Here is a 523,890-nt window from a genome sequence, read left to right as displayed (position 1 = left end):
AAACAAAGTAGGGAAATTCAACCTAGATGGAGCTACTATAAGCTAGGTGCATAACTGGTTAGAAAACTGTTCCCAGAGAGTAGTTATCAGTGGTTCACAGTCAACCTGAAAGGGCATATCAAGTGAATTAAGGGTCCAGAAAACATGGCCTATGGGGGAAGAATGAAAAATATTGGGTTTGTTTAGTCTGGAGAAGAGAAGACTGAGAGGAGACATGATAACAGTTTTCAAGTATATAAAAGGTTATTACAAGGAGGATAGAGAAAAATTGTTCTCCTTAACCTCTGAGGATAGGACAAGAAGGAATGGGTTTAAATTGCAGCAAGGGAGGTTTAGATAGGAGTTACGTGAATTCCTTTCAGTAACTCCTAGGAACCATTTGCTTGATTAAGATGGATGGAAACAAGCAAATATTTTTGCTTAAAGTGTTTTTATGAATGAAGCAGAAAGATTGGGTCAACTTCAGCCCCAGCATAACTCTACAGGTGCCAGTGGAGTTATATTAGGGATTAATGTGGCCCAGTATCTTTAATTCATGGTGTAATATTTATACCTCTATCCATCACCACACTAGAGCTTGTTGTTTCTTTTCAGTGTGAACAGTGCCACCTGGTGGACTCTGTGGATCTGATTCTCCTTTCACACCAGCTTCATCAGGCATAACTCCATTGAATTGAATAGAGTTGCTCCTGATTTGTGTAAGTGAGGAGGGAATCAGGTCCTGAGTGTTTACTAGAAACTCCAGAGGAGAAAATCAAGAGTAAAATATCTCTTGTTCAAGAGCAGTATGAAAGCAGCCGTATTAAACAATGGAGTCATCATTTCACTTTGCACAAACAACTATTTTCATGTTAATTACATTATTTCTGTTAATGATCAAGTATTTAATGGGAACTAGTTTATCACCCATGGCTAACTAATTGAAGATGTTGTCTTTTCCCAAGGGTAAAGCATTCTTTGATGTCATATATTCTAACTTAATTATCTTCACCCAGAAGTTCCCAAACTTTGCATGGTGAAGACTACATCTTAATAGTAAGATTGACTGGATACTCCCCTCCCCTTTGTAATGAGGGACTAAAGCTGTTGCAGAAGCATTTTTGCACCAAAACATGAATTTACTTTACATACAATCTTCCTGCCTCCTAAATGAGTATTCATCCCCTTTAGCTATGCAAAACTTTTGTCGAATAGAACTTTTCACATTGCTTCATGAAATTGGGCACACAATTCATGGAAATCTCTAAGGGTACGTCTACACTTTGAGCTGGGGGTATGATACTTGCATGAGCTGTCATCAGGTTAGCACACTAAAATTAGAATGTAGCCATGGCTGCATGAGCTGCAGGATGAGCTAGCCACCTCAAGTACATGATTAGGGTGTCAGATGGGCAGATACTCAGGGCCTATCCCATAGCTTCCAAGGGCTGTAGCTCACGAAAGCTCATGCTCAAATAAATTGGTTAGTCTCTAAGGTGCCACAAGTACTCCTTTTCTTTTTGCAAATACAGACTAACACGGCTGTTCCTCTGAAACCTGTCATTGTACTTTGAGCATGCTTGCTTGTTGAGAGCTAGTGCAAGTGCTTCCTTGAGTTGGGAATCCCACCCCCAGCTTTAAGTGTTGATATACTGTGACGGGTTTCCTGGGGTGCAACCTGGAACTGATGTACCGCTGAACCCTCTGTCTTACCAACCTGGGCTTCCTCTCACACTGTGACAAGCTGCAAACCTGTGCAGGTACTGCTCTTAACACAGACATCCACAGGCAGGGACACACCCAGCTGTGTTACATGAATGCTTTTGCCAGCCACTCATGAATCAACAATAGAGAGGCTCCAGCCAATTCCCCTCAGCACCTTAGCCTAGGATCCCAGAGCTATACTGTCCTGACCTGGTCAGAAGCCTGACCAGTGTAAGTTTATTTCCCAGTCTGCCACTTCTACAAAGAAAAGTGAATGTGTACCAGCTTTTGTACACTTCAAGCAAAACACATTGTTTTACATAAAATATAAAACAGATTTATTAACTACAGAAAGATGGATATTTCGTGAGTATAAGTAGTAAGCATACAGACCAAAGTTGTTACCTAAAAAATAAAAAGTAAAATTGCAATCTGAGTTCTATTAACTCGACAGGATTTGAATCAAGCAGTGTCTTGCCCTGATGGTATAGTTCCTTACTACCCAAGCTGGGATTCTCCTTTCCAGCCTGACACCACTGCCCCCATTCAAATTATTTGTTCTCCAGGCATGTTTCCAGATGATGAGTTGTGTGGGGGAGTGAGGACAAATGATGATGTCACTTCCCCTCCTTTATAGGTTCTTCCAGCTTGCTGGAAAGATCTTTTGCTATGACGTGAGTCAAGCAGTCTCCATTGTTTATGTGCTCTCTCTGAGCGGTCTCCATTATATTCAGTTCCTGGGGTAGTCCTTGTGAGTGCGTATTCCCCCTAGTGGGCCATCATCAGTGTCTGGCTGCCTCATTGTTGTACCTGAAAGGCTGGTTGTGGGTGTTTCCAGATTCACAACATATTTCAGTAACATACACATAGCAAAACTTCATAACTTCACATACAACAATAACACATACAATTTAACAGCATATTAATTGTACAAAACATATCATAATCATATCACTATGGTAAATATGGGGGTGACAGGGTGTTGCTTTTGGGTACAGAGTGTCACACATACCCTAAGAGAAGTCTGGTTGGCATCTAGTCAGTTCATATGGAGTATCTTTCCATACAACCCCATTTCTGACTAGTTGGACCTGTTTCTCCCTTAGCTGTTGCCATCATCTGAAATCTTTCCTCTGAGTTCATGTGCCAGACGACCTCTTTCCCCTCCACTGCCAGGATCTTCTTGGGGTTTCTGGTTGGCATGCTCCTCTCACCATTCTTCCCCTGCCCCCAGATGCCTTCAGCAGCCCAGCAAAAAAGTTCTGCTACTCCCATATGTAGGTTTGGAAGGATTCCATGTTTATTGGTAAATGTCAATAAACAATTATTTCACCAATCACATACATATTTCTATCAATAATGATCAAAATTTAAAGATAGGCAAAGTAAGAAAAATGCTGTTTGAGAACTTTAGAGTCCCACTGTAATGTGTATGAAATGTGTTGTAATGCTGGCATGAGAGGAACTGGAGCAGGGGCGCCACTCAGGTAGCTTTAACTTTTTGAATCTCAACATCTACCATCATTAGACAGGGTTCAAAAAAGAACGAGATAAGTTCATGGAGGCTAGGTCCATCAATGGCTATTGGACAGGATGGGCAGGGATGGTGACCCTAGCCTCTGTTTGCCAGAAGCTGGGAATGAGCAACAGGGAATGAATCACTTGATGATTAGCTGTTCTGTTCATTCCCTTTGCGGCACCTGGCATTGGCTACTGTTGGAATACAGAATACTGGGCTAGATGGACCTTTGGTCTGACCCAATATGGCCGTTCTTACATTCTAAATAATTATTGCATGACCCCCTTCCCCCAGGATTTCCCACAACTGTAATAATTTAAATTTAAGTTCTTTTTAAAATGCTTTAAAATAAACATTGATATTATCTGTTAAAATTTATTAAAAAATCAAATTCTGCCAAGCCTACTCATATCTAAACACTGTATTCTCTAGTGGGAGAAAGAAGCAGGCAAAATGCACCATCATCAAGATCTGGACATGCTCCTGTGGCTCTTTGCTATTCATGACCTCATTCTGGGTGGAAGTCCGCACCCTAGTGCAGAGGACAAATCAAAGCTCTATACACTACTTCAATCTCCCTATTGGGACTTAGTTTCACTTAAGTAAAAAGTGGGGCCTCATATTAATAGAAAAAAAGTAGCAGGCCTAGTGAGTCAAAGATGTTAATGACACCCCTATTGTTACCATGTTAAATAGTTAAATATGGGGAGGTTGTAAACACAGAGGGCTTACTTACTAAGCAAATATTGTACATTTTTTAAAAGTGAATTAAGAATAAAGAGGCAAAAGAAACCAAAAGCCCTTAAAATATCTTTTAACAAAGTCTAAAAATGGAAAGTGTATTCATTTAAAACAGTCTTATTTGAATTTTAGCAAAATTCTTTATACAGGGAATATTGATTAGAATCCCTTGCTTCTTTTTTTTTAAACACTCCTTCTTAGTAAAAAGAAGGGGAAGGTTAATTTTGCTGATGATTTTGTCTTTAGCTCCAAGTCACTTGTTATCTCTTCTTTTTAGACACACAGGCTTATATGAGTAGGATGGAGAACAGGAAAGAGATGGGATTTAAAAGAAGATTTTTCCAGATCTCTCTCTCTCTGTGCATATGGGATGGCATGATATAAAGTATGAAGGTGCTTGAGGGAAATCTAGAACTGGTGAGTGATGACTGCTGGTGTTGGTAGCAGAGAAGGGGCAGAGGTCAACAGCTTGGTAACATGGACAAAACATCAGACTTAGACACATTATTAAGATAATCAAGTATATTTTTTCCACTTAACTTCATTGGGCTAAGGCTTGACTTCACTGATTGAGTCCATCTCTGTATGTGGGATCCAAGCACTGTCAAACCTTGGATCAATCTTGAATTGGATCCAAACATCTTACCTGGAGCTCATTTCTAATTAAAAGTGTCTCTTTAGTACAGCTGGGGAGGAACCAGCTGATCAGCTTTATGGGAAATTTCACAATTTCTAATTTTGTTCCATTCCGGAATGAAAACAAAAATTTGAAATTTTCCATGAAATGCATTTCTGAAAAAAAGTTCATTTCACTTTGAGCAAAAAGTTTCATTCAGTAAAATCAAAACATTTTGTCTGATTTTGACCTTTTAAAATTATTTTTATATAAAACCAATAGTTTTATTTCAAAAAGTCATTTGTAACAGAAAATGTCAAAACAGCACCATCTGATATTATCAAAACACTTCATTTTGATTTTTTCAAAACATTTTGTCAAAACCAGCATTTTTTGTTGAAAAACAATTTTAATAAAAAACTTCTGAAATTAGTCAACCATGGAATGTTTGCAGCTCATTTCTATTAGTTCTGTTCACTAATGCAATGTATATACCTAACTCCTCAGGCACTCCTCAGATGTATATGTAAACCCAAACATCTTACCATGGCACATGTTACTTGTAAAAAGAACATCATCATCATCAGTAAGGGAATCTTGACCTTCAGATACACAGGGACAAATTTTAGAGTATGCAGTTTTAGGGGCCTAATGATACTGACAGTGTGCTTTTAATCTTCATTTATATAGATCTACATTTCAAACATCTCTCCAGGGCCACATTCTGAGGACTTCATTCTCAATTGTTATTTAAAAGCCATTCTTCCTTACACTTGAAAGGCCGCCTTTTGTTTTTTGCTGAATGCTTTCTTTCTTATATTCTTACTTTTCACCTTTAAAAATTTTGATATTTGCCTACCCCCTCTACTATCTCTAGGCTCAGCGTCTGAAACTCGTTTTCTAACTGAACACCTGTGTTGAAAGAGGAATTAATATGAAAAATGTCCCAGAATAATTATCCATTCTAAATGCTCAGCTCACAATGTGCCCATGCAGCACATTCTAGCCTGTTATTGTAATGACTTTGGACCAGAAAGTGAGCCCCTTATTCCCATTAATGAGCAGCTCCCATGAGTAATCCCACTGAAGACAATCGGACTACTCCTGTGAGTAACTACTCAACAGTGTGAGTAAGGGGTTCATATTACAGCCTTTTAGGGTTTTAATGTAGGACTTTGATGTAGAAGACCATTCACTTTACCCATTTTTGGCTCCATAAATCCTGAGATGAGACAATGTTAGCACTCATGATTTGATCTCTTGCACCATGTGGTGTTCTTCTTAAAGCCCCAGCCCCTAAACTCATATGAATATATGTGGTGAGGCCTCATCTGGAGTACTGTGTCCAGTTTTGGACCCCACACTTCAAGAAGGATGTGGATAAATTGGAGAGAGTCCAGCGAAGGGCAACAAAAATGATTAGGGGTCTGGAACACATGAGTTATGAGGAGAGGCTGAGGGAGCTGGGATTGTTTAGCCTGCAGAAGAGAAGAATGAGGGGGGATTTGATAGCTGCTTTCAACTACCTGAAAGGGGGTTCCAAAGAGGATGGCTCTAGACTGTTCTCAATGGTAGCAGATGACAGAACGAGGAGTAATGGTCTCAAGCTGCAGTGGGGGAGGTTTAGATTGGATATTAGGAAAAACTTTTTCACTAAGAGGGTGGTGAAACACTGGAATGCGTTACCTAGGGAGGTGGTAGAATCTCCTTCCTTAGAGGTTTTTAAGGTCAGGCTTGACAAAGCCCTGGCTGGGATGATTTAACTGGGAATTGGTCCTGCTTCGAGCAGGGGGTTGGACTAGATGACCTTCTGGGGTCCCTTCCAACCCTTATATTCTATGATTCTATGATTCTATGAATAGCAACTTTCATTAAAAGAAAAAGTTTCTAGTCCTTGTGGTTGCAAAGAAAACATGAAAATGTGATCCAAATGTATCCAAAAGGCTCAAAAACCAGAATGCAAATAAAAGGAATCCAAATTTATTCTCTCTTTTTAAATCTCATAATTTTAACCCAATCTCATGATTTTGGGGGCCTGACTCCTGATTCTTGAATGGTTTGGACTGGCAATACTGTGAAAGTGTTAGCTATATAGATAATTTTTCCATCTGCTTACACAGCCAGAGTTTGGATTGCTTTCCCATTCAGAGATTATGGGGATACAAATACCCAATTTGTAAGTAGACAAAACAAAGGAGATGATATGGTTGTTGTGTAATATACTTGTCTGACTCTGTCTGGAATACTGTGTTTGCAATATTGGACAGGATTTCACAAGAACCCTATTAATTCTGTAGCCAGTAGTCATTTTGGGGGACAGCAAGTGTAGCAGGGAGATTGAAAGGAAGGTGGAGAAAGCCAGGAAAATTTTGCCTTTAAACTTCATGGCTTGAAACATTAAAAAAATTTCTATCCAGGGAATGCATTTTTGCTTTTTCTCTCTTTTTTGGTGGCTTACATTAACTTGATATATATGACCCAATAGCTGCTTGTTCCACAACTCCAAGATCTTTGTGTGGCTTCTGTCATACTATCTTGAGGCATTTAACAAAAGAAAGCAGGGCATAAAGCAACCAGTATGTTACTGTATTTCCTAAGATGTGCTGAGCACTTGCAACTCCAATTGACTTTAAGTGGACATGAGGGTGTGCAACACCTCTCCAGATCAAGCCATAAATTATTAAAACAGATTAATGAAGTAATAAAAAAGATTTTTCACACCGGTAACGGATGGTCTACAATACATGGTTCGGTCAACATAAGCTGCCTTGCATTGACCTAGCTGTGGAAGTGTCTTCACTTAAATTTGGCTCCTGCCAATGTAAGTGCTTCTCTACACTAATTTAGTTATACCACCTCCCCGAGCAGCACAGACTCAAGATCAACATAGTGTCAGCATAGACACTGCATTCCTTACGACGTTAACTGTTATTGGCTTTCAGGAGCTGTCCCATAATGTCCCACACTGACAATACAATTGATACAAGCTCTCCTGGTGAGGTTGCGCACCACTGACACAAGGAGCCAACCATGTGCATACACAAGTGATTTAATAACTGCGATGGCTGTATGCCAACATAAGTTAGGTTGACCCAATTGTGTAGTGTAGATATGGCCTTTGAGTGGGAATCAGTGGGATGGGGGGAAAAGGTGGAGTGGGAAGGAAGATAGAACTCATGAGGAGCCAGGGGAGAACTGGGACTGGGTGGGCAAAGAGACTGGGACAGAGTATTGAGGGGCAGGTAGAATGTTAGTGAGGAGTCCCGGGAGGGAGATTAGGACTGGGAGCCAGTGGGGATGGGAAACATTGATGGGGAGGTGGCAGGGAAAAGAGAGATGTATGGAACATGGAGCTAGGAGGAGCAAAACTGGGACTAGATGAGCAAGGAGATTGATACAGGGAGCAGGGTGGGAAGATTAGGACTGTAAGGAACAGAGCGGAAGAGATAAAGTAGATGGGTCAAGCTTGCAGGACATGGGCAAAGAAGACTGTGCCTGCTAGAACACACTCTCCTCCAGAGCCTGGAATGGAACCCCAGATTCATGAGTCGCACCATTCCTCAGCTGGCTCACTGGCAGTGTCTCATTCCTTACTCGTCCTGCTCCACACAGAGAAGGACAATCTACTACTGCTATAAGTTATTCCATTAGCTCAAGTGGCAGAGGTTTGTGTGGTGGATCAACCCTGCCAATGAACTATGTGGATGTCAATAATTATTAAGGTTACAAAGTCAAAAGTTAAGAAATGCCTGGGCAACCTTAATATGGCCTGCTTGTGTGTGTGTGTGGATTATGATACATGCTTTAATGACATGATCAGATAATATTTTTTTGCACAGGACCACTGTTCCCTCTGAGCTGTGCGCGTGTGCGCGCGCACAGATCCTAAACCCCACGCACATGGTGAAACACCACTCGCACAAAAATTTGCAGAGAAGCACAACAATTTGCGCAGAAGAAATTTTCTGGGCACACGGCCTGTCAAAAATTAGAGGGAACATTGCAACAGGACCCCTGCCTCCTTCAGTGCACAGGATAGACCTGTTGTGGGGATGAATCAGGGATGTGCAGGACTGTTGTCTATAGGACTCGCTTCATTTATTGCAGAAGCTGGAAGGTGTGACATGAATGAGGTGGGATCACAGGAAGAGAGAGGATAGTCTCATGGTTAAGGCAGTTGAATGCTGCCCTGGGGAATTGAATTCTATCCCCGCTTTTGTCACAGAATTCCTGTGTGATACTGGGCAAATCACTTCAACCAAATTTTTCACAGGCTATCACTAATTGTGTGTTCCTCATTTTCTGAGTGCCTGATCTGAGACCCTGAGGTCTGATTTGCAAAAGTGGCGAGCACTCAAGCAGTAACTGAAGTCAATGGGAGCAGTGCTTTGAACGTATAAAGTGCTGTACATTGCTAAGTACTGTGAAAAATAAGGGCCGAGCTATGTCAAACTGGGCACCCTGGGTTAATACCACTGCATCATTTAACATAGGTGGTGTGAAAATAGATTAATGAATATTCATGAGCATCATAGAAAAGCCCAGGAGAAAATAAATAATTCTGTCTTCATAACAGAGTTTGAATAGTCAGTAAATAAAGCCTAAGAGCCACACATTGAACAATGAGGTGAAAACAAAATATGAATAGATGCGGATTAAATGAGCACTGCCCATCCTGTGCACTTAATGAGGTAGTGGTCCTGTGGAAAAAATAAATGATCATGTGATTAAAGAAAAGGAGTACTTGTGGCACCTTAGAGACTAACCAATTTATTTGAGCATGAGCTTTCGTGAGCCACAGCTCACTTCATCAGATGTTTACCGTGGAAACTGCAGCAGACTTTATATACACACAGAAATCATGAAACAATACCTCCTCCCACCCCACTGTCCTGCTGGTAATAGCTTATCTAAAGTGATCAACAGGTGGGCCATTTCCAGCACAAATCCAGGTTTTCTCACCCTCCACCCCCCCACACAAATTCACTCTCCTGCTGGTGCTAGCCCATCCAAAGTGACAACTCTTTACATAATCAAGTCGGGCTATTTCCTGCATAGATCAAGGTTTTCTCACATCCCCCCCACCCCCATACACACACAAACTCACTCTCCTGCTGGTAATAGCTCATCTAAACTGACCACTCTCCAGGTTTAAATCCAAGTTAAACCAGAACATCTGGGGGGGGGTAGGAAAAAACAAGAGGAAACAGGCTACCTTGCATAATGACTTAGCCACTCCCAGTCTCTATTTAAGCCTAAATTAATAGTATCCAATTTGCAAATGAATTCCAATTCAGCAGTTTCTCGCTGGAGTCTGGATTTGAAGTTTTTTTGTTTTAAGATAGCGACCTTCATGTCTGTGATTGCGTGACCAGAGAGATTGAAGTGTTCTCCGACTGGTTTATGAATGTTATAATTCTTGACATCTGATTTGTGTCCATTTATTCTTTTACGTAGAGACTGTCCAGTTTGACCAATGTACATGGCAGAGGGGCATTGCTGGCACATGATGGCATATATCACATTGGTGGATGTGCAGGTGAACGAGCCTCTGATAGTGTGGCTGATGTGATTAGGCCCTGTGATGGTGTCCCCTGAATAGATATGTGGGCACAATTGGCAACGGGCTTTGTTGCAAGGATAAGTTCCTGGGTTAGTGGTTCTGTTGTGTGGTATGTGGTTGTTGGTGAGTATTTGCTTCAGGTTGCGGGGCTGTCTGTAGGCAAGGACTGGCCTGTCTCCCAAGACTTGTGAGAGTGTTGGGTCATCCTTTAGGATAGGTTGTAGATCCTTAATAATGCGTTGGAGGGGTTTTAGTTGGGGGCTGAAGGTGACCGCTAGTGGCGTTCTGTTATTTTCTTTGTTAGGCCTGTCCTGTAGTAGGTAACTTCTGGGAACTCTTCTGGCTCTATCAATCTGTTTCTTTACTTCTGCAGGTGGGTATTGTAGTTGTAAGAAAGCTTGACAGAGATCTTGTAGGTGTTTGTCTCTGTCTGAGGGGTTGGAGCAAATGCGGTTGTATCGCAGAGCTTGGCTGTAGACGATGGATCGTGTGGTGTGGTCAGGGTGAAAGCTGGAGGCATGCAGGTAGGAATAGCGGTCAGTAGGTTTCTGGTATAGGGTGGTGTTTATGTGGCCATTGTTTATTAGCACTGTAGTGTCCAGGAAGTGGATCTCTTGTGTGGACTGGACCAGGCTGAGGTTGGTGGTGGGATGGAAATTGTTGAAATCATGGTGGAATTCCTCAAGGGCTTCTTTTCCATGGGTCCAGATGATGAAGATGTCATCAATATAGCGCAAGTAGAGTAGGGGCTTTAGGGTACGAGAGCTGAGGAAGCGTTGTTCTAAATCAGCCATAAAAATGTTGGCATACTGTGGGGCCATGCGGGTACCCATAGCAGTGCCGCTGATCTGAAGGTATACATTGTCCCCAAATGTGAAATAGTTATGGGTAAGGACAAAGTCACAAAGTTCAGCCACCAGGTTAGCCGTGACATTATCGGGGATAGTGTTCTTGACGGCCTGTAGTCCATCTTTGTGTGGAATGTTGGTGTAGAGGGCTTCTACATCCATAGTAGCCAGGATGGTGTTATCAGGAAGATCACCGATGGATTGAAGTTTCCTCAGGAAGTCAGTGGTGTCTCGAAGGTAGCTGGGAGTGCTGGTAGCGTAGGGCCTGAGGAGGGAGTCTACATAGCCAGACAATCCTGCTGTCACGGTGCCAATGCCTGAGATGATGGGGCGCCCAGGATTTCCAGGTTTATGGATCTTGGGTAGTAGATAGAATATCCCAGGTCGGGGTTCCAGGGGTGTGTCTGTGCGGATTTGATCTTGTGCTTTTTCAGGAAGTTTCTTGAGCAAATGCTGTAGTTGCTTTTGGTAACTCTCAGTGGGATCATAGGGTAATGGCTTGTAGAAACTCGTGTTGGAGAGCTGCCGAGCAGCCTCTTGTTCATATTCCGACCTATTCATGATGACAACAGCACCTCCTTTGTCAGCCTTTTTGATTATGATGTCAGAGTTGTTTCTGAGGCTGTGGATGGCATTGCGTTCCGCATGGCTGAGGTTATGGGGCAAGTGATGCTGCTTTTCCACAATTTCAGCCCGTGCACGTCGGCGGAAGCACTCTATGTAGAAGTCCAGTCTGCTGTTTCGACCTTCAGGAGGAGTCCATCTAGAATCCCTCTTTCTGTAGTGTTGGCAGGGAGACCTCTGTGGATTAGTATGTTGTTCAGAGGTATTTTAGAAATATTCCTTGAGACGGAGACGTCGAAAATAGGATTCTAGGTCACCACAGAACTGTATCATGTTCGTGGGGGTGGAGGGGCAGAAGGAGAGGCCCCGAGATAGAACAGCTGCTTCTGCTGGGCTGAGAGTATAGTTGGATAGGTTAACAATATTGCTAGGTGGGGTGAGGGAACCATTGCTGTGGCCCCTTGTAGCATGTAGTAGTTTAGAAAGTTTAGTGTCTTTTTTCTTTTGTAGAGAAGCAAAGTGTGCGTTGTAAATGGCTTGTCTAGTTTTAGTAAAATCCAGCCACGAGGAAGTTTGTACAAATCAGATGTCAAGAATTATAACATTCATAAACCAGTCGGAGAACACTTCAATCTCTCTGGTCACGCAATCACAGACATGAAGGTCGCTATCTTAAAACAAAAAAACTTCAAATCCAGACTCCAGCGAGAAACTGCTGAATTGGAATTCATTTGCAAATTGGATACTATTAATTTAGGCTTAAATAGAGACTGGGAGTGGCTAAGTCATTATGCAAGGTAGCCTGTTTCCTCTTGTTTTTTCCTACCCCCCCCCAGATGTTCTGGTTTAACTTGGATTTAAACCTGGAGAGTGGTCAGTTTAGATGAGCTATTACCAGCAGGAGAGTGAGTTTGTGTGTGTATGGGGGTGGGGGGGATGTGAGAAAACCTTGATCTATGCAGGAAATAGCCCGACTTGATTATGTAAAGAGTTGTCACTTTGGATGGGCTAGCACCAGCAGGAGAGTGAATTTGTGTGGGGGGGTGGAGGGTGAGAAAACCTGGATTTGTGCTGGAAATGGCCCACCTGTTGATCACTTTAGATAAGCTATTACCAGCAGGACAGTGGGGTGGGAGGAGGTATTGTTTCATGATTTCTGTGTGTATATAAAGTCTGCTGCAGTTTCCACGGTAAACATCTGATGAAGTGAGCTGTGGCTCACGAAAGCTCATGCTCAAATAAATTGGTTAGTCTCTAAGGTGCCACAAGTACTCCTTTTCTTTTTGCGAATACAGACTAACACGGCTGTTCCTCTGAAACATGTGATTAAAGAGTGTGTCATAATGCATACGCTGAAGGGGATGGAATTAAGTTACTGACACAATCTTAACTGAGGAATTTCCTAACTTTTGAGCACTTGACTTTGCAACCTTAATAATATTCTTTTAACTTTTTTTTTAAATGTGTAATAATGGTTAATTTATCAAACTGGCTAGGAATCACCTCTGCAGGAATACTTCATTACTGCTGCTATGTTTGTTGGTGATCTATGTGTCACAGACGTATAAATGTGCATATGGTGGAACAATTTGTCTAGCAAATTTAAAAAGTGATGTTGACAGAGTCCCAAGAGAGAGCTGCACAGCCTGGTCTCATTGCTGGTTCTATCATACCACAGCAGGAGCCAGGCAGCAAGAAAGGCATGTGGGAAATAAATAAGGGGAGGGTTAAGATAAAGAGCTGGTAATAGCCCAGGCCTGTATGCCTGGAGTCTCACATCAATATCACCACTAAAGATGCCTACTTAGCATAATAAACATCAATCTCTAGTCTTATGTTTTGCCCACTTGAGAATACTGTTACTTTCTGCTCAATTACTAGTCAATATGTGGTACTTTAAAGGGTGACAGACTTTTTTTTTTTTTTTTTTACAGTGATATACTGCCCTGAGCACCATAAAATTGAATTGCAATCTATCCGGAAAAAAGCAGTGGCTGGAAAAAAACAGTGGTAAACTGGACAGGTTTATGGACAGGAAATGGTTTGATCTATAACATTATAAAGTCACAGTTCAGGTGGCCAAGAATAAAGAAGTGTTGCTTTCAGCAAAATATAATTATACTGTCTGAGTAAGGTGGATAATGGAATATCTCTGGGAATTATTATGCAATAAACTTCTGCAAGATGCTGAGTGAGCCCAACTCCCATTGAAAAAAATGTATGCTGAGCTGTGCTCATTACCTTGCAGGAGTCTCTCTGTATCTTGCAAGATCAAGCCCATTAGTTTAATTGTAAACTCTCTGGAGCACAGGTGATCTTTTACTCTGTGTTTGCACAACACCCAGACAATGGGACCTCAAATTTGAGTGGGACCTTGATGTGATTCTAGAATACAAATAAATAAATGATAATATATTATTAGAGAGCAAGGTGTGAGAGGTAATATCTTTTATTGGACCAACTTCTGTTGGTGAAAGAAACAAGCTTTTGAGCTTAAACAGAGCTGATGAAGAAAACCTGAAGAAGAGCTTTGTATAAGCTCAAAAGTTTGTCTCTTTCACCAAAAGAAGTTGGTCCAATAAAAGATATTACCTCACCCACCTTGTCTCGCTAATATCCTAGGGCCAACATGGGCACAACAGCACCACAAATAATAAGATATAGCGGATCCATACACAATTGGAACTAAAAGCAAATGAAACATTTAGTAAAATAGGAAATTAATAATTTACAAGATATTTTCAAATTTAATAGCCAATCTTGCAAAATATATTTTGTCTCTAATAAGCAGTTATAGGTAGCAGTGAGGTGTTTCAAACCTTGAGCTTTCTAGAGTGCAAATGATGAATGAACTTCAGTAGACTTTTTAAGATTTGTAATAGGCAGCTACTTTTGGACTGGCATATAATCCAGTTACTTGTCTGTTAGGATTCTGGATTTATGATGTACCAATATAATCTGTAAAAAGAAAAAGAGTACTTCTGGCACCTTAGAGACTAACAAATTTATTTGAGCATAAACCTTCGTGAGCTACAGCTCACTTCATCGGATGCATGAGTGTAAACAAACTGTCCTCTGTAAATACTTCACAACAGGCTTTATACAGTATCTGGAAATGGCAGATTCTGTAATTTTGGGTGTATGGAGCCAGTAAGTAACAAGAAGTCAATATTGTGTTTAAATCTATTTTTTTAAAAAGCCAAATAATAGAATTCATATTTATTTACTTAATTTTTACATAACGTTTGTGGAATCAAAAGATTTGGTTAACAAGACCACAATAACATAATTATAAATCCAGAAATTCAAATACATTTCTTTAAGTGCCTAGCAATGGAATATCAATTTTTTACTGAGTGGGTATTGTATAGGGATCATAATCAGGTGATCAGAGAAAAGTTATATGTGTTTGTGAACAGGCGCACATACACTGGGGGAGAGGTTGTCAGGAGGTGTTGAAACTTTTATCTCAGGAAAACTACTTACTTGTATGAAAAGTTCTCTGAAGACAGGATTTTTATAGCCCTTTCTACATCACATCATAGCTTCCTGTTTATGGCACTGAGGAGCATATGACGGGACTCAAAGCAGTTAAGCATATTATCCTATGTCATCCACATATGTGGCTTCACTATCACATTCATTTGTGTAGTGATCAGATCCTTTTAATAAAGAATAGTTTAGAAAAGTTCCAAATGGATGTAATCACAACTAATGGGCTCTGTGAAATTGATTATGGTAATCTCCTGACCTTCATAGAAGAAATAAGTTTATCTCAGCTGGTAGGAACTAGCATCATGGAACCCTCCTCACTTCTGACTACCCATTTTGAATGCACCCGTCTCTGTGGTTTCTGTGTGTAAAGGAATGCAAACAACGCAAACATTCAGCCTGTAAGATTGTTGTCTCTTCCGTTCCTCTGTGCCTCGCTACTGGTAGGATCTTACTGAATAAATGTAAAATGAACTGTGCCTGCTATGAAGGAAAAATGCATCCACTACCATTGTGCCTTTTTTCTACAGAAAATGGGCACTTCTCTGTTTAGGAACAGATCCACATCTAGTTCCTATCTCCTGAAGAAAACCAAGGATGGCAAACTCTTTGAAGTATCAGAGGGGTAGCCCTGTTAGTCTGGATCTGTAAAAGCAGCAAAGAGTCCTGTGGCACCTTATAGACTAACAGACGTATTGGAGCATAAGCTTTCGTGGGTGAATACCCACTTCGTTGGATGCATGTCGTGGAAATTCCCAGAGGCAGCTATAAATATGCAAGCAAGAATCAGGCTAGGGATAACGAGATTAGTTCAATCAGGGAGGATGAGGCCCTATTATAGCAGTTGAGGTGTGAATATCAACTCTTTGAAGTGTTTCCTTCAGCCTACAAGCTCTGTAACTTCTACCTTTCCAGGGTTAAACTTTAGCCAGCTCTTCTTCATCCAGGTGCTGATCTCGGCCAGGCACCCGGAGGGCCATATAACAGTGGCATTAATGTAAATTGTGAATGCCATACAGAGTTGTGTGTTAAGAGAGACAAGGTGGGTGAGGTAATAATATCTTTTACTGGATCAACTTCTGTTGGTGAGAGAGACAAGCTTTTGAGCTTACGCAGAGAAAAGCCTGGAAGCTTGTCTCTCTCATTAACAGAAGTAGGTCCAATAAAAGGATATTACCTCACCCAGCTTCTCCGTCTAATATCCTACGACTGATACAGCTACAACACTGCATATTTAGTTGTTTGTCATCTGCATATTGTTGATATTTAAATCCATAAAGTGCAATCATTTCTCTTATCAGTTGCATATAAATAAAAAATAGGACTGTAGAGAGAATTGAGCCAAGTGGTACTCCACGAATTGGGGGGTGGGGGGTTCTGATGGGCACATGACCTTAATCAGTAAAACTGGGGATAATAGCATTCCCTTACCTCACAGGAGTTTTAAGAGGGTAAATACATTAAAGATTGTGAGGTGCTCAGATACTATGATAATGCGGACCATATAAGTACCGTAGATAGACCGATATCCATGAACTGTAAGAGATCATCCATCAGTACCACCACTTGCTTTTCTGTTCCATATTCTAGTCTGAAAACAGTTTGTGAAGAGTTTGTCTAGGATATTGGCTGTGGTCCTGTGGACTGTTGCATTTTGAAGTTGACTTTTTCCTAGCTCCTCAATAAGTTTGCTTAGGAATGGGAAATGTTATGCCCTGTAGTAGTTAGCTAGCTCTGTTGCACCTAGGAAAGTTTGCTGGGTGGAAGGATTTCTTCCATACGTTAAATGTTAGAAAACTCAGTCAGAAGAGGACAAAACTGATCATAGCTCTTCTTCACCAACAAGCAAATATGTGTCTAATTCACAGGTGGTGGGCCATGCCTTTTTCAATGTGCCCAGCACTTCTTACACAATGAACACGCTAAGCTGGGGGGAGAGAGGCGATCTGGTGTTTGGAATGTGTATGAAATCCAGTTCCATGCACCCTGAAAAACCTTCCCAGGCGCAGGTTATTTTCCCAACACAGAAAGATGCTTGTTCCTTATAACACATGGTGTTGGGTTCTGCTGTGGACCACAGGCAATCAGGTTTGATTAAGTGGTTCACCCTCTACCCTCCGCCCCACGCAATAATAACTCTTTGAGGCATGTTTGTGTGGCTTCTGTGGAGTCAGGGAAAACTGATCTCTTGGCCATATTAATTTCAATATGATTTGATCCTTTCTGGATACATCTATTTACAGAGAGTTTTCTTGAAAATAACTGTTGCAGTAGCAGCGGAGCTAGCAATGGTAGGATATGCAGCAGAAAAAGGACCTCTGGCATTTTTATTACTGTATCAGCTAGAGAAGTGGTTTTCAAACGGCGGGTCGCAACCCAGTACTGGGTCGCAGAATGTAAGGGACTGGGTCCCAGCGGCTCTGGTCAGCACAGCTGACGGGGCCATTAAAGTCCCGTCGGCGGTGCTGCCTGGCTAAGGCAGGCTAGTCTCTACCTGTTCTGACACCACGCTGTGTCACGGAAGTGGCCAGCAGCAGGTCTGGCTCCTAGGCAGGGGGACCAGGGGGGCTCCACGCACTGACCCCGCCCCAAACACCAGCTCTGCACTCCCATTGGCCGGTTCCGGGGTGGGGGACAGTGCTTGCGGGCAAGAGCTGCTTGGAGCCACTTGTGTGCCTCCACCTAGGAGCCGGACCTGCTGTTGGCTACTTCCAGGGCGCAGCGCAGTCCATGGTGCCAGGAGAGGCAGGAAGCCTGCCTTAGCACCCCAGCTGCGCCACTGACTGGGAGCCACCCGAGGTAAGCCCATGCCCCAACCCCGCACCAGCCCTGAGCCCCTTCCTGCAACCCTAACCCCTCATCCCCGGTCTCACCCCAGAGTCTGCACCTGCAGCCCAGAGCCCTGACCCCCTCCCGCACCCCAACCCCCTGCCCCAGCCCAGAGCCCCTCCCACACCCAGAACCCCTCATTCTCAGCCCCACCCTGCAGCCCTCACCCTCACCCTCACCCCCCAAACCTCTGCCCCAGCCCTGAGCCGCTCCCACACCCCAAACCCCTCATCCCCAGCTCCGTTGGGTCGTGGGCATCAACAATTTTCTTCAACTGGGTCACCAGAAAAAAAGTTTGAAAAGCACTGATCTAGACCTGTTCTGACCTGTGTCTCCTCCGAAGCATAGCTAGCATACTTTTGGCTGCTATAAAAGTTGGTCCAATAAAAGATATGACCTCACCCACCTTGTCTAATACAATAATGCTAGACAAGTAGAAGAAGTAGGGGGAGGATTAGAGCGGCCAGATTCTGATCTAGAATACACCAGCATAAATAAAATTGCAATCTGACTGTGAACAGAATTTTGCTTGTAATCTGTGAACAAGCTCACAGGGCGTTTAAACAAAACAGGAGCTAAATTCATTCTTGTTGTAAGCAGCTACCACTCCCACGGTAGTCTCAGGACACCAGTACTATGAACCATGGTGTAAATTACACGTGCGTGTTCAAATGGGCCAGAAAACGGCGAGAAGAGGGGCAATGCTGTGACTTGCCCCAACTGGGCACGCAAAGCGAGCACAATTTCCACACGGCGGCGGCGGGAGGGGCGGTGCCGGGGAAAGCAACGAACAGAAGATTGCAAAATAACAGATGCCAATCGGCATGCCCTCAGGCGCGCTGGTCAGGCTCAAGGGGGCTCACGTGCTCGGACCTGTTGTGTTTATGGGCCGCGCCACTTGGCCCGGAGCTGGCACCTGGCACACGCCAGGAGCAGGGAGGGGAACGCCCACGGCGGCGGGACCCGCGCGCACTGGTGGCCCCGGTGCTGACTGGGCTCTCGGTGCGGGCACATCCCCACCGAGGGCGGGCGTGGCCCGCGGGAGACCTGTGGGGTGCTGCCCCCCCCCACATCCCGCCCCGCCTCCTCGCTCCACGTCGCCGCCCCGCGGCTCCCCAGCATCCGCGGCGCTGCCTTGCTCGGTTCCTCCTCACGGCCCGCGGCTCCGCCAGCGCCTCCGCCCGCCTGCAGGGGGAGCCACCTGGGCGCTAGCCTTCCCCTCCCTCCACGGCCAACCACGTGAGCCAGGCGCCGCAGAGCCGCCGCCGCCGCCGCGCAGGCTCCCTGGCGCTCCCCTCCCCAAGTCTAGGGCTTGGGATCAAAATGGCGGCGGCGGCTCCGGCACTAGCGGGACCGGGGAAGGGAGACAGGAGAAGCCGCTGAGCGGGCCGGGCTGGGCCGCGTCGCGAATGGAGGCCGCGGGCAGCAGCTGCTGTTGGAGGTGAGGAGCCACCGGGGGCAGTGTGGTGAGTATCTGGGCTCACGGGCCACCTCCGGGCCACGGCCCCTTCCACCGGGAGCTGGGCTGTTGCTCCTATCGCAGTGGCCTCTCTCCCACAGGGCTCCCGGTACTTGTCCAAGAGCTGAACTCCAGCCCTCCTGCCCCAGACCGCCGTCTCTACAGCGCTGGGGCGGGGCTGGACTATAGCCCTCCAGCACCACCACTGCTCACCTGCCCCAGTGTTGGCCTGCGGCCCCCTTCACTCTCTCCCTCCAGGTTCCCCTGCGCTCCCACCCTAGTGCTGGGCTGCAGGGCTCCCCTTACACCCACCTCAGGCAGCTTCCCCTTCTGCCTCGTACTGAGTTGTAGGGTTCCCTTTCAGCCCACGGGGCTTGGCTTAGTTTTCCTTCTCCATGGCTGTCTTCAGGGTCTCGCTTTAAGCCAGTGAGTGGTTGGCCCCCTCTCCACTCCACAGGACTTTGCACCGTCCCTGTGGTGGGTTGTAGGACCCCCACTCCAACTGTTTTTCTCATGAATATCTCATTGCTCGCTCGTCTTAAACGAACTTGGAGCGCTTTGCGGATAATGTGCGTGCTTGTCCCTCTGGAACATTCCCAGTGCTGGTGGGATGGGGTTTTCATGCTGTTGGCTTATGCCTCTCACTTTTCCTCTGTCACAGAAGGATGTGATGACTCCCACCTCACCGGTGGAAGCGGTGTGAGACTTCATGTGTTTTTCAGGCAATCTGAGATTCTTGAGCAAAAGATGCCCAGAAATGCAAATATCCTCCTAACCGATAAATAGGAAGGTAATAAGACATCAACTTTGTAGGATTTGCACCCATTTAAACCGCAGCTGGATTTGGCCCAGAGAATTCAACACAGCATCTTTTAGCTTTGTTTCTTTTTCTTCCTAGTAGCCAAACCAATACAGCATAATGTGATACATCTGAAATGCTTGGCAAACTGCATATACAGCACCACTGAAATGCAACCTCTTCTGGTGTGTAAATAATAACACTTTGTATTTCTGTTTCCTCTTACATCCATTTTGGACATGGGTTTGTTAGTGGTAATAACTTTATCTACCTTACACAGAGATGTTAAGCTTTGATTTATTTGACTAAAGGTGGTATAGAAGAGTACATCTCATAGCACTTTACAAACATTAACACCACTCTCTGTGGACAAGTATTATACTTGTATTACATAAGGAGAGGGGAATTCCTTTTACTTACATTCACTGACTTATGTTTCCTGCTTTGAAGCTCTTGTTTATGAAACCAGAATACAAATGTTTATTTCCCAATTAGAAATTCAATGCAAGCGTAACTGTCTGGCTTAGTAGATGGAACTTTTATTCTTAGTGGGGGGTGGGGTTACGTTCTCTCGTTTTTCCAGATATAAATAAACTCCGTGGATTGTATTGTCTGAACTTTTAAAAGATAGAAATGGTTACTCTTGGCAGAATATCTGAAAGTGTAATATACTCAAAGGAATGCTCTTGTGGTGTGTGTACCTTCAGAGAATAATTTTCCTATAACTAGAATTATAATCGATACATTGAACCTACTATAGGAGAACCTCAGAGTTGCAAACACCAGAGTTATGAAATGACCAGTCAACCACACACCGCATTTAGAACCAGAACTATGCAATCGGGCAGCAGCAGAGATGAAAAAACAAAACAAAAACCCCCAAAACAAATACAGTACAGTACTGTGTTAAATATAAACTACTAAAAATAAAGGGAAAGTTTAAAAAAAAGTTGACAAGAAAAGGAAACTGTTTCTATGTTTGTTTTTATTTAAATTGAGATGGTTGAAAAGCAGAATTTTTCTTCTACACAGTAAAGTTTCAAGCTGTATCAAGTCGATGTTCAGTTGTAAACTTTGAAAGAACAAGAATAATGCTTTGTTCAGAGTTATGAACGTTTCAGAGTTACGAACAGCCTCCATTCCCAAAGTGTTTGTAACTCTGCTGTTCTGCTGTACTTCGACACCACACTCTGTATACATACAGCACTTAGTGACTGTTTCCTGCACATACACATACTAATCACTGGCCTAGTGAATCAGGTTTTTATTATCTATGACTTGAAAAGTTGGTGTGTTAGGCAGTAATTGGTAATTTAGTTCAAATGTTGACTTGCCTGGGGTCTTCATGTGGGAAAGGAGGACATTTAGAAAGTCCTGTTCAAGTTTGCAGTCAATGTTTGTTTCTATTCCTGATGCTTTCCAAAGAACTGACATTAAATTCTTTATTGTTTGATGTATGCAGTGGTGTTGTAGTCATGTTGGTCCCAGGATATTAGAGAGACAAGGTAAGTGAGGTAATATCTTTTTTTTGGCCAATTTCTGTTGGGGTGAGAGACTGAAGAAGAGCTCTGTGTGGCTCGAAAGCTTGTCTCTCTCACCAGTAGAAGTTGGGCCAATAAAAATATTACCTCACCCACCTTGTCTCTTTATACTTTGACACAGTCTCACTAAGTTATGTTAATCTGCTTCAGGATGCTGAGCAGCATTTAGAGTGGGTTGACATTTTCCTCCCAATTTTATATATTCGGTCAGACTAGAAACACAGTTTTAAAGTTTGGAAATCTCAAACTACTTTTTCTTAGTTACTCTGGCTTAATTTTTTATGGTTGTACTTATTAATGTAAATGAGTCTCCTTGTATGTCCAGATTCCCCTGCTGAGTCATAGATGGTTGTGTTGTAATCATGTATACCTGGCATTGGTTGATTTACAGAGATGCATATATGAAAGACTTGAATTATTTTTATAAGCCATCTTAGAATACATGCATAGACATGCTGCTGGGCTGTTTCCTCAGGTTTTGAGCCTGTTTAGGAGACAGCTTGAAATTTTGTGTGTAGACATATTACATATTCTGATGCAATTGCAGAATAAGCAGTCTTAGTTCATTTCTTTGAATTAATTTCAGTGGGACTGTCAGAGCCTTGAGGCCAAAGTTAGCCTTCATTTGAGATAAGAAGAAACTGCTGCATATGTGATACAGTACCAGGTTTGTACCAGGTTCATACCAGTGGAGAAAACAAGAAAACCTTTAAAAATACATCATACTTGCTATTGGCATTAGTTAAGGATTTATTGTGGCAAACTCTTGTTTAAAACTTACAAAAATATAACTAGAACTGAGGCTTTCATACTTCTAAACATGTTTGTGTAGATGTATTTGTGAAGGTTGCCAAATGGCTTTTGAGACTGGTATACACTCTCTTCAGAACAGATGCAGAAAAGTAATCAGCAAGCTTAGTCTTGTGGTTAGATCACACAACCTGAATATAGGAAATCTGTATTCAGATCTGGCTCTAACCCCAACTCTGTGATACTGGGTGAGTCACCTAATCGCTCTTCTTCTTTTTACTGCCCAGGTACTCTCAGGAATGTGTGAGGCTTAATTCTCAATGTGCTGCTAAATGCTTTGATGGAAATTGCTACACAATTGCACAATATTTCCCATGTTAATCTACCAATATACATATGCTGTGACCTGACAGGACTGTCTATGGGGATGAGAGAATAATTGAATTTTCATGCCCATTCAGTCTTTGTCCTGTATACGACTATGGGCAGGTGCACACTTAAAAAGCTCTAGCGTTTCAGTGAAGACACTGCTCTGCTGACAGGAGAGCTGCTTCTGTTGGCATCGCTAATCTACCTTTGCAAGAGGCGGTAACTATGTCAATGGGGGAAGCCCTCCCATCAACACAGCACTGTCTATACTGGGGTTAGGTTGGTATAACTGCATAGCTCAGTGGTGTGGATTTTTCTCACCCCTGAGTGCCATAGAGACATAGTAATACCAATATAAATTTGTAGTGTAGACCTGGCCTACACTATGTGGGAGGGATAGCTCAGTGGTTTGGGCATTGGCCTGCTAAACCCAGGGTTGTGAGTTCAATCCTTGAGGGGGCCATTTGGGATCTGCGGCAAAAAAAATTGGGGATTGGTCCTGCTTTGAGCAGGGGGTTGGACTAGATGACCTCCTGAGGTCCCTTCCAACCCTATGATTTCTATGATCTTTCTTTCTAAGAATCCCATGCACTGCTACAGGCTGGGGACTGACTGGCTAAGCGGCAGTTCTACAGAAAAGAACCTAGGGATTACAGTGGACAAGAAGCTGGATATGAGTCAACGGTGTGCCCTTTTGGAAGAGGGATAGCTCAATGATTTGAGCATTGGCCTGCTAAACCTAGGGTTGTGAGTTCAATCCTTGTGGGGGCCATTTAGGGATCTGGGGCAAAAATTGGGGATTGGTCCTGCTTTGAGCAGGGGGTTGGACTAGATGACCTCCTGAGGTCACTTCCAACCCTGATATTCTATGATAATCTACCAAAAAGTATACAGATTGTAATGGTGGTTTTGAGTGCTAATGACTGCTGGGAACTGGACTGAGATCACCACAACACGCTTCACAGACAAACCAGTACACAATCTCTTTACTTTTTATTTTAATCTTTTGAAAAAAGAAAGGAAAGCAAAATAGCAAAGCAGGCTTAAGGAAAACTTATTTTGTAACTTGTATCTGAAATATTACCTGCAGCTTCTAATTTTTAGTGCAGTGGTGCTTTTTACCCATTTTTTCTCCTAGCTAGACTTACACCGGAAGTCAAATAATGTCAGCAGCTCATCTGGGACCAGGATTCAGGATCCTCTGTGCTTGCAGTTCTTTGTTCTCATGACTAGAGCACAAAGCTCTCTTGCAGCATTAAAACATTGAGTTAAATTGGAAACTGTTTAAGTTGTTCATTGAATAGTACAGAAGTCCACACCAAACACTGAAGGACTCTTTATATGTGTATATTTTAAAAGCGTGTAATTCAATAACTAAGTAAAACTGAATGGTTTACAGATTTTTTGGGGGAAGGAGGGTTTAGCCTCTGTCCTTTTCTTACATTTAAATCATTCCTGTAATAGCCATACTGGATCAGAACAGTGGCCTATGTAGTTAGTATCCTTTCTCCAGCAGTGGCCAGTACCAGCTGCTACAGAGAGAGAGAGACCTGCAGTAGGTAATTGTGGGATAACCTGCCTTCAGGGAAATTTTATTTCAAATCCCTCAAAGTTAGAGATTAGTTTATGCTCTGAAGCTTGAGGGTTCAAATAACTTCCAGAGCTTTTTAAAAATATATATTTACTATTATAACTGAATAATCTTCTCTATATAAATGTCTGATCCTCTTTTGAATCCTTTTAGCTCTTTGGCCTCTATCTTGGGGCACTGAGTGCAACAGTCTAATTGTGTATTGTATGAAAAATTTTACTGTTAGAATTTGCCACCTCTCAATTTCAATGAATGTCCCCTTTTTCTTGTACTGAGATGAACAGAAGCTCCTGATGTACTTTTACCATTTGTAGTTTTTGTAAACTCACATCATGTTTCCTGTTGTTTGTGTCTTTAAAGTCAACAGAGTACATCTTTTCAGTCTCTCCTCATGTGAGAATTTTTCCATGCCCCTGATCATTCCCGTTGTTCACCTTTGATCTCCCTCTTTCTACTATATCCTATTTGAGATAGCATTATTTCAGTATGCTAATTTGCAGCTGTTACTCTTAAGTATGGTAAAAGGAGTACATTTGTCTCCCAACTTCTTAACACCAAAGACTCAAGACGATCATCCCAAGGGAAATATATTTGTCATCGTTAAACTTTTAACTAGTTAATGAGTATAGAAAATCTTTCCCTAGCTTTTCAGCTTTGGTTTTTTCAAGAGCTAATAATTCTGCTACTTTCAGAACTAATTGACAGATCTGTGTTAAACTTCTACTGTTAGTATGGATGCCTCAGTTTCAACATGTAGAGGCTTGCTATTAAATGTCACTTTGTCAGAGTTACGTACTTTGAGAAGTGTCCCTCAATTAGTGGATCTGAAAATTTAGTGCCAACCAATGTCCTCTTATGATCTGGAGTCAGATATTGAGATTAGATGCAACTATGGCTCGCTTGTATGTAACTGATAGTCCAGTGGTAAGATTTTAATCAGGATTTTGCTTAAATACTTTGTACAAACCTGTCTAACATTAATCCTGTGGAGTGTCTTTTGTGTACTGACATAAATAATATTTGTCAGTTACCTTAGGAGTGTGCCTAAGAAGCAGGATCTCTTTATACAATGTGATACGAGAGGGGAGTTACCTGTCTTTGCTTTGATAACTCTGCAAAGAAGCAAAATTAAAAAGCTTAAAAGTAAAGTTATTGCCATGAGTTAGTCATTCTGATAAATTGAGGAAAAATACTTCTAAAAAGCTAGGAAAAATAAGGAGGTGCGTTTTAGGAAACAGTATAAAATCTTAAATCAAACTCTCCTCATTGCCTTCATGGCTCAACACAACTTCATCCTGGCCTACATCTTGGATCTCATTGTGTCTTCCTTCACTCCACTAATGGTGCCACCTTCAGTGCTTTTGTTGTTTCCTTCTCCCTCTCCCACCTCAGTCCCTTATACTTTGGAAACACTTGCCAGGCCAACACCCGTCTCACTCATATTCCTTGGAAAGACTTCCACAACGTATACGTGTGAACATGCAGTCAAATGCCATCTCTGTCTCAGTGTTACTTAATAGAAAAGACTGGTGGTGGAGGAAATTTGAGATAGTGTTAACTTTAGCTTATTTTTCTTCCAAGTGGGTTTTATCCTCTGTGTATCATGGTCCAGTCCTGCAAACGCTTATTCATGTGAAGCCTTGTCTACACACAAACTTGCACCCCTTTAAATAAGGTTATCTTTAAATGTTTTTAAATTTATGCAGACCCCTGTATGGAGACACTCTTGGTTTAAAAGTAGCTTTTATCAATTTAGTTAAGCTAGTTGGTTTAGCCAGCTAGTTAGTTCTTTGGGGGCAAGGACTGTTCTTATCTGTGTCTGGTAATATGTAGTAGTCTCTTCTTTCTGAAAAGAATACCTATATTAACCTAAGCAGCTTGTGATGTTTGCATTCCTTCCAAGGTATCTTAAATTTTTTAAGGAATATGCTCACGTATTATATACTGATCTCTTGTGAAGTATTTTTCTGAATGACTGGATTGCTTATCTCGGGGGTTCCCAAACTGGGGGTCGGGACCCCTCAGGGTGTCACAACGTTCTTAAATGGGGGGCGGGGGGGCGCGAGCTGTCAGCCTGTATTCCAAACCCTGCTTTGCCTCCAGCATTTAAAATGGTATTAAATATATTTTAAAGTGTTTTTAATTTATAAGGGGGGTTGCACTCAGAGGCTTGCTATGTGAAGCAGGTCACCAATACAAAAATTTGAGAACCACTGGCTTATCTTGTGTTAAGATGTGAAATGAGAATGTTGCTTCCCACAGCAACTGCAACACTAATTTTTTTTTTTTTACAGACTATAACAAGATACTATAATGCCTTTGCGTGATAGGGAGGTGGTTCAAGTTTATCTTTTAAAGTAATCTTAATGAAAGGAAAGGTGGTTTGGTTTTTTTACTCTTTTCCTCCTGCTCCCAACATATAACTCACCTTTTTCTTTTTATTCCCCACCTTCCTCCCCTAAAGTGGACCATTCAAAACAACACAATGCTATAAGATAACAGCAGGGGTAATCAATTTATTTTTGACAAGGTCCAAATTTCTTTGTCAAAATGTAGTCAAGGTCCAGACTCCAGAGAAAATAATACAAAAATAACTAAGTATATTATGCAGTCTGTTCATAAGTGTCTGGCGGTCCAGATTTGTCCTGCAGTTCAGCTATCGATTACTCGGTTTGTCGGGGCCTGTGAAACCCTGTTCTTTCTCCATTTGACTTCTCTGGTCATCCCCTCTCCTTTAGCTCACTCTTCATGAAGGCTCTTGTCTTAAACCAAACATGGAAATTCATTTAAGGTTGACATTTTGTCTTGCCCCATTATAGGCATCTGTGCTGCAGATGTCTGATATGTGGGTGATGAACTGATACAGATATAAAGTCCTATTATACATGGAAATAGCTGAGGTAATTAGCTTTATTTCTCAATTTCTTTTGGCTGTGTGCTTTCTTCAGAAGCATTATTATAATTTATTGGTAAAGAAAAAAACAGTTAAATTAATCAGACCTGCTACTTGCCGTGCAGATTCCTCCATTACAGTCTGAGGTACCTCTAGGAAGTTTTGAGGTGCATTATACTATTATGTTCTTTAAACGTTGCTGCATAGATGGAAACATTAATACTAAATATTGACAAAATGCATATTTTGGAGCCATGAAGACATAGATCATTTGGTATAGTAATAGAAGTGACATTTTTAACTATAAAGCAAAGCAGTGCACTTTGCAATATTTTTGTTTCCAAACTGTAAATGTAGTGTAATTGACACCGAATATGATGTACTAGGTGAAAGCTCAGTATTTTCTAACAGGTATCACATACAGTGTGTAGAAGAACATGAGAAATATTGTGTTATGACCTGACTTTCAGACATACCAAGCACCCGTGTTCTCACTGAATTCTGTTATAGTTGGTGCTATGGGGGTTTGATTTTTCCAGAAATGTGCATATGCTGGTAATTCAGCCATCTATTATGTCTGAATTGAATGCTTACCATGTTCTTTTTGTTGTTGTTTCTGAACTATCAGATTTGGATCATAAAGTAGCTCCCATCTCTGACTCAACCATTAAAATCACTTTAGTTTTTATTCATTTATTAAACACCTCCAGAAAAAAGATTTATAATGGAAATACTGAAAGACTTTTTATTATAGCAGGGTTATCATTGACTGCTACAATATTAATTTCTAATTACAAATATGTAGACAACAGTCTTGGGAAAGTGTTTTTGGAGGCATTTCTGTGCTTAATCTAGGCTTTTATTTGACTGAGTAAATGACTCTGTAACCTAGGCAGTACTGGTGATAAAATTCTTCTCTAACCATTGAGTCCAGAAAATATCAGTAGTCAGTTACCAGTCAGAGATTTACAAAAGATCAGTATTTGCTTTTGTTGGATTAACTATCATTTTAAGGAGAGTACACCCAGAGATTGAGGTATATTTTTTGTCAAAATATTTTTATCCTCATTACTGAGAACATCTCAAGTAATTCTGACACATTGAACGATTTTGCAGTTTATTGTTATACTTGCTGGGGTACTCAGGGTTGTGTAACCCCTTACCACACCTGCCCTTAGGGTGAAGCAGCCTTGTCTGTGCCTGCTGTGGAACAGCTCCCAGAACCCACCAGCCTCTGGTGACACAAGCACTGCCTTCCAGGTCCTTGCAGGCTTTGCTCTCTGTGTGTAGATATACCCCCATATCTCAATGTGTGTACTTTGACCCATTAAACTTTTACCCCGAATCGGGGAGATTGCAGGTTATGTATTCCTTACGCCACCCATTCCTAAACTGAATTTCGCACCCTTTGATAATCTGTACTTTATTCCCTAATAACCAGAAACTTCTATGCTTAAACTCTGTACCGTTTTCTTTTTACTTCAACATTATCTTAATAAAATTATTAAATATGATAGGCACATACCAACCCCCAAGTCCTCAGAGTGTTCTCTGCAATGTCTAGCCAGGTGAGCCAGAGTTACCAGGTCTGCTGTTCCCACAGGAACAGTACGTAACAGCTTGTGAGATTCAACTGAGGAGCAGCACTTTGCTTAACACCACAGCACTGAGATGTTCTGTTTTCACTATAAATATGTTACAGTAGATTCCACTTATTAGTAACCCCTTGGTTGCCATCAAAAAATTTCTATTATTCAGCAGTTTCTAATAAGCAGAAGGCAGGTTTGTGAGACTGCAGCTGGGGAAGCAAGCACTGGGAGGTGCCTTCCCTGGCTGCAGCCCTGCAACCTACCTGTGGGAAGGGCAGAAGTTAGGGAGGATGGTGGGGCTGCAGCCCAGATTCTGGTGCTTTCTGGGAGGTGTGGGGCCCACGGAGTTGCATGCCTGTTCCTCTCTATGTGCTCTCCAGGCATCAGGGCTCAGAACTTCCTTCTCTGCATACAGTCCCCCAGCGGGGCACAACCTGGAGGGCACAGGGAGAGGTACTATGCAGCTCCAGCATCTGGGCTGCAGCAGCTCTCCCTGTTACTGCTCTGCCCACAGCCCCTTACTACTTGTGTGGTCCCTGTGTGCAGGCAGGTTTGCCAGATTGCAACCCCAGAAGGAAGGGCTGAGGTAGGCTGAGACTGCAGGCAAGTTTGCGGGGCTGCAGCCAGAGAAGACATACCCCAGCACTTTCTTCCCTGGCTGCAGCCTTGTAAACCTGCCTCCAGGTGGTGTCTTCCTTCCAAAAATGTTTCTAATTAGTGGTGTGCCATTGCTAGTATCTGAATGCCATTAAGACTGATGTTAATGGGATTCCCAGCAATATGTTGCCAGTAACCGGAAGCTGCTAATATCAGGATTGATATTAAGCCGAATCTACTGTACAATCAAATACTAGAGATTCAGGAGATGGCGAGTAAGGATATTGGGAACAAATGGTTATGTATAAAGCAAAATCATAAAATGCTTTCTAGAGACTAAACTTAATAGGCTAACCTCCTGTCTAAAGAAGTTTGTCACCCAAAGTCCTCTACAGCGTTTTCAACCAAGATTGGCTGAGACCCTGCTTTCATGAATGCAAATACATAGTCCATTTATTTCCTAGGTGCAGGATGCTCAGGTGTTGTCTTTGCTTTCTGGAAATACCCCTGTCCCCCGAGTTCATTGTCTTTACTCCTAGACAGGCTAACCACTTTCCCCTCCCTCAGCTTATTTTTTTTCCTGTGTTCATTTCTTGTTGACTTCATAAACATTTGACTTTGTTTGTAAATGGGAAACTATTGTAAGCTTAAAATGGTTAATTTACATCCTGACAGATCCAATTCTTAATCCCTGCCTGGAAAAAAATGAGGAGTCCTTGTGGCATCTTAGAGACTAACAAATTTATTTGCGCATAAGCTTTCGTGGGCTAAAACCCACTTAATTAGATGCATGGAATGAAAAATACAGTAAGCAGTAATATATATAACAGCACATAAAAAGATGGGAGTTCCTTACCAAGTGGGGTCAGTGCTAATAAGGCCAATTCAATCAAGGTGGACGTGCCCATTCCCAACAGTTGACAAGAAGATGTGAGTATCAATAGAGGGAAATTACTTTTTGTCGTGACCCAGCCACTCCCAGTCTTTATTCAGGCCTAATTTGGTGGTGTCCAGTTTGCAAATTAATTCCCGTTCTGCAGTTTCTCATTGAAGTCTGTTTTTGAAGTTTTTTGTTGAAGAATTGCCACTTTTAAGTCTTTTATTGAGTGTTCAGGGAGACTGAACTGCTCTCCTACTGGTTTTTGAATGTTACAATTCTTGATGTCTGATTTGTGTCCATTTATTCTTTTGCATAGAGACTGTCCGGTTTGGTCAATGTACATGGCAGAGGGGCATTGCTGGCACATGATGGCATATATAACATCGGTAGATGTGCAGGTGAATGAGCCCCTGATGGTGTGGCTCATGTGGTAACGTCCTGTGATGGTGACCCTTGAATAGATATCCGAACAGAGTTGGCAATGGGGTTTGTTGCAGGGGTTGGTTCTTGGGTTAGTATTTTTTGTAGTGTGGTGTGTAGTTGCTGGTGAGTATTTGCTTCACATTGGGGGGCTGTCTGTAAGTGCGGACTGGCGTATCTCCCAAGGTCTGTGAGCGTGAGGGATTGTCTTTCGCGATAGGTTGTAGATCCTTGATGATGCGCTGGAGAGGTTTTAGTTGGCGGCTGTACATGATGGCTAGTGATGTTCCTTGTTGAGCCTGTCCTGTAGTAGGTGACTTCTGAGTATCCTTCTGGCTCTGTCAGTCTGTTTCTTCACTTTTCCAGGTGGGTATTGTAGTTTTAAGAATGCTTGATAGAGATCCTATAGGTGTGTCTCTGTCTGAGGGATTGGAGCAAATGTGGTTGTATCTTAGAGTTTGGCTGTAGACAGTAGATCGTGTGATGTGGTCTGGATGAAAGCTGGAGACATGTAGGTTTTTGGTATAGGGTGGTGTTTATGTGACCATTGCTTATTTGCAATGTAGTGTCCAGGAAGTGGATCTCTTGTGTGGACTGGTCCGGGCTGAGGTTGATGATGGGATGGAAATTGTTGAAATCCTGGTGGAATTCCTCAAGGGCCTCCTTCTCATGGGTCCAGATGATGAAGATGTCATCAATATACCACAAGAAGAGCGGGATACTAGGGGATGAGAGCTGAGGAAGCGTTGTTCTAAGTCAGCCATAAATATGTTGGCATTCTGTGGGTATGTGGGTACCCATATTAGTCCCGCTGACTTGAAAGTATAAATTGTCCCCAAGTCTGAAATAGTTGTGACTTTGTCCTCACCCACAAAGTTCAGCCACCAGATTTGCCGTGACGTTATCGGGGATACTGTTCTGGTGGCTTGTAGTCCATCTTTGTGTGGATTGTTGGTGTAGAGAACTTTTACATCCATAGTGGCAAGGATGGTGTTTTCTGGAAGATCATCAATGGATTGTAGTTTCCTCAGGAAGTCGGTGGTGTCTCAAAGATAGCTGGGAGTGCTAGTAGCGTAGGGCCTGAGGAGAGAGTCCACATAGCCAGGCAGTCCTGCTGTCAGGGTGCCAATGCCTGAGATGATGAGGCGTCCAGGACTCCCAGGTTTATGGATCTTGGGTAGCAGATAGAATACCCCTGGTCGAGGTTCTAGGGGTGTGTCTGTGTAGATTTGTTCCTGTGCGGCTTCAGGGAGTTTCTTGAGCAGATGGTACAGTTTCTTTTGGTAACCCTCAGTGGGATCATATGGTAATGGCCTGTAGAATGTGTGTCAGAGAGTTGTCTCTGATCTCGACCTCACTTTCCTCAGCCAAAAGGTCAAAGTGACTGGGTCCTGGCTTGCATATTTCATGTCCCTAGCTAGAGTTGGTAGACTGCGTCAATCTCTGTGTGTCTAAAGTTTACATTTTTTTTTACAGTTTCCTCTTACTAGTATTTCTTAATATTGTGTTTATTAACATCCACTCCTTTATAACAGAAATCTTGTAAAACTTGTTTTACAACTTAGAGAAATTTAGTATACACACAAAAAGAAAAGGAGTACTTGTGGCACCTTAGAGACTAACCAATTTATTTGAGCATGAGCTTTCGTGAGCTACAGCTCACTTCATCAGCTGTAGCTCACGAAAGCTCATGCTCAAATAAATTGGTTAGTCTCTAAGATGCCACAAGTACTCCTTTTCTTTTTGCAAATACAGACTAACACGGCTGTTCCTCTGAAACCTGTCAGTATACACACACACATACAATTTATAAATTGGCCTAAGGAAGTCTCTAAAGCTGCTTTTAGTCACTTTCTTCAACTTTATATTGATCAAACACTGTGAATGATGCTTTTCTACTCTTCCTCTTCCATCTTGTCGGTTGGTCTTTCATTATCTCATGTTTAGGTCCAGGCCTCTGCATCTCTTACATTTAGATGCATAACCTGTTCATTAGTTGTCCTATCAAAACTCTAAGCAATATTAAGCTTTTCCCTCCTATTTCCCTTATTTTAATATCAAGTTTAACTTTGACTATTTTTATAGGGGCTTCTCCTTCTGTAGTAAACAGAGTTCTCAAACTATCAGGTTTTGTGGCAGGCATTTACCTCTTCCAGCAAACTCCAAAAAGTTCATTAGATTTCTAAGTAGTCATCTTCCTTTTTTTTTCTTCCTGCTAATAAAACTCACTTGATGGATTAATTTTTCTAGTACCAGAATTTCCCACACCTTAATATTCTACTTTATATTAAATCTAAAATATGGGTAGAGTAACAAATTTTCTATAATTCATTTTAGGATGTGGATGCAGAAGGCAATTTTATGCAAGTTCTGCTTTCTAAATTAATCATACTAGTTACCTTGGTTCTGCATAGTAGTATTTGTAGAGCAAGTCATGAAGCAGGAGATCTGAATTCAGATCCTTGGCCCAGTCTCATTACCCAAAGACAACAGCGCAGTACCATGTCCAGCTTGATAAATGAAATGAAATACAATCTCTTTAAAAAAAAAAAAAAAAAAAAAAAGGACTTAAGGGTTGATTTTGCATTTTTAATCTCCAGTGGCAACAAATGTCCCAGGAAGTATGTTTAAGGGGAGCAATTGCGGGGGGTTGGGGGGAGAGGAATGTGTGGGGAGCCAAATTTATGTCAGGGTATGTCTTCACTGTAGGCTTAACCTAGGCTCTTATATGGGATTTAGACCAACCACCCATCATCCACACACACAACCCCTAAGCCCAGGTTTATATGTGCTTTGAACCCAGGTTTGCTTGCCCAGTGAGGGGTATAGGTTAGAACCACAGGTTTTGTTGTAAGTTGGGTTCAAATGTACTTACACTGCAGAGGGGAAGCAGCTGAAGCCTGGGTTATGAAGCTTGGGTTTTGATAGTCCTTCAGTGCCAGTCCACAATGCCATAGCCCAATCCTCTAAGTCTGTATTTTCTGTCCCTTCTACCTACTAACTTTCCATTCATCTCCGATCTACTAGAAGCAACCTGCTGGCTTATATATACCCGGTCAGTGTTTAAGTCCTCATGGCTTGCTCCATTTCTGCACTGATCAGCTCAGGTGAATAATGTGAGACGATGCCATCCCAGTGTGCTGCTAGCTGGCTAGAGGATCACGTCAGGGTTCTGGTTGCCCTCTGGTGTAGGTACAGCAAATAATATAGTTTTGAGATGCACACGAAACTGTCCTTTTCAAGAGGCTGCCAGAGGAGGCGGATCAAGTAGCCAACTATCCAGTGTCGGGAGTGAATTAAAAATGTCAAGCTTGCCTATCCCATGGCAAAGGACACCAATAACAAGTCAGGCAACTCAGTGTCTCCTTGCCCCTAACATAAGGAGTTCGAATCAAGTGATCGCCATAGCCCCAAGTACTGAGTCCACCATCATGCATGATAGGCTTTTGACCCAGAATGGCTTGGTTTTTTTTTTTTTTTTTTTTGTGTGTGGGACAGGGATCAGGGACAGCAGGGGGTGCAGAAGAGCTGGAACAGACCAGGTGGTCTGATGGTCTTGGGGACATCCTGGATCTATATTCTGACAATTATTTGGGGATGAGCCTGGGGAATGGACTGCACAGGAAGCAGCAGCAGAGATGGAGCTACAGCTGAATAACTGGCTGCTTCCATTTTCATTATTTGGGGGGAAATTGCAACTTAAGTGGGAATATTTCCCAGGTTATGACTAAGGCTATGATTCTGTCATGGAGATCACAGATTCCATGGGGGTTTTTTTGGGACCTCCATGACTACTTCTGGGGCAGGGCTGGAGCAGCTGGTAGCCCTGGGGCTGCTGGAGCAGAGGCCACTGGAACAGCTGACTGGTGGCCAGCCCTGGGATCACCAGAACAGCGGCTGGAGTTGGGTCAGCTACCTTGGGGCGGGAGCAGCAGCAGTCAGTCCCAGCTGCAGGAGCAGCGGCGGGGCTAGAGCTATGGGGTGGCCTTAGCTTCAGTTCACCCTTTCTCCATCCCCCTTTCCGTCCCTACATGTGTGATTTAAGATGGATTCCAAGCTCTGTGTGGGGGGAATGGATATTAAACATGCAACTAATGATTCAGTTGAGCTATGTTTGAACTAATTACTGGAGGATGGGGGGAGAATCAAAGATGAGATTATAGGCTTAGCAAGCATAAATGCATATTTCCACATAGACTCCTTGCCTTATAACTTTCTACACACTGGTGTACTATTACACAGTTATACCAATAATAGTATTAACTCCAGACAGTCTGTATTTTAAGTCCCAGTGGTTGTACTAAGTGGAAAAAGTCCTTGGTGATTGTGGTACTTGGTCTCCTGATGCTGTCCAGGCCTGTGGGAGGGGAAGGAGGATGTGGTGTTCTCAAGTTTCTGTCTCTTGGGTAAACATTCTCTTACTGCTTTCCTGAATTTTTTTCTCCACTCCTGCCGGGCTGGTGATTTATATATAATATAATTTTTTTATGTCAGTGACCCGAGATGGTTGGTGAGATTCCTGGGCAGGGCACTCTTCCAGTGGCTGCCCTGTAGTTTACCATCTCTGTCTGTTGATTTACAGTCAGTACATGAGGAGATATCTACTTTGCACAAACACAATAGCAAATAAACATATATCTACACATAAGCGTTCATGTACACACACTGCAGTAGTATGCTTCTTGAGGCATGTTACCATGTGATGCAAGGATGTGGGCAATGCGGGCACATAAGAATCCCTAATTTATTTTGCTTACCTGAACCCAGCCTCAGTGATGACTGGTGCAATCTCTGACTGCCTATATTGGACTTGTAAACCGGCAGTGTCTTGAGTCCATTCCTGATGGAAGCCCTCACCCTTATTCTCACAGATGTTGGTGTTCTTGTGCCAGATATCAAGAGGCATAGGCCGAATGGATACTGCTAGCAGTATCCATTGCAGACTCAGGCCTTGAGAGGCACATGTGCTCCTGAAGTGGAGCACCCATAGGGACATGCAGTTCCTGCTCAAAGTGAATGACTTCTTATGGTTGACCAAGACCTTCATGACGATTTGAGTAATGTCCATGCTGGTTGACATATGCTGCTTGTGCCGGTCAAACAATGGGTAGAGGTATGTCATCAGTGGCTCCAGTGCAGTTTGGAAACCTCATTCTCTCAAAGCCAGTTGTTTCAGGCACACTAACTGTGTCCGCTACCCATGGATAAAACACAGCAGTACCTGCCCCACAAAGCTCCATCACTGCAGCACTGAGTGAGCTTGCCAGCACCAAAGTGGTTAGGCATGGACCTGTGCAGTGTAGGGTAGCAAACTTCCAGATGGCAGTATCAACCCACTTCTGGATTGGTATGGCTTCTCTTATTAGCATGATCTGGCACTGAAAGGTCAGGGCAAGATCCTTACATAACTCCATGAAGATGTGCTTTCTCATGGGGAAGTTCTGGAGGCATTGCTGATCTTCCCAGATCTGCATGTTGATGTAATCACACTACAGGTTGCTGTACACTAGAAGTTCCAGTCCACATACGATAGATGGTATGCGTCAGCTGTCTCTGCTCTGCCATATCAACATCTAGCTTGCATGATCTTTTAATGAATAACTGTGGTTGCCTTAGGAGGTCACAAACAGCTGTTGAAATGCCCTCCACCATATCCCATACCTGTAACTGCATCCTGCTGAAACAACAGTGCTGCCAAAAGTAGGAAACAGTTCATGCACCTGATGTGGGAACCATGCCTTGGCCTGGATGGAAAGGAAAGAAGTAAGGAGTGTGCTGAGCCAGAAGTGTTTTATGCTACTATGGTGGCAGGCTGTGAACACTTCCACACAGAGGCTTGGGAAGGACAGACAAGTTCTCCCACAATATATCGCAAAATAAATCAAAGTGGCTCAAGTTAGTCAGGCACTAAGAATCATGGGATATGCCTACAAAATTCTAGCAGTTAACTTGGACTACTGCAGGACCAATGTGGCTGCAGCTATGTGGGTATGAGTCAAGTGTAGCTCTGAAGACTTGCAGATGGGTTTGGCTAACAAGAACGTCTGAGGATCAGCGGGGGGGGGGGGGGAGGTGAGGAATAAACAAGGGGAAATAGTTTTACTTAATATAATGACTCTACCACTCCCAGTCTCTATTCAAGCCTAAGTTAATTGTATCCAATTTGCAAATTAATTCCAATTCAGCAGTCTCTCGTTGGAGTCTGTTTTCAAAGTTTTTTTGTTGAAGGATAGTCACTTTGAGATCAGAAATCGAGTGACCAGAGAGATTGAAGTGTTCTCTGACTGGTTTATGAATGTTATAATTCTTGACATCTGATTTGTGTCCATTTATTGTTTTACGTAGAGAATGTACATGGCAGAGGGGCATTGCTGGCACATGATGGCATATATCACATTGGTGGATGTGCAGGTGAACGAGCCTCTGATAGTGTGGCTGATGTGATTAAGCCCTATGATGGTGTCCCCTGAATAGATATGTGGACACAGTTGGCAACGGGCTTTGTTGCAAGGATAGGTTCCTAGGTTAGTGGTTCTGTTGTGTGGTGTGTGGTTGCTGGTGAGTATTTGCTTCAGTTTGGGGGGCTGTCTGTAAGCAAGGACTGGCCTGTCTCCCAAGATCTGTGAGAGTGATGGGTCGTCCTTCAGGATAGGTTGTAGATCCTTGATGATGCATTGGAGAGGTTTTAGTTGGGGGCTAAAGGTGACGGCTAGTGGCGTTCTGTTATTTTCTTTGTTGGGCCTGTCCCCCGTGTCGTCCCTCCCCCACCCCCTCCGTTCCTCAGACATTCTTGTTAACGCCTGGAAATGGCCCACCTTGATTATCACTTCAAAAGGTTTTCTCTCCCCCCACCCCACTCTCCTGCTGGTGATAGCTCATCTTAAGTGATCACTCTCCTTACAATGTGTATTTTTTCATGGTCTGTGTGTATATAAAATCTCCTCACTGTACTTTCCACTTTATGCATCCGATGAAGTGAGCTGTAGCTCACAAAAGCTTATGATCAAATAAATTGGTTAGTCTCTAAGGTGCCACAAGTACTCCTTTTCTTTTATCAGAGAGAAAATCCTAAATATATGGAGGCTGAAAGAAAGGAAAGCAGCCGCCTTTTTGTACTGTGGCAGCAAGTTGTGGTACTCTGGATGCTCGGACAAGCATGTTAATATAGATCATCTAGTTTGTTATAAGAGCTATGACAATAGCTTTTATTGGGCAAACCTGCTCCAATCCATAAAACTCTATGTTGAGGCAGGAAAGATGGTCTTACGTTTCACATTTGGGAATCAGTAGGTCTGAGTTCTATTCCTGGCTCTGCTGATTACTTCCTCTACTTTTCAAACTTTTGTACTGGTGACCCCTTTCACACAGCAAGCCTCTGAGTGTGACCCCCTCTTATAAATTAAAAACACTTTTTATATTTAACACTATTATAAATGCTGGAGGCGAAGCGGGGTTTGTGGTGGAGGCTGATAGCTTGTGCCCCCCATGTAATAACCTCCTGACCCTCTGCGGGCTCCCGACCCCCAGTTTTAGAACCCCTGCTATATTACTTTAGGAAAATTAGAGAGACAGAATGGGTGAGGTATAAAATACACCTTGTTTCTCTTAATATCCTGAGACCAACAGGGCCACAACACTACTGCATACTCACTTTAGGAAGTTATAGCTAACTCCCTCTGTGATCAATCTGTAAAATGGGAATAATACTTTCCTATTTTATGAGGTATTGTGAGACATTTAGATATTAGTGTTAAGCCCCATAAAAATGGCTATAAATAAAAGCAAATCTATTTTGGTGGCCCAGAACATAAGAATTCTGAATAGCCTTTGTTTTTGTGCTTTTTTGCATGCCAATTCCAAGACAACTGTTACAGTTCACTTCTGTTTTATGTGATATTGTTAGTTTAAGCTCTGAGAACAAACCAAAAGTGGACATCTACGCTTAAGGGTTCTTTCAAATTCGAATTGTGAAAGGCTTTAAGAAGTATTTATCTTCACATATTTTTAAGAATGGATTTCCTCAGTGCATAAGAGAGTTGCTGCTTTTTGGAAGTGAAGATGCCATATATTTATATTTTTTAAAATTATTTAGGCTTGGCTAATCAACTTACTGATGCTTACTAAATGGTTAGCACTGTAAACATGCTGTACAAGAACCCCAACCTTTTCTCTAATAGGTTTTTTACCACTAAACGATTAGTTTTTGAGTCTTAAGGTATTTTTTTCTTGACACTTTGACTATATATGCTGTGCTGATAGTAGCAGCTTTTGCCTTGTGCAGTGTTTCTAGTTGAACTGCATATTTGAAAACTAATTATAGCAGTTGTCAAACAAAATGGCTGAAGCTAATTATGTGCTGTGGAAAATATAAACCGAATTCTCAGATATTTGACTCAACTAGAATGAAGACTTATCGTATAGCCGCTTGGTTTTTTTTCAAGGGGGCGGGAGGGGAACGCTGTCCAAGCAATTTCCTAGTTTGGTTTAAGCTTTAACTGATTCTTCCTGGAAAAGTCATACAGCAAAAAAGATTTATGGTTATATAGCACGCAGAGATATGCATTAAAACCAGCAGTATATTTTATAAATATACAGGAAATTTAAAAGCACATAAAATGTTTTCAACTTTGTTTTTAACATCCTGAAATATTCCATGACAATTATATTGTCCATCTTTACTTTGCTAATGACCCTGCGGCATATTAATTATATCAAAAAGAGGATTTATTTATTTTATTTTGTGTACTTAAAAAAACAGAAAAAGAATACTTCCTTTTGATTTGCCCAGAATGTTGTTTTTTTTTTTTTAAATTTTAGATTTCTCAAAAATATGCCACGGTAGCATATTATGTCAGAAGACATTGCAAATGCCGGAGATCAGTTTAAATTAGGGGGATTTTCCTCATTTTTTGTATTCTTTGTAAAGGTGTGCAGTTAGACTTGGTACTGTTCAGTGATATTTGCATGGGTGGTTTTTGGGGGTGGGGGGCTGGGTATATTTAATGCTGTTGCATAGCACAGATGTAAAGACATTTTGTCTTTGAGTCAGATAAAATTAAGCAACTTTCCGAAAATGGAAAGTCATTGCAGAAGACATGCAGTCATGTGTGTAATTTGAACAGAAGTCCTAGAAGGTAAAAATGGTGGCTTGTTGTTGAATTTGCTAGACCAAAAAATGCTTCATGTTCATCAGCTTCTTGAATGAGATATGAATTATTAAAGGCTTGCATGTAAATCTGATCAATGCAAGTAGGTTGATTTTAAGTTTAGAGCACACGTGTAATGCGTTGGAAGGACGTATGTGGTGATAAGTTTGAGATTCAATTTGTCAGTATATTAAAACATGGTTGCTTGAGAGTAGCTTGGTACAGTATATAGGGACTTAGTACTGCTATTGTATTAGTCTGCTGTATAGCACAACATTTTTTTGTTGGTTTTGTTCTTCTGTCTGGCCATTTATATAAATGTTGCTCTTTTGGGGTGTGGGGAGTGGAATCCTTGGATTTAGCATTTCCTGTTGATGAAATTTTTTTGATTGCTGCTATGACAGGATGTGTGCACAGAGTATCACTTTGAGCTGCACTGATCTGGTCTTGGCCTTGGGTGTCAAATTCCAACTTTGCCTATTGTGAATGGCCTTGAAAAGTTGACTGCTTTTGTAAATATACCCTCTTCTATTTTCTTTCTCTCGTGTAATGCACCCCCAAGGCTACACATGTGTCATTGTGGAAGAAGAAAGCTTGGTTGTGGTTCTCATTATGGCACCAGAGAGCTTTGCTGATGTTTCCTTCTTGCTTAAGCCTTGTTGTGAAGGCCTTAGAATGAAGGACCAGGGTTACTGTGGTTTTTTTTTTGTTTTTGTTTTTGTTTTTTTTGTTTTTTTCTCCAATTTGTAAAAAACCCACTTTTTTACAGGGAAAAGGGTTTTTTTATCCTAACTTCATAAAGGAGCACATTGTCCGAAGCTTGTAATTCTTCAAGAAAGCCACAAGAATAGTCTTTCCTAGTACAACTGACGAATTAGGCCTACTCTTTGTACTTGCTCCTTACTAACCTCTGATACGCTTTTATGCCTAGTATGAAGTTTTGACCAAGCTAATTTGAATGTGCCGGTTTCTTAAAAATGGTCAGAAATGTAAATTTAACTGTCCTTTCTACTGTGATTTTTGCTCACTGTTTTGATGCAAAGAACTGTGAAACAGCCTCCTTTGCAAGCACAGATTTGGAGCTATAGATTTAGACTATCAGGTTTTTAATGCTAAATGAGAAGGATAAAGTCAAGATTACTTTCCATCAGCTATGTTTCTTCCTCTTTTGCCCTAAACTTAGGACCTTCATATTTGTGGTCAGGCTAGGTAATTGAAAGGTTCCGTAGTTTCTCTAGGTTTTTTTACTATTGTGTTCAAATGCTTTAACTACATCAAGCCAGATTTCTTTGAGATTAACAGTAGTGTCAGCCTGTAGTTGACTGGGCCTTTCCAAAATCTCCTTCAGTTGGTTTTGTTGCACAGTCTGTAAAGTTCTTTTTTTGTAAATATTTGACATACTTATGGTTGGACCTTGCCTTTCAGATGTTACCTCATTCACATTGTCACTAATATCCTCGGACCAACACGTCTACAACTACACTGTGTACAGTTGTTTTTATGGTATAATCACAGCGCTGTGATATTTCTTGGTTGTCTAAGATTCCATTTTCATGTTTTAACTAAGTTTGTTACTTGATATTAAGTCCAAGGAATGGTTGGGTGACCAAACACTATAGTGTCCCTAGTCTGGATAAAAGCAATAAGAAACAAATGTGTAATTTATGCAGTTGGTATTCCTAACTCTGAACATGAGTTCTTACTGTGGCCAAAAGGCTAATGTGATCCTTGGAGCTATAAACAGCGCTATTGCGTAGGAATAGGGGGAGGCTATATTACCTCTGTATTTGGCACTGATGCAATCACTACTGGAATAGAATGTCTAGTTTTAGTGACCACAATTCAAGAAGGATATTCTTCAATTAGAGAGGGTTCAGTGAAGAGCCACAAAAATTATTAAAGTTTGGAAAACCTGCCTTATCATGATAGACTCAAGGAGCTCAATCTGTTTATTTTAACAGAAGCTCAGACGATATGATCACAATGGTCTCATCTGGCCTTATAATCTGTGAACTCTTTTTTGCTCTCTCTGTAAAATGTGTTCATTTAAATCAGTGGTTCCCAAACTTTAACAACCTGTGGACCTCTTTCACTAAAATGTCAAGTTTTGTGAACCCCCTCCTAAAAATGAATATTTCCAGGGATTTTCTCCTTTACCTGAGTATAAATGACAAGAGCAGTGATCTTGGAAATATAAAACTTGTTTTTATGACATGCTTATTACACACTATTATTAATTGTTTATCATTACAGTATTTTTATTACATTATGAAAACAGCAACATTCTTCCAAGACCTCACTTTCATAGCTTGTATCACTTTGAATAAGCCAGTTATAAGACAAGGCTCCTATGGTTCATCAAGGAGTGTCAGATGTGAAACAGCAGGAAGGGATTTAAGAAGCCAACTCAAAGAGTTCCTCCTACACAAGCATTCAGGTCTTGAGCCGTCCAGGCAAACCACGCACTTTGCAACAAAGTTTAAATGTGTTCTTCGTAATAATTTTAAAAACAATACTAGCTGCCTATTTAATTTTAAAAACAGCAAAAAATATCCACCTCCCTTTCCATTTCTTATAAGGAGTCTTGAAGTTTAAATCTCCTCAGTGTGATAGATATGCTTGCTTTGATCTGCTTAGCTCTTGGAAGTCCAGGGGCTCCACGCTGCTGGCCCCGGACTGCCTGGGGTCCCTCGGGATAGCTGTCCACCATTAGGGAGTTTTTTCCAAAGAACCCCCTGTAACATTTTGCAAACCCCCAGGGGTTCATGAACCCCAGTTTGGGAACCACTGATTTAAATTGTAGACATAAAAAGCACATCATGTTTCTGTAAGTAATTTACTAGCCTGTTCAGTTTTAAGAGTAGGACGTTTCATAATTCTCTGCCAATAACTCCAATTCCAGAAGAAATATATAGAAGAAAAACAAGCTTTCAAAATATGAGGGGGAGGAAAATATCAATCAATTAAAATTTACAGAAGTATTCCATTACACTTACAATTCATATATGTAGTTAATGACCCGTACTGACATGAACATTCGATAACTTTAACTTTGATCTATAAGATATAATTAAATATATGTATATAATTTAAATATATTCTAATTACACTTTCCTTCATACATCTATATCTTGGCTAAAGAATTCTTTCAATATAAACATTACAAATATGCATCCCTTTCCACATACATCTCTGTGCTATTTGCATGGTGGCTGGTGAAACTCCTATGGTTTCCATAGAAATGGCCATGCAACACCAGAAAGCAACTTCAAGAAGAACAAAGAGACTGCTAAAAAGGAGATAAAACAGCAGACTTTCAAGCATGAGGTTTTGGTAAGGTTGTGCAAAGCATATTTTACTGAATGTTTCACTAAATTCCTCCCCTGCTGAAATCCCACGTATATAAATGGAATTTTATTTATTGTGGAGTGACCGTTTTGACACAGCCTACATCGTCTTGGGGGACTTTTTCACATTAGATATTCTAGATTTGTTGAAAGGATTCACTTTGATTATTAATAGTAGTTAGAATATATAGCATCTAATATTTTTGTAATCCGTCTCTGGCTGAAATTCGCTTATTCATCTAATGTAATTTGGGAAGTTTTAGCAACTAATTTTTACTGAATGTATGCAACACTTGAGCAGCTTTAAATATTTGTGAATTCTATTATATCGTGTAGACTTATGGGCCACTTGCACATCTTGCTCATCCAGATATTTCGTTGACTTCAGTGGGGACTTTGGGTGCCCAAGAAACTTATACCAAGAGATTTCAGTCAATTGCAGTTTAAGGACTGGTTACTGTGAGGTGCTTAGTGCCTTCTGCAAGTGTCCTGAGCATCCTCAGCTTCCATTGACTCACTGTGTCTTGAGTGTACTCGGCACTTTTGAGGATCAATCCCCAAGTACAACTAACACACAGGGAAAATAGGGCTGAGGGAATAGAAATTAAATTACTTTATAATTGTCAGTAGCTGTGACAGCTTTACAGTCACTTCATGATATTTAAGAACAGAAACAAGAGTACCTTGTAACCTTTGCTCTTTAGTTATGTATCCTGCAAGACACTAAAGTTGTTGAATAGAGAGCTCAAGAAAACAAGAGTATCTTCTTTATAGAAACTAAATCTATTTATAATTAAACCAAATTTTTGAGTTGGCAGAAAAAAAATTCATTCTGTCATCTTCTGTTTGACAGGTTTTTCTGAGCCCCTGTGCTGTTTGAGACAGTTTTTTTCCTGTTGCTTAAGTACAGAGATTGAAAAACTTACTTACTATCCCAAGTCCAAAGCCTTCTAACTAGAAAGAATATCCTCCACCTCCCCTTCCCTACCACAAAAGTCACTACCCTCAAAGTCATGTCTTCTATGATTTAAAGGAATAAAATGTGTACTGTTTGCCAGTGTTAAAATTAAATACAGTTATCTGACTTTTTACATTTAAATGCAACTTGTTAACGTTGGTTGAACAACAGAACAAAAGTTAATTATGGGGGGGGGAGGGTTTGTACTACTTGAACCGTTATACTGGTATAGTTAAAATGGTACAAGTTTTGTATGAAGATTAAACCCTCAGACTGTAAGCTCTCTAGGGCAGGGGACTGTCTTTTTTTCTTTCTATACAGTGTCTAGCACAATGGGTCCCTAAACCTTATTGGGGTTCATGGGCTATTATAATAAGGAATTTTGTAGACATATTTCAACTTAGACATTATAAGTACATAATCCCCTCCATCCCATGCATCTGTGTTTTCATTGCGGCGGAGGATGTGCACCTTAAGCTGCTGATATTCAGTTGACAATTAGGCTGTTCCCTATGGTGATAAAATGTTAACACTGCAAATTGAAAACAAATCTAAACAGATCTTCTTGAGAAGAGGAGAATGTAAATAAGCTTGTGCCTGTACATAGACGCATAGACAAAGCAGTAAAGAAACAATGCAAAAAGATAAGCGAAATTGGATAGAAAGTAAGGCTAGTGAAGCTGAAGAAGCAGGGGAAAGAAACAGTACAAGAACAGTCTACACAATCCTGAAACAGTTAACAGGATATGGATCAAAATTCAGAAATGTCCCAATGAAAGGGAAACAAGGAGAAATTTTGAAAACACAGGAGGAACAAGAAAATAGATTGGTGGAACACTTCAAAGAAGTGCTAAACCAACCAGAACCAATTACAAGACTAGAATGTAACCATGATAAACCATTGGACCTAGATATAGATGTATCTGAGGTAAAAATCAAAGAAGTGTTGAAAAAAGCACTGCAGAAGCTGAAAAACAACAAGGCACCTGGTTTGGATGGCATTCATCCTGAAATGCTTAAATATGGAGGCAAAGACGTGGAATCAATCATCTATTCGCTATGCAGCAAAATATGGATGGAGGAATAAGTGCTGGAAAAATGGACCCTTGGTATCATCATCAAGTTATCAAGGAAAGGTGATCTAAACAATTGTTCAAATTGGAGGGGAGTAAGGAAAAGTCACAGGAAAAGTATTACCAGCAGTCCTCCTGAACAGAATGAAAGGAAAGATGGATACCACTCTACGTGAACAAAAATCTGGTTTTAGACAAGGGAGATTGTGCACAGGCACTGTTTTCACCCTGAGATGGATTATTGAGAACACAATTTAATTCCAAGGCAGTCTTGCCATCAATTTTGTGGACTTTCAAAAGGCATTCAATAGTGTAAACAGAGGAAAAATATGTGGAAAATTGTGGAACAATATGGAATTCCAGCAAAATTAGTTAACATTTTGAAGGCATTCTACGCCAACTCAAAATGCTGCATTAAAATGGAAAATGGTTTGAGTAAGCCATTCAGTATCAAGACAGGTATAAGGCAGGGCTGTGTCCTGTCTCCATTTTTGTTTATGCTAGTCATTGACTATGGAATAAAACAATGGAACAGTGATACATACATCCTAAAATGAAACAGTTAAAGGCTATTTGATCTAGATTTTGCTGACGACATTGCTCTTATCAGTGAAGTTGCCAACAGACTACAAAAATGTACAAACAAAGTAAAAGTAATGGAGAAGATACAATGCAAAGAAATGTACAGTCATGTTAAAGGGAATTATAGGGACAGAAATCAAAATTGAAGAAGAGAAACGGGAGAAGATGAACAATTTTACATACCCTGGAAATACCATCAGCCAAGATGATAAAAGTTCTAAGGAAATAAGAAGAATTGGGAAGGCAGATGCTGCATTTGGAAGAACATAAGAATGGCCATACTGGTCAGACCAAAGGTCCATCAAGCCCAGTATCCTGTTCTCTGACAGTGGCCAATGGCAGGTGCCCCAAAGGGAATGAACAGATAGGGCATGGATCACTTGATGATAACCTGTCACCCAATCCCAGATTCTGGCAAACAGAGGTTAGGGACACGGTTCCTGCCCATCCTGGCTAATAGGTCCATCAATGGCTATCTTCCATGAATCTATCTAGCTCCCTTTTGAACCCCATTATAGTATTGGCCTTCACAACACCCTCTGGAAAGAAGTTCCAGAGGTTGACAGTGTGTTGCATGAAAAAATACTTTCTTGTGTTTGTTTTAAACCTGCTACCTATTAATTTCATGTGGTGGCCCCTTGTTCTTTGTATTGTGAGAAGGAGTAAATAACACTTCCTTATTTACTTTCTCTATACCACTCAAACATCTGGCAACTCAAAAATATCTCCCACAAGACAAAACTGAATGTGTACAAAGCAGTTATCGCCATCACATCATATAGCAGTGAGACATGGCAACTTACCAAGAAAGATATGCAAAAGCTGGATGCATTTCATCACAAATGTCTGAGAAGAATATTGGGAATAACATCTAGAGGAAGAGGAATGAAGAAGTCAGAAGAATTACTGGACAAGGCACTCTCTCACAAGTAATCTACAAAAGAAGACATCAGTGGCTGGGACGTGCTGAGAATGGAAAAAGAATGCTTACCAAATGCCACCCCTTGAATGGAAGCCAGAAAAGGCAAGAAAAAAAAGAGGAAGATCGCGAATAACATGGAAACTAACAGTTCTGAATTACATCAAGCACCTCAACATGAAATGGGAAGATTTGAAGAGAAGGGCAGTTGACAGGCAAAGATGGCAAATGTGGGTAGCCCAATATGCAGCAAAGCACGGGATGGACTAAGGTCCCCAACCTTTCTGTGGGAATAGCACATTCCTATTCCCAGAAGACTGAGGTGGGCGCCAGACATCCGCTGCCGAGAAGTGGCAGGAGAAAGAAGCGTCGTCGCCAAGAAATGGCAACGCTTCTCGGCGGCATTTCGGCGGGTGGTTCTCCAGTGGCCTCGCTCCACAACGGCATTTCGGCGTCCTGTGGGCACACTCAACTGTCCCAATGGGTGCCATTGCGCCCGTGGGCACCGCATTGGGGACTCCTGGTCTAAGGTCCATACATACAACATGAATCGTTGTGCTGTATGTCTTTGGTGCTGAGTTCCCTGGTTTACCATGTGCCTCACAATATTTACTTGTACATGATTAACTACCTTTTGACATTAAAGTACACCTTATACTTTCTATAAGGAATTTATTTTATGTGAAGACTTGGTTTGCTTTTAACAAATTTATCTAAATTTTAGGGGTGGTCTACACTAGAAAATTATTACTGTAAGCTAGGAGTTTACACTTATAATGGTTTTAAGTTCTGGTGTAGATGCAGTTATAATGGTGTAAAGTTGCATTCTACTAGGATAGTTTATTCTGCTTTCCCAACCAGAAGAAGCTGTACCTGGTTTAATCAATTTCATACAGTGACAGCTGTACCTACATTTAAAGGGAATTCTTGTCATTTTAACTTTAAAGCTTTGCTGCTTTAATTATCAGTATAGTATAGGCAAGCCCATAATTGTAAACTTGCGAGCTAAAAGTTCATGATACAACTATCCTGTTACTTGGCGATTTTAACATGCAACTGCATTATTAATATGAATAATTTGGAAGAAAAATATTCTTTGATCTTCATCCATGGGATGATCACTTTTTTAAAGTTCTTTTTGTCTTGAAAATTGTACTTGAGGATGTCCGATTAGGAACATAAATCAACTTTTTTAATTTAATATATTTTAGAGTAACTACTGAGAACAATGAACAAAACTAAATAATTTATTGTTGTGTTTTTGTTTTTTCTTTAGAAATGGAAGAACATAGTCTGCTGGATCGGGGATTGAAGGTTTATAATGGATTGTGGAATTATACATTGAAGAGCCAGCAGGCGGCATGCCTGAGTGACTAAAGAAAATGGGTGCTAATGCATCTAACTACCCTCATTCGTGTTCCCCAAGGGTAGGGGGAAATTCGCAGGCACAACAGACATTCATAGGTAACTTTCAATTCTCCTGCCATTTTTATAACGTTTACTGTATTGTATGTGCTTGTATTGGATTGCTTGCAGTATTGGTAGTGGGATGCAGAGCCTTTTATCATCTTCACCTGTTTGAATCCACTCAAGCTCAGTAGTGTGTGAAATTTGGTACTTTTTAATAACTAATTGGCCTATGTGCAAAATGAGTTGATGATGTTTCCAGTTCCTAATGGACAGATATCTATGTGATTAAAAACCACCATCACAGTTGGCTCTCTGGACGATCTCAACCATTCATGACAACTGTCCTTGCTTATAAGGGACAGATGGTACCTGTTAAACAGTACATGTACCATTTTTCTACTTTGTTTGCTCCAGAAAGCTCTGTGCATCATATTTTAATAGAATTAAAATGTTTCTATTTTTATTCCTACCTCCCCTCTCTCTCTTTCTCCTCTTCCTCCCTCTCCCCCCATGTCCTCTTTCCTGTGTTGTTGACACTGTCTACCCAGAGATTGAATCACTTTCTCCCCCATAGAGATGATCACTCCAGTATATGGTTCGGGCACAACCTGGGAAACTTCATCCTCCTGTCCCTACTACATTTTTCTTTTGATAAACAGAGGCCTTTATTTTCCAGCAGCACTAAAATCACTTAAACAGAAATTTGTGTGTTTTAGGAGCTCTGAAACCAAAGATCTTTGTGTGTTTCACAATGGGAACCCCTAAACACAACCATAGTACAAAAAATTAAAACGCTGAGTGGTTTCACTGATGGCATCTTTTAAAAAAAAAAAAAACTTATTCAGAAATCTGGCAGCCTAAAGATTGTTCTTGTAATGGTATATAGCATAAATGTTCTTATGCTACCACTTATTTTCTTGGATTACCCCTTGTTGAGATTTAAAATCCTAAATTGTAATGTAAGCACATAGTTATGTAAGATGTAAAACTCCTTTTTTTGAGTGCTTTGACTTGTGATGTGGAATCAATAGTTAACCAATGATCATGATGCAATGTTATTCCTATATTTAATCAGGTTTCAGAGTAGCAGCTGTTAGTCTGTATCCGCAAAAAGAACAGGAGTACCTGTGGCACCTTAGAGACTAACAGATTTATTAGAGCATAAGCTTTCGTGGGCATATATAATCTTCTTACTCTATGATCCATTCTCTGCATCCGATTAAGTGGGCTGTAGCCCACGAAAGCTTATGCTCTAATAAATTTGTTAGTCTCTAAGGTGCCACAGGTACTCCTGTTCTATATTTAATCATCACTGAAAGTGCAGATATGTCCTAAGCAGAGAAGCATCTGCTATCTGCGAATACTTTTTGAGTATGTATCTTTTAATCCACCAGAAGATACTGAAAATCTGAGTAGATGCAATCTTCATTACATATTGCTTATCTCCAAAGTAGACTCTCCATTTTGTGTGTGTACTCACCTTAGGATGCCAAGAAAACTGTTGTAGTAAGTATCACCTGAGTGCCTACAGAGTATGGGACATTACTTCCTGCAAGGCTTTAAAAATTTAAGTGTTCCACTTATATCCCTTTAATTTCTGATTAACTAGCAGTGGTAAACAAATTGAGCTATCTTCCTTTACAATCCCAAGCTAAAGTCTTTCCACCATTGCAAGAATGACACTCACAAGATTGATATCTCTATCTACCTAAATGCTGCAACCCTCCCCACAAACAGCTGACCCTGAAATCAGTCAACAAGCCAACCAGATCATACCCCAAGCAGTTTTACCCTGAAAAGGAGACATGCCAGAGACTCCATGGAGTTAACTAGGAACTTCGCTATTGCTATTAATTATATGTGGAAGATGCAGTGATGGGCTGCAATATAAAACCCTAAGATAGATACCAACGTTTGTTGTCACCTCTAAATTTCAGCGACGCACAAGTTATCCAGTGAGAATTGAGGTTGAGATTTTCAAAGAAGCCTAGGGAAATAGGGCATCAAATCTCAGTAAAAATCAATGGAAGTTAAGCACCCAGTCCTCTTATGGCTGCTTTGAAAATCCCAGCCTAAAACCCTACAATACCATGATTATATATGCTATATAAGAAGGATAAATAAGGATTATCAGGGCCTTTCCCCTAATATCTTTCCCTACCTTTTTTTTCCCCCCATCTTGTCTCCTTGCCTTTTTGTCGTCTTGATTCTTATTTCTTCGTTCTTTTGGTTCCATGACAGAGGAAAACGGATATTTTGCTCAAACAGACTAAGACTGTTACTGAGCGTTTCAGCAGTTGATCGAATAACTAGTATTTATTCTTAGAAATCATCACTTTTCTAGACGGTGATTGTGTATGGAACTTGTTTTCTATTCATGAGATTTATTTACTTTCTAAAAATAGAACTGGATATATGAGAACAAGGTCATAAAGTGGTTTTGTATACACTAGCTTTTTACTTCTGGGGATCTAGGTTCAAATCATGTTATCTTAGACTCTATTTATTCCCCATTAAAACTTGATACCACCGTCCTAGTATAGATATAGTCAGATAGCTACAAATTGAGAAAACTGATTGGCAAAGCAGTTGGAGTATTTTCATGGTGCCTGCCTTGTGTTGCTAGTCACTTTCTTCCAAGAACACTAAAGTCACTTGCAGCTCATAAAGAGAGAGTACATAAAATAGAAGGTACACCCTTTTTTTTGCTGCTGTGAGAATACGTTTGTTCCACTAAAGATTTAAACATAACATATTCATCTTTGTAACTGCTTTGCTTACAAAACTCAGAATAAGGCTTTCATACCATTTACCGTGGTGAGATGCCTGTTTAAGGTTTTATTTTTAAATATAGTTCTACAGTTCCATTCTGAAAAAGTATAGGCATGCGGAGGACTGGATAAATCCTATTATTATTCAGTGTCAGTTGGCCAATCAGTTTCTTAGGGCAGTTATCTGTTTTTTGAAATGTTTTTCTGCTCAAAGACCAGTATAAAGTGAGGAGCATGAAGCTATTGTCATCTTAAAATTCACAGCACTTAACAACTCAGTGTCTCACAGGGGAAAAATAAATTCTTTAATTTTCTTTTCCCACTGTTGCACTAAGAAGAAAATCAAATCAGCATACGGAGACATTAATTGAAAATAGTGTTTTGCAGAGAGATGCTGAGCTGCTAAATGCTGCTAGATTACAACAATGACCCATCTATATCTTCAGGCTTTCTCATTTTTTCCCACTGGCTCAAACCTGGGTGACATACAGTTATTAAAATAATAGTGTACTATTAGTCTCTCAGAATAGATAGGCGAATACATTATTGTGGGTAATACTGTAATGTTAATTACAGTTAGGGTCTATACCTTGTACATGGTATCTAGTACATGCTAACTTGAACCATGTTTTGATTTCCAGTGGTGATTCAGGTGCAAGTGAAAGAGAAGAGGGGATGAGAGTTCTGCAGTCCTGGTCTGCATTTTTTTTTTTACTTTATTTTAGGTGCTTTTTGTAATCTTATATTATTTTGGAGCCTGGGGATCACAGAACTATCAAATGCAACTTAAGTACTTTTAATTTTTCTGCAAGTCTTTTGACATTTTGCATGTCCCTTTTTTGGAAAATGCACTTTAACATAGTGTATTTTATGGAATTATAATTTACATAGTGCCGCAAGTGTGGGTGGCACTTCATTGATAGAAAATAAGAGCAGAATCCTGCTCCAAGCTTTCTATCTAATATAAAGATCGCACAAATAAAGATATTGCAATGGGGAGATCAGTGAACAATAAAACATAGGGAGAAAGGATGTTTGTTTTTGGAATTTTGAAGTAGGATATTTTGGCTTGCAATCATTTGAGTTGTCCTTAGCCTTTCATTTAAATAATCTTTAGATAATTTTACTGGTTACTCATACTGTAAACTGGATGCATTCCCTGGTCTGGTAGAATTTAAATGAACCTGGGTACAGTGGGAGAGACACTTCCTTCATCCACAAAGTGTTACAGAACCAGTAAAGCAAATCCCATAAAATGGAGGGCGAGTTTTTAACTGCTTTTGCATAACAGGTAAACCGGTAGAATTACATAGCCATTTGCATTGGTGACAGTGAGTCAACAATTTACAGAAAAATTATTTGTTCCCACAGTCCACCAGGTTCTAAAAAGTGGTTTCAGCTGAGTTTGTGCTTTTCACAGTTCACGTGGCTTAATGTGAAATGCTACAATATTAGTTATATAAGTACACTGTGTTTTCACAGGCTAATTTCATGGTAATGTTGTAACATGAGTATCACTCAATCCTACTTAAAATAATAAAGATCTCTTAGAGAAATGTACAATAAAGTATGTATGTTATAAAGTCTATAATAAAACTTTTAGTTTATATAGGGCACAGAGGCTTAGAGTTAGTTGAGAATAGAGGTGGTGTAGTGAATCTGCAGACTGAAAAAGATAGACCCACACTGTGTAATATCAATAGACATGTAAAATACTTTATTAAAAATACTATTCTAAATGAGCATAGTTACCGTAACCATTTTGGAATTTATTTTGTAATTGCTAGATTATATCTGCTGCCTTTCTAAAGTAGACAAATGTATTTCCCCATGTAAGGTTTGTTTGGTTTAGGTGAAATCTTCTTCCCACCTGTCATATGGCAACTGGAAAAAATAAGACTTTCGTTGGTGTGTTTTTTGCCATGTTTGCAATAGTGTATTCAGAGATTGGAGTTTATAAGTAAAATGAGGCCAACACATGGGTCGCAACAAAATTTTAAAAATTTGTTAAATGAAATAAAAATCTGCAAAAAGCATAGTTTGGTCATGCCTTTTTCAGTAGATACAGTTTGGAAATGCAGTCAAAACATCTGTTTTAAATTAAAATGGATTCTCACAATGTAGTGCGTTAGGGTGGGGTCAGGAAACCATATTGTATTTGTGAACTTTAGAATTAGATAATCCAAATTTATTATCTACTCTGGAAAAGTGGATCATTTTATTACTCTTTTGCCTCTGGTTAGCAAAACTGTGCTACAGGCTATTGCTCTGAGATGAATAAATGAACCTACAGTGATTCATTTGCAAATCTGACTAGTGCCTATTTAAAGAACTTGATGTAAAGAGAAGGGAAGATTATGTAAATTGTGATGACATTTTGCTAATCTTTATCTAACCAAAGATACCAGTGGTTCAGCATTAAATTTTTTCTTCAAATGTTTTTAATCCCATTAAATTTTCCTTTCATCTTCAGGAACATCATCCTACTCTCATCAAGGTTATGGCTGTGAATCAAAACTGTATAGCCTTGACCATGGCCATGAGAAACCTCAAGACAAGAAAAAGAAAAGCTCTGGCCTTGCCACCCTCAAAAAGAAATTTATTAAGCGTCGGAAATCTAGCCGGTCTGCTGATCATGCCAAGCAGATGCGAGAGCTCCTCTCAGGCTGGGATGTTAGAGATGTCAATGCATTAGTAGAAGAGTATGAGGGAACTTCAGCCTTAAAGGAACTTTCTCTACAAGCGAGTTTGGCAAGACCAGATGCCAGGACACTACAGAAAGACATGGCTGATTTGTATGAGTACAAATACTGTACTGATGTAGACTTAATATTTCAAGAAACTTGCTTCCCTGTGCATCGTGCGATATTAGCAGCAAGGTGTCCATTTTTTAAGACACTGCTTTCTTCCTCACCAGAATATGGAGCAGAGATAATAATGGATATCAACACAGCTGGCATAGACATGCCTATGTTTTCTGCTTTGTTACACTACCTTTATACAGGAGAGTTTGGAATGGAGGATTCGAGATTCCAAAATGTTGATATCCTTGTCCAGCTTAGTGAAGAATTTGGAACACCAAATTCCTTAGATGTTGATATGCGTGGGCTGTTTGATTATATGTGTTACTATGATGTGGTTCTTAGTTTTTCATCCAACTCTGAACTGGTAGAATCATTTGGTGGAAGTCCAAACTGTTTAGATGAAGAGCTCAGAGCTCACAAAGCTATTATTTCATCACGGTCACCATTTTTTCGACACCTACTGCAAAGGAGGATACGAACTGGTGAAGAAATCACAGACCGAACCCTGCGGACTCCAACTAGAATTATACTGGATGAATCTATCATACCAAAAAAATATGCCAAGGTCATTTTAAACTGTATGTATACAGATGTGGTGGACCTCTCAGTTTTGCACTGCAGCCCCTCAGTGGGGAGTCTAAGTGAAGTTCAGGCTCTTGTAGCAGGAAAACTAAACATGACTAGGGCTGAAGAAGCTATGGAGCTTTATCACATAGCACTGTTTTTGGAGTTTAACATGCTTGCACAAGGTATGTAATATTGTGTTCATTTTAGCTCCTCAGATTGAATACAAGGTTAAACTGCTTCTTCCTTTTAGTTTTTGAAAACGTTTTCCCAGTCACACTTGAGTTTTATTATGCCATTAGATACTAACTCTTATTTATCACATTTCATCAGTAGATTTCAAAACTGTTTACACAGTATGTGTCATTGTTCTCATTTTACATATGGAGAAACCAAGGCACCAAGGAAAACTTGAATGGCTTGCCCAAATGTCACCCAGTAGTGGCAGAGCTGAGAATAGAACCCATGTCTCCCAAGTCCCATCCAGTGCTCTAGCCACTAGGCCACACTGTCTCCATAACATAGCCACTTATTTTGGAAAGACCAAAAGCCAGGACACTACAGAAAGACATGGCTCATTTGTTCTGATCTACTTTTGAGTCAGGGTGTGCTAATATGGGTACATCTTTGAGAAATGGCACCTGAAAAACAGGGCCCTTTACTGTGTCTCAACTAGAACACCCCAAAAGTGGGGCACCTAAAATCACTAGTCACTTTTGTAAGTCTTGAATTAAACCTTGTTTAATATTTTCACTTCAAGGGAGGGAGCAAGGTCCAGTGGATGGAAAATATGAGCTGTGTTGGTACTGAGTTGCTGTGTGATCTTGCGCAGATCACTTCATCTTTCTGTGTCTCTTAACTTACTCATCTGTAAATTGGGGATAATTTCATGTATTCCTTTATAAAATATTTAAACTCTGTGGGTGAAAAGCATGATATAAGAGCCTAGATATTAAGTTTCACTGTTAGCATAGGCTTACTTGTTTAAATGAAATACATTTTCACTTGTTTGAAAAAGAATGAAGGCAGATATCCATTTGTGGGTGTAAATGACATGAGACGGGAAAATTAGTGAGCTTTGTTAAGCCTCATCTTGAGACAGAAGAAATATTCCGAGTTTCATAATAGGATGTAAATTGTTAAGATGTATAACTTTGAATGATTGGCTATATAGATTATGCAAAATAGATTACATGATTTCTGCGTGTTACTGGGGAAGTTCAGAGCAATGGAAGGCTTTAAATTCGTAAAGATACATTGATAATTGAAAGGATATTTAAACAATTTTTCAATTTTCCAAAAAGTTTTCAAATAAAAATTCAGAGGAGAGAAGTTGATGGCTAGTGCCTCTCAAGGTTAGATTAATGAGAAATATCACTGAATACAAAGAAGAAGAATGAAATAAAGCAAAATGTATGAAACATAAATGTTGGGCATTGTGGATAACAGGAATAAAAAGTGGTTTTAGCTGCAAACATTTTTCTGGGTTTTGAAAAAATCATTTAATCATTGACAAGTAGGACACTTCCAAGCAAATGGGGTGGTGGTTAGGGAGTAATCAATTAATGCATAATTTGGGCTTTCATTTTATGTTGTTGGTCCTTATGTCTGTGAAGATAATGCAGACAGCTCCAGTATACCTGCAGACTTCTGGTGAGGTCAGGTGTTGGCCCTTACTATCTGTTGTTGTTTGAATTTAAGGTGCTGCCATGTCATGCGTTCTGGGAGTTGTACCTTTGAAGTATCTGGTATTGGCCGCTGTCAGAGGCAGGATTCTAGACTAATATTGCAATTTGTATGCTCTTATCTGGGACACCTTATAATGTTGCAATGAATTTGAACAGAAGATGCCGTATATGGCAGGTCAAGTATATAGGTAGCTTGGATCTGCTGGAGAATCACAGCATGGAGCAGCAACCGCAGTGCTTCTAATCTCCCTGTCTGAGGGAGAAAAGATCATCTCTGTCCTTTCAGGCCACCATTGCTCAGACCTCCTCCTGAGTACCTTTTTTTTTTTTTCCCCTCTCCTTTTCATGGAGGCCCTTTCCTACCCAGCTTGACATTGGACAGGCATTGTGTAGGTATAACTGAGGGTATAATTTGTCCTGTGGCATCTTTATTATTGACAATGATGCATAAAGTAGAGAACATAGCATGACATTCAGAACTCAGTTTGTCTTCAGTGTTGACAGTTGTAGAGAAAAAAAACATAATTTTACTTGTAAACTGGCAGATTTGTAATGGAATATATTGAGACTATCTAGAGACATACAGTACTGTTATGCCATTTTTTAAACAGTCACTTTTCAAAGTAGATCTGCACTTCAGATATTTCCTAACTGTAACAAGAAACTTGGATAGCTTAGGAAACTTACAGAATATAGATTATTTAACAGACACTGCCAGAATCTTTCTAGTCTGCAATGTGGGTATTAAAGAATAGATGAAATTACTGGAGGAAGATCATCTCTTATATGGGCTACTGTAAGAGTGATATTGAACTGTGGAAGACAGAAATGTGGGATGTTGACTTGTTTAAGTAGTTTGTGCCCTTTCCTAGAGGACTATATCAGGAAAACATTTTGTAGGTAATAGTATTGAAGGCTGTGAAACAGTTCTTGATGCTGACATAAGAACTACTGAAACATGAAGGATGCATGTTTCTTGAAGAATGCTACTGCAGAGTTTTCTTTCCTGTAATATTACTAGAAATGTGTCTGAACCATGAAATGTAGAATGAACTGAACTGTAATGAAACACTTTTCTGTAACCTCTACAGTCGAGGAATGTGAAATGTGTGTTTGGCAATAAGAAATATCATTGCTTCTACTCTGAAGGTGTCAGAGTACATGGAAAACCACCTGTATAATCTCCTGGCTTGTCAGTTTAGCAACTACATCAGAAAGTTGATTAGTCCATTGCTCTTGTATAAGAATTTTGTCAGTGTCCAAATGAGAATCTCTATGATGATAAGAAGGAAGGTACCAGAGCAATATATGTCCATCTTGCAAGCAAAGCAAAATAATGATGATGATGAAATTGGGAACTAAAGAGGTATGTTCCAAGTCATGATGAGAGAGCTTTAGTGCCACCATCCCTTGAGGTCTCCTTGGGTTTCAAAATTTTGATAGTGGAATTTTCAGATCAATAATTGTTTGTGTATTGCTGTTTTATATTGCAGTTATGAATTAACTTGACAAATAACATAAAACATATTTTAAGGAAATGAAACTGCAGGTTTTAGGTCATAAGTAAAATGTGACAAAATATACAACTGTAGCTAATCAAAGTAGTAGGTATTAGTTTATTTGTACGCAGTAACATTTGTTACAATCTAAAAACTGGAGTATTTGGCATATGAATTGAAAGCAAATAGTGAAAACATGTTCTTCGAGTGCTTGCTCATGTCAGTTCCATTCTAGGGTGTGCGCGCCCATGTGTACAGTTGTTTCTGTAGAGCCAGCTGTGGTGCTCTCTGGAGTGGCACTCTCATGCGGCGATATATCAGGCACCACCAGCCCTATGCCCTCTCAGTTCCTTCTGACCGGCCTTGACAGTTGGTTGGAGTGCCTGGTCTTGCTTAGCAAGAGCATTAGCAATTCTTCACTGTTCAGATTGTTCTCCTTTGTTATTTAGTCAGTGATTAGTTAGCTGTTAAGTGTTTTAGTAGTAGTTTAGTAATTAGAGTCCCAGCTGGGACTTTGTCCTGGAGCGGGGCATGTCCCGCTCCCCTGGCTTTAAGCCATGTTCCAAGTGCAGCCGGCCAATGCCCATCAGTGACCCTCACAACAGTTGTCTGAAGTGCCTGGGAAAGTCTCATCGAAATGACAGGTGCTGGATTTGCAAAACTTTTCATCCCTGAACTGAAAAAGAGCAGGACATTTTGATTTACGGCCCCCCTCATGGAGGCTGCTCTGTGCCCAGCATCAGAACCCTCTCACTCGGATTCCACGCTTACTACCTCAGTGTTGGCGTGCAGTGCACCGCCGGCACCAGGTTCCACCCAGCACTGTTAGCCCTCGCCAGTATTGAAGAAGTGGTCTAAGTCATCTGGTCTGCAGGCACCGCGAAAGGGAAGTTCAGGCAAAGGACCTGAGCTAGGCCTCATGCCTGCAACGGAGGCTTTCATGGGTACCAGTTGGTGCGTACCAGCCAGGGACCCACTTCCGACTCCAGGGAGTGGTAGGGGATCCCAGCAGAGCCATCTGTGCTTGAGGTGGGCCCAGCGGCCAGAAGAACAGTTAGACCGACTGGCACAACAGACACCTGGCCGCATGGCGGATTCCACCAAGACACCAGCTCAGATGACCAAGCCTATGATGGGACTGCCCCTAAAGGCAGTGGAATGCCCCCGGACTGTAGGTGGTGTTCCCCTTCACCATGGCCAAGGACCCCAGTACTGCAACCCCGGTCTCTGGCCAGGAGGCCCAGATCTCTGAAGCCACGGTCTCTGCTAGCAAGACACGGGACTCCGGAATTGCGATGTCGATCCCCCTATTCTCTGTATCAATGGTCCTCCCGCCAGAAATTGCCAAAGCGCTGGTCGCCATCGCCTCGCATGTCACCTAGGCGTTGGTCTCCTCAGATGCAAGACCATTCCTGGTCATGGCACCAGTCGCCGGTACCGTTCTTCAGGCAGGAACTGGCCCTCACTTTCCCTGTACTGATTGTCGACAAGAGTCAATCAACAGTCTCAGGCTTCCACAGCCCTGCCCTGGTCTCCAGAAGGACGGTGGTCTGGGTTGGATGAACTGTTTAGCCCTTCCCCTGTACGGGACGAATCATCTCCCAGCTGGGAGCCTGCCAAGGTGCCTGTGGTACCAGTATGGGGCATTAGCCCGCCCAGTGGCAATACTGGAACCGTACTCCCACAGTTCCTCCCCAGGTGTCATCGGACAAGTTACCTCTGGCACAGCCAGCATCGGAGCAAGAGGCCCAATCTGAAGCAGTAATCCCGAGGTGGTGCAGTCATCCTCCTCATCCATGGATGAGGTGGTGGTGGGGCCTTCACAAACTGGTAGCCCACCAAGCACCAAGCCCTCCTTAAAAAGGTGGCAGCCAACCTGAACTTGGAGGTCAAGGAGCCCAAGGACCTCTTCAGTTTCATTCCTGCCTTTGCTCCAGCCTGGGTCACGTTGCCCGTTCTCCCAGGGGTCCTGAAGATCACCAAGTTGGTGTGGCAGACCCTCTCTTCCATTTTGCCCATATCCAAGAAGGCGGAAAAGAAGTACTGTGTTCCCACCAAGGGGTTTGAATACCTATACACCACTCTTGTGGGGTCCCTGGTTGTGTCTTCCGCCAATGAAAGGGCCAGGCAAGTGGCACCCCCAAAAATAAAGATTCCAAGAGACTAGACGTATTTGGAAGAAAGTTGTGTTTTGGGGTTTTTTTTGGTTTGTTTTGGGTTTTTTTGCTCTGTCTCTCACAGCAAGGCTCCAATTTAGGGTCTCTAACCATCAGGCCCTATTTGGCAGGTACAATTTCAACCTGTGGGACTCCATCGGCAAGTTCAAAGAGAGCCTCCCACAGGATCTGGTGCAGGAGTTCACCACTCTCATAGATGAGGGCAAGGCGGTAGCCAAGGGTGTCCTCCAGATGCCCTGGGATGCCACAGACTCTGCATCCAGGGTGTTCACCTATGTAATAGCCATGAGGCATAGCTCCTGGTTACAGACCTATGGGCTGTCCCAGGAGATGCAATCCAACCTCCAGGACCTCCCATTCAAGGGAACGGGGCTCTTCTCTGAGCTAACTGATGCTAGGCTCCATGACCTTAAAGACTCCCAGGCCACCCTCCACTCCTTAGGCCTTAATATTCCTCAGCGGGCCAGAAAGCCATTCCGCCCCCTCCACCATTGTTGAGGTCTTGGCGTACCCCTGGATCTGGCTCCTACAAAAAGGACAAAGACTGTTTTTAAGTGATACCACCTGCCGTCATCTCATCCACCTGTTCAGCCTGGTTCTTCCAGGGACCAAGGCACCCAGAAGCAGTCGTTTTGAGGGTGTGCCCGAGGATGATGCCCCAGTCACTGCATCGGATCCGCTCTCCGTCTTCCTCAACCGCCCCAGTCCTTTCTGGTCAACCTGGTCCCATATCACCTTGGACCGCTGGGTGCTTGACACAGTTTTGTCGGGTTATACTCTGCAGTTTGTAGCTGACCAATCCTTCCATTCCCCTTCCCCATCCCTCTCCAGGGATCCTTCTTACAAGCAACAACTTGTTCAGGAGGTTGAAAACCTCATGAGCCTAGGGGCAGTGCAAGAAGTTCCACAAGAAATGGAAGGAAGAGGGTTTTACTCCTGTTACTTCCTCATTCCGAAGGCAAAAGGGGGCCTAAGATCTATCCTATACCTGTGCCACCTCAACAAGTCTCTCAAGTTGAAGTTTCGTATGGTCTCCCTGGCCTCCGTCATTCCCTCCTGAGATCCAGGAGACTGATAATCCGCCCTAGACCTAAAGGACGCATACTTCCATATTTCCATATTCCCGGGGTACAAGCGTTTCCTCAGTTTCATGTTGGGCCAGCGCCATTTCCAGTTCACAGTGATGTCTTTGGTGTCTCGTCGGCCTGGAGAGTGTTCACAAAGTGTTCAGCGCCAGCGGCCGCTTACCTGCAACATCGGGGAGTCAAGGTCTACCTGTACCTTGAGGACTGGTTGATAGGGGGCCAGTCCTCGGATCAGGCGGAGGCATCTCAGTCTGATATGTTCCACCTGCTGCTACCTGGGCCTAATAATAAACTACCCTGACTCCAGTGCAACCTATAGAATTCATTGGGGCAGTACTCGAGTCTTGAGGAGGAAGGCTCTGGCTCAGTTCCAAGCCATAGTGGACCTCATCTTGTCTCTGTGCCCAACCACTCACCACCTCCCACATGTGTGTGAGACTGTTGGGTCACATGGCAGCATGCACTTACGTGGTCAGGCATGCGTGCCTCCGCCTCAGGCCCCTACAAGCATGGCTGGTGTCGGTCTATGTGCCCAACCAGCACAGTACGGACCGGGTGATCGGGGTGCCGGACAGCGTACTGTCGTCCCTTACCTGATGGCAAGACTCTGTGTCAGTGCTGGAGGGCAGTCCCTTTCGCAGCCCCAATCTCATTGGTGACTCTTGTCTCTGACGCTTCGGACCTGGGTTGGGGAGCCCACCTGTGTGATCTCAGTACTCAAGGCCATTTGTCCAGTCACGATCAGTCCCTGAACGTCAATGTCAGGGAGGTCAGGGCCTCTCATGCAAGGCAGTTCGGGTCCTCACAGAAAACACAGCCACCGTCTTCTGTATCAGCAAGCAGAGGGGAGTCAGGTCGTCTACCCTATATCAGGAAGTGCTCTGGCTCTGGGATTTCTGGCTGCAGCATGACACCCATCTTGTGGCCACTCACCTCCCAGGGGCTAGGAACACTTGGGTGGACCACCTCAGCAGAACATTGTCATCTCACCACGAATGGTGCCTTCACCCAGATGTGGTCAGTTCTATCTTCCACAGGTGGAGAACTCCCCAGGTGGACCTATCCATATCCAGGCAGAACAGGAATGCCACGTCTTCTGCTCATTCCAGGGCAGGGAAAGGGGATCTCTGTCAGACACCTTCCTGCTCTCGTGGTTGGGGGCTCTGATCTACACCTTCCCTCCAGTGCTGCTGCTGCCTAGGGTCCTCATGAAAATCAAGCAGGACAGGGTGAAGGTCATCCTCATAGTGCCGGCGTGGCCGTGCCAACACTGCTGGACCTCTTGGTGACGACCCAGTTCCGGACGCCACTCGGGACGGACCTGTGGTTCCAGAACCTTGGCAGTGTCCTGCACCGGAACTTGGCAGCACTTCATCTGACGGCTTGGCTGCTGCGTGGCTAAACACGCAAGAATGACAGTGCTCATCCAACGTCCAGCAAGTCCTGTTGGGGAGTAGAAAGCCTTCTACCAGGCCCACCTACTTGGCCAAATGGAAGCGTTTCCCCTGCTGATGGTGGATAAGGGAGTTTGTCCTGAGCGAGCCGCATTGCAGGTCATTCTAGACTACCTCCTACACCTCAAGCTTCAGGGCTTGTCGCTCTCATCTCTAGTGCCTATCCAGGACATCTGTAGGGCGGCCACCTGGTCATTGGTCCATAGCTTCACGTCCCACTATGCGCTTACCCAGCAGGCCTGGGACAATGCTGGCTTTGGTAGAGCAGTACAGCAAGCTGCCAAGCGGTGAATTCCGAGCCCACCTCCACAGATATTTCTTGTGAATCACCTAGAATGGAATGGACATGAGAAACACATCTCAAAGAACAAGTTATGAAAGATAGGTAATCATTTTTTTATCATTTTTCATGTCTACTTCTAAGTGTAGAACCTTTAAAAACTGAGTTTTGAGGTGTGTACACACACTACATACTGGCAAAAGGATTAGCTCTCAAGAATATTAATGAGGGAACTAGAAGCTGAAAATAAAGCACTTAAACACTGAACGATTGTGCTATTTTCTTTTATAAATAAATCAGAAGTCTGATTCCCAACAAATGAAAGTGAGGAATTTAAAGATGCTCAGTAAACATCACGAATGTATAAATTATACTCCTGGGGGAATTCTGCGCCACTGTGTATGAATAGAATTTGTGTCCACAGCAGATTTCTTTGTTTCCCCACAGAAAACTGACTTTCTGATGGGGAAAGCAAAGGGATGCCGCAAAAGTGGTCATGCACTGCTCCCCAGCAGCTCGGGTGCATTGTTTTGGGCGTCCAGAGCAGCCAGCAGAGAGAGAAATCACTGGGGGGAGGCAGCTAGTGGCTCCTACCCTATACGAGGCTCAGCTGCTAGTTCTGGCTGGGCTGGGGAGGATGGGACTTCCTCTTCCCCTGTAAGGAGTGGCCAGGGCTGGGTCAGAGTCACCCCCAGAAACCTCTCCAGTTGCAGGAAGCTCTGCCCCCCCCACGCACTTCCTGCCCCATCACTCCTCAGCTGGCGGGAGGAGGGGTCACTGTACAGGGAGCTGCTCCCCCGTCTGCCCAGCCCCTGTGCATCTGGACCCACCTCATACCCAAATAGTGCTGCCAAGCCCCACACCCCAACAAGCCTCACCCTCTGCATCTGGAGGTCCCCACCTCCCTGCATCAGGACCGCACCCTTGCAAACAGACCGCCCATCCCCCCTGCATTCGAACTCCCACCTGAACAAGCCCTACCCCACCTGGACCACCCTGACTAGCCCCCTTCATCCAGGCCCCCACCCCACTGAGCCCCACCAAGTCGACATCCCTTTGCTGAGCCCTCCACACCTAGACTCCCATTGCTGAGCCCCAACCTCCTTCACCTGGACGCCCCTGTTTATCCAGTTTCCCTCACCCCCGCTTCCCTCACCAAGCTGCCCGCACGTGGATAGCCCCACACAGAACCCTATCATCTCGCACCCAGATCTCCCCACACTAAGCCCCTCCACACCTGGATGCTGCTGGGCTGAGCCTGCCTGCCTACATCTAGTGTGCTTGGCAGGAAGGGACAGAGCCCCGAGGTGTTTCTGCGGCAGGTCTGGCCTTTGCATTGTGTCAGGATCAGGTGCAGTCTCACCACTGAATGAGTGTCCTGAGGGACGGGGGAAGGGCTGCACGGTGATCTCCCACCTCTGTGCAGTTAGTGGCCTGTGCTCTCCACTGCCATGCTGGAGCCTCCACATTTATTTATTGACAGACAAAATTTGCTGAATTTTTAATTTTTTTGGCACAGAACTCCCTCAGGAGTAAAATCAGCTTTTAAATTGATAAACTGTCATATTTGGACATGAAACTGAGTACAAAAGGACATTGAGAGAGAATTATTGATAGTGAGCATAGAGAAATGATTCTATTAGGTGTTTCTGTGACACAACTGAAGAACAACTAAAATTTGACTCACTACCTACATTTTGTTTTACTTCTGCTAACTTTTTTTTTAACTGAAACATTTTTGGCCCAGCGTGTTTTAAACTGTTTCAACTAAAGATGATAGAATTTCAACTTTAATTATATTTTTATTCCATTTTCATGAAGATGGTGGCATTGTTGATATAGATAATTTTAAATTATTGGGTTTAATTTAAGTATTCCTTATTGGGGCACAGTCATCTTGAAAACTTTTCTGTTTCATAATAATTTAAAAGTAAATTATGTGCTTTACCCTATTCCTAAAGACCTATGCCAATTTCTGAAGACTTACAAAAATATTTTTCTGTTTTCAAATTTTTTCTTGCAATGGAAAAAACAGTATAGAGGGGAGATGGACTATAAACAGGGGAAAAGTGAATGCAAAGTGCTATCCAATGTAAATTTTTAGGCTGGAAAGTGGAAACATGTTTTCTCAACTTCAGTTACAGTAATCCTAGGTATTAACTTGTCCCAATGCTAAGTTTAAAAGTCCAGTGCTATTTTAAGACGTTTCCCAGTAACTGGATATCTTTGAACTTCGTAGAAATTTTGTGTTTGCCACTTGTAGCTTCAGGTTAGTGGATTGTACCAAAATTTAGTGGGGGTTTTTTTTTGGTGCCCCAAATTGTGATATCCCCATCACTGGAGGTTAGATAAACACCTGTGAGGGATGGCTTGGGTATACTTGATCCTTTCTCAGTGTAGGGGACCAGACTGGATGATCTCTTTCCTTCCCTGCATTTCTGTGGTACTCAGAAATTCATATTTCCCATTTATCAATGTTTTGATACCAAGATTTGTGTGAAAAGGTATAATCTCGGTTAAATGGAAAAGTAATGCATTTTATTAATCAAGAAAAAAAGATGGGTGTGTTTAGATTATCAAATCCTTTAGCACAGTGCAGATTTTTTTTTTTTAAGGGTAACCACAATAGTAAGTGGTTCTTCCAATGATCACTGTATAAGATGAAGAAGGGAGACGGGTAATATTTTAGCCTCACATAATTAGTTCTCATAAATCTCCAGTAGTGTACTATTCTCTGCTTCCATATCTAGTATATTTGAAGCTGTGACCAAGAATACTAAGTTTAAAAGATTTAAAGTATGAGAGGTGCACCTAAGATGCATGGAATAGAGTTCCAGAGATGTTCAGTGATTTCTCACCAAGCAGTCTGATTATGGAATAAATAGTATCTTTGGAATCATTTGAAAGTCAGTGGAAATTTGAAGTCCTGGAGAGTGAAGCTTTTTCAGGGTTGTTGTTTTTTTTAAGAAAAACAACCCCCCTAAAACACTCTTGGAAATCTATTTATATATTACAAGAAGCTGTTAATAAACTAGACTAGTGAAATGGTCAAGAAATGCCAGCATTAAAGTTGTGTGCACACAACCCTAATTCTTCCTCTTCGAGGATATGTATTTCAGTACAGTTTTTAATTACATGATCAGATAGTTTTGTAAATACAATATAATATCTTACACACTTTCCCCATCATCTAAGATAACTTGAAACATCTTGTACTATATGCTACTCTCTATGCCAAAGGGTCAATAATTCACTTTATGAAAAGAACACAGTAAAAGCTATTTCAGATTGAGTCAAATTCTGCATTCATTTCATCCACTGACCTTCAGTGAGTTGTAGGATCCTAAGTAATTTTTGAAAATGAGACTTAGGCTCCTAGGACACCTTTCTTCCTAGTGAGGACATGTTCTTTACTCAACTGGATCTCAGTTTAGTTAACTAAATTTAGCTAAGTTCTGATGAAGACAACAAAGTTTGTACTTTTCACACAATTAAAATCCTAGGGTCCAGGTCCAGGTAAACGCTTGGTGGCTCCTTAGTGTTTATCTCAACTTGTTAACTAGTGTGAAAATTACAAACTGCCTTATCTCACTAGGATTTTACTCATGCTAGTTAACTCAAGTTAACTAACTTGAGTAAAGAACATATCTTTTTTTCCTCATGAAGAGAGCCTTTGGCATTTTTGTAAACTTTAGCCTAAGTCAGCAATACTGAACAATATTAATATAGTGTAGGCACATAAAGAATGAAAAAAATGTAATAACTTGCTACAGAAATAGTATATGGTAATGTAATAAATTAAGACTGTTGGGGGAAAAAAAGGTAATACTGTATATTGCGATTTTAACACCGGTATTTCCTGGCCTCTTTGTGCTTAATGGTGCATTCTTAATGTTCCATTAATTATTTCATTTTCCTATGGAATAAATATGTACGGTAAGTGTAAAATAATTATAAGATGCCTGATTCCGATTTACAGACTCAAACTTCAAACATAGTAGAAGAACCATAGTTTACTCAGTAACATCTTAAATTTACAACGGAGGCTACCCGGAACTTGCAAAATAGCCTTCCAGACTGCTGTTCCTTTTTTTCATTTTGACTGACTTTCTGTGGGTATCTGTAAGATTCAGAACAATAGTTATTCTAGTTAGCACACTAAATGTGTGACTGTATACCTATCAAGGAAAAGTATAACTAATTATATGTATGCAATGACACAAGTAACAGGATTCATTTTAATCAAAGCAAAACTCCACCTATTGTACTGTATGTGATGGTATAACTCTTATTCCACACCAGTGTTCTTTTTGATACCACACGACCCCTCTGGAAAGCAGCAGCAGATGTTCAGGGCCTTTCAGATTGGCTTTCCAGTTGACAAGGAATACGTGACATGGAGATAGAGTATATTCTAAGTGTAATTTATTTTCTTTATACACACCTGTCCTGGAGTAGAGGTGGTCGAACAACATTCAGGCTGTCCCTTCTCTCAAGAATCTCAGCCTGAGACTGGTGTTCTTCTCTCTTTGGAACTTATAACAATTGAGATACATGTTTTGACATTTGAGTAAGCTGACCCAATCTTAAGTGTTGCAGTGGTACAGCATATTTCTCTGAATCAGGAGCACAACTCCCACAAAGGCTTTTAACCGTTCTATTGCTCCTCATTTAATGTACATCACTGTGCTGGAACAATTGGTAGCTGCCCCTCCTCTTCCCCTTCCTTTGAGCTTTCTTCTGCCAGCATTTACTAGAATCACTGGCTTACTTTTTGCCACTGAGGTTCCCATTTTTTACTTTTTTGTTTGTTTGTCCAAAACATTCAGCAAGTGAACAGGAATCTGTCTGCTTTTAGAGCCTATGTCTCAAAGCGACAACTTATCTAACTAATAAGAATGTAATTAATTGAACTAGAATCCTTTTTATCCTGCATATTAGGTACAGATTTCTGCGTGTAGGACTTATGGGCAATCACCTTCCACCTTTTTCACTAATACTGACTTCTCTGCTGGGCTGCTCTATGGAAGGATTCTAGCTATGTAGCAAATTCCACTCACTCCTGAAGTGCCTTTGGTCTCCTTTTGCTGACTTTGATTTGCAAGTTTATATCCATCTTTGCGTCAAGACTATTGCCAGTGTATCCTGGATGTCTTCACAGGTATCTGGATATGCTAGATAAAACAGTTTCCTCAGATCCTCTGCTAGTTTAGTTGTGGTCTTTACTTTTGCTCTTCTCCTGTACCTTAGCTGAACCCTTTCTAGCTCTGATTGCTGGCTCCAAACTGTATATCAGGAGCTTTTACAGTCTGGATAGCTGTCTTTTCTGAGGATAAGTTATGCAACCCTATCAGAACTGGTTCACTTAAGTTGGCTGCTAGAAAACCCTATCTGTCCACCTTTCAACCATTCATTTGTGGTATGATGTTAAATTGGATGAAATAAGCCTCCCAGAAAGTTTTTTCCTCAAACTGGGACAGTTAGGAGTGGGTAAAAAGTGCTGTAAATCCTGTCTCACCCAAGTTCTCTGGCCCAATTCAAGCAGCTGAATCCTGTGACATTACCTCTACAGGTGATTTTTTTCAGCTCCTTAAATCCTTGCTGCAGCTCCTCCCTGTTAGCAAGTTCCAAATTGACCAAAGCTTTGATTCTCCCTGGTTTCCTGGAAAACATCTTGGTTCATGATAGTCAGGTTGCTGATCCTCTTTTCCAATCTGTTTTTGCCCTAGCCCGGACTGGGTATTTGGAAGGTGGGCTTCAAAATTAGTGCAAACACTTTTTATAGCTTTTAATCCAACTTTTTTTTTTCTATTTCTTCTGATACCATTGTCCTACTATCTGTGGCCCTGCAGGCTGGCTTCCCAGTGGAGAAGTAGTCAGTAACACAGAGTCTGGGTATATTCTAAGTGTAACTTATTTTATTTACACAACCGGTCCTGCAATAGAGGTGGTCAAACAGCATGCAGGCAATCCCTTCTTTAGTAATCTGAGCCCACTTCCTAAGGGCTACTCTGCCTTGAGAATTGACTCTCATTAGAGACCAAGGCAGAGAGCAAACTTTCTTCTGTTGCTCATACAACACACTCTCCAAGAACCTCTGCACATTATCTTGCATAATCAAAAATAACAATACGGTATGTCTTCCCAAGGCAGACCATTTGCTTTCATGCTAATAGGAAAAAAAAATTAGAAGACTGTGTGCAACAAGGCCACCTGGTGATACCTGCAATATTTTTCACACAACTCCCAAATACCATGCAGAGTAGCCAGCTATTAAGTTGTGTATAAAGATCAAGACAAGGCCCCACGTCAGTTTTGTTAATTTTCTTTAATGGAGATGTTAACATTTGAAATTCCATTACTAGCCTTTATGAGTAGCTTTTTACTAAATCTTCAAACCAAATTGCTAAACTTTAGATAGCTGCCAGACATCTGCTATGAATCAAATAGTACCTTTCAGATTAACTGAGTATTCAATTAAGAATGAAGCCATTGATTTTATTTCATAACTAAAAAATAAATTTGCTCTTGAAGGACTCTCTACTGTTCAAATGAAAATGTTTTGCTTTACTTGGAGCCTGATGTAACTTCCATTAAAGTTAATTGGAGTGTTGCAACTTACTCTAGAATCATAGATTTTAATGGAAATCAGATCGGGCCTTTTGGAGTATGAACTAAACTGGTCAGAGAACATGTCTGCTCTATAGACCGATTATGTCAATAACACTGGACCTAATGCTCATAGGACTACTCGGGTAGGAAAAAAAGTTATACTTGGGCAGTAAGTGTTTATAGAGTTGTAGATCCTAAGATACTATAGCATACTATGTAAATATCAATTGTATTAAGATTTTGCCTGTCTGTAGTTTTTCCTTATCTAGAGATTGAAGTTGGTGTGGAAAACAAGTTTAAATTGTCTGAAAAATTAACTTTAATTCCAGGCCTCTTGCTATATGTTGTATCATTATTTTTGAGATGCTGATTTAGTTTCTCAACAGCAGTAAAAAAATAAGACACTTCATTTCTTTCAAAGCCTTATTCAGTCTTTGATCTGGAGGCACACACCATCTAACATCAAAGTACTCTTGATCTCAGCAGGACTGACATATCCAAGTGCCAGGAAACCCACACTAGCAACATTAAATGTACATAAATGTATTGTGGGAAAGTTGGAGCAAATATTATGTCAGTTATAGATCAGTGCAGCATGAATAATCAAGTATTCAAAACTTGTTTACTCATTTCAACAAAGTAAAGTAAATATAAGTGAGTATATCTAAATAGACAATCTAAATACACAATCTAAAGTAGTGGTTTTCACACTTTTGTATTAATAACCCCTTTCACACACAGCAAGCCTCTGAGTGTGACCCAATTTCCCCCCCCCCAATTAAAAACACATTTTTTTAATATATACATTTAACACTATTCTAAATGGTGGAGACGAAGGAGGGTTTGGGGGTGGAGGCTGACAGCTCGCGACCCCCACGTAAAAACTTCACAACCTCATGAGGGGGGTCACAGCCCCCAGTTTGAGAACTGTTCCTAGAATGGAGGATTTGGTCTGTTATGAATAATTATGGCATTTAAAAAGAAATTCAAATCTAGCAGGGAAACTGATTGAAAGCACTGTCCTGTTTTTTCTTTCAGTGGCCTCTTTATGTTCCAGGGTGCATGGCTTTACACAAATACTAAACAGTGTTGGCTAACTGCACTCCCTCCCCCACTCTTCCCACTCACTACAGCTTCCCCCACATTGTTCCCATGTTAAAGTTCTTCCTTCTGTTTTAGTTTGGTTGATTTGGCAGCTCTTTCACTTCTGTTCCATGATTATTTCCTGTTCAGCAGTTTAGCTCATGCAGTTTGAATGTGCTTCTTAAGGAATGTTGAAGCCAAGTTGAGGGCCATTATCAACTGATAATTACAAACAGAGCTGAAGAGGTAAATGCAGACTTCAGGCTTGCTAAATCCATACAACTTTGTGTATCTGTTTGCTGTGTGACAAACTAAATGAACTATTTCAGGTTTCAGAGTAAATGAACTAAGAAGCTGTGCATGTGAGTGCTTTTCCTGGTTATTGAATCATTTGTATGAAGAAATTACATGCTGTCTTTAACGTTATTGTCACAAATCTTACTCAAACATGCTGCAGTTCTTTTTGATTTTGAAATGGGAAAAATTCATATTCTTCTCAGCATACCGAGGAAAAAGGACATCTTTTGTTTTTTGCCTGGAAATATTTTAATATGCTAAATGTGTGACTGTTAGATATCTGTGACCTTTTGGTGGATTCAGTGTTTCAGAAATCCAGTTGTTGAAGCTTTTGTGAAGAGTAGGTAAATTACACAACTATTTTGTCACAATTTAAATATTTGACTTGAAAAATCTTAACTTGATATGAATTATCCATAATAGTTATTTAATGTGTTCGTTAATAGCCTTTTGCCCCATCTAAGAAAATGTGTTTCCATGGACAACAATAAGCTACAATTAATATTAAACAAAATGGTGCATGGACTAAATTTAAGACTGTTATGAAAGAAAAAATCAAATAGGATATCAAGTGCATAAAATAAAGCCAGATGTATATTGAAAATGGGCAAAGAATCATACTTTGTATTGTAGCAATTAAGAAAACATTTTATATTCAGCCTTCCAAGAATGGTAACATGAATATTTGAAATTTTTAATGGTTATAAAGTATGTTTAGAAGAAACTAAAGATTGAAAACCTGAGAAAGTTGAATTGCAAACATCCTCTGAACAGCAGAAAAGAAACCTACATTTGTTGAAGTAGGTCAGAGGTGCAGAAAACAAACTCGAAATTACCCTTTGAACCAGATAAGAATATGAAGTGGCACTCTGGCCTTAAATCCATCAGCTGTTCTCCTCTGAAATCTGGAGTTCAAATGTGGCTTTCTTAAATGAAATGTCTTTGCTTCCCTCACTCTGCTCCATGGTGAATTTCTGTCCTCAAAACAAAAACACGTGTGTATGCACTTAGGGCTTTAAATCTGATAAGAGATTGCAGGCATTCCACATTTGGTCTCCCACCTATTAGAAACCCCAGGATGACTGGCTATATATGTACACTGGGACAGTGGTATTTTTCCAACAAGAGCACTGGAAAAACCCCACTGGACTACTAAGTGTTTTGCCACTCTCTTGGTCTTCTGCCAGGAAGTCTTAGAGCAGTGAGTGAGGACAAACTATTACACTAGTTGGGGATTGTTTTGAAGATAAGAGCAACTTGCTTGCTTGGAGTGCTTAATAAGGGCTGCTGTCTTGAAGAAACAGAGAATCTCCTGGTGAGATAAGACTCTCAAAAAATGTCACTGAACTCTAGAATGGACTGAGAGCAGATGAGTACCGATGCCATTTGTCTCACCCATATTTTAAAAAAATCAGTATGTCTAAGGGCTTATCCTTTTTGTTTAAAAAAAAAAAAAAGCTTTCTGTTTTTGTTTTACCCCTAAGGGTAACTACTTTGTGTGAAAACAACAAGGAGTCCGGTGGCATTTTAAAGACTAACAGACTCCTTGTTGTTTTTGTGGATAGATTAACACAGCTACCTCTCTGATACAGTGCGTGAGCTCTCTTGAGGTAAAAGCACAGTGGAAGCAAGGCACTTCGCAAGGCACTTCAGTGTTACCACAAAGTGAGCTCAGAGAGGTCAATCCGAGGTTTGAACTTGGTGAGCTGATCTCTTTGTAAAACCAGGATAGCCCACATATGCATGTTAGTTTACCTGAAGTAAAAAAACACATTTTTTGGCAGTAAAAACAAACTCTTAAGATCAGCTGAGGATACCAAAACCTTTTTTCTAAATGTTATGGTATACTACCGGAGTGCCATATCTCTTAAGTTAAAGAAAAGTGTTAATCACCTGGGAGGAGAAGGCACTATGCTGAAGTTAGCCTGCCCTGTACCTGCCACTGGACTATTCAGATTACGATGAAAGATTCCCTCTGAGAAAGGCCCCCTGTGTCCTATGCAATTATGGGGCCATGCAAATTGGTGCGTAGTATACCTTTTTTTTTTCCTAAAAAGGTTGCAGTTTCCTGTTTGTGCGGCATAACTCCACCATTTTGCTGTTGCTGCTTCTGTGACATTTTACCTACCTGTGCAAAGCTCCTAAATTCAGATTGGAGATGAGGTGCTGTGCATCTGGGTGGGCAGGCATTGTTCTAAAATATTTTCAAGAAACAGAGGAAGACATGGGTACCTCCTGAGGTCTACAGGAGATTGGGGTCAGGGGGTGGGGAAGGGCTCTTGGTAATCTGCATGGTGAGAATTGGAGGAGGGGGAAGCAGTGGACCTAGGGGGCTAAGGAAGGCAAAGAGGGATGCTTGGAAAATAAGTTACAAAGACCACATTAAAAGCTCATTAGTTGCAGCTTAAAAATTTGTGTTGTGCATACAACCAAGTTTTAATAGTATGGCTGATGGTTATCAAGCCTATCTAAATTTTAATGCTTCCCCAAGTCCCTCTTACCCTTACTGGGTGTGACTACACAGCAAAGAAAAACCCACGGTTGGCCTGTGCCGGCCGCATTAGATTTTGGGGCTGTTTCATTGCTGGGTAGACTTCCGGGCTTGGTCTGGAAACCCCAGGCTCTGGGACTCTCCGAGGTGGGAGGGTCTCAGAGGTGAGCTCCAGCCAAAGCCCGGAAGTCTGTAAAGAAATGAAACAGCACCACAGCCCAAGCCCTGCGAGCCTAAGTCAGTTGCTGTGTAGACATACCCACTGACACCTGGATCCCCAGTTAAAATTTCTCCTTGCCTTCCATGTACATCCCTGTGCACATAAACCCCTTTCTATGGGCTTCTGTTGGATGGATACCTTCTCCAGCAAGCAGAACTGGTACATCACCTCTCTTTCACGGGTCTCTTTCTCCCTTTGGTCCACTGCTGCTTTAAAATAATAAATCCAAGGTTCCTACCAAGAAATTTAGATCTGATGTGCTAGATGAGACGTGGGGTTTTGATTCAAGGTCTTGTCCAGAATAGGGAAGAAGTCCTCTCTTTATTTTCCTCCAATTAAGTTGTTACAGTAGAAGCTCAGAATTATGAACACCTGGGGTATGGAAGTTGTTTATAACTCTGAAATGTTTAACTGTAAACAAAATGTTATAGTTCTTTAAAAAGCTTACAACTGAACATTGGCTTCGTGCAACTTTAAAACTTTACTATGAAGAAGAAAAATGCTGCTTTTAGCCATCTTAATTTAAATGAAACAAGCACAGAAACAGTTTCCTTGTCAAATTTTTTTAAACTTTCCCTTTATTTTTTAGTAGTTTAGGTTTAACACAATACTGTACTGTATTTGTGGTGTTGTTTTGTTTGGTTGTTTTTTGTTGTTGTTTTTGTCTCTGCTGCTGCCTGATTGCACACTTCCAGTTCCAAATGAGGTGTGTGGTTGACTGGTCAGTTTGTAACTCTGAGGTTCTACTGTAGTTTCATTCAGCTTGATTTATAGCAAGGTGAATTATTGCTTTGGCAAGACCCCAGGCTATAATTCAATCTGTTCAAATTGAGTTAAAGGGCTGTCTACACTGAAAATCCCACTGAATAACAATTGAGCAAAGTTAGCTCAATCAGGAGAACTTGATTGAAAAAGCACCTGTTTTCCTTGTCTAGCCAAGGCCTAAGAGAGCAAATTGACATCCTACAAAAGAAGCCTGTGTTTGTCTCCTGTGAAATAGTCTGATAATTTTGTAGAGGTATGAGACAATAAGAGATGTGAAGGGCAAAATTTGGCTCCATAGGAATCTCCTAAAGATCATGGTAATGGCTGCCAAAGCTTGGAGTTAGAATATTCTCCGGCAAGTCTGGCAAACAGGTCTTTGGAAAGGTTGCCCCCATCTGAATCTTGGGGACTGAAATACATAAGAGCCATATTGGCTCAACCTGATGGCCCATCTAGCCCAGGATCCTGACAGTGGCCAGTGCCGGATGCTTCAGAGGGAATGAACAGAACAGGGCAATTTCAAGTGATCATCCCCTGTCATCCAATCCCAGTTTCTGGCAGTTGGAATCTTAAGGATGGATGGAGTCATGTCTTGGCTAATAGCCACTGATGGACCTATCCACTGTGAATTTACGTAGTTCTTTCTTTAACCCAGTTATTGTTTTGGCCTTCACAATATCCCTTGTCAGTGAGTTCTCTAGGTTGACTGTGTTGTGTGAAGAATTACTTCCTTATGTTTGTTTTAAACCTGCTGTCTGTTAGTTTCATCTGATGACCCCTTATTCTTGTATTATGTGAAAGGGTAAATAACACTTCCCTATTTACCTTCTCCATACCATTCATGGTTTTTAAAATCATAGACCTCTGTCATTCCTACCCTTTAGTCTCTCTTCTAAGCTGAACAGCCCTTTTTTTCCCCTCTTCGCACATGGAAACTGTTCCATAACGCTAATAATTTTTGTTACCCTTCTCTGCTTTTTTTCCAGTTCTAAAGTATCTTTTTTTTGAGGTGAGACAACCTGAACTGCACACAGTATTCGAGGTGTGGTTGCAATGGGCTTGTATAGTGGTGTTATGATATTTTCTGTATAATCTATCCCTTTCCTAATGGCTCCTAGCATTGTTAGCTTTTTTTTTACTGCCACTGCACAGTGAATAGATATTTCCATGATGACTCCGAAATGTTTCTTTAGTGGTAACAGCTAATTTAGATCCCATCATTTTGTATGTATAGTTTATTTTTTCCAGTGTGCATTACTTTGCACTTACCAACACTGAATTTCACTGCCATTTTGTCACTGGGTCAAGCTTTGCAACTCTTTGCAGTCGGCTTTCTTGAGTAATTTTGTGTCCTCTGCAAATTTTGCCACCTCATTATTCACCTCTTTTTTCCAGATCACTTATGAATATGTTGAACAGCACTGGTCCCAGTACAGATTCTTTGGGGGACCCTGTTATTTACCTCTTTCCATTGTGAAAACTGAACATTTATTTCTAGTGGGTTTTTTCTTTTTAACTATCATTTCAACCCATTTTCCTGGTAATGAAGTTAGGTTATCTGGCCTATAATTGCCAGGATCACCTTTTTTTTTTTTTTTTAATTTTTTTAGATTAGGGTTATATGAGCTATTCTCCAGTCATCTGGTACAGAGGCTGATCTAAGCTATAAGTTATGTACCACAGTTCTGCAGTTTCATATCTGAGTTCCTTCAGAACTCTTCGATGAATACCATCTGATGCTGGTGACTTATGGCTGTTAACCAGTTTGTTCCAAAACCACCTCTACTGACACCTCAGTCTCGGACAGTTTCTCTGATTTGTCACCTAAAATGAATGGCTCAGGTGTGGGGATCTTCCTCTGCATTGAAGGCTGATGCAAAGAATTCTTTTAGCTTCTCTGCAATAGCCTTGTCTTCCTTGAATGCTCTTTTAGTACATTGATTGTCCAGTAGCCCCATGCGCTCCCTGGCAGGCTTCCTGCTTCTGATATATTTTTTTTAAAAAGTTGCTGTTAATTTTTGTGCTCTTGGCTCTTCAAATTATTTTGGCTTGCCTTATTGTACTTTTACATGGGAGCAGAAAGCTCCATTCCACTGGGAGGAACAACACTGTGGCTCGTAATATCCTTTAGGTAAATCTTTTTCCTTGCCAGGTGGCTGTCACTCATAGCCATATGACTGCCTGGAAAGAGACTAAATTAGACTCTTTCCATAGCCTAATGTTCAAGATGTACCAATTTTTTTAGATAATCAAAAGAGAGTTCCATTATTGCCTAACACTTCCTTGCTTACCAAGGAATTATTTAATGTGCCTGTATTCTGTCACATTCTGTTTTGGAGAAAGGACCATTTCCTTTATTCTGTACTTCAAATGAGCCTTGCATCCAATCAGTGACACATATGGTCACTATACACCTGTCAATCTCAATAGAAAATTTAAGACAGTTGATCAATTCTTTTGCTTTTCTGCATTTTTTAGTAATGTTGTTCAGCTTCTCAGGACTAGACAAGTATGTGATAAGAATCTCACTGAAATGCAGATTTTCAGTCTTGCACAGTACAGCTGTAGTCCTCTTTTTCCAAAAACAAATGTGAGGTGTAAAATATATGAACAGCATTTACTTTGAAATAAATCTCTTTAGGATTCTGAGAAGAGACTTTCCTTTTGAGTGATGTGTCAGAGTGTTTAGCTCTGCTTATTTCCTTTGAACCAAAAATCTTTTCATGTAGTTTTCGGACTTCAGGACATTTTTGGAATAATCGGATAGTCTTTTTGCCTGCAAATCTGACTCTTTATAACCAGATTGCACAAAAACCTGCAGTGCAATTTGGCAGGGGCAGAATGAATGCAACAAGAAATCTAACAAAAAAACAAGCCCACCTCATAAAAAACTCCTTCAAGAAGTCAGACTGTTTTGTTTAGAAAAGTTAATCCTTCTGAACATACCATCATAAATCATCTCCCGGAGCTGATAGGTTTTCATTGCCAAGTTCTGCTAGAACTTCTTATTTAAAATCAAAATGGAAAAGGTTTTAAAATAGCAGTTCACTAAAATGTAAATTATTAAATCTCATGGTAGTTAAAATGGCTTCTAAACCATACAAATTAAGCTCCAAGATCCGGTTTATGACATTTTGCAACACACTATGAAGTATTTTAACAGCTAAACTTCCCAAATGATTTCAGCTTACCCCCTCCTTTTTAAATAGCCTTTCTTTTAAATGTTAATCTTCAAAGATCTAACATGGGATTTTTGAAGGCTCTAAAGGGAATTAAGCACCCAACTTCATTAGGTTCCTTTGAAAATCCCAGGTCTGCACATGTAGGAAAGACAACTGTAACTCTTACACAAATATAAGTAGCATTCAAGAGCTTGTGTGTAGGTCTCTGTTTTAATTGGTCATTACTTTTATTTAACAGCTTTCATTTTCAGAGAATATTTTTTTTCTGTGCCTTGGATATCACCACTATAAATGAAGGGTGTGTCCGTAAAATAGAGGGCAGCCAATTTGAATAGAGGATATTTGAATCTGGCACTCCCTCTTCCACAGGCTCTCACTACAGGGTCCAGTCTGTTTTTGCCTTGCTCCTAGAAGCAGCCGATGCCCCAAGTAGGCCTTCCATATATACTAAACTGAAGCTTGGCCCATGCAGTTGTAGAGGGTGAGGGGAGCCAAATCTTCAAATACTATGAGAGCAGGAGCACTGAATTTGCAGAAATCTACTTCTAGCCTTCCTGACAGCAATTCTATTCACTGTAATCAGGAGACAGCTCTGAGATTCACCACACTAAGTCACCATTGGGAACAGTGTGCTTATCTCACTGAAGGCACCACCCTTTCCTGAAACTCTACAGGGAGCCCGACACCAGTGACTAAGATGGCAACATTTAACTTGTTGAGGCATAGGAGTCCTCAGATATACCTCTTGTGAAAGTCTGTTCTTCTCTTAGCATTCAGCCATGTTGTGGCCTACAGGTGTATGTGGCCGCCTTGCACTGAAATGCCTACAACAAATTCCATAAGAGAAGCTAAGACTTCCTCTGTAAAGAACATCACCATCTTCCAAAGTGTTCCTGGGAAAAGTTCCATCTAAAAGTTGGTTTAAAATAGGCTGTGCCATTTCAGATGCTGACATCAACCTACCAAGAACCTCTGGAAAACCATAATCTGGAACCAAGTATCCATGAGCACTGGCTATTCAGTCCTAAAGTAAATGCAGTTGTCATTTCCCACTCTAATTCTACTGACCTGCTTCAATGAGTGTATCCCTTTATGATCCTAGGGGGCAGTCAACATTAAGGAGCTGAGTGGCTCTTGGAGCTCTACAATGGCATATGGCTGCTATCTGGTGGATAATGAAGATCTATCTTTTGGGTTCACCAAGACAATCTGCAGAAGCCTATCCAAGTACATCTTGGCTATTAGCAGTTTCACTTATTTCATAGAATATCAGGGTTGGAAGGGACCTCAGGAGGTCATCTAGTCCAACCCCCTGCTTAAAGCAGGACCAATCCACAAGTTTTTGCCCCAGATCCCTAAATGGCCCCCTCAAGGATTGAACTCACAACCCTGGGTTTAGCAGGCCAATGCTCAAACCACTGAGCTGTCCCTCCCCTCTTTTAATATCGTTACAGCACCGGGGGACTGTTTAGGGTTTAATGCATTCAAATTGGGTGAGTGTGGAGGAATAACTTCTATCCCAGAACACTGAAAGAGCTGGCACATGAGATTGATTGTCTGGTATATACCAGTGCTAGAAGTCTAAATAATAAGATGGGTGAATTAGAGTGCCTTGTGTTAAATGAGGATATTAATATAATAGGCATAACAGAAACTCGGTGGAATGAGGATGACTAATGGGACACAGTAATACCAGAGTACAAAATATATCAGAAGGACAGAACAGGTCATGCTGGTGGGGGAGTGGTACTGTATGTGAAAGAGTAGAATCAAATGAAGTAAAAATCTTAAATGAACCAAACTGTACCATAGAATCTCTATGGATAGTAATTTCATGCTCTAATAGTAAGCATAGAACAGTAGGGATATATTACCGACCACCTGACCAAGATGCTGATAGTGACTGTGAAATGCTCAGGGAGATTAGAGAGGCCATTAAAATAAAAACTCAATAATAACAATGAGGGATTTCAACTTGACTGGATACATGTATCTGTCATTCAGTCATTGATACATATTGACTGGATACATGTCACCTCAGGACAGGATGCAGAGAGAAAGTTTCTTGACACCTTCTTGGAGCTTTTTGGAGCAGCTAGTCCTGGAATCCACAAGAGGAGAGGCAATTCTTGATTTAGTCCTAAGTGGAGCACAGGATGTGGTCTAAGAGTTGAATATAGCTGGAACTCTTGGTAATAGAAACCATAATATAAATATCCCATAATATAAATATCCACAGCAGCCTAACACTGTAGCATTTAATTTCAGAAAGGGGAGCTACACAAAAATGAGGCGGTTAATGAAACAGAAATTAAAAGGTACAGCGCAAAAAGTGAAATCCCTGCCAGCTGCATGGAAACTTTTAAAGGACACCATAATAGAGCCTTAAATTAAATGTATACCCCAAATTAAAAAACACAGAGAACCAAGAACGCGGCACTGTGGCTAAACAACGAAGTAAAAGAAGCAGGGAGAGGCAAAAAGGCATCCTTTAAAAAGTGGAAGTTAAATCCTAGTGAGGACAATAGAAAGGAGCATAAACTGTGGCAAATGAAATGTAAAAATATAATTAGGAAGGTCAAAAAAGAGTTTGAAGAACAGCTAGCCAAAGACTCAAAAAGTAATAGCAAAATGTTTAAGTACATCAGAAGCAGGAAGCCGGCTAAATAACTAGTGGGGCCACTGGATGATCAAGTGCTAAAGGGTCAGCAACATGTCAGTGGTAAAAATTTTGAGGTCTGTAGTAATTTCTCAAAAAATTGAATGACATAACCTCCCCAAATGTCTGTCACTAAGTATGGTAATTTTGTCAAGTGTCCATCGTGCAACATGGTGGTGCTGACGATAAAGCCATTGTGGAGAAACTAAATTAATTTTTACCATTGGTCTTCATGGCTGAGGTTGTGAGGGAGATTCCCAAACCTGAGCCATTCTTTTTAGGTGACAAATCTGAGGAACTGTCCCAGATTGAGGTGTCATTAGATGACAAATTGATAAACTTAAACAGTAATAAGTCACCATGACCAGATGGTATTCACCCAAGAGTTCTGAAGGAATTCAAATATGAAATTGCAGAACTACTAACTGTAGTCTGTAACATTTAAATCAGCTTCTGTACCAAATGACTGGAGAATAGCTAATGCAACATCAATTTTTAAAAAGAGCTCCAGAGGTGATCCTGGCAATTAGAGGCCAGTAAGCCTGACTTTGGTACCGGGAAAACTGGTTGAAACTATAGTCAAGAACAAAATTGTCAGACACATAGATGAACATAATTTGTTGGGGAAGAATCAACATGTTTTTTGTAAAGGGAAATCATGCCTCACCAATCTGCTAGTATTCTTTGAGGAGGTCAACAAGCATGTGAACAAGGGGGAATATAATGTCAAAGGCTTTCTGAAAATCTTAAGTACAAGGTCCCTCACCAAAGGCTCTCAAGCAAAGTAAGTGGTAGTGGGATAAGAGGGAAGGTCCTCTCATGGATTGGTAACTGGTTAAAAGATAGGAAACAAAGGGTAGGAATAAGTGGTCAGTTTTCAGAATGGAAAGAGGTAAATAGTTGTGTCCCTCAGGGATCTGTACTGGGACCAGTTCTCTTCAATATATTCATAAATGACCTGGAAAAAGGAGTAAACAGTGAGGTGGCAAATTTGCAGATGATACAAAACTACTCAAGATAGTTAAGTCCCAGGCAGACTGCGAAGAGCTACAGTGTTGATAAATGCAAAGTAATGAACATTAGAAAACATAATCCCAATTGTATATACAAAATGATGGGGTCTAAATTAGCTGTTACCACTCAAGAAAGAGATCTTGGAGTCATTGTGGATAGTTCTCTGAAAACATCCACTCAAGGTGCAGCGGCAGTCCAAAAAGCAAACAGAATGTTGGGAATCATTAAGAAAGGGAGAGATAAGGCAGAAAATATCATATTGCATCTATATAAATCCATCCATCTATAACAGGATTCAAAAAAGAACTAGATAAATTCATAGGATAGGCCCATCAATGGCTATTAGCCAGGATCGGCAGGGATGGTGTCCCTAGCCTCTGTTTGCCAGAAGCTGGGAATGAGCGACAGGGAATGGATCACTTGATGATTACCTGTTCATTCCATCTGGGGCACAGGGCATTGGCCACTGTTGGAAGACAGTGATACTGGGCTAGATGAACCTTTGGTCTGACCCAGTATGGCCATTCTTATGTTCTTATGTATATTTATTAAAAATACTTATCTATTTGGGAGTGATACCGTATAACTAGTGAATAGTTACTGTCATACATATATTTAAGAAAAGGGGAAAAGAGCAATCCAGGCAATTAGATCTGTTAGTCTGTACCTCAGTAGTATACAAGGCTTTAGAACAAATTATGTGAAAGAATAATTAAATTAATGAAGGCAAACGGAAAAGAGGGTATAATGCAACGGTGGGTTTGCCAAAGATTGATCATGCCAGACTAACCTGATTTCCTTCTTTAAGGAGATAACTGTTTTTTTCAGATAAGGGAAATTCAGTTGATCTAATATACTTGGACTTCGGTAAAGCATTTTACATGGAGCCGCATGGGAAATTTAGTTACATTTTAGATGATGGGGATTAGCACACAATTTGTGAGGTGTGTAAGGACCTGGCTAAAGGGAGATGGCAATGGGTTATGCTGATAGGTGAACGGCCAGACAGTGGTTGCCAGTGGAATTCCTCAAGGACTGATCTTGGGACCAATCTTATTTAATATTTTTATAAATTAGCGTGGCACAAAAAGTAGGAATGTGCTAATGAAATTTGCTGACGATACCAAGTTGGGAGGGATCATCAAGGTCATCCAAGTTTTCCTGAATAATATTCCACTCACACTCAGTGTTGAAGACTGGAATAACAAAAATGGGATGAAATTCAAAGTGCAAGGTCATGCACTTAGGGTCTGATAAGAATTTCTAATGTAAGCTGGGAGCTCATCATTTGAAAGCAACTGAGGAGGAGAAAGACCTGGGTATGTTGGTCGATCACAGGATGACTATGAATCACCAGGGTGATGTGGCTGCAAAAAAGGCAAATGTGATGATGCATTTCCAGTAGAGAGAGAAGTATTAATGCCATTGTATAAGGCACTGGTAAGACTTCATTTGGAATATTGTGTACAATTCTGGTCACTCATGTTCAAGAAAGATTAATTGAAACTGGAACAAGTGCAGAGAAGAGCTACTAGGATGACCAGGGAAATGGAGTGGAAACTGGAAGAGATTTGCTTGTTCAGCCTGGCAAAACAAAAGTTGAGAAGAGGATATGATTGCTCTTTATAAATACATTGGGTGTGGGGGATGGGGAGGTGGGAAGGTAAACACTTGAGAGGTGAATAGCTGTTTAAGCTAAAGAATACTTCTGGCACAAGAACAAATAGGTATAAACTAACTATGAACAAATTCCAGCTGGAAATTAGACGAAAGTTTCTAACTCTCAGAGGAGTGAGGTTCTGGAACAGCCTCCCAAAAGAAGTTGTGCAGACAAATTAGTTTTGAGAGAGTTGGACATATTTGAGTGCTATGATAGGGCTGCTTGTAATGATGGGGTGCAGGGTTCTGCAGCCCTTGGAGTCCCTTGTGGTTTATATCTTATGTTCCTAAAATCTCATGCTTCAGCTGATAACCTATAGAGGTCAGGAAGGGATTTCTCTCCCACTCCCCCAAATGTATTGTTTTAATCTCCTTCCCCTGAACAATCTGGGATGGCCCCAGTTGGGGATAAGCACCAGCCCACCCCACTCAGTGTCCTGAGGTGGTACCGACCATTCTCACTCTGAGGCTGACTGGTCCTTGCCTGTATACTCAGTGTCTGACTGATTGCCATATGTGCGGTCAGAAAGTAACTTTCCCCCAGGTCAGATTGGCAGTGACAATGGGATTTTTTCACCTTCCTCTGTAATGTAGGGTGCAGGTCACTTGTTGGGATCATCAGGCTATATTTCATTTAATCAATTTCCTGCCATTGCAGGGCCTTGGGCACTAGTGCACCTTGGTCCCTCCTGTTCTCTGCCTGTGGCACATGATAATCTCCTCTCCTGTGGGCTGGAATATTTTGGTCGGTGGGTTTAATGTTTGTGTGTAGGTGACCTGTGATATGCAGGTCAGACTGGATGATCTGGTGATCCCTTCTGGGCATAAACTCTGACTCCTGGATCAGGACCTCTTTGTGATAGATGCTGTATAAATAGAACAAAAAATGCGCCTTACCACATAGAGCTTACATTCAAAAATATAAAACAAGACGACAGTTCGTACAGATGGAAAACAACCAGGAGACAATGAGACATTATTAGTCAGCAGTGGTCATAGGACACTAGCGGCCTTAACACTCTGAATTTTTTTTCGGTATCACTGAGAAGGAGAGTTTTAAGGAGGGATTAGATGATAATACTTTGTAGTTGCTTATGGGGAGCTCCTCCCAAGCGCAAGGGGCGACCAAGAAAGAATGAAGGTGTTTGTTTGAAAATTTAACAAGTTAAGTGTTTAAAATTTAAAATGTACAGAAATCTGCTCATCAGAGATACCACTAGATATGTTTGTTGCCATTTTTGGGAGGTGAGGAGAGCAGGGGAGGATAATAAAACTGAGGTTGAGATTTTCAAAGACGCTGAATTCCTTTAGTTGCCGAACTTTCATGGGCTTTCAGTAGTAAAGAGCCTGACTCCTTTTTTAGATGCTTTTGAAATCTCAACCCTAAATCAACAAGACACTTATAACCACCACAGCCCTCTAAAACACAAACTGTGTTAATCCAGTGGTTATTACTTCAGGGAAGGCCTGAGAAGAACAGATGGACCTTGAACTATGCCTCAAAAATCAATGGACTTGGGCTTTGTAGCACCAGTGTGGTGAAATGAATTAAAAAATAAGAGGCCATCCACTGAGCACACTGCTGTTGGCACTCAATACTCAGTCACTTTTCAAATATTGCTGGTCTCTCTCCGGAGACATGGGCAACCTCAAAAAATGGTTGCACTGTGGTTGACGGCTCCAGGTGAAGTTCTTGGGAGCTGGAGGTCCTTGCCTATAGCTGACTCCCTCCTGCCAGAAAACAGAAGATAAGTTTGCTTTGTTATCTGTGGGTCACAATGTGAAGCCCATGTGCCTGCATGTTTCTTCCCACATAACATCAACTACATAATCTGAGAACTCTCCCCAGAATGCTCAATGAAGTGACTGTCTTTTCAGATGAAAGCATCTCACACGGTGTCTTAATAACAAATTATAAATGAAAATAATGAAACCAGCATGTGTACAACCAAGTAAACTCTTTGTAGTAGGGACTTCCTTTAATTTGTCTGTAAAGCACTATGTTTATTTGGGGAGTTATATAAATCTTACTACTCTTGTATATTTGATACCTATCTACTACCATTTTGGATACAACAGAAGTGGAGAAAATGTTTATGTATCATTATACTGACTTTTCACCTTTGTTCATAGTGGTTTGTATCTTTTTGATTTCATTAATATACCCTGATCAGCTTTGTCAACCTTATCTTTGTCAACATATGAGCTCTTTGTGCTTGTACAATTCCTAGCGTAAAGGGGCCATGATCTGGATTAGGCACTCTGGATGCTACCATATTATACATCTTTAATATATAATAGAACAGAATGAAGTCCACCAGTGAGATTCAGTAATAGAAAATAATTTTAAAACAATTTCTTAATATTTTTTTTTGTTTTAATATGCATCCTTAAAGGGGATGATATTACAGAAGATTGTCAGGAATATCTATAAGATAAATAGCAAAGCATTCAACTGCGTAATATTGCCTACAGTTACTCTACTGTATTAATTTGATTTCCTAGAAGCTTTTCATACACTTTGACCATCTCTTTTAACTTTGAGGACAATGCCATTTCAAGGTATTTTTAAAAGCATCATAGATGTTCTTAAGATAACAGTGGTTACAGCTTATTCAACTTGGACATAAAATTTACTATAATGAGTAATCCTGGGGCTACTCATGATATTAAGTACTGTGCCTGGTGGTAAGTATTTGCAGGTTTGCACCTGAAGTTGGTTGTTAATGGAAAAAGATTAAGATTGGTTTTATGTGCAGAACTAAATGGAAAGTACTTAATAAAAACAGGTTACAGTTTGAGAAGAGTGGCATCATCAGTGTAAACACTAGTGATCCAAAACGCAAACATTTTGTAAGGAATTTTATTGTTTTTGATAAAACTTCAGATAATGTTTTGTTTTTAAACCAAAGGGAGCCATAGTGTAGTATCTCAATTCAGTAACTACAGTTTCTTCGTCAAACGATCGTCCCTGTTGTATTCCACTGACGGTTATGCACGTATGCCCACCCGGAGCTTTTTAAGAGTAGTAGTGTCCCTTGGTCCATGCATGCACCCTTGTTTCACTTCATGGTACTGACTGAGGTAATAAAGGGCAGAGTGGACCGACAGCATGCTCAGTTCCTTTTCACCACCGCATGGTCGGTGCTTCTGCTGTTCTCCCATCCCTTGTGACGCACTTCCCAAACTTAGCAAAAACCACTGTTTTATTCTTGCACTTAGCCTTTTATTGTTTTTGTAATAGTTTTTAATTATAACAGCCCCCTTCCTTTTCTTCCCTCCCTTCCCCCAGCACCAAGCCTGAGTACATGATTATGCTGAAGATGAGGTTCAAGATCTGTGCTTCTTGCCTTTGCTCGTTGGATCAGTGATTAGCACCAGTGCTGCCTATACTGTTTGGGGGAAGCCCATGTCATGTCCAGGTGCCTTATCTGCCTCCTCTTCCCTGCCTGTACCTGGGAAGGCCAAGTTCTCTGCCTCAAGAAGCACCTCATAGAGCACCACAGTTGGACTCAGGCCGGAGATCCTCTCTCCCCTTCCCCCTGGTACATCAGTCTGAGCACTCAAGGAGTTCACCTCCTACCATGGAGTTCCAATTTGGTTCCACTAGTACCAGCACTACAGAGCCTGTGCCGGGGCTTAACTGTGAGGCAAGGAAGCATGCGCATAAGCATGGCAATAAATCTTCCTCAAGGCCTAAGAAAGATGCCGCATCGTCCACAAGTTCCAGTCACAGAGAAGTAGCATGATCCAAGGTCCGCAAACACAAGAAGTTGCATCAGAAACCAGACCCATCGGTCCCAGTTTCGGAGCAGCGTACCTCCTCTGCATTGGTGCCATTGAAGTCCCGGGAGTCGTCGCTTCCGAGGAAGCCCTCCACTCCCGTTCCAGCTCCGGTTCTGTCTGTGGAACGTGTGCTGTTGATACCAGAGAGGTTTGAATCCACTCCCAGCCCTCATGAACTGATTGCCCTGGGTGCAGTGAGGTCTCCGCATTTTCTGGTGCACTCACAACCTAAGCAGGCCCACTCCCTTATGTTAGGCATGCCGCCTTCAAGTCATGTTCCTGCATGCTCCCCTGTGGCTCACGCCACTCCACCAGCTCCAGTGGCATCACCCTTTGAACAAGGATCTGACTCTTCATCAGAGTGGGAAGACTTTGACAGTACACATGGTCCACCGTTCCTGTACTATTGACAGAATTACATGACAGTTCCACCAGCCCAGTGGCACTATCCTGCCCTAGCACAGGAATCACTGATACCCAGCTCCATTGGGACAACCACAACAGCTGTAGGATCTGCCTGGCTGGCTGTACTGGGGTTCTTGGTGGCTATATCTGCCTTCAGAACTATCTTGGTCTACCTGGGAGGAATCCCATATTTTGCCACTCCACCCTTCGTCAAGTTGACATTTGGAACCAGGACTGGAGGATGCACCAATTAGCCAGGGTCTGACAGTACCACTGGATACAGAGCGGTTCCCCTCATTGTCTCCTGATGCGGCTGAGTCATCGACATAGTCTTCTCCTCCGACGACTACTGCCAATTCCAGGAACACTTGGGGAGGGTGGCACCTGCTCTACACATTCTGTTGGAGTTGATGCAGGACAGTCAACATCAGTTGATGGACATTCTGCATGCATCGATACCAACCAGAGTGGCACTACTGATCAACGATGCCATTCTCCAACCAGCCCACACTTTCTGGCATACCCCAACCACATGAACTCCCACCCCAAAGGGATCTGAGTTTTTCTTAACCAAAAAATGTTGTGGAGGGTATCTAAGCTGCTTCAGAGCAAGACAGGCAGCAGCACATGCATTCCACCCCAGCTGACAAGGTAAGAGGTTAGACCTTCTAGATTGCAAGGTCTTTTCCTCATCCAGCCTTCAGTTCCGCATCTCTTACTACTTGGCACTGCTGGCTAAATATGACTTCTTGAAATATGGCCAGTTAGAGGACTTTGTGGACAAACTGCCCAACAGGGTCATGCCCGCTTCCACTCTGTCCTGGAGGAAGGCAAACTGGTAACCAAAATGATGCTACAGACTGTGGTAGATTCCACAGACACATCTTTGCTCACTGTAGCTACTGGGGTTGTTGTGAGGAGGGAATCCTGATTACATTCCTCTGGTTTCCCTAGAGTGGTTCAGAACATAATAAAAGACCTCCCCTTCGATGAAGCCCACCTTTTCAAGCAGAAGCTGATGATTTCCTGCATTCACTTAAATGCTCTAAAGCCACTCTGCGGTCGCTGGGTATTTATAAAGTTTTATCGTCCATCTTCTGCACAGTGATCTAGAGCTTCCCAGGTTTTCCACCAGCGAGCCTATTAGCCTCCCTAAAAGCATCCTGAAACCCAGAGGTCCGTTTGGCACTGTCCTCCGCACAAAACACCCTATCTTCATGTAAGTTATTTCTGAGTGCATGTAAAGAGCCACCTTGCGCCCCACCACTTTTACCAGTCACCCCCCTGGCGGGGGTGCAGTGTTGGACTTTCTACCAGCATGGATCCCTGAGATTTATGCTGGGCCCTTGACCCTTCCAATACAGAGCTCTCCCATTTGGACTCACCACTGCTCCCTGGACCTTCACCAAGGTTTTCTCTGTAGTGGCGGTCCACCTCCGGCATTGAGTCCTCATCTTACCTTACATGAACAGTTGGTTGCTAATGGCACGGTCCAGATGAAAACCTCAAGCATCAACATCCCAGCTGATCATGCTCACCCTGAGGAGAGGAGGAGAAGAAATACCAAAAAAATTGACTTTGGCTCTCATACAGTCCCTGGAGTTCATTGGAGCACAGGTCATTGGTTGACATGACCTCTGCATGTGCTTACCTGCCAGAGGACCGGTTCTGAACCCGGCTGGAACTGATCATTTTGTTAACTTCCAACCACTAAGTTCTGGTCAGTGCTTGCCATTCCCTTCTTGGCCATGTGGCACTGTGCCCATACCATTGTTGTTTCTGCTGTCTACAACTGTGGTTATAGAGCCCATTCTCCACTCCATTCCTTGGACGCCATTCTGACTGTCCTCCCTTCAGTGTTGGACAAACACAAATTAGGTTTGCTCCAGGATGTCCTTCCTTCCATCCTCCCCAAGCATGCTGATCATTACAGATGCATTGCTGGATGGATGGGGTGCCCACATGACTCAAGGAACTTGAACTGCTTGGAAGTACAGGCTGCATATCAACATCCTACAGCATCGGGCAGTACAACGAACATGTCACGCCTTTCTCCCATCCATCCACTCCCGTCATGTTCTCAAGTTGGACAATACCACTACAGTTTACTACATAAGCAAGCAAAGGGGTATGAGGTCTCCAGTACTTTGTGCAGAAGTGGTACGCCTCTGGAAATAGTGCATCGTGCACTGTATCCTGTTGTCAGCAGCCTATCTCCTGGGGACTCAGAATGTAGTTCCATATTCTCTCATCAGGAACTTTGTGACTGACCATGAATGGGAGCTACATGACTCAGTAGTTGCAGACGTTTTTGATCGCTGGGTGGCTTTTGGCCAGGGATCTCATTGCCTCCAATGCCAAATACTCCCAGTACTGTTCCAGGGGCATGCTCAGAGCCTGCTCCCAGGGCAATTTCTGGTCCTTGACTGATAGGACCAGATCAATTATGCCTTCCCTCCCTCCGCTTCTGCCCCATGTCCTTCACAAGATTTGAAAGGAGAGTGAGAGGGTCCTTCTGATCACCCTGTTCTGGCCTCTCCAGTTCTGGTTTCCCCTTCTTCTCCGCATCATCCACTCATGGTTCCAACATTTCCAGAACTCCTCACTCAACACAGAGGCAGGATCAGACACTCAGACCTGCAGATGCTTCACCTAAGAACCTATTTTGTTGATGGGCATCTTCGCTAGTGTGGCAGGAAAGAGTCCATGAGGCAATCCTACCAGGCCAAATGGAAACGTTTCGTCTTCTGAGCCCAACAGTCTGGTACCTGGCATTCTGCTCCTCCTGGACTATCTCCTATCCCTAAAAGCATCAGGACTCGCTCTCAGCTCCATCAAGGTGCATGTCACAGCCATTAGTGTTTTCCACACCCTCTATGGAAGGACACAGCTTTTACTCACCCATTGACCGTCAGGTTCTGGTAGGGCCTTGTGTGAACATATCCCCTTGTCCAACCCATCACTCTGCAGTAGGACCGTAACCTTGTCCTAATGGCACTCATGAAGCCACCCTTCAAACATCTGGCCTCCTGTTCTTTCTCTTCTCTCTATAAAGGTTGCCTTCCTGATAGCTACCACCTCTGCGAAAAGAGTTGGCGAAATGGGGGCCTGATGGCAGACCCCGCTTTCACCACATTACATAAGGGCAAGGTTTTCCCATGCTTACATCCTAAGTTTTTTTTCTAAAGGTGGTTTCCTGTTTTCACCTCAACCAACCCATACACTTTATTGCCGCCTTTCCAAAGCAGCACTCTTCAGCAGAGGAATGACAAGAAGAAAGTCAAGGAAAGCGTGGGCCCTTACTGAATGAGGGAGGCAACCTAGTGACAGAGGATGTGGAAAAAGCTAATGTACTCAATGCTTTTTTTGCCTAGTCTTCACGAACAAGGTCAGCTCCCAGACTACTGCACTGGGTAGCACAGCATGGGGAGGAGGTGACCAGCCCTCTGTGGAGAAAGAAGTGGTTCGGGACTGTTTAGAAAAGCTGGACATGCACAAGTCCATGGGGCCAGATGCGTTGCATCCGAGAGTGCTAAAGGAGTTGGCGGATGTGATTGCAGAGCCATTGGCCATTATCTTTGAAAACTCATGGCGATCGGGGGAAATCCTGACGACTGGAAAAAGGCTAATGTAGTGCCCATCTTTAAAAAAGGGAAGGAGGAGGATCCTGGGAACTACAGGCCAGTCAGCCTCGCCTCTGTCCCTGGAAAAATCATGGAGCATGTCCTCAAGGAATCAATTCTGAAGCACTTAGAGGAGAGGAAAGTGATCAGGAACAGTCAGCATGGATTCACCAAGGGCAAGTCATGCCTGACTAATCTAATTGCCTTCTGTGATGAGATAATTGGTCCTGTGGATGAAGGGAAAGCAGTGGATGTGCTGTTCCTTGACTTTAGCAAAGCTTTTGACACGGTCTCCCACAGTATTCTTGCCAGCAAGTTAAAGTAGTATGGGCTGGATGAATGGACTCTAAGGTGGATAGAAAGTTGGCTAGATTGTCGGGCTCAACGGGTAGTGATCAATGGCTCCATGTCTAGTCGGCAGCCGGTATCAAGCGGAGTGCCCTAAGGGTCGGTCCTGGGGCCGGTTTTGTTCAATATCTTCATTAATGATCTGGAGGATGGTGTGGATTGCACCCTCAGCAAGTTTGCAGATTACATTAAACTGGGAGGAGAGGTAGATACGCTGGAGGGTAGGGATAGCATACAGAGGGACCTAGACAAATTGGAGGATTGGGCCAAAAGAAATCTGATGAGGTTCAACAAGGACAAGTGGAGAGTCCTGCACTTAGGACGGAAGAATCCAATGTACCGCTACAGACTAGGGACTGAATGGCTAGGCAGCAGTTCTGCAGAAATGGACCTAGGGGTGACAGTGGACGAGAAGCTGGATATGAGTCAACAGTGTGCCCTTGTTGCCAAGAAGGCCAATGGCATTTTGGGATGTATAAGTAGGGGCATTGCCAGCAGATCAAGGGACGTGATCATTCCCCTCTATTCGACATTGGTGAGGCCTCATCTGGAGTACTGTGTCCAGTTTTGGGCCCCACACTACAAGAAGGATGTGGAAAAATTGGAAAGAGTCCAGCGGAGGGCAACAAAAATGATTAGGGGACTGGAACACATGACTTATGAGGAGAGGCTGAGGGAACTGGGATTGTTTAGTCTGCAGAAGAGAAGAATGAGGGGGGGATTTGATAGCTGCTTTCAACTACCTGAAAGGGGGTTCTAAAGAGGATGGCTCTAGACTGTTCTCAGTGGTAGCTGATGACAGAACAAGGAGTAATGGTTTCAAATTGCAGTGGGGGAGGTTTCGGTTGGATATTAGGAAAAACTTTTTCACTAAGAGGGTGGTGAAACACTGGAATGTGTTACCTAGGGAGGTGGTGGAATCTCCTTCCTTAGAAATTTTTAAAGTCAGGCTTGACAAAGCCCTGGCTGGGATGATTTAATTGGGGATTGGTCCTGCTTTGGGCAGGGGGTTGGACTAGATGACCTCCTGAGGTCCCTTCCAACCCTGATATTCTATGATTCTAGGGCACGGTTGATCCGCCCCACCCTTTATCACCTCTGTCGATATGAGGTGAAACAAGGGTGCATGCGGAGACCAACAGACATTACTACTTTTTAAAAGCTCTGGCTTCGGGCACATGGTGCATGCGCATAAGCCTTGGTGGAATACAGATAGGGACCACACATATCAAAGCACCTCCAGTTACAGGTAACCTCCTCTTTCTATTAGAGCACACAAGCAGATGAACAAAATTATAGTTCTGTTTGGCTTTAAGAAGATTCAGTTTGAATGATTGCATACATCAGAATGCTGAAACACGGTTATAAATGTTTTTAAATGTACTCAGAACTCCATCATTTGACCCTTTCTAATCTTTGTCTACAGGGCTCTTCTAGTTTTATTTAGATTTATGCAGTGATGGGAGCCGTATAAGACCTTAGGTACAGATTTAGGTGCGTGTTCTCCTTAAGTATTAAACTGCCTCTAGTAGTCTTGCTGCTCTGTTTTGTTTTTGTAGGCTGTGAGGATATTATTGCTGAGAGCATCTCACTAGACACTTTAATTGCCATTCTCAAGTGGAGTTCTCAGCCGTATGGCTCCAAGTGGGTATACCGCCAAGCATTGCATTTCCTCTGTGAGGAGTTTACCCAGGTCATGACTTCAGATGTCTTTTATGAACTGAGCAAGGACCACCTGCTGACTGCTATCCAGTCTGACTATTTACAGGTAAATGTTTAATCTCCTCCTTCCAAAAGTAGTTAATTATGTTTTGAAGCTGTATTTTACATTTAGCAGAAGCATTCAGAGTGAATAAAATCTTCCTAAATGGGAAGAATAGATATTAATATTCTTGTGCATTTGTGTGCGCAGAATAAAGCTTTCTCTTTAACTCACGTATACACAAAAACCACAGTAGAGGAACTGATTAAGGAAAGTACTTTGTTTTCTTGACTTTTAACCTAACTTAAACTGGCTGTATAAACTATTGCTTGAAAGTCTAAGAGTAGTCCACAGCTGTGAATTATTTTAAGTGAAACAGTTCTAGGTTAAACTTTTGCCTTGCCTGTTTAAGTTTTTATGGAAATTGCAGTCTCAGTTTTGCTACTTTGATGTATAAACTGTGTGCAAGCATTATTTTGGTTTGTGTTTAAACATACTGCTTATTTTTTACCTTAGAAATATTGATGATTACACTGATCTTCTGTGAGGATGTATACTGTTTGCTCTTACACTTTTCTTGAAGGGGCAGAAGTTTTGAAACCATAATATATGGCCTTTTTCTAAAATGTTCATTAGTAATTTAAATTAAATGTTAACAAAAACTAACAAAATTGATTTGAAGAGTCTTAATAAAAGTCTCTTCTTTCATTCTTCAACTCCTGTGATGTGGCCATTTCACTAGTTTTCCACTTATCAGGTTCTGTGTAGCCTGGAAAACTATGAACTTCTAATGACTTTGAACTTCATTCAACAAGTGGAAAAAATTATCATGGGTGGCATCAGCCCACGTCTTTCCTTTCCAAATCACCTTTTTAAACAACTACAGCCTGCTCTACGCTGGGGGGGTTGGGGGGATCAATCTGGGTTACGCAACTTCACCTACGTGAATAAAGTAGCTGAAGTCGACGTGCTTAGACCTACTCACTATGGTGTCTTCACTGTGGTGAATTGACTGCTGCCACTCCCCCGTCGACTCCGCCTGCGCCTCTCACGGTGGTGGAGTACAGAAGTCAAAGGGGGAGTGATCGGGGGGTTGATTATTATGTCTAGACTAGACACGATAAATCGACCCCCGCTGGATCGATGGCTGCCTACCAATGCGGCGGGTAACATAGACATACCTAAAGAGTAGTCACTCAGATGAACCTTTATTTTTGTACTTTCCCACCTGTCTGTTTTCTCTTTCCTCTCAAAGTAATTATGTTTGCAGTGTGGCTGAATGTGTGAGTTAAATCTAGACTCCGAATGACATAAGTGCCATTCTGTGGCAGTGATGTTCAGCCAGCAATGCATTTAGCCTCTGTGTCCTTTCTTCCCTTCTCATTTAGAGTCTGCTGATTCAAGCCAAAGCTCCTCATAATTTCATAGTGATGTGCTGTAGATCCTGGAATAACTTCTGTAACTTCTATGGCTTGATGAAAGTTCATTCTTAATCATGATTTATTGGCATTTTCTCATGGTCCCAGACTGCTAGTTCTTGTAGTTTGGCCCTTGGCATCCTAGAAATAGACAATAGGCAAAGAGTAATGGCCATACTGCGCCACACAAGTGATCCATGAGTAACAGAGCTGGTTGGATGTCTTTTGACAATGTTTTTCATCAGAAAATGCCAATTTGTTAAAACTAAGACTTTTTTGCAGAAACATATTGGTTTCAATTTGAAGATTTCTCGTGTGTAGGATGGAATTTCTGGTCAAAACTAGAGAGAGACTCACTGTATAGTTGACTGATTAGGGCATTTTCCTGGGATGTTTTAAAACCAGGTTCAGATCTCTCTCTGAATTAGGCAGAGCAGGGACTTAAATCTGAGTCTCCCACATCAGAGATAAGTGCCCTATACGTGTGTATGTGTGAGTAAGTAAGAAATGTCTTTTGATGTGGAACAAAAACAAATGTCAAAACCTCTCCTCACCCCCTTAAATGAATTCTTGTTTTCTGACCAGCCCTAGTTAGTAAGCTTCTGCGACTTGGGAGATATGTTGAAGCAGTTATGCTAATGGCCTGCCTCTCTAACACCTTTGTCTTAGAAGAAAGGTTGTAACTATGGGGCAAAATTTAAAGAACTTAAGAGTGAAACTATCCAGGCCATGTCCTAGAAGCTTCAGTTCTGCAGCACAAATCTGTCATGTCAGACAGTCTTTACATTGGGTGTTCCCAGTCCCCAGGGCAACTGGGGGCAGACCAGATCTTTTTCTCTGAGCCTGGGCTTAGAACCGCACCTCAGGAAGAACTCTCCAGAATTCTCTGCCTCCAAGTAACAGACACAATAGTCTCCAGGTCTCCATCCTTAGCAGAGCTTTCAAAAGACGTTTAACTAATGTCTTGGTTTCTTCAGTGGCTTCAAGGTATTCCTCAAAACTACAAAAGAAAAGCAGAAAAATGTGTTTGGCTTTCTGAGAAGGATTTGAAGGACAGCATCTCTTCTCCCTTTCCCACCCTCAGAAATGGCAGATGGAGAAAACAGGCCGAAGGAACCCAGCTCCCAGCTGGAGTATGGGCAAGATCCACACCAATGGACTCAAACAGGCCACAGTGAAACCAGCTCCCAGTAGGAATGGGTCAAGGTCTCTGAGCGGTGCTTCAGGATTGGCCCTTTCCTGGGAGTGGACCACTTCAGAAAAGGAGGCTTGAGAAAATCTGAGAACTGTATGCAGTAGAACTCACTCATTGCTCCAGAGGCAAGTTGATTCTTTCCCCAAAGTAAATTAAAATATACCAACATGATTAAGATCTTTGTTAGCATCAAATGATGCAGGTTGCAATAGTCCATCTCGTGCTCATTGGAACAGTAGCACCAGTTCCATGGAGAGAGACACATTTTGGTACAGTCACACAATTGTCTGTGGTACAAAATAAAACAATGCAGCCCATTTAAGATCTCAGGTCTTAGCTCTACAAGGAGATATACATTCCAAATGGAAATACTGAAATCTATCATTACAGAATTATCTTCCCAGAGTTTCAGAATATGAAAACAAACTGCTGGAATCTAGTGAATATATGATTAGGGAGAGTCACTCAAAGATAGTTTGGCTTCTGTTACAACAAGCATTTTCAATATAGTATAGTCTCCTTTTGGACTTGCAACTTCTGCATGATTATTCACAAATTGCCATATCATCCCTTCCTTCAAGCAAAAGGGATTTATGTCTACCATTGTCCAACTGGCTTCTCATCATGTTATGCAGGGCCCAGAAGCCACCACCAAGTCTCTAGAAACATGACTTTGAATGAACAAGTGGAAGGGCCAGTTACAGCCTTCACAAAATGTGGACATCTTCTATTTTCCAAGACCAACTTTATTTCAGAAAAGAGATAGAAGATTGTGTCTTATTTGCCAAAAGTTAGCACATGCCTCCTAAAATAAACTGAGTCAGTTCCTGGGGTAGTGGGTCTTGTGTTAACACCCAGCACAATTCTTGCTTTGTTTCCAACCATGAATTGCAACAAATCAGTATATATAGATCTTTATCCAGATCTATAATCTCATAGTGAACTGGTTCTTAATATTATTTAAGTTACCAGATGTAAAGTCCAGAGAATCTGGTCATAAGTGCAGGTCCCAGATTGCATGTAGAAATATATCTAGACTCATATGACTTCAGAGAGGCTGGGTGGCCCAAGGAGAAGACATGGAGTATACCCTGTCTCATGCGATGGACCATCACGCTCACTCCTTCATTTTTGCAGATGATTCTTCAGACACATGGGGTATGTTTCTAAAAAGGCAAAAAACCTTCAGCACTCTTTGGAGAAGCAGCTTTGCTCATGTCCTGTCCATGTTCACTCTGTTCCTCGGGGTTCTACACCAAGAAGGAAAGTTAAGGTTTGCCAGCTCAGCAAGACACACTTAGAACTGAGGGAATGCTGTTGACCATCTAGCCTTTAAGTGCATCCAGTGCTGCCTAACCCATCAGCTGGGAAGCTGAGAGAGAGGAACTATGGTCACTTGTTCTAAAATGGTGATAAATATTGTACTAGCATCTTAGAGGAAATTTACAAATTTTGTCTCTGTATATATCACTTGAGGTTTAGATATTGGCATTACAAGAAAGAGACAGGGGCCAAGTCGGCTGAAGCAAAGGGTATTGTAGTGTTTTTACAAGATTCCCCAACCATGGGGATCAAGGCCAAAACTGCTTGGAAAGACAAGTCAGTCACTGCAGGCATATTTCACTGTAAGAAACCCATTCCTAATCATTGTCACATAACAGATTCCTGAGTATCACCAATCTTAACAAATCTCTCACAATGTGAAGATTCCTGTCATGATCTTGATCTGTGCAATACAAATCCTAATAAAACCAACCTTCAGCTTCAGTTTGTATGTCCCTTCCTCTTCTCACTAAAACTATCTTGCCTATTCACCACCTTCTTTCCCAGGGGCTTTTAGAGCTTGCCATGCTTCACTGAAAACCTGTTATATGTTCTATCAAACATGGTGGTTCCATTACTAGCCAGGCCTCCGTCCCCACTTCCACCTGTAATAAGTGGTGATATTGTCCTTCTAGATGAATCCAAACATCCTAGGTAAGTAAAATTCATGTTAGATGTGAACAGAGCTTACAGGGGGTAAAACTCCTCTCACTACCATGCATTCTGTGAAAACAGCAGCCATTTAATGGGCAAAGAGGTCACGTGTGTTATGATGAGACCTCCCACCCACACTTTCTCAAACACTATGTTGACATCTTCAGTCCTCCTGATGCAACGTTTGGTAGCAAAGATGTTCCAGACCAGGAGGCCCCAGTAACCCACAAGTTCATCTTCAATCCTGTGTGGGTAAATTGAATCCTTGCTCCCTTCCTAGGGATGGCTTTCTGCATCCCACTGTGAAGACTGACAGAAAGGGGACTGAGAGAGGTAAAATTCTGTTACTTGTGAATTTTCATTCTAGGACTGTCCTTTGGAAGGTTGGAATATGTCCAGGGTATTTTCTTGCTATTGCTCTCTTAATCACTTTGAAAGGGAAGAATGTGTTTCTCCAGGAAATCCCTAAATTTCATGTCACAACAATACTTCAAATGGTTTGAGTTGAATAGTGCTTTTGAACTTCTATATAATTAGCATTCTTCAGCTTTGGAAGCTATAATTCTGGAGAGTTCCTTCTGTGGGGTGATCCTAAATTCAGGCTCTGAGCAAAGATCTGGTCTGTTCCTAGTTCCCCTGGAGACAGGGAATGCCCACTGTGAAGTCTGTCTGACATGGAGGGTTCTAGAATAAAAATTCACTGATAAGACACAATTTTCCCTTTTAAGCTTACAAAACTTGTTTTTGAAGATCATGTTCATGTCTGTAACTGGGGACAAACTAAGAAAATTATATTTTTACAAAGTAATATATAGGATTGTTATAGGGTTACCACCTTTGAAATGCAAAATAAATGCATCCCCACCTCACAAGGCAAGCCTGCTGCAACTCCAACCACAAGGTAACTTCACAAACCCCCCTTCAGCAGCCACTTATAGTATCTAGAGAGGGAACACACATAAGGTTGATAACATAATTTTCTTTTTTTAAACTGCGGAAGTGGGAACACTGCAGCATCTTTAGCTGGACACTAGAGCTGTCAAACAATTTTGAAAAATTAATCGCAATTAATTGTGAGTAGGGCTATTGATCGCAGTTAACTCACGCGATTAACTCAAAAAAATTAACTGATTAAAAAATTAATTTTGATTAATCACACTGTTAAACACTAGAATACCAATTGAAATTGATTAAATATTTTTGGTTTTCTTCATTTTCAAATATATTGATTTCTATTACAACACAGAATACAAAGTGTACAGGGCTCACTTTATTATTTTTTGTTACTAATATTTGCACTGTAAAAATGATAAAAGAAAGTATTTTTCAGTTCACCTCATACAAGTACTGTACTGCAATCTCTATCATGAAAGTGTAACTTACAAATGTAGAATTGTGTTTATTAGATTTGTTTTGGTTTTGAGTGCAGTTATGTAAAACTTTACAAGTCCACCTCAGACCTCCTTCAGCCAATTGCTAAGACAAACAAATTTGTTTACATTTACGGGAGATACTGCTGCCTGCTTCTTATTTACAACGTCATCTGAAAGTGAGAACAGGTGTTCGCATGTCACTTTTGTAGATGGTGTAGCAAAGTATTTACGTGCCAGATATGCTAAACATTCATATGCCCCTTCATGCTTCAGCCACCATTCCAGAGGACATGCTTCCATGCTGATGATGATAGTTAAAAAAATAGTGCATTAATTAAATTTGTGACTGAACTCCTTGGGGAAGAATTGTATGTCCCCTGCTCTGTTTTACTCGCATTCTGACATAAATTTCATGTTATAACAGTCTCGGATGATGACCCAACACATGTTGTTTGATTTACGAACACTGTCACTGCAGATTTTGACAAAATGCAAAGAAGGTATCACTGTGAGATTTCTAAAAATAGCTACAGCGCTTGACCTAAGATTTAAGAATCTGAAGTGCCAAACAAAATCTGAGAGGGACAAGGTGTGGAGCATGCTTTCAGAAGTCTTAAAAGAACAAAACACTGATGCAGAAACTACAGAACCCGAACCACCACCACCACCAAAAATAAATAAATAAATAAAAAATCAACCTTCTGCTGGTGGCATCTGACTCCAGCCATGAAAATGAACATGCATTGGTCTGCTCTGCTTTGGATTGTTAACGAGCAGAACCTGTCATCAGCATGGATGCATATCTTCTGGAATCGTGGTTGAAGCATAAAGGGACATCTGAATCTTTAGCGTATCTGAATCTTTAGCGTATCTGGCACATAAATATCTTTCGACACAACAGTGCCATGCAAATGCCTGTTCTCACTTTTTGGAGACATAAACAAGAAGCGGGCAGCATTATCTCCTACAAATGTAACCAAACTTGTTTGAGCAATTGGCTGAAATAGGACTGAGTGGACTTTTAGGCTCTAAAGTTTTACACTGTTTTTTATTTTTGAGTGCAGTTATGTAACCAAAACAAATCTACGTTTGTAAGTTGCACTTTCACAATAAAGACTGCACTACAGTAATTGTATGAGGTGAATTGAAAAATATTATTCATTTTGCTTATCTTTATTACAGTGCAAATATTTGTAATAAAATATAAAGTGAGCACTATAGACTGTTTTGTGTTGTAATTGAAATCAATATATTTGAAAATGTAGAAAAACATCCAAAAATATTCATAATATACTTAAATTGGTATTCTATTATTGTTTAATAGTGCGATTAAAACTGTGATTAATCACAATTAATATTTGTAATCGAGTTAATTTGTTTTGAGTTAATCACTTGAGTTAACTGCGATTGATGGCCCTACTGGGCACAAAGTTTTAGCATTAGATATCTTTCCCCACTTCTCCCCCCAGTGTATTGTGATGATGATGGAAAGCTTTAGATCCTGCTTTTTAAAAAAAAAAAAAAGGGGGGGTGGGGGCAGATTAAATTATTTCCCTGGCAACTGGTAAAAATACCGACCCGGTGGTAACTCTAGATTGCTGAGAAGAAAAGGGTGGAGCATGTGGCACAGGTGAGTTCCAGAACTTTTTATGAATAGAAAGAATTTATTAAAAATGGAGATTTTTTTTTAACTCTAGAAACAATATTTTTTTAAAAAAACTTTACAAACTCCTAAAAGAGAGAAGGCAGTGGGGGAAGACACTTGTAAAATCATAATGAAAAAAACCAAACAACGTTAGCAGGTTTGAGGAGGATTTATTTTTGTTTTTTTAAATAGTCACTTTGTAGATTAGATGAATTACACCAGGTTCTTTGCAAACTGTATTGCTTTGGGAAACGTATATTGTATAGCAGAACCTAAAGCTAGATATTCCTACTCTATCTTTTCCTAAGTTTAGCTATCAGTTTTACTACAAAGTACTTGAAGCAATAGTGGTACAGTAGAATGAAGGCTAATGTGAATATGCTTTTGTTGTGAGGTGACTCAGTTAAGTTTTTTGAGAAATATTTGTATGTTCAGTGGTTCCCATGCAACGCATTGTTAATAAACTAAGTATGCATTGTGTTCCCTTTCTTTATTGTAGGCAAGTGAACAAGATATTCTTAAGTATCTTGTTAAATGGGGAGAACATCAGTTGATGAAAAGAATAGCAGACAGAGGTAAGAACCTTGTTTTTAAAAAATGAATGGAATGGAGGACATTTCAAACTGATAGTTTGTAGTTCAAGAAAACATGTAATCTGACTATACTGTGAGCAAAGGAAAGCTAAACAAAAGCACTACACTGGGAATTTGTCTTCACTGAGGGCATGTCTTCACTAGCAATGCCATAGCAGCGCTTTAACATGGCTGTGTAGTCACAGCATAGTGCTGGGAGAGAGCTCTCCCAGCACTATAAAATAATCACCTCTATGAGGGGAGTAGCTACCTGCCCTGGGATCACTGTCTACACTGGCACTTCACAACGCTGAAACGTTCAGTGCTCAAGGGGGTGTTTTTTCATACCCCGGAGCAAGAAAGTTGCAGCACTGTAAAGTGCCAGTGTAGACAAGCCCTGAAACATCAGTAGTAGAAAATAGCCAAAAGCACAAGCACTCTTGATATTAGAGAGACCGGATAGATGAGGTAATAACTTTTATTTTATCTTCCTCGGATAGTGAAAGAGACAAGCTTTTGACCTACACAGAGCTCTTCTTCAGGTCTGGGAAAGGTACTCAGAGTGTTACAGCTAGATACAAAGGGGGATCAGTTAAAATAAGACCATTTAAGACAAAATGGCCAGTTAACACCTCTACAGTCATAGGTAAGGCCCTACCAAATTCACGATCTGAAATCAGCCTTTCCCTGTGAAATCTGATCTCCCCTGCTGCTGGGAGCCTGTGGCTCCTAGCTGCTAGTCCAGCCATACTGGGGAGGGACAGGACTTGTCTTTCCCCTGCATGGCTGCTCTTGGTGGGGAGATCAGATCCACCTCCAGAGGCAGCACAGAAATGAGGGTGGTACGCCCTCTCTTCTGTGCTGGAGCAGGTTCTCTCACTACGCTGGCTGGACTTGGGACTTCCTTAATCTGTCACTGGCCTGGACTAGGAGCCCCCGGCTGGGATGCTCCTAGCGGCATAGGGGAGATTCTACCCACCTTCACCTCCCAGAACCTCCTCTAACTGCAAAAATCTCGGAGGCTGCTACCTAGGCAGCACAGAAGTGAGGGTGGCAATCTTGGATCCCCCAACAACTTTGCAACCCCCCCACGATCCCATTTTGGGTTGGGACCCCTATGGTTACAACACTGTGAAATTTCAGCTTTGAACATCTGAAATTGTGACATTGACCAATTTTAAAACCCTCTGGCTGTGAAATTGACCATAATGGACCCTGAATTTGGTAGGGCCATAGTCATAAGACAAAGGGGGTTAGTTGGTTACAGATTGGATTTATGGCTTCTTATAACAGTGTCTTTAAGTCCATGACTTTTGGTGTCTAGCAGAATTTTGGATTTAAGTTCCCAGGCTCATCTTCTGAAGGTGTTGTACAGCTATGGAGTGATGTTTTTTTGAGAAGCGTTCGTCCAGAGGTGATATGGTGTTTTTGTCTTTTTTATTTTTCTGAGTTCTTTCAAGAGCATAGTGATTGTCTCATTTCCCCCACTGAATTAAAGGGACATTTAATGCACTGGATATGGTACACCACATGTTGTAATAGTAATGTGTAGAACCCGTGGATATTGAAGGGTATGTTGTGGTGGGTGTTGAACATCATACCAGTGGAGATATGTCTGTAGGTTTTTTGCATCTGTTATGGCAGGGTCTGGTACCATTTTGAGTTTGTGTGCCCTGGTCTGTGGGGAACTTGCCTCTGGAGAGGGGATTTGGGAAGGATTTCTTTCAGGATATGGTCCTCATCAAGTATGGGTTGTTGTTGCTTGTTTGATACCCCATATGCTTTCCTATGTGGGATGATAGGTGACAACTAGGAGTGTGTGGTCAGCAGTTTTTTTTCTGATATTGAAGCAGGTTCTCTTGGGGTATTTGGGTGGTCCATTCCATGATGCAGTCTACTTCTCTGGTGGAATATCCTTGTTTGGGTAAGGCAGTGGTTTTCAAACTGTGGGTCACGACCCAGTACTGGGTCACGGAATGTAAGGCACTGGGTCGCGGCGGCTCTGGTCAGCACAGCCATTAAAAGTCCTGTCAGCGGTGCTGCCCAGATATCCCCTATCTGTTCTGACACTGTGCTACACCCTGGAAACGGCCAGCAGCAGGTCTGGCTCCTAGGCAGGGGGGCCACGGGGCTCTGTGCGCTGCCCCTGCCCTAATCACCGGTGCTACACTCCCATTGGCCGGGAATCCATTGCGGGGGGGCGGCGGTGCCTGTGGGCAAGAGCTGCTCCGAGTTACTTGCGCGCCTCCGCCTAGGAGCCAGACCTGCTGCTGGCCATTTCCGGGGCGTAGTGCAGTCCGCAGTGCCAGGACAGGTGTGAAACCTGCCTTAGCCCCCCCACTGCACCACTGACTGGGAGCCGCCCGAGGTAATCCTGCACCCCAGCCCTGAGCCCACCCCAAATCCCTCATCCCTAGCCCCATCTAAGAGCCTGCACCCCCGGCCCAGAGCTCTGACCCCCTCCCACACCCCAACTCCCTGCCCCAGCCCTGAGCCCCCCCAAACCCAAAGCCCCCCTCCTGCGCCCCAAACCCCTCATCTCCAACCCCACCCCAGAGCCTGCAGCGCCAGCCCAGAGCACCCTCCCACACCCCTCATTTCCACCCCGCAGCCCTTACCCCTGCAACCCAACCCTCTGCCCCAGCCCTGAGCCCCTCCCACATCCCAAACCCCTCTTCCCTCAGCACTCAAACTGATTTAAATCACTCGTCAGGAAGACTCAATTTAATCATGGATTTCTACATAAAAGTGCATTTTTGTTGGTTGTTATAACCTTAATACATATTCTTCACAACTCAGAGATAGATATAGTTTCATTTTTAGAACGTACCCGCTATACATTTTTAAAGCGATTTATTTTGAAAACTTTTTAGATTAGTTTTACAGCTATATCAGAAAATGAATGATTGTTTGGTTATTTCATTTACCAAAGGTAATTGAAGCAGATATTTATGAAGTCATTGAGAGGTGAACTATCTCCAATTCAACTGGTTAATCGTTAATATTTGGAGGATTTTCTTGTTATGTTGTATTAGGAGGAGAACATCACCAGACAGATATTTAAATTGTTTTATTTAACTAAAACAACAACGTTATGTATTCTGGATTTTTTTCTTCAACAGCAGACATATAATATATTAACAAAACAAGCATATGAATTTTTGAATTTAGTTAAACATTCAAGTTTTTTAAAATCAGGTTTGTTTTTGTTAAAATTGTTTTTAACTAAAATAGTTAAATAAAATTAAAAAAAAAATTAAATCAACAATGACAGCCAGCTCAACATGAGAAATTTAAAATATTGGCTTCTGTAAGTAACTCAGTTGTCTTCACCTTCACTTTCCTGTTTGTTCATAATCTGGAAAGAAGAACAAGCTTTCCTGCTTTTTCAGTTCCCAAACGATTTCTCAGTTTGGAATGAATTTGTCCAAAGGAAGAAACTATTCTTTCTACACCGACAGAAGAAGCTACTGCTACTAAAAGTGAGATCATCACTTCAACAGTCTCTGAATCCAAGTGCTTAAGTGACTTCCACCAGTTCACTGGTGTGACTTTCTTTAAAATATCATCAGCAAACATATATTTCTTGAAGGGTTCACCCTTAGATCTGAAGTTTATTATAGTTGGCATTATGGAATGATGATTGCTGGATGTCCATGTCATAGCCAACTTCTCTTCTTCAGCAGTTAAGGTTTGACCCTGGTACCGAGCATTGAGAATATTTGCAAGAAAATGAGCTGGAGACAGTGCTTGTCCCATTAGTGTTTTTTAATGCTTGTAATTTAATTCTGTGATTGCATATTTCTCTTTTTAAGATCTCACTCAGTTCCTTCCAAATTTCAACAGCATCAGCAATAAAACAGCTGTTTCCCTGCAGGCTACAGAAATAGGCTTCAGGGTACTCAGCATGTGTTCAGCATTTCTCTTAAGCCCAATGTTGTGAACTTTGGCTGTGACAGTGCCATCTATTTTTTCATGATTTTGTTCACAAACTGTCATCAGATTAGGCCAGTTCTTGATATAGTGCCCAAAGCAGTCCACTACTAAGTTCCATCGCACGTCTTGTGGGAGAGTTAGCTTGGTTCCTCCCACTTTTTTCAGAGCAGCTGCTGCAAAGTGGTTGTTACGGAAGTTTTTTACAGTTTCAACAACATTAGCCTTTATTTCTGGAACACTGAAGTCTTTGGTTAGGAGGTGCATCAAATGAGCACTTGAACCGTATCACAAACTTATCTATGGTTGTTTCTGGATGATGGAGATTTTTTTTTCTTTTTGCTACAGATGATATATTGTGGCTATGTGGCATACATTATGTGACTGAAACACTATCATTGGCAGATAACTCTAAAACTATAGAAAATGATGGTGATCTTGAAGGTGGATAGTTTTCAGAATCCTGTATGTTGAGGATGGATTCTCCTAAACAAAATAAGTCAATGCAGTTGTTTAATTATTATTACCATACTGCTCATTTAATATTACTCACTGCATTCACTAACACTCAGTACTTCTTTAAAGGTGAGATTGTAAAAGGAAGATCTGCCTATTTCAGCTATTTATTTTTTTATCACAACTGCATCTAAAATGATAGTACCATAGAGTAACAACTATATTTTTTGCTCAAACATGAGAATTCAAGAATAGTCCAGAAGGAAGTCAGGCAGTCTTTAAGAAAGAAGTATGAAATAAAAAAGGTTACCAACCTGAAGATCCTGCATGTTCAGACATGTTCCTTTCATCATCTTCAGTGCAGCTTCCTCTTGAAAAGGAACACTTCTCATGATGATGTTTCATTCGCGCAACCAGGCCTTGCATTTCTTTGTTGCACTGTTTGCATTTTGCACGCATGCCTGTCTTACGCACAGATGGAGGAACTTCATTAAAATTTTCCCAAACTGGGTCTCTTTTATGGCCTGCTGCCATTATAGGTTTTCCCTTCCAGTGAGAGAGTGACATGGTAGATCTCAAATAAATGAAGGCTACGCTCAGACCTCAAGGCTTCTGGAATATGCTGCTCAAACAGTTTCACCTTTGTTTCTACTCCCTGTCCCCTCCCTTCTCACATTTATCCCCAGACTACTTCTCCTTGTCTATTCTGCCCCCAAGATCTTCTAGTCATTGAACTTTTTGAAACTTTTCATTTTTAGAGAGAGGTAAGGGATTGACTCTGTGTACCCAAATTTGAGGTCCGTTATTTCTCATCTCCCTATATTTTATTTATGTATTTATTTAAAAACATTTTTGCTGTTAACAAGCATGTTATGTCTGGAGATGCAAATCCACACTTTGAGAATTGCAAAGCTAAGCATCTCTGATGGTATCTTCTAGGCTGAGCACTGAGTCCCATTGTGTAGATAGAAAGATTAACCTAAATAATCTATACAGAAGCCCCTGAAACTCCATAAAATTGGGTCCCTAATCCATGAACTGTTGGAACTTATTTATAAAACTTTTCTTAAACATTACATGAATATATTCTCATACTGTAGAATTAGAATTTATAATCCCTATTCCATGAAGAGATATCTTTGAGCTATAATGTCTTTAGATCAGATTTTTTTTATAAAATGCTTTTTGAGGGGAAAAAACCTATTTCTTAAAATTTATTTATTTACTTTAAAATCTTTTTTATCCACCCTGGTTTTGTGACGCATTTGTTCAGAAGTTCTTCCTCAAGGTGGCCCATGAATAGCCATTCTAGTACTCCTGGCTATTCCAATGATTTGGATAAAGTTTGTTATTGAATGTAAAATTGTTAAAGCTGAAGATGAAAAGGGTGAGTTTGACAATGTCTGTGGAGTGGATATCTCAGTGTTGTCCATTGTCTTCTAGATATTTGAGACAGGCAGCAGTTCTATTGTTTTGAGATATTGATGTATTTAGGAAGTACAAGAATGGTGTTCTGGGGGAGGTTGGTGTTGTGGAGTTTCTGGAGAAAGTCAGTTGTGTCGCGGAGGAAACTGTCCCTTTGTGGTGAGTGGTTTGAGGATGGTTTAAGAGTCCTCATATTCCTACAGTAAGAGTGCTGTGGCCAGATAAAATGGGTCTGCCTGGGTTCCCTTATTTGTGTATCTTGGGAAGATGGGGGATGAGGTCGTATAATTTCTCAGAGTTGTTTGGGAAAGGATTTGATGATATCCCTAAATTGTTGGTTGAATAGTGGTGTGGGATCTTCTTTGATTCCTTTATAATAGGTGGTATCAGAGAATTGTCAGTCGGCCTCATTGACGTAATCATCATGGTTGAGGACTACAGTGGCATCCCCTTTGTCTGCTGGTTTGATCCCTATCTAGCGGTTGGATTTCAGGGACTGTATAGCTGTCCTCTCCGCAGTGGAAAGATTGTGGTGGATGTGATGCTTGTTAAGAATTTCACTGATTATTTTCCTCAAGCAACTAATGTAATGATCAAGTGTGTAGTTTCGTCTGCTGTGGGATGTCCAGTCAGATGATTTTTTTCTTATGACTGTCTGTGGGTGTATGACGGTAGTTGTGGGTGGTGCTGTCTTTTGTTGTGAAAGAATTGTTTGAAGCAGAGTCAGCAAAAGAATTCTTCTAGTTCTCTTGTAGTATGGTGTCAAGTTCTGTGGTGGGGAGAAGTTCAGTCCTGTGGAGAGTACGTATAATTCAACTGCTGTTAAAGGAGCATTGATAAGTGGATGATTGGGTGTAGTGTCCAAGTGGTGGGTCCTGGTTTATGGTTTCTGCTGAATGTGGTGTTCCGTGGTTGTCAAATAGTTGTAGTTGGTTCCACTTTCTGTTTTTGTGGTGGGTAGATGTCATCAGGTTTTTTATAGTTGTTTGGGGGTTCTTGCATGATCTCTGGGTGGGTTTCCTGATATTTTTTCTTCCAGTGTGTAGAAGCATGTGATTTCTTGTTTTAGGTAATCCCTTCTGGAATATGTGAGGTGCAAGAGATGGTTCCTCAGTTTTTTCTGAAGTCGTTCTGCAGAGCTGTTCAGCATATTTGCAGTTGTATATAGTAAAATGTGTGTTGTATCTCAAGCAGAAATAATGGGCTGGATGCAGAAATTATTAGATGGGTTATATGGCCAGTGCTGTATAGCTGACTCAGTTATGATAATGGTCCCTTTTGCCCTTAAAAATCTGTGAAAATAGTCTGGTCTTTCTTGGAAACCACTGGGGAAAGGGAAAGAATCCACAGAAGAGTATTGAGGAACTACCAACAGTTGGGGATGAAAAGAGTTTTTTGTTGCTGCAGGAGCATGGTTTTGCAATGGCCTGAGAAATATCTATACAAACCATCTTTCTGTCAGTTTAAGCAGTAACAAGCCAGATAAAAAAATAAATATTGGGGAAATGGCTTTGGGGCAGGTGACTCTCATCCATAGGAACCAGACTGGATTGTGCTGGTGGCATGCAGGTTCATTTTGTGGGAAAACAATACCAGACGCTGTCACTGACTAAGCAGATGTCCTTTTTCTTCCTGCAACAGAAAGGTAGAACTTCTGTTTTCCTCTTAAAAAAATGTTTGTTCAGATGGAGACTATATATTTATTATTCCTTTCCACAGAGCCCAATTTACTGAGTGGTACTGCCCACAGTGTAAACAAACGAGGGGTAAAGAGGCGAGATCTTGACATTGAGGAGCTGAGAGAGATCCTGTCTTCTCTTTTACCTGTTGTCCGCACTGAGCACATTTTACCTATGAACAGTGAAACACTGAGTGATGCTGTAAGTTTTTCTTCTCCCTCACTCCACAATCTACCTTTCAGACACACAGATCTAGCCTATGGGATTTTATACTTCAAGCAGTGCAAAAGTCCTGGGTTATTTTACCTTTTTGAGATAGAAGCACCAAAATGTTATCAGTCAGAATATTTATGAACTTTTGTTATGGATAATTATCCTAAAATGATGTTTTTAATGCAAGTTTTGTGCAAAATTTAAAATTTGGAATGGCTAGTGAATTTTGGATCCAAGTGAGTACTACTTGATTAAAAAAAAAAATGATTTCACTTAAATTCCTCAGGGAGTATGGCTGTACCTATTCAGAGTGTTTGGTTACTAAAATATTAGTAATATAAATTGTAATATGTTCAGTTTAAAAATTCTGTCTCTTACAGATGAAGAGAGGCCTCATTAGCACCCCTCCTTCAGATATGCTACCAACATCAGAAGGTGGAAAGTCAAATGCCTGGCTACGGCAAAAAAGTGCTGGGATATATGTTAGGCCACGACTGTTCTCACCATATGTAGAGGAGGCAAAGGTAACCATTGATAATATGTCGACATTACTAAACTGGTGTCAACAAGGAATTCTGCAGACAGAAAGTTTCTGTATATCTTGTATTATGTGCATGTGCTGGTCTAAAATACTAACACTTACAGTTTAACAAAGCTTATAGGCCTGATCATCAGACCCAAGTCTACAGCTTGTCGGAGGAATTTTGACAACTTTTCTAGTCAGAATTTCCTGATTCACTGAAATCAAAATGTTTTGATGAGTCTTTGATTTTGATGAAATTCTGAGGGAAGACTTGCTTGGTGGGCTGATGGAGAGCTGAGAGCCTGGGGGTTCTGGCTTCTGCTAGGTGGAGAATGGCAATTCCACCTTTCAGAGAATTTTGAAATTTTTGGTTTTCATTCCAAATGTAAACTAAGCCACATTTTAAAATCTCTAAATCCTCTGCAAAACAGAATGACTGTCTTTGTCCAGCTTTTCTGAAGCCCTCCGTTGTGCACCTCCAACAACCATCTTCCCATAACTCACCTTAAGGTAGCAGCTGAGGTGTAGGTGATGTTCTAGGATAGGCTTAGGAAAGGGCCAGGGCACGTGTGTGATGGGGCCAGGAGTAGGATGCAATCTGGCAATCCTGGATCACACAGTGGCCCCTTGTAGACCACTGCTACATGTTAAAGCAGGCATGACTTACACCAGGAGCTGGTTTGGCCTCAGCAGTGTGTAGGCTTGGGTGGCAGAAGGGCAGTGTAAAGCCAGCTATGCTCATGTCCCAGCGCTGCCCCTCCACCTCCCTCCCCCCATGGTGCTCTTGTGCATCTGAAGATCGAACTTCTGTAATCATAAGAAGAGTCCATAAGCATGTGAGATTTTGATTTTTTTTTTTTTTGAGGGGAGATTCCTAATTTGTTCTTCATGGGGTCAAACTAAAGAAATTCCAACATTAAATTCCTTTTTGCTACCATTAAAGGGCTCTTTTGCTAATGTTAATCGGAATTCATTCCTCCATGTTTTAGATCTTACCTAAAACAAAATTGGATCTGGCCAGAGTTACTCAAAAGAACTAAGACATTTCCACTAAAATATCCACTTACCCTCTAGTTTGTGTGTTAGAAATTTTAAACAATATTCTCTAAGTCTAACATTGATGTAGAAAGAAAAGGAGTACTCGTGGCACCTTAGAGACTAACCAATTTATTTGAGCATAAGCTTTCGTGAGCTACAGCTCACTTCATCGGATGCATACTGTGGAAAGTACAGAAGATCTTTTTATACACACAAACCATGAAAAAGTGGGTGTTTACCACTACAAAAGGTTTTCTCTCCCCCTACCGCACTCTCCTGCTGGTAATACACACTGTAAGGAGAGTGATCACTTTAGATAAGCTATTACCAGCAGGAGAGTGGGGTGGAGGGAGAGAAAACCTTTTGTAGTGGTAAACACCCATTTTTTCATGGTTTGTGTGTATAAAAAGATCTTCTGTACTTTCCACAGTATGCATCCGATGAAGTGAGCTGTAGCTCACGAAAGCTTATGCTCAAATAAATTGGTTAGTCTCTAAGGTGCCACAAGTACTCCTTTTCTTTTTGCAAATACAGACTAACACGGCTGTTACTCTGAAACCTAACATTGATGTGTATAGCGGCAAGAAAAGGTATTGGCTTAAAAAAGTTAACAATAATAAATCTTTGATTGTAACTTCTATTAGTGTAATGCTTTTAAGATAACAGATTTAATATTTGTGGTTTTTAGCAATCTGCATGAGGGTGCATTACCACTAGTCTTAAGGAAAAACAAGATGATACATTCTGTAAATGTATTTATTGCCTGGAATCGAGGTGTCTGAGTGTGTGTGTTTGCTTGGTTCCACTGTTTCTAAATCAATCCTTAAGTATTTAGCTTTGTATGTGAAAAATTGATTCTCATGAACATTTTATTTTTGACCTTTGATGCATACATACTCATTTTGCATCTAGTGATTATATATGTTAATTCATATACCAAATTAGTATTGTTATGCACAGAAGTCACATATTTCCGGTTTCATCAAATTCTCTTATACCTTCATTAATATTTAGATACCTAAATTACCCTCCTGCTCATGTAAAGAAATCGGTTTAGAACTAAATGAGAACTTTAATCAGGGTGTCCATGAAAATCCCCTTCTGTCATCAGTTGAGAAGTTTTAAGGAAGCATGTTTCACCTCTAGGAAAGGTGCATAGTGTGTTGGCTTAAAGGAAGGATTATCTTTAAGAGTTATAGCATTAGGAGTCAGGAAATATGAGTAATATTCCCTCCTCTGTCTCGAACTACTTGTGTGACCCAAGGGGGGTGGGGGAGAGCAGACTTGACTCTCCTTCTTCCATCTATAAAATGAAGATATTATATTTCCAGCATGATCTGTGAGGGGTGCCTAAACTTACTTTGTTGACTGTAAAGTGCTGTGAGATTTTTTGAGTGGAAAATACTCTAGAATACCCAAGTAATGTTATAAATTGGGAGCAGAAGAAATGGGTTTGTGTACTGTTGGGCCTTCATACAGCACTGTACTGTGCTTCCTACGTACTTATGGTATCTTTTAAAAGAATTGATCTGCATATTTCAGGGGGCAGTAGTTGGTTGTGTTATGGTTACTCCATGTGGAAAATGACTTTGGAAAAGTAGTAATTTTTTTTAGCAGTTCTTATTATCTAACTACTATTATTTTAGTCAGTGCTAGATGAGATGATGGTGGAACAAACAGACCTAGTTCGTTTGCGGATGGTTAGAATGTCCAACGTCCCCGATACCCTCTACATGGTAAACAACGCAGTGCCACAGTGCTGTCATATGGTTAGCCACCAGCAAATCAGCAGTAATCAGTCCAGTCCTCCTTCAGTTGTCGCCAATGAAATCCCAGGTAAGAATGCTAGCTGATCTGCAGCAAACTATTTACTGTCCTCTGGGGGTTTTGTTCGTGGGGATTATTAAATTCTTGTTGTTTCCCAGAGTGTTCACATCTGGGGTTGGTAGATGGACTGCTTGTTTTAAGAGATTTCCTCCAAGGACTCTGAGTTTGGGATGAGTAGGAATTTTTTTTGAGTAGAATTCTAATTGTGAGGGAGAGGCGCCCTGGTAGAAAGGGTGCTAGTATTCAGTTAGTTTAGAAGCAGTTTTATAAATGAGACTAGAATCAAATATCTACTTTACAGAGCTGTCCATAACTGATAGCATTCAGCTATGCCACCAACAGCAGAAGAAAGAAATACTGACATCCTATAGACTAGACTCAAAAACAAAAATCAACCAAATGTCAAATTAGATAACACGTTGCACTGTGCCAAATTCAAACACTAGTGAACTGCCAATGGGAAAAAGTTCCCCAAAATAAGTTGGCCTTGACTGAAAATGTTCTGTTGCCACTCCTGAAAAATTCCACTCCAAGGACATGGAATGAGAACATCTTGACCAATCTTAAATGCCATTGTAGCTGGGTTCTGGGCAATTCAAGGTTTAAAGATTGTCGTCAACACTTTGACTCACACTTGAAAACAAAGAGTGAGACAATGCAGCGTTTTGAGCACAAGGATTTTGTTCTGGTAGTGGCCCACCTTATTTAATGCTCCACTAACAACATGAAAGAGGGATTGTTTAGCCAGGTTCATGAGCAGGGAAATCACTAGAGCTGTGGACTGAGCCAAATAAGTTTGTGTTACAGGCATATGTTACAACAGGCTGTGCACTCATGCCAGGAGCCGTCCCTGGAGCACAGAAGCAGAAAAGAGCTGGCCGCCTGAAGAACCAAACAGCGTTCTCCTGTCTGTGCTCCAGGGGCTAGCTATGATTCTCAGCTGATCATTCCCCCATAAGGACAAGATTGAACATTTTGGGTTGGTAGCGTGACATGTTCCTGAGGCTTTGTGAACCTCTGCTGAACTGTGCCTGCAGTATTCAGGTTAGGGTGAGCAAACTCTTGTCAGGGTTGCTTTGGACCTGTTTGAGTTTGTCTGAATCAGAAATCATGCAAGAGCTGAACTTGGCCCATGAACTCCTGAGTGAAACTATATTGTTCTGTATCCTGCTTCTACAATGGATGTCATCCAGACAACACTAAAATGTGTGTGATTTTAGAAGATCGAGTGTGTTGACTTATGAAAAATAGCTCCAAACTCAAGTCAGATTATTGTTAACAAACCTTTTGAAGGGAAGGCTGAGTCATGCTGCCTTGAAATCTTCCTTTCATATAGTGTTACCTTGATACATACAGTGTTTAACTGTCTGAGTGTTTTGCCATGGTGAAACAGAGTACAGTGGAGTTGCATCATCCGCACATTTAACTTACGCTAATTCAACTATGTGCTCTCAGCAAAAAAAAAAAAAAGAAAAAGAAAAACAACAATAACTCGCGGCAGTGGAGTACTGTAGAGGAGTCAACGGGAGAGCGCTCAGGGGTCGATTTATTGCGTTTAGACTAGATGCGATAAATTGACCCCCGCTGGATTGATCGCTGCCTGCCAATCCGGTGAGCATCTCACTGCGCTGAGTGTGATTCTAGTGTTTAAAGATACGTATTTTTCGTACAATATGGCCCCTAAACACAAGCCAACTACTTCATCTGGTGCTGAACCTAAGAAACAGCGATCTGTTCCAACGCTGGAGGAAAAACTGGCTGTGTTGGACTTACTGAGAGATGGTATGTCGGTCTCCAATGTGGCGCGTAAATATGGCCGCAACGAATCTAGCATCCGTGTCATCAAGATTTGAGAGAGAGAAATTCGTCAAGCCATGGCATCAAGTGCTCCAGTAACTGCTAAGGTGAAGAGCCAGGTGCGTGATAAGACTTTAGTGAAGACTGAAAAGGCATTAAACTTATGGCTGGAAGACATGAACCGTAAACGTGTGCCTATCGATGGCAACACGTTGCGAGAAAAGGCTCTTAGCCTCTACGTGCTGTTCAAACCTCCCACCTAAGAGGGACAGCCTTCTGATGAGAAGGAATTCAAAGCCAGCCATAACAGTTTTAGAAACCGCTTCAACCTCAAAAACGTGCAGACTACTGGTGAAGCTTCATCTGCCAATGAAGAGGCAGCAAAAGCCTACCCCGAACAATTAAAGAAAATCATAGAAGAAAAGGGCTATCTTCCGGAACAACTTTTTAATGCTGACGAGACTCGGCTCTTCTGGAAAAAAATGCCCAACCGCACTTACACTTTGAAATCAGAAAGACAAGCCACTGGCTTCAAAGCAGCTAAAGACAGTGTGACTGTGTTGTTTTGTGGCAATGCGGCTGGGAATTTAATAAAGTCGGGCTTGCTCTACAGGGCTGTAAATCCCTGTGCCCTAAAAGGCAAGAACAAAAATCTCCTGCCTGTGTTCTGACAATCAAATAAAAAGGTTTGGGTGATGGCAGCATTACTTCTGGATTGGTTCCACAAGTGTTTCATTCCGGAGGGCAAGCGGTACCTCGAAGAGAAAGGACTTGACTTTAAAGTGTTGCTGATTGTAGACAGATGGCTCCTGGCCGTCCTGAGGCACTCCGGTTTGCGCATAATGACATTGAAGTCGTCTTTCTCCCTTTTTTATTCTTTCATTCTTCCGTCGCTCTCTCTCTTTGACTATATGCGATTTTCATCTTATGCGCTGACTTTAGAACCTAACCCCCGTGTAAGATGCAACTCCACTGTATAGAGGTTTGTTTGAGACTCTTAGAGATATTGCAGATGCACACGTTTTTACTATGTTGGTTCATATGCCAGAAATAAAAAAAAACATTTTGGAAAAATTAGCAAGTCTGATATTGCACAAGGGTGGATAAAAATCAATTATTTTTAAAAAAAAAAAAAAGATAGCTCATCATGGAGTAGGGATTATAAATACTAATTCTATAGTATGAGACAATATATTCATGTAATGTTTAAGAAAAGTTTTATAAATGAGTTCCAGCAGTTCATGAATTAGGGACCCAATTTTATGGGGTTTCAAGGGCTTCTGTATAGATTATTTAGGTTAATCTTTCCATCTACCCAATGGAACTCAGTGCTCAGTCTAGAAGATGCCATCAGAAATGCTTAGTTTTGCAGTTCTCAAACTGTGGATTTGTGTCTCCAGAGACAACATGCTTGTTAACAGCAAAAATGTTTCTAAATAAATAACATATAGAGGTGAGAAATAACAGACCTCAACCCTATTGTCTCTCTGCAAATTTGTGTACACAGAGTCAATCCCTTACCTCTCTCTAAAAATGAAAAGTTTCAAAAATGTCAATGACTAGAAGATTGTTGGGGGTGGAATAGATCTGGACAAGGAGAAGTCTGGAGATAAATGTGAGAAGGGAGGGACAGGCAGTAGAAACAAAAGAGAAACTGTTTGAACAGCATATTCCAGAAGTCTTAAGGTGTTTCTGAGTGTAGCCTTCATTGATTTGAGATCTACCATCCCATTCTCTCATTAGAAGGGAAAACTTATAATGGCAGCAGACCGTAAAAGAGACCAAGTTTGGGGATAAGAACCATTCAAGAAATATGTTTGCTGATGATGTTTTAAAGAAAGTCACACCAGTGAACTGGTAGAAGTCACTTAAGCACTTGGATTCAGAGACTGTTGAAGTGATGATCTCACTTTTAGCAGCAGTAGCTTCTTCTGTCGGTGTAGAAAAAATAGTTTCTTCCTTTGGACGAATTCATTCCAAATGATAAATCGTTTGGGATCTGAAAAAGCAGGAAAGCTTGTTTTTCTTTTCCAGATTATGACCAACAGGAAAATGAAGGTGAAAGACAACTGAGTTAGCTGCAGAAGCCAATATTTTAAATTTCTCATGTTGAGCTGGTTGTCATTGTTGATTTAATTTTTTAGTTAAAAACAGTTTTAACAAACAAACTGATTTTAAAAAACTTGAATGTTTAACTAAATTCAAAAATTCATATGCTTGTTTTGTTAATATATTATATGTTTGCTGTTGAAGAAAAAAACCAGAATACATAACGTTGTTGTTTTAGTTAAATAAAACAATTTAAATATCTGTCTAGTGATGTTTTCCTCCTGATACAGCATGGCAAGAAAATCCTCCAAATACTAATGATTAACCTGTTGAATTGGAGATAGTTCACCTCTCAATGACTTCATAAATATCTGCTTCAAATACCTTTGGTAAATGAAATAACCAGACAATCATTCATTTTCTGATATAGCTGTAAAACGAATCTGAAAAGTTTTCAGAATAACCTATGTTAAAAATATATAGTGTGTACCTTCTAAAAATGAAACCCACATCTATCTCTGAGTTGTGAAGAATATGTATTAAGGTTATAACAACCAACAAGAATGCACTTTTATGTAGAAATCCATTATTAAATCGAGTCTTCCTGACTAGTGATTTAAATCATTATTTAAATCAAATCCACCATGTACTGCACACACTGTGGTGATCTTTATGAAACTAGAAGCAATTGATGTTTGATTGCAGTTACGTGACGTGGTGTTTATTTCACCTCTGAAATGGAAATACCCCATGCATTGCTTTTGCTGTCTAATCCATTTAATCTTTGTGGACATCACAGATGGTAATATTTTGTCATTGGATAGCTGGTGAGGTTCACGATTCAGACGCTGCATTTAGGGAGGCTTGAATTTAACTTTTCTCAAGATATGCACGTTACTAGGGACAGAAAATTCGCAAAGAAATATCACCCATCACCAGACAGCAGCAAAATATTACATGATAGTTGTGCAATAGGATAACCAAATAACCAAAATTACATATGATTTCCTTTTGGAAAGGCTTCTAATTATTTCAAGGCAGCTGCATAAAAAAGTGTAATTTTCACAGGTTTATGTTGGCTTAAAACTCATATAATTTCTTTAAAATGCATTTTCTGTAGTTATTACTGGTACTATGGTCTTGTGATCCCAGTATTCCACCAAAAACATAAATTGTGCCAAGAATATCAGCATATTGTTGGCCTATAGTATTCTAGAGGGAATGTGCAGTTGATATTTAAAATATCATGGTGCCCAATTCATAAAATTCCTGCATCCTGTAAGACGTTTACAAAGAAGAGTATATTTGTGGTTCGCTTTCGTAAAAGCCAGAAAAATGGCACACATCCTTAGCACTAGTTTATTCTACACTTTATCCCATAAAGATGCTCTAAGGCATTAAGCACAAATATGTAAGTCATACTATTCTTGGCTCGGTGCCAGTCGTCTTCAGCAACGTAGTCAGCCTAACATTAATTCTGAATGAAAAACTAAAGTTAGTCACAGCGTTGAATTGCTTAGTTCCATTAATGTCTTAAGAAATAAATTCTCGTGTAACTTTTTACTGTCATTTTTTTCCCCCACAGTTCCCCATCTCCTTGTTGTTAAAGAGATGGTCAAACGGCTCCAGGAACTCCGTCATACTGAGCAGGTTCAAAGAGCATATGGTCTTAATTGTGGAGAAGGAGCCACTGTCAGTTATGAGATTCAGATTCGTGTATTGCGAGAGTTTGGACTTTCTGATGCTGCTGCTGAGCTTTTGCAGGTATGGAAAATTGTCTGGATAAGTTTAATTCCTTCTCCAGAGTGATTTGGTGCAAATCTTTTGAAAACTGAATGTTTGACTAGGACTGCAACAAAAACAAACGTATAGGTGTTCACTACTTTTTTTAATCTGCCCTTGTATTTACACTCAGTGATCAGGTACTAGTAATGAACTGCTTGTTGGAGGTGTAGAAAATTGGATGCTAGAAAGAGGGTGGTATTCATACATCGTAAAATGGGCTTGGAAGTGAAGAATTTTTACCAGTGAGAAAACGCATATTTTTATTATATCAAATAAATTAAGCTTATTTCCAGCATCAACCAGCAGTGGCATTTGTTGAAAGAAGTGGAGGAGACAAAGAAGGAATGTTAATGCTTCTTTTTGGAAAAAATGCTATAATATGGAGTGAAAATGTCCAGTGCCTGATTCCAGTGATGTTGGTTACATGTAGTCTCAGAATCTGAGAAGCTGTTGTCATTGTCACTGTGCAAAGCACTTGATGTTCAGACACTTCTCTCTTACCTTTAAAAAATTCTCATTGGGGAAAGGGCTGATAATCGCACAGACTCAAAGTAGATAGGAAGGTGAGAAGGTCTTTGCAATAATGTAATACAGTGGTGGTAAAATACACTGTTTTTGAACCCCCCGGGGGAACACCAGTAGATTTTTTTTAACTGATTACACATAAGAATTCTTACATTTGTCATTTAAAACAAACAAAAAAAAAAACCCCAAGCACCCACTAAAGAAGAGTTTTGTCTTTTCCTCCACTTGAACTGGTTGGTTAAATGTTGCAAAAACGGTGTTCCAGTGCTTGACACTGGTTTGAATTCTGATTTGTTTATTGGTTCAGTAACATTTGCAGTGTTTGCTATGCATGAACATTAGAGAATAGGTATACTTGTCCCCCAAAATAATATAGGTATTGCACAAGCATTCAAGCATGAGTAGGAGCAGACTGTGCTCACTATTTATTATTTGCTTTTTGTAATTTGTTGGTTATTTTCCTGTTTCAAAAAGCTTCCCTCTAGGCACTGAGCAAAAATTATACCATGTGACTTAAGTGACCACTCACTGTAAATAGTGAAAATGAGCAATTTGTGAACAACTTGTAGGCTGCAAATTGTTCATCCAAATGACTCTGAATACTTAAGAATAACAAATTGGTTCAAGAACAAGTCATGAAGAGTGAAAAGGACTAAATATTTAGATAGTAAGTCAGTCCTTGCCCCCTAAAGAATTTACAATGTGCCTGTACAGCACCTACTGTGATTGGTGGGAAGGGAAAGGGGCAATTTTGATTGAGGCCTCCAAATGCTGCTGGAATGCAAATAATACATTTGGATATCTTGATCACGGTGAGTAATTTGACCAGTGAAGCTGATGCAAGGCTCTCGCCTCTGACTCGTTCGTGATCAGCTCTTAGTCACCTTCTTTGAGTTTTTCAGTGTATTATTTAAAATGCTGGGACTAACTAGTCATTGTATTAATCTTAGATTACAAGTCCCAATCTTTGGTCAATTTTATAGGAAATCTGCCCCAAAAACCACAACTTTTTTTAATGTCTTCTATTTTGTTGCGTTCCCTTGCAGAATCCTCACAAGTTCTTTCCTGACGAGCGATTTGGGGATGAAAGTCCACTCCTAACTATGAGACAGTCTGGACGATGTCGAGTTAACAGCACTCCCACTGCAGAAACCATGTTTACAGAACTTGACTCTTATGTGGCCTTCCATCCACCACTGCCCCCTCCTCCACCTCCTTACCATCCACCAGCTACTCCTATTCACAGCCAGTTCAAAATGGGCTGGAAGCAAAGGGTGCCGAGTCAACATCCCTCACGTTCCTTTTCTTATCCATGTAACCATTCACTGTTCCACTCCAGGACAGCTCCTAAAGTTCCCCCACCCATCTACTTACATGGTGTCAAAGCAGCAGCACCCCCTGATTGCACTAACACTACAGGACTGGGGAGACAAACAGTAGCTGCAGCAGCAGCAGTAATGGCAGCTGAAAAGCAAGCAGTAAGTGCATCTTTTTTCCCCCCATTGAAGTAATTTGTTGAAAAGGAAAGTTAAGGTGAAATGTAATGACCTAACATGGCTTGGAGGGAGGTGCAAAGGCTGGGTTTATAACTCAGTGGGGAGCATAAATAAACCTTCTCCCCTCCACCCCTTCTGTAAAATACCTGAACCATCATGGTAGAGGGAGCCAAAACAGAAGGAGCAGAACTAGTGGAATAGACAGGGGCATAGGTGGATGTAGGTGTTACTCTTGCAATACATATTCACTTGAGAAGTAATGTAGACAGACAGGCATGTGGAGGAAATTCATGGAGAGTTCTGAATGCCTGGGGGGTAATTTTGAATTGGATTCTAAAATGAATAAGCCGGTGGCAGGTGATGGAGAGTGGGATATATGTATATGTAGAAAGCGTTCATGGATTAATATTTAAAGGTAAAGAAAAAATTGTGTAGGAAGACTGGCTTCCTTGAATGAAGCTGACTTCATTCATATGATTGGTTGTATGTCTGGATAGAAATGTAATTGCTAAAAGCACATTTTAAAAAGAAAAGTTTTAATGTTGACATTACTTGATATCAGTTCTAGGACTCCTAAACCTGTTTTGAGACTGTGCATGTCTCCCAACACACTATACTTCAGTTTCTGAAAACCTGCTTATAGTCACTCAGATCTTTCCAAATAATTTATATTTACTTAAATCTGACCTTCTGTATGCTTCTGCACTCAAAGGTGACTTGTTTTTCAGTTGGTAAAACTCAGTTCAGCTCTTTCTAAATCAGTAGTTCTCAAACTTTTGTACTAGTGACCCCTTTCACATAGCAAGCCTCTGAGTGCGACCCCCCCTTACAAATTAAAAACACTTTTTTTATATACATTTAACACCATTAGAAACGCTGGTTGCAAAGTGGGGTTTGGGGTGGAGGCGGACAGCCCATGACCCTCCTGAGAGGTCCCGACCCCCAGTTTGAGAACCCTTGTTCTAAATTATTTGAACTTGGTAGAAATTGTTTTCATATTTTAAGAAAAATATTCAAGAGCTTTCTTATGCTCCCATTACAAAATAGCCCTTTTTTAAGTGATTTCAAACTTGCCATGTACTTATTCCTCATATTAAGAAATGCCTTTGACATATGTTAGTGTCTGAAAGTCATGCACAAAGCTTGCATGCTTATTAGCCGCTAGATTATTAACAAGCAAATATATGGTGGGAACTCCACAGATTGGAGTGAGTGAAACTGCTTTTAAAGAAGGAACTTGATTTAAAACACTTGTATGTATGCTGCTTTGTATTCTCTTTAACATTAACTTAAAGAAACCCCCCGCTCTCTTGAATGCAAAGTAATAACTAAGTATTTAGCATAGGAATTGCCCTACTGGTCTCTGAACAGTGACCAATACTAGATATTTCAGAGAAAGGTGCAGGAAATCCTGTAGTAGACAGCCTGCCCACAGGAGAAGTTTCTTCCTAGCACACTCTGTTAGTAATTGCCTCATGCTAAAGCATAAGGAACCATTTTAAATATCCTTTTATCGTTTCTAACATAACTTTAGACATTGTCATCATCCATATAAATCCTTTTTTAAAAAAAATCTTACACCCTTGGCCTCTTTATCCTGTGGCAATGGTGCTCCAAAGTTGGTTTATATTTTGGGGTAAGAAGTATTTCCTTATTGTATTGCCTTTCAATTTCCTTGGTTGTCTCCTTATTTTTATATTATCTAAAAAGTCTAATAGGAATCCCAACTATCTTTTCTATACTTCATTATTTTGGATACCTTTAACTTGTCCCTTATTCATTTTCTTACCAGTTACAATCTTTTCAGTCTCTCTTCCTGTTGAAATCTTTCCATGTCAGTTCAATTTTCACTTTATCTCTGCGCCCTTCTTTTTCTGTTACCCTTTGAGATTGAGTGACTAGACTTAAACACAGTATCTCAGGTGAGGGCATACCATTAATACATAAAATGACATAATACATCCAGTCTTTCCTATCCCTGTTTTGTTAGACATACCAATGTTTGCTCAGCATGCAAAAGTGGGTGGGGGAGGGGGGAAGTGTTAATTGAGGTAGGGAAAAGTACACCTGGCTATTTTTCCTGAGTGATTACAATTAATTTAGGAGCCAGAAACATGTATGATTGTTTCAAATTATTCCTTCTCACTTGCATTTAACATTGACTTTTTACCTGCCACTTATGCTGCCTATTCACCTATCTTTGCTAGGTCCATCTGAAGTTCTTCTGTCTTCTCTAGTCTTAACTAAATAATTTTGTCATCTTACAAATGTTGTCATCTCACTACTCACTCCCTTTTCTAGATAATAAATATATTAAACAATTCCAGTCTTAGCAAAGAATCCTTGATAGAGTATCCTGCTGTATCCTTTTGCCATGCTGAAAATTGACTATTTATCCCGACTTGTCTTCGTTTCTAATCAATAAAAATGTTTACTTCTCAATCCATGAATATGTAGCTTCCTCAGTAGCCTTATATGAGGGTTCAAATTTGTCAGCTTCTTCTCCTTTATCCAGTCTTTAGCCAGTGTGGTCAAATAATTCTAGTAAAGTAGAAACGCACAATTTTCCTTCACAGCCCTTGTACTAGGTTATCGCTGTCAAGTCGTGTTCATCTAATGGTTTACTGGAGATGATAAAAGTAGAAATTATCATTTTCCTGGGAGGTTTATTGGTCTGTAATTGGCAAGATCACCTCCAAACATGTAACAAGGAGAGAAGAATCAATTTCGTAACTACCACAGCAATTTTAACTCAGCCATATTGTGTGCATATAAATATATAAAGCATAAATGTAATTATTCTGTATTTACAAAATACAGAATATGTGCAGAGAGGTTGCAACCAGATATATACATTTCCTGACTTTTATGCATTTAAATTCTCAGCCATAACGTTTCACTAATGTTGTGTTTTGCACTGAATGTATATTTTTTGAAAAACTAATATTGTAGGTGGCTGAAAGCAGTCATATTTAAAGTTTGTTGACTGGCAGTCTGAACTTGCACATGTAATACATTTTATTTTGTATTGTTTATTGAACAAAGGACTAAAATTATCTTCTTTGTCAATTGAAAGTAGCTACCATTTCATAAGGGAGAGGGGAAGAGAGATTGGACATGGTTTGCTCTTTGCAAGGGAGGGACATTCTCTTGGGATTTGATTAGTTGCATATTCCAATGTAGAAATGATATGCATGATCTTTTGCCTTTTACTTATTATTTCCAAGGGCAATGTGCAGAGTTGGATGTTTTCAATAGTTGCTTCTCAGTGCTAATTCTGGGTAATAACCTGCTTTTAAAGCTGGTTAGTGTGGATCAAATGTATGGAATACAGTAGATGAGTCCCTCCTCTAGGAAACTGAAAAGTAAACTACTGATTGGTATGGTGTGTGTGTGTGTGTATATCTATATATAAAAATATTAACTGATTTGCAGTAGCACATGCTCTTAAACAAGTTTTGAAACGATGTTGAATTTACTGGCCAGCGTTGCTCTAGAAGACTGAAGCGGGTTAGAAAGGAAAAGTATCACCAACTACTAGAGAAAATGATGATATAGATAAATGTTATTCAAATATAGAAGTAAAGGAAAATCCAACTAAAGTTAACTCTTTTTTTCTTTTCTAGTGTACTCAGCCCATGTTAAATGAGTTGATGCCAGATATTGCTATGGGTGTGTCAACGATGTCTCTAAAGGACAGAAGATTGCCAGAGCTCACTGTTGACACAGAATTAAGCCAGCCAGTAGCAGAGGTCGGACCTGGACCACCCCAGCATATTTCATGTATTCAGACTAGGCACATACACAGTTCTCGAAAGAAACAATCAATAGATCAAAAAATCGATACTCGAGAAAATCAACAGGAGTATCCAGATTTCTATGATTTCTCTAATGCTGCATGCAGACCTTCAACTCCAGCACCTAGCAGACATACTCCTTCACCTTCCCAAGGCATGTATTTTGGTCCAGATTTGTATAGCCACAATAAGGCATCACCGAGTGGCTTAAAGTCAGCCTATCTACCTAACCAGTTATCTCCTAAAAAGCAAGAGGATTCTAGGAGAGAATATGTGCTTTCCCAAGATGGGCATCAGCACAGACAAAAGAATGAGCCAATACACCTCGATGTCTTAGAACAACCTCCCCAGCGGTTGGACTTGGCATTGGCTGCCCAGGAAAATGCTGGTAATGGCCCAGTTCACATTAGGGGAAGAACAAAAATGGAAACTGACTTAACGTATGGGCTAACCTCTAACAGACCTTCACTCTCTACGTACAGCTCTGAGATACAAGAAGAGCGATCCAGCAGGAGACTGACAGAGGAAGAGCCTCTGGAACACGAAGCACAGAGAAATACAGATTTGGAAAGGGAAGATGCAGTAAGCAGAGGAAGGAGGTCTCCAAGCAAACCAGACTTTCTATACAAAAAATCTGCCCTCTGAAAGCAACCTCCACTATTTCTCTGTGCCTGAGAGTTGTGAAACACCCCATTCTTCACAGCTTTTGGCCTGACATTTGTCAGACAAATTCATTAATGCCAGCAGAAAACTCAATTTTGCTCACTTTTTTTGTATATACATTGCTTTATTAGAGACAGCATGCTATCAGTTTATTTTGAATGCTGCTTCTGGGTTTATTTTTGTGGTTTGAAGATATTAAGTCTTTACAAAAAATAGCTGGCACTTTTTTTTTTACAAATTGGTAGCCTTTTGCACCTGTACATTTATTTTACCAGTATTAGTTTTGTACTAATATGTTAAACTTTCTTGTTACATTTAAAGGACTGTATTTTCATACTTCTGCATTTTACCTTTCACCTCCCAGTTCTCTACGTGCATTGGGTTGCACACTATGAAATGTATTTTCTTATGAGATAGTAACAATGTGTTTATTTTTGAATTATGTAGGAATTCCAAAGAACAGCACATCAGAATACTTTTTTAGTAACATTGTTTGTTGAGGTCTGAAATCTTCCTGGTCTATCACTACTGCAAATCCAGTCTAATACCATTCTGTTTCACGAGTCATGGCAGCTGGTCTCCATTCATTCTGATTCAGCAAGTCTAGTCTAAAACATATGGCTGAGGCTTTCAAATGAACCTAACGATTTCGATTTCCAGGTCCCAGTGAAATTCATTCGAAGTTGGGTGTTGCTGCATTCGGCTCCTTTGAAAATCTCAGCCTACGTTATCTGGTCCATTTGTGATTTTGGAGAACTTCATGGGCACTGAGAAGTACTTATTATCAGACTCATATGATTGATTTGTGAAGAAAACTTAGAAATACTGCAGATTGATCGTAACATTACTGTGCTAGACAGGATACCCTTGAATTGGGCTGTGTGAAGGTCAGAGTTCAGAGGATTCATGCCAAAACCTAAAGCTCTAGGAAGATCAGGCTTAGTATCTGATGATGTCTAAATTATAACACTGTCAAATGAGAGGGCTGCCTCTCTAGTGGAGGTGCTGAAGTGACTGCTCATTGCCTTCTTTTGTTCTGCCTATGAGAAAAACAAAGGGCTTTAGTCTACCTGATGTCATTCAGTGTTCCTTAACATTTTAAAGTCTTGAATTTATCATTTCAGCTGTTCTCTTGTGAACAAATTCATGGACTGAAGAGTAACTGTGTTAGCTTCATTGGTTGCATATGGCTTAGTACTTTTTAAAATTACACCTCTAGCCCCTTGATTAAAACAGTAATTTTTTTTTTTTTGGGGGGGGGGGGGAGGCCTGACTCTTCCACTAACATGAATATAAGGTAGAGAGGAGACACTGGTGGTTTGGGTACGTCCCTTGCCATTGTGCTGCGGTTACACGGTATAAGGGGTTTAGTGATAGTCATTGAAAAGTCAACACTTGCCAATAGTTACCCCACACTTATTTCCCATTCTGAATGTTGTGAAGACTCTGGTATATGATACCACAGTGTAGTAACTTCTGGTAAATGCCTTTTTTTGGGTTGGTCACTATAACAAAAGATCTTGTAGCAGTTGAAGACCTCAATCAGTGTGAGCTAAAGACTATTTTAACCTTAAAAATGCTTAATGCTATTTAAATGTAAATCTTTTTCAATTTCCTTTAGTATAAGTCAATTTTCATGTAAAAGATAGGTGTCTCTTGTTGCCCATCCCTTCCCTGCAAAACTCAAAAACAACCTCCCCGCCTCTCATTAATGTATACAAGGCTTAGGAGCCATAAGACCTTATTGTGCAACTATATACTGAATTCTAAATCTAGAAAGTGGGGGTTGGGTAAACTATCATGGGTTTGTGATCTAATAAATCATAAACTCTCCTGCAGCGTTTTCATACCATGTTAAGATTCCTTTAAGGTACAGTCATGTTAGTCTAATGATACTGGGTGGTGAAGGTTGACTAAATCACAGTTGATAATTTGTTTTTTTCATCTTAGGAGGCTTGGTTTGAAATTTGGGTTGGGTCTCAAGTACAAAATGCATGTGGTGATTCTAACCTCATGTCTAATCTATGTTGTGTTCATAGAATTGTAACACAGTGTGACAGTTGTCCTGACCTCCAGCAATGTTAGGATGGGTTAACACTGGTGTCGCACTGGCTAGGGACTGAGGTGCATTGGTCTTGCTCTGTGAAGTCTGTCACAACATTTTCTAACACTAATTCTTAGCCATACGTACTCCTCCTCCCCCTCGACCCCCCCGCCATGCTCATGAGCACTAAAATCAATGTAACCCTCTCCCAAAAAGTAAATTACTACTTGCATTGAAGCCTGTGTTCAAATGTTAGTAACTTGGTCACTTTAAATCCTAGCTTCCAACAGAAGACTTACTTTTCTGTATAACTTATTTTACCTACACCTTGATAGGTCTGCTTACCGGAAACCTGTTTTAGCTATTGATGATATTTGATGTGGTACTGTATGGTAAACTGTGCCTCAAATCTCTTAGAAATAGTATGAGTAGTTATTTGGTGGAACTTGTGGAGGGGTGGCTTGTGAAGAAGGCTGACAAGTTTTTTGAGTATATTTTGAACGCACCCATGAAATGTGTTTGTGGTGGAATATGTTGGTGAAAAGCTTTTTATTGGAAAGTTTGTCTGCCCTTAGAAACCAGTTGCCACTTTCAAGATCTCAGAAGCTGGCATTTCACACCGTCAAGCAGTACTTAAGGAAAAAATCCATGAAAAAGCTTGACGTCCTTGACAGGCCATAAGACAATCAGGCCACTAAGACAATCTGCACTTTCACTTACTCATATTGATCTGGGAAGAAGATAGAGAATTGCTGCTGATCTCAAAATATTTTCAGCGGAGGGTAACCGTTTGTCATCTTTCGTTGGGGTTTTTCTTATTTTAAATTGTAGGATTTAATCTACATTCTGAATTGTCGGTAAAGTGTAATTACTGAAGCCAAAAGTTGCATGAGACAGCATTGTAGTAATTGTCCTCTAATCCCAGGGGTGTTTTATATTTTTGTGTATAGTAAACATACATCACTTCCCCTCCCTCCCCCCCCAAGTCCTAACCAGTTTAGAAATATCCTCAGTTAAGTGAGATGATTTTCTGTTTTTGTTTGTTTGTTTTTTGGTGGAACCTCCAGGTAACAGTGGCGTGTCTCTTGCAGATGTATCAAAGGAGTGTTGTCTAGTTTGTATTTCCTGTGTCATCACGGGAATCTCCTTGAGAAGAGACTTAGCTTGTAATGCTGACAGTTGTTTCTTCTAGTTTTTAAGTAGTATAGGCAAAGTAGTCCAAATTATGCCCTTGGTTTAAGTTGATACAACCCATTTTTAGTGAATGGAGTTGCCTCTATTCATCCCAAGGTTAAATTTGGCCCCAGGCTTGTATAACTGGACATGTGAAACCTAATAAAAAGAATACATGCATCCTACTCTTTAGAAGCATTATGCTGAAACTAATCTTCACTCCCCTCACCCCAAAAAGCAGCTGACATACTGGGGTAGTGAGTTGTCTCAGCTACTTAATACAGGGAAAGATACTAGTTACTAATTAATTAAAGATTTAATTAAGACATGTTACCATTCCCTATGCTATACTTCATCTCTTTTCAGTTTATTGGCTGCAGCAGAAGCCCCTTGTTTACATGACAGACTTTCAAATTAAAGTGGGAATTCTAAGATCTCTCTGTTCTTCCATATAGTTCTGAATTAGAGAGAAGAACACTGCTTACCCATTTAACATTGTTTGATGCAAGATCCATCAATAGATGTTTACTTCACAAATCATAGGATGATTTCCTGTTCTTGGTTTATTTAATGTTCATTTACTTGAAAACATCAGTACACAATCTTTTATTCAAAAACAAAACACAGATTTCTCCTTCCCCCCGCCCTCCCCCCGCCCCATTTGCCAACACTGTGTATGGATGAATACCTTAATTCCTGAAAAGGATGCTTCCTTTAAATTGTTTTGCTGGGTTTTTTTCGTATCTCTCTACTTCTGGAAGGTGGTCTGGCCTTCTGCAATGTTACATTTTGTTTATTGTCCTTGTGCTGTTACTGGTAGTCAAGTGCCTTCAATGCTAAAGGCTCAGAAAATTTTCTTAAACTGACTTCATGTCCTATGCAAGTGTTTTTTCTATAACCTGCATAACCAGTACTTTGTAAAACTTGTTTACGCTTCAATTGTACATAGTGTTTTTTTTAAAAATAGTATTTTATTTAGGTACCTCCAAACTTGAATTCTAGTCTCGTGTGATGCATTGTAAAACAATACATTTCTCTTTTGAGTACCATTACAGTTGTAAAAAGGTTTTCACTGGTTCTATTTTTCTACTGTTGCTGAGAAGCATGTACCATGACTTTATCCTACATATAGTTGGCATTTCAAATAAATGGCTTGTATAGAAAGTGCTTGTGTAAAGCTTTTTCCGTTCAGCCACCTAAGACAATTGTTTCATATCCATCAGCATGCTCTTAATTGATAGAAATATCCCTGTTGACTTATTGGAGGAATAGAGCACATCTTAATTACTATAATCATAGTTACCTGTCTGAGTTTAGAGTCAATGCTGTCAAAAAAAGGAAAATATAGAGAAAAAATATTTCCCTGTAACAAAGAGTCTTAGAGGAAGAGAGTAGATTATAGGTGCTTGCTCTTAGAACAGGACGTTCTTCTCAGACATTGCCTTGAATTTTAAGGCTGTGATTCACACTAATGGGAGAATGGGAATTCAAAGGTAGTGATTTTGCTCATTAAATAGTTATGTATTTTTAAAAGGTTTTATTTGGGTAAGTGAACTTTCCTATCTAGGGCCAAGTTGATCTTGCTTTATTTAGGTGACTAGTCCCAGGGAAGGCAAACAAATTGTTAGTAAGGCAGCAGGACTTGGCCCTTGACCTAGAAGCCATTTATATCCTAAAGAGAACAGAACAGTTGAAGACCTTCACTAAACACAGAGCATTCATTTCATGGACAATTTGCAGTTACCCAAATCAGTTAAGACGTATGAAATCAATTTCTCAAATTTACAGTATTTGATTATTTCAAAGCTGTAAGTTAGGTTTACATATGTAAGCCAGGCTACGTTGAATAGTTTGATTTTGAACTGCAGCTGACTTCTAGGTTACCTTATATTTAGTTTTCTTTTCTGCCTGATGCCTCAGGTGCATTACAAAACAATGTTTCCCCCTTTGAGAATAGGGGCATTACTTCCTACATCGTAAAATAAGTTAGTGCCAATTTTAAAATGGCTTTTTTCACAAGTCATGTTCTTCCAGACTGATTCTGGGGCAGGGGGGCAGTGTTCCAGCTTTAGGTTCTTTAGGAAAAAAGCAACTCTAAAGTATATTAGATGCAAATTCAGACTACAGAGGTAAAATAGCTGGTGCAATGTATAAGCGGCCACTGATCTCTTCAGTTAAACTGCTTTACTTGATGTGTTTAAAAATGCAGTGTAAAAACAGTTGTTTTCAAAGTATGCCTCTTCCCATGAAATTCATATGCAAACTGCTAACTTCTAATGGCAATATTTGGATAAAAATCTAGTCCTTCACAAGGAAACTATCTACTTAGTGTCTGAAATGGTGATCTAATTCTTTAAGAGCACTGCCACCTTTATAAAATTGCTTGCTAGCACTAAAAACTGTTTGATGTGGGCAGAGACGTGTTATAGATCCTGAAACCTGTCAGATTAGATAGTAACCTAGACTGTATGCTTTCCCTGGGTGCTCCCACTGATTATAGTAGTTGCCTCTACCCTTCCTGAACTGTTTACTTTGCCTTGCTCCCCATCTTAGGCTGCCATGGCTGGAGGAATGACAGCAATTGAGTTAAATGCCAAAGGATCCAACTCAACTGATGTAATTTCCCACAGCCTCCTGGAGCCAACTTTCCTTCCTTCAAAACACACTTCTATTGCTTTCAAACAGCACCATCCTTCCTGCTACTCAGACCTGTAGCTTCTTCCAAACTTCACCCCTTTACTTTCAAGGTGGGTTGCCATTTGAATAGAAGGCAGCCTTCCACCACAGATCTTAAAAGTTGCCTGCCAGCAGAGTTCAGCTACCTGGAAATCAGGAAACAGACCAAAGGTTTAGCTTGTGAGAACTAACAATTGTTTCTAAAACAGATTTCAGGCTCAGCAGTTATATGCTGGTCTTTGGTGATTACAGTAAGCAGTAGTGGATGACCTTAAATCACTTCAGAATAGCTTTATTACTGATTAAGGAGGACCTTAATTGGTGTCCTGTCTCCATGGTTCACCCCTGTGCCCAGTATTATCTATTAAGATGGCTGATTTCCCATTACTTCTGCTAGGATTACTCAAATTAATGCCTTTGCCCCACCATAATTCAGTTGTTTCTTCAAGTGCTTGCTCATGTTGATTCCATTCTAGGTGTGTACGCGCTCACGTGCACAATTGTCAGACTTTTGCCTTAGCAGTATCCGTAGGGTCGGCTGTGGCACCCTCTTGAGTGCCATACTCATGCGTTGGTAATTAGGCACCACCAACCCTACACCATTTCAGTTCCTTCTTACTGCCCGTGATGGATGGTTGGAGCGCCTTGTCTTGCAGATCACAAGAGCATTATTGGTTCTTTACAGCCTGTTATCTTCTTTGTACATAGTTTGTAGGTACTTAGCCATTAAGTGTTAGTTGGTAGCTGAGTCCCAGCTGGGACTTCACCCCAGAGCAGGGCATGCCCTGCTCTCCTGGCTTCAAACCATGCTACTCATGCAGCAGGCCGATGCCTATCAGTGACCCCCACAACAGCTGCTTGATGTGTTTGGGGGAATCCCATAGAAAGGACAAATGTCGAATCTGTAAGAACTTTTGCCCTAGAACCAAAAAAAGGAGCGGGATATCCGCTTGAGGGCCCTCCTCATGGAGGCTGCACTTCGTCCTGCACTGGAGCCCTCCCACTCGGCCCCCACGCCGAGCACTTCAGCATCAGTGAGGAGCACACCACTGGCACCGGACTCTACCCAGCACCATTCCCCCTCGCCGGTGCCAAAGAAGCAGCAAAAGAAGAGGCGGCCCCCGGCACCAGAAGGAAAATGGGCTTTGGACACAGGACAAATGTCTGGCCATGTGCCCGCCCCAGGGCTTTAGGAGGGTACTGTGGAGGTCAGATCCCCCAGCCTGACCAGGGATCCACCTTTGACTCCAGGGAGCAGCAGGAGACCTCGGTCTCTGCCAGGGCCCTCATTGCCAGAAGTGGCCCTGGTGGCTGAAGAACAAGTAGGCTGACTGGCACCACACCAGGCAGACACTCGCTAAGACCCCAAGATCTAAGGGCAAGGTGATTATGGGAGTACTTCACAGGGCAATGGAGCGCTCTTGGTCACTGGACCGCAGGCACAGATCTCCATCTCTGTGGCCTCAGACCTGGGCACTGTATCCTAAGTCTCCGACTAGAAGGCTCAGGTCCTTGGCACGCTCTCCACCTACAAGACATGGGACAGTGGAGTCAAGGTGCCGGTCCCCATACCATTGGTACTGGCGAGCTTCCTGTAGCCCAGACGTTCTCCCAGATGTCAGTCCTGGCCAGGGCAGAGCCACACCTTGTCATGGCACGGGTCGCCTTTCCCCTCTCCCCCTCCTGCTTTTTGGCAAGCAGGCATCGTTCCTTGCCCTTGCTTTGCCAGTCACCAACCAGAATAGGCCTCAACAACTCCACCCTAGTTGCTGGAAGGGCAGTGGTCCGAGTCAGACCCGGAGTTCAGCCCCTTGCCAAGAAGGGGTGATTCACAGCTGACTCGTGAGGCCGGTGCAGCACCCACAGCGATATGACAGCCGGGACAGGGGCCCGCTCAATGGCCATATTGGAACTCGTGGGGCATGCCTGTAATGTCGGTCCTGTGTTCCCACCAGCCTTCCCTGGCCACCTCAGACAAACTGGACCCGGCCCAGAGTTGGAATGCAGTGCCGAATCTGATGTGGGGGCAGCGCAGCAAGCCCCTGCACTGAAGGAGCCGTTGCTGGAGAGGGAGGAGGACCCTGTCCCTCCACAGGTGGTGCAGTTGCCAGCGTTGTCCCCAGACGAAGCTGTGACAGGTCCCTCCCAAATGGGCAGTCTCCCTGACATGGCTGCTAATTTGAAACTACAGTTTGAGATTGCTGAGGAGTCTGACTTTGTTATATCATAGAATCATAGAATATCAGGGTTGGAAGGGACCTCAGGAGGCCATCTAGTCCAATCCCCAACTAAATCACCCCAGCCAGGGCTTTGTCAAGCCTGACCCTAAAAATCTCTAAGGAAGGAGATTCCACCATCTCCCTAGGTAACACATTCCAGTGCTTCACCACCCTCTTAGTGGAAAAAGTTTTTCCTAATATCCAACCTAAACCCCTAAATCCCACTGCAACTTGAGACCATTACTCCTCGTTCTGTCATCTGACCCCTGAGAACAGTCTAGATCCATCTTCTTTGGAATCCCCTTTCAGGTAGTTGAAAGCTGCTATCAGATCCCCCCTCAATCTTTTCTTCTGTAGGCTAAATAATCCCAGTTCCCTCAGCCTCACCTCATAAATCATGTGCTCCAGCCCCCTATCATTTTTGTTGCACTCTGCTGGACTCTTTCCAATTTTCCCACACCCTTGTAGCATGGGGCCCAAAACTGGACACAGTACTCCAGATGAGGCCTCACCAATGTCGAATAGAGGGGAATGATCATGTCCCTCAATCTGCTGGCAATGCCCCTACTTATACAGCCCAAAATGCCATTAGCCTTCTTGGCAACAAGGGCACGCTGTTGACTTATATCCAGCTTCTCATCTACTGTAACCCCTAGGTCCTTTTCTGCAGAACTGTTGCCTAGCCATTCGGTCCCTAGTCTGTAGCAGTGCATGGGATTCTTCCGTCCTAAGTGCAGGACTCTGCATTTGTCCTTGTTGAACCTCATCAGATTTCTTTTGGCCCAGTCCTCTGATTTGTCTGTCACTCTGTATCCTATCCCTACCCTCCAAAGTATTACCTTCGCCACCGGGGCCTGGGTCACACTGTCCAATTGGGGGGTCCTCAGAATTGCCAAATCGCTGTGGCAAACCCCCTCTTCCATTCCACCGACTTCTAAGAAGGCGGAAAAGATGTCCCTGTGAAAGGGTTCAAATACCTCTGCACACACCCTCCTGCAGTGTCCCTGGTTGTGTCAGCTGTGAATGAAAGGGACAGGCAGGGCCACCTTAGTGGCACACAAAAGAACAAAGATGCCAAGAGACTTTATTTATTTGGCAGAAAGATTTGATGGCCAGCCTACAATTCAGGGTGTCCAACCACCAGGCCCTGTGAGGCAGGTACAATTTTTAATCTGTTGGACTCCAAAAGAGGCCCTCCAATGATACCGAGCCCAGTTCACTCCTTTGGTGGACGAAGGCACAGTGATGGTGAGGGGAGCCCTCCAAGAGGCCTGGGACACACTGATTCAGCAGCCAGGGTGATTGCCTCCATGCCATGAGGCGCAGCTCCTGGCTGAAGTCCTCCACCTTTTCCCAAGAGAGGCAGGCCACTATTCAGGACCTCCTGTTTAAGGGGCGGGGCTCTTTGAGCTGACTGACTCAAGGCTCTACAGCCTTAGACTCCCGGGCCACCCTCCGCTCTTTGGGCCTTCACACTCCTCAACAGATCAAGAAGCCATTCCATCCTACATCTCTGCGGTCTAGGTCCTGGGGAACTCCCTGATTGGGCTCCTACAGGAGAAAGGAGAGCCAAAGGGTCTAAGCAGTGACACCTGTCGTCTTCCCACCCGTCTGACCCTCCCAGAAACCAGGGAGGCCAGAAGCAATCATTTTGAGGGTGCACTCAAGGATGACACCCAGGTCACTTCACTGGATCCACCTTTCCTCGACTGCCTCCACCCCTTCCTATCAGCCTGGTCTTGGCTAACCTCGGATTGTTAGGTGCTTGACCCAATTTCCTCAGGCTATACCCTGCAATTTGTGGCCCACCTCCCTTCCCCACCCTCTTCAGGGACCGTTCTCATGAGCAACTGCTTGTCCAGGTCAAAAACCTATTGCACCTGGGGACAGTGGAGGAGGTTCCTTGGGACATGAAGGGAAATGGGTTCTACTGCAGCTACTTCCTAATCCCAAAAGCAAAAGGGGGCCCCAGACTTCTCCTTGACCTGCATTGTCTCAACAAGTCTCTCAAGAAGTTTTGCATGGTCTCTCTGGCCTCTATCATCCCCTCCCTAGATCCAGGAGACTCGTACGCTACCCTTGACTTGAAGGACGTGTATTTCCGTATTTCCATTTTCCTGGGGCACAGGCGCTTCCTTCGTTTCTTGCTGGGCCAGGTCCACTTACAATTCACAGCAATGCCCTTTGGTCTCTCGTCAGGCCTGAGTGTGTTCACGAAGTGCATAACGCCAGTGGCCGCTTACCTATGGCATTCAAATTTACCCATACCTCAACAACTGGTTACTAAAGGGCGGGTCCCAGGATGAGGTGTAGTGGCATCTCGATCTGGTGCTATTAATAAATGAGAAAAAGTCAACCTTAACCCCAGTACAGCGCACAGAATTCATTAGAGTGGTCCTCGACTCTACTTGGGCCAGAGCCTTCCTCCCTGAGACTTGGATGCAAGCCATGGTGGACCTCATCTCATCCATGCAAGCCCACCCTCTCACCACTGCTCACACATGCCTGTGATTGTTGGGACACATGGCAGCCTGCACTTATGTGGTCCAGCATATGTGGCTCCGCCTCAGGTCCCTGCAGGCGTGGCTGGCGTCGGTCTACATCTCCAACAGGCACAGCATGGACCGGGTGATTGGGGTTCCGGAACATGTACTGTCATCACTCACCTGCTGGCAGAATCCTACATCAGTGTTGGAAGGAGTCCCCTTTGTGGCTCCATCCCCGTTTGTGACCTTCATCTCTGATGCATCAGACCTGGGGTGGGGAGCCCACCTGGGCCATCACAGCATGCAAGGTCATTGGTCAAGTCATGATCGCTCCCTGCAAATCAACGTCAGGGAGTTCAGGGGCAGTTGGCCTGGCCTGCCAATCCTTCCTACCTCACATAGAAAGCACGGTGGTCCAGGTCCTAACAGAACACAGCAACTATGTTCAATATCAACAAGCAAGGTGGAGACTGACTGTCTGCCCTTTGCCAGGAAGCCCTAGGGCTTTGAGACTTCTGTCTGCAGCACGACATCTATCTTGTAGCCACTCACCTTCCCAGGGCCAAGAATGCTTTGGCAGATCGCCTCAGCAGGATCTTCTGGTCTTGCCACGAGTGGTCCCCTCCCTCTGTTAGTGGTCAGCTTCATCTTCCACAAGTGGGGAACTCCCCAGGTGGACCTGTTTGCATCCAGACAGAACAGGAAATGCCAAGTTTTCTGCTTGATTTGCGGCTCCCTGTTGGATGCTTTTCTGCTCCCATGGTCGGGGGCTCTGTTTTACGCCTTCTCCCCAGGACTTTAATTCACAGAGTCCTCATGAAGATCAAGCAGGACAGGGCAAAGGTGATCCTCATAGCAGCAGCGTGGCCTCACCAGCACTGGTTCAGCACACTTCTGGACCTCTCGGTGGCTGCTTTGTTACCGTTACCACTCTGGCCAGACCTACTGTCCCAAAACCACGGCAGTCTTCTGCATCCGAATCTGGCGGCACTACACCTGACTGCTTCGCTGCTGCATCGTTGAATGAGCAGGAGCAGCAGTGCTCAGCCGATGTCCAATAGGCCCTATTGGGCAGTAGAAAGCCCTCCACCAGAGCGACCTACCTGGCCAAATGGAAGTGGTTCACCTGCTGGACCTCAGATAAAGGTGTTCAGTCTGAACAAGCGTCGCTGCAGTTAATCTGGGACTCCCTTCTGCATCTCAAGCTCCAAGGCCTGTCCCTTTCATCTATCAAAGTCCACTTGGTGACTATCTCGGCTTTCTGTCCGCCGCTCGGGGGTAGGTTGGTTTTCGCCCAGGACATGACTGTCAGGTTCCTCAAGGGCCTTGAGCACCTCTACCCGCATGTCAAGGACCCCATTCCTCCCTGGGACCTGAATCTGGTGCTGTAGTGGCCCACAGGACCCCCCCACTTCGAACCTCTGGCTTCCTGCTCTTTTTCCTGTCCTGGAAGGTCGCATTCCTGGTCACAGTAACATCTGCCTGCCAGCTCTCTGAGATTAGGGTGCTCACCTTGGAACCACCCTATATGGTCTTTTACAAAGACAAGGTCCAGTTGAGTCCACACCCGGCTTTCCTGCCCAAGGTGGTCTCTGTTTCATATGAGCCAGGACAGGAAAAAGAGCAGGAAGCCAGAGGCTCGAAGTGGGGGGTCCTGTGGGCCACTACAGCACCAGATTCCCTAGATATTAGGAAGGCGTTGGCCTTCTACATTGTAAGGCCCAAGCAAGTTGATGCAATTGTTCAGCACAGTGGCTGACAGGATGAAAGGTCACCAGTGACCACTCAAAGAATTTCTTCTTTGATCACAGCCTGCATTTGCCACTGCTATGATCAGTCGAAGGTAGAATCATAGAATATCAGGACTGGAAGGGACCTCAGGAGGTCACCTAGTCCAACCCCCTGCTCAAAGCAGGACACCACCCCGGTGCTTGTAACCACCCACCTGCCCAGGGTGCAGGCCTCTTCAGCAGTTTTTTTAGCCCAAGTGCCTATCCAGGACATCTGTAGGGCGGCCACCTACGTCCCACTACACACTTACCCAGCAGGCCCGCAACAATGCTGGCTTCAGTAGGGCAGTACTACAAACTGCTAAACTTTGAACTCTGAGCCCACCTCCAAAGATTCTGTCTGAGAGTCATTTAGAATGGAATCAATATGAGCAAGCACTCGAAGAAAAAAAAGGCTCCCTACCTTTTGTAACTGTTCTTTGAGATGTGTTGCTCATGTCCGTTCCATTACCTGCCGTCCTCCCGCTCTGTCGGGAGTTGCCGACAAGAAGGAACTGACAGGGCATAGCGTCAGTGGTATCTAATATACCGACCCATGAGTGTGGCAGTCAAGAGGATGCCATTGCTGACCCTACAGATCCTGCTAAGGCAAAAGTCTCTGACAAATGTGCATGTTGATCAGCCAATTGTTCTAACAAATATTAGTGCAAGATCTCACAAGAAGTCCATTCTCTGGAAAGTTTTACTTAAAGTGAGTCAGGCATCTTAGAAGCCAGTATCTCATCTGTAAGGAAAAAGGCTAAGATCTGTTCTGTATGTATTGCAGATTTGTTTTGCTACTTAACCATTTAAAGAGACTTCCATTACAGAAAGCTCTTGGTTAAAGGCACTGTTGTTCTGGGAGATCTGAGTCTTCCCTAGTTTTTATTTCAGTAAGATGCACTTGCTTGCTTTGGCTGATATCACCTTTGGGCAAAGTTTGAAGTTGCTATTTAAAAACCAAGTTCACTTACTTGATGTGGTTACCTTGTGGGCTTAGTGACTCCTTGAGTAGGATTGGATGAGGTACCTAGTTACTTTCCAATCAGCTGTTTATCATCCTTCCTGTTGTCCTTGCCTCTAGTTTCTTTTTACAGTGGAAGTCTCATGACCGTATACAGGAAGTTGGCTAAATCTATACACACCAACAGCCTTATTCCTGGGTTGAAAGATTTACTGTTTAGACTGGATGCATAAAGCCTAAACTGCACAACAGTAATTTTAAAAGCAACCATGACATGCAGATTGTCTGAACAGTAATTTTATTTAAATTTTACAGAATTATTTTTGGAGTTGAACTGCATATTTAACTCCAGTAACAATTTCTACAAAAAGAGCATATACAGTATGCTCTTAGAAATGTAGTTTTAAAAGCAACTTGTCATATCTGCATAAAACAAACCAATTAACTGAGTATCTATTTCTGCCAAAACTAGGTTTTGCACAGTGAGGCAGTCAAACAAAATTAATGGGGAGAGTAGTAAAGGACAAGTTTAAAACCAAAGCAATATGGCTGATGTAAAAGCAGACTCTGGGGAAAATACAAGCCCTTCAAGTACTATACATATCAACTGGGAGTTTAAGATTAACCAATGTAAAAATCTTCTCAAGAAACTCACTTTAAACTAACATGTAAATTCTGATATTTAAGTTTTGTTTTAAAGGACTTCAGTTGTAGATTGAGTCTTATGTCAAATAACCAGCAGAGTGGTTCCAAAAAGGTCACAAGTTTATACGGCAGCAAAGAAGAATAAGTCAACTTAACATTTTAAAATCTTTCACTAACATTTAAAAGCTAGAAAAGCTTAAGGTAGGTCAGTTTTTAAAAACCCCAAAAGCTTAGTTTGTAACCTATTAGTATCATCCCACATTTAGCATTCCATTTACATTCTAGTGAGAGGATAAAAGTGACAGCATTCTATTAATGTAAGATGTTACTGTACAATGAAACATGAACCAAGTTTTTCTAAAAAGTAAAAAATAATGCCATAGGCTGTTGCTTGAAGACCAGTCCATGATTCCTTAATCTCCTCTGACCCAGAAAATACACTTCCATAGCAACAAAGGAGTTAGTCTCTGCAACTACAATGCAATTTAAGTTCACATAATGACCCTACTTTTAAGCTGTGATTCTCCTCTAAGGATTTAAACATACTGTAATGTTTAGAGAATTATGCCCATCAGTCTGGTTAAACACTCCAGGTGAATGAGAACCTTCTGCCTTTGTATTGTAAACTTATGATAGTACCACTACACCAGAAGAGTTAGTATGGCAGTATTCAGACCAACAAAGCAACACTATACCACACTACAATGTAGATTTATCACCGATACAGAAGGCTGTCTGCCCCCATCTTTAGTATGGTATATAGTTACAGGTACTAAAGTGAAACAGGTCAAAGCCTAAAAGGGACACAAAGTGGCACCAAAGTTGTTTTAACGAGGACCAATTCACTCCCTCTGAAACAAAACCAACTTTTGACAACTTAAGTATACTGATGCTGTCTGAAATCTGCATGATATGTTGCTTTGCTATGACATATGTATAAGCTACAAAAGTAAGAAGTATTTTATGGAACAGAGCGAATGAGCAGAGTTGGAGGAGACCTCCTGGAAAGCAGGATTTAGAGAAAGAGGTCAAATATTAGCAAAGGTGCCACTTCTATTTACTGAAGGATGTTTTTTCCATTTGTCCTTATGAAAGTCAAAGCCTTTTCAGTCTAACTGCAGTAGTACTGCATCCTATTTGTCCGTCTTCTCTTGCGTGACTGAAATTCTTCAAAGAATTGCTGAATGTCTTCTCTTTTAACAACCTGAGAATAAAATGAAACCCAAGTTGTGACAAACTAGTACAATAAAATAAAAGGAGTACTTGTGGCACCTTAGAGACTAACCAATTTATTTGAGCATAAGCTTATGCTCAAATAAATTGGTTAGTCTCTAAGGTGCCACAAGTACTCCTTTTCTTTTTGCGAATACAGACTAACACAGCTGCTACTCTGAAACAGACAATAAAATACATATCTGGAAAAGACAATCTAAGAGAGAAGTTTCTCAGGATAGATTTGCAATGCACACAAAACATACACTGTATCACCAGCAGTATCAAGAAATCCAATTTGTTAAAAACAATGGTCCTGACCTGCCCAGTACAAAAGCATAAGTTCAATAATAAAGCATGTGAACTACCATCCTGCATGGCAAAAAAAGCAGCTCCAAGGGAAAAGAAGTAAAATGTTAGAAAAGTATAAAATGCTTGTCCAGCTCTTATGAACTATCAGGAACTCTAATTACAAAGTGAAATAAGGTGAGTGAGGTAATCGCTTTTACTGGAACAACTTCTGTTAAACAATCTTTCATGTTTACACACAGTAAGCTCGAAAGTTTCTCTTTCGTTAACAGAAGTAGGTCCAATAAAAGATTACCTCACTCACCTTTACTCTCAAATATCCTGGGATCAACACTGTTACAGCAACACTACAAACAAAAATGAAATGACAGTAGGACAGTAGTGGGTTGAAGACTGCGTAATTGCATACACAGTGCCCGTATTTCAGCCAAGCTAGGAACAGAACCAAAAACAGTACCAAAATGTCTCAGCTGAGGTATTCTGGGGAAAAAAACCCATGGCTTTGAAGGTAAAAAGAAAGGTTAAGGTGTAAATTCTAGCGCGGACTGACAATGGGATGTGAAGGCCTTGGATAAAGTATGACTGAATAGAGCAAGTGTGGTAGCAACACCTGTTCTTGCTCTTTTAAGAGATGTTAAAGTGAGGCTGACAAAGGACACACAAGAGACTTAAGATGTTTATGTGGAAAAATGTCAGATTAAAAATTCAACTCATTTATTTTGTTTATAAACTGCACTCATCAGTACTTTAATATGCTGATAATGGGTTGTTACAGAATAGAAGAGCCTAAAGATAAACAGACATTATGTGCACAATTACAAAGAGCCCAAGCAGTCTCTCAACCTTTCCTTTACTACAGCACATGCATTTTCTCAACCCTTAGTCAAAAATGGAGGTGACGTTTCTATTTCATTCTATTTTCACCCGTGCCCCCCCCAAAAAAACTATGGAAATTTTAACCTGTCATAAAATACGTATTTTTTAGAAAACACTGTTTAGTTATAGCTTACTGTTCCTTCATCTGCAAATCTCCTGAGGTAGTCAGTCAGTTCTGTCTTTAGGTCGTTGTATTCTGGAAGAAAAAATGGAAAAACCCTCAACTGTCTGCTTCAATGATTGTTTGCTATCTCCTCTTGATAACTAGTAACTGACTAGACTTGCCTCAGTAAATGGATTTCAAGTTTGGATTATAAATTAATGAAGAGCTGCAGGAAGGGTTTATCCTAAGGTGGTTCTTATTTCTGTGTATCCTCCTACTCAATAACTTCACTTTGAGCACAAGTTGCTAACTGTTAGAGCTGTGAGCAATGGTGGCTTGTGACTTTGACAGGAGAAGTACAAATCACAAAAGTTATATCCACCCCCACTAACTGAATAGTAATAGCTATAAGATTATTAAATACACAGAAAAGATCATTCTCAATTAATCGGTTTGCAGAGAAAGAAAAAAGTAATTCCAAATAAACAAGAGACAGGACATTTTCATATTAATTTAAATGCTGGCTTATATTAAAGTCCTAAGCATAACTTGACATTGTTCAGCTAATCTTATATCTCTGCTATGAGCATTTTCATGCATTCAGATACCCTGCAGTCACTATGTAACTATAATATAATCACATCAACTAAAAAAAAAAAGGCAACATTAGCACTTTAAATAACAACTTAGAAAACTGCTTTAAAAAAAGGTTTTATAATCACTTGGCAAATCAGAACCTGACAATCACATATTATTTAGTGGACTATTTGCTATAAAAATACAATATCAAAAACTCATTCAAAAAATTTCACGTCATAGCAAGAAACTGACAGTTATACATCCATTAAATGACGTACACTTACCTTATTCATATAGTGAAAATCAATCAGGCTTTCTTTTGAAGCAAAGCGTGAAATAACATCATCGTACCAGGTCGGTTGCTTCTCCAGGAAAGACGACAGTTCTTTTTCAATGGATATTGTGGCTAGTGCACTAAGACAACCCTGATCCATTGTGCTCAAGTATGTCTTGATGCGTTTAAGGCAAGAAAAGATGCTTTTCACACACACTGTTGTTGCTGGTATAGTGGCAACTAAGCAAAAAAAGCGGTACACTTCCTTAAGCACCTCACAGAGCCCAGTTTCATTGATTAAGCGCAGCACGTCGCTAACAGAACGATTTTGAAACTGCTCATCTTTGAAGACAACACCATACTCATTCTTGAGATGATCTAAATCAACGTAGCTGCCATAAGAATTGGAGAGTGAGGTAAAAGCATCTGTGGGGAACTGTTTCCTGAAAGCTGGAAATCTTGCTGACTCTGATAGCTTAATGAAATGGAGGGCCTTTATGTCTACAAACCTGAGAGACAGCTGCAGAATGATATCAATGATATCACTGTATAGTTGTAAATACATTTTCTGACCATCTTCAGAGGATCCATCTTCCAAATCCAGCCTATGCTTTTTTGAAGGTGAAGGTAAGGCAGTGAGGGTAGTGGCTGCAGAATTAAACACCTCTTTGAACTCCTCTTCTTTATGCAGATCACCAATCCTTGTGATTGTTAACTGAACTTGCAAATGGCAGTAATCTACATCAACAGTCTTTTTCTGAAGAACATCATCAAGAATGTCAGTGATGCTGAAGACGTTACGGTAGGAGTATGCCAAGAAAAGGAACGGGAAGTCATTTAGTTTTGTAAGGTATCCTATGGCTTGTCGCCGAGATTCTCCATCCCAACCACTGGTATTGACAATCTCCTGAAATACTTTGCACAGTTTCTCTCTTTTTGAGACAATGGCATGTAGGACTCTGCTGTTGGATGTCCATCGAACTGCACAGAGGGAAGGTATCCTTTAGCCCACAATTTGATCTAGCAGGTCACTGTGTTTGCTCAAGCGTGTAAAAAAATGTGGTGAAGCCTTCCAAAGTTGCAAAAAAGCCACGGGTTTCTTTAATACGCTGCGCCCCTTGCTGGAGAACTACATCTAATTTGTGGGCAAAACAATGCACAAACAGAGCTTATGGAGCTCTGTTTTAATTAGGGCTTGCAGACCTCCCAGCTCACCAGTAATCACTACAGCGCCATCATATGAATGAGACACAAGTTTTCTTTTGTAATTGTATTTTAACAATACTGAATCCACAACCTGCTTCAAAGCAAATACGGTTCGATCTGCACTGTCATTTTTAAAACCCATGAACCGCTCCTGTGTTTGCCCATTCTTGTCCACGTAGCGTAACACAAGTGAAAGCTGGCTTATGTGAGAAATGTCAGTTGTTTCATCTACCTCGCGAGCAAAAAAGCTGCACTCTATCTCACTGTCAATGTGGGATATTATTTCTTTAGCCACACATTCGATCAATTCGTTTTGAATGGTCTTTAATAAGTCAGAAAAATGGATGCATTTTTCTGCCAATAAACATTCAATCTCTTGTCATGACAAAAAAAAAAATAACCAAAAAGTTCTCTGTAATTACCCTGATTGAGAGATTGTTCCATCTCACAATTGCAATGGAATGCAAGTTCCTGAAGAGATAAAACTGAAATATCAATTAGTCGCTTCAAAATCTCTCTGTTCTTCCTGACTTTCTTGTTGTGCTCTAAGATAGCAAGGTGCCTTTGCTCACTAAGCAACACATCTATAGGAGTGCTTGCCTGCTCTAAGCGTTTCAAGGAAACTTCATTTTTTATGTGCTCTTGTGATGAGCTGTGTATAGATGTGCTTCGGGACAGATTTTTCCAGTCACAGTAACCTTCGTTAGCGCACATGGTTTTTTTAGTTGAAAGAAGCAAACGGCCAACAATATAGTCTGTTACTCATAGCCCGTTAGCCATTTATGGACTTTGTACCAAGATGTCTGAAATTGCCACGTTCTTTTCCTGCCTTTCTTCAAGACCTCCAGGGCTGGTGTTATTCTGCCTTCCTTAATGACTGAACATCTCTCTTCTTGATATCTTAATGAAAATCCTCTTTTTCTCAGGTCACACACAGTCATTTTCTACAGAAGCCATTACTGAAAATTTTAAAATCTCAAATTCAAAACACACGTCACCAAGTTCAGAACTGGCCTTATCTGCTACAATCCTGCCATGGCCTCGAACGGTGGTTACCATAGCAACACCTTTATTAAACTGACGACTTGGTGTGGTAACTTGCCATGGTATCAAGGTAGCTCCTTGGGGCAATATTAGCTTTACCAAGATTTGAGCCTCATGCAGCACTACATTCTTCTAACTTTTTGGCATTGCATTTCACTACTGGACAGTGAGTTGTGTCAGATTTAAATCAAATCACAAACACTTCTTGTGGATTTGTGAACTTATTTAATATCTATGTTTAAGTGTAAATCTATATTAATTCAACAACAAAGACTATGGAAAATCTATCTTGCAGCTTTTAGGAATTCTTGGTTAGGCTGTACCTCATTTGCCTGGGCAGACGAGCTGGCTGTGAGGAAAGCAAAGTACTATCAACACTAAATGAGATGGATTAGAGAACATAGGATACAGATTCCATTTCTAGGACTTGGCAAATCTTCAGCTCAGCCCACTGTTTCCTTACCAGATTCACAATACACCTCCCCACAGCAAGTTACATATAGCAATCTGTACCTTTCTGAATGAGAATTAACTGAGCAAGAATCAAGCAATTTGTTCTGTTCTTGTAAATTTTAAACCTAAACCACTGATTTTTAGGAGCAACCAAGCATGAACACATACTCTGACACCACCCCTATGCCTAACATCGCTGACACATACTTTCTATATAAGGGAATTCCCCTGTGCTTAGAGCAACCAGCTTAAATGGGCATTTTAAGGACAAAACAAACCTAAGAATCAAGCACTATGAATAAATTAATACATCAGTACTAGCTGTTCTTTATATGTGAAGCGAGCTTCATTTGTTCAAAGCCTCGAGGGTTTATTAGCTTAAGTTCACTGGAGCAGAACAGATTCTACTCTGAGGTACAATACAGTCACACTGGCACATTGTGTTCTTCAGAAAAGTGGTAAGAGCATGAGTTGATACAATTGACAGTGTCTTCCACGTAGGAGCCCTAATTTATGACTCAGGACTCTGGCTTTTTGGCCCAGAAATGCTCAAACACGTCAGATATAGTGCAGCCTCTTGTTGAGGGACTGTTGCACCATTTTTTCAAGTACCTCCATCTTCATGTCTACAGACACTGGACCAGAGTTTGGGTATACTCCACAGAACACTGTCAGGAAATTCCATCTGCCCTGAAGCTGACGATTCCCCCACCCCGCAAATAATGCATATAAGAAGCTAACTAAACAGTAAAATTAAGCGAGTGCTTGACTTCCTCATTCAGTCCTATGCTTTTCATGGTTACCCTTCCCTGCCTATTATCTACTTCTAATGACAGCTGTGCAGGGCAGGGAAATTGTATTTGCACTGTTGATACTATATACATAATGTATGAACACAGAAAACAAAGCTAGCTAATACTAACATGTCAACTTTCGAGAAGAAATTACCACTGCCAGAACACTGACGACCTGCTGAATTAGAAAACAAGCAGAAGTTTCTAGAAAATCTACTTCTTTAATGTAAATAGTAAACAACAGGCTGGAGACAAAAACATTCAAGGTTTCCTATAGAAATTTGTCTGGAGGCTAGTTAAACAGTCTCTTATAAGTTGCTTTTTAAAGACACGGTTGCTATTTAAGTAGAAAGTCTATTAAATAGCTCCTTTAGGTAAGATATGTATTTAAAATGCTATGCTGAATTCCCAAAATGAAGTTATATTTACCACAGATGAGTTCTACTTGCTGGACTCTGTTCATGCTATTAAGCGTGTCCATTAAAGGATCTCTTCTGTCTGTTTCCTGGTCACTTGTACCTTTATTCTCATAGGCCAAGACAGTGTCACATTCATCAATCAGGAATTGGACATCCAGTTCTGAATACATTTTCTGAAGAGTAAAGTAAAAGTTATTTTCCAGCTTAAACTTTACGGACCATCTGCCAAACTTTCAAGCCCTCTCGCAAAGAAATAACATTTACCACATTGTTTTATATCTGCAAGTATTTCAGCCATTTCTTGTGAATGCTTCCAGAACTGTGCTTACTTTAGACAGTAGGTAAATAAATACAAAATGTTCACAGGCTATTATATACAATTAATTCTGAAGATGAGAAAGTCATCAGATAAGATCCACATTTGTTTCCTTAGGTTAGTGGAATGTTTTCCAGTAGATATTTACATTCAGAACAAGGAAGTTTTACAAACTATTATTTGACTTCTCTCAGTAGAGTCTTCAAGGAACTAATATAAATGTTAGCCTAGAAAACAAAATGCATACATACTAAACAGTCTTTGCATGTGCACAATTTACTCCGCCAGTTAGACGGCCAAAAGGTGGCAGCATCCTTCTTCAGAGACTGTTTGGTCTGGAGTTCTTGCAGCTTACAGACCGGTTCATCGTTCTTTGTAACTGTCTGAATTAAAATGAAACAAGTCAGTATTTTTCACTTATATTTTATTTCAAAGGGGTTTAATTCAGGTTTTTTCCAGTTTGTCCTTTTCTTAGCTACAATACTGTCCTGCCTTGATCTCCCCCCCCCCCCTTTTTTTTTAAAGCTCCCTAATGTGGTGTTCAGAGTAAAGTTCGAATTAGGACATTGCTGTATACCCAGGAGAATCAACTAAAACTGCTAAAGACATTCATACTCTAAATTAATTGATTATCCTTCTTACAAATAAACATCAGATTCAATGCAAAAGCTATAAAGGGCTCAGAAATCAGATCTGGGCTAGCCTGATGGCACAGTTACAGTGGGTGGTACTTCCACATTAGCAAACAAATTTAGAAGTGATCTCAGGCTGATCAAGTAACAAAAGGGGTGACATCAGAAGAGGAATGGAAGATCTTTGCTGAACATACTGTATTCCTGTATGCCCTGGTCTACTGGCTGATCAACTGACGCATTAACCTTTCACAGCAGTATTTACTGGCACGTCCACTGCAGTGGAGACTGTGCTAGGACAATTACATAAACTTTGAGTAATATTTAAGTAGATGAAGTATAGAAAGGGAGCATGGAATATATGTTTCCCATTCACACAACCAAAAGAGGAGCTTTGCCCACACAAAGCAGAGCGGGAACATAAGACCATAAGAAAAATGTGCAGTTTACCTCTGGACATTTCGACCCAGAACTAGTAGATGGCTCATTATACTGTTCAACTTGCTCTTCCTCCTTGATCTTCCCTTGGAGATCTCCTCCACTTTCCTTTTTGACTTCTCTGTTCTGTTCTTCAGTTTCCTTGACATTCAGCACAATCCTTTCATCTTCAAGTGAGGTCACTTTGGTCACAGTAGGAACTAGAAAATGTATATCCATAACTAACATAAGCTTGCTGGACAAAGAAATCAGTTTCAGAATTTCTTTTGATACTTTTGATTTCTTTTGTCATACAAGTGCTCAAACTGCAATGTACACTTCAATAAAAACAAGGATATATTCTAGAGCTATCTGGGGACATCATGTTCTCATTAAACAATAATAAAACTGCTTAATCTTTTATCACAGCTTCCTCATACCCCTCGCGCCTCTTACTGCAAAAACAGTGTTAAAGAACAAGTCGCAGTAAGTTTATTTTTATTAACTGAAAGACCGATTTAAACTGCTTAACTCCTTTGTGCCTTCCCACTTCCAAAGCAGAAAAGAAAACTTTCATTGTTCTTTCATCCTGAAAGCCTAGAGTTTACTGGAAAATAATGGAGAAAACGGGGGAGGGGAAATACCATGATCTCTCACAGTGCTGAACGCTCCTAGGATGCTAGTCTTCCTCTGAGTTCTTGAAATTCATTGGTATTTGAAAAAGATTGGATGGTAGCCAGGTACTTTCTCTGATTTTATTTTAGTATTATTTTATTCCTGATATACCCTTGAAACTTTATTTTTTTCAGACAAACAGAAGGAAGAAACCAAAAAAAGTTTAATTTATTATAAAAGACACTTTTAGAATGTTTATAGAGGTCTTAAAGACAAACAAAAAGAACAATATTCTGTGAGGATGATGAAACAGTCTCCCAATTTTACAGAGGCTTCTCAAAAAACAAACTGGTTTAAATAATTTCTCCATATATATCTATAAAGCGTAATTATGAATCAATTACAAATAAAATTAAGCAAACATACATAAGCACATCACTCTCAAGACCTGGAACACACTGTTGCAGATGCTCTTAAATTCTGAAGCATGAAAGACATGACTGCTGCTCCTTAAGAGCACTGCTTCTCCCTCAGTCAGTGAAATTGCCAACATAATTTTCTAGAGTGAGTGAATATTAATCAAAGCGATCAAACATTTCACTGAGACCATGTGCTACAGAGTTTGCTCTTTACCTCTTAGTTATTTTACCAGGGAAAAGCCTCTCATCTCTTTTCAAAGCAATCCTGGGGGATATAAAAATGGATAGACCTCCACTAGCTTCCTTCATGATTTAGTGAAGCACTCTCAGCACCAAGAGCACTACAGTGCTAGAGCATATTATATAACTATGCTATTTGGTTCTCCGTATATAATGGGTTTACTTCTTTGACATGTAATCAAGTGTATGCTCCATGCCATACCTATTCTAAGAAAAAGCACTGTCATGTATTTATACTACAAGAGGATTCCATGTATGAAATCCTTGGACATCAACCCCTTAGACACATCCTGAGGTAGCCAACCTTTTATGACCTGACAGGTCATAATCAGCAATTGATATAATCAACCATTTGGAAGTGAGCACCTTCAGCCAGCCACCTGCTGTGGAGCAAAGCAATTTAACTTAAGAACAGCCAAACTGGGTCAGACCAAAGGTCCATCTAGCCCAGTATCCTGTCTTCCGACAGTGGCCAATGCTGGATGCCCCAGAGGAAATGAACAGAACAGGTAATCATCAAGTGATCCATTCCCTGTCGTGCCCAAAGGGAAGATGATTCCCTTTCTTTCTAGCTCCTACATTACTTCTACTCCTGAAGTTCTCCTAGCAAAGAACACTAGGACTCCTGTATTTATTTTGATTAGACAACTGGAGAATTGTTTTCCCTAGGAGAGACCACATCCCAAACAGAACAAAGGGGAACTCTCCAAATCCATTCAATGCAGAATCACCCTTCAGGGTCCATTCAAAGTTACTCCAACATCATCTCTCCCCCAACCTCTGTTTCCCTATACCTACGCCCAGTGTTGTAATGTCTTTTCAGTAATTTTGATTTAGCCTAGAACATAAACACCGGGGGGCAAGAATCAAGTCTTTTTGCAATATTTGCCATAAACACCTACGCTGAGAAAATACACTTATAAACTACTTTCAAAACTAAAAAAAAATAAGATTTTATAAAACTTAAGAATTAGGCCTTCCTTTTTTTATAAAGCAAAAAACCTAAAGTTGCCACATAAGCTACTTTATTGCCTGAGGTTTTTGTCTAAGTAATAACACAATCTCTTCAGCCTTATCAGCAAATATCTGTCTTCCACTTGATAGGCTTATGTGAGTTAAGTCAGCTATGTTTGGGAGGTTTATAGAATGGAAATATTAATATAGCTCTCCTAATTTTACCTGCTAACTGTGAAGTATACGCCCAAAGAAAAGCACAGCAATTCATGCAGGCCTGGCACACCATCTCATGGAAGTCCCCGCTCTCAGGGGGAACTGCACCAAGGTGCTGTCAAGAAGAAATAGGAACATATGACAGAGACATATTAGTTGCAAATTAATGGATTCTGCAGAGTATTTTTTGCTCTAGGTTTAGTGGCAGAAAAACAAGCATCATGCCCACCTCTTCCCTCATGTTTTCAGTATTCCCATTATCAGTACATTAACCCCAGTTTGTCCTCCATACCTAGCATCCGTACTGCTAGAAGAGGAGAGAGGACCAATCAAATTTAAGGAATGTATCCAGATTATTAGCCTCTCTTCACATGTCAATCCCCCGAGAAGTCTGGACTCCATCAGCCAAGACAGCGGGAATACTTATGGATACTTTCAAATCTTGACTATCCTAAAAGGACAGCTACCACACACTGCAGTTTTAAGTAGCCCTCTTATTTAGTAATCTGAGATTCTCTAAATGCTGAACGAGGTTTATAAAACATTATATCCAGCTTCAGTATGGAAGCAATGTGAAAAGAGTTAGATACAAAATCTAAACTGTCTTCAAACAAACTGGTGAGAAACATCAAGATGAATAAAATTACCTCCATTTTCTTTTGACAAATTTTTATAGTTACAGCTAGAATATTCATCAAAAATACTTAATATCTAATACAAAACATTTAGGAAAAAAATGCTATGATTTATCTGAATCAGAGCGTCTATAATTAATGCAAGATATACTATACCAACAATATTCCTATTTCATGTCTTTGTTCCAGGACTTCAACCATTCTACTTGCTTCAGTCTGGTTTTGAATTTCACCATCTACCCTTCCCAACATGATAAGCTGAACCCCTAACCCTGCATAAAGCAGGTGATTTTCAAAGGCAACAATGTGACCCAGGCACCCAACTCCCATTTACTTTCAATGGTAATTGGGTGCCTTGGCCGTTTGCCTTGAAAAAAATCTTCCCTAAAGTTCCTAATCAGGCACTGAGTGTGCAGCTTGTTCCCTCCTATCCAAAATAGATATGGCTCTAAGTTAATGTCCCATTAAATGAGCTGCCATTCACCACAGATCATGATCACAGTTGATAATGGTGTGCTCAATAACCTTCTCCAATTCCAATGAAACGCTATCATTCAGAACAGTCTTCCATAAAACAAAGTTTTAGATGTCTATTGTCACTTATTAGGACTAGTTTATATAATAAGAGCAACCTTGAATAAAGTAGAGGTCCTCTCCATTTTGCGTACTAGTTCATCATGAGGACTGCCAGCATGCAAGAATAAAGATTTAGGTTTTTTCGTACAGCCTGAAAAGAGCTAATCTGAAAACTCTTGCCCTGGTTCTCAAAAGATCCCTGTCTACCTTTCCAAGTAAGATTTGCCATAAGGAAAACACTAATTTTAGCCTGTTTCCAAACAAGATGACAATTTTGTTAAATACATATCCTTACCCTTCCATGGAACCAGTCTTCACAAACTATGCACTGGATCATTTCATCTGGGATCTAGAAGAATGGTTATATTATTAGCAATAATATCAACCTTCAAAGTTTCTCACAGGACTTTAAGTGCCATGTATTCTGAAGAATATACAAGTGAATCACTTTCCACAGTGAGACACTTAAATCGCATAGCCATGATAAATACTTACAGCCTCACCAGCCAAAGTTTTATTAAATCATAGAAGTCTTTATTAAATCATAGAATATCAGGGTTGGAAGGGACCACAGGAGGTCATCTAGTCCAACCCCCTGCTCAAAGCAGGACCAATCCCTAATCTTTGCCTCAAATCCCTAAATGGCCCCCTCAAGGATTGAACTCCCAACCCTGGGTTTAGCAGGCCAGTGGTCAAACCACTGAGCTATCCCTTTGAAGCACTTGTAATTTGTTATATTCCGGCAACTAGATTCCCAATTGTCTAACAAGATTATTTTTGCATTGTTGCCAGATATGCTCTCTGTGACATTCTGCACTCCAAATTTACCATTGTGATGCAATTATGCTATGTTTTGTACAAAGTATGCCTTGTGAAGTATCATTCTAAAAGTCTTGATCTGCTAAACATTAATATCTCATTGGATTGTATGTGAAGTTATGAAGTTTTGCTATGTATGTGTAACAAAGATATGAAGTTGGAAACATCCACAACTAGCCTTTCAGGTAAAACAATGAAGAAGCTACACAGTGCTAATAGTCCATCAACAAAGACAATGGAAGAGCTTAACCTCACCTCTGGACTCTTCAGTCAGCTATGGGCAATGGCTGCCATGACTCAGTGGGAACATGCAAGGGCTTGTGACCAAATCACATGATACTGAACTCCATTTTGGTACCAGTACTTTTCTACAAACTGGGCTGGAAACCTGATTTGGAACAAAGAGTTTCCTGCCATATGGAAAAACTATATAAGAGGGAAGTGACCTCATGAGTAGGAATCACTCCCCTACAAGACAACACCTGGAAACACTGGATGAACAAAGACTGAACTGAGGAACAGGGTCCCAGGTGGGAAAGAAAAAAAGCTTCCTGCATGTGTAAGGAAGCTAAAATCTGCTTGTATCATCAGTCAGGGTGAGATATTGCTGATTCAAATCCTATCTAGTTTGTGTGAGACAGATTGCGATTTTAATTTCCTAGGTAATCTGCTTTGATCTGTTTGCTATCACTTATAATCACTTAAAATCTATCTTTCTGTAGTTACTAAACTTGTTTTATCTTAACCAGTGTGTTTTTAAGTGAAGTGTCAGAAGCTTGGCTCTGTAAGCATGGGCTGTTGCATATCTTCTCCACATCGAGGGGGAAGCAGACTAATTTAATGAGCTTGCACTATACAGAACCCTGTACAGTGCAAGATGGTATAATTCTGGGTTTATACTCTAGTAGGGGTGCAAGGCTGGGGAGCTGGGAAATTGGCTGGTGCCTTCATTGTCAGTCCATGAGCGGCTTAGGTAAAGCACTCAGGTGACAGGCGTGCTACCTACTGTCCTGTTGGGTGATAACAGGGCCTGGAGGGGCTGCTTGGGCATCACCAGCAGAGCAGTGTGGGAGGCCAACCCAGCTGAATGGTATGAGAGCACAGTAGTTCCAATGGCTTCCAGGCTTCACCCCGGGGATGACAACTGGTCACACACTCACAACAAAAAAAGACAGACAAAAATCATCTCTTCACTGCAGTGCACTTACGACCCCTTTCTCATAAGTGGAAGTGTATAAATAATGGACACATCAGAAGCAGGAAGAGGTATTTATGTTAGGAGTCTCATCAGGTTTGCAGTAGGAGAGCTAGACCTGCTAATTCAACTTCAGAATTCTGTCAAGCATAATACAAGACACTTTGGTTTATTATTAAAGCATTGTTGTTTTTAAATAGTCTTTCATAATAAAGTGCTAAATGCCCCAAAACTTGGCAGAGAGATGTTGTACTGTACTTCAAAATTATAGTGTTTGTCATATTAATTTATACATTCATATGGGTTTAACAAGAAACCAGATGTTTGTTTTTCTGCATTTGCTATTTTGGTATTGCCTATTCCCAAGATGCCCTCTGTGACAAGAATTCACTATTTCTTATACAAGTATATTTTAGTAATATTTTATACTATTCAAAAATACAAAATATTTAGCAAAATACTATAAACACGTTCTAACTTTCCTTGTCCATTGAAGAGGTGAGAGACAGACTAGCTATAATTCAATATTTTGAAGAGAAAAAAAAAACCTGAAATATTATGTGCCAGTCAAGTAAAGTGGTGAATTTTAATTCAGATATGATGGCTTCATAATGTACAATACTAGTGCTGGGAACTTTGATATGGAATATGTTTTTTATCATTAATTTCTTAGAGAATGTGCTTTGTTATTTAATAATCTGAGGGGGGTTTTATTATTATTTTGAATTTTCAGGTGAACAAATACAGAGTTGAGACATTATGATAAAAAAATAATTGGAAATCCAAGATTAACACACAAGCTGACTCACTTTATTGTGGGAACTGCCCAGCATTAATTTATCAGGATGTAGGGGTAAAATGAAGCATGATTTTATCTGCTGATGCGGGGCTGGGCCTTCATTTAAGTTTTTGAATGGAGAAACAGCATTAATTTATTGCCCGTCTTCCTTGTCTATCTTAAGGCAAAACATAATTGTACTCTTAAACATTATGCAAATGCAGACTACTATGTAAAATGATTAACAAAAGTAACACCGCAGGTAAGATCTCTCTGTTAAGATGGAGTCCATTCTGTGGAAGAATTTGATGATCATCATTCTACATGAGAGGTTTCAGAGGAACAGCCGTGTTAGTCTGTATTCGCAAAAAGAAAAGGAGTACTTGTGGCACCTTAGAGACTAACCAATTTATTTGAGCATGAGCTTTCGTGAGCTACAGCTCACTTCATCAGATGGTTTTTTTTTTACATGAGAACACCCATACTGGGTCAGACCAAAGATCCATCTAGCCCAGTATCCTGTCTTCTGACAGTGGCCAAGGCCAGGTGCCCCAGAGGGAATGAACAAAACAGGTTATCATCAAGTGATCCATTCCCTACTGCTCATTCCTAGCTCCTGGCAAACAGAGGCTAGTGACACCATCCCTGCCCATTCTGGATAACAGCCATTGATGGACCTATCCTCCATGAACTTATCTAGTTCATTTTTGAACCCTGTTATAGTCTTGACCTTCAACATCCTTTGGTAAAAAGTTCCACAGGTTGACTATATGTTGTGTGAAGAAATATTTCCTTTTGTTTGTTTTAAACCTTCTGCCTGTTAATTTCGTTTGGTAACCCCTAGTTCTTGTGTTATGAGTAAATAAAACTTCCTTATTTACCTTCTTCACACCAGTCATGATTTTATAGACCCCAATCATATCCCCCCCCCCCCCTTAGTCATCCCTTTTCCAAGCTGAAAAGTCCCAGTCTTATTAGTCACCTCTCACACGGAAGCTGTTTCATACCACTCATAATTTTTGTTGCCCCTTTCTGAACCTTTTCCAATTCCAATATATCTTTTTTGAAATGGGGCAACCACATCTGCACGCAGTATTCAAGACCTGGGCGTACCATGGGTTTATACAGGGGCAATATGATATTTTCTGTCTTATCTATCCCTTTCTCAATTATTTCCCACACCCTGTTTGCTTTTTTGAGTGGATGTTATCAGAGAACTATCCACAATGACTCTAAGATCTCCTTCTTGAGTGGTAACAGCTAATTTAGACCCTATCATTTTATATGTATAGTTGGGATTATGTTTTCCAATGTGTATTACTTTGCATTTATCAAAATTCTATGCAGAAAAAAAGTCTGTGCACTTTATCCATAGTATTATTACTAATTGTGCATTTCTTACCTCATCTTCAGGATCAGGATAAGGTCTTTTACAAACACAGTATAATCCGTAGAAGTTGTGATTATATTTATTGCCTGAATTCACTTTTCCCTTTTCCTAGAAGGGAAATGGGGTATATGTTTTAATGTACAACCTGGTGAAAAAACATGAACTTTCTTGAGAGATTGTACAACCTGAAGACAATTCTTGTCCTATTCTAATCTCCTAAGAGATGACCCACATAAACTTACTGGAAATAGCTTGCACTGCAAATTTTTGAATTTGCTGTTTCCACAGTCACAGCGGAAGTTTCTGGAAAGAAAGACATAATAGTTCAGATTGTTTATGCTGTCTTAAAATAATGTCTTATTCTTATAAGTGCTCCTTATTTAGAGCCGTGACACGCTCTCACAAGCTATTTAAACAAAAACATATGTGAGAATTGGCTAGACTGTCCTGAAGCCTTTCCATCTCATGCTGTGATTGTCAGATCTCAGCTCAGCAGTGCTGAGTTACATCAGTATTTGGTTGGGAAACCTCAATGGAAGATCTAATTGTTGCTGCTGTAACTACTCACATGCATAAAGGCAAACACATGTTTTACTGTTTGCAAGACTGGGGCCTAAATTAGTTGGATGTCATGGGAGCCTGTATTACTGGACATACTGTCTTTTGGATGAGATATACAACTGAACTCCTTCCCACTTACGATCATTCAAGATCACACTGAAATGTTTGTAGTAAGAGGGGTATTAGTTGGGGTGCTCTAGGTGGGAAAACTCTCCTTTGGGCATTACATCTGCCCACCAAAGATTCAGTTTCAATACATTCTGATGATAATCTTCACCTAATATATTCAAATATTTTTCTTCATTGAATCTACACTATTGGGTAGTAGTGCTGTGTTTTGTTGAACAGCCATTACATTCTACCCAAGAGGTGGCTGCATGCCAATGATTAGCACTGTGAACACTACGTATTTTACTTGATTCAGATGCACGTGGCAGGCCTTAATATTTAGAAAGTTCTTTACAATGAATAAAAGTGCTTATAAAGCATGTGAACAAGAATACTTTATAATTTAACAGAGAAACATAATCTGTACTTTGAAAATAGGTTTTTTTAAGATCAATGTTGTTTTTTCCTGAAATCAACTCCCCCCAAACCCATGTAGTATTTGCTTTAATGAAAGGACCCAACTATACTGTGAACCTCTTCCGTGCCATTTCTGCCTCTGCAACCAGCAAATGTTTTCCACACATATCAACACCTCTTTAAGAAGATGGGCACTTAACATAAAGGCACAGACGACTTTTTGGTGTGATGCTTTACTTCTTCACAATATGACAAATAAAAAAAAGTGTCTCAGAAATTACTCCAATATCTCCCTCTTCCGAAAAAGCTTTACCTTTTTGTATACAGTTCAAATAACTTGTGCGTGCCATGACATTCATAACTGCAGGCTAAACAGATTCCTGCTGGTTCTTCTCCTGGGGGGGTGCAAGTACTGCAGGCATACAAGGCTTGTCTTTTCACAGCACCCTACAATGACAAGATAAATGACTATAGAAATGCAGAAATAATTGAAGGAAGATAACTCACTGTTGAAGTAGTAAATGCAGTTTGTGTCAGAAGAACTCGATTTAGGAGCAAGTTAGTGTTTGGTGGGCAAGCTGACAGTGGGTGCAACAAACATACAGTACAAGTCATTTAGTTAGTACATTCCCAAAGTTGCCAAGTGCCTTCTTGTAGTCCAAAATGCTGACCTATGAATAGCTCTTTAAAAGGGGACAGACTAAAATAAATGCCATGAAGATATGAATATATGTTTCCAGGCCCTGGAAATGAAAATTTTTTTTCAAGACTAGGCTCTTGCAATATGTGACATGCGCCCTCAGCCCTGTACTTGAAGAAATACGGAGTGGGATAATTTGTTGGAGAGGAAACTATGGGTTAAGTGAGTTCAAAGCTAGGCAGAGTGCTCTGGACACCAAGTTCTCTATTTACCCACAGAGCAGGCAAAGACCCCAACTTTGTCTCCCACCAATGACCATCACATAACATTTGCCGGCCAATGACTGCATTTTGTCTGATGGGGTAAACTCTTGAACTGTGCTGTTGTGTAGCCCCACTATCAGCCTGCAAACCATGTGTGGGAGAGAGAAAGAGCACAGAAAGACACCCTACCAAAGACAGGGTATCCCAAAATACAAGGATGTTGGACCTCACCTTCTGCCCCAGAGGCACCATCTCCGCAGTCCAGCCTTGCCACTGAGCTTGCCACAAAGGGGGCACCGAGCGCAAGGCACAAGGGGAGGCCAAGCACCAGCCCCCGGCCCCCAGTGGCACTTGGGCTCTGGCTCAATAAGGACCCCACCTAGGGACTCCTGAAGAAAATCAAAGACTAACCCCGCCCCGCAACAGCCTCACCACACACCCCCCGCTTGTTCCCTCGCCGCCCCCCCCCCATCGCCCCACACCTGCCCCGCCCCGGGGAGCCGCTCCCCGTACAGCTGCCTCAGCCCCGAGCCCGTCCCCCGCTGTTTCTTCTCCGCCTGCAGGAGGCTCCCACCCCTCCGCTGCCTCCCGGCCCGAGCCTCTGGCTCGCTCGCCCGCCCGGCCCCGCCCCCTCACCTGGGAGTAGCTGCAGCGCTCGTGATCGCTCCCACCCAGCACCGCCCGCGCCTCCTTCTCCAGCTCCTCGTTCTCCGCCAGCACGTCAGCCAACGAGACCACGGGCTCCTCCGGGGCCCCCGCGCAGCCGCCAGCGGGCTCAGCGCCCCCGGCCGCAGCCTCCATCGCGGGATCCGACCGAGGCAGATACGGCACAAGGCGGGAAACGAGACCCAACGCTGGGGGGCGCCGCCACAACGGAAGCGGAACTGCCAACACACCACGTGACACGGAAGACCGCAAAACAAGGGTTCAGCGCGTGACACGGGCCGACGGGGCACATAGCAACAAGTCACACAGGGTGGGGCGGGGCTGGTCAGTACCACGTGACGGAGGAGGCGGTGTCACATGACGGGGCAGGTGGCGGTCGGACAATTCCCGCGTAATGGCCCCGCGAGAGTTGCTGCGCGCGCCGTTCGGCTCCTGGGGCGAGTTTGGAGGGGCCGTTGCCTCGTGGGCGCCGAGGGCTTCCGGGTTAGGGCGCGTAGGACGGATTCCGATTGGGCAGTTCCGCTGCCGGTCTCTGCCCCTCAGGCCGGGCTGCGGGGATGGAGCTGCGGGCGCAGCTGACCGGGCGCGAGGGACAGGAGTGGCCGCTTCGCGTGCGCTGCCAGCCTGAGGCCGGCGCCGGCGGGGAGCTCCGGGGGCTGCTGCGCGGCCTGTCCCAGCTGCAGGAGAAGGTCTCGGCGCTGCTCGCGCCCCTAGTGGAGCAAGAGCGCGGGGGGCTCGCGGGGGCGGGGACCGCAGCGGGGTCACTGGGTGAGTGAGGCGCGGGGCCTGCGGCGGAGCTGCTGGAGTCGAAGCGGGGCTGGGTGGCTCTGGGCCAGGGGCAGGCAAACTTTTTGGGCTGAGGCCACCTCTGGGTATGGAAATTGTGTGGCGGGCCATGAATGCGCAGGAAACTAAAAATTCATGTTCCGACAGGAAAGGAGTACTTGTGGCACCTTAGAGACTAACAAATTTATTTGAGCATGAGCTTTCATGAGCTACAGCTCACTTCAGCGGATGCATGCAGTGGAAAATACAGTGGGGAGATTTATATACACAGAGAACATGAAACAATGGGTGTTAACCATCACTCTCATTACAGTGCGTATGGTAACACCCATTGTTTCATGTTCTCTGTGTATATAAATCTCCCCACTGTATTTTCCACTGTATGCATCCAATGAAGTGAGCTGTAGCTCAGCTTACGCACAAATAAATTTGTTAGTCTCTAAGGTGCCACAAGTACTCCAGTTCTTTTTGTGGATACAGACTAACACGGCTGCTACTCTGAAACTTGTTCAAACAGGGACACTCTTACAATAATTACTGGGCTGTTTGTGGATTTCACCACACAATTTTGCTCCTGTCTGAACACAAATTGAATGTTGGCCTGGATTTGTCAGGCATCAGCTTCACGTCATTGGAACTCATTGAGATTTACTAGCCCCCTGCTCTCAGAAATCTCCTCTCATGTAGTTTCCAACAGCCCACAAGTAGCAGGCACCTGAGCTTGCACGTTTCAGGCTGTGATGGCTCATGAGGTGCGTTTGGGTTGTGCAGCTGGAGTAACATGCATGTCCTCTCGCCCGTAAAGCAGAAAGGCCTGGCAGTGGAGCGGGGCAAACCCCTAACCCCATTCCTGGGTGGGTGGAGCGGGGCAAGCCCCCGACCCCATTCCCCGGCTGGAGCGCTGGGGTGGGTGAAGTAGGGCAATGGAGCTTGAGGGCCAAATTAAAAGGTCTGACAGGCCGGAAGTGGCCCACAGTCCATAGTTTCCCTCCCCCCTGCTCTGGACAGTAGCTGGGCATGGCGCTGACGGGGAGGGAAGGGGTTGGGTGACAAAGCATAAGCCCCAGTGCGGTGAGAACTGGGTGCCAGGCGCTCGTGTGTCACCCGATTCAGTTGGCCGTGAGACTGCTGGGGTTGCCCAGATGAGCCCTGCTCCACCATCGCCCAGAGTGTGTGCGGGCGCACGGCAGCCCTCATTTGTCTCCCTGGGGGTAGAGACGTGGATTGGAGGCAGGTGTGTGTAACTGCACGGCATCCTCTTTTGACTCAGCCCACATGTTCAGGGGTTGCCAGTCCATCAGCCTTCCCTCCCAGTGCTACATAGGAAGGCGCCTGGTGTGGTGATGAGGGTGCTGATCTAGAAAGGGTGGAGAATCACTCACATTGATCATTCAGTTCCAATAGAAAACCCAGTAAGTCTGTTGAATGTTTTGTACAGGAGTAATTTCTAGAGGGTCAGAGCTATCACAATCCCTCCACCTTAGGGGATAGAAACATAACATTCAGACTTGTGGTGACCTTTTCCAATAAGAAAAGCAGGTCTTGTGGGGTTTTGTCTGTATCCTACACATAGTGTCAGTGCAGAATCACACAACAAAATGGTATGGACTTACAGATAAAGAATGTGAAGAATCCATAAATAAACAACTTTGAATGACATGGTTTCAGGGGGCACGGGGAGCATGTTTCAGCCACAACTTTTGCTCCAGGAAGGCACCTGGAAAAAAAGAGTTTCTCTGTCCTCTAACCCATCCACAGTTTTTCCTCAGGAAATGGATTTGTGAGTATTTTTTGTATTTCTAGTATTAATTTGTATTATAATTTTAAAAGGTGATGTTGGGGAGGAAGAGGCGGAGGAGGAAGATGAAGAAAACAACACTGATGTCAAAACGTGTGTGGATGGACCACCTTTAAAACGGACAAAAAGTCAGCACTCCTAACTATTGCCTTAAAAGCTATTTAATTTAAAAAAAAAAAAGACTTTTCTGCTGTTGCAAATGTTAGTGTTTATATTGCACTGTTGTACCTCTGGAAGAAACTATTTTTGGAAACTAGACAACTACATTTGTGTTCCTTTTGGTTAAGTTTTAGAAGGAAAATGTCTTTTTCTTTTTCTGGTATTTAATGTTACTAATAAAATACCTGACAAAAAGAGAGTGAAGTGTAATGTTGTAGATTCTCTTACATGGAAAGAAATTAATTCTTAAGTATTTGGGAGGAAGAAATTATGGATTGCCAGTGTCAAGAGGAACCTTTGTTTGCAGGTGTCTCTTTACTAATCTAGCCACTGAAGTATGTGGTTTTGAATCTTTTAAAAGTCAATATTAATTTGTACTGCTTCTGAGCTCCCTGTATTTTTCCTGCCACTCTTAAAATAGAGTAAGTTACAGTTAAAAAAAAGAAAAAGCAAGTTACTCTGCTGAAATATATTAAACTACAAGAAACAAACTAACAATTTTATATAAGAGTGCTATTGATAGGGGACTGTATAAAATAACTGGAGTATTCCAGATCTGCTTAAATACATTAGCAAGGAAGTAGTTATTTTAAAAAAAAAAAAAAAGTTGATCAGCTTTACAAGAAGCCTAAAAGATCCGTTTATGATGTTGGGTCTCAGGTACATTTGTGTTTAACACTTAACTTTACAAAGACGTACGCATAGATATTTGGAATCAGAATCATGTAGCTTTGGGTACCACCATAATTCAAATAATAAATAACTACAAAATGTGCCATAATTTGAAATGAATACTAAAATACAGTGTTAAACCAATAAATGCAAGAAATTGTCAGGAGAATTGTGTCAGTTATGTAACACCAACAGTGTCTTATCTATCTAAAAAAACCATAAACTACCTCACAACAATGTTGTAAGGATGAATTGGATTATAAAATACCCTGGAAGTGCTAAGTATTGTGTAAAAATTTGTCTTTATTTGGATATGGGCATTAAGTACAGTAAGCATTGTCAGTTTTGCGGTTCACTTGGTTGACAGTGTGTCTGATCTGTTAATTAGTTTTGTGTGGTTTAGCCATTACATCAGATATGAATAAAACAAAGAAATAAACTGCTTTTATAGGTCCCTCATTGTGAACCATTCATTACTTCACTATAGTCAGCACTGAAAGTTTGTGGATTCATTATCTGTCTAAGGGATTTGCCTTGCCACCCATCATTACAGTGTTTTAAGTGCCTTCCAGAAAAAACAATTTGGGAGTACCAAAATCCCTGGTGGACTTCATGTATCTGTCTCACTTCCCTTTTTGGGTTATAGAGACACTGTATGAGTAGGGTTTTCTTCGTTTATTATTTTTGCTTTTTAGGTTGTTGCTGGTGTATTGTTCTGGTTATGTTGGAAAAGCTTTAATCTGTTAGTAGCTATACATACTGCCATGCAATAATAGCTAGTGATTACTGTGACTACTGCTCTTGATTGGCTTATTACATATATGAAGAGTGCAGGCAGTCAGTGTGTGCTAAAACAACCTGTCATTGTTACCCCATCTTGATCTCCCACTCTCCTCCACTGGTTTGTTTTTCACTCACCTGCTAAATCTTGTGCAGTGAGCTCTGCCCATGAAGTTCCTTACTCAATTAAAAAGGGGGGCTTTGCAGGCACAGAGCAACTTGCAGGACCTAGGCCTTTAGATTATAAATCCTTTTGGAACAGGGACTGTCTCTTGTACATGTTTGTGCTGGGCCTAACAATGGGATCCTGACCTGGTTGATTGTATCACCATATAATATACATAAAATACACAACTGCAATAGTCAGGTTGTAACATTAATCTTACAGGAGTTAAGTTTACCATTGCATCTGCAACTCTGCCTTCATATGGTGGTGTTAGCCATCTGCTGTAGCCTGTTGCTCAGTTTGAATTGCACTGAGCAAGTAATGAAAGACACTTGCATTGCATGCACAAAAGAACAGAATGTATTTACTCTGTAAACCTGAAATTTTACTACCACACAATTGAAAAACAATTCATTATCTTTTTGCATATAAATTTGTTTGGCAGTCTGTTTCTGATTTAAAAAGGGAGGGGTTGTTAAGTGCTGCTAGAGTGACAGAACATAAAGATGTTCACATTCTACACAAGAGTTACATTGGATATCCTCCATGTAAATCCAAGTGTCTACTGCATGGTATCTGACAAGGAGGATATGGTTGCAAGGTAGTGACTTTATTCAGTGAAGGCCTGGAACAAGAGATAACAAATGGAACAATGAACTCCGGTCTCATGTTATGCTGCAGATGATTAGCACTAGGCAAGACATCAAAATATATGTATATTTAAACTGATTCTAAATAAAGTTTTAGAAGAGCAAGGCATTCAAGACTGACTATTCAAACAGCGGGAGCTATGTCGACTGTAATAGCTTACATCTTGCTTTGGGTGTTCTAATGGAAGGTGGATGATGCTGGTCTGATGAGGGCTGAATGTGATGTCTGGCAAGTTAGTTGACTTCGCTTCGCTCTTATTCTGCAATGTAATGTATGACCAGTGCCCTGTATGTTCTGTAGCTGTAGAATCGGGTACCAGTATCTCAGCTTTCATTTACAAAAAATTGTTTCTAGCCCTCATGATTGCAAGGATTACTTTGAAAAGGTGAACAGAGTACAAATGGATACTTACCTGAGTTGTAAGGTGCCTGAACTAATAGCCCTAAAAGGTGTGAACTGCCCTGTTAATCTCACCTAGTTTGCAATAAATGCCACAGTTCTATGAACATAAAATTTGGCATTTTTCCAAGAGGCTGTGGAATTGGCCAGTTTACTGTGGCCAGGTACCTGGAGGTTTTTTTCCTCCATGCCCAGCTACTATGTGCCTGCAGCTGCATCCTGGCTTTCCCCACTAATGATGGGTGACTGGATTAGGGTATGTTTCCTGTAGTATCTCATGTACCAGCCCATAGGGAATTGGCCACCAGAGTAAGAGTCTAGCTGCCAATCAGTGTGTGGAGGCAGTGAGAGAGAGAGGCTGGTTAATTGTGCTGTCTGGAAAACAGCACAGCAACCAATGATGAAAATGAACTGATAAAGCTGGCTACAAACTTCCCATCCCTCTGGTGCATAAAAACAAAGTTATGAATGAGGCTGTCTGGGTAATATAAGAACTCAGGTCTGTGAAGATAGCCTATGTGGTGAACGTGAGGCAGGGAAAGGCTCCAGCAGCAAGATACTACACTGCTAAAAATAGCTGTGTAGATAGGGCTGGCACTGCTTGAGTGTAGAGCTGTGGATGGTACATGGCCACAGGATAGTGTGTCTTTACTTGCCTAAGAAGTTCTTTACTGTCTAAACTGCTACGTTTACCTGTGCTAGGGGTGGGTATAGTGTATGTACTCTATGTGCTGCTGTAAGGAGTGTGCAGTGTAGATGAACTCACTGTGTACAGGACATTCTGTTGGATTACCTGGTTTCTGGGGATGTTGGTTTTTAAAAAAAATGCTTTAAAATATATTTTACGCTTTAAAACTAAGTCCTCTATCTCTAGGTAACAGCCACTGCTTGAGTTCAGCTCAGCCAAGGGAGCAGAAGACTGCCGCATAAGCACAAGCAAAACTGTCCTTGCCCCAGACTCTCTGCTTCTGATGTCTTTATGGGCTTGTTCTCTCAGCAAAGTGTCTGTGCTGCTAGTGCCCTGCCTTTCTGCCAATTACCTCTCCTACATCACCACTGCTCTGGGCCTCTTTTCTGGAACCACAGGGCAATTCTGATGTCTTTTCTGTCACTTGTGCAGGCTTCCTGTTTCTCTTTACCCAGCTGGGTCACTTTTCCTCAACCCCTATGTAAACTGCATGGCTGAACAGCTGTCTTACTGCTCTTTCTCCTAACTCCCTGCCCCGCATCTGTCCACTGTGTCTGCTCTCCCTAATGTTTACTCCCTTAGGACTGCTTCTGCTCTGGCCTGCTGCCCTAGTAGGCCTTGCTTCTTATCCGGAATGAATAATGGAGAAGGGAAGTGTTGGTCCATAATGAGTGGATTCATGACATTACAGTGGAATATTTTTCAAGAGGAGGTGCTGAGTAGCCTACATTTGAGGAATAGAGCAGTCTTGAGACCAAAATTAAAAAGTGAGCATCAGCAAAACAGGTAACATTGAACCATAGAATGGAGAATAGAATAGATCATGAATAGATCATATGGGGGGAAAGAATTCATGCACTAATTTGCTCTGTTGAGAATTTCAAACTTCTCAGTGAGAATTACACTCTAGTTGTTCCCCCAGCCAACAAAAATCCAGACCAGAAAAATTTTAAGGTTTTATTGTTTAAAAAAGTTATTCATTCACAATGCATTTAGTCCCAAAAGACACAAAAGTTCAAGAAATGCATTCTTAAAAAATAGTAGCAATTATAAGATGCTCAAGTTGCTAGTTTACACAATAACTCAGTCACTTGCAAGAGTTGAGCTTGCATTCTAGGGCTTAAGTAGAACCATAGCTGATGCAAACTTTTTAAAATGAAACACATGGTGTTAGTTAAAACAGTTAATCTTTTCATGCATTAGTTTACACCATGCATGTGTGGTGAGGTCAGACTAGAGTTGGTAGTTAATACACATTCTTAAGGCTAAGAGAACACCAAACTCCGCATTTGCAAAGTTGTCAAACCAGAGATGATGATCAACAAGGATGTAACGTTGGACAAGAGACCCAAGAACCAGCTACAACAATAAGTATGCCAGAAATAGCCACAGAAAAAGCCTTGCAGTGAAAGGCCTATCAAACAGCTTTTTTTTTTTTTTAAGATTTTTTTTTGAAACTTCAGGTATTACAGTAAAACCTCACTGTTTTGAACATATCTTGAATGGAGGTTGTTTGTAACTCTGAAAGGTTTGTAACTGAACAAAACATTATGGTTGTTCTTTCAAAGGTTTACAACTGAAAAGAGACTTAATATAGCTTTGAAACTTTACTCTGCAGAAGAAAAATGTTTTCCCTTTATTTTTTAGTAGTTTGTTTAACACAGTACTTTATTTGCTTTTTTTCCCTCCATCTTTTCAGCTGCCTGATTGTGTACTCCTGGGTCCAAGTGAGACGTGTGGTTGACTGGTCAGTTAGTAACTCTGAGGTTTTACTGTACCCATTACCAAAGGTAAGATATTGGACTTCACAGCTCTCTCATGTGATCTTCTACAGCAGTTCTTATTTTCTAGTGCAAGTTGAAGAACTGTAGTCTTATTCCCATGATCTTATTGTAGTCTTCATAGGAGCTGTTCTCTGATGAACAGTGTGACCAAAAAGAAGTTTTTGTACCATAATTATGAACTTAAAAACTTACAGTAATTCATTTCTTTTCCACCTCTTAGAAAATGTTTAGTATTTAAAGCCAACTGATAAAATTCCCTAATACAAGCTAAGATCATTTTAAAAGTCTAAAGTTATGCAATTTCTAAAGAAGCTGTGATTCTACATGAGAGAATCTCATTAGCGAGTATCTAGAAGCCTTTAAGATAAACTACTTTTTAAAGATGACTCTATAATTAAACTAGCTGTTTAGAAAGTTTGATATTCATTTTGATTTCTTACCAACTCTGAATTTTAAGGAAATCTCCCAGTGACACAGCTCCCTTGGTGCTAGAAATGGTGGTGACTAACTCCCTGCATTTCTACCACCCTCTTCTCTAATTCTGAGCAAAGCAGGTCTAGACAGTAAAGTGGTAAAATATTGGTGAGCAGTCTCTGCACTAGCCCTCTTAATATCAAATCTTTCATAAATATCCCCAATTATGTTATAGTTTGTGCATTTCTCTGCATAGCTATTTCCATAGCAGATGCTCTCTGGATCCACTAGTATAAATAGAAAGTGATTCTGCCTTCTTCCATGAACATCAACTACTGAAATCATTCCTGTATGCTGTCCCCATCCAGAAAGGCTCAGCCTGTTACATAGAAGAGCTGACTAATCTGTGAAAGGCCACTCGATTGCTTGACACTGAATCAGACTACCTTTTTTGTTACTTTTTGAAATTTCCTCCCTTATAGGCCATTCTTCTGCAAAAGATCCTACCCACAGAGGCACAGATCTACTTTCTTCTTTGTACCTGGCAACTTTGAAATTCATGTTCTAAATAAGTTTATATAGGTTTAAACAGATTTTAAAAAATTAAGAAAATTGTATCACAGTATTAAAGCTCTGCCTTTAGAAAGTTGATTCTTCCATTCCTACTTAACACTTTTTCAAGGACTCCTTCTTTAGCTATTACACTTCACAATTATTACTTTATTACACTTGCTTTCTTGTAAAGGGTAGATTGTATGTTCAGTTCTTAGCACCCATGCTGGTATTTAAAACCACAGAAACAGAATTGCTCCAAATGCAAACGAAAGATTAAGAATGTTTTAGCTGCTGTGTTTAAATACAGTAACACTGAAAACACAGCTAGAGGAGAAGTGACTGTAATCTCCCCAAGATCCAGGCAGTCCTAGAACAGGTGGATGTTTCTGCTCCAGCAGTACAGTAGAATTAACATTTATTATAATTATAGTGGAATTCACATAACTGACACAAAAAGGGGTATAAATTATCTTGTCTTGGGCTTATTGCTTCTGCCTCTTGGAAGACTCAGCCCTGCACTGGTTTAACATTCACAAGGTTATCTCCCCAAGGGCTAGAAACTTTATTTAGCCTTTGTGGATTTGCCGAGCCAAGCAATGTTCTCAGTGGCCAAGTGGAACTCTCAGAGCCTGCTGCTGAATTTGGTTAATGGGCACTCCTTGACAATGTGTAGCAACGATAGAAACTTTGATTTCCACTAAAACCAAAGGGGCCACAAAGTAAGCGCCTATATGGCATACTAAAATAGGATGGTTCAATTTGATGGGGAATCATCATCAAGCGGGTGTATTTCCAGTGGGGTCCTGTAGGCATCGGTTCTTGCCCTATGGTATTTATCATCACTGACCTGGAAGAAAACATAAAAGCATCACTGATAAAGTTTGCAGATGACACAAATTGGGGGAGTGGTAAATAATTAAGAGGACAGGTTACTGATTCAGAGCAGATGATGATTGCTTGACAAACTGGGCACAAGCAATAAGAAGTGTTTTAACATGGCTAAATGTATATATCTTAGAAAAAGAATGTAAGCCCTATTTAGATGATAGAGAACTCTATCCTAGGAACCAATGACTTGAGCACAATCTATTTATCTTACTAAAAAGAAGATTAAGAAGTGACTTGATTATAGTTTCTAAGTACCTGCATGGGGGAAAAAAATGTAATGGGCTCTTCAATCTAGCAGAGAATGCTATAATATGAGCTAGTGGGTGGAAGATGAAGCTAGACAAATTCAAAGTGGAAATAAGGTGTCCATTTTTAATAGTAAGTAATTAACCATTGGAACAATTTAGCAAGGATCATGATGGATTCTCCATTACTGTTTTTAAATCAAGATTGGATGTTTTTCTAAAATCGTCAGAGAATTATTTTTGGGAAGTTCTGTAGCCTGTTGTATACAGGAGGTCAGATTAGATGATCACAGTAATCCCTTCTAGCCTTAGAATCCATGATTCTAAATTAATAGCATGGTAACCCTATTGTCAGAATTACTTGCTATGCCAAAAAGGTCACTGAAAATGGAGAGTGAAATTAAGATATAGGACAACCACCAGTAATACTTCTACATGTTTTTGGAAAATAACTCAGGTACTCATTGTATTAGTGGGATTATTTAGCTCACTTGTTAATTGGGAGAAAGATTGGATATCCTTGTAGCCTTGTATTTGTTTGCATCTCACTGGTTTTCCAGCAAAGAGTTGATGGACACATCTTCTCCCATTTTTATAATAATTCCCCAATGCACAGTTGATTTACCAAAAGCTGTTCTAGTTCCACTCACACAATGAAGCACAACAGTAGTGAACTCAGTTACCATTAAGCGAAAAGTATGGAGAAGAAAATAAAGAAAAATGAGTTTTGTAGAATCTCCAGTCCACTGCCAGTTACCAGCCTCTCTTTAACATCTTTTGGAAAAGATGTTAAAGGCATCACACCTCTGGGCCTAGACCACTCCTCAACTTCTGCCTAATAAAATATGGTATTGTGCAGCCTGTAACTCACTGACTATGAGAGAGAAAAGGACTATCCTCACTAAAAAGCTGTTCAGCCATACTTCATTCTCATCTTTTTAAAAGGATAATTCAGAATTGTAGCATGCAGTAGTATTTAAAAAAGGAGAAAGCAAAGTAATGTGTTAAATGCAGCTTTTATCAGCATGTTCTAATCTTTTACATTTACCACAAAAGTGTCCATTTTCATTGATTCAAAGGGAAAGCTTGCACGTAATCTTTATTTGCACAGTGGAGTATGTATGATTGCAGAAGCATACTTCCCCAGGATACTTCATAGGGAGGGTGGCAGTTTTGCATCATAAGGCATCAAGTCTCTCACAGGGCTCTGCTATTCTGGCTAGTATGATGGGTCCATACTTTAAAAAAGCATTTTTTTTTTTAAATAGAAAGCAGCTACTGTTCAGTATTTAGCTGTTTGAAAGGAAAGGCTCTTTCCAACCTCCATTCAGAACTTCAGTCTTATGATTAGATCAGACATAGGTGTTGTTCCTGAAGCAGCTATTGAAACCGGAGATTGAATTAAGTGTCAATCAACTGTAATCTACTGATCTGATTAGAGGCCTTTACAAATGTTTGGTGCCGATTGCAAACAACAGCCAAGCAGATCGGAATGATGCAATAGCCCACAGTTTTGGGGTCAGCTCTTGTACAGGAATAAAGGAACAAAAACATCTGTAAATATGGTATTAAAAATATAATAGTCCAGAGCCAAAAAGGCAGGGACAGCAGTCGTGCTTTTAAGGAGTGTGTCCATGTGGTTCCTTCTCGTGGCTCCTCAGAGTGCTGAATGTGCTCCAGTGCTAGTTTGTTGTAAGTCTCATTTATTTCAAAGACATAGTAAAAAGCTGCAGCACTTGCTAATAGATACAACCCCACACCAATCCATCCCATCCTCTGGCGGAAGTTCATCATTCTCCATGCTCTGCACCTTTAACAAAAACAAGACAAGCATTCAGTAGAGATATAATCCAGTGTTTGGGTCATGAATTACTTGGTATGACAGTATAACTACTAGAAACTACTACAAGTACATCCTGTTTGGGACTGTTTTTTTCCTTCTTTACATTAATAAGGTGTCATGCATTACTGCAACAGCATGCTAGTGATAGTCAATTACATAACCCCTTTACTGTGATTCTGCTGGTAAAGTGAAATGGATGACCCAGTGTCTACTGGAGCTTGGACAAAGGGCTAGCTGACTGAGGCTCAATCTTGTCAAGACAGAAATAGCATTAATTGTGACTAGGCTAAGAAAACTGGCTAGACTTGTACAAGCAATACTAACTAAATAGCCATTATTTGAAAGTTAGGTTTGTAATTTAAGATCTTATTAGACTTTGGGGTTCTCCTGAATGCCTAGGTAGCAGCCATGTCAGAGGACACGTTTTTCCATCTGCATTTAGTAAGGCAAATGCAGTCCCATTTTGGATGGAGACCCTGCTATACTTATGTCTTCATCACCTCAAGATTAGACGACTGTAGTGTGCCCTACTTGGGGCTACACCTATAAGAAAGTTCAGAATACATCAGCCATCTCTTAATTTGCATTTTTCATAGGAAGCACTATACTAATTTCATTTGAGCTTTAAGCACTGGCCTTGACTTTTACAGTTCTAAAAGGTTGAGAGACTCACACTATCCTCAAACAATATTACTGCAGTCATCGCCATCTGAGGTGCTTGAGCTGGAATGTCCTCACTGTAAAGAAGGTGGAACTGTTTGTAACACAATCTTTGAGGGGTCCTTTACTTCAGAACATACTCTCTATCCACCACCCCTTGGTCTACCCGAACCTGAATTTGTTAATTGTTCCAAACTTTCTGGTTTTCCCTTTTTCTGTGACATTTGGAGAGGGGACTGAAAGAGGTTACATGGTAACACAGTATTAAAAAGATGTGAGGTGGGTCTGAATGAGTAATTGGTAGTGGTTTTAATGTATTTAATATAGTTGATTCTTTATTGAGAATTTGAAATACTGCAGAGGCTCAGTGCCTAGTAGGAGCACTTCTAATATGTATACTTTCAGACTAGAAATAATCTATAATACATAAGATACCGAAAACAGATTTTAACATGAATAGCTAACAAAAGTTATAACAGCTGTCTAGCTCCCGGTGTCCATGTCAAACAGCTACCCCAAGGAGTTGTTTTGGTGACAGATACACAAGTTGTACCTCAACCTTGAACTAGAGGAACATTGGCAGGGCAGGAAAGTTGCCAAGTTGTACTTATTGTGGCTAGATGATTTATATAACCAAACAAAAACAGTTTTTCCCCCCCAGATATTCCTATCCAGTTGGTAACTTGTACTTTTAAACAATGTAAATACAAGTCAAACAACTGAGCAGAGTGCCTCATTCTGATATATTAGATGCGTCTGTCAGATGCTTCTAAACCACCATGTTATCCAAAACAGTTTAAAAGAAGTGTTTAACTATTGGGTAAGTACTGCATTAAAAATGCCAGAGTATATGTTTACCCAACAGCTTAGTGGCAGTCTAATTTTTCCAGTAATTAGACATTTTATAGTTGTCTATTGGTAATTTCCTTTTTAAAAAGGAGCAAAGGAACTTGAATAAATAAATGGACAGATATAATTAAAACTGCAATACAAAAACTAAGAAATTCAGAGTTAACAAAATTTACTTGTATCATTTTAGTTTCTTACCTCTCTCTTTCACACAACAGGAGTTACAGACAAAACATCAGCCTTAGTTCTGAATTAGTTTAGAAAAGTCAATAGAGATCATTGCCTGGAAACCCTAACATTAATTTCTTGGTTTACTGGCTTACTGCCCAATTCTCTATTTATAGCTACTACAGTTTTCCAGAATTAGTATTAAAAAACCCACACATTTATTCCAGTTCCTCCACTCTCGCACCAAATAACATTCAGTCAGAAAGTACAAGTTACTGCTGACTTAAAAACATGTGATCTTAAACACCAGTCACTTCCAAATGACCATGAGACTTCAAACTATACTTTGGTCAGAAAGCACTCTTGCAGAGGTAAAATATGGTACGCTCCTACAGAGATCCAGCAGCTGGAGATGGTCACCTGCAACTTGCATGATGCCCCACTTTTAGCAATCCTGGGCACACAACTTCCCCAATAATTAAGCCATTATTTTCCCTTTACTATATTTATGTAAATGTAAGGGAAGTATAAGCTTGTGATTACTTTCAATATGTTGTTACATGGAACAAGCCCAAGCTTATAAACTTCTAAAGTATTACATTCACACACAAGTTTAAGATGAAATCTAGATTTAAATGAAATTTGTGATTGACTATTTTCATTTTATTGCAAATCCCTTCGTGTGCAAGTTGTACACCTATGGCATTTGTTGCCATCTTTAGGGAAGTTTATCTATGTACAGTTTTACACTGAAGAACTAGTTTTAGATGCTGCTCATGTTTGTGTTGAGTTGGAAGATGCTCTAGGATTTTCAGTGAAAGATGCCAGAAAAACAGTAGTACTTCCATGATATAGGTCTTTAGAAAATTTAGCTAAGGAAACCTTACTGTCAGCACTCCCCTCTTGCTGAGGCACCGACAGATGATGTGGCTTACCAAGGTCACATAACAGGCACGTGGCAGAGCTGGGCTTTCAGGAGTTTTTGACTCAGACCACGAAATCATGCCGCTGCCACAAAACTGAGGAACAAGTTATAAGGGGCTGTATGTATTATAGTAGCCAAAAGCTATGCTTTTAAAAGCTCTATCAGTGTACGGAGCAAATGCGAGAGACTAAAATTTAGCCTGCAGGCTCCTCCGGGCAAGGATCTGCCTTCTAGCTATTTGTGAGTGGTGTAGACCCAGCACGATAAAATTGAAGCGATGAAGAAAATAAGATCCTTCCCTCCCCCACAGCGATACTCCTAAAAGAGAGGCCACCCCCAGGCTACGTGCCCTCCCCGCGCCGGGCTGCTCCCTCTCCAACCCACAGGAACACACCCGGGAACGGTCCCGGTCCCAGGAACCCCGCACGAAACTGGTTCCCCTCCTCGACGTGAGTCCTCGCCTCCCCGTTCCCCTTCGCACCCGCTTCACTCCCCGCTAGACCCCTCCCCGGGTGCGTGCCTGGGGCAGCCCCACGAGCCTTCTTCCTCCCACCGCCGGCGTGTGCCTGCCTCGCCCACCCGGGCGGCCCGGCAGCGACGGTCCCTTCCCCGCTCCGGCGAGAAGCGGCTTCTCCTACCTTCCTCAACTGGAAATGCGGCGGGCGAGCGGCCCGATCCCATCACCCCGCTCCCCCGCGCCGGGAGGGGGCCGGAGCCGCCGCCCAGCTCGATCGCTGCCTCCTGCGCCGGGCAGCAGCAGCAGCCATCTCCCTGCGGCCACTGGCCGCCCGGCCGGAACACCTGCGCTTCCGGGAGTGGAGGCTTTCCACTTCCGGTGTACTCTGCCCTACTTCCGGGACCCAGGCGGCGCTGACTGCGCCTTGTGCCGCCGGCTGAGCACGTGACGGGGCGGGGGCAGAGGAAAGAACTCTTAGCCACCGCCATCTTGGATGGGGCCTAGAGCCCCACCTGGCTTGTCAGAGCACGCCCAAGATGGCTCTTGGGCAGGGCCGTGTGGCTCTAATGCGCTCCATACAGGCGCAGGGCTGTAGCCCACCCTGTGATTGTTAGTGCCTCCCTGGTTGTCACCAGGGCTTCAGCTGGCCCCCTCGGTCGCTCCCAATCGTCACCCTCACCCAGGTTTTCCCGCTATCATCCCTTTTTGGAGGTCGCTGTCCTGGGAGGCTCTGGATAGACGTGTAACCAGTGGAAAAGTGCTGGAGATGGTTGGAACTCAACAAATGCTAGTGAGAGATCTTATGAAAAGAGTCGCTTTGCAGGGTGTGTTTTAAGGGGTTCAGCTGTGATTAAGGGTGCCAGAGACTTTGTAGAACTGGGAGGGACGCTGGCGCCAGAGGGGCCATGTCCCCCACTTATTAACATGGGAGGGAGCAGCATTGTCCCCTCCAAACTGCAAGCTTCAGGCCTGTTGGGGACACTGGGGCGTGGCCACTACGTAACTCGAGGGGATGGAAGACCACGAGTGTTGATGAAGCCCCCTCGCACTAGGCCCAAGTGTCCTTGCCCCCCTTCCACCCCGGCTAGAGGCACTCGCCGCAGTTATGCGTACTAGGCCCAAGTGTCCTTGCCGCCCCTATCCCCCCCCCCCCCCCCCCCCCCGACTGGAGGCACTCGCCGCAGTTATGCTGAGGATCTGCAACAATATGTTGCAGAGTCAGACTGCCTGAAACTAAACAAGGCCAAACAGGGCAGATATGGAAGAACAATGCTGAATAAAGCAGCTTTATGTATGGTTTAACAGATGGTACAGAGAACAAGGGAACTAGCTGTGTGCAGGATTTGAGATTCTATTCTTCCTGTACCGTGTTTGCAGCTGCAAATAAACTTTCCTGCTTCTCCACCCTGTTGTGATTATTGGGTGATGCACACCGGGCAATGAACCTTACTGTTGTTCGCCTCCGGCACTGAGTACCGGCAACAGGCCCAGTGGTCGATTACCCCCCGGGGCCTGTGCCCAGAGACCTCAGCCAATTTGGACCACCTGCTCCTCAGCCTTGCTCTTCCTCTTCCCCTTGAGAACCCGCCCCTGGGTAGACAAGGAGACGGAGCCTGTGTAGAATGAGTATATTCCCCCTGCCCTGCCTTACGGGGAACTGGCCAAGCCACTTGCCCAAGCCCTGCACGGACTTGGCTGAGCCCCCTTTCCCTTCCCCCCCCCCGAACCCCGCATGTAGAGCTGGTCTGTACCCCTTCTCCCTTCCCCACTGGCCCCTCACATGGAGCTGGCCCGAGCCCCCTCTCCCTTCCACCCTTCCTGCCCCTCCACGGAGCCAACCTGATTCACTTGCCTAAGCCCCTTCCTCCCGCACATGGGGCTGGTTTGAATCCACCTCTCGCCCCTGCCCCGCTCCAACCCTGCTGCTCACCTCTCCCCCCATCCCCTTTCTGGCAAAACTGGGCATTTGTGGTGATCAGTTGGCAAGAGCAAACGGGAAAAATGCCTGGTTTTGCCAAAAAAAAATTGGGACATCCAGGGCCAAAACTGGACTTATGGTTATCCTAGATCAGGTGTCCCCAAATGTTTTCGGTTGTGCCTCCCTTACCTGGTCTGCGCCTCCCCACCCAGGAGCAGGGGCCGGGGTTGTGGTTGGGGGCTGGGAGTGGAGCCGGAGGTGCTGTTGGGGCATGGCCAGGAGCAGAGCCATAGCTGGGGGCAAGGCTGGGTTAGGGCCAGAGCAAGGCTGGGCACAGAGCAGGGCTGGGTCGTGCACCCTTTTCAGTCCCCACCACACCCCCCTGAAGGTTCCTCCGTGCCCCCCTATGGGGGGTGTGCCCCACAGTTTAGGGACAACTATCCTTGGCTGGTAAGAGCCACCAAGGGAGCCCAAGCAGCTGTGGAGAGCCAATGGTCATCCACTTGGCCTGGGTGGGGGACTGGGGTGCCCAAGAGCAGCCCCTGGCCTGTGTCCCTGCCCCCCAAGATGTACCATCAAGGGCTCCGCACAGTGACTCTCTGGAGCTGTTACTAGCTGAATGAATTTGCCTAATCATCTCCTGTTGTTCTCCTATATGCCCTTCCCGTGGAAATACATACAGTCCCTCTATAGCACATAGACTGCTGCATTTTTAATACAATGGATTCCAAAGACATTAAACTCAATTCAGTAAGGTTTGTCCATGATGTTACAGGAAATTATCAGTCTGTCACAGAACCTTTCGCTTGCAGGTCGTTGGTTCAATTCTGTTAGTTATTCATTACTACTCATCTGAAATCTATCTGTCTTTGTCTGTCTATCTAATCTCTGTTGCCAACTCTTGTGATTTATGACCCAGCTTATGATACCAGATGTTTTTCTAAAAACCCGAGTTCCTGGAATCATTTGAATACATCAGAATCTTAGCTTTCATTTTAAAAAAACTGTTTGGCCCTTGTGGTTGTGGAGATAGGCTTGAAAATGTGACCCCCCTACCTGGCTTGACAACCTGAAGACAAAAAATCTACCCAAAGCCCTCCAGAGGTATTATTTAAAAAAATATCATGGTTCTTAATTCAGTGTCATGACTTTTGAGGGGTTGATTCATTAATTTTGAACATGTGTGGCTGGTAGTACTCCTGTCTATCTCACACTCATCACTCTGGTTTCAAAGTGCCTTACAAGTTTATTAGTAGTAGCCAGTTCATTTGCAAATATTTGTGACCATCCAGTATTACAAAGGGATTTTGACTGTTCTATATATTTTTTTCTCATGGATCTTCCATGACGACGCAGTGGCGCGGGAAAGTTATCGTTAATGGGGCAAGAAACGAAGCAGCTCTGCCGAAGAACCTGCAGCAGTGGATTGCCCAGTATCTCCACGAGAGTTTCCTGGAGATCTCTGAGGGAGATTCCCGTGAAGTGAGGAAGTGTATCAACAGCCTGTTCTGCTGCTCAAACTAGGCATGAGGTGGGAGACAAGCCTGCTTTCTGCCACCCTCCTGCCCCCAACAACTCGCTTCAGCAATTCCCCAAATCAGATCCACTTACCAGGGGCCTCCTCTCCTGTTTGCGCTTTGCCAAGATCCAACTGCTATGACTGGCTAGCTCCTCCGGGGTAGAAAAGAGCTCCTGACTGCATGCATCTCTGGCCTCTGAGTCATCCTCTGCCTCTGGGTCCCCCTCCCCCTCTTCATCCAAGATTGCCTCCTCCTGACTCGGTCCACTCTCGACTGGCACGCAAGCCAACGAAATATCTACAGGGGCCTTCGCAGTGGAGGTGGGGTCACCACCGAGGATTGCATCCAGCTCTTTGTAGAACCGGCAGCTTGTGGGCACAGCACCGAAGCGGCGGTTTGCCTCCTGCACTTTGTGGTAGGCATTCCGCAGCTCCTTCACTTTGACCCTGCACTGCAATGTGTCCCGGTCATGGCCCTTTTCTTTCATGCATCTAGAAATCTGTCCATAGGTATCATAATTCCAATGGCTGGAGTGCAGCTGTGACTGCACTGCCTCCTCTTCCCAAATGCCAATGAGGTCCAGCAGCTCGGCATTGCTCCAAGCGGGGGATCGCCTGGTGTGTGGAGCAGGCCTGGCCACCTGGAAAGATGCGCTGAGACCGCTGCATGCATCACTGAACAAACAGGAAGGGGACTTTCAAATTTGCAAAGGAATGTATGGGGCTGATGGTTGGTCACCTGAGGGCAGGGCAGTAGAGTTCAATCCAGTGGCCAGAGGGGCGAGAACAGGCATTGTGGGACACCTCCTGGAGGCCAAGCACAGCGCTGTAATCACCAGGGTGCCTAGGCTGGCACCACAGCGCAGTAGGCCCAGCGCAAATAGCTCTGTGCCTCTCGTCGGGGTGGTTTTCTTAGAGCGCTGCATCTGCGCAGTGTCTGCACACCAAGTGGCTTGGCCGTGTGTACACCTCGGGAGTTACAGCACTCAAAGCTGCTTTACTGCGTACAGGGGCCTAAGTTTTGTACCTAGTTCTTATGGTGATTAACATTAAGATGTGGCCATGAAAGAGACAAATGTCATCTTAGGATGTATCAGATGAGGTATTTCCAGTAGAGACAGGGAAGTATCTCTGAGCGCGCCTATGGGATCAGGCCCTGGATATGACCTGGGTGGCCTAACGCCCATGTTTCCCCAGGTTGGTGAATCACTCTGGGGCTTGGGAGTAGGTGCTTGAGTGTCTAGATTGAGGCAGCACTGCATGTGCTCAGAGGCAGAAACAGGCACCTAAGGAACTGTTTACTCCAATTTACGCCAAGCAACTTTAGGTGTCAGCAGGCATAGGTGCCGACTCCATGGGTGCTCACCCACAGGGAAAAAATGGTGGGTGCTGAGCACCCACTGGCAGCCAGCTCCCCCCTACCCACCAGCACCTCCCGCCCCCCAGTCACCCCACTAATCAGCACCTCCACCTTCCTCCCAGCGCCTCCTGCCTGCTGCAGATCAGCTGTTACACCACGTGCAGGAGGTGCTGGGGGGGAGGGGGCGAGGGTAGGGCACACTAGGGGGAATGGAGGCGGGAAGAGGCGGGTGGAGTGGGGGCTTGGGAGAAGGGGGCGGAGCCAGAAGGTTGAGCATCCCCTGTCAGATTAGAAAGTTGGCGCCGCTGCCTACAGGTTAGGTGTTTTGTGGATTGCAGCGGCACCTAGAACTGGGAGTTAGATGCCTAAGTGCTTTTGCAGATCCCACCCTAAGTGCCTGATCCTGAACTATTAGAGTCATTGGGAGCTTTGATGTTGATTTCAGTGGAGCAAGATGGCAGCTTTTGACCACAAAGAATCAAGCCCATCTTTCCCTATAAATTCACGTGGCCATGTTGAAATATTGGAGAATATACGCTTCTTACTGGGGCAGATTTGTGACAGCACAGCACCCAGAACAAACAGCAGAATCCTTTGATATGAAGCAATTTCACTTTGAGTCCTATTCTGCAATCTGTACCTAGGCTACGGTCCCACTTAAGTATTTCTTCTAACTCTGCTTGACAGAGTTCCTCTGAAGCCCACCAGATGGTGCCCTACACCACACAGAGTATGTGTCATATAAAGACACTGAATTAAAATCTGGCTCCATTTAGGTCAATGGGAATTTTGCTACTGAGTCCGATGTGGTTAGGATGTCACCCTCTTTCTTTAAATGTGGGTGAGCCACTGGGCCCTGATCCTCAGCGATATTTAGGTACCTAACTCCCATTGATTTCAATGGAAGTTAGGCATCTAAATACCTTGAGGCTCTGAGCCTCGGTGCCTGATCCTCCTACCACTGAAGTCAATGGCAAAAGTTTCAGTGAGAGCAGGATTAGGCCTTATTTTAGAATGATTTCCCTTCCATGTTTATAAAAATCTGTGAAGTCCATCTATGAAAAACTACAGATTTAAATTTATGGGAATTAGCCTTTTCCATAAATGATGTCATCATACTGTTTATTTTTAAAATGAATGAAGATCCAATAGATTTAATTAGCTATTGAAGGTTAACAAACAGATACAGACTCAGAAAAAGAAAATTTAAATAGAAGATTGACAAGACTTGCTAACAGCAAAGAAACTCACAAGCAAAATAATGGAAGCCCTGTTGCTTGATACATGAAAATTTAGATTGGACAAAGCACTAGAAAACACATTGCAGAGAGCTATACTACACAGGAACTGTACAGATATGTTTCTTCATCCTGTAATTTCTATGACTCAGAGATGTCCCCAAAGATATTTATAAATGAACTAAGGTAAATTCTTGGTCATCTGATTTATAGGGACCAACAAAGGTCTTATTCCATAATCTGGGAAAGGTGTAAATAAATGGTACAAAAGTATGTAACAACTTTACAGAAATGCTGAGAAAGTTCTGGATTGTGGAATGATGTGATCGCTTTAAGGGGATGGAATGATTTGGCTTTGGATATGTGATTACTGGATGAAGCATACAAGGCTCCAGGACCCACCAGTAGTTTCCTCCCATTTTTCTGAAAATAAAGATCTGTAAAAGGCAGGATTGTCAGTCTCTAATAGCTTTCCTATCTTTTATGTGAGCCCAGAACTGATCCCATCCCAATACATTAAAATGGATTTACCATTAATGTTTGACGGTCAGTTAAATTCCCTGTATTCATCAAATTTAAAAGCACCTAAAGCCTTTGGAGTAAAATACCCTGTTATGTTACTGAATAGTTTAGCATCATATTGCTTTCTGGACAGCCGTGGAATACAAAGCTAGACCATGATCCTGCAATGGCAGCTGTGCAGCACTCCACTGACTTCAGTGGGAGTCTGTGTGGCCTTCAGGGTCCACCTGTATGCAGCTCATTGCAGGTTGAGGGCCTGAAAGTATTTGGCAAATAAAAAAAAAGACACCAACATTAAAACAATGTGCAGAGGTTTCTTAACATCCAAAATACAACGGACTCTCGCTAGAACGCGGGATTTGGGATCCATGCACAGTACCGTGTTAAAATGAATTCCAATTAAAGTAATTAAATTTGGGATCCATGGCTACGACCGCGTTATATGCGAATTCGTGCTATATAGACACGCGTTCTAGTGAGGGTCCGGTGTACTTCCTACATTTGATTATTAGAGGGCCTTAGGGATCCTCCAAACCTGACACTTAGACCAATAAGCAACCCTTCTAGTAAGGTTATTTACTGGAACTTCCAGTGTAAGGATGGACCTGTTTTTAGTATTTTGAATTGTGGTGCCATGTAGAGTCCACAGTCATGGATTAGGGCCACCACACTACAATCAGATAACAAAAAGCTGGTCTAGGCATATCATGAGAGACAATAGATGGATACAACAAATAAATGAGGGAACACAAGGTAAGAGTGCGAAGATCATGATAAGCAGCATTCACAGCAGGCCAACTGCCTAACCCTTTTCGAGTTTCTTGTAGCGATCCTGCCAGAGTTGAGTTTTAAGGAGTGATGTGAAGGTGGACAATGTGGTGGCTTTGCAAATATTGGTATGGGGCTCCATATGAGTTTTTAAAATTATTGTACCTGTTTGCATACTATTACTGAGGAACTGTTTCTACAGACTTGGATGTGATGAATGATACCTCCATACACCTCACATCTCTAGCACATAACTAACCCTCAAAACTATCACTTTAGCACACGGTACTCAGATTTGATTTGATTTTTCTTTTGTAAACTCACTCAGTAAGTTTCACATTGTTGATGTTACTGATTAATAAAAGAATGGAACAGGGTTCCAATGAAATGGGGATGAGGAAATGACAGCTTGCATGTCACACAGGTCCTCATGTTATTTGGAGGGCTGTTTGTAAACTGCTTGTACAAACATTTGCTTTAAAATCTTCCAGACTGAACTTGTAAAGCAGTGGAAAGGCACAATCAAGTCCTAAAGGGAAGTGTGGAAGAATGAAGGTGGCATAACTTGAATGCTCAGCCAAGGTCAAGGTCTTAGTTTCCATAAATACTTTAACTCTGCAATTCATTTTCAGGCTCTGAAAAGAAAGATTTCTTCTTTGGAATTAATGTCAGTACTGTGAGTAAAACTACTGGTTTTGAGACAGACAGACAGAGAATGGAAGAGAAAACATAAAAGAAACATGCAAATCACCATTAGCCTAGAAGAAAAATATAGGAGAGAACACTTGATTCTAGGGATGTACAAATAAAAAACTGAAAATGATGGCCAGTTGGGCTTTAGCATATTTCCAGAATAATATACATAGTAGGTTACAGCCCTTTTGTTTTTCCCAGAGACTGACAGTCTCTCCAAGACAGCAATGTGTTTTAATTGATCAGATACACTATCCAGTCTCCTGTTCAAACATTTGGAAGAGATTGTGTGCACTGAATAAGCTGGGCAACATCTATCAAATACTGATATCACATTAACTGGTTTGTTTGTATCTGCTAATTTATACAGTAAGTCACTCACAATACAGAACATCAGTATATAGGTGAAACAGCAGAATAGAGTCAGACAGCAATTTCTTGGTTTTTATATACTTTTGTCTACTTATACCCATTTATCATTTAATAATACAATTAATTGAAAGGTTTGAAATAGAGAAGTGATGATTTTGGTGATTCAGTAGGGGGGCAATTTTCCTTCTGAGCCAGTCATGAATTAGTGACCCAGCATGGCTCTGGAAGTGTTGACTTTCAGATGACATGTGTAGGAGGGGCCAGGACTCCCTCGAGCCTCCCTCCCGAGGTCCCACTGTCCTTCATTTACCCTCTCTACTCTCCCAGTGGCTGAACTTGTGGGAGTTCTCTGGGGCAATCGCTCCCTGGCAGAGGGCTGGTTCCTCTTCCTCCCTTCCTCTTGTGAGAGAGGAGGGTCTGGCTGGCACAGTGGTCAGCCTCTCAGGCAGCCCCTGGATAGGGCTTTACGGGCTCAGTCTCTCAAAGTCTATTGCCCCTTTGTGGGCTTTACTTCCTACTCCTCTTCCTGGGGCGTGTTGCTTGGCTGTCAGCTGCGGTGACTCTGGAAGCGGTGTGTTCCATGGCTGTCTCCTCCTCGACTGGCCTGTTTCTGTTACTAGCAGTTTCTGTGTGGAGCAGCCTTCTTCCTGATAAGCTTCCCCTTTTAAGCCCTTTCTTCTCCAGGACGAACAGGTTGTGCAGGTGTGGCTTATTAGCGCACCACAGGCCCTGAGGAGCTCATTAGCCTCTTCCTGGCCAGTGGGAGGGCATGTCCTTTCACATACCCCACCTCTCAAGATGGAAGGCTCTTCGGGGTGGGGAGGGGCTTTTGCCCAAGAAAAGAAATCAGCATTAGAATGGTCTTTGCCCCGTCGGTGCCATCCTCAGAAACTGTATGGTTGTTATACAAGGTATTATCTCATTATGCAAGGGTTTGTGTCCCTTATGGTCTGGATCCAGCAAAGGGGCACGTGATTGGTGATTAGGGAGAAGGGTAATACCTGCGGGCGTTTACTGCCCATTTGATCACTAATGTCTCCTTTTTGATAATAGAGTATGACTTTTCCCTAGGGAATAGCTTCTTACTTAAGTATAGGACTGGGTGTTCTTCTCCATCGAAGTCCTGTGAGAGAACAGCGCCAAGACCGGCATTTGAAGCATCTGAAAGTAGTATGAATTCCAGAGAGAAGTTGGGGTTAAAGAGCACAGGTGCCTGGCATGGTTGTGTTATCAATTCCCTGAATGCTTCCTCCCACTTCTCATCCCAATGGATCTTGTTAGGGTTGTTGCCTTTCATGAGGTGGGCCATGACTGAGGTGAAACTGGGAATAAACCTCCAGTAATATCCGGCCAGGCCAAGAAAATCTCTCACTTGCCTCTTCGTCTGGGGCATGGGGCATGTAAGGGCCTGCACCTTGTCGACCAGAAGTTTCATACAGCCACCCCGTACATGGTACCCCAAATAGGTCACTTCATCCACAGCCAACTTACATTTTGCCAGGCAGGCTGTAAAACTGCTGCCTCCTGTAAGGTTTTTAGCACTGCCCTTAAATGCTGCAGGTGTTCTTCCCAGGTGGGATTGCAGATGACTATGTGGTCAACGTAGGCTGCTATGTATTGATGGTGGAGGTTGAGGATCTGATTCATTAGCTGTTGGAAGGTAGTAGCAGCCCCGTGGAGGCCAAAAGGCATGGTCTAGAAGTGGAAAAAGGGTTGGAGAAAGTAGTTTTCTCTTGTGAGGAAGGGGACAAGGGGATCTGCCAATAAACTTTTGTCAGATTGATGATGCTCAGGTGCTTCGCCAGTCCCAGCAATTCTAGTAACTCATCCACTCTTGAAAGTAGGGATAAAATTTTGTGATTGCATAAGTCTTCCTGAAATCAATGCAGAGCCAAACTTTACCATCTGGTTTGGGAACGAGAAATGTGGGGCTTCTCCATTCACTTTTGGATTCCCTAATCACCCCCATCTCCAGCATTGCTTATATTTATTATTGGACTGTATCCCACATCCTTCATGACAATGGTCTAGGGTTCTCCTGGACTACCAGCCCAGAGTAATCTCTAGGTGATGCTGGACCAACTGCATTCTCCCCAGGTGGTTGCAGAACACCGCTGCAAAGTCCCCAACTAGTTGGAGAAGTTGCTTCATTTGTGCAGGTGAGAGACCCTCACTAGATCCCCTGATAATGTCACTGGAGCTTTGCCACTGGGCACCTGGGGCCTCAATTCTAGATCATCAGGGGTTCCCACACTCTCCAAGTTTTGAGGAGGTTCACATGCTAGACCTGGGTTTCCTTCCTCCTCCTCTAATAGTTTATGGGCCCTACCTATCTGACCAAGGGGTACCTTGGGGATCCCTCTGTTGCTGGCTAGCTGAAATGCTGGGCAGGAGGAACAGTATTCTCTCACATCTGGGTGTATGCCGGGCCAGTAGAATTAGACTAATATCCAAGCCAATATCTTCTTTCTCCCCAGATGTCCTGAACAGGGGATATCATGCGCCAGCGGCCACACGGCCCATCACTACTGGTGTGGTATCAGCAACTGGGCCCTCACCACTCAAGTTTGCTGATACGTCTCGATTTGGTACAAGCGCTCCTTCCCCAGTGCAAAGTGCAGGTACTGTTCACCTCCCTGATGCTCTGCTATTTCTCCCCCCATGGTGGCCAGTTGCTCATATGCCCAGCTCAATTTAGGGCTGTTTCTCTGCTCTAGCATGAAATTTCCACCCCGTAGGGGGGCTTCTCAGTCTCGATGACCTACCTCTTCATCCCCTGTGGAGATCTGCAGCTGTATTGCTCAGGACATCCCTTCTCCGGGATCATTGGTTTCCACAAGGTTTATGAAGCTCCCAGGAAGTTCGGTCCCCACTTGGTCCCTGTTCTCACTTGTTGCCAGGCCTGGGTATTGACAACTTGCCAAAAAAGAGGCCAGTCCCAACCTATGATCATGGGATAGGCCAACTTTTCTGCCAAGGCTATGGCTATCACTGTAGAATGGGCCCCCACTGTCAGTTGTAACCGCTGGCTGAGGTAGGTTTTAACATCACAGATACATAGAAGGTGGATCGTGTTCTTCGGAGTGGTATTACTTCCCACCATGGAGGCCTGAACCACCATCTGGCTGCAGCTGGAGTCCAAGAGTCCTTGAACCAGCTTCCCTTGGACCACCACTGATACCACCAGCTCAGTGGGAGGGGTTTTTTGCACATGGGTTTCCGCTGTCCAGCCCTGGGCATACTCGTATTCCGTCAGCGGGCACTTCCTTTTTATGTGACCAGTCTGCCCTCAAGAGTAGCATGTTAATGGGCTGAGGTGGGCTGCCTTTTTCCTAGACTGAGGAGAGCCCATCTGTGGGGTGTTAACTGAACCTCTGTCTGTGGGTGCCGCTTCAGCAGTCTGAGATCCTTGGTGTTCCTCTGCATGGCATGGCCTTTGTGCTCGGTGTCCCTGTCCCCTTCGTGCTCCATCATCATGGCCTCAGCTACTTGGGTCTTTTGTGCTCCTCCAGGTGGAGCCACTTCCAACAATGTTCTTTCAGCTGTTATGCTTGTGCTACCATTCGGTGTCTGATCCCCTTGGGGTATCTCAGGTATGGGGCTAGAATAAGAGCCCATTGTTCTGTGGGCCACTGGACTGCCAATGCCACACTCTCAAGCATGACTAAAAAGATTTCAGGGTCATCCTTCAGTCCCACCTTGGTGAGCTTCACTGGTACCATTGAAAGGACCCCTTCAGTGGAACCGTGGCCCCCCGGTGCCTCCTGCAAGCATATGACTGGTACTAGCTGCTGTAGCATTTCCTTTTGGAACTCCTGCTGCTGGGTCATCAGTTCCCTCAGCTGCAACTGTTGGGAGTCCTGGACTTGCCGTTGGGCATGCCACTGCTGCAGCAATTTCTGTTGTAACTGCTGCTTCTGGGTAGCTTGCTGCTGCTGCATCTCCACCACCTATTTATACCACCGCTCCGGTTCCATCTTGCATGGAGCAGCTGGGCCTTATCTTTTCTAAGCCCTTTCCCTCCCCCAGTTTTAAACCCCTTGTATCAGGCATACTGTGCCTGCATTTTCCACCACTTGTAGGATGGGGTGGGACTCCCATCCAGGTCTCACTGTCCTTCATTTACCCTCTACTCCCCCACTGGCTGCATTTGGGGGAGTTCGCTGGGGCAATCGCTCCTTGGCAGAGGGCTGGTTCTTCTTCCTCCCTTCCCCTTGCAAGAGAGGAGAGTCTGGCTGGAACAGTGGTCAGCCTCTCAGGCAGCCCCTGGATAGGGCTTTAAAGGCTCAGTCTTTCAGTCTATTGCCCTTTCATGGGGTTTACCTCCTACCCCCATTGGCTAAGATTCAGGGAGGCTTCTGAAGCTTTGTGTTCTGCAGCTAGCTCCTCCTCCACAGGCCTGCCTCTGGAACTCACAGTCTCTGCATGATGTAGCCTTCTTCCTGGTCAGCACCCCTTCCTTTGGTAAGCTTCCCCTTTTAAGCCCCTCTTCCAGGAGGAACAAACTGTGCAGGTGCACCTTGTTAGCGCAGCACAGGCCCAGAAGTGCTTGTTAGCCTCCTTCCAGCCCCTGGGAAGGCGTGTCCCTTTACAACATATAAAACCTTAATCCTGACCACTTGTGGTCATTGAAAACCTCCTAGCATTCACAAGCATAAAGGTATCAACTCTAGCGTCCTGACCAGACATGAATTTGTGAAGTTTATGTTCTGGCTATGTAAATTCTCTTCACAGTTTCAGCTGCTTACATTATTTGCCTTCAGTTTTACCCTAGACAGTTGTGTAGTACTGATGCGCACTGTTATATAGTTACCATGTTCCATTTCAGAGATGGGCACATTTCATTGGGGGAATGAAGTACTACTTGTCTACAAAGTTTGTAAAGCACTTAGTGATCCTTTGGGACTAAAGATGTTACATCCAAATGAGATGATAATAGGAAGTCCTCAAAGTGATTATCTAAGTCACATTGTAAAAGTGCTGATGCCAAAAGGACTAGCAATTGGGGCAACAAAATGCAATTATAGATTTGAATTCAAAACTTTCCCAAGGTTCAGAGTTTTTAGACTCCAGAATTTTGATTCCGATCCATCTTTAACACCAGCTAAATATAAAATGAAAATCTAATTACACTGCCCTCCATCTGCATGCAGATTAAAGGCCCTATAGGTACATATCAAGTTCACAGTAATAAAGAAAGACAGAGCAGTGAAAGAAAATTGTGCAGTTATGGCTATTTAACTCTTTGGAAATGGTGTCTCTAACTGCAGCAGAACATCGCTAATTTGCACTAATGACTGGGAGAACCGTTGCAAATGACTAAATGTTGCAAATTAGTGAGCATATGAACAAACAAATAAGCAAGGATAATGTATCATAAAATGTATTTTATTTGTTTATTTAACAAGTGGAACTTGGTTTTAATTATGATACTTCATCATAAATGTGTACGTGTTCTGTTTGATATTTTGTAAAAGAAATGGAGTATCAGTGATATGAACCCTCACTAGAGTGCTCTGCTATTAAATATTCACAGAGGAATGGGAGAGACTGCTGTTTTTCATTAGAGATGGCTTCAAACTGAAAACTTTAGACCCATAATTTGAACCCTGTTCTTTCCTATCCTTCAAGTTTAGGGTTATTCAGATCTGGGGGTTTTCTCTGGCCCATTATGAAAATATAAACAATTAGTAAGGTTCAGATCTGAATCCAGCTTTGGATTTAATCTCCCCAGTGTTTAATATTGTTAATTCCTGGTCTTCTAGTTCAGGCTCCTCTGTTAACATTCAGCCTAGCCAACAGGGTCAGGAACTTGGGCTGGCATACAGTATCTGATCACCTGTGGAAGCAGTTTGTCAGTCCACCCACCTCCCTCTCGTGTATGATAGAAAAGAGACAGAGAGATGTGTATGCTTCGAAAACAGTTAAAGATTTATTAAGGAAATTGACAAAAGCAGGGATGGGGAATGATAACTAGAATAAACAACCCAATACAAATGCAAATGTGGCTGCCCCCAATTGGACATGAATCCTGGAGACTCATACAACCCTTAACCTTGGCTATATTTAAACTAAACAAAAGGAAAACACAAACTACCCCAATACTGTACTGAGTCAGAGGAGACAACTTCAAGTAAGACAAAACAGCTGATGGTGGTGTATCTCGTTGTAGCTTGAGAGTATGGGATCCGAATCCTGGACCTCCAACCAAACTTCGCAGCCTGACTTGGGCTATGGGAGGGAGGAGCAGCACAGGACCATCAGCAAAGATCTACTGGAACCAGGATTGAAGATAAAGAGGTCACTGGAATCAGGATATAGGTAGATGTTATAGTTCGTGTGTGATGATAAGTGATGTCTTCTTGGCCGATGGTGTGGGTCCGCAGTCACTGAGGAAATCCTCGACGTCCATGCAGATCAACGTGATATCTGGCTGCCGCTCTGATGGACAGCAAGAAAGTTCAGGTGTGCAACCCTTTTTATAGGCTCAGTGGCATGAACCTCATGGCCTAAGCTGGTTCTAACTGCCCCCTAAGAATCTGTTGCTCTTTTCCTGTCACTAGTTTGAAAAGGTGCAAATGTTCTGACAAGAAGGAGCAACAACATGGAGTCCGAGTTGTCATTATGGCATAACACCATCTTGAATCATGGACTCTATTGATTTCTGTTCCATACTTAACTCATTTTATACTAATCATTACAGTGCAAACATTAATTCAAACATAAACACTAACATTAACATCGTTAAACATACATTTAGGGGAAAACTTCCCAACACCTCCCTAGGTCTTGAGGGAGATATTCAAAAGCACAAATGGGAGGTAGGTATCCAACTCCCATTGGGAATTGAGCCCCTTGGTGCCCTTCCCATTGATGAAAATCTCCCCTTTCATGAACAAATTACAGACTTCACTGTGGAATTTAGCAGTTTTACTGCCTGACAGGAGTGTTTCTAGGTGATTGAAGTCTTTGAAGTGTATTGCTAAATGCAACAGAGAGCAGCATATTACAAAACATTTACTGAATGCAACACAATAGCCACTGGAAGTTTCATATCCTGCTATAGAACATATAAAGCAGAGGTGACCTATAGGTGGTTTGTAAACAATAGACTTCCATGTGGTAGGCCAAGACACCCTCAACTTTAATATGGGCTGAGGTAGGCCTCAATCTTAGCATGTTACGCTTTCTTGAACCACTCAGCTCATGACCGAGCATCCTATGCTGGGACCTAGAGTTTTGGCTCTCACCTTCATGTTAGAGAAGAAAGTAGATACAAATTAAATGGAATTCTTAGAATCTGGAGCTAGAATGCAGCTGGTTAGGTCATCACATCCTCCTCATGTAGTATTTTTTTCAATTGTACATTTAGTAGTGTTCTGTCTAGTCTAGTATCCAATGTGTCAAGCAATGGGGCTTCCACAAGTTCCCTCAGGAGACTGTTACCCTAACAGATAGAACTCACTATCAAGAAATTTCCCATGATATTTCAAGTATGACCCTTAGACTTCTGCCAAGTGCCAATATGGCCTTTAGGCCACTGGCAAGGTGCCAATTTGCCCTGAGCTGGGCAAATTTTGGATGTCCATTATTTAAAGGGAGAATGGAACTTGGCTGTATTTAGAATGTTTTTCAGTAAGCAAGTGCTAGGCCATCTATTTTCACTTCGGCTATATCTACACTACAGACCTTACAGCGGCACAGCTGTACTGGTACAGTTCTGCCCCTGTAAGGTCTCCCGTGTAGCCGCTCTTTGATGGCAAGAGAGAGCTCTCCTGCCGGCATAATTAAATGAGCGGCGTTAGCTATGTTGGCAGGAGAGCCTCTCCTGCTGACATGGTGCTGTCGACACCAGCACTTTTGCCGGTGAAACTTATGTCGGGCAGGAGGTGTTTTTCACACCGCTGACTGACAAAAGTTTTGCTGACAAAAGTGGTAGTGTAGACAAAGCCTTTCACTTTCCTTTGCCAAGTATTTTAGTTTCTCAGTAAACCGGAAGTTTTTTTTTTCCCCAACTGAATTCAACTAAGATTGAAACTGCATCAGCACTAAAAGTGTTAACCTCTGCAATACATGAGTAATATGGCTATTGAAATCCATTTTGGTATGGCTTCTAGCACATTTTATTTCTTTTTTATAACAAGTACATTGACACAAACAAGTAGAATCAGGTATGTTCTGTGTCTCCTTTTATAGTAAGTTAACACTCCATTGAGTCAATTGTAACCATCTTAAAAGTTATCTGAAAACCTATTCGTGTGCTATGGCATAGTCGCTGCAAATGAGTTGTTGTTGCTCATTGGGTAAATCATGACTACTTTGCAGGGACTGTCCATATATTGGTGCCAAGCAGAAAAGAGGGAAGCAGAACGACCATAAAAATAAACATTAGGATTTTGTGGACCAAGAATTTGCTTTTACCGTGTAACTACAACTACTGACCAACAGCAGATTTTTATTGTTGATCATACAAATATCACAGAAGACTCAATGACAAACAAACACAAGGGGTGAGAGCCTTTATAGGAGGCAGAGCTTCTGCTGGTTAGCATAGGGGGCTACAAGTCAGGGGACCCGGGTTTATTTCACTGGAGTGATCTTGGACAAATATCTTAAGCTATAAAATGAAGATAACGCTCACCTTTGTAGAGCACTTTGAGCTCCTCACATGAAAGACTCTTAATTAAATGTGAAGTATTATTATAAAGTTGGATATTTTTTAAATGATGGAAATTTGAAGCAAATTAAGTGCAACCTCAGGTTTCTGGCAAGTTGCCAAGGAGGGCCTTGGTGGGAGGCAAACCCACAGCTAGACCAGGGCTGCTAACTCATCTGCCATGGCCTCAGCCCTCCAACAGAGCCTGCAGTGGCTCAGCCCTCAGACATGCTGCAGCAGTTTATCCCTTGACAGGGCCCAGGTCAGATGAACTCCAGGCACAGGTATTTTACTGACCTTGCTAGACCGCCTGCAATTTAGTCTGTACAACAGCACTGCTTGGCCAGGAACACTCCTGCTGCCTTGCAGTGTTACAGACTCCATCGGCTTCCAGTCTGCTCTTGGTCTGTTCCTCTTCCTGCCCCAGCCTTATCCCAGGCCCTTCAGTCTTGTCCATGCCTTACTTTGACCTCGCTCCAGCATTGTTATAGACCCGCTCCAATCCTGCATCTGTCTCCAGACCCTCAGGCTGACTCCAGTCCAGCTTCAATCTTCAGTCTGCATCTGGACTCCAACTCTGATTTTGATTTGGCTTGTCTGCTCTGGACTGTGACCTCAGTTCTGACCTATGGCCTTTCCTCAGACCCTAGTTTTAGTGCAGCTCTTGGCCTAGTCCCAACTGTATGGCCGGCTCCAGCCACAAGGTCTGACTGCCTAGAACTTAACACTTGGTGTCACAAAATCTGACCATCCCCTCAACTACTCTGTCTTTCGTTCTTACTCCCATTGACTTTAATGAGCATTGGATCAGATCCTCAGATCTCTCCTGCAAATCTTGAGACTACTGTCTTTTTGCCTACATGAAGTGAGGGGAGAAGGAAGGTGGTAAAAATAAGAAAACCCAAACAAAATCAAAATAATCATCGAGATGTGCTCATGGACTATTGAGTAACTATATAATCTTATTTCTGTCTCCCTGCCCCTCTTCTTCTTTGTATCTTTAAGACCCTTCCAACTTGTCATGACACATTTAGATAGTACATCACTGTCCTAGAGAGCCAGGTACGTTTATTTGTTTTGTCAGCATATAGGAACTGCCCAAGCTCCATCTAGACCAGTGTCCTGTCTTGAACAGTGGCCTGCACCAGATGTTTCATGGGAAGGTTCAAGAAACCTGCAGCAGGCACATAATCTACCCTCCATGAAGTTATTCAAAATTGGTTTGCGCTCCAAAGCATGAGGTTTCCTATTCCTTCCAAAAATTTTATTAACACTAACTATTGTAATATTCTTGTTATCCATATAAATGTCCAATCCCTTTTTAAATTCCCGATCTCAGTGACATCCTCTGGCAACGAGTTCCACAGTTCAATCATGTTGTGTGAAAAAGAATTTTCTTTTGTCAGTTTTGATTTTGCCATGTTATGTGATAGGAGCTTTTGATCTAACTTCTCTAGTCCATTCATTATTTTATGTACTTTTATTATGTCCCCTTTCCTTTTTAAGGTAAACAATCCCAATTTTTTTTAGTCTCTCTTTATATGTGATTTTTTTCATGCCCTTAATTATTCTTCTCATTGCCCTTCTCTAACTCCTCTATTCTACACTCTCCATTTTGAGATGGGATGAGCAGTGCCACACACACTATTCCAGAGGAGGCATCACCATTGTTTTATATAATGGCAATTCTCCATGCCATTCTGTATCCATCCTAACGTCTTTGCTTTTTTTGACCACAGTTCTGTGCACTGAGCAAAGATCTTCATTGGGTTGTCTGGGGTACTGGCCAGGTCTCTTTCCTGAGACGAGGAAAGAACATTTTTGGGTGCTTGAAAAATATTCACCCAAAATGATCCTTCAGACTTGCCTGTGTCACTGAAGTTCTGATCTAGTCTTTCTCTCTTGCTAGCAGCCACTTCTCAATGAAGCCCTTGAAAATCACATTATATATGTTTTCTGGACAGCCACCAACACTTTGTTCCTGGTTTGTCTAAATTACTTTATAAAGATTTGTCTTCTTTCGAACAAACTGTAAATAGCCCTTTGAATCTCACATAGATGTTTGCTAAATTAGTCTCTTAGTTTTCATCAGCTGAAGGAAGAATTACACTCTGTTACCACCCTCTGTCAGGGCCTCTTTTTAAAGAACTAACTGAATCTTTTATAAATCCTATCCAGGCTTTTGAACACCATGTTATGATAATGCTTCATATTTCATTGGTTATCACCAAACATGAACTGATGGTTTATTTCATATTAAGTCCAATTAATCTTGGCAGGAGACAGGGAAAATGCTTGCTTCAAAGAAGCATTGACCCTGCATTTTCAGACAATGACCAGGTGGCTTCAAAGGCTGGGAGGAATTGACTAGGCAGATTGAATAAACATCAGTAGAGAGGGCTGGTAACTGAACACTTCCAATTTCAAATAAGATTGAGCATTCAATAGGCAATGTCCGGAGCAGCTGTCTGTTCTATAATTGATTACATATATTTCAGGACAAACTGTAGTTTTGATCAAACAAACAATGGATGTACTAACTAGATAATTAATTCAATAATGCTCGGATGGTGCTGATGAAAGATTCTACATAAGTGCAATTGGGATTTAGAGGAATGTTGTGTCACTCAATATCTTGGTCTTCAAAGAGAAGGGAGCTACCAGAACTGATCAGTCAGAAGCCAGGGAGCTAAATTGGGGCTGGAGAGGAACAGTAAGAGGATATGTTGTTTGTAAGAGCGGATCTGATCTAATTTTACTTTCCTCTAGTGAATTTAGTGTTCATGAGTTGCCAGTCTGATGGCCCCAGAAGACTGAAGTCTTCTATTTATCTACAGAATAAACACAGCAATGAAAGCATCCCACACAGCCCCGTCAATGTGCCTCAGTCCTGTTCTGATCTAGGAGTAAGAATAATTCAGTCTGTGGCTCTGATTCTCCTCTCACTCATACCTGTGTAAATCAGAGTGTAACTACTGAAATCAATGGACTTGCCCAAGTGTAAAACTGGTGTAAGATCAGAATCCACTCTTCCATGCTCCGTCCAAGGTGGGCCAATCTTCCAAGAAGGGGTGCCAGCTATTGTGATAGTTTTTGCGTAATGGACACCTGTCACTGACAGGTGGTTTGAGACCACCAAACTCATTTCTACCAGGCCAGCAAAAAGCCATCAGAGGGTAACAACTAACCTAGCACCAACATAGTTTTGTTACACCATCGGCTGCAAGCAATTGACACAATGGTAAAACTCTCACATACCCACCTGGGAAGCCAGGCCTACGCATCTAGGTCTTACAGTGCAAAAACACAGGCCTCTGCCACTTGAGGTAAAATAGATGTCCTGCAGTTGGTAGCAAACCGGTCTTTTATTGTCTCTACCAGCCAGTCACTAGAGGGCAATATGATTTCTCTCTCCTTCTCCTTCTGTCTTTCACTCTCTCAGCACAGAGTATATTATGATAGAGGATACTAACAACTACCCTAGAGAGGCACTCTGATATGCCCTATCACTAGTTTATCACCAACACCTGAGTCATGATTCTAACATGGTGAGAATCCTTTATCTGTGCTGGCTTATTGTCCATATTTCTTGTCTCGATCAATAACAAACAGAATTAATCCTGAATAAGAAAAGGATAAGGATTTGTTTATTTTTATCTTGTTTTTTCCCTTGTACAATTCTGACCCTCCCATGTCCAGAATTATATCTTATCAATCAATTCTTATTTAGTAAGTTATAAAGTGCATTTTTCTTTGCATTAAAACAATGAGAGCTTGTAGTTAAGTTATATTCTTTTTATGCAAACATGATATAATACAGAAACAAGAGCCTGCTGCAAACTGTAGCCTGCAGCTATTGAATCTGCCCCCGCAGCACAGAGTCTCATCTTCCAAAAGTATGTAACCTAAATCTCCCTTGCTGCAGATTAAGCCCTTTTTTTTTTGCCCTGCCTTCGGTGGACATGGAGAACAATTGATCCCCAGCCTCTTTATAACAACTCTTAACATATTTGAAGACTATTATCAGGTCCCCCATCAAGACTTTCTTTTCTCAAGACTAAACATACCCAGTTTCCTCATAGGTCAGGTTTTCTAAACTTTTTATCATTTTTGTTGCTTTCCTCTGGACTCTCTCCAGTTTGTCCACATCTTTCCTAAAATGTGGTGCCCAGAACAGGACACAGTACTCCAGCTGAGGCCTCACCAGTGCTGAGTAGAGTGGGACAGTTACCTCCCATGTCTTACAAATAACACTCCTGTCAGTAGACCACAGAATGATATTAGCCATTTTCACAACTACATCACATTGCTGACTCTTACTCAGTTTGTGAGCCACTTTAACTTCTAGGTCCTTTTCAGCAGTAGTACCACCCATATGCGCTGACGTACTCATATCCTAGGGGGTGCTCGACCCCTGCTCCGCCCCAGTCCCCGTCCCCACTCCACGCCTTCCTCCAAGCCCCCACCCCAGCTCCGCTTCTTCACACCCCTGCTCCGCTTCAGGCCCCGCTCCCACTCCACCCCTGCCCCGCCTCTTCCCACACCCACTCCGCCCCTGCCCCTATCCCATCTCTTCCTCCGCCCGCTCCTCCCCCTTCCTCCCAGTGCCTCCTGCACACAAATGAACAGCTGATTGCAGGCAGGTGGGAGGCACTGCAGGGGGGCGGGGGGAGGCGCTGATCTATAGGGCTACCAGTGGGTGCTCTAGCGCCAGAGTACCCATGGAGTCGGCACCTATGTTACCATCTTGCCAATTATTCCTCATTTAGTAGTTGTGCATTTGATATTTTCCTTGCTAAGTGAAGTACTTTGCATTTGTCTTTGTTGATTTCAGACCAAACCTCTCATTTGTCAAAGTCATTTTAAGTTATAATGGTGTCCTCCAAGGTGCCAGCAACCCCTTCCAGCTTGGTGTCATCCACAGATTGTGTGAACATACTCCCCACTTCATTATCCACGTCATTAATGAAAATATTGAATAGTGCTGTACCCAGGACTGATCTCTGCAGGACGTCACTAGATACATCTTTCCATTTTGACAGCAAACCACTGATAACTACTCTGAGTATGGTCTTGGATCCAGTTGTGCACCCATTTTATAGTAATTTCATCTGGACCACATCTCCCTTGTTTGCTTATCAGACTGTCATGTGGGATTGTGTCAAAAGCCTTACTAATATCAATATATATCGAGTCTACTGTTTCTTCCCTATCCACGAGGCCAATAATCCTGTCAAAGAAGGAAATTAGGTTCTTCTCTGAGTGCTTGTTCACATAGATTTCAATCAGGTGTGCACGCGCTGCATGTACGGTCGTCGTAAATTTTTCCCTTAGCAGCTCCTGTCGGGTCGTCTGTGGAGCCCCCTGAAGTGGCGCTTTCATGGCACTCAATATATGACTCTGCTGACCCAATCGCCCTTCAGTTCCTTCTTACTGTCCGTGACGTCCGTGACGTCCGTTGGAACAGTGCTCACTTGCTCAGCAAGTGCTCCCTTAGCATTCTTCTGTTAGTCATTCGAGTTAGTGTTATAGTAATTTAGTATAGATAGGTTGGGAGCGGAGTCTCTCCTCAATCCCTAACCGTTCCCCTCCTTGGTCTCCGGGACATGCTGCCAGCCCAAGGCATTAAGCCCTGCAGTGCTTGCAATAAGTCTTTGCCCATCAGTGACTCCCATGACTCCTGCTTAAAGTGTCTGGGGGAAGTGCACCAAACAGAATGGTGCAAAATCTTTTCGGCCGATAACCAAGAAGGAGCGTGATTTCTGCTTGAAACAACTTTTAATGGAATCTGCTCTCCGCCCAAAGCCGGCTGCAGACCATCAGGACCCAGCACTGAGCGCATCAGTATGGAGCGCTCCAGCATTGGTGCGCAACATGGTGCCAAGGAAGGATTCTAGTATAAAAGACCCTTGACACCGGCACCAGAGCCAGGGACAGTGCCCTGGCACTGCTTGACCTCGCTGGTGCCACATAAGTGCCATAAGAAGGCTGATAGGGGGCGCTCACCAGCTAGGAAAGCCACGGGACTGTCAGGGGATGCACTACCTCTCATCCTGTTGAGCTCTGTGAAGACGTCTACACAGCAATGTAAGCCCAGTGTCAGTAGAACTCGGTTTAGCAGACCCTGGGTTAGTTAATTTTGGGCTTGAGCATCTACACTCATATTTAATCTCAGGTTAGGATTGTTGAACCCTGGATCCTGACCAGGGGCTCCAGTGTCTACACTGCATTATGTGGATCCAAGTCCAACCATCCATATCCCAGACTTCCCAGCACCCTCCCATAGCCTTTGGCTATGGTTTTAGGGAACCACAAGGAACCGCTATATGTGGGTTAGAAAGGGTAGATTATGTAAAACTGCTGTTGCACTCTCTTTTACCTACACTTTTAGTGAAGCACAGGCCAGAGTTCTGTCTTTTCAGAAATCATGACACCCAGGGCTCTTGCATTCAAACTCCCTGAATGGAGGTGTTAATAGCAGCTTCCAGTCACCTTCATAGAGAAAATACCACTCAATTTCTTAGGGCTTGTCTACTTGGGGACACTCAGGAAAGTTAATCCGAATAACTGATTAGTTAAACTGCATTAAACTGCTTAAATTCACATCTTTAATTAGTTTAGGTTAACTTTTTCTGAGTTAGACAATGCCATGTAGACAAGCCAGCAGTAAACAAATATTTACATTGAATGCAACAACAAAAATTAAACAGCATTTGAAATACCTCTCAACAACTTTTTATACAAAACCTATTAGTTAGTAAATCTTCCTCTAGAGCTTTCTACAAACTCTTTCTGCTGCCATTACCATACACATTCATGAAAGGAAGATTTGGTGTATAATACCTTCAATACAGTCAAGAGCTGTGTGACGTTGCACTCCATATGTTTATGGAAATATGCTTATGAGTGTAAATATAATGTACCTGGAATATGCTTTATGCAAAAGGTCTCTTGTAAGGTATCATTACAAAGCTTATAATCTACTGAGTGTGTTCATCCTATTTGTATGCATGTATCATTCTTGTATCTGCAGCTAGAAATATGAAGTATTACTCTGAAGTCCTATTGTAACTATGCAAAGTGTGGGCCATTAAATGATGGCTTGGAATCTTGATGACTCCCATTAACTAGGATAATTGGTAGTAAATGGCTCTGTTTACTTGTAAGCCTTCCTGTATATGTAGGTGCCAGACAGTGGGTAATGAAGTCTCACAGGATATGTGAACATGTCACATGATACTGGAATCCATCTTAAACCTAGTGCTTTTCCATTTAGAAGGAAGGGTGGGAACCCAGAGAGAGACAAAGGATTCCTGCTTTGTGCCAAAGATATAAAAGGGGTTGGACCAGAACAAAGGTGGCTGCCAGTCATGAAGAATCCCCTAGTTACCACCTGAGCTGGAACTAACAAGAATTGTACTAGGGGGAAGAATTGGGCTCAGACTAGTAAGAAGTCTAGTCTGTGAAAGAAGCTTATTGGAACATCTCTAAGGGTCAGATTTACCAGTATTCAGTTCCTTAAATGTATTAGGCTTAGACTTGTTTGTTTTGTTTTATTTTGCTTGGTAACTTACTTTGTTCTGTCTGTTATTACTTGAAACCACTTAAATCCTACTTTTTATACTTAATAATATCACTTTTGTTTATTAATAAACCCAGAGTAAGTGATTAATACCTGGGGGAGCAAACAGCTGTGCATATCTCTCTATCAGTGTTATAGAGGGTGGACAGTTTATGAGTTTACCCTGTATAAGCTTTATACAGAGTAAAATGGATTTATTTGGGCTTTGGACCCCATTGGGAGCTGGGTGTCTGGGTGCTGGAGAGAGGTGACCTGCTGAGCAGTTTTTGGTTAAAGTCTGCAGCTTTGGGGGCATAGACCAGCCAGGGTCTATGTTGCAACCGGCTAGCGTGTCTGGCTCAACAAGGCAGGGTTCTGGAATCCCAAGCTGGCAGGGAGCCTCAGAGGTAGTTTCAGCCCATCAGGTGACAGTCCCAAGGGGGTCTCTATGACCAAACCCGTTACAAGCTGGTCAGAAAATTTTTGTGAAAACTGACATTTTTCATGTCATGTCATATTATGCACTATTACCATATGTCACTATAGTCAAAATATTTTCTTTTCTTTTTAAAATCATTAAGGACAGCTGCTACTTAGTAATGATTGAAATATCTGATCTTATTTTCTAGATGAAAGTATCTCCTGCTTGTGTGTCAATGAAATAGTTTGACACTTTGAACAAGAAAATAAGATAAGCACTCAGTGTAGTAATTAGAGGAGCAACTGTCTTCAACAGCCTTGTGTTAGCCTGGAATGACTTGGCGTCAGTAAGTGAACTAATTGGGGCTGTTGTCATGGATGTGTGCACTGCTACTGAGAGGGTACTACTGCCTCCAGTCATAAAGTTTTGGCAACATGCAGGAAATTATTAATAGCTTTGAATGCTTGGAATTCGCACATCATATCAGGGCCTTTGATGGAACCCACATGTCTCTTATTTGTTGTCATCTTTTCTCGCTACCCCGTTGGAACTCATCAACAGGAACGGAGTCATGCAAGGCCTGGTAGATCATCAAGGTAGATTTATTAACATTAATATGGGCTAGTCTGGATAGGTCCATGATGCCAGGATTTTTAGAATCTTGCCCCTGCTTTATGCAATGAAAATGGAACTTTTCTTCCCACTATGGATGTTAACAATGTTGTGGTTCCAGTTGTTATTCAGGGAGACACAGGTTATTTTCTACTTATCTGGCTTACAAAGCCTTTTACTGGACACTCGGACAGGAGAAAGGAGCTGCTTAACTCTGTTATGAATAGTTGCAGAATAACTATGGAGTGTGCATCTGGAATACTGAAAGGAAGGTGAACATGTTTCATAATAACAAGGCTAGAGGTTTCTGAGAAGTGTCTGTCTCGTGTTATAGGTGCTTGTTGTGTTTGCACAACATCTGGGCAAGTAAGAGAGAGAATATCATGGAGGCACAGAGACTTTCAGAATGTTATGAACAGCCAGACAGGGTGTCTGTATCAAATTTCCTCACAGGCTAGGGAAGTGTTATGATCAACATTCTGAGAGCAGGGTGTAGGGGAGGAAAAGGAATGTAGTTTAATGAATTCAGTGGACTCAACTGAATACGATAAAAGAAAAGGATTACTTGTGGCACCTTAGAGACTAACAAATTTATTTGAGCATAAGCTTTCGTGAGCTACAGCTCACTTCATCGGATGCATGCAGTGGAAAATACAGTGGGGAGATTTTATATACACAGAGAACATGAAACAATGGGTGTTACCATACACACTGTAACAAGAGTGATCAGGTAAGGTGAGCTATTACCAGCAGGAGAGCGGGGGTAGGGGGGGACTTTTGTAGTGATAATCAAGGTGGGCTATTTCCAGCAGTTGACAAGAACGTGTGAGGAACAGTAGGGGGGGAAATAAACATGGGGAAATAGTTTTACTTTGTGTAATGACCCATCAACTCCCAGTCTTTATTCAAGCCTAAGTTAATTGTATCCAGTTTGCAAATTAATTCCAATTCAGCAGTCTCTCGTTGGAGTCTGTTTTTGAAGTTTTTCTGTTGAAGAATTGCCACTTTTAGGTTTGTAATCGAGTGACCAAAGAGATTGAAGTGTTCTCCGACTGGTTTTTGAATGTTATAATTCTTGACGTCTGATTTGTGTCCATTTATTCTTTTACGTAGAGACTGTCCAGTTTGGCCAATGTACAGTTGTGACTTTGTCCTCACCCATAACTATTTCACATTTGGGGATAATGTATACCTTCAAATCAGCAGCACAGCTATGGGTACCCGAATGGCCCAACAGTATGCCAACATTTTTATGGCTGACTTAGAACAACGCTTCCTCAGCTCTCGTCCCCTAATGCCCCTACTCTACTTGCGCTACATTGATGACATCTTCATCATCTGGACCCATGGAAAAGAAGCCCTTGAGGAATTCCACCATGATTTCAACAATTTCCATCCCACCATCAACCTCAGCCTGGTCCAGTCCACACAAGAGATCCACTTCCTGGACACTACGGTGCTAATAAACGATGGTCACATAAACACCACCCTATACCGGAAACCTACTGACCGCTATTCCTTTACCTACATGCCTCCAGCTTTCACCCTGACCACATCACACGATCCATCGTCTACAGCCAAGCTCTGCGATACAACCGCATTTGCTCCAACCCCTCAGACAGAGACAAACACCTACAAGATCTCTATCAAGCATTCTTACAACTACAATACCCACCTGCTGAAGTGAAGAAACAGATTGACAGAGCCAGAAGAGTACCCAGAAGTTACCTACTACAGGACAGGCCCAACAAAGAAAATAACAGAACGCCACTAACCCTCACCTTCAGCCCCCAACTAAAACCTCTCCAACGCATCATCAAGGATCTACAACCTATCCTGAAGGATGACCCATCACTCTCACAGATCTTGGGAGACAGGCCAGTCCTTGCTTACAGACAGCCCCCCAGCCTGAAGCAAATACTCACCAGCAACCACATACCACACACCAGAACCACTAACCCAGGAACCTATCCTTGCAACAAAGCCCATTGCCAGCTGTGTCCACATATCTATTCAGGGGACACCATCATAGGGCCTAATCACATCAGCTACACTATCGGAGGCTCGTTCACCTGCGCATCTACCAATGTGATATGTGCCATCATGTGCCAGCAATGCCCCTCTGCCATGTACCTTGGCCAAACTGGACAGTCTCTATGTAAAAGAATAAATGGACACAAATCAGACGTCAAGAATTATAACATTCAAAAACCAGTCGGAGAACATTTCAATCTCTTTGGTCACTCGATTACAGACCTAAAAGTGGCAATTCTTCAACAAAAGATCTTCAGAAACAGACTCCAACGAGAGACTGCTGAATTGGAATTAATTTGCAAACTGGATACAATTAGCTTAGGCTTGAATAAAGACTGGGAGTGGATGTGTCATTACACAAAGTAAAACTATTTCCCCATGTTTATTCCTCCCTCCCCCCACTGTTCCTCACACGTTCTTGTCAACTGCTGGAAATGGCCCCCCTTGATTATCACTGCAAAAGGTCCCCCGCCCCCGCTCTCCTGCTGGTAATAGCTCACCTTACCTGATCACTCTTGTTACAGTGTTTATGGTAACACCCATTGTTTCATGTTCTCTGTGTACATAAAATCTCCCCACTGTATTTTCCACTGCATGCATCCGATGAAGTGAGCTATAGCTCATGAAAGCTTATGCTCAAATAAATTTGTTAGTCTCTAAGGTGCCACAAGTACTCCTTTTCTTTTTGAGGATACAGACTAACACGGCTGCTACTCTGAAAACTGAATATGATGTAAAGGATACGCTTTGTGAATTGATTTTATAAGGCGTTATTAGGGAGAGCTGCATCCTAATGAAATTTTTCAACAGTGTGCTATTGTAAATAATTCAGAAACTTTCCTGATGACACAGTGCAAACTTAAAACAACTAAAATGGTGCCGAAAGAGCCAAAGTGCAGAACAAACCCATCTTTATACATCTGGGGTCACAAAAAGCTGTGAGTGGGATTGTACTTGTTCTTCTTCCCTGCAGGGGAGAGGGGGATGATATGGGAACTGTATGTCCCTTGCACTTGGGGGTATGAAAAGGGGATCACAGTATTCTGTGTTCTCTACAGGCTGTAGGACAGGGTTAGGTTGGGATGTTATACGTGAACACAGTGAACAATGTTGTCCAGAGAATTTGTCTGCTTCTGCATCGTGTCCTTTCCTACATATCCCTTTCTCTGTCTTATTGCTCCATGCACTCCTTTGCCCTTACGTTTCTCGTGGGGCCCTGTGCTAGTTAATATTTTTATGATTGACCTGGACTCAAACATAAAACTGTCACTAAAAAGGTTTGTAAATGACTCAAAAATTGGGGAAGTGTAAATAATGAAGAGGATAGATCACTAATACAGAACAATTGGGATCACTTGGTAAACTAGGGAGGAAGCAAACCGTTTCAATATGGTTAAATATAAACATACACATCTAGGAACAAAGAATGTAGGCCATACTTACAGGATGGAGGACTCTGTCCTGGGAACCAGTGACTCTGCAAAAGATTTGGGGGGTCATGGTGGATAATCAAATGAACATGAGCTCCCAGTGACCAAAATGGCTAATGCATAGACAGGGAAATCTCGAGTAGGAGTAGAGAGGTTATTTTACCTCTATATTTGATGCTGGTCCAACCATTGCTGGAATACTGTGTCTAGTTGTCTTGTCCACAGTTCAAGAAGGATGTTGATAAATTGCAAAGTGTACAGAGAAAAGCTACAAGAATAATTAAATGTTTATAGAACTTGCCTTGTAATGATAGATTCAGGGAGCTTAGTCTACTCAGTTTAACAAAGAGAAAGTTAAGGGGTGACTTGATCACAATCTAGAAGTACCTACGGGGGAACAAATATTTAATAATGGACTTTTCAGTCTAAGAGAAATGTGTAACACGATGCAATGGCTGGAAGTTGAAGCTAGACAAATTCAGACTGGAAATAAGGTGCACATTTTTTCACAGAGAGAGTAATTAACAGAGTCATGATGCATTCTCTGTTACTGACCATTTAAAAATCAAAACTGGATGTTTTTCTAAAAGATATACTCTAGGAATTATTTTGGGGAAGTTTTATGACCTGTGTTATATAAGAGATCAGACTAGATGACCACAATGGTCCCTTCTGGCCTTGGAATCGATGAAAAGAATGCCTAAACTCTCTCTGTAATCTTAGGTAGCCAGTTTACCTCATTTAACTTTACATGTCTGAATAGCTAAAAAAATCTTAGGCAGTGGCCAAACTGTGGTTTGCGTTTTCTACTGTTATGCTTTTAACTTTGTTGCAATACAACTGCCTTGGATGATGTGTGTGTAACATACCAAAGTACAAACCAGACTACTGAGCAGCTGTGTCACCGCTGCCCTGCAACCTGGGGTGCCTTACAATGCCTTGCTGAAGGAGCTCCCACCTGGGCCACTCACAAGCAGTGTTCCAGCATGTAAGCCGCACCCTGAGCGTGTGTGTGTGTAACTGCAGCCTGCCAGCCACATTTGGGTTACACTCTGGCTCTCACCAGCCTTGGTTGTATTGCAGTGTGAGCCCAGCACACCCCCAGTCTTCAATTTTCCCCCAGAAATGTATGTCCTGTACTGCCTAGCCCTCTCCTGGGCAATACAAACTATATTAGGTCCATTATTTCTTTAAAAGGAATAATATATACACAACTTCCCATCCCAAATGGATTTTCCCAGATACTTCAGTTAAACACTGGATTAGATAAAACAATAAAACTAGTTTATTAACTACAGAGAGATTTTAAGTGGGCACAAGTAATGAGGCATAAAATTCAGAAATGGTTTAAAAAAAAAAAGATAAAACTCTACTAGTCCCTAACTTAAACTATGTTAAAATTCAAAGCAAAGTTTTCTCACCACATGCTTTCAGCAGTTTTACTGACAAAACTTCTCAGGTCAAGACCCCTCCCCTAGTCCAACAGCTGCTTCCTTTGTCCCTTCACATAAGGTGAATCAATATGGGGAGCGGTGACTTGGGGTGTTTGTTCCTCCTTTTTATACTTTCAGTGCCCCTATTGAAAAACATTTCCAGCAGGGTATCGGAAGACAAAAAGTCTATGGGAAAGGAGTGCTTTCTCCTCACTTGTTTCAGAATTCTATGTTTCCCTTCCTGCTTAATGACTCTGTTTACTGCTTAAATGCAAATTAAGCAGAGCACACATTCCTTTGTTTGCGACAGACCTGTTCACCAATCTCAATTTTGAACATGTGTTAACAACACTGTACAGTGGAATCTTGTAACTTCATATACAATGTTGCTACACATATTTTATCAGGACAATACTGATCAGCAAATTATGAGTTTTCAACTGACACCTTACATGGCATACTTTATACAAAGATTATTACAACAGTGTGTAGGGTGTGAATGCAGGGGTACATGCTATCACAACGTGTTTGTCTTGTCAAATGTTTGTCTTGACAAATGTTTATCTCTTTCATGTGGCCTCCATACTGCACAGCACTGCATAAAGGTGTGGGAGGAAGAGATGGTTGAGGGACAGGGAACATGAAACAGCATGGGGATGTGGGGGACAGCACATTTGGTCTATGGATGTGAGAATACATATATTTTTAGAGGGGTCACCTGCTTTTAACCATTTAACTTTCCTGCTTGGATGCCATTTTGAGCATACTGTGGGAGCTGGAAAAAAAACAAGTAAATAGAGAATTAGGGGTGTTGCACAAGGATGGATATGTCCGCCCTCCACAGCACAACTTGTACCTGGGAAAAAAGCTTCTAAATCCCCCAAAACAGGCACTAATGGGACAGTATTTAATACGTAATGAATGAGGTTCCTGCTACAGCACTGTCACTCTGGGTCTGTGGCTACATCTTAGGCGGTGTCTCCAGAGGCACTTCCAGATGGGTCTGAGGCTGGCTATAAGATCTGAAGACATTGTGGCTGTTGCTCCTGTTCAGGGGCAGTGGTTACCTATGTGGTTTTCAAAGACATATTTGCCTCATTGTGGGCAGTAGGCAAACAAATCCTGGGGTTTTGTGGTGGCCTCTCAGGAAAAAATCTAGTTCAGCTCCTCATAGTAGCTCATGTACTGGCAGCATTACCAGATGTCTTGTTTTTTGTCTTTGGCACATGAACCTTATAGAGATATAATTCATTCTGTAGTGGCTATGCCTCTTTCAAAATGGATGAATTATAGCACGATAAGATGCCAGATAAGATCATTTGTAAGTGGAAGCAAGGGAGTTTATATTGAAAAATCTAGATATACCAAAAAAACCCAAATCCTTCCCTGTATGGACAAGGTCTATGAGTTGTACCAATTTAATTATTTCAGAAAAAAAAATCACCCCATAATCAAAATAATTAAATCAGTACAAAAACTGTGAAGACCAGGCCTCAGTCTATAGTGAGACCCAATATGCAGCATGTGTCACTTGAGTTCTTCAGAGCTTGAGAGGAAACTGCAATGTCTCAAGGCATAAGTAGATCCACGAGTGGTACCATTTTAGCTAGACTGGTGTAGCAAATCCAACCCTCTTTCCCAGAGCGTCTCTCCCTTTCTTTGGACTTAAAAATAAACGTCTGCAATATAAAGTTGTCATAAATATAAAGGGAAGGGTAAACACCTTTAAATCGCTCCTGGCCAGAGGAAAAACCCTTTCACCTGTAAAGGGTTAAGAAGCTAAGATAACCTCGTTGGCACCTGACCAAAATGACCAATGAGGAGACAAGATACTTTCAAAGCTGGGGGGGTGGGGGGGAACAAAGGGTCCTCTCTGTCCGTGTGATACTTTTGCCGGGACCAGAGCAGGAATGCAGGTCAGAACTCCTGTAAAGAGTTAGTAAGCAATCTAATTAGATATGCGTTAGATTCTCTTTTGTTTAAATGGCTGATAAAATAAGTTGTGCTGAATGGAATGTATATTCCGTTTTTTGTGTCTTTTTGTAACTTAAGGTTTTGCCTAGAGGGATTCTCTATGTTTTGAATCTGATTACCCTGTAAGGTATTTACCATCCTGATTTTACAGAGGTGATTCTTTTACTTTTTCTTTAATTAAAATTCTTCTTTTAAGAACCTGATTGCTTTTCATTGTTCTTAAGATCCAAGGGTTTGGGTCTGTGTTCACCTATGCAAATTGGTGAGGATTTTTATCAAGCCTTCCCCAGGAAAGGGGGTGTAGTGCTTGGAGGGATATTTGGGGGGGGGAGACGTTGCCAAGTGGGCACTTCCCCTGTTCTTTGTGTAACACTTTGGTGGCAGCTTTTAACCTAAGCTGGTAAAAATAAGCTTAGGGGGTTTTTCATGCAGGTCCCCACATCTGAACCCTAGAGTTCAGAGTGGGGAAGGAACCTTGACAAAAGCTTATGGGTTACACAGGCTGTGGTCCCTCAAAGACTTTTCAGAGAAACCAGAGACCAGCTTCCACCCCTAAGAACTGATTGCCATCCATTTGTATTTTCAAGGCTTCTGTCTTCTCAAGGAAATGGGCTCAGAAACTTACTCTTTGTTTTTAGACAAAGGCTGAGAGTCTCCTTCAGATTTCTTAGTTTTACAAATTAGGAAGAGTGGTGGCTTCCAGAGGCCAACTACAAATTCATGGGTCCCTGGGTCCCAGTCCCATTCCACTAGACCCTTGTGACTTTAAAATAAATAAAAATTGACATTTTATTTTAATCTAGCAGTAGTACGAAAACAAAGGTCTTTTAAATAACATAAAATAATAATGAAAAAGCCAGACTATTAGCAATGAAGATCATGTCATTGCCTTCTTTCCATTCATTACAAAAAACATATTATGGCCTTTACCTGTTGCTAAGGGATAGTTGAAAAAATTCTTAATTCAACGGGCCAAACTCCACCATGGTGCCTTTGAATACAAGCCTATTGAAATAAATGGAGATGTATCTGCTTATTCCTGGGTTAATTTCAATGGCATTTCAGCCACAGCTAGCTTGCTTACCTGTTAGTTAACCCCCAAACAATCTAACAAGTGCAGAGGGGACTGACTGAGCCACCTGGTTGGCCAAACTGCCCAATTGGCAGAGCGGTTCTTAAGACCAGCAGCAAATGCTGGGTGCTCAAAGTGTTCACCTGTGGCTGTGTTAGCTTCCGATCCTGCCTTGTTCTAGCTTAGACCCTGCCATGCTTCTGCCTTCTCTGACTCCAGGGAACTTGGTTTGGACCCAGTTCTTGACTCTTGTTTGCCCCTGGGTTCTGGCATTCAGCCCGATTCTGGTTCTGACCCTTGGTTCCATTTCCCTATGCCTAACTCCTACTCTGGCCACTAGGCCTGGGCCCTAACAAGAAGAGTGATTGAAAGGTTCCAGTTACGCAAAAGAAACCTAACTGAATTATAGCCAGAGTCAAGATGAAAGGGAAGGTTGTTGTGATTTCCTCAAGAGGCCATGATTTTAATTGTCCCAAACTCTTAGTCAGCATAAAGCACCTCATAATACACACCGCATAGCAGTGGACCATGAGCAAGTCAACCTGATATTAAAATGTGTTCCCAGTCAGGAACTGGATACATAAGAAGAACATCAGAACATAAGAATGGCCATACTGGGTCAGACCAAAGATCCATCCAGACCAGTATCCTGTCTACCGACAGTGGCCAATGCAAGGTGCTCCAGAGGGAGTGAACCTAACAGGTAATGATCTAGTGATCTCTCTCCTGCCATCCATCTCCATCCTCTGACAAACAGAGGCTAGGGACACCATTCCCTACCCATCCTGGCTAATAGCCATTAATGGACTTAACCTCTGTGAATTTATCCAGTTCTCTTTTAAACCGTGTTATAGTCCTAGCCTTTACAACCTCCTCAGGCAAGGAGTTCCACATGTTAAGTGTGCACTGAGTGAAGAAGAACTTCCTTTTATTTGTTTTAAACCTGCTACCCATTAATTTCATTTGGTGGCCTCTAGTTCTTATATTATGGGAACAAGTAAATAACTTTTCCTTATTCACTTTCTCCACACCACTCATGATTTTATGTACCTCAATCATATCCCCCCTTAGTCTCCTCTTTTCCAAGCTGAAAAGTCCTAGCCTCTTTAATCTCTCCTCATATGGGACCCATTTCAAGCCCCTAATCATTTTAGTTGCCCTTTTCTGAACCTTTTCTAATGCCAGTATATCTTTTTTGAGATGCGGGGACCACATCTCTATGCAGTATTCAAGATGTGGGCATACCATGGATTTATATAAGGGCAATAAGATATTTTCCATCTTATTCTCTATTCCTTTTTTAATGATTCCTAACATCCAGTTTGCTTTTTTGACTGCCGCTGCACACTGCGTGGACATCTTCAGAGAACTATCCATGATGACTCCAAGATCTTTCTCCTGATTAGTTGTAGCTAAATTAGCCCCCATCATATTGTATGTATAGTTGGGGTTATTTTTTCCAATGTGCATTACTTTACATTTATCCACATTAAATTTCATTTGCCATTTTGTTGCCCAATCACTTAGTTTTGTGAGATCTTTTTGAAGTTCTTCACAATCTGCTTTCGTCTTAACTATCTTGAGCAGTATAGTATCGTCTGCAAACTTTGCCACCTCACTGTTTACCCCTTTCTCCAGATCATTTATGAATAAGTTGAATAGGACTTACCCTAGGACTGACCCTTGGGGAACACCACTAGTTACCCCTCTCCATTCTGAAAATTTACCTTTTATTCCTACCCTTTGTTCCCTGTCTTTTAACCAGTTCTCAATCCATGAAAGGATCTTCCCTCTTATTCCATGACAACTTAATTTACGTCAGAGCCTTTGGTGAGGGACCGTGTCAAAGGTTTTCTGGAAATCTGAGTACACTATGTCCCTGGATCCCCCTGTCCACGTATTTGTTGACCCCCTCAAAGAACTCTAATAGATTAATCAGGCATGATCTCCCTTTACAGAAGCCATGTTGACTTCTGCGCAACAATTTATGTTCTTCTATGTGTCTGACAATTTTATTCTTTACTATTGTTTCAACTAATTTGCCCGGTACTGATGTTATTCTTACTGGTCTGTAATTGCCAGGATCACCTCTCGAGCCCTTCTTAAATATTGGTGTTACATTAGCTATCTTCCAGTCATTGGGTACAGTAGCTGATTTAAAGAACAGGTTACAAATCATAGTTAATAGTTCCACAATTTCACATTTGAGTTCTTTCAGAACTCTTGGGTGAATGCCATCTCATCCTGGTGACTTGTTATTGTTAAGTTTCTCAATTAATTCCAAAACCTCCTCTAGTGACACTTCAGTCTGTGACAATTCCTCAGATTTGTCACCTACAAAAGACGGCTCAGGTTTGGGAATCTCCCTAACATCCTCAGCCATGAAGACTGAAGCAAAGAATTCAGACTGAAGCAAAGAATACACATTATCTAGGGGCTCCATCTGGCCTCAGGTGGGGCAATGTTGCCTGAACTGACTCTGCAAGGTAAACAGAGTGTTGTAATGTATTTAGCAACTGATAATGCAGCAATGTACAGAGGAGGAAACAAATTCCTTGGGTATGAAGTTATTGAACGATTAGACCCAGGAAATTTACAAGGAAGGAATTTCCCAAATTTTCTCATTCCCATGATTAAATCACTGAACTGACATCACACAATTTAACTCCTATTATTAGGAATTGTCCTCCCATGTACCTGTAAAGTAATCTCCAAACTGAAAAGAAAGCAAAACAAACAGTGAAGTGTAAATAGTGACAAGAAATTGTATTTTTTATTATTCTGCAGATACTTCACTACCAAATGAAGTACTTATTATAAGTATCAGAGGGGTAGCCATATTAGTCTGGATCTGTAAAAGCGGCAAAGAGTCATAGAATCATAGAATATCAGGGTTGGAAGGGACCTCAGGAGGTCATCTAGTCCAACCCCCTGCTCAAAGCAGGACCAATCCCCAATTAAATCATCCCAGCCAGGGCTTTGTCAAGCCTGACCTTAAAAACTTCTAAGGAAGGAGATTCTACCACCTCCCCAGGTAACGCATTCCAGTGTTTCACCACCCTTCTACTGAAAAAGTTTTTTCTAATATCCAACCTAAAACTCCCCCACTGCAAGTTGAGACCATTACTCCTTGTCCTGTCATCTTCTACCACTGAGAACAGTCCAGAACCATCCTCTTTGGAACCACCTCTCAGGTAGTTGAAAGCAGCTATCAAATCCCCCCTCATTCTTCTCTTCTGCAGACTAAACAATCCCAGTTCCCTCAGAATCTCCTCATAAGTCATGTGGTCCAGACCCCTAATCATTTTTGTTGCCCTTTCCTGGACTCTCTCCAATTCCTCCACATCCTTCTTGTAGTGTGGGGCCAAAACTGGACACAGTACTCCAGATGAGGCCTCACCAATGTCGAATAGAGGGGAACGATCACGTCCCTCGATCTGCTGGCTATGCCCCTACTTATACATTCCAAAATGCCATTGGCCTTCTTGGCAACAAGGGCACACTGTTGACTCATATCCAGCTTCTCGTCCACTGTCACCCCTAGATCCTTTTCCGCAGAACTGCTGCCTAGCCATTCGGTCCCTAGTCTGTAGCGGTGCATTGGATTCTTCCGTCCTAAGTGCAGGACCCTGCATTTATCCTTGTTGAACCTCATCAGATTTCTTTTGGCCCAATCCTCCAATTTGTCTAGGTCCCTCTGTGTCCTATCCCTACCTGCCACCGTATCTACCACTCCTCCTAGTTTAGTATCATCCACAAATTTGCTGAGAGTGCAATCCACACCATCCTCCAGATCATTTATGAAGATATTGAACAAAACCGGTCCTGTGGCACCTTATAGACTAATAGACGTATTGGAGCATAAGCTTTCGTGGGTGAATACCCACTTCATCGGATGCATGTAATGGAAATTTCCAGAGGCAGGTATAAATATGCAGGCAAAAATCAGGCTAGGGATAACGAGGTTAGTTCAACCAGGGAGGATAAGACCCTCTTCTAGCAGTTGAGGTGTGAACACCAAGAGAGGAGAAACTGCTTTTGTAGTTGGCTAGCCATTCACAGTCTTTGTTTAATCCTGAGCCGATGGTGTCAAATTTGCAAATGAACTGAAGCTCAGCAGTTTCTCTTTGAAGTCTGGTCCTGATATTTTTTTGCTGCAGGATGGCTACCTTTAAATCTGCTATTGTGTGTCCAGGGAGGTTGAAGTGTTCTCCTACAGGTTTTTGTATATTGCCATTCCTAATATCTGACAACTCTCCAGACAACTCTCCAATACCTAATTCTACAGGCCACTTTCCTCAGATCCCACTGAGGAATACACTAAGAAACTGCACCATCTATTCAGGACACTCCCTACACTAACACAGGAACAAATCAACATACCCTTAGAGCCCCGACCGGGGTTATTCTATCTACTACCCAAGATCCACAAACCCGAAAATCCTGGATGCCCCATCATCTCGGGCATTGGCACTCTCACTGAAGGACTGTCCGGATATGTGGACTCTCTACTCAGACCCTACACCACTAGCACTCCCAGCTATCTCCGTGGCACCACTGATTTCCTGAGAAAACTACAATGCATTGGTGATCTTCCAGAAAACACCATCCTAGCCACCATGGAGGTAGAGGCTCTCTACACAAACACCCCACACACAGATGGAATAAAAAGCTGTTAGGAACAGTATCCCTGATGATGCCACAGCACAACTGGTTGCTGAGCTCTGTGACTTTATCCTCATGCACAATTATATCAAATTTGGTGACAATATATACCTTCAGACCAGTGGCACCGCTATGGGCACCCGCATGGCCCCACAATATGCCAACATTTTTATGGTTGACCTGGAACAACTCTTCCTCAGCTCTCGTCCACTCATGCCCCTTCTCTACCTACGCTACACTGATGACATCTTCATCATCTGGACCCATGGGAAGGAAACCCTGGAAGAAATCCACCACGATTTCAATAGCTTCCACCCCACCATCAACCTCAGCCTGGACCAATCTACATAGGAGGTACACTTCCTAGACACCACGGTGCAAATAAGTGATGGTCACGTTAACACCACCCTATACCGAAAACCCACCGACCGCTATGCCTACCTTCATTCCTCCAGCTTCCATCCCGGATACACCACAGGATCCACTATCTACAGCCAAGTGCTGAGGTACAACCACATTTGCTCCAACCCCTCAGACAGAGACCAACACCTACAAGATCTTTACCAAGCATTCTCAAAACTACGATACCCACACGAGGAAATAAGGAAACAGATCAACAGAGTCAGACGTGTACCCAGAAGCCTCCTGCTGCAAGAAAGAAACCAACAGAACTCCACTGGCCATCACATACAGTCCTCAGCTAAAACCTCTCCAATGCATTATCAGTGATCTACAACCCATTCTGGACAACGATCCCCCACTTTCACGGGCCTTGGGAGACAGGCCAGTCCTCGCCCACAGACAACCCGCCAACCTGAAGCATATTCTCACCAGCAACTACACACCGCACCATAGTAACTCTAACTCAGGAACCAATCCATGCAACAAATGTCGATGCCAACTCTGCCTACATAGCTACACCAGTGATGCCATCATAGGACCTAACCAGATCAGTCACACCATCACCGGTTCATTCAACTGCACGTCCACCAATGTAAAATATGCCATCATGTGCCAGCAGTGCCCCTCTGCTATGTACATCGGCCAAACTGGACAGTCCCCAAGAAAAAGGATAAATGGACACATCAGATATTAGGAATGGCAATATAAAAAAACCTGTAGGAGAACACTTCAACCTCCCTGGACACACAATAGCAGATTTAAAGGTAGCCATCCTGCAGCAAAAAAATGTCAGGACCAGACTTCAAAGAGAAACTGCTGAGCTTCAGTTCATTTGCAAGTTTGACACCATCGGCTCAGGATTAAACAAAAATTGTGACTGGCTAGCCAACTACAAAAGCAGTTTCTCCTTCCTTGGTGTTCACACCTCAACTCCTAGAAGAGGGCCTCATCCTCCCTGATTGAACTAACCTCGTTATCCCTAGCCTGATTCTTGCTTGCATATTTATACCTGCCTCTGGAAATTTCCACGACATGCATCCGATAAAGTGGGTATTCACCCACGAAAGCTTATGCTCCAATACGTCTGTTAGTCTATAAGGTGCCACAGGACTCTTTGCGTACACCGTGTGATTTTGTTGTTGTTTTCGTTGACAATATCTTTTTAAAATTACAGTACAGTGAATGTGGTTAATTTCCTAAACTGAACTACACACCCCTCAACAACCAGTTAAGCGATAATAGTTATTAGTATGAATCCATTTTCTTTGTAGTCTTTCAAATCTCATGCAATCCTAAATGCAAACTCTGACTAAACTCTTAGACATATGCAAAGGTCAAATGCTTCTCCAGAGATCTCCCCTAGACTGCAACCCTTTTCTCTTTACCCCCTAATGCTTGTTCAGCACTAGCCTCTTCTTTTTCCCTTCATACAATCTTGCCCACTGGTGCAAGAGTTCTATAGCTCCTTTGCTTCTGTTTTTATAGGGACTGCAAATGCTCAATACCTCTGAAAACTGGGCCTCTGATGTCTGGAACAAAGTTCTTGTACCTTTCTGCCTATCTGTTCTCCACCAGTTTTCCGAATAAGAATGAAAAGCCTACATTTCTCATGGGAAGGAAATTCCCAAAAACTTTCTTTTGGGAAAATTTACACATGTTGTTTCAGTAATGTTGAATCATTTTTTTTCAATAATGTCAAAACATTCTAATATATAATTTAACACACAAATACCATACAAGCAAAAAATGAATGAAATGAAACAAAACACCATGGTATTATCAAAGACAAACAAGAAAGCAGAAATGCCTTGTTTTGATTTTTTCCCAGTGACAATTTCACCAAAATGGAGGTTTCCACAAAATGTTTTGATTTCAGTTAAACTGCATTTTCTGAAACTAACTGTTCTGGTGAAAAAATGTTGACGAACTCTATTTATAACCATTAATTAACTTTGCCAAATGGTTGGGGATATCATCTGCATGAAAGATGTTCTTAAAAAATAGAAGTTGTAGAATATTAAGTGAGTGGAAGAACACTTCAGATTGCTGACTTGTAGCTGAGTGAAAGGGATATACTCTCATTCTCCTTTTGCAGTATTTGAGATAGAAATATTATTATAATATACATTTTTCAAAAGTGCAAGCAGAGGGTATTTCCACTCTGCTCTGGATATTCCACACCCTGCATAAGGTCAAACATCTCCTTTGTTTACAGTTTGTTGGAATTTGACTTTATCATTGGCATTAACAACAGCAGATAGTAAAACAGCCTGTCCTGCCCCTGGGGGAATTCTGTGTCACTGCACAATGCAGATTTTTTCAGAAATTACAGTTGGGTGCGCAGAATTTTCTTTTCCTCCCACAGAAATGGGCTGCAGAGATGTTGGCTGCCATGGGGGGCCGCTAGACCCGGCAGAGCATAGCTCACAAATAAAAGACAAGGCCGGGGAGGGAACTGGATGGTTCCCAGCACACCCTGAAGAAAGGAGGCCATGGCGTGCAGGAAATTCTGTGCAAGCCTGGGACCCAGCGTCAGACTGTTTCTCCCTGTGGATCCTTGGCCTCTGTGGGGTAAGGGATCTGAGTGTCTTGGCTATAGAAGGCTGTGGCTGGACTCTGCGGGGAGGGGGTGTGAGTTCCTGGGTTGGGGGGGCGTGGCTGGGCTCTGGTGGAAGGGGGTGTGAGTCTCTGGGATGCGGGGGCGTGGCTGGGCTCTGGTAGGAGGGTGTGTGAGTGTCTGGCCCCCCAGCTGGATTCTGTGGGGGAGGAGGCAGAGAAACAGGAACTGGGTTGTCATAGGGGTTTTTTTGACACTCTACTCCTGGGGGAAATTTTTTGACACTCTACTCCTGGGGGACACTCTACTCCTGGGGGACACTCTACTTTTGACACTCTACTCCTGGGGGAAATACATTACCAATTGAAACTGGCATGATTATATAGTGTTATTTTGACAAATAAATTGACAGAATTTTACAATATTCTGCGCAGAATTTTTAATTTTTTGGCACAGAATGCCCCCAGGAGTACTGTGCTTACAACCCAACCCAAGCCAGGCACAGTTTCATTTTCCTAAAACCTTTCTATTTCTACCTCTTGTTCCCTCTGAATAGAGGCTCATACCTACCTTTTTTCTAGCCTGGTGCAGTTAATAAGCCACACTCATTATGGCTGCAATGAGTCAGCAGAGTTTACCCAACAACTTTATATATGCAGAGTCCTCTCAACCTGGTTTTACAGAGCATGTCACCAGAAAAGGGTTGTAGATCCTGCCAACTTGTTATAGAAAGAAATAAAACAATTTGTATAAAAGCTATGTTACGCAAATATCCGTAGTGTCATGTTTTCCATCCTCGAAGAGAAAAACATGATTTTTGGTTTAGATGATGGGTTGTTTTTTTTTCAGATTAAGGGACACAATAAAGAGGGACACTTTGTATTTGCTCTGTGAGAGCTCACTGTGATTCAGTCTGAAATATTCTGCATCTGAATTAAAATACAAAATGACAGGTGTCTCTATATTTAAAGGTGTGGAACATAGACAAAGAATGAACATTAGAACTGGTTGGCAAATTATTTTTTCCCTATGCCAACAAATTTAAATAAAAAAAGTTTTTGTCAAACATTTTCTTCAAAATTGTTCAAGTTTTTGTTGACCACTGAAAAATTTGGGGTCTTTGATTTTTTTCAGTGCAAACTCATATTTTTAAAACTATTTTTTGTTTCTAAAAAATTCCTGTTTAGTCCAAAAATCATTTGTTTAAAAAAAAAATAAAAAAAGGCAGCGCTTCTGACCAGCTCAATTGTCGTCATCTCTTCCTAGGGGCTCTAGGACCCTGTGAAGTGGGAGGGTCTCAAAGCTCAGGCTGCAGCCCAAGTTCAAATGTCTACACTGCAATGAAGAAGACCCTTAGCCTGAGTCAGAGGGCTCAGGCCAGCTGCAGGTTTTTAATTGCAGTGTAGACATACCCTTCATGGTACATACACCATACTTGCAATGACATGCACACGGAATGATCCCTGAACCCCCTATTGATTTCAGTGTGTGTGTGGGGGGGGAGGGGGGTCTGGGCAGGCATGAACCTACACAGAGCTCCATTGCAGCATTGGGGCCTTAGCTACTACTGCATTTAGAAAAGGGGTACAAGGGACAGCATTCAAATTGAAGATATGATAAGAGGGCTTTCCCTGCCCCTACTGAGGCTTGTTCTTATATTTGTCTAACTTCAGCCTGTTCTCAGGCCCCCGAGAAACCTCCCCCACCCCAAAAAAATTAATCAGGGACTTCCTATGACCTCTGTTACACAGGAGGTCAGACTAGACAACCATTTTGGCCCAATAATCTATGAAAATCTCAGCTGGCGCTGCATCCAGCGGTGGTTTAACTGGAAATACAACATTGAATAGAATAAAAGGGAGGAGACTAAAATGTTCTTGATCTCCAGTCTTGTCTGAAATCACTTTAAGTACAGGGAATATTATATTTCTGGTTTAAAAGGAAATATATGTGATGTCCGTGTTTTCTTCTTCTTTCAAATGGTAAATCTTGGGAGCGGGGGCAAGAAGATGAGGCAGGGGATCAGCTGAGGGGAAGATCTCCTGTGTTTCATTTCCAATCAAAGGCAGGTATTGGTGAGTGGACAGGGGATCATCCCTCTCCCCTACTGCTCAGCGGTGTTTGCTGGGGTAGCATGTATCCCTGGCTCATAAAGACTGAATAACTCTGAAGAAGAGCAAGATTTTGCCTTTCAGATGCCCGCAGTTCCACTGAATGGAAGGTAGTAAAGGCAGCTTTTCTGGGCTGTGTGTGAAGGGGGACCCCCTACCGCAGTCCTCTTGTCCCCCCCCCCCCCCCCGGCTTCATCCTCCCCTTTTAGAAATGACTCATCGTTTAACACTGGAAAACCACACTTTTCAAACCCCATTCTCCACCAGGCCACAGGAGAGAGCACTAGCCCAGGCACGACCAGCCCTAAAAAGGGGAGGGAGGGGGTGTGCGCGCGCGCGCGCGCTCGCGCTGTGTTTTTAAGGAGCTGGAGCCCGGTGCTGCCCCCTGCAGGTCCAGCCGCAGCGGTTTGCCCCTGCCCGCCTCCCTGCCAGGGCCCGCCTGGGCAGGTTGCTGCTGCGCGGCGGAGACGCGGGGAGTAGGTAGGGCAGCCGGGTGCCGGCCGGCCGGGGCTGCGGCTCGCCAGCTCTCCTTCGGGCAGGAGGCGCAGCAGCCTGGCGCAGCCCCCGGGAGGGTGTGTCCTTGCTCGCCCACCCTCCTGCTTTGGGGGTGGAGGGAGGAGGAACCAGCCGCGGCAGGAGGAAGTGGAGGCGGCTCGGAATAGCGGGCAAATGGAGACGTGAGAAGCAGCAGCAGCAGCAGCAGCGGGGGAAGGAAGCGAGCTGGTCTCCCGCTGCCCGAGCGTGCAGGCCGACGGCCACTGGGGCTCGCCTCTGTAGCCTGGGGCAGAGGCTTGCTCGGGGCTCCGCTGCTGCTTGGGGGGGTGCTGCTCGGAGAGCCGCGGCGTTGTGCTCGCTCCGCGGGCTGCTCCATTAGCGCACGGAGGAGGATTTCAGAAGGTAGAAGCTTCCCCTCCGCCAGAGGCACCTTCCCACTCAGCCTCTCCGCTTTCCCTTTCCTGGGAGGGCCTGCAAGGGGATTGCACGCAAGTTACTGCTGCTCAGAGAGCCTGGACCCTGCCCGAGCCAGCCAAGCACGGGGTCTGTCTGGGGAATATTGCTGGCGGCTTCCGAGACAGCCTCTGATTTTGTTGTTGTTTAAACAACAAAACCCAAGTGCATATGAAATATTAAAGCCCCTCCCCTGGATTTTCCCGTTTTGCTCCTCTCAGAGTTCCTTGCACTCCAAGGACTGAATGACTTCCCTCTAGAGACTTCTTTTTTTGGGAGGGAGGCACCTCCGTACCAAGCTGCTGCATCTTGTGTACAAGACTTTTCTCTTTCCTCCTTTAAAAATAACTCCCACCCCCACTCCGCTGGAGGGTAAGGAAAGATGCAGACCTTTCTGAAAGGGAAAAGAGTTGGTTATTGGCTGAGTGAAAAGAAGATCAAGAAGCTGAATTTTCAGGCCTTTGCAGAGCTCTGCAGGTAAGGAACAAATCCTGACGAGCTATACTGGGGGGCGCGGGGCAGTCAACCTCCTCTGTCTCGCTAGAGCTTTGACAGTCTGTCTTTTACCCTCTCTCCAAAGTACATTTGACGTTGTGGGCCTTCAGCTGCATCTCTGGTTATCAAATTAACATGCAATTATAATATAGTATTGCTTAAGAGCAGGGTGACTGCTGCTTGGAAATTGAGTCATAAATTTTAACAGCCTGGGTCTAGGATTGTCATGGAAGCAATGCCTGGCATGGTGGTGAAGTGAAAGCATGCTATTGACTTGGGGTTCCATTGTGGGCAGGGACAAAAAAGAAGTTTGGTAGCCAGGCTGCTTTAAGTTGACCTTTACTATTACCTGTGTAAGAAGGTTTTCTTTAATGTTTTCCTCTACATTGCATACAAGGAGTAAGAAATCTTAAACTGTGCATGGTGTCAATTTCCACTAGGCTAGAAGTAGCCAGGCAGAATGGAACTGATACCCAGGCATCCATGTATCATTCTTTCGGGGAAGAGAGAGGAGCGGTGTACATTGACAGTCGTCTTGGCAGACTGCATGCATGACTTCCACCCCCTACCTGTTCAGTATCCCTTGACCCCAAACCTGGTTTTCTAGATCTTGATCTGAAGTCTCTTTGCTTCCCTTTTTCATATGCATGATACTGTTGATATGGCTTTTACCATAGTATGTCGCAAACTTCTGAGAAACTCGAGTTTGAACTGTGGTTTTGATTGTGTGAGTGCGGATGAGACATAGTCATGCTCTGAGACTTGTGCACATTTCTATTTGCACATCCCTCCTTGAGCTCTCCTGTTTTCCTGATAAAATAATCCAAATCAGGCTTTTTTGAATCCCACCAGGTTCTTTAAAGAGAAGCATGATGGCTTCTGTTAATAAATTCCATGTGGGTGGCTGGTTAATTTTCTGGGTGTCATACCACAAAATATTGAGGTTTTAGAATATTTTCAGTCCCTGTGTAACATTTTAATCTTCCAGGGATGCTTAGGGGATTTCTGCATTAGTGTAAATGCCTGTATTCACCCCCATTGGTGGGATGTTAGACTTTTTACTACAGGTTACTCTTTTAGTTCTACAACTACTATTACGTGTAGTTACAAGGACATATGCTATATTGCTTAATAGAATCTGTTAATAATTTGATTCCATGAGTGAAGTAACAGTAAATGTCAGAGTTTTCAACTAACTGGCAAATGTGAACTATCAGAGTTCATTATTAGATTTTTTCCAATATTAAAATACCTCTGAATTAACTACTGTTCCTAAATTCACTCTGTTTACACACAAACTTTTAAAATTTGGTGTCAATAATATGCATGTCATACTAGATAAGTCTCCTATTTTCTTAAAGTTTGGCCGTCACTTATGATTAAGGAACTTTCACCACAAGTTCTTTTTGTAAAGATGAAGGGGAAAATGGAAAAGCAGTTTAACCAAATGACAGAAAAGTGGCATGTCAGTTTGTGTTCCAATCACTTTGTATTTTATTAAAATTCACAGAAATAAGATTTTGGGTAAATTTACTGTATGTAAATAGATCACAAGTTCCAATTTAATATATAATTTCGCTTTTTGGTCATGTAAACAAATGGCTTTATTAATGACTGATGCTGGGGCTAAAACCTGCCTAACTGACTTTCTGGTTCATTTTGGTGCTGTACACTTTTTCCTGTGCTCATAAAAGGATCTGATGGTTACTGTACACCAGATTTCATAACCTAAAACTAATAGGGCTGTTATGTTAGACTCTAAACATACATAGATTCTACTCTATTTCTTTGTGCCAGGTATCCAGCATTCTGCATCCTCTGTGTAGGAATCCAAGTTTCTCTGCCCCTCTCCCCTCCCCTCCCCTCCTCAAACCTTTTTGTTTCTCTTTCTGACTGTCTTGTAAGTTGTTTAATTTTCCCACATTGTGCACTTGTATTACTGTATTACGTAACACTGCTCTATAATTTCCACACATACTGCACAATTATGTTAATGGGTGTTACTGGCACTGAAGTGTAAATAGGCCCAGAGTCTCGGAGTACAGCTGCTGAAAGGCGGTTTAGCTAAACTGGTTTTAAAAACTGGTCCATCTGTTTTTTTGCCTTGTCTGTGCTAGTGCTCCAACTCATTTTTAAAACCAGTTAATATTTCTGGATGGATTTCCCCAGTTTAGACAAGACCTAGTTGAGGAAGGATGACTCAGTGAATAAAATGCTAGGCTGTGAATTGGGAAGATCTGCATTCTATTCCCACTTCTACCAGAGACTTCCTGTGAGATTTTTTTGGCAAGTCACTTAGTCTTGTTGTGCCTCCATTCCCCATCTATAAAATGGGGATAGCAATAACGCTGCACCTCATGGGGTATTGAGGACATACACAATAAAAGATTGTGATGTACTTGAATACTGTGGTAATGGGGGGCCATATCAGTACTACAGATAGATATGGGCTTGATCCTGAGATGAGTTCTATGTGCTTGGCACCCTTGAAATTAATGGGGAGTTCCAGCATCTACAAAGGCCTCTTTCCCAAAGGAAGATGAGGGCTTTCACAGAGAGCTGGTCTGTTTAGCATCAGAAAGTGAGCTGTGCATTGAGGGCAGTAGTGAGGTGCCAGGAGTCCCAGAACTTCCATCCAAACCAGGCTAAGTGGCAAGAATGTAATAGCAAACTAGCTGTGGATCTGTCTGAGGGTGTACTCAGTGACATGGTAGATCTTGGAGTTACTCTGCATGCCAAGTCATATTTGTGCATTTCAGTGTCCCAGTGATTAGAGTAAGAGTGCCTGGTGCTGCTGTTCTCTTTCCACAAAAGAGGAAAGTGGATGATAGAAGTTGTGCTGTGAAAATCAATTTCTGCCAGTTTCCACCAACATGAGAAAATGGAAATGAGGGATTCCACAGAAACTCCACTTGCTGAACACCAGTTGCAACAACCCCTTGTGTGAACAAACCAAACTGCTTTCCGGCTAAGAAGTCTGAGTGACAAGTCAGCCACTGATTGACAAATATGAAAAAGCGAAGGCACTAAATCTTGTTTGGAGCCTCTAGGTGCTACTGCAATACAAATAATAACTAACAGTTTTCAGGCTGTGGATTTTTGATTAGTGTAGACAATGTCTGGATTGGTTCAGTGGAGGAACACTTCTTTTTTCTATAGAAAACCGAATGGATAAGATTTCATTATTAGGATTCTACACAAAGGGGACATTCTTTTTCATTATCTTGAGTGTTTGAGTAAGTCCTCCTACAGTGCATGTATCACTTGTACTTAAGGCCATAGAAACTGGTTTCACTGGTCATCTAGCATGTTTTTGTTGCTTTAGGATAAGAATATTTTTATGGGCCTAGGAAATAACCGTGGTGAATTAGAGCATTGCACATATACATATTTCTTCCCCCGCCCTCAGCCTGGCTTCTGTGATCTGTGGAATTTAGCTGTCTTTGTGCAGTTAAACCTCCCTAGTAGCATTTTATAAGCTACCAGTCTTAGCAAATCAGCTTCATAAAACAGGGGTAAACACTACTGTCAGAGCTATAGATAGGTGTGTTTGTTTTTTTCTGTTCTGAACTTTTATTCATGTTTCTTATGTTTACTGGACTAAGCACAAGAAGCCAAATATGAGATTTGATACAGAGATTTAGGAATAATTTTGATCTGAGAATATTAAATTAAGCATATTCTTTGTATAGCAAACCATTAAGTATATTACATGTTTTTCCAGGAAGAATTTGGGATTTTCTTTAATCTCAGCTCCCCACAAAAAACTAAATACTGATTTTGTTAAATGCATGGCTTGTGCCAGTTGGCTTCAAAGACTGCAGAAATTATAAAAATTAAACATAGGCATGCTGGTCAATAGCTCCAATTGTTACCTACACTGGTGTGCAATATTGTATCATGAGAAGTCCTACAAGGAGTAATAGCAGGGAGTAAAGTTTCTTTCTCTGCAATTCTCACCAATAGCTGCAAGCCATCAGGTGTTAGAAATTATCCTGAAGATGGGAGTGAACTACTGATGACCTTTTGGGGGTATGGGGGTTCAGTGCTCCTTCTTCCCGCAGGAGTGACCTTTCTTCTAGCCATGGATCGATGTACTGCCTCTTGAAACCACTGTGAACACTGTCCACAGTGAAGTGAGGGGGTCATCTTCCTCCACCCCCAAAGAAAGTTTGCAGTGTGTTTGCTACATTCTAGGATCCTAACTACTCTCTGGGATCACAGACCACACCCACTGGGCTGCAGGAGTGGCTCAAATTATCAATATTTTCATTACATGCCTGTGTTTAGTGGACTAACAGTAATTTACCTTAGATTAAGGAGCCAAGAGTCCTTTTTCTGGTACATCTTTTTTTCCACAAAGCAGTTTGATTTAGGATGATAATAAATCTGGCCTCTTTATATTGCAGAAGGTTCCTGAAAAGTAGTTCCTAGTATGTGCATATGTTAATTCCTGCATCTCTACTTTCAATTTTGTTGGCTCCTTACTAATTCAGAAACCACCACTCCTGACTATGGGGAGGGTTTAAATGTAAGCAGTACTCTCTGAAACAGAAGTTTGATCTGAGGTGGGATTTTAGGGTTGGTGTAGTTACAAGAAAACCCCGGAAAGTTATTTGAACGGCACGTTAGGAGAATGAAGATTGATACTGTACATCCTGTGATACAATCCAGATAACATGCTGTTCATCTGAAAACTTGACAGCTTCCTTTAAGATGATACTGAACATATCCCAATGAAACAGTGGAGCAAGACATCTGAAATGCAGACATAGAAAAAATAAGCACCTGGCTTGGATGCATCCAGTCTATTGCTAATTGAAACAAGCACTCTTCTATTGGTGCATTTTTCTTCTTATCGCCTTTATTTCTCATTCATAAATCTAGTAATCCACAATAATGGTTCTATTTGTGTGGCTGGAAATTAGTTTTATTCAGAAGGCATTTTGCCCTCTACCTAATCAGAGGTACTTTTATAGTGTCTGATATCTTCAAAGTACTATACAAACTTTAGCTAGTCTTCATAGCACTCAAAGTAGTAGTATCCCCATTTTACAGCAGAGGAAAACACATTAAGGTGTGTGGTGGCTCTCGTAGGAGTCTCTCTCAAAATGACAGTTTTAGACTTCCATTTTTGAGGTCGCTGTAACTTCAGGTTCAAGGTCCTCCTCTTGCAAGTTAAAAGGTGTTTTTTCCTCCTCTGGTGTATGAAAGTCAAGCTGCGTTCTTGGCTCACGTAGGAGCACCAGTAGTAATGGTTCTTCATTTGGAACTGAATGAATGGTTCCTGTGAAGCGAGTCAAAATAGAATCCAGCTTGCTTTCCCGTAGCCACGGTCGCTCTGCAGAGGTAACAGGTAGTCAGTTTATTGTGATCAGTAAAAGTGGTAGCTGTGACTTTGAAGGCCCTTGGGATCTGATCTATAAAGTGAGAAGGTGCTACTTTTCTGGTCGTAACTGCACGTTTAACTGAGTCATTGGCAGAGCCAGATCTAGAGCTAGGAATTAGCGTCAGTTCACACACAGGTGCTAAATTTCACCCCAGGAGAGGCAAGCTGAAATGATGGTTTGATCTTTATTGATCTAGTGCTGCATAGTTAAGAGTGACAGGTTTCAGAGGAACAGCCGTGTTAGTCTGTATTCGCAAAAAGAAAAGGAGTCTCTAAGGTGCCACAAGTACTCCTTTTCTTATAGTTAAGAGTACCACTTAATCCATGCTGACTTCTGAATTGGTAACTTGAAAGCCCTCAGGGAACTGGGATGTCTCCTGCTTTTATTATAGCCCTCGCAGGTTCTTGTTCCTCCTGTTCAACAAGAAAGCTCCTTCCACTTATTTCCCAAACACACACCAGTTCTGCACACTCATCCTGGTCTTGATCCCCATGCAGTCCATTGTGGCACTGAACCCCTCCTGCTCCAGCTGGCAAACAAAAGAGTTTGGGGCAGGTGGGGTCGGGGATCGAGGACAGGAGAAGGTGGAACACTGAATGCTTGCCAAGAACTCTGGATCCCACACCTTTGCTCAGTCTGTTAGACTATTATCAAAAAGAAAAGGAGTACTTGTGGCACCTTAGAGACTAACCAATTTATTTGAGCATAAGCTTGCATCCGATGAAGTGAGCTGTAGCTCATGAAAGCTTATGCTCAAATAAATTGGTTAGTCTCAAGCTTTCGTGAGCTACAGCTCACTTCATCGGATGCAAGCTTATGCTCAGATAAATTGGTTAGTCTCTAAGGTGCCACAAGTACTCCTTTTCTTTTTGCGAATAGAGACTAACACGGCTGTTACTCTGAAACCTGCCTTAGACTATTATGTTTGGCGGGTGCGTTTGTGAGTTGAGGGAACGTTCCTTTGAAAGAGTGCTGTCAGGCTAAAAATCAATATTTTAAAGAGGCCTTACCGCTGTTGGACATTTGGGTGCTAAGCAACAACAGTATATCTTTTAAAATGTGTAAGAACAAGCATTTCCTTCTCCAGTGTAGAAAAGCCATGTTAAAATGTCATTTTCCTAGTGAAATTCTCCTTGCTAATTATGTCCAGAGTATCTTGAAGATGTTTTTTTTTTTTTAAATAAGTGTGAACGATACTGAAGAATAATGAAGACCAAAAGCTATTTCTTTGTGGATCAGTTTCACTCCATATGGAGCCCTTTGGATTTTGATGAGCAAGATCATTGTTACAAAGATGATGATGATGATTTAGACCTGTTATGTTACAATCTAATTAGTGAGCTAAAGTATAAGGCCTATATATACTAAACCAGCGGTTCTCAACAGGGGGTCCGCAGAGCCCTGCGGCTAAAACCCAGAGTGTGAACCCCAGCACCTCTCGTAAGCCAGGAACTGCGGGGTTGAAGCCCCGATCCCTCTTACCCCCTGCCTGATTGAAGCCAGGAGCAGCAGGGCTGAATTCTCGAGCCCCAGTGCCCATCATGGGGCAGAAGCCCTGAGCCCATGGGCAGAGTTGGGGGGACACAGAGGTGTTCCCCCCCACCCCGAAACTACAGTGCAAGAGCAGGGCAGTCCTGGGGCAGTTTCACCCCCCCCTACCCCCACCACCTTCTCTCCCCACCCCCTTCACTCACGCAGGCGGTAAGAGCTGCCTGGGCAGGGGACCTGGCACCGCAGGGGAGCCCTCCTGGCACACAGCCCCTAGCTACCCCTCTCCCTGCACCCTGAGCTACCCCCTCCGTCTGCACGCAGCCCCTAGCTATACCCCTGCCTGCACCCTGAGCTACCCCTTGCCTGCGCACAGCCCTGAGCTACCCCCGTCTGTCCTCTGAGCTATTTTCAATATTTTTGAGCTGAGGCCCCTACCTTTGAGTTATAATTTTTGGTTGCGTGTGCCCTTCCCCCACCCCCCTCAACCCAGACAAGCGGGTGGCCTGCTGAGGTGAGGCAGTGGGTGGAGGTGACACTCCCTCCCCAGACCCTGCCGTGTAGAGCTGGCTCAAGCCCAGTTGGCCCCTGCCCACCCAAAATAGAAGTCAAACTACACATATGTTCAAGCCCCCTTCCCTGCTGGGCCCTGAAGTTTTTATAGCATGTTGTGAGGGCCTCAGAAAGAACTGCTGTACTACACAACCTCACTTCCTAGAAAAGTGTTAGAATGGAGAGGTCAATGAGGCTGTAACATTGAGGGTTTTTATATTTGACACTGTGCTCCTGTACCTTCAATGGAAACAGTATTTGGCACCATAGCTTTTTGACTTCATGTTGGCTCATCATTCCCCTGACACTTACTCTGAAATTAAGGAGATTGGGGAGAGGGAGAGTGGAAAATGAACTACCTCAGCTTTGATTTTGAGAAGTCACTAGTATCTAATATTCCCAACTCGCTTTACATATTTAACAAGCACTAAAATGGCAGAGCATATTGAGAATTGAATGACTTAGTGAGTTATCCTTGGCAGTGGTTGGCCAGCAAACTGTTGAGGCTGTGCAACACTGGAATTAGCTGTGCCAGGATAGTGTGGTGGGTCCATTTTAGACTGAAAACTGAAGGGATTTATGCATAAAAATACATGATATCCAATCCAGCGATAGCTAATTGTTAGCACTTTTCACTTAAGGATTTTAAAATGCTTTACACACGTTGGCGTAAGCTTAACAGCAAAAATATTTATGCCTGGTTGTGGGGAGAGACATGACTGAGGCACAGAGAAGTTGACTCCAGGACACAGTATAATTTAGGGCTTATCTACAAGGAGCAGTAACATGCAGTAGGGAGGGTGTAATTTCTGAACCTCACTAATGTGTTGTGTACTAATTGGTCCGCATGGACCCTGCTAGTGTCCGCTAAAAGTTCTCTAGAGTGCTTTAATGTGCTATAACAGTACTACATTAAATAGTTCAGACATTTTTTTAGAGTTCAGCATAGTAACGAAACTGCTGCATTTGGGTATATAATGCTGTTTACTCCCTGCCTCACTTTGCTAAAGCTATCTGCAAGTTGAGATTATCAGTTAATAGCTAACTGAACAAATGGTGTGTGTGTGAGGTGGTTAACGGCATTGGACAGAAATGACAGTATCATAAGTGTTCATTTGTAATTGGCCACCCTCATCTCAACCACAGTGATAAAATGCTTTGTGTCTCACTGTGCCACTTGTAAATGACTTCTACTCTCACAAGAACCAGTGTCAGAGGTCAGCTTATTCTTTATCTTGTCAGCAGGATTTCATTACAAGGGCGTAAAGGGACAAGTGTTCAGATGGGAAGGCCATGATATATAATCGGCTTCAGAACTATATAATGAATATATTATTCAGCAATATATTAAGAAATATCCTAATTCCTGGATTTGTTAAGTGTCATCGTTGTACTAACTGTACTATTTTAAATGTGTTTCAGTGAGACTCTGTAGTATTTCCCTTTAACCTTTTTAGATTAAAACACATGAGATGTATGTAAAAAATAATGGATCTTACTCCTCCATTTGTTTGTATTGTAGTAGCTCCTGGATGCCTCAGTCAGGGCCCCACTGTACATGTATGTAACAAAAAGATAGTCCCTGCTCCAAAGGCTTTACAGTCTTAAAACCAATCCTGCAATTGTTGGGGACCACTGCACCCATGTGGAGGCCTGTTCAGGCATTGGTGCAGCAGTCCTGTCCACCTGTTCGCATTTGCAGGATCAAGGCCTAAGTGTATGACAAGAGAACATATGGCCACAACAAATAGATGGGGTGAGAGAGAGCACAAAGTACTAGTGAGCTTAGTGATAGGTGGAATAAGCAGAAGTAATAGTACATCAGAAGCCTAGCCACTTTTGGGTGTGTTGTAGGCATCATGAAGAGGTGAGAGATTTGAAGGATATAAGGTGTGTTCTTGTCCCTTTTTAGTCTTGGTTCTTGGCCTTGCAATGATCTATTTTTTTTTTTTTTAAGGAAAGTGTGTGTATATATACACACACACACTTTATATTATACATATATTTACAAGGCATTCTGAATTTACTTCCATTTTGCAGGGTTCAAAATGTAACCAGTTTCAATGTTAGTTTTTTTAAATGGTTATAAACACTTTTTATTTTAAAAACATTTTTTGATAAATGAAAAATGTTAGTTAACTTTTCAGTTAAAAGGGTTGCAAAATAATTAGAAGTCCCAACAGTTTCTCAAACACTTTTTGTTTTCAGGAAAAGGTGTGTCTCTCCCCCCCCCCCCCCCCCAACCCCCAAGCAGACTATGGCCTGTTTAAAAGAAAAGTCAGCCAGTCTGTCTTTATCCTTGCACTAAACAGTCATCAAATTTTGCATATCCCAGTACAGCAGTACGGGCTCTTGTGTAAAACACGCCCACCACTTTTAGTGAAAGACAGGAAAGAGCCAGGACTCTTGAGGTACAGTTTATTGGCTAGGTTTAGATGATTATGGTACCTAATAGTGGCTTTCACAGAGCAAAGTACAGTATAATGCAGGAGCAACATGTACCTTTCTGTAGCCAGGAAGTGCAACTGTTGTTTCAACTCCAAACAAAGTCCGTTTTTGTCCTTTGAATAATATTGTGAATGAGGAGCCTCTTTTGTTTTCTGTTAGTTCGCAGTGCTTGTTTGGTGCAGTATTTAGAGTCACGAGAGCTTCTAGGTCCTTGCACTGTAGTCACTCAAATGAACTTTGGTTGCTAAAGAAAACCACAGACTTCAATGCGTTTAGGTCTGGCTGGAAGACAAGAATTCCATTTTGTGAAAAATGTCAAGGTTTTGGCATTTGCTTCCATTTGGCATTGACACCTTTCAAAATTTTATTTTGGTTAAAAAAAATACCTCCTTCAACCCCTCCCGAACAATAGCTCGTAGTCTGTTGGTTAGGGCACTCACCTGGGATGTGTGAAACCCAGGTTCAAGTCTCTCAGCACTGACTGATTCAGAGCAAGGACTTGAATCTGGCTCTCCCAGATGTGTGCCCTGACTACTGGATTACCGGCTGTTCTGGTTTCCCCTCTCTGTCTGTCTCTCTTCCTGATGAAAGTTTTGTCAAAACATACATTTCTGCAAAAAGTTTTGGTTTTGACAAATTTGAATTTTTGGTGGGGAAAAATTGTCTCAGAATTTCAGATCAGCTCTAGTTTGCACAATGATCATACCGCTGAAAATGTTCTGAGACTGTGTTTTGCAAGAGTGAGAGAGAGAAAAAGAAAACACAAACACACTGGTCTAAAATTGCTGTTTCATCTAGACACTGCATGTAGCCTTACATGTGTACTGATAATCCAATTCAGTGCTTTCATCCTGTTTCCCTCTTCTTTTTCAAGATGTTTGATGATGCATCTTTGTTTCTGGGGTTAGTGTCCAATATAGAACAGGTTACTGGGAATCATGTTCTGAGAAGCTCTCTTTGAGGCCAGAGCAGTGTGGTAGAGCGATTAATGAAGGTCAGGATTTAGATATGCTTGCAGTTTGAAGGGGTGGGAAGAGGAGTATAGATGAAGCTTGTTCTGTGGATAAAGAGAGGGCTTAATTCACTGGAGCTGTCAGTCTGGCACCTTTCATGAGCAGTAAAAGAAAATTGCTAAAGTCTATGTGTGTTTGTGGGCAGGGCCTGTCCCTTTTAGGATATCTTCCAGAGAATGCTAACATTAATCTCTAGCTGAAAAAATTAAGAGTAACAGAAGGAGGGAAAAATCCTGTATAAATGGAAGACCTCACGTAGAAGCTGCAGCAATTTGAGGCAGACCTACGGGGCAGAGGCCATATGATTATAAAGCGTGGTTGCCTCTTGCTATCATTTGAAAGAACAAATGTTTTTTTCCTTCAGATTTTTTTTGTATACTGAAACATCAATTCTAAACTGGCTGTCCCATGAGAGACAGCATCTTGTGTTGCTCCTTAGCAACTTCTGGACCCATGGATTGCATCCAGCCCTTAACATGTAGAAGGAAAGGTTGCCTCAAGATGGGTCATTTGTGGAAAGAAGGGTAAACCTTTAGGGCTCTGGACATCTCGGGTAGAGAAGGGAAGTGTATTTTGGCTCTGGGGCATGCCGCCATCTGTGCATAATGTTTTCTCTCCCTCCCAAAAATTTCTTTGGGGCCTGCTGGCCCTACACATGGGTTAGCGATAGAGCTAGTTGGGGGAAACAGTGCTGGAGGGAGAAACTCATGAATATTTTGTTCACAATTTTCCCGATTTTTATGCTGTATTCAAAGTTTTTAAAAACACAGCTGCTTTAATTATGGTTTAAGAAAACAGGGTGCTGTTAGGTGGGAAAACATAATACTTCAGCAAGGTGTTTTCCCCCCTTATTTTTGTCCTCTCTGTTCGGAATGACATTCTGGGCTGTGAGCTCCCAGGATATGTTTGTGAGGGAGTTAGTGCACGGAGCTCTCTCCACGAACATGTGGATAAAGGGGGAGTGGAAATCCTTGCTGGCTAGCTGATTTAACAAAACATCAAAACAATTAAAAGTGTGTTTAAGCTGTCAGCCCAGTGAAAAATAATTCTGGTTTTGTTTAAAAAAAGCTCTCTAGCTTGGTTCCCTTCCGATTCCTCTACTGGAGGAGCTCTAGTGTAGCTCCAAGATTTGTATAGCACACAGAGGTTCATTGATCTCAACTGCTCTGCTGCTTAGGGGCAGCGGAACTGTCCCCAGCAATGGGGAAGCTCATGTCTTTGGGGACAGGGCTTTCTTGAGGGCAAGCTCAAAACTCTGGAACTCATTTATGCAGGAGCTTTGCTGTTTTCTAGTCCACATGTAAAAATGCTCCTCCTTTGTCCTCGTTTTCTCTCAAAGTCTCACATAAGATACCCATTTGTATGGTTAACTAATCAAAACCAAACTGTTCCTAACATACAACTTCATACATCTGTCCCAGGAGAAAGGCACTGGAGTGGAGAGGAAACCATACTTCACTGATGTTTGTCAGCTTGTGTGTTTTTTAACTTGGAAGAGCACTTGGGTGTCATGTTGATGGGCATGGTGTACCTGCATTGGATAGAACCTGAGTCTCCCATGTGGCAATGTGGAGCCCTGCTGCTATGATGCTGGCATGACCTAGAAGTGATCGTGTGAGAAATAAGTAGGATCATCTTGGTGTTTTTTTCTACAAGTTAAAACAGGGAAAAATGTTTTGAGCCAAACTGTGTGTCAGGTGTTATGTTTACCCGTGACGCTTTCATTTTCATGTATATGGCATGTTGACATTAAATGGTTATTTTAAAATTAAATACTTGTATAATACCTCAGTATGTGCTGTGCGGACCACAAGGTCTCTGAGCACAAGTTTTCTTCCCCACTGTATGCTCTTTGTGCTGCTGTGGGCAGCAGTTTCCTCAGCAGCCTGGCACCCCATGTTTGCTCACAATGAGCATTGTTTGGGAGGAGGCTGGCACAGTATACTTTTGCTCTGATTTGATCTCTCTTTTGTACAGTCAATGTGACACTACTGAATCCCACTCCTTGTTGCCAATTTTTCACCTGCTGTTAAAGTAGCAATAAACGGTCATGACTCTAACTGCAAGAGATTGGAGACAAAACTTTGTTTCGGTGTTTGCTTTGTGCTTTTGTCAGTGGTTTTTGTATAGTCAGTTACATTGCTTCTCTTTTTTTTTTTTTTTGTGTCTCTTCTTAGTATGGGTATTTCTAAAAAAATAGGGAAGGCAAAGAAAAGTCTTAAACATGGGGATATGTAATTGTGAAATCATAACATTTGGCAGGGGGGGACTCAGGGTTAGGTGTTACTATTTTGAATTCATTTTAAGACTGAAACTACTTTTACCTATGTTTTTAAAAAGTTTTTAAACCGACTAAATTACAAATTGATACCGTTCCTTTGAGTGAGAAGCGCTCTGTGTTAGCAAGCTTCATGGTGAAACTCATCTAGTTTTTTAAAAAACAATTGTTACCATATTTAATAATTTCTATTGTTTATATAATGTTGTGCACCTTTAAAAGGAAGGTGTGGTCCCAGTGGTTTGAGCAAAGGATTAGAAGATGAAGTCTTGAGTTCTAAACCCAGCCCTGCAATTGACTTCTCTTGGGCAAGTCGCTTACCTTTCTGTCCATTTCTCCATATGTAAAGTAAAGATCCAGTCTGTCTGGAGGTGCTGTTTTGCAGATGGATTAGATGTTTGTAAAGCAGTTTGGACTTGAAGAGTGCTAAGTATTGCTATTATCAAAGCACAGTACAACGGCTAATCCTTACCTTTTGGATTTAGAGCCCAGTCCAGCACCCACTTTGCATTGACTTCACTGGGAACTCTGTATGCATGTCTCTTTCGCACACGCCCAGACACCGTCTTCCCATCTTTTATTAATGGAGAATCTGAGACACAGGGCGGTGTGGTGGGAAGTTATTTTTCATGACCACACACAATTGGTGACAGGGACGTGGCTGGGATTAGAACTGAGAACTGTCTCCCTTCCATGCTAGTTGTACTAAGTCTTTGCTGCTTCTGTAAACTTATAAATCACTAAAACAGGAACTTGGGCCTGTTTCAAATCAATATGGTTACTGTGGCAGGTTGTCACTGAGCTGTGCTACTAGGATCTCTTTTTTTTAAGCACATTCTGAATACATGTTTGGCCCAGGGAAATATTCTTTGTAGTAATCTCAAAATGTTTTTGCAGCATCAAGTACAGTACTCACATTTCCTGTCTCTTGGCACTCCTGCCTCCTTGTCTTATGCTGAGTGATTTGTGTGTGTGAGAGAGAAATGCACAACTGCTCTTACACTGTGTTGTCTGCTGCCTTTAGTGAGGGGTTTTAGCAGAGGATATTCAGTCCTAGGAGCACAAACAGTGCTTTTAAACTTTTTAAAATCAAAGTAAATTGCCATTTGTGGGCAGTGTTTTCCTTTTTGTGGTGCAACCTAATAGCACTATTAACACATTGCAGTGAGAGAGGGATTTAGGTGAAGTGTTTTCAGCTAAAGCACATATTATTCAGTCTTGAATAATGTCTTGAAACTGTGACGCCCTGCCTCTGTGTGGGTGTCTTTAGCTGGCAGTAGGGCTGCAGGAGATAATTATTGGAGCCATTTATGAAAGCAGAGTGACTAGGGGCTGCCATATGCTAGCCTGATCTCCTTTGCTGTAGCAAAAGCTTGTTCAGAGTTTATTTCCTTTTCTTTTTCTTCCCTTTAACACAGCCAGCTTCCTTCTGAGCACCCCCTTGTGGCGAGGGGCACCTCTGCAGTGTTCTGCCTCTGTTTTGCCCTTCTTCAGGTCTCCTTAAACCCCCCTCTTTCCCTCCAGTCTCTCTCATCCAATTGTAGCTTCTCTCGGTCTGTGTTTTTATTTTTAATTACCACAAAGTTGTAAAACCCAACAAATCTTCCACCCAGCCATAAGCTAGGCCTAGCCCTTTCTCCCTGAGGTACTCTCTCTTCCTGGTGTCTGACCAGTGGGAGAAGATGCAAGGCTTGGCCTGCCTTCTTCTAAAGGAAGAACAAAACTTTCAACTGGGTTGTCTTACCCAGCTCCAGCTCTGTTCCTTGGGCACTCTCTCCCTGAAGGTTCACTCTGCAATTACCCTTCTAGTTCTGCCCTCACTGAAATGCCCCCTAACCCTTTATAGCCAAAGTGCAGCCCTACCTCCTTAATTGGTTCAGCTTGGACAACTGCTCTGGCATAGAGAAGCTCTTATTGTTTTAATCACAGGGGCCTGCCACCCTGTGACATTCCCTCAATATATTTCATCTGCATGGGAAAATCGTTCGCCCCCGAGAATGTCAGGAAATTAAATTGTTTACTCAAAATGTCTGTCATGAACACTTACACTAGCTCAGGAGAGCTCTGAGACATTCCTTCGAGCAAGCCCAGAAGAGTGGGAGCTGTATCTCTTCATCTGAACTGTAAATGTAAAGTTCACCCACAGAGTTTGCTAGGCACTCTGCCCAGACAGTTTTAAAATTAGACTAAAATCCTGCATTGTTGTAGCCATGTTGGTTCCAGGATATTAGAGAAGCAAGGTGGGTGAAGTAGTATATATTACCTCATCCACCTGGTCTCAGGAAAATCCTATGCATTTATAAATGTGCTGTGAACAATTTCAGTCTCTTGGGGAAAAAAGAAAAGGAGTACTTGTGGCACCTTGGAGACTAACAAATTTATTTGCGCAAAAGCTTTCGTGAGCTGTAGCTTTTCTTTTTGCGAATACAGACTAACACGGCTGCTACTCTGAAACCAGTCTCTTGGGAATATTTTGAATGTCCTCCCCATGGTCACAAATATTTCAAGCATTCCTTAACCTGAAATGAAGTGGACTTCAGATTGAGGATAGGTGGCAGAGGAAAGGCTTGTGGTGGATGAACAGGACTGGGAGGCAGAACTGGGATGTGGGGGAAGTCTGTTCTTTGCTCTGTCATAGGCTTTATTGTCGTTTAGGCAAGTTAGTTAATCTTTTTGTACTATTATTTGTCTCTCCATAGGGGATTTAATCTGAAGGTCTTTGATGCATGTCAGGTAACTAGCAGCACACGAGTCACACCAATAGTGTGTACATGTAATGCCTGTTCTGTTTTCAATTTGCATGGTGTAAACACATGGTGTCTGTATGCTGTGTACTTAGGGATAGCACTTTCCAGGGCTATACCAGGGTTCTTTACTTCACCGCTGAGCAGTGGGCGGTCAGGGAGTGTTTTCACTGTGAATTGTGGGAAGCCCAGTGGATTCAATTTTTTATTTTTTATTTTATTTTATTTTTTTAAATCCTGTGGTTCCACTGTCTCTGTGCCATACTTCCTTTCTGGGCTGGCATGCACCGATTTTTAAATTGCTGTGGACCAGCACGGATCCAGCAATTCTTCATGCTGCTAGGGCGACGAGAGCAAATACGTGCAGGCTGCTTGGGTTGTATTACAGCACTTAGAGCTGGATGGATTCTGCCTTGGACTTTGCCTGTTGCACCACCAAACATGATGCAGGAGCAGGCGAATATTCTATGGCTGCAACAACAGAAGGGTATTCTGCAACTGTTGGCAGCCGGACGAGGCGGACTGGTTTCTGGATCACCTATGCAGCGTTCAGTGCCATTTCTGAGTCTGGGAAACCAGTGTGGGTTGGTGGGAGTGGACTGTTCTGTTAAGCTAGGATAATCAGCGGTGGCAAGAAACCTTCAGGGTGGGGAGGGCTACCTTTTTTTTTTTTTTTTTTTTTTTTAAGGCAGAACTGACCAGGAGCTGCAGTGAGAGCAGACCAACATGCAGTGCTCCCTACCATGGAGAAACAGGTCGCCGTGGCAGTCTGGAAGCTGACCAACCCAGAATGTTACCAGTCTGTAGCCAACCAATTTGGCATGGGGAGATCAGCTGCTGGGGCTATTCTCATGAAGGTCTGTTTATGCTGTTGAGCTGGTCCTGTCTAACTGGGTCTTGAAGCTGGGTATTGCTCAGGAGACTACTGATGGCTTTGCATGCATGGGGTGCCCAAGCAGCACTGGGGCAATTGATGGAACCCATGTGCCTATTATTCTGCCCCCCTCCTTCCCAGGGTGCAGAATTTATAAACAGAAGGGTGCATTTCTTCATGGTGTTTCAAGGACTTCTGTGTCACTGTGACAAGTTTACAAACATAAATGCAGAGTGCTCTGGGAGGTCCATGATGCTGGGATCTTTTTAAATGAACAGAGAAAGGACTGTTTGCCCCAGGAGAGCTGGGGACATTAATGGTGTGGAGGTTGGTCCGGTTATTCTGGGAGACCTGGCTTATCCCCCGATGCCCTAGCTTAGATAATGAAGCCATACACTGGCCGCTTGGACAGAAGGAAGGAGCATGTTAACTATCACCTGAGTAGTTGTAGAATGGTAGTCAAATGTGCATGTGGCCCTTTGAAAGGCAGATCTTGCTGCTTCTAGAATAGGTCGAGTATCAGAGGGGTAGCCCTGTTAATCTGGATCTGTAAAAGCGGCAGAGAGTCCTGTGGCACCTTATAGACTAACAGACGTATTGGAGCATAAGCTTTTGTGGGTGAATACCCCCTTTGTTGGATGCATGTAGTGGAAGTTTCTGGAGGCAGGTATAAATATGCAAGCATATTGAATAGGTTGGAGGCAGCAGAAAAAAATGTTCCAAGCAATATAACTGAATGTTGTGTTTTGCACAGTATTTGAGAGCAAGAGGGAGAGTCCTACTGACGGGCGGGCGGCTGAGGTGCGGAGACTTGTCCGGAGGCGTGAGCAGCCAGCAAGGCATCACATGGAGAGCACACACATCCCATGGGAATGCTGTCAGGGATGCCTGTTGTTCATATTTTGAGTCACATGCCTGAACATGTTAGCCCGTCGTGGGGGTGTTAAGATGCAGAGCAGTAGGATATTGCGTGTGGGTGGCTGAAGTTTGATGTTCCCTATGTGCTTTTGTCAAAACCTTATGAATGTTTTCATTCTTATTTAAAGGATTTTCTGTGCGAAATGTGATGACTCGTAATGGATGTATTGTAAATGGTTTTATTATGAAAGAACAATTAAAAAAACTAATAATAAAGTTTTAAGGGAACCAAAAATATCATCTTTGGTTAGTTAAATGTGTTTTTTCTAAACACAGTCTTAAAAGTTTGTGTGAAGTTGGTTACTTTAATTCCTGCAACAGAGCAAACAAAGTTCAAAGTGCAGCAGCAAGAACACTTTAAATACACAAGAGTTTTATGGTTGGGTGGGGAGAGATTGTATAAAGTTACAGGTGAATATAAGCCTTGTCTCTGCCTCCTCTTATCAGCATAGGGTCTGGGACTGAGTGCCTCAGCTCAGAATTCTCAGGGGCATTGTGGGGCTCAAAAGAGCTGGTCTCCCAGGTGCAAGTGTCTTCTCAGATCCTACCTCTGGGCACCAAAGTGAATGGGTTCTGCTGGAAGCACTGCTGCGGGGATGTGGAGGGTAGGAGTGGCTTCTGCCTCAGTAGCCAGCATTGTCCAGGGGCTGAAGGACTTGGCTGGGTCCCAAAATATGGGCCTGCAGGACCTGCTTGCCTAGCAGGAGGGCATTCTGGCTTAGGGTAGTGTCCATGAGTTGCCTTTGCAACTGTCTTTTTCCATGCTCTCCTTCACCATGACAATGCTGTTCTTGGCCATAGCAACACTTTCCCTGGCCCCTGTGGTGTGTCCTTGGCAACTACAAGTATCTTCTGTATTTCTACCTCTAGGTCTTACTGTACGGCCTCGTTTTCCTCTGTGACTCTGCCATGAGTTCTGCAAACATCTCGTCCCGAGTCTTTCTTTTCTGCACCTCAGGTTGTCCAGCCTGTCAGCAGTATGTAGAGGCCTGTCCTTGACGGTCTGGCTGTTGCAGGTGCTATGAGAATAGTGGGTTGGGAGGAAACAGTCGCTGCTTGTTCATATTTCAGTGGGTTTTTTTAGTAAGTATGTGACCTTTCCTTCCTGAGACGCTTCGCACTCTTGAGGGAAACATCAGCGCTGGTAAGTGGTCTGCATGTGTGGAGTTCCTGGGTGCATTTTTGATTTGTCTACTGTATCTGCTTTTGTGCTGTTGGGGTGGGAGCAGGGAGAGCTATCTTCCAGCGCACAAACAAACCTGGAGGCACGACTAAGGCATCAGAGGCGTAAAGGAAGGGTTATGGGGACTGGAGACTGAGCTGGACAGTAATCCCCTCTTGGCTGTCTTCACTCTTGATGATGTTACACTGAGGTAGGTGACTTGGAGGCAAAGAATGCTCATATTCCGAAAGGCAAAGGGAAGAACGGTGAGATATGTTGTGAAGTTACTCACCAGAGTGGCCCCTCCCCGCAGAAATATTGCAGGAGGGTAAGGGGCTGGCAAGCTCTCCCGGGGGTTGTGGCCGTGTAACTGCTTCTCAGTCTTGCATTTTGCTATTATCTGCCCCGCAGACATGGAGAAAGTGCAGGGAAAAATACGTCCTATAATGACTGTTACTACAATGCGTGTTACAGGGCACCTGTACCTCAGTGGGAAGCAGTACTGTATGTGCCTTCACTGGGTGTGCAATGTGCACTTACACCTCATGTGACCTCCAAAAACTAGCCAAATTTCTTTTCCTGTAAGCACTGTCTCAATAAGCTATTGAATTTTGCATAAATGAATGTTGTTTTTACAAGGGTGAGTGGTACAGACTGCAGCTGGGCCATTTTGAAGCAGCACAATAATAATAGATTGTAAATATAGGTACCCTCATGCCAGAAGTTCCCTCCAGGGGATCTGATTTTTCGGCCCCAGCCTGGCTCAGGCTCAGCTGATGCTGGGCAGGAGTCTGGGTCCGTTGTAGCAGGGCAGAACTGGGGCTGGCTTTTCAGGTGTCCATCATCAGAGCTCCGAGTCACAAAGATCCTGGCTCTCGGGATGGCTCCTCTCTGGCATCCTCCTGCTTACCCTCTGGGGTCTAGCTGGTCATCTGCGGTGGGGTGAATAGAGCCTGTGACAGGTTGTACTATAATTGTGTAGAATCCTGTCCAGGTCATCAAAAAATGGACAGGTCACATGCCCCTTGCTAAATTGTCTCCTTTTTATCCTGTCTTTCAATGTACTTTCTCCTGAGCAACTTGCTCTTTATCTGGCACTGGTTGGCATCCCGGTCAGGACCCCTCAGGGACACCTGCTCTGCAATGTCCACAAAAAGGTCCTTAATCCTGGGGCTGGCCACAAGAGCTTTCTGAACCGATGTGTCTCTGCAGATGGCAATGAGATCCAGGATCTCAGCACAGCTCCAGGCAGCTGCCTGAGGCATGTAGTTGGGCTTCAGGAGAGCTGTCACAGTTGTATGGCCAGTATAATGATATACATTGAGATTCAGGTGTAAATAAGCAACATCTGGCTCTTCATCCTGGAAATTTGACACCAGGGCAGGGATGGCACACAAGTAAATGGACAGGTCAGTAACTTGGATTGGACCAACTTCTGTTGGTGAGAGAGACAAGAGTTCGAGTTTATGCAGAGCACTTCTTCCACCATCACAGCAGGGCTACAGCAATGCTGCAGGTCAGTAACGACAACCTGCATAGCACGTGGGATAGCTGTTGGAAACCTGCAAAAAGTGGTGCGCAGCAATTGTGTGCGCCCAAACAAAAGACTGAACTAATTCAGTGTGAGGCAAACCTAGCCTACTTTGCAAGAGGACTCCAGAATTCCTGATAAATGTGGAGGTAGTGCGCAGTGATGGGTTTCATTGTGTGTACACAAGTGTTTTCAAACCACATTAACTTGATTTGATCCAGTTTAAAACCCCCATGTAGACAAGCCCTTAGTTTTCCCCCATTTATCAAATAGGATAATAACAATACTCTCTCTCAGCTCTGTTGTGGGGCTGAGTTGATTGTGAATGATTTTGAAACTGTAGGATTGAGGCTGTTATAGAATTGACAAAATATTCATTACTGTGAATTGTTTATTACCTATTTAGACATTTGATCTTGATAGCTGTCAGCAGTTCTCCATTCAAAATTATCTCTTTCAGGCTAATGTTAACAACTTGGGTTTTAAATTGTGATGATTTGACTATTCCTCGTTTGAGATGTCTATGAAGGGGATAGTATGATGAGAATATCACTTGGTACTTGGGGAATGTAAAACTTTTTTTATATAATACATACACACACACACACACACACACAAAAAAACACTTGACTCAACTGTCTCTAACAGGTAATGTCTTAAAAACATACGTAACAAAGTATTTACTTTATATAGAACACAAGATTAGCTTTTTTTTTTAATGTTCATGCAGTTAGGGCTTGTTTTTTGTGTATCCATTGTCTTACTGCTTGTGTAGACAACCTCCTCCTCCTGTAATTAGTCAGTTGAGTTCAAAACCACCTGTTATTTTCAAACATGAGCAAAACAAACCTTCAGCTTTAAATATTGTGGAAAGCAGTTTGTGTGTTGATGATGAGATGGTTCCCTTCTCTTACTCGTTCAGCGATATTAGTAACAAGCAAATCCAGTTTCCTTGCCTGTAATTTTGATTGCTCTTACGATGGATCCTCTGCCCTGAAAAGAACATACTAGTTCATTGGAAGTAGCAAGTGCAGTTGCTATCATCCACCAACCACAAAGGGATTATAATGAAATGGTGCAAACTTCAATAGATACTACAAATAAATGAAATGGGGCCTGCTCCTGTACCCACTGAAGTCAGCTGGAGTCTTTATACTGACTTCAATGAGCTTTGGCTCAGGGCCATAGAGAGGAGACTGAGTGCTAAAAAAGAGGCTACTGAAAAACTCTCTCATAAAATAGTTAGCTTGAGATTTAAAAGATGCTGTAAGGTTGATTCAGTTAGTTTCGAACGAAAAAATTACCACTTCCCAGAAGGAATGATTTCTCTTTCTTACATACTCAAGGCTTGTCTATTCTGAAAGTTTTTCTGGAATAAGAGAGGGTATGAATTTAACGTGTAATAGCTATTCTTGAATAACTCCATGTGGGGATGCTCTTATTCAAGGATAAGTGTCCGTGCATGGAACTATTCCTGAATAGCTCCATGTGTAGACAGGCCCTCAATACTCTTCTATTTACTATTCTAAAAATAATTTTATTTTACATTTTGGGATGAATATCATTTAAAGAAGAGATTTGAATGCATGATCTGCTGACTGAAAATTGTATCAGAAGAGGGTAGCAACTGAGTTTTCTAATGCGTAGCTTACAATATATCGATGACCAGGTAGCATCCTTACCGATTTTCTGATAAGAGAGACAATCTTTCACAGTCCAATTATAGAACCTGTTTCTAGCAAAATGAGGCCCAGAATATCAAAGGAGGTTCAAAGATTGCTTATTTCTCTGCTGGAAAATGGGATCTGTTGACAAAATAGGTTGGAGGTTAAAAACTCTTTCGAGTGACTGACAGTTAGCACAAAAAAGTCATTAGGCATCCTACGCCGATTAGAGTGGAGTAAATAGAAACCATTGGCCAGATCACTTTCAGACAATGAAAATGGAAGCAAGTAATCAGATAGCTTATGACTGAAAAGGGAAGGGAATTGACTGCTTTTTGGTGGAGCTCAGTGTTCTAAGCTGGGCAGTGATCTGCAGGTTGTCTTGTAGACCCTCCTTTTCGGTTCTCTTGTAAAAGATTCCTTGCTTGCTTAACTTTCCCATCTAAGTGAAAGTTTACAGAGGTAACTTCAGGAGTCAGAAAAGGGAGAAACTCAGCAGCAGATCTAATGAGGGTTTTTTAGCACTGTGTTACAACACTCTGGGCCCTACTGAGTGAGTGAGTGTGAGCCATAACTACAAAGAAGTAAGAAACTGGAATATGACTGAAGATCTGAGCAGAATGCATGATACATGATGTGACTTGAACCTAAACAAACTCTTTCTCAGACCTTGTGAAAATATCTGCTATAGGGAACTTTGGATAATGACAGGTTTCAGAGTAGCAGCCGTGTTAGTCTGTATTCGCAAAAAGAAAAGGAGTACTTTTGGCACCTTTAGAGACTAACAAATTTATTTGAGCATAAGCTTTCATGAGCTACAGCTCACTTCAAAAGAAAAAGGACACTAAACTATCCAATCTACTACATGCCACAAGGGGCCACAACAGTGGTTCCCTTAACCCACCCAGCAATATTGTTAATCTATCCAACTATACTCTTAGCCCAGCAGAAGATTCTGTCCTACCTATCTTGAGGCCTCTCCTTCTGACCCTCCCCCCCACGAACATGATACAGTTCTGTGGTGACCTAGAATCCTATTTTTGACATCTCCGACTCAAGGAATATTTCCAACACACCTCTGAACAACATACTAACCCACAGAGACCTTCCTACCAAGACTACAAAAAGAAGGATTCTGGGTGGACGCCTCCTGAAAGTCTAAACAACAGACTGGACTTCTACATAGAGTGCTTCTGCCGACGTGCACGGGCTGAAATTGTGGAAAAGCAGCATCACTTGCCCCACAACCTCAGCCATGCAGAACACAATGCCATCCACAGCCTCAGAAACAACTCTGACATCATAATCAAAAAGGCTGACAAAGGAGGTGCTGTGGTCATCATTAATAGGTCGGAATATGAACAAGAGGCTGCTAGGTAGCTTTCCAACACCACTTTCTACAAGCCATTACCCTCTGATCCCACTGAGGGTTACCAAAAGAAACTACAGCATTTGCTCAAGAAACTCCCTGAAAAAGCACAAGATCAAATCCGCACAGACACACCCCGGAACCCTGACCTGAGGTATTCTATCTGCTACCCAAGATCCATAAAGCTGGAAATCCTGGACGCCCCATCATCTTAGGCATTGGAACCCTGACAGCAGGATTGTCTGGCTATGTAGACTCCCTCCTCAGGCCCTACGCTACCAGCACTCCCAGCTATCTTTGAGATACCACTGACTTCCTGAGGAAACTACAATCTATCGGTGATCTTACTGAAAACACCACCCTGCCCACTATGGATGTAGAAGCCCTCTACACCAACATTCCACACAAAGATGGACTACAAGCCATCAGGAACAGTATCCCTGATAATGTCACAGCAAACCTGGTGGCTGAACTTTGTGACTTTGTCCTCACCCATAACTATTTCACATTTGGGGACAGTGTATACCTTCAAATCAGTGGCACTGCTATGGGTACCCACCTGGCCCCACAGTATGCCAACATTTTTATGGCTGACTTAGAACAACGCTTCCTCAGCTCTCGTCCCCTAATGCCCCTACTCTACTTGCGCTACATTGATGACATCATCATCTGGACCCATGGAAAAGAAGCCGTTGAGGAATTCCACCATGCTTTCAACAATTTTCATCTCACCATCAACCTCAGTCTAGACCAGTCCACACAAGAGATCCACTTCCTGGACACTACGGTGCTAATAAGCGATGGTCACATAAACACCACCCTATACCGGAAACCTACTGACCGCTATTCCTACCTAAATGCCTCCAGCTTTCATCCAGACCACACCACACGATCCAGTCTACAGCCAAGCTCTACGATACAACCGCATTTGCTCCAACCCCTCAGACAGAGACAAAGAGAACCACTAACCCAAGAACCTATCCTTGCAACAAAGCCCGTTGTCAACTGTGTCCACATATCTATTCAGTGGACACCATCATAGGGCCTAATCACATCAGCCACACTATCGGAGGCTCGTTCACCTGCACATCTACCAATGTGATATATGCCATCATGTGCCAGCAATGCCCTTCTGCCATGTACATTGGTCAAGCTGGACAGTCTCTATGTAAAAGAATAAATAGACACAAATCAGAAGTCAAGAATTATAACTTTCAAAAACCAGTTGGAGAACACTTCAATCTCTTTGGTCACTCAATTACAGACCTAAAAGTGGCAATTCTTCAACAAAAAAACTTCAAAAACAGACTCCAACGAGAGACTGCTGAATTGGAATTAATTTGCAAACTGGATACAATTAACTTAGGCTCGAATAGAGACTGGGAGTGGATGGGTCATTACACAAGGTAAAACTATTTCCCCATGTTTATTCCCCACCCCCACTGTTCCTCAGATGTTCTTGTCAACTGCTGGAAATGGCCCATCTTGATTATCCCTGCAAAAGGTTTTCTCCCCTCCCCTCCCCCCCCCCCCCACTCTCCTGCTGGTAATAGCTCACCTTAAGTGATCACTCTCCTTACAGTGTGTATGGTAACACCCATTGTTTCATGTTCTCTATGTATATAAATCTCCCCATTGTATTTTCCACTGAATGCATCCGATGAAGTGAGCTGTAGATCATGAAAGCTTATGCTCAAATAAATTTGTTAGTCTCTAAGGTGCCACAAGTACTCCTGTTCTTTTTAGGGAACTTTGGGTGGCACAAGAGAGCTGACAAAAGGCGCACCTATGTCTATTCTGCTGCACTGGACCCAGGAAGCATGAATTTCCCCCCCTGAAATGGAGGTGTTAAATTGAATTCTGCCAAACATAACTATATCTGTCAAAATTATATATAAAAAATAATTAAGCATTTCCCCCCATTTTTATCTATTTTAAATTTTAAACTATTTAATGACAGCAGACACTGAGATTCAAAAATAAGTTTTTATAACTGTTAAAACATAAATTGTCAACATTGCATGTCAAAATATACAAAGTAAATAGCCTTAAATCAAACTCTAAGTTCTCAAGTAGCATTTTTCTTACTTTGCCTACCTGTAAATTTCAGTTGTTATTAATGGAAATATTTTTTCATTGGTTTGTGTGCATACGGTGAAATTGGTGTTTATCGACATTACCAATTTAAAAAAAAAATCGAATCCTTCCAAGCCTCGTTGTAGGAGAAATTTCCATCTATGCTGGAGAATGGAGATCAGGAAAGTGGACGGCAAGGAGCATAGCTATTCTATTGACAGCCAGCTCGGGAAAACAGAGATTGGGCTTCTGTTCTCTAACTTTGTGTTAAACTCTAGTTGAGAAACCTTTTGAGAATGTATAGCAGATTTTGTTCAATGTGCCCTGTAAGGAAGCATCCACCGGTTTTGAGGTCACCTTTCTCATAAACATGCAGAGCTTGAAGAATCAAGTCCTATAACTTTAGTCTCTCAAAGGCACCTTTATGCCTGGTCTTGTGAGGCAAATGTGAGCTGCATTTCCCAACAGAGGGGTGGGAGGAGCTGGGAAGCTGAGTGCAGTGCTATGTAACCTTCATTGGTTGATGATTTCAGTACTTGGAAAATAACTGGTTAATTTGGTCATTGAGTTTGCCCATGGACAACACCCAAGCTTCTGTAGTTTAAGTGCATGGAAGTAACTCTCATTTGTTGCATGTTTTATATAAAAGGATCTGTACTAGACCTTAGAATTACTGGGTTAAAGACCATGTTTAATATGATTCTAATATTTAGAATCTAACCTCTGCACCTGGGGCAGAATTGTTTGTGTAATCTCTTCGGGGTTTTTTCAGATGAGTCCAGTTAGTCTCTCTGTGCAAGTATGTACAGCAATTTTGCCTTTAGTGCTACAGGAACAAAAAATTGCTGTTATCCAGAAATAAAGCAGTTGCACACTGTAATGCCATTGTCTGGTTGATTATTTTGATAGGGGTCTGCAGAGGTAGATGATAAAAATCAGGGGTTTGGGCATTTGTCTTTCTTGTAAGAGCGATTTCAGTGAAAGTTGTTTACGTCCAGAGAGGTCTGGAGTGCTAATCCAACAGCTCTCCCAGTACAACAACAATCCTGAGGCTCAGCATCTCAAGAAGCAATGTCTCAAAAGAAGAGACGCTCATCCACCTCCTCTTTGACATCTGGGGGGCGGAACATTGTGAGAGTTTATATAATGGCAGGCACCATCAACTTCATGTGTTCTTTATAGGGCCTTATATTGCAATCCTCGTCATAGTAGCCACTTCTGAAGCTTGACCCCATTGGTGTCGCTACTTATACCACTGTAAAGATTTAACACCAGTGATATTTGACTGACTTACTGTCATTATCTTATAGCTCAGATATAGGACAAGAAATGTGGTGTTGTAGCTTAGTCCAGACAGTAAATGATACATCTGTAGGCAATGGAACAACTTAAGGAAGTGAGTCTGTTTTAATGATTAAGAAACAGGCCAAGCCTTTTATTGTGTTGACTGTGCATCTAAGGCAGGGGCCCAAGAATTCTGTGGTATTTCGAGTCCCATATCGACATAAAAGTTGTGGGAACTTGATGGCAAATTTAGCATGAGGATGTATACTGAAGTATCTGTTATTGGTCAACTGCTGGAGGTGGAATACCAGACTTAATGGGATAAGGATTTTAATTGCATCGTGGATAAAAGTAACAATGTTTTTTACTTTTAAAAAGTTAATAAAACCCTAAAACTTTATATCATGATTTTTATGTAAATTACTTAAAATTTAAATCACACTTTTTATTTACGTTTTAGTTTAGTTTCCATTCTGTAGTCTTAAATTGCAAAAGTGGATGTTTCTTTAGTTTCCTAATTGTTGGAATTTTAGACTTTACATTGAGATTTTTTTCCTCCCACTATGGAAATTCATACTTAATTTATACTGAAAAGGATAAGTCTAGAACCTCATTAACATCCTTACTATGAGAATAGCAGTCTCAAGCAAAGAACGTGTGTTATATGTGCAACCGATAGCATCTTCTCATAGATTGAATTTCCACTAGTCAAGAAAGCTGAATTGTTTCAACTGGGCTGTACTCCTCCCTCAGAGTTTGTACTTTTCAAGTCAATGGGATTTGTGCTTCCAAGTCATTTAGGTACTGTTGACAATTTCACTCTTAGGTACCTATGTATAGGTTTAGGTCCAATTTTGGCCTTCGTGCATGGAAAAGTTTACAATAACTTTCATGTACTGCAAGTGTAAATAACCCTTCATTGTTAACGGTGAGGAAGGTTTGTTTTGAGGTGACAATAGAAGGGCATTTTCTGTTGCAAAACGCTGCAGAATCACATCATGACCCTTTCTGTTCTGATACTGTTAGGTCTGTCATTTAACTGAGGGCCTAAAAAATGAAAGTGGAATGGTGGGAACACATGGCACCTCAGCTGGAAGTTACGCTACAGATTGATTGTAGTAGGGTGTACAGTTTTGCTGGGTTGATTGGCATCCTGTAGCTCTAACACCCCCCTGCTTTTAGTGAGGGTTAGACAAGGTGATTATTCTCTTGAGACCTGTGTGCATTACACACACACTCACATCAGTATAGGGAAACAAATGAGTTTTAATTATACCATAATGGGTAGAATGTCATTGTAGAACTAGCAGGGGGGGAAAAAAAACCTTGAGATGTTTCGATTAGTGTGATTGGATCTCCAGCTTTATCTGGAAACTAAGTTCAAAAATAATCAAAAGAAATGACCGTGTGACTCATTAAGATGGGCTGAAGGTGTGGTCCCTATAAATCAACAATCTGAAGCCATTTAAAGATCGGAATTGTACCTCTCTCAAGATTTGCTTATCCCTTGATAATGGCACTAAGGGTATGTCTACACTACGAAATTAGGTCGAATTTATAGAAGTCGGTTTTTTAGAAATCCGGTTTTATATATTCGAGTGTGTGTGTCCCCACAGAAAATGCTCTAAGTGCATTAAGTGCATTAACTCGGCGGAGCGCTTCCACAGTACCGAGGCAAGCGTCGACTTCCGGAGCGTTGCACTGTGGGTAGCTATCCCACAGTTCCCGCAGTCTCCGCTGCCCATTGGAATTCTGGGTTGAGATCCCAATGCCTGATGGGGCTAAAACATTGTCGCGGGTGGTTCTGGGTACATATCGTCAGCCCCCCGTTCCCTCCCTCCCCCCGTGAAAGCAAGGGCAGACAATCATTTCGCGCCTTTTTTCCTGAGTTACCTGTGCAGACGCCATACCATTTCAAGCATGGAGCCCGCTCAGGTAACAGTCACCCTATGTCTCCTGGGTGCTGGCAGACGCGGTACGGCATTGCTACACAGTAGCAGCAACCCCTTGCCTTGTGGCAGCAGACGGTACAGTACGACTGGTAGCCGTCATCGTCATGTCTGAGGTGCTCCTGGTCGCCTCTGTGAGGTCGATCAGGAGCGCCTGGGCAGACATGGGCGCAGGGACTAAATTTGGAGTGACTTGACCAGGTCATTCTCTTTAGTCCTGCAGTCAGTCCTATTGAACCGTCTTATGGTGAGCGGGCAGGCGATACGGACTGCTAGCAGTCGTACTGTACCATCTTCTGCCGAGCAGCCATGAGATGTGGATGGCATGCAGTCCTTCTGCACCGTCTGCTGCCAGCCAAAGATGTAAAAGATAGATGGAGTGGATCAAAACAAGAAATAGACCAGATTTGTTTTGTACTCATTTGCTTCCCCCCCTCCCCTGTCTAGGGGACTCATTCTTCTAGATCACACTGCAGTCACTTACAGAGAAGGTGCAGCGAGGTAAATCTAGCCATGTATCAATCAGAGGCCAGGCTAACCTTCTTGTTCCAATAAGGACAATAACTTAGGTGCACCATTTCTTATTGGAACCCTCCGTGAAGTCCTGCCTGAAATACTCCTTGATGTAAAGCCACCCCCTTTGTTGATTTTAGCTCCCTGAAGCCAACCCTGTAAGCGCCCCTCCCAGCGTCAGAGCAATGGCAAACAATCGGGCATCTGAGAGTGCTGTCCAGAGCAGTCACAATGGAGCACTCTGATGGGGCTAAAACATTGTCGCGGGTGGTTCTGGGTACGTGTTGTCAGGCCCCCGTTCCCTCCCTCCCTCCGTGAAAGCAAGGGCAGACAATCATTTCGCGCCTTTTTTCCTGAGTTACCTGTGCAGACGCCATACCACAGCAATCATGGAGCCAGCTCAGGTAACCGTCACCCTATGTCTCCTGGGTGCTGGCAGACGCGGTACGGCATTGCTGCACAGTAGCAGCAACCCATTGCCTTCTGGCAGCAGACGGTGCAATACGACTGGTAGTCGTCCTCGTCGTGTCCGAGGTGCTCCTGGCCACGTCGGCTGGGAGCTCCTGGGCAGACATGGGCGCAGGGACTAAATTTGGAGTGACTTGACCAGGTCATTCTCTTTAGTCCTGCAGTCAGTCCTATTGAACCGTCTTATGGTGAGCGGGCAGGCGATACGGACTGCTAGCAGTCGTACTGTACCATCTTCTGCCAGGCAGGCAAGAGATGAGGATTGCTAGCAGTCGTATTGTACCATCTTATGCCAGGCAGGCAAGAGATGAAGATGGCTAGCAGTCGTACTGTACCATCTTCTGCCGAGCAGCCATGAGATGTGGATGGCATGCAGTCCTTCTGCACCGTCTGCTGCCAGCCAAAGATGTAAAAGATAGATGGAGTGGGTCAGAACAAGAAATAGACCAGATTTGTTTTGTACTCATTTGCCTCCTCCCCTGTCTAGATCACACTGCAGTCACTCACAGAGAAGGTGCAGCGAGGTAAATCTAGCCATGTATCAATCAGAGGCCAGGCTAACCTCCTTGTTCCAATAAGAACGATAACTTAGGTGCACCATTTCTTATTGGAACCCTCCATGCAGTCCTGCCTGAAATACTCCTTGATGTACAGGCACACCCTTTGTTGATTTTAGCTCCCTGAAGCCAACCCTGTAAGCCGTGTCGTCAGTCGCCCCTCCCTCCGTCAGAGCAACGGCAGACAATCGTTCCGCGCCTTTTTTCTGTGCGGACGCCATACCAAGGCAAGCATGGAGGCCGCTCAGCTCACTTTGGCAATTAGGAGCACATTAACCACCACACGCATTATCCAGCAGTATATGCAGCACCAGAACATGGCAACGCGATACCGGGCGAGGAGGCGACGTCAGCGCGGTCCCGTGAGTGATCAGGACATGGACACAGATTTCTCTGAAAGCATGGGCCCTGACAATGCATGCATCATGGTGCTAATGGGGCAGGTTCATGCTGTGGAACGCCGATTCTGGGCTCGGGAAACAAGCACAGACTGGTGGGACCGCATAGTGTTGCAGGTCTGGGACGATTCCCAGTGGCTGCGAAACTTTCGCATGCGTAAGGGCACTTTCATGGAACTTTGTGACTTGCTTTCCCCTGCCCTGAAGCGCATGAATACCAAGATGAGAGCAGCCCTCACAGTTGAGAAGCGAGTGGCGATAGCCCTGTGGAAGCTTGCAACGCCAGACAGCTACCGGTCAGTTGGGAATCAATTTGGTGGGCAAATCTACTGTGGGGGCTGCTGTGATGCAAGTAGCCCACGCAATCAAAGATCTGCTGATATCAAGGGTAGTGACCCTGGGAAATGTGCAGGTCATAGTGGATGGCTTTGCTGCAATGGGATTCCCTAACTGTGGTGGGGCTATAGACGGAACCCATATCCCTATCTTGGCACCGGAGCACCAAGTCGCCGAGTACATAAACCGCAAGGGGTACTTTTCGATAGTGCTGCAAGCTCTGGTGGATCACAAGGGACGTTTCACCAACATCAACGTGGGATGGCCGGGAAAGGTGCATGATGCTCGCATCTTCAGGAACTCTGGTCTGTTTCAAAAGCTGCAGGAAGGGACTTTATTCCCAGACCAGAAAATAACTGTTGGGGATGTTGAAATGCCTATATGTATCCTTGGGGACCCAGCCTACCCCTTAATGCCATGGCTCATGAAGCCGTACACAGGCAGCCTGGACAGTAGTCAGGAGCTGTTCAACTACAGGCTGAGCAAGTGCAGAATGGTGGTAGAATGTGCATTTGGACGTTTAAAGGCGCGCTGGCGCAGTTTACTGACTCGCTTGGACCTCAGCGAAACCAATATTCCCACTGTTATTACTGCTTGCTGTGTGCTCCACAATATCTGTGAGAGTAAGGGGGAGACGTTTATGGCGGGGTGGGAGGTTGAGGCAAATCGCCTAGCTGCTGGTTACGCGCAGCCAGACACCAGGGCGGTTAGAAGAGCACAGGAGGGCGCGGTACGCATCAGAGAAGCTTTGAAAACCAGTTTCATGACTGGCCAGGCTACGGTGTGAAAGTTCTGTTTGTTTCTCCTTGATGAAACCCCCCGCCCCTTGGTTCACTCTACTTCCCTGTAAGCTAACCACCCTCCCCTCCTCCCTTTAATCATTGCTTGCAGAGGCAATAAAGTCATTGCTGCTTCACAGTCATGCATTCGTTATTCATTTATCACACAAATAGGGGGATGACTACCAAGGTATCCCAGGAGGGGTGGTGGAGGAGGGAAGGAAAATGCCACACAGCACTTTAAGCACAGCACTTTAAAAGTTTACAACTTTAAAATTTATTGAATGACAGCCTTCTTTTTTTTGGGCAATCCTCTGTGGTGGAGTGGCTGGTTGGCCGGAGGCCCCCCCACCGCGTTCTTGGGCGTCTGGGTGTGGAGACTATGGAACTTGGGGAGGAGGGCGGTTGGTTACAGAGGGGCAGCAGTGGCAGTCTGTGCTCCAGCTGCCTTTGCTGCAGCTCAACCATACACTGGAGCATACTGGTTTGGTCCTGCAGCAGCCTCAGCATTGAATCCTGCCTCCTCTCATCACGCTGCCGCCACATTTGAGCTTCAGCCCTCTCTTCAGCCCGCCACTTACTCTCTTCAGCCCTCCACCTCTCCTCCCGGTCATTTTGTGCTTTCCTGCACTCTGACATTATTTGCCTCCACGCATTCGTCTGTGCTCTGTCAGTGTGGGAGGACAGCATGAGCTCGGAGACCATTTCATCGCGAGTGCGTTTTTTTTTCTTTCTAATCTTCACTAGCCTCTGGGAAGGAGAAGATCCTGTGATCATTGAAACACATGCAGCTGGTGGAGAAAAAAAAAGGGACAGCGGTATTTAAAAAGACACATTTTATAAAACAGTCGCTACACTCTTTAAGGGTAAACCTTGCTGTTAACATTACATACATAGCACATGTGCTTTCGTTACAAGGTCGCATTTTGCCTCCTCCCACCGCGTGACTACCCCCTCAACCTTCTCCCCTCCCTGTGGCTAACAGCGGGGAACATTTCTGTTTAGCCACAGGCAAACAGCCCAGCAGGAATGGGCTCCTCTGAGTGTCCCCTGAAGAAAAGCACTCTATTTCAACCAGGTGACCATGAATTATATCTCACTGTCCTGAGGATAACACAGAGAGATAAAGAACAGATTTTGGTTGAATGCCAGCAAACATACACTGCAATGCTTTGTTCTACAGTGATTCCCGAGTACGTGTTACTGGCCTGGAGTGGTAAAGTGTCCTACCATGAAGGACGCAATAAGGCTGCCCTCCCCAGAAACCTTTTGCAAAGGCTTTAGGACTACATCTAGGAGAACCGCAAATGCCAGGGCAAAGTAATCCTTTCACATGCTTGCTTTTAAACCATGTATAGTATTTTAAAAGGTACACTCACCAGAGGTCCCTTCTCCGCCTGCTGGGTCCAGGAGGCAGCCTTGGGTGGGTTCGGGGGGTACTGGCTCCAGGTCCAGGGTGAGAAACAGTTCCTGGCTGTCGGGAAAACCGGTTTCTCCACTTGCTTGCTGTGAGCTATCTACAACCTCCTCATCATCATCATCTTCTTCGTCCCCAAAACCTGCTTCCGTATTGCCTCCATCTCCATTGAAGGAGTCAAACAACACGGCTGGGGTAGTGGTGGCTGAACCCCCTAAAATGGCATGCAGCTCATCATAGAAGCGGCATGTTTGGGGCTCTGACCCAGAGCGGCTGTTCGCCTCTCTGGTTTTCTGGTAGGCTTGCCTCAGCTCCTTCAGTTTCACGCGGCACTGCTTCGGATCCCTGTTATGGCCTCTGTCCTTCATGCCCTGGGAGATTTTCAGAAAGGTTTTGGCATTTCGAAAACTGGAACGGAGTTCTGATAGCATGGATTCCTCTCCCCAAACAGCGATCAGATCCCGTACCTCCCGTTCAGTCCATGCTGGAGCTCTTTTGCGATTCTGGGACTCCATCATGGTCACCTGTGCTGATGAGCTCTGCATGGTCACCTGCAGCTTGCCACGCTGGCCAAACAGGAAATGAGATTCAAAAGTTCGCGGTTCTTTTCCTGTCTACCTGGCCAGTGCATCTGAGTTGAGAGCACTGTCCAGAGCGGTCAGAATGGAGCACTCTGGGATAGCTCCCGGAGGCTAATACCATCGAATTGTGTCCACAGTACCCCAAATTCGAGCCGGCAACGTCGATTTAAGCGCTAATCCACTTGTCAGGGGTGGAGTAAGGAAATCGATTTTAAGAGCCCTTTAAGTCGAAATAAAGGGATTCATTGTGTGGACGGGTGCAGGTTTAAATCGATTTAACGCTGCTAAATTCGACCTAAAGTCCTAGTGTAGACCAGGGCTAAGTAGCTCTTCTGCTCCTGAGGGGTGGGGAGGTTTTCTACTAAGGCCTTGTCTCCATTGGCAAGTTTCTGTACAGTAAAGCAGCTTTCTGCGGTGTAACTCCCGAGGTGTACACACTGTCAAGCCACTTAGTGCAGAGAAACACTGCAGTTGCACCACTGTTTTAAAAAAAAAATGCCCCTGATAAGAGGCGTAGAGCTTTCCGCGCCAGGGCCACGGTGCCAGTGTAGACACCCTGGTCGATTAGAGCGCTATGACTGGCCTTCGGGAGGTGTCCAAGAATGCCTGTTCTCACCTCTCTGGCCATTGGTTTGAACTCTACTGCCCTGCCCTCAAGTGACCAACTGTGAGCCCTACCCCTTAAATTCCTTGAGAATTTAAGTCTCCTTCCTGTTTGCTCGGTGTCGCATGCAGCGGTCTCAGCGCATCTTTCCAGGTGACAATGCCTCCTCTGCACACTACGCGATCCCCCGCTTGGACAATGCCGAGCTGCTGGACCTCATCAGCATTTGGGGAGAGGAGGCTGTCCAGTCCAATCTGTGCTCCAGCTGTAGGAATTATGATACCTACAGACAGATTTCACGATGCATGACAGAAAGGGGCCATGACCAAGATACACTGCAGTGCAGGGTCAAAATGAAGGAGCTGTGGAACACCTCTACTGTAATGCGCGGGAGGCAAACAGCTGCTCCACTGCTGTGCCCACGAGCTGCTGGTTCTATAAAGAGCTGGATGTGATACTCAGTGATGACCCCACCTCCATTGCGAAGGCCACTGTGGATACTGTGGTGGCTCATGTGCCAGTTGAGAGTGGACCGAGTCAGGAGGAGGAAATCTTGGATGAGGACATGGAGGTGGAGGGAGACCTAGAGGCAGAGGACTACTTGGAGGTCAGAGATGCATGCAGCCAGGAGCTCTTCTCTACCCCGGAGGAGGCCAGCCAGTCTCAGTTGTCTGATGTTGGCAAAGCGCAAACAGGAGAGGAGGCCCCTGGTAAGTGGCTTTAATTTTGGGAATCACTGAAGCGAGTTGTTGCGGGCAGGAGGGTTGAAGAAAGCAGGCTTGCCTGTATCATGCGCATACCACCACATATGTAGGCTGAGCGGCAGAACGGGGTGTTGATTGACTCCTTCACTTCACGGGAATCTGCCTCCGAGATCTCCACAAAACTCTCATGGAGATACTGGGCAATCCGCTGCTGTAGGCTCTTTGTCAGAGTTGCTTTGTTTCTTGCCCCATTAAGGGTAACTTTCCCGCGCCACTCTGCTGTCACTGGGGAAGAGGGGACCATTGCTGCATACAGGTAAGCCGCATAAGGATCAGGGTGGAAGACGCCGTCTTGGAGAAGTCCCTCCCTTGATTCCGTGCTCACCCTCAGCAGCAAGATCTCTTCCATAATGATCACAGCCTGTGAAAAATGTGGAATGATTATAAGGTCCCCCGGTACAGTGCTGGCTGTCCCCAAGAGCCACGTACCCAGTGTACTGTGCAGTCCTGGAACACGGATTTCCCCTGCCTCTGCGGTTATGTACCTTTTTGGGGGTCATGTGGCTCATGTGTGCTTGCCTGGGGTCAGCCGGTTAGTGACAGGTATGTGAATAGTGACACTGTTTTAAATCACTGAATAAGTGATCTGTGCATTGCAAACAATACTGCTTCTGTAAAATGTAGCATTTTGGATTTTCAGAGATGACCTTGGGAGCCCAGCTTCCCTCTTTGTTATTACCAGCTGAATGGCTGCACAGAATTAGAAAGTGTGCCCTTTCTGTGTGATGTCATGATGCATTCCGCGGCTGAAAGACAAGAATTGAAGGAGTGGTGGGACAGCAAGAAGAGAAACCAAAAGGAGAACACTGTGTGCCATAACAAAGCAACAGAGCGGCTCTTAAACGTTATGGAGAGCCAAGCAGACACACTCCAGGAGCTACTAGCATTGCAAACCGAGCAGCTCCGTGCCCGCCCTCCCCTGTAGCAGCTGTCGCAAAACTCTTTCCCATGCGCCCCTCAGACACCGCCAACACACTTGTATCAACCTCCTGGCTCCAGTCTGTACCTACTGCATTCCACTCCTGCCCTGTCACTGTCCAACCCTGCAGACTTCCAGTACCCACTGCACTCAACAGCTGTCCCTCTGCAGTTTAGCCCTGCTGAAGTACAGTACCCGCTGCACTGTCCTCCAAAGGACAAGATTGCATATGATACCTGCCCATACACAAATCTTTAACTGTCCCTGGACTCCACCTCCACCTGGGACCCTCCCTTTCCCCATCCCCCACAGGGCTGATGTATGTATTTTTTTTGCGTGTGTGTCTGTGTGTGTGTCTCTCTCTCCTCCAGTTCTTGTTTTTAATTTGAAAGCAATCTTTATTCCATTAATTGAAAGCAAACAGAGCCCTGCAAGCAACAGGCAGTTTTCTTAAACCTTCATAGTGCATCATCTGCACCAATCACCTCCTAGCATTACAAGCACTGCACTTTCAAGCATAGCAACAAATATTAGTGGCTTTCAGCTTCAAATTGCTGCCTCAAGGCATCCCTGATTCTTGTGGTCCATGCTGTGCCCCTCTAATAACCCTGATCTCTGGCTGTTCAAATTCAGCCTCCAGGCGCTGAGCCTCAGCGATCCAGCCCTGAGTGCAGCTTTCACCCTTCTCTTCACAAATATTATGGAGCATGCAGCACATGGCTGTAAGCATAGGAATATTGTCATTGGCCAGGTCCAGCCTCCCTTATAGGCATCGCTGGCGGGCCTTTAAACGGTCAAAAGCACACTCACCAGTCATTCTGCGTTTGCTCAGCCTGTTGAACCATTCCTTGTTGCAGTCAAAGTTTCCCGTGTATGGCTTCATAAGCCACAGCATTAAGGGGTAGGCAGGATCACAACAGGCATTTCAACTTCCCCTGCGGTTATCTTCTAGTCTGGGAAGAAAGTCTCTGCTTGCAGCTTCCTGAACAGGCCAGTGTTCAGAAACATGCAAGCGTAATGCACCTTTCTGGACCAGCCTCTGTTAATGTCCATGAAATGCCCACGGTGATCCACAAGTGCCTGGAGGACCATAGAGAAATACCCCTTCCAATTAATGTATTTGGTGGCTAGGTGGTCTGGTGTCAGAATTGGAATATATGTGCCATCTATTGCCCCTCTGCAGCTAGGGAAGCCCATTTGTGGAAAGCCATCCACAATGTCATGCACGTTGCTCAGAGTCAGTCTTTCGGAGCAAGATAAAATTAATGGCCCTGCACACTACCGTCAACATGTGTCCAGTGGTAGACTTTCCCACTCCGAACTGGTTAGCAACTGATTGGTAGCAGTCTGGAGTAGCCAGCTTCCACAGTGCAATCTCCACGCGCTTCTCCAGTGACGGCAGCTCTCATTCTCGTGTCCTTGTGCTGCAGGGCTGAGGCGAGCTCATCACACAGTCCCATGAATGTGGTTTTCCTCATGCGAAAGTTCTGCAGCCGCTGCTCGTCATCCCAGACATGCATGACTATGTGATCCCACCACTCAATGCTTGTTTCCCGAGCCCAAAAGTGTCGTTCCACTGTGGTCAGCACCTCCGTGAATGCCACAAGCAATCTTGTCATAGCTACTATGCACAGCAAGATCAATGTAAAATTTCTCTTGCCTTTGTAGTATAAGGAATAATTCCACTGCCACTCTTGACGTGTTAGTGAGAGCGAGCAGCATATTGGACAACAGTGCGGGATCCATTCCTCTAGACCGAAGAGGTAGAGCACGCAGTACGCAGATCGTTGAAAGTTGATGCCAAATGCAGACAGAAGCACAGGGATTGCTGGGATTAGAAGCAATGCATCACAGGGCATTGGGACAGGACCCAGGATCCCCTCCACCTTCCCGCAACTCTTAGTGGCAGAAGAGGAAGAGATGCTCTGTGGGATAGCTGTCCCTACTGCACCGTTCCAAATACCGCTGTAAGTGCCGCAAGTGTGAACATGCTATTGCACAGGCAGCTGACAGTGTGAACACACAACTGTGGTTTCCCTTCAGCGCTCTCTGAGCGGTGCTGTAACTGCTGGTGCTGTAACTCTGCCAGTGTGGACATACCCTAAATCTGAATAGTTACTTCCCTTAGGGTGATGTCTGTGTATCTCACAGATTAATATGGCATCTTGAAACGTTCACGGACAGAGCAAGAATGCATGCAAGTCAGCATGTGTAACTAATATATATTTGACGTATGTATATGGACTGCAAAACAATATTGGGCATCTGTACATGATGTACTTAAGTAATTTCGCTGGTGGAACAATTAACTTCCTTAAGGACCAGGGATGACTGTGTGGCTCTGATTTGCAAAATCTTGCAAGCATAAAATCCTGCTTTTGCACATGTAGATGGCTTTGTGTACGCAAGCAGACTTTTTTTTTTGCATTCAAAGTCCATGTGTACCTTGCAGATATTATGGGCACATTCGGTACTGCTTTCTAAGAAGTTGGCTCTGTAGCTCAAGAAGTGGGAGGTAAGCGTGCACAGTCTTTCACGTATGAAATCCTAATTCTGTTATGTAGCTTGTGACCTGTATAGTTCATGTGTACTTAGCCACTGGTAGGCTGTATATTGTATGTATATCCAAGTGAGACCTAGCTTAAGTGACTCCTCAAGGGATGAGCAAAATCAGTGGCTTAGCAGAGCTGGTTCTTCATGGGCCTAGCTAAAATTCCAAGTTTCCAGCATGATTTGTATAGTGGTTTTAAAATCTAAAAAATGTTAAAGAGTCTTCTCATCGACTGTGGTGTAACTCCATGGACATCAGAGGACTTACTCCTGGATGTATAGCTCAAGGTAACTGAGAGGTGATCAAGGCCTGGGTGGTGATGGATTGTTTTAAGCTAAATACAAAAACCATAAAGAGAAAATTAGAATGTTGTTAATATGCATCTAACATGGCAGTTCAGACCAGTTTAGAGACTCACGTGTCTGAGCAACTGACAGCTGTGTTTTTCTAAAGTTTTGTGTTCCTTTCTTACATATACAATTGCTTGTTTGGCTTGTATAGCCAGCTGTAAATCTGAAAAAGGGCCTGAAATCCCTGCATAGGATTTAGTAAGAGCATCACCATCTCAAAACTTCCAGTCTACTAGAAATGAGAGAAGTGAGTAGGGGAAGACGGGATCAGAATTGTCACAGTGAAATTAGTTTGTAATCGCCATCGTAGAAATCACTTAAATCCCTCATGTTTAAGATTTTCTTCTCATTTGCTTGCAGTCAGTCGATAGATGCAGAGAATGGGGGTGAGGATTGTGGTGGGGGGGAACCATGGACAAAAATAGTCTGAAGTGAGGAAACCACCTGTTGTTTCCATGCCCTTTCTCCTTCCTGTGCATCTCCTAAACAGAAGGTCTCTTGGGTTGTTTACATAGCCACACCCTCTGATTTGTCATTCTAAAGTCCTTTAGATTAATTAAGCTAGCTCCTTAACCTGCTGTGAACCTGCCTGTGTTGTAAATGGTGCAGGCAGCTAGTTGAGAACCTAGAAAACAATAGCTAAGTCTGCCCGTAAAGGGAAACCCTGTGAAAGGTACAGCTGACTTGTTGGCCAAAAGCGGTGCTCCGAGTACGGGGGGAAATGAGAATGTGGCTAACTGAACTTTCTCATGTTACTGTAACTATCAAAGCAGTTGCCTAAGGATCTGTGCTTTTGGCCCAAGTAAGTGTGTCGTTGCCAGACTTCACCTTTCTGCACTTAAGCAGAACTGCTAAAGAGACATCAGCTTGAAATTGAGTCAGTCTGGAAGAAAGTCGGGGTAACAGTTGGTTTGGGTTGTACACCTGGCCCTCAACCCCCTGGCAAGTTTTGTGGATTCACTGTTACATTTCCCAACTCTTTAAAAAATAAATAAATCCCTCCCCTCCCCTGTTAGGGTGACCAGATAGCAAGTGTGAAAAATCGGGACACTTCTTTTTTCAGGGGTGGGGTGATATAGTTGCGTATATCAGGCCTGGTCTACACTAGTGGGGAGATCGACCTAAGATACGCGACTTCAGCTACGAGAATAGTGTAGCTGAAGTCGATGTATCTTGGGTCGACTTACCTCGTGTCCTCACGGTGCGGGGTCGACTGCCGCCTTTCCCCCGTCGACTCCGCTTCTGCCTCTCACTGTGGTGGAGTACAGGAGTCGACGGCAGAGCGATCGGGGATTGATCGATCACTACCCGCCAATCCGGCGGTAATGTAGACGTACCCTCAGACAAAGCCCCTAATATCGGGCTGTCTGGTCACCCTGTCCTCCGCTGCTGTGTGAAAGCAACAAGGGGAAGTGACTGTACAGGGTCACTATGATACACAAGCTGCTGTCCAGTACAAAAAGTGAACACATTGGGAAAAGTAGAAATAATTTTCTCTGATCTCTTTTTCAATAGGTAAAAAAGTGTAGGTTGTAACAGTAGTAGATAAAAATGTTTTTGAGACTGATTTTTTTTCCCAGTTGACTATGGGTAAAATTTTCAAAACCAGTTACATCATGCAGGAGCTTAAACCCCATTGAACATCAGTGGGACTTAGGCTCCTCAGTAACTGAGTGCTTTGAAATATTTCCCTGTGTCTCTAAGGTGGTATTCCAAGGAGAGGCATTTACAGTTCCCTAGTGTAGAGTAGACCTCTATCCTGCACGCTGAACTGTGTGGGCTCTGTGTGTGGCCATGGAGCCCCACTGACTCCACTGGAGGAGGAGGAGATGGGTAGAGTGTATGCCAGGGGAAAACTTCCATTACTTGACACAATGAACCCAGTTTACTGATATTGTTTCCAAAGGTGTCTCATGCATAAAATCAGAACTTAACCTAGAGTAACTGAAAGAGAGTCATGTTTTCAGTCAGACCTTAAAGGCAGCATTTAGACAGGGAGTTTGACACTAGCTTAGAGGCTATTCAGCTTGAATCCTGTCCTTTAATGAGTCAGTTTTCAGTACCCTTTGTATCTGGGCGGGGATGGGGAGAGGAAACAAGATGGGAAATGCTTTAATCACTTACACAACAGTTCCTAGTCTACCAGTCCTGCAAGATGATCTGCTGTTTTAGGTTCTGTTTTTGTTTGCAAGGCACTTCGAAGCATGGTAAAATCAATCATTAATGTTGTCCTTCGTGTCAGGTAATAGAACTCTTCTTCCATTGACATGCTCTCTGCCTAACCCCTCATCTTCCACTGGAGCCACAGGCATACTCAGTAATCACCTCTGGTTTTGGCTCTAGTGCTAAAATGTCATTTGATCACTTAGTTTTGCACAATCATGTGTGATTCACATGATGATGAATCATCCTCGTGGCCACCTTTGAAACTCCACTGGCCAATGCTCTGTCTTGTTGCTTCATGGGGAAGTTGACCACATATCAGTTAATGGAGTGGCATGAAAAAATACAGCTATAGTTTGTGGGAAGCCAGACTGACTTATATCTTTGGCAGGATCCCTTAACTAGGCTTCCAAAGGAGGTGAAATCACTCTGGAGGAATTTTTCTTTAAAGCCGTTGATTAATTCAGTATCTATATTGACCTAAATAAAAGTGAAGCTATCAAGTGAAAAATAACATGTGCAAAAAATACCTGCGATGGTGACATTTTTGATTATTGAAATGGAGAAAAGAAATCTCTAATTTTCTTTGCGCTGTTTTATACAGTGGATTACTCCTTTGCATTGTGTTCCACTTAAATAGTGGAACTAGACTGGTAAGTTTCACTTTTGTTTCTGGTCACTCCTTTGCTCTCTGCTTGGCTATTAGCAGCATTTTGGGATCACACAACAGCAGGGAAATTAATGTTTAAGTCAAAATGAAATCCTGTTTCAACTTGTATTAAGTTTGATACAACAATTTTAAATCAATTCTAACTTGGGCCTAATTTACCTGATGCTGTCTCTTTAAAAAAAAAATAGCATCACTCATTTAAAACTTGCCAAAATTAAAGGTGAAGACTCAAGATGTATCCCTAGAGAGTGAGTGTCATGCTGTCTGGCGTGGTTCCTGACCATGAGTGCCAACCTCAGGGCAGACTGTCAACAGACTGGGAAGATGCCCCAAACTGGCTGTTTGTTCTGTAATTAGATTTCACCAACTCAGTAACAAATGTGAACTCCTGAAGCACTGTAACAGCCTTACAAAAAGGAGAAAAGGAGGACTTGTGGCACCTTAGAGACTAACAAATTTATTTGAGCATAAGCTTACAAAAGCTTATGCTCAAATAAATTTGTTAGTCTCTAAGGTGCCACAAGTCCTCCTTTTTCTTTTTGTGGATACAGACTAACACCGCTGCTACTCTGAAACCAGCCTTACAATGGAGTCACAAACCGTTCCCTGGGGCTTTCCAGTCTGTCTTGGCACCCCGGCAAGCTGGACTTAGTGCTTCTAGTTGGTTGCCTTATGCCAAAGATCACAAAATATTCAGGTTGCTCCCAGGCCCAAGAGACCAGTTACTTACATCAGGTCAATTTGTACCTTAGATCTCACACCAAAGACTATGCTTGTAGTCAATCCTATAGTAAAGTAAGGGATTATTAATTAGGAAAAAGAAATGAGTTATTTACAGGTTAAAGCAGGCACACACACATACTAGTGCTGTCAATTAATCACAGTCAATGCATGTGATTAGCACACAACAAATGAACGTGTTTTTTTAGCAAGTGTTAATCACACACCTCTGGAGACTGGATTCAGCAGCAGCCAGTTGGGGAGGGAGGCACTGATCAGGAAGTGATTGGGGACAAGAGACTGAACAATTTGGGAGAGCTGGTTAAACACTTTCCAGGAGGGGGAGAGGAGCTCAGCTCCCACCACCTGCTTCATCCTCTTCCCCCCCTGGACAGGGCTAGTCTTAGGAGTGAACAAGGGAGCCATTGTCTAGGGTATCATGCTCAGGGAGGCGCCTCTGTATGCTTCCGGGTAGGGGTGCCCCTTCTCCCATCGCCCTCCTCCTCTGTGCTGCTGCCCCTGGCCAAGTCGCTCCAGACTGGGAGCCTGCCTTCTGTCTGTTGCACAGAGCGGGGAGGGGGAGGGGGAGTGGGGGGCTGATGTCAGGGTGTCCCCCTTCCCCCATCTATGTCCCCTGTTGCCACTGAGCTAGAGTCAGGGAACAGGGGGAGCCTATCTGCTGCTGGCTCAGGAGTGAGTGCTGGCAACAGCAGCTGCTGCTGGCTGAAAAAATTTTCAAGCTCCCGAGTGCTCTGCTTAAAGAGACGGTGCTCTCCTCCCCCCACCCCCCCAGTACAAATATTTGAAATAAAAAATAATAATATAAAGTGAGCACTATACACTCTGTATTCTGTGTTGTAACTGAAATCAATATATTTGAAAATGTTGAAACATCCAAAAATATTTAAATAAATGGTATTCTATTATTTAGCAGTGCAATTAAAACTGCGATTAATCATGACTATTTTTTAATCTCACGATTAATCACAATTTTTTTTAATCATTTGACAGCCCTAACATATACGCAAATAAGTTACAACCTATGGTTCCAAAATGCGACGGAGTTATAGTATTCTGTCAGCATTGAATGTCTTATAGCCTTATAACCTGGATTGACCCTGAGTCTCTGCTTTTCATTCATAGCTCCAGCCCTCTGAGAATCCAAACAGCAAAAATAAATAAAAATTTTAAAGAGAGAATTTTCTTGTATTCCCCTTCTTCCAGCATTTGAGCTGATGGACTGGCTTTCTTGCATGTAGCACCTTTATGGGTATGAGAGGGCCATGAACCAAGTCATTGTATCGTGATGTTCCACAATGGCCTTTTTAGTTTTTGATAGCCCTTCTTGATGGGCAGTGGACTGTTTCTGCTGACCAGGTTCACCGGTTCAGAGCAGGCATTTTTACAGGTTTTAAAGCAAAACTTACATATCGCCTTATAGCATAGGATACAGACATGACAAGTGAAATTAATGCATGCAGCAACTTACAAGCATTCCATAGCCACGTTCTTATAAGTCTTAACATCTGTCTTGAACACAACTGACATGCAAGTGAGCTGGTTTGATTTCCAGCTATGAATTTGTCAGTGCTCAGCTGACAACTACAGCGTTGGCAAGAGCTGGCACCTGGTTTGCCAGCATAATAGTGAACAAAGCAGTGGAGTTGACCAGGTGAGGGCTAGAGTTCAGAGTGTGAAGATTCCTAGCAACTTCTGTTCACTTCAATTATTTCCTGCTAACTGTTCCCAAAGAACCAGTTGTTGTTTTGTCATTTTTCCATGTTTAGTTATGCATCTGTATAATGTATAGTCTTGAGTGTAGCAAAGTTGGGGCCACTTTTGCTGTCAGTGACAGCCGTATAAATCCTGTGTAACTGTTGAAATAGGGTGAGTTACTCTGGATTTGCATTTAAGCAGAGCTTGTTCATTTTTCTCAGGCAAGTGGCGATCTCTGGCCTACAGATAGGACAAGTGACCATGAATATTTTCAAAACAAATAAGACTCTGTTCTCCTGACTTGTCTTGTGCAAAAACCACAGGGCCGTGCTCTTATGATTGATGGGAATAGACCGATTAATTAGGAGAAAAAGGGAAATTGTCTGAGATCTAGTCACGCACTGCTCCTAATCTGGTAGAACTAACAATTAAATATGCCTTTTATTAGCTTTTTACAACTGAATTTATCTTAGAAGCTTTCACTAAAACATACTGTCTTAGATATCTGTTACTGAACCCATTGCCAGTAAAGCTCAGCTTATACAGGGGGTGACATGAGAAGGGGTGGGGCCCCAAAATTCTCTTGTTGGGGCTGTTTTTTCCCAATAAAATAAAGTTGCAACCAGGGTTCCATTTCTAAGCAATATGCTTAACTCCTTCCTGCCTGCCTAATGCCAGCTTTGTCTAAGAACAAAAACCCAAGCAAACCCCAAATACCTGCATGCTTTATGGAAATCAAACCATCGGTTTTTCTGAAGGGCTGGAGAGTGAATTGTATGTGTTTCTATCTCCTTTAAAAAGTGCCCGGTTCTTTTTCCTGTGACATGAGAACTGAGAAGTCAGAGTTTATCACAAATTTCTCATGCTCTTCTCAACTTCTAATTTCTCAACCAGTGCCTGGGCAATATTGAGTATAGTCTGTCAACAACCAAAGAAAGTTGTTCAGGGCTTTATGTCAGCAAGTGGCTATGTGGATGAAATGTTTTGTTGATGATTTGGTGGTTAGCGGTTTAGGGTATGTCTACACTGCAATAAAGGCTGGCCCATGTCAGCTGACTCGGGCTTGCGGGGCTTGGGTCAAGGGCTGTTTAACTGCAGTGTATATATTTGGGCTTGAGCTGGGTCCTGGGCTGTAGGATCCTGCATGGTGGGAGGGTCCCAGAGCTCGAACTGCAGCACAAGCCCAAACAGCTACAAAGCAATTAAAGAGCCCCTTAGCCCGAGTCCAAGTCAGCTGGCACAGGCCAGCCATAGGTGTCTAATTGCAGTGAAGACAAACCTTTTCAATGTCTTGACAAGTCAAGCTTTCAGTTAAGAGAGTAAGTTGTTTTTTTTTTTTAACCCTTCTCTCGGACTTTTGAGAATTATTGTACCCATTCCATATAATCTGAGGGTTATAGTGGATCATAAATTGAATCTGAGTCAACAATGTGATGCAGCTGTGAAAAAGGGTAATTTCATTCTGGGGTGTATTAACAGGAGTGTTGTATGTCAGACACTGGAGATAATTGTCCTGTCCTACTTGGCCCTGGTGAGGCCTCAGCTGGAGTATTGTGTCCAATTCTGGGCACCATGCTGAAAGAAGATGTGGACAAATTGAAGAGAGCCCAGAGGAGAGCAACAAAAGTGATAAAAGGTTTCGAAAACCTGACCTATGAGGAAACGTTGAAACAACTAGGTATGTTCAGTCTTGAGAAAAGTGTGTGTGTGTGTGTCGGGGGGGTGTACTTGATAACAGTTTTCAAATATATTAGGGGCTGTTATAAAGAGGATAGGGATTGATTGTTCTCTGTGTCTGCTGAAGGTAGGACAAGAAGTAATGGGCTTAGGAGACTTAGGTTATCTATTAGGAAACCCTTTCTATCAATAAGGGTGGGTATGCTCTGGAATGGGCTTCCAAGGGGGTGGGGGTGGAAGCCTCATCTTGGAAGGTTTTTAAGAACAGGTTGGACAAACGCCTGCGAGGGATGGCGTAGGTACTTGGTCCTGCCTTAGCATAGCAGGCTGGACTAGATGACCTCCTGAGGTCCCTTCCAGACCTACATTTCTCTGATTCTCTAACAATTCGTGGGACTAGCCTTAGGAAGGAATCCCCCATCTAGTATGGGGTAAGAGCAGGCCAGATGCAGCCTGGTAGTTGTGCTATCCAGTCTGCAACAACCTTCATCTTCAACAGGACCATGCTGGACTGGCCGTCTTTATGGAATGCACATCTGTGTTCAAAATGAGGGCAGTTGTCTCCATTGATTACTGTGGCTCCATTGAATGTTAAGTACAGCAGAGCCCCTGGGCTCCTGACAAGTTGCTTAGGTGGTTTGTATTCGCGGGAAGAGTAGGCGTGCACATAGGACTCTCTAAATTAGATGTGCAACGGTAAGGTGTTGGAAAGCCTCGCTTAGAGTGGGAGGGAGAGGCAGGCTCTGGGCTATCCCCTTTACAGTCTTTTTCAGAATGCGTTTATTTATTTAGAAGCCTGATTTGTTTCACAGGCACTTTCAACTTTGCCTGATTTGAGAGCCTTAAGCAGGTGTTTGATCTCTTCATTCCTGCACAGAAGGGTTTTAGACTAGCTTACCAAGCTGTTACAGGGCTTCATGAAAGGCATTAGAGAGGAGATCCTCCAGGATACTGTTAACTCATCCTTTGGATTTAGTTAGTGTTGTGAGGACTTTGACAGAATTTTCCCATCAAGACACTAATGCTGTCATTTAAAACATCCCTTTGGGAAAGTGGTCTTATTCGCTCTGACATCAGCAGGGTGGGGGAACTGCAAGCTCTGGTCTTCTGTGAACCTTTTCTGAACTTCAGCAAGGACTCCGTGTTTCATAAGTCAGATCTTGCTTTTATTAATTTATTATTCATGTTACAATAGTCCATAGAAGCCCATGTTGGGGCCTGATGGTGCCAGATGTTCTATGGACCCAGAGTAAAAAGTGATCCTTTCCCCCCAAAGAGTTTACTATCTAATTAAGAGAAGCTGCAGCCAATGTGTGTAACAAGCAATTAAGGGGAGGAGGGAAACAACCTTCCCCGTCTAAATGCATGTTCTTATGGTAAAGTGCAAGGCTAGATGATGATATCAAAGTTCAAAGTAACTTTTGGTCAAACTTTGAACTAAGACTTAGTTTCTGAGGCCAAGGTTGCCAAAAAAGACTGACTGTTGTTGGTCCCTCGATTTTTTCAGTGCCCAACTTGAGACACTGTAATGATGCTGGATTCTGAGAGGGTAGGTGCCCAGCCCCTTATGAAAATCTGGCCCCCTTAAAGGTATCTCAAGTTGGACTCTCAAAATTGTTGGTTACTTTTGAGAAACTTGGTCAGTATTTTTGGCTGTACTGCGATGTGCAATTTCTCTTTGTTTTGGTTTTTTTTGTAGCTGGCAGATGTTGACCCTTTCTTTAAAAAGGGTGCAAGTGTTGAGGAAAGCAGAACAACTGGTTAATTTCAACAGACAGATGTCAGAGAGCATAGTCTTTAGACGGACGCTTGGACAGGGAATGAACTTGTCCTGTGCAGAGGAGGCTTATGCTGTACTGAAGAAAGTCCTTTTCTTCCCAGCTGGGAGAGTCTCAGCTCATCAAGTTAGGGGCTTTACCCCATTATGATTCACAGTTAAAGCATCTAGATTAACTAGACCTATTTGCTGTTTCTGCTCTTCAGCCAGCAATGAAGGTGATGGTGGTTAGTTTCTAAATTGACCTTCCTGGGCTGAGGAAGCTAGTGGAAAACAGGGCTAAGTCGCCATAAGGAATCTGTTTCCCTTTCTGAGCATAGATCCTTCATCATGACTTAGTCAAGCTGTCTGAACTGATGCCCCCTTTTTTAAATTCTTGAATTATAAGACTTCCCTCTCGCATTCAGACTCATTTAGTTTGTGTTGATTTGTGTATAATTCCATGTCCAGAGAAATAACTAGTCAGATTTCAGTCCTGGGCTTTGGCAATTGTTTGAAAGGGAGGTGTACTAGGGAAACAAAGTGGGGAAGTTATGGTGAGTTGGCTCCTCTCTAATCAAGTCAGTCAGTTAGGACAGAACCCTGCAAGAAGCTTAATGTTCTGGTCCCAGTCCAGCAAAATGCTTATTCATGAGTAAGTCCCATAGAGGTCACTAGGACTACTGTAATTTTGAAGTTAGACACATACTTAAGTGATTTGCTGGACCAAGGCAAGAATGTTCAGTACATTGAGGATCAAGCCCAAAGAAAGGAAGGAGAGTCTTGGAGCTGGAACCATGGATTGGAAGTTGGGACAACAGAGTTCTAATCCTGGCTCTGCTCCAGTCACTTTCCCCCTCTGGTACCCTCTCTCTCCGCTGATAAAATGGGAAGGATATTTCTTTTCTAACTGACAGGGGTCTTGAGGCTCAATTCATTCATCTCTGAACAGCCCTTTGATATCATCCAATGAAAGTTGCTGCTGAAGTGTGAAGTTTGAGGGGTTTCAATTATTTGAAAAAATACCAGATATTGAATATTTATTTTGCTCTGAGCAAGTCAGGAGTTGGAGGGTGGAATGATAGGGCTGTAAGGATATTGATATAGCAGGGAAGCACCCAGATGTCTGGTCTCTAACTCAAATTACCGTGGTTGAAAACACACTAATAAGTTAGAGAAGCCTAAATATTGATGCTTTAAAAGCTGTTTTTTCTTGTAGACCTTAAAGAAAAGGTTCTTGTCAACAAAACTCCTCTAAAAAAAGTCCTGATTTTACTCTTTGCATTTCACCCATCTTGGCTGATGAAAATTGCACTTATGGTACCATATTAGAAGTAATTTTGATCTTTTTTCACTTTTGAATTGTCATGTAGCAGCATAATTTCCCTCTTCGCTGACATTGTCAAAAGTCAAAGAAGGTGAAAGACAAACAAACGGGTTCTCCAGAGTTTCCTTTTTATTCTCTTTAGGCACAGTCTAAAGTTTGGACCTGACATTAGCTTCTAGTGTCCCTTTTTTGGTTTGTGATTTCCCTTCTGGTGGCTTGTTAGAACTGGTGCTTACTGCAGTGAGAAACTAAAAAAAATAAAACCCTCTCCCTTCTCAGCTCCCCAGACAGTTGTGGCTTAAACAAATTTCTGCACTCTTGCTATTCTCTATTCTAGTGGGCAAGTAGGCTTATGTTGTCCTGCATATATAAAACTTATCTCTTAAGGGGAAAAAACCCCACATTTAATCTGGGTTGACCCCTTAAAAGAAAAACTTTCTTATAGCAAAGCAAATTTCCATATTAAAAATTGTCTTCCTAACCCTGCTCTACACAGCTGATACTTTAGGTGTGCTCTCTGTGTTAACACTGGTGAACTGATATTGACAAGACAGGGAGCTTATATCCAGTGAAGGAGAAAAATCTTCTGATTCTTAAGCCTAACTGATGGTGCCTAAGTCCAAAACCTCTAGAGAAACAGTCTCTGCATGTCTCAATGTGCTGAGAGTTGTAATTCTATAGGTGTCCCAAGGAAAACACATACTGTCTCTATGCCAACCGTGTTTTGCATTGTAAAAACCCCAGTAACCTGAAATGTTTGTTTAACCAGTGTATGGGGAGCAGCTGTTTGTGTCCCCACACCCTACATTAATGATTTATTATGGCCACAGCGGAAAACTGTGTATAAAATGTGTACGTTGGTCTCTCAAGCCGTAGTGTGCATTTGCTAAAGATTAAAAACCATATTGAACAATGAAGCAATTGTATGTTGCGTCACGTTTTAACAATGAGGCAGGAACCTTAGAAAGACTCATCTGGTTTAAACGTTCAGTTAATGAATGCTTATCTCCTTATGTCTTCTGGCAGTCTGTGTGAGTAAAACATTTCATGGGTCTTTGGAGAGGAAGGGTTCTCTGGGGTTTCCTTTTCTGCCATGGCCCTGTTGTTGTGTAGGGACAAAACTCTTCTCCATGTCTCTTCTGGCTTTTTGTCTGTCTTTTCCCCTCTGTTTCTTGAAGCACTGCCTGCTCCTTGTGACTTTTTCCTTGTACACAACCAGCATTTGTTGATTCATAAGTTTGGGTTTTTTTTAAAGCCCGCAGAGACCATTATGACCCCAATTTTTATAGTGTGTGTTAGGGAGGAGGATGGACTAGGTAAGCTTAGCCGGCTGCTTGACACAGGCCATAGAATTTCATTCAGTAATTCCTGCATTCAACAGTCAGTATTGGTTATAGGCAAGGCAGAGGGAGAGAAAGAAGGCTTGCTAAATAGCCATGTGCTCATCAGTGAACTCCTATCAGTAGGTCCTTAGAAGTAGCTGATCAGCACTAGGCCCTGGTCTACACTAGGACTTTAGATCGAATTTAGCAGCGTTAAATCGATTTAAACCTGCACCCGTCCACACAATGAAGCCCTTTATTTCGACTTAAAGGGCTCTTAAAATCGATTTCCTTACTCCACCCCTGACAAGTGGATTAGCGCTTAAATCGACGTTGCCGGCTCGAATTTGGGGTACTGTGGACACAATTCGATGGTATTGGCCTCCGGGAGCTATCCCAGAGTGCTCCATTCTGACCGCTCTGGACAGCGCTCTCAACTCAGATGCACTGGCCAGGTAGACAGGAAAAGAACCGCGAACTTTTGAATCTCATTTCCTGTTTGGCCAGCGTGGCAAGCTGCAGGTGACCATGCAGAGCTCATCAGCAGAGGTGACCATGATGGAGTCCCAGAATCGCAAAAGAGCTCCAGCATGGACTGAACGGGAGGTACGGGATCTGATCGCTGTTTGGGGAGAGGAATCCGTGCTATCAGAACTCCGTTCCAGTTTTCGAAATGCCAAAACCTTTCTGAAAATCTCCCAGGGCATGAAGGACAGAGGCCATAACAGGGACCCGAAGCAGTGCCGCGTGAAACTGAAGGAGCTGAGGCAAGCCTACCAGAAAACCAGAGAGGCGAACGGCCGCTCTGGGTCAGAGCCCCAAACATGCCGCTTCTATGATGAGCTGCATGCCATTTTAGGGGGTTCAGCCACCACTACCCCAGCCGTGTTGTTTGACTCCTTCAATGGAGATGGAGGCAATACAGAAGTAGGTTTTGGGGACGAAGAAGATGATGAGGAGGAGGTTGTAGATAGCTCACAGCAAGCAAGCGGAGAAACCGGTTTTCCCGACAGCCAGGAACTGTTTCTCACCCTAGACCTGGAGCCAGTACCCCCCGAACCCACCCAAGGCTGCCTCCTGGACTCAGCAGGCGGAGAAGGGACCTCTGGTGAGTGTACCTTTTAAAATGCTATACATGGTTTAAAAGCAAGCATGTGAAAGGATTACTTTGCCCTGGCATTTGCGGTTCTGCCTTTGCAAAAGGTTTCTGGGGAGGGCAGCCTTATTTCGTCCTTCATGGTAGGACACTTTACCACTCCAGGCCAGCAACACGTACTGGGGAATCACTGTAGAACAAAGCATTGCAGTGTATGTTTGCTGGCATTCAACCAAAATCCGTTCACGCGGTGGGAGGAGGCAAAATGCGACCTTGTAACGAAAGCACATGTGCTATGTATGTAATGTTAACTTTCAAGGTTTACCCTGAAAGAGTGTAGCCACTGTTTTATAAAATGTGTCTTTTTAAATACCGCTGTCCCTTTTTTTTTCTCCACCAGCTGCATGTGTTTCAATGATCACAGGATCTTCTCCTTCCCAGAGGCTAGTGAAGCTTAGAAAGAAAAAAAAACGCACTCGCGATGAAATGTTCTCCGAGCTCATGCTGTCCTCCCACACTGACAGAGCACAGACGAATGCGTGGAGGCAAATAATGTCAGAGTGCAGGAAAGCACAAAATGACCGGGAGGAGAGGTGGAGGGCTGAAGAGAGTAAGTGGCGGGCTGAAGAGAGTAAGTGGCGGGCTGAAGACAGGGCTGAAGCTCAAAGGTGGCGGCAGCGTGATGAGAGGAGGCAGGATTCAATGCTGAGGCTGCTGCAGGACCAAACCAGTATGCTCCAGTGTATGGTTGAGCTGCAGCAAAGGCAGCTGGAGCACAGACTGCCACTGCAGCCCCTCTGTAACCAACCGCCCTCCTCCCCAAGTTCCATAGCCTCCTCACCCAGACGCCCAAGAACACGGTGGGGAGGCCTCCGGCCAACCAGCCACTCCCCCACAGAGGATTGCCCAAAAAAAAGAAGGCTGTCATTCAATAAATTTTAAAGTTGTAAACTTTTAAAGTGCTGTGCTTAAAGTGCTGTGTGGCATTTTCCTTCCCTCCTCCACCACCCCTCCTGGGATACCTTGGTAGTCATCCCCCTATTTGTGTGATGAATGAATAACGAATGCATGACTGTGAAGCAGCAATGACTTTATTGGCTCTGCAAGCAATGATTAAAGGGAGGAGGGGAGGGTGGTTAGCTTACAGGGAAGTAGAGTGAACCAAGGGGCGGGGGGGTTCATCAAGGAGAAACAAACAGAACTTTTACACCGTAGCCTGGCCAGTCATGAAACTGTTTTTCAAAGCTTCTCTGATGCGTACCGCGCCCTCCTGTGCTCTTCTAACCGCCCTGGTGTCTGGCTGCGCGTAACCAGCAGCCAGGCGATTTGCCTCAACCTCCCACCCCGCCATAAACGTCTCCCCCTTACTCTCACAGATATTGTGGAGCACACAGCAAGCAGTAATAACAGTGGGAATATTGGTTTCGCTGAGGTCTAAGCGAGTCAATAAACTGCGCCAGCGCGCCTTTAAACGTCCAAATGCACATTCTACCACCATTCTGCACTTGCTCAGCCTGTAGTTGAACAGCTCCTGACCACTGTCCAGGCTGCCTGTGTACGGCTTCATGAGCCATGGCATTAAGGGGTAGGCTGGGTCCCCAAGGATACATATAGGCATTTCAACATCCCCAACAGTTATTTTCTGGTCTGGGAATAAAGTCCCTTCCTGCAGCTTTTGAAACAGACCAGAGTTCCTGAAGATGCGAGCATCATGCACCTTTCCCGGCCATCCCACGTTGATGTTGGTGAAACGTCCCTTGTGATCCACCAGAGCTTGCAGCACTATTGAAAAGTACCCCTTGCGGTTTATGTACTCGGCGGCTTGGTGCTCCGGTGCCAAGATAGGGATATGGGTTCCGTCTATGGCCCCACCACAGTTAGGGAATCCCATTGCAGCAAAGCCATCCACTATGACCTGCACATTTCCCAGGGTCACTACCCTTGATATCAGCAGATCTTTGATTGCGTGGGCTACTTGCATCACAGCAGCCCCCACAGTAGATTTGCCCACTCCAAATTGATTCCCAACTGACCGGTAGCTGTCTGGCGTTGCAAGCTTCCACAGGGCTATCGCCACTCGCTTCTCAACTGTGAGGGCTGCTCTCATCTTGGTATTCATGCGCTTCAGGACAGGGGAAAGCAAGTCACAAAGTTCCATGAAAGTGCCCTTACGCATGCGAAAGTTTCGCAGCCACTGGGAATCGTCCCAGACCTGCAACACTATGCGGTCCCACCAGTCTGTGCTTGTTTCCCGAGCCCAGAATCGGCGTTCCACAGCATGAACCTGCCCCATTAGCACCATGATGCATGCATTGTCAGGGCCCATGCTTTCAGAGAAATCTGTGTCCATGTCCTGATCACTCACGGGACCGCGCTGACGTCGCCTCCTCGCCCGGTATCGCGTTGCCATGTTCTGGTGCTGCATATACTGCTGAATAATGCGTGTGGTGGTTAATGTGCTCCTAATTGCCAAAGTGAGCTGAGCGGGCTCCATGCTTGCCGTGGTATGGCGTCCGCACAGAAAAAAGGCGCGGAACGATTGTCTGCCGTTGCTCTGACGGAGGGAGGGGCGACTGACGACACGGCTTACAGGGTTGGCTTCAGGGAGCTAAAATCAACAAAGGGGGTGCCTGTACATCAAGGAGTATTTCAGGCAGGACTGCACGGAGGGTTCCAATAAGAAATGGTGCACCTAAGTTATCGTTGTTATTGGAACAAGGAGGTTAGCCTGGCCTCTGATTGATACATGGCTAGATTTACCTCGCTGCACCTTCTCTGTGAGTGACTGCAGTGTGACCTAGAGGAATGAGTCCCCTAGACAGGGGAGGAGGCAAATGAGTACAAAACAAATCTGGTCTATTTCTTGTTTTGACCCACTCCATCTATCTTTTACATCTTTGGCTGGCAGCAGACGGTGCAGAAGGACTGCATGCCATCCACATCTCATGGCTGCTTGGCAGAAGATGGTACAGTACGCCTGCTAGCCATCCCCATCTCTTGCCTGCCTGGCAGAAGATGGTGCAATACGACTGCTAGCAATCCTCATCTCTTGCCTGCCTGGCAGAAGATGGTACAGTACGACTGCTAGCAGTCCGTATCGCCTGCCTGCTCACCATAAGACGGTTCAATAGGACTGACTGCAGGACTAAAGAGAATGACCTGGTCAAGTCACTCCAAATTTAGTCCCTGCGCCCATGTCTGCCCAGGCGCTCCCAGCCGACGCGGCCAGGAGCACCTCGGACACGATGAGGACGACTACCAATCGTATTGCACCGTCTGCTGCCAGAAGGCAAGGGGTTGCTGCTACTGTGCAGCAAAGCCGTACCGCGTCTGCCAGCACCCAGGAGACATAGGGTGACGGTTACCTGAGCGGGCTCCATGCTTACTGTGGTATGGCGTCTGCACAGGTAACTCAGGAAAAAAGGCGCGAAATGATTGTCTGCCCTTGCTTTCACGGAGGGAGGGAGGGAACGGGGGCCTGACGACACGTACCCAGAACCACCCGCGACAATGTTTTAGCCCCATCAGGCATTGGGATCTCAACCCAGAATTCCAATGGGCAGCGGAGACTGCGGGAACTGTGGGATAGCTACCCACAGTGCAACGCTCCGGAAGTCGACGCTTGCCTCGGTACTGTGGAAGCGCTCCGCCGAGTTAATGCACTTAATGCACTTAGAGCATTTACTGTGGGGACACACACACTCGAATTTATAAAACCGATTTCTAAAAAACCGACTTCTATAAATTCGACCTTATTCTGTAGTGTAGACATACCCTAGGTGATCAGGAGCTGTTCATTAAAGGTAGGAGAGAAATCCCTACGTTGCTGAAGACTTCTTTAGTCCCTAGGGCATCAAAATGCGCTCTGCTAATGTTGTAATGGTAAAGCTGTGCAGTCATCACAGGAATTGTGTGCTAGCTGCTCCCCCTGCTGCTAGCATGGAACTCCCCTGGTATCAACACTGCAGCTGATGACAGGAATAATAAACTATGTAAAAGCAAGAATTGGGCCACAACCCAGCACCTTTTTGTTGTTGTTGTTGTGTTAATCTTCACTGCCCTGCAGCAAGCCATGTGATAAGGTAACAGTGGGTCCAGTTAGCAGCTGCAACATGTAGATCTGTTATCCTGAAACTCCTGTGCCTACAAACTAACACTAAATGTCTCTCATTTCTTGGCAGCAAGCTAACTTTCCTTTCCTTTAAATATATTACTTTTAATTTCATGTGACCACCTTTAGTCTTGTATGTGCTGTCTTGATTGGCATGATTCACTTTTTAAATAAGCCTTATGATATGGTGTGAAAAGAGTGCCATTGAAGCAGGTTACCATCATCCGTGCATTGTCACACACCACATCCACGTGCCTCTTATTCTATTAATGAATTGCCGTGGAGGAGCTGGAGATCGTTTTCTCCAGTGGTTGGTCAATTTGAAAAATATTTTGCTGCTGTGGGTTGTTTTGAGCTCACCTTATTGGCACTCTTGGCTGTAGGTAACATGCATCCTACTGCAGGGTGTTGACCAAAAATGGACTCTCATGTTAACCTTTAATGCCTTTAAAAAAAAAAAAAGCAATATATAAATGAATAGGTTGATCAGACAAGTATTGAGTTGCAAAAGGAATTGAACTAGGAATAAATCTGTCCGCTATTTATCTAGAGTGGCCCAAGCTATATTCTCCGGAGATGAATTAGGCACCAAGGGTGAAATCCTGTCCCCACTAATTCAGTGCGAATTTTGTCAGTGATTTCAGTGGAGCCAGGATTTCACTGCACTCTTTACCATGGGCCTTTTTACACTGTTCCACTGGAGGACTATAAGGGTTAGAGGAGAGGAGATGTTCCTGACATCTTCACTATTTAGTTAGTGGAAATGAGACTTGAAGGAGCAGAGACTTGGCTGCTTCTGGCTTTCCAGATCCTACTGAAGTGCAGAAAAATGATAAATACCCCAACTGAAAAATTGGTGAGTCTCCTAATGCACAGAGGAGGCCTTTCTCACCTTCCAACTACTCACCTTCCTTATTTCCTAACCTATATGGTTAGCGTCTTGATTGAAAAAGGAAGGATTGAAAAATCTCTTTTGACATATGCTGTGTTAGTTCAATCTCTTCTCTTCTACTTAAATCAAAAGGAATTCAGTAATTTGTAACTGTTGACTCAAACAGTTGCATATTTGCTTGGGTTTGTTAAGACTGAAGTAAACTGTAGATTTTAGAAACTTCTTAGTATTGTTAATTAACAAAAATAATACTAATCTAACCTATTGTAGGTATAGTAGAGAGAACTGTACCCATAAAGACAGAGAGCAATGGATTTTCTGTCTGATTTAGACATTTTAAAGTACTTACAACTATCCTGCAAAGAGATGGGCCTTGCATTTGGTTGAGCCAAGGGTTAGGCTTGGATTCCTCCTGATCTTGTGAGCTAAGAAGTCCTATCACTGGGGACCCTTTGCTAAGTGTGCACACTGCCCCCAGCTGCTGACAGTAATGACCAGCTGTATCCACTGATGACCTCTCTTAGGGTGGTTTGTGGATGGGGAGGTAGTCTCCAAAATAGCAAAGGCCCATGCAATTACTCAGAATCACTATCAGTTACTAATATTGCTACAAATGACTGGTAGGATGGCTAATTGACTGTTTCTATTAATTTTCTTTAGATAGGTGTAAATTATTCTTCCTTCCCTCTCCAGCCCACATTAGACTGCGTTTCTCTTACTTCAGGATTCAGTGTCCCTGCTACGCAACTGATGACAGAAGAAGAAAGTCTTAGAGCTCAATAGCACTGATATATGTTTAAAAGGCTCATTAAGGGAGGAAAGGGAGGAAAATAAACCTTTTCATGTTTATGGATTTTGATGACTATTTTAGTAATACAGCTTGTTTAGGGATAGTGCTAAAATCAGTAGCCCTGTAATATATCTTGGAACCCCCCCCCCCCCCCCACACACACACACAAACCCACTCTCCTGTCGGTAATAGCTTATCTAAAGTGATCATTCTCCTTACAATGTGTATGATAATCAAGTTGGACCATTTCCAGCACAAATCCAGGGTTTAACAAGAACGTCTGAGGAGGGGGGAGGTAGGAAAAAACAAGGGGAAATAGGTTATCTTGCATAATGACTTAGGCTTGAATAGAGACTGGGAGTGGCTAAGTTAATTGTATCCAATTTGAAAATGAATTCCAATTCAGCAGTTTCTCGCTGGAGTCTGGATTTGAAGTTTTTCTGTAGTAATATCGCAACTTTCATGTCTGTAATCGCGTGACCAGAGAGATTGAAGTGTTCTCCAACTTGTTTATGAATGTTATAATTCTTAACATCTGATTTGTATCCATTTATTCTTTTACGTAGAGACTGTCCAGTTTGACCAATGTACATGGCAGAGGGGCATTGCTGGCACATGATGGCATATATCACATTGGTAGATGTGCAGGTGAACGAGCCTCTGATAGTGTGGCTGATGTGACTAGGCCCTGTGATGGCGTCCCCTGAATAGATATCTGGGCACAGTTGGCAACGGGCTTTGTTGCAAGGATAGGTTCCTGGGTTAGTGGTTCTGTTGTGTGGTAAGTGGTTGCTGGTGAGTATTTGCTTCAGGTTGGGGGGCTATCTGTAAGCAAAGACTGGCCTGTCTCCCAAGATTTGTGAGAGTGTTGGGTCATCCTTCAGGATAGGTTGTAGATCCTTGATAATGTGTTGGAGGGGTTTTAGTTGGGGGCTGAAGGTGACGGCTAGTGGCGTTCTGTTATTTTCTTTGTTAGGCGTGTCCTGTAGTAGGTGACTTCTGGGAACTCTTCTGGCTCTATCAATCTGTTTCTTCACTTCCGCAGGTGGGTATTGTAGTTGTAAGAATGCTTGATAGAGATCTTGTAGGTGTTTGTCTCTGTCTGAGGGGTTGGAGCAAATGCGGTTATATCGCAGAGCTTGGCTGTAAACAATGGATCGTGTGGTGTGGTCAGGGTGAAAGCTGGAGGCATGTAGGTAAGAATAGTGGTCAGTAAGTTTCCGGTATAGGGTGGTGTTTATGTGGCCATCATTGATTAGCACTATAGTGTCCAGGAAGTGGATCTCTTGTGTGGACTGGTCTAGACTGAGGTTGATGGTGGGATGGAAATTGTTGAAATCATGGTGGAATTCCTCAAGAGCTTCTTTTCCATGGGTCCAGATGATGATGATGTCATCAATATAGTGCAAGTAGAGTAGGGGCATTAGGGGATGAGAGCTGAGGAAGCGTTGTTCTAAGTCAGCCATAAAATGTTGGCATACTGTGGGGCCATGTGGGTACCCATAGCAGTGCCGCTGATCTGAAGGTATACATTATCCCCAAATGTAAAATAGTTATGGGTAAGGACAAAGTCACAAAGTTCAGCCACCCAGGTTAGCCGTGACATTATCGGGGATAGTGTTCTTGACGGCTTGTAGTCCATCTTTGTGTGGAATGTTGGTGTAGAGGGCTTCTACATCCATAGTGGCCAGGATGGTGTTATCAGGAAGATCACCGATGGATTGTAGTTTCCTCAGGAAGTCAGTGGTGTCTCGAAGGTAACTGGGAGTGCTGGTAGCGTAGGGCCTGAGGAGGGAGTCTACATAGCCAGATAATCCTGCTGTCAGGGTGCCAATGCCTGAGATGATGGGGTGCCCAGGATTTCCAGGTTTATGGATCTTGGATAGCAGATAGAATATCCCAGGTCAAGGTTCCAGGGGTGTGTCTGTGCGGATTTGATCTTGTGCTTTTTCAGGGAGTTTCTTGAGCAAATGCTGTAAGTTTCTTTTGGTAACCCTCAGTGGGATCAGAGGATAATGGCTTGTAGAAAGTGGTGTTGGAGAGCTGCCGAGCAGCCTCTTGTTCATATTCCAACCTATTAATGATGACCACAGCACCTCCTTTGTCAGCCTTTTTGATTATGATGTCAGAGTTGTTTCTGAGGCTGTGGATGGCATTATGTTCTGCACGGCTGAGGTTGTGGGGCAAGTGATGCTGCTTTTCCACAATTTCAGCCCATGCACGTCGGCGGAAGCACTCGATGTAGAAGTCCAGTCTGCTGTCTCGGCCTTCAGGAGGAGTCCACCCAGAATCCTCCTTTTTGTAGTGTTGGTAGGGAGGTCTCTGTGGATTCGTATGTTGTTCAGAGGTGTGTTGGAAATATTCCTTGAGTCGGAGATGTCGAAAATAGGATTCCAAGTCACCACAGAACTGTAACATGCTCATGGGGGTGGAGGGGCAGAAGGAGAGGCCTCGAGATAGGACAGCTGCTTCTGCTGTCCTAAGAGTATAGTTGGATAGGTTAACAATATTGCTGGGTGGGTTGAGCTATTACCAACAGGAGAGTGGGTTTGTTGGGAAAGGGTATGGGGGGGGGGAGAGAGAACCTGGATTTGTACTGGAAATTGCCCACCTTGATTATCATACACATTGTAAGGAGAGTGATCACTTTACACAAGCTATTACCAGCAGGAGAGTGGGGTGGGGGGAGACAAAACCTTTTGTAGTGATAATCACCCATTTTTTCATGGTTTGTGTGTATAAAAAGTCTTCTGTATTTTCCATGGTATGCATCCAATGAAGTGAGCTGTAGCTCATGAAAGCTTATGCTCAAATAAATTGGTTAGTCTCTAAGGTGCCACAAGTACTCCTTTTTTTTTTTTATTTTTACCATTATGAAATTAAGAAAATATTGGCTGCAGAAGGAAAAACTTGCTGAAAGGCAAATGTATTCCTGGTCTAAATTGGGAAATTTAGCACAGACTTGAGCTCTCTGGGCTGGGTGCAAGGAAAGCTTACTTGGGGCTCAGTCCTGCAAGTGCGAAGTGCTTCCATGCATGCCACTGAGCAGCCTCTACCTCAGTGAACTTCAGTGGGAGTTGATGGCATTTACAATCTAATGGGATTGAGCCTTCAGTAAAGGAACCATTGAAGAGCCTGTGTATCCCTAAGGAGCGCAGTAGCCCATAAACATTTTGGAATGGGGCAATCTATCTGCATTGGCTCTCCTGTACAAGTGGTTCCTTAGTAACTGTTGGTTGCAATCAGTTTTAGCAGCGATTACAGATACTGTAGTTGGAATAAATTGTAGGGCATGAAAAGAATTGATTCATATGCAGGGACATGATGATAATATTAAAAATGCAGACTAGTCAGATAGTGAAATTCTGATGCAGACTAGCTGGGCAAAGAAACCTTTGTGCCAAGAGGACAGATGGCTAAGCAGAATGTCTTCAAGATGTTAATGACCAAATGAAAGTGAGTATATGTGGATCCTGTTGGCCAACTGAAGCTTTGTTTTATCCGGAATCAGTAGATACACCCACCCACTTCTTTGATTCAAGCATTCCTAATCTTCAGCTTTCTGCACAGGAGGAGCATCCCTCCTGACCAAGACCTTGATAGTAACTTCCATATGATCCAGGAGGCCATCATCTGCTGTCTTCCACACTTAGGGATTCAAGTGAAATCCAAACTTTATCATCAAAGACCTATGAGTATTCCAGTCTTGGAATCATGCTGGAAAGGCTTTGTTGAGAAGGAAAGTTTTGCAGTCATATTTGGAGGCTTGATTTAGTAATAGTTATAAAGCACTCTGAGAAGTCCTTATAAAAAAGCAAAATATTTTTTTACTTCATTTAAATGGGCAATGTTGGATTAAAAATCCTACTATATTAAAAAACCAAACTTCCTTACTTGTATTTATAATCTCTTAGACTATTAAAACTGATCATTTAAAAATAAAATCTGCTTATTATAAATGCTGTTTGTTTTTCTCCATGTCACTCAGCTCAGACAGTAATATACTAGTCAGGTTAGCCTTTTGTTTTCAGTCATTTTCTCTTGCTGGCTGGCATTCAGCAGCACAATGCTGCAACGTTTAGGTCTCAGATACTGCTGGGAAATGTTTAACTCCACCTGGGATATATACAAAAAGAAAGGTTTCAGAGTAACAGCCGTGTTAGTCTGTATTCGCAAAAAGAAAAGGAGTACTTGTGGCACCTTAGAGACTAACCAATAACCATCAGATGCATCCGATGAAGTGAGCTGTAGCTCACGAAAGCTTATGCTCAAATAAATTGGTTAGTCTCTAAGGTGCCACAAGTACTCCTTTTCTTTATACAAAAAGAATAAATTAATGGAACTATTTCTTCTGAGCTTTAGGATATGTAAAACCTTCCAAAGCATCAGTTATGGTCCTACATTAACTTAGTGGTGTCTCCTTCTTTTAAATTCATAGATCTAGCTAGCTTAAAAATATCAGAGGTGGGTGAATCCAATAAAGCTACATTTTAAGGCTTTTAATCATGCTTGCATGTGGTACAGTTTGCTTCATAGCTTAAGAATTGTTCAGAAATTTTTAAGCACAGAAACAACAAGCCAGAACAAGCTTCTGACTCTTTTTTCTACTGAGAGTTAATGATGTGGCAATGACATGACTAGATAACATTTATTTCTTTACATGCAGCAACACCTGATTCCTTCTGAGAAGAGTGATTAATATAGAGCCCTATGCTGAAAGGGAAATAAAGCAGAAGCTGTAATCTGTAATCTGTACTGCACCCAAATAGGTTTCTATAGCTCCAGGCGTGCTACGGCTGCTTGTGGTATCGCAGCTTTGCTGCAAAGGATTTACTTGGTTTTTTTCATTGTAAACCACTTCTTCCAGAGGTTTAAATGTGGGATAAACATTTCTTCTGGGCTGAAAATTGGAATATAAACACCCGGCCTAGATATGGGAGCTTTGTGCTTTTGACCGAAATGCATTTTTTTCTAAATGGCCTCTTGGGATCTAGTTTAGTTTTAACCTTTTGGGCATTTTCATAATATCCATGAAATGAAAATGTGCAGATTAGTTAACCCTGAGCCCCAATTATGTTTCCCACTTTGAAGGAAGAGGGGAAAGCTTTAAAATGAATGTAAGTTTTTGTTCTCAGAAATGACTTGCTATCTGTGTGTGTGTGTACAGCTGATGGGTGTTAAATTATAGCTGCTCCATGCAGGTGAGCTGGGTAGGGAGGCCTTATGTTGGACCTACGAAGGAGGCAGTCAGACTGCAGATGCTTGCAGTTCCTGAGTGCAAGGAGTGGAGACTGGCTGCACTGCTCTCTCCAAAGGAGAGGGGTGTGTGAGATGGATCCTGGCTCCTTTGTCCACCGGAAAGAACATAGTAGCACCCAGAAGGGCAACTCTGTGATGAAATCATCTCTTGCTATAGTTTTTGGCAAGCATTAGCATCTTTGGTGGCCTGTACCCACAGGCGCTTACATCCGTGTACTTCACCCAACACGTCTCTCTCTCCACGAATCACAAATTTGGCCAAAAGAATTCATAGCGGTCTTTTCATTCTTTGCTCTCAAGGCAGCTGGCTGTTGGGTCAGGACTGACTGCTGCTACAAGTGGTTGTAGTTTTGTATTTGGAGTTGCGGGGGGCGGGGAATCTTGTACATGTTGATTGTATCAGTGGTGGTCTCAGGACAGTTTAGTCCACTGGTTAATATTGTCAAAGGAATTTGCCCAATGGAAACTATGTCTGAGGTGCAGGGGGGTGTGTGTGTGTGTGTATCTAGATTTTAAGCACCAAGTACGGGGGGGATCAGTACACTGGAGATGTAGCTGACTCCAGAACTGATCACGTGGTTGCCTGTCTGAATGGGCTTTTCCCTCAGGAATAAGTGATCCTGGCTGTTGAGTGTTGTTCTATTTAAAGAACTTTTAACAAATCAATTTCAGTAAGGACTGCATCCAAGTTAGTTACTTCTCAGAAGATTTAACTTTTCTGGTTCCTTCTCCTCTTGGTTCTCAAGGGTGAAACAGAACATTTCAGAAGAGCTGCATTCCTTTTGGTTGTTTGAAGAGAGGCTGAGGAAGGCCCAGCAATGCAAACCAAAGTCACAACCATTTCCACCCTCCCCTCTGTTCTTCCTTTGAGCTTGTGTTTAACTTTTTATCCAACACAACACACCTCTCTTACTTACCATTTTTGCACTAAATTGAGTAGTGAGAAGCTAGTGTAATTTGTTCTTTGGACATATTGTTGCATTTATGGTACAGTCAGTGCTAGTAAATTCCAATCAATTTGTAAAGCCCATTTTTATTGGGATTATAAAAAAGCTTTCAGACTGAATGCTCCTCCAGTGGGTTTGGCAACTAGCATAGAGGCTCTGACTCCTTAAAAACAGAACAGGATTTATTCTGTTTACTAGGAGCTGAAATCCTGTGCTGTTGCACAGGTGGAATCTGTAAAGTCATGTAAAGTTCGTAAAGCCCCAAAAAGCTGAGAACTTAAAAATTGCGTGGTAACTGAAACAGACCACAAATCCCCATGATGGTTGAACCTGGTTATACTCTAAACAAAAAGAGCTCTCAGCCATGCGTGTAGCTGTTTCCATCGCTTCACACTGACTGTGCAGACAGACTAGGCTTCAGAGTGATGGTTTCTGGAATCTTATATAGATATACGAATAGAAAAATGTATTCTTCCATCACCTGGGTTTGTTTCTGTCCATAACGAGGCTTTGGAACATCGCTTCTGTGGGAGCATTGGGGGATGAGGCTTTGAATGTTTCAGCAGCAGCCCCAGTCTTTCTGCCTTATTATTAGGCAATGATGGCAAAACTGTAGCCCATTTGCTTGCTGGAAGCTTAAGCGCTGGGTATTCTGAGATGCTTGGAATGCTTCTGACTGGGTTGCAGCCATTGTTTTCTAAACCTCTCCCTGGCCATTAAATTCCTTTTTCTTGCTACCTGTTATTGTAAAATTTGGTCACTAACTTTTTCTTTGCTGAATCATATTTTCTCCATAGCCACACTAGAAATAGCTGTTTGGTTAACCTCATTTGCTGTGTGTTAATCTGCAGCAAATTGCCATGCCATGGGCAATGTGTATGTGTCCTGTATCGCTCGCTGAATAATATTGTGTTTAAAATAGCTGGAACTTGCTGGCTACAAAAGAAGTTGGAGATTGTCCGATTCTCTATTTGATGATTTTACCTCATTTATTTCTATTTTAATGTCCTTGCTGAGCAGCAAGCTCTGGGTGGCCTAGGTGTACAAATAAGGGAAGCTTCCCATAGCTCTGTGTGATTCCCAGAGTTTGAGGTAGGAGAAGGAAGCCATTTGTATCGCTTGTCTCTCCTCCTCCTTATCTTCCAGAAGAAGGAGACTCTGGGTTGGGTAGACAACGGGGGCAGCCACTTATGCAGTCAGCAGCTGTTCCCCCCACCCACACACAGAGCCATGGACTCTACTGCTGTTTTATTCAGCAGGGGAATGTTGGCCAGAGTTACTCACTCTTGTTTTCCTTTTCCTCCTTGTGCCAAAGGATCTTTCACTTCTACCTGGGGAGTTAGCAGAGGCAAGTAAAAGGAATCCTGGTCTAATGCCTCTTCTGAAGAACTGGCTCACTAAATTAAATTCTCTCTTTGAGTCTGAGGGGGAAAATTGCTCTGCATTTAAATGGCCTGCATATAGAGGGGAAAGTGTCATGGAGCGGGCATGGATTTCTACTCGTAGTTTAGTGTGGTGTCAGCTTGTTGGATGTAATAAAGGAAGCCTGTCTGGCTGTGTACATATAGGCTGCCTTGCCAGAGCCACCAGAGATGACGGGCCAACTTTGGGGTGAGCCTAACTTGCAACTTCTAGCTATGTTGGTGTACCTCTAATGGACTTCCTCAACCTCTGGCACTCTGACTGACCTGGCCAGCCCCATTTTTTTAGTCATGATGCAACTATTAACCTTAAAGATGGAGCTATATATGCAGGGCACAGAGCTTCCTAATGAGTCCAAGACTTTGCAGTTCACTCCAGCAGGAATTAGGAATGGCCTCAGATCTGGCCACCTTTTGGATCACACCATTGACAGCAACTCTTGTAACCTGTTAACATTTCTAGGACAGCTTAAAAATCCCTTTGGTAATTCTCAGCCTATTCTTGCCCACGAGGGGTTGAAAAGAGGAAAATTGACTGATGTAAATCTCCATGTAGATACTTGACTGTGGAAGGTGGTCAGGTACCAGGGTGATGGGCATGGTAGAAGGACGCGAATAAGATAGAATAAAATGCAGCATCTTAAACTTGCACCTGCTGACTGATAAACTTACATCCCCTTACATGTCACCTCTGAATTTGACCCATTCTGTAGTTGACAGTAGTACCACGGTGTGAGAATTACATTAAAGGGTGAGGAGAAAAGGATAGCAGGGAAAAGGAACTAAAAATAGCAAGTTCCCTGCTTTAACATGAACCTCTTATGCTTCCTTTGCCTGGTAGCTTATAAATTACATCGGTATAACATCCTTTATGACCATTCACTGATATATAATTTGCATAATCTTCCACCTCACCTCCCAGGCCCCAATTCAGGATGATGCTTAAGCATGTGCTGAAGTTAGTCCCTATTCAAGACAGCACTTAAGCATGTGCTTTTCTGAATTGGGGCCTGGAATTGGCTTAAGTACTGTAACATAGTTTTTCTTTCATGTTCTAATATCAAACAATGCATTTCTTTGAGTATTTGAATTCTGTTACTATTCATCATTTACTAATATAACCCTTTGTCCTTTTCTTTTTTTCCAGGAAAAGAGGGATAGAAGTCATACAGGTGAGTAAAGATTATTTTAACTTTTCTGTATAAAAAGCAAAATGCTTCTTCTCTCACTTTACAAAGAAAACTACTAAATCTCTGGCACGTCACCAACAATTGGTCTTCATTTTTTTTCCATTCCGTCAATCTTTTTCTTGTTTCATTCCCTTATTATTTCAAACATTCACTCTGGGAAAAGCAAGTCTGATGCTGCTAAGTGTGTATGGTAGACCCTATCCAATCTTGTGGCCAATGGTTAGGCTTTTCTTTTCTGTATCAACTAGTAAGAGTCAATAACACTGGTTATGATTAGGTGGTGTAATCTGTGTTTATTGCATTTAAGTACAATAAGGCTTAAGGGAAAGAAGAGCTGCCTGTTTGTAAGAAACTTGTAAAGAAGTTAGTCCATTATGCAGAGAATATTCTTGCAACCTAATGGACAGGAAGGAGACAAAACTATCGCTTAATTTGGTATTGGCCCATCTACTGGTGGTCTTCTTGAGGGGTGGCTGGATTTTCTTCCTGTTTGCTAAGTCTGGATGGCTCTATTTCCACTGTGCTATCGGTAAAAGCAGTGCTTAAAGTGGTCTGAAAACAGGTGGGGTTCTGTCATCTGAGCTGAAATAAATTTGTATGTGCTGGATACAGACAATTCACAATTTCGTGTATATATTTATTTTATAATAATCACATTCAGTTTTTAGCTTGAGAAGCTATTTACCTATTTACTACTATTGTTTTTAAATGAGGAGAGAGACTTCTATTGAGACAATAACTAGTTGAGATATTTTTAAATTTTAACATACTAACTCTAGTGATGGTCCAACATAACCTGACAAAACAACTTCCAAAGTCCTTCATAAAGGGAAGAGGAGACTGAAAATGCGCCACTCAGGAGCCCAGCTTGATTAAAAAACAAGTGTTTTTTTTGGCCATGTCTGTGATCCCAACCACTTCAGGCACTGGTTAAAGGGACATTGTAAGCTCAAAAAATCATTTCTCTCACGAACAGAAGTTGGTACAGTAAAAGGTATTACCTCCCCCACCTTGTCTCTTACATTTCTATCTGATGCTTTTGTTGTGCCATGTAACCCCTTAGAGCGCGGTAACCGAAAGAGATCGGGATACAGGCTTTGTTCCCATTTTATCTTGTGCATTCTACAGTACCTTCTATCATTGTCGCTCTTTTGTTGCTGGTCAGTTGCACTCTTGCCCTGCACTAAAGTGAGAACTTTGCTCGCATGCTCCTCAGGTGCTGGAAGAGGGAGTTCACCAGTAACAGCAGCACAGCTGACATTGTGTACACCGAGAAAGAAGGATGGGGTGTGAGCTGAGGTTGTTTGGTGTTGCCCTTCTTTCTGCTTGAAAGATCTTTCTAAACATCAGCAGGGGTGCATAAAAAATCCTTACAAGCATGAATAAAATCTCTTTAAAAAATCAGATCATGCTATTTAAAGACTCCTCTCTCAGAAAAAATACATTTTAAAAAAAGTCAGTTTGACAACACTAAATTTGGGAGTGTTCCTTTAAGGTGTATGAGCATATTCTTGTGAAGATCAGCTGCTTGACAGCATTACAAGAAAAGAAAGAATCTGCCTTAATGTGCAGCTGTATTTATCCTTACTCCTTTAGCATGCTACAGCCACAAGATCATCCTCCTTCCCTTTGCCAGCTACTGTCAGGAGCTGAACAGTGCATTGTTCATTTGTTTGCTGTTTGTTTAGACTCTCCAGATCTCTGCCTTTTGAGATGCTGGTAGTATTTATCAGCTTTACATTCTAGAGAAGATGAGTATTAGCCTGCATCTTATGATAATGATGATCATTATTATAACATTAATAATAATTGCTGACAATGGGCCTGGATATATTTCATTGGGTTTCTAAATGCTGCACTGTTTGTTAAAGTGATGAGACAGCCATATGAGACTAACTCAGCGCAGCCCCTACTGGCTGAGAAGAGGGGAAGATCCTTTTTACTTCCCTGGGTTAAGGTCCTGTGCTTATATTATGATGATTGGGTGAGTCTCCATTATAGTAATGTAACATGCAGGGCTCACAGGCAGAGTTCAATTATTGAATGGAGGACTCTGTAATTAAGTGTGGTTTAATGTCTGTTCACCAACTAGACACAAACCAAGTGGAAAAGATCTTTTTTAAGCAGAGAAAGTTTGGAAATGTTTGGCGAGAACTTGGTGAGGACTCAGTGAAAAGATACCTTATGGAATCAAACCTCACAGCATTGTACAGGCTGCCTGGGGATCTTGACTTTGAGAGATCTGCCCCTAACAGCTATACCTAGAGGACAGGTGGGTAATCAGTAACCTTTACTTGATTAAAAGCTGTTGAAAGACAATTATCTTATCATCCATTCCCCCCCCCCCCCACCCAGCAGCAAGGAAGGAACATGCTTCTGTGGTTGCATTGTTAAAGTTTCATGAGATCTGAGGCTTACCTTCCTGTAATAGCCCTCACTCGGGATTTGCTTGGGAAGCATAGCCTAGTGGTCAAGGCCGCAACCTGTGACTGGCAGGGAGGGGAACCCAGTCCCTCCCACTCCATCCTTTGAGCTACCAGTGGTCTGGCAACTGACATCAAGGCTGCCCTTCTTTCCCCCCTCTCTCCAGTCAGCTTAGTCCAAGGCTTTCCTCTCTTGGGGAAGTCCAAATCAAATAAGTAAGAGGGGGTTACCAGGGTCCACAGGCGGAGAAGAGGGGGATACTTCTCTCTCTAAGGTGATCTTCCTTTCCCTCAGGGAGGGCCCCTTTGGGCAGCTATGTCCAAGACTTTAGGCTTCCCTCTGCTCTGTGCTGCTGTAACTGTGGGCTGCAGGTCTGCTCACTTCCAGCTCCACTGCCAAAATGAGCTGTTTCCCTGTCTTCTAATTCCTTCACCAGATGGAGCATTTGCTGCAGGTGTGGTGGGGCAGGGCTGTCTGGGCCCAAAATCCCTTAACCCCTTGTTGCCCAGTGTGTGGTTTGTAGACCCCATCACAGTTCCTCTGCAGTGTTGAGTATTTTCTTCCATCTCTTAGTAAAGAATTTACCCCGTAGCTAAGGGTGTCCTGATAAATCTTACTGCTGACAGCACTTTAGATGCCACCTCCCTGCTACCAAACCAAACCAAGCTATTCTGCACATATCCCCCCCCCCCCCCAATGCAAACTTTCTGTGCATAGAGATGTAACCAGAAACCTGTATATTCTTTTCATACCAGACCCCCAGAAAACCTCCATTGCCCACATGATGTGCTTTCTCAGCTCTGTTCGTAGATGAGGAATGATGGTTTTAGTATTTGATCTGCTGGACAACGTTCATTTGGCAGTAGTGTTGTTTTCCTTAAAACAGCAGGACTTCTTTGCTTTCCAGGAATAGCTCCTATTGTGAGCTGTCCCAAAGTAAGCCACCTCATGTTCTTGACAATAATAAACAAACAACTTGACGCACAAAAATACACAGACTCTTGCATCTGTGTTCCTATTTGCACAAGATCAGAAATGTTGCCACTGATTTCTGAATACATTTAGTGTGGCGTGTGTTTACACAGGATAGCCAAAGAGTCAGTAAAAGGAATTTGCTGTTAACCGGTTGGATTCAACAGGATGGCTAGTACTGCAGTAGAGTACTAAACAGGCATGTGGTGATTTGTGTGAACAGACACCAAATCTTTGTCTCAATTCCTAAAATGTTGCCCAAGGTGAGGAAGATCCATGGATCTTCCTAATAAAAGGAAGGAAATTTTCCGGTGAGTGCCGATATGTTTTCCTATTTCTCTTCTCTGTGAGAAGATAAGGTGACCCTTTTCCTTTCACTCGTGCTAATGAAAGCCTCAACCTCATTTTCCTTACAGTTAATTTCTACCTATATATTGGTGGTGAGCTACTCTTGGATGATAGTTAGACTTTGCTACTGAATTTGATGTTAAGGCCAGCCTACGTTTCTGACTTTTGCCTGAGACTTCAGGCTGTAGGTGTAGAGTTCCAAGTTCTTGGAAAGTCAGCAAGCAAATGTATTTGTGAAAATGAACTGGTGTACGGCAAGGAATGCTAATGGTAGGTTAAGTAAGCATCCTCTTCCACCCACTGGTAAAACATTACTTTTGTACTAGGCATTTATAAAAACAAAAATACCCGAATCCAAGACTGACAAAATGAAATGTAATAGGTGCATTTGAAACATGGATAAATGAAAACCCACATGAGTTTTTATTTATGAACTCAATGCATTAGAGTTGAAACAGGCAGTGGTATTACTTAATGCTGTTAAATGAAATCCACTAAGCTATTTGGCTTAAAAATTGGCATGGCAAAAGACCCTCAGTGTAAGGTTCTATAGAGCAGCCAGACCCTAAACTTTGCACACAAACATATGGGAGCTTTGGATCTGAACTCTTTAGCTGGTTCCTGTCAGGCTAGTGGACAGATACAAAACCCTGGATACCAAATCCTCCAAATGGTGAGTAATTTCAGATCTGGATCTGGACTTTGCAGCTTGAACCCAACTCAGTAAAGTAGCTACAGATTGACACCAGAAAACATAATTCAGTGTACATCTTTTTAAATAAGGACACTAACTGTGTAAAATAGTTTGTTGCATCTCTTCCCCTTGCAGCAATTTAATCTGTCTGTCTGAGGTACTGACTGGCCTGCATAGCTGGAGTAGCTGAGTGCCTCACAGTCTTTAATGTAGTTATACTCAAAACATCCCCGTAAGGCAGGGAAGTGCTACTCTCCACATTTTACAGATGAGGATCTGCGGCACAGGGAGGCTGCGTGACTTGCCCAAGGTCACACAGGAAGTCTGTTTCAGTGACTTGCCAACATTGCATTGGCACACCAATACACAGTGCACCTGACAACTGCAGATGGAGCAGTATGTGCTGGCACTCTGGAAGCACCAGTAGCATAGCGCCTAGCACTTGTTCCTGGGAGCAGGGGCTTTTGGATGCTGTGTGATGGGATGAGGTTAAGAGGGCCAGCAGAACCAGGGCAGCTACAATACTTGTGTTTTTTTTCCTATGTAAAGAGATTGCATTGGTGGAGCTGGACTTTAGCTGAAGACCTCATTTAACATGTTCTAACCACTGCTTGGAAAACGCCTGGTACAGCAGTTGCATGTCCACTCAAGGTGTTGTAACTGTGATACAAACATAGGGGATTCCAGCCAAGGACTTCAAAAATCACAAGTAGGGGAACTTCTCCTTTACTTTTTTTCATTGTGTTTAAGGCATGAAATTTCTCTGTATATTTATAAAATATTCAGCATATAAAACATTGAATTGATATCCAGTGTCCTGGTGATGGAATCTAATGCCAGCTGTTTTAATTGGAATTTTAAAAATGTAACATTTATTTGGGACTTGGGTTTTAAACAAAATTTGGTGTCCAACAGGGTAGATTTGATTTAAATCAAATTGATTAAAATCATGATTTAAATCACTAGTCAGGAAGATTCTATTTAATCATGGTTTTCTACATAAAAGTACATTTTTGTTGGTTGTTATAACCTTAATACATATTCTTCACAACTCAGAGATAGATGTAGGTTTCATTTTGAAAAGGTACACACTATACATTTTTAAACAGTGATTTATTTTGAAAACTTTTCAGATTAGTTTTACAGTTTTACAGCTATATCAGAAAATGAATGATTGTTTGGTTATTTTATTTACCAAAGGTAATTGAAGCAGATAGTTCACTCCCAATGACTTCATAAATATCTCCAATTCAACAGGTTAATCATTAATGTTTGGAGGATTTTCTTGCTGTATTAGGAGGAGAATATCACCAGACAGACATTTAAATGGTTTTATTTAACTAAAATAACAATGTTAAGTATTCTGGATTTTTTTCTTCAACAGCAAACATATAATATTATAACAAAACAAGCATATGTCCCTCGCTTCTCACATTTGTCTCCAAACTTCTTTTGCTTGTCCAGATCTGTTCCACCCCCAACAATCTTCTATTCATTGAACTTTTTGAAACTTTGCACTTTGAGAGAGGTAAGGGATTGACTCTGTGTACACAAATTTGCAGAGGGACAACAGAGTTGAGGTCTGTTATTTCTCACCTCTATATATTTTTTATTTAAAATTTTTTTTGCTGTTAACAAGCATGTTATCTCTGGAGACACAAATCCACAGTTTGAGAACTGCAAAGCTAAGCATTTCTGATGGTATCTTCTAGACTGAGCACTGAGTCCCATTGGGTAGATAGAAAGATTAATCTAAATAATCTATACAGAAGCTTCTGGAACCCCATAAAATTGGGTCCTAATCCATGGACTATTGGAACTCATTTACAAAACTTTTCTTAAACATTACATGAATATATTCTCTCATACTATAGAATTAGAATTTATAATCCCTATTGCATGATGAGATATCTTTGAGCTATACTGTATCTTAATTAAAACTATCTTTAGATCGGATTTTTTTGATAAAATGCTTTTTGAGGGGAAAAATATTTTAAATAAAAATCTGATTTTTTAAAATTTTTTTAAAAAATCATTGATTTTTATCCACCCTGGCATCCAATTTAAGTTGCCTGTATTAGTTTAGCTAGTAACGTGGCCTCTTGCTCCTCTCAGCTTGGCTGCCTGGCCTGAGGTCGTGGGGGGTAACAATACCTTGCTTTGCAAAAGCTCTCTAAAATGAGAGAGATGCACATTTTTATAAAGGGGAATCCTCACAAGGATATCTGAGGATGGCTTACATTTATTTTTGTTTCAAATTATGCAAATAAGTATTAATTAGCTGAAGCCCTTAGGCCCCTGACAGATTGCCTGGTTAGCTTTTGTGTTGCAAAGTTTGGGGCACTTCAAAGCCCACTTAAGTATCTACCTCACTCAACCTTTCCTGGAGACGTAATTCATATTTTTCTATTTTTAAAATGAAGATTTATTCCTTATTTTTTTGGTGCCTAATTAACATTAGCACGCGTTATCTTGGTAAGACATTGAAGTTGCTTGTCTTCAAAACTGGGATTAGTTGTTGAATTCCAAGCTCTGATGTGTTTTTTTTTGTTTTTTGTTTTTTTTTAAATAAAGTAACAATGGTACCTGGAAGATAAAATGTTTTTTAATGTGGAACAGTTGACTGTAGTAGTCAGAATGGTGTAGGTTGCTGCTTTGTTTTTCCTTTCCCCCACAACTCTGGGAATTCAGATATTTCAAATCTCTTATTTTTGAGTGGAAAACTGTCCTTTAAGCAGTTGGCTTTGCTGAAATCCGTGAAAGAGAACTGAGGTTTTTATCTTGAATCAAAGTAAAATACTGATGACAACAGTTTCCACTAATTGTTGCCAGGGAACAGTTGTTTTCTTGAAATGTTGAGAGGTTTATTTTCACATGAAGTATGAAATGGAATAAGTTAGGAACAGCAAAATATAACCAAAAGAAGGGTGCTTATAAAATACATATCCAATAACATATACAGAAAGATGGGACTGGAGAGCTTCCAAAGCAAGCAGAGTCGCTGAGATGTTGGAGAGTTGGCTCGCTGGAAGAATAACGTTTATTTTCATTTGCGTGCCAGCATCTCAATAAAGTGCACATTCCCCTGGGTATGGCATTCAACTGTGACCTTGGTGCGTCTTTAGGAAAAGCTAGTACAAAGCCCTCAAAATCCCTCTGACTTTTGCAGGTAATTTTCAGATGTTTTGACATGTGGGATTAGACGTTACAGGTGTTAAATTGAACATTAAAAGAGATTCTGGTAACTTCTTAAGGTTACATTTTGATTTACTGTATAAATACTGTAAAGTTAAGATGTGGGAGTGTCTTCCAAAATTCTCTTCCAAAAGTACTGTATGGAATTTTTTTCAAAAATCCACAACTCTATCCCCCAGAAATAAGTATTAAACAAACACCTAAACAAAACTCTAGCTGCTTTTTTTTTTTTTTTTCCCTAGGGGTAAGGCAATGTGATGGTCTCCTTCATCTGGTTCTGTGTCACTAACTGCAAAGCACTATTTGCTGAGGTGGTAGGAATTGCAGATTCTAGTGCATGCATGGAGAGAGAAAGAGAGGGAGGTTTGGACATGATGGGATATTATATCCTGCAAATTGGACTTAAAAGCAAAATCAAACATATTTCTTTCTGCTCCATTCAGAACACCTGCATAAATATATATTTATTTTTTCCCACAAAGAGAAAAAAGATAAAATACTCCACACTGTAGTGTAGCAATTAAGAAGACAAGTTAAATATATTGTGACAAAGTTCCTCCTCTGCCTTGGTGGGTCCTGCGCTTTTTGGCGGATTTGCTTACCTCAGAGGTTCACGGCAGCCCTCAGTTTGGCTGCTTCTGCTAGAGGCTCAAACCTGCCGTTCACTCAGCTAACCTCATCACTGGCCAACATGGGGGAAACGGAGAACAATCCCCACAGTCTCTGTGTCCCACCTAGTGGGTCGGGGACAGGCCAGATCCCTTTCTCTTCTGGTGTTGCTCACAGACCAGGTCAACTCCTCCTGTGTCTGATCAGAAGTTGGGGGGATGTGGGGAACCCAGGCCAGCCCTCTACACTGGGTTCTAGCCCAGGGCCCTGTGGATAAGTTATCTACAATGTCTCCTGTATCAGCTGCATGACAACTGCAACTCCCTGGGCTACTTCCCCATGGCCTCCCCCCCAGCACCTTCTTTATCCTCACTGCAGCATCTTCCTCCTGAAGCCTGATCATGCTTGTACTCTTCAGTCCTCCAGCAGCACACCTTCTCACTCCCTGCTCCTTGCATGCCCTCCACTAACTGATGGGAGGTCCTTTTTAAACCAGGTGTCCTTGTTAGCCTGCCAAAACTGATTCTAGTATGTTCTTAATTGGCTCCAGGTGTCTTAATTAGCTTGCCTGTCTTAATTGGTTCTAGCAGGTTCTTGATTGCTCTAGCGCAGCCCCTGCTCTGGTCACTCAGGGAACAGAAAACTATTCATCCAATGGCCAGTATATTTGCCTTCTACCAGACTCCTTGGGCTCCTGCCCCGTGGACCTTCCCGGCCATCCCGCCCCTTTACCGTGAGCCAGCTGCATGAGTTCAGTTGCAGCTGGTTCAGTTCCGGACCGCGCCAAGGAAACATCTGTACATGCTCGTGCTCCACACCCTTCACATCCTCACCCTTGCGTCCTGCCCTGACACGAAGTGGCGAGGCATCCTGCCACCTCTGGAGGGTGAGGAACCCCAGTGGGCCAGCCTATATTCCACCCTGGTCCCAAGGCCCGCCAGGGATGTCAGCAGCTGGCTCCTTCACGGAGCCATGAGCACGGGCATGTACTTGGCATGGTTCACTCCCCTCCCGGACAACCGCTCCTTTTGCGGTGTGAGGGAGACCCTGGCGCATGTATATCTGTAGTGTGCCAGGTTGCAGCCCCTATTCCGGCTCCTCTTGGACATCATGTTATGTTTTTGGTTGCACTTTTCCCCTCACCTGTTCATCCACACACTCTCCATCCGTGGCCTCAAAAAAATGCATGGGACCTCCTTGTCAACCTCCTCCTAGTCCTGGCCAAAATGGCCATCTGCAAAACCAGGGAGAGGAGGTTGGACGATGGGGTTTCCTGCGACTGTGGGGCCTATTTCTGCTCCTCAGTCCATTCACACATCTGGGCAGAGTTCCTCTGGGCGGCATCTGCTGGCTTCCTTGACACCTTTGAGGAGCAGTGGGTGCTGTCTGGGGTTCTCTGCTCAGTGTCCCCGTCAGGTCCCCTTCATTTAGCCCTGTGACCTCACTCCCGTTCCTGTTATCTCCTTCGTTGTCCCCCGCAATTATTTGGAATCCCGGAGATGTTCTTATGTGGTGAACCAATGTGTTACCTTCCTGTTTGTTCTTTCAAAAGCCCCCTGTTAATTTAGATAATGCAGTCATTCATATGGGAAATTCTAATAACCCCCATAGTTATGTTACCTCACTGACCAAGTCAGTTACAGCATTCATACCAGTATCACATATCAGTAGTCTTAGGCTGGGGGAGGGTCCTTTAGCAGTGGATCCCAACAGGACCAGACTCCTGTACCCCACTGGTCTGGGTCTCACAGTATATTTAAAAAAATAAATCTCTCCAAGGTATTGACCTTTTTAAAATTGCAGCTATATCTGCTGCATTTTATCTAAAGGGTATGAATTACTGTATAGTTAGGTAAAATTTTCAAAAGCACCTGTCTTCTTCAAGCCTGCAAAATCTACCTAAGCACTTAAATTACTTAAATTCTATTGACTTTCAATGAGGTTTTGGCTCCTAAATTATTTTTGAAAACAGGAGTTAGGCACTGCTAAAAATCTTGCTAAAATTCAGTAACCTGTAACCATATGCAATGAGGAGCATTTAGATTTTATCTTATGATACTTTGACACATGGAGATTTGAGATTGTGAGGAGTGGCTGTGTGGCCCTAATGGATAGGGCACAGGTCTGAGAGTCAGAAAACCTGGGATAAAATCCTGGCCCCATTAAAATCAATGGCAAAACTCCCTTTGACTTTAATAGAGCCAAGATTTCAGCCCTGGCTTTGCTACGGACTCCCTGCATGGCCTTGGGCAAGTCGTTTAACTTCTGTGCCTCAGTTTCCCCATCTCTAAAATGAAGATAGCATTGCATGATTAAGGTTATGTAAGCATAATGCTTTGAGATCCTTGGCCGCAAAGTGCTATGGAAGTGTATCAGAGGCACCTAGGGCAATTGGATGTTTTTCTTTTCTGCTTAGTTTTTGCCCGAAAGGCTGTTGACCATGTTTGACTGCATCAGAAGTCTGAAATGGTTTTGCCGTTCTGGGTGTGGAAATCATGACTAGGAGCCTGAGAAAATCGCAGTTTCATCAATTTCAGTGATACAATTTTTCCAACAGCGGGGAGGTGGCCCTGGGCATCCACATGTGCCGGTCTCGTGTTTTGGTGAGTGAGCTTGGAAGGTGGGAACTGAGCAGGAGAAAGGAAGAAAGGGAGGAAAAAGTCTGCAGCCCCTGGAGTAAATTGCAGCAGTTTGGGGCAGGGCAGGACTCAGCGGCTGGTTTTGTGCAAAGGAATGCAGCAGTGACCTTTCGTTGACTGCATGCTGTGCACGTCTCATGAAAACTGCCACTTTACCCATGACGCTGTCTGATTTAAAAAAAAAAAAAATCCATGATTTTCTCAGGGCCCTAATCGTGATAGGGTCTCCAAGGCAGAGCAAATGAAGTGAGCCTAGGGACTTGTAACTCAGGAAATGCTTTTTTTCCCTCTTTTTGTTAACTTTGTAATCTGTGGTTTGCAGTGAAGCATACGTGCAACTGTTGCAGTGTATTTGTGTGTGTAGTTGTCAGCCCAGAACTCCCTATTTTAACCCTTATGCTTGCATTTGGAAAGGTGGGGACATAAACTTGTCACAGGTACCAGGCTAACTGCACCTCTGATTCCTCTGGGCTCTGCCCCCTCAAGCCTTTGTCACCTGCTTCAGGGTGGAATCATGTGATTCTCCCGCTCTCAGGCCAGGCCTTGGGCTGCAGGTCTTCTGGTGCTCATTGGGATTATCTCAGCAGGTCTGATTTAGGCTCAAACCTTGCTCTTCTGATCCCTTTGGGAGCAATGACAGAGGAACCCAATGACCATACAGCCTTTTTAGAGCAATATTATTTATTTAAAACAAACATTATGCAGAAAAAAGATCTTAAAAATAATAAAACAGATTATACTCATGTTTTCTAGTTTATCAGGTGTCTGCCCATTTTATGCATGAGGACCCTGGTAGGTATAAACAGATTATGCACCTCCCAAGACTGGTAGGGTTTGGATGACAATCTCTGCCTTTAACTCACAAATCAGTTCTCTTTCCAGTATCAGGGAGAACATCCTTCAAAAACTGCTTAGCTCTTTTGATCACTCCACTGTCTTCTAAGTGTGTGCCGGAGATGTTCTTATCTGGTGAACCAATGTGTTACCTTCCTGTTTGTTCTTTCAAAAGCCCCCTGTTAATTTAGATAATGCAGTCATTCATATGGGAAATTCTAATAACCCCCATAGTTATGTTACCTCACTGACCAAGTCAGTTACAGTATTCATACCAGTATCACATATCAGTAGTCTTAAATTATTACTGAGCAGCTCCCTATCTGTCATAAAAATGACTTGCAAATTAATGAACTGGACTTCACATACTTTTTTAAGGGCTTGATTCTGTTGTGACTTGCCTATGATCATGATTCAGAAAAAGTCTTAAAGCATGTGGTTAAACTGACCCCCTGTGTAGGAAAATACTCTCTCTCACTTGTCTAACTTCAGTTGAACCTAAGTACGTGCGTAAGTGCTGTCCTGAATACAGATGCTTTCCTGAATCTGATTCTGTGTGCCTCTCTGATTTGAAGAAAACATGGAGGGGCTGCAGACTGGAGCTCAAAATGAGAATAGCTGAACATTTAATGCTTTTTTTCCTACACAGGGCATTGTATTTTTAAAAAGGCAACTTTTTCCTTTTCCAGTAGGAGAAGTAGTCATCCAATTTAACTCTGCATTTTAGGTGGAGAATTTGTGTTTGGGATTCCTGGCATTCTGTCTCTTTTTAGGCAAGGCATAAATATCTTTTCATTGTATATCTAAAGAACAGATAGAAAAAATTCAGTTTCTACATGTCCTATAGATGTTTTTCTTGCCTCTAGTTGCTATTTTGCAGTATCTTTATTTTTTATCAGGTCTAGCACATTGTTGGAAAATACTTTCTTTTTGTTAATATTTTTATTCATGATCATTATCCAGTGATCAGTTGGGCGTGCACATTTATTGCTTACAATAACTTTGCATCACTGTCCAATAGCACAGAAGTTAATAATCTGGCATGGGAATTGCTGGGCATAGGTCCCAAACCTGAACAGCGCATAGGTCCAGGAAAGCGAGCGGGGTGGGTAGGTGGGTGTGTGTGGGGGTGTGTCAGTCACAGTTGCTTGCACTTTTTGACTAGATGGGAAAGCGGTAGTGTCTAAAACTTTTCTTTTGTAACATGGAGTCATGGTGTGGAGAAGGTCGAGAACTGCTGGTGGACAGGATTTACTTTGACATTAGAGAGGAAGGATGGCGCAGTGGTTAGAGTGCTAGCCTGGGACTTGGGAGACCTAAGTTCAGTTCCCTGCTCAACCACAAACTTCCTGTGTGATGTTAGACAAGTCACTTAGTCTTTGTGTGCCTAAGTTCCTCAATTCTAAAATAGAGATATTAGCATGTAATGGTTGAGAGGCACCCAGATTCTGTGGTAATGGAGGCCCCATAATAAGTTTCTAAGACAGAGAATTCTACAAATCCTAAAGAGCCTTCTCTGACCTGGGATGCGGCATTGTTTTGTATTATTCTGGCTACAGCTTGTACACACATCTCCTCTTAACTCTCCTTTTGTCTTTCATAAAGCTCCACAGTTTTGCAGACCCTTTAGTGCCTCCAGGATTCTTTGATATTTGGGTGTTGCCTTTTTTGATGCCAGTCATGATACAGCATACAAATGTAGACTCATCAGAGGGTGACAATTTAAAAAGTCACAGGTTTTATTCAGCTTATGTTTATAAAGGGCAACTGTTACAAGCCTGTTATAACCAGGAATAATATGTGTTATAGACAGATATAAGCACATCAGAAGATGGTGTTCTAGTACGGTTGCCATCCCTCCAGGATTGTCCTGGCATGTCCAGGAATTAAAGATTCATTTTTAATTAAAGATTATGTCATGTGATGAAACCTCCAGGAATACATCCAACCAAACTTGGCAACCCTATGTTCTAGATGGTTAAGTCATGGTTACAGATAACCTATTGACCAGTTGGATTCTCAAGGAAATTGAAACCGTTGATTAATGTGCCCAGAATATTAAGTGTGACCAAAAAAAAAAAAAAACCAGATGTTGGGAATCAAGCTGGGTTGGAATGCCAGGAAGTGCAGCTGGGGAGCATGAGTTAAACCGTCCAGAGCAGAGTGAATCCCAGTTGTACAGACAATTTCCGGTTCCTGTGCTAGGTTTATATGGAAGCTATGAGCCAATCATGTTCCAGGACTGGAGTCCTCTGTTGAGGTTCAGCTTCTACCCTAGCAATTGTTAGCAGGTCCCTCGGCGGCAGGTTGGCACTGACTAGCACCCAGGTTCAGGACCCACATTCCTGACACGCAATAGCACATCCAGGATTCTGCCCCACTGAGCAGAGACTGCAACTGCACACGCAGCATACGCTGTCCTTGCTGCCTTTATTAAACGGAGACCTATCATGGACTAAAATTCAGTTGTCATTTCAAGATTCAAGTTAATTTACCTTGTTCCCTTTTACAATGGTTACATTTGCCACGCTGATGTTGCTCCAAGAAACTATCAGTTGCCTCACATACTTAGTTATGTAATCAGTGTCGTAGCTAAATCAAAGAGGTTTTTTATGTATATTTCATAACTTGTGTGCATGTGTATACCCACCTTGCATCAGTTGTCAGGGGGTGCTTTTTTTATTAAGCAAAAAAAGTTAGTCATGACTTATTTGTTAGTCCAGATGCTTTCCTTTTGTTTTTGCCAGTCTGTCCTGCCAAAGTGGAAACAAGTTATTTACAATATTTTGACAGAGTAAACTGAAGAGTGGATGGAAAAGATGCCATTGGGTCTGAGCTAATAGCGAAAGAGACCTAAATGTAAGGGAAACAACTGCAGAAGAATTTTGGCTAACTTTGCAAATAAAGGAAACCCTTCTAATTTTGTTTTCCTAGTACATTGTTGACTGAGGCCTAGAGCTTCCTGTAACAGTAGGCTCTAAATGCATCTGAATATATTTACTTGTACCAAACCTTCTTTACAAACACCCTTCCCCAAACTCTTTAATCTTAGCAGTGTAGAGTTCCTGTGTTCTATTAGTGCATTGACTCACTGATTGCAAAGATTCCTGTACAGGGTACATGCGATGTATAGCTATTTTATGTTGATTGCATATGCTTTATTCTTGTACTTAGGGTTAGCTTAGTAATAAATGTTCTTTCCTTGTGACCTAGAAGGGCTTGTCTTGTAATGTCCTTTTCCTTATGTTAACATTTAACATTATGTTAAAAGTGGCTGAAAAAAGAACTGGAGCCATAAAAGAGGAAAAAGTGCAACTTTTTTTAATCATAGGTAAAGCGCATGGAATGTACAATGTGCTTGCTGACGCTTATTTCATAATCCTGGTGATTTGCATGCTGTTCAAGCCCTTACTAACGGGGCTATCTGTAGCTTGGGCTACCCAGCTACTGGTACTGGTTTCTTCTACATGACTAGAAGAAGCAAATTTTTTTCCTCCCCACCTGATTTCCATCACACTCAGGCTATGGCTACACTTGCAGATGTAGCGTGCCGGGAGTTAAATCAGTTAAACACCGGAGACAGCAGTAGTGAAAGCGCTGCCGTGTGTTCACACTGTCAGCTGCAAGCGCAGTTTGCAGCACTTGCAGCTGTATTCAGAGCGGTGCATTATGGGCAGCTATCCCACAGAGCACCTCTTCCCATTCTGGCGCTGAGGCTTGTGGGAAGGGGGAGGGAGGCCGCGAGGCATCCTGGGTCCTGTCCCAATGCCCCGTGATGCATCACTTTGCATCCCAGCAGTCCCTGTGCTTCCATCCACATTTGGCACAATCTTTCAAAGTTTTTTGTACTGAACGCTCTGTCTTCCCTTTCGGTCTGCGGGGATGGATCCTGAACTGCTGAGGAATATGCTGATGGGTCTTGCCAGCACATCACGTATTGCAGTCGAGTTACTCCTTAAGCTACAAAGTGATAGTGAGGAATCCAACGATGATGTGTCATATGCGTTATGCGTGTTGACGAGATTGCTTGTGGCATTTACAAACATGCTCACTAGCATGGAATGCCGCTTTTGGGCTTGGGAAACAAGCCCTGAGTGGTGGGATCACATCGTCATGCAAGTCTGGGACGACGAGCAGTGGCTGCAGAACTTTCGGATGAGGAAAGCCACTTTTATGGGACTGTGTGCTGAGCTTGCCTCCACCCTGTGGCACAAGGATACAAGATTGAGAGCTCCCCTGCCAGTGGAGAAGCGCATGGTGATTGCAGTCTGGAAGCTGGCTACTCCAGACAACTACTGATCAGTCACTAACCAGTTCAGAGTGGGAAAGTCGACTGCTGGAATCGTGTTGATGCAAGTGTGCAGGGTCATTAATCGCATCCTGCTCAGAAGAACCGTGCCTCTGGGCAATGTGTGTGATATTGAGGATGGCTTTGCACAAATGGGTTTCTCTAACTGCGGAGGCATGATAGGTGGCATGCATATTCCAATTCTGGCACCAGCCCCCTTAGCCTCTGAGTACATAAATCGGAAGGGGTATTTCTCGATGGTTCTCCAGGCGCTTGTGTATCACTGGGGGCATTTCACGGACATTAATGCAGGCAGGTCTGCATCTTTCGGAACACAGGCCTGTTCAGGAAGCTGCAAGCTGGGACTTTCTTCCTGGACCAGAAGATCACCATAGAGGAAGTCGAAATGACCATTGTGATCCTTGGAGCCCTTATACCCCTTAATGCCATGGTTCATGAAACCATACACAGGGAGCCTTGACAGCACCAAGGAGTGGTTCAACAACAGGCTGAGTCAGTGCAGGATGGCTGTTGAGTGTGCTTTAAGCCTTTTAAAGGACCACTGGTGCTGTCTGTATGGGAAGCTGGACCTGGCCGATGACAACATCCCTGTGGTTATAGCAGTGTGCTGTACTCTCCATAACATTTGTGAAGGGATGCGTGAAAGCTTCAGTCAGGCATGGGCCGCTAAGGTTGAATGCCTGTAGGCTGAATTCTAACAGCCACAGACCAGGGCTGTTAGAGGGGTCCAGTGCAGGGCCGTAAGGATTAGGGATTCCTTGAGGGAGCAGTTTGATGCTGAAAGCCACCGGTAATGCTTGGTGCCCTGCACAGGAGTGATGTGCAGTGGTTCCAGTGCTAGTAGGCATCTGTGTTTGCTACGTATGATGCACTGACTAGCAGTGCCTGTTGCTTTCATGGCCTACGGTATCTTAATGCAATAAAGAATGTTTCCAAAACCAAAAAATTCATTTATTGAAAAGAAACACCACTGCTGGAGAAAAACACATGGCATGACGCATCTGTGCTGTGTGAGAGGAGGGAAGGGGGGGGCAGGGTGGAGAACGGAACAATCACAGGTTTGCATATGTCCTGATATACTCAGCCTTACTGTCTGGAGTGTCTTGCAATGACTGCTGCACTTCAGGCTGGCTAAAATGCATGGTGATGGGGGTTGAGTGCAGTGGGTAAGGGTCGTAGTTTACAGGGCTGGGCAGTGAAGCTAAAGGTGTTGGAGGCAGCTGGTGGCGATAAGAAACCGGATGTTGGGGAAAGTGGGTTGGTGGTGACATGGGGACACAAGGGAAAAAGTTTTGGGAAAAGGGCTGCAGAAGGGGGCGGGCACAAATCTGCTCTGTATGCAGTGCTGTGAGCGCCTGCATCGAGTCCACTTGGTGCTCCATAATGATTAGGAGCCACTCCGTGCTTTGGTGCCAGTGATCTGCATTCTCCTTACGGAGCCTCCTTTCGGTCTCCACCCACTCCTGCGCTTTTTGATTTTCATTAAGGGACTGCTGCATCACTTCATGCAGAAAGTCCGCCTTGCTTTTTCGTGGACGCTTCCTGAATCTTTGCAGCGTTTTGGCCTTTGATAACAAGGACGGCTGGGATCTCAAGGTTGCATCTGTAAAGCCAAAATGCAACATTTAACAGAGGCAGCCTTGTTCACACTAGACAGAGCAATGATTTGGCTGAACTTATCCAAAGTTAAACTTATCCAGTCAAGCTCAGTGCACACAATAGCACAAACTGCCTGTCTCAAGGCGAGCGCACATAACCCACAAGAGCCTCGAAATGGTGAGTAACCACAGGGGCAGCGGGGACTAATTGTTCCAGGGCCGTACTGTCCTCTGTGGTCCTGTGCCTTGGGGAGAGCCAACAGCTGCAGGGGGCCCCTATACTCAACACTGTCCACACATTTTCTACAGGATGGGTTCATCCTGGAAGATGTCTCGCTGCTGAGGGTGACCTGGGAAGTAAGGGAGGGTCTTCTGCAACAACGCGGCTTCCAGCATGGCCCTTATGCGGCTTGCCTGTGTGTAGCAATGGTCCTCCCGCCCCAATGGCACAATGGCACAGACATATTAGCCTGACTGGGAAAAGGAGCACAGTAGCTCTCCTAAGGAACCTGCGCAAGCGGATTGCCCAGGTTCTGTATGAGACCTTCGATGAGATCACTGAGGCAGATTACTGCGATGTAAGAGAGTATATCAACGCCCTATTCTGCATCTAGGCATGCACGAAGCCCTAACCCTTCTTTCTCCAACCCTCCTCGCCCCAACATCCTGCACTGGACAACTCCCTTCTCAAAATAAAAGCTGCTTACTGGGCACCTCACCTGCTGTTTGTTCTTCCCCAAGAACTGTCCGCTGTGACTGGCTCCTGGCTGCATACATCTAGGGATGCTGTGCTGTCCTCTGGCTCTTGGCCTCCCTCCGCTTCAGCTCCCACTTTCCTCCTCCTGCCTTGTGGAACTTTGGGCTGTCACAGCCTCTGAAGTGTCCATGATGCTCTTTGGAGCAGAGGTGGGGTCGCCCCCAAGTATCTCATCCAGCTCTTTGTAAAACCGGCAGATTGTGGGGCCAGCACCGGAGTGTCGGTTTGTCTCCCACGCTTTGTGATAGGCATTCTGCAGCTCCTTCACCTTTAACCCTACCCTGCACTGCACTGCGTCCCGGTCATGGCCCCTTTCTATCATGGCCTTTGATATCTGCCCGTAGGTATCGTAATTCCTACAGCTGGAGCACAGCTGGGACTGGACAGCTTCCTCCCCCCAAACATTGATGAAGTCCACACCTCGCCATTGCTCCATATTGGGGATTGCCTGGCACGTGGAGGCATCGTCACCTGGAAAGATGTGATGAGAGCACTCCATACCTAGCTGAGCAAACAGGAAGGGGACTTTCAAAATTCCCAGAGAATTTAAAGGGTGGGTCTGACAGTTGGTCACCTGAGGGCAGGGCAGTAGACTTCAAGGTGATGACCAGAGTGGCTAGAACAGGCATTGTGGGACACTTCCTGGAGGCTGATCAGAGCGCATTACTAGACCAGGGCATCCATACTGGCACCACACAGCAAGCTCTGTGCTTCTCGTGGAGGTGGGTTACCAGGGGTGCTCCAGCCGTGGAATCCAGGCACTCTACGTGCCTTGCCAGTGTAGACACCTGAGGAGTTAGGGTGCCCGGGGCTGATTTAATGTGCTCTAACTTGCAAGTGTAGCCAAGGCCGCAGTGTCTGCAGTCTTTCAGATTGGAGTTCCTTTCTGAAGCCTAACTGTGCTTCTCTTGCATGGGTCAGAGGGGCTGTTGCAGGGTACTTCCCCTTCATGTCTTCTCCCAGTGGTTGAGTTTGCTACCTCTCAGCATTTTCAGTTCCTGCGGGATTGGAAAAACCTCTTAACCCAAGACTCAAATGTAGTCATTGTATTGTAGCAGTTTTTTTCTGATATTCTTGCTTTCCCTAGTCAGTGATGCGCCCCTCCACTTCTTTCCTCTTTTGCAAAGTTCCCCCCACTGTACTATTAATATAATTAAGGTAACTAATACAGTTCTTTGACAGTCCCCTCTATCCCTCCCAAACTTGGGTCCCGTGGCTGGTAGCATAGAGCTCTAACCTCCACGTTCCTGCTCTAGGCAGGCCAACCTGATCCTTTTTATTTATTTAGGGCTCTCTGGCATCTTGGACAGCGGCTTAATGGCTTTACATTATTTCCAGTGAACTATGCCAGTGTAAAGTGGCTCCGTCTTCCATTTTGTTTAGAGAAGGTGTGGGGATGATGATGTAGCCTGATGTTAATTGTGTGGGTACTTTTTTGTTGTGGATTATGAAAGTAACAATCTGTGATAGCTTATTTGTCTAGTGATCTCTTCCACTTTTGAATTGTGCCAGCTCTTATTGATAAACCATTTTATGGCTGTGTTGTCTGGCTGAGTCACGAGTGTAGTTCAGCTAGATCCATTCAGGCTGGAGAGGGTCTGGATTATGGAAGTTTGGAGCTACTTTTCTCAAATCCCTAGTGTTTGCCACTAGTATCCTCATCTGCCAGCTTGTATACATTCTGATACCTTGTGCACAGGGAAAGACCTCTTTCTCCAATGATTAGCAAAGGGTGAGGCATCCCTCCACAAGTGATTGCCCTTGCTGAGCCTGGAAGAGCTTTAAAAACCTGTCTTCAAGTGAGAGATTTAAGATCAATCTGTTTATTTTACCGAAGAGAAGGTAAAGGGATGAGTTGATCATGGTCTACAAGTACCTACATGGGGAAAATATTTCTGATAATAGAGGGGTTTTTAATGTGGCAGACAAAGACATAACAAGATTCAGTGGCTGGAAGCTGAAGTTGGACAAATTCAAACCTGCAATAAGGCACCATTTTTTTTTTTTAAAGTGAGCGTAATTAACCACTGTTACAACTTACCAAGTGTCAGGATGGATTCTCCATAGCTTGATAGTTTTTAAATCTAGCTTGTCTTTTTGAAAAGTCTGTTGAAGGGCAACCAGAAGTTATTGGTGTGATGCAGGAATTGCTAGATAAAACTCTGAAGCCTTTTTATGGTCAGACTATAGATGATCATAATGGTCCCGTATGGCCTCCCCCACGCCATGACTCCTGTAATATTTTCCCACTCTTGATTTGAAGAACATGTTGTACAGCACCTTAGTAGTATGTGTGTGCAGGAACTTAACAAGTGTTCTCTGAGAAACTTTTGATATGGGAGTAGTTTAGGTCTGTTTAGAGTATAACTAATTTGTAAGTAATATGGTGTTGGCTATTTACTTTGTATAAGGAATTGCAATGTAAATACTACATAATCGTGTCTGAAAAATCCTCTCTTCATGGAAACATTGCCATGAAGACTTTCTGTTTTAGTGCCCAGATCTGGTGTCTGTACACCCTAGCTTCAGGGCAGTCATTCCATTAATCAGAGTGTTTAAAAGGAGGGCTAATGTAATGTTTACTTAATTGTCAGTAGACCGAAATACGGAATGTAGTTCGTGGTGATTGTGAATTTTAATTTCTTGAAAATTCTCTGCATTACATCTTTATTTATTGAATCTATCAGGGTTGTTTATGCCTTTGCCCAAGAACTTTTTGTGTTTGCAGATGGTGACATAGCAACAGCCTGCAGCATATGATGTTGAATAGAAGCAGAGTAAGCCAGGATGATGGACCATAAAACAATGAGAAACATGTCCAGTTATAGAAAATAAATGGAAATTTAAAACAAAACAATGTGACTTACTCAGTAAAGAGCTTCATATTTACTTAATATTTTGCTTTTAAAACTCTTGAATGTCAGACTCCACTTAAGTGTTGTCACCCATTTAAATAATAATGATACTTTCCACGTTCTTAGTGCTTTTTTCTCCATCTATCTATTGAAATCTATCTAGGTGCTCCTATGATCTCTGTCACTGTAATGTCTCAGCTTCTCCCACATATTTTAAAAAATAGAAATCTCAAAGCACTGCACACATGTTAATAAATAAATCCTCAGAATGAAACTTTGTTTCCTTGGTCAGGGATTTACTCCATCATACAGACACTGAAACTGAGCACAGAGAATTACATGACTTTGAACAAGTCACCATTGAAGTCTGTTCCGAGTTCCTCTTCCAGTCCCACAGACTAATATTAATATATATAATATATATATATAGTTTTGCTTCCAATACAAATTAAGCCATTCAAGAACATTAGTCAAACACAAGTTATTGGGATCAATAAAGGTGTAACTGGGTGAAATTTAACGGCCTGTGCTATGCAGGGGTTCAGACTAGACCATCTGTGGTCCTTTCTGACCTTAAATTATGAATCTATGGATATCCTGATTCCCAGTTTTGTGTTCAAGCCATGTGCTTGAATAGATGTGCTCCCTCTTGTATGCTGCATTTATTTTCCATAGATTCATAATTTAAGGTCAGAAAGGACCACAGATGGTCTAGTCTGAACCCCTGCATAGCACAGGCCGTTAAATTTCACCCAGTTACACCTTTATTGATCCCAATAACTTGTGTTTGACTAATGTTCTTGAATGGCTTAATTTGTATTGGAAGCAAAACTTTAAACATACAATCACAAATCATTTATTCTTTAAAAGTTTCCAGAGGTCAGAGTTCTGAAGACTGAATAAATGGGGCATATTCTACACGCTTTTAAATTCTGCTTTATGCTTCAAATATGAGGGCAGAAGATGTTTCTATTGAGTTTTTAGTACAGATGGGACCAAATTGCAAAGTTTGGATCTGGGTTCAAACTTCACTGAAGTTGAAAGTGTTTAAGTCTTTGCTTTGGGCCCAATTTTCATTTTTAGAAAGTGGATCAGTTTAGACGGGATTTGATATGGCTATATTAGTTACGCTGTTGATGTCATGAATGTCTCAATTCCACATGTAAAGAACTTTTTGAATCCACTGTTTTCAGCAAGGGGGAAAATTAGGTAAATTACTATTTTCCTTGAAAGGCATGCCTTATGTGGCTACCAAAGCATGCCTCTTTCAGTAGAGGGGGTATGAAGATGGTGTTTGTTTTTTGAGCCACAGTAGCGATGTTGGTGTACAGTGAAATACAGAACATTATTACTGTTCTAGCAGTTCCTAGCTTGCCATGTTCATATTCAGAGCTGTTCAACATGAAGATTACCCATCCCATTCCCACCCCTCTGCCAAAGCAATACTGTCATAAGTTTTAAGAGTGATTATCTTGAGAGATTTACATGTATGTGCTTGCAGCATATTAAATGACTTAAGTTATCTTGCAATCTTATTTTGAGTAACATGGTTCATAACACTACAGATGTTAGATTTCAGAGTAGCAGCCATGTTAGTCTGTATCTGCAAAAAAGAAAAGGAGTACTTGTGGCACCGTAGAGACTAACAAATTTATTTGAGCATAAATTTGTTCGTCTCTACGGTGCCACAAGTACTCCTTTTCTTTTTACTACAGATGTTGAAGTTCACCTTTCACTTTGTTGTCAAGATCATGGGGTTGTTTTTCTGAGATAAGCCATAGGTAGGGATATAGAGCAGGTTGAGTGTTGACACATGCAATATGCTATAGGAGCGTTATCATGGAGAAGTCAAACTGAAATAGTGTAAATTAGTCAAGGCTGATGCCTCGTGCTCTGGGTGGAATATAGAGATTAATGAATGTGGGACTGTTCTCCAGTCTGCAGTAGTCGGTATGGCCTATAACCTACAGCTGCTATCGGAATCAGGAGGTGTTTGTAGCAGTTAGCTTTTTAGATTTTTCCTTGAGGTTCCCGTGTTGCAGATTCTGTGTGGTGTTTGCCTTGATTTTATTGTTATTGGTTTTGGAGCCATACATGAGGCACTGCTCTTTCCCACAGGAATTAGATCGGGGATGGAAGGAATCCTCATTAGTTCTGAAAATATGAACCTGTCGTATCTTCTACTCCATTCTCTCATTGTCCTCCATTGCTTCCTCATATTTTTGGTTACCATCACTTGTTCCTGTAGAGTGAGTGTGAGTGAAACTTTCTGAAGCATACACCATCCTGCCTTGGCCTTCATTCTTCTTGAAATAAAACAGCTCACAGATAGTAAAACCTCTGCACATACTGATCCCTCAGACTGAAAGACTATTAAATGGTTATCATAGTGTTGAGAATGCTTTATTTAAACCAAGTTTGAAAACATTAGACTGGGGCCAATGGGAGTTAGGTGCCTAAATACCTTTTAAAAATCTCCTGTGTGTTGTAATTACATTATGGAATATTCAGGACTTGGGAATTATGTGGCTACTAAAAGAAAATCAAGTCACTTTTTACCTCTGTGCTCCAAGTCTTCACTCTATTGTGGGTACATAAAACCAGAACGTCTGGTTAAACTTGGATTTAAACTTGGAGAGTGGTCAGTTTGGATGAGCTATTGCCAGCAGGAGAGTGAGTTTGTGTGTGTGTGTCCCCGGGAAAAAAAAAAAGGGGTGGTGGTGGTGGTGGGGTGAGAGAGCCTGGATTTGTGCTGGACATGGCCCACCTTGATTACCATGCACATTGTGGGGAGAGTGGTCACTTTGGATGAGCTATTACCAGCAGGAGAGTGAGTTTGTGTGTGTGTTTTTTGGAGGGGGGTGAGAGAACCTGGATTTGTGCAGGAAATGGCCCACCTTGATTATCATGCACATTGTGTAGAGAGTTGTCACTTTGGATGGGCTATTACCAGCAGGAGAGTGAGTTTGTGTGTGGGGGGGTGGAGGGTGAGAAAACCTGGATTTGTGCTGGAAATGGCCCAACTTGATCACTTTAGATAAGCTATTACCAGCAGGACAGTGGGGTGGGAGGAGGTATTGTTTTATGATCTCTGTGTGTATATAAAGTCTGCTGCAGTTTCCACGGTATGCATCTGATGAAGTGAGCTGTAGCTCACGAAAGCTCATGCTCAAATAAATTGGTTAGTCTCTAAGGTGCCACAAGTACTCCTTTTCTTTTTACTAGTGTAGGTGCACCTGAAATGCAACGCTCAAGCCATTTTCCACCCTGTTTCAATACTGCTGTTTTCAACACCTTTAAACATCTTGGACAAGATTTTCCAAATTGGGTGCTTTAAAGCTAGGCTCCTAAATCCCATTAATTCTCAGGTCATATGACTGGAATGTTAGGGTCACTGTCTATCATCTCCTATTTAGAGGGATGGAGTGGGTGAAAATGGGAGGACTGGCATGCTACACAAAATATGCCAGTATCTGTTAGATTTATTGAAAACTTGGAAGAACAAGCTCTTGAGTGCTTATGGATCAGCATTTTAACTGACAAAACACAAGATGGGGTGCTGAACACACTACCAAATCTGACGAGAGAACAAGAAGCCCCATAAGCATCTAGCAGTAATGTGTAGAAAGAAATGTTGTTATCCTGTGGGACATATGCAAGAGTTCTTATGCTGCCCGTAGTAAATTTTCCTTGTATTTCCTACAAATTACAGATGACTCTGTAAACAGTATGGATAGAATATGAAGCTTGGAAAGTCACCCTGGAAATAAGATTCACCTTTGTACTGCTGAGGTTAACTAACTGTTGGAACAGATTACCAAGGAATGAAGTAGATTCACCATTGCTTGACATCAATTTGAAAACACGATTTCATGTCTTTCTAAAAGAAATGCTCTAGTTCAAGTATAGAGGGTTGGTCTCAGAGGAGGACGTGCTGACATAAATTCTGTGGCCTGTGTATTGCAGGAGGTCCGACTAGATGATCAAATTGGTTCCTTTTGGCCTTAAAATCAACGAATTCTTTATTTAAGTTGTTAAATAAGTGGCCTGATTTTTTTCAGAGGTGCTGAGTATCTTTAGCTCTACTTGAGGTCAGTGAAAAATGCTGAGCGCTCAGCACTTCTAAAAATCAAACTCTTTGTTTAGGTGCATAAATATGACGTTAGGAGTCAATCTACAGGCACCCATTTTTTGAAAATTTGGCTGATACATTTTCTTCTTTCTAAGTGAGTTCCATTCTTCTTTAATAGTGGCAAATTGCCTCATTGACCTCAGTTCAGTTGCACCACTTTCATCAGGGCATATTTGACCCTTCATGTTCAAGTACGTTTAAGGAAGTACACAGACATAGGGACTTGCGTGTTACAAGGCCTGGGGAAACTTTTTTTTCTTTATGGGTGGGGGAAGGTCTGTTTAGCTTCTCTTTCTGTCAGAACACTTTTTACAAGTGGAGAGGGCAATCTTAGCCTGTGTCATTGTCACTGTTTGTTTTCTGAACTGAACCCCAAGACATGCTAGCTTCATTCCTTTCACATCAAACAAAGATACAACATGTTTCTTGCTCTGTAGACCTCACACTCTTTCAAATATAACATGATGCATGAAAGTAACAAACCATAGGTGGTAAGAAGCAAGGCAGGACAACTGAGGTGAGGAAAACACTCTTTTACTCAGTTTGGGGATGTGCACATCTTGATGGCTGTCTTAAATGTACCATTTATTTTGTTTGTTAACTTGCTTCTTTGGGCTGATGTGGAAGAAGGGAATCTAGATCCTAGTTTGTTTACCAGTTTACATTGTTTATTGCTTAGCAATTTTGGCAGAATTAGCCAGTTAGTCAATAGAAGATAAAAACCTTGTTAATGTTACTGTGGCCATTCTCTAGCTTAGACCTTTATCGATTAACAAGCTAATGCTGGCAGTAGAATACGCACAATGTAAGTGCAGTGCTAGTCAAAATGTGGAAAAAAGTTTGAGACAAACATTTCTTGGGACGAATAAAAGGCTCTCTCCCCCCCCCCCCCCCACATGAAGCAAGGTATTTAAGTATTCAAAGAGGGACTTTGACTGTGTGGGAAATGTTCAAACATAGCAGACTTAAATATAGAATCGCATAATGCAGTGGCCTAAGGAAACCTTGCCCCTATAAAGCAAAAAATGTGTGTGCTGTTTCTACCACTAACTACTTCTTTAGGCTGCATAAGGAAGGTCTTTAAAGTTTGTTCCACAACCCCCCATCCCCCCCCCCGACTTGTTTTTTATGTTGGGAATCTTTAGCTCCACTATGATCCCTCTTTGCAAGGAGAATTTCATCATGATAATGACATGACAGGAGGCTGAAAACCCCAAGCCACAGCTCACTGCTCCTGCTTTAATAGGAGGGATCTGAGGGCCCTGCTACACAGGTCAAAACAAGAGTTTAACAGTAACTTTTCAACTTGCCTGTGTTTGACCTGGGGTACAAGAGGGTTTGGTTTTGTTTGGCCAGTGTGGAAGGGGGCAAACCATGGAATAAGGCTTATTGAAAAATGCCATTGGTTCCGCAGGCTGAACTGAACAGTATTACCTCCTGGTACATTACAGTAGAGTTTAACCACTCTCAAATGAGTTGCTGGCTTTAGATGCTGTGTCCCTGGAGTCTGGGGGAGTTGCAGCTTCATTGTCAGTCTCCTGTCTTGAGGGCACCATCAAGGTCTTCCAAACTTCTTGACCAAGTTTTCCCACACAAGTAGCGGACTAACTTGATGGGCTCATTTGTAACATGAAGAAAATAATTGGAGGGGAGGGGAAATCTTTACATAAAGGTCATCTGTGTCCATCTTAAAGGGACACTGAAGGGGGCAAAGAAAAACTTGTCACTTTTGCACTTCATTTTACCCCGTCCTTTCAGCCACATCCCATCCCCACAACTCCCTAATACAAAAATCTGAGAGCAGGTTTTGTAGCTTGCTCTTATTAGAAGACTTGTATGTGAACTGTAGTTAATTTGTCTCCAAATGTGTACTGTCAATTTTGGATGTAGATAAAAAAAAATTTTTTTTAGTATTTTTTGCAGAGGTCGCTGGTGGGTGCGAATTAGTTCTCATGATGCTAACTAGGAGCATATGGCTTTAGAGGTGATTTTTAAAAAGGTATTTAAAAAATGGCAACAATTTTTCCTTTTAAAAAAAAAAGGGGGGGGGGTCTTGATTTGCCAAAAATTACACACCTCATATAAGGAAAACTTCTAAGCCCTGAAATCCTGCATATACACTAAATATCTGAAGGGTGATATCTCTACTTTTTTGTCCCTTTGGAAGGCTGCATAGCTACTCCTGACTGTTCCCTCTCCTGCTGTTCATCTGAAAAGACAGCAAATCCCTTGATGTGTTTAACATCTTTTGATTAGTTTCAAAGCAACTTATAAAAGTCAGAGGTTTCCAAAAAGAAATGCAGCATGTCTTGTATTCCTTCCTGTAATTTGGTGTCTGCCTGTGGACTCCAAATTGATCACATCTCATTATCATGGCTCAAATTAAACAGGAGGAGACTAGGTCAATCAGGAGATGAGTTGCTTTTTATAAGCTTCAGTTTTATTAGCCTGCAAACTCAAAGTTTGGAACGGAAATGCCCCAGTGCAGTGACCTACGTCCTGCTGGAATGGAAGAAAAAGCTGACAGGAAAACAAATTGAGGAGGTGGCTGGTTTCTCCTGCACTTGTGACATGATGCAAGAATGTTGGAGGGGTCTGTGTCTGGCTTATCTATGGATTTTATTGTTCTCCTGGGAAATGGCTGACTAAAATAAAAAACCCAGAACAAAACTCCAGCCACAGCTGTTTTAAGGCAGCGTGGTTTGTGTTTCAAGCAGGAGGAATTGGAGTTACAAAGCCGGTTTCTTTTCCCACACGGGCAACTTTTGGACAAGTGACTTAACCTTTCTGTCTCTTGATTCTGCTTGTTTTCAAAAAGGTGGAAATACCTCACTAGGGCGTTCTGAGGCTTTAATCTTTGTAAGGCATTTTGAGAACCTCTGCTGAAAGGCACTACAGCCCTTGTATGTATGTATAGCTGCATGTAAATATAGCTTCCTAGTTTGATCTTGCCTCTACATCACAGCACACCAAGCATCTGATTTCCCAGGGTTCTGTACCCTTTGATGTGCACTACCTGGTGCCTGATGGGGTTTCTTTGGCAGCATTAAAGGCCTTCTACATTGGCAGCACTGGTCCGTTAACGATTAAGCGTCAGTCTCTCATCCTTGTGCTAAAGACAGATAGAAATGGTTACAAAGAGAAGAAAAGGAAACCACCCACCTGCCTCAGGAGGAAAAACACTTTGAAAAATAATGGGAGTGAAATTCTCAGTTGGCTTTTTTCAAAAGTCTTTTTAAAATAATTGGTGTGAGGAAGAACCGTGGTTACCTTTTGAAGAATGGCCATGCACTGTCAATGAGTTCTATAGAACCCTCTCCCTGACAGGCACTGAGCAATGGAAAGAAAAGCCCTACTTCCATCTCCTCACCCTTGAGCATCATTCATTCATTAGCCAGCTGTCTCCGAGTCCTCTGCTGTGACAGTAGAAGAATCAGATTGCACTATCTCAACTCTGCATTCAGCCTCAGGTTAGAAAGCCCTTTCTGAAATGCTTCACCTGTTGTTTGCTTACCGCAGGGCTTGATCATTCCAGCTGCTACTTGTTTTGGGTTGTCTTCCCCCCCCCCACCCACCTCCACCCCCCCCCCCCCCAGCACCAGCACTGTGAGGTTTTTTAGCAGGCATCAGTAGGTTGAAAAATGTGCTCTGGTGGTGATAACTTCTTTTGCAGTTTCTCACATGTTTAAACTCCCATCCTTGTGGATGTTCTGCACGTAGTGGTTGGGTTTTTTTGCTCTGCTGGTGTAGGTGTGCACATCACCTTGTGCTAGCCCCATTGTAACTGGCTGGAGTGCAGCCCGAGTCAGGACTAAGTGTACTTAAAATAAGCAGCCTTCTGAAATTATCTAGGTGAGCTTATGCTCCTTTTTTCATATAAATTATATGTAAGGGGACTGTTGCCCCCTTACTAACATTCAGTGGGAGTGTTTTAGTTGCTAGCTCCCAGTACTAAAAGGGGGAAGGGTCGATGGGGAATCAGGACCCTGAGACTGACAGTCCCCAGGATCAATGGGCAAAGGCCAATGCTCCAGGTCAGCCTGAATGACAGGGCAGGCAGGCTAATCAGGGAGTCAGGAGGCCAGGGAGGTCCCATCCTCTGTGTGAGCTGGAATTGCCTGGGTCAGACAGAATGGGGCTGAGCTAAGGAGAAAGCAGGGGTCAAAGCTGAGCTGGGGAGCAGAGCTGTGCCAGATCCAGAGGGATCAGAAAAGCAGCCCGGAGAAAGCAGACCCTGTCCTGGGAGCAGAGCTGCAGCCCTAAAGCCAGAGGCACAGCCCAGAAAGAGCAGACTTGCCCTGGGAGGAGAGCTGCAGCAACCAGAGCCAGAGGGGCCAGAGTAGCAGCCCAGAGAGCTGGAGGCAGAACAGCAGCCGTGCTGAGGCAGAGTGGAGCTGGAGCAGTCCAGAGCCGGGTGTCGTGAGCAGCTGGGGAGAGTGATGGGGGACCCTGGGCAGCGGGCCCAGCACAGGGAGACGCCTCAGCCAGGAGGCTCTGCAGGCCAGTCTCAGGGGGGAGGGGGGGGATTGGTAACCCTGACAGGGCAGGGGCAATGCTGGGAAGAAGGGTCCTGCCACCACGAGCCTGAGAGCGTGTGGCCACCACCAGAGCAAGTATCCAACCCACAGCATCCCTGCAGCACATCCAGAGCCTGAGAAGGAGGCCTGGGACTTACAAGGAACAGACTGAACTGTCCTGACATTCCAGAGACACTATTTGTGATGTTCCCTGCCACAGAGTAGGTTGATGTGTTTCCTTTAACCTTCCTCATTTTTCTTTATTCTTTTAAAAATTAATTGTTGATTAAATAACTTGCTTTTCCTTTAAATTGCATGTAATGATCAGTGGGTCAGAGAAGTGCTCAGTGCAGAGAGAGTACCCCAGAGTGGGGACACCCTAGCCCCTGTCCTAGGTGACCACAGCAGGATTGGGGATCGAGCCCCCCAGGAATCCTGGGACCAGCCTTGTTGGGGTTATGAGGACTTTGCCAGGCAGCAGAGTGGAAGAGGAGTCCTCAAGGGCAGGGAGGCCTCTGGGTAAAGGAAGTGGGAGCGAGGACTCGGATCCTTTTGCTAGCCCACTTCACCGGGGTAGTGCAGAAGCCAGAAAAGTTCCCCACAATAGTGGGACTATTCCCCCACTTATATATAGTGACAGAGAAGAAAAGTCTTACTAGGGCATCTTGTGCATTTTCCTGCCAGTTGGGAGATATTTCCAATCATGCATTTCCAGTACTTTATGTGGACTGGTTCATTCTATGCTTTGGTGCTTCTTGAATGCTCTTCAAGAAGCACCATGTAGCTGGCAGGCACATGCATAGTATGTGGTGTATGCATCTTGGCATTCTCTGTATGAATGTGGGCACCATAGTCTCTTGCTGCATTGTTGTCAAGTGGAGGTGCCCTACAGAATCCTGAAACAACTGAATCAGGATGTGCCATGCAAGTGCAAGTTCCTTAATCTTAGCTGCTTAGTTAATGGTGAGCCAGAGGCGCCTCTGAAAGATCTTATCAGGCAGCAAGTAAAATCTGTTGTGTTTGCACAGGGTATTTCTCACGCGCGTTGTGCATTTGCAGATGGTTGTAGGACAAAGGGCACACTCTCAGAGCCATTAACTTGCTGAATATGAAAATCAGCCCCTTTCGCCCCACTTTAAACAGTTTCTCTACTGGACTTTTGCACTCAATGAGCTGGATTTTTGTTTAACGCTAGTTACTGGTAAAGGATACGAAGAAACCATTGGAGCCATCGAGCACATTACAATACAAAGCACTTAGTAAAATAAATTTTCACTTGACATTTTCCATTGTAAATCGCTGTTGGGTATGGCTAACAAGCTGGTAATTCCCCAGTCCATTCATAGACACTGACTACTTAATGGAGAGAACTGGAAATACAATAATAATACAAAAAGATGTAGTGCATTTATAATACACTGTTTTCTTCTGCATTGTGAATGCTGAAGCATGGCTATATAAAAACTTGTTAAACTTCAAAACAGATTTATTACTTAAACATGATTTGGTTACATCAAGGATGGAAAAACATTTATAGCAAGCAGCAAAATTAATATGTATTGATTAAATTGTTCCAGGACACTGGGATCACAGGTCTGACTAATTTAAATAAATAGCAAATGTCACCAGCTACAAAATAGGCTTTAAATTATTTTTTAAACATAGGAATTATTCCTCAGGATCAATACCCTTTTTTCTGGAGGGTTTTTTTTTTTAACCTTCTGTTCTTGCCATTATGCAAGATACAGGTCAGTGCTTGGCAGACTTTGGACTCTGACCACCCAGTTCAAGAACTTCACTTCTGCTTGACCCATAATATGAGGAGAAGAACTTGTTCCCCCCTCCAGTGTCTAGATTTTGTGAGAAATGAAATTGTTGTGGCAAAGTGAGAACTTAAGTCCAAAGGACTTTCTCTGACTCTCCTAAAATGTGCTGACTTTTTGATATTAGATCACCTGGTCTGGTTCCCTGCCAATCCAGGAATATTCCCTATTATACGTTTTTGTATTGTTTTGTCTAATTTTGAAAGTTCCAAGTGAGGGGTCTTTCACCAGTTCCTTCAGGAAATTATTCCACAACCTAATACTTATTACTGCCAGGAAGCTTTTCCTGTTAATCAGCCTGAACATTTTCCTTTCTTAATTTCATCCCATTATTCTGAGTTGACACCTTTCGTACTCTACCACCGTATATTATTTCTATCTCCAACTGTGGCTTTATCACCTTCAGATATTTGTATTCTGTTGTTATATCTTCCAGCGCCACGCTTCCCTTTTGTTATCACTTAGTGTAGCAGTACAAATTGGGGCCGAGAGTTTTAAAGCTAGCTGCCTGGGGAATTCGGATGCCCAATTCATATTTAAAATTAATTAGGTAATTGGGCATCTGAATCTCCTAGGCAGCTTTGAAAATCTGACTCTGCTTGTTCTAGGCTTCCCTCATGTATCGATCTCTCTGGCCTCCTGCTCATTTTTGTTGCTCGTTGCTAGCTTGCTAATATTTTTTCTGGCAATCAGATACCCAGAATCAAATGCAAGAAAGAAGTAGATCTCATTCTGTGTCATTAGCAGCGATCTAAATTCTGTAGATAAACTCTGTTGTCCTTTTGTGCTCTCCAGATCTGATTTATTTTATAATAGTTTAATACAGTACAATAGAATTACTTTCTCCTCTTTTTTTCCCATTAGTACTTTGGGAAGGCTTTCCTGGTTTAGTTCCCACACCCTGTAGTAGAAAAGCTTTCTGTTGAGCCAGTGTAGTTCTTTGTATGTTTGATTATCTTAGAACACGGGTATACCTGTAAGTGACGTACGCATCCCCTTTCATTTGCTTTATTCTTATCTCTTAGTGTTCTTGTGATTTGAGCCATTGTAGCAAATTTGAGAACTTCATTTAGTTTTGGAGTTTTTAGCTTGGACTTTGCAGTGTTGGTTGTTGATGTTTAATGTTTTGATACCAGCATATTATTTTTAAATACCTTCCTCTGGAAAGTCTTCATACATCATGCACCTAGATTTTTAGGTCTCTTCCTCCCCAGTTTTTTTCTGCTGTGCTATGGAAAGGTGAAAAAGCCTTCCTAATTTTCAAAAATCGTCACGAAGCTGCTTTCTGTGCTTATCAGGAAAGCTTTTAACTAGAATGGTATTAGCACAGTGTTAGAAAGGTGCTTAATATCTGTGATGCCCAGTCCTTTCAGGAGCACCGTGTGTGTTCACTTTTTGTCCTGGGATCTGCTCCTGAAGAGCTCTTTGGAGAGGCCAGGGCCTATTCAGTTTGAGCCTGCATGCCTTCTGCACACAGGATTGTACTGACTTAATGGGAGTTCTGCTTAGCGTGACCAGACGTCCTGATAAAATCGGGACTGTCCCGATATTTAGTTGTTTGTCCCGCATCCCGACCAATGTATGGTCGGGACGCCGTTTGTCCCAATATTTTGCTTCAGCGGCACTCTGGCTTTTTTTTTTTTGCACTTGGGGCAGCAAAAAACCTAGAGCCAGCCCTGATGGGTGGGGGGGGGGGGGGCGGTGAGCCTGTGGCTTCCCCCCCCCATGTGTCCCGATATTTTGTTCTTGTCATCTGGTCACCCTAGTTCTGCTCATAGAGAACTTGCAGGATTGAGCCCTTATTTTTCCCATTTCAGGGATTCTCAAACTCCACTGCACCACAACCCCCTTCTGATAAAAATTACTACAGGACCTCAGGAGGGGGGACCGAAGCCTGAGGCCACCCAAGCCCTGCCACCCTGCGTGGGAGTGGGGCAAGGGCAAAGCCCTTCCGCCCCGGGTGGGGGGGCCAAAGCCGAAGCCCCAGGGCTTCAGCCCCAGATGGGGGGCCTGTAACCTGAGCACTGCTGCCCTGGACTGAAGCCCTCAGGCCCCAGCAAGTCTAAGCTAGCCATGGCGACCCCATTAAAACAGGGTTGCAACCCACTTTGGAGTCCTGACCCACAGTTTGAAAACCTCTGTTCTAGTTGTTGTAAGCAGGACCTGACTTGTCTTACAAAAGGGGGTCTTAAAGAGCTTGGTCCCATCTCCTTGCCTTTTATATCCTAATGTATGTTGTGGTATCTTTCATATGGTTGTTCTTTTATCCCCCTCGTTGGTATTCCCAGCTGTTAGCCACTGATTGCCTACAGAAAAGATGACAAATGACCATTGTTCTATTGGAGATGGTCTCGTTCTTCTTTGTCTCTCAGTTTGGTCAGTATTTTTCTGTATGTATTTGGGAGCCAGCGATGTTTGAGTAACACAGTTTTGTTCGGAGCTCCTGATGATTTTTCAGTTTCTTGGACAGAATGGGAAGCACGATGTGCTATTTAATGTTAATTGCTGTCCCGAGCATGAACATTTCGACTGTTTGAGGATTTACGGTGAATTGCGAGGAGAATGTGACCCCTTTTTGTAGTTCTCTTGGGTGGCATTATTTATATTAATACCCAAATTATCAAGATGGAGGAGGGATTTTACAATTGGTAAATGCAGCAGTTTTTTAACTTTAATTTTATTTGGATTAATAAAAACTCAGACATCTGCCTGGCTTTCTTTTCAAATGTCCAACTTATTACCTGTGCATTTTTTTGTCTGGTTAAAAACAAAATAGCATCCTCCCATTTAAAAGCAACCAGCCTTATTTTTCCTCCGCCTGTGAAGGTGGACTTCTTGAATTGTTCTGGAGCTGCAAACAGTTTCCAAAGGTGGTGCGTCTCTCCGTACTACTCTCAATAACCATAATTTACCTTACAGTGGCACACAGATGAGTAGTGAAGTCTCATAGTACTAAATTCTATAGAAACATGCAGTTATGCAAACACAAACCCTGCCCGGAAGAGCTTACAGTCCAAGGTTCCAGGCCTGTGGTGAAATCTACGCAGGCACTGGGGTTTGCCATAACAAGCCTAATGCAAGAGGAGATACAACAAGTGCATGGAAAAAAAAAAAAAGAACCTGCTGTCCTCCCATCCACAGACCCTATGTAACAGTGATAGGACTAAGTGATTATATGAACTAACAATGTACACAATTAGCAGATTTCAAGTCAACTTTTGAAAATCAATTTGATATCCGTGATCTCCTCTGGCCACGTTCCTAACCATTAACTAAGGAAACTATTATACTAAAGTCTGAAAGGGCATTATACCAATGTATAGTCAGTTAGCGTATTTATGCTTGAAGCACTCAGGACTTTAGGAAAAGGCACTTTTTGTACAAATTAAAATATATAACTGCCAAAACCAGTGGTGAAACTCACTTCTTTCTTTTTTAAAATCTTAATTTGTGGAACTGAAAACTTAGAGTGCAGCAGGCTGGTGTGGGGTAGATTTTTCCACCCCAGTTTGATGTGAACTAACCATTCATATAGGCAGGCTCAAAGGCAATTTCTGTCCTAAAAAGCTCATGTTCCCAAATAGTTTGCTCCCACTCTTTTGTGGTGGCCCAGAAGGACTATTCTGATGCAAGGTCTGGGCCATACTATCGAGAACAGGTGCTGTAGAAATGCTTATGAACTTGCATCAGTTACAGAACCCTATCAGAGCATGGAGCCAACCTGCTGGGTTTAAGTGTGCCCTTTAAACACTTCGCTGAGTGGTTTCCTCCCCAAGATTAGTATTTTGTATTGGAAAGGGAATAAAATTTAAAACTTTGCAATTCTACAAAACAGTTTAATAAAACAATTACCTACCCTTAACTTTAGAAAGGGGGGATAATTTAAAATAAATGAAGACAGTAATCACGAAGACCATAAAATAAAAAAGTGGCTAGTTTAAACTCCTTTGACGAGGCATGGAGGCTTCTAGAGCACATTGTGAGTCCCAGAAGGTATGACTCCCCTGAACAGGAAAGGAAACAGGAAGGCAGGAAAATAAAAAACTCCCATAGAGCTAAATCGCAAGGCTCAAAATGCTATTTGAGCCAAAAAGGTATCCTGCCAAAACAGGAAATCTGACTATGGCAAATCCAATAGAAAGGAGCATCAGTTATGGCTGGTGACATTTGAAGATGGAAACTGGGAGGGAATTTGACTCTTTTGACATAAAAGCTTGTCTCTCTGTCTGTCAGTCTTAGGTATTTATATGACCCCCCCATTACCACAGTATCTGAGCACCTCACAGTCTGTAATGTTTTCGTCCTTGCAACACCCCTGTGAAGTCGGGCTGTGCTATTTTTCAGATGAGACACAGAGACACTAAGTGCCTTGCCCAAGGTCACGCTGGAAGTCTGTGGAAGAGCAGGAATGTCTTTTCAGTGATGATGCCAAACTTTTAGGTAATATTGTGAGAACGTCCAGTGGGTGTTACACATGTGCTCTTTTGGGGTGAGAATAGTTACATAGGCAAGATGAGTTTCATTACAGCTCTTAAGAACAAACAGACTCCTAGTAGGGAATGGATTCAGATGGGTTGTTTTGTTTTTGAGATTAGTTGGAAAGGAAGGGGAGAGTTTTACAGAGTGTAAATAGATCCCAGTGTAACCTCCTTGTTCGGCAGTGTTAGCAGTGCAGGGAAGGTAAAGAAAAGGAGAGCTACCTGGCAAAACTAATGTATGTGCCATGTAACTTCTTGGATTGAGCATTAAGTTATTTACAAAGGCTAATACTATGTGTATAGAATAACTGCAAATTGGTTGTCCAGGGAAGATAATGGGGGAGGTGTGACGAGATCCCGGAGTACAACCTTTAACTGTGGGACTGCTGTACTTCCTTAATTCTCTAGCCTGGGTTGTCTCTCACAAAGCTAGGTCAGTGACAAGCAGTAAAACCGCTCCAGGCGCCGTGATCACTGAGTCATCAACATGTGGAGCCACACACTCAGCTAAATTGAATGAATACTCCAAGCCACTCATGAATCATAGAGAGGCACCAGCAAACCACCCCAGCTCCCAGCCTTGCACCCCAGAAATATACTGTCTTACACTGCTCAAGATTCCCTTGGACAGTGCAAGCTCATTAATAAGTTTGCCACTTCTTCAAAGGAAAGTGGACATGCACCCACTTTTTTAATCTGAGCTGAGATTCCCTAGCACTTCTACCAAAAACACACTGTTTTAGGTGAATTATAAAACAGATTTATTAACTACAGAAAAATAGATTTTAAGTGATTATAAGTAGCAGACATAGAGATCAAAATTGATTACCTAAGAAATAAAAATAAAAACAGTCTAAATTCTAACTTTAGCAGACTAAGCAAGATATAAATCAAGCAGCCTCTCACCCTAACAGACAGCTCACAGTTCCTCAATACACAGATTGGACTCCCTTCCAGTCGGGGACCAGTCTCCTGAGTTCCAAGTCTTTGTCTCCCAGATAATTTCCCTGGTGTTGGGATGAGGGAGAGAGGCCAAGTGATGATGTCACTTGCCTCACGTTTATACTTTTTTCCAACTGCTAGAAAGATCCTTGCTGTGAGGTGAGGGTCAGGCAGTTCCCATTGTGTATGTGCTGGTCTCTAAAGAACCTCTAGGAGAATGGAGTCTTCTTGATGGGCCATTAACACCTGTCGGCCCAGTGATAGCTGCTCTTTTGTTGAAACTGAAAGGCTGTCTGTGGGTGTTTCCCAACCTCACAACATATTTTGGTAACACACACACAACAATACTTCATAAGTTCACGTACAATGATAGTACATGCAATCCAACAGGATATTAATGTTCATCAAATCAAGACTTTTTAAATGATACCTCAAAAGGCATCCTTTGTACAGAACATATCATAATCACATGGTGGTGAAAATGGGGGTTCCAGGGTGCTATTTTGAGGTACAGTGTGCCACAGGAGGGTTCTCTTTACTGGTCTGCTTGGATTATAATTAAGGCTAAGATTTTGTCATGGATATTTTTAGTAAACGTCACGGACAATAAAGAAAAATTCATGGAAGCCCATGACCTGTCCCTGATGTTTACTAAAAATATCCATGATAAAATGGGAAAGGGCTGAGCAGCTGCAGGGTGGCTGAGAGCTCCAGGGCCCCCACCACTTGTCGGGGCTCAGAGCTCCACAGTCTCCCTGCCCCACTGGGGAGCTGCCGGGGTCTCCCTGCCCGCCGTGGCAGCCACCATACCCCCGCTGCCCATGGCGTATTGGAGCTTGGGGGCCTGCTGCCTCATGTGATGGGCATACCTCACAGCTCCCTGCCCCTGTGGCGGGACCCTGCAGTTAGAATGAATCATAGAATATCACGTCCCTCGGTCTGTTGGCAATGCTCCTACTTATACAAGGGCACACTGTTGACTCATATCCAGCTTCTCGTCCACCGTAACCCCTAGGTCCTTTTCTGCAGAACTGCTGCTTAGCTGTTCGGTCCCTAGTCTGTAGTAGTGCATGGGATTCTTCCGTCCTAAGTGTAGGGCTTTGCACTTGTCCCTGTTGAACCTCATCAGATTTCTTTTGGCACAATCTTCTAATTGTCTAGGTCCCTCTGTATCCTATCTCTATGCTCCAGCGTATCTACCTCCCCTCCCAGTTTAGTGTCATATGCAAACTTGCTGAGGGTGCAATCCACGCCATCCTCCAGATCATTAATGAAGATGTTGAACAAAACCAGCCCCAGGACCTACTGCTGGGGCACTGCTTGATACCTGCTGCCAACTAGACATGGAGCCATTGATCACTACCCGATGATCTAGCCAGCTTTCTATCCACCTGATAGTCCATTCATCCAGCTCATGCTTCTTTAACTTGCTGGCAAGAATACTGTGGGAGACCGTGTCAAAAGCTTTGCTAAAGTCAAGGAATAACACGTCCACTGCTTTTCCCCTCATCCACAGAGCCAGTTATGTCATCATAGAAGGCAATTAGGTTAGTCAGGCATGACTTGCCCTTGGTGAATCCATGCTGACTGTTTCTGATAGCTTTCCTCTCCTCTAAGTGCTTCAGAATTGATTCCTTGAGGACCTGCTCCATGATTTTTCCAGGGACTGAGGTGAGGCTGACTGACCTGCAGTTCCCTGGATCCTCCTCCTTCCCTTTTTTAAAGATGAGCACTACATTAGCCTTTTTCCAGTCATCTGGGACCTCCCCCGATCGCCATGAGTTCCCAGCCCCCGTGGCTAAAGGGATCTTTGGAAGTCAGATTCCGTGACAGAATTGTAGCCTTAATCATAATGTAGGGTTCTGTGTGGAGAGGAACAAAAGTGAGAACTGAAATTTTTTTTTTTAAATTCTTGACTGAGGGATGTTCTATTTTCATCCCTTTCGGCTTCATTTTGTGCTCTGACTTTTCAGTGGTATGTTGAATAGCTGCCTTGTTTGATGGGAAGTTCCTGTCCTACGATTTTATGCTGGTAAGAAGAGTGGTGAACAAATTATACTTTTCACACATCTTAATAGAGGTGTTGTATTTACTGATGAATGAGAAACTTCCAGCCTCATTTTCCAAGAATTCAAATAGAAGCCAACTTTTGCTGTCAGCTGGCCATTTCAGTTGACTTTAGTCATTTGGTTTTGCATGAGTATAGCAGCAGGCATGAGCTGTCCTGTCAACAATTTTTTAAAATATATACAGTAAGCTAGAGTAACTCAGTGTGGCTTTGAGGCCCTAATTCAGCAGTCCATCCCTATTCAGCAAAGCACTTATACACATACTTACCTTTAAGTACATGGTTACGGCTCATTGATGTCATTGGGTTTAAGCATACGCTTACATGCTTTGCTGGATTGGGGCCTTCGTGAGATCGAAGCACAGAGCCCCTAATACAGACACTGCAGTTTAAAGTGAGCCAGTCTGTTAAACCTCATGAAAATGTTTACTGTTGTAGAAGGACAGAAAATAAGCATTTCCTTTAATAAAAAACTTGAAATCTTGATGCCTCTGAGCACATTTCATTGTGCTTCAGTTTGAGAGCTGCACAATTAGACCAGTTATAACCCTAGCACTTTGCCATTCAAATGTTATATGGAACAAAGGTCCTAGAAGGTCAGCACTGAAGAACACTCTCAGTATGTGTGACCAAGCAAGAACCTGACCCCTTGGTGTGTTACACTATAGGAAGTGTGATAAGATGTTCGGATGGAGGAGGCCTCCTGCCTCCATTATTTTTCAGTTTCCTCCTCTTCCCCCCGGTACCTGGCTTGGAGTTTAGCAATTTAGCACATGCATGTAGCTCTTGTAACACTTCCTGTTTTGTAGCTGATACATTTTCATTGCAACGTGTATCCACGCCAGACCCTGCTGATAGCTGAAGCGCTATCTCTGCAAGACACACAATCTTGCCTCTTGCATCCAGCTCCTGTTTTTTTCCTCTGACCAATAATTTGCAGCTTGTTATAATGAAAAACCTTATAAATGCAATATATGGTCAAAGCTTTATACCATCAGATCCATATTCTCCAACACCCCCTATTCCTGCCCAGACAAATGGATTATTTCCTCCTAACAAAGACATAGACAGGAACAATGGGAACTGATGCTAACATCTTTAATAGGGGCCAGCTGGGTCACAGACCTCAGTTGTTTCCTGTTTCTAGACAACTAGCGGGGACAGCCTACTGGTCAGGAGGACTGGGGACTGCTGATAACTGAACTGATTGAAGGAGAAGAGGAAGATGATGGTTTAGCATTCCTGTCAAGGCAAAAATGGCTGGATGGAGATGAGGACAGGGTTAGAAGGGGCAAGGAAGCAAAGTGGGGAAGAGCAGTAGAAACAATCCAAATCTCCTACCAATCCTGTACAATCCAATGACTGGAAGGTGAAGTTAGACAAATACAGATTGGAAAGAAGCCGGAAATGTTTTGCAGTGAGTAATTAACCATTGGCACAATTTACCAAGGGTCATGGTGGATTCTCCATCATTGGCAATTTTTAAATCAAGAGTGGATGTTTTTCAAAAAGCTACACTCTAGGAATTGTTTTGAGGAAGTCTGTGGCCTGTTTTATACAGGAGGTCAGACTAGCTGATCACAATGGTCCTTTCTGACCTCAGAATCTATTAATCTCCTCCTTCCAGTACCGGAAGAATCAGAAATTTGACAGCTGTGCATCAAGTATAGATTAGATTCTTGTGTAAAGGATTGCTTAGTGTAGCATACTTTTCGTTGCATTGCCAGCACCACTGAGAGGAACCCAGGCTCGGAAACTGGCTTACCATTTCCCCCTGGGAAGCAGTCGGCTTGCTGTCAAGCAGAAACCTGCTGTGTGCAATGTTAACCTGATTCATGGGAACTCTCTTCCCCAGTCACCTGCAATCTTCAATTCAATCTTTCTGCACTAATGATCTGAACAGGTATGAAATGCTTGGGGTGGTGGGGGGATAGGGGTTGTGCACTGCTCCTGTTTCTTCAACTCAGTTCATTAAAGATCCTTCTTAAATGTAGCAGTTCTCTAAGTTCCCCATCCTAGCAATAGCCCATTAGAATCCTGCAGTAAATTAGAGTGGAAGATGCTTCCCTCTTCTGATTTTTAATAGGAAAAGAGCTTTGCATTTGTAAATTGAAAAATGGAATTTGGCTTGAAAGTTACAAGTGTGTGCACACAAAAGGGTTCAGGATGTTTTGTTTAGACTAGCAATAAGTGTGGGCTGCCAATTAGCGAAATGAATGGAGGTTTGTCACAAAACAGGCTCCCTTTTTATGCTTTATAAATTTTAAGTGACAATGTCTAGATATTGGATTGGCAACCCTGGCAGAAGTCCTCTATCCACAGAGCAGATACAGTGCTGGCAGGGACAGTGAAAGCTTGTTCCACAGTACCCCACCAAGGTATCTGAATCCTGATTTAAAGGGATTATTGCTCATGGTGAGGTGGCAGTGAGGTTTGCAATGTGAGCACATGTCCACTGGTTTGAGAACAATAATTAATTTCATGTATCTCTTAAATGTAACGGGTTGGTGTGTTCAACTCTTAACCGAAAGATTGGTGGTTCCAGTCCCCTCAGGAATACAGCTAATTTTTCCAGGGTGCTCAGAAACCACAATGATGGAGGCAGTGGAAGAAATTAAATGGAAGATGCCACAGAGATAATGATTTTCAGTCTCTACGGGAGAGGACCAGACTTGGACTAGCAACATGTTCTGTTGCCACATTAGAAGACAAAATTGACAATAGTCTGGAGGAGACAGGACGACGACAACTCTCACCTTTCTGGTGAATGACCCACACCGATTTAGGATATGTCTACATGGCCGAAAAAAAGTCCTTCTTAATTTGGGCTAGATAGAATCATAGGGCTGGAAGGGACCTCGAGGTAATCTTGTCCAGTTCCCTGCACTCATGGCAGGACTAAGTATTATCAAGACCAGTGGTCTCCAACCTTTTTTATGCCCAAGATCACTTTTTTGAATTTAAGGGCAACCCAGGATCTACCCCTTCCCTTCTCTGAGGCCCTACCCCTTCCCCAAAGCCCCACCCCACTCACTCCATCCCCCCCCCTTTCCCACCCTCACTCACTTTCACTGGGCTGAGGTAGGGAGTTGGGGTTCGGGAGGGGCTGCGGGCTCTGGGCTGGGGCCAAGGGGTTTGCAGTGTGAGAGGGGGCTCTGGGCTGAGCCTGGGGCAGCGGGTTTGAGTTTGGGTGCGGCCTCCCGCAAGCAGCGCTTACCTCCGGCGGCTCCTGGTTGGTGGTGCAGTGTGGCTGCCGCTAGGGCAGGCTCTCTGCCTACCCCAGCCCTATGCCGCTCCCGAAAGGGGTCAACGCGCCCCTGTGGCCCTTGGGGGGTGGCAGGTGGCACATGGCTCTGCGTGCTGCCCCTCTCTGCAAGCACCATCCCTACAGCTCCCATTGGCCACAGCTCCCCCGTTCCTGGCCAATGGGAACTGCGGGGGCAGTGCTTGCAGGCAGGAGCAACGTGTGGAGGGAGACTCCTCTTCCCCTGCCCGTGGGGCCTCTCTGGCCACTTCCGGGAGCGATGTGGGACTGGGACAGGCAGGGAGCCTGTCTTAGTGGCAGCCCCGCTGTGCTGCCGGAGATTGATATCGATGGTTGGTGACCACCGATCTAGACCATCCCAGACAGGTGTTTGTCTAACCTGCTCCTAAAAATCTCCAGTGATGGAGATTCCACAGCCTCCCTAGGCAATTTATTCCAGTGCTTAAGCACCCTGACAGGTTTTTCCTAATGTCCAACCTAAACCTCCCTTGCTACAATTTAAGCTCATTGCTGCTTATCCTGTCCTCAGAGGTTAAGAGCAACAATTTTTCTCCCTCCTCCTTGTAACAACCTTTTATGTACTTGAAAACTGTTATCTTGTCCCCTCTCAGTCTTCTCTTTTCCAGGTTAAACAAACCCAATTTTTTCAGTCTTCCTTCATAGGTCATGTTTTCCACACCTTTAATCATTTTTGTTGCTCTTTTCTGGACTTTCTCCAATTTGTCCACATCTTTCCTGAAATCTGGCACCCAGAACTGGACACAATACTCCAGTTGAGGCCTAAGATAACCTGCATTAGTTAACTCAGGTTAAAATAGCAGTGAAGGCATGGCAACTTGGTTTTTAACTTAGACTAGCAGCTTGAGTTAAATTCTATAGGGCAGCCTGGGGTTGAACTCAAGCTTCTAACCTGAGTTAAAAGCTGAGCTGCAGTGTTGTCACTGCCATTTTAACCCCGGTTAGCTAAACCGAGTTAAGAATATACATTTTGGGGTGTTTTTTTTTTTTTTTTTGCTATGTAGCCATACCCGTAGAGAGAGAGAGAGAGAATCAGAAACACTAGCTGATGGTCTGGCAACCTGGTGAAAGACACTCTGGTAAACATATAAGAGCATAAGCTCTTTCTATCTCTGCATCTAAAAGCCTGATTGTCCACTGTTTGAGCTGAAGAGCTAGGTCCATTAGCTTTCGAGGCAATAGGAGACTCATAAACTTCTGTATATAGTCCAGCTGTGTGCTGATTGGGCCACAAGCAGGCCACAGGTTGAGAACCACTGTACTAGAGGGAGACAGAGCCACGTTGTGGTAGACCTCATGTACCCCGTGTACCAGTAACTTACCAAACTTCATCTGTCAGAAAGCTTAGAATCTAGCCAGCTGTGCTTTTGACAGTTTAGCTCTGGTGGTTTTGTTTTGATTTTCTTCTTTCTGCCCTCTACCAGTTAAACTTATAATTTATAAGTGGAACTGGATCTGGTGTCTGTTGAAGGGGCACCATCACTTTAAAGATTCTGTTTCTCTCTGAAAATGTTTTACCTACTGCTGTGATAGATATCTCAAAGACTACTTTAAATGAAAGGAATTTAAGGGGGAGGACAGGCACCTCTTTCCTCCCCTAACTCCTCATTTCTTGCTATTCTTTCCTGTTTGTTTTTTGGTGCCTTTGACAGCACTTTGGCACTTTCTCCCCTGTACAGGGAGTTAGTTTCTCCTGTTTGTGTGGGCCTTTCACACAGCAAGAGGGGAGAGAAAAAAGATAAATGGGCGGGGGGGGGGGGGGGGAGAGAAATAGGAAAATGTGACTGTAAACACAGCAGTTAGAAGGGGCATTCGGGCAGTACCTGAAACTACTATTAACTAATCTTTAAAAAAAAAATTAAAGTTAAAATTAAATGTTTTAAAAAATTAAAAAATGGAATTTGGTGCATCTGCCTGAGGAGACACTGATAGACATCTGACATAAGGGACACCGAAGCAAGAGTTAAGAAATGGCCTGGGCACGTAGCCAAAGGAGTTGTTGCGACTTCCTGCTCCAAATGGTAGCACGAAGGACGGGGAGAGGCAGATTTTATGGAGCGTCCCAGACTTGGTTACACGTAGACTTCCAAGTAACTTCCTCATTACTCAGACCTTTATTGGGTTTTGCCTCTGGTGATCTTTTCCCCTTGGCACTCCGTTTTTAATGGAAGTGAGGAATGCAAGCTCGAGAACATGTAATTTGGAACTCGAGATTGTGCAACTTTGATCTTTTTGCCCATCCCCTCTAGCTTTTCCCTTTAGAAAAAAATTCTCAGATGGCTCCTTGATCACATACGTTCCTGAGTATATTTCCCCTCACTCACATTACACCACCGCAAAATGTGGCATTAATTATACTGGTGCTTAATAACCATGTGTGCTGCCTCAAGAAATGAGGGAGAAAGGGAAGACTAAATTAACTTTGTGTGTGTTACTTTATTACTTTTTTGTACCCCTTTCTTAATAGAAAGTGATCACAATATGTAGAATTAAAACAGGCTAAATTCCACACTGTTATTCTTGTAAAGTCTGTGAAGATCAAGGTTGAAATCCTGGCCCCATTGAAGTCAGGGGCAAATCTGCCATTGGCTTCTGTAGGATAAGGATTTCTTCCCCAGTCTCTCTACTTTACTGAATGTGCAAGTCCTATTAAGTCTATGATAGAATTTATTTGCATGCATGTATCTGACGATGCATCTTATATCAACAATCACATGCAAAGAAAACAACCATGAGATCCTAATTAAAAAGCTCTGGGTTTGCCTATTGTTTTGTTATAATCTGTTATGTCACGCATATCAGTACACATACACACGTGGCAAAATCATGAAATCGTAAATTCCAGTGTTGGCCATAAGTATTCTGCTAATTTAAGAAATGAAAAACCTATCCGCTAGAAAGATCAAGTTGTGAATTGACATTCCCAGTGCAAGGATCCTGGTAGAATTGTAGTGTTAATACATAAACATTCTGACAGATAAAAATGTCTTTGAATTCGTCGTCTGAAGGTAAACATTTGTCATTTATCTCATGGGAAATAAAAGTTTCAGACTGAGCAATTTTTTTGTAATTGAAAGAGAGCTAATATCCTTCTATAAATAACACTCATTTTAGCAAGATAGAACACTGAGTGCTCCACTTTTTATCAATTCAGATTTCAGCACATGGAGTGTAGGGGTTATAGAATCATAGAATATCAGGGTTGGAAGGGACATCAGGAGGTCATCTAGTCCAACCCCCTGCTTCAAAGCAGGACCAATCCCCAACTAAATCATCCCAGCCAGGGCTTTGTCAAGCCTGACCTTAAAAACCTCTAAGGAAGGAGATTCCACCACCTCCCTAGGTAACCCATTCAGTGCTTCACCACCCTCCTAGTGAAAAAGTTTTTTTCCTAATATCCAAGCTAAATTTCCCCACTGCAACTTGAGACCATTACTCCTTGTTCTGTCATCTGCTACCACTGAGAACAGCCTAGATCCATCCTCTTTGGAACTCCTCTTCAGGTAGTTGAAAGCAGCTATCAAATCCCCCCTTGCTCTTCTGTAGACTAAATAATCCCAGTTCCCTCAGTCTCTCCTCATAAATCATGTGCTCCAGTCCTCTAATCATTTTTGTTGCTCTCCGCTGGACTCTCTCCAATTTTTCCACATCCTTCTTGTAGTGTGGGGCCCAAAACTGGACACAGTACTCCAGACAAGGCCTCACCAATGCCGAATAGAGGGGAATGATCACGTTCCTTGATCTGCTGGCAATGCTCCTACTTATACAGCCCAAAATCCTGTTAGCCTTCTTGGCAGCAAGGGCGCAGGTTTGATTCATATCCAGCTTCTCTCCCACTGTAACCCCTAGTTCTTCTTCGAGTGCTGTCCCTGTGGGTGCTCCACTCTAGGTGTCGGTGCGTCCCAGCGCCGTTGATGGGAGCTTTTTGGTAACAGTGCCTGGTTGGGACGCAGGCGCTCAGTTGGTATCTCCCATCTCGTTGGAATCTTCCTGAGCACCTGCATCCCGCACCCCCCTCAGTTCCTTCTCAACCGTCCCTGGCTGAAGACAGGACTCGGGGCAGTGTTATTTCTCTTCCCTGGTCTCTGTAGGAAAAAAAGTATCTCAGAATATAGAAATAGTTATTAGTTACATCCCAGTTGTTTCCCTTCCTTTAGTGTAGTTACATAGTTTAAAAGAAAACAAACAAAAAAACAAAAAACTTTTCGCTTCAGGCTTGCCTCCTGCTGAGACACTCTCCCCTGCCATTTCTAGTTCACAATGCCAGGGGGTTCAGGATTCAGAAAGTGTGTTTCCTGTCAGGACTCCATGTCACGGTCGGATGGGCACTCACATTGTGAGTCCCTCGGAGAAACCCACATCCCTGCAAAGTGCCTCCACTGTACGAGTCTCAAGTCAAGGGCTCGGCGTGACAGGGACCTGCGACTTAAAATACGTCTGATGGAAAAATCCCTGCAGCCCCTTTCGGAGACGGGGAAAGTTAAACCCGCTCCTACACGCTCCCCGGCCAGAGCCGAACCAGTGCAGAGCGCTGCTTCACCCTCTCTGGAGCAGAGGCAAGAAGCACAGCAGTCTCCGGGGAGAGACTCTGACAAGGGTAAAGAGTCTCCTGCGAGATCCTTACCCTCTGTGCTGACAGCGCCACAGGCAGGCGCCTCAGCCCTTTCTAAAGCCTCCGCCGTGGCTCCCACAGACCGCAGAGGCAGGAACCCGACTTCCCGTGCCGGGATGGTCTCCGCGGCACCGAGTGCCTCAGCGCTAAAAATAGCCGTGGTGCCGGCTGCACGCTCTGCCCTGGAGCCGGGAAGAATGTCAGCACCGAGCCTGCCTCCTGCCCCTGCAGGGCACTTCTCACAGACCCGCAGCACCGCTGTCACTTTCACTTTCCAATGCTAATGCGGTAGAGCACAGTCCAGGCTCAGCACAGCCCAGTGAGCAGGAGCAGCAGTTCCTCACTGAATGTGACCTCTCAGTGCCACCTGAGCCTAACTCGCCGCTCCTGGATACACAGGGCTCACTCTTCCAACAGCCGCTCTCACCACCTGAACTGGCTACCTTCACTGGCAGCGAACCCGATATACAGCAGCAGGCGGAGTTCTCCCCACCTGTCTCTCCTCCTCCGCTGGACCCTCTTCCACGTCAGGCTACGGTCCTCAGCCACCAGCCTCAGTTTCCCTACTTTGCCCCCCGCCCCCGTGGATGGCACCTAAGTTTTCCTAGCCTATGCCTTGGCCCCAGTGGTACCCTTGGCCACATCCTCCTACCACTCATCCTCAGACCTCTTCCACTAAACCACTACTTGCTTCAGTGCCTCGATCTCCAGCTCCATTCACTTCTAGAGTACCTGAACCCCCTCCTGAGAACGTGAGCAACGAACCATATCCTGATTGACTGACCCCTAATTCTCCATCTGCTCCAGACAGAGCCCTCTTCCCCCCCCCCGCCTCCACAGAACGTGGACGACTGTAAACAATTTCAAGAGCTTTTCAATACTCAGTCAAGACCTCCCCCTAGAAGAAGTTCAGGAGACACAACATAAACTCCTCAGAATCCTTCAACCCTCTGCACCCTCAAAGATCATGCTCCCTATAAATGAAGCTCTCCTGGAACCAGCTGACACTCTCTGGCAAACTCCAGCTTCTTTATTACCTACCTGCAGAAAGGCCGAACGTAAATACTATGTTCCTGCTAAGGATGCTGACTTCCTATTTTCTCACCCACAAACGAAGTCTCTCGTCATGGATGCAGTCGCACAAAGGACAAAACAGCCACAATATCGGCACACCCTGTAAGACAAGGACCTTAAATGCCTTGACGTCTTCTGACGCAAGGTTTACGCGTCCTCCACTCTTCAATTCAGGATTGCAAACTACTCTGCAGTCCTCGCCAGCTACGACTTTGATAACTACAATAAACTTTTTGAATTTGCCTCCTACGTTCCAGAGGACAGGAGAGCAGACTTTAAATCACTTCTGAGCGAGGGCCAATTGATTTCCAGAATGGCCCTACAAGCCTCTTTTAGACACGGCAGACACAGCAGCCCATACTACTGCAACTGCTGTGATTATGCGCAGATCTTCATGGCTTTCTGCATCTGGCATCCGTAAAGATCTGCAGACCAAAGTGGAGGACGTCCCCTTTGATAAAGACAGACTGTTTTCCAAAAAACTGATGAACTACTTCACGCTATGAAAGATTCTAGAACGACACTGCGCACCTTGGGTATTCACCCATCTCTTCCCAGGAGACAACGATACCAACCTTACCAAAGACCATGCACACAACTATATTATCGGCCTCAACCCAAACCATATGACATAAATTGGAATCACTCTAGACCCGCCTAGCGCAGACAAAATAAAACTCAAGCAACCACCTCCCACCCATCTGGGAATAAACAACAATTTGAAACGTTGGTCGAGGGTCTGTACGACTACTCCTTGATTCCACAGCCTACTTGCCCATTTGGCTACCGCCTCCAGAGTTTCCAACATGCCTGGCAGCATATTACACAGGATCACTGGGTCCTTGAAATAGTTCAGTCTGGTTACTCTATCCCATTCATATCCTATCCTCCTACCCTTCCCCATCCCTCTTTAGGGACCCCCTCATGAGCACCTACTTTGCGTAGAAGTGGCTCACCTTCTCCAGCTAGGTGCAGTGGAACCTGTCCGACGCAACATTGAGGGAAAGGGTTCTACTTCATTACTTCCTGACCCAGAAAAAGACCGTGGGATGGAGGCCTATACTAGATCTACACCGACTGAACAAATTTGTGAGGATATAAAAATTCAAGATGGTCACACTGAGCACAATAATTCCTGCACTGGATCAAGGGGACTGGTTCACAGCTCTCAACCTACAGGACGCTTATTTTCATATATCAATTCATCCAGCTCACAGACGCTTCCTACGATTCGCAATCGGTCATGACCATTTTCAATACAGAGTTTTTCCTTTTGGCCTCTCCACAGCGCCGAGAGTCTTTTCCAAAACTCTAGCTGTGGTCATGGCTCACCTCCACAAACATGGGATCACGATTTTCCCCTACCTGGACGATTGCCTCCTCAAAGGCAAATCCTATGGCGAGACACTTCAAGCTACCCGATTTGCCATCTCCCTCTTTCACAGCCTAGGCCTCCAAATAAACATCCAAAAATCCACCCTGACACCTACACAACAGATCGAGTTCATCGGAGCTCATCTCGACTCAATCCAGAGCAGGGCCTCGCTCCAATACCATAGATTCCTTGCTATCACGCAGCTCATACGCACACTCTCTATTCGTCCCAGGACACAGGGAAGAATCTGTCTACAGCTCCTTGGTCACATGGCAGCCACCACCTTCATGATCCAGTATGCCAGGCTATACATGAGATGTCTTCAGGGCTGGCTCAATTCCAATTTCAAACCCAACAGATACACCTTAGGAATACTGCTAACTCCTCCTCCCAATGGCCCAGCTTCCCTACATTGATGGACAAGACCAGAAAACCTCTGCATGGGGGTTTCCTTCCAGCAACGATCCCCAATGCTCATGCTTACCACGGACGCTTTCCTAATTGGCTGGGGAGTGCATCTAGGGGGACATAGGGCACAAGGCCGGTGGTCCGCATCAGAGACACACCTACACTTAAAGCTCTTAGAGCTCAGAGCAGTGAGGCGAGCATGCCTTCACTTTCTTCCCCTCATAAAGAACAAATCTATTCTGGTCTTAACAGACAACATAGCATGTATGTACTACACCAACAGACAAGGGGGAGCCCGATCACATTCCCTTTGCATGGAAGCCATCTGACTATGGAATTGGTGCATACAACATCAAATACAAATCAAATCATCACTTCCTACCTACCAGACTGCCACAACACTACTGCCGATGCACTCAGCAGATGCTTCTCAACAGAACACAAATGGGAACTGCATCCCACAATACTTCAACAGCTATTCTGCCTCAGGGGCACCCCGTCAATAGACCTCTTTGCCACATCCCAGAATTGAAAATGTCAGCTGTTTCGCTCCAGAGCGGGACTCGGGACTGCATCCTTAGGATGTTCCTCATCCCGTGGAACAACTCTCTCCTCTACGCCTTCCCACCAATCCCTCTGCTACACAGCGTTCTTTGGAAGATCGTAGACGACAAGACCCGGATCATCCTTATTGCCCCAGCTTGGCCAAGACAGACGTGGTATCCTTACCTACTCCGCATGTCCTCCCATCATCCACGGGCTCTCCCCAACAGGCCAGATCTCCTTTCCGAGGACAATGGACGGGTTCTTCACCCCCAGCTCCAAAAGCTCCACCTGACAGCCTAGTTCCTTCATAGTTCCAAACCCATGAACAAGCCTGTTCCAAGCAAGTACAATACGTCCTTCTGCACAGTAGAAAAGACTCCACTCGTAAAACTTACCTGCAGAAGTGGAAGCGTTTCATCCTCTGGTGCTCACGTAATCACTTAACGCCCAATACGGTGACCCTCCCTAACATTCTAGACTATCTCCTGAGACTAAAACAGGATGGACTTTCGCTCAGCTCTATCAAAGTACAACTGGCGGCGCTTACCACCTTCCACATCCTGTTAGAAGGTTATTCACTCTTTGCCCCGCCCCCCACCACCACCATAAAATGATTTCTCACAGGCCTGCAAAATCTCTACCCTGAAATTTACCCAACGGCAGCTATATGGAATCTTAACCTCATTCTTCACGCTCTCATGAAACCTCCATTCGAGCCTTTGGCTACCTCCTCTCTTCTCCATATGTCCATGAAGGTAGCTTTCTTAGTTGCAGTAACATCAGCAAGGAGAGTAGGTGAAATACAAGCGCCCTGGTAGCCCATCCTCCCTACACAATCTTCTCCAAAGACAAAGTCACTGTGAGACCACATCCTAAATTTCTCCCTAAGGTGATATCCACCTTAACCAACTGATATACTTGCCTACTTTTTATCCCAAACCTCACAAGACTCCACACGAAGCATCTCTACATATTCTCAATGTCAGGCGAGCAATCGCCTTTTGCTTAGACAGGACTAAGCCATTTAGTAAATCTCCATGACTCTTTCGACTCCATGACTCCATCACCGAAAGATCGAAAGGTACGGCTATCTCTAAACAACGTCTGTCCAAGTGGATCTCTGACTGCATCACATCCTCTTACTGTATTCAAAATATTCAACCGCCCGAAGACATTAGAACTCATTCCACTTGAGCTATGTCAACATCCGTTGCCTTCCTACATTACATACCCATTTCTGACCTCTGTTGAGTGGCTACATGGTCATCTGAACACGCGTTTGCCAAAAACTGTGCTATCACGCAAGATACCACAGCAGACACCATAGTAGGCCATACAGTACTCTCTACAGTACTCACTGCCGCATCTCCAAAGTCCCACCAATCATAGTGGGTACTGCTACACGTTCACCTAGAGTGGCGCACCCACTGGGACAGCACTCGAAGAAGAAGGGGAAGTTACTCACCTTGCAGTAACTGAAGTTCTTTGAGATGTGTGTCCCTGCGGGTGCTCCACTCCCCACCCTTCTTCCCTCTACTTTGGAGTACTAGTATAATCGCTCCACAGTAGAGAAGAAACTGAGGGGGGTGCGGGACGCAGGCGTTCAGGAAGATTCCAATGAGATGGGAGATGCTAACTGAGCGCCTGCGTCCTGACCAGGCACTGCTACCGAAAATCTCTGATCAACGGCGCCGGGACGCACCGACACCTAGAGTGGAGCAGCCACAGGGACACACATCGCAAAGAACTTCAGTTACTGCAAGGTGAGTAACTTCCCCGTCCTTTTCTGCAGAACTGCTTGTTGGATGCAAGCTTGTTAAGAATCTTCTGTATTTTTTTTAAATGGAGTGTGTTAGGGTTTGTAGGTACAAAATTTTATCCATTGTTCTCCTGAAAGTTAGCAGAGTCCATGTGATACTTTTGTGTCTTCCCCGCCCCCACCAAGGATTTCAGTGCTTTGCACCACTCCTCCTCCTCCTTCTCCTCCTCTCTCTGAGTTTTAAAAAACCCAATATTGCTAGCCACCCAGCATTTATGTGCAACTCTAAATAATACAATGTGATGGAGGGTGGAATTTTGATCAGCTGAAACTGAAATGCATTTCCTTATTTTTACAAAGGATCCTAATGAGTTTGAGAGAAATAAAAAATGCCAAATACACTGGCACTTTCTCTCCTTCCAGCCATCTCTCACTTTACCCAATTACGATTTTTATCATGTAATAAAGATTGTACAGATTCAGCTGGCTGATGATCAGACTTTGTTTAAATGCGTACTAGATGCTCTCTGGGTTTGTTCTCTGCTTTGTCTCATCAGTGTGTCTTTTTGTGGAATGGGAAGCACATGTGGAAACCAGACACACTGTTGTCAGCTGGTAAAAGAGAGGTGATTAGAATGATGAAAGCATGGCTGTGGCTATCTGTTCACCAGCTGGAACCCCCATTTAGAGGAGAATTATTGCTGAGGCATTAGGAATCCATCAAGGAGTGCAGCAGCAGATTCCAAAGCATCTACTCCGGTTGGTATCTGAAAAACACTAGTTAGGACTCTCATCTTTAGGAATCTGAGCTATCTAGTTCTGGTCCAGATATGATGCGGATGATACTAAACTGGGAGGAGTGGTAGATACGCTGGAGGGGAGGGATAGGATACAGAAGGACCTAGACAAATTGGAGGATTGGGCCAAAAGAAATCTGATGAGGTTCAATAAGGATAAGTGCAGGGTCCTGCACTTAGGATGGAAGAATTCAATGCACCGCTACAGACTAGGGACCGAATGGCTAGGCAGCAGTTCTGCGGAAAAGGACCTAGGGGTGACAGTGGACGAGAAGCTGGATATGAGTCAAACCTGTGCCCTTGTTGCCAAGAAGGCTAACAGGATTTTGGGCTGTATAAGTAGGGGCATTGCCAGCAGATCGAGGGACGTGATCGTTCCCCTCTATTTGACACTGGTGAGGCCTCATCTGGAGTACTGTGTCCAGTTTTGGGCCCCACGCTACAAGAAGGATGTGGAAAAATTGGAAAGAGTCCAGCGGAGGGCAACAAAAATGATTAGGGGTCTGGAACACATGAGTTATGAGGAGAGGCTGAGGGAACTGGGGATGCTTAGTCTACAGAAGAGAAGAATGAGGGGGGATTTGATGACTACCTGAAAGGGGGTTCCAAAGAAGATGGCTCTAGACTGTTCTCAGTGGTAGCAGATGACAGAACAAGGAGTAATGGTCTCAAGTTGCAGTGGGGGAGGTTTAGGTTGGATATTAGGAAAAACTTTTTCACGAGGAGGGTGGTGAAACACTGGAATGCGTTACCTAGGGAGGTGGTGGAATCTCCTTCCTTAGAGGTTTTTAAGGTCAGGCTTGAGAAAGCCCTGGCTGGGATGATTTAATTGGGGATCGGTCCTGCTTTGAGCAGGGGGTTGGACTAGATGACTTCCTGAGGTCCCTTCCAACCCTGATATTCTATGATTCTAATGTGGAAGCCAGTGCAGTATGTATTTAGGTTAGTGTTCTTATGAAAACATCTCTTGAATGATTATTCCATCCCTTCACATCTCTTCTCCTTCATCTGAATATCCCAGGTTCCCTTGATATTTTCTTTTAAGCTTAGTCACTGTTTATTGTGAGCAGTCCTCTTCCAGATGGGCCTCCAAATACTGAATGATTTTACTTGTAGTGAGTATTTACATGATCCTATTATACCTGGATATTACAGGTTGAGTCCCCACCTCTCGCTCAGACTGCACTGAGTCCTGTGTGTTGCAGTATTTTAATACATGGTATTGAGGACCAAATAACATTCTCTACTCTGAGGGATTGCCCAGTTCATTTCTGGCCTGACTTGGCAACGGAACTGCCAGTTCTTTCAGCATTTCTGACACAGCTACTATCAAGAAATATCAGAAATTTCCCAGGAAACATTTTTTTCTGGTCTTTCTAAACCAAATTTGCACATGCAGAAGCTTTGATGAAAGCACCCAAGGATTAGATTGCTTTTCTGATCCACACCCCTAATTTGCCCAGCCTTTCTGGTGCTGTGATTTTATTGTTGTATATAAGCAAATGCTGTTTTCTGACAGAAATGGAAGCCAAGGAAATGAGAGAGTCTCAGCATCATGTTATGTTTACTAAGAACTTTCTCCAGGAGCTTATATTTCCCTATAACTTCCTGTGTTTCTTCAGAGCTTTAATCCTCCTGTCACATGTTTTCAGTTCAACTTTTCTTCTCTGCTAATCTCAGGATTTATTCTGCTATTGTTCCTAATCCACAACAGCATTCGTGACCTCAGAAGAAACCCCCGGCAAGAAGCTTTTTTGGATTTGGGTGACATGGATTCTTCTGCCTTCGGTGCTCCATTGCCTTTCTGAAGCCGTGAACAAGTCTGAAGCACTTAACCACTTGCCTACCAGAAACGGCTTGCTGCATTCATCCAGGGGTCCTAATGGCAAATGAAACTCTCCTTTTGGTATGACAGGAACAGTCGTTCCTACACCCTTACAGGACAGACTCAGTAAAGTACTTCCTGCAATCACCAAAGTCGTGTATATAAAAGAACAAGACAAATTAAGAGCTATATATATGTTTTTAAAAAAGTTTTTAGCTAGGATTTATCTTGGAGCAACTATTTAGCAGCATGATTCTCAGCAGATAGCAAATGTCACTGAAAGGAAAAATATGGTCAGAAATGCACTGTGGAAAACTTTTAAATGGTGGCCCAAACATTTTAAAAAAAAAAAACACCCACTAAGGGCAATGTGATGGGGTGTACCAGGCCCTTTGAGGCCCCTACTGGAAGCCCTGCAGTCCTACCAACTCCACCCCAGGAAAAAGTAGTGAATTCTTGGTCCTCCAGGTCTGTCTAGAAAAGCTGCAGAGAAGCAGCCAATCAGAGCCCAGCAGGCTCAGTTAAAATGAGCTACAGGGCTTGAGCAGGGCAGTTGCTGGCTGGGACCAGAAGGCTGAAGGAGGACTGGAAGGCTGTGAGACTCCACAGCTAACGAGACTGGGGAGAAACCCTGCTCAAGCAGGGATAGGACTGTGAAGCTTTCCAGGCACAGAGGCCTGGGAGAGAGAACCCTGACTAACTATTTTAAGCTCTCCAGGTAAAGAGGCCTGAGAGAAGACCCTGAGAAATCAGGGGAGAGACTGAGAAACTCTCCAGGCAAGGAGGCCTGGGTGATAACCTGCTCAGACAGAGAACACAAGAAGGTGACGGGACAGCGTGTGAAGCAGGTCAGAGAATGCAGTAATAGCAACTAGTAAAGAAAGAAGCATATGGCTGATAATTGTAGGGTCTCTGGGTTGGGACCTGGAGTAGTGGGCGGGCCTGGGTCCCACACTGGCGAAGTGGTCAAAGCCCTGAGAAGGGGGCAAGTTTTTTGTTTTGGAGCCCAAGAAAGGGACTAGAGACTGGGCTGAAAACCTTACAGAGGGCCAGTTGTTTGTTGAACTGTGTTACCTGGAAGGGGGTTCCTTCATGTGTCTGTCTTTAGTCTATGTGTGACTTAGCCGAAGGGCTGAGTCACTGAAGACCCGCCTGACGAAGGCAACCGCCATCATGGAGCACCGGGAACAGAAAAAGGAAAGAGTGCAGGATTGCACCCCGCTGACAGGAGGTGCTCATGAGAGGTCCTCCCCTCCTCCTCCCATCAGAGGAAAGTAATAAACTGAGCACAAGCCCTGTGTAGGTGTCTATAGCGAAATCAAGTTACACAAACAGGACAGCATTTGGGAATGAAAGACCTGAAATGCTAAGGTCAGAACTTTCAATTGGTTACGCAGAGGAATAGGAGCCAGTGGAAGGGGTTTAAATAACTGAGTCAAGTGGAGATTGCCAAGAACCCAGAACAAAAACTTCAGTGCTGTTCTGCAAACCCAACCTAAAATTCTCCTTCATAAGCTCTCTGTCCCTTCATCACATTGCTTAGGAGACCATCTCTTGATGCTAACAGTCTAACCAAGTTATTCCCTGTTTGGGGGGGAAGATTACTGAGAAGGCTGTGGCGAGGCAGCTCTGGTCACAGTTCTGTTGGATTAATGGGGGCAGGATTGCTTTCTTGTAAGGAGGAAGGTTAATCATGATTATTTACTTCTATTATTGGAGTGCTGAGGAGCTCTAGTCATGGACCAGGACCCCATTGTTTTTAGGGGTTGAAGCACAGGAGATCTAGGTTCTTTCCCCAGCTTTATCTTGGGCAAGTCCCGAAGGGCTTGTTTACACTGGCACTTTACAGCGCTGCAACTGTCTCGCTCAGGGGTGTGAAAAAACACCCCGCTGAACGCCGCACTTTTCAGCGCTGTAAAGCGCCAGTCCAGACAGTGCGCCAGTCCTGGGAGCTGCGCCCCTCACGGAGGTGGGTTTTTTTAAAGCACTGGGAGAGCTCTCGGCTGTGATCACACAAGCCACGTAAAAGCACTGCTTTAACGTTGCCAGTGTAGACTAGCACTTAGGGTATGTCTACACTACGGAATAAGGTCGAATTTATAGAAGTCGGTTTTTTAGAAATCGGTTTTATATACTAGAGTGTGTGTGTCCCCACAGAAAATGCTCTAAGTGCATTAACTCGGCGGAGCGCTTCCACAGTACCGAGGCTAGAGTCGACTTCCGGAGCGTTGCACTGTGGATAGCTATCCCACAGTTCCCGCAGTCTCCGCTGCCCATTGGAATTCTGGGTTGAGATCCCAATGCCTGATGGGGCTAAAACATTGTCGCGGGTGGTTCTGGGTACATATCGTCAGGCCCCCGTTCCCTCCCTCCCTCCGTGAAAGCAAGGGCAGACAATTGTTTCGTGCCTTTTTTCCTGAGTTACCTGTGTAGACGCCATACCACGGCAAGCATGGAGCCCGCTCAGGTAACCGTCACCCTATATCTCCTGGGTGCTGGCAGACGCGGTACGGCATTGCTACACAGTAGCAGCAACCCCTTGCCTTGTGGTAGCAGACGGTACAGTACGACTGGTAGCCGTCATCGTCATGTCCGAGGTGCTCCTGGCCACGTCGGCTGGGAGCGCCTGGGCAGACATGGGCGCAGGGACTAAATTTGGAGTGACTTGACCAGGTCATTCTCTTTAGTCCTGCAGTCAGTCCTATTGAACCGTCTTATGGTGAGCGGGCAGGCGATACGGACTGCTAGCAGTCGTACTGTACCATCTTCTGCCGAGCAGCCATGAGATGTGGATGGCATGCAGTCCTTCTGCACCGTCTGCTGCCAGCCAAAGATGTAAAAGATAGATGGAGTGGGTCAAAACAAGAAATAGACCAGATTTGTTTTGTACTCATTTGCCTCCTCCCCTGTCTAGGGGACTCATTCCTCTAGGTCACACTGCAGTCACTCACAGAGAAGGTGCAGCGAGGTAAATCTAGCCATGTATCAATCAGAGGCCAGGCTAACCTCCTTGTTCCAATAAGAACAATAACTTAGGTGCACCATTTCTTATTGGAACCCTCCGTGAAGTCCTGCCTGAAATACTCCTTGATGTAAAGACACCCCCTTTGTTGATTTTAGCTCCCTGAAGCCAACCCTGTAAGCCGTGTCGTCAGTCGCCCCTCCCTCCGTCAGAGCAACGGCAGACAATCGTTCTGCGCCTTCTTTCTGTGCGGACGCCATACCAAGGCAAGCATGGAGGCCGCTCAGCTCACTTTGGCAATTAGGAGCACATTAAACACCACACGCATTATCCAGCAGTATATGCAGCACCAGAACCTGGCAAAGCGATACCGGGCGAGGAGGCGACGTCAGCGCGGTCACGTGAGTGATCAGGACATGGACACAGATTTCTCTGAAAGCATGGGCCCTGCCAATGCATGCATCATGGTGCTAATGGGGCAGGTTCATGCTGTGGAACGCCGATTCTGGGCTCGGGAAACAAGCACAGACTGGTGGGACCGCATAGTGTTGCAGGTCTGGGACGATTCCCAGTGGCTGCAAAACTTTCGCATGCGTAAGGGCACTTTCATGGAACTTTGTGACTTGCTTTCCCCTGCCCTGAGGTGCATGAATACCAAGATGAGAGCAGCCCTCACAGTTGAGAAGTGAGTGGCGATAGCCCTGTGGAAGCTTGCAACGCCAGACAGCTACCGGTCAGTTGGGAATCAATTTGGAGTGGGCAAATCTACTGTGGGGGCTGCTGTGATGCAAGTAGCCCACGCAATCAAAGATCTGCTGATATCAAGGGTAGTGACCCTGGGAAATGTGCAGGTCATAGTGGATGGCTTTGCTGCAATGGGATTCCCTAACTGTGGTGGGGCTATAGACGGAACCCATATCCCTATCTTGGCACCGGAGCACCAAGTCGCCGAGTACATAAACCGCAAGGGGTACTTTTCGGTAGTGCTGCAAGCTCTGGTGGATCACAAGGGACGTTTCACCAACATCAACGTGGGATGGCCGGGAAAGGTGCATGATGCTCGCATCTTCAGGAACTCTGGTCTGTTTCAAAAGCTGCAGGAAGGGACTTTATTCCCAGACCAGAAAATAACTGTTGGGGATGTTGAAATGCCTATATGTATCCTTGGGGACCCAGCCTACCCCTTAATGCCATGGCTCATGAAGCCGTACACAGGCAGCCTGGACAGTAGTCAGGAGCTGTTCAACTACAGGCTGAGCAAGTGCAGAATGGTGGTAGAATGTGCATTTGGACGTTTAAAGGCGCGCTGGCGCAGTTTACTGACTCGCTTAGACCTCAGCGAAACCAATATTCCCACTGTTATTACTGCTTGCTGTGTGCTCCACAATATCTGTGAGAGTAAGGGGGAGACGTTTATGGCGGGGTGGGAGGTTGAGGCAAATCGCCTGGCTGCTGGTTACGTGCAGCCAGACACCAGGGCGGTTAGAAGAGCACAGGAGGGCGCGGTACGCATCAGAGAAGCTTTGAAAACCAGTTTCATGACTGGCCAGGCTACGGTGTGAAAGTTCTGTTTGTTTCTCCTTGATGAAACCCCCTCCCCTTGGTTCACTCTACTTCCCTGTAAGCTAACCACCTGCCCCTCCTCCCTTCAATCACCGCTTGCAGAGGCAATAAAGTCATTGTTGCTTCACATTCATGCATTCTTTATTCATTCATCACACAAATAGGGGGATGACTACCAAGGTAGCCCAGGAGGGGTGGTGGAGGAGGGAAGGAAAATGCCACACAGCACTTTAAGCACAGCACTTTAAAAGTTTACAACTTTAAAATTTATTGAATGATAGCCTTCTTTTTTTTGGGCAATCCTCTGTGGTGGAGTGGCTGGTTGGCCGGAGGCCCCCCCACCGCGTTCTTGTGCGTCTGGGTGTGGAGGCTATGGAACTTGGGGAGGAGGGCGGTTGGTTACAGAGGGGCAGCAGTGGCAGTCTGTGCTCCAGCTGCCTTTGCTGCAGCTCAGCCATACACTGGAGCATACTGGTTTGGTCCTGCAGCAGCCTCAGCATTGAATCCTGCCTCCTCTCATCACGCTGCCGCCACATTTGAGCTTCAGCCCTCTCTTCAGCCCACCATTTACTCTCTTCAGCCCGCCACCTCTCCTCCTGGTCATTTTGTGCTTTCCTGCACTCTGACATTATTTGCCTCCACGCATTCGTCTGTGCTCTGTCAGTGTGGGAGGACAGCATGAGCTCGGAGAACATTTCATCGCGAGTGCGTTTTTTTTTTCTTTCTAAGCTTCACTAGCCTCTGGGAAGGAGAAGATCCTGTGATCATTGAAACACATGCAGCTGGTGGAGAAAAAAAAAGGGACAGTGGTATTTAAAAAGACACATTTTATAAAACAGTGGCTACACTCTTTCAGGGTAATCCTTGCTGTTAACATTACATACATAGCACATGTGCTTTCGTTACAAGGTCGCATTTTGCCTCCTCCCACCGCGTGGCTACCCCCTGAACCTTCCCCCCACCCTGTGGCTAACAGCGGGGAACATTTCTGTTTAGCCACAGGCAAACAGCCCAGCAGGAATGGGCTCCTCTGAGTGTCCCCTGAAGAAAAGCACTCTATTTCAACCAGGTGACCATGAATTATATCTCACTCTCCTGAGGATAACACAGAGAGATAAAGAACAGATGTTGTTTGAATGCCAGCAAACATACACTGCAATGCTTTGTTCTACAATGATTCCCGAGTACGTGTTACTGGCCTGGAGTGGTAAAGTGTCCTACCATGAAGGACGCAATAAGGCTGTCCTCCCCAGAAACCTTTTGCAAAGGCTTTAGGACTACATCTAGGAGAACCGCAAATGCCAGGGCAAAGTAATCCTTTCACATGCTTGCTTTTAAACCATGTATAGTATTTTAAAAGGTACACTCACCAGAGGTCCCTTCTCCGCCTGCTGGGTCCAGGAGGCAGCCTTGGGTGGGTTCGGGGGGTACTGGCTCCAGGTCTAGGGTGAGAAACAGTTCCTGGCTGTCGGGAAAACCGGTTTCTCCGCTTGCTTGCTGTGAGCTAGCTACAACCTCATCATCATCATCATCTTCTTCGTCCCCAAAACCTGCTTCCGTATTGCCTCCATCTCCATTGAAGGAGTCAAACAACACGGCTGGGGTAGTGGTGGCTGAACCCCCTAAAATGGCATGCAGCTCATCATAGAAGCGGCATGTTTGGGGCTCTGACCCAGAGCGGCTGTTCGCCTCTCTGGTTTTCTGGTAGGCTTGCCTCAGCTCCTTCAGTTTCACGCGGCACTGCTTCGGGTCCCTGTTATGGCTTCTGTCCTTCATGCCCTGGGAGATTTTCACAAAGGTTTTGGCATTTCGAAAACTGGAACGGAATTCTGATAGCACGGATTCCTCTCCCCAAACAGCGATCAGATCCCGTACCTCCCGTTCGGTCCATGCTGGAGCTCTTTTGCAATTCTGGGACTCCATCATGGTCACCTATGCTGATGAGCTCTGCATGGTCACCTGCAGCTTGCCACGCTGGCCAAACAGGAAATGAGATTCAAAAGTTCGCGGTTCTTTTCCTGTCTACCTGGCCAGTGCATTTGAGTTGAGAGTGCTGTCCAGAGCGGTCATAATGGAGCACTCTGGGATAGCTCCCGGAGGCCAATACCATCGAATTGTGTCCACAGTACCCCAAATTCGAGCCGGCAAGGTCGATTTAAGCGCTAATCCACTTGTCAGGGGTGGAGTGAGGAAATCGATTTTAAGAGCCCTTTAAGTCGAAATAAAGGGCTTCATTGTGTGGACGGGTGCAGGTTTACATCGATTTAACGCTGCTAAATTCGACCTAAAGTCCTAGTGTAGACCAGGGCTTAGTCTCACTATGCTTTGCTTTCTCCATCTGCTTCTTGGAAATAATACCTGCTGCACAGAGGTGTTGTGATGCTTTACTTAATGCAATGAGTAAAGTGCTTTGAGACCCTATGACAGATAATGCTATAGAGATGGAAAGTAACCATTACTGGTATCAGTGCAAGAAAATGCCAAGTAACAATCTGTTGAGTATGGGATTCCGTATCTAAGTATAATTGATTGGGGCAGAGGACAGAGAATGGGAAGCTACTTTCTTATTAGTGCTGGCCTGGTTTCTGGCACAGCTGTAGTTTCCTCTGGTATTTGTGATGGACAAAGAGCTCTGTTCAGAGGCTCGCATTAAAACATTGTGTGGGACAGGCCAAGCAAGGTGTTGGTGAAATAGAATCTGCCTAGGGGTGGCCTGGCATGCAGTCTTCTGGTTGACTTGAGTAGATCTGCTGACATGCTTGTAGAAGGGGAGGTGCTTGGCAGTTTTGTTTCTTTGGGGCGAAGGAGGAACAGCTTCCAGTTCAAGTATGCAAAATCTCATTTTTTTCAGCAAGATAATTTACCAGGACGGTATTTGTATGGAGACCATGAAAGAACTAGCTGACGTGTCTGTTTTATGTCTAGATAGCCTGATGCTTTCGGTAGACAAAAACATGGGAGCAGACATGCAGCAGGTATCCTCTAGTGGTATGAATTAGTAGTACCTGTGTCCTAGCATAACTATGTATTTTGCTGCAGGTCATCCTAACAGTGCTCTACTTCCTCTCCAAAATTTCAGTAAATATTAAAAAGATGCCAGGTCCTGTATTTTAGTTATTTGGACTGGATTTTGCTATTAGGTTATACTGCTTCTGGGATTTTGGAACGCATCACGGATGGGGCGGTGTGTTTTATCCTTCGTGACTGCTATAAGGGTGCCACTTAAAAATAGACTGGGCAAAGCACGAGTAGAAAATGTACCGTAGGGACCAGTCCTGCATTAGTTACCACAAGATGTGCCCGTTACTTTGGGGTATGCTCATTTATTAGGGTTACTCTTCTGGGGGAGAGGGGGTCTGTAATTCTATTAATGTATTGCTTATGTCACTTATGTGTTCATATGGAGCTCTACTCCTTCCTTCTGCAAGTCCCCTCCAAATGGAGCTATCCTGCAGGACCTAGGTTCCCCAGGGCTGGGTTCCTCCAGCCCTAGAACCAGATGCGCGCGCACACCCACCCACACACGAACAGAGCAAGTCTGAGTGGACTGGATCAATCAGTACTCTCAAGCTGACCCTCTTATATGTCCCTGTACTCAATGGGCTGGGCCGAACAGCACTTTCAGCTGTCACCCTTATATGCCACAGGTTTAACACGTCCCTATCCTCACTTTCATGTCACAATTGTACTGGTAGTAACTCACTTGATGAGCAAACCCCACAGTATTTTGGGCGCCGCAGGGATCTTTAGCGTAGGTAAAAGAAGCTTTGCTGCAGAGTAAATGGGGGAAGCTAGAAACACAAAAGAGTAAAGTTCAGAGAGAGAGAGAGAGAGAGAGAAGCAACCAGCTTAACCATAAAAGTTATTTATTGAATAATAGTGATAACTACACAAGGAGAGCCTAAACCAATGTAACAGTTACATTATTAAAGGCTGATACCTGAGGTAGAAAAGAAAACAGAGAGAGAGAGGGATCTCACCCACTCCATGGAGCTTGAACTGGGTGGGGTTCCCAGATGATGGTGGTAGCTCAGGGTCCTGAGTGCTGGACAGGCAGAGCCCCCCAGCATGATCAGTCAGGAGATGGAGTCCTAGTGGAACTGTTGGAGAGTTTGGGTCCATGCATCAGAACACTTACTTGAACATAGGTAGGCGTTTTTGTAGAGAAACAACAATGGTTCAAGGGAGAACACTAGATTTGTTTATGGGTAAACTGATGACTCAGGGGTTTTTTTTAGGCTAGACAATAGGAGCTGATCACTCTTGGCTATGGGTGGTGTTTTTTTCCAGGGAGATCACAATGCAACTAGGCTGCTTCAATATTTTGGATATCAATCAAGGATTTATTGCTAGAATTAGTCTGATAACTGCTGAGCTGGGTGTGTGCAGGCGTACGTTCATTAACATCTGGAGCAGAGATCCCCCATGATGCAGTGCTTCCCTGCTTTTCTGGTCCCAGAGTTCAATGTGGTTCTCTGTTCTCCATTCTGTATGCAAATGGAGATGTCTCCCTGTCCCATCTTTCATGCAGATGAGGCTATGGGAGTTGTCTCTGTTCTTCGTTTTGTATGCTAATGGAGACTTCCTAATCTTGTCACCTTTGGCAGGAGGGGTCTAGTGTGTCTCCCAATGCCCTTCTCTGCTCTCTGCAAGTCTTTTCTCTGATCGGTTTTAGTTCAAGCAGAAACTGGAGGGGGGGGGGGTCTTTCATGAGTCAGACAGGCTGGATACTGTGCCCTGGTTCCCCAAGAACACAGAGCTGACTCATGTCATAGTGCAAGGATAGGCTTAAAGTCCTAATAGGTCATCACTGTCTTGAATTTTCTTGAATCTACGAAGAGTGAAGCAGTGGTATTTTCAAACTGCATTTCGTTCCCGTTAGGGGAGATTCTTTTGATGGCTGGTGTCAGTGTTTTTATCAATGCAGAGGTAGTCACTCCTCTTGTCAGGCAATCAAGAAGGGGGGAGGGTGTGGAGAGGAGGGGAAATCTCCCCACCATAGCAGATTTCCTTTCTCAGACCTCTTGCTGCTGCAGCAGCACTTTAATGGAGAATGGCACAAGTTAATTCGGCACCATGGAAGGTGCGGGGGGAGGGGGAGAGAAACAAAAAGCATCCTGTTAGTGAACTCTTCACTCCTGTTCCTTACAGTCTGCTGTGGTTTGGTTTGCGTTTGCCCTTTGCAATGGGATCAGGCTGGTGTTCCTGTCACAAAGAGAGGTTTATATTCAGCCAGTTCTCACTCCCTGCCCTTTGGCTCCATTATCAGCCGCAAAAAGTGCTGAATAGTTGTTAGCTTTGCATGAGGAAGACCGAGAGCTTTTTGGCAGGGTTAGAGGGCTGATGAGATGAGTCTTACTTCTTTAAATGCTTTAAAGAGACATGAAGGAGTGTGCGTGGTACTAATTTTGATGGAATAAATGGGTCCAAAGAATTGAAGTTGTTAACATAAGTCAGTCACGGCCCAACATTAAACACCCTTAAACAAGTTTCGGGTGTTGGCATACAGAGACCTCAGCCTGCTTAATACCATGGCAAATGCAATTAAAAATTCTTTTTAACCTTTTATTAAAGATACAGAAAAAAGAAGAAAAATAGTTAAAACATTTTAAATGTTAAGTATGAAGTCTGGGTTTCATTTTAACACCCTGGTTCCCTTTCTCTGTAGCTGGAGAGATTTTTTAGAAAGCACCCCACCCTACCTGATGGTCTTTGACTGTATTAAAGATAGTAATAACTGTCCTGTTGGGGGGGGGAAGAAAAGAAGTTAGATGAAATAGGCTGGAACTGCTGTTGTTCAAGCCCAGTCTCGTCTAGAAAGCAAAGCAAAACAAGACGAACACAGACAAGAAGGGAGAGAAAAGAACAGCAAAGATATTAAATGCAGCTTCTGTCTCTGGTGTTGACTGCTACTTGCAGCCATGCTGCTGGAAAAACATGGGCATGGTGCACGGTCTTATTAGCCACTCTGAGATCATGCAGCTTGTACTAGCATGGGTTTGCTTATGGCATTTGTTCTTAACTGCTTCTCTCTGATCCCAGACCTAGTGCAATGTTGCAAAGAATAAAGCCTTGGCTAGCTAGGCCAGACTCTTATTAGACAGAAGGCAAAAGGAGAAGGATAGAAAAGAGAAGAAATAAGTGGAGAAGGAAAAGAAACACATGGTGTGTGTGACAAAGTCTGACATCCCAAGTCCTATTTGGGATTTAGCCAGAGTTGGTGAAGATGCCCATGTCATCCGGGTCTCTCTCTCTTGCCTGATCTGGTCAGGACATTTCCCAGGATCAGGGCAATAAATGCCCAGTGGTGTCATGGTAGAACCTGGAGTGCCAAAAGATGGTGGGGGTGGCAGCTGTGAGAATGAAGCTTGCTCCTTCCTTTTCTGTTTTTCAGTTAGCCAGCATCTAATTCCTCCTCCCCCCTCCCAAGTCTCTCTTTAAGCATTCCAAAGGGAGTGATGGATGGAATAGCCCATCCCCTCATTATTCACCAATTAGGCTTAATTTCTGACAAACCAGTTTTGGTCCATTAATTTCCAGTCCCACGCTTCTCTTGTTTGCTAGGCAAGATCTGAACACATTCCTTGAATTATATCAGTAGGGCTCTTTGTTTGGATTAATTTAATCTTTGTCTCCCTTTTGCATCTTTTCCTATTAATATTTGTCATAGTAGATTGTGACACTTTATGAACTTTCACTCACTCCTTACAGTTGAGCTCACCATAATGTAAAATTGTGAGCCTAATTATTACAAGTGTGTGTGTGCGTGCACGCTCCCTCTCCCCAACCCCCCGGGTGATTTAAAAGGCCCAGTCTGTGGTCAACCACATAAGCTAATATCTTCCTCATACTTCCTGTAGGAAATCTCTCTACCCTTGCCTTCCAGTGCAGTAACTCTTATTACTAATGTCACTTGGTGGTAATTGGAACTCACCTAGTGACTTCTGGGTGATATTTGTTTTCCCAGCTAATGGAAGCTTATGGGCTGTCACTGTCACATGTATGCATAGCTGAGAGGGGAATACATGGGAAGCTTTAGAACTAAATTATGCTTGTGACTGGACCCCAGAGACACCAAGGTCTGAACTCGGGGATCCTTCTGGTTGGAGTGACACACCACTAAGTGCTGAGCTAATCTGCTTGCTGTGTTTTAGTCTCTCTGAATTGCCCATCCAAAGCTGCTATAGCTTAAATTAGAGTCACTCCCAGGAAAGAGCCTATTCATATATATGAAATACTGTCCTGGCTGAGTTTTCTTTGCAAATAAAATCACTAAGTGTCTCCTTGGCAGATAAGCTATAGTAGATCTTTTGCATCTGTTTTCTTTATTTCTGACAATGGATTCTGTAGCATCTTCAGCTAAGGGGAAAGAGTGAGACTGGATTTTGTGAGTGACTTCTGTCTGTTCCCCGCCCACTCCAATCTGTTTAAAGGTTTTCAAAGGCTGTTTTCTCCAGAGCTGGTGGACTCTACTGTGCACATCAACATACCAGCTTTCAGCTCCTTGAGGACTTGCAATGTACAAATGAAACCCATAGCTCATTACTGTTTTTGATGACTCACATCACTGTTGCACACCAAAGCTAAACACTGTAAAGCAAGAGGGTGCATTTATATCAAAGGGATCATAAAACAGAGTGCAATAAAAGATGCAGAGTAGAAATTTGCCCAGGAGGGGAGAAAGGAGGCTAACAATCAGAAAGCTGAGATTCAGTGGACTTTGATAGGCTGAATTCCCAAACTTGAAATGAATTCCAAACATTTCTGGGTCAGTGCAGTCCTAACTGAATAAGCGTACAGTAGATCTGCATTGGGAATACCATATACAGCCTTTGGAAGTGAGAAACAAAGGGCAGACTCAAGCTGGTGCTGTACTTCCTGTTCAGAGGAAGGAGCATTCCGTGCCAGAGAACATCTACATTGCCAGCAGAGAGTTTGGATTCTGCACTTTTGCAAATCTTAGTGGGTATAGCCTGTCCCCCTCCCCCCTCCCGTGGAGTGGAAAGTGAATGGAGAAACCTTCTTTGCCTTAGAACAAATTTAGTGTTTGTCCATTTCTCTAGCATCCAGGAGAACATGAAAAGTGCCACAGAGGTTGTCTGATATTCCCTTAATCAAAGGGGTCAGAGCTACAGTCTTGATCTTCACTACTCCTCTTCCCTCCTCCCACTTTCCAAGCATGAAAGATTCACCCATAGTGCACATGCTTTCCCTATTCAGGATAGACTGTCATTGGATAAAGGTCACAATCTCAGATTATTTGAGCATAAGCTTTCGTGAGCTAAAGCTCACTTCGTCTCTAAGGTGCCACAAGTACTCCTTTTCTTTTTGCGAATACAGACTAACACGGCTGCTACTCTGAAATCTCAGATTCTGTCACCACTAAATGTCAGGTCAAGTTCAAAAACTCAGTACAGCATTCTAGTTAGAGAAGTTTTTGCATCTGAAGATCGGGAGCGAGATGTTTCAACAATGGGTGTGTTAATTGGTTTATACAGAGAATCATTTTAGGAGGAAGATGAGGGTAAATGGAATGGGTGTAGACTGCAGTGGGGAGCAATGACCAGAAAAGTCACAAGGACAGAAGTGCACACAAGGTTTGTCCACTTTAAGAGAACAGGATGGTATTAAGACTTCTTTTGATTCAAATGATAATCCAAGCTATTTCCAAAGACGAGCGTTAAGCAACAAATCCAATTGAGCCTCACTGTGAAATACATGATATTGTAGCATGTACTAGGAACATTTAAAAAAAAATTGAAACAAAACTAGATTTTTAATCATTTAGAAAAATAGCATTTCTTCTTTTGCTAAATCTTGCATTTGCTGCTGATGTGTCTTTTGAGTGACCAGATCCAGATTTTCACTCTGATATGATTTTGTTTTTAAACACAGCATGTGGGGTTGCAGGCAGGGCCAATAGAAATTCATGGAATTTTGCCTGACATTTGTATTGTCCACAGAATACAGAAAAATCACCAGCGTTCCGCAGAAAAAAATTAAACAAATTCAGTTTATTGAAAATTAACTCCCTATGCTCCCCTGACCTCTCCCCCCATCCAGTAGCTGGCCCGCAGAGGTTTGGGGATGTACTGCTATTGTGCGCTAAGGGAGCCCTTTAGCTCAAGGCCTAGTTTATGCTGAAGGACCAAGGTTCCTAGTGTAAGTTCGGTGTGCGTGTGGTTTATCTCTAGTAGTTACTGCTTTCTTCAGCACGTGGATTTGTAACACCTTGGAAGCATAGTATTGATATTTGTCATTTGCTACATCTTAACAGCTCACACTCTGCATGTCTCTCATTCCTCTGTCATTCATTTACCTAATTTTGCTGGTTGGCTGGAGAAATCAGGTGAAATTGACACATTCTAATCAAATTCCCACTATCAAATGGAGGGCATATCAAATGGAAGTAAATGGGCCACAGTTGCAACGTAAACATTTTCACGCTGATGATAAACCTTTTCTTTCACTTTCATTGCCATGGCATTGACTCTGCTTGAAAATAAACCTTTGCATGATCATGTCAAATGCAAGGAACAGTTAGAGAAGGATACTGAAAGGAAAAGGAAGCAGGAGGGTTCAGATTCCAACTGACGAGGACTAACTCATTATTTATCTCAGCAGAGACCATCAGAAATTTTATGCTAGCTTTTGTCTGACTTATGACTGGAGCTGATACTCCTCTTGAAAAGGCTTCATTTTTCAAGGACTTTTTTATGCCAATATACAAAGGAAGGTGGAACTCTTCCAAATCCTGAACAGCTCAGAAATGTTTACCTTCCATGGCTCTCACTAGAAGACAGAGAATTTCCTTTTTCAAACAATCTGATCCTCAGGTCCACATAATGTTGGATGAAACTACAGATTGTGTGGTTGAAACGTACTTGCTATCCCTTCATCCTTAAAGAGCCAGTTAGAGTGACCTAGTAAGCACTGAATTTCTGGACAGAGTAAACTATTAGAATGTTGAATTTAGTATTCTTGGTTCATGGAGGGAGAAATTCAGATTGCTCCTTGATGGGTATGTGTCCTAATGCCATCTGTCTGACTTGTGTACTATATGTGCTTTGTTTTCATTCTGAAAACATGCCCATCTTTATTTGATGACACAAATAACTCATATACAAAAAGCGTTTTTCCCAATGACACTGTGCTCAAAAAGCATGGGAGAGCCTTACAGGCTCATTTCTTTTCTTGGGTCATGGCTGGTAGTTACTGATGGGGAAGATTCTTTTCATTTTCTGAGTTTGTCCTTACAGACTGTCCAACTGCAAAGACAATAGGAATGTAGAGAACTAACCAGCCTGGCCCACTTTTGTGCTTCTTGCTTACTGTTTTCCTAACTAGATGATCTGAAAATGGATTGGTTTAGATTTCTGCACCTTTGCAGGGATTAGGGGTTTCAGACCTAATTGAACAGATCCTTTTATGTTGCCTTTCTTATGTAAGAGATGATAGGCTGCTGTGGAAAGTGTCAGTCTGGAACTGGATGTTTTCTTGTCTCTTTTCCTTTCCTTTCCTTTTCATAGTAATTGAAGTTCTAGACTCAAAGCACCTCTACTTTTGGAGAGAAGCATAGTAATTCATTCAGCATGGATCCTGGACTAAGTAGTGTTTCACATAATTTGGACCCTGATCCTGCAAACAGTTGTGTGCGCTTAACTTTTCTGCTGTTACTTGTCCCACTGAAATCAACAAGCAGTACTCACAGTAGTAAAGTTAAGCATGCACATAAGTTTGTGCAGGATCACAGCTGTGACTGGCTAAACTCGTCCACAGTTAAAACTCTGCAAGCACCTGGCTATTAAAATCAGTCTTGTGCGTGTTCATTCTGGTATGTTTCAGGTGCTTGGTGGACAAACCAGGGAACAGCAGAACCTACGTTAGATGCCTCAACAGAAGATATGCAGGGTGCTCTTTGTTGTATGAAGATGCTTAGGGGCTTTCCAAGGTCCACTACTCTAGATAACCTTAAATCTCACAATTTTATAATCAGTTGTAAATCACTGTACATGGCATCCTACAAACAGACTTGGTCCTGTAGAGATTAGTTGTTTGTTCGAAGAGAACATTAATGATATATATGTGTGTGTCTGAGGAGTGGGCTTGCTTTCAGTTTGTTGTGCACACATCTTTTGATCATTCTCTTTCTTTCCTTTTTAAAATCACTTCCGTTTGTGTTTTACAAGCTAAAGTTGTTACGTGTGCTTAAATACAACGGCCACCGGTAGAAAGAGATTGCACAGGCCACTATCTTTTGACATGTGACTAACTTGTCAGTATTGATAACCTAACATAGTTGTTAGAACACAGGACTGTCTGTCTCGATGTTTATACTGAAGGAAATTTTCCAGTCCCCTAAATGAATTAGAAGCTGACGTCACATAGACACTTTTGAAAATTCTGCCCAAGCTGCTCATCACCGAGTGCCTAACCTGAATGTTGCTCCTTGTGGTTATTCAGCAAAGACCAAAGCACAATATGGTGAACACGTTTCTTTTAAAGTATCAGTAAATATCATTGACTTGTTTCTTATATGTATGTATGGTGGCACAAGTGAGTTTTGGGGAGGGGTTTGAATGGGGAGAGGGTATGTGCTGATGCCCTAGCTCAGAAAGGGCCAGGTGAAGTGCTCGAGATCTTTGGATGAAAGGTGCTTCATAGTCGTTTGGGTGCTGATGCTTGATATTGGATATAACCTGTTACTACAGAAACCTCTGTGTGCAAAGTTCGACTTTTCAGCTGCCCAGGGAATAGGGACTTTCCGTGTGTTTCTAATGGATGAGATTAAAGCAACATCCCAGTACATTTGGAGTTCAGTGCCAAGAGTGATGCCCAGAGCAACACATCACACTTCAGGGAAATATTTTGACACTGAGACCTGAAAAGGGGATGGTGGGGCGATAAAGAATTTTACTGTGGATGTCTTAATAAGTTTCTTTTTTGTGTGACTTCCTCCAGCTCGACCTTACCAAACCGATCGAAGATCAGGGCCCGTTGGATGTGATCATACATAAACTGACAGATGTCATCCTTGAAGCAGACCAAAATGACAGCCAGTCGTTGGAGTTGGTTTACAGGTTCCAGGTCAGTGTCATTTTTCACAGCCCTTGTGCACTTAAGGTGGAGGCAAAAAAAGCAGAGCCTTATTCCGTAGTGTAGACATACTCTTAGTGTTGCCAGTTTAATCCTTTTCCGTGGAGTAGGGACACTTGACTAAACCAGCTCCCTGTGCGCTGCTGCTCATGTACTGAGAGCTCTGGGAAAGATGGCTTTATTGAGCTAGACTGAATGCCATAGCTCTCAGTAAATTTTACATTTTGGAGGTAAGCAGTGCAATACCCCGTTCACCCCGGCATCCTCCTTTCATCATCCTAGAAACAGTGCTACTATCTCCAAAGAGGAATAGGTGTCTGTAGGGTTTTCCCCAGATCCCTGAAGACAACACTGTGCCAAAGAAACATAACTAAACAATTTAAAATATTTTTTTCATGTGCCAGATTTCTCCAGCTTCGGAGGGGTGCATAGAAATCCTTAGTTGGCTTGTCCCCAACCTTTCCCTATTGAGGAAGCCCTTGCTGTCTTTATCCCCCTAGATTTATGATTCATACAAAGCAGAGCTGTTGTGAATTTTTCTATAGTGTTCTGTCTCCGGTTGAGGAGACTCTTTTATTTATTTCTCCCCGGGAAGTTTACAGTATAGTTCAGATTTGCAGGAAAACCATGCAGACACGTCAGTGATGACAATAATATCCAGAGAGCAGGTTTTTCCAAATAACTCCTCCCATTAGTAATGGGAATGCTGACAAGTTCACAGCTTTAAAAGGAATTGTTTCTAGCTGGTGACTTTGTGGAATGATGCATGTTTTTCTTTCAAAGAGAGGGGCAACATTCAACACGGCATCACAAGAAATTGCTGTGTGTGCTGTTGACATCAGCTTTAAAAATCACAAACCACACAACTTTGGCAGCTTTGCACTTGTAGGAAAGGGTGTTTTCTCTGTTCTGCTTAATGAGTTAAAAAATCTTCCCCCTTCTCCTGCCTTGGTCAAACTCTTAAGTGAAATAACAAGTTTGATTTGCAGGGATAGCCCCTCTAGTTCCGATTCACTGAGGAGAAGACGAATATTTATCGCAGAGTAAGAGAGATGTTCATTACCTTTTGTGCTTGGAAATTGTGGGAGTTACTGAGAGAAGATTTGGAGGTGGGGGAAATTTCAAATGCCTCTCCCTGGCACTTGACTTTCTCAAACATCAACTAATTAATTAATCCTCACAACACCTGTGTGAGGGAAGTATTATCCTCACTCTGCAAATGGGGAAACTGAGGCATAGACAGTTTGAGATGTGTCCAAGGCCACCCACTGAGTTGGTCAGAGCTCGGTTTAGAATTCACTAAATCGTGTTTCCCAATCCCATGTTTATTTCTGTATGTCTTGCTGCCTCTCAGTACACTAAATATTACACATTATAAAATAGTACTGTAAGATGTGCTGGCTCGCCCCTTAGTTCCCAAGTGAATATCTTCTAGGTGAACTCCTGCTAGAGATTCAGCAGGTTGATGTATGGACTCAGCGATCCGTTGCTGAGATTAAGGAGTTGCAAAATACAGGGTTGGGGTATCTCTTCCTCCCCAGGATATACACAGGCAGCCTCAATTGCAGAACCAGAAGTTCAGCCAAAAGACAGCTGCCCAAAGATAACTAATTAATTGTTGAAAATTCTAGCTGTTAGAAAAGACAGAGCATGTGTACCTTTGTGATTCCTAAGGGAAAGGGAAGATCAGAGTGGGTTTCCAGCATTAGACACTAGCAGAGATCTTCATCGATTGCTGTGGAATCCACAGGAAAGAGAAAATACGTGAAACTAAGCAGTTTTTATTTATACATCTACATGCGTGTGTATGTATTTAAAATATGTAGAGATTTCCATGCATTATTTGTTTCACTGATTTTTTTTTTAAACGTATATAACGAATACTGTAGTTTAGATTTATACCTAATTTCCTATGGAGAAAAGTAGTGGTTGACCATGATATTAAACTGAGTTACTGTTTTGCAGCTCCTGGTCCCCACATTTCTGTTGCTGAGACTGTATCACTAATACAAACTATTCTTTTTGGGGTCCACCAAGATGAAAGTCAGTTAAACAAGGGAAACCCATTCCAATTAGGTTTCAGAGGAACAGCCGTGTTAGTCTGTATTCGCAAAAAGAAAAGGAGTACTTGTGGCACCTTAGAGACTAACCAATTTATTTGAGCATGAGCTTTCGTCAGAAGTGAGCTGTAGCTCACGAAAGCTCATGCTCAAATAAATTGGTTAGTCTCTAAGGTGCCACAAGTACTCCTTTTCTTTTTTCCATTCCAATTAGTATCTGAAATCCAGGTTCTTTTATTCCTAAACCAGAACTCTTAATTGATGTTCTTGTGCACGAGAAGGCTGATCTTTGTTCCATGAGCTCAGTGTGTTTAATAGCTCTTAAATAAATAAGACCATTTCTAATTGTTGGGTTTTGGAAGGAAGGGCACCATTAGTATAAATATGGGAGAAGCTTTTTTTAAAGCTGGCATCTAAATACCAAGATGAAGGATCCAGTATCAAATAAACAAAACAAAGGAATATACACTCTGTTCTTAATGTGGAGACTGAGAAGTTAATGGGGTGCTATCTTGTATATGTGGCTTGCGTGCTGCGGAGTTGGAGTTGGGATCAAGTGACATCCTCAAGTTGAAGCCCTTGCTTTAGCTGATTTGTTACATGCTTTGTAGTATTTTTAACATCGTTCTATTGTATCTTGTTACTTTGTCTCTACCACTGGAATAATTTTTTTAAAAAAATCCCTCTCCAGCCCCTGCTGCCATTGACCATATAAATGTTTTGTTAGGAAAGCGTCAGTAGAAGTGATACGAGTCATCTGTTGAGAATACATTTCATCTCTGGTCATTTCCAGAATATAAATGGTGGGTTCATACTTAGCTCCATGACCAGTTCCTTGCAACCTCTTGATCTCATTACTTGACCATAGCTCCTCAGTTATCCTGCTCCATCAGTTCTCTATCCCCTTGTTTGCCATCCTTTCCCTGCCCACCTTGCTAAAGAAGATAGTGCACTTTGTGCCAACTTCACTAGGGAGGGGGGCAGACCTCCAGTGGGTGGGCTGAACAGTCACCACCTATTACTGTGGTAAAGCACATTAGGCTGGAAACCTGACTCCTGGTGTTAGAGCTAAATTGCTTTTTGGTTTCAGTCTTAATGACTGATTTACATATTGCTCAGACTACACTACAGCCTTTGCTGTGCTGACAACCTATCTGTATATGCAAGCTGGATTACTTTGTGGATAGTTTGAGAAATTAGGTCTCAGTGGATTGTTTTGAATAATTTAATGTTTATTCATGGTACAACGAAGCACCAATAGGTATATTGCTCCTGTCCTTCTATGGTAAGTGGGGATATATATACTTGGTAGTGTCAGATCTGTTTGCAGAACTGCCTGACTTCAGCTACGTAGCAGCTAAGAGATGGTTGCATTCAGAGCCTGTGTTCTGCTGATGTATGCTACTGTGGCCTTCCATTTATAAATCTGCAATCAGCTACCTATTATTCATGTGAATGCCATATGGTCTCCTTATTTCATTCCTAAATTACTAAATTGTCAAATTATGTTCTTGACCAAAGTTCTCAGCTCAGAACTGTGTGTCCGTGTGACGGAGATTTTTCTCCTTCTCCTTTGACTCCTCTTCTCCGGGATGTGTTTGGACCATTAATTATCCCGGACCTATGGGTACTCCAATGTATTCAGTATTAAATATCTCACAGCCTAGTTAAGTCCCTGTTTGTAAAATCTGAGAGCAACTCATTATGAACTGTTCCAATGAATCCCATGGACAAGGTGTATTTTCCCTGAGGTTATTCTACAGCGCTTATCTGTACATTTGGGATGCTAGTCACTCAGCATTTTACTTCTGCTTGGTGGACCACATGATCTCAAACATCTCTCTAGAGGTTGGGACAAACAGAAGCGACCTTACTGCTCTCTCTAGTGTTTGTTGGTTTACATCTCCCCCAGCTTCCGCTCACCCCCATACGTGCTCCTAAGCATTTCTTGGGAGTTTGCAGGGTCCCTTATTGACTTGGTCTTAACTTCATGCACAATGTAAAGTATTGGGTCACCCGTCAAATCAGTGACTGTAACTGAAGATATGTTTGAGTCATGATTATTAATGTATAGATGTGAGGACACAGTCAGTGATCATTGCATGTCATATGCAAAGTACCAATGAAGCACTGGCTGAGGAATGTATAACTTATCAGGTTCTTATTTGTGGAACTTGCATCATGATTAATTGCTCTTGTGCTGGATAGACATCTATGCTATTCAGCTCCATTAGTTATTTTCACAGAGCTGCCTGTCTCCAACAACACTGCATTCTTCTGACGGGGCAGAGAGCAAATTGACAGCCTGTCAGCGTTGTATTCTTAATCTAACTTCAATATGTATATGGGGACAAGGACCAAACATAGCCCAGAGATTAGATAACATAACTAGAAGTTAGGGCTCCTGGGTTCTATTTCTACATCTGCTTCTGTCTTGCTGTCACTTTCTCTTGATGCCTCAGTTTAACCATCTGTAAAATGGATTTAATATTTACATCATTGCTGTTGAGGTTTACTTAACTGTAAAGTGCTTTGAAATCTTCTTATAAGCAGCACTATAGAACAGGAAAACCGTATTATGATCCTTATTAAATTAATCTAAAATATCTGATAATAAGTCTGAAGTAATTTACCATAATAGTCTGAATTTGGATAGTGTCAAGTGCTATTGAAAGAAATCTGGTACTTACTCCCGTGTCTGAGGCATATGCCAACATAACAGTAAATAATGCCCTTTGCTTGCCATCTGACATATTAACCAATAATGAGACTTGTTCATCCAGGCTATGTATAGTTAGAAAATGCTCTTTCAGCAGTAACATTCTATATTCATTTTCCAGACCAGATATTAGAGACCGAGGGAAGCATCAGGGAGCATCTCCCTAGGTCAGATGACGTATAAATCCACAAACTGCTATCCCCCGGTATTGGGATTTAATGCATAAGATTAGTTGAATGAGCTACTTTGCTAGGAGCCTGGTAAACTAAATGAAAAGCGCAGTATAAATGTTGAATATCATCATATTGTGTAAAACCAGACCTGCAGGAGTGAGGAGTCGGGATGCAGTCAGTTAGTGCACTGGACTAGCATCTCTAGAGTTTAAATCCTAGATAATGTCACTTGTGGTCTCCTAGTCCCCTATTTCGTGCACTTCACCGAACTACCATACAGGTTTGCTCTATTCACAATGATTAACCGTCTCTGAAAGTGTTCCAGGAGGGCTTCTGCAGACCAGGACTGAGGAGCATTGACCCAGCTATGTGTGGAAACTTGCAAAATATTTGGCTCTAGGTACTGCCTTTGAGGCCTTCATTTTTAGGAGTATTAAATTTAACCACAAATAAAAACAATAGTGAAAAATCCAAAAATGCATGAAAGGAACTCGCTGTGCTCTCCTCTTCCCTTGTCATTGTTTCTTGGTCATTCAGTGAAGTTAATATCTAATATAGCTTCTCTTTTTGATGATATCTGCTTCTTGCACGCAGTGTGACCTAGTGAATACGGCACTGGACTGAGACTCCAGATACCTGGGTTCAGTTTCTGGCTTGGCCACTGCTTTGCTGGGTGACTTTGGATGAGTCACTTTTCATAGACCATAGGTAAGGCTACAGTTTTGTCATGGATATTTTTAGTAAAAGTCATGGACTGGTCACAGGCAATAAACAAAAAATCATGGAAGCCATGACCTGTCCCTGACTTCTACTAAAAACATCTCTGACAAAGTGGGGAGGGAGAAGGGTCCAGCACCCTGCCCCCTCGCAGTGGCTGGGAGCTTAAGGCACCCCATTGCCCAGTGGCTGGGAGGGGTTCCCCTGCCACCCAGTGGGGTTGGAGCTGGGGTTGGGGGTCTCCCCACCGCCCTGCAGAGCTGGGAGTTGCGGAGGGTGGGGTGGGGCCGGGCCTGCCACCCGTAGTGGCAGGGGAGCTGCGGGGGACCCCCTGCCAGTGCTAAGCAGCTCCAGGGTCCCTCTGACACCATAGGCTGGTAGCTGTGCGGGGCTTCTCCGCCCCCACCGACGGCTACTGAGTAGCTCTGGGGTCCCTCTGCTGCCAGTGGCAGCAGCTGGGAGCTGCAGGAGGGGTGGGGCAGCCCGGCACGGCATGGCTGCTTGTGGCGGCTGGGCTCCTGCGGGGTCCCCAATGTCACGGTGGTCACTGGAAGTCACGGATTCTGTGACTTCTGCAACCTCCGTGATGTAATCTTAGCTCTAATTGTAGGGCCGGAAGGGACCACTGTGATCATCTAGTCTGACCTCCTGTATGATATGGGCCATAGGGCTGCCCTGAGTTAATTCTAGTTTGAACTGGATTCTGTCCTTTTAGAAAACATCTGATCTTGAGAGAAAAATTATCAGTGATGGAAAATCCATCACAACCCTTGGTAAAGTGTTCCAGTGGTTCATTACCCCCAATGGTAAAAGTTGCACCTTTGTTTATAGTCTGAATTTTTCTAGCTTCAGCTTGGATCTTATTATAACTTTTTTTTCTGTTCAATTGAAGAACTGTCTGTTATCAAATTTCTGTTCCCCAAGTTAGGTACCTTTATAGACTGTGATCAAGTCACTCCTTAACCTTCTCTGCATTGAACTAAACAAATTGAACTCCTTGAATCTTTCATTATAAGGCATGTTTTCTAATCCTTTAATCCAGGGGGGGCCAACCTAAGACTGAGAAGGAGCCCTATTTACCAGAGTACATTTCCAAAGAGCCATAGTAATATGTCAGCAGCCCCCCTATCCGCTCCCCCACCCTGCTCCAAGGGCCTCCTGCCCACCGGCAGCCCCGCTGATCAGTGCCTCTCACTCCCTGCCCGCATCTCCTGATCAGTTGTTTTGTGGCATGCAGGAGGCTCTGGGGAGGAGCGAGGGCATGGCAGGCTCAGGGGACGGGGTGGGAAGGGGTGGAGTGGGGGCAGGGCCTGTGGCAGAGCCAGGGGTTGAGCAGTGAGCACCCCCCCCCCGGCACATTGGAAAGTTGGCGCCTGTAGCTCCAGCCCCAGAGTCGGTGCCTACACAAGGAGCCGCATGTTAACTTCTGAAGAGCCGCATGTGGCTCCAGAGCCACAGGTTTTCCACCCCTGCTTTAATCCCTTCCCTCCCCATGCCTCGTTTCCCATCTGTAAAATGGGAGTAAGGAGACAGACCTCTTTTGGAAAGCACTTTGAGATCTATGGACGATCTATATAAAATCTAAGTGGAATTGTTTATTATAAGGGGATGCGCTTGGTTCTTTCCCCCATCTCTGACGATAACTCTACTATGAGTCTGCAGTAGCTGTGAATGGAATGGGCTCATAGAGGCAAGTTACAATAGTAATACTGAAATGCTTTTGATTAATTGAACTCAAAGTACTTCTCAGATGTAGAAACTGAGGCACAAAAAGGTGATGTGACTTGCCTGTGAACACACAGCAGGTTAGCAGAGTTTCCTGACTTCTCGTCTAGTGTTGTATCCACTAGATTGTGCTGCTTCCTGGTTGTGGTTCTATTAAAAAAAAAAAAAATGGTGTGGTTTTTTTTTTTCTTTCTTTCTGGTGAATGAACTACAGAGGGTGGAAATGCATCTTAGCAAAGTTCTGAATGATATTCCATTCCTTTATAAACCAGACACAGGAACCTCCGGAGTGTGTGTGTTGCTGACTTAGCCACACCCTCTTGTCACTTGCGTGTAGGAAGATCTCACCATGGCTGATTGCACCATTTGTTTGCTGCTCACTGTATTAAAATACATACGCAGGGCTTGGCAGGGCAGAGGAGAGTGCTGACTAGCATGCCAGTGACACTGTTTAAAGAAAGTGCTCTCGTGTCCTCTCAGAGACAGAGGAGAGTTTAGGGGAGGGAGCATAGGAGGGAAGCAGAGTGATAAATATCTCTAAATCTATTGCAAGCCACTGGAAATGGATAGAGAAGTGTTTTCCCAGGGAGCAATAACTCTTAAGAGTCAGTTTATACAGAGAGTCAATTTAAAAAGAAATCAATGAATAAATTTAAATATGTACACTGATGAACCCTGCAACTGAGCTATTTGCGTGTATATGACTGTGCGTACGTGATTGTGGTATTTGTGACCTCCTAGCTATTGCATTCAAAATGGGGAACTGGTTTCATTCTCTTCTTGTTCAGTAAATTGGGGGAAGAAACTCTGATGATCCTGAGCAGACCAGACAGTCCAGTTTTTGCAGTGCTTGATATATCCTTTTCAGCTAGCCAGTTGTCCTGCTATTGAATATAATTTTCAGGATAGAAACTGTTGCTTCTGTTACTGCTGTTCTAAAAAAACTGGATATGATGAACTGGAGAGCAGTGCATCCTTTATGGTGTTATGAGAAGAAATTAGATAGTCTAGATTTGTTACGGCTCTTCAAAAGCTTAAAGTATCAACAGCCTTATCTCGGAAAAGAGAAAGGGCCAACCTTTGGTTTACCACCTTAGGTGTGTCTGTGGTCCCAGTGATAAACTGCTCCAGCCCAGTGGGTACACACTGCTGATGGACTTGAAAACCCCTCTGTCTTTCCCTTGGACTACCTCTAAGGTGTGCTCTCACTTCTCCTCTTAAAACCTAACCATTTAAACCGACTGAAAATGGTGAGGACTATTTGTCTGCCTCTGAGGGGCTTGTAGCTGAAGAAACAGACCCCAACAGCTGACTTCCACATCAGCTAGATGTGGTGTTCTACAGATCAGCTGAGAGATGGTGTGACTGGGATCCCAGGGGGTGAGGGGGAGAACCACACTGAGATTGCTTAATTAGGGCACACTGCAAAGAATGGGGCAGACAGTCCCCCAAATTGGTGGTTATTTTAAGACTTAGATTTACTAAGCCAGCAACAAAACAGCTTCTACAGTACCTTACTGGTTACCCAGAAATCAGAAATAGTTTCCTTAAAGCAACCCAGCCTTGAGCTCCGACCCAGACAGCCAAGATTATCGAAAATCTTGTTTATCATATAAAAGTTCTATCAATTCAAAAGGATCGGACACATTACTCCACTGGTTAATGAATATTTTAGATTTTACCCAAATAAATGCTTAGTCAGTTTTTATTAACTGACTAAAATTTATTTTAAAAGAGAGTATTGGTTAAAAAATCATTATACATACAGACACGAATAGAGTTCTTAGGTCAGTTTCATAGTAGAGATGGTGAGCTTTAGAGTTGCAAAAAGTCCGTTCCAGAATTAGTTCATTAGGTTATAGTCCAATGTTCAAATATTTAATATCCGAGTGATCCAGAATGAAACTGGACTTACGTAGCAGATGTGGAAGTCAGCTGTTGGGGTCTGTTTCTTCAGCTACAAGCCCCTCAGAGGCAGACGAATAGTCCTCACCATTTTCAGTCGGTTTATTACTTAAACTTCCCTGGATGAAGCTTAAGCAGATGCAAGATGAAAGGAGCAGGGCCCAAGATTTCTTTATATAGATCACTGGCAGGCTATGATAGCCTCTTGACAGCAGGTGTTCCTTGGCTGAAGAATAGTGTTTTTGAAGTAACCTCCTATTTCCTAAGCATGACCTACCGGTAATTAGCTACATGGATTAAGATAAAGAAATTGCCTATCTCCTGCCATTTATAGGTAGTTTGCGGTATACTTCGAAGAGAAATTAAAACAGTGTTATTGCTACATTCACAGTTCATTTAAATGTTAACATCTTCTTTTGATCTCTGAATTAATACAGGGATAGACAGGAATTATTTGGTGACATTGTCAACCTCTAACAACATATATATAAACACACAAAAAACCAAAGCGTCATCTACTAACATGTCTCTAAAGGTTGAATCTGGGTCAATTAGCCTGCTGGTAGTGTAACCCTTTCTGGACCTGTGTCACAGCTGGACTTCTGACAGCCTCGTTTGCGTCTGTAAAGGGGCCCTGCTGCAAATTGCCCTCCACTGTGTTAGTGACGGGGGATGACGACCTAATGATCTCTACCCATCCTGAAAAAGGGACCTGATCCAGGGTCCAGTGACATCAGTGGAAGTGAACATCTTGGGCAAGGAAGTCTTTCCATTGGCTAGGCTTTGTATCAGATCCTTCATTCTGGGAGGGTAGAGATCAGTAGGGGGTCATCACTCCTGATTAACGTTGCATTCAAGCTTTAGGGCAGAGATGTGAGTGAGAGCTAAAAACTGTTCAGCTGACCTGGAGCCCCTACGTTTTGGTGGGTTACTAATTGAATTATTTGTTGGAGAGAGCAGTTCCCGGATGCCTGGTCCTGCTACCATAGTGCCTCATCAGAGGAGTTAAAGGAGCAAGACACTGCATCTGGAGCAACTTTAGGCCCTCGAGTTTTTTTGGAGACAGAATAGGACCATTTCAGGTCTGCTGCGGAGATTGATCTAATGTGGAGGGAGTGTTGTCTGATCAGAATTTTCCTCAATCCTTTGTGGCTCCTGTCTGACTGATGGAAGCCTGGAGCAAGAGAGAGAAACCAAGCACCCCCACCACGTCAGGCTGGGAATACATAGGCTCTCTGAATGCTATGGCAATTTAAATGCCGATGCTCCAATGAATGTTTTTTGCTAGCAAAAAATCCTCACATTCTCTTAGTGAGATGGCCACCCCTGCTCCTACATTCCAAGCAAAGTTTACGACTCTGACAAGCCAGCGTGTCTGTTTTGTCTTGTGTAAAAGGCTGTGACTAGGGAAACCTCATTATGTTCTGATTAGAACAGAATACTAACCAGATGCCTCTCTTCACTCTACAGGGACACGGGCAGATTTATTCACTGGAACGCCATTCTAATTTGACATATTCAAGACGATAGTGTATGTGGTAGAAGATCCACAGGCTTGTTTAATTTGTCCTCCTGAGCTTCTTTTTTGTTAATAGATTCTGTTACATCAGCCTTGTGAAAAGCTAAATCACCATCTCTCCCTACATGCAGGTTTCTGTTATCAGTGAGCATTTAAGTGTGTAAGCTTTACTTCTGGTTTGGTTTTTATACTTTCTACTGTCTCTCCTTCTGAACCCTCTCACCCCAAACTTTGCCAGGAGCAGCTGGTGCCCTTGTTTCCCTATATTCCTAGACCATGAGCCCTAGCTAGAAAATTTTCTTGTGTTTTCATAGAATCACAGAATCATAGAATATCAGGGTTGGAAGGGGCCTCAGGAGGTCATCTAGTCCAACCCCCTGCTCAAAGCAGGACCAATCCCCAATTAAATCATCCCAGCCAGGGCTTTGTCAAGCCTGACCTTAAAAACTTCTAAGGAAGGAGATTCTACCACCTCCCTAGGTAACGCATTCCAGTGTTTCACCACCCTCCTAGTGAAAAAGTTTTTCCTAATATCCAACCTAAACCTCCCCCACTGCAACTTGAGACCATTACTCCTTGTCCTGTCATCTTCTACCACTGAGAATAGTCTAGAACCATCCTCTCTGGAACCACCTCTCAGGTAGTTGAAAGCAGCTATCAAATCCCCCCTCATTCTTCTCTTCTGCAGACTAAACAATCCCAGTTCTCTCAGTCTCTCCTCATAAGTCGTGTTCCAGACCCCTAATCATTTTTGTTGCCCTTCGCTGGACTCTCTCCAATTTTTCCACATCCTTCTTGTAGTGTGGGGCCCAAAACTGGACACAGTACTCCAGATGAGGCCTCACTAGTGTCGAATAGAGGGGAATGATCACGTCCCTCGATCTGCTCGCTATGCCCCTACTTATACATCCCAAAATGCCATTGGCCTTCTTGGCAACAAGGGCACACTGTTGACTCATATCCAGCCTCTCGTCCACTGTCACCCCTAGGTCCTTTTCCGCAGAACTGCTGCCTAGCCATTCGGTCCCTAGTCTGTAGCGGTGCATTGGATTCTTCTGTCCTAAGTGCAGGACCCTGCACTTATCCTTGTTGAACCTCATCAGATTTCTTTTGGCCCAGTCCTCCAATATGTCTAGGTCCCTCTGTATCCTATCCCTACCTGCCACTGTATCTACTACTCCTCCTAGTTTAGTATCATCCGCAAATTTGCTGAGAGTGCAATCCACACCATCCTCCAGATCATTTATGAAGATATTGAACAAAACCGGCCCCAGGACCGACCCTTGAGGCACTCCACTTGATACCGGCTGCCATCTAGACATGGAGCCATTGATCACTACCCGTTGATCCCGACAATCTAGCCAACTTTCTACCCACCTTATAGTGCATTCATCCAGCCCATACTTCTTTTCCAGACTTCTGTTCCTGCTGGAGCAGTTGCTTTCATCAGAAGTCCTCACTTCCAGTGGAACGGCAGTTTTGGGACATCCTTTAGGTGATAATGCCAGTGGCTTTCTCTGCTAATGGATGGGCAGGATAAAATTTATCCTTTCCTTACATCCAGCCCATCACTCTTCTGCACACTCTCAATCTCCAGCGTGTGCCCTAAAAGTTACACGGCCGCAAACTCTTTGAAAGGCAAAAGTGATCTTCTGTCTTTGCTTTTGTGTAACACTGGAAAATAAGAGTTATTGAGGAATTGTAGGGAAACCACCAATCTGTAGTCTTTTAATTTTTTTTAAAAGTTGAGTTAAAAATAGTTTAAAATACTACACCTGCTTGTGAGTCCACTACCAACTTTTGTGGTTTTACAGACACTTTTTCCCATTTTCTCTCTGTCATAGTGTGAAAGACCACCCCCCCCCCCACACACACACACGTAAAATTAACTAAGGGCTCAATCTTGCAAACGCGTATGTGCATGAGTCTCTCACATGCATAAGTGTTTGCAGGATTAGGCACTGAGCACCAGATTTTTGAAAGTATTTAAGCATAGGCGCAGACCCCACCAATCAGCACCTCCCCTTCCCTCCCAGCGCCTACTGCCCATAGCAAAACAGCTGTTTCGCGCAGTCAGGAGGCACCGTGGGGTGGGGGGAGTGAGGGTGCAGCGTTCTCGGGGGAGGCCTGGGCGGAGTCGGGCGGGGGGGGGGAGCACCTGAAGTGCCTGAAGATGCAGATCCAATGAGAATTAGGCACCTACATTTTTGAAAATATCAATAGTTTCTTAACTGCATCTTTAGGCAGGCACCTAATATCTTTTACAAATCTTGCCTTGATTTGCTATTCTGGGAAAAACAGTGAAACTGATTACTCACAAGGTTGCTGTCCAATGCACAGTGAACCAGAAAACCACAGAAGAATATATTTTTTCTTTCAGTTTCTAGTTATCTCAGATATTCCCTATAATCATAGTATGTTTAAAAAACAATTAGAATTTTAAGGTTGATCGTGTATCCTTAAAAAGCAAAAACAAAGTGTCTGGATGAGTGTGAAGACTGAAGGAAGTACATCAGAGGAGGAGAGTCTGAGCACAAGGCAGGGAGCGAGGAAGTCCTGTTTTTTAGTCCTGAGTCTGCTGTTAACTTTTTCTGTGGCATTAGACAAGTTCCTAAGCATCTCTTTATATCCATTCCCCCTCTTGTAAAATGCTAATCTACTTCACAAAGGTGTACTGAAGAATAAAGCTTGTGAAAATGGGAAAACACAAAGTATTATTGCGGCCATGGTTAATGTATATGTAGTGTAGGGGGATTTTGTAAAAACCAAAAAGTTATCCAGATGAAGTAAATGGCTCATCCACCATCTCTTAGCATCTAACATCTGATATTTACAGGTATGGATGAGTCAATTCACTGTACCCCAGGTCTTTTAAATCAGAATTGTAGTGGCTAATCCTCCCCGTTACCTTTTCAGATAAGATGTCAAGAAGCCCCTAGCCTGTTTGTTCCCCCTCCTTCCACCCACACACATGAACCAGAATAAGCATTTCTTCCAGAGCCCTCTGATATAGAACTGGAAATAGTGGGTCTCTCTTTGAATACCAGTTTCCTTGTTGGGCTCCTGCCAGTGCCAAACTTGGTACAGAGCATAAGTAAATGCCAGGCCTGAAATCTAAACAAAGAAGGATCTGCTCAGAAGTTGTTTCTTGTTTGTTTTTGTTTTGTCAAAGATGGAAGGAGAAAAACGTACATGTTATCCGGGTCAGGCTGAATTCCAGCCCAGAGCCCATTCAGAATATTGTCAGGAAACCTAAATCTCCTCAAAAAGAAAAGGCGTACTTGTGGCACCTTAGAGACTAACAAATATATTTGAGCATAAGCTTTCGTGAGCTACAGCTCACTTCATCGGATGCATTCAGTGGAAAATACAGTGGGGAGATTTATATACACAGAGAACATGAAACAATGGGTATTACCATACACACTGTAACAACAGTGATCAGGTAAGGTGAGCTATTACCAGCAGGAGAGCGGGGGCAGGGAAAAAACCTTTTGTAGTGATAATCAAGGTGGGCCATTTCCAGCAGTTGACAAGAATGTGTGAGGAACGGTGGGGGTGGAGGGAGGAATAAACATGGGGAAATAGTTTTACTTTGTGTAATGACACATCCACTCCCAGTCTTTATTCAAGCCTAAGCTAATTGTATCCAGTTTGCAAATTAATTCCAATTCAGCAGTCTCTCATTGGAGTCTGTTTCTGAAGTTTTTTTGTTGAAGAATTGCCACTTTTAGGTCTGTAATCGAGTGACCAAAGAGATTGAAGTGTTCACCGACTGGTTTTTGAATGTTATAATTCTTGACGTCTGATTTGTGTCCATTTATTCTTTTATGTAGAGACTGTCCAGTTTGGCCAATGTACATGGCAGAGGGGGATTGTGGGCACATGATGGCATATATCACATTGGTAGATGCGCAGGTGAACGAGCCTCTGATAGTGTGGCTGATGTGATTAGGCCCTATGATGGTGTCCCCTGAATAGATATGTGGACACAGTTGACAACGGGCTTTGTTGCAAGGATAGGTTCCTGGGTTAGTGTTTTTGTTGTGTGGTGTGTGGTTGCTGGCGAGTATTTGCTTCAGGTTGGGAGGCTGTCTGTAAGCAAGGATTGGCTTGTCTCCCAAGATCTGTGAGAGTGATGGGTCGTCCTTCAGGATAGGTTGTAGATCCTTGATGATGCGTTGGAGAGGTTTTAGTTGGGGGCTGAAGGTGATGGCTAGTGGTGTTCTGTTATTTTCTTTGTTGGGCCTGTCCTGTAGTAGGTAACTTCTGGGTATTCTTCTGGCTCTATCAATCTGTTTCTTCACTTCAGCAGGTGGGTATTGTAGTTGTAAGAACGCTTGATAGAGATCTTGTAGGTGTTTGTCTCTGTCTGAGGGGTTGGAGCAAATGCGGTTGTATCGTAGAGCTTGGCTGTAATCCAGATTGTTGCCTGGCCGCTAGTCTGCAGTTGGCAATAAATTTTTGGTAAAGCACAGAGAAGGAAAGTGCAAGTTGATTTTGTAGAAATGAATGTAGATGAGCTGAGGGGACCAGTTGGACTCCACAGATCCCAACAAATCAAAAGCTTGGGATCTGTCTTTGATAGTTCCTTTCCCATCTCCTCATCTGTTCCCTTTTTTGAAGCTCATATGTGTTAGTAATCTGTGCACTCCTGGCATTCTTCCACTCTCCTTATCTGGTAATGGTGAATAGATTTATTTGTATTTTTTTTCAAAAGCAGGGGATCCAAAGTTCATGGCATGAGGACGGGGGTGCTCTTTCAAACTCTAAGGACTTCCACTTTCATTGCATCATGTTTCAACCTCTTTAATGGATACTCCCTTGCTTCAATATATGGTTTGCTTAAGTCCTGTTTACGTCAATAGGACATAAACACATCTGTAAGTGCTTTTGTGACTAAGGATGCTTCTTTAAATCATGACCATGATGATTCTTGTTGGGTAACAGGTCTTTTTTTGTTTTTTACTTTATTTACACAAACTCAGGACCATCAACTCACCTAAAGGCTTGTCTACACGTACGTTTAGACTATGGTAAGTTGGGATGTGAACTTCTTCTATGTTAGCCTGCTGAGATCTAACTGTCCGTGTGTACCCTGCTAACGTGCGCTAACAGTTCGTTAGAGCGCTTTGTTCAGACTGGCTCAGACCGCCTCAAGGAACTGGTAACATGCATCATCAAGGTGTAAACAGACAGTTAAACTGCAACAAGTTAGTGCAGGGTAATTCACACCCCAGTTTGTCACAGTCTAATTGGGTGTGTAGACAAGCCCTTGGTTAAACGAAGCATTCCCTCTTGCAATCTGTGATCAGAGCTCTGTGCTTTCACGTGTCTGAGAGCCTCGTGTGGTGCCGCATCTGGGCGGAGAGAAAAAACATCGCTGGAAGGTATTGTTGAATTCTTCTGAAGATGCCAAGGCAGATAAGCTTTGATAGGAGGAGAAGGAGGGCAGAGCCAAGGTTGTGATAGCTAAAAATGTTCCAAATAAAGAAGGTAAATAGATGGGAGATTCTGTTGTACTACTTTGAGGTACTTTTTGACCAATAGGCAAAATGTTTGGTTTAAATAGTAAGGTTACCGGAGCCAAACTCATTTTTTCTAAACAAATTTATTTGGCTCGGTCCCAAAGTCCTTACTTAAGCAAAACTCCCATTGTCTTCAGGATTGAGCCTGTTGACACCAAACCAGATTGCAAACAATTGCAGTGTGGTCCTAAGGGTACCCATGGTCCAATATGGTTATTTTTATTAACTCATGTGAAACTCTTCTAGTGGCTGCCTTTGGGCTCATGAAAGGCTCCGCAGTCTGCTTTAGCAGACATAAAATGCTGAGGATGGTTGCCTTTGGGACAAGCTTTTTGCTGTTGCAGTAAAATTGCTTTAAAATAATGTCTTGCTGGCATGGAGTCCTGGTGTTCACTTCAAATTGTACTCCATTCAAGAGCTCCTTCTGATGCCTCGGCTCTGCCAGTCTGGACAGCTGGTTCTCAGATCTCTGGAGCAGGGATCTCAAACACGCGGGGTTATTTTCTGCAGCCCGCCAGCTCCCCGCGACGCCCCCACCCCCGTTCCCGGCCAATGGGAGCTTCGAGGGAGGTACCTGGAAGAGCGGCCAGGGCAGCACACAGACCCCTGTGCCCCCCCCAGGTCCCAGCTGCTTCCCAAAGCGGTGCGGGGGCAGGGCAGGCAGACAGGGAGCTGGACCTGCCCCCCGAACCTCTCCTGCAGCCGACCCCTCTGCCCTGAGCCCGCTGCTGCACCCCACATCCCTCCTGCACCCCAACCCCCTGCCCCGAGCCCCCTGCTGCACCCCGCACACCACCTGCACCCCACATCCCTGCCCTGAGCCGCCTGCCGTACCCTGCTCCCCTCCTGCATCCCCTGGGGGCAGAGAGGGGGCGGAGTTGGGGTGGGGATTTCAGGGAAGGGGTTAGAATGGGGTTTCGGAAGAGGGGGGCAGGGGGGGGCCTCACAGAAGGGGTGGAGTGGGGGCGGGGCCGGGTCAGCGCGGGGTGGTTGTCAGTGGTGCGGCCCTCGGGCCAGTGTACTAGTCCTCTTGTGGCCCTCGTGGTCATTTGAATTTGAGACCCGTGCTCATGTCAGGTGAGGTGGTTGGTGGGAGGGGGACCTTTCTGATTAGACCCTCTTTGTTTAGCCTGCATCCTGGCTTTATTTTAAAATCTAACTCCTCTGGTTTTGATAGGAAATTAACTATCCTTGAGCCTCGTGTTGTTGTCAAGGGAAAATGAGCATTCAGAGGTGCATTTGCCACAATACTTTCCCTCTTGCTAGTATCGGAAGATGACTGGTATGTCTTTGCTTTTCTTACACATACTCACTCCTGTCCCTCTATATTTTATCCATCAGAGATGCAGAGTTGCTGATGCTTCGGCTAGAGAATATCATTTCACAGTGCAACAGGAGTGTGCATGGTGCTTGTCAGGTGGTAGAAAAATAACAAGGTCTCTGCTCTGTGGAGCTTACAGCTTGAAGGTATATCTACACTGCAATTAGACACCCACAGCTGGCCCATGTCAGCTGAGTTGGACTTGGGCTGCGGGACTGTTTAATTGCGGTGTAGACGTTTGGGCTCAGGCTGGAGCCTGGGCTCTAGGACCCTGCAAGGTGGAAATGTCCCAGAGCCTGAAAGTCTACAGTGCAATTAAACAGCCCCCCAGCCTGAGCCCTGTGAGCCTGAGTCAGCTGGCATGGGCCAGCCACAGGTTTTTAATTTCAGTGCAGACAAACCTGGAGGGTCAAATCCATTCACAGTGAAGTCAATGGGAGTTTTCCAATGACTCAAAGCTCCAGAAATGATGAGTGCACTGCAGAATCCTGGCAGAATATGGTAAAAAGGGCAGTAGGAAAGGAAAATGCGCATGGAAAGGGTTGATGGCAGCAGTGGGTGACACATGGGAGTTCAGGGAAGATAGAAAGGCAAAGGTAGTGGGGTAGCATTGTACATCCAATGATAAAGTAGACTAAAGAAATCAGAAGTGATAGCATGTGTCAAACAGAATCAGTTTGGGTCAAAATCACTGAGAATGGATTCTAACAGAGGTTCTATTGGAGTAGTGTGAGGGGGTTGCGATATACCTCCAGGGTCAGATTTGGATATAGACAGAGATCTATGTAATATTATTAGAGAGATACATACTACCAGGATTTGTCGTTATAGGAGACTTTAAATTCCCAGATACAGGTTGGAGAACAAATGCTACTAGGGAGGACTCAGTTATTCCTGTGTGTGATAGCCAACAGATTTCTTCATGAAAAGGTCACTCTACCGACGAGGTGATGCTGTTTTAGACTTGGTATTGGTAAGTAGTGAGAACATTATAGAAGAGCTGGTTATGGAAAATAGCCTTGGATTGTGAGTGATCACAAGCTGATTTATTTTAAAGTAAATGGAAGGATAGACTCATAGAACTGGAAGGGACCTCGAGAGGTCATCTAGTCCTGTCCCCTGCACTCAAGGCAGGACTAAGTATTAATCAACAACAGGTCAGTAACTAAGCTTTTAAAGTTCAAATGGCAAGACTGAGAAATGAAGGGAACTAGTCAACTGAACTGAAGATCTCAGGGACTTTAAATGTGTAGGAGTTTTGGAATTTCTTTAAGTCAAAGGTACAAAAACTGTCTGAAATTTGTATCCAAGGGAAAAAACTTGTAGGGAAGGGTTCCAGGCCTAACTGGATGAAGAAACACCTCAAAAAGGAATTAGGAGTACGCAGAAAGCCTATGAGGAATGGAAAAAGGGGTTGATCAGCGAAGAAAGCTATGTCTTGGTGGTCAAAAAGTGCAGGAATAAAATGAGAATTGTCAAAAGTCAAGACTGAATTTTGCAAAGGAAATTTAAAACAAATAGCAAAAGGTTCTTTAGCCATATAAACCAAAAGAGAACAAGAGAAAAAACAGGGCTGCTATGCAGTGAGGATGGGGTAGAGATTAAGGATAATGTAGGTATGGCCAAAAACTAAATGAAGAGTTTGCCTTAATTTTCAAAAAGGATGATGATGTACAACATGGGGACTAAGGCGGGATATCTAATGAAATGAGTGTATAGAAATAGAAATGACAACTACGTTTGAGGTGGAAGCAAAACTCAGAGTTTAATGTACTCAAGACTGGACAACTGGATAATCTCCAGCCCAGAATACTGAAAGAACTGACTTGTGAAATCGCAAGTCTGGTAGCAAGGATTTTTAATAAATCTATCAAATCGGAGGTAGCATTGTGTGACTGGAGAATAGCTAATGATGTACCTATTTTTAAGAAAGGGGGGCAAAAAAATGATCCAGGCAACTACAGACATGTTAATCTGACCTTAAAAGTATGTAAGACTTTAAAACAAGTGTTTGAAGGAAAGAATAATTAGACATGGAAGTAAACAGAAAATGGGATAAAATGCAACATGGATTTACTAAAGGTAGATAATGCCAGCGTAACTTGATATCTGTCTTTGATAAGATAACAGATTCAATTTTCTTGTCTAAAGCTAAAAAAGTCAATCTGGACTTAGTAAAGCATTTGACATGGTACCACATGGGAAATTATTAGTTAAATTAGAGAACTGCTCCGTGTCTCCCTCTTGGGCAGTGCTGCTCTGGAATTCAGCAGAGAGAGAAAAGTTGTTGTTTTGGGGGGTGGAGGAGCTGAAGGGGGGTTATTAAGGTAAAATAGTTTGTGTTGCCTTAAAATGTTTCTCACAATGTTTTAAATAAATCTGTATGCTTGTGTGTGAACATAATGGCACATACAGCCAGCCAACAAGTGGTGGTAAAATATTGTACAGTGCCATGCACATGTCTCAGAGCGATTTGTATGGTATTTCTAAGAGACATATTAAATATGTAAGAAGTGTGTGGTGTCACATAGCAAGTGCCAAGGGGCTGTGAAGGAAATCCATTTGCGTGATCCAAGCAATGTGACGGGGCTGCTAACCCAGCACTGGCTCCTCTTTACATCTCAAGAATAATCCCTCTGCAGCAAGCAGTGAATTAAAAGCATTCATTCTTCAGCAAGCAAAGACTTGTTGGTGTCGAACAAATAACTCACTCTCACCCGCTTAGAATTGGGAGTAAAGTGATAGTGTTGGGATCAGATGTCTCCATTCCTTTCATTGTATCAGTAGCCAGTGAAGTGTGTCTTCCAGTGCTGCCTTCATAGAATCATGGAATATCAGGGTTGGAAGGGACCTCAGGAGGTCATCTAGCCCAACCCCCTGTTCAAAGCAGAACCAATCCCCAGTTTTTGCCCCAGATCCCTAAATGGCCCCGGCAAGGATTGAACTCAGAACCCTGGGTTTAGCAGACCAATGCTCAAACCACTGAGCTATCCCTCTCCGTCAGGAGCCTTGTGGTACTCCTGAGCATAATTTGGAGTATGATTTTTTTTTCTTTGAAGAATATCCTCTTTAGGTACTTAATTAAACCAGTTATTAATGGAAACGTTTACCATGCACCCACGTAAATAGATGTGAAGAAATGAATGGAGATTAATGGAGGCTGATTAGGAAATTTCATTAAAGAATAAAGACAGATTTTAGCTTATAATTACTTGTCCGACTCTGAACGGGATGAGAGGGAGACACTCTCATTAATCACGTTGACTTTATGGAACCAGTGTGGGCGGGCGCATGGCCTCTTGTATACATGCACATATGTGGGCATGAAAGAGAGATACCTTGAGCATCTCAGATCACAGTAGACGTTGGCAAGAGCTAGTGGGGTATATATAAAATTTCCCCTAGTAAAGCGGCAGCAGTCATGATGTCAGAAATGGGAATGTGGTGCTCGGAGTTTTTCACTACAAAAAACAACGCATGGCAGGGAGTCTCAGAGCCAGGACCGGCTCTAGGCACCAGCAGAGCAAGCACGTGCTTGGGGTGGCACATTTCCGGGGCGGCATTCCCGCCAGCCTTTTTTTTCGGGGCCGATGCGCTCTTGGAGCTGCGCCAATTAGATGGGGTGAGGGCGCCGCGCCCCCGGCCGCAGCGGGAAGGGGAAGCCCCAGCCCCGGGATGCTGAGCTGCCAGGGCCCAGCCACTACCTGGGGAGGGGAGAGCGAGTCCTGCCGGGGAGCCGGGGCTGCACTGCCTCATCTGCGCACTGGCTGCTGCTCTGCCTTGTGCCACCCCTTATCTCGGGGCTTCTCTGCGCGGCTGGGCGGGGGAGGGGGGAAAGCCCCTGCAGGCGCTGGGAGAAGGTGACATCACTCCCTCCGCTTCCAGCCACGCCTGCGAGCCCCAGCCCCACCTGAGCTTGGGGCAGCAAAAACCTTAGAGCTGGCCTTGCTCAGAGCATAGGTCCGCTGACGCAGGCTCACGCTGCTGGGCTAAAAATATCAGTGTAGGTGTTCCAACTTGGGGTGGAGCCTGGGCTTTGAGACCCGGCGAGGCGGGAGGGTCTCAGAACCCGGGCTCCAGCTCAAGCCCAAATGCTAAAATGTTATTTTTAGCCCTTTGGCGTGAGCTGGAGTCGGTCAACCCAGGCTCTGAGACTCGCTGCTGCGGGTCATCTTTTGCAGTACCCCTAATATGAAGTTCACTGGGGGAGTTGCTGTGTTCTCGGAGCTAGCGGGTAGGGGAGCATTTGCTTAGGAACGTGGCAAGATGGATACATAGTGCTGTTGCTTTGAAAACTGCATTGTGGTTCAATGAAGTAACAACATCTCTGGCCCTGCCACCTTTTTTCAGTCCTTATCATCTAGCTCCTCACTTGGCAGTCAGCACAGGTAGGGGACAGTCATACTAATGTAAAAGAATGCAGATGTAGTTCTGATCTGCACTCCGGAGTGGACTGATGCCCACAGGCTGTTTAAGCTCATTCAGTGTAATTACAAGGTTGACCCCAATAGCACTGTGTCCTCTTTCTCCTAATAGTTCCTGCCAGTACCGCTCTCTGCTGCTATTGTGACTCTTCGCCACTGGCTCTTCTCTGAACTGATGTGGCTGCAGAGCAGTTTGCAGGGGTGATGAGTCCACAGTTGAATGTCAGTGTCTTAAACGCTGTCTGGCATGATATTTATATTCAACAGGATTCCAGTATACAATGCTAGTGACGAGAAAGTCTAGACATGCCCTGCAATTATATTTACGAAGTGCCAGCTTCATTCGGAGGAGTTGTTGTAGATTGATTGGATCCTTAACCTTATCCTCCTCTTTATTTCCCCATGCTTTGGTGCTTTTTATGCTGTCCAGCAAATCTAACAGTAGCCTTTGCTCCATGTTTGTTCTGCAGGAGTATATTGATGCTCACCCCGAAACCATCATCCTGGACCCCCTTCCTGCTATCCGTACGCTGCTGGACCGATCCAAGTCTTATGAGCTTATTCGGCGAATAGAGGCCTACATGCAAGGTAGGCCAGTGACTTTGCATTTCAGAAAAGCATGTTCCTTACATTGTGAGTGTGACCGGGGTCCTAGTGGGGAGCCAGCTGTGGTCACTCAATTAGGGTGAACTGCAAAGAATGGGGCAGACAGTCCCCAAAAAGCTGGTGGGTATTCCAATACTTAGATTTACCAAGCCAGCATAAAACAGCTGCTTTATTACCTCTCTGGTTACTCAAGTCCAAACAACACAGTTCCCTTAAAGTGATCCAGCCTCAGGCCTACATCCAGGTACGTAAGTCAAATATGATGATTTCTGAAAATCTTATTTCATCATATAAAAGAAAAGGTTCTACCAATCCCAAAGGATCAGACACATTACCTCCCAGGTTATTGAATATTCCAGATCTTACCCAAATACACACTACAGCCAATTCTTATTAACTAAACTAAAATATATTAAAAAATAAAAGAGAGTATAGTTAAAAGATCAATATACATACAGACATGATTCAGTTCATTTAGGTGCAGATTCATAGCAGAGCTGGTGAGCTTTGTAGCTGCCAAGAGTTCTTTTAGAAATAGTTCATAGGTTATAGTCCAATGTCCAAATATCATACTCGGGGCGTACCAGCATAACTGGAACCTCAGTCTTGAGACTCAAACTTCCCCTGATGAAGCCTAAGCAGATCTGAGACGACCAAATCAAGACCCAAGGATCTTTTATACAATTTCGTGTCTTTTGACAAGTTGGAGTTCAAAAGGTCATTAGCATGACTTTGAAGGAGGTCCATCACTAGTACTCAGCTATAGAGTTAACATAAGGCAATTTGTTTGTTCCTCCACCATTCTCAAATTATTTGCTATATGTTTCAAAGAGAGATGAATACAGAGATATCCCATGTTTACAATTCATTTAAATGCTAGGATGTTCTTTTGACCTCTGAATTATCAGAATACAGCATGGACAGGCACTGATTACATTGTTGACCCTACTCATACGTATGTAAATACACAAGAACACAAACATTATCTCCCCACATGTCTTTTGAGGGTTATTTATTTTACAGGATGTTTAACCCTTTCTAGCCATGTGTCACAGTGGGTTTGTAGCAGAAGGAACAGCTGGTTCCTGGAGTTAGGTATGTGAGTGTTAATAATGGGCAGAGGCAGACACAGTCCTTCATAGCAGAATTGTACTCCAGAATCTAGGCTTTTGTTTTTGAAAGCATGAGAATAGGGGTTTGATCTAAGTTAAACAAGGTGTGTGTTTGATGGGGAGCATATTTATTACTCTGAGCAGCAGCAGAAATGTTCTTTTCATGCACGCTGGTAAATTGAAATTATTGTACAATCTATCTGCTTGTCACGGAAATACTAAAGCCTACAGTTAGCTCTTGAGCCAACTCCTGTGTGTTAGGATTAAGTCAAGAGTAGCCTCTCCTTTTGAGTGCTGTAGAAGTAGCTGTTCCAAGAGCCAGTTGTTTATGGTGTTGAAAAGTTGCTTCTGTAAACTGTTCCAGTGTGACATTTGACTGGTTAATGTTTGCGTCGTTCTATTGCTATCCCAATTCTCAGATCATAAACTTACCCTATTGGTATCTTTTGTATTTTTATGATTTGGGATTTATATTCATACAGGTTGTATCCACTTTGTCTGGCCATCATCAGCATGGTCTCTGAAATCGTCCCAAGTATGTAAAAATAGAAATATGAATTACAGTCTCCAACACACTCTCTTCTTTTCCAGGCTGTTGGAGAAATGCTTAATTAGTTTTTTTGTGTGTGTGTGTTTTGTTTTGTTTTGTTCTGAAAGTGGGAAGAGGTAGTATTTTTATCTCTTGTGGGAATGAACAGCAGAACTGGTAGAAAAATGGGATCCTTTGTTCAGAAACACATTGACCCATTTTTCAGTCAAAATTTGAAATTTTGAAGAAAATTTTCATTTAAATGTTGATTTTTTTTTTAAAAATGTCTGTCTGGCCCTGGTTGACAGTTTGATCTTTTCAGTGGAACGTAGCTGCCACATGTGGGCAGTGCCCCTTCCTTCCGTCTCTGACTCTTCCTTAGTTTATCTCATGCATGGCTTTGAATATCGTGACTGGGACCTTTATCTGCACTGTCTATTGAGTGGGGACCCAGCACTGAGAGCTGAGCACCAGCGGTGATATGGTCGTGGTGGCCTTTGCTAAGCAGATGGGCTGCTGCATTTTGTTCTAAGAGGAGCATTTTTAGGGCATGTAGCTTTATTTCTGGGTGTAATTACTTGCAATAATTGAGTCAGGGAGCCACAAATTTGTGGATCACTTATGATCTGTATCCGAGAGACTTTTTTTTTTCCTCCTCTTTAATCGGGTTGTCTAATCTGTATTCCCTCACTATTCTCTTCTGTTGTCTATTGTGCTGTGCCCTACGGTTTAGAAAGTTTAAGGCAAGCGTGATACAGCTGCAAATAACATGGAGATTTTAACAGTTACATCAACTGCATTTGGGTTCTTCAAAATAGAAATCAATTGCAAGAAGACTGTCCTACTATTGAGCTGCAGCTAGGTATTGCCACAGTTAGAGATGTCCAGTTGCATCCTGAGGTAGCTGTGTGATGTACACAGTATTGGGCTGCATCGCGTCCCCAGAAGTGGAAGTAAAAGGAAATGTAAAGAACTGAACATCCATGAAGGTAGAAAGGTCATTGTTTTTACGGAAGCCCACGAGCTATAGAATTTGTGTACTAATTATATACCAGTGTTTTAACTATAGATAATAATTCCTTTCATGCATGAATTGCTGTGCTCCCTTTTAGTGTAACTAAAAGTGAAATACAGTGTTTGCCCCTTCAGTTTGCAATTCATTTCAACTCTCCAGACATTTAGGGAGTTTGATAACCTAAATGGTGCCATTGCTCAGTTAACAGGCTTTATTCTTGTTCTGGGTTTATTTTTTCTCAACACATACTCTGTCCCTCACCACTCTGATGTGTGTCTAACATAAGATGAACATGTTGTGCTTTGTTGATTCCCAAATAAACCCTCTTTAGGTATGCTATTGCTTCTGCCTGGCTCAGTAAACACGTTCTTGATGTATTATATGGTTCTGTAAAAGTAGCTTACGTTGCTGGGTCACTTTGCTCTGCAACCGAGGGTCAAAATTTTCAAAAGTGATGTAATTTTGGGTGTCCAACTTGAGACACCGTATAGGGGCCTGATGTTTTCAAGTAGTGGGTGTTCAGCACTTGCTGAAAATCGGGTCTCTTAAAGTATCTCAAGTTGGGCACCCAAAATCAAAAGTCACTTGGACCGTGTCTAACAAAAGATATTTAAGTTGAACTGTTTGATTGATTAACTCCTGGGCCCTGGTTGAAAAGATTTCTATCTATCTAAGATACTTTTTTGACCTTCATTACCATAGTAGATCAGCGCTCCACAATCTTTAATGTGTTTATTCTTCCCTGTCTCACAGATGTGTTGTAAGTACTGTTATTTCCATTTTTTAGATGGGGAACTTAGCCATAAAGAGATGAAGTAAATTGCCCAAGATCACACAGGAGGCTTGTGGCAGAATAGAGAATTGAACCGGGTCTCCCTAGTCCCAAGCTAATACTCTAACCACTGGAATATCTTTCCTTGTTGAGACCCTAAAATTCCTATTTTACTTGATGTACTAGCAGATAATTAATGATTTAACCTGCTGGATGAAGTATAGAGATTGATCGGATTCAGTTTCAACAGGAAATGTTTCTCTCTGAAGCAGGAAACGTTTCTAATAATTCTCATTACTATGAGATGTTTTTTTATTAGAAATAGGTCACAGGCTGAGCTCTTACCTGTTCCTTTTTTGTTTTCACCGTGCAAACACTGAATGATTCACTCATTTTGAAACCCTCATTTCTACCTTTTTCAAAGTCCTTTAAAAATAAAAGTTTGCATTCCCCACGTGTTCAATGTAGCCAGCAGATCACTGTGAAATAAATCACTGAAAAGTTCTGCTGGTTTAGCAGTTCAGTTCTCTCAGCAATTGCATTGCTGTGGTTTTTTACTTATCAGTGAAGGATTACTTCTTGGTGAAAATATGAGCTTGCTGGGAGTTTCTCCCCATGATAGCAATGTTTGGGGAAACTAGCCGCATGTTTTAATGAAAAATGCATTTTCAGCAGGGCTTCTGTGTGATCTAAGCTGCGTCTGCTCTTTCAGTTGTTGACCTAATGAAAAATACCTTTGGATTCATGGAGGCATATTGAGAAGCTCTGACCTTCACAGCATCGGACTTTCAAGACTTAACCATAACAAAAAAGAAAGTTAAAATGTTAATAATAATAATAATAATAATTTGTAGTGATTTGCTGCTCTTGCGATTAGACTTAGCAATCAGAATGTCTTCATTATATTGTAGTTTTCCTTTCAAAGGATGCTTCTTTTAAAGGCTAAAAATCATATTTGGGAAAAAAAATCCTTACCTGTGTTCCAGTAATACCTTAGGTTATTAAAACTGAAGGAATTTTTAAAAGGACAAAAACATGCCATTCTCTGTTTGCTGTTTTACTTTTTTCCATTTTGCTTAGGGTTGACAATGGAAATGTACTAGCCAGTTTCACTTTTAGTTTCTCTTGGGCAATGTTTGGGTTACAAATAGTACAGGACATGTGGTGTTGTTCCTTTAAATGGTTTCCATATGATTTAGAAAAAGAATAAAAATTCTTATTGACCTTAGGTTTTTCTCATCATTTGTTTTTGGAAAAATTAAATTTGGGGTGAATTTGTCCTGATGATGCTCCTTTGATTGAGTTCACACGAGAAGAAAACTGGTTCTTAAGTACGTCTTTGAAGTACAGGAGCTGCTCCCTGAGGATACTGTAAACAATATAAAACCATTTAATTGTAACATTTCCATCCTAATATGTAATTGAAATATTTAAATGCTGTTGTTTTTGTGTTATGAGATGCTGCTGCTTTGAGTGCTGCTTTCTGCATGTTTAGGAAGATTAGGAAATTATACTGCGCACCATTAGTTTTTCCCCACTAAAACTTTTTAAACCGGATCTTCCTTTGACTCAGTTAAAGGAATCCCTGTTGCACAGTCACGTTTCGTGTATGGCCAAAAGAGAGAGGGGCAGTGTGATCAAACAGATCTGATACTAGACAGAGGCTCAGGAAGCCTGGATTCTCTACAGCAGCAGTTCTCAAACTTCAGCAACCCCAGGACCACCCATTTTGATTTAAAATCTTTTGGGAGCCTCAAATTCCCTGCTCAGCCCCAGGCCCCACTCTCACTCCACTCCAGTCCTTCCCCTAAGGCCCAACCCCCGCCCCCACTCTGCCCCTCCCCACATGTGCCCACTCCCACTCCTTCCCCTCCCTCCCAGTGCCTCCTGCACACCAGGGAACAGCTGTTCTGAGGCATGCAGAGCGTGCTTGGGGGTTGAGGGAGGAGTTGGTCAGCGGGGCCAGCAGCCCTGGACATGATGCCGCCCTCTCCCCCAAGTACGCCCTATTCCCGCTCCTCTCCCTCTCTCCCTCCCAGCATCTCCTGCACGCCACTGAACAGGTGTTCCCCGGTGTGCAGGAGACGCTGGGAGGGAGGGGGAGGTGTTGATCAGTGGAGTTTGGGAAATGCTGCTCTACAGCGCTCTGGTTCTGGGACCATCACAAATTACTTTATCGCTCGGTGTTTTTGTCTGCCGGTATGTTCTGTTTATTATTATGGCTTTGTCTAAGCTGGAAGACTTCTGCTGGCGTAGCTATGTGTTATGAAATGTGATGTTTACTGACATAGTTGTGCCAGAGAGAGCCTCTACTAGTACACACAGTAGCTTGGGGGAGCTGAAGCGAGTTATACTGGCTAAAGTGCAGCTTTGCCAGTATAGCTGTATCCCTGCTAACAGCACTTTGCCGATACAGCTATACTGGTATAACCTAGCATAGACATAGCCTATGTTACGGATGTTAGATGGGGTGGGATCTGAGTTACTACAGAGAATTCTTTCCTGGGTATCTGGCTGGTGAATCTTGCCCACATGCTCAGGGTTCAGCTGATCACCATATTTGGGGTCGGGAAGGAATTTTCCTCCAGGGCAAATTGGAAGAGGCCCTGGGGGGTTTTCGCCTTCTTCTGCAGCATGGGGCACGGGTCACTTGCTGGAGGATTCTCTGCACCTTGAAGTCTTTCAACCATGATTTGAGGACTTCAGTAGCTCAGACATAGGTGAGAGGTTTATTGCAGGAGTGGGTGGGTGAGATTCTGTGGCCTGCATTGTGCAGGAGGTCAGACTAGATGATCATAATGGTCCCTTCTGACCTTAATGTCTATGAGTCTGTGTGTGTGTGTGTGTGTGTGTGTGTGTGTACACTGCCTGGCACAATGGGGCTCTGAGCTCAGTTAGGGTTTGTAGGTGTTGCTGTAATACAACTAATAGACCAGTTTGCTGAAGGGAAGACGAGGTTGGACAAGTCCAGTGTTTTCAAAAGTGGGTGCCTAAAATTGGATATCTAAATAGTTGGCCTGATTTATTTATTTTATTTTTTTATTTATTTCTGTGCTGAGCACCTACACCTCTGGAGCTGTGTGCATTCAGCACTTCTGAAAAGCAGGCCAGCTATTTTAAGTCCCTAAATATGTGTGCCATTTTGGCATGCAATCTAGTTCAGTGAGTGGCTGTTTCACACTTGCCCTGCAACATTGGGATGCCTCACAGTGCTTTGCTGTTGTAACTTGCACCTGGGTCACTCACAAACAGCATTCAGGTCATACTCCAAGTGTCTATGTATAGCTGCAGCCGGCAAGCACACTCCAGTCACACTCTGGCTTACGCCAGTCTGGGTTATCATATGCAGGGTGACCCCAACACACTCCCAGTCCTGGATTTTTCCCCCGAAACATGCATTCTGCACAGTCCAGCCCTTTCCTGGTCAGTCCAGATATATTACATCCATGGCCCCTCTAAGTGGTCAATATGCAACAATTGATCACTTTAAATGGAATTACCCATGGAGTTCACAACATTGGATTAGTTTTGATTGAAGAATAAAACAAGGGTTGTTTTTTTTAACTACAAAGAGATGTGTGTACAAGTACTGAGGCATTAAAGTCAGAAATGGTTACAAGAACAATAAAGATACAATGCTTCCTAGTACTAAATTTAACAAACTAAACTTGGTTCAAGGTGAAATCTTTTCCACAGGTCCCCAGTGTCATTGCTGACCAAGTTTCAGGTCAGAATCTGCTCCCAAAATCCACAGGCTGTTTTTCTTTTGTCATCTTAGGTGGAAAAGAGAGATGGTTAGGGAACGATAACTTGGGGTGTTTTTGCCCCTCACTTTTATAGTTCAATCACCCTTTGAAATGCACTTTCCTGAGAGTTCTTTCCAGCTGAGAGCAAGGAGACTTGAAGTCTGGTAGGGAAGAGGTGTTACGCTGTTTGCTTTTCAGCTCTGTTTGCGAAGATGCAGATCTGTTTGTCTCTTCCCTTCTCCTTCCATGCCAAAGAATGGCCACTTGATAGATGATAGTCCATCAGCTTTGATAACACCTGGCTAGGGGTGTGAACTTGTCCTTTGTCTTTGAGAAACAGGTTTACCAGCTTCCCAGACTCGTCTGGTAAGCACAATTGTCATGATTTCAGCTTATGTTCTTAACTTCACATATGTTGTTGAAATACATTTCACCATGATATTATTGACCAGCACGTTATTAATTTTCATATGATGCCTTACAAGGCATGTTTTGTACAAAGATTATTACAGTAGTGTGTAGGATGTGAATACAGGGCTGCATTCCCTCACAATATGGATTTAGACGCACCTACCATTAAAAATGTTGTCCATTCTATTACATGTCCTATTTTTCTTTTGTGCTTTTGGACACTAGGTGTTAGAGCATTAAAATCTGAGTCACTGAGTGCGTCCATTGTTTCTTCCAAGTGCATGTGACAAAGTGTCTCTTACCTCATGAGTTGGTCCAAATGGCTGTTACTTACCACTGTCTTTTAGTCTATTTATTATATATTCCCAGCAGCGGTCAGCTTTGTCCTAGCTCTGCACCTGGGAGCTGGCAGTCTCTTTCAAGCAGTAATGTGACTCTAGCACAGCAATTCTCAAACTTTAGCAACCCGAGGATCCGCATTTTGATTTAAAAATTTTTGGGACCCCCAATTCCCCCGCTCAACCCCCAGTCCCGCCCCCACCCCACCTCTTCCCACCCCCACTCCACACTTGTCCCTCTTCTTCCCCGCCTCGCTCCGCCCCCTCCATCCCAGCACCTCCTGCATGCCAGGGAACAGCTGTTCCGCAGCATGCAGGAGGCACTGGGAAGGTGTTGAGGAGGAGGAGTTTATCAGCAGGGCCCGTGGACCCCCCTCGAGAGACCTCCGTTTGAGAAACGCTGCTCTAGTAGATAGTGAGGAAAAGGAGGGAGGTGCCACAATGGTGATAGGGACTTCACCATTCTCCTTTCACTTCATTTTGCCAGAGAGTGTCATTGGTAGAATGCTCCAAATTACTGAGGGGCAGGGATCCCAAGGTCAGTCTTGAACTCCGGTCTCCTCCATTACACTTATGCATGAGCTATTTTATTTATGGTTATAACAAAAATCTTTATTTCCAGTGTGAAGAAGTTATCTAAGTCTCAGAATTCTTAGAGAAAAAATTAACGTATTCCTCCCAAAACTTCCTTTGGTTTCAGCTGCCAGCCACAAACTGAAGAGCATTCTGGGCACTGGCATGCAAAGGAGCGAGCAGGCTTCTAAGGTCACAGCTGCTGTTCCCCACATAACCACAGGTAGCTTTCAGACAAGAGTAGGGTTCAGCTAGGTAGCTGTTTTGCCCTACCAGCACCTACATGGCCAGTGGTGCTTCTGAAGCTGGCAGTACAGTAACAGTCCACATCCAGTAAGGGTCTGGAGCCTAAAAATGGGAAAGGCCTTCTACAGTTTTGTCTCCTAAATTTCTCAGACTAGAAATCAGTGAACCATCAACCAATCCTACTCCTGTCTCCCTGCAGTATTGATGGTGGCTGAGCTCTGAGAATAAACTGTAAGGTTTGGATGTTGCTTTTGGATGCACTAAGGTTTTCTTTTTAATCTGTATGCCTTGCTAGCCAAATGTGTAGAAATCTTTTCCGACTGTCAGCCTCCTTCAGTTGGCAGCAGGTTATGGATATGGTGATTTGAATCAATGAGTTCAGTTCACTAACTACAGATTATACTTCCTTTAATAAATCAGTTAGTTTTAAATGCAAGGCATGTTTTGATAAACTTCTTTTCTTATGTATCCAGGATGGTTAAGGTAGTTTTTATTGAGCTAATTAAAATGCTGTTTTATGCATTTTTAATTTAATTTTAATTTCCATTTAAGAAATGCATCTTTCACGATTTTCTAACAGAATAAAGAATGTAAAAATTAAGACTCTGAATTAACGTATATTAAGCTATATAATTGCTTAAATGAATGTGTATAGCTGTAATGTATCTTCCTGCTTAAAGAAAAGACCAAATGTAGTGTAAGATCTATATTTAGTTTCAAATTAACATGTTTTAATGCTTGCCAGTCAGTGAAAATCAACCTTTCTTTAGCAAAAAAACTAAAAGGTACCAACGTAGAACAAGATTAAAATCAGTGAGTTAAATCCAGATTTCCTGATTGCTGATTTAAAGCATGATTCAAACCAGTGATTTAAATCAATCCATTCTGCAGGGCAATGTTGCCACATTTACTTCCAAGTATCCGATAAATGTGTTCTCTGCCCTGTGTGCTCAGCAGTGCTGAGAGACACAGAGAGCTCTGAGTATAACAGCAATGCCTATATATATTGTGCTAATGTGCTCAATGCTTTTTTTTGCCTCTGTCTTCACTAACAAGGACAGCTCCCAGACTACTGCGCTGGGCATCACAACATGGGGAATAGATGGCCAGCCCTCTGTGGAGAAAGAGGTGGTTAGGGACTATTTAGAAAAGCTGGACGTGCACAAGTCCATGGGGCCAGACGAGTTGCATCCGAGAGTGCTAAAGGAATTGGCGGCTGTGATTGCAGAGCCATTGGCCATTATCTTTGAAAACTCGTGGCAAACGGGGGAAGTCCCAGATGACTGGAAAAAGGCTAATGTAGTGCCAATCTTTAAAAAAGGGAAGAAGGAGGATCCTGGGAACTACAGGCCAGTCAGCCTCACCTCAGTCCCCGGAAAAATCATGGAGCAGGTCCTCAAGGAATCAATCCTGAAGCACTTAGAGGAGAGGAAAGTGATCAGGAACAGTCAGCATGGATTCACCAAGGGAAGGTCATACCTGACTAATCTAATCGCCTTCTATGATGAGATTACTGGTTCTGTGGATGAAGGGAAAGCAGTGGATGTATTGATTCTTGACTTTAGCAAAGCTTTTGACACTGTCTCCCACAGTATTCTTGTCAGCAAGTTAAAGTATGGGCTGGATGAATGCACTATAAGATGGGTAGAAAGTTGGCTAGATTGTCGGGCTCAACGGGTAGTGATCAATGGCTCCATGTCTAGTTGGCAGCTGGTGTCAAGTGGAGTGCCCCAGGGGTCGGTCCTGGGGCCGGTTTTGTTCAATATCTTCATAAATGATCTGGAGGATGGTGTGGATTGCACTCTCAGCAAATTTGCGGATGATACTAAACTGGGAGGAGTGGTAGATACGCTGGAGGGCAGGGATAGGATACAGAGGGACCTAGACATATTGGAGGATTGGGCCAAAAGAAATCTGATGAGGTTCAATAAGGATAAGTGCAGGGTCCTGCACTTAGGACGGAAGAACCCAATGTACAGCTACAGACTAGGGACCGAATGGCTAGGCAGCAGTTCTGCGGAAAAGGACCTGGGGTGACAGTGGATGAGAAGCTGGATATGAGTCAGCAATGTGCCCTTGTTGCCAAGAAGGCCAATGGCATTTTGGGATGTATAAGTAGGGGCATAGCGAGCAGATCGAGGGACGTGATCATTCCCCTCTATTCGACATTGGTGAGGCCTCATCTGGAGTACTGTGTCCAGTTTTGGGCCCCACACTACAAGAAGGATGGGGATAAATTGGAGAGAGTCCAGCGAAGGGCAACAAAAATGATTAGGGGTCTGGAACAAATGACTTATGAGGAGAGGGAACTGGGATTGTTTAGTCTGCAGAAGAGAAGAATGAGGGGGGATTTGATAGCTGCTTTCAACTACCTGAGAGGTGGTTCCAGAGAGAATGGTTCTAGACTATTCTTAGTGGTAGAAGAGGACAGGACAAGGAGTAATGGTCTCAAGTTGCAGTGGGGGAGGTTTAGGTTGGATATTAGGAAAAACTTTTTCACTAGGAGGGTGGTGAAACACTGGAATGGGTTACCTAGGGAGGTGGTAGAATCTCCTTCCTTAGAAGTTTTTAAGGTCAGGCTTGACAAAGCCCTGGCTGGGATGATTTAATTGGGGATTGGTCCTGCTTTGAGCAGGGGGTTGGACTAGATGACCTCCTGAGGTCCCTTCCAACCCTGATATTCTATGATTCTATAGGCTTGTTGTCTCTGCAGGGCTAAAGAAGGTTGTTCGGTAGGATTGCGTCCTGGTTTGAAATCTGCTTATGAAGGATCTGGGATATTGGAAGAGGGCAGATGTTGCTGGAGCATCCACCTCCTCAGAGATCTTGCCAGGAAAATGGAGAGGCTGGATGCTATGCAAGATCGTCCGTCTCATGCATAGGCCTCTTCAAAATTGGCTGAACTACTTCAGTTTATAGGGTAGCTGCTGAAAAAGAATGGGTGAGGGGCAGTTTCACAGATGATGGGTCAGATGTTCATCAAGGCTTCTGTGGCTTACGCCTGGGTGACTGAACAAAACCTTCAGGAAGGTCAATGATTTTGTCATCCTTCTTGGGTTGGGTTGGGTTGGTTTCTTTTGTCCCAGCAAGATCCTTTTCGATATAATTTAGACATTCTAATATCCCTAAACAGAAGTCACCAATAAAATGGTGTATTTTGACATTATCTGAGATACCACAGTTGTTGCTTACTCTCAGGGTAGGGGATAACTGCAGTGCCTTGGAAACCCTTTGTAGCAGTGACAGAAATGCTGGGGGGGGTTGTTTTTTTTTTTGAAAACAGAGAAATTGTAAGTACATGTGGATGCTCGCACACGCGCAGCTGTGTAGAGATTGCCCTTCTCTGTACTTCTGTCCGCCTACAGCTCAGGTCAGGCTACTTTATTTGTGTGATGGAAACAAAACATAGCCCGTGCAGGATGTGGTTTAACTAAATGAAAGTGGCAAGATGCATGAAGTGCATGAAGTGTATGAAGAAAAAGAATAGCAGTACTTGATGTGCAAAACGTACTTCCTTTGAGCATGTTTCAGGGTGTATTGATTCGGAGCAAAAAGGTGCAAAGCTTTTGTGTGAAGCATTGTGTGTTAACAAACGACAACTTTTACCCCATTTTAAAAAAATTAAGAACTATTGTAGAACTAATAGGACACATGCTAAATATCACTGTTCAGTCACATTGTTCGGGTGGTATCCAGCCTTTTCTAATCTACTAGACATTTTTCCACATATAAAAAAAGAGTGGTTAGAGGAAAACCAGCTGGCAATTTTTATTTGGATATTCAGAAAAGTCCCTCAAAGGGCTTGGCTACACTTTCAAGTTAGAGTACATTAAATCAGCCCCGCGGGCGCCCTAACTCCTGAGGTGTCCACGCTGGCAAGGCACTTAGAGCGCCTGGACCCTGCAGCTGGAGCACTCCTGGTAATCCACCTCCACAAGAAGCATAGAGCTTGCTGCACCCTGGCTGAAATGCCCAGGTGTCAGTGTGGACGACGTGTTGCATTACAGCGCTGTGATTGGCCTCCGGAAACATCCTATAATCCCCTGAAGTCAAGTGACAGGTTTCAGAGTAACAGCCGTGTTAGTCTGTGTAACCCTTCTGCCCGTCAGAGTTGGCAGCAACAAGGGCCGGGTTCAATATCTAGGGGATCCATTCCAATAACACAATGCAAACCGGCTCGAGCCCCCACCCAGTGACCTGGGACAAATATATACCACCCCCGCTGGGCGCCTCCAAGAGGCAATACTTCCCCTCTCGCAAGCACATAGTCTGAGTGTAGCAAAAGCCTTTTAATAACAGAGAGAAACAATGTGGCATTATGTTTGGGAAACACCACCAACAGGATTCATAACAAAACCCATGAGCAAAAACCCACCCCAAGCAAATTGGGGCATGCCCTTTTCCCTTTGGTTCTTGAGTCCAGCAACCCCAAATCACTCAAAGTCCCAAAAGTCCAATGCCCCAAAAGTCTCTGTCCCTGGTCAGGGCCGCCCCAGAGTTCGAAAGTTTATCTGCGGAGCTTTACCTCCCAACCTGGGTGGAAATGGGACAGGGGTAAGAGGCACCTTACGTGATCTGAAGCTGACCGCCCCACGAACTCCTTCGCTCGGCTGCGCTCCGCTCCGCCAGCCGCCCCACGAATTCCTTCGCTCGGCTGCGCTCCGCTCCGCCAGCCGCCCCACGAACTCCTTCGCTCGGCTGCGCTCCGCTCCGCCAGTCGCCCCACGAACTCCTTCGCTCAGCTCCACGGCCCACAAGCAGCTCCTGCCATCCACAAACTGCTCCACCAGCCGGTCCGCAAGGCACTCCAGCTGGCCCGCCAACTGCTCCACAATATATCTTCCGGCTCCCCCACTACTTAACACAACACTCAGTGATTTCAGCTCTTAGGTGAATTCAGCTTGTAGTAGGGGAGCCCCAGTGCTGGTGCACTGTCAGCCCAAAATGAGCTCAGCAGCCTATAACTAGACTTCTAATGAAATCAAAATTAGCTCTGATATTCCACAGTGGAGAGAGGAGGAAGTGCAATTAGCATGTAAGGCCCTCACCAAGGGGCCCATGCCACCAAGTATTAGTACTTGTCCCCAGCCTCTCTCCATTCACACAGTTTTGGAACCCATGACCCTTGCCTAGCGAGTGCTACTTAGTTGATGGTGAATCCCTCCATCATAACAAAAGGCCACGTACAGTTCCAAGCACAGTTCCCATAATCAGGGTAATAACAATTTATTCTTCCTGCCCCAATAACAGAGACACTGGGGATCCCACAGCAGCCAAAGTGACCATTTGGGCAGCTATGGTCTCATTCTAGGCGGGGTGGGTGTGCCTATGCAAATGAGATCGGCCCCTGAAGTTCTTTTCCACAACTTGCCACACCTCACCACCAGATGTCAGGGTGGAGCTCATCCTGACACTGCTTACATCTGTATTCGCAAAAAGAAAAGGAGGACTTGTGGCACCTTAGAGACTAACCACTCTTGTCATTGTTTTGAACTCGGCTGCAGGCATGTGGATATCCCCTTTCAAAACTCCATTTCTGACAGCCAGCATGCTTCTCTGCTCCAGGACAAAGCAAACCGTTACTGTGGAATGCTGCTGCTGCCGAGGCAGGCACTGTGTGTGTGTGTGTGTGTGAGAGAGAGAGAGGTGGGGGGAGGGTGGTCTGCTGCTGTCTGAACTTATAAGACAGTATGCTAACACACACTCTGCCCCCCAAAACACACTGTCTCTTCCCTCCACATACACACAACACACTCCACACACCCCCTTTTGAAAAGCAGGCTGCAGCCACTTGCACACACTGGGGTAGCTACCACAATGCACGGCTCTCTGTGGCATTGCAAGAGCTGCTAATGTGGTCGCCCCACTGCGCTTGCAACTGACAGCGTGAGCACACGGCAGCGCTTTCCCTGCTGTGGCCTCCGAAGGCTGGTTTCACTCCCCGCGCTCTACATCTGCAAGTGTAGCCAAGCTCAAAGAGGCTGTTAATTAAACTAAGGAGACTGGGAGTGAGAGGCACTTCCTCTGACATATCTGGTACTGGCTGCTGTTGAAGGCAGAATACTGGGCTAGATGGACCACTGGTCTCATTTGGTATAATTCCTGTGTTCTTAGTACTCTTCCCATAAAATAATAATGCTTAAAGCTGTAAGGAAGATTTAGGTAGCCAGAATACGATTACTTGTATCAGATTTGAAGTATACCCAGGACTCCACAGCTGACACCTTTTTGCTTTGAAAAGTGTCATGGGATTTGTTTTTAATTTTACTAATTTATTATTAGCAAACTGTAAGTTAAAGGGAAATGCCAAATACAGTCTGTAACAGCATCAAAGCTAGAAAACCTGAAAGCCATTTGATCTCTTCCATAATGCACCAGTTTGATTGTGTGCTTATAACTATTTTTTCTTTTTAACAGCCTTACTTGGGGCTAATGAGTTGAATAAAACATGAAATATATGCAAGAAAGCAAGGCTTTGTGGAGAGCCAGGACTGTCGCCCTTTGGATGGGTATTAATAATGTGGGGCGGGGTCCTGTGCTGCTGCTTGTTCTCGAGTGAGCTTGAGCTTGAGTTTTAGTTTTAGTTCTGTTAGAGGGATCAGACCCAGGTCATGCTACTTCATTGTTTTAGACAGGGCTTTACTTGGAACTTCTGGACACTGGAGTGACTTTTTAAACTCACTTTAATTTCCTCTCTAACAGCCTGGCAGCATCATGATGAAGATGTACTAGCCTCACCACAAAATCTGTTCTCCCACATTAACATGAGGAGGATGAAAAAATGAATGATATTTTACATGCCCCACGCAAATGGCTGCTCCACAAGTCTGGTCTACAGTGAGGATTGTTGGTTTTTTCAGCAGCTCTGCTTTGACAGCTGCAAGCTTCTCTTGCATCTCCCAGGACAAGGAGGGTAGTGCTCAGAACTCAGCTGTTACTAAGGACAGTTAACTTTAGACAGGCAGCAGCATTCCTGCAGAAGGGAATGTTGCTATTCCAGCTCCTTTCATATGCAGCTTGAGGATGCAATCTGGGCAGTTGTTCCAGCTGGTCCTCTTACTGCCAGCTAATAGCTATCAGTGAAATCCATACCACCTAGTGACAAAATGTCGGCATACGTGTGGGCGGTGACCAGGTGGCAATGTACACTAGGCTGCCTTTAGTGATAAGCTGGGTCCCACGCTAATGATGAGGCCTGGGATATTTTAACTCCTCAAGGTTTTGAAGGTGGCAAAAGGCCTTTCTCAGCACCACTCAGAGGATGTCTATGCTGCAATCAGAGGTGTGACTAGTTACCTCGAATAATAATACTTCTGAAGCTGCATCAGCACCAGCTACGCACTCGAGTAATTATCCAGGGTCCTGGGCAGGGTCTTACAGCCCGTGCTGTCGCAGCTTTATTGAATTGTTGGTTGAGCTAGCTGGGTCAAAGCTAACTCAGGTATGTCTACCGGCACCACCGTCACACCTCTGAGTGCAGTGCAGACGCACCCTCAGCGAGGAGGCAGCTCTCAAAGCTACAACTCACAAAGAGTTGGCTCCATTGGTTCAGTAAAATTAGTAGTTGTAGTAGTACTCTGTATTATGATACCACCTAGAGGCCAGCTGAGATCTGGGCCCCATTGTGTTAGGCATTGGGTAAAGACAGGGTAAGAGGGAGCTCATGCCCCTAACAGCTGACAATCTAAGTAAGTATTACACCTCTTTGTATAGTCACCGGTGTACAGAGGCGAGGCAGTTCTCGGTACAAGTGAACGGGAGCTGATACCAAACACTGAATCCCAACTTCATTGTGCAAGTGGGTCTGTATTTAGCATGAAGGGTGAGATGTATTTCAAAATACAACCTGGGAATTGGTGAGCCCATGGCATGTTCCCTGGGTTGAAATATGGCGCCAGTGTTGGGTCACTGTCAGAGACTGTAAAGCAGTGCCATCCTGCCTAACTTTCAGGAACAGCTGTATTGTTTAAGTGCCTCCTGAAGCCCTGACAGTCAAGCCTGATTTGCCTTGATGCTGTGAAGTAGTATAGTGAATTAAGCATGGGGCAGGGAACTGGGCACTTCTGAGTTCTAATCTGGACTTTGTGGCTTGGAATAAGACTCTTCATTGCCCTGCCTCATTTTCCTCATCTGTAAAATGAGAATGAAACTTGCCTACTTCCTAGGGGGTGTTGTGAGGATTAACTAATATTCATACAGGCCTTTGAAAGTACTAAGTGTGATGAGGGCTGTTTTGGCTGACACACCGGGCATTGAACCAGGGATCTTCAGAGCTTAGTTTCTATAGCTTGCCCTAGAGCTCTCTTGCGGGGACTGTAACAGACTTGTATCCTCTGGGAATCGGGCACAGCTGGGGACCTGTAACAGATGCTCACCAGTGGGCGACCTAAGTGCTAACCATTGTTAGCAGCACGTGCTTCAGAGGGAGAGAAACAAATGCCTTTCTCCTGATGAGGAAAGTTATTGAATGAATGTGTTGCCTGCTGGAGGAGGGTGAGGCAGTTGAAGCCTGCTTTCCTGAAGCAACTGGTGTGTGTCTCACCATGGCATAGTTTAGTTAACTGCAGATTGAGACTAAATCTATAAATAATTTGTATAATATGTTAGATGGAGAAGCCGGATGAGCAAAATGTTAATTGCTGATGTGGGGCTGCTAGCAGGAGCATGCTAGGGCAGAATTGCTGCTGTACTGAAATAACTTCAGTTTAACGTTGGTTTTCTAAGAGAATATGAGAAATCTGTCCTCTCAACTGATCTCCGCAGCGTATACTTTGCTGACACAATTGTTACCCCGAGGGAGAGCCTTTTCATTTCCTTTATGAAAATCAGGTTATTGAACATACTAGGAAAAGCAGCTAATTTTTTGGCAAGGAGTGAATGCAGATCAGGAAGGGCACTTCCACTAAACATTTAAATCTATGGCCATGTCTGCAGTACAGGGACCAGAGCTATATACAGTAAAAGTGTTTTTATCCAGCATGTTGGGGGGATGCGGGGTGCTGGTAAGTGAAAAATGCCAGTTAATTTAGAGAGAGGGAGTTTGGGTGTGGGAGAGGATGCGGGACTGGGAGTTGAGGTGCCGGAGGGGGGTTGGGGCCTGGGCTCTGAGGGGAGTTTGGGTGCAGGAGGAGGCTGGGGGCAGGGGGTTGGGGCGTAGGAGGGGTATCGGGGTGCTGGATTCAGGGGGCGTTCACCTCCGGCAGCTCCCCGCAAGCAGCAACCTATCCCGGTTGCTCCTAGGTAGAGGCGCTAGGAGCTTCCTTAATTCTGTGGCATGTCCTGTCCTACGGTGTCATCAGTGTTTTGCCTGCATGTAAAAAAATTGTCTCTTAAAGGTTTTGTTCCTTTTTGGCAAGCAATATTTCTCAAATTTAGTCAGTATTTTACTTAACTTTATGCTTTCATCTTCTTCAAACTTAAAGTTGTTATAAATATCCAATGCTTCCTCCCCAACAACATGCAAAAAGATTGCTGATTTCACTTTGTCATTTTTCTCCTCTGCCTCTCTGGCTGCTGAATACAATTCAAATCTCGGTCAGAATTTTTTCCAGTTCTCTGCAACATTGCCTAACAATTGCAGACTGGATGGAGGTTGCAACACATCCCTTTTTGGCTCCCCCCCCCCTTTCTTAATCTAGTCAAGCTACAACTGTGCTCACCAAATATATGTAAAAGCCTCAGTGCCTGGTACCCCACATGCTTGTCTGGTGCCTCTTTTTGTCTCTGCTTTCAGTTGCAAACACAGGAGTTAACTTCAAAATGACTGCAGTTTCCTTGTCATGCAGCATTTCTGACACCATGTTACGATCTTGGGGTTCATTAAACAACAAACCAAATAAATGAGAAAGGAATAAAACTTTAATAAAACAAACTGGAGAGTTGCTGTGGTGAACTGCTGCATGCAGCCACGTGGTGTTCCCAACCCCTGCCTCCAAGGCACATCTCCTAATTCTTATATTCATAATGCTGTCCCTTATGAGGGAGCATCTCTAAATTATAACCTCCTCAAACCTATCTTTTATGGACATCTCCAGCGTGGGGGTGGGGTAATCGCTTAGTAACTCAAGGGATCTCATCCGCAGAGCTGGTCAGAATTTTTCAAATTTTCAATATTTGGATGAAATTTTAACTAAAAAAAACCAGGAAAACATTCAATGGAATTTTCTTGTTAAAAGATGGTTCCCATTTTTCAACCATCTCTAAAACTGGCTAAAAATATTTCACAATTTTGAAATTTCAATTTTTTGGGCGGGGGGGAGAAAAGGGTGAAAAATCAGAAGAGCTTGAGTCACCTGTGAACCCATCTGCTGCTCTGTCTGGGACTTGTTGATGCCAGAAAGTTACACCGTTTTTCCTACAGTAGAAACCCCTATTTTACAAACTACTTGGGGATTGAGGAATTAATGAAATGGAAAAGTAGGTATGGTGTATAAATTGCAGTATGATGCAATACATCACTTTCTTCTTATCCTTCAAACCAGTGTACTGAAGGCATCAGAATGTGATGTCGACTTATTCTTCGACCTCAGCCTTGGTTTTAAAGAGGATTATTTGGGAACTGCAGTCCAGAGTCAAATAGGTGTCGTCTGTGTGTACAGGATCTCAATTGCATGTTTAACATCTATATATGCCTGGAATCATACCAACAGAACTTCTCTAGGCATACACATCCTTGATTTATCCAGGGACTTTGTTTAGAAGAGAAGCTTTTGATAATTTTGCTTGTTGATCTGTAACCTTAACCATTATGTTTGTCCTTCTTTTGAGCTTTATCAAAGAATGTTAAAATAGCCTGTGTCTCAACCTTTATCTGTCTTAGGGGTTTTTTTTTAAACTCTTTTTTGTATTTTCACTCTGTAGAATAAGTAAATAAATAATATAAAGACATTAACATGTAGAAAATCTAACAAGTAGTACAAGGTAAATTTAAAAGCCTGCTCAGAATTTCACAGCGAAACAGCTCTGTTGAAATCAGCGTGTCTGATCTCCTGGTGTTGTTTTTTGGTCTGCTTTCTCTCATACTCCCTTTTGGGTCTTGTGTAGTTTTTGGTTTTCATTTCAGTTTGTCCAAGGGCACTATTTTTAATAGCTTTCCAAGCTTAGTGAGTCCTTATGGGAAAATGATTATTTTTTCAGTTGGTAACAGTAAATCCGTTTGTATAGAGGATTCAAGGGAAGCTTACCCAGGCTGAAGTATAAGTAGCCTTTTCTTCATCTTAGAAAATCACTGGTCTTTTCAGGTTTCAGAGTAGCAGCTGTGTTAGTCTGTATCTGCAAAAAGAACAGGAGTACTTGTAGCACCTTAGAGACTAACCAATTTATTTGAGCATAAGCTTTCGTGAGCTACAGCTCACTTCATCGGATGCATTCAGATGACTGTTGTTGAGGTACTTCTGTTTTTTGGTTTAGTAGTATGGATTTTTTTTTTATTTATTTATTTTATTTTTACTGCATATTCCCATAGTGTAACATCTAAAGGGTATTGATCCAGGTCTTACTGGCTTCAGGGCACATAGTATTAAAACTATATAGGGCCATGCTGATTAGAGCTCTCTCCAGTAGAGCGAGTTTGTCTTACTCAGGAAAGGGAGGGGAATAAAGGGATTTTAAAATGTTACTGGAAAGCAGTAAACCTATAGAAAAATCTTACTGGACTGGAACTTGAAAACCATGAGTCTCTTCACAGCCTCATCGCTATTTTTTTGTGGGGACTCTTGAGCAAGTCACTTCCCCTCTTTGTGCATCTCTTTTCTCTGCCACCCTTTGTTGGTCCTGTCTATTTAGATGGTGGGCTCTTTGAGGCAGGGACTGCCTCTTCCTATCAGTATGTACATTGCTTAAGAAAATGGGCACCTGGTCTGGGTTGGAGATTATCAGTGCAACTATAATACAAATAGTAATAATAGTGTAAAGTCAAGGGAAGACAGTAAAGCTGCAGAAAAATCCAGGTAAAAGATTAATCATGGTCATACACAGAAAAATGCATTGTTTTTAAAAACATGTAACTAATCAAAACAGGGACATTCTGAGTTAGGACTGCCTATTTCTTTACATGTGCAGCTTTATCCCTTCATATTGAATCCTACAGTATCTGACAGAAAAAATAACTGCTCTTGCAGTGCTTTGCATTTTCAAACGGTTATATAAACCTCACTATAGGCAATACCTATTTAACAGGTGCTTATAGGAACAACTAGCACCAGAGAGGTTAAATGATTTGCCCACAGTCCCACAAAGTTGGGCAGCAGAGCACAAAGTAGAATGCAAGAGTTCCTGGCGCTCTCTCCTGTTTTCACTTCACTCAGATCATGTGGCCTTTCTAACATCACCTTCCCCGCTGGTCTGAGATCCCTGTAATATTTAGGCAAATCAGAAGAATGCTGAGGAGAGGCTCACTTAATTCCTGGACAAACAATGAAATGCTGAGAATAGATGTCATACTCTGAAATCTGGATGTGTGAAAGAGATTTAAGCTTAAATGTCATAACTGTTTTTTGTCATAATGTTAGCACTGCATAAGCTTGTAAACCGTTTGGTTTATGGTGTTAAAAAATCCTTTTGTAGAAGTGCTTGAGGGCTGACATCTGAGAAATTAATGACTGTAGTAGGGTCTGTTGTGTAAAAGCGCTAATTATTTTGCCAATATAGTGTGAATTGCATAATTGGGAATAGGAAAAGTATTTTGAACGCATTTTGACATGTGAGGCAGAATTCCTGTAGTATTGTACTGTCATTGGAATGCATGTGCAGTACCCACTTCCCAAAGCTTAGGCACTGTAACTATTTAAAAAGAAATCCTCCCCCAGACCAGCAAAGATTTGACCACAGAATGGACTCATTAAATTTTACATTTAAAAAAATAAATCAGAACTGGGTAGGACGTTTTCTGGAAGTTACATAAGTGTAAAGTGTATTTAACTGAATCCTGGATTGATCTAATTTCTACAACATTAAATATAACTTGCAAACATCAGTGAAGCAATATATGTAAAAGGCTGATGCAATCACACATCTTTATTAAACAAACCAAACTGAAATCAGCAAGATACGTATATAGCAAAAGTGTATCTCAGAATCTCTTACTAAGGTCCTTGTCCTGTTCTCTCCTTGATCTAATTTAGGACCCTATCCTGCAAGATACCAAGCACCCTCTTTCAAGGAAATGAGCAACCCCAACTCCCACTGATTTGAGTGAGAGCTGTAGGCTCTCAGCACCTACAGAAAATCCTCAGCCTTTAGGCCCTGATCCAACAACTTCCTGTGCACAGGTGGATCTCTCCATGTGCAGCTGCAAGTTCAGTTCCTAAGATCATAAACTCCTTGTGGCAGGGCCCTGTGTGGTTTTTATTTTTGTGAAGTGCCTTGTGCAGCTATAATGTTATAGCGCTAACTATGATGCCCGGCTTCTGCTATTGAGTGGGGTTCAATCAATTCCAAGGCTGGCTGTATTTTAAAGAATCCTTATTGAGGTTACAGGGACAAACCATCCTGATGCGTAGAAAGAATAGTAAATATGGCAGGCGACTAGCTTGGCTTAACAGTGAAATCCTTGCTGATCTTAAACACAAAAAGGAGGCTTACAAGAAGTGGAAGATTGGACAAATGACCAGGGATGAGTATATAAATATTGCTCGGGCATGTAGGAATGGAATCAAATCACACCTGGAGTTGCAGCTAGCAAGGGATGTTAAGCGAAACAAGAAGGGTTTCTTTAGGTATGTTGGCAATAAGAAGAAAGCCAAGGAAAGCGTGGGCCCCTTACTAAATGAGGGAGGCAACCTAGTGACAGAGGATGTGGAAAAAGCTAATGTACTCAATGCTTCTTTTGCCTCTGTCTTCACGAACAAGGTCAGCTCCCAGACTACTGCACTGGGCAGCACAGCATGGGGAGGAGGTGGCCAGCCCTCTGTGAAGGAAGAAGTGGTTCGGGACTATTTAGAAAAACTGGATGTGCACAAGTCCATGGGGCCGGATGCGTTGCATCCGAGAGTGCTAAAGGAATTGGCGGATGTGATTGCAGAGCCATTGGCCATTATCTTTGAAAACTCATGGCAATCGGGGGAAGTCCCGGAAGATTGGAAAAAGGCTAATGTAGTGCCCATCTTTAAAAAAGGGAAGAAGGATGATCCTGAGAAATACAGGCCGGTCAGCCTCACCTCAGTCCCCGGAAAAATCATGGAGCATGTCCTCAAGGAATCCATTCTGAAGCACTTAGAGGAGAGGAAAGTGATCAGGAACAGTCAGCATGGATTCACCAAGGGAAAGTCATGCCTGACTAATCTAATTGCCTTCTATGATGAGATTACTGGTTCTGTGGATGAAGGGAAAGCAGTGGACGTGTTATTCCTCGACTTTAGCAAAGCTTTTGACACGGTCTCCCACAGTATTCTTGTCAGCAAGTTAAAGAAATATGGGCTGGATGGATGCACTACAAGGTGGGTAGAAAGTTGGCTAGATTGTCGGGCTGCATGGGTAGTGATCAATGGCTCCATGTCTAGTTTGCAGCCGGTATCTAGCGGAGTGCCCAAAGGGTCAGTCCTGGGGCCGGTTTTGTTCAATATCTTCATTAATGATCTGGAGGATGGTGTGGATTGCACCCTCAGCAAGTTTGCGGATGACACTAAACTGGGAGGAGTGGTAGATACGCTGGAGGGCAGGGATAGGATACAGAGGGACCTAGACAAATTGGAGGATTGGACCAAAAGAAATCTGATGTCCTTTTTCAACAAGGACAAGTGCAGAGTCCTGCACTGAGGACAGAAGAATCCAATGCACCGCTACAGACTAGGGACCGAATGGCTAGGCAGCAGTTCTGCAGAAATGGACCTAGGCGTCACCGTGGACGAGAAGCTGGATATGAATCAACAGTGTGCCCTTGTTGCCAAGAAGGCCAATGGCATTTTGGGGTGTATAGGTAGGGGCATCGCCAGCAGATCGAGGGACGTGATCGTTCCCCTCTATTCGACATTGGTGAGATCTCATCTGGAGTACTGCGTCCAGTTTTGGGCCCCACACTACAAGAAGGATATGGAGAAATTGGAGAGAGTCCAGCGAAGGGCAACAAAAATGATTAGGGATCTGGAACACATGACTTATGAGGAGAGGCTGAGGGAACTGGGATTGTTTAGTCTACGGAAGAGAAGAATGAGGGGGGATTTGATAGCTGCTTTCAACTACCTGAGAGGTGGTTCCAGAGAGAATGGTTCTAGACTATTCTCAGTGGTAGAAGATGACGGGACAAGGAGTGATGGTCTCAAGTTGCAGTGGGGGAGGTTTAGGTTGGATATTAGGAAAAACTTTTTTCACTAGGAGGGTGGTGAAACACTGGAATGCGTTACCTAGGGAGGTGGTGGAATCCCCTTCCTTAGAAGTTTTTAAGGTCAGGCTTGACAAAGCCCTGGCTGGGATGATTTACTTGGGATTGGTCCTGCTCTGGGCACGGGGTTGGACTAGATGGCCTCCTGAGGTCCCTTCCAACTCTGTTATTCTATGATTCCATGATCCCCAGCAGTAGGACATGTGGCCAAGGTTTGAGGCTTTCTAAGCCACCTTCAAACCTACAGTACATGTTTCCAGTGGAGAGAGCAGTTGCACACACAGTAGTTTGGTTGGGATATTCAAAGGGTGCTAATGGAGTTTGGATTGTGAGAACTGGGCGCTTAACTCTCTTAGTCTCGTTTTATAATGCCAGCCTGTATTCTAACTTGAACTCTTACAAAGCCTTAATCACGGTAGGAGGCTGACTGGTCCTACGTGAGCAACAAAATGTACGGATCTCTAAAGGCAGGAGTATTATGGGCTCCAATTTGAATACAGCCCTTTATCCTTGTGGGGTTCTGATGTCCAGTAAGAACAGTACAGTATCCATGCTTAGATAAGTCAGTCACTGCCTTGAGCTGTCATTATAGTACTAGGAGTGTGTCATGAGAAACAAATGAAAGCATTCTCTATTTTACCTGTAGCTATTCTCATCCAGTTGATTAAATTCAAAGTAACATTTGTGGGCTGTATCTGAGAGTTCACCGCCTTTTGATGCGGAATGATGTTGTTGAAGAACGGTGACCTTTTGTTCCCCTCCTGTTTCTTTTTTCCCCTCCTTCCCAGGTTGGTATCTTTTGGAAGTTAGGTTGAGAAGAAGGTTTTTTAGGATCTTTTGAACTTATGATCTTCCCCCACCTGCCCCATCCCCCCATAAAAGGGAGGGGGAAGGAAAGGGGACAGGGAAGCGTCTGGAAATGCTGAAGTTAAATGGCATGGGAAAAACAAGGCTGCTGATCCAGTTTGCATTAATAGTTATGTTAATCATAGAAATTATTATTGAACAGACACTGGCAAGTAAGCTTAAAGACTTAAAGTTTTTGTATTTGTGAAGTTTTATAAAACCCAATTATAATACAAATATTTTGATGAAACTTTTTAAACAAAATTAATTGATCACATGGAGGTGGGAGGGGAGTATTTAAATCTGAATACCCTCCTGTAGTATTGTGAATCCATGACCAAAGTATTTGGCCTATGAGAACAAAAAAAGTGAAAATGACTCATCTAGTTTCACTGTCTAAACCTATGGAAGTGCAAAAAGCAAAAACTATGAAAAGTAAAGTAGATACTTAAAAATATTTTTTTTAAGTCTCAGATGTTTCTCACACAGGTAATGAGCCTTTCTTTTGACTGTGTCTTAGCAATAATGAAACTGATAATTAAATGTTAACAAAAGTTACTTGTTCAGTCATCACTTGGCACGTGCATTTGCAAAAGAACCTGCGCTGCCCTGCACCTAATTATGATCTATAAATGTTTGTAAAGCCTGAATGAATTCTATAAGAGCTGCTTAATTTTTTAAAGCAATAACAGATGGCTTGTTTTAAAATGTTAATACGCATACTTTACCCACCTTATAAATCTAGCCAGGGAGCTTTTTGTGAAAGTGGACACAGGTCAGCTAACTTCTTGAAATGATTGCAGGGCTCCCTACCCATTGGATAGTATCTCCTAGGTTTTTGAATGTCCATTGGGAAATCAGAGGGTTTGGTGGATTCTTACATGTGCACTTTTGGCCTGTTTCAGAAGTTACAAGTTGTCTGTGATGAGTTTGAATTTCTGGCAACAACTGAAGTTGCCATTGAGCCAGGAAAGAAAGATGACATTTGGTTGTCTAAAGTTACCTCTCTCTAAGTGAGTGATGGCAGTAAACCTTTTCTCTAAAGGTTAATGTGGGACTTCCTGTGGGACTATCTAGGTTTAGTGAATACCGTATCCTGTGGTGCTAGCTCTTCCACTTCTCAAACCCCACTTACAGTTAGACCTCAGCTGGTGTAAATTAAGGTATCTCTCTTTATACTGTCTTCGAATCTGAGACCTAGTCTTCTGTGCAAGCATGAGCTATACTGAGAGTTTGGATCTGATCCCACCACCTGATCTCTATAGGCTGTTGGTCCTTAGATTGTGTTTTTTAACATATCCTTCTTCAAGATTTTTTGTTGTTGCTTTGTCACAAGTCATTTAAGCAACTGTGGTTAAAATGTTTTCTGATTTCTTATTAGCCAGATCTCCTTGTTAGCCCGATCAATTTGAAGAGCAGTTAGAGTATGATTTCAAACCCTGATGTGCCTGAATGGTAGCTAAAAACTCAAGCAATCTTTTCCTCCCTCTGATCGATCAAGATTGAAAAACTTGAAGCCTCTTGTTAGTGCTAGAGAATTGAGATCCTGAAATCCTGCCACTGGACAGTCCGGTTCAAGCAAATCTCTGGGTGTGCGGAGAGTGAGATCATCTTACAACTAAGTGTTGCCTTGGGATCTCTCTTCCACCCTGGCCCTTGCATCTTTCCCTGATTTTTCAGTGTTAATTTGAGAGGCCTGTGTGACAGCACTGGTATTTGCTGACTAATGACAGAAGAGAGGCTGTGTAAATTCAGTGCAGATAGCAATTCAAGCACTTTAAAACCTATTTAGTTAGAAGAGCCGTGCTGATCAACCGGGAACACATTTGTTCAGTGGAATGCTCCTTCCACACACACCACATTTCCCCCACACACACCCCTCTCGCTGCTTTTTCCATCTCATCAGCTAATCTTTGGAAGTTCATGTTGGCTTTCAAGTTTGATCAGATCGGAAGGAGCAGTCTCTCGGAAGAGGGGATCAGCTCGGTTGGAAACTTGATGTCTAAATTTTCAGTACTGTGATTTGGCTTTTTTCTTTAGAATGACTCTCAACAGGAGTAAATTGGCTAAACTAAGTATGCTGTGGTTTTTAAAAATAACCCAGGGAGACACGTTTATGCAGTTCAAGATATGCATTTCCTAAAACAAAAAATAACTTTAATGCTGGGTAATTTCATATTGACTTCAGACTTTTGCATAACGTAACAATCTTTTTCCTATAGGAAAACTGTTTGTTGAGAGAGTAAAATCCTACATCTGGTAGAGTCAAATTTCTGGGGTTGGGTGGGGATGGATGGGAGGGGAAGTATGGAAGGGGTGCCAATATATAGTCTATTTTTTTTCAATCTAGATTCTGTGATCTTTTAAGCTTTAATTTTTTTTAATATATGAAATTTTTAGTAGAGCAAGAGGCTAAACACTTAGCTAGCTGATATGACCACAGAGCTGCCAGTCAGTTTCCAAAACAGTGTGTGTTTATTTTCAAAATTGTAACTCTTCTGATGTATTTATCAAATCATAAAATCTCTAGCTGATGTCTCTAGTATGGCTCTGGCTGGTGGCTGGATAAGATAATGTGACAGTTCCGTTTTCTGTCATTTGGCTCCCTATAATCTTCTTCCCTAGTGTGGACGCTTCTAGCGCAGAATAACAATGCCCTTTAATGCAAGGCTTTCCTGTTTGGAAAATTCCCTATTTTCCAAGTCCTTGCAATCATCCAGCAAATGAATTTTAAAAAAATATCTCTGGTAAATTAAAAGTAATATTCAAGTATTTGTAGACAGATGATTTAAGTTTTATTCCATTGTCCATCTGACGCCTTTCACTAGCATTATGTTTAGATCAGATTGGAAGAATAATCTCCTTCTAGATTGTGATTTTTTTTTTTCCTGGAAGAAACTAGCTCTCGTTCCCTGGCACATGTAGACTCAGAACCATGGCACCATCTGGGTTTATAGCTCCTGCTCTAATTGAAAGAGCAGGATTCAGACCAGGCTTCATACCAGAAGCTATTTGAGTGCATCAGGTTTTTTTCTCCCGAGCCACCTCCACTATTTTAGCGCCACCAGCTACAAAACAAAAGAAGTTTGATTTAAAGCAGGGTAGAACATGAACCTTTGGAGCCAAGTTTTCAAATGACCTTGAAATTTGTGCACATAAGATCTACTTTCATATGAACCTACAGGCACTTGTATATGCCAGTCAGATGAGACTTAACACAGACGAAGACAGGTGTCATCTATGTTAACAGGTGCATGTACAATCTGGCAAGGGCAAAATTAGAGGCTATGTCTGGAAATGTGTTCCTGAGTAGGAGTTGCAATGAGGATTGATGACAGAACGTTAACATATGTTATAGCATCAGAGGAAGCACATCGTAATTTTAAGTGAGGGAAGTAATTTTGTTTTTCTTTTTAAGCAGCCTGCTTCTCGGCAGGAATCACACTGCACTGTCACGCCTTCCCCACCTCTGCGCATCACTTTGAAAATTCAGGGATTAAAACAGTCCCTAGTCAGAGCCAACGCTTGGCAGAGCTGCTGGAGTTCTACTTTGGCCAGGATATATGCATCATCATCTTTGAACATGAGGAATTTTTCTTTTCTAAAGCCGGTTTGGAAGGACTCACAGCAACCTCCAAGTAATCCTCATTCTGAATGAATACCTCAGGAGCAGCCCATTGATGAATTCTGATTACTTTCCTACCACAGGAAAGGAATGTGATCTCTTATTTAACTCAGTGGATATGGATAGATATAAACTAGCTTTTAATCTTGGCTATAAATGTGATACATTTTTTGCCTCTGTAAATTAAGTGAATGTCTGCAAGGAATGGTTTTTAACTAGTTGTCTGGCCATTTTGTTGGCCTTTTGTATTTCCAGTAACTTGATGCTAGTTATAAACTTGTGCTTTCTTCTATGAGAAATATGTATAAGGATGCTATTTGCTAGTTTTTTCTTAAAATGTGACCTGCCTTTACGAATGAAATAATCAATTTTTGCACTACTTTATCATCTTCCATCTGAGCATTTTGGAGCATTTCAGATGGTAATCATTTTAGTTTTACAACCTCCCTGCAAGGTAGATAATACTCTCATTTTACAGATGGGGAAACTGAGACAGAGAGTGTAATCAGCTTGTCCAGTGTCATGTGGGAAGCTTAAAGAAGAGCTGTGACTTTGTTTCCAATCTTGTATTGTAATTACAAGACCATCCTGTTGACCTTGTAAAGTATTAATTACTGCAGGAGTCCCTATAGATCTTACAGACCCTGCATAATGCTCTGCAGGGTTGGAGCACCTGAACTCCTGAGAGCAGTCACATTCTACACAACGTTCTACTAGCTAGTCACTTTCCTCTCTCTCACACAGTAGGCAAAGATTTTGATTAAAATATTTGATTTAGAGTATTTACAAACAACGGGATGGAACACAAAACTTCCCATCAGTGTGGCATATACTAAGTATAAGTGTGCACACGTGTGTCCTATGTTTAGTGTGAACTTCGTAGTTACTTCGCAGTTTTAAGGAAAGCTAGTAACTGACAAAGAAATCCAAATGGTAGGGCTGTTTTTTTGGGGGGGTTTTTTGGTTATGTTTTTGGAATATTTGTCTGAATTCACTCTCCCTTTTCCCCCCCTTGTGCAGTGGAGTTTTCAAGGTTACCTTTCAAGTAAACGGTATTAAGCTAGGCATTAAAATCTAAAGCAGTTAAGGATTTTCCAATTTTGCATGATTATCATAAAGCAATATATATGACATTATTTTTTTAAAAGTGATGCCTTCAGGTTACTTTTCATGGATGCTGCTTGCAAATTAATTAAGGAAGTAAAATGATCATCAAGAAGGATTTGTAGCTTTCTTTATAAAGGACTCCAAACTCTTCAGAAGAGCAATATTCAGAGCAAAGTTGTGGTAAATTTTCTAGGTTTTATTCGCAAGACTTGCATAAGTCATTGTTCTTAAATTTCGCTGGCTGCAGTTTAACCTGGAGATCCAGACAGCTTTAAGTAACACAAAGTAGGAAGTCTGGAAAATTGCGGCAGAATTTGATGCTTTTGAAAACAGATACAAAGACTAAAAGTAAAAAATCCAAATAGCTTTCTCATCCAACCAAGTGAGTTGTTGTGAAATGAGCACTGTCTTAAATATAATGTTGTGACTTATAACAAATGAAAATATCTATGTCCAGTCTAATTTCCTCATCTGTGTCCATCCTTTTGTTATCTCAAGTTGATTTCTGGAAAATATCTCATTAGAGGTGGGTTTTAAGGATTCTGGGGCATTGTGTTCTGTGTAATAAACAGGAAGAGGAGCTAGCAAGGGAGAGTTATTTTGTTCAGACTTAGATCTCTAATAGTGTTGCCGGTGAACAAAAGATAACTGCACAATTAGTGGACACAGGTTTGAAATGTTTTATTTTTCATAGTGCTCTGTGTGAATGTTCATCCATACAATAAGTAGCTTTTCATACAGAAAACAAATCTCTGATTCTGGTCTTAAAACAGAAGTACAAAGCACATGCAGGAGAAGTTTTCTTTATGCAGAAAAGAGTTTTAGGTATATTATTGAAAACTACATACGCATAATGGCCAGCTGACAGATATTTGCAAAGGATTCCTGTAGGCTTACGAACAGGTGTTGGAAACAGGATGTTCTTATTTCAATAACAAACTAATTGTCCTTTTGGCAGAAAAATTCTACTATGTATATATGTATATATATTCAGAATATGTGATCAGTTCCTCATCAGCTGCCCTGAAGGCTCTTACAACCCTCACTTGTCATCAGTATGGCTTACCTTTCTCACCAGCTTAACACCCTCCCCCTTTTTTTTTTAATTTAAGATATTTGTCTGTTTCCACAGCTGGAGACCATGTCAGAATTAGCCTTCTCCAGATGCCTTCAGAAGATTCTCAGTGTCCTTGGCTCATTCTCCCCAGAGCTACCTTTTATAGCAATGGGGTAGGCTTCTTCCCCAAATGTTACCACCTTCAACTTTCATTTGCATTTAGATTCAATCCAAGCATCCTAAGAGATTCAGCCCCCTGGTTTCCAGTAACATAGCTACAATAATTTCTGCAGATTTGCTGATAAAGAAATCACCCCTGTATATTGATTTTATCTATTTCCTCAGATGATTTATGATCTAAATCACTAAGGGTGAGGTGTGAAAGGGTCATAATCATCCTTTTCCCTTTTTATATATTTGCAGGTAGCACCTGGGCTGATGAGGAAGGAAAACACTAGTTTATAGTGTGGAAGAGGGTTTTTTTCAGTTCTTTTTGGTGGAATCAGATGGTTAATATTTCGCCTCTTGATTAGTGTGGTGGAATGTCATATCTGTCTCCTTTTAGCCCCAGACAGAGTGTAGTAAGGAAATTAGAGAGTTATCTCTAGAGGGTAAATTTCTTTCATTAACACTCCACCAAAGTCTTGTTACATCTGTGTTAAGCTCTCTGTTCTGAGGGTCATCTCTTTGATCTCTCTGTTAGATGCAACAGGACCATGTGATTCAAAGGCAGAGCCCACAAAACTCGATCACATCCTCTCTAATGATTCCGTGGAACTTCTGTTCCTAGGCAGCACTGTGACATACCTGGGGTACAATCTAGACTGATGAACAGCTGTGCCACCTCAGCCTTCTTACTTGGGGTGCCCTTCTCACTGCTTTGCGGCTGTAGTTACCACTCCTGGTCTGCTCACACACAACCTGCCGCATGTAAATCACAGTTATATTGTGTGAGTGCTGCAGCCAGCCATTCTTTAATTACACTGCAGGGTGACACCAGCATATTCCCAGTCCCAGATTTTCACCGGAAATGTATGTCTTGTGCTGCCCAGCCCTACCCTGGACAATACAAGCTCATATAAAGTCTGTCATTCTCTTAATGGAAATTATATGCACAAATCCTGTTATCCCAAATGGAGTTTCTCAAACACACTGCTTTAGATAAAACAAGTTTATTAACTACAGAGAGAGATTTTAAATGAACACAAGTAATGAGACATAAAACTCAGAATTGGTTACAAGAAAAATAAAGGTAAAATGCAATTAATGCCTCACTTAATACACTAAGATAAATTCAAAGTAAAATCTCTCACCATGTTTCAGCCATCTGGACTTCTACCAGGCTGGATCCCTCCTCCAGTCCAATGTAGCTTCCTTTGTTCTTCAGATGTTGTAAATGCAGTGGACAGAGAAGAAGGGAGAGATCATTTGGGGTGTCCCCCCTTTCTATCTATAGTTCTCTTCCTCCTTTAAGAAGCTTCTCCAGCTGGGAGCAGGGCACCAGGCAGTCTCCCTGTACAAGAACTGTATACTCTCTTTGCTAAGATGTAGATTTTTGCCCTCTCCTTTTTCCTGCCAGTGAATAGCTACTTAGCAGAGGATGGCCCATTTAACCTTGTTTAGACCTGGCTGAGGCGTCAGCATGCCATTTGTCTCTGAAGAACTGGTATGGCTACTCCCCAGACTTGGAACATGGGTTAGTAACTCCAAACAATGGAATCTTATAACTTTATGTACAGTGTTGCCACACACATGTTATGAGGACGATACTGATCAGCAAATTTGAGTTTTCAAATGATACCTCACAAGACATACTTTGTGCAAAGAATTACAATAGTGTGCAAGGTGTACAGACTGTCACAGCACCCCCAAAATGTTGGTCCATTTTGATTGAGGCATATGGGGTGAATGCTTTTATCTCTGGATTGCTGTGGAGGAGGTCTAAGGAAAAAAGCTGTTTTAATGAAGAATCCATTGCTTATCAACACTCTGAACTCACTGTTGCATATTCCCTCCTGGTGCCCTAGTTCAGTGTCGTCTTGCTTTCAGTTCTGTGTATTATTCAAAAGCTGTACTATGCAGCCATGGTTTCTGTTTCTACCATGGTGTGTATCCCATTTATGTTCTTTGCATTGCTATTGAATGTGCAGTCATTTCTTTTCACAGGTAACGTAGCAGTTTTTCTGCCTTACCTTTTAGCAGTGCACCAAATCCTCTGATAGCCTCCCTCTTTTGTACTGCTCCCTTATGTTGTCCAGCCTATTCCTGAGTATTATAAGGCGGATATTGTTAAACGTTGGTGGGGGAAGCTTGAACTTTCTTCAAAAGTTTTTGCTGACCAAGTTGATATTGGCACCTGTTGGGATTGTCTAGTTCTCAACAATGATTTTTCCATTTTCTCTGCACAATGATTCAATCAAGTTCTCTTCCTGTGGAGATGTTCTGGGGAACTCCCAGTGCATTTCCTCCTCTTGTTGTAGTGCTAAAACCAAATGTTTACAAGAGATGAGCAGATTCTAAGTGGAACTCAATGAGTTGGTGTCCTTGATAATTTCTCTCTTAGTGCATGTCTCCTGTTACATTCTGATAACCATCTTTCCCTCTGTTATAGCAATGAAAATTCCCCTGTAATTGGCAGCATGTTGTGTTTTGGCAAAGTATGAATGAGTTCCTGAGTTGTCTGTACAGCCCTTCAGTTTCTTCATCTTTTGGCTGGTGCAATCAGTGGATAGATGTGAATAATACTCAGATTTATTGAGTTGAAATAAACTTTTGGTATTGCCTGGCTTGTATCCCCATAGGAGTCAAATATATCCTTGTTTAGAACCCATACAGCTCCTTTCTTGAAGCTTTTCTATCCTTGCATACATTACTAAGCTGATTTCGGCAGCAATGAATAGCATTCCCTTGTTCTGTGTTAAATCTTTAGAGGAAAGCTGCTGTCGTCAATCATTGGGTGATGTATCTTCTGGCTCATGGGTTACATTGGCCTGTTTTAATTCAGCATTACATTGTTTAGCTACCGGTGTGCAGTGTTCTAGTGGCTTCACACTGCCCTTTTCAGTGATGACTGTAAAAGAACAGAAACTACCCAAAACAGTGGTCCGACACAGGCTGTCTGATTTACTGCTTAGAATAGCAACGTCTGACTTTTTCTTAGGCTGTTTACACTACCACTTTTGTCACTCACGGGTGTGAAAAAAACATAAAGTGCCAGTTTGGACAGTGCGAGACACTTATGTCGAAGGCAGAGCTCTCTCCCATCAGCATAGAGCGGCTGCTGAAAGCTCTCTAGTACATGACCTTAGTCAGATGGTCCCACGTCCCAGGCCCAAGAGTCAACGACTCTTCTTAGGGTATATTTACACAGCATTTTGAATCCCATGGAAGCAAGCCTCCCTGCCTGGATCAATAGACTCAGGCTAGTGTGTTAGCACTCTAAACCATGGGCATCATTTTGGTGGGGGAAGAGGGGTGTTTCCCCCCAAATAGGGCAACCACCCATGGCGCTGTGCTCAGGGGGGCACCTTTGGTCAGAGGGGCGAGGCTCAGTGTATTCAACTTAATGCACCAGGGTGGGCCCTTTCCAGCAGCCCCTCTGATCCCTGACTTCTTCCTCCTCACCCCCAAGCGGCCTGGGGTGCTGGCTGTTCGGTGGTCCAAGTGGAGCCTGCGCTGCTGCATGTCTCTGTGCAGTGCGGCAGGGAAGTGGGAGCCTAGCATGTGGTATCCACTTGCACCATGAAATACAGCAGTGGCATCCAGTCCAGGTACTCGCAGCAGCCAGTGCCGGAGCTTCCGCAGCTCCCGCACTTCATCACAGCAGCTGGGGCTCCCCCACTAAGTCAGCCTGCCCACCCCAGTCAGCCTCAGTAATCCGCAGCCGTAGGAGTACCTGCCACTCCAGACAGGGAGAGAGCCAGCGAGCCAGAGGAACTGGCTTCAGCATGTGCGAGATGGGGGTGGTGGTGGTGTCTGTGTATACGCACTCGGGCACACGTGTTTCTGGGTCAGCCCCTCTCACACTCTTTGCATTTCTCTCGCCCTCAGGGACACACACAGGCACACACGTGTAGACACACACACACACACCCCGCTCCACTCAGCGTGTTTTGGCATGAGAAGCTACACCCACTTAACCAAAGAGGAAAGGACACTGAGCCCTCAGGGTCCGTGTGTGAGTCCCGAACACACACTGGGGCAGCGGTAACCCCACAGCGGGCCTAGCACTGCAAGCCTCAGGCAGGTGCGCAATTTGCCCCACACAAGCGACTCGGTTGGCCTGGCTGGAGCACGCGCCCCTTCCCCCCCCCCCCCCAAATACAGCAGTCAAACTACACCTGTGTGCTAAACATAGCAGCATAGACAGCACTTTGGAGTTGCAGCTTGGGCTGGAGCTCAGGCTCTGAAGCCTGGCGGGGGAGGGGGTTCGGAGGTTGATCTCCCGCCCAAGCCGCAACTTCAGAGCACTGTCTACGTCTACTTTCATAGTGCTTGTGCAAGTCCTCCGAGCCCAAGTCTGTTGACCTGGGCTGGGAGGCTTGCTCCCCTGGCCTCCAAAATGCTGTGTCAACAAAGGTGAGCTGGTCTCAGATGTCCTACGTTGTCTAAGCTCATCTGTACGTATAGAGGAAATTAGAGTGTAGGTGTTTAGGGGCTGGGATTGCATCTTCCTGTGGGTTTGTGCAGCATATGTTGTGCTCATCCCTGAAGCGTGTGACCATCTAAATATACATCCTTTTATTCTAGATGTGTTTGTACAGCATCTCACGCATTTTGGGCACTCTCATCTTTTTGGTGGCAGGGTTGCTGTTAAATGAGATCACATCCGGGCACAGACATGATCCTGCAAAGTAAACAGGCTCATAATCGTCAAAACAATGCAGTTATATATGGTTATAAAGTGAGTTGGAAAAAACAAACACACACATGCACCCTATAGAGCAAAGGTTTTCAAACTGTGGGGCATGCAGGAATGTTCTCGGGGGGAGGGCATGATGCGCAAGGCATTTTTTACTTTTTTTTTAAATTATTTTTAAGGCCCTACTTAATTTGCAATATGGCAGTAATTGCGGATCCCACAATATTAGGATTTCACCACAATTTTGTCAGCCGTCCTGGGCTGACAGCGGGAGCCCCAACTGCCCAGGCCTGACGGTGGGAAGCCCAGCTGTCAGCTGACAACATTACGATGCAAGCCTAGTATTGCAGAATCCGCAATTTCTGTAATATTGTGAATTAAGTAGCGTGGACCAATACAATGTTGCTGATGCAGTATGCAGGAGTGTGTTACACTGTGTTTAATTATAAGCCAATGTCATTTCTATAGCGACAACTACCTTTCCTGCCTTCCCATTTAGTACAGCCTATCCTGTCATTCCAACAAGCTGTTGTGTAGTGCTTATTGTGCTGGTGAGTTTGATATTTTTTCATATCATCGTGGTGAAAAAGCATTATACAACTGGGGGAAAAACTGATTCTCCCAGCAGCAATTGACATTCGCTTGGTGACTGTGTGGCAGAGAAGTCAAAAATGATCCTGCTGTCAGACAACACGGTCAGCCGTCAAGTCTCTGACGTGTCAGAAAATATCATGGCATAGCTGATCTCTCGATTGCAGTCTAGTTTATTTGCAGTCCAGTTGGATGAAGCAACAGATATATCTAAAGTGCTTACGTTTGGTACTCTCATGAAGCATCGATATAGGAAGATTTTTTTGTTCTGCAAGCCAATTAAGAACTGGATATGAACGAACTAACATTTTAAACAACTTCCTAACTTCTCATGAGTTGAAGTCGGAAGCCTGCATCGGACTCTGCATGGATGGAGCCCCTTCTGTGTCTAGAGATAGGGCAGGCTTAAAAGCCAAAGTGTTTGAAATTGCTCCACATATATCATGTATGATACACCGTGAAGCCTTTACAGCTCAAAACATGGATTGGGAACTTACTGATGTTCTGAGGTCTGCTATTAAAATTGTGAACTTTTATCAAGATGTAGCCCACAAAGGCACGTCGTCTCTTTACAATGCTTTGTGCAGAAATAGGAGTAGAGCACAAGGCTTTGTTGTTTCACACGGAAGTCAGGTGGCTATCCAGGGAGAAAGTATTGCAGTGCATTTATGAACTTAGAAACAAAGTTTGACTTTTTCTAGTGGATTTGAATTTCAGCACTGCAGAGACACTGTGTGATCCCCACAGGCTTGTGCTTTTGGCTTACCTTACTGATATTTTTTACCAAACCAGAAAATAGTACCAGAAAGTATTATTTTTGACCTGCACAACAAGATATTAGCATTCAAGAGAAAGCAAGATCTCTGGAAAACAAAGGTCAAAACAGGTTTAAGAGTTCCATTTCCATTGTTAACGCATGCTATTGATGAAACAGAATATGAACTACTGAGTGTTGTGGAGCCAATCAAGAATCACTTAACTTCTCTCAAAAAGAAAAGGAGTACTTGTGGCACCTTAGAGACTAACCAATTTATTTGAGCATGAGCTTTCGTGAGCTACAGCTCACTTCATCGGATGCATACCGTGGAAACTGCAGCAGACTTTATATACACACAGAGAATATGAAACAATACCTCCTCCCACCCCACTGTCCTGCTGGTAATAGCCAGTTTGGATAAATATTTTCCTGAAGGAAATGCGCCCCTCCCTGAATGACTGGATTATTCAACCTTTTGTAGCTGAGGCAGTGACCTTGTCTCATCTCTCAAATGACATTCAGAAGAAGCTGATTGAACTTCAGAGTGGGAGGACGCTGGCCATTCAATTTTTAAAAAACAGTCTTTGGGGGATTTTTGGTTGAAAATTGGCTCAGAATATCCAGCTTTGTCAAAGTATGCGATCAAAGCTCTTTTATCGTTAGGTTCATCTTATTTGTATGAGATCAGATTCTCTGCGCTGGCTGTGCTAAAGACAAAGTACCATTCGAGACTGGAAGTAGAGGACAACTTCAGTGTCAGTTTCAAAAATCTCCCCACAAATTGATAAACTGTCTGCAGAGAAACAGGCACACCCTTCACATTAAAGTATCTGTGTACTTGAAACTTACAGGTGTAGGTAATTTACTTAAAGTTTGTTAAGGTCTCTGTTAGGTGTATGAATAGGTTATCAAACATACTTTTGCATATGTCTATTTTTGTCTGAGTTAAAGGGTGCAACCAAAAATTGTAACTCAAAGGGGGATAGGAATGGGGGCTCAGCTCAAAAAGTTTGAAAACCGCTGTCATAGAGCTCTGTGCTTTTAGGGTGGTCTTTTTCAGAGGAACCAAAGGGAATGAAGCACCCAAGTCACAGTAATGAGTGAATTGCCCTTACAACCTTTGGAAAACCGCAGGGTGGTTATTGTTTATCATAAAATATTGTGTACGGGGGTATAGGTACAATATTTGTATTCTGGCACTGTGCATACAATGGCATCATTGTGTAATCTTTTCATTTGCCATTTGTTATTTCAGTATTGGTTTCCCTTCCTATACTTAGTGTGTTACTTAAATACATGGATATAGGAAAAAATCTTGCTTAGTTGTCAAATGTTGATTGATTCTCAGAGATAGATATGGTCACAGTACCAAGCTGGGAGGCAGACTCCTGAATTGGGAGTAGTTTCCCCTAGTAGATAGAGCACTGGACTGGGACTCAAGAAACCTGGGTTCTATTCCTGGGTCTGCCACTAGTCTGCTGGGTGACCTCGTGCAAGTCATTTTCCCTGTGCCTCATCTGTAAAAGGGGGCTCATAACTTCATATATTGCAGTGGTGCTGAGGATTTGTTAATGTCTGTGAAGCTCTTTGAAGACAAAAACAAGTGTATATGTGCTATATAAATGTAGCCATTTTCAGATTATCTATAGTTGTCCTATTCCCAGTATTTGTATTTTGTCCAGTTAAGAGTTTAACCACAATCTTCAGGGTAAAGAAAAATTGCCATTCCCTATACAGGCTAATTCTGTTTTTCTAATAGGAAGAAGATTAATATGCTAGAGGTTCAATGAAAGAAATGATCCTAAATATCTTTTGAAATCCACTAATTGCTTTTTGAGGTTAATCTGTATTTCCTAGAACTATAGGCAACTTCCCCATTTTGGTAATGTTAAAAATGTTCTCTATTATCTGGCCCTAATTTTGTTACTAAATTCTGAGCTGTGAACAGGCAGAAGGAAAATAACTGTCTTAAATCCACAAGACTTTAAAAGGTCATTAAATAAATCAGGCAAAAAGGAAATAGCATTGTCTAATAAATCAAAAGATATTTTATACAAGCCATGATGAGTCATGCCAAGAACTGTCTAGTCTGCTGTGTTTAGCAGTGTTTCTCTCTTGAAAATGAGCCAAAACTTTAGCTCTTTCCATGTGCACATCCACTGACTGTAGTGGAGTTTACTCCAGTGTAACTGAGAGTAGAACGTAGCCCTGTGGCTCTGCACATTTAACTAATGAATGATTTAAATTAACTATTAAAGATCATATAAGAAGAAACTAAAACTGCTTTGCAGAATGTCTTAAGATGCTGCTGAGGATCTGAGTTTCCACTCTAAGAAGTGTCCAGTAACGTCTTCCATTCAAATGTTGGTGGGATAGAGAATCAGCAGGTGCTGTTGTGATAGTGGGATGCAATCAGACATTAATTTTGCAGCTATCTATGCTTCCCAAAGGAAATGTACGTTCTTCATAAAGGGGGGATGTTCTTTTTTTCCTCTGAAGAAGGATCTGGTGAAAGATGCCAGCTGAAGCTGATTGAAACGTGAACACTTCTCTGCAAGATCAGATATTGTGTAAGGCAGAAGGAAGGCCAACTCTGCCAAACTGGCTTGCCAGTGGCCCTCAATCCTCTTCTTGATGTTCTTCCTCTAGGTCAAAAGAAAAGGAGTACTTGTGGCACCTTAGAGACTAACCAATTTATTTGAGCATGAGCTTTCGTGAGCTACAGCTCACTTCATCGGATGCATACCGTGGAAACTGCAGCAGACTTTATATACACACAGAGAATATGAAACAATACCTCCTCCCACCCCACTGTCCTGCTGGTAATAGCTTATCTAAAGTGATCATCAAGTTGGGCCATTTCCAGCACAAATCCAGGTTTTCTCGCCCTCCACCCCCCCACACAAATTCACCTGAGTGAATTTGTGTGGGGGGGTGGAGGGCGAGAAAACCTGGATTTGTGCTGGAAATGGCCCAACTTGATGATCACTTTAGATAAGCTATTACCAGCAGGACAGTGGGGTGGGAGGAGGTATTGTTTCATATTCTCTGTGTGTATATAAAGTCTGCTGCAGTTTCCACGGTATGCATCCGATGAAGTGAGCTGTAGCTCACGAAAGCTCATGCTCAAATAAATTGGTTAGTCTCTAAGGTGCCACAAGTACTCCTTTTCTTTTTGCGAATACAGACTAACACGGCTGTTACTCTGCTTCCTCTAGGTCATTTAATAACATGGACCAGACTGGAAGTGCTGCCCCTTAGGGGTGAAAAGTTCCTTATTACATTACCAGTCTCCCGAACCATCTAATCCCACATGGATTGATTTTGCTGATAAATACCGATGTTCCATCCTTCCATTGTTAAAATGCACAGTCTGTGTCCCACCATGCACCACAGAATAGTCACATTATGTTTAAAGGGCTCTGAGGGAATTAAGAAGGGCAGGCTGCTGTATGCAATGATGCACTTCAGATAACTGTGGCCTTGGGTGTTCTTTGCATTAACTTTGTAGTTTGTGAATATATTGTAGCTCAGTTGCCTTGCTCCTTGTTTGCCGTTTGTGACGCCTTCCACTCTTTTAACTTTACCTGAGACATTAGTTTCAGCCACTCTCAGCGGCAGAACGTTAAGCAGTAACTTCAGGATCAGTGAAGGTCAACTTCATTTTGGGATTTGGCCTCAGTGGAAAGGGAGTAGTTGTGATTAAGTCATACAATTAGAAACAATTGCAGCTGTATCATTTCTCTTTGGCTTCTGCTAAATAAAATGAGATTGACATTAAACAAACACTCCAATCCAAATATTCTCTCCTCCTCTGTAGTTAAGATCTAAATCCAAATGTTGCATGTCTACCTAGCCTCTCTTATGGGCCAAATCAAAACCTGAGATCTGAACACCATGGAACTTTGGAGAAATCTTGGGTCTGGGTCTGGATCTGAATATTGTGGTTTGGTCCCAGTTCTAGAATAAGAACTAAGGAGGGTGGCTGAAGAGCTGGGAGTTGAATGTGTCGGTGCTATTAATGCCTGTGCTCTTGAGCATGAAATTGCATATAGAAGGGGGTTAAGTACTCAGTTGCATCTGGGAGTTTTGAAAGACTATTCCTACAAGATTAAAAGTCATAGAATTACTTTAATGACTTTGTAAATGATGGCTTGTTGGGTAGGTCAAAGAGGGGAGAGATGACAGGGAAGTTGGAGAGGAAGAGGTTATATCCACCCAGCAAGAGAGAAATAGGGCATGAACCTGGCTTTTAGCAGTGGGGGATTTCATGGATCCATGGGGCATGGATCCATCTTAATGGATGCATTTGCAGAAAGATTGCTTCTTAGTGCTAGGCCCTGGCCCTCCATTTTGCTCCAGGGGGGAGCCCCCCAACTCCACTACTCTGAGACTGAGTCCCTGGCTTCAGCACCACCTTCTGCAGGTCTAAAGGAACTTGGACCCCTGTTGGAGACCTACCCTCTTAGGAGCTATACAGTCAGCAGATGTTGGCAGTGACACAGGGCAGCCTTTTCAAAACAAGACCTTATTTATCAGTCAGCTGGAATACAGCATTTAGTGACCTAGGGTTTCAATGGAAAGCAAAGCTTAAACACATCTTCGCTAACTTGCTAATTTCTCCTTGCTCCTCTTTGCCCTGGTCTGATAGACCGATTACACGCTTGCCACAAACTTTCTGGCCTTGGCCCTCCCAGATTAAATTGTTCCCTTCCACTGAGAGAGCAGGATTTTTATGAGCTTTCCTAACAACTTAGTCCTTTGTCTCAAGCCCCAGTCACATGTGCTGCCTCCCCCTGCATTCTGGTAGGGGAAGCGTTGTAGTCAGACTGGTAATTGTCCATCACATCCATTAGGTCCCTTTGGGCAGCCATTGTTTAAAGTTAATGATCTGGACATTGGTCTCCATTGTATCTCTGAAGTAGCTCCAGTCCTATGTTGACAGTTCTTACTTGTCCATTCATACCAACCCATACATGTCTACATGACCTGCACCTAGTCAGTTCATCATTTATTTTCCTGTTTCTGAAAATAAATTAACCCCTTCATACCAAGTAAGTAGCAATACAGAAGTGAGTGGGGAAACTGAATCACATCCCATGTTTATTAAAAATAATACAGAAATATCTCTTGTCCTCCGTAAGGAGTTTTTAGGAAAGGCAGCTTGTACAAATGTCAGAGGGAGAAACCAAAAGGTTGGGTGTGAGCCTGGATGTGAGGAAAGAAGGGAAAGGAAGAGTCAGAGAGTGCTCCATGTTTGAAAGCCTTAGTGACCAGAAGTGCAATAGAGAGATCACTGTTGATGGAAGATTGGGAAGGGGATAGCCTGTATCAGAAATATGTGAGAAGATGTCAGCATAGATGGAAAGGGGGAGGTTGGGAGTGGTTTGAGTCTTCAGTACAATGTTAATGAGATTATAGGAGCAGATGTGGAAGAACATCAGAATAAAGACAATGGACTTTAAGAAATCAGACTTCAGCAAACTCAGAGAATTGGTAGGTAATGACCTCAAACAACAACAAAAGTTGTACAAAAAGTGGAAAGTTGGTCAAATTATGAAAAATAAATATAAAATAACACTAGCATGTCGCAAGAAAATTAGAAAGGTCAAGACAAAAAACAAGATTAAATTAGCTAGGATCATAAAGGGAAACAAGAAAACATTTTACAAATATATGAGAAGCAAGAGGAAGACAAAGGACAGGGTAGACCTGTTACTCTATGAGGAGGCAAAAAAATAGCAGAAATCACAGGAATGGCCAAAGTGTTAAATGCCCTTTTTTGTTTGTTTTCACCAAAACGGTTAGCAGTGATTGGACAACTACCATAGTGAACATCAGTATAAATGGTATAGGATCAGAGGCTAAAATAGGAAAAGAAAAGTTAAGACTTACTTAGACAAGTTAGATATTTCCAAGTCAGCAGGGCCTGATGAAATACATCCTAGAATACTTAAGGAACTGACTGAAATGTTCTCTGAGCCATTAGCGATTATCTTTGAGAACTCATGGAGAATGGGAGAGATCCCAGACGACTGGAAAAAGGCAAATATCGTGCCTATTTATAAAAAGGGGAAAAGGACAGCTCAGGGAATATAGATCAGTCAGATTAACTGATTAATCAGTCAGATTTCGATACCTGGAAAAATAATGGAGCAAATAATGAAACAATCAATTTGTAAGCACCTAGAAGAAAATAAGGTGATAAGTAATAGTCGTCATGGTTTGTCAAGAACAAATCACGTCAAACCAACCTAGTACACTTCTTTGACAGGGTAACAAACTTTGTGGATGTAGGAGGAGGCAGTGGGCAGTTGATATGATATATCTCGACTTTAGTAAGGCTTTTGATACTGGTTCACGTGACCATTTCATAAACAAACTAGAGAAATATAGCCTAGACCAACCTACTATAAGGTGGGCGTGATGGGCTGGACCCCCTGGGATGTCACCTGGTGTGCTGGGACGCTGCTGAGGCAGGCTGTTCTGCCAGCCTGGGCCCCCTGTTACCTGGTTTTGCTGGGCTAAGCTCCCCAGCCTTTTCCAGCCATGCACACAAGCAGGGCCATGCCCAGCTGACACAGAGACAGAGATCCGCTCTGGGAAGGCTCAGCTTAAGGGGCTTGCCACAGCACCCAGATATCCTCCCACCCCGGTAGTACAAACCCAAAATTATATGAAATTTGCCTCTTCCCTCAATGTGGAGGAGGGTATGCACAAATTCTTGCCCCACTTCCCCAGTTAGAAATAACATAAACTGGATTATATTGTAAACCAGAAATCAATTTATGAACTATAACAGGTGTATTTTAAGTAGTTAAGGAGATAGACAGAACAAGGCAGATTACTAAGAAAATGAAACATAGCACGCAAACTAAGCTTATTACACTAAAGAAACTGGTTACATGTAAATTCTCACCCTAAATGTGGTTCTAATAATCTTCTTCATAGGCCGGATGCCCTTCCAGCCTGGGTCCAGTTCTTTCCCTCAGTTCAGTCTTAGTTGTTTCCAGCAGTCATCTTGGGTGGGGAAGCAGGGGAGAACTGCCAACCTGGATTACCTCATTCCCCACCCTTAAATAGGATTTGCATAAGGCAGGAGTCCTTTGTTTCCTAGTGTGACCCTCCTTCCCTTACAGTGGAAAATTACAAGAAGTCCCAGGTAAAGTTTTAGTATCAGGTGACAATACCACCTGACTCTGTAGGATCACAGCATCCATGAGTCAGTGGCAGTATGGAGCGTCCACAGGAGGACCAAGCTTTTCAGTCTGTTGTCCTCACTGATGGGCCATCTGCCCTGTCTGGCTTTTCCATTGTTGTACCTGAAGTTGTTAGCAGTGGACATCACCCAAAGTAGCATAGTTGAAATACAGATACGTAGTCAATATTCCTAACTTCAGATACAGAAATGATACATGTATACAAATTGGAAAATCACATTCAGTAAATCATAACCTTTCCAATGATATCTCACATGAGCCATCTTGCATAAACTATATCTGTTGTCATAGTCATATCATAAGCATATTTTCATAAAGAATATGTAATGACATGTCACAGTGGGTGCACAAGTGGTTGGAAAAGCATACTCAGAATGTGGTTATGAATAGTTCACAATCAAGCTGAAAGGGCATATCGAGTAGAGGCTTGCAGGGATCTGTCCTGTGTCCAGTTCTATTCAATATCTTCATAAATGATTTAGATAATGGCATAGAGGTTACACTTATAAAGCTTGCGGATGATACTAAGCTGGGAGAGGGAGAGGTTTCAAGCGCTTTGGAGGATAGGATTAAAGTTCAAAATGATCTGGACAAACTGGAGAAATGGTCTGAAATAAATAGGATGAAATTCAATAGGGACAAATGCAAAGTATTACACTTAAGAAGGAATAATCAATTGCACAAATGCAAAATGGGAAATGACTGGTTAAGAAGGAGTACTGCAAAAAGGGATCTGGGGGTTATAGTGCATCACAAACTAAATATGATTCAACAATGTAATATTGTTGCAAATAAAAAAAAAAAGCAAACAACATTCTGGGAAGTATTAGCAAGAGACAGGAGAAGTAATTTTTCCACTCTATTCAGCACTGATAGTGCTCAGCTAGAGTATTGTGTCTAGTTCCGGGCACCACACTTTGGGAAGTATGTGGACAAATTGGAGAAAGTCCAGAGGAGAGCAACAAAAATTATTAAAGATCTAGAAAATATGACCTACAAGGAAATATTGTTTTAATTTGAAAAAGAGACGTGTGAGGGGGGACGTAAGTCTTTAGGTATGTAAGACGTTGTAAAGAGAAGAATCTCCTTCCTTAGAAGTTTTTAAGGTCAGGCTTGACAAAGCCCTGGCTGGGATGATTTAATTGGGGATTGGTCCTGCTTTGAGCAGGTGGTTGGACTAGATAACCTCCTGAGGTCCCTTCCAACCCTGATATTCTATGATTCTATGAGAAGGGTGATAAATTGGTCTCCTTAACCACTGAGGGCACAACAAGAAGCAATGAGCTTAAATTGTAGCAAGGAATATTTAAGTGAGACATTAGGAAAAACTTCCTAATGGTAAGAGTAATAAAGCCCTGGAACAAATTACCTAGGGAGGTTGTGGAATCTCTGTCATTGGAAGTTTTTAAGAACAGGTTAGACAAACACCTGTCAGGAATGGTCTATCTAATACTTAGTCCTGCATCAGTGCAAGGGACTGGAGTAGATGACCTATCCAGATTCCTTCCAATCTGACTTGTCTATGAGGTAGGTTCTCCTCAGTGTGAGGGTCGAGAGACAGTGGTGGGGTAGAAGAGAACCAAAGACAAATCTCTGAGAACAGGAAGATATTTTGAAGGGGCAGTCAGCAAAGTGGGATGAGAACCAGGAGCAGTCAGTCACAGAACCCCTAGGATGAGGAGGTCTGGGGGAGCCATGAATAGTTTGCTGTGTTTAAGGTAGCAGGGCGGTTGAGGGGAAATAATTATGGAGAAGTGACCCTTAGACTTGGAAAGGAATATGTCATTAGTGTCTTTTATAAGGTTTGCTATCTCTTTTAATGCATTGAAAAAGGGTATTTCTCTGTCGAGGAAAAAGGGCTTAATAGTTTGCAAAACTCAACTTTCATTTTTAGGAGAACACATTCTGTATTTCATGAATCCTGACAGCCTGATTTCAGATACAACACTGATTCTTGTTATAAAATCCCCTATGATGGATACTCCAATTAAGAAAATAAATTGGTAAATTTCAGTACGTGTTGTGTCTCTATCAGCAGTCTGGAACTACTCACCAAGGCCTGTAAAAGCCCCTCCAGATAATGCAATGCAAAGGAATACAAAGAAACAAATTTCCAGTCACCGGAAGAGCCTATGCCAGCTGGTTATGCAAGAACGGGTGATGCAATCTTGGTTTATTGTACTAAGACGAAAGATTCAGTAAGTGGCAGCGTGTCTGTAAATACTGTGCCTACGTTTACATGGAAGAGTACAATACTTTTTGCTCCCTTCAAACAAATAAAATCACATTAGCAAAATTTCTTGAGATTTAATCTTTGCTAAGATGGAAAGAATGATGCAGGGGAATAATTGACTTGGCTTAACATTGGTAAGTGCGTAGTAAAACAACTGGGGACAAACCCACTGCCTTCTGAGGGATTTAGTTTGGGATGCTTATTTATGTGTGTATATCTTCTGTGCCTCTCCTTCCCAGCCCCAAAGATCTTCTTTCCAGGAAGTGGGAGTTCTGACCACATAATTGTTTTTTCTACTGCAGTGGCGCTTAAGGGCCCCAAGACAAAGATCAGAGCCCCATGGTACTAGAAACTGTACAAATAACAAAAGACAGTATCTGCCCCAGACATCTCACAGCTTTAGGGTGCAGACGATATTCAGTAGGTGACATGCAAACATGCAAAAGAAAGGTAGGAGGACAAGGTAACAGTAAAGACTGGTGCAGTTGCATATATTAGTAGTCAGAATGGTCTCCGAAGTCAAATACTGAATGCATTTCCTTAAGAGCATCTAGAACGTACAGCCACATACGCTGCTTTGGGTGGGAATAGGTGTAATATTTCAGTGCAAATTTCATCTGAGTGTGGGGATTCCTGTCCTCTGACTGAATGCAGTAATAGCGTAGGAAGAGTGTTTCTCTGCCACAAAGACCCAACCTCCACCAAAAAGCAGCACCCAGGAGCAAGGGTTTTCCTTGCTGTGGCCACAAGATACATGTGGAAGGAATTTGAATAGGCAGAAAGAGGAGGTATTCTTGCCTCATGCTGAAACAGTGTGATGCTGCCTGATATGATGGATTCATTAAAGATCAGTTTTTAAAAAGAGCAGTCTTGCCAAGGTCAGAAATCTGGCCTGATCTGCTTAGTAAGTGATAATTCCTCAGTTTAAATTTGCCTGGGAAAAACTTTGACTTAGGGCTTCTCTGCGTGGGAAGAGTTTTTTGTTGCCTGCCCCCCAGTATAACTTTATTTTTTTCCAGAATAAATTGTGTTGTGTCCACACCCAAAAGTGGTGAGTTTTTTGAGTTATCAGGCATTTTATCCCATTTTAATTAATCTGCTTTGGAAGCTATATAACTCTATTCCAGGATGAGTTATACACTTTAAGACTTATGTGACTACACTCCTATTTTAAATTAACATTCCTGCTTCAGACACATCACCTGCTACCATCCCCCACTGCATTTCTTCACACCCGAATCAGCCTGTTTTGACTTGTGTGCCCTCCATTGCTCCAGGGTTGTCTTGACTAGATGTCATCTCCCTTTTTAAATTCTGGCGCGCACACAGATATGCCCCTTTGCCGTTCCAGCTTGTGGTAAGTTCACATAGCTGGAGTCCATTACAGTAGCTATGCCCGTGTGATCCCATCTGGCGTTTCTGGACTTACTTGCTGTCTGGGGAGAGGAGCATGACCACTCCTGTCTTAAAATGAGTCACTGGAGCACAAAGCTCTTCAAGCAGCTAGTGGAACAAATGTGGGAGAAGGGGTACTCCCAGGATAGGGTCCACTGCCATACCAGAGCCAAGATGCTCCTGCAGAACTATAAAAATGCTAAAGACAAAACCAAGACTTTTGGCAGTGCTCCCAGTGCATGAGCTTACCAGGAGCACAGGACTGGATTTTTACCAGGAATGCCACTGTGGAATCCCGGTGTGTTGTGGACAGTTGGGAAGGAACCCAGCCTATCCCATACCCCAATGAAGAGACATTCCTCCAGACAACCCAACCTTGCGCTTAAGATGCAGTCAGAGACAGCACTGCAAATGACTCCTGAGACCCAGGTGGATAGCCAGCCTGACAGTGTTGCAGAGGGGACCTCAACCAGTGAATACTATGTGCTGTATTACAAAAAACTGTCCAGGTACTGACTGTATCAGGAGAGTTAAATAACTTTATTCCTAGGACCACCTGGGAGCTGCCATGTTGGCCAGATACTGCTAATTAGGAAGCCAGACACGCACCTTAGTTCTCTCCTTCCTTAGCTTTTAATATAATCACCACCTCCATCCTCCATTGAGTGATCAAAAGGGCATCTGTTCTGGAAAGTTTAAGCTCAAAAGTGTTTTTTTCCATGATATACCAAATCCCTAGATCCCGATAGATGCTGGACTAAGCGTGCCAGCCCCCACTCTCCTTCCCTCGCTGTTTAAGGATCCTTCTCCTGCCCAGTAGATAGTGGCTGGCCAAAACCAGATGAATTCTGGGATATCAGGTAAGGAGTCATAGGAGTTTGACCTCAAATCCCAAAATTCCATTAGGTTCCTGTAGGCATCCCACAATTCGATGCAAGGAAGGTCCCAGAATGCATAGAGCCTAGCTATGGAACATCACACCATGGGATATCTGCCCAGAAAGTTGTGCCGTTATTTTGAGAAAGTGCAGAGGTGTCTGGATGCAATAATTCACAAAGGCAGTAGCTTAAGATGGCATAAACAAAGTAATGTGAGCACATTTTTCCAGCATAGTTATACCTGTGTAGTTATAGTGGAAAAACATATGCCAACAAAATTGCCCCATGTAGCTACTTGTGAGATGATGAGTCATCCCTGAACTAGAGCCTGATTAAGCCACATGGAGGGATGATTCATTCCTGTGTTAGGCTCTAGGCAATCCGCAAGGTGGTCTGATGACTTTGAGCAGGTATTTAAGCCTCAGAGGCGAAACAGCGTCTGTCTGCTCAACTTAGCCTCATGGCTTGGAATTCTCCTCTACCTGATAGTGGTGACAGACTCCACAGGCCTCATCCTGCTCCAGCCCTGCTCTCAGCCCTACTCTTGCTTTGTCCCGACCCTGCTCTTGGCTCCTGATTCCAGGTCTGACCCTTGGCTTTGATAGCTAAGCTCGACTTCCACCGCTTCAACCGCTGAGCCCAACTGCCATCATTCCAACCTCAAGGCCTGACCATCCGCACCTCAGTTTCTGATGACAAGACTTCACACTTTAGTCAACACCTTTTTAAAAAAAAAATGCACATTTTACTTGCTTGAGTTGGGCAAGTTTCTCCCCTTTTCCTTGTTTTAAGTGGACCGCATTCCTTCTTACTCAGGACTCCGGTATTCTCCAGATTGCAACAGTCTGTGTAATCTGAGTAATGGTGATGGATAGCATCACTCTTGTCTACACTAAAAAATACCCCTTGGAAATAAGTGCAGAATAGAATCCTTGATTTGTCTGCACTTCCATTTTGACCCATGTAATCCACTTCTCTAGGCATCTGAAATGCATCTAAAGATCTATTCTAGTCTTAATCGGAAATCTCAGAAGGTTCACTAATAAGCACAATGTAAATCTAGCCATTCCTTCACCATCACAAAACACAAGCTTCTATGCTAGCTCTGACTTGTTAAGTATAAAAGGAAGTCCCACGTACATTAGAGTTCATTAGCCATACTGATGACTGTTCTTGTTGAGGGCAGTAGGAAGGGAGGATCTCGGCTTTCAGCTAAGTGCAGATTACCTGAAAGCCGTGGTCAGATTGTCATTTGCATATGTTGCTGGCTTGATTTTTAGATTTCTGCTTGAATTCCCCCCCTCCATCCCTATTTATTTACATCTTTTGAATATCTGTCTGAACATTTCTCTCTCTCCATTGTGTTCTTACTTTTCCATCGTGTTCTTATATTTCACTCCTCGTGACGCAGTGTGAAACACATTAATATCACAATGTGTTTCTTGGAAGCTGCTTTGCATAACAAAGACATACCCATATGAAAACACTAGTCCCCAAATGTGGGAAAGCGTAAGGCTATAGCAGAGTAGAAATAGGCATGCATTGCACTAATGTGGGGCTGGATCTGAGATACCGCAAAGCTCAGGGATGTTCTGATGTGGGATTTTGCTTTGGGCCCTTCTTGGTAATTCATCAAGAATAATTAACATTTCGTAATAGTGTCTTTCATCCAAGGATCTAAACATACAGTACAACTATGTATTAACCCTCTCAGATCTCAGTGCACATTCATTTACAGAGGAGTAAATGGAGGCCTAGAGGTTAAATTACTTGTCAAGTTTCCACAGAGAGTCAATGACAGGGTCAGGATAGTACACCAGTCCTGACTGCTGTTTCTGTGCTCTAATCGTTCGAGTACAATCCTTTTGGAAATGCTATGGTTGTAGGCACTCAGGCAGCATGATAATGGGCACCGTATAGGAACTAGATGGAGATACCACTGAGCTGCTTGGACTATGGGCTGTGCATTCTGTAGTCTCTCAAGACTTAGCTGCAGAAATCTCATTAAACTGATCTAGTTAAGGGCCATCAGCCCTCTTAGATTAGAGCTATAAAGAGCTTTATGAGAGTATCTGTTCTTTTTGGATACCCCCTTAGCTTTTGAAAGTGAGTTGTTCTGTTTATGTGCAAGAAGCAGCAGCCTATCTTTTCATGGATATTACCACCAATGTTCTTTTCCCCCCACCCCTTTTCTTGTTAGACAATGTGAGAAACAGAAGGTCTGATTCTTTGGCCATGCTGGTCTAAATGAGGCATTAACTCCATTGAAGTCAAAACGACTTGATGTAAAACAAGCAAGAAAGGAGAATCAGGCCCTGATCCTTCAAGGTTAATCTGGATGATTAGTATCCTAATATGTAGGAAGAGCTATCCTACTGTAAAGTGAAACTTCTCAAACTGGGCTTTCATTGGTAAGTGGGAATATAGTTGGCACAAAATCCTTTGCAACAGTCTCGCACTTTCTGCCAGTTTTTAAACTGTTTTTTGGAGTCAGTGGACATCAGAGGTTATTGAAGGACTGTGGCCTGTCTCTCTCAAACTGGTGTTGAATAAAGAAAAAGAGGACTTGTGGCACCTTAGAGGCTAACAAATTTATTTGAGCATAAGCTTTCGTGAGCTACAGCTCACTTCATCAGATGCATTCTGAGCTTATGCTTAAATAAATTTGTTAGCCTCTAAGGTGCCACAAGTACTCCTTTTCTTTTTGTGGATACAGACTAATACGGCTGCTACTCTGAAACCTGGTATTGAATAGTCTGTCTCCCTAACTACTAATTATTTCTCTGTTGGTACAGATGGTCTCCACCAAGTGGTTATGAACAGTTTTTTGGGAGGGAGGGGTGCATGCGTGCATGCATATGTGAATCCTCTCAGCATGAAGCAGTTATTGAATAATCTCTTCCATTCAGTGGCAGCCAGGAATTCTTAGTGGGAAACAACATGCTGCTATAGCCCTTGCATCAAAGGGTATGCCTGTCCCATTTTTCTCCACAGGCCAAATTTGATCTATTAATCTCCGAGGTTGGCCTTTTTTTGCACTGTGCTGCTCTTATACAAAGTGCTGTTCTTGGAAGACGAACCTAAGAAATAAGTATAGAAATGGGCTGTGATGGGAAACAGTAAATACTTCTACTGGAGTGCAAACTGAAGGTAATAACCATCTGCTTGGCTGCAGATGAATTTGCCAGACATGTGCAGGCAGAAGGTACCTATTTGTGCTGCTGAATTTATTAGGTAGAGTCTAACATTTTATTGACTCCAACAGAATGTTAACTTAACAGGCAGTAGCACATTGGTTGCAATAGAGGCCCAGCAGCAAAGTAGTGTTATATTTAAAAACTACTAAGAAAATGATTTACATGCTGCCGTTGCTGGAAAGGTACAGATAGTTTTCTGTAGGAAATTCTCCCGTTTTTTTAACAGTGTAGTATTTGGGCTGTAAGTTCCTCAGGCAGAGAGTTTATGCCTAGCAAGCTTGGCACTATATAAATAATAATCCTATTATTAATTAGAGTGGCTGCATAGTTGAGTGATCTGCGCAGGAAACAGGAAGCCAGGAATGCCTCATTTCCACTGTTGCTGACACACTACAGTATTTGTTGTTGTTAGGCTGATTGCTGAACCTCATCATACCTACTTGCCTATCTGTAAATTGGTGACAATGCTTACCAGCCTGCCTACCTCACTGGCATCTTTTAAGTATTAATTAGCCAGTGTTGGCAAAGCACTTTTATATTTCCATCCTTATATCTTCAAAGTGCTAAGTATCGCTATTACAGCTTATTAGTACAGCACAGACTATACAATAGACTAGGAGATAGTACCAAAGCCATGTCATAAGTGATCGAGCCTGATAGGCAGTGTATTTGTATAATTATAAAATATCTTGGGTTATGTAAAAAGCCAATAGGCTGAAAGACTTTAATTATCTCAGAAGTGCAGTGCCAAGTTCTAGTTCTGTGTCTGATACACTATTTAAAAAAAAAGTGTGGGAAAGTGTGCGAAATGCAGTACGGCTGTGTTACTGGCATGTTTATCAAGACAGTTAATTAGCTCTGAATAGGTAGAATAACCATTGGGCCTCAGATATTCACACTGAACCCTACAGTCATACCTGAATATAGAAGACAACCTGAGAAGTAGAGTTCTCCCTTCTAGAACTCCCTCTTGGATGTCCTAGATGTCAGTACTTACAATACCATTGCAATGACCATATCATTAAATGACCATGGAGACAGAGACTCCTTTGAACTCACCAAATAGGTCTTTTGTTTTTCCTGGAAAATGACTCCTCATCTCAGCCTTTTTTGCTCTTGGCAAACTGGAAATGTTCCGATCTGTGAGAATAATCCCCTTAACTTTCATACAGTTTCACTGCTCTATGGAAATTCTGGCGATTTCAGCAGAAACTGTTTTAGCCTTCTGTTTCCAGGCTCCCTTCTTTTTTTGGAATGTGGAGCATTTTATAAGAGGCCCAGCTCCTCCATGCAGTGTCTGAAAACCACCTGAATACACATCTTCCTCTGGAGAGCTCGTCAGGTTACTCTGGTTCCAGTTGTTATTACACAGCCCCACTGTGGGCCTTCATTCTCTGTTACATGTAGTGCCAACATAGGGTTACCAACTTTCTAATCGCACAAAACCAAACACCCTAGGCCCGCCCCTTCCCTGAGACCCCACCCCGCACTCACTACATTCCCCCTCCCTTGGTGGCTTGCTGTACCCCACCCTTACTCACTTTCACTGGGCTGGGGCAGGGGGTTGAGGTGTGAGAGGGGGAGAGGGCTCTAACTGGGGGTACGGGCTCTGGGGTTGGGCCAGAAATGAGGGGTTCAGGGTGTGGGAGGGGAGTCCAAGCTGGGGCAGGAGTTGGGGTGTTGGAGGGGTGAGGGGTCCAGTTGGGGTGCAGGCTCTGGGGTGGGGCTGGGGATGAGGGGTGCAGGAGCGAGCTCTGGGTTTGGGGGGATCAGGGGGTTGGGGCACGGGCTCGCCTTGGGTGGCTCCCAGTCAGCAGTGCAGTGGGGCTACAGCAGGCTCCCTACCTGTCCTGGCATCGCGCTGTGCCCTGGAAGTGGCCAGCAGGTCCGGCTCCTTGGCAGGGGGACAGGGGTCTCCACGCGCTGCTCTCGCCCGCAGGCACACACCCCCCCCCAGCTCCCATTGGCCACGGTTCCCAGCCAATGGGAGTGCGGAGCCAGTGCTTGGGGCAGGGGCAGCGCATGGAGCCCCATGGGCGACCCGCCTAGGAGCTGGACCTGCTGGCCGCTTCCGGGGTGCAGCACAGTGCCTGGACAGCTAGGGACTAGCCTGCCTTAGCGCCACCAACCAGACTTCCAACAGCCTGGTTGGCAGTGCTGACTGGAGCAGTCAGGGTCCCTTTTCGACCAGGCATTCCAGTCGAAAACTGGACACATGGCAACCCTATGCCACCACAGACTTGTAAAACACAGTTGAGGAAGATGGCATAGAGTTTTCAGCAGCTCGGTCATGTGACCAAACTCCCTTGGATTTTCCTGATAATCAGCGCTGATTTGGGGGATCATCATAAGAATGTAAACTTACCCAAAAAAAAGCGAGATATTTTGAAGCTTCTACTTTAATATAACTTTTTTTTTTTTAACTATAAAACCCCTCCATCGTTCTGCTCTCTTTCACATGTGTGAGGTGGTGTGTTGCAATTCTGTTCCCCTTCATCGTTGGAAAAATAAGTCTGCCCGGTGTCTGACACGAATGCTTCTCTCAGCCTTTCCCGAGATCTGTCTCCCGCACAGGGCGGCTCTGCCAATTTTGCCGCCCCAAGCAGTCGCAGCCGAATTGCTGCGCTGCCGCCGAAAAGCTGCCGCGGCGGGAACAGCAGTGGAGTTGCCACTGAATTGCCGCTGCGGGACACGGCTGGCCGCCCCGTTCTCAGTGCCGCCCCGAGCACCTGCTCGGAAAGGTGGTGCCTGGAGCTGGCCCTGCTCCTGAATGAGACAGATCACCTCTCACCTTTCACGTTTCCATGGGATCGCTCCATTGGGTTCTAGTGACCAATGTGTGTTCGCCCCATAGCATATCTTAATTCCAGACATGTCCATGGCTGTACTGATCCAGTTCCAATACTTATGAAGCTGAATCACAGTGAGTAAGCTGAAAGTTCGTTTGCAGGACATTTATCTCGTTTTAAACGGGAGTGTTTATATGTGAGATAGACATGCTCATTTCTAATCAGGAGCAAATTCCCCAAACAGAATTGCATGAAACATTTGGTACCTTGGAATCTAATCATTCTAGCCATGCAGGGGAAGGGGGGTGGGGAAGTTACCTTCAACAAGATGTAAAAGGGCAGAAACCGATATTTCTGCCCTGTAGCAGTGGGAAATGCCCTAAAAAGAGCTATTTGGGCATTGTGGGTTGCAGGACAGAATAAAAAAAATTTATGGATGTGTTGGCAGCAGTATCATTTCGACCACAGTTTTTTGAAAGAGCTGTATCTTCAGTATTGGAGAAGTCAGCAGGCAATGCTGACAGGGAAAGTTGTACCTAGGGGTGGTGGTGCTGACTTTCCTTTCTCGTCAGCTCTATTTCCCCTTAAGTGTCTCCTACCCCAACCCCCAAGTTTAACGTGAATTTGCCTTGTTCTAAAACCATCCTTGACAGCCCTGAACTGTGGTAGTTATAGTAGGTTTATATGTTATTATGAGTTTATAATCCTGTTGTCTTTACTTTCAGGTATGGGTTTTAGCTTTCCCACTAGTATTCAGAGGTTCCAAATAATGCCCATTCATTATAGGTAGAGACTTGTGCTTATGTGGGTTTTCGGTTACATGTAGATACTCCATGCAAAATTGTAGCATTAATAGTGTTAAAGTTGAGGAATCCAACCCACAAAGCTAAGTATAACTCTGCCCCCTTGTGTCTTTGAATTATGGCACCAAATTCAGACTTAGTGTAACTCTCTTGCCTTCAGTGGAGTTGCACCATGGAATGAATTCAGCCAATGTCCTCTTTAATTCATTGTATTAATTAATAATTTATCTATAATACAATCTGGAATTTCTTATGTAGCCTTGCTACATAAGGTGTCGACGATACCGATCTTAAGACTTGACTTGATTTTTAAGCCTCAGTACTATTACAAACCAAAGTATATTTGAACAAAATCTGTTCTGCTGGTGTTAAGTTGTGCATGCACAGAAATACTGAGTGGAATTTATGAAACAAATAAGAGATTTTTGGGAGTATTTTTTTTAACACTGCTCAAAAATGGCTGAATAGATTTTTCTGAAACTTTAAAAAAAAAAAAAAGCCTCTTGGCTTAGCTGTGACTTTTTAAATTTTATTTATGATCAGATCCATTTTTATAGCAGAAATCTTATAAAACTTGTTTTACAACTTGAGATAATATCAGTATTATACAGAAATACACAATTATAAATTGACCTATGGAAGGCCTTAAAGCTACATTGACAAGACTTGCTACCAGTCTCTTTCTTCTTTGTGATATTGATTACATATTGTGGTTGATGCTTCTCATCTTCTCCTTCTGTCTTTTTAGTAGATAGTGTCAATTAAAGTCTTTCATCTCATGTTGAGACCCAAGTTTCTAGTTTTTCTTGCATTTAGGCATTTAACACGTTTATTAGTTGCCATATCAAAACTCTACACAATATTAAGATTTTCTTCTCCTTCCTCCCGTCTGTTTTACTTATTTTATATCTTAATCTTGAGTTTAACTTTGACTGTTGTTGAAGAGATTTCTCTTTCTTAGTATTCAAAAAAATTTACATAAAAAATTCCATTTGTGAAAGCTGTGAGCAACTGCAAAAGGGGGCGTTCGGATGAAACCTGTTTTTCAAATTTAACTGTGGCTGTCACTATAGTAACTATATAATGATTCCATGTATTCTGAATGAGGAGGAGACCATCGTATAGCCTATATCTGCACTGCAATTAAACACCTGCGGCAGGGCTCAGGCTGCAGGTCTGTAAAATTGCAGTTTAGACGTTCGGGCTCGGGCTGGAGCCCAAGCTCTGAGACCCCAGGAAGGGGAGAATTCTAGAGCCCAGGATCCAACCCAGCCTGAACGTCTACGCCGCAAGTTCAAAGCCCGACAGCCCAACTCCTGTGAGACGGGCCAGCCACAGGTGTTGAATTGCAGCGTAGACATACCCTTGGTGGTTTAAAATGAGAAACCCTCAACCTAAAGTAAACTGGCTACTAACAAAGGAAATCTGCTAGGTTTTTTTCCAGTTGAAAGTGAATTCCAGGGGCGGGGGAAACATTTGTTGAAGTTCACCTTTCCTCCACATGGTGTATTAGGACGACGATATGTGGCACTGACTAGATCAATAGCTGCACGTCCTTCATAACCCCATGGGAGTGGAGTGCAGTTGTGGCAGTCTGTGAAAGTGATAATGAAATGCAGTTTACTGGAAAACTCCAGGTTTAAGCTTCTTGAAGTCACAGGGCCAAGTATTCTGTCAATTTAAAGAAGGGCTTTTCTCTGGTAAAGACTGAGAATTCAGAACTGTTGTTCCTTCTAACAAATCTCTTGTGATTGTTACTTTTGATTTGGGAGCCTTTGAGAGTGAATAAACTGAACCAGTGGTACTGAGTTATGGAAATTGCCTATTTATTTTAATGACTGTTTACAAAGGAGGCCAAGACTTCAGGAGCATTCCCTTTACTGTATATTGTGTGTATTTTATCATACAGAAGTAACCCACCCTATTTCTTCAAAGCAGTCCCCACAGCCTCTACAGCCAAATGTAGAGTCTCACAGGGAAGCTGTTGCCATCTTTATAACTAGCTAGGAAAAAAAGATGGCAAATAAGCAGCACCAAGCTCTTTCAGAAAGGTGGATTCTGTAAATAAATAGTTTGGCTCTCAGAGTTGTGTTACAGATTGAGTCTTTCTGGTGGATCTGTAGAGATTAGTTTTTGGCAGCTAAAATTCACAGATTAAAACTGTCTATGGGGCAGAGTGTTAATTTGCTATAATAACCTTAATAATGATTTGCATTTCCGTAGTGCCTTTCATCTAAGTAGCTCAGAGTTTTGGGAGCCCTTTTTACTTAAGCCTCACAACACCCATGTGAGGTTAGTATTCTCCTCATATGCAGATGGGAAATCTGAGGCACAGCTAAGTGAGGTGATTTAGCCAGTTGCACAGTGAAGCAATGGTGGTGCTGGGACTAGAACACAGGTCTCCTGGTTCTCTATTCTATTCCTTAATCACTCAGCAGTGAAGATTTAAGGGAGGCTGTTGTGACTATGGGTCTGGATGCTGGAGTCCGGAGCGTTAGTGGTGTTGGTGTCCCAGTGCATTATTTCCAGTCACAGGCTTTGCAGTACCCTGATAGGAAATCCCTGGCCTTTAGAAGGAGAACTAATCCCTTTTTGTGCTTGGATTGGGATAAATAAAGCCACTTGGTTGCACCTTGTACGGTCATGATGAAGCTTTCAGTGTTTTTGCTGGAGGTCCGTCCCCCCCCCCCCCCGTAGAAAGCTATTCTTCTCTTTTAAAAGCTACTTTGCTGAAAGCTTCAGAAGGTGCTACAGCCATGGTCCTAGGGATGTTAACTGTTCTCATCCTAGCTTGACTTTTCTAGACGTGATAGATGGGAGGGACTCGTGTAGCTTCCAGAAATAGTTGTTCCACGCAAATGGGTAGTAAGAACTTGAGATCAGAATTCTTCTCTGGAAAAGTGTGTCTCTGTATCCACTTTGCCATCATACTATGTCTGCAGTACTTGGATTCTGCTGATATTTTTTTTGACGTGTTGATACTTTGCTTCACAAATCTTAAGGATCATAGAAGTTAGAGAAGTTGTATCATCTGGTGCTTTGTCCAGTTTGGTTTTTTAGTCCCAAGCATTGAGACTTCCACCACATCTCACTGCCAGAAAAAAATTTTCCTGACCAATATTCAATCTACATTTTTCTTTTTTATTAATTGCATTTCATTGTTTGTAGCAGTATCCTTGCATGTCACCCAAAATAATTCCCTTGGTGTTTATACCCCTCCGGTTCTCTATCGCCCTCCACTCCTCTTATTTGTTGTTTGGCCAAGTTATTCTTCTACTCTTTCTTCATAGGTCAGTTTCTCCAGCTCCCGGATCGTTTTTTGGCTTCCGTGTGAACTACCTCCAATTTTTCTATCTTTCTGAGAAAGTGATACCCAGAACTGAATGTCAGATTCCAGGTGTAGCAGAGCCATAGAGAGAGAGCCATAGAGTGCTACATCGTCACTTACTGCCTGTTGGTATATGCAGCCCGCTTTCCCAAGCACACTTATCACCTGCATCTGACCTGCATCCAAAGTGGGAAGGGGGTAGAGCAGTGGTTCTCAACCTATTTACCATTGTGGGCCACGTATGCAGCTCTGTGTGTGTTATGTGGGTCACATCCACACAATATATATACTACCTGTATGGCCCTGACGATGTCACATGGGCCAAAGCAGTGTGCTGATTGAGCCGCAGGTTGAGAACCCCTTGGGTAGAACAATGGAAGGAAAAGAAATGATGATGAAAAGAGACCGGGAAAGAAGGAGGGGGGAGAGAGAGAGAGAACAAAATTTAAAAAATGGGGTAGAGGAGGGAAGGAGCCTTGTCAGAGTAGAGTCTTGAAGAGAAAGAGGAAGGGGGTGTCGAGGCTCCTCCCCCACTCTGAACTCTAGAGTACAGATGTGGGGACCTGCATGAAAACCTCCTAAGCTTACTTTTACCAGCTTAGGTTAAAACTTCCCCAAGGTACAAATTAATTTTATCCTTTGTCCTTGGAATATCCACTGCCACCACCAAACTCTAACTGGGTTTACTGGGAAACGCAGTTTGGACACGTCTTTCCCCCCAAAATCCTCCCAACCCTTGCACCCCACTTCCTGGGAAAGGTTTGGTAAAAATCCTCACCAATTTGCATAGGTGACCACAGACCCAAACCCTTGGATCTGAGAACAATGACAAAGCATTCAGTTTTCAAACAAGAAGACTTTTAATAGAAATAGAAGTAGATAGGAGTAAAGGAATCACCCCTGTAAAATCAGGATGGTAGATACCTTACAGGGTAATTAGATTCAAAACATAGAGATTCTCTCTAGGCAAAACCTTAAGTTACAAAAAAGACACACAGACAGAAATAGTCATTCTATTCAGCACAATTCTTTTCTCAGCCATTTAAACAAATCATAATCTAACGCATACCTAGCTAGACTACTTACTAGAAGTTCTAAGACTCCATTCCTGTTCTATCCCCGGCAAAAGCAGCATACCAACAGACACACAGACCCTTTGTTTTTCTCCCTCCTCCCAGCTTTTGAAAGTATCTTGTCTCCTCATTGGTCATTTTGGTCAGGTGCCAGCGAGGTTACCTTTAGCTTCTTAACCCTTTACAGGTGAGAGGATTTTTCCTCTCGCCAGGAGGGATTTTAAAGGGGTTTACCCTTCCCTTTATATTTATGACAGGGGGGTTAGAGAAAATATAGTCTGAGCGAAAGCAGATGCTGCAGAAAACATATCAAGATAAAAAATGAAAAATAAGGACAAAGGGGGGAGAGAACAAGAAGGCACATTGATATTTCAGCTGTGATTTAATGGTCGTGCTGTTTCAAATAGCAACGACAAAAATTCTAAAACTATATCCAGCACTGGATTGGATGCAAGACTAGCCCTCTACCCCCTTTAGATGTAGTGAAGGTGAGCCTCTCAGGCTTGATCCACGTCAGTATTCTTTTTCTTGCTTTGTTTGTTTTTCTTTGTTTGTTTTAAGTTGACAGATTCTCTGATCTGGCCAAGTGGCATCCTGGTTGTGTTTCCAAATTCAGGTCTCTGACATAGGCTGCCATTGTACTAAAAACAAACAAAAGAGCCTTCTGTAATGCCCAGTTCAGAGTGAGTAAAAACAGGGCTTAAGAACTTAGAGAGTCTCTTACATCATGGCATTCCTTCGATTTTTAAAGAGATCTCTTCACTGACTTCCTTGTTTTAGTAAATGCTGGGGAAAGATATTGTTAACAATTCTGTTTATCAGGGATTGAATTTATTATCTTTTCTTTAATCATTATTATAAATAAATTAGCCCTGAAGATTTCCAGGAGAAAAGAATCCTAGATTGTAGTTCCCTGCAGTCAGTGGTTAGTGCTTAACAATATTCTTTAGATATTGAAGCCAGTAAATGTTTAGGTTTTGTAGTAAGAAAAATGAACATTTAAAAATGGTCCCTCCTTATTTAACAGCTCTGCTCCCTCTTGCTTCAGTTATCGTAGGTCATCCATAAACCCCGGTGATTTGCGTGGATGGAACTGGGAAATGGGACATATGTCTACACAGCAACTAGACACCCACGGCTGGCCTGTGCCAGCCGACTCAGGCTCTCAGGGCTTGGGCTGCAGGGTTGTTTTTGTTGCTGTGTAGACTTCCATGCGCAGGCTGGAGCCTGAGCTCTGAGACCCTGCCATTTGTTCAGTAGCAGAGGACAAAAGATTATACTGTCCTTCAAAACGGTCAGTATTTCTGTTGGGTGACCAATGCTCTTTGTTATGGTCTGATCAGAACTGCTTGACATTTTTCCTTGGAATATTTCTTTTGATGAAAAATGGCCTTTTTTCCATAACCGTTTTCAATTCTTTTAAAATTTTCCAGCGTGTGGATGAAAATATAAAACTGAAAATTGTTTGGCTTTTGAAAACCACCAAAACAAGTGTTGTTTGTTGGGGAAAAAATGGAAAATTTTGATGAATTTTTTTTTAAATGTGCAGCAAATACTTATCATTTCCTGACCAGCCATAGTTCTGATAATTGAATCTTTATGCATGATGGGAGGCAGAAGGAACCCACTTTGACTTTAAAATCCCAAGCTGAGTGCTCAGGGCTGGAATTCAGAAAAGTCACTTGTACACTAAGGCAATTTTATATTTAGCCATTGTGAGAGAATGAACAACGAATCCTCCCCAGATCTACCATTGAAAAACATTCTTCGGCAATCACACTTTAACATGAAGCTCTAATCTGAAAAGTGACTGTAAAAGTGGCACCATCTCCTGTTATCTGTGTGTACTGAGTTATAGCTACTCACTTTCCTGACAAAAGTAAATTTAACATAACTACTTTTTACTTCTATTAGACACGCAGAACTAACACAGCTCTAGAAGAGGTGAGGTAGGTGTGTATATTGGGGAGGTGGCATCTTCTTTTAGAAGATCTCAAAGCACTTTAAAAACATAATTACTTAGTCCTCAGTAGACCTTTCTGAGTAATGCAAATAATTATTATCCTCTTGTTTACAGATAGGAGTAATAATGCCCCAGTGTCACAGAGTGAGTCCGTGGCAGAGCCAGGAATAGAACACAGGACTCCTGACTCCCATTCCTCTTCTCTCATCTCTAGACCAGTTCTTGTTATGGCCATTGTTATCCTCTTGATGGTGGTTTCCTGTGGCAACTGGAAACCATTTTTTTGACTGAGAAACAGAGAGAACATCCAATAATGCCCGATGCTGGAATGCATTGCCACAATGGGTTAAATGTACCTTGAGGTGCTTGTTTACACAGGGTTTGGCTTATGTGACATAACTGGGTCTCTCAGTTTCATGCTGATGAGAACCAGGATCGAGATCAGCCATCAAACACTAAATTTGCATACTGTCTCACATGCGTTCTGTTGCTGAGCAGCTGCACCGAGCTTGCTTTCCCTCTGATAACGGAGGCTTGGTGGAGAAAGCAGGATGCTTTCATCAGAAAGCTGTGGAGCATGTGTGCAGCCACAGAATAGACAGTAATTGGTGACTAGCAGCTATTTATTTTTATTTTATTTTATTGGAAAAAAAAAACAACCACTTTTAAAATCTGCAATATGTGCAGTTAATTCTGAGAAGTAGCTTTCTGTTCTTGAGGCCAGGCTGGGATCTTAAGCTTGGGTGGGGGGCAGTGCTTTCCCACTGAGTTATAGGTCTGCTCCAATGGATTCAGCAAGTAAGAATCCTGCCCTTGATGGTGGTGTGGGAGGATTGGGGGCTTACTGTCATCCAAGTCAGCAATTCAGAAGCATCAGGACCACTCTGAAGTTCTAGCAGTTTTCATTTTCTCTTTCATTCTTTGTTGATCCAGCTGGTTCTTTTAAGCACTGAAGTCAAAGAAATTATAAGGACTTCTCTCTTGCCCCCTCCCCATGTGTCATGTGACTGGCAAGAACATTGCAGCGTACCAATATCAATTGCTAGTTAGCATGGGAAATAAATGGAAGGAAGTGAGATGGAATCCTATATCCTTTTGAATATGAAATCACTGAAAGCAAGAGTTATTTGTGAGCTTCAAGCATATGGGTGAGAAAACAGCCAAAGCCAAAGTTGTTCCCACGTGTCCATAAGCTAAATCTGATTCCTCAAATTAATCCAAGTAAAGAAACTTTGCTCTGGCAGAAGCTTGTAAATATTACAGTACCTGTCACTTTTGGATGCTGTTTTCTGTTTTCATAGCAATGAGCTGAAAGCTTTGAAGTGTGGGAAGTTTTGTTTTGACTTTTAGAAATTGACCTCAAAGCATCAATCTCTTTATACATCTGCTCCTTTCAGGCTACATGAAAATAGACCCTTAATTTTTTCAGGCGAAAACTTTTTATGATAACAGCATGGTTTAATGGTGAGAACTATAAACCAGGAACTCCTGAGGTGTACTCCCAGCTCCTGTGCCCCCTCTCTCTGTAAGCTTTAATGCTTAATTTTTCCCATTTGTAAGCTGGTGGCAATGTTATACCTATCCTCAAAGGAGTAGGAGGATTAATTTAGTCAATGTTTGTAAAGAAATGTCCAGATGTAAAGCGCCATGTAAATACTAAGAATTACAATGCTCATCTTTTAGACACTACATTCTTCAGAACAGACAGTGTCCTTTTATTCTGTTTGTGCAGTGCCTATGACAGAGACCTCAACATGGTTAGCCGTTCTGAGCTATCACAATAACAAAGATAAATAGTAATAATTACATGTTAGCTTCACTTACTGCCAATCCAAATTTCTGGTTGATCCAAAAATGTAAATTATTTCTGACAGATGTACTGGTAACAATCTTTCTCCTCCTCCTCCTATGTTGGTCTCCAGCTGATATTCAGAGGTGAAGCCTTCATTATTGCCGTTGAACTCTACTCTTTATTGTCACTTTTTGTTTGGTTATGTGTTGTTGTTTTTTTAAACCCTCCTAATCAGTAGTGCTTAACTTCGGGCTTGTCTTTACTGCAAAGTTAACAAGTTATAACTTGAGAGTTGCCCCTAAGTCAACTCCTATCCACACCCAAAACCTTTAACTTAAGGGTTGATCTTCACTGCAGACTTAAGTCAGGCTCTTACTTCCATATTGTCCCTAGCTCCTATCCACACACACACAACCCTTTCACCTGAGTGTGGTGGCCCTTTCTAGTAGGGTGATGTGAATTGGATAGGATAGCCCCGAAATGCAGAGTTCAAGTCCTGATCCTAGGCTGAATGATTCCGGGACATCTTTTATCCTGGATTCCCTGTGGCACTGCTCAGTGCTTGCCCAAGGCTCAGGGGCAGTGCCAGTCTTTTGCCAGTGGTGGGACGAGGGCTGATGTGGACCTTAGCACCCCCAACCCCCGCCTCGAGGCCTCGCCCCCGCTCCTCCTCTCCCCTTCCCACTGAGGCCCTGCCGCCAGGCCAGAATCTGGAGCTGAGCAGTAGTAAGAGCCGCCCAGGCTCGGAGGGAAGAGGAGGAACAAGGGTAGGGCCCTGGAGGCAGCGGGGCTCCTGCAGGTGTCCCATTTTTGCCTTTTGAAAAGGTGGTCACTCTGCTTTCAACCCAGGCTACCTGTCTCATCTGGGGCTATAGGCTAAAGCCTATATGCTGCTTACACTTGGGCTGGTAACCCCCCAACTTTGCAGTGTGGATGCAGGCTAATCAATTCTGCCACTACTAGTCCTTGCCTTCTCCCCCCATTACCCCAACTCCCACCCCCATGTGCCCAGAAGGACAGACAAGTTCTCACACAATTCACTAGGAAAGAATCCTAGAGAGGCTCAGCTTACTGCGATGCTAGTAACCGTGGGATATGACCACAGAAGTCCTACAGCAGCTGTGTGGCTACAATTAAGTTGACATACTAAAGTCTGGCTTTGCAGTGTGGCTGCTCATATGTGGGCTAGGCTAACCTGGGTTCTGATCACCTGGAGTGAAGATATGCAGTCACTTAGACTCTTGAGAATTTTACCTTAAAGCAATAGTTTGTGAGCCAAGATCTGGGCTCTGTTCTGTGCTGTGTCCTTGGGTGCGTAATATGCAGCTAAATTTTCAAAAGTGGGCAATGATTCTGTGTGGCTACTTGTGAACATTTTGTCCTTTCATTTCTGTTTCCTTCAAAGAGAGTCTGTAAATTGGGGCTTTTATCCATTCTGAGGATCCCAGAGTCCCAAATCCATGTTTGATGAATGATCTTACAAGTGTTCTGCTTTAATCTCTTAGTGGAATAACTAGGAAGGAAAACAGCTACTGTGGAGAGAGCCGGTAATGACCTGAACTGGGAGGCAAAAGCTCCAGATTTCCATTTGACTCCTCTTTTTGTCTTGCAGATGAGAGGATCTGTTCACCACCCTTTATGGAGCTGACAAGCGCCTGTGGAGAAGACACCTTGCAGGTCATAGAGAAGAATGGACTAGCATTCCCATTCAGTATGTAAACAGGCTTTTTATCACTTCTCCTAGTATATTCTGAACGTTCATCCCTAAAGAACACTGTAACCAATGTAGAACTGCATGATTCTTTGTCAGGGACACTAGAACCTTTCTATAATTAGCACTGTTAAACTGAACAGTTGGTGTCTAGAATAACGTCTCTCCCCACAAGCTTTTGAAGAGCTCCATACAGATGTTCTCTATCTCAAACACCTCACTGCGGTAAACAAAGCCATGTTCTTGGGAAATGCTCAGAGTCCTATCCTGAAGGATGACCCAACACTCTCACAAATCTCGGGAGACAGGCCAGTCCTTGCCTACAGACAGCCCCCCAACCTGAAGCAAATACTCACCAACAACCACATACCACACAACAGAACCACTAACCCAGGAACCTATCCTTGCAGCAAAGCCCGTTGCCAACTGTGCCCACATATCTATTCAGGCGACACCATCAAAGGGCCTAATAACATCAGCCACACTATCAGAGGCTCGTTCACCTGCACATCCACCAATGTGATATATGCCATCATGTGCCAGCAATGCCCCTCTGCCATGTACATTGGTCAAACTGGACAATCTCTACGTAAAAGAATAAATGGATACAAATCAGATGTCAAGAATTATAACATTCATAAACCAGTCGGAGAACACTTCAATCTCTCTGGTCACGCAATCACAGACATGAAGGTCGCTATCTTACAACAAAAAAACTTCAAATCCAGACTCCAGCGAGAAACTGCTGAATTGGAATTCATTTACAAATTGGATACTATTAATTTAGGCTTAAATAGAGACTGGGAGTAGCTAAGTCATTATGCAAGGTAGCCTATTTCCCCTTGTTTTTTTCTACACCCCCCCCCCCCGACATTCTGGTTAAACTTGGATTTATGCTGGAAATGGCCCACCCTGATTATCATGCACATTGTAAGGAGAGTGGTCAGTTTGGATGAGCTATTGCCAGCAGGAGAGTGAGTTTGTGTGTGTTGGGGGGGGTGAGAAAACCTGGATTTGTGCTGGAAATGGCCCACCTTGATTATCATACACATTTTAAAGAGAGTGGTCACTTTGGATGGGCTATTACCAGCAGGAGAGTGAGTTTGTGTGTGTGTGGGGGGGGGGGGGGGGGCGGAGGGTGAGAAAACCTGGATTTGTGCTGGAAATGGCCCAACTTGATGATCACTTTAGATAAGCTATTACCAGCAGGACAGTGGGGTGGGAGGAGGTATTGTTTCATATTCTCTGTGTATATATAAAGTCTGCTGCAGTTTCCACGGTATGCATCCGATGAAGTGAGCTGTAGCTCACGAAAGCTCATGCTCAAATAAATTGGTTAGTCTCTAAGGTGCCACAAGTACTCCTTTTCTTTTTGCGAATACAGACTAACACGGCTGTTACTCTGAAATAATTCTAACAGTTATACTGTTGTCTTGAACCTGCTCAGGAGCTTGCTCCCACCAGCCATGTTTGCTATTTTTCCTCAAGAGAATAATTTTTCCCCCTACCCCAAAATCCAGATGGAAAATATGCCCTTTAAATGCCAGGAAATTAAAAATAATAATAATAAAGTGTGTAAGGCAGGTTTGAGGGGCTGCAGCCTCAGGCAGCTGCAATAAGCTGATTGTCTCATTGTAACAGACATCCACACTGAGACTTTCTTTTATTCCTTTCCTCATTTGATACGGTCGGTGTAAAATGAACAGAAGTGGTGTCTGCTCTGTGTCTTCGCCTCCTGTACTAGGCTATGGCTACATAACGAGGCTTTTAGCGACATGACTGTACCACTACAGCTGTGCTGCTAAAAGGCACGCAGGGTAGCTGCTGTGTGTCAGCCGGAGAGCGCTCACCTGCCAACAAAAAACTTCCACCCCCCATGAGCAGCAGCGGCTTTGTCAGCAGGAGAACGCTCCTGCCAACAAAGCGCTGTTCACACTGGCGCTTTTCATTGGTAAAAATGTTATTGTTCAGGGGTGTGTGTTTTTTTTTAACACCCCTGAAAGACAAAAGTTTTGCCGACAAAGTGCCAGGGTAGACAAACCGTTAAGGTGCAGTAGTTTGTTTGTAAGGTACTAAGGTAAAACAATTGTCGTATTGCCTGGCTGCCCTCTTCTCAAAATGAGATGCAGATCTCATGAAGTTATATTGTGAAGCAACACCCTATAGCTAACTGAATGATTTTGACTCCCCACTTCATTCACATTCTAGACTGGCTAACAGCAGTCTGGTTCTGCAGCACTGAGGTGGTCAAACTGCAAAGCAGTGGTTCCCAGACACTCGTACTGCAGTTTTGACGACCCCAAGGTTCAACAGCCAGAAGTCAGATCTTCCTTCCCCCCGCCCCCCGCCAAAAAAAAAAAACCATGCAATCTTTTTAGAGAGAGATTATATTGTGGGGGGTTTTGTCTGTTTTTTTATTATTATTTTTTAACTCCACCTGCCCATCCCCAGTGTGTATATGTGATGATAATTAGTGTTGTCCACTGTATCAATTGTACTGGGTAAAGAGAATCCTCTCTGTAGGAGCTCCCATCCCCTGCTCAGCAATTAATTCTGCCCCCATCCCTCAAATCAATCCCACCCCCCCTCCCCCCCCCCGCCAGCTCCCATATCAGTTCTGCCCTCGCATCTGCCTATCGCATCAATTCCACCCTTCTAGCCTAACCTCTGCTGCTCCTGCAGTTCCTGGGTTCTTCACCCCACTCTTCCAGGTCCAGGGGGTAACAGCAGCTGGTTCCTCCCTTTCCCCCTTGTCAAGTCTGGTGTTGTAGGGTTGGAGGGAGGGAGCAGGCTGACCCATTGTTCACAGCTGGGCAGAGGGAAGAAGGGAGTGGAACTGCTCTGAATTGCTGAGAGCACTTTCTGCTCCCTCAGGTGAGAATGGAGTGGGCTGGTGAAGAGAGGGAGACAGCTCTTCCTGCTTTATGCAGCAGTCCTGGCTGGCTGCTCTTCCCCAGAAAGCAGCAGGCAAGTGGGGAAGGCAGCCATTCAGAGCAGGTTTGCACAAGAGGACTGGAGCTGTTCACATGATTGCCAGGCTGACTTGAGCCCCGGCTGAAATCAAGTGACTCTCAAAGAAGTCACGAGAGTTATGAACACTGGCACTGCTATCTCAGGCTTTCGTAATTGGTGCCTTGTGCTGCCTTCCCACCTAAATGATCAGCTTCTGTGCTGAGCCCTCGGTGCTACTGCTGCCTGCCTTCTCCTGAGTTCTGTGTGCTCTAACCCAGTGTGTATCAACTCCAGTTCCAGAATAGCAGTTAAGAGACACGGATCTGGAGCAGTCCAAACTCCATGGCAATGGACAGCACATAAAGTTGAGACAGTGAGCCCTAGCGAGTCTAACTGGTACCGCTGAGGTCTTAGCCTGGTGAGCTGCTATATGGGTTGGGAACAGCTGGTACAAAGGGTTTTGTGTGTGGCCCATTTCGCTTATTCACACTCTCTCCTTTTTTTTTTTTCTTTTTTTTTCATTTACACAGTTTGTAAAACCAGAGTGGCCCATGGAACCAACTCTCATGAGGTGAGTAAAAGAACTCTGGGGCTTCAGTCAGCTTTATCCCCTCACTTGTAATCCCCTCCTGACTACTTATGGGTTGGCTGGGAGCTCTACTGTGCAATAATAGAATGATTGTTATCCCCCAAGCTACTTCCCCTCCCCCCTTACATGTCCTTACTTCAGATACCTTTTGTAAGGTTACTTGGGCTCAGTTTAAACAGGGCTTATCACCCTTTAGCAGAAATTCCATCTCTTGCAGCAGAGTGAGGCAAGAGCCGGGCTTGAGGCCTGCCTTCCTTCAGTCTGCCTTTTGGTGGGAGATCAGGCCAATTGGGTCTTCTTCCCCCTCACCCCCTATGTCTCTGCTCCATTGTGTGGTGCTGATGGTGAGAATTGGTTCTGAAATGTTGAGCTTTTGCTCCTCTGTTTCCGGGTAGAAGAGCTGCCCAGCTTCTTCTCTTCAGTGAGATGGTCATGGGGAGAAGATGGGTGAGGAGAAGCTGCCCTCTCACACTCCTCTTCATGGGAGGGGGAAGGAGAAGGGAGAAGCAAGTAGGGACAGAGCCACACATAGGCTCAGTTCTCTTCATGAGGTGGGAAGGGAGAGTGGAAAGGATTGGGCTGGGACAAGCACCTCCTTCCCCATCCTTTCTGGGAGGTGGCCATAAGTGAAATGACTGTATTCCTGCGGTAAGGTAGTCTCCTGTGCATTTAGCTGGCCATAAATACAGGGAACCTGAGGTGAAGCACCTCCACCTTTTCCGGAATCTTGGGAGTAGAGGTCGAGAAACCCTGTTTCAGCTCATTCACCCGTAGCTTTCCTGCCTCCCTCCTCCTCAAAGCCCAGTGTGAGAATCCAGGCCCTACTCCCTGTGAATAAATATTTTCTTCAGTTCGTTCTTTCGTTCACAACTTGTCTATGGCCACATCCAAGTTTCCCAGCTCCTTCTAAAATCTGCTGTGTTACTACAGCACCTTCGAGAACAAAGGGCCGTGGAGTGAAATGCAGCTTGAAAGGAACAGGGTGCCTGTTGATACAATGAGGAGTGACCCATAGTCACCGTTAAAGAAATCATTATTTTTCAGTTGGACCATGAACCCTCTTTTACAAAGACAAGGCACATAGGTCCCTTAATTAGTTTAATTAAGGGACTGACTGATAGCTGCTGGCCACTCAACTTTTCAGATACTGTTCTGGTGGAGATCACAATCCTGTGACCCTGCGCTGGTTCTCCTATAACTACCACCTGAAATGCACAAAGTTTTCCGTGCCTAATGAGTTAGCGTGGACATTCATTGCTGTGATGAGCCCCTCTTTGCAGTTTTCATGAAAAGTACTTATTTAAGTTTTCTGCTAGAACCCCAGCATCTGAAAGATGTGATGCTCAAATAGAGTTGTACTGCTGTGGCTTTTCATGGGAGCTGATTATTACTGCACAGGTTGGTGTCCTCAGCGATGCCTGAGGTCCTGCATGACACTTCAGTCCCTCTGGAGGAGAACCATTCGTGAAGTTGCCATGTTCCCAGGGGTAGTATTAGGGCTCATTTGTCTGATAGACGACAATCTATCCTGTAAGAGCCACATGTGAAGAATGACTGCTTGAGAAACATGGAATGTTGTGTTTGTTGAAAGCTCCTCGTGTGAAAGCAGCATGTCCAGTGCCTTGAGCACAGGACTGGAAGCAAGTAACTGTAGTTCAGTTGTCCTCTCTGTGGCCTTAGGCAAGATGCTTAACTTCTCTGTACAGTATTGGGGTTGTGCCTAGAGACCCCATTGAACTTAGTTACAGAAGCCTACTTACACAGGTTATTAGCATGTGCATATTGGATATGTGCTGCCAAAAAGATAGCATCTCGTAGAATAATGGTAGAATAAAAAAAATCAGTTTGAAATAGGCATTGGCTACATGCACTAACTTGCACTCAGAAAATGTTAGAGAATCTCCTGATTGTGTACGCATGCAGAAAATTATGTGATCTCATATGGTGTGCCTGATATAGAAGAGAACAGAATAATAAACAGCTAGATAGAGACAAACATGTTCTCAGCCCTTTAGTCATAAATGTATAGTCATCCCATTTCTTATTTGACTAAAAGTATGACTTTTTGTTGAAATATTTATCATCTTATTATACAGGAACAAACTAGAAAGCGAACATGATTTTAGAAGAAGCCCCACAAACTAAGAGTACAACATAAATCAAATTGACAGGTACACATAGAGGAGATAGAAAGTGTTCCATGGTATGCAATTTGTAAAATCCCTCCGGTTATCCTGACTTTGCTGAGATCCAGCTAATTGTAGAAAACAAGAAAAGAGGCAGAATTTATGGACAGAAATGGCTATCTTTGAGAGGGATTCAGAGTCAGAGCTCATAAGCTGTATTCTGAACTCTGCCATTGTGACCTAGGACAAATCACTTAAACTCTCTGGGCATTATCCTGGACCAATTTGAACTCAATAGGAAAACTAGTAGTCCCTCTTCAAAGTGACAAGATCATGGATCACTGCACCCGGGTCTTTGCCCACAAAGAGAGGGCATAGCCTTCAAGCTAATTAAAGGATTGAATAAGCATTTCTGGTCAGTGACTTAATCAGGGTGCCCAAGCATGGAACTGTGTATTATGTGATGTGGATTCTGCTGCCTCTTCAGAGTGTTTTCTTTTACCCATCAGCATCACTTCCATCTTACATGGGCTAGGTTTGAGCCAGCCGCTGTTCATCGTTGAACCCCTAAATTACTTTCTCTGTGGCATATTTCTTCCAGTCCCTGTGTCATTCATTTAAGGGGGCTCTACGCTTGGGGTGATGGGTTGAAACTGAGCCAAGGCAAATGTTGGCTGAGCATTTTCCAATAGTGAGGGTGGTTAGACTCTGAAAGAATCTCTCACTGAAGGGGCAGAAACCCCAGTTGCTTGGGAGATTTAAACCTGAACCGAACCAACCCATTAAAAAACAACTGTAGGGAACAATTTTCATTGGCAAAGAGGGTCAGGATGACCTAATACATCTATTTCTTCATATCTCGGACTTCCTGCATAATCTGATGGGTATTTTCCAGGTTCCGTCACTCAGATATTTTATTGATTTTAAATTAAAAATCAAATTGGGATTGTTGCATAACTAACAAAGATAAAATGCCATTGTACATGTTAAAAAGAATCTTAATTTAAAATGATATGTGCAACTGAAAGCCACGCTGATAACACCCTCAGAGATTTAGACTTATTGTAGCAGTAAAGTAATAAAAGAGAAGCTAGCTGCTGAAAAGGGATTTGCACTTGGTTATTATCCCTGGATAGATTTTCCCCCACATCACATGTTTCAGCCAGACAACAGAAAAAAGTGAAATAAATGAAAGCCCAAATCCTTGTGGAGAACTGTGTTTGCATTTTGTGTTTCAGATGGCAATCATATTCAACCAGGAAGGCCTGAAGGCCATCCAGCCTCCCTGCGTGATTCAGAGCTTCATCAATCACAACGCTGTGCTGTATAAAGTGTTTGTGGTCGGGGAGTCCTACACTGTGGTAAAAAGACCATCTTTAAAGAACTTCTCGGCAGGCATTTCAGGTAAAGTACCTGTGCGCCAGCTTAAATGCTAGCATGAGCTCAGAGGCCCGTGGCAGCAGAGATCCTGAATGAAAAATGTTTTTGAATAGGCTGCTAAAATTAAAGCATCTGCTTTGTACATGCTGTATTTCCTCCTCTGTGTTATTTCGACAGGAAGGAAGATAACTCATCTGCTCTGGAATACATCTGAACAGAGTTCTTATAGTAAATGTTTATGTGAAATTAACCTGAATCTTACCTATTGAAAGCTGGGTTTTATGTCATTGTGGAAGTGGAGAAAGCTCCTTTACTAGAAACTCTCTAAACACTCAGTAGGTCCATTTGTCATTTGGTCTTGAGTTATAATTGCAAGATAAAGGGGAAATTCCTGGATTCCATCATTTTGGAACTTCCTGTCCCTGTCTTTGTCTTGTTCATTTTTTGTTTGTGTTTAAAGTAAGAGGAGTTGAGTTCTCCCATGCCAGAGCCTCTTGGTTTGTTCATGTAATGGCCAGTTCTTGAAATTCTCAGGGGAAATACACTTGATCATTTTCATTTGGTTCTAGTTGGCAACTATTTTTGAGATAAGCGGAGTGGAGCTGCTGAGCTAAGGTCCTCCTGTAGTTATCAACAGGTACGGTTATAAATCAACAGAGATCATTTGAAGGGTGTTAATTGAGTCTGCTGCAATTTCCTTTTTGGAAGAAGAACAGCTTTCTGTTGTGAAGCCTGAGCCCTGGTCTACACTAGGACTTTAGGTCAAATTTAGCAGCGTTAAATCGATGTAAACCTGCACCCGTCCACACAAAGAAGCCCTTTATTTCGACTTAAAGGGCTCTTAAAATCGATTTCCTTACTCCACCCCTGACAAGTGGATTAGCGCTTAAATCGACCTTGCCGGCTCAAATTTGGGGTACTGTGGACACAATTCGATGGTATTGGCCTCCGGGAGCTATCCCAGAGTTCTCCATTGTGACCGCTCTGGACAGCACTCTCAACTCAGATGCACTGGCCAGGTAGACAGGAAAAGAACCGCGAACTTTTAAATCTCATTTCCTGTTTGGCCAGCGTGGCAAGCTGCAGGTGACCATGCAGAGCTCATCAGCACAGGTGACCATGATGGAGTCCCAGAATCGCAAAAGAGCTCCAGCATGGACCGAACGGGAGGTACGGGATCTGATCGCTGTTTGGGGAGAGGAATCCGTGCTATCAGAACTCCGTTCCAGTTTTCGAAATGCCAAAACCTTTGTGAAAATCTCCCAGGGCATGAAGGACAGAGGCCATAACAGGGACCCGAAGCAGTGCCGCGTGAAACTGAAGGAGCTGAGGCAAGCCTACCAGAAAACCAGAGAGGCGAACGGCCGCTCCGGGTCAGAGCCCCAAACATGCCGCTTCTATGATGAGCTGCATGCCATTTTAGGGGGTTCAGCCGCCACTACCCCAGCCGTGTTGTTTGACTCCTTCAATGGAGATGGAGGCAATACGGAAGCAGGTTTTGAGGACGAAGAAGATGATGATGATGAGGTTGTAGATAGCTCACAGCAAGCAAGCAGAGAAACCGGTTTTCCCGACAGCCAGGAACTGTTTCTCACCCTGGACCTGGAGCCAGTACCCCCCGAACCGACCCAAGGCTGCCTCCTGGACCCAGCAGGCGGAGAAGGGACCTCTGGTGAGTGTACCTTTTAAAATACTATACATGGTTTAAAAGCAAGCATGTGAAAGGATTACTTTGCCCTCGCGGTTCTCCTAGATGTAGTCCTAAAGCCTTTGCAAAAGGTTTCTGGGGAGGGCAGCCTTATTGCGTCCTTCATGGTAGGACACTTTACCACTCCAGGCTAGTAACACGTACTCAGGAATCATTGTAGAACAAAGCATTGCAGTGTATGTTTGCTGGCATTCAAACAACATCCGTTCTTTATCTCTCTGTGTTATCCTCAGGAGAGTGAGATATAATTCATGGTCACCTGGTTGAAATAGAGTGCTTTTCTTCAGGGGACACTCAGAGGAGCCCATTCCTGCTGGGCTGTTTGCCTGTGGCTAAACAGAAATGTTCCCTGCTGTTAGCCACAGGGAGGGGGGAAGGTTGAGGGGGTAGCCACGCGGTGGGGGGAGGCAAAATGCGACCTTGTAACGAAAGCACATGTGCTATGTATGTAATGTTAACAGCAAGGATTACCCTGAAAGAGTGTAGCCACTGTTTTATAAAATGTGTCTTTTTAAATACCACTGTCTCTTTTTTTTCTCCACCAGCTGCATATGTTTCAATGATCACAGGATCTTCTCCTTCCAAGAGGATAGTGAAGCTTAGAAAGAAAAAAAAAACGCACTCGCGATGGAGTGTTCTCTGAGCTCATGCTGTCCTCCCACACTGACAGAGCACAGACGAATGCGTGGAGGCAAATAATGTCAGAGTGCAGGAAAGCACAATATGACCAGGAGGAGAGGTGGCAGGCTGAAGAGAGTAAATGGCGGGCTGAAGAGAGGGCTGAAGCTCAAATGTGGCGGCAGCATGATGAGAGGAGGCAGGATTCAATGCTGAGGCTGCTGCAGGACCAAACCAGTATGCTCCAGTGTATGGTTGAGCTGCAGCAAAGGCAGCTGGAGCACAGACTGCCACTGCAGCCCCTCTGTAACCAACCGCCCTCCTCCCCAAGTTCCATAGCCTCTACACCCAGACGCCCAAGAACACGGTGGGGGGGCCTCCGGCCAACCAGCCACTCCTCCACAGAGGATTGCCCAAAAAAAAGAAGGCTGTCATTCAATAAATTTTAAAGTTGTAAACTTTTAAAGTGCTGTGCTTAAAGTGCTGTGTGGCATTTTCCTTCCCTCCTCCACCACCCCTCCTGGGCTACCTTGGTAGTCATCCCCCTATTTGTGTGATGAATGAATAAAGAATGCATGAATGTGAAGCAACAATGACTTTATTGCCTCTGCAAGCGGTGATTGAAGGGAGGAGGGGCGGGTGGTTAGCTTACAGGGAAGTAGAGTGAACCAAGGGGCGGGGGGTTTCATCAAGGAGAAACAAACAGAACTTTCACACCGTAGCCTGGCCAGTCATGAAACTGGTTTTCAAAGTTTCTCTGATGCGTACCGCGCCCTCCTGTGCTCTTCTAACCGCCCTGGTGTCTGGCTGCACGTAACCAGCAGCCAGGCGATTTGCCTCAACCTCCCACCCCGCCATAAATGTCTCCCCCTTACTCTCACAGATATTGTGGAGCACACAGCAAGCAGTAATAACAGTGGGAATATTGGTTTCGCTGAGGTCTAAGCGAGTCAGTAAACTGCGCCAGCGCGCCTTTAAACGTCCAAATGCACATTCTACCACCATTCTGCACTTGCTCAGCCTGTAGTTGAACAGCTCCTGACTACTGTCCAGGCTGCCTGTGTACGGCTTCATGAGCCATGGCATTAAGGGGTAGGCGGGGTCCCCAAGGATACATATAGGCATTTCAACATCCCCAACAGTTATTTTCTGGTCTGGGAATAAAGTCCCTTCCTGCAGCTTTTGAAACAGACCAGAGTTCCTGAAGATGCGAGCATCATGCACCTTTCCCGGCCATCCCACGTTGATGTTGGTGAAACGTCCCTTGTGATCCACCAGAGCTTGCAGCACGATCGAAAAGTACCCCTTGCGGTTTATGTACTCGGCGGCTTGGTGCTCCGGTGCCAAGATAGGGATATGGGTTCCGTCTATGGCCCCACCACAGTTAGGGAATCCCATTGCAGCAAAGCCATCCACTATGACCTGCACATTTCCCAGGGTCACTACCCTTGATATCAGCAGATCTTTGATTGCATCACAGCAGCCCCCACAGTAGATTTGCCCACTCCAAATTGATTCCCAACTGACCGGTAGCTGTCTGGCGTTGCAAGCTTCCACAGGGCTATCGCCACTCGCTTCTCAACTGTGAGGGCTGCTCTCATCTTGGTATTCATGCGCCTCAGAGCAGGGGAAAGCAAGTCACAAAGTTCCATGAAAGTGCCCTTACGCATGCGAAAGTTTCGCAGCCACTGGGAATCGTCCCAGACCTGCAACACTATGCGGTCCCACCAGTCTGTGCTTGTTTCCCGAGCCCAGAATCGGCGTTCCACAGCATGAACCTGCCCCATTAGCACCATGATGCATGCATTGGCAGGGCCCATGCTTTCAGAGAAATCTGTGTCCATGTCCTGATCACTCACGTGACCGCGCTGACGTCGCCTCCTCGCCCGGTATCGCTTTGCCAGGTTCCGGTGCTGCATATACTGCTGGATAATGCGTGTGGTGTTTAATGTGCTCCTAATTGCCAAAGTGAGCTGAGCGGCCTCCATGCTTGCCTTGGTATGGTGTCCGCACAGAAAAAAGGCGCGGAACGATTGTCTGCCGTTGCTCTGACGGAGGGAGGGGCGACTGACGACACGGCTTACAGGGTTGGCTTCAGGGAGCTAAAATCAACAAAGGGGGTGTCTTTACATCAAGGAGTATTTCAGGCAGGACTTCACGGAGGGTTCCAATAAGAAATGGTGCACCTAAGTTATTGTTCTTACTGGAACAAGGAGGTTAGCCTGGCCTCTGATTGATACATGGCTAGATTTACCTCGCTGCACCTTCTCTGTGAGTGACTGCAGTGTGACCTAGAGGAATGAGTCCCCTAGACAGGGGAGGAGGCAAATGAGTACAAAACAAATCTGGTCTGTTTCTTGTTTTGATCCACTCCATCTATCTTTTACATCTTTGGCTGGCAGCAGACGGTGCAGAAGGACTGCATGCCATTCACATCTCATGGCTGCTCGGCAGAAGATGGTACAGTACGACTGCTAGCCATCCTCATCTCTTGCCTGCCTGGCAGAAGATGGTACAATACGACTGCTAGCAATCCTCATCTCTTGCCTGCCCGGCAGAAGATGGTACAATACAACTGCTAGCAATCCTCATCTCTTGCCTGCCCGGCAGAAGATGGTACAGTACGACTGCTAGCAATCCGTATCGCCTGCCTGCTCACCATAAGACGGTTCAATGGGACTGACTGAAGGACTAAAGAGAATGACCTGGTCAAGTCACTCTAAATTAAGTCCCTGCGCCCATGTCTGTCCAGGCGCTCCCAGCCGACGTGGCCAGGAGCACTTCGGACAGGACGATGACGGCTACCAGTCATATTGCACCGTCTGCTGCCACAAGGCAAGGGGTTGCTGCTACTGTGTAGCAAAGCCGTACCGCATCTGCCAACACCCAGGAGACATAGGGTGACGGTTACCTGAGCGGGCTCCATGCTTGCCGTGGTATGGCGTCTGCACAGGTAACTCCGGAAAAAAGGCGCGAAACGATTGTCTGCCCTTGCTTTCACGGAGGGAGGAAGGGAATGGGGGCCTGACAATATGTACCCAGAACCACCCACGACAATGTTTTAGCCCCATCAGGCATTGGGATCTCAACCCAGAATTCCAATGGGCAGCGGAGACTGCGGGAACTGTGGGATAGCTATCCACAGTGCAACGCTCCGGAAGTCGACTCTAGCCTCGGTGCTGTGGAAGCACTCCGCCGAGTTAATACACTTAATGCACTTAGAGCATTTTCTGTGGGGGGACACACACTCGAATATATAAAACCGATTTCTAAAAAACCAACTTCTATAAATTCGACCTTATTCTGTAGTGTAGACATACCCTGAGGAAATGAGAACTACATTCAATGGCTATAGGAAGCAGAAAATGTTTAGTGGGACTAGTATGAGTGAAATAGTGATATGTTTATCAGCTAGTATGAGAAATTGGCATTAGGGAAATGTACTGAAGTATCAACTCATTTTAAGGCATCTTTATGAAAGCCAGTGCCTTAGATGCAGCCATTAGCTTGTTAGTCTAAAGTTTAAATGTTAATTTTGAATCCCATGTTAAAATGAAATGTGCAGACTGGTTTCAATGAATCCCTGGATTCCAAGTCTGGATTTCTTGGCCTAAAATCTGCTGCTGGCAAGGGACATGTTATGAACAAGGGATCAAGCAGGTCTGACTGTTTCAAGGGTCTACACTAGCTGATTGCAGAAATGTGAAGTCTTACGAAGTAGGAGCAGAGACAGGGTATTTGAATTTATGCCCTTTGGCCCCACCTCCTGAGCTCCTTCAGTGATTAGCACTGGAACAGGAAGAATAAAGCTGGCCTGGCAGCATCCTCACTAGAGATCTTGTGGGACGTTTGTCATTTTGTGTCATGAGGATTTTTAACAAATAGACGTCTTTTCCTTCTGGGACTGCTTCTTTGCTCCTGCCCTTCTTCATGCTCCCTGGCATTCCTTCCTCTGGCTAGGAGGGTTGCATTGGTTAGATTGGTCGGCATGGAACGCTAGAAGGGGATCAATCCCCTTTGAAACAATATCTCAGGACTTATCTTGACATTCCTTTTATTTAAAAAGCCTACATTTTAAAGGGCAGCTCACTTCATCTTTTCCTGAGGCTAAGGGTCTCAGCTCTGCAGTTCAACTCCAGGTCTTGGCGGTAGGATATTCAGCCTCCGCTAAGTCAGGTTTGTTTTTATGTCCCACCAGCTTTGCCCAAGTCCAACTCTAACCTGTCCATGCTTCTCAGAAACGTGCATAGTTATGGACAACTAAGCACACGCTGGCTGGTTTTCAAAGCTGCTGAGCACCTCTGAAAAATCAGGCCACAGATCACTTAAATATCTTGGGCTAGCCACCTGCCTCAAATCTTGGCTACTGCTCTCTAATATGTTACCAAAGTCACAGATTGTTTTGGGTTTGCCTCCCATGATTCCTGCATCTTTCCCACAATAAAGCGCACTAAGCTTGTGGCTGTGATTAGCTGCTGTGATCCAGTCTGCAGAGGGAACAGCCTAGTAGAAACATATGCTACATCATGCAGCAAGTGTGTGATAACTCTGCACATTCAGCATTATGTTTGCTTTGATGCTGTCCCAGATTCACTTCTGGGTTTATGTATACCATGGCGGTGGCTTCTGGCAAGCCCAAGAGGACAGGTTGTCATAATGGAAAGCTGCCACAACATTCCTCCCCCACCCCTCTCCCGCCCTTGGAGGGGTTTTGTAGGAGGATAAATTGGCCTGGGAGGGTGCATGGCTGGAGGATGTGCTAATACAATTCCTTGAGCAGCCTCCACTGCAGGGCTGCTGTGGTGTCTTCAAATTAAAGATCCTTCCTGCCTACCCTCCGCTGGGGTGAATTTTACTCTGTGGATCATGGGGGTCCACCTTGGGTACAGGGAGGTATAATTTATACCTCCCCTGCACTTGCTTGGGTGGATCTAGTGCCGACCGTGAAATCATCTGTTATGTAATGAAATCTTGTACATTTCCAGTTGAGTGGTCCCTTTAATTCCTAACCATTTCCTAGGACTGATTTCAATAACTTACAGAAAACATTCTTTAATGAGTGGGATTTATTTGAGTGCAGAAATGAAACCTTATCTGTAGCCTGAGATCTTGAAGCTGTGTGAGTCTTGGGCTAGGTTTTCTGCCATGGGCAGGTGCCTGTGTGCAAAAGGAAGCTTTGCGTGACAGAGTCGTCTTGGTACATGCACAATGTGCCTCAGATGGAATGTGACCAGGATTCATCATCAAATTTGGTCCAGTAGTTAGATCATTAGCTTCCCAGCCTGGGCTGGGTACTGACAGGGAGTGCGACATGAACGCTGATCCATGCCCCCTGTGACAGAGTGGAGAACTTTATCAGCTATTGAGCTGGGTTAGATTCCTGGGGTTGCACTGCCACCTAGTGTTGCATACAGCATAAACCAATCCTTTTAAAATTCAAATCCAAGTATCAGTTCATTTATAACTTTCTTTTAATTTCAGATAGAGAATCAATATTTTTCAACAGCCACAATGTGTCGAAGCCAGAATCCTCCTCTGTCTTAACAGCAGTAAGTACTCCAGGTCTTTTTTTTTACCATTGATAGAAAACGAATCTCTTTTTCTTATAAAGGTATTCATGAATAGTGACTCTTGTACATTAATTGTGTCCTGTCAGCTCCCACATAGCAAATTGAGATCTGTTTGCTACTTAGAACCAGCACAATTTAAAGCTGTGTTTCCCTGTTCATTTGATATCCCTTACAAGGTTTTCCTCCTTTCTGTTGTGGAAGCAGAGATGCTGCTGCATGTCTGTGTACTGCTTTGCTGTGCTTTGTCTTAACTGAAAGCCAGTCCAGATGAGGAAAGGAAAGGTCCTGAGTAATAATGTCTGGTACTTTTCCTCTCCAGAGAATTTTGTAAGCCTTAATGAATCCTTATGGCACTCCTGTGAGGTAAGGGAGTGGTATCCGCATTTGACAAACAGGGAAAACCCAAAACAGAGAAGTTAAGCGAATTGCCCCAGACCACGAAGATATGCACCTAGAATGTAAGCATTTCTGAGGTCTGACCAGTAGGCTACACCTCTATATATCCTCAGAGTACATTAACCCCAAGCACACCTTTATTGTGTTTATGACTAGCCCTGTTAATAGCCAAAGTAAAGTTGGATTCTACAAGATGCTGAGCACTCTAAACTCCCACTGAAGTAATTTTGCAGAACTAGGCCCTAGTTTGTCTCCAGATTCTTCTCTGATTCATGTGATCTCGTTAGTTTGTAGTCAAAAGTTTAATACAGTGACCAGATGTGGAATTGAAGTGTCCTAATTGACATGCTAAATATTATTCATGTCACTGAACTAATCATAAATCCCTTCCAGTGGCTAAATTTTGTGATGTATATGTTTATGTATATGTTTTGGATATATACACAGCTGTTCTGTACACAAAACAGTACTTGTATTGCTCAACCTCTTGACTAAGAAATGTGTGATTAAATTTCACATTCACAAGTGACCCAAGTCACTCTTAATAATAAACTGTTCTAAAACAACTTGGACTTCAAACCCATACAAGAGACCTCCCTTATTTGACAACTGCCCTGAGCAGTGCCCCAAAACACTGAGCACAGTAGTGATGCACCTTAACACCTTCTGTTAAGTAACTCATTCTTGTCAGCCCCTTAATCAGTCCCTTAAGGCAGGTTTAATTTTAGATCAGCTTATTAAACGCACATGATGAAAGGCAGAATATCTGCAGTGCAGGAGCAGAGGCTGCAGTTTTCTTTTGATTTTAAAATGGATGTCTAATATTTAAGATACTGGGTCTAATTCTCCATTCAGTTCGGTGCTGGTGTGTATATCCATTGATTTCCATGGAGTTACACCAGTGTAACAAATAGAGAATCAGGCCCACTGAATACAGTAGAAGAGCCTAACATTTAATGTATGTAGGATGCAAAATCAAGAAAAGCTCTTGTGGCTTCTTCCCTGCAGTTGGATCCTACCGGATATAGAATGGGGAAGCTCTGTAAATCAACACGTACACTAAAGAGAGAGCCCGGTTCAGAACCCCTCAGTTGTTTCTCTTTGTCTTTTTTCACGGTAGCTTGATAAAATCGAAGGTGTGTTTGAACGGCCAAATGATGACGTCATCCGGGAGATCTCCAAGGCACTGAGACAGGCTCTGGGGGTTTCCCTCTTTGGGATTGATATTATCATTAACAATCAGACCGGCCAGCATGCAGTCATTGATATCAATGCATTCCCAGGTAAGAGAGACCTTTCAGCTTTCACCAGACTGTGTGGATACCATACCATGTGTGTTTAGTGAGAATTAGTATTGCGGTTCATAGAATATCAGGGTTTGAAGAGACCTCAGGAGGTCATCTAATCTAACCCCCTGCTCAAAGCAGGACCAACCCCAACTAAATCATCCCAGCCAGGGCTTTGTCAAGCCAGACCTTAAAGACCTCTAAGGATGGAGATTCCACCACGTCAGCTCCCAGACTGCTGTACTAAGTAACCCATTCCAGTGCTTCACCACCCTCCTAGTGAAATAGTTTTTCCTACTATCCAACCTAGACCTCCCTCACTGCAACTTGAGACCATTGCTCCTTGTTCTGTCATCTGCCACCACTGAGAACAGCCTAGATCCATCCTCTTTAGAACCCCTCTTCAGGTAGTTGAAGGCTGCTATCAAATCCCCCCTCAGTCTTCTCTTCTGCAGACTAAATAAGGCCAGTTCCCTCAGCTTCTCCTCATAAGTCACGTGCCCCAGCCTCTAATCATTTTTGTTGCCCTCTGCTGGGCTCTTTCCAATTTGTCCACATCCTTTCTGTAGTGGGGGACCCAAAACTGGACGCAGCACTCCAAGTATGGCCTCACCAGTGCTGAATAGAGAGGAAAAGTCACTTCCCTTAATCTGCTGGCTATGCTCCTACTAATGCAGCCCGATATGATCTTAGCCTTCTTGGCAAAAAGGGCACACAGTTGACTCATATCCAGCTTCTTGTCCACTGTAATCCCTAGGTTCTTTTCTGTAGAACTGCCGCTTAGCCAGTCGGTCCCCAGCCTGTAGCAGTGCATGGCATTCTTCTGTCCTAAGTGCAAGACTCTGCACTTGTCCTTGTTGAACCTCATCAGATTTATTTTGGCCCAATCCTCCAATTTGTCTAGGTCTCTCTGTATCCTATCCCTACCCTCCAGCATATCTACCTCTCCCCCCATCTTAGTGTCATCCTCATCCATCCTGAGAGTGCAATCCATCCCATCATCCAGATCATTAATGAAGATGTTGAACAAAACCGGCCCCAGGACCAACCCCTGAGGCACTCCGCTTGATAACCGGCTGCCAACTAGACATCGAGCCATTGATTACTGCCCATTGAGCCCAACGATCTAGCCAGCTTTCTATCCACCTAAAAGTCCATTCATCCAATCCTTACTTTTTTAACTTGCTGGCAAGAATACTGTGGGAGACCGTATCAAAAGCTTTGCTAAAGTCAAGATATATCACGTCCACCGCTTTCCCCATATCCACAGAGCCAGTTATCTTATCATAGAAGGCAATCAGGTTGGTCAGGCATGACTTGCCCTTGGTGAATCCATGTTGACTGTTCCTGATCACCTTCCTCTCCTCCAGATGCTTAAAATGGATTCCTTGAGGACCTGCTCCATAATTTTTCCAGGGACTGAGGTGAGGCTGACCGGTCTTTAGTTCCCTGGATTGTCCTTCTTCCCTTTTTTAAAGATGGGCACTATATTTGCCTTTTTCCAATCATCCAGGACCTCCCCCGATCGCCACGAGTTTTCAAAAATAATGGCCAATGGTTCTGCGATCACATTAGCCAACTCCCTCATTACCCTATGATGCATTAGATCTGGGCCCATGGACTTGTGAATGTCCAGCTTTTCTAAATAGTCCTTACCCTGTTCTTTGACCACTGAGGGCTACTCACTTCCTCCCCATACTATGCTGCCCAGTACAGCAGCCTGGGAGCTGACCTTGTTTGTGAAGACCAAGGCAAAAAAAGCATTGAGTACTTCAGCTTTTTCCACATCATCTGTCACTAGGTTACCTCCCCCATTCAGTAAGGGTCCCACACTTTCCCTGACCACCACCTTGTTGCTAACGTACCTGTAGAAACCCTTCTTGTTACCCTTCACGTTCCTTGCTAGCTGCAACTTCAGTTGTGCTCTGTCTCATTACACCTCTGCATACTCGAGCAATATTTTTATACTCTTCCCTAGTCATCTGTCTAAGTTTCCATTTCTTGTAAGCGTCCTTTTTGTGTTTAAGCTCACTGAAGATTTCTCTGTTAAGCCAAGCTGGTCGCCTGCCATATTTGCTGTTCTTTCTGCACATTGGGATGGTTTGTTCCTGCGCACTCAATAAGGCTTCTTTAAAATACAGCCAGCTCTCCTGGATTCCTTTCCCACACATATTAGCCTCCCAAGGGAAACTTCCCATCAGTTCCCTGAGGGAGTCAGAGTCTGCTTTTCTGAAGTCCAGGGTCCGTATTCTGCTGCTCTCCTTTCTTCCTTTTCTCAGATCCTGAACTCAACCATCTCATGGTCACTGCTGCCCAGGTTGCCACCCACTTCTACTTCCCCTACCAATTCTTCCCTGTTTGTGAACAGCAGGTCAAGAGGAGCAGGGCCCCGAGTTGGTTCCTCTAGCACTTGCACCAGGAAGTTGTCCCCAACACTCTCCAAACACTTTCTGGATTGTCTGTGAACTGTTGTATTGCTCTCCCAGCAGAGGTCAGGGTGATTGAAGTCCCCCATGAGAACCAGGGCCTGTGATCTGGAAATTTCTGTTAGTTGTCCGAAGAAAGCCTCGTCTACCTCATCCTCCTGATCTGGTAGTCTGTAGCAGATGCCCAACATGACATCACCCTTGTTGCTCTCACCTCTAAACTTAACCCAAAGACTCTCAACAGACTTTTCTCCAGTTTCATACTGGAGTTCTGAGCAGCCATACTGCTCTCTTACATACAGTGCAACTCCTCCACCTTTTCTCCACTCGCCTGTCCTTCCTGAACAGTTTACACCCATCCATGACAGTGCTCCAGTCATGTGAGTTACCCCACCAAGTCTCTGTTATTCCAGTCACCTCGTAGTTCCTTGACTGTGCCAGGACTTCCCATTCTTCCTGCTTGTTTCCCAGGCTTCTTACGTTCATGTACTGGCACCTAAGATAACTAGCCAATTGCCCTACTTTCTCACTATGAATCAGGAGGCCTCTTTTGGGCTCCCTGATCCTAAGGCATTGCTTGTTAAGAAACTTCCAACCCTCAATCAGCTATGTTTTCTCATGAAATACATGCAATACGTTTAAAAGATACCTTTTTTGTGGGGAACTAGGCACCACAACTGAGAGTAATTTGATGCAGAAAAGATGCTGGAATCCTAGGAGCACAGAAATTGCCATAGTGGATCGACCAGGAATTCCATTTACTTCAGTATCCTGGCAAGTTGCTATAGTTGAACCCTGAAATATAACAATATTAGTAACCAGGTTTACTTTGATATTTTCCCCCCTTGTCCTGTTAGTGCAGGATATAGCCCAGAAACAACAAAAAAAGCGTTTCAATCTTTGGAACGTCTGAATCAGCATTACGTTTCCTGGATCAGGCGAATGAATGTATCGTCCAAGGTTCAGGAGCTATTTCCTTGTGTTTGCTTTTCATTTGACGTATTTATCTCATTAGGGAATAGTTGTGCTGGCTTCAAGTGACACATGCAAGACTGTTACCATGATGTAGCTCCACTACAGAGGTCTCTCACATTTTTTGTATTGTAGAGCACTTTTTAAGATAGAGATCCTATCACAGACCATCTCCTTCCTAATCTTTCAGTCCTGTTTCCTCACCTCCATGAGAAGTAGGTAGAACGAAGGAGTCTAGATGAAAATAAACTCACTTTACTGTGATGAATGTCACTATCGGATTTGATCCCCTCCCACTGGATCTGTGTTGTCTTTCCTCTCCATAGATACAAGACTTCCTTTAAAAACACCTACTTTCCCCCTGTTACCTGCAATTCCCTAGCTGCTCTTCAGGATGTTTTACAACTTGGTTTTGCCCTTCTCTGTGTTTGCAACGCCTCCCAGTGTTCGTGTGATCCATAAACAAATGACAAAAGATTTGCAAAAAGCAGAGTGCAAAGAATCACTTAGGATTTTCAGGAGTGCTTTTAACTAACTAAACTTCAATCTCTCTCCCCTCCCAAAATGCTGAGAGTGCTGGTGAGGATGACAACTGGCAGCAAGCTTAACTGTTTAAAGGGGGGAGTGCTTCTTCACTGGGGCAGAAACATCCATGGAGCACGTGGAATCACTCTGCACCCCGCCATTTCTCCTTTGTTGTGCTTCCAACATGAGGTTGCATCTTGAGGTCTGCATTAGAAATTCACTTTGTGTCATGCATTTTGAGCTGCGTGATAGCTTGTGCTTTGAAGGGGGTTTGGATCAATAGTCTATTCTCTATAAATAGTGTTTTGGACAAAGATGCAAGTAAATTTCTTGCCCTTTTGAAAGAGCAGAGAAGCTCTGTCACTTTTTATGTAGTTTTTTTGTTTCGTATTCTTAAATTTGTTATCAAGCATTACAGACAATATGGAGGTGCAGCTGACCATTGGTATTAGAACATGTATTATTTTAGATTTGTAAGAAATTATACACCTGTCCTGATCTCTAGGGGCCTTTATCCAAAATGTGGTCAATTCAAAAATAATCCACTTCCCTTAGCTAAAGAAAATGACCAACCACGATAAAAACAAATTCAAACAATACTCTTTCCCCACAGACATCAGCCGTTAGCATGCTGCTTCCTCCCCAAATGCTTGGGGAGAGAGATGGGCCTTGCAGCGTGCCCTGAAGGTATTACTTCAAGCCAAGAAGGCCCAAGTTTAAGACCACATAGAGAAGACATCTTTCCAGCAGTCCTTTCTGTTGAATCCCTTTCAATACAGATCTCAAGCAGCTCTGCTGACTGCACTAGAGTAGTGGCAGTCAGCAGAGGAGAGAGAGACAGTCTTGTAGGTGGGCAGGATCCAACCCATTTAGGGCCTTATGTTTTAAGAAAGAAAGAATACTCCAGCCTTAAACCTACAGCCAGTGTAGATCCTGGAGTACTGGTGTAGTGTGCTCATCTCTCTTTAAAACAATTGGGCTGCCACATTCAGCAGCAGCTTTAGTTTCCAGGTGGATTTAAGATGCAGTCCTATATAGAATGCACTGCAGTCATCCAAACCTGGGAATGCCAAAGGCATAGATAATGGTAACACTGACCACATCCAAAACAAACTGGCACAGTCTCCTGGTCAGATGTAGATGGGGAGAGGTGGAAGCCTCCTGAGCACTGCTGCACTAGGATCATTTAACCAAACTGGGGATCCAACAGTACCCCCAGATTGTGAGCCCAAGTCACAAATGGCAGACACACGTGGTCAGGCAGATATAATCCTCACCTGCCGTTTGCTTTCTCCAGTCTACCAATGTCACTCCAGTCTTATCCTGATTTAGCCAGCTAGCTCTCATCCATGCCCCACTCTCACCTAACCACTGAAACAGGCGTTTGACTGCACTGGCTGTCCAGGTGAGCTGGAGTCTTGTAGCATGGTGTCTTCAGAATACAGAGAGCCCCACAGCCCAGCCATTGGCCTTGTATACACGTTGAGCAATTGTGGAGATAAGAAGGAGCTCTGTGAAACTTCCACTGGACAATGTCCCTGGGGATGAAGAGCAACTGCCCAGCTCTACCTTCTGGGAGTGCTCATTGAGGAAGGAATTGAGCCATTGAGAACTGTCTTACTCCTCCACACTACAGTCTGCAAGTGAGTCAGCAAGACCCCATGATCAATAGTATTGAAGGAAGCTGATGGATCTCACAATATCAAGCTGGACACCAATCTTCAGCTGTTGCATGGAGAAAATCAACCCCTCATGCCATCAGTGGTTAAGCACTGGAATAAATTGCCTAGCGAGGTTGTAGAATCTTCATTATTGGAAATTTTTAAGGACAGGTTAGACAAACACCTGTCAGGGATGGTCTAGATAATACTTAGTCCTGTCATGAGTGCAGGGGACTGGACTAGATGGCCTCTCGAGGTCCCTTCCAGTCCTATGATTCTGTGATTCAGTTTCTCTCCCATATACGTGACTTGCTGGTGGGGGATGAAAGTTTGGCTAGGCAAGATCCATGCAGATTTACTGGCTTCCAAACCTAACCATCTGTTTGTTATACTCAATGGAGATGTGTGGGGTTCCTTTAAGAAGGGCTCATACCCTCCTCAGTATAGTCACAGATGGCAGGATGTGATAGGCCAGGCCAAAGCCTGGGTCATTCCGTCCCCAGATCTGGTTCCTGCTGCTGCTGCAACCAGATTCAAAGTTCATTTAAATCTGTCGCTTCCCCAAGCCATTGCTGTGATCTTGGACTGATTTAACGTGACCAGTTTGGAGCAGATGTATCTGTAGGGGGACCTCATCTGTTACCTGCTCTAGTTAGTCCCTCTCTCAACAAATTTAAAAGAGGAGTGTTGCCTACTGTCTGTCCTGTGCTGCAGAAAACTGGTTGGATTGGACTTGGCTGCGGTTACATAGTGAGATCTTTAATACTAGCCAATAGTCAGGTAGCATGTGGTTTTTATGGTCTCCTGATCTGGGGCAGCTGATAAAGTGCAAAAGGTTTCATAAGGCTTGATTTTCCATGTTGCCTTAACCTGGCTTCAACTTGCCTCTGTGGAATTTTGTGTATACTCTTCTTGTGCGTTATCACCTGCACATGCAAGGTATAGACTCCATGTGCATTAGGCAGGGGTTGAGTGTTTCAGTTCTATCTGGATAGGTATGTTTTGTGTGTGTGAACAAGGCAGTGACTATCCTCTCCTGTGTGCTTAGGTGACTCAGCTGAATTTGCATGAGTGAAGGTGCCCTTTTAAAAAGCAGGCCTGTGGCATTTGCAGTAATAGCTTGGGAATATTAATCATTTCCCAGAGCTGTGCAGAGACAAGCCTCAGTCTCCAAATCTAGATCTGAATCTGAACGCCCCGCAAAGTTCAGGTCCGGGAACTTGGATTCCTACTTCAGCCCCATCTCTAGTTCTGTGTGGACTTCCTTCTTATATTCAATGAGGTGACACTGATATTATCCCCGTACACCCAGTATTTTCATTCCATTCCCACACAGGGCCAAATTCAGACCTCATGTAAGCAGATGCAACTACATTGTTTGGAATGGATTTCAAGGGAGTGGCACCCACTTAGAGGCTTATGACAAGTACGTCCTGCCACTATTCCTTGATGCAACATAATCCCCATCCCAGCAGTTCAAAATTTCTTTAAACTTAATTAAATCATCCTTCCACTTGATCTCCTGCATATAAATGTGCAGTCCTTTCCTCCCGGTTGTCTTGTCAAAATAGCTGCAGCAGCAGTGTCAGTGAAGAGCAACTTGTGACTGTGTGCAGGGTTCTCTCGTGCTGGTACCGGGAGTTAATCACTGTCTCTGTCCCATGGCCATAAAGCATTAAGAGCAACTTCATTGTGAGTTTCCCTTGTGCAGTCTTAATAGTCTGATTTTGTTCTAACTGAGCATGTCCAAACACCCCAAGGAATTATGGATCTGTTCTCTGCACATTAAAGCTGTTACTATGGAGATGACTTATTCCCAGGGTGTTTGAAGCACAGAGTAGATTTAAAGGCTAATCCTGGAGGAAGGGTTTACATAAGCAAGAAATTTTAGAAGACCAACTCTTTGTGAGAGAGACTGGGATTCCATGACTCCTGTGATTCTAATGGTCTTAGCTAGACCCTGGCTGATGAATAGATAGTGATGGTTAGTGTTGGTGGCCTGGCACTTTGTCATTAAGTGGGTTAAATTTTTTTAATGGTCTCCAAGTTGCTAAGAAAACTGAATTATAAATGCTACTATCTTAGACCATGCACAGCACACTAGTTGCATTATCAAAGGAGCATATGAAAATTTGTAGCTGCTGTTGTCACTAAAACAAACAAAAAAAGACACTATATCGGTAACAGTTAATTGATTCACACATTGTTTATAAATGCACCTTAAAATCACCAAAGTACCCCTGTTTAGATTCTGATTTTAGCATACATTTTTCAGTCTGTAGTATTATTTTCATTCTGATGGGGTGTTTTTTTAAAGGGGAAGGAGATTAAAAATATAAATATTTGAGTTTTCCCTCCTTGTCCTATTCTACCTTGTACCCACACACAGATGTTTTAAAATATATATTTACTTCGTTCATGCTCTCTTTGCTCTGATTTCACAGTGGCCTGGGAATAGGTTTCAAATGAAATTTTAAAAATATTAGTTATTTACACAGTAGTCAGCAATAGCTCCTAGTGATCATTAAAATATGTATATAGCCTTTTTAAAACTTGTCATGTATTTGATAGCTATACTTCTTGCATAATTCTGCACCTCTACATGTAAAAAACATTAGTCCAACTCCTTAATCTTTTAATTACAATAATGTTACAGTACTACCTATTGACTCCTTGCTAGGCATTGTACAAATATATATAGACCCGGCTTCCAAGAGCCTACAATTGAAATAAAGGTTCTGACCACCTGCAGCTGACATTCAAGATACTAAGTGTTCAATGCTATTTCTTTCTTTTATATAATATAAAGAAACAGTCCTGAACCAGGACCTGTTTGTGCTAGGCGCTGTACAAACACAGAACAAAAAAGAACAGCCCCTTTCCCAAAGAGTTTACAATCTAAGTAATCTCCCAGGATTGGCCAATTTTATTTACCCAGAAGACCATAATGGTTTTCTGTTAAACTGTGTAATGTAAATCTTTTGGAATCTTTCAGAACAAAGGAATCATTCCCATGCACGGACAATTCTTAAATTTCAGTATTTTGCCCCTTTCCTCCCCACCCCCAACCATTAGATCAATATTGGTTTGAGTAATTGCTTGCCAAGTTTCAGGATTGAAATGAAAGATTTGTTTCTAAATAATAATGCCCTGTTGATTTGGCTTTAGCGTTGCCCTAATATTGGCACACAGTATCACAGTGCGGTGCATGATATAAATAGCTCGTTGGATTAGGTTAGACAAGCATGAATGGAAAGTTCACAAAGTGCATTTTCTGTAGTTTGTAAGGCCAGGCCAATTGCTCTGTGAAATATCCGCAAATGGGGCTCCTGTTAGGAATTTCTATATGGTGCCTTGGACCAGCCCCTCGGGGCAATTGTACTTTAGAAGGAATCTTCAGAGGAAGATTTGGAAATCAGGTGACAAGAGTTGGTTAACATTGTCCCAAATAGTCTGTAATTTTGGGGTAAAAGTGGAACTGAGGACAGATAAGATATAAAAACAAACAACTTGGGAGAAGCGGAAGTCAGAGCTTGAATTGAGAGAGGACACAAGTCACCTCATCAAAATATTTAAACAAAAGGTCATTTAATTTCTACAGCAAAGTAAGGGGAACTTACTGCAGTCTCTTTGCTACGACTTTTACAAACATTGTGTTGTTTTAGTCCCTCATGAGGCTTTACAATCAACCAGACCAGATGATCTCTGGTTGCTATTCCTTAGAAACATCATAACTAGAAATAAAGTAGTGAGGGGAGCCATTTTTTGAAGAGCATCTACTATCCATTTGCGGGGTATGGGAGTGGAGTTTTGCTTTTGCGGTTAATTAGCATGTAGATGTTTAACTAGCTTTTTTGAGGGTGCAGGCAGGTGTCTGTCTTATGCAATTAGTTGTGTGCACCAAATGGTGCCCAGAAAAATAAAGGCCACTTTTTATTGTGGGGTGTTGTGTGTGTGCGCACGTGCGCAGGGAAAGGGGTAAGAGAAGGCCAGTGAAATGGAAAGATGGAAATGACAGCATTGCTTTTCTCTCTTTCTCAGGTTATGAGGGCGTTGCAGAGTTCTTCACAGACCTCCTGAACCACATAGCTGCTGTCCTGCAGGGCCAGACACCAGAGGTGACCCAGCTCAACCTCAGCAAACTCCTGGCTGAGCAGACCGGCGGCCTAGTAGGGGAGCGGACATGCTGTGCTAGTACAGGCTGCCGAAGCGTGGTGGGAAAAGACTCCTCCTGGATTGTGGAAAGTGAGACCAATAGCTCAGTAAAGCTGCAGCACCAGAGACTAGGCTGCAACTCTGCAGTGTCCCCCAGCTTTCAACAGCACTGCGTTGCCACGTTGGCAACAAAAGCTTCCTCTCAATAGCCAGACAATGCCGTGGACTAAGGAAAAGCCGTGGGGAGTCAAATCATGGTCCTAGAATCAGAGCAGGCTGTAACAAATTTCTCATGATTTAACCCAATTTGTTGATGAAATTATCTGAAAAGGAGTGGGGAAGAAAAATGATCCGGATACATTTCATCAGATTCCATTTGCAAATCTGTAGTGAGCTTGCACATGCTTGTGTTTTTAACACTAGACCTTAATGTGGGAGGGTTGCTTTTGCGTTTTGTTTTAGATTTTATTTGTAATCACCAGTGACCAGCATTTTAAAATCAGACCTCATGGAACCAGAAAGAGTTAAAGTTGACATGGTGTGCGTGACAATGCTAGAGATTTTCACCTTTCCAAAGTACTTCCCATTCCCTCTTTCCAACTGGACCCTTGAAAAGAACATTTAAGAAAGCTTCAGTATCAGCAGAACAGGTGTGCTCAGAGCTTCATTGGCAACTTGCTGAGGGCACTAGGACTGCACCTTATTTGGTGGATCAAAACAGATTGCGGCTGCCCTCCTGTTTAAAACTGAGGTGGAGACTGCAGTTCCAACTCTGGGGTTCTCTTCCTGGAACCGAGTTGTTTAAGATAAAGGATGCTTCAAATTGTATTTCGCCACAAGAATGCTACCATGGCAGTAACAAATCTTTTCTGATCCAGCAAGGCTTGAGTTTGAAAAGCAAAGGGTGCATACTACTAGCGGGAGTTGGGTGTCTTGGTAGATAAAACACTGCTCTTTGTACTTTTGGCTGGCCATAAGACCCTAAAGCTTATTCTTTAGCTGAGAAAATAATTGTCCTTCCATTTCACTCAGGCAAAGTGTAGGAATGCTTTGCTAGAGGGCTAGCAAATGGATCCACTTTTACTTTCACAGAGTAGTACACCAGCCTTGCACATCCTGTAAATATATGTGTAATTCAGATTTGTAGCCACTATTTTCCATTAATACATGGCTATGCATAAATCATTGCTCTCAACAGTGATTGAACATGAGCAAAATTGGAGAGAGCAGGGTTTTGTGTAAGTTAGTGACTTGGGACTGTTTTTCTGATTTAGAAACTGTTACTATCTGGGACCGCTAGAGGAAGGGGGCTAGGTAAATTACAAGAGTAGTGGGTGTACTCATTTGTGAACTATAATACAGTCTGATCATACATTACAGTTGAGATACCGTAGCAAAACTAAAATGTATGTTCTCTTCCTGCAACACAGCAGCATCTTCTATCCTTTTAAATTTCCTGCAACTTTTGTCAATCCTGAACACTAAATTGGAAGTAACTGAATCAGACAATGCTGTAAAAGCAGGTTTCAAGCATACACATTATTTTTGTGGGGCTCATGGCCTTTCCATCTTTAAGAAATCCCTAAACTATGTTCACGGAGATGCTATTAAGAAAGCTTCACCTTAGTTAAGCACTGGGATGTGACAGTTCCATGTTTTTCTATCTTAAGCATTTGTAGAGCAGTCATCACCGTAACACATTAGTGCCAACTAATCTAGTATCTGATAGCCAGAGTGGTGGGAAGGAACAGTTAGGGGATGTAATACAACCTTAGGATAGTGGAGGGAGCCAGAGCAGGAAGACACGGAGGGAGGAGTGAGCCAAACCATTTGAAAAATGCTCACTTCTATATGGTGGTGGCCATCCCTCATGGAGAAGTCCTATAGGGTCCTGTAAAAATCACTCTTAACCTTTCTATAGGATTTTATTGGGGGAGGGGCTATCAATTTCTGTTAACTTCTACAAGACTTTTCCATAAGGAATGTCATTCGTCTTTGGGATTTCAGTCAGATTTGTATGAAACACGAATACAGCAAAGTTCCTGGATTTGTGTAAAAATCAATTCTGAATTGGGCACCTGTCATAACCCTACTATGCGTCGAGGCTGCTGAATAATTGCTGAATCCCACCGTTTACTGCATGTGGTAGGTCCCAGGTGGCAGGGGTGAAAGTGAGGACGACAACCATAGTTATGGACTTAAAACAATTTTCATGATTGACCAAACCTTTCTTAGAACCAAGACTGAAATAAAATAGACATCTTAAGGTTTTTTTTGAGATCTTTTCATGTTTCAAGTAAAGCAAAGATGCCCTCAGGAAAGAATTCACCAGTGTGTATTTTTGTATGGTACTCTTGTGTGACTGGCGGGTGGAATGTTTATAGATTTGCCATTTGCTTCCTTTATTAAAATGGAAAAATTTTAATGGGTGGTGGTGGGAGGAAAAGAAGCGATGCTTAATATGGTTTAGTAACACGAGACCTTTCAAACTAACTGTGTTTACGTGAATCAGAGTGTTGGATCCAGTTAAAATGTCTGTATGCTGTTTCCTAGTTATAACATTGAATAAGAATTTATTTTCCCTGGCTACCTTCTGAATTTTGGTTGGCCTATTTTGCACTGCTTTATTTCTCCAAAATAAACTACTGAAATACAATTGTGCATTTTACACTTGTTTACAGATGATTGTTAAAAAGATTATTTTGTAATTCTCTGAAGCCTTACGAGATACTTTACCTATTTAAGTATAATCCAGACCTTGGCAAAAATTAGAAAATAAGCTTAGTTCACTAGCATGATTCCTGACAGGGTCTTTCCAAAATGCTATAATTTATTTTTATTTATCTAGTTTATTTGTATCGCTTTAATTTACTGGGCACAAATATCATGCAAATATTCTTTAATGATATAGCATTACAATGGGATTTCCATATAAATATCATGTAGATACAATCATGATATGTTTCTTCAGATTGACTCACACAATAGAATTTTGCTAATTCACATGAACAGCTGGGAGACCAATGATGAACTATTGAAATTTGTGTTCATGTATCAAGTACACAAACAAATGCAGCAGAACAAAAAACAAAACAAACCACCCAAGATTACTTCACTGTAAAGACATTCAAGCATGTCCTCAACTTTAAGCATGTATTTAAATCTTTCCCTATTCAGGAAAACACTTAAACACGTTCATCACTTTAAACAAGTGTTTAAGTGCTTTTCTGAATCAGTGCCTTATTTGGCAAGTGTAGACTAGCTTTAGTTATGATGATACTTCATAGTAAACTACTCAATGTTCTATAGTATATTTTATAAAAGTAATGGAGTCTTAGTAATATTAGACCTCACTATAGTGTCCTTGCTATTAAAATTTTCCTGAGAATTAGGGAGTGACCACTGTTTTCTGTATGTGAATTATAGGGTGTGTGAATTAGTGAGATTCTGCTGTGGTTTCGGATGTTTACATACTTATCATTGTATGGATTGAGATCATTTCCACGGTAATTAGAATGGTCAGCTGTTACCCAAAATGGACCAAATTCTGTCCTGTTAACTGTTGTAAATCCTCAGTAACGCTATTAACTTCATTGGCCTTTCTCCACGTTTGCTCTTGTTTGAATGGAGCAGAATTGACTGTGACGGTCAAAGACTTGGTCCTATTGAATCCAATGATAGTTCTGCAATTGAAAGATCAAGATTTGCCCTTATGTAGAGAATACTTGCATGGTATTAGAATAGCCTGCAGTGGAAAGCCGTTACCATTTATCCATCTATTCACCTGACCGGCTTGATTTGCCACATTATGCTTTGGTTTGTAATGGTAAATCATTCAGAAGTTACATACTGCTTTATTCAAAGTGCAGTTTTAAAATGCAACCTAACTGTGATGATGATCAGTGATTAGGGTTAGTGAAATAGAACATACACTTGGACTATGGCATTTTTCCTTTTGTTTTATCCACATGTCTGGGTATACAAAACTTACGTGCTTTAGATGCTGACTGGCTGGGCTGACTGGCTTATAGGATGCATCTTGTAGCTTATAGACTGTTGATTTGTAAATCTAGGCTTTTTTAAAATCTGAATGATAAAGTGGTTCAAAGATCCCAGTTCTAAATGCATGTGCACTTGTATGTAGGAGATCTGTTAGATTTCGATGTAATCTTCGGCGGCAGGTTCCACAAACAAAACCACTGGTAAGGTGTTTTTTTGTTTGTTTATTTCATTTTCTTTTAAGTAGCTGAATACACATTAAGAGCCTGACCCGAAGGGCTAGTCTACACTGGCAATGTTTTTGCGACTACAGACTAACACGGCTGCTACTCTGAAACTGTCAGTGTTGGTTTGTGTAGTCACGGCAGAATGCTGGGAGAGAGCTCTCCCAGCGCTCTAAAAAAACACCTCCACGAGGGGCGTAGCTCCCACCGCTGGGAGCACGGCTCCCAGCGCTGGGGCACTGTCTACACTGGCACTTTACAGCCCTGAAACTTTCTGCGCTCGGGGGTGTTTTTTCACCCCCCGAGCGAGAAAGTTGCAACGCTGGAAAGTGCCAGTGTAGATAAGCCCTGAGACTTCAGTGGGAATTGCAAGTGCTAAGGATCTCCCAAGGTAAATCCCAAAATTCTTCAGATAATTTAGGACTGTATCCAAGCATGAAACATTCAATTGGTGTTTTGCACAGAAATCAGTATCAGGATACAGCCAAAAGGCAACAGAGTAAAACTGGCCAAAAGCTTTGGATGTCTCTGGAAAAAATAATCTTTGATCTTTTCCAGACTTCTCAGTTTTTAGGCAAACATTTGCTTCACAAATTGTGAGAGGGGGGGTAGTGTCAAGTGGATCTGTGTTTTGTTTTCAAACTAGCTAGCAGTACTAAGCCTGCACAGCTGTGCAGAATATCTTGGTGGTGGTTTTTTAATGAATAAACTCTAGAAATAGTTTCACAGTTACCCCTGTGCCCACTTGCAGTAATTTACTTGCGTTAGCTTTGCTAATTTTCTTTTCTTTTTTTCCCTCCCTTTTTAGTAACTGCTGTATTGTTTTATAGCCTTTAACCTGTAAATTATTCACAGTATTGCAGTACTTCTTAAAAATTAGAAGTTGAAGAAAACGGTCAGTGTAGATTAAAATGTTTCCTTTAATATAATCTCCTTTTACACACACACACACACTCACTCTCTCTCTCTCTCTTCCAGATCAGCTTGTTGATTTTATTTGTACCTGCTGCTTTAATACCAGTGTCATAGGGATGTACTCACCAGAATAGATCCTTTTGCACCTTCATTTCCCCACCCACTCTATGGATCCAGGCCACCGAAAGCTGAACTCATGACTGCATGTGTCTGTTTATATTTCCACTAGATTCAACAAGCTCTCATGTGGTTAGGGTTTTAAAATACATTTAAGTGAATCTGGTTCTAAATAGTGCAGTGAAATCTATAGTAAAGTAGAGTGAATGTTATGGAATATTCCAGCACATAGCAATGTTTTGGTTGCTGTTTGATTTATACTGAACCTCTGCTTGCTGTGAAGCTTTTCTGTAGTGGGAAGACAACAACATCGCTATAAGAAGATTGTATGTGTGTGTGTGTGTGTGAGTGAGAGACACAGACCGAGATAGTCTGATGGTGTCACATGGACTTGGAAGCGTGGCTTGAGCCAGTTTGTCATTATTTGCACGGGGAGGGATGGTGAATAACAAGAATCCAAATCCCTTTGCTGGCTTGGAGCTCCTGATGCGCTGTTTCATTGGTGCCCTGGAAAACTCCAGCATCAGCCATAATTGCTAATGAATAGAGCTCATAGAAATCAGGTCTTCCTGTTAATCCTTTTAAGGAAATCCATATTGTATTTTCTTTATCTTCCATTCCTTCTACAGTAGTTTTCAGATATAAATTAATTTAACAATCTTGTATGTGAAAAGGCATATATATCTACACATATATTCAAATTATAAAAGGGCGCATCTATGTAAGTATAAAATAGTGACTCCTATGTTTGAGATGTTAGCAGCCCAAAAGAATGAGAGAGTTGTTTATCTCTTGTAAAAAGTCAGTGCTGTTTAAAAAAAAAAAAGTATTAGATGTATTTTTTTAATTATTTATTTCTTTGGATCATTTATTTGGTATTTTACATGGCTCCTGCATATCCCTGTGAGAACCACACGTCCCACTGAAATGCAGCCATTCTCCTTACAAATAATCCCTTAAAATCCTACAGCTTTTAAAAAAAAAAATCCCTTCATGTGTGAATGGAGTTCTATACCCCTTTGTTGTCCTCTTAGGCATGTTTAAAATTCAGTGTCTCCAGTACAAAGCCACCAGTTCTTGGGACCATTTTTTTTTTTTTTTTTTTGGTGCGGAGTACGGTAATGTCCACACATGAACCAGCTTTATAGTGTTAACAAGTTTGTTTTTGTGCTTTGATTCAGTCCTGTTCACAAATGACAAATGAAAAATAAAACCAGTTTTGTACTTAATTTGTATATAAATATATAAAAGAGAAAAATTCATGGCTTACTGTAAAAACCAAAAGTATTTACTCTTTGGCTTTTTACTTATACTGCATGACTGAATACATGTGATGATGACAATGAAGATGGTGCTTTGTTCTCTCTGGTACCATTTATTTCAGTGGCAACTTACCCCTTTTCCTCATTTGCCAAGCACCTGTGATGGACACTATTTTGATTTTAACAGTAGAATAATATGCAGTACATATTGTATTGTTATTTCTGTAACTGTTTTGGAGACACAACTGTCCCTTTCCAACACATAGTGAAATAAATGCCTTACAACATCTCTTATTTTGCATTCTGTTAATGAGTGGGTGGGTGGGTGTTTATGGGAAACTCACCTGCAGGATTTTGGTTTCCACATCTAGTATCTTCCTCTTCCTTTTCCAAACTTCCAGTTATTTTGATTGATAATTGTGGACCTACTTGTATTGCTTTACTAATGAGGGAGGTTTTTTGCCCAGTAAGACTGGTGGGAAAGTAGGATATGCATCACACTTCACTGAGGTTTGGCCCTCAGTACAGTTGAAGCCATGTTAGCTACAACTTTGTTTATGGTTGTTGATTGGTAGTGCTTTAGTGTGGTTTTCCCTTGGTTGTAGTAGAGATGAAATTTGTGGTCTGGGAAGCCTGTTATTGCATTCTGCTGGGTATTAAGTAATGAACAGCACAATTTGGCCAGCAGAAAAAAATCCCTGTTCACGCTGGCAGGGATGTTACAACATTACTAAGTAGCAAACATTGTTTAAACATGGCTCTTGTTACAAGCATGAACAAGGGCCTGCATGAAATAAAATCCATGTCTTATTTCCTTGTGTCCTTTTATTCTATAATCATGAGCCCCTTAATTGGTGAATTAATGGGATACTGTCCAGTACAACTGAGCATTTACCAACAGCGCCATACTGGTATCTGAGTTTACCTCCATTTCTTCGTCTCCTTAACACAGGGTATTCTTAGCTCATCTGTGGCAACAGTCAGCAAATAATGACTTTTTTTTTTGTTTTCTACTATAGCTTAAAAATAGTTTTATTCAGATGGGGGAAATTCGCTGAATTCTAAATACCTTTTATTGCTTTTTACTTGGTTAAAAAAGATACGTACCTTTAGGCTTGGAAGGATATGATTTTTATCTCCAAATGTCAAATTCACTGTTCACACACAAACTGACCCCCCCCAAAATTTCCATTGATGATGATCAAAATTTACTGATAGGCAAAATAGGAAAAATGCTGCTTGAGAATTTAGAGTTTGGTTTAAGGATGTTTGTTTTGTATATTTTGTAATGTAATGTTGGCACTTTTGTGTTTTAGTTGTTATAAAACTTTTACTTTTTGAGGCTCAACAGCTACTGGCATTAAATAATAATTGTCTGGCTCTCTATTGTTTGGCTCCTCCCATAATTTCACACAACTGTGAAAATTTAAATTGATAAAAGTTGAATAAAATGCTTAAAAGTAAACACTGATATCCTTCAAAATTATTAAAAAAATGAAAATCAGATTCTCCCAAACCTCTGTATCTTGTAGGATTCCTTCAAAACAACATTCGTTCTTCCTTCTATTGATACACCAATAAACTAATTATCTTTGCTGAGCTACCATTATGGACAGGTCCTGTAGAATTTAATAGAAAATAGCCACCTTTCTGTGGTTTTTTGATCCATTCTATAGAAATTATTATTATAGTTATATTCTAATAACACCTGCATTGTTTTAGGCACTATCCAAACAGTCCTTGCCCAAAAGAATTTACAGTCTCAGCCAAGAACTTCATAGGATGGTTTAAAACAGAAATCGGACATGAAAGCTATAACCCTCTAATAGTCCATAGCATTTTAGAATAATTTCTATGGAACCCCACTGATTTCTTCTCTAAAATCATTTTCATAATTGAGATGGCCCTGTGAGCTAACAGAACACTGGACTAGGGGGTCAGGAGTCTTGGGGTCTATTTCCGGGTCAGCCACTGACCTGTGTATGACCTTACGCAAGTCACTTACACTCCCTGTGTTGCTCTTTCCTCTCCCTCCTTTGTCTGTCTTGCCTATCTATAATGGAAGTTCTTCAGGCTGTCCGATGATGTGCCATGTGTAGGACCTAATGCAGCGGGGCCTTGGTCTTGGATAGAGACACTAGGCGCTGGTACAACATAAATAATAACAATGAGGCTCCTTTTACCCAAATAGAGCATGGAATTTAACCAGCAAGGTTAACTGTAATGCAATCCAGATTGTGGGGTAAAAATCAATATACAAAAAATAAAATTAGTAGGGGAAGGGATTTTATCGTTCGAGTCACAGATGGTATATCACCAGGGGGAGAAAAAAAGCACTTGTACCAGATGTATCTTTTAAAAAAAAAAAAAAAATGATTGCACTGCAATTTCAGGAGTGGGAAAGTTAGCTTTCTCTATACTAGGAACAACCGAATGAGGGTATCTGATTACGAGAAAACTGTGTCTTGATTTGGGTAAAACACAGCTCCAATTTGTTCTGTGAGCATGACAGTGTTGCCTAACCAGTCTAAGGCACATGCAAGATTGTATCTGGGTGTGAAACACAGGCAAAGAGGTGTCTGCCACAGATTGGAACGTTGTTTTAGCCTGCTCTTCTGGTTATCGTAATATGAGGTTGTGGGTCAGATGGCCAGGGGTGTGTTTAAAAAAAGATAGAACTTTCCCTAAACTCTATCCACAATCCCAGATTAGCTGGATGTCTGCTAAAATGATGTTCATCAATTAAATATGTAACCCTGGTGCCATATCTGTCTAGCCATTTATGATACAGTGATAGCTGTGGCCTTTTAATGTCATTACGTTTCAGAGTTAACATCCATTGCAATGAATGGGACAGTTCAACCCTTTTAGAACTGTAGTTTGACTGCCATACTGTAGACTCAGTAAGACATTGCTTCCTCAAGTCATGTTTGAGAGGTTGCCTTTGTAGCTGTAAGGTAAAAGTTTATTTTATAGAATCTGATGTGAGTATGGTATAAGTGCTGGCATGATGTACCACCCTGTCATTAGCTTTGTTTGACCCTGCATGGGTGTATTGTAATGTATTGGGACCCTTAGAGGACAAAATATGTCCTCATTAACACTCCTGGGATGCTCTCTGAAATGTTTGCAGTTGTACATAGATTCATAGGTATTAAGGTCAGAAGGGACCATTATGATAATCTAGTCCGACCTCCTGCACAACGCAGGCCACAGAATCTCACCCACCCACTCCTGCAATAAGCCTCTCACCTATGTCTGAGCTATTGAAGTCCTCAAATCATGGTTTAAAGACTTCAAGGTGCAGAGAATCCTCCAGCAAGTGACCCGTGCCCCATGCCACAGAGGAAGGCGAAAAAGCCCCAGGACCTCTTCCAATCTGCCCTGGAGGAAAATTCCTTTCCGACCCCAGATATGATGATCAGCTGAACCCTGAGCATGTGGGCAAGAGTCACCAGCCAGATACCCAGGAAAGAATTCTCTGTAGTAACTCAGATCCCACCCCATCTAACATCCCACCACAGGCCATTGGGCCTATTTACCATGAATAGTTAAAGATCTTGAAGCCAGATAGGTCTTTTGCCCCCACTGCTTCCCTTGGAAGGCTGTTCCAGAACTTCACTCCTCCGATGGTTAGAAACCTTCCTCTAATTTCAAGTCTAAACTTCCCGATGACCAGTTTATATCCATTTGTTTTTGTGTCCACATTGGTATTGAGCTTAAATAATTCCTCTCCCTCCCTGGTATTTATCCCTCTGATATATTTATAGAGAGCAATCATATCTCCCCTCAGCCTTCTTTTGGTTAGGCTAAACAAGCCAAGCTCCTTGAGTCTCCCTTCATAAGACAGGTTTTCCATTCCTCGGAGCATCCTAGTAGCCCTTCTCTGTACCTGTTCCAGTTTGAATTCATCCTTCTTAAACATGGGAGACCAGAACTGCACACAGTATTCCAGATGAGATCTCACCAGTGCCTTGTATAAGGGTATTAACACCTCCTTATCTCTACTGGAAATACCTCGCCTAATGCATCCCAAGACCACATTAGCTTTTTTCACGGCCATATCACATTGGCGGCTCATAGTCATCCTGTGGTCAACCAATACTCCGAGGTCCTTCTCCTCCTCCGTTACTTCTAATTGATGCGTCCCCAGCTTATAACTAAAATTCTTGTTATTAATCCCTAAATGCATGACCTTGCACTTTTCACTATTAAATTTCATCCTATTACTATTACTCCAGTTTACAAGGTCATCCAGATCCTCCTGTATGATATCCCGGTCCTTCTCTAAATTGGCAATACCTCCCAGCTTTGTATCATCTGCAAACTTTATTAGGACACGCCCACTTTTTGTGCCAAGGTCAGTAATAAAAAGATTAAATAAGATTGGTCCCAAAACCGATCCCTGAGGAACTCCACTGGTAACCTCCCTCCATCCTGACAGTTCACCTTTCAGTATGACCCGCTGTAGTCTCCCCTTTAACCAATTCCTTATCCACCTTTCAATTTTCATATTGATCCCCATCTTTTCCAATTTAACTAATTCCCCATGTGGCATGGTATCAAATGCCTTACTGAAATCTAGGTAAATTAGATCCACTGCGTTTCCTTTCTCTAAAAAAATCTGTTACTTTCTCAAAGAAGGAGATCAGGTTGGTTTGGCACAATCTACCTTTTGTAAAATCTTGTTGTATTTTGTCCCATTGACCTCAATGTCCTTAACTACTTTCTCCTTCAAAATTTTTTCCAAGACCTTGCATACTACAGATGTCAAACTAACAGGCCTGTAGTTACCCGGATCACGTTTTTTCCCTTTCTTAAAAGCAGGAACTATGTGAGCAATTCTCCAGTCATACTGTACAATCCCTGAGTTTACAGATTCATTAAAAATTCTTGCTAATGGGCTTGCAATTTCGTGTGCCAATTCCTTTAATATTCTTGGATGAAGATTATCTGGGCCCCCCGATTTAGTCCCATTAAGCTGTTCGAGTTTCGCTTCTACCTCAAATATGGTAATATCTACCTCCATAGCCTCATTCCCATTTGTCATGCTATCATTATCCCTAAGATCCTCATTAGCCTTATTAAAGACTGAGGCAAAGTATTTGTTTAGATATTGGGCTATGCCTAGATTATCCTTGACCTCCACTCCATCCTCAGTGTTTAGCGGTCCCACTTCTTCTTCCTTTGTTTTCTTCTTTATGTGGCTATAGAACCTTTTACTATTGGTTTTAATTCCCTTTGCAAGGTCCAACTCTACTTGACTTTTAGCCTGTCTCACTTTATCCCTACATGTTCTGACCTCAATAAGGTAGCTTTCCTTGCTGATCCCACCCATCTTCCACTCCTTGTAGGCTTTCTGTTTTTTTCTTAATCACCTCTCTGAGATGCTTGCTCATCCAGCTTGGTCTACAACTCCTGCCTATGAATTTTTTCCCCTTTCTTGGGATGCAGGCTTCCGATAGCTTCTGCAGCTTTGACTTGAAGTAATCCCAGGCCTCCTCTGCCTTTAGATCCATAAATTCTTCAGTCCAATCCACTTCCCTAACTAATTTCCTTAATTTTTGAAAGTCAGCCCTTTTGAAATCAAAAACCCTAGTTGCAGATTTATTTGTTTATCCTTCCGTTCAGTTTGAACTGAATTAGTTCATGATCACTTGAACCAAGGTTGTCCCCTACAACCATTTCTTCTATGAGGTCTTCACTACTCACCAAAACCAAATCTAAAATGGCATCCCCTCTTGTCAGTTCAGCAACTACTTGATGAAGAAATCCATCAACTATCACATCTAGGAAAATCTGAGCCCTATTATTACTAGCACTTGGCCTCCAGTCTATATTTGGGAAGTTAAAGTCTCCCATGATCACACAGTTTCCATTAGTATTTACATGTGCACCTTGAGGCTAGAATTTGGCCCACAGAATGAGAGAGAATTCTGTGAACTTCTTGACCTAAATTCTGCTCTTAGTTATAATTAAAGTTGTCCAACTTCCTGGGGATCAGACTGAAACCAGAATTAGACTCCTTAAGGCTGGGCCTTTTACTGTTTCTGGAAGACTTTCAATAGTTAATTCTCTGCAAATACAAAAATTACATTCTCATATTTACTAGGGTTTAAAATCCACTTGCAGGAGTCTCACAGGCTCCCCAAGTTACTTCCTTTTAATCCCCAGGCTGACCAATTCCTTAGACGTCTAAACTACATTCACATTGCTTAACTTAGTGTTGTAGGTCTAGAGATCCTGGGTCTTGCTCTGTATCACCCACTGAAGTCAATCTATTGGATTGGGCCCTGTGCTTTGCTTAGCATGAATGGCCTTTTTCCATTTTATCTTCGGGGTTTGTACTGTTGTCTATCACCATAGTTCCTGACCACTGGGCACCCTGTGAGTGGTGGGGCTGAATTACTTTATGCCCTGTGGCAGTCTGGACGTGTTCTGTTGTTTCATGCTGATGGTAGCCTATGCAAAACCTGGAGGCTATACTGAACCCTTTTCATGGCACTAGTGGAGACTTCAACACTTGCTCTACTTGGCACCATAGAATGAGAAACTCTTGCTGTGTTCAGTGCTGAGGATTGAGGCTCGAGCTTGAAAGGCAAAGGAAGGAACCCATCACAGTTTTATTTTTCCTTAGATAAATTTTTATATAGAATATATTACAGTCAGAGTTCTCAGCTTTTAATCAAAAGAGAAGTTATTGCAATTTTACCCAGTGAATCTAACGGTAGAAGTAAAACATTCTAGAAAGCTGTCTTTAAAAAAGAGAAAAAGAAAAACCCGAACAAAGAAAGTACATGAGTAAGTCACACTGCTCGGGATACAAATTATCCAAAGGGTACAAGAGAGAACCATAGTGGCTAAGGGAGCACAAAATCAAGGAAGAAGCCAACGATGAGTGTAACATTACTGCAAGCCTGTCATTTCCTAGCAATTTTGGCTTCCTGGACGAAATGCTTCTGCTCTGTCTTTATTTTTTACTTTTTGAATCAGTAACTTAAAATGCAGTGTAAAAGGATGAGTTAATTTCTGGCTTTTGCTCATGGTATGTGTAGGGGGAACTTCAGCCCCGCCTCAATTCATGGAGCTTGTGGGCGACTTTCTCCAGTTCGGCTTCTATTGCTGCCAGGCTTTCCAACTCCTGATCCTAAAACATCAGAAATAAAAATGAGGTAATTACACAGCATAATGTCAGCCCTTAAGTCTCTTTCTTTGCATTGACCAATCAAAGAACTTATGGTATTTATCTGGGCCTGGCAGGCGAAGCAAGGGGAGAGACAGTGTTATCTACTAGATAACACACTGGAAGTCAAGAGATGAGGTTCTATTCCCAGTTCAGCCAGTGGCCTACTGTGTGATCTTGGTCAAGTCATATCACCCCTTTGTGCCTCTCTTTAGACTATGAGCTTCTCGGGGCAGAGACAATCTCCTACAATGTGGGGCTGACCTAGCACGTTAGGGCCTGACTCTTGATCAGAACCTCTAGATCAGAGGTCCGCAATCTGTGGGGCATGCCCATTTGGGGGTGTGCGGTGGTGGCCTGGGGCAGCCACCGTTGGAGGCATGGAGGGAGCACTACTCAGTTCCGTTCCCAGGGCCCCACTTGCGGCTACTGGCCCCACACCCAGGTCCCCGTTGGCGACTCCTCTCCTAGGGCTCTGCTTCCAGCTATGGCTGCCAGCCTCAGGCACCACTCCCACCCCCGTCCCCAGCTATGGCTCCAACCTCTGCACCCTTACCCATGCCCACATCTCCCCCCTTCCGAGAGCTCCTGGCTCTGCGGGCACCAGGGGGGCACAGACGGGGTAACTAGGGGCTCAAGGTAAAATGTTGGGGGACCACTGCTCTAGGTGCTTCTGTAATAGAAATATCAATGTGTGTGTGTGGGATTTTTGGGTGGTGTGGACATTTACCCATTGGACACCTCCCCAAGCCCTTTAGCTGCATTTTGCATAAACTATTTTTGGCTGTGGCTTCAGGCAAGTGGAAATCATCCCACCCATTCCCTTTTTTCCTGAAAATGAAGTATTTCAATTAAGAATGAGGTGTGCCATGCTCCTAGCACCTCCATCTGTGCTGTGGGAGTGTCTCACTGCTCTCGGAGATCGAAGGAAAGGCAGGTATTTACAAGGCGTTGACGCTGGAGTTCTGAAGCATCCAGCTGAGCAGAGGAGAGCAGAAGCTGTTGTTTGGGGGGGATTAATCTCTTTAAAATCGAGCTGGGTTGTTCAGAGAAGCTATAAACAAGCTGGATATTGTTACTATTCATGTGCTATACATCCTAGCACAACACTTCTCTCATTCTGAAACATAACCCCAATCTAGACGCACGTGGAGAATAAGCTGGGTTTAATCATTCTGGGCACTTTGGTGATGCTTTATATTTTCAAAGGAGATATGATACATGAATCAGTTTTCACACCTTTGTGAGCTAGGTAAGCAGTACCCCTACTCTGAAAGAAGGACCCTGAGAGACGGAGGGTGGGATTCACAAAAGCACCTAACTCCCATTTAAATCAAAATGCCTAAATACCTGCATGAATCCCACCCCGAGAGGCAATGTGAATTTCACAGGACCACGCTGTAAGACCAAGCTGTGCTCCTTCAACACAAATCAAGAACATTTTAATCCATGGGAAATTGATGCAAATGAGAATCTTATTTACAGCACTCATCACATTAAGTTCTGCAGTACTTGCCCTGTAGAAATTAAGCCTTCTGTCCTGTTGTTGGTAAGTAGTATTGGGCCCCTTACATGCTCAAATTCGTTATCTCCGGGTGCCTTAGCAGATTTGGGTTCGATTCCTGGCTCTACTGTACCCTTCCTGAGTAAGCATGGACATGCTAAATCCCAGGCATAACCCTTAACCACCTTACCCTTCCTTTCATCCTTATTTGCTACTGATTTAACACTTCTTACTATAGTGACATGCACTTTATAATAATACAAAAACCAACCCCTCACATTAACAGACTTTTTAGGGTATTGAAACAACTGTTTGTACTTATAAAACAAAACAGAAAACCCACCTGCATTACACCACAAATGTGCTTTCATTGCTACACAGCACAAGCGGCGTGCCTTGCCTCCTTGTACATAAATAGCACTTTATGAAACAGCAATCTCTCTCCCAGCATTTATCTGCCTAGCTAACTGTGTGTGTACAAGCAGAGCACTTGCTACGCCTAGTTTGCATTTATGACCTGTGTACAAGAAGTTAAGAGATCACAGGGAAGAAATCAGTATACCCCATGAACAACTCTTTTGAAAATGTGCTCTAAAATTGCTAATGATTTTTCTAAAGTTGCTCTTCTGTATTCACAGTTGCTCCTTTACCTGAGCATATTTTTGTTAGTAATTTAAATACACAGATTAAGCCGCCATAACTATGGTGCTGGTCCAAATTCCAGTCTGTCCTGAAATCCTGTTTTTTGCTACAAAAATGTAAATTTCAGAGTAGCAGCCGTGTTAGTCTGTATCTGCAAAAAGAAAAGGAGGACTTGTGGCACCTTAGAGACTAACCAATTTATTAATAAAAATGTAAATGTATTTCAACAACAGGGCTTTAAATCAGCCAGCTAATTTGGTACATGTGTCACTGACCATGGCCTCATAAGCACAGACACTGATCATCTGCAAAAAGTGAACGAGGCATGAAGCAACACCAAAGCACAACTCTGCACCAACTGAGGTAAAAAAAAAAGGGGGGGCTCCACTAAGTAGAAGGGTCTTGTCCTTGTTCGAGTCAGGGGGTGTGTGGGTGGGTGAGAGAGAGACACACACACGCATATAATTATACATGGTCATGCAAATGGCTAATGCTCCGGCTGGAGCAGCAGCAGGTAAAGAGCATGTTAAACCTCCGCTGTTAAAAAGTCAAGCTTACCCTAGCTCTTGTTTTCAGTATTATGAAAACAGCAGTGGCTCCCCATTGGACATCTACAGCTTGACCTATCCTATTGGAATCCAGGAAGTGGGCAGACGGAAGCCCGCCCACTGCTAAAGGACCTCCCCCAAGCCTAAGTGGGGATCCACATGACCTGGAAGCCAAATGATTCTGGGGGACAACTAATGAGCTAACAGGGACAGGAGTGTGGTTAAAGGGTCAAACGAAGGGAACCTGACTGGGACACCGAGCAGAGAACCCCAGCCAGCACCCACTGCTCCTCGAAGGCATCAAGGGAGCCAGCGGATGCGGCCCAGAGGAACTTTGCCCGGATGCGTGAGTGGACGGAGGATCGGAAATAGGCCCCACAGTCATAGGAGACCCCCATCGGCCAACCTCCTCTCCCCAGTTTTATAGATGGCCATTTTAGCCAGGGCTAGGAGGAGGTTGACCAGGGGGTCCCATGATTTTGTGGGGCCACGGATAGGGAGTGCATAGATAAGAAGGTGAGGGGAAAAGTGCAACCAAAAACGTAACAGGATGTCTAAGAGGAGCCAGAATAGGGGCTGCAATCTGGTGCACTCCAGGTACACGTGCGCCAGGGTCTCCCTCATGCCGCAAAAGGGGCAGATGTCCAGGATGGGGGTGAACCGCACCAAGTACACACCCGTGCTCACGGCTCCGTGAAGGAGTCACTAACTGATATCCCCAGCAGGCCTTGGGACCAGGGTGGAATATAGGCTGGCACACCAGGGCTCCTCACCCTCCAGAGGTGGCAGAAGGTCCTGCCACTTTGTGTCGGGGTGGGATGCAAGGATGAGGATGTGAAGGATGTGGAGCATGAGCGTGAATAGATGGTTCGTCAGTGTGGTCTGGAAATGAACCGGCTGCAAATCATGCAGACAGTTCACAGTGAAGGGACGGGGGGAACTGGTCGGGTCCACGGGGCAGGGACCCAAGGGAAAGGTCTGGAGGGTCTGGGGTGGGTGAGGTGTGCCCCCTCACAGGACCCAGTCGAGGTAGGCCCGAGCAGCGAGCGGTAAAGTGGCCCTCCCCTCCTGAAGTATGCGCTGGGGAGTATGAGGTCTGGAAAGCCCCATATGCCGCGCAAGCGTCAGGGGATCCAGCCAGTCTCCCCGGTTGTAGTCCAGGAGGTCTCCGACTCTAGTGACTTCTGCCAGGACCAAACTCTGGTGCACTGGGGGGACTCTGCCACCTACACACAGAGCTGGGGGTTGTGTAGCAGGGGCTCTGCGAGGAGATCTGCCCCCTCAGTGGCCGTCACGGACCTGGTCGCTGAAAACAGTTTCCAGGTCCGGAGGAGGTCCTGGTAGAAGACTGGCAGCCCGGAGAGGTCTTGTGGAAGACCTCTCAGATGGAGATAAAGGAGCTGCCAGTCGTATCCGAGTCCTCGGACGTAGCGCAGGAAGGCCGTACTCTCCACGCCGGACTACCTGCACCATAAAGGAGTCTCTGCAGTGCCTGGAGGCAGAAGACATGGACCTGACTGCATTGGCACTTCAGGCCCTGCCCTGCCCTCCCTCCTCCAGGGGCAGGTGGAGGACCCCTGCAGAGACCCAGTGTACTCCTGGCCAAAAGAACTCCAGAATTGCTGTCCAGAGGTTGGCCAAGAAGCCCGGGGCTGGGACCAGGGTGTTGAGCCGGTACCAGAGCATGGACAGGGGTTCTCAAACTTCATTGCACCACGACCCCCTTCTGATAACAAAAATTACTACATGAGCCTGGGGGGGTGGAGTGGGGAGGGATACTGAAGCCTGAGCCTGCCAGAGCCCAAGCCCCACCACCTCATGTAGGGCGACCAAAGGCCAAGGGTTTCAGCACCAGCTGGGGGGATGGGGCTGTAACTTGAGCCCTTCCACCCAGGACTGAAGCCCTTGGGCTATGGCTTTGGCCTGAGTTGTGGGGCTTAGGTTTCAGCTTCTGCCCTAGCAAGTCTAATGCCACCTCTGGTGACTCCATTAAAATGAGATCCTGAACCACTGACCTATGGTAAAAATTATCTGCAATAAGTACCACCATGGGGGGGGGCTCCTGTAAGGCTTTTCTCCCCACCCCTCATCCCAGCTCCTCACCACCAGCTCTACACACCTCCCTGGTGCCTGGTACATTACATTCCAACCCTTACATTGGGGGCCGGTCCCTTTCCTGGTTGCCAAAGTAGGGTCTGCCAGGTTTGTCCATGGGGGCGGGGGTGCAGGAGCATCCTTGTGACTGGGGGGGGGGGGAGAGTCTGTCAGTCCTGCCCCCTACCCCACCTCCCAGCTGGGGGAGGGAGGCAGGTGCACTTTCAGGAGACGGTCCCCATAGGTGGGTGCTGGATCCTGGGGAGTGTTCCCTATCGGGGGGGGGGGGGGTGTGCGGGGGGGGGGAAAGGGTGTCTGTCATTCCCTCCCTAGGACAGGGGTGTGGGATCATATGGGATGCCCTCCCCAAGCTGGGATGCAGGTGGCGCCCTATGGGGTGTGGTGATCAGCACAGGGGCAATCTGTGTCCCTCCCTGGGCAGGGGGACAGGATCTGGGGGGAGGTGGGTTCCCTCAGGGGTGCAGGGGTATCCCTGGAGTGTGAGGAGGTCTGTCAATCAGTAAATCCTAAAGTCTGACCTATCTCTGTTAGTACTAGTATTAATCTCCCTGCTCGCCTCCCCCCATATAGAAGTTAAACTACACCTATGATGTTACCTCATGTATCTGAGCAGGGCACAGTGAGGGTAGCCTCTTGCTTGTTGAGCTAAAGTCAATGGCTTATCTTCCCTCATCTACTCGTATCTTGGTGAAAGTTGGTACTGTTGGCTTGTTGCCTCTTCCAAGAGTTGTCTCGTCCTACCCCCAACACCACCTAGTCAGTGGCGATTTCCAAACTAAGATGCCCCATTCTGAGACAGCCAACTTGCAAAAAGAGAAATTCTTCTGCTGGTTCCAGAACGATGGACCAGGCTAACTGGTGTGAAGGGGGTTTGGTCGCATCTAAGACTGGTTCAAAAACAGGAGCAGATCAGGCTCCCTGCAAGCACAAAGGCATTGGACCTGGTTCTGTGTGCAAACCTGGTGCTCAGAGTGACTAATGTGCCAGGATTTCAGTGGGGCTGAAGGACAGTGTGTAAATTAGTGCCAGTTTTATAAACTCACAGAGTGATCAAAGAAGTGGCTCCTGCTGTGATGCTTTTCCTCCTGCCCTGTGCTACCAGGGCAGCTGAGTCTTTGTGGGACACGAGTGGCTTGAAGAGAATTTATATGTAAAATTACTTGGCATCTTTCTGGTCATAGAGTGACAGTCTAACAGTGGAATCTCTTTAGTTTACAACATGCTCCAAGAACAGTGTGAACATACACTCCTAGTTCAATATGGGAGGGGAGAAGATCATCTTCCGAAGCCTCAGGTACTAGGCTCTTGCTGGAGCCAGGATACCTTACGATCCTATGGTCTGACCCAACATCGAGATCAGACAATCAGCTCTGTAGTTGCCAAGTCCAGGGTTGAGCTGAGAAGCAGTACAGACCAGAGGGAGGAAAAGAAATGGTAAGATGCTATAAAAGCACCTTGTCCTCTCCACAATTCTTGGCTCCTTCCTGGCATTTTGTGGGGGAGACTCCCTGTGCTGGGGGTGTTTCCTATGGACTACCTCCACCAGCTTTCCACCTGCTGGATGCTGCTGGACTAATGTTACAGTGGATGGAGTTCAATGGATAATCAGGACCCTGATGGACTCTAAAGCTGATCAAAAAACTAAATAAAACTCTTCCTTCTTCACAGAAGAAACTGAAATCCTGTGGCAAGGGGCTCTGTCTGGCAGTAGATCACTCCTACTGAGCCATCACATTTGCAATATTGCTCAATTGAATCACAACTTCTAATCATTCTGCCTGGTTTATCCTTCAGGTGCTCAGAATGGCTCATTGGCCACAGACCTTCCAGTCAGTGACATGCTAGAGTTTTGACATACAAGTAGTTATACAATAGCAAACAGCCATTTACATTGTGCTGGTTTAAATGCAAAATCATGCATCCTGCTATTCATAGGCCAGCCTGACTCCAGCTATAGTGATGAAACTGCTAGGGCTTTGAATAAGTGACAATTAAAGGCCTTAAATAGAAATGAAGGGAGGAAGAAAGTGATTACGTGGTGGTGGTGTTTAGCAATCATGTCCCTTGCAGACTCTCTCAACCCGTAGAGCTCTGGGTAATGTGACAGCTTGTCTCTTTCATCAACAGAAAAGTTGGTCCAACAAAAGATAATATTTCTGAGACAAGCTGGGTGAAGTACTAAAGATTAGTTAAAAGAAAAAGGAGGACTTGTGGCACTTTAAAGACTAACAAATTTATTTGAGCATAAGCTTTCATGAGCTGTGTAGCTCACGAAAGCTTATGCTCAAATAAATTTGTTAGTCTCTCTGGTGCCACAAGTCCTCCTGTTCTTTTTGCAGATACAGACTAACATGGCTGCTACTCTGAAAGCAAAGGTTAGTCATCCTGCTGCCAAGATGCGTGTGAATGTACTTGACTGACACATGCAACTACAGTAAGTGTAGTTGCAGCTATGCTTTTATTGGGGTGTTTTTTGCACATGGATCTAGGCCTCTTGTTTTTGTTTTTTAAGTTTGGCCCTAAAAGTCTGGATCAGCACCTAGCACAATGTGGCTGGGGCCTCTAGGTGCTTTACCATACAAATAGTAAAAACAACCCTGAACTGAGAAAGGATCACAGACTAACAAAACACAGCTACCTGACTAACACTGGGCATAATAAAGTAACGGTGTGGAACCTTCCTAAACCTCTCAGTGCACTTTTGATACCCTGCAAATGACTGGATGATTGTGTGTATTTTTAAATGCATGCACAGGTGTCACACCAACCTCTGTTCTTCTGTTAGCGCTTCCTTCTTCATCCTTCTTTTCTTCAGGCATGGCGGCAAATGGAAACCCTGCTTCGCTGCTGTCCTCCTTTGCGTGATGTTTCCATGACCTTCTCCTATCCTCTTCTGGGTTATGGAAGTCATACTTGTGGGACCTGAAGGACATTTTCATGGACCTATCTGGGTCTTCGCTGCTGTCGTATTCCTCCATGCGCTTCTTGGATGTCAGCTGCTTGGCCAGCTCATCCATTTTGTTCCATCTCTTGGAGTCTTCCCACGCTCTGGAGGGCTCCTCCTCCACTTCCTCACTTTTGACATCCCTGGGGTGGAAGGTGTCCTCTGCCTGCATTGCTTCGTCCTCTAACCCATGCCTCCCTCCTTTCAGTCCATGGGATTTCTCTTCTTCCGAGCTCTTCAAACCTTGGCCAAAGCCCAAAGCATCTTTGTTATCTGAACCATTTATTGAGCAAACAATGAAATGGTGTTTAGATTAGTTAGACCCAGTCTTTGCACCAAGCCTGATTTCTTACTGAATTACTCTATGTGAACTGACTGACATGCTGAAGCAACAGATTCATGGATTTTAGGGCCAGAAGGGACCACTATGAATGTCAAATCTGACCTCTTGTATACAACACAGGTCACATGAACATACAGCTAGGCTTGCAGGAGAAGACACATATGCACTGCAATACTGACGACAAAGAGACTGGAGTTAATAGTAGTCAAGAAACTTCTAAAAAGCCTGAGAAGCTGCAATAAATTATGTAAAAGCTTTTTGAAAAACTCAGACACATCATAAGGCTCAGAGTGAAGTAAATGATGGGCAGATTTACAACAGTATTTTGGTGTCTAAAGATGCAGATGGGCCTAGTGGGATTTATGTATAACTGCTGGTTGGAGTTATGCCTCTAACATGCTTAGGTGCATTTGGAAATCCCACTAGGTGCCTACCTGCACTTTTAGGCCTCTAAATACCTTTGTGAAACTGGCCTGGAGCTCTCTGTTTGTCAAACAGCACAAAATGAATGAGATGGTTGGGACATCATGTGGAATACATACCACCTTCCCTGGGAGTCTCCTCGGTCTCATCCTCAGCTGAGCCAAGTATCCTATCTGCTTCGGTAGGCTGCTCATCTTCCAGGGTGCTTCTCCTGGCATCCTCTTCTGCAGTATGCTCTTGTAGGGTCTCCTCTTCCACTTCTCGGCTCTCTTCCTGGCCTTTTTTGGAAATCTGCTTCTTCTCTCCCTGAAGCTCCTGACTTCTGTTGGTCTCTTCAGGCTGCTCCTCTTCAGCCTCTTGGAGCTTGTGCTCAGCAAGCTCATTCTCTGTGAGGTTGTCATTGATGTGGTTGTCTAAAGCATCTTCCCTTGGCGATTCTTCAGCCTCGCTGACCTCGTTGCTGTCAGATTCCTCTGCATTCTCCTTGTCGTCTTCAGGGCCGGCTTCATGCAGTCTTAGCTCCCTCTCTTCCAGGCTGTTTTCCTCATCCTCCTTGGACTCCTCCCTCTCACTGTTCTGCTGGCTTCTCTCTGCCGCCAGCTCAGCAAACGAGGCTGTGGGCTTCTCCACAGCAATTTCCCTTGATTTATCTGTAGTGGCAACATGGCAAAAACAGAACCTCTCTTTAGAAGTCTATTTCACAAGTTGAGGTGGCTTCTTACTTATCAAAGGGCTCAACTCCAAACAAAAAACAAAAAAACTTATGTTTCACTTTAAGCAGATGAGTAAATCCATCCTGTTAATGCATTTAACTATATGTTGAACTTTAACCATGCGAGTAGGCCCAATGAGGTCTACTGTACTGAATCATGGGTGGAATTAAAGATAAACATGTGCTTAAACCGACCCACTATTCGGTATAGTAGACTTCAATGAGCCTACTCGCATGCTTAGTTAAGTATGTGCATAAGTGCTTTGCTGAAGCAGAGCCTATATTACTACCTAGTCTCAGATGATAAACTATCAATAGCATTTAAGATTAAATAGAAAATCTCTTAGAATTATCATCATGCTTTACATTTATATAGCACTTTACATGATCAAAGTCCTGTGCAAAGACTGGCTAATTCCTACTCACAACAGAAAGGGAAGTCTTATTCCCACTTTATAAAGATGGGATTAGTATGACTGGGCCAAGGCTGCTCAGCCAGTCAGGGGCAGCTACGGTTGGCCAAATGGTTTTTTATTTATTTATTTTTTGTTGTTCACAATGGGGCCTGATCTCAGGAGGGGCGTAGGCAGTACTCGACTGCAAAAATGTCAATCATATTTTCAGAGCAAAAGAGGAAGAGACAAGGGAGGTGAGAAAACTAGAAAAGAGGTAAAAGGAAACAGACGTAAAGAGAGAGAAAATGGAATGAAGCAATGCTAAAAAAAGCTTAAGGTGAGTAAGTTGTCATTAAAGTATTCAAGCTCCTACATTATAGCTTATATTCCTGGCAGAAAAGTGGCACTGAAATGACTGGCAGCTGTCCCAGCGGGTGAGAGGGTCAGGGCCAAGAATCTTCAGACTGATACTCCCCTTGGGGTTGGAAGAGTGGACATACCAGCAGTTTAATTTTTTCCAATTTGGTTTAAATGAAAGGCTGATGGCTGGATCCCGCTCCCACTGAGTGCAGTGGAAGCAGAAGCAAGCCTTGATGACGGGGAGCTTCCTGTCCCCTCAGTTTTGTTTGAATATACTAGACTTTGTAACAACCTCAACTGAGATGGTCATTTACCATAAACAAGTGACAGCCATGGGCGCTTCACTGCAGAATGCAACAGTGGAATAACAAAGCATGGTAAATACCAATAGCTCTTCAAGAAACGATACTCGCAAAGTTAGATTGTGACATGATCTTACTTTGGAATCCATTCTGTATTGAACTATATTTGCAGCAAACTAATCCCACACAGGCACTACCTTCTTCTGATATGGAAAAGAGAAGGCACTGAGCTAGAGAGAATGACCTAAAGTCTCCTTTTACTTCCATGGGGGCAACTCCAGTTAACCAACAGGATTGGACTGGGGGAAAATAATCACAGCTGGGTTTGGTCTGTTTTAGGACCCTACATTTTCTATGCATCCAAAACTCCCATTGACTTCAAGAGATACATTACCTGACCATTAGTGTTGTAGGTTCTCAGATACAATGGTGATTGGTGTCGCATAAAAATCTAGTCTGATACAGAGAGCTAATGAGATAGACCCTAACCTCTTTAATATTCCATCACATCTTTCGTCGTAGGACTCACCTGTCACTCATTTTAATACTGAAAATGGCAAATCAGTATCTGTTATGATTTAGAATTTTTCCAGTAATTATGGCTGCAAAATGAAATGTTTAAGCCATTAACTAATTGCAAAGCAAACCCAAGGTCGCTAGTCTATTTCAGCAACAAAAAAAGGGCTAAAATGTGAAGTACATTGTATGCATCAAGGCTGTTTGAAAGAACATCCCTGTTTACTGCACTACATGGATTTCCTGGGGGGTTAGGCTGACACTAACCTCTTTGCATGTTCTTGTCATTCTGGCTTTCAAGGACTTCCGAAAGTTCATCTTCAAAGCCACTGTTTTTCTTCTGCTGCCAGGTTCTTTCATTGGCCCCTGTGTCAAATTGGGAGGGGGTCAAAAAGCAACATTCCCCACTATAGTTTAAAGAATTGTGTTGGGAAAACTGTTTCAGTACATTAATATTAAACTCTGACACTAAGAAGCTGGAACAAGAAAAATGCATTAGCTAGGAGCTACGTGAACCAATTGTATTAACGATGCTTCAGCAACGTGCAAGCCAGATAACCCCTAAGCAAACAGACATTTAATGGGAAGAGACATTTGGAAAGCTGTAATGCTGAAGGAGACTTAGGGGTGAAAGGGGACAGAGAAGTAGATGTTGAATTGCAGGGAGGCCTCAGTCTAGCAAAGCACTTATGTGCTTATTTTAAGTATCTGAATAGTCCCACAGAAGCCTTGCCCTTCTCCGAGTTACCCACTTCCACCATCATACAAGAGCACCCAGTACATGCGCACCTGTTTCCTTCCCAGTGCTTGCTGTCCCTCACTTGCCCCTCTCCCATGCATGCTTCTCTCCCCTGTGATGTATCAGCTGCCACCAGAGGCACCGTATGCCTGAGCCTGCCAGTGAGACGATAAATAGGGATTCCTTCACACAGGGTGTTTTACAACTCATGCCATTGAAGAAGAGCAGCAAGGAGTGGCATTTACTATGACCTATTCTTTGTATTACATATAGTGCCCAGAAGTCTCAGCCTCCCCAAGATCACAGTCCCCTTGTGCAAGGGGCCATACAAACACTTAGTCCTTACTTCAAAGAGATTCCAATCCATATAGACAAGGAGGACAAAGGGTGGGAGAAAGTCTGATTACCCTCATTTTACAGATGGGGATGTGAGGCTCAGAGACATGATGTGACTTGCCAAGTGGAGAAAGAGTGGTCAGGAAGTCTAATGCAAACCCAGGAACTGATCCCAGGATTCCTGAGGCCCAGCCAGTGCCTGAGTCACAAATCATACCATCCCCCAGCTTGTCTACAGTGCGGTTTATCAGAACCACCACCTTCCTTTCCAGGCATGCCTTTCCAATCCCAAATCAGCCCCTGCTGCCAAATCTTTGTTGAGGGAAACAGTCCAGCTTTTTCAGACCAATCCTTCCCCACTCCTAAGAAAAGGCAAAACAATTTGAGGTATGGGCTCTTCCAGACCAATTTACCTAAGCCCCAGCCAGATGAATGGAAGAGGGAGGGAGGAGAGCACTTTCCATGGCTAGTGTTTCCCCTCCCCTTCCTCCCACTGTTTCCCTATTCTGCAAGAACCATTTTCCACTAGAGATCCATGAGCTACATTTGGCGCTGAGCCCAGTAGTCCGGGGCGGGAGGGAGGCAAGCATGTGATGGCATAATTACAAGATAGGGGGCAGGGGAAGAAAGGAAGTGCCTTTAGCTAGCTTAACTTGCATTATTTTAAACATGGCCTCATTTTGTGAGTGAAAGGAAAGACTCCCATGGAGAACATGTGCTCAGTGTCACTGTGCAGGGGTAGCTCTAGTTGAGCGTAACAATGGCTCACCCTATACAACAGCTCCAAAGAGTGCATGAGCCTTTAATAGGGGTTTGGTCAAACCGTGGGGAATGGCTCTGTGCCGGGTAAATGAGGGCCAGAGGGACTGAGTCACCTAACCCAGCTGGTCAGGGTGTCCATGCAGCTGGACTGTTGCTGCTGCTACTGGGCAATCAGTGGAGGTAGCCTATTACTCCCCTTCACAAGTAGGGATTTGGGCCAGTGGATCAGCATTTTGTAGGGACCCATTAGTCCTGCTCCTGGCTCATGCACATCCCTTCTCTTTGGTGAGCTCTGGCTGAGAATTCTGTGGTAGGCAGGATGGGCAGGTCAGTGCTGCTTTTGCCCCCTCTGCAGAGTTGAAACTTTGCTTTTAAGCTGCTTTGGGGCCCACATGGGGTTGGTTTGTGTCTGAATGTAACTGAGAAATTTTAATGCGCCAGATACTTTTCCTAATCTCTTGACCTTCCACTCTCCTTTTTGTTTGGTCTCCCCCTGTCTGCTGACTTCCTGGTTTCTCTTCTGAGGTTAGTTCATGTTATTCCTGGTCATACAAACCATCACATAGCTACATTGCTACTTCTTACTGGGGCTGTGTGAAACACTGGCAATGAAATTCCAGAGCATCACTGTTCAGTATCCCTTAATGACAGGGAATGAATGAATACAAGAGTTAGATGCTGCTTCTGTTCCTGCTGTGTTGACTTGAGCTCAGACCCTAATGTGGTACAACACTTGTACCTAAGAGTGGGAGCAGGAAGTATCTTTTCATCCATACAGGTAATGTGCAGAGAAGGGGGAACTGATCAGCCCTATGTGCATGACTTAAATTCTGCTTTGTGGCTGCGTGGGAGGACAGAGGCAGAGTGACAGCCGTGCCTGCTCTGCACTACTCAGGAGTGTGTGTGTTCAAGGTCACAGACAGAACCAGGAGCAGAACTCAGATTACCCAGAGGCTCTGGTTCTGTGGTTGAGCCCAGTTGCAGAGGACAATGATGTGGGTGGTTTGGGGAGAGGCCACAGAATCCACTGGCCCCCAACGTTCTATGCGACGGGTGCAGAGAACATGAAGCTCCAGAGGGAACAGCATTGCAAGGCCCCAGCATGGCCCCAGGTTGGGGCTGATGGATTTCAACACTCCTGCTTGCACACCAGCAGATTACCCAAGTGCTTTGGGCTCTCTGTTGCTGACTCTCATTTCTCCCTACCTGCTGTTCAGAGCCTTAAATATTAATTTGTATCCCTCTTAAGTCCTCCAGTCTAAATTATGACTAAAATATACAGCATTTAACAGGGGAAAAGACTCCCACTGACTTCTATGAGCTTTGGCTCTGGATCTTATACTTCATAATCAGCAGACATTGATTTGGTCAAAGTTCAATTGTATTTCTAACTATAAAGGTTGTTTTAGTTTAAAAAAGCCCAAGTGTTTCTCTTAGGTATCTGCTATCCATAAAAGGGTTGGCTCTCTTGGGTAAGTTAGAGTAAGTTATACTGATGTAAACCTGAAGTAATTTAATTGGCTTCAGTGGAGTCAATCTGGATGTATACAGGTGTAACTGAGGGCACAATTTGACCCTCTGAGTTGATGGTCTTTGTTAGACACCCGGATAGAAAAGTTTTCAGTTTTGTAAAGTTATCTGTAGTACATTTATATGACTCAGAAATAATGTACATTGAATTAAAAAAATTGCCAGGGGCTATAATCATTTATTAAAACCCTCCTGCCACTTTAATTGTCGCAGAACTATACCTTGAACTGCAAGTTCTTGAAGCTCCTTCAGTAAATTTTGATGACGGAGGATTGAAATGATCCTTTCATCTGCAACAGAAGATTCTTGTTATAGGTTTTCTACAGCAAAGCAAACGTTCTGTTCACGTGCTCCTTTAGCTAGTTCATTTACTGAATTTGCTCTTAATTGCAGACCCATCAAACATCAATTCAATTAAAGAATTATGACTAGGTTTTTAATTTCATGCAAGTGACCCTGGACTTCAGCTTCAGTACAATCAATGCTAGGACTACAGCACAAGAGCTTCACTGCCAAAGGTTAAAGTCTCTAAATTGGTGGATAGATTTTTCATAACAGATACTTTTCCATGGTCTCCTGAAATACTGAGTGTCTCTCCGTACCTCCTCTGAGAGTTTCTAGGCATTCCTGGCTGATTGGAAGCGGGCTTGGCTTTGAGAGAGTATCAGAAATGACCTCTACAATGCACTTCATCACCTAGAAAGATACAAACATACAGATTAAAATCTCTCTCATCTTGGCTTTATTTATTACCCAAGCTAAGTGAAAAAGATCATAGGGCAAATCCTACAAACATTTATATTCCACATACATATACTAGTTCCACAGTAGGTAGATTGGGAGTTTGTTCTCCCAGTCTCAGAATACAAGGGGGCAATCAATGGAATTAAAAAGGTGTGAAATAAAATAAAAGTAGATTCTTCTGAATACAACGTGTTAACCTGAGGAACTCACAGCCACAGGAAGTCTTTGGGGCCAATAATTTAGCAATATTCTAAAAGGGATTGGACATTTATATGAATATCAAAGATATCCAAAGTTATAATTAATAATAACAAATCTAGGAAGTACTGTTAACACTTGTACTCCTTGTACTAAGCCAATTGCTAACTAGTAGAGTCCAGGATGAGACCTGTGTGGGGAGCAGCTTGTCCCTCAGTTGCCTACCGTTGGGTTCTTACACGTTCCTATGAAACATCTGGTATTGGCCACTAGCAGAGACAGGATACAGGAGTAACAGTCTGAGCTGCGACTGTAATATTGCTACTTATAGATGATTTGGTTCTGATCCTGTTTGGCCATTCTTCTGTTCCTGTGTTTCTCTGTTCCCATTTACATCCATGGGAATGAGAAGAGAATTTTGCACCATTTCTGTATCACTGATTTGTTGAACAGAAATGAGACAATGGGCTTGACTCTCCTCTCACACAAGACCTCCACTGGTGTCTCTGGACTGACATCTGATGAATATTGATGTGAGAAGAGAATCTAGGCTGAAGATTTCAAAAGACAAGTGCAACAAATGTGCTGCGTGCCTGTGAGTCCATTGCACATGGAAACCTCCCCTCCACCCCGCAACATCTGAGTACACGGTAGTACATTTGTGTTTGAATTAAGTGACTGGGAAAATGAGGAATGACAGCATTGGTTTGAATCCAGCAGTGTTTATGCTAGTGCACAGACCTCTTCTGCAGTCTTTACTTGTGAAAATTTCTTATTCCTTTAAATTTCCCAGATATAGATTGGGGGACAATCTCCATCCAAGAATATTAAAGGAGTGGCACATGAAATTGCAAGCCCAATAGCAAGGATTTGTAATGAATCTGTAAACTTGGGGTTCATACCCTATGACTGGAAAATTGCTAGCATAGTACCTATTTTTAAGAAAGGGGGAAAAAATGTGATCTGGAAAATTATAGGCCCATTAATTTGACCTCAATTGTATGCCAGATCTTGGAACAAATTTTGAAAGAGAAAGTAGTTAAGGACATAGAGGTACATGGTAATTGGGATAAACTACAACAGGGTTTTACAAAAGGCAGATTGTGCCAGACCAACCTGATCTCTTTGAGAAGCTTCCTGATTTTTTTAGACAAAGGAAATGCAGTAGATCTCATCTACCTGGATTTCAGTAAGGCATTTGATACACATGGGAAATTATTAGTTAAATTGGAGAGGTGGGGATTAATAGGAGAACTGAAAGGTAAGGAACTGGTTAAAGGGGAGACTATAACAGGCCATATTGAAAGATGAATTAGCAGGCTGGAGAGAGGTTACAAGTGGAGTTCCTCAGGGACTGGTCCTGGGACCAAACTTATTTAACATTTTTATTGATGACCTTGGCACAAAAAGTGGGAGTGTGCTAATAAAATGTGCAGATGACAAAGTTGGGAGGTTTTGCCAGTACAGAGGAGGACCGGAATATCATTCAAGAAGATCTGGAGGACCTTGAAAACTGGAATAATAGAAATGGGATGAAATTTAATAGTGCAAAGTGCAAAGTCATGCACTTAGGGACGAACAATAAGAAGTTTTGCTATAAACTGGTGACATATCAGTCGGAAGCGACAGAAGAGGAGAATGACCTGGGTGTACTGGTTGATCACAGGATGACGATGAGCCACCAATGTGATACGGCAGTGAAAAAGGCTAATGCAGTTCTAGGATGCATCAGGCGAGGTATTTTCAGGAGAGATAGGGAAGTGTTATTGCCATTATACAAGGCCCTGGTAAGACCTCAGCCGGAATACTGTGTACAGTTCTGGTCTCCCATGTTTAAGAAAGATGAATTCAAACTGGAACAGGTGCAGAGAAGGGCTACTAGGATGATCAGAGGAATGGAAAACCCTAACTTGAGAGGAAACACAAGGAGTTTGATTTGTTTAACCTAACCAAATGAAGGCTATGGGCAGCTACGACTGCTCTCTATAAATACATCAGAGGGATAAATACCAGGGAGGAAGAGGAGTTATTTAAGTTAAGCACCAGTGCTGACACGAGAATAAATGGATATAAACTGGCCATCAATAAATTTAGGCTTGAAATTAGGTGAAGGTTTCTAACCATTAGAGGAGTGAAGTTCTGGAACAGCCTTCCAAGGGGCACAGTGGGGGCAAAAAAAACCTAACTGGCTTCAAGACTGAGCTTGATAAAATTAATGGAGGGGATGGTATGATGAGATTGCAAATGGGCCACCTCCCATTGTAGGCAATGGCTAGTAGCCAATACCCCCAAACGCCATAGAGGGATACTAGATGGAGAAGACTGAGTTACTACAGCGAATTCTTTCCCAGGTGTCTGGCTGGTGGGTCTTGCCAACATGTGCAGGGTTCAACTTATTACCATATTTGGGGTTGGAAAAGAATTTTCCCCCAGGTCAGACTGACAGAGACCCTGGAAGTATTTGCCTTCCTCTGCAGCACAGGGCATGGGTCACTTTGCTAGTTTAAACTAGAATAAATGGTAAATTCTCTGTAACTTGAAGTCTTTAAACCATGATTTGAGGACTTTGGTAATTCAACCAGAGGTTATGGGTCTATTATAGGAGGAGGTGGGTGAGGTTCTGTTGTCTGCAATGTGCGGGAGGTCAGATTAGATCTGGGGGTCCCACAAAGTAGTTTTTGGTGGCCTCAGTGTGCAGCCACCAACTCTTGCTGGTGGCCATTCTGATAATTTTTCCTAAAATATGTACTTAACTTTAGGAAAAACAATATAAACATATACATGTCCAAATTATTGTAATTTATGTGGGTTTTTTTTGCAGACTCAATAATAAAATAATGTACAATTGTCTATTCTTTACTAGACCTAAACAGAATAGAAAAACAAATAAGGTGCTTTGCACATTCTTGTCTTTTTGGTTGTTGTTTCTTTTGGGGTTTTTTGGTTGGGGTTTTTTATAGACTTGCTACAAAAAGTCTGCTGCTGTGAAAAGTGATACTTGTATGTTAATATCACTTTTCACAGCCTCCCAGCTAGCTACTACGTCTGCTGTGAAAAGTGATATTAATAAACATATAAATATCACATTTCACAACAGATTTACTCAGCCCTGGCAAGCCCAGGGACAAATTAAACCCTGGATGGGGAGCTGAAGGAGGCAGCAGGGGCCCAGAGTGATGGGGGGGATGACCCCAAGGCTGGTGCCTGCTGCCACACTGCTGGCAGCCCAAGCTCAAAGCCCTGTAGCCAGATACCAGGGTCCGAGTCTGATGCCTGTGGCTGTATCCCGGGGCCTGCCACTGCGCAGCTGAAGCCAGGATCTGGAGAAGCCAGTGGGGACTGCGGGTAATGGGTAGGGCCCTACCAAATTCATGGCCAAGAAAAACATGTCACATACCATGAAATCTGGTCTCCCCCTGTGACATCTGGTCTTGTGTGTGCTTTTACCCTATACTATACAGATTTCACAGGGGAGACCAGCGTTTCTCAAGCTGGGGGTCCTGACCCAAGAGAGTGGCAGGGAGGTTACAGTTATTTTAGGGGGGGGGGGTCATGGTATTGCCACCCTTCCTTCTGCACTGCTGCCTTCAGAGCTGGGCGGCCGGAGAGCGGTGGCTGACTGAGGACCAGCTCTGCAGGCAGCAGCACAGAGTAAGGGTGGCAATACTCTGCTTTCAGAGCTGGGCTCCTGGCCAGCAGCTGCCGCTCTCCAGCTGCCCAGCTCTGAAGGCAGCGCCGCTGCCAGAAGCAGTGCAGAAGGAAGGGTAGCGGCACCACAACCCTCCCCCCACACCAATAACTTTGTGTCTTGCTCACAACTCTCGTAAGGGTCAGGACCCCTACAATTACAACACCGTGACACTTCAGATTTAAATAGCTGAAATCACCAAATTTATGATTTTTAAAATCCCATGACTGTGAAATTGACCAAAATGGTAGGGCCCCAGTAACGGGGGAGGGGTGGTGAGCCTAGGGCTGGAGCCCACTGCCATGTGACCAGGAGCCAGGGCCAGAGGTGGCAGCAGGGGCCAGGGTGGAAGGGGGAAGACTTGAGCCTGGGGCTGGACCCGGCCACCACCTGGCTGGGGGATGGAGTCCTGGGGCCTGGAGACAGAGCCTGAAGCTCTGCAGCTAGAACCCAAAGCCCCGCAGCTGGAGCCTGCCACCTCCCACCCCGGGGGGGGGGAAGCCTGATCTCACCACCGCTGGGAATGGGGAGCGGAACTCAGTGGCTGCCTGCTCCTCCAGTGTTTATGTCTCCAAAAGGGGCAGGGCCCAACCCCTGTTGGCAGCCCCATGGGAGGGGCTGCCGCTTCTCTCCTCCCTCCACCACCCAATCACCACCCAGGAGGCTGTGGCCACAAGGAAAGCCCCTGGTAGCCACATTTGAGAACTATTGGACTAGATGGTCATGGATGATTCTTTTTGGCCTTAAAGAATATGAGTCTATAAGTCTGTATCATTTATAAGGCAGCTTGTAAAGCACATTGGGGTGAGAACTGCCAACAGAAGAAAAGACATTGTAACCGGGTCTCAAATCAAAGAAAAGAAAATAATTAATCCTTGAGAAAAATGTATGGTAATGTTCTAAATGAATGCTCATCTCTTTATAGCCTGAACTTCTTTTCAATTTCAGCAGGCTGGCCTTTTAAGAGTCTTAGCCTCTTAAACTGTACTACTCACAAGAGATTCACAACATTGTGGTTGCATGGTAAGTTAACACTAGTCAGCAATTTCTGGGTGCCAACAGTGTCGCTTGTTCAAGCAATCAGATGTATTCATTTATCAGATAAGATGGTTGAACGGTTCACAATTTGTAACTAGCTAATTTATTTCAACCATTTGATTTTGCAGATTAAAGGGATTTCAGAAAGGGATAACGAAATATCTTCTTGTAAATACCTTCACTGTTTGTACAGATTGCTTGGTTTATTAATAATAAAGACTAGAAACATTACCAGAAACATCTAACATAACGAAAATAAAAGAACTTCTACGCTTCCTTTGGTATCATTCTCCTATATGACAAGCAATCCATTAATATTAATTTTAGGTGTGCTAAAACACATCACGCACCCATTAAACAAGACAAAGAGGCAGATTCCGATACCCTTTCTCATGCCGAGTAGCACCTTACTCCATGAGTCGTCCCATTTAAATCAATAGGACCTGTGGAGTAAGGTGTTTCTGATATTTTTAATTATATTGAGAATCTGGCCCAAAGAAATGCTATAAATAAATATTTTGTGGTTATATATCATCATTTTCTACCATCTGACTGTTATATTTTATGTCCCAAAGGAACCTAACATGTGATTTACACTCACACATATTTTATACTTGTGCACATGCCTGAGATTCACTTCACTCACCACGGAAATGCTGCCACCTCTGGGTGGAACTTGGCAGCTATTAATGCAACAATTGTGTAGTTCTCACTCAGGCAAACTCTCATTGATTCCACTGATTGTTTTGCCTGAGTAAGGTCTGCAGGTTCAGGCTCTAATACTCCACTGTGACATTACATTCTCCATAGATCTATTCTAAGTAAGATCATGGAATTCAACTCTGAAAAGGTCCCATCCTGCTGTATCTACACAGAATAAAATCCCATTGAAGGGTTCAGGCCCTTAGAAGGAGTGGAACAAAAGATGAAACCCTTTGAAATATTTTCAGCAACAATAAAGGCCTTTAAGTGGGAAATACTGGCCTTCTGGGGCCCTGGAACTGATGAAGAACCAGGAGTATTTCAAATGTTTGAAGAAGTTATGGTCAGACTCTCAGTGGAAGTCATTTTGTAGTATGAAAACATACCTAGCTTTCAGGGCTCAGACTCCCATTGCCCCAACCTGCACGTGCGAAAATTTTACTCCACCTCTCAGCCAACATCAAGAACGGGGAACACAGGGCAAGATGGCAGGCAGAATCCTACAGAGGATGCTTTGTGCTGAAAGCTCAGAGTCTTGCACCATGGGCAGGTTGACGAGGTTTCTATTTACTCTGTAACTTAAACTAGAATTTTGCATGGCTCATACTAGTGTGTTGGTAGCCTAATTACTCAAGGGCTTGATCCAATTCTTTCTAATGTTAATAGAAAGACCCCCCCACTGAAATAGTTGGAGCTGGACCAGGTCCCATTACAGGAGTTGGAATTGTGAACAGACAGCTCTTGGGGAATAATTCAGACTTGGTGTAACTCCACTGACTTCCACACAGTCACACCTACTTACACAAATACTGGATTTAGCCCTTTAATCAAACCCTTGGAAAATGGGCACTTCACACAGATGGTGCACTTAACTTTGGGGAAGCCATCACAAAGCAGACTCAGAAAATCACCAGTTATAGTAGAGGGGAAATTATGGGTTTAATAGGCTTCCTCAGATGGCAACCACTGAAGCAGTCTGTACAGAAGAGAAAAATGTTCTGCTCCTTACCTACCCATGTAATCTTTTACAATTACAGTCATTTGAGCCAGCAAGAAAGACTCAGACAATAACAAATGCCTTGCTGCTTTCATGAGCCATCAGCTTAGCTCATGACATTGCTAGCAGGCTAGGAGTTCTAAACAAAACAGCTCTCCAGGTTCCAGTCTGTAGACAAAGGAGGGGGAGTTTTTTCTTGTAGTACTTACACTGTAAGTAACTGGGATGATGAATGATGGAGTGCAAGGGAGCTAGCATGGAGATTGACAGGAGCTTTTTCCCCCACTGTAAGGAAAAGGGAAAGAGCCTTTTGTGGCTTATCCTTGAGAGACGATTTTGATGAACAAACACGTTCAACAGGCAGAGGATGAGGACTGGCATTTCTGCTCCTTTAGCAATCATCAGAGAAGTGTAATTAGCTAAAAGAAAAGGAGTACTTGTGGCACCTTAGAGACGAACCAATTTATTTGAGCATGAGCTTTCGTGAGCTACAGCTCACTTCACGAAAGCTTATGCTCAAATACATCGGTTAGTCTCTAAGGTGCCACAGGTACTCCTTTTCTTTTTGCAAATACAGACTAACACGGCTGTTACTCTGAAACGTAATTAGCTAGTTTGAGAGAGAAGTTTGAAAAGGTACACACTTGCAAGAATAAGGTTAGAGAATTTTTGACTACACCTCTCTATAGGTTGGTAGGTAGATGTCTGTGCACAAATAGGTAGGCAATTATACACACATGTATAAGTATACATGCATATGTGAGTATGTATATATATGCATGTATGAGGTTGTGAAGGCTAGGACTATAACAGGGTTTAAAAGAGAACTGGATAAATTCATGGAGGTTAAATCCATTAATGGCTATTAGCCAGGATGGGTAAGGAATGGTGTCCCTTGCCTCTGTTGTCAGAGGGTGGAGATGGATGGCAGGAGAGAGATCACTTGATCATTACCTGTTAGGTTCACTCCCTCTGGGGCTCCTGGTATTGGCCACTGTCGGTAGACAGGATACTGGACTGGATGGACCTTTGGTCCGACCCAGTATGGCCATTCTTATGTTACATATTTGCACACACATTTATATCTCTCTGTTATGCACACATACATACATGTGGGTGTGCATACAGAAAGATTGGCTAAGCAAATCAAGATACCTGAAGAAAGATTTACAGCCAGAAAAAAGTGAGCCCTCTAAACATGCAGGTGTGCACCTGCATAAAGTCTTTACATTTGCAACAAAGATGGCTAACAATGTGTTTATAATTAGTCAAATACAATGTAACTAGAAAGCTAGTTCCTTGACCATTCACACTCTCCTTTGTCTGTTGCTGAACTTCTCAGGGGATTGACAAAAAAACAAAACCAAACCAAAACAGTTTGAATTATGCATAAAATGCAAATCCAGAAAGAGGAGCAGATAATGCAGCTAGAAAAATCTTTGCCCTAATAAGAAATGGTTCATACTTCCCTATTAACATTTCAAGTATTATTTCCAATAATGCTTCTAGACAGATAGAAGAGAGCGAGGTCCCTCAGGTTTCTTGAATGAGCAGCAAGAGAGACATCAGCACTGATATTTTTAACAACACCGTCTCAGAGCTTACCTTAGCATCCCCTTTAGTCACTGGATTGGTTACCGGGAGGGAAAGGACTGTAAAATCAAAAGAAGGAAAGGGTACCTGGTTAGTCTCCGTTTCCTGGCACATTTCCAGCGAGCCGGGGCACAGCTGGGGAAAGGCAGGCAGAGCGCTCCAGCGGTGTCGAGAATGTTTTAGCAGCAAGGCGGAACCTTGGGCTTGATTTTCGACCATAAACCACACCAGCTTATTAACAGTGGGCTTCACCAATCAGCAGTACTCGGGCGGACTCTAGCAATAGGGCTTGGGTTTCTCCCTTAGAGGTCGACTTAAACAGTCCCCCCCTTAAGCGAAGCAGGCGGGACTGCAGGCGAGATTTTTATCTGGCCAAACCTTTGGCAATGATCAGCCTCATGTGGCTGAGCCTGTGCAGAGTTCTTCCCAGGCCAAGCCTCATGAAATCAAGCCGCTCCCCGGTAGCCAGTACCTGTCCGGCTCCGAGTTAGGGGCTAGAGACCGATCGCATTGCTCCTAGCTACAGAGAGAGGGGCGATAGTTGCCTTTGCAGAGCAACGGAGGGGCGAGCTGGCGGCTCGATGCGGCTTTCTAAAGTCCCCGCAGGCGGAGATGACCTTGCAGGTGGACGTGCAGCAGGGACGTATTCAGGGCACTTTCATTTCCCACCCACGCAGAGGCTTGTCTCAGCCCCCCCGAGACAAGAAGACACCCTTGGATGCCTGCGACCAGGCAAGGCTGCGGGGGGCAGCGCTGGCTAGACCCAGCTCCCCCGTTCCGCCTTTGCGGCTGGCTCGGACGACCCTCGGCTGCCCCAGCGGAGGGGCGCTGTCCTCGGTGCTGAAAGGACAGTCACTGCGGAAGAGCGTCCCCGGCCACCTCCCTCGGCCCGGGGCCCGCTACGGTCCCGAGCCCGGGGCGCCCCCCCGGCCCCACACCTACCCTGCACCGCCAGCAGCAGGACAGCGAAGCCTCCCCTGCAGCCCATGGCGCCGGAGTGAAGGCGGGCCGGGGGCGGGCGGGGGCGACGCGCTCCTCCCCTCTGGGGCGGCCGGGCTAAGGGCGAGCAGGTGACGCGGGGCTCTGACCCGGCGCGGGATTAGCTCGGGTGCGTGTCTCCGCCTCTCCCCAGAGCACCTCGCGTCCCCGGTGCCTTTGCCGAAGATCCCGACAGGGCACTGCAGCAGCAGCCCCCTCCTTTATATACCCCGGGCCTCAGAAATGGCGGCAGGAGACGCGGCACCGCCCCTCCGCCCGCCCACCGCCAGCCCCTGCTTAGCCGGGCATTGGCGGCGCCCAGGCACGGGCGCCCTGCGGCTCGCCCACCCCCCGCCTGCCCGCGCAGGCGGCCGCTCTTCAGTCGGGGGCCCCCTCGCCTCCCACCCGGCGGGCTCAGGCAGGCAGGGAGCGTGTGAGCTGGTCGCAGCTTTTACTTTTGGCAACGAGCATAGGAGAGCTGGATCAAAGTCACCCCTTGGACAGGGCCCGGGCGGGGGGGAGGAAGGGAGGGTTATTCAAGGACTAGTGGACTGGTGCTCAAACTTTTTGTCTTGGAGACCCCTTTGACACAGCAAGCCTCTGAGTGTGACCCTCCCTTAGACATTAAAAATGGGGGGGGGGAGTCATTTAATTTAACAGGGGCTCAGGGGGTTGACAGCTAGCCTCAGGGGGTTGACAGCTGGCAACCCCCCTGTAACCACTTCAGGGGTCACGACCCCCAGTTTGAGAACCCCTGGCCCAGTGGAATGATTCAAGTTTACAGCCATCTTTCCAGTGGAGCTGAGGGGTCACTTCTTGTGCTGGAAGACACCCCATATAACATGCAGCCTTGGCCCTTGGGGGCCAAACAGCCAGTCTGGGCAGACAAAGGCTGTCAGGATTGTCATTCTGCAAGAAGACATGTCATCTAGCTACTATTTGTTCAGCACAGTCCACAGCCTAACGACCTATGGTATTATCCCCGTTGCTAACTTGTCTCCAAAACTGGAGCAAGTAAGCCTCGCTGATTATTACAAGTTTGGCTGATAAAAGTAATAGTGTTGACACAATAGACTTCTGCAAGGCTTTGATGTGGTACCACACAACATTTTGATTAAAAAATTAGAATGCTATGAAGTTAGCATGATACACATTATGTGGATTAAAAACTGGCTAAGTGATAGGTCTCACAATGTAATTGTATGTGGGGCATCAACACTGTGTGTGTGTGTTTCTAGTGGGGTCTTGCACAGATTGGTTCTTGGTCCTATGCTATTTAACATCTTTGTCAATGACCTAGATGAAAACAAAATTATCACTGATAAAGTTTGCTGACACAAAAACTGTGGGATTGGTAAATAATGAAGAGGACAGATGTCTCATAAGTGCAATCTGAAGTGCTTGGAAAATTGGGCACAAGCAAACGATATGTGTTTTAATATGCCTAAATGTATACATTTAGGAACAAAGACTGTCGGCCGTACTTAGAGGATGAGGGACTCTACTCTGGGAAGCAGTGACTAGCAAAAAAAAGATTCGGGGTTATGGTGGATATTCAGCTGAACACAAGCTCCCAGTTTGGTGCCATGGTCAAAAGGGCTAATGTGATCCTCAGATGCAAACACAGAAGAATGTCGAGTAGGAGTAGAGAGGTTATTTTACCTCTGTATTTGGCACTGGACTGAGGGTCCCAGTCTGGTATCGAAAATTCAAAAAGGATGTTGATAAATTGGAGAGGGTTCAGAAAGGAGCCACAAGAATAAACTATTAGAAAACATGCCTTATAGTGATAGACTCAAGGAACTCAATAGATTTAGTTGAAAGAGAAAGTTAAGGGGTAACTTGATCCCAATTTATAAGTACCTACATGAAGAACAGGTATTTGAAAATGGGCTCTTCAATCTAGCAGGCAAAAATGTAACATTAGCCAACAGATGAAAGTTGAAACTAGACAAATTCAGCCTGGAAATAAGGTGTAATTTTTTTAACAGTGAAGGTAATTATCCATTGGGACATTTTACCAAAAGTCATGTTGGATCTTCCATTACTGGCAATTTAAAAATTGACTGGATGTTTCTCTAAAAGATCTGCTACAAAAAATTTGGAGATGTTCTCTAGAGATGTTCTCTGGTTACACAGAAGGTCAGACCAGATGATCAGAATGGCCCTTCTGGCCTTGGCATCTATGGATTGATTTCTGGCACTAGTGCCAGTGCCTGTTCCCTGGCACTGCAATCTGCCACATCTCTACCCTGCCTGTTTACATGCTCCAGACCTTTTCATGACAGACGAGACGACATTAAGATGCAGCTGCTAAAAGTCTTGACCTAATCTTTAGATTATGGATCACTCAGGTGAGCCAGTTAAACTTCCTTTTCCAGGCAAACGCAGTGTTTCTTTAGGATAAGTTCAGCAAATTTTGTGCTCCTTCCAATATGTACAGCTGAAGTTCAATACCACCACCAAGCCTGAAGAAAGCATTTAGCTATAAAGAATAATACCTTGCTTTTAATCCATAGCTCTCAAAGCACTTTAGGAGTTATGTATTATTATCTCCACTTGACAGATGGGAGGAAATAAGGCACAGAGACATACCAAGATCACTTAGCAAACCAGAGACAGGAACAGAACCTAGGTCTCCCAAGTCCCACTGCATTGGTCTAGCCCCTGGAGCACAGTGCCTCCTGCAATAGCTAGAGTGTAAGATTGATCTAAGATTACCATATCTTTACTGTGGGACTGATTTAACTAAGAGTTCAGATTCCATAGTGGGTTTCCTACTTATATTGTCATGTGGCCTCTGCATTGTTAAATGTCCACCACTGTCTGTCTTGTGTAAGGGCATGCCCCTATACATAGGGTTGGGTTGCAGAAGCCCACACACACAAAAATGTATGAAGTGGAGTTCCACTTGCTTACATATTTTTCATTAAACTGAACTGAAGAGCTGATGGTGAACTGGTCATTTGAAAAGTGTTTTATGCATTATATTGATTAAGTGTTTATGAGACCATGAAATGAAAACCAATGACAGCTTTGTTGTCCAAGGAAATCTGTACCCTCAAGTAGTAGATCTTTCTCCTCTTTTCATATACCATTGACCTCCCTCTCCCTTCAAATAGCTTTTTGATGTGTGGCCTGGAGGTGTATTTTGAAGTATGCATCTGGTACATTTAACAGTTAGGAATTGGTTATTTCCTATATATTCTTCATACAGTAAAAAACAGATTGACCAAACATGTTATTGTTAACACAGTCAACATTCACTCATCCTTCCATATAAATATGACTTTATCAGGGCTATAAGTTAGTTCAGCCCTTACCCAGTTGCTTATGGCCTGTGCTTTCCTCCCTTGGGGCCTGCCGCTGTAAGGTGTGGAAGCACCTGCAATTCCCACTAAAAGTACTTTTTTCTCCTTGTGTGAAGGTCTAACAGTGCTTCCACTGAAGTCAATAGCAAGACCAGGCCCTAAATGTTACATTGCACTACAGCATGAATGATCCCTTTGGGCTCAGCAACCCTGTTGCCTAAGTCCCATTGATGCTTTTATTTCTAGCTGCAGATGAATGGATATGAAACTGTTAACTCAGCAAATTGGTCTTTTCCTTTGCCTATCTGACTTTTGTCTCATTAGGCACAGCTATATTAGGAACTGCAGAAGTAAAGCATATCAGGATAAGAATTATGTCAAAAGGCAGTACAAAAGTGATCAAAGATTAATGTAAAAGACAGCTAGTCAGAGAGAGGCAGTATGCTGAAAAATAGACTTCAAGGGATGAGGGAGGTTGAGAGTCTCTCAAAGAGTCTGAGACTAAGTGGAAGACAGAAATGGCTTGTTAGTAGCTAGCAAATTGACATTTTAGACATCTACTAGCTGCTCCATCCTTGCTCACAACATGCTTCCAAGGTGGATAGCCTGCTCACTGGAGTAGGGATTGTTTCTTTTATATGTTTGTACACATCTAGGACTATAGTGTCGTGATCCATTTGGGGGCATGACCAGAATATGAATAATAAATAATTTTCCATTATACCTACTGTGATCACTAACATGGTGAGTGTAGGTAGATATAAATATGCAACAATGTGGTAAGAAAGGGCCGATGAATACTGCCCCCGAAGCCTGGCTGCTGATATAATAAAAAGTCCCCTCTTCCATAATCCACCCCAAGTTAGTTATATACTAACATGGTGATGGGCCCACTAAAACCATGAAATGAGGAGAGACGAGTTGCTATATTCAGAAGATAGAAAATGAAAACGGTCTGGTTGTGAAACTGGAGGAGCTTAGGCACAGCACCATGCTCACTGGGTATATTTATGTGGCAAGTTATCCATTCCAAATTCACTGTATTCAATTTGGAAATAGAGCTTTGCACTTCAACAATGCTTGCCACCTGAGCATGCAAAATGCTTTATTAAGCCACAGAACCACCTTGTGATTTTATAGCTAGGAAAACTGAGGCAGAAAGATCAAAAGCCAAGTTCTCAGAAAAGATGTAAAGAAGAGCAAGGTCCATGCACAACTGTCCATCTGTATTTTTACTTACAATTGCATGTGGAATTAACAGGTACATACAAGTTGTAACTGTCACCTGATTTATGCATAAGACTGTACACAGACATCTGGCTTTCTGTTTTTTTGTAAGTCTGGCTCTAAGTAAGATGGCTGTGGTCACATGTCAAGTACATGGCAGGGTCAGTTACAGGACAGACATCACTCAGCTGCCAGGCCCATGCTTTAATCATTTCTCCGCTCACTTCTCTCCATGAGCATTGCCATTTTTCCAGTACAAGCTCAGAATATTTCCATATATTGTGTCCCTAAACAGACCAGGCTATCAAAGGTCATACTGCTGCTGCAATCATCCATGCACACTATTAAATGGCATTTTTCATTCTTTTCCTTTGTAGGTTAGCAGCAAACTGATGTTGACTTGCTTCGATTTTCTTCGTCTAGACTGAATTTACACTAATCTGAAATTAATCAATCATACCGCTCAGGTCGTTGCTTACAAACTGTCAAAAATGTCTAATGTAGTGCCAAATCCTGCTACTGCTCTAGGTATCTATCCCCAATCTCTCTTTGATGTACCTGCATTCTTCTGGGCAATGTCAATGGGACATGTGAATTGATCGGAGACCAGACCATTAGTTCTCAGAAGTTGGTCAAGGTGTAGCAAGAGGTTGCTATTATGAACGAATTGGTTTCCAAATTTCATTAATGATCAAATTGCATTAAAATCTGAAAATTTATACACCTGCAAAGACTGATTCTGTAACCCTAACTCAGAGCAGTAGCACTGACTCATGCATATCGGTCCCATTGACTCATGTTAGTAAAGGCTACCTGACATGCGTAAGGGTTGAGGAGACAGACCCATAAAGATGATTATCAGTCTGACTGGAACTTTCTGTAACATCCACTGTAAATTGATTATTCCAGTGGAAAACAATTACCACCACAATCAAATAGTCAAGTCTTTGTCACATTAATAAAAAAACATTTAAAGTAGCATGAAACAATTTTCCAGATCTACATTGGTCTAAAGCAAATGATCAAACAGGTTAGAACATTCATATTGCACAACATTTACGCACCTTCGAAGAAACAGGTGTGTAAAGTCTTATTTCATTACACGACAGACGCCAGCATGGTTTATGGCTGGGAGTTAGTGATGGCAAACAAGCCCTGGAGTTTTTAATTAGTTTTTATTTTTTCAAATGAGGAAATGTTTATTTAAACCTAATAGGCAGAGTTAGAGCCTAAATAAATTACCAGACTTTCAATGGAAAATTATACACAGATGTATCACCTGGACATAGCAGATCTTTTCCTATGTTACAAGCATAAAAAAAGATTAGTGATGTCAGTGTAATAACTGAAAGCTTTAGACAGGCTCAAGCATCATGAAGGTCCTGAGCTCACACAGCAGCCTTTGCACTTCCTAAAGATCATTGCTAAGATGTGACTCCCCAGTTAGCGCAAATTGGAGTGTAATTTATGCACAAGGACTGACTGAAGTTTTTCCACTTGGATGACTCTTATACTCCATCTACTTCCATTAAAAGTTGAATCCCATATTCCTTGGGCATCCAAAACTCCCATTCAGTTCCAAGTGAGCTTTGGTTGCCCAAGGAATACAGAGTTAGCTCTATATTTTTATCCCTGTGGTAGATATAGTATACGATTGTATAAAGCAATCCATTGTCAAACGAAATTCAGAGAATAGGCTTGCCTGTGAGGACACACACTGAGTCCAGTTCTACAGGAGCAGACCCTTTGGGCCAAACTCAGAGGTGTTGGGTAATTTAATTACGCTCCTATTTGTGTAATTTAAGTTCACTCTTATCTGGCTCCTTTCTAAAGTGAGCAATCCCCCTGTATGGACGCTTCCTCATACTGAGTTGATTCCCACAGATAAGGTGACCAGATTTTCAAAATAAAATTAAAAAAAAAAAAAAGGACCCTTTTATAGCAATATTTTGCCTGGTTGTAAAATGCTCAAGAGCTTCCCATTCTGTTTCTTTTCTTTGATCTGTTCTTGTCTGCCTGGATTGTAAAAGCTCCACTTGGAGCAGATCAAAGGCTAAGCTCTGCCTCGTTCCCCTGCACTCTTTGTGGGGAGAAGGGAAGAGTGGGATGGGGGAAAGCCAGGTACTGTCTTCTCTTTCCTAACCCCCAGCGGGCCAGCGGAGGGTTTTTTTGCACTGACTAGACTGGGTCATTGGCTCACCTGGGAATGCACATTTTAACAGTAAGGGTAATTCATCATTGGAACAATTTACTTAATGATATGGTGGATAGGAACATAAGAATTGCCAGACTGGATCGGACCAACAGTCCATCTAGTCCAGTATACAGCCTCCAACAGTACCAGATGTTTCAGAGGAGTAGGCAAATGTGGGATAATCTGCTCCACCGCCAACATTAACTATTGAGACCAGGATAAAACCTAGAGACTGACCTGTTATCCATAGTAATGGCCAATCCCTTTATGAATCTTGCAAAGTTTGTGGCCTTAGTGATTTCATGTGGCAATGAGTTCCACAGTTTAATTGTGCATTGATAAAAGGAAATACTGTTTTTAACAGTTTTAAATTTACTCCCTTTTAATTTAATTGAATGTCTTCTCCTTCTTCTTGTGTTATAAGGCAGAGAGAACAGAAGTTCCTGATCTATCTTCTTTAGGCCATTCTATATACATTTATCCTGTCCTCACTTATTTGTCTCCTTTCTAAGGTGAACAATCCCTTCAATCTCTCTTTATGAGTTTTCTCCCTGGCCATAGATCATTCTTGTTGTCCTTCTCTGAACCCTCTCTAATACTGTTGTATCATTTTTGAGATGGGGTGACCAATGCTGCACACAGTATTCTGGATGAGACTGCACCATTGGTTTATATGATGGCACTATAATAGCATTCCTTATTCAACATAACATCTGGTTTGCTTTTTTGACCACAGCTGCACATTGAGCAGAGGCCTTCATTGCTGTCTGTAATGATGCTCATATCCTTTTCCTGAGTTGATGCGTGTTAATTTAGAACACTAAGCCCTGGTCTACACTAGGACTTTAGATCGAATTTAGCAGCGTTAAATCGATTTAAACCTGCACCCGTCCACACAATGAAGCCCTTTATTTCGACTTAAAGGGCTCTTAAAATCGATTTCCTTACTCCACCCCTGACAAGTGGATTAGCGCTTAAATCGACGTTGCCGGCTCGAATTTGGGGTACTGTGGACACAATTCGATGGTATTGGCCTCCGGGAGCTATCCCAGAGTGCTCCATTCTGACCGCTCTGGACAGCGCTCTCAACTCAGATGCACTGGCCAGGTAGACAGGAAAAGAACCGCGAACTTTTGAATCTCATTTCCTGTTTGGCCAGCGTGGCAAGCTGCAGGTGACCATGCAGAGCTCATCAGCAGAGGTGACCATGATGGAGTCCCAGAATCGCAAAAGAGCTCCAGCATGGACTGAACGGGAGGTACGGGATCTGATCGCTGTTTGGGGAGAGGAATCTGTGCTATCAGAACTCCGTTCCAGTTTTCGAAATGCCAAAACCTTTCTGAAAATCTCCCAGGGCATGAAGGACAGAGGCCATAACAGGGACCCGAAGCAGTGCCGCGTGAAACTGAAGGAGCTGAGGCAAGCCTACCAGAAAACCAGAGAGGCGAACGGCCGCTCTGGGTCAGAGCCCCAAACATGCCGCTTCTATGATGAGCTGCATGCCATTTTAGGGGGTTCAGCCACCACTACCCCAGCCGTGTTGTTTGACTCCTTCAATGGAGATGGAGGCAATACAGAAGTAGGTTTTGGGGACGAAGAAGATGATGAAGAGGAGGTTGTAGATAGCTCACAGCAAGCAAGCGGAGAAACCGGTTTTCCCGACAGCCAGGAACTGTTTCTCACCCTAGACCTGGAGCCAGTACCCCCCGAACCCACCCAAGGCTGCCTCCTGGACTCAGCAGGCGGAGAAGGGACCTCTGGTGAGTGTACCTTTTAAAATGCTATACATGGTTTAAAAGCAAGCATGTGAAAGGATTACTTTGCCCTGGCATTTGCGGTTCTGCCTTTGCAAAAGGTTTCTGGGGAGGGCAGCCTTATTTCGTCCTTCATGGTAGGACACTTTACCACTCCAGGCCAGCAACACGTACTGGGGAATCACTGTAGAACAAAGCATTGCAGTGTATGTTTGCTGGCATTCAACCAAAATCCGTTCACGCGGTGGGAGGAGGCAAAATGCGACCTTGTAATGAAAGCACATGTGCTATGTATGTAATGTTAACTTTCAAGGTTTACCCTGAAAGAGTGTAGCCACTGTTTTATAAAATGTGTCTTTTTAAATACCGCTGTCCCTTTTTTTTTCTCCACCAGCTGCATGTGTTTCAATGATCACAGGATCTTCTCCTTCCCAGAGGCTAGTGAAGCTTAGAAAGAAAAAAAAACGCACTCGCGATGAAATGTTCTCCGAGCTCATGCTGTCCTCCCACACTGACAGAGCACAGACGAATGCGTGGAGGCAAATAATGTCAGAGTGCAGGAAAGCACAAAATGACCGGGAGGAGAGGTGGAGGGCTGAAGAGAGTAAGTGGCGGGCTGAAGAGAGTAAGTGGCGGGCTGAAGACAGGGCTGAAGCTCAAAGGTGGCGGCAGCGTGATGAGAGGAGGCAGGATTCAATGCTGAGGCTGCTGCAGGACCAAACCAGTATGCTCCAGTGTATGGTTGAGCTGCAGCAAAGGCAGCTGGAGCACAGACTGCCACTGCAGCCCCTCTGTAACCAACCGCCCTCCTCCCCAAGTTCCATAGCCTCCACACCCAGACGCCCAAGAACACGGTGGGGAGGCCTCCGGCCAACCAGCCACTCCCCCACAGAGGATTGCCCAAAAAAAAGAAGGCTGTCATTCAATAAATTTTAAAGTTGTAAACTTTTAAAGTGCTGTGCTTAAAGTGCTGTGTGGCATTTTCCTTCCCTCCTCCACCACCCCTCCTGGGATACCTTGGTAGTCATCCCCCTATTTGTGTGATGAATGAATAACGAATGCATGACTGTGAAGCAGCAATGACTTTATTGGCTCTGCAAGCAATGATTAAAGGGAGGAGGGGAGGGTGGTTAGCTTACAGGGAAGTAGAGTGAACCAAGGGGCGGGGGGGTTCATCAAGGAGAAACAAACAGAACTTTTACACCGTAGCCTGGCCAGTCATGAAACTGTTTTTCAAAGCTTCTCTGATGCGTACCGCGCCCTCCTGTGCTCTTCTAACCGCCCTGGTGTCTGGCTGCGCGTAACCAGCAGCCAGGCGATTTGCCTCAACCTCCCACCCCGCCATAAACGTCTCCCCCTTACTCTCACAGATATTGTGGAGCACACAGCAAGCAGTAATAACAGTGGGAATATTGGTTTCGCTGAGGTCTAAGCGAGTCAATAAACTGCGCCAGCGCGCCTTTAAACGTCCAAATGCACATTCTACCACCATTCTGCACTTGCTCAGCCTGTAGTTGAACAGCTCCTGACCACTGTCCAGGCTGCCTGTGTACGGCTTCATGAGCCATGGCATTAAGGGGTAGGCTGGGTCCCCAAGGATACATATAGGCATTTCAACATCCCCAACAGTTATTTTCTGGTCTGGGAATAAAGTCCCTTCCTGCAGCTTTTGAAACAGACCAGAGTTCCTGAAGATGCGAGCATCATGCACCTTTCCCGGCCATCCCACGTTGATGTTGGTGAAACGTCCCTTGTGATCCACCAGAGCTTGCAGCACTATTGAAAAGTACCCCTTGCGGTTTATGTACTCGGCGGCTTGGTGCTCCGGTGCCAAGATAGGGATATGGGTTCCATCTATAGCCCCACCACAGTTAGGGAATCCCATTGCAGCAAAGCCATCCACTATGACCTGCACATTTCCCAGGGTCACTACCCTTGATATCAGCAGATCTTTGATTGCGTGGGCTACTTGCATCACAGCAGCCCCCACAGTAGATTTGCCCACTCCAAATTGATTCCCAACTGACCGGTAGCTGTCTGGCGTTGCAAGCTTCCACAGGGCTATCGCCACTCGCTTCTCAACTGTGAGGGCTGCTCTCATCTTGGTATTCATGCGCTTCAGGACAGGGGAAAGCAAGTCACAAAGTTCCATGAAAGTGCCCTTACGCATGCGAAAGTTTCGTAGCCACTGGGAATCGTCCCAGACCTGCAACACTATGCGGTCCCACCAGTCTGTGCTTGTTTCCCGAGCCCAGAATCGGCGTTCCACAGCATGAACCTGCCCCATTAGCACCATGATGCATGCATTGTCAGGGCCCATGCTTTCAGAGAAATCTGTGTCCATGTCCTGATCACTCACGGGACCGCGCTGACGTCGCCTCCTCGCCCGGTATCGCGTTGCCATGTTCTGGTGCTGCATATACTGCTGAATAATGCGTGTGGTGGTTAATGTGCTCCTAATTGCCAAAGTGAGCTGAGCGGGCTCCATGCTTGCCTTGGTATGGCGTCCGCACAGAAAAAAGGCGCGGAACGATTGTCTGCCGTTGCTCTGACGGAGGGAGGGGCGACTGACGACACGGCTTACAGGGTTGGCTTCAGGGAGCTAAAATCAACAAAGGGGGTGCCTGTACATCAAGGAGTATTTCAGGCAGGACTGCACGGAGGGTTCCAATAAGAAATGGTGCACCTAAGTTATCGTTGTTATTGGAACAAGGAGGTTAGCCTGGCCTCTGATTGATACATGGCTAGATTTACCTCGCTGCACCTTCTCTGTGAGTGACTGCAGTGTGACCTAGAGGAATGAGTCCCCTAGACAGGGGAGGAGGCAAATGAGTACAAAACAAATCTGGTCTATTTCTTGTTTTGACCCACTCCATCTATCTTTTACATCTTTGGCTGGCAGCAGACGGTGCAGAAGGACTGCATGCCATCCACATCTCATGGCTGCTTGGCAGAAGATGGTACAGTACACCTGCTAGCCATCCCCATCTCTTGCCTGCCTGGCAGAAGATGGTGCAATACGACTGCTAGCAATCCTCATCTCTTGCCTGCCTGGCAGAAGATGGTACAGTACGACTGCTAGCAGTCCGTATCGCCTGCCTGCTCACCATAAGACGGTTCAATAGGACTGACTGCAGGACTAAAGAGAATGACCTGGTCAAGTCACTCCAAATTTAGTCCCTGCGCCCATGTCTGCCCAGGCGCTCCCAGCCGACGCGGCCAGGAGCACCTCGGACACGATGAGGACGACTACCAATCGTATTGCACCGTCTGCTGCCAGAAGGCAAGGGGTTGCTGCTACTGTGCAGCAAAGCCGTACCGCGTCTGCCAGCACCCAGGAGACATAGGGTGACGGTTACCTGAGCGGGCTCCATGCTTGCTGTGGTATGGCGTCTGCACAGGTAACTCAGGAAAAAAGGCGCGAAATGATTGTCTGCCCTTGCTTTCACGGAGGGAGGGAGGGAACGGGGGCCTGACGACACGTACCCAGAACCACCCGCGACAATGTTTTAGCCCCATCAGAGCGCTCCATTGTGACTGCTCTGGACAGCACTCTCAGATGCCCGATTGTTTGCCATTGCTCTGACGCTGGGAGGGGCGCTTACAGGGTTGGCTTCAGGGAGCTAAAATCAACAAAGGGGGTGGCTTTACATCAAGGAGTATTTCAGGCAGGACTTCACAGAGGGTTCCAATAAGAAATGGTGCACCTAAGTTATTGTCCTTATTGGAGCAAGAAGGTTAGCCTGGTCTCTGATTGATACATGGCTAGATTTACCTCGCTGCATCTTGACTGCAGTGTGATCTAGAAGAATGAGTCCCCTAGACAGGGGAGGGGGGGGAAGCAAATGAGTACAAAACAAATCTGGTCTATTTCTTGTTTTGACCCACTCCATCTATCTTTTACATCTTTGGCTGGCAGCAGACGGACTGCATGCCATCCACATCTCATGACTGCTCGGCAGAAGATGGTACAGCACGACTGCTAGCAGTCCGTATCGCCTGCCCGCTCACCATAAGACGGTTCAATAGGACTGACTGCAGGACTAAAGAGAATGACCTGGTCAAGTCACTCCAAATTTAGTCCCTGTGCCCATGTCTGCCCAGGCGCTCCTGATCGACCTCACAGAGGCGACCAGGAGCACCTCAGACATGACGATGACGGCTACCAGTCGTACTGTACCGTCTGCTGCCACAAGGCAAGGGGTTGCTGCTACTGTGTAGCAATGCCGTACCGCGTCTGCCAGCACCCAGGAGACATAGGGTGACGGTTACCTGAGCGGGCTCCATGCTTGCCATGGTATGGCGTCTGCACAGGTAACTCAGGAAAAAAGGCGCGAAATGATTGTCTGCCCTTGCTTTCACGGGGGGAGGGAGGGAACGGGAGGCTGACGATATGTACCCAGAACCACCCGCGACAATGTTTTAGCCCCATCAGGCATTGGGATCTCAACCCAGAATTCCAATGGGCAGCGGAGACTGCGGGAACTGTGGGATAGCTACCCACAGTGCAACGCTCCGGAAGTCGACGCTTGCCTCGGTACTGTGGAAGCGCTCCGCCGAGTTAATGCACTTAATGCACTTAGAGCATTTACTGTGGGGACACACACACTCGAATTTATAAAACCGATTTCTAAAAAACCGACTTCTATAAATTCGACCTTATTCCGTAGTGTAGACATACCCTAAGGTATATGAACAATTTAAATGTTTCCTTCCAAGATGCTCATTCTAGCTGTCACTGCCAACACTGTAACTCTGCAAAACTGAAAGATTTAGAAATCTAATGTACATGTCACCATTTTGATCTTAGAAGTTATTCTTTTCTTTTTGCGTTTCACTCAGCTTAGGTTTGCCAACCTTATATAGGAATGTTTAGGCACAAATAACACTTTCCATTGAAATGCAAAAAACCCAAACCGAACAAAAAAAAGCCTGACAACATTTCTATTGTTAGACTTTTCCCCAAAAACATCTTGGGTTTCATTTTGTTTTTTAACAAAGCCTAAATCAGGAGTTTAAGGCACCTGACAGTGTCTCTTTAATGCACATGTATCTAGGTAACAGAAAACATCGGTGAAATCTTTTCACAAGCTTCCTTCCAAACAAGGGCTTGTTTCTGTCATGTCCAACCCCTGTGGAATAAATACATAAGGGTAACCCCTGAGTTTCAAGAGGATAAAAGGGATAGTGTGTGTGTGTGTGTGTATATATATTTAATTACACACACACACACATACCGCTTACACGGCATTTAAAGTTGTACTAAACACGATTGTTATATTTAGAAGTTGTTAAAAGAAAGTTGCACCTATTTTGCTCAGCATAGCAACCTGAAGGTTCACATATACATTGCAGCTTGCATTTCTAAATCATGAATGGCCTGATTCCAAACCCACAGAAGTGAAGGGAAAGACTCCTGTTGATTTCAGTGGACTTCGGATCAGGCTCTAAAACCGGTATTTCTGAGCTTGCCTGTGTGGTCTCACGTGCCCAATTTTGTGCTCTGTCATTTGGTACCTGATAAATTTTGCCCATCCAGAGTTTTACAAGCAGGTGGTGTTAAGGAAGCATTTCCACATAATGGGAACGCTTATGTCAATTACAGGTGAGCCAGGAGGGCAACAATTAGGATGAACAGAGCAGAATCTAATAATTGCTATAAAGAGGAAGAAAGTTTTGGGAAAAATGCATGTAATTAAATTCTATACCTTGGCCAAATAAAATGGTAATCCTGTTGCACCATGGTAAACTTAACAACAGATGTCAAACACTTTCTAGACCTCATATTGATTTAGATTCCAACAAGTTTGCTTTGTTGAGTAGAGGGGTTATGTAAACCTAAGCCTCACATGCTATTAAAAAAAGTCTTCTTTGACAATAAAAGGGCCCAAGAAAGAGCTGCTGAGTGCAAAAACAAAGCCTGCATTCAGGCAGGCAGTGTTGGGAGTACATGCAGTGACAGCTAAAGGGGGTTGTTTTTCTTAGGTCACATTTTAAAGGAGCACAATGACCACTTTTGTCAGCCAATTGCTTATTAAACCTGATAGTCTGCCCAGAAGGAGAAAGGCTATGTGACCCCCAAGCACTTGTCGGTTGTGGCAGAAACATAGCATCTTATTAAGCCATCACCTTCCAAATTTCTTGTAGTCCTCTGCTGAAGGCAAATAATAGCACCATGTGATCTGGCTATCCACTGTTGTAATCTGACTTCTCTTTGCTTGGAACCTAGTCCCCACTATTGTAGGACGTTATTTGGGGGCCTGGTTCTGCACCCACAGATGTTACCAGGAGTTTTGCAATGGAGGGGTACAGGATCAGGCCCTTAGTATGTAAGGGCACCAGCAATGGCCATGTTTAAACTGCAAGGCCAGACACAGTTCCCCTGCTTCCAACACCTTAAAGAGCTACCAGTTATGCAAGGATGGATTAAGACACAGTTCTTGGATCCTTGGTCTCTGGGCCACATGGTCGGAAGGCAGAGTTACAGCAGAGTAGCAGCTCCTAGTGTTATGTATTGCTGGAGCAGACTTGGGCTTCCTCATTCAGGAAGAAGGAGACTTCTGGGAAAGGAGAGTCTCTCTTGCGGGGATCCTTGAGCAGCTTCAACTGGGAGCAAAGAGGGCAGTTCCAGGCACTATTTAGCCTTAATCCACACCTGGTGATTTATACAAAGAGGTTAATGATAAATCCAGGACTGAACTAACGAAGGTTTTCACTCCGGACATGGGAACTCAACTAAACTATTCACATGAACAGGAACCCTGCCATTATTACAGGTATTGTGTAAGACATTATTCAGGTTCCATTAGGGAGCAAAAGAAAATCCAGAAACTCTACCAAACAGCCTAAGTGACACTGGAGTTGGCTGAAACTTTAAAGGTTTGAGCCAAGCACCCACATATTGTCTGCCATTGCAGTACACTCTGGTTGCTGTGTGAAAGTGTGTGGGGATGTTCCATGCCAATAGGTAAACCCAGCCCTTATAGCTTTAAGTGAGTTCCAAGGGCAAGAGCAAGAACAAGCCTGTGCATTGGAGTAGAGAAGGTAGAAGGCCAAAGAGACATGCAGAGACAGAGGAAGCAGCAGCAAGGGCTAAGAAAGACACGGTAAAGAGACTGAGGCAGAGAGACAGAGACATGAACAGAACAGGAGCGGACAAGGATTGAGACAAAAGGGAAGGGGGAGGGAATATCCAAGGAAGATCTAGATAGAGGAAGGGAGAAGAGATTATAGAGAAATACATCTACCTTGTTTCATATGGAATTGTCTAACTGGAATTGATTTTAAGGGAAGTTCCTCCATGGGAGAATTATTCATGGTTTAAAGTAAATCACCAAGCATGGAGGCAGAGCTTGCTTTTGTCTATATTGGCATATCTCTAGTGATTTCAGCCTACTTGTTGCTTGTGATTCACACAAATAAAAGTTTAGGTCAGGCCAGATGGTCACAATCAACAAAAGAACAGCCATCTTGGGTCAGACCAGTGGTCCATCTAGCCCAGTATCACTGCCTCTGATGGTGGCCAGGGCCAGGTGTTTCAGAGGGAATGAACAGAACAGACAATTATTGAGTAATCCATCCCCTGTCGTCCACTCCCAACTTGTGACAGTCAGAGGCTAGGGACACCCAGAGCAAGGGGTTGCATCCCTGACTATCTTGGCTAATAGTCAGCAATGGACCTATCCTCCATGAACGTATCTAATTCTTTTTTGAACCCAGCTAGGCTTTTGGCCTTCACAATATCCCCAGCAACAAATTCCATGAGCTTGACTATGCATTGTGTGAAGTACTTCCTTTTGTTTGTTTTAAACCTGCTGCCTATTAATTTCATTGGGTGACACCTTGTTCTTGTGTTATGTGAAGCAGTAAATAACACTTCCTTATTCGTTTTCTCCACACCATCCATGATTTTACATACACCTCTATCCTATCCCCCCTTAGGAATCACTTTTCCAAGCTGAACAGTCCCAGTCTTTTTCACCTCTCCTCATTTGGAAGCTGTGCCATACCTTATAGTAGAAAGAGAGAGCCTGAGTCATGAGGCCTGGTGTAAGGCCGAAGGCCCAAACTCAAGTCAGGCCCTGCTGATATAAAAAAAAGGTAGCAAAGTCAGGCTATGAGCAAAAGTTAATGAACCTGCTTTGTAATAGGGCCTATTTCACACATGAACTTGGCAAGAACAGGGCTGGCATTGCAAAAACACAAGCACTCCTGGGCACCATGTATTCACAAACACAGTCCAGAAGGATCATGCCAGAACACCCTGATACCAAGTTACAGTATAAACTCACTCCCCAAAGAGGATACAGGACATACTGACCCCTCCTAAAGATAAAATCAGGATGATGGATAGAGATGTTTTTACTGAACCAATGTACAAGGTAAAGGGTGGTAACTAACGACGTTAGAGGGGCAATATGTAACTTGTTTGTATCTGTGTATAAAAGAGGAAGGGTAAGGGAGCAAATAATTGAGCAATCAATTTGCAAACACCTAGAAGATAAAAAAGGTGATAAGTAAGAGTCAGCATGGATTTGTCAAGAACAAATCATGCCAAACCAACCTAATAGCTTTCTTTGACAGGGTAACAAGCCTTGTTGATAGGGGAAGCAGTAGATGTGGTATATCTTGACTTTAGTAAGGCTTTTAATACTGTCTCGCATGATGTTCTCATAAACTAGAGAAATACAACCTAGATGGAGCTACTATAAGGTGGGGGCATAACTGGTTGGAAAACCATTCCAGTAGTTCACAGTCATGCTGGAAGGGCATATCAAGTGGGGTCCTGCAGGCATCAGTTCTGGCTCTGGTTCTGTTCAATAGCTTCGTTAATTATTTAGATAATGTCATAGAGTACACTTATAAAGTTTGATGACATTATCAAGCTGGGAGGGGTTGCAAGCAATTTTGAATTTTAATCCTATCCTCCAAATGATCTAGACAAACTGGAGAAATGATCTGAAGTAAATAGGATGAAATTCAATAAGGACAAATGCAAAGTACTCTACATAGGAAGAAACAATCAGTTGTGCATATACAAAATGGGAAATGACTGCCTAGGAAGGAGTGCTGTAGAAAGAGATCTGGGAGTCATAGTGGATCACAAACTAAATATGGATGAACAGTGTAACGCTGTTGCAAAATAAGCAAACATAATTCTGGGATGTATTAGCAGGAGTGTTGTAAGCAAGACACGAGAAGTAATTCTTCCACTCTACTCCATGCTGATTAGGCATCAAC

At 43.3% G+C, this 523,890-nt stretch overlaps 8 protein-coding genes across 20 annotated transcripts; 4 read left to right on the top strand and 4 right to left on the bottom strand.

Moving 5' to 3' along the window:
* The first annotated feature begins 19,102 nt into the window (after window positions 1-19,102).
* On the top strand, window positions 19,103-128,113 carry BTBD7 (BTB domain containing 7). 7 transcript variants are annotated; one of them, XM_075129838.1, is made up of 14 exons: window positions 19,111-19,296; window positions 19,976-20,104; window positions 20,213-20,298; window positions 22,241-22,321; window positions 48,045-48,232; window positions 53,423-54,502; window positions 92,204-92,412; window positions 100,454-100,529; window positions 108,060-108,220; window positions 108,613-108,756; window positions 111,440-111,629; window positions 117,052-117,230; window positions 118,823-119,254; window positions 122,899-128,113. In XM_075129838.1, the coding sequence occupies exons 5-14, from the start codon at window positions 48,151-48,153 to the stop codon at window positions 123,712-123,714; spliced, it is 3,369 nt and encodes a 1,122-aa protein (XP_074985939.1). In that variant the 5' UTR covers window positions 19,111-19,296; window positions 19,976-20,104; window positions 20,213-20,298; window positions 22,241-22,321; window positions 48,045-48,150; the 3' UTR covers window positions 123,715-128,113. The 7 variants fall into 7 exon arrangements, 6 of the variants coding, with proteins under 6 accessions (XP_074985939.1, XP_048709216.1, XP_074985941.1 ...); XM_048853259.2 differs by lacking the exon at window positions 22,241-22,321; XM_075129840.1 differs by lacking the exons at window positions 19,976-20,104; window positions 20,213-20,298; window positions 22,241-22,321 and adding an exon at window positions 51,591-51,644.
* Window positions 128,114-137,344: 9,231 nt separating this feature from the next.
* On the bottom strand, window positions 137,345-157,053 carry UBR7 (ubiquitin protein ligase E3 component n-recognin 7). Of its 2 annotated transcripts, none has more exons than XM_048853268.2 (11): window positions 156,805-157,053; window positions 155,579-155,712; window positions 154,422-154,482; window positions 154,192-154,287; window positions 150,293-150,346; window positions 148,796-148,901; window positions 146,376-146,563; window positions 145,545-145,676; window positions 144,988-145,150; window positions 140,240-140,301; window positions 137,345-138,912 (listed from the first exon to the last, which is right to left on the bottom strand). In XM_048853268.2, the coding sequence occupies exons 1-11, from the start codon at window positions 156,967-156,969 to the stop codon at window positions 138,820-138,822; spliced, it is 1,254 nt and encodes a 417-aa protein (XP_048709225.1). In that variant the 5' UTR covers window positions 156,970-157,053; the 3' UTR covers window positions 137,345-138,819. The 2 variants fall into 2 exon arrangements, with proteins under 2 accessions (XP_048709225.1, XP_048709226.1); XM_048853269.2 differs by lacking the exon at window positions 156,805-157,053 and adding an exon at window positions 156,400-156,531.
* A 128-nt stretch (window positions 157,054-157,181) lies between these two features.
* Window positions 157,182-165,777, top strand: GON7 (GON7 subunit of KEOPS complex). 3 transcript variants are annotated; one of them, XR_012669044.1, is made up of 4 exons: window positions 157,182-157,602; window positions 159,451-159,546; window positions 164,633-164,723; window positions 165,614-165,777. XR_012669044.1 is itself a non-coding variant. In XM_048853277.2 (3 exons), exons 1-3 carry the CDS (start codon window positions 157,392-157,394, stop codon window positions 164,638-164,640), a joined length of 315 nt encoding a protein of 104 aa, XP_048709234.1. In that variant the 5' UTR covers window positions 157,182-157,391; the 3' UTR covers window positions 164,641-165,777. The 3 variants fall into 3 exon arrangements, 2 of the variants coding, with proteins under 2 accessions (XP_048709234.1, XP_048709233.1); XM_048853277.2 differs by having other exon boundaries at window positions 164,633-165,777; XM_048853276.2 differs by lacking the exons at window positions 164,633-164,723; window positions 165,614-165,777 and having other exon boundaries at window positions 157,192-157,602; window positions 159,451-159,776.
* On the bottom strand, window positions 163,877-172,098 carry LYSET (lysosomal enzyme trafficking factor). 2 transcript variants are annotated; one of them, XM_048853272.2, is made up of 3 exons: window positions 171,903-172,098; window positions 167,311-168,629; window positions 163,877-166,533 (listed from the first exon to the last, which is right to left on the bottom strand). In XM_048853272.2, exon 2 carries the CDS (start codon window positions 168,611-168,613, stop codon window positions 168,221-168,223), a length of 393 nt encoding a protein of 130 aa, XP_048709229.1. In that variant the 5' UTR covers window positions 168,614-168,629; window positions 171,903-172,098; the 3' UTR covers window positions 163,877-166,533; window positions 167,311-168,220. The 2 variants fall into 2 exon arrangements, with proteins under 2 accessions (XP_048709229.1, XP_048709230.1); XM_048853273.2 differs by having other exon boundaries at window positions 167,868-168,629.
* A 14,192-nt stretch (window positions 172,099-186,290) lies between these two features.
* On the top strand, window positions 186,291-475,161 carry ITPK1 (inositol-tetrakisphosphate 1-kinase). Of its 2 annotated transcripts, none has more exons than XM_048853263.2 (10): window positions 186,291-186,432; window positions 282,474-282,498; window positions 353,876-354,001; window positions 376,572-376,689; window positions 441,893-441,991; window positions 445,474-445,514; window positions 448,897-449,062; window positions 456,846-456,913; window positions 458,451-458,613; window positions 468,242-475,161. In XM_048853263.2, exons 1-10 carry the CDS (start codon window positions 186,293-186,295, stop codon window positions 468,562-468,564), a joined length of 1,269 nt encoding a protein of 422 aa, XP_048709220.1. In that variant the 5' UTR covers window positions 186,291-186,292; the 3' UTR covers window positions 468,565-475,161. The 2 variants fall into 2 exon arrangements, with proteins under 2 accessions (XP_048709220.1, XP_048709221.1); XM_048853264.2 differs by lacking the exon at window positions 186,291-186,432 and adding an exon at window positions 215,469-216,464.
* LOC125638055 (myb/SANT-like DNA-binding domain-containing protein 7) lies at window positions 342,485-343,840 on the bottom strand. The gene is made up of 2 exons (XM_048853271.2): window positions 343,285-343,840; window positions 342,485-342,696 (listed from the first exon to the last, which is right to left on the bottom strand). The coding sequence occupies exons 1-2, from the start codon at window positions 343,838-343,840 to the stop codon at window positions 342,611-342,613; spliced, it is 642 nt and encodes a 213-aa protein (XP_048709228.2). The 3' UTR covers window positions 342,485-342,610.
* LOC125638054 (myb/SANT-like DNA-binding domain-containing protein 7) lies at window positions 449,073-451,969 on the top strand. Its single transcript, XM_048853270.2, has 2 exons — window positions 449,073-450,710; window positions 451,292-451,969. Exons 1-2 carry the CDS (start codon window positions 450,131-450,133, stop codon window positions 451,387-451,389), a joined length of 678 nt encoding a protein of 225 aa, XP_048709227.2. The 5' UTR covers window positions 449,073-450,130; the 3' UTR covers window positions 451,390-451,969.
* A 6,315-nt stretch (window positions 475,162-481,476) lies between the features above and the next one.
* On the bottom strand, window positions 481,477-506,393 carry CHGA (chromogranin A). 2 transcript variants are annotated; one of them, XM_048854707.2, is made up of 8 exons: window positions 506,129-506,393; window positions 505,199-505,245; window positions 496,829-496,922; window positions 496,448-496,516; window positions 493,127-493,225; window positions 490,694-491,224; window positions 489,633-490,051; window positions 481,477-482,019 (listed from the first exon to the last, which is right to left on the bottom strand). In XM_048854707.2, the coding sequence occupies exons 1-8, from the start codon at window positions 506,172-506,174 to the stop codon at window positions 481,936-481,938; spliced, it is 1,389 nt and encodes a 462-aa protein (XP_048710664.2). In that variant the 5' UTR covers window positions 506,175-506,393; the 3' UTR covers window positions 481,477-481,935. The 2 variants fall into 2 exon arrangements, with proteins under 2 accessions (XP_048710664.2, XP_048710663.2); XM_048854706.2 differs by having other exon boundaries at window positions 489,633-490,081; window positions 506,129-506,391.
* Between the last annotated feature and the right edge of the window lie 17,497 nt (window positions 506,394-523,890).

Source organism: Caretta caretta, chromosome 6 (genome assembly GCF_965140235.1).
Source record: "Caretta caretta isolate rCarCar2 chromosome 6, rCarCar1.hap1, whole genome shotgun sequence".
Classification (NCBI taxonomy): Eukaryota; Metazoa; Chordata; order Testudines; family Cheloniidae; genus Caretta; species Caretta caretta.
Note: the sequence above shows the minus strand (reverse complement) of the source record. Positions and strands in the feature narration are given on the sequence as shown.

Excerpts from the sequence above, each read along its gene's own strand:
- BTBD7 (XM_048853258.2), top strand. The coding sequence starts at position 48,151 with ATGGGTGCTAATGCATCTAACTACCCTCATTCGTGTTCCCCAAGGGTA. Across the intron at positions 92,413-100,453 it reads TCCAGTCTGACTATTTACAG|GCAAGTGAACAAGATATTCT; the intron begins GTAAATGTTTAA and ends TCTTTATTGTAG. Across the intron at positions 108,757-111,439 it reads CATATGTAGAGGAGGCAAAG|TCAGTGCTAGATGAGATGAT; the intron begins GTAACCATTGAT and ends CTATTATTTTAG.
- UBR7 (XM_048853268.2), bottom strand. The coding sequence starts at position 156,969 with ATGGAGGCTGCGGCCGGGGGCGCTGAGCCCGCTGGCGGCTGCGCGGGG. Across the intron at positions 146,564-148,795 it reads GTATACTTCACAGTTAGCAG|TTCCTACTGTGACCAAAGTG; the intron begins GTAAAATTAGGA and ends TACATTTTCTAG. Across the intron at positions 138,913-140,239 it reads GATTTGCAGATGAAGGAACA|GTTGTTAAAAGAGAAGACAT; the intron begins GTAAGCTATAAC and ends TTTTATTCTCAG.
- GON7 (XM_048853276.2), top strand. The coding sequence starts at position 157,392 with ATGGAGCTGCGGGCGCAGCTGACCGGGCGCGAGGGACAGGAGTGGCCG. Across the intron at positions 157,603-159,450 it reads GACCGCAGCGGGGTCACTGG|GTGATGTTGGGGAGGAAGAG; the intron begins GTGAGTGAGGCG and ends TAATTTTAAAAG.
- LYSET (XM_048853272.2), bottom strand. The coding sequence starts at position 168,613 with ATGATGAACTTCCGCCAGAGGATGGGATGGATTGGTGTGGGGTTGTAT.
- ITPK1 (XM_048853263.2), top strand. The coding sequence starts at position 186,293 with ATGGGATCCGAATCCTGGACCTCCAACCAAACTTCGCAGCCTGACTTG. Across the intron at positions 445,515-448,896 it reads ATGGAACCAACTCTCATGAG|ATGGCAATCATATTCAACCA; the intron begins GTGAGTAAAAGA and ends TTTGTGTTTCAG. Across the intron at positions 449,063-456,845 it reads CTTCTCGGCAGGCATTTCAG|ATAGAGAATCAATATTTTTC; the intron begins GTAAAGTACCTG and ends TTTTAATTTCAG.
- LOC125638055 (XM_048853271.2), bottom strand. The coding sequence starts at position 343,840 with ATGATGGAGTCCCAGAATTGCAAAAGAGCTCCAGCATGGACCGAACGG. Across the intron at positions 342,697-343,284 it reads AGGCGGAGAAGGGACCTCTG|CTGCATGTGTTTCAATGATC; the intron begins GTGAGTGTACCT and ends TTTCTCCACCAG.
- LOC125638054 (XM_048853270.2), top strand. The coding sequence starts at position 450,131 with ATGCAGAGCTCATCAGCACAGGTGACCATGATGGAGTCCCAGAATCGC. Across the intron at positions 450,711-451,291 it reads AGGCGGAGAAGGGACCTCTG|CTGCATATGTTTCAATGATC; the intron begins GTGAGTGTACCT and ends TTTCTCCACCAG.
- CHGA (XM_048854706.2), bottom strand. The coding sequence starts at position 506,174 with ATGGGCTGCAGGGGAGGCTTCGCTGTCCTGCTGCTGGCGGTGCAGG. Across the intron at positions 496,923-505,198 it reads TGACTAAAGGGGATGCTAAG|GTGATGAAGTGCATTGTAGA; the intron begins GTAAGCTCTGAG and ends GTATCTTTCTAG. Across the intron at positions 490,082-490,693 it reads GGAGACTCCCAGGGAAGGTG|ATAACAAAGATGCTTTGGGC; the intron begins GTATGTATTCCA and ends TAAATGGTTCAG.